The 433,700-nt window shown below is 51.1% G+C and overlaps 1 protein-coding gene across 1 annotated transcript; it reads right to left on the bottom strand.

Annotated features, from left to right (window-relative positions):
- Positions 1-10,146: 10,146 nt before the first annotated feature.
- LOC134958873 (dedicator of cytokinesis protein 3-like) lies at positions 10,147-336,346 on the bottom strand. The gene is made up of 6 exons (XM_063941575.1): positions 336,035-336,346; positions 199,903-199,986; positions 189,995-190,035; positions 178,402-178,457; positions 53,555-53,651; positions 10,147-10,299 (listed from the first exon to the last, which is right to left on the bottom strand). The coding sequence occupies exons 1-6, from the start codon at positions 336,069-336,071 to the stop codon at positions 10,147-10,149; spliced, it is 468 nt and encodes a 155-aa protein (XP_063797645.1). The 5' UTR covers positions 336,072-336,346.
- Positions 336,347-433,700: the final 97,354 nt, after the last annotated feature.

Below are 433,700 nucleotides of genomic sequence, written 5' to 3'. Positions count from 1 at the left end.
ACAGGTCAGTACTGGGAAGAGAGGAAGGAGGGTAGAATGTAATGAGGAACCTGTGATCACATACACACCCTGCTCTGATCACATAATACAGGTCAGTACTGGGAAGAGAGGAAGGAGGGTAGAATGTAATGAGGAACCTGTGATCACATACACACCCTGCTCTGATCACATAATACAGGTCAGTACTGAGAAGAGAGGAAGGAGGGTAGAATGTAATGAGGAACCTGTGATCACATACACACCCTGCTCTGATCACATAATACAGGTCAGTACTGGGAAGAGAGGAAGGCGGGTAGAATGTAATGAGGAAACTGTGATCACATACACACCCTGCTCCGATCACATAATACAGGTCAGTACTGGGAAGAGAGGAAGGAGAGTAGAATGTAATGAGGAACCTGTGATCACATATACACCCTGCTCTGATCACATAATACAGGTCAGTACTGGGAAGAGAGGAAGGAGGGTAGAATGTAATGAGGAACCTGTGATCACATATACACCCTGCTCTGATCACATAATACAGGTCAGTACTGGGAAGAGAGGAAGGAGGGTAGAATGTAATGAGGAACCTGTGATCACATACACACCCTGCTCTGATCACATAATACAGGTCAGTACTGGGAAGAGAGGAAGGAGAGTAGAATGTAATGAGGAACCTGTGATCACATACACACCCTGCTCTGATCACATAATACAGGTCAGTAGAGAGCATTAGCCGTGGATTCATCCCTCAAGGAACCCGTATCAGATTCCCTCACACTCATGTCTCATGTGTCCTTCACGCTATTAGTGCTACTTACAAATAACAGATTGGTCATGTCCTGCAGGAAATTCCTGGAATATTACCTACGGTTCTGATAATACACCCGAGGGACCTACAGTACAGTGTGAGATCACTGACAGCTGCGCTCTTACTGTATGTACATTAGCTCAGACCACAAGAAGTCAGCACCCATCCCCATGTATGAGATGCCTGTAGTTTGTAAGCTTGCGAGCAGGGCCCTCTTACCTCTCTGCCTGTTATTGCCCAGTCTCATGTTGTTACTGTTTTGTTCACAATAGTACGGTGCAGCGATTATGCTGGTGCTACATAAGCAAATTTTAATAACAAAAATCTGCTACTTTAATGCAGGTGTATACAAGAGCAAACCCTGGATCTGCCCCCTAGAGGGGAAGGTAAGTAATCTAACTACAGTCAATTGGTATTTAAAATAAGATTTTACTTACCGATAAATCTATTTCTCGTAGTCCGTAGTGGATGCTGGGACTCCGTAAGGACCATGGGGGATAGCGGCTCCGCAGGAGACAGGGCACAAAATAAAACCTTAAGGATCAGGTGGTGTGCACTGGCTCCTCCCCCTATGACCCTCCTCCAAGCCTCAGTTAGGATACTGTGCCCGGACGAGCGTACATAATAAGGAAGGATATTGAATCCCGGGTAAGACTCATACCAGCCACACCAATCACACCGTACAACTCGTGATCTGAACCCAGTTAACAGTATGATAAACGCAAAGGAGCCTCTGAAAAAATGGCTCACAACAATAATAACCCGAATTTTTGTAACAATAACTATATACAAGTATTGCAGACAATCCGCACTAGGGATGGGCGCCCAGCATCCACTACGGACTACGAGAAATAGATTTATCGGTAAGTAAAATCTTATTTTCTCTGACGTCCTAGTGGATGCTGGGACTCCGTAAGGACCATGGGGATTATACCAAAGCTCCCAAACGGGCGGGAGAGTGCGGATGACTCTGCAGCACCGAATGAGAGAACTCCAGGTCCTCCTCAGCCAGGGTATCAAATTTGTAGAATTTAGCAAACGTGTTTGCCCCTGACCAAGTAGCTGCTCGGCAAAGTTGTAAAGCCGAGACCCCTCGGGCAGCCGCCCAAGATGAGCCCACTTTCCTTGTGGAATGGGCTTTTACTGATTTTGGTTGTGGCAATCCTGCCACAGAATGTGCAAGCTGAATTGTACTACAAATCCAACGAGCAATCGTCTGCTTTGAAGCAGGAGCACCCAGCTTGTTGGGTGCATACAGGATAAACAGCGAGTCAGATTTGACTCCAGCCGTCCTGGAAACATATATTTTCAAGGCCCTGACAACGTCAAGCAACTTAGAGTCCTCTAAGTCCCTGGTAGCCGCAGGTACCACAATAGGTTGGTTCATGTGAAATGCAGAAACCACCTTAGGTAGAAATTGAGGACGAGTCCTCAATTCCGCCCTGTCAGAATGAAAAATTAAGTAAGGGCTTTTATATGATAAAGCCGCCAATTCTGACACACGCCTGGCTGAAGCCAAGGCTAACAGCATCGACACCTTCCATGTGAGATATTTTAAGTCCACAGTGGAAAGTGGTTCAAACCAATGTGATTTTAGAAAACTCAATACAACATTGAGATCCCAAGGTGCCACTGGAGGCACAAAAGGAGGCTGTATGTGCAGCACCCCTTTTACAAAAGTCTGAACTTCAGGTACTGAAGCCAGTTCTTTCTGGAAGAAAATCGACAGGGCCGAAATTTGAACCTTAATGGACCCCAATTTTAGGCCCATAGACAGTCCTGTTTGCAGGAAATGAAGGAAACGACCCAGTTGAAATTCCTCTGTAGGGGCCTTCTTGGCCTCACACCACGCAACATATTTACGCCAAATGCGGTGATAATGTTTTGCGGTTACGTCCTTCCTGGCTTTGACCAGAGTAGGGATGACTTCTTCTGGAATGCCTTTTTCCCTCAGGATCCGGCATTCAACCGCCATGCCGTCAAACGCAGCCGCGGTAAGTCTTGGAACAGACAAGGCCCCTGCAGTAGCAGGTCCTTTCTTAGAGGTAGAGGCCACGGTTCGTCCGTGAGCATCTCTTGAAGTTCCGGGTACCAAGTCCTTCTTGGCCAATCCGGAACCACGAGTATAGTTCTTACTCCTCTCCTTCTTATGATTCTCAGTACTTTTGGTATGAGAGGCAGAGGAGGGAACACATACACTGACTGGTACACCCACGGCGTTACCAGAGCGTCCACTGCTATTGCCTGAGGGTCCCTTGACCTGGCGCAATATCTGTCCAGTTTTTTGTTTAGACGTGACGCCATCATGTCCACCTTTGGTTTTTCCCAACGGTTTACAATCAGGTGGAAGACTTCTGGGTGAAGTCCCCACTCTCCCGGGTGAAGGTCGTGTCTGCTGAGGAAGTCTGCTTCCCAGTTGTCCACTCCCGGAATGAACACTGCTGACAGTGCTATCACATGATTTTCCGCCCAGCGAAGAATCCTTGCAGCTTCTGCCATTGCCCTCCTGCTTCTCGTGCCGCCCTGTCTGTTTACGTGGGCGACTGACGTGATGTTGTCCGATTGGATCAACACCGCCTGACCCTGAAGCAGAGGTTTTGCTTGACTTAGGGCATTGTAAATGGCCCTTAGTTCCAGAATGTTTATATGAAGAGATGTTTCCATGCTTGACCACAAGCCCTGGAAATTCCTTCCCTGTGTGACTGCTCCCCAGCCTCTCAGGCTGGCATCCGTGGTTACCAGGATCCAATCCTGAATGCCAAATCTGCGGCCCTCTAGTAGATGAGCACTCTGCAGCCACCACAGGAGAGACACCCTTGTCCTTGGCGACAGGGTTATCCGCTGATGCATCTGCAGATGCGATCCGGACCATTTGTCCAGTAGATCCCACTGAAACGTTCTTGCATGGAATCTTCCGAATGGAATCGCTTCGTAAGAAGCCACCATTTTTCCCAGGACCCTCGTGCACTGATGCACTGAGACCTGTCCTGGTTTTAGGAGGTTCCTGACTAGCTCGGATAACTCCCTGGCCTTCTCCTCCGGGAGAAACACCTTCTTCTGGACTGTGTCCAGAATCATTCCTAGGAACAGTAGACGTGTCGTTGGAATCAGCTGCGATTTTGGAATATTTAGAATCCACCCGTGCTGACGTAACACTACCTGAGATAGTGCTACTCCGACTTCTAACTGTTCCCTGGATCTTGCCCTTATCAGGAGATCGTCCAAGTAAGGGATAATTAAAATGCCTTTTCTTCGTAGAAGAATCATCATTTCGGCCATTACCTTGGTAAAGACCCGAGGTGCCGTGGACAATCCAAACGGCAGCGTCTGAAACTGATAATGACAGTTTTGTACTACAAACCTGAGGTACCCTTGGTGAGAAGGGTATATTGGGACGTGGAGATAAGCATCTTTGATGTCCAGAGACACCATATAGTCCCCTTCTTCCAGGTTCGCTATCACTGCTCTGAGTGACTCCATCTTGAATTTGAACCTTTTTATGTAAGTGTTCAAGGATTTCAGATTTAAAATTGGTCTCACCGAGCCGTCCGGCTTCGGTACCACAAACAGCGTGGAATAATACCCCTTTCCCTGTTGCAGGAGGGGTACCTTGATTATCACCTGCTGGGAATACAGCTTGTGAATGGCTTCCAAAACTGCCTCCCTGTCGGAGGGAGACTTTGGTAAAGCAGACTTCAGGAACCGATGAGGGGGAAACGCCTCGAATTCCAGTTTGTACCCCTGCGATACTACCTGTAGAATCCAGGGATCCACTTGCGAGTGAGCCCACTGCGCGTTGAAATTCTTGAGACGGGCCCCCACCATATCTGAGTCTGCTTGTAAAGCCCCAGCGTCATGCTGAAGACTTGGCAGAAGCAGGGGAGGGCTTCTGCTCCTGGGAAGCGGCTGCATGGTGCAGTCTTTTTCCTCTTCCTCTGCCCCGGGGCAGAAAGGAGTGGCCTTTTGCTCGCTTGTACTTATGGGAACGAAAGGACTGAGTTTGAAAAGACGGTGTCTTTTTCTGCTGATGTGGAGTGACCTGGGGTAAAAAGGTGGATTTTCCAGCCGTTGCCGTGGCCACCAGGTCCGATAGACCAGCCCCAAATAACTCCTCCCCTTTATACGGCAATACTTCCATGTGCCGTTTGGAATCCGCATCCCCTGACCACTGTCGCGTCCATAACGCTCTTCTGGCAGAGATGGACATAGCACTTACTCTTGATGCCAGGGTGCAAATATCCCTCTGTGCATCACGCATATATAGTAATGCATCCTTTAAATGTTCTATAGTTAACAAAATATTGTCCCTATCCAGGGTATCAATATTCTCGGTCAGGGAATCCGACCATGTGACTCCAGCACTGCACATCCAGGCTGAGGCGATTGCTGGTCGCAGTATAACACCAGTATGTGTGTATATACTTTTTAGGATATTTTCCAGCCTTCTATCAGCTGGTTCTTTGAGGGTAGCCGTATCAGGAGACGGTAACGCTACTTGTTTTGATAAACGTGTGAGCGCCTTATCTACCCTAGGGGGTGTTTCCCAACGCGCCCTAACCTCTGGCGGGAAAGGATATAATGCTAATAATTTTTTAGAAATTAGCTGTTTTTTATCGGGGGAAACCCACGCTTTTTCACACACCTCATTTATTTCCTCTGACTCAGGAAAAAATATTGGTAGTTTTTTCTCACCCCACATAATACCCTTCTTTGTGGTACTTGTAGTGTCAGAAAGGTTCAATGCCTCTTTCATTGCCGTGATCATGTAACGTGTGGCCCTACTGGACATTACGTTTGTCTCGTCACCGTCGACACTAGACTCAGTATCTGTGTCAGGGTCTGTGTCGACCCACTGAGGTAACGGGCGTTTTAGCGCCCCTGACGGTGTCTGAGACGCCTGGACAGGCACTAACTGATTTGCCGGCTGTCTCATGTCGTCAACAGTTTTTTGCAAATTGCTGACATTATCACTTAATTGTTTAAATACAATCATCCAGTCAGGTGTCGACTCCCTAGGGGGTGACATCACCAACGCAGGCAACTGCTCCGCCTCCACATAATTTTCCTCCTCATACATGTCGACACACGCGTACCGACACACAGCACACACACACCGGGAATGCTCTGATAGAGGACAGGACCCCACTTAGCCCTTTGGAGAGACAGAGGGAGAGTCTGCCAGCACACACCCAGCGCTATATATATATATACAGGGATAACCTTATATAAGTGTTATTCCCTTATAGCTGCTGTTAATTATTGTTATTTGCTGCCAACAATGCCCCCCCTTCTCTTTTTTACCCTGATTCTGAAGCAGGACTGCAGGGGAGAGTCAGGGAGCCGTCCTTCCAGCGGAGCTGTGAGGGAAAATGGCGCTTGTGTGCTGAGGAGATAGGCTCCGCCCCTTCACGACGTCCTTATCTCCCGCTTTTTTGTGTAAAATGGCAGGGGATAAAAATACATCCATATAGCCCAGGAGCTATATGTGATGTATTCTGTTTTGCCACCTAAGGTATTCTGTTATATTGCGTCTCAGGGCGCTCCCCCCCCAGCGCCCTGCACCCTCAGTGACCGGAGTGTGAAGTGTGCTGAGAGCAATGGCGCACAGCTGCGGTGCTGTGCGCTACCTTAGTCTGAAGACAGGATGTCTTCTGCCGCCGATTTCACCGGACCTCTTCGTCTCTTCTGGCTCTGTAAGGGGGACGGCGGCGCGGCTCCGGTGACCCATCCAGGCTGAACCTGTGATCGTCCCTCTGGAGCTAGTGTCCAGTAGCCTAAGAAACCCGATCCACTCTGCACTCAGGTGAGTCCGTTTCTTCTCCCCTTAGTCCCACGATGCAGTGAGCCTGTTGCCAGCAGAACTCACTGAAAATAAAAAAAACCTAACTAAACTTTTATTCTAAGCAGCTCAGGAGAGCCACCTAGATTGCACCCTTCTCGGCCGGGCACAAAAATCTAACTGAGGCTTGGAGGAGGGTCATAGGGGGAGGAGCCAGTGCACACCACCTGATCCTTAAGCTTTTATTTTGTGCCCTGTCTCCTGCGGAGCCGCTATCCCCCATGGTCCTTACGGAGTCCCAGCATCCACTAGGACGTCAGAGAAACTGGGATTGTATAATAGGCTGATAGTTACAGCTCTGGCCATTTCATCTCACTTCTGCCCCAGCCCCTGCTGCCCCAGATCCAGCCACTGCAGCACCCAGCCCCTGCTGCCCCAGATCCAGCCACTGCAGCACCCAGCCCCTGCTGCCCCAGATCCAGCCACTGCAGCACCCAGCCACTGCTGCTCCAAATCCAGCCACTCCAGCACCCAGCCCCAGCAGCACTCAGCTCCAATTGCTCCAGATCCAGCCTCTGCTTCCCCAGCCATTTCTGCCCCAGATCCAGCCACTGCAGCACCCAGCCCCAGCTGCTCCAGATCCAGCCACTGCAGCACCCAGCCCCTGCTGCTCCAGATCCAGCCACTGCAGCACCCAGCCCAATCCACTGCAGCACCCAGCCCCAGCTGCTCCAGATCCAGCCACTGCAGCACCCAGCCCCAGCTGCTCCAGATCCAGCCACTGCAGCACCCAGCCCCAGCTGCTCCAGATCCAGCAGCACTCAGCCCCAGCCTCCAGCCACTGCAGCACCCAGCCCCTGCTCCAGATCCAGCCACTGCAGCACCCAGCCCCTGCTGCCCCAGATCCAGCCACTGCAGCACCCAGCCCCTGCTCCAGATCCAGCCACTGCAGCACCCAGCCCCATCCACTGTTGCACCCAGCCCCAGCCACTGCTGCCCCAGCCCCAGCCACTGCTGCCCCAGATCCAGCCACTGTTGCACCCAGCCCCATCCACTGTTGCCCCAGTCACTGCTGCCCCAGGTCCAACCACTGTTGCACCCAACCCCAGCCATTTCTGCCCCATATCCAGCCACTGCTGCCCCAGATCCAGTCTCTGTTGCACCCAGCCCCAGCCACTTCTGCCCCATATCCAGCCCCTGCTGTACCCAGCCCCAGCCATTTCTGCCCCATATCCAGCCACTTCTGCCCCAGATCCAGCCCCTGCTGCACCCAGCCCCAGCCATTTCTGCCCCAGATCCAGGCACTGTTGCACTCAGCCCCAGCCATTTCTGCCCCAGATCCAGGCACTGTTGCACCCAGCCCCATCCATTTCTCCCCCAGATCCAGGCACTGTTGCACCCAGCCCCAGCCATTTCTCCCCATATCCAGCCACTGCTGCCCCAGATCCAGCCACTTCTGCCCCATATCCAGCCCCTGCTGCACCCAGCCCCAGCCATTTCTGCCCCAGATCCAGGCACTGTTGCACCCAGCCCCATCCATTTCTCCCCCAGATCCAGGCACTGTTGCACCCAGCCCCAGCCATTTCTCCCCATATCCAGCCACTGCTGCCCCAGATCCAGCCACTTCTGCCCCATATCCAGCCCCTGCTGTACCCAGCCCCAGCCATTTCTGCCCCATATCCAGCCACTGCTGCCCCAGATCCAGTCTCTGTTGCACCCAGCCCCAGCCACTTCTGCCCCATATCCAGCCCCTGCTGTACCCAGCCCCAGCCATTTCTGCCCCATATCCAGCCACTTCTGCCCCAGATCCAGCCCCTGCTGCACCCAGCCCCAGCCACTTCTGCCCCAGATCCAGGCACTGTTGCACTCAGCCCCAGCCATTTCTGCCCCAGATCCAGGCACTGTTGCACCCAGCCCCAGCCATTTCTGCCCCAGATCCAGGCACTGTTGCACTCAGCCCCAGCCATTTCTGCCCCAGATCCAGGCACTGTTGCACCCAGCCCCATCCATTTCTCCCCCAGATCCAGGCACTGTTGCACCCAGCCCCAGCCATTTCTCCCCATATCCAGCCACTGCTGCCCCAGATCCAGCCACTTCTGCCCCATATCCAGCCCCTGCTGCACCCAGCCCCAGCCATTTCTGCCCCAGATCCAGGCACTGTTGCACCCAGCCCCATCCATTTCTCCCCCAGATCCAGGCACTGTTGCACCCAGCCCCAGCCATTTCTCCCCATATCCAGCCACTGCTGCCCCAGATCCAGCCACTTCTGCCCCATATCCAGCCCCTGCTGCACCCAGCCCCAGCCATTTCTGCCCCAGATCCAGGCACTGTTGCACCCAGCCCCATCCATTTCTCCCCCAGATCCAGGCACTGTTGCACCCAGCCCCAGCCATTTCTCCCCATATCCAGCCACTGCTGCCCCAGATCCAGCCACTTCTGCCCCATATCCAGCCCCTGCTGTACCCAGCCCCAGCCATTTCTGCCCCATATCCAGCCATTTCTGCCCCATATCCAGCCACTGCTGTACCCAGCCCCAGCCACTTCTGCCCCATATCCAGCCCCTGCTGCACCCAGCCCCAGCCACTTCTGGCCAGACTGCCCGGAGAGGCAGCATGGGAGCTCAGTTAGCCTGTACACTAAGATGTCACGTTTGGCCAATGGAAATGTGACTTTAGCGTTCCCAGTTCTACCAAAACATAACCACTGACTAGAAGGAAGTCCCAGTAGTCATGCCAGCTTTACATTTACATATACAGGGCCTGATTCCAAGTTTCGTCTCATGCCATCGAGGCCACTTCTTGCGATCATCAGTCCCATGAAACATGCCCCCGCGCTCTGTTCCGGCATCAGCGGACATCACTATCGGCAGCATATGCCACAACCCCATTCTCTGTACAGAAGATGCGACTGAAATCTCTGCATATGTGCAGCTCAGAATAGGACGCAACTGTCTAAACGCCCACGAGATACTTCTACTGCCACCCTGTAGCACCATTCTGCCATACTAGAGATGCCGCTGCGATGCACCTGGCCAGGTGGGAATTACTGCAAGTTCCGCAAGCCGGCAGAGATGCACGTGTCGTTTGCTAAACATTGTCAGATCCTTCGCATTGGCAAATGTGACCAGCTCCGATTCAGGCCCACAGTGCGAACTGAGATTCCGGCAAAACCAATGCCAACCTGGAACACTGTATCGCCGGAACGTCACTCCTCTGTGAGCCGCTCTGTTCCGCCGTAACACATAATCAGCATAAAGTATAATTTAGGGGTCTATTCACCTTGGATGGAGATAAAGTACCAGCCAATCAGCTCCTGTCATTTTTCAAATCCAGCCTGTCACATGGCAGTTAGGAGCTGATTGGCTGGTACTTTATCTCCAGCCAAGGCTTGGTAAATGGACCCCGCAGCTTCTCACGGATCTAATTACGGCACTCCCCGTTAGCTTTTCATGGCGCTGGCTACCAGTGTTATCTTCGCACTATCGCTAAATGGTACGCAATCTGCACCAGTATGTCCCGTTTACAAATAATTGCCTCTTCTTATGCCCTGGTCACCACTGGGAGGGTCTCAATACTCACTCATTGCCCCAGTCCAGCCGCACGGTCAGATGTCTCTTGACCTCTCGCACTTGGTCTTGTGTAAGGTGACCTGACTGCAGCTGTCTGCGCAGGTCAATCACCTCGTTCATCACATGGCGCAGCTTGTAGAACAGGTCCACCTTGTGCTTCTGTGGTCAACGAAAGAAGTGACAGTTGGCAAGAGGAATACAGGGGATAGAGACAGAAAGGGGGAGGAGTAGTGAGAGGACAGGGAAAGTGAGGAAGAGAGACAGGGGGACAGAAAGAGGGTAGCGAGAGTACAAGACGGAGAAAGGGAGAGAGATGTAGCGAGAGGACAGGACAGAGAAAGTGAGGAAGAGAGAGGTATCGAGAGGACAGGACAGAGAAAGTGAGGAAAAGAGAGAGAGGGAGACAGAAAGAGGGACGAGTAATGAGAGGACAGGACAGAGAAAGTGAGGAAAAGAGAGAGAGGGGGAGGAGTAATAAGAGGACAAGACAGAGAAGGTGAGGGAGAGAGATGTAGTGAGAGGACAGGACAGGGAAAGTGAGGAAGAGAGAGAGAGGGAGGGACAGAAAGAGAGAGGAGTAATGAGAGGACAGGGCAGGGCAAGCAAGGAAGATAGAGAGGGGGGACAGAAAAGGGGAGGAGTAATGAGAGGACAAGACACAGAAAGTGAGGGAGAGAGATGTAGTGAGAGGACAGGACAGAGAAAGTGAGAAGAGAGAGAGAGGGAGGAGTAATAAGAGGACAAGACAGAGAAGGTGAGGGAGAGAGATGTAGTGAGAGGACAGGACAGAGAAAGTGAGGAAGAGAGAGAGAGGGAGGAGTAATAAGAGGACAAGACAGAGAAGGTGAGGGAGAGAGATGTAGTGAGAGGACAGGACAGGGAAAGTGAGGAAGAGAGAGAGAGAGGGAGGGACAGAAAGAGAGAGGAGTAATGAGAGGACAGGGCAGGGCAAGCAAGGAAGATAGAGAGGGGGGACAGAAAAGGGGAGGAGTAATGAGAGGACAAGACACAGAAAGTGAGGGAGAGAGATGTAGTGAGAGGACAGGACAGAGAAAGTGAGAAGAGAGAGAGGGGGGACAGAAAGAGGGAGGAGTAATGAGAGGACAAGACGGATAAAGTGAGGGAGAGAGATGTAGCGAGAGGTCAAGACAGAGAAAGTGAGGGAGAGAGATGTAGTGAGAGGACAGGACAGAGAAAGTGAGAAGAGAGAGGGGGGGGGACAGAAAGAGGGAGGAGTAATGAGAGGACAAGACGGATAAAGTGAGGGAGAGAGATGTAGCGAGAGGTCAAGACAGAGAAAGTGAGGGAGAGAGATGTAGTGAGAGGACAGGACAGAGAAAGTGAGGAAGAGAGAGAGGAGTAATGAGAGGACAAGACAGAGAAAGTGAAGGGGAGAGAGAGGGGGACAGAAAGAGGGAGGAGTAATGAGAGGACAAGACAGAGAAAGTGAGGGAGAGAGGGAGCGGTAGCGAGAGGACAATACAGAGAAAATGAGGGAGAGAAAGAGAGGGGGAAAGAGAGAGAGTGAGGGGGAAAGAGAGTGGGGGAGAGGGAGGAGTACCAAGAGGACAAGCCAGAGAAAATGAGGGAGAGGTAGCAAGAGGTCAATACAGAGAAAATGAGGGAGAGACCGAAGGAGCAAGAAAGAGAGGGAGCAGAAGCAAGAGGACAAAAGTGAGAGAGAGAAAGAGAGAGAGAAAGAGAGAGGGAGAGAGAGGAATACCAAGACAAGACAGAGAAAATGAGGGAGAGGGTGAGAGGAAGAGGTAGCACAAGAAAGGGCAAGATAGAGAAGGTGAGGTAGAGATAGAGAGAGAAAATGAGAAGGCTGATAAAGACACATAGATGAAGAAAAGGGCAGCACAAAAGAGAGCAATACAGAGAAAGTGAGTGAGAGAAAATTCCAGAGAGATAGAGGTGAAAAGGGAGATACATCAAACCTTCTAAAGAAGATAAGTATTTTCCTATAAAAAAACAATCAAATTCTACTTAATTTATAGAATGTTCTAGATACATGCTAGCTAGAGTAAGCAGATTGGTCGCTATGGGTAGCTTCTCCATTTGAAGAGAGGGAGGAAGAGAGAGAAGGGGATATAGAAAGAGGAACAGAGAGCTAGGGAGTGGGATGTAGGGAAAGAGAGGGGGTAATGGGGAAGAAGAGGAGGGAGAGATATAGAGGGGGAATAGAGAGAAAGTTATACCCCTTTTACACTCGCAGAAAAATCCCGGGATATTGCACGTGAACGCGCATCATCCCGGGATTTTTCTCAGTGTGAATGGGTACAGGGACAATTTCCCGGGACGAGCATCCCGGGATTTCATCCCAGGCCTCGACCAGGGTTGAACCCGGGACCGTCCCGGGAAGCTGGCAGTGTAAACGGGTATACCGGGTCAAGGCGACCCGGCACCCGTTCTCTTCATAGGAGGAGGCGGTGCTTGGAGAAGATTATCTCCAAGCACCGCCTCTGGGAGACTCAGCGGTGACGTCACTGACCCGGCAATATGCCGGGTCAGCCCGCTAATGTGAAAGGGTCATTCCCAGGAATGTGTCCCGGCAAATATACCGGGACACATTCCCAGGAATGAACTTTCCTGTGAGTGTAAAAGGGGTATTAGTGGGATGTAGGGAAAGAAAAAGAGAGGGGGGAATGTGCTGTGGTGTAACCAGTCTGCGTGACCATTAGCACCATTGCAGGTCAGGATGATGGTCACTACGTTAGGGTCACTCTATTGAATCACAGTTTTACATTCTGAATATGGCCTCAGGTATATCTGAGTAACTGTAAAGGGGCCTTGGGACAGCTTTTATGTTATGGGTTACTGTACCGCGCTTTCCTGTCGAGAATGCCACTGGCAGAAAAGGCTGATGCTGGTTCTGTTACTTCCAAGGATGAGTAAAAAGCTCTCTGGCAGACACATACCATCTGCTATAATGCAGGCCACGCATATCACAAAACTAAAGCACAAATGACATTTGGTATCTCCTATCTTTAGTACATACAATACACACTAAGAGCCTCGTTCAGAGTAGCAGAAACAGCAAAATTGTGCCTGTAAAAACCACGCACCTTCTGCAGCGCAATATAGTTCTATCACGGTCCATAATTACACCTTCCAGCTGCACTTACCCCTCACTCTAATGAAGCCATTTACAACTGCTTAGTTTTCATTAGATAAGGTCGAAAGCACTATATACCAATACCTCACATGTGTTTCACTAGTTTTCCCCATACATGTATCAGGGGTTCTACCAGAAGCCTCTGCTTGTCTAACACATGAACGCACTTACTGTAGGTGGCAGCCACAAGCTACACTGGTCCCCGAGATCAGACTGCGTAACATCACTGATATATATCACTGTACAGTAGCAGCACAGGCTACACTGGTACCTGAGATCAGACTGCGTAACATCACTGATATATATCACTGTACAGTAGCAGCACAAGCTACACTGGTCCCTGAGATCAGACTGCGTAACATCACTGATATATATCACTGTACAGTAGCAGCACAGGCTACACTGGTCCCTGAGATCAGACTGTGTAACATCACCGATATATATCACTGTACAGTAGCAGCACAGACTACACTGGTCCCTGAGATCAGACTGCGTAACATCACTGATATATATCACTGTACAGTAGCAGCACAGGCTACACTGGTCCCTGAGATCAGACTGCGTAACATCACTGATATATATCACTGTACAGTAGCAGCACAGACTACACTGGTCCCTGAGATCAGACTGCGTAACATCACTGATATATATCACTGTACAGTAGCAGCACAGGCTACACTGGTCCCTGAGATCAGACTGCGTAACATCACTGATATATATCACTGTACAGTAGCAGCACAGGCTACACTGGTCCCTGAGATCAGACTGTGTAACATCACTGATATATATCACTGTACTGTAGCAGCACAGGCTACACTGGTCCCTGAGATCGGACTGTGTAACATCACTGATATATATCACTGTACTGTAGCAGCACAGGCTACACTGGTCCCCGAGATCAGACTGCGTAACATCACGGATATATATCACTGTACAGTAGCAGCACAGGCAACACTGGTCCCTGAGATCAGACTGTGTAACATCACTGATATATCACTGTACAGTAGCAGCACAGGCTACACTGGTCCCTGAGATCAGACTGCGTAACATCACTGATATATATCACTGTACAGTAGCAGCACAGGCTACACTGGTCCCTGAGATCAGACTGTGTAACATCACTGATATATATCACTGTACAGTAGCAGCACAGACTACACTGGTCCCTGAGATCAGACTGCGTAACATCACTGATATATATCACTGTACAGTAGCAGCATAGGCTACACTGGTCCCTGAGATCAGACTGCGTAACATCACTGATATACATCACTGTACAGTAGCAGCACAGGCTACACTGGTCCCCGAGATCAGACTGCGTAACATCACTGCTATATATCACTGTACAGTAGCAGCACAGGCTACACTGGTCCCTGAGATCAGACTGTGTAACATCACTGCTATATATCACTGTACAGTAGCAGCACAGGCTACACTGGTCCCCGAGATCAGACTGCGTAACATCACTGATATATATCACTGTACAGTAGCAGCACAGGCTACACTGGTCCCCGAGATCAGATTGCGTAACATCACTGATATATATCACTGTACAGTAGCAGCACAGGCTACACTGGTCCCTGAGATCAGACTGTGTAACGTCACTGATACAGTACATATCACTGTACAGTAGCAGCACATGCTACACTGGTCCCTGAGATCAGACTGTGTAACATCACTGATATATATCACTGTACAGTAGCAGCACAGGCTACACTGGTCCCTGAGATCAGACTGCGTAACATCACTGATATATATCACTGTACAGTAGCAGCACAGGCTACACTGGTCCCTGAGATCAGACTGTGTAACATCACTGATAAATATCACTGTACAGTAGCAGCACAGGCTACACTGGTCCCTGAGATCAGACTGCGTAACATCACGGATATATATCACTGTACAGTAGCAGCACAGACTACACTGGTCCCTGAGATCAGACTGCGTAACATCACGGATATATATCACTGTACAGTAGCAGCACAGGCTACACTGGTCCCTGAGATCAGACTGCGTAACATCACTGATATATATCACTGTACAGTAGCAGCACAGGCTACACTGGTCCCTGAGATCAGACTGCGTAACATCACTGATATATATCACTGTACAGTAGCAGCACAGGCTACACTGGTCCCTGAGATCAGACTGCGTAACATCACTGATATATATCACTGTACAGTAGCAGCACAGGCTACACTGGTCCCTGAGATCAGACTGCGTAACATCACTGATATATATCCCTGTACAGTAGCAGCACAGGCTACACTGGTCCCTGAGATCAGACTGTGTAACATCACTGATATATATCACTGTACAGTAGCAGCACAGGCTACACTGGTCCCTGAGATCAGACTGTGTAACATCACTGATATATATCACTGTACAGTAGCAGCACAGGCTACACTGGTCCCTGAGATCAGACTGCGTAACATCACTGATATATATCACTGTACAGTAGCAGCACAGGCTACACTGGTCCCCGAGATCAGACTGCGTAACATCACTGATATATATCACTGTACAGTAGCAGCACAGGCTACACTGGTCCCTGAGATCAGACTGCGTAACATCACTGATATATATCACTGTACAGTAGCAGCACAGGCTACACTGGTCCCCGAGATCAGACTGCGTAACATCACTGATATATATCACTGTACAGTAGCAGCACAGGCTACACTGGTCCCCGAGATCAGACTGCGTAACATCACTGATATATATCACTGTACAGTAGCAGCACAGGCTACACTGGTCCCTGAGATCAGACTGTGTAACATCACTAATATATATCACTGTACAGTAGCAGCACAGGCTACACTGGTCCCTGAGATCAGACTGTGTAACATCACTATTATATATCACTGTACAGTAGCAGCACAGGCTACACTGGTCCCTGAGATCAGACTGCGTAACATCACTGATATATATCACTGTACAGTAGCAGCACAGGCTACACTGGTCCCTGAGATCAGACTGTGTAACATCACTGATATATATCACTGTACAGTAGCAGCACAGGCTACACTGGTCCCTGAGATCAGACTGTGTAACATCACTGATATATATCACTGTACAGTAGCAGCACAGGCTACACTGGTCCCTGAGATCAGACTGCGTAACATCACTGATATATATCACTGTACAGTAGCAGCACAGGCTACACTGGTACCTGAGATCAGACTGTGTAACATCACTGATATATATCACTGTACTGTAGCAGCACAGGCTACACTGGTCCCTGAGATCAGACTGTGTAACATCACTGATATATATCACTGTACAGTAGCAGCACAGGCTACACTGGTCCCTGAGATCAGACTGTGTAACATCACTGATATATATGACTGTACTGTAGCAGCACAGGCTACACTGGTCCCTGAGATCAGACTGCGTAACATCACTGATATATATCACTGTACAGTAGCAGCACAGGCAACACTGATCCCTGAGATCAGACTGTGTAACATCACTGATATATATCACTGTACAGTAGCAGCACAGGCTACACTGGTCCCTGAGATCAGACTGTGTAACATCACTGATATATATCACTGTACTGTAGCAGCACAGGCTACACTGGTCCCTGAGATCGGACTGTGTAACATCACTGATATATATCACTGTACTGTAGCAGCACAGGCTACACTGGTCCCTGAGATCAGACTGTGTAACATCACTGATATATATCACTGTACAGTAGCAGCACAGGCTACACTGGTCCCTGAGATCAGACTGCGTAACATCACTGCTATATATCACTGTACAGTAGCAGCACAGTGTACACTGGTCCCTGAGATCAGACTGCGTAACATCACTGATATATATCACTGTACTGTAGCAGCACAGGCTACACTGGTCCCTGAGATCGGACTGTGTAACATCACTGATATATATCACTGTACAGTAGCAGCACAGACTACACTGGTCCCTGAGATCGGACTGTGTAACATCACTGATATATATCACTGTACAGTAGCAGCACAGACTACACTGGTCCCTGAGATCAGACTGTGTAACGTCACTGATACAGTACATATTACTGTACAGTAGCAGCACAGGCTACACTGGTCCCTGAGATCAGACTGTGTAACGTCACTGATACAGTACATATCACTGTACAGTAGCAGCACAAGAAACTATATTTACAGGAGGGAGCTCATTGTTTACATTTTGAATTCTAATAATCGTTTCTCCACCACATGTAGAATTAATTGCAAATCCATTGGGAAAGTATAATATTTAATAAGAACAATCAATTCCTCAATAAAGACCAGCTGTGTTGTCAGTCGGTGGCACCAAGATATATTGGCACCGGCTGTGCTGCAGAGCTGACACAATATGTCTGTGAGTGATGTCATGTACACACCCGCCAATGACCTGGGAGCCAAGGGTCACACTCACAGTCTGAGCAGCAGAGGATGCCACCCCACCACCACCCGGTGACCAAGGCAAGAGCAGTGGGGGAATGGGGCAAGAAGAATGATGATTGCGGGAGGTGCTGCCATGAACACAATAATGGCCTTTAGAAACATCACGTTGGTAGGACTATGATGAAATGTGCCATATAAATTACGTCTGGATGCAAAATGCTGAAGTTCTACATACTGCAATGTGTATATCGAGACCTTCTATTAGGAGAAAAGGGCTTTACAGTCCCCGATCCCCAGGGATTAACACAGAAATGTGCTCCTGTGATCACCAGGGATTACCCCAGGAATGTGGTCCTGTAATCACCAGGGATTACCCTAGAAATGTGGTCCTGTAATCACCAGGGATTACCCTAGAAATGTGCTCCTGTGATCACCAGGGATTACCCCAGAAATGTGCTCCTGTGATTTCCCCAGAAATATGCTCCCTGTGATCAGCAGGGATTACCCCAGAAATGTGCTCCTGTGATCACCAGGGATTACCCAAGAAATGTGCTCCTGTGATGACCAGGGATTACCACAGAAATGTGCTACTGTGATGACCAGCGATTACCCCAGAAATGTGCTCCTGTGATGACCAGGGATTATCCCAGAAATGTGCTCCTGTGATCACCAGGGATTACCCCAGAAATGTGCTCCTTTGATCACCAGGGATTACCCCAGAAATGTGCTCCTGTGATCACCAGGGATTACCCCAGAAATATGCTCCTGTGATCACCAGGCATTACCCCAGAAATGTGCTCTTGTGATCACCAGGGATTACACCAGAAATGTGCTCCTGTGATCACCAGGGATTACCCCAGAAATGTGCTCCTGTGATGACCAGAGATTACCACAGAAATGTACTCCTGTGATGACCAGGGATTACCCAAGAGATGTGCTCCTGTGATCACCAGGGATTACCCCAGTAATGTGCTCCATTGATCACCAGGGATTACCCCAGAAATGTGCTCCTGCGATCACCAGGGATTACCTCAGAAATGTGCTCTCTGTGATCACCAGGGATTACCCCAGAAATGTGCTCCTGTGATCACCAGGGATTACCTCAGAAATGTACTCCTGTGATCACCAGGGATTACCCCAGAAATGTGCTCTTGTGATCACCAGGGATTGCCACAGAAATGTGCTCCTGTAATGACCAGGGATTACCCCAGAAATGTGCTCCTGTGATCACCCCAGATATGTGCTCCTGTGATCACCAGGGAATACCCCAGAAATGTGCTCCCTGTGATCACCCCAGAAATGTGCTCCTGTGATGACCAGGGATTACCACAGAAATGTGCTCCTGTGATCACCAGGGATTACCCCAGAAACGTGCTCACTGTGATCACCAGGGATTACCCCAGAAATGTGCTCCAGTGATCACGAGACATTACCACAGAAGTGTGCTCCTGTGATCATCAGGAATTACCCCAGAAATGTGCTCCCTGTGATTACCAGGGATTACCCCCAGAAATGTGCTCCCTGTGATCACCAGGGATTACCACAGAAATGTGCTCCCTGTGATCACCAGGGATTACCCCAGAAATGTGCTCCTGTGATGACCAGGGATTACCCCAGAAATGTACTCCTGTGATCACCAAGGATTACCCCAGAAATGTACTCCTGTGATCACCAGGGATTACCCCAGAAATGTACTCCTTTGATCACCAGGGATTACCCCAGAAATGTGCTCCCGTGATTACCTCAGAAATATGCTCCCTGCGATCACCAGACATTACCCCAGAAATGTGCTCCCTGTGATCACCAGGGATTACCACAGAAATGTGCTCCTGTGATCACCAGGGATTACCCCAGACATGTGCTCCTGTGATCACCAGGGATTACCCCCCAAATGTGCTCCTGTGATCACCAGGGATTACCCCAGAAATGTGCTCCCTGTGATCACCAGGGTTTACCCCCCAAATGTTCGCTCTTCAACCCCTAAATGTCATTTGGAAAACTTGATCCACAAAAACAAACACTATGTTTACAGTTGGTTCTGTAGGAGTTCGCAATCAGGGCCTCATTCAAAGGCAGACGTTGCCGTATCTGCATTTGCGTCCATCGGCAGAGTCCCGGAAGCGTTTCTCTCATGCACATGCCTGAGTGTAAATGTGCAAGCACTAAGACACTCACTTTCTGCTCTCCTGCACCCAGTAATATCACCAGCGGTTCCAGACACTCCACCATCGTGACTGTGGCAGGTGTAGAGTCTCCGTCTGAATGTGCAAGCACTGAGATGCCCACTTTCTGTGCCACGACACCCAGTAACACTGCCGACGGTTCTAGACAAATCACCATCATCACTTGCACCTGACAGTGGCAGGTGTAGAGTCTCCGTCTGAATGTGCAAGCACTAAGATGTCCACTTTCTGCGCTACTGCATCCAGTAACAGTGATGGTGGTTCTCGACAAACCACCATCATGACTTGCACCTGACAGTGGCAGGTGTAGTGTCTCCGTCTGAATGTGCAAGCACTGACATGTCCACTTTCTGTGCCCCTGCACCCAGTAACACTGCCGGCAGTTCTAGACATACCACCATCATCACTTGCACCTGACAGTGGCAGGTGTATTGTCTCTGTCTGAGCACGCCCAAATCAGCACCCTGGAAGGCCCATCACTTACCACACACTGAACTCAGCAGCACTGTTGTGCATACACTTAGGGTAGCACATTCACCATAGGGGGTTTTGCACATGCTCTCATCAGAAACTGTAACATATTGCACTGCCCACCTCCTATAAGCCGCGATCTTCTTCTAAAAACGAAGCACAAGTTTTCTGTTTCCAAATATTGGATACTGTACCTATATAAATATATAAATATAATAAGCCTTACAAGCAGCTGCCCACTTATAATAACTGATGGGAACAGTAGCCAAGGTATCAAAAGAAATAAAAAATCTCCTAATGAAGTCTGGCATGTGTTTCTGAGTTGTCCGACTTTACGAGAGACAGATGCAGCGGAGATGATGGTGAGAGCTGATTGGTAAGAAATGGGAATACTGTAAGATGTGGAATACATTCCTGTGCAGGCATCCCACCGGCAGCTCTATAATACAGCAGCAAAGGTGACCCATCCTTCAGAGCAATTTAACATAACGTTAACATTCTATTGCACCTGTGATTCAAAACAGTTTATTTGTCGGAACGCTCACGCGGCTGCAGAGATGCAGATGAGACGTCCGCGTCTGTCAAAATTAGACTAACTAAGCAAACTGCCAGGACGCATCATTTCAGGGTTATTGGCAAAAACAATTGAGAAAAAAAAAAAAATACACGGCAGCAAAAAGTAAATATAATTAAAGAGCCCCTGACGCATCGGTCTCCAAAGAGCGTAGGCTTTACAAAGTAGCTAGGAATTAATTTACAGAAGCAACCGATGGTAAATCAGATCGTTAAATATCTTCACTGCCAGTATGGTAATTGGTTGCTTTCTTCTTGCTACCATATTTCCTATGCATAGTGGGGTGTATGCCACTCATATACTGTAGATGTAGGGTACAAGGGGATTCCCTTAGGGCAGTGGTTCCGAAACTAGGTGCTGTGGCACCCTGGGGTGCCTCAGGGCATTTGCAGGGGTGCCCTGGTCTGGTGGTGAGGACCAATTCAAATTATTTATGGTCAATGCAATAGTTAAAACCAGCGCTTGTGGCTGTCAGTCATAAAATATGTGGACAAACAGAATCACAACCCTGTAAACCACCGTATACATGGACCTAAGGATGACATATAAGCACAACTTCGTTATAATATTTTCTGAATTTCTCCGTAACAAACTTTAGGCCTAGGGGTGCCGTGAAGAAAATTGTGATACTCTAGGGTGCCGTAATTAAAAAAGTTTGGCAACCACTGCCTTAGGGTATATGGAAGATAGGGAGGTTAACTCTTTGGATGCAGGTTTACTAGTAATGTTCAAATATTGGTTGGTAGGACGTTGTATTCATAGGGAAAAGGGCATTATTCCAGCAAAGTATTTCCAGTTAATGTTTTATTTATATAATATTTTTGAGCACATAACAAAAAAGGGGGTTTCCCATCGATATAACGCTTTTGTGGGTCACTGGCTGCTTCATCAGATTATGGAAACGTATTGTCTCCACCCCATGGCACCAACATAGCCTGTGTGGCCAGCTCATAGCTCGTGTTCCCAGTGGCCGCCTTAACCCTCCATATCCCAGGCAAGACGGAGCTGAGATGGAACGGGCAGAGACGGAGCAGAAAAGCCCTCTGGGGGCAGCAGCCCCGGGGGAGATATGAGAAAAGGGAGCCTCAGGATTACACGGCAGACCTTACCGGCTGCAGATCACAGCTAATGCGCGTCCACTGCAGATTACACTTGATACCTGTGGATTACTGATGATTACAAGTGCTCGCTATGGATTGGGATTACAGGATGCGGCTGTTGCTGTGGGATGTGTGTGGACTGCGGCAGCTCTCGGCATCGCACAATCTATGAAGTTACAAAGGTTAATTATCCAGTTGTTGGTCTCTATTTGCCATCACAGCCAAAACCTACTCTTCAGTCACAATGCTGACAATACAAACTCTCTATCGGCGACTGTTACATTGTACAGAAACTCCTCCTGACAATGTGACCGGCGATGGTGTCTGGGGCAGGAGAGAAAGCCATTTGTTTCTCTTTGGAAAAGCAGTCGCCGTGCTGGGACATTGTCCATCAAAGTTCCCGGAATAAAGAGCAGTAAGCAGCCCTTGGTTCTGTGTCTGTGCGCGGCATAGGAGAGTGGCTCATAGAACACTGCTATACAACATGTACAAACGTTGCAGCAGTGTGTTGGTGGGGAAGACAGTGCGATCGGATAGTCACCACCTATGGGGGGTCATTCCGAGTTGTTCGCTCGTTATTTTTTTTTCGCAACGGAGCGATTAGTCGCTAATGCGCATGCGCAATGTCCGCAGTGCGACTGCGCCAAGTAAATTTGCTATGCAGTTAGGTATTTTACTCACGGCATTACGAGGTTTTTTCTTCGTTCTGGTGATCGTAATGTGATTGACAGGAAGTGGGTGTTTCTGGGCGGAAACTGGCCGTTTTATGGGAGTGTGTGAAGAAACGCTACTGTTTCTGGGAAAAACGCGGGAGTGGCTGGAGAAACGGAGGAGTGTCTGGCCGAACGCTGGGTGTGTTTGTGACGTCAAACCAGGAACAACAAGCACTGAACTGATCGCACTGGAAGAGTAAGTCTCGAGCTACTCAGAAACTGCACAGAGAAGTCTTTTCGCAATATTGCGAATCTTTCGTTCGTAATTTTGATAAGCTAAGATTCACTCCCAGTAGGCGGCGGCTTAGCGTGTGCAAAGCTGCTAAAAGCAGCTTGCGAGCGAACAACTCGGAATGAGGGCCATGGGGGAGTGTATTTTAGCTTTGCAAGTGTGCGATCGCATGTGCAGCCGAGCGGAACAAAACCAGTTTGTGCAGTTTTTGAGTAGCTCTGGACTTACTCAGCCGCTGCGATCACTCCAATCTTTTTGGTCCCGGAATTGGCGTCAGACCCCCGCCCTGCAAACGCCTGGACACTCCTGCGTTTTCCCAAACACTCCCAGAAAACGGTCATTTGACACCCATGAACGCCTTCTTCCTGTCAATCTCCTTGCGATCGGCTGTGCGAATGGATTCTTCGTTAAATCCATCGCCTGGCACCGATCCTCTTTGTACCCGTACGACGCGCCTGCGCATAGTATTATATACTATAAAACATAAAAAAACCTTTGACAAATGGGTTCTCACCAGACAAGATGGTCTACCGGAATAAGTAGACAAAAGTGTTAAGTAGTTGTCATACACAGCCAAGTGAGAGCTCCACTTGTCCCCTGCTACCTCCACCAAATGGTTGGCTGTGGCCTAACTAGAACAGCGGCCGCCTGCAATGCTTGAAGACCCGGGTTCGATACAGAGTTCGGCACCCGTTAATTATGGTGGAGGTAGCAGGGGACAAGTGGAGTTCTCACTTGGCTGTGTATGACAACTCCTGGGGACGCCTGGCTGTTTTCTCATATAACAAACGCTTTTGTCTACTTATTCCGGTAGACCATCTTGTCTGGTGAGAACCCATCTGTCAAAGGGTTTTTTATGTTTTTATGTGGCAATAAATTTTAAATGGTATAACACTATTTGAGATCCATTTCATTTACATGTCATTACGGTTGATGAAATAAGGAAGAGAGATATATATATATAAGAACTCCAGCAAGCACGGATGGTGATCCGCTACTGACCACCATTTCTGGTACGAGTCTGGATCTCTCTTCCCATATTAAACAAATTAATTGTTACAACAGTACTATGCTATGTTAGTATCTCTTTGTGTCTTAAAAGGTTGAAATATATTTAAAGATTTAGAGATTTTTTAAAGCGCCTGAGAATCAGGGTGGTAACTATTCTTTACATTGTTCATTTTAAAGTGGAGGTGACACTTTCTCTACCACCTATTTTCCTGGGCTGCTTTGTTGTGGTGCACAGTTTGTGATCTATTTCTTTCACTTCAGACTTGCACAAAAAGAAACGTATGTCCCACTGTAAATGATCCCCCGTGGTGTCACACCTCTCCAGCTCTGTACAGGTATGGAAACCTTCATGTACTGTATGTATCTGTGAATACTAACAGTAGCACTTTCATAATAGGGACATTGGGGGTCATTCCAAGTTGATCGCTCGCTAGCAGTTTTTAGCAGCCGTGCAAACGCTAAGCCGCCTTCCACTGGGAGTGTATTTTAGCTTAGCAGAAGTGCGAACTAAAGGATCGCAGAGCGGATACAAAATAATTTTGTGTAGTTTTAGAGTAGCACCAGACCTACTCCTACCTTGCGATCACTTCAGACTGTTCAGTTCCTGTTTAGACGTCACAAACACGCCCTGCGTTCACCCAGCCACGCCTGCGTTTTTCCTGGCACGCCTGCGTTTTTCTGAACACTCCCTGAAAACGCTCAGTTACCACCCAGAAACGCCCACTTCATGGCAATCACTCTGCGGCCAGCAGTGCGCCTGAAAAGCTTCGTTAGACCCTGTGTGAAACTACATCGGCCGTTGTGAAAGTACGTCGCGCATGCGCATTGCGCCGCATACGCATGCGCAGAAGTGCCCTTTTTTGCATCATCGCTGCGCAGTGAACATTTTCAGCTAGCGATCAACTCGGAATGACCCCCTTTATGTGTGTTAGGGTAAGGGCTCCCTCAGTCATGATGACAAGTATAGATAACGCCTGCGCTTTCACCCAAGTGTCAGAACAAAAGTAACATCTATCAGGTAATGAAGGAGGACGCAGGTGGGAGGATTAGAGCAACTCACAGAAAGTTATTGCTTCGATATGAAACAGCCAATCAGACGTTGGCAATGGACCCCGATAACCACCTCGTCTAGCTGCATTTTGGTGGGTTATTGAGGGCATCTTCAGGTGGGCGTGGAAGGAGGGGGGGGAAATGAGTGGGTAGGGAGAAAGAAAGATGGGGGGGCGGCAGGGCAGGATGTGTGGGAAGCGCAGAGTTTGCTGGGTTCCCATGGAAACAGCAGAGAGCCCGGATCCCGTCACTTCCCTGCAGGAGAATGAGTTACAAACACTGAACTGCAGATCTGCGAGTTCCCGCACAGATAACACACTGGGGGGAGGGGGGGATGCTCTCCAAAAACACACAGAGAGTAGCCCCTACGCCAGGGAAGTATGGGGGGCAACACAGACCCGTTACTCTCACCCACAGTTCTGAATTCCAGTATATGGCGATGGGAATGGATCCAACTGCTTCCAATGCCCCAGTACTTCTGTAAGTGGCTGCGGCGGGGAGGGCTGTGTGCTCCACTTACTTGTGTTCCCTGGGGTGAATGCAGGGGGCTCAGTGAATGCTGACGCGAGCCGACGGAAGGGAGCTGCAGAAGTAAACAAAGGGTGAGGACTTTGGGCTGATTTGGACGAAGCAGCATTCAGTGACTGCGTCTTTTGCCGGTCGCACATCTGCGAATTTATGCAAAGGCAGCTACCAGCCCTTCACTGGTGCACAGCCGTGTGTCCCAATGTGCGAGGACTGAGCCCCCCCCCCCCCCCCCCGACAGCGCCTTCAGTCACCGAAAAACCACTCGTGTGACTTAAAATGCCACCATTGGTGGCACCGTGGAAACCTGCAGCTGCCCCATGCTCCTTGCACAGGGGGGCGTCAGACTACGGCCTCCGGTGTGAGCGATTAGGCGTCTGTGTACGCAAACACGTCAGCAGCATTCCCTGTCACCGGCCAGGACCATCCAATACAGTCTCCATACACTCCTCTGTGAGTGCGTCTGAAATCTGCGACTCTGTACACACACAACTGGAACACAGGAGCGCTGTGACGCATTTACACATGGACATAGCGTGGGGCTCATTCTCTCCCATCGTGTGGCAGAAGCTGGAGATCAGTGTAGGGTGAGATACTTCCTAAGCTGACCTTAGGGGACAGTCTGGGTATACACTGGGGCCCCAAACTATTCCTGGGCCCCAGCCAGGCAGCTGATGTCACAATCACGACTGATAAACTAGTGTGGAGCACGAGGGGCAACAGGGGCAATAGTTTTTCTGGCACCACAGAATGAGGCCACCCCAGGCAATCTCCTCTCCTGGGCTTCCCTCCAGCGGCCCAGCGCAGAGTGGACAGTCTATGGGTGGGTTACACTATGTAGACAGACGGTGAAGCACACTGGCCACGCTCCATACCCGCCAATGCCTGTCTCCTACACTGTGCTACCAGACACATCATATACAGAGACGGCAGCAGCGCTCTCAGGGGGCAAGGAGCGACGCCAATACACAGGTAGGGAGACGTTCTACATTTTCCTGCTGAACTCTATGGAAAGATGAGCAAAGTTCTAGGTCATGCTGTGCATATGCCTGAGTGTTCCAGCGACACTGCGTGCACACTGCGTAGTGGGCGGTAACCACACCCGCATTACATAACGCTCGCATCCCCGCGTCGCCCCCTCACCTGCCATCCCTTTCCCTATAGGCAGTAAAAGCTCTGTGAGCGCCAGTCTCGCTCCTATTGCCTCATTTTTGTATTAATATTAAAATCATGCAATTGCAATAGTGGCGTTTATGTAGCACTCACAGCGCTGCGGAACATACTGCTAAGTAAGACATCGCCACCCGGGACGGCAATTCCATGAGCCTATCCTTAGAACCAGGGCCAGTATTTACTAAAAATCCGAGTTTGGCCGATTTGTGTTTTTTTTTCTAAGTCCCAATCCGGGAATTCACTAAGCACCAATCTCGGCAGAGTTTGGACTATTCGTAATGGTTTGAATGACAACGTTCAGAAATACGAATGAATAGACCATCGGTCAAACGCGGCTGTTATTTCATAGAATACGGCCATTCACTGTTCATTCGTATTTGGGTGTTAGTCTCTGAGGGCTCAAGTGCGGGTCTATTTTTTTTCGATTCGTTAAAAAAAGCAGCAATAAAATAGACCTGCTTTTTCCAGTCGAGTTTGGATAACCATGCACGGATCAGTGAGATCTGTGCATGGTTATCTATGGGAAAGGGTCTGTTTAGTGTAAAATCTGGAAAAAAAATTGCGTGGGGTCCCCCCTCCTAAGCATAACCAGCCTCGGGCTCTTTGAGCCGGTCCTGGTTGAAAAAATATGGAGAAAAAAATGTCAGGGGTTCCCCCATATTTAATCAACCAGCACCTGGCTCTGCGCCTGGTCCTGGTTCCAAAAATACGGGGGACAAAAAGCGTAGGGGTCCCCCGTATTTATGAAACCAGCTCCGGGCTCCACTAGCCAGATACATAATGCCACAGCCGGGGGACACTTTGATATCGGTCCCTGCGGCCGTGCCATTAAATCCCCAACTAGTCACCACTGGCCGGGGTACCCTGGAGGAGTGGGGACCCCGTCAATCAAGGGGTCCCACCCTTCTAGCCACCCAAGGGCCAGAGGTGAAGCCCGAGGCTGTCCCCCCCATCCAAGGGCGGCGGATGGGGGGCTGATAGCCTTGTGAGAAATTGTGAATATTGTTTTTAGTAGCAGTACTACAAGTCCCAGCAAGCCTTCCCCGCAAGCTGGTACTTGGAGAACCACAAGTACCAGCATGCAGTGGAAAACCGGGCCCGCAGGTACCTGTAGTACTACTACTAAAAAAATACCCCAATAAAAACAGGACACACACACCGTGACAGTACAACTTTATTACATACATGCACACCAACATACACACATACTTACCTATGTTCCCACGAGGGTCGGTCCTCTTCTCCATGTAGAATCCATGGGGTACCTGTGCAAAAAATTATACTCACATAATCCAGTGTAGAATCCGACCTTTGAATAATCCACGTACTTGGCAAAAAAATAAAACGGAAACCCGACCACGCACTGAAAGGGGTCCCATGTTTACACATGGGACCCCATTCCCCGACTGCCAGGACTCCCCCTGACTCTTGTCAGAGAGGGTCCCTTCAGCCAATCAGGGAGCGCCACGTCGTGGCACTCTCCTGATTGGCTGTGTGCTCCTGTAGTGTCTGTCAGGTAGCACACAGCAGTGTTACAATGTAGCGCCTATGCGCTCCATTGTAACCAATGCTAGGAACTTTGCGGTCAGCGGTGAGGTCACTTTCGGTCTGGTGTTTGTGTTGCATGTGTGTTCTGAGTGGTGACTGCGGAGCGTCTGGTGTTTGTGCTGCACGTGTGTTCTGAGTGGTGACTGCGGAGGGTCTGGTGTTTGTGCTGCACGTGTGTTCTGAGTGGTGACTGCGGAGGGTCTGGTGTTTGTGCTGCACGTGTGTTCTGAGTGGTGACTGCGGAGGGTCTGGTGTTTGTGCTGCACGTGTGTTCTGAGTGGTGACTGCGGAGGGTCTGGTGTTTGTGCTGCACGTGTGTTCTGAGTGGTGACTGCGGAGGGTCTGGTGTCTGTGCTGCACGTGTGTTCTGAGTGGTGACGGCGGAGGGTCTGGTGTCTGTGCTGCACGTGTGTTCTGAGTGGTGACTGCAGAGGGTCTGGCGTCTGTGCTGCACGTGTGTTCTGAGTGGTGACGGCAGAGGGTCTGGTGTTTGTGCTGCACGTGTGTTCTGAGTGGTGACTGCGGAGGGTCTGATGTTTGTGCTGCACGTGTGTTCTGAGTGGTGACTGCGGAGGGTCTGTAGTTTGTGCTGCACGTGTGTTCTGAATGGTGACTGCGGAGGGTCTGGTGTTTGTGCTGCACGTGTGTTCTGAGTGGTGACTGCGGAGGGTCTGGTGTCTGTGCTGCACGTGTGTTCTGAGTGGTGACTGCGGAGGGTCTGGTGTTTGTGCTGCACGTGTGTTCTGAGTGGTGACTGCGGAGGGTCTGGTGTTTGTGCTGCACGAGGGTTCTGAGTGGTGACTGCGGAGGGTCTGGTGTCTGTGCTGCACGTGTGTTCTGAGTGGTGACTGAGGAGGGTCTGGCGCCTGTGCTGCACGTGTGTTCTGAGTGGTGACTGCGGAGGGTCTGGTGTTTGTGCTGCACGTGTGTTCTGAGTGGTGACTGCGGAGGGTCTGGTGTTTGTGCTGCACGTGTGTTCTGAGTGGTGACTGCGGAGGGTCTGGTGTTTGTGCTGCACGTGTGTTCTGAGTGGTGACTGCAGAGGGTCTGGTGCCTGTGCTGCACGTGTGTTCTGAGTGGTGACTGCAGAGGGTCTGGCGTCTGTGCTGCACGTGTGTTCTGAGTGGTGACGGCAGAGGGTCTGGTGTTTGTGCTGCACGTGTGTTCTGAGTGGTGACGGCAGAGGGTCTGGTGTTTGTGCTGCACGTGTGTTCTGAGTGGTGACTGCGGAGGGTCTGGTGTTTGTGTTGCACGTGTGTTCTGAGTGGTGACTGCGGAGGGTCTGGTGTTTGTGCTGCACGTGTGTTCTGAGTGGTGACTGCGGAGGGTCTGGTGTTTGTGCTGCACGTGTGTTCTGAGTGGTGACTGCGGAGGGTCTGGTGTTTGTGCTGCACGTGTGTTCTGAGTGGTGACTGCGGAGGGTCTGGTGTTTGTGCTGCACGTGTGTTCTGAGTGGTGACTGCGGAGGGTCTGGTGTTTGTGCTGCACGTGTGTTCTGAGTGGTGACTGCGGAGGGTCTGGTGTTTGTGCTGCACGTGTGTTCTGAGTGGTGAATGCGGAGAGTCTGGTGTTTGTGCTGCACGTGTGTGCTGAGTGGTGACTGCGGAGGGTCTGGTGTTTGTGCTGCACGTGTGTTCTGAGTGGTGACTGCGGAGGGTCTGGTGTTTGTGCTGCACGTGTGTTCTGAGTGGTGACTGCAGAGGGTCTGGTGTTTGTGCTGCACGTGTGTTCTGAGTGGTGACTGCGGAGGGTCTGGTGTTTGTGCTGCACGTGTGTTCTGAGTGGTGACTGCGGAGGGTCTGGTGTCTGTGCTGCACGTGGGTTCTGAGTGGTGACTGCGGAGGGTCTGGCGTCTGTGCTGCACGTGTGTTCTGAGTGGTGACTGCGGAGGGTCTGGTGTTTGTGCTGCACGTGTGTTCTGAGTGGTGACTGCGGAGGGTCTGGTGTCTGTGCTGCACGTGGGTTCTGAGTGGTGACTGCGGAGGGTCTGGCGTCTGTGCTGCACGTGTGTTCTGAGTGGTGACTGCGGAGGGTCTGGTGTTTGTGCTGCACGTGTGTTCTGAGTGGTGACTGCAGAGGGTCTGGTGTCTGTGCTGCACGTGTGTTCTGAGTGGTGACTGCAGAGGGTCTGGCGTCTGTGCTGCACGTGTGTTCTGAGTGGTGACTGCGGAGGGTCTGGCGTCTGTGCTGCACGTGTGTTCTGAGTGGTGACTGCGGAGGGTCTGGTGTTTGTGCTGCACGTTTGTTCTGAGTGGTGAATGCAGAGGGTCTGGCGTCTGTGCTGCACGTGTGTTCTGAGTGGTGACGGCAGAGGGTCTGGTGTTTGTGCTGCACGTGTGTTCTGAGTGGTGACTGCGGAGGGTCTGGTGTTTGTGCTGCACGTGTGTTCTGAGTGGTGACTGCGGAGGGTCTGGTGTTTGTGCTGCACGTGTGTTCTGAGTGGTGACTGCGGAGGGTCTGGTGTTTGTGCTGCACGTGTGTTCTGAGTGGTGACTGCGGAGGGTCTGGTGTTTGTGCTGCACGTGTGTTCTGAGTGGTGACTGCGGAGGGTCTGGCGTTTGTGCTGCACGTGTGTTCTGAGTGGTGACTGCGGAGGGTCTGGCGTTTGTGCTGCACGTGTGTACTGGGTGGTGACTGCGGAGGGTCTGGTGTTTGTGCTGCACGTGTGTTCTGAGTGGTGACTGCGGAGGGTCTGGTGTTTGTGCTGCACGTGTGTTCTGAGTGGTGACTGCGGAGGGTCTGGAGTTTGTGCTGCACGTGTGTTCTGAGTGGTGACTGCAGAGGGTCTGGTGTTTGTGCTGCACGTGTGTTCTGAGTGGTGACTGCGGAGGGTCTGGTGTTTGTGCTGCACGTGTGTTCTGAGTGGTGACTGCGGAGGGTCTGGTGTTTGTGCTGCACGTGTGTTCTGAGTGGTGACTGCGGAGGGTCTGGTGCCTGTGCTGCACGTGGGTTCTGAGTGGTGACTGCGGAGGGTCTGGAGTTTGTGCTGCACGTGTGTTCTGAGTGGTGACTGCGGAGGGTCTGGTGTTTGTGCTGCACGTGTGTTCTGAGTGGTGACTGCGGAGGGCCTGGCGTTTGTGCTGCACGTGTGTTCTGAGTGGTGACTGCGGAGGGTCTGGTGTTTGTGCTGCACGTGTGTTCTGAGTGGTGACTGCGGAGGGTCTGGTGTTTGTGCTGCACGTGTGTTCTGAGTGGTGACTGCGGAGGGTCTGGTGTTTGTGCTGCACATGTGTTCTGAGTGGTGACTGCGGAGGGTCTGGCGTTTGTGCTGCACGTGTGTTCTGAGTGGTGACTGCGGAGGGTCTGGTGTTTGTGCTGCACGTGTGTTCTGAGTGGTGACTGCGGAGGGTCTGGTGTTTGTGCTGCACGTGTGTTCTGAGTGGTGACTGCGGAGGGTCTGGTGTTTGTGCTGCATGTGTGTTCTGAGTGGTGACTGCGGAGGGTCTGGCGTTTGTGCTGCACGTGTGTTCTGAGTGGTGACTGCGGAGGGTCTGGCGTTTGTGCTGCACGTGTGTTCTGAGTGGTGACTGCGGAGGGTCTGGCGCCTGTGCTGCACGTGGGTTCTGAGTGGTGTTTGTGCCATGCGTTTTGCCACTGTAAGTATTATCAGATCTACAACATGACACGTCACATCCCTTACACAGCCAATTGTTGTAGTACTGGGGACGATGAGCCCATTTAGATGTTCCTAGAGCCCCCCAGATTCCTCCGTATAAAAGGGGGTGATACAGGATGCTTATCCATACAGTGTTATGTATTCCTTTCTGTAGCCATATAATACACCAGAAGGCATATATGCAGCATATGACACTGTACTGGCCGCGTGGATCACATATATGAAGCATGACAAGCGCCTGGCATGGAGGCAGGTTGCTCAGTGGTGTGTAATCCATCCTTCTCTCTGACTGTAATACCGTGCCGTGACCATGTTACCAAACTTGTACCACTAGCTCCTGGGAGACGCGCCAGGAGAATACACCCCACAGTCTCCGGCCGCTGCCAATGCAGTGATGTAAGCTTAGGTGGAGGGGGCAGTGGATTACAGGCGTGGGAGAATAAGTGCAGGCTGGCATCCCAGGGGAGAGAGGGAGACGGATAATGCTATGGGGGGATTGAGGCAGGGTGGGCACAGGGAACAGTGGGGGAGGGGACTTACAGGAAAATGTTATTGTGAAAGAGGACGCTGCTCGGGGGCACCCGTACCAAGCACACGGAAACTAGGTCACTGTATTAAGGTCAAATCGGCACACGAGCAGCGGATGATGTATACATACATTATAATAGATGTTTATCCAATTGTAAAGCGCAACGGAATTTGCTGCGCTATATAAGAAACTGTAAATAAATAAATAAAATAAATAAATATGGTAGGAAAGCAAATTTACAAGCAACCAAGCTATTAACCCAATAGCCATAGGAACATAGGCCCTCATTCCGAGTTGTTCGCTCGCAAGGCGATTTTAGCAGAGTTACACACGCTGGCCCTCATTCCGAGTCGTTCGCTCGGTAATTTTCTTCGCATCGCAGCGTTTTTCTGCTTAGTACGCATGCGCAATGTTCGCACTGCGACTGCGCCAAGTAATTTTGCTATGAAGATAGTTTTTTTACTCACGGCTTTTTCTTCGCTCCGGCGAACGTAATGTGATTGACAGGAAATGGGTGTTACTGGGCGGAAACACAGCGTTTTATGGGCGTGTGGATGAAAACGCTACCGTTTCCGGAAAAAACGCAGGAGTGGCTGGAGAAACGGAGGAGTGTCTGGGCGAACGCTGGGTGTGTTTGTGACGTCAAACCAGGAACGACAAGCACTGAACTGATCGCAGATGCCGAGTAAGTCTGAAGCTACTCTGAAACTGCTAAGAGAGGTGTAATCGCAATATTGCGAATACATCGTTCGCAATTTTAAGAAGCTAAGATTCACTCCCAGTAGGCGGCGGCTTAGCGTGTGTAACTCTGCTAAAATCGCCTTGCGAGCGAACAACTCGGAATGAGGGCCGCTAAGCCGCCGCCTACTGGGAGTGTATCTTAGCTTCTTAAAATTGCGAACGATGTATTCGCAATATTGCGATTACAAACTACTTAGCAGTTTCAGAGTAGTTTCAGACTTACTCGGCATCTGCGATCAGTTCACTGCTTGTCGTTCCTGGTTTGACGTCATAAACACACCCAGCGTTCGCCCAGACACTCCTCCGTTTCTCCAGCCACTCCCGCGTTTTTTCCGGAAACGGTAGCGTTTTTATCCACACGCCCATAAAACGCCGTGTTTCCGCCCAGTAACACCCATTTCCTGTCAATCACACTACGATCGCCGGAGCGAAGAAAAAGCCGTGAGTAAAAAAACTATCTTCATAGCAAAATTACTTGGCGCAGTCGCAGTGCGAACATTGCGCATGCGTACTAAGCAGAAAAACGCTGCGATGCGAAGAAAATTACCGAGCGAACAACTCGGAATGAGGGCCATAGAGCAATAAGGTTTTATCTGATATTACTATACAGGTTGAGTATCCCATATCCAAATATTCCGAAATGCGGAATATTCCGAAATACAGACTTTTTTGAGTGAGAGTGAGATAGTGAAACCTTTGTTTTTTGATGGCTCAATGTACACAAACTTTGTTTAATACACATAGTTATTAAAAATATTGGCTAAAATGACCTTCAGGCTGTGTGTATAAGGTGTATATGAAACATTAAACCATTCTGTGCTTAGACTTGGGTCCCATCGCCATGATATCTCATTATGCTATGCAATTATTCCAAAATACGGAAAAATCCGATATCCAAAATACTTCTGGTCCCAAGCATTTTGGATAAGGGATACTCAACCTCTACTATATTTCTATAGGTTATCAGCCGCATGGAATCAGATCCTCTGTGTAAATCTGCAGAGCATTGCGCTAATTACTAATACTGTGTTTATATTGCCTGCACATCGCTCTCCGTGCAGTGTCTCACAGTAATAATTACCTGCCTGTTTTATATAAGAACTACACGACATACAGTACTAGTGAGGTCGGGTACAGTACTAGTGATGTCGGGCACAGTACTAGTGAGGTCAGGTACAGTACTAGTGAGGTCGGGTACAGTACTAGGGAGGTCGGGTACAGTACTAGTGAGGTCGGGTACAGTACTAGGGATGTCGGGTACAGTACGAGGGATGTCGGGTACAGTACTAGTGAGGTCGGGTACAGTACCAGTGATGTCGGGTACAGTACTAGTGAGGTCGGGTACAGTACCAGTGATGTCGGGTACAGTACTAGTGAGGTCGGGTACAGTACCAGTGATGTCGGGTACAGTACTAGTGAGGTGGGGTACAGTACTAATGATGTCGGCTACTGTACTGGGGATGTCAGGTACAGTACTAGTGAGGTCAGGTACAGTACTAGTGATGTTGGGTACAGTACTAGTGATGTCAGGTACAGTACTAGTGAGGTCGGGTACAGTACTAGTGATGTCAGGTACAGTACTAGTGAGGTGGGGTACAGTACTAGTGATGTCGGGTACAGTACTAGTGATGTCGGGTACAGTACTGGGGTTGTCAGGTACAGTACTAGTGATGTCGGGTACAGTACTAGTGAGGTCAGGTACAGTACTAGTGATGTCGGGTACAGTACTGGGGATGTCGGGTACAGTACTAGTGAGGTCGGGTACAGTACTAGTGATGTCGGGTACAGTACTAGTGATGTCGGGTACAGTACTGGGGATATCGGGTACAGCACTAGGGATGTCGGGTACAGTACTAGTGAGGTCGGGTACAGTACTAGTGATGTCGGGTACAGTACTAGTGATGTCGGGTACAGTACTAGTGAGGTCAGGTACAGTACTAGTGATGTCGGGTACAGTACTGGGGATGTCGGGTACAGTACGAGTGATGTCGGGTACAGTACTAGTGAGGTCGGGTACAGTACTAGTGAGGTCGGGTACAGTACTAGTGAGGTGGGGTACAGTACTAGTGATGTTGGCTACTGTACTGGGGATGTCAGGTACAGTACTAGTGAGGTCAGGTACAGTACTAGTGATGCCAGTAGAGTACTGGGGATGTCGGGTACAGTACGAGGGATGTTGGGTACAGTACTAGTGAGGTCGGGTACAGTACTAGAGATGTCGGTACAGTACTAGTGAGGTCGGGTACAGTACTAGTGAGATCGGGTACAGTACTAGTGATGTTGGGTACAGTACTAGATATGCCGGTACAGTACTAGTGAGGTCGGGTACAGTACTAGTGAGGTGGGGTACAGTACTAATGATGTTGGCTACTGTACCGGGGAGGTCAGGTACAGTACTAGTGATGTCGGTAGAGTACTGGGGATGTCGGGTACAGTACGAGGGATGTCGGGTACAGTACTAGTGAGGTCGGGTACAGTACTAGTGATGTCGGTAGAGTACTGGGGATGTCGGGTACAGTACTAGTGATGTCGGGTACAGTACTAGTGAGGTCGGGAACAGTACTAGTGAGGTTGGGTACAGTACTAGTGAGGTCAGGCACAGTACTAGTGAGATCGGGTACAGTACTAGTGATGTCGGTACAGTACTAGTGATGTCGGGTACAGTACTAGAAATGTCGGGTACAGTACTAGTGATGTCGGGTACAGTACTAGAGATGTCGGTACAGTACTAGTGAGGTCGGGTACAGTACTAGTGAGATCGGGTACAGTACTAGTGATGTCGGGTACAGTACTAGATATGTCGGTACAGTACTAGTGAGGTGGGGTACAGTACTAATGATGTTGGCTACTGTACCGGGGAGGTCAGGTACAGTACTAGTGATGTCGGTAGAGCACTGGGGATGTCGGGTACAGTACGAGGGATGTCGGGTACAGTACTAGTGAGGTCGGGTACAGTACTAGTGATGTCGGTGAGTACTGGGGATGTCGGGTACAGTACTAGTGATGTCGGGTACAGTACTAGTGAGGTCGGGAACAGTACTAGTGAGGTTGGGTACAGTACTAGTGAGGTCGGGCACAGTACTAGTGAGATCGGGTACAGTACTAGTGATGTCGGGTACAGTACTAGAGATGTCGGTTACAGTACTAGTGATGTCGGGTACAGTACTAGGGATGTCGGGTACAGTACTAGTGATGTCGGGTACAGTACTAGTTAGGTCGGGTACAGTACTAGGGAGGTCGGGCACAGTACTAGGGAGGTCGGGCACAGTACTAGGGATGTCGGGCACAGTACTAGGGATGTCGGGCACAGTACTAGTGATGTCGGGTACAGTACTAGGGAGGTCGAGTACAGCACTAGGGAGGTCGGCTACAGCACTAGGGAGGTCGGGTACAGCACTAGGGAGGTTGGGTACAGCACTAGGGAGGTTGGGTACAGCACTAGGGAGGTCGGGTACAGTACTAGGGAGGTTGGGTACAGTACTAGGGATGTCGGGTACAGTACTAGGGAGGTCGGGTACAGTACTAGTGAGGTCGGGTCCAGCACTAGTGAGGTCGGGTACAGTACTGGGGATGTCGGGTACAGCACTAGTGAGGTCGGGTACAGTACTGGGGATGTCGGGTACAGCACTAGTGAGGTCGGGTACAGCACTAGGGAGGTCGGGTCCAGCACTTGTGAGGTCAGGTACAGTACTGGGGATGTCGGGTACAGCACTAGTGAGGTCGGGTACAGTACTAGTGAGGTCGGGTACAGTACTAGTGATGTCGGTAGAGTACTGGGGATGTCGGGTACAGTACTAGTGATGTCGGGTACAGTACTAGTGAGGTCGGGAACAGTACTAGTGAGGTTGGGTACAGTACTAGTGAGGTCGGGCACAGTACTAGTGAGATCGGGTACAGTACTAGTGATGTCGGGTACAGTACTAGAGATGTCGGTTACAGTACTAGTGATGTCGGGTACAGTACTAGGGATGTCGGGTACAGTACTAGTGATGTCGGGTACAGTACTAGTTAGGTCGGGTACAGTACTAGGGAGGTCGGGCACAGTACTAGGGAGGTCGGGCACAGTACTAGGGATGTCGGGCACAGTACTAGTGATGTCGGGTACAGTACTAGGGAGGTCGAGTACAGCACTAGGGAGGTCGGCTACAGCACTAGGGAGGTCGGGTACAGCACTAGGGAGGTCGGGTACAGCACTAGGGAGGTTGGGTACAGCACTAGGGAGGTCGGGTACAGTACTAGGGAGGTTGGGTACAGTACTAGGGATGTCGGGTACAGTACTAGGGAGGTCGGGTACAGTACTAGTGAGGTCGGGTCCAGCACTAGTGAGGTCGGGTACAGTACTGGGGATGTCGGGTACAGCACTAGTGAGGTCGGGTACAGTACTGGGGATGTCGGGTACAGCACTAGTGAGGTCGGGTACAGCACTAGGGAGGTCGGGTACAGTACTAGGGAGGTCGGGTACAGTACTAGGGAGGTCGGGTACAGTACTAGGGAGGTCGGGTACAATACTAGTGAGGTCGGGTACAGCACTAGGGAGGTCGGGTCCAGCACTTGTGAGGTCGGGTACAGCACTAGGGATGTCGGGTACAGTACTAGTGAGGTCGGGTACAGCACTAGGGAGGTCGGGTACAGTACTAGGGATGTCAGGTACAGTACTAGGGAGGTCGGGTACAGCACTTGTGAGGTCGGGTACAGTACTAGGGAGGTCTGGTACAGTACTAGTGAGGTCTGGTACAGTACTAGTGAGGTCGGGTACAGCACTAGGGAGGTCGGGTCCAGCACTTGTGAGGTCGGGTACAGTACTGGGGATGTCGGGTACAGTACTAGGGATGTCGGGCACTGAGGTTGGGCGAGTCCAGTGCCCATGTGCCTTACACCATTCTAGTCTACGTTTGGCATTGCACATGCAGATATGCGGCTTGTGTGCGGCTGCTCGGGCGTGAAAACTCAGTGTAAAGATCTTGAGGGAAAGCTATTGCGCAGCTGATGCTTCTGGAACGCTTTAGAGAGTGCTGCAACGGGGGACAGATGATATTTACGCACTAGGCGTTGTAGCACATTGTGCTCCAGCTCTGTCAGACCTACGTCTTCATGGCTGACCTGTGGCTGCTGGACTGTATGCCCTGTTAGCATTGGGTGAGAGAGGTGTCCACATACTCAGGGCAGTGTCACACAGGAAGACAGAGACTGGTTACACTTATTCATAGTGGGAGTGAGTTAGGACCACCTTGATAAAAGCAGGAGATTTAATGTTGGGAAGGGGCGTGTCACGGCGTAATTCTGTCCAGTACACACCCATCAGCCATAAAGTGTAATGTTGTTCAGGTTCCTCTCGCTCTCGGACCCGTCGCGGCAGTGACCCCACAAGACACACACATGCTCAAATGGACTGAGATCTGGGGAATCTGGAGGCCGAGTCAACACCTTGGAGGGGTGCACTAGGCGCCCGGTTCAGCATGGATCACAAAAGTGCTGAAATCGCTATTTGGCACGGCGAGGGGTGGAGACTCTACAGCTACACTGTAAGGAGCAGAGACTCTACAGCTACACTCCGAGGGGCAGAGACTCTACAGTTACACTGCGAGGGGCAGAGACTCTACAGCTACACTGTGAGGAGCAGAGACTCTACAGCTACACTACGAGGGGCAGAGACTCTACAGTTACACTGCGAGGGGCAGAGACTCTACAGCTACACTGTGAGGGGCAGAGACTCTACAGCTACATTGCGAGGGGCAGAGACTCTACAGCTACACTGCGAGGGGCAGAGACTCTACAGCTACACTGAGAGGGGTAGAGACTCTACAGCTACACTGTGAGGGGTAGAGACACTACAGCTACACTGCGAGGGGCAGAGACTCTACAGCTACACTGTGAGGTGCAGAGACTCTACAGCTGCACTGGTGAGGGCCAGAGACTCTACAGCGACACTGCGAGGGGCAGAGACTCTACAGCTACACTGCGAGGGGCAGAGACTCTACAGCTACACTGCGAGGGGCAGAGACTCTACAGCTACACTGTGAGGGGCAGAGACTCTACAGCTACACTGTGAGGGGCAGAGACTCTACAGCTACACTGCGAGGGGCAGAGACTCTACAGCTACACTGTGAGGGGCAGAGACTCTACAGCTACACTGCGAGGGGTAGAGACTCTACAGCTACACTGCGAGGGGCAGAGACTCTACAGCTACACTGCGAGGGGCAGAGACTCTACAGCTACACTGCGAGGGGCAGAGACTCTACAGCTACACTGCGCGGCGCAGAGACTCTACAGCTACACTGCGAGGGGCAGAGACTCTACAGCTACACTGCGAGGGGTATAGACTCTACAGCTACACTGTGAGGACAGAGACTCTACAGCTACACTGCGAGGGGCAGAGACTCTACAGCTAAACTGCGAGGGGCAGAGACTCTACAGCTACACTGTGAGGGGCAGAGACTCTACAGCTACACTGTGAGGGGCAGAGACTCTACAGCTACACTGGGAGGGGCAGAGACTCTACAGCTACACTGTGAGAGGCAGAGACTCTACAGCTACACTGCGAGGGGCAGAGACTCTACAGCTACACTGTGAGGGGCAGAGACTCTACAGCTACACTGTGAGGGGCAGATATTCTACAGCTACACTGGGAGGGGCAGACACTCTGCGAGGGGTAGAGACTCAACAGCTACACTGTGAGGGGCAGAGACTCTACAGCTACACTGTGAGGGGCAGAGACTCTACAGCTACACTGCGAGGGGCAGAGACTCTACAGCTACACTGCGAGGGGCAGAGACTCTACAGCTACACTGTGAGGGGCAGAGACACTACAGCTACACTGCGAGGGGCAGAGACTCTACAGCTACACTGTGAGGTGCAGAGACTCTACAGCTGTACTGGTGAGGGCCAGAGACTCTACAGCTACACTGCGAGGGGCAGAGACTCTACAGCTAAACTGCGAGGGGCAGAGACTCTACAGCTACACTGTGAGGGGCAGAGACTCTACAGCTACACTGTGAGGGGCAGAGACTCTACAGCTACACTGGGAGGGGCAGAGACTCTACAGCTACACTGTGAGAGGCAGAGACTCTACAGCTACACTGCGAGGGGCAGAGACTCTACAGCTACACTGCGAGGGGCAGAGACTCTACAGCTACACTGCGAGGGGCAGAGACTCTACAGCTACACTGCGAGGGGCAGAGACTCTACAGCTACACTGCGAGGGGCAGAGACTCTACAGCTACACTGCGAGGGGCAGAGACTCTACAGCTACACTGCGAGGGGTAGAGACTCTACAGCTACACTGTGAGGACAGAGACTCTACAGCTACACTGCGAGGGGCAGAGACTCTACAGCTAAACTGCGAGGGGCAGAGACTCTACAGCTACACTGTGAGGGGCAGAGACTCTACAGCTACACTGTGAGGGGCAGAGACTCTACAGCTACACTGGGAGGGGCAGAGACTCTACAGCTACACTGTGAGAGGCAGAGACTCTACAGCTACACTGCGAGGGGCAGAGACTCTACAGCTACACTGTGAGGGGCAGAGACTCTACAGCTACACTGTGAGGGGCAGATACTCTACAGCTACACTGGGAGGGGCAGAGACTCTGCGAGGGGTAGAGACTCTACAGCTACACTGTGAGGGGCAGAGACTCTACAGCTACACTGTGAGGGGCAGAGACTCTACAGCTACACTGCGAGGGGCAGAGACTCTACAGCTACACTGTGAGGGGCAGATACTCTACAGCTACACTGGGAAGGGCAGAGACTCTACAGCTACACTGTGAGAGGCAGAGACTCTACAGCTACACTGCGAGGGGCAGATACTCTACAGCTACACTGCGGGGGGCGGAGACTCTACAGCTACACTGCGGGGGGCGGAGACTCTACAGCTACACTGCGGGGGGCGGAGATTCTACAGCTACAATGCGGGGGGCGGAGACTCTACAGCTACACTGTGAGGGGCGGAGACTCTAGAGTTACACTGTGAGGGGCAGAGACTCTAGAGTTACACTGTGAGGGGCAGAGACTCTACAGCTACACTGTGAGGGGCAGAGACTCTACAGCTACACTGTGAGGGGCAGAGACACTACAGCTACACTGTGAGGGGCAGAGACTCTACAGCTACACTGTGAGGGGCAGAGGCTCTACAGCTGCACTGCGAGGGGCAGAGACTCTACAGCTACACTGCGAGGGGCAGAGACTCTACAGCTACATTGTGAGGGGCAGAGACTCTACAGCTACACTGTGAGGGGCAGAGTCTCTACAGCTACACTGCGAGGGGCAGAGACTCTGCAACTACACTGCGAGGGGCAGAGACTCTGCAGCTACACTGTGAGGGGCAGAGACTCTACAGCTACACTGTGAGGGGCAGAGGCTCTACAGCTACACTGTGAGGGGCAGTGGCTCTACAGCTACACTGTGAGGGGCAGAGACTCTACAGCTACACTGTGAGGGGCAGAGACTCTACAGCTACACTGCGAGGGGCAGAAACTCTGCGAGGGGCAGAGACTCTACAGCTACACTGCGAGGGGCAGAGACTCTACAGCTACACTGCGAGGGGCAGAGACTCTACAGCTACACTGTGAGGGGCAGAGACTCTACAGCTACACTGCGAGGGGCAGAGACTCTGCGAGGGGCAGAGACTCTACAGCTACACTGCGAGGGGCAGAGACTCTACAGCTACACTGCGAGGGGCAGAGACTCTACAGCTACACTGCGAGGGGCAGAGACTCTACAGCTACACTGCGAGGGGCAGAGACTCTACAGCTACACTGTGAGGGGCAGAGACTCTACAGCTACACTGCGAGGGGCGGAGACTCCACAGCTGCACTGGTGAGGGCCAGAGACTCTACAGCTACACTGCGAGGGGCAGAGACTCTACAGCTTCACTGCGAGGGGCAGAGACTCTACAGCTAAACTGCGAGGGGCAGAGACTCTACAGCTACACTGCGAGGGGCAGAGACTCTACAGCTACACTGTGAGGGGCACAGACTCTACAGCTACACTGGGAGGGGCAGAGACTCTACAGCTACACTGTGAGAGGCAGAGACTCTACAGCTACACTGCGAGGGGCAGAGACTCTACAGCTACACTGCGGGGGGCGGAGACTCTACAGCTACACTGCGGTGGGCGGAGACTCTACAGCTACACTGTGAGGGGCGGAGACTCTAGAGTTACACTGTGAGGGGCAGAGACTCTAGAGTTACACTGTGAGGGGCAGAGACTCTACAGCTACACTGTGAGGGGCAGAGACTCTACAGCTACACTGTGAGGGGCAGAGACACTACAGCTACACTGTGAGGGGCAGAGACTCTACAGCTACACTGTGAGGGGCAGAGGCTCTACAGCTGCACTGCGAGTGGCAGAGACTCTACAGCTACACTGCGAGGGGCAGAGACTCTACAGCTACACTGTGAGGGGCAGAGACTCTACAGCTACATTGTGAGGGGCAGAGACTCTACAGCTACACTGCGAGGGGCAGAGACTCTACAGCTACACTGCGAGGGGCAGAGACTCTACAGCTACACTGCGAGGGGCAGAGACTCTGCAGCTACACTGCGAGGGGCAGAGACTCTACAGCTACACTGCGAGGGGCAGAGACTCTACAGCTACACTGTGAGGGGCAGAGACTCTACAGCTACACTGCGAGGGGCAGAGACTCTACAGCTACGCTGTGAGGGGCAGAGACTCTACAGCTACACTGCGAGGGGCAGAGACTCTGCGAGGGGCAGAGACTCTACAGCTACACTGCGAGGGGCAGAGACTCTACAGCTACACTGTGAGGGGCAGAGACTCTACAGCTACACTGCGAGGGGCAGAGACTCTACAGCTACACTGTGAGGGGCAGAGACTCTACAGCTACACTGTGAGGGGCAGAGACTCTACAGCTACACTGCGAGGGGCAGAGACTCTACAGCTACACTGCGAGGGGCAGAGACTCTACAGCTACACTGCGAGGGGCAGAGACTCTACAGCTACACTGTGAGGGGCAGAGACTCTACAGCTACACTCTAAGGGGCAGAGACTCTACAGCTGCACTGCGAGGGGCAGAGACTCTGCGAGGGGCAGAGACTCTACAGCTACACTGCGAGGGGCAGAGACTCTGCGAGGGGCAGAGACTCTACAGCTACACTGCGAGGGGCAGAGACTCTGCGAGGGGCAGAGACTCTACAGCTACACTGCGAGGGGCAGAAACTCTACAGCTACACTGCGAGGGGCAGAGACTCTACAGCTACGCTGCGAGGGGCAGAGACTCTACAGCTACACTGCGAGGGGCAGAGACACTACAGCTACACTGCGAGGGGCAGAGACTCTACAGCTACACTGTGAGGTGCAGAGACTCTACAGCTACACTGCGAGGGGCGGAGACTCCACAGCTGCACTGGTGAGGGCAGAGACTCTACAGCTACACTGCGAGGGGCAGAGACTCTACAGCTACACTGCGAGGGGCAGAGACTCTACAGCTACACTGCGAGGGGCAGAGACTCTACAGCTACACTGCGAGGGGCAGAGACTCTACAGCTACACTGCGAGGGGCAGAGACTCTACAGCTACACTGCGAGGGGCAGAGACTCTACAGCTACACTGTGAGGGGCAGAGACTCTACAGCTACACTGTGAGGGGCAGAGACTCTACAGCTACACTGCGAGGGGCAGAGACTCTACAGCTACACTGCGAGGGGCAGAGACTCTACAGCTACACTGCGAGGGGCAGAGACTCTACAGCTACACTGTGAGGGGCAGAGACTCTACAGCTACACTGTGAGGGGCAGAGACTCTACAGCTACACTGCGAGGGGCAGAGACTCTGCGAGGGGCAGAGACTCTACAGCTACACTGCGAGGGGCAGAGACTCTACAGCTACACTGCGAGGGGCAGAGACTCTACAGCTACACTGCGAGGGGCAGAGACTCTACACTACTCTACTCTGGCTACACTGCGAGGGGCAGAGACTCTACAGCTACACTGTGAGGGGCAGAGACTCTACAGTCAGACCTATGCAGTATCAGATGATTACGTTATGTAATTATAACATATATAGTACAGTAACACGTCTCTCATCTGATGGGGAACATGCACCCTATACATTGCCCTGACCGCTGAGAAAAGGATCACATGGAATGTGAGAGGTGTGTGATGATTAATGCTTACTACTGGCTCAGTGGTCACGTGTTCCATACAGCAGGCCCATGGCGTCTGGTTTGTACAGAGACAGCACACCAGACACTTCCATAGAAGCTGACAGATGGGTCCCAGCTCCAGGTTCCCTTTACCTCCTGCTAACAGCAAGGTCATCCAGCCACCGCCCCCTGCCCTCATTCTGCAGAAAGCCAGCTACTGCCCCAATTCTGATGGGTTATATGCCGGGAATAATTACCTGTGCTCACTGCGGATGTGGGGTGGGTAGGGGGAGGGGAGGGGCAATTACAAAGATATATTTAATCCCTATGTAAAATGACATTTAGATGTACTGTGTTGTCAGTGGTTCTCTCACTGCTATACTGAGTTCCCTTCCAGAGTCGCTGGCGCTGATGGCGAAACGAGCGACTGACAGGTCAGAGACTCCGCACTGTGTCTGGAGGGAGAGCAGCCAATCACTGTCAGCCTCACACTGACCCAGACACTGACTGAAAGCAAAGCAATGATGTAATTTTTAAGTGACTTTCTCCTCTCACACACTTCAGATTAGCGGACTGGAAATCTCCATGTCCCTGGGAAGTCAGAAGCTGCTTTTACCCTGGGCTGCCTGGCTCCATGACTGTACTGTCACCTACAGCATTGGGTGCCTTGTGTTCTTCTATTACAACAGAATAAGCTGCACCCACTCACTATAATGCCACAACTGCTGGTGTCCCACAAGAGACTCGCCCAGGGGTAAGTATGAAACTAGGAAAGGGAAACATTGTAGAATATTTTCTATTATTTTACTTATTTAGCTGACTGCATTATCAGTGATGTCACTGGTATCTAATCAATACAGAAGCTGCACTATCACTGATGTCACTGTTATCTAATAAACAGAGAAGCTGCCCTATCAGTGATGTCACTGGCTGCTAGTAAATAAGCTGCCCTATCAGTGATGTCAGTAGTATTTAATAAATGGATAAGCTGCACTATCAGTGATGTCACTGGTATCTAATCAACACAGAAGCTGCACTATCACTGATGTCACTGGTATCTAATAAACAGAGAAGCTGCCCTATCAGTGATGTCAGTAGTATCTAATAAATGGATAAGCTGCCCTATCAGTGATGTCAGTAGTATCTAATAAACAGAGAAGCTGCCCTATCAGTGATGTCAGTAGTATCTAATAAATGGATAAGCTGCCCTATCAGTGATGTCACTAATTCCTAGTGAATAAGCTGCACCATCAGTGAATTTACTGGCTGCTAGGAAATAAGCTGCACTATCAATCACAGGTATCTAATAAATTGATAAGCTGCATTATCAGTGATGTCACTGGTATCTAATACATGGATAAGCTGCACTATCAGTGATGTCGCTGGTATCTAATACATGGATAAGCTGCCCTATCAGTGATGTCACTGGTATCGAATAAACAGAGAAGCTGCCCTATCAGTGATGTCACTGGCTGCTAGTAAATAAGCTGCCCTATCAGTGATGTCAGTAGTATTTAATAAATGGATAAGCTGCACTATCAGTGATGTCACTGGTATCTAATAAATGGAAAAGCTGCACTATCAGTGATGTCACTGGCTGCTAATAAATATGCTGCATTATTAGTGATGTCACTGGTTGCTAATAAATGGATAAGCTGCACTATCAGTGATGTCACCGGTATCTAATAAATGGAAAAGCTGCACTATCAGTGATGTCACAGGTATCTAATAAATGGATAAGCTGCACTATCAGTGATGTCACTGGTATCTAATACATGGTTATACTGCACTATCAGTGATGTCACTGGTATCTAATACATAGATAAGCTGCACTATCAGTGAGTTCACTGGTATATAATACTTGGTTAAGCGGCACTATCAGTGATGTCACTGGCATCTAATAAACGGATACGCTGCACTATCTGTGATGTCACTGGTATCTAATAAATGGATATGCTGCACTAATACATGGTTATACTGCACTAGTAAATAAGCTGCACTATCAGTGATGTCACTGGTATCTGATAAATGGATAAGCTGCACTATCAGTGATGTCACTGGTATCTAATAAACAGAGAAGCTGCCCTATATGTGATGTCACTGGCTGCTAGTAAATAAGCTGCCCTATCAGTGATGTCACTAGTATCTAATAAATGGATAAGCTGCAATATCAGTGATGTCACTGGTATCTAGTACATGGATAAGCTGCACTATCAGTGATGTCACTGGTATCTAATAAATGGACAAGCTGCATTATCAGTGATGTCACTGGTATCTAATACATGGATAAGCTGCACTATCAGTGATGTCACTGGTATCTAATACATATATAAGCTGCACTATCAGTGAGTTCACTGGTATATAATACATGGTTGAGCGGCACTATGAGTGATGTCGCTGGTATCTAATACATGGTTAAGCTGCACTATCAGTGATGTCACTGGTATCTAATACATGGTTATACTGCACTATCAGTGATGTCACTGGCTGCTAGTAAATAAGATGCACTATCAGTGATGTCACTGGCTGCTAGTAAATAAGATGCACTATCAGTGATGTCACTGGCTGCTAGTAAATAAGATGAACTATCAGTGATGTCACTGGTATCTAATAAATGGAGAAGCTGTACTATCAGTGATGTCACTGGTTGCTAATAAATGGATAAGCTGCACTCAGTGATGTCACTGTTATCTAATAAACGGATAAGCTGCCCTATCAGTGATGTCACTGGCTGCTAGTAAATAAGATGTACTATCAGTGATGTCACTGGTATCTAATAAATCAATAAGCTGCCCTATCAGTGATGTCATTGGTATCTAATAAACTAATAAGTTGCATTATCAGTGATGTCACTGGTATCTAATAAACAGAGAAGCTGCCCTATAAGTGATGTCACTGGCTGCTAGTAAATAAGCTGCCCTATCAGTGATGTCACTAATTCCTAGTGAATAAGCTGCACTATCAGTGATGTCACTGGTATCTATTAAACGGATACGCTGCACTATCAGTGATGTCACTGGTATCTAATAAACGGATACACTGCACTATCAGTGATGTCATTGGTATCTAATACATGGTTAAACTGCACTATCAGTGATGTCACTGGTATCTAATAAACGGATTCGCTGCCCTATCAGTGATATCGCTGGTATCTAATAAACGGATTCGCTGCCCTATCAGTGATATCACTGGTATCTAATAAATGGATACGCTGCACTATCAGTGATGTCATTGGTTCCTAGTGAATGAATAGGCTCCACCATCAGTGTCATTGGTTACTAGTGAATGGATAAGAAGCATTCTGAGTGATATTTTGCACTCTTATAATAAAGAGCGGAGAAATATCATACACTCTGGGCCTGATACAGAAATGTACGCAAATGTATTCACTTCAGCTCTGAATTTGTAAGCAGCGGCTTTGCGAAAATATGCTAATGTCACAAGTGCCTGGATTTGTATAGAAACACCCACCGGAGACCATTCATAGACTCTCACAGTGAAGACAGGAGACCATACATACACTACCACGAGGAAGACAGGAGACCACACATACACTACCACGAGGAAGACAGGACACCACACACATACACTACCACGAGGAAGACAGGACACCACACACATACACTCTCACAATGAAGACAGGAGACCATACACATACACTACCACGATGAAGACAGGAGACCATACATATACTACCACGACGAAGAGAAGAGACCATACACATACACTAACACGATGAAGACAGGAGACCATACATACACTACCACGACGAAGAGAGGAGACCATACACATACACTACCACCATGAAGATAGGAGAGCATACACATACACTACCACGATGAAGACAGGAGACCATACATACCTACCACGATGAAGACAGGAGACCATACATACACTACCACGATGAAGACAGGAGACCATACATAAACTACCACGATGAAGACAGGAGACCATACACATACACTACCACGATGAAGACAGGAGACCATACATACACTACCACGATGAAGACAGGAGACCATACACATACACTACCACGATGAAGACAGGAGACCATACATACACTACCACGATGAAGACAGGAGACCATACACATACACTACCACGATGAAGACAGGAGACCATACATACACTACCACGATGAAGACAGGAGACCATACATAAACTACCACGATGAAGACAGGAGACCATACATAAACTACCACGATGAAGACAGGAGACCATACATACACTACCACGATGAAGACAGGAGACCATACATACACTACCGTGATGAAGACGGTTCCGGTATGAATGGTCGACCATGTTATGGTCGACAGTCATTAGGTCGACCACTATTGGTCGACATTGACATGGTCGACATGGACACATGGTCGACACATGAAAATGGTCGACACAATAAAGGTCGACACATGAAAAGGTCGACGTGAGTTTTTTAACTTTTTTTGGTGTCGTTTTTTGCGTAAAGTGACTGGGAACCCCAATTAGTGCACCGCGTCCCCTCGCAAGGCTCGCTTTGCTCACCATGCTTCGGGCATGGTGCCTTCGCTCCGCTACCGCTTCGCTCGGCACAGATTACCGTTCCAATCGTAGTCCACGTGGATCGTTAAGTATGGAAAAGTTCCCCAAAAGAAAAAAAAGTTAAAAAACTCATGTCGACCTTTCCTTGTGGCGACCTTTCATGTGTCGACCATTTTCATGTGTCGACCATGTGTCCATGTCGACCATGTCAATGTCGACCAATAGTGGTCGACCTAATGACTGTCGACCATAACATGGTCGACCATGTGAACGGATACCGATGAAGACAGGAGACCATAAATACACTACCACGATGAAGACAGGAGACCATACATACACTACCACGATGAAGACAGGAGACCATACATACCTACCACGATGAAGACAGGAGACCATACATACACTACCACGATGAAGACAGGAGACCATACATACCTACTACGATGAAGACAGGAGACCATACATACACTATCACGATGAAGACAGGAGACCATACATACACTACCACGATGAAGACAGACCACCATACATACCTACCACGATGAAGACAGGAGACCATACATACACTACCGCGATGAAGACAGGAGACCATACATAAACTACCACGATGAAGACAGGAGAGCATACATACACTACCATGATGAAGACAGAAGACCATACATACACTACCACGATGAAGACAGGAGACAATACATACACTACCACGATGAACAGAGGAGACCATACATATACTACCACGATGAAGAGAGGAGACCATACACATACACTACCACGATGAAGACAGGAGACCAAACATACACTACCACGATGAAGACAGAAGACCATACATACACTACCACGATGAAGACAGGAGACCATACATACATTACCACGACGAAGAGAGGAGACCATACATATACTACCACGATGAAGACAGGAGACCATACACATACACTACCACGATGAAGACAGGAGACCATACACATACACTACCACAATGAAGACAGGAGACCATATACATACACTAACACGATGAAGACAGGAGACCATACATACACTACCACGATGAATACAGGAGAGCATACACATACACTACCACGATGAAGACAGGAGACCATACATATACTACCACGACGAAGAGAGGAGACCATACACATACACTACCACGATGAAGACAGGAGACCATACATATACTACCACGACGAAGAGAGGAGACCATACACATACACTACCACGATGAAGACAGGAGACCATACATACACTACCACGATGAAGACAGGAGACCATACATACCTACCACGATCAAGACAGGAGACCATACATACACTACCACGATGAAGACAGGAGACCATACATACCTACCACGATGAAGACAGGAGACCATACATACACTACCACGATGAAGACAGGAGACCATACATACCTACCACGATGAAGACAGGAGACCATACATACACTACCACGATGAAGACAGGAGACCATACATATACTACCACGATGAAGACAGGAGACCATACATATACTACCACGATGAAGACAGGAGACCATACATACCTACCACGATGAAGACAGGAGACCATACATACACTACCACGATGAAGACAGGAGACCATACATATACTACCACGATGAAGACAGGAGACCATACATAAACTACCACGATGAAGACAGGAGATCATTGCTACACAATAACGATGAAGAGATGTGCCTCTATGTCTACACACTGCTCTGTGCCTCTATGTCTACACACTGCTCTGTACCTCTGTCTCTACACACTGCTCTGTGCCTCTATGTCTACATACTGCTCTGTGCCTCTATGTGTACACACTGCTCTGTACCTCTGTCTCTACACACTGCTCTGTGCCTCTATGTCTAAACACTGCTCTATGCCTCTATGTCTACACACTGCTCTGTGCCTCTGTGTCTACACACTGCTCTGTGCCTCTGTGTCTACACACTGCTCTGTGCCTCTGTGTCTACACACTGCTCTGTGCCTCTGTGTCTACACACTGCTCTGTGCCTCTGTGTCTACACACTGCTCTGTGCCTCTATGTCTACACACTGCTCTGTACCTCTATGTCTACACACTGCTCTGAGCCTCTATGTCTACACACTGCTCTGTACCTCTATGTCTACACACTGCTCTGTGTCTCTATGTCTACACACTGCTCTGTGCCTCTGTGTCTACACACTGCTCTGTACCTCTATGTCTACACACTGCTCTGTGCCTCTATGTCTACACACTGCTCTGTGCCTCTATGTCTACACACTGCTCTGTGCCTCTATGTCTACACACTGCTCTGTGCCTCTATGTCTACACACTGCTCTGTGCCTCTGTGTCTACACACTGCTCTGTACATGTGTCTACACACTGCTCTGAACCTCTATGTCTACACACTGCTCTGTACCTCTATGTCTACACACTGCTCTGTGAATATGTCTACACACTGCTCTGTACCTCTATGTCTACACACTGCTCTGTGCCTCTATGTCTACACACTGATCTGTGCCTCTATGTCTACACACTGCTCTGTGCCTCTATGTCTACACACTGCTCTGTACCTCTGTGTCTACACACTGTTCTGTGCCTCTATGTCTACACACTGCTCTGTGCCTCTATGTCTACACACTGCTCTGTACCTCTATGTCTACACACTGCTCTTTGCCTCTATGTCTACACACTGCTCTGTACCTCTATGTCTACACACTGCTCTGTGCCTCTATGTCTACACACTGCTCTGTGCCTCTATGTCTACACACTGCTCTGTGCCTCTATGTCTACACACTGCTCTGAACCTCTATGTCTACACACTGCTCTGTACCTCTATGTCTACACACTGCTCTGTGAATATGTCTACACACTGCTCTGTACCTCTATGTCTACACACTGCTCTGTGCCTCTATGTCTACACACTGATCTGTGCCTCTATGTCTACACACTGCTCTGTGCCTCTATGTCTACACACTGCTCTGTACCTCTGTGTCTACACACTGTTCTGTGCCTCTATGTCTACACACTGCTCTGTGCCTCTATGTCTACACACTGCTCTGTACCTCTATGTCTACACACTGCTCTTTGCCTCTATGTCTACACACTGCTCTGTACCTCTATGTCTACACACTGCTCTGTGCCTCTATGTCTACACACTGCTCTTTGCCTCTATGTCTACACACTGCTCTGTACCTGTGTCTACACACTGCTCTGTGCCTCTATATCTACACACTGCTCTGTGCCTCTATATCTACACACTGCTCTGTACCTCTATGTCTACACACTGCTCTGTGCCTCTATGTCTACACACTGCTCTGTACCTCTATGTCTACTAGGGATCCATCTCTAGGTCGACAGTAAGTAGGTCGACAATGTCAAATGGTCAAAATGCCGACATGAGTTTTTCAAATTTTTTTTACTTTTCATACATAACGATCCACGTGGACTACGATTGGGAATAGTAACCTGCCCGAAGCATGGCGAGCGAAGCGAGGGGACACGGTGCACTAATTGGGGTTCTCCGTCAACATACGGAGATAGCGAGACCAAAAAAAATGACAAACTCATGTTGACCTTTTGACCTGTCGACCTACTTACCATCGACCTTACATACTACACCCGTCTACACATGGCACTATGGGCCTAATTCAGTCCTGATCGCTCGCTAGCAGTTTTTTGCAGTGCTGCGATCAGATAGTCGCCGCCTATAGGGGAGTGTATTTTTGCTTTGCAATTGTGCGATCGCATGTGCAGCCGAGCGGGCTGAAAAAGTTTTGTGCAGTTTCTGAGTTGCCCAGAACTTACTCAGCCGCTGCGATCACTTCAGCCTGTCCGGGACCAGAATTGACGTCAGACACCCGCCCTGCAAACGCCTGGACACGCCTGCGTTTTTCCAACCACTCCCAGAAAACGGTCAGTTACCACCCACAAACGCCCTCTTCCTGTCACTCTCCTTGCGATCGGCTGTGCGAATGGATTCTTTGTTAAACTCATCGCACAGCGACGATCTGCTTTGTACCCGTGCGACGCGCCTGTGCATTCCGGTGCATGCGCAGTTCTGACCTGATCATAGCGCAGCGAAAACACCTAGCGTGCGATCCGGTCTGAATGACCCCCTATAACTCTATGTCTACACACTGCTCTATGCCTCTATGACTATACAGTACCCTGTACCACTATGACTACGGACTGATATGTACCTCTATGACTATATCCTGTTGTGCACATCTATGACTATACTGAACTCTGTACGTCTATGACTAATCCCAGCTCTGCACCTCTATGAACATACACTGCTCTGCACCACTATTACTATATCCTGCTCTGCACCTCTATGACTATACACTGCTCTGTACCTCTATGGCTATAACCTGCTCTGCACCTCTAAGACCATACATTGCTCTGCACCTCTATGACTATACACTGCTCTGCACCTCTATGACTATATTCTGCTTTACACCTCTATTACTATCCCCAGCTCTGCACCTCTATGACTTCCCAGCTCTGCACCTCTATGACTATACACTGCTCTGTGCCTCTATGACTATAACCTGTTCTGCACCTCTATGACTATAACGTACTCTACACCTCTATGACTATAACCTGATCTGCACCTCTATGACTAGACACTGCTATGTGTGGGGTTCCTCGCTGAATAGAATATGGGTTACTACAGCAACAGCTGAACTGAGACATTAACGCATCAAACAGAACCCTTTACATGCCAGGGCCTTGCTGGAAGCAGACATAAAGGTTGATTGGTACACATATATATATATATATATATATATATATACCATTTACAGACACCTCCACAACGTCATGTAGCTGCCCAATCTCATGCAATAAAAGGGGCAGGGACTTACCACATACAGCTGCTTCCACAGCGAGGCCCATTCTTGCAGCGTGGATGTTACCTCTGTGACAACAGGGTCTTCCGCGGGAACGACGGTCTCATACTGCCTGCAGAGGAAGAGAAGAGTCACATGAGGCCGGGAGACCCTGTCACATATTAATGATCCCTATGTAGGCCTGCAGTCAGTGTGACATAGATGACAGACTGCTCTCTCTGAGTCACCCTGCAGCATAATAATGTGTCACCCTCACCCCCTGATATCACACTACGGTCTCCCTCCATGCCTGGCCTCCTGAGACAGCGGCCTCTGCAAGCCTCTCACTAAGCAGCCTCACATTGCTGGGGAACACAGACAGGTGCATAGCTGTATTACATGCCCATCACTAAGAAGCCTCACATTGCTGGGGAGCACAGACAGGTGCATAGCTGTATTACATGCCCATCACTAAGCAGCCTCACATTGCTGGGGAGCACAGACAGGTGCATAGCTGTATTACATGCCCATCACTAAGAAGCCTCACATAGCTGGGGAACACAGACAGGTGCATAGCTGTATTACATGCCCATCACTAAGCAGCCTCACATAGCTGGGGAGCACAGACAGGCGCATAGCTGTATTACATGCCCATCACTAAGAAGCCTCACATAGCTGGGGAGCACAGACAGGTGCATAGCTGTATTACATGTCCATCACTAAGCAGCCTCACATTGCTGGGGAACACAGACAGGTGCATAGCTGTATTACATGCCCATCACTAAGCAGCCTCACATTGCTGGGGAACACAGACAGGTGCATAGCTGTATTACATGCCCATCACTAAGCAGCCTCACATTGCTGGGGAACACAGACAGGTGCATAGCTGTATTACATGTCCATCACTAAGCAGCCTCACATTGCTGGGGAACACAGACAGGTGCATAGCTGTATTACATGCCCATCACTAAGCAGCCTCACATTGCTGGGGAACACAGACAGGTGCATAGCTGTATTACATGCCCATCACTAAGCAGCCTCACATAGCTGGGGAGCACAGACAGGTGCATAGCTGTATTACATGCCCATCACTAAGAAGCCTCACATAGCTGGGGAGCACAGACAGGTACATAGCTGTATTACATATCCATCACTAAGCAGCCTCACATTGCTGGGGAGCACAGACAGGTGCATAGCTGTATTACATGCCCATCACTAAGCAGCCTCACATAGCTGGGGAGCACAGACAGGTGCATAGCTGTATTACATATCCATCACTAAGCAGCCTCACATTGCTGGGGAGCACAGACAGGTGCATAGCTGTATTACATGCCCATCACTAAGAAGCCTCACATAGCTGGGGAGCACAGACAGGTACATAGCTGCATCACATGCCCATCACTAAGCAGCCTCACATTGCTGGGGAGCACAGACAGGTGCATAGCTGTATTACATGCCCATCACTAAGAAGCCTCACATTGCTGGGGAACACAGACAGGTGCATAGCTGTATTACATGCCCATCACTAAGAAGCCTCACATAGCTGGGGAGCACAGACAGGTGCATAGCTGTATAACATATCCATCACTAAGCAGCCTCACATTGCTGAGGAGCACAGACAGGTGCATAGCTGCATTACATGCCCATCACTAAGCAGCCTCACATAGCTGGGGAGCACAGACAGGTACATAGCTGTATTACATGCCCATCACTAAGCATCCTCACATAGCTGGGGAGCACAGACAGGTGCATAGCTGTATTACATGCCCATCACTAAGCAGCCTCACATTGCTGGGGAGCACAGACAGGTGCATAGCTGTATTACATGTCCATCACTAAGCAGCCTCACATAGCTGGGGAGCACAGACAGATGCATAGCTGTATTACATGCCCATCACTAAGCAGCCTCACATTGCTGGGGAACACAGACAGGTGCATAGCTATATTACATGCCCATCACTAAGCAGCCTCACATTGCTGGGGAACACAGACAGGTGCATAGCTGTATTACATGCCTCTCACTAAGCATCCTCACATTGCTGGGGAGCACAGACAGGTGCATAGCTGTATTACATATCCATCACTAAGCAGCCTCACATTGCTGGGGAACACAGACAGGTGCATAGCTATATTACATACCCATCCCTAAGCAGCCTCACACTGCTGGGGAACACAGACAGGTGCATAGCTGTATTACATGCCTCTCACTAAGCAGCCTCACACTGCTGGGGAACACAGACAGGTGCATAGCTGTATTACATATCCATCACTAAGCAGCCTCACATTGTTGGGGAACACAGACAGGTGCATAGCTGTATTACATATCCATCACTAAGCAGCCTCACATTGCTGGGGAACACAGACAGGTGCATAGCTATATTACATGCCCATCACTAAGCAGCCTCACATTGTTGGGGAACACAGACAGGTGCATAGCTGTATTACATACCCATCACTAAGCAGCCTCACATTGCTGGGGAACACAGACAGGTGCATAGCTGTATTACATATCCATCACTAAGCAGCCTCACATTGCTGGGGAACACAGACAGGTGCATAGCTGTATTACATATCCATCACTAAGCAGCCTCACATTGCTGGGGAACACAGACAGGTGCATAGCTGTATTACATATCCATCACTAAGCAGCCTCACATTGCTGGGGAACACAGACAGGTGCATAGCTGTATTACATATCCATCACTAAGCAGCCTCACATTGCTGGGGAACACAGACAGGTGCATAGCTGTATAACATATCCATCACTAAGCAGCCTCACATTGCTGGGGAACACAGACAGGTGCATAGCTGTATAACATATCCATCACTAAGCAGCCTCACATTGCTGGGGAACACAGACAGGTGCATAGCTGTATTACATATCCATCACTAAGCATCCTCACATTGCTGGGGAGCACAGACAGGTGCATAGCTGTATTACATGCCCATCACTAAGCAGCCTCACATTGCTGGGGAGCACAGACAGGTGCATAGCTGTATTACATGCCCATCACTAAGCAGCCTCACACTGCTGGGGAGCACAGACAGGTGCATAGCTGCATTACATGCCTCTCACTAAGCAGCCTCACATTGCTGAGGAGCACAGATAGGTGCATAGCTGTATTACATGCCTCTCACTAAGCAGCCTCACATTGCTGAGGAGCACAGACAGGTGCATAGCTGTATTACATGCCCATCACTAAGAAGCCTCACATTGCTGAGGAGCACAGACAGGTGCATAGCTGTATTACATGCCTCTCACTAAGCAGCCTCACATTGCTGAGGAGCACAGACAGGTGCATAGCTGTATTACATGCCCACCACTAAGCAGCCTCACATTGCTGGGGAGCACAGACAGGTGCATAGCTGTATTACATGCCCATCACTAAGCAGCATCACATTGCTGGGGAGCACAGACAGGTGCATAGCTGTATTACATGCCCATCACTAAGCAGCCTCACATTGCTGAGGAGCACAGACAGGTGCATAGCTGTATTACATGCCTCTCACTAAGCAGCCTCACATTGCTGAGGAGCACAGACAGGTGCATAGCTGTATTACATGCCCATCACTAAGAAGCCTCACATTGCTGGGGAGCACAGACAGGTGCATAGCTGTATTACATGTCCATCACTAAGCAGCCTCACATTACTGAGGAGCACAGACAGGTGCATAGCTGTATTACATGCCCATCACTAAGCAGCCTCACATTGCTGGGGAGCACAGACAGGTGCATAGGTGCATTACATGCCTCTCACTAAGCAGCCTCACACTGCTGGGGAGCACAGACAGGTGCATAGCTGTATTACATGCCCATCACTAAGCAGCCTCACATTGCTGAGGAGCACAGATAGGTGCATAGCTGTATTACATGCCTCTCACTAAGCAGCCTCACATAGCTGGGGAGCACAGACAGGTGCATAGCTGCATTACATGCCTCTCACTAAGCAGCATCACATTGCTGAGGAGCACAGACAGGTGCATAGCTGTATTACATGCCCATCACTAAGCAGCCTCACATTGCTGGGGAGCACAGACAGGTGCATAGCTGTATTACATGTCCATCACTAAGCAGCCTCACATTACTGAGGAGCACAGACAGGTGCATAGCTGTATTACATTCCCATCACTAAGCAGCCTCACATTGCTGGGGAGCACAGACAGGTGCATAGGTGCATTACATGCCTCTCACTAAGCAGCCTCACACTGCTGGGGAGCACAGACAGGTGCATAGCTGTATTACATGCCCATCACTAAGCAGCCTCACATTGCTGAGGAGCACAGATAGGTGCATAGCTGTATTACATGCCTCTCAGTAAGCAGCCTCACATAGCTGGGGAGCACAGACAGGTGCATAGCTGCATTACATGCCTCTCACTAAGCAGCATCACATTGCTGAGGAGCACAGACAGGTGCATAGCTGTATTACATGCCCAGCACATAGAGGAACTCACAAACCACACAGAAAACAGACATACGGCGCATTTTATTCTGCACAAATGTTTCTGTCAACCAAGCGACTGACGCAAACAGTCTGCTGGATTATTTACAGAATATGTAACACTGTCACTTCAGAGACCTCCAGAGCAGCACTCTACACCAAGTCATTTCATCATTTACATGTTCTCCTATGGCACAGCTCATTCTTGAAGGTGTGTATTTGCAGGACACTACAGACCCACAAGTGTGGCTAAAGATATGAAACTGTACTCAATATACATTAAAGGTTTCTCTATAAAGTGGGAATTGCTCATTTTATACACAAATAAATACAGCACATTTTCTTGCTTTGTAGAGCAGGGAGCAGAGTTACAGCGTACTCTCCACCATTCCCGACCTTCTGTTGTGATGCTGCAGAGGGCAGGCATGAAAAAGGAGAGGTGGGCGGAGCTTGATGAGGTCATATATGTGCCCGGTCACTTGCTTTCTCTTGCCAACAGCCGCACGTGTGGTATCAACCCAAACAGCTGTACAGCCCTAGGGGCCGGTGTCCCCTGTCTGCTTACTGACCCTGGCGCTGATTCACGAACTTCATTCATTAACGCTGCGTCTATGTTTTATTTAGTTGTAAGTGTTGGATGTGGGGGTGTATTAATCAGACAATATATGAAAATACAAGATGTATTAAGCCTGGAGAAGTGATAAAGCAGTGATAAGTGCAAGGTGATAACGCACCAGCCAATCAGCTCCAATATGTACATTTACAGTTAGGAGCTGATTGGCTGGTGCGTTATCACCTTGCACTTATCACTGCTGTATCACTTCTCCAGGCTTAATACATCTGCCCTTCAGGGCATAAAATGCCTCAACGCTAAGGGGCCAGTGCGGAGCTGAAACCAAGCCGGTATTGTGGGAGATCTTGCGTGTTAGAGTTGTGCATGTTCCGTAGACGAGTGCACGCATCTGAGGGTGATTCAGACTCATTTATCACTCATTCGCACTATCACTCACAGCTGCAGGCGTATTACTGGGTGGTAACAGGATGTGCGTCCGTAGGCCGGGTCTACTGAGGGCGTGCGGACGGTTCTAGGGTCTATCCCGGTTTGTACTGGCACAAAGATCTGTCTGATTGCTGGTGGACGTCTTGCACCAAGGACGGAGGTGGTACAACTGCATTCCGCTCTGGATCAGACACTATACGAGGCCCCATAGTGACTAAGGGGCTGGTCGGACGACCTCTCAGTTTTACCAGCAAGATGACGTCAGCCTCAATGGTTTCAGCCACGTCCCTGGAACTTACGTGATGACAGTGCTGCAATGCATCATGGTACATAGGCATTTCAAGGCGGAATCGCCACAAACTAAACCTGCACCTGGATTTTGAGTAGACGGAATATTCTAACAAGACGCATTGAGCAAAACATTAAATTCCACATCAAACTCCAAACCCAAAGCCCAGAATCACGCTTTTCATCAATAATGTATAACTTAGATTAAACTCTTCAGTTTCATCAAAAAATGCAGCTCGGTTTATGCTCAGTTATGGCTTAAAGCCGCCAGGAGGGGACGGTGGGGCGGTCTATATTACATGTGACACGTGTGGTTTTCAAGCTTTTATAAGTACATTGGGCAAAGTGCACCTAGAAATCTTCTCCGCAAAAGGAAAATGATAAAGGAGGCGGATCCTCCTCACCATCCGTTCATCGTCTGCAGATCCGCTCTGTCAGTCCCTCCATTGGTTACCTGTTTTCTACCGTATTCAATACAAAATACTGTCAATCAGGCAGAGGCGAACGCACCAGTGAGACTGGCGCACTGCGTATAGTAATTCAGACTGCGATCATATATATAATAAAACGGGTACTTGAAATAAGGACTCGTAGACAGACATCCAGTGAATATACAGTGTCTTTTTACTGGCATCAGACACTGGAGTACAGCATACTCAGGCTTAGGCCTGGTATCACATAGAAATCCACCCCTCCCCCCCCCAAAAAAAAACAAAAAAAAAAAAAACAGACAAACATAAAGTTCTTAGCACTCCTCGTGCTTATCAGTCAATCCTGCTCAAGTGGCCTGCATCCACAAACTGCCATGCTCTCCTGGTACGGCCAATGTCATCAGTCCCTGGCACTACGGAGACTCCGACCTACTAACTGGCCTCTACCAGGCATCAGTGCACCGTGCAGTGGGTTTATGGGAGTTTTAAACCCCTCTCCTGCTCCTGACTTCCTGCTGGCTCTGGGTGAGCTGGAAAACCCAGAATTCCAAATCACTACTGCAGGTGCAGAATGTGCAGGTCTTGTTTTCCTCTCTCTCTCGGAGGAAGCTGATCCCACAGAAATGTGGGCAACTGTGGTGAGACACAAGCCCTCTCACCACAATATATATATCATGGAGGAGATACGCTGGACATTCCTGGATATAATATCATACAGGAGATATGCTGGAAATTCATGTACATTTATCACAGAGGAGATACGCTGGACATTCCTATACATATATCACAGAGGAGATACAATGACATTCCAGCACATATATCACGGAGGAGATATACTGGACATTCCTATACATATATCACAGAGGAGGTATGCTGTACATTCCAGCACATATATCACGGAGGAGATACAATGACATTCCTGTACATATATCACGGAGGAGATACAATGACATTCCTGTACATATATCACGGAGGAGATACAATGACATTCCTGTACATATATCACGGAGGAGATACAATGACATTCCTGTACATATATCACGGAGGAGATACAATGACATTCCTGTACATATATTGTCAAAGTCAGAAAAAATGTCTCAATGCACGTTGCCATATTTGCACCGCACACTGGTCCGTGCTGCGCATGCGTACGCTCTCCCGTGGAAGCGCATACCCGCAATAGCGTGCACTCGCACGCGCAGTATGCGCATTTACGGTAGAGTTTATGTGATCGTAGCGTGCGACTCATTAGTTACAAATGTTCACAATTAATGTAGTTTATAGATCATGATCCCTTTGATAGTTTCTGTAAGTTTGGTTAAAGTATAATGTCCCAGAGCTGAGGAATCCCTCTTTGCATCGTACGAAGGGTTTAACAGGAATCATACTGCAGTGTTTGGTACCCATCGGAAGAGTATTTAATTAGCAATATTCCGGTGTTGGTTTGGAGCGTATTAATCGCTCGTGCGAATAGTTATGGACATAAGAAGTTTATGTCCATTTCTATGATTTGCACATACTCAGGTATGCGGCGGGAAACCCAGTTTCCCACCCACCTGAGCTGTTGGAAATCGTCACAGCCCACCTGTATGAATCACCCTATGACCTTTTGTTATGATGCAGGGCCGAATTCCTTCGGCCAATGGACAATGGGATTGTAGGACCAGGAGATTGCATTGTGTGTGGAGCATAAATAGGCAGGCCGACCACATCCAGCTCTCACTCTCTCATCAACGGTTATCTGCTGATAATCGGGAGCTGGATATCGAGGCGCTGGCGATCATACCCTTTGTGCGTAAGTTCTCTCCATAATCATTGTCTTTCTGCGAGCCAATCTCTCTCTCTCTCTCTCTCTCTATCTCTCTCTCTCCTCTTTTTCTCTTAAATACCTTATAGTATTATAGTATTGTATCGTATTGCATTTAGGTCAGTGTAGTATTGTCTTTTTGTATTTATTGTTTAGTTCTGTGGTTAGGAAGTCTCTGTTATATTGTAGTGTATCATATGTACTGTTATCCCCTTTTACAAGTATATTAGACATAATACAGTTAATAGGCCTTGGAAACCTAAACCAGTATCTGTGTATTTACTATAGTGTTAGGTGTTCACTTGAGCGTCGGTGACGCTCAAACAGCTTTGTAGATAGTCAGGTTACACAAGGTTGCATTTACACCCTGTACTCACATTAAGGTATTCTGTATGTTTCATCGGTATAAGGTTTAACATAAAGGTATAGTGTTGTGAGCGTCTGCACCGCTGGTGACCTCCTCGTGGTCTCTAGCGTATGCTACGTTACAGCGAATCTTTCCCCTAGACATATCCAATAACGTGTCCTGTGATCACTGGGCCGTGAGCGAACGTGACGCTTGAGCGTCTCGCCTACGGCTGAGCGATCGTTACGCAAATAGCGTATCATTACGGTATTTCTTAAGTAAACAGCGTACAGTGTTCTTAGCTTCATAAGGGTTGTTTATACGACAAAGGAATTTAGCATTGTCAATTGCGGGCTCGTCCGGTCCTTTTCACATCTGCACTAGGTAGATCAGCAGACATTATCCCCCAGCAAAAGGGTGGGAGGTTATCTCGCAGTTGCTGACGGGATAAGCGTCTGCTTCGCTTAGGTAAAGAGTGCTGAAGGAACCCGGTAACCGGAAGTAAGAACAAAACGCTTGTGTCTTTTAAAACTGTTTATTTTTCTTTTGTCTTGCGTACGCATACATTTATCTGCATTTCTTTTTCAAATTTCGTATATCACTATTCCTGTTTGCCAATTTTTTTATAGTTGATAGAAAGTGCTAAAAAGAGATTTGCTGTTATTTAAAAGTAGAGGTAATAGTTAAAGTATAGAACAAACACACGGTTTGTCTGAGATACAAGGCAGTCAGTGTGGATTGCGGTAGATGATCAGGGATCATCTACATTGATAAATAAATATATTGTGTTACGGTGGATCCTTTGCATTGCGTACACGTGTCGCTAACAAAGACTAGCGTACGCAATCCGAAAGGCAGACGCACGCAGCGTTCATTACGCAACGTAGCGTCTGGTTACGCCCACGTAGCCCAAGTCACGAAAAGCGATAATTAGCGCAAAGCGATAATTAGCGCAAAAGCGATAAGTAACGCACAGCGGTAGATAACGCGACGCGGTAAATAACGCAAATCTATTTTTTGGAAAATCTGAAATTTAGTTTAACAGATCCTGCTCCTAATTGGTAACACTTTTGGCCTGAAGACAATTTCTGCGCAGAAATAGATATAGAAACAAAAGTGTACATGTGTTGAGTGAGTGTGTTTTGTATACAAAAGTTTATACAATTTTAAAGGTGGAACCAAAAGGAAAGTCGAGTACTCGTTAAGGAACATACGTGTAAGTGACATATACGGTGGCCAGGGAGGCATCTCTGGTTAAATAATATTTGAGCATTAGAGTATAGCGGACCATAAGGTAACAAGACCAGGAGGTCATAAGGAACAAGACCAGGAGGTCGTAAGGTAAAAGGTCCGCTATAAAAGTCCAGTGGCACAACGCCTGGGGTGTTGGTGCAGAACCCATATAGGCCATACAAGCTCTGGTTGAAGGAATCGCGGCCGGAAACATCGATTCCATTGGTCTTTCAGTACATGACAAGTAGTGCTCGTGTACTGAACGATTGGACCACACGTAATTGTGTGCAGTAGTTAGTAATCTGACCTAAATACCATTAGAGTAAAGTGGTCACAAACGCTATTTGTACACTCTGACGTGATTTGTGTAATTTTTTATTTTTGGAAGGGAAGTTCGCTGGTCACTCAGGAACTATCTAACAACCCCAACTTTACTGGAAAGAGTAAGTGTCCTGCGGGTAACCCTCATATGTTCCAGTAAACTGAAGGTTCCATAGGGGCCCTGTATCGAGTACGCTGGCATCATAACGGTGTTTACAGGTCGTATTGGTCGAGGTGGGCGAGTGAGTGGGGTACTCGGTAAACCGCCACCGCCGGCCTACTGTGGAGTAATTTGGTTGTCTGTAAAGGCTTGCTGAAAACCTTGATACAGAAAATCCAAGGAGGACTAAGCAACACCTACAGACTATGGGGGCCAGTTGCTCAGGTAGGGGGCGATCAACCCTGGTTCAGGTTGATTCTGTGAACCGACCAGTTGGGTCGGCACGATATGTAATGTGTGAAAAATATGGAATTCACACCGAATCTTTATGTGATGAATGGGAGAGAATGACTGTACAAGACAGGGACAAGTTCCCAAGAATAGGTAGCTTCAGTCCAGAGGTGTTACAAAATTTAAGGAGGAGGATATGTCTCGTAAAATCAGCAAAGAGACGAATTCAGCATCATGATTATTTACAGTTATGGCACCAGGAAGGTGAGATACAGAGAGGTTTGGCTCTGGCGGCGGGATCTGGGGCAGTCAGGAAGTTGATTGCCACAGCTCCTCCTCCACCATACATTGCAGGAGAGAAGTTGATTGCGGAGAGAAACGCACTGGGTTGTAAAACACAAACTCTTAGTAACACTGTAAATGTTAATGATGTTAACCAAATAACTCATGCAAGTATTAACCCGTGCAAGATGTACCCTGTTTTGAACCTTCCTCAGGAGTGTGATCAAGAAGACGATTCAGCAACAATTTCAGCTCTCTCTCTTGCAGCCACCATAGCAGAGACCACAGTAGGCACAGCGACACCCACGAGATTAGTGAAAGCCCCTAGCGGAGGGATAGGTGAGGTCGTGTCAACGGGTAAGTACGGCACCATGCACTACACTGAAACAATTGTACCACAACAAGCTGTAGAATCTACACAGGAAGAGGCTGTTAGAATTGCTCCTGTAAGGGTAATAGCAGTTCCCAATGGAAAAACAGATGTGTCTGGAGCCACTCCCATAAGGAACATTGCCATGTACACTCCATTTTCCAGAATGGAATTAAGAACAATAGTGTCCGAATTTCCTGACCCCAGGAAGGATTTAGTTGCTAGCCAAAAATACATCAGGGATTTAGGTAACACGGTAGAACCCAACAACAAGGATTGGCAGATACTGCTAAGAGCTTGTTTACCTTCCAATGTTGATGCAACTCAGTTTTTAGCTGATTGTGCATTGGATAAAGATGTACCGCTTACAGACGTGTACAATAAGGATAATGTAAAAAGGATAAATTTGCAGCTAAAGGAGTATTTCCCAGCCGTTGTTAAATGGAATAAAATATTTTCCATTAAGCAAAAGGAGTCCGAAACGGCAATAGAATATTTTCACCGGGCACTATTAGAAATGGCAAAGTACACTGGTATAGAAGACATAAAGACCAACCCAAACCATCGAGAAGTAGCAGTATCTGTACTGATGGATGGTTTGAAAGAAACATTAAAAGCTAGGGTACAGACCACGCAGCCATGTTGGCGAGGTCTGTCAGTGTCCACCTTGAGAGAGGCTGCTATTGATCACGACAGAAATATCACTAGGCACAGGGAGTCGCAAAGTGATAAGTTGATGTCCGTAAGTATACAGGCGCTGACCACAAGGCAGCCTGCGTATGTACCACCGAATCCTGTGGGTAAGGCAAGTGTAATAACATGTTTTTCTTGTAACAAACCAGGACATTTTGCACGAGACTGTAGAGTAAGAAATGTACAAAGATCTTTTCAACCCCCTAGACAACAACACCACACACGACATTGGGAGCAGGGTCCACAGAGGCGGAGTTTTGAGCCACCTACAGGGGAAACAAAAAGATATCCCCCAAACAGAGATTGGCATGCCTCTGGTAGTTCCCAGCTAACTCCCTCGCAAGTAGTTGCTGCCAGCGGGATTCAGGGAGGTCAGCATACCCAATAGGGGTGTGGCCATACCTGTAATCTGCAACCAGTTAAATTGATTGCCAGTCTTGGAAGCGAACCAGAGATTGCAATCAATGTAGCCGGTAAAACTTTAAACTTTCTTGTAGACACAGGGGCGGCCAAGTCAGTGATCAATTCGACAGTGGGCATGAGAACCACTGGTAGGACAGTTCCAGCCATAGGAGTAACAGGAGTAGTCCAGCACTACCCTGTTAGCAAACCAGCCGAGATTACAATAGGGCCTTTGCATACCAAGCATTCCTTTTTGCTGGCTGCATCGGCACCGACCAATCTCCTGGGAAGAGACTTACTATGTAAAATGGGTTGCGTCATTTATTGTACTCCTGAAGGTGTATTCTTGGACATCCCTGAGAATCACGCTCAGGAAGTACGAGACATGTTAGACTCCCCATCAAAATTAATGTCACATTCCATTATGACAAATAGGAATCCATCCCAAATAGAAGAGATGACATCTCAGATACCAGAGTCGCTTTGGACAAAAGATGGACAGGACACTGGATTAATGGCAAATGTAGCCCCAGTAGTAGTACAAGTAAAAGATGGTAGGATAGCTCCAAAAATCCCACAGTATCCTCTGAAGCCAGAGGTGGAGTTAGGAGTTTTCCCGGTAATAGAGCGCTTGCTACAACAGGGCATTCTAGTAAGAACGTCCAGCACAGCAAATAGTCCCATCTTCCCTGTTAAAAAGAGTGGGGGGAGGGGTTACAGGCTAGTGCAGGATCTAAGGGGGATTAACAAAATAGTCGAGAGTCAGTTCCCCGTAGTGCCTAATCCAGCTGTCATCCTAATGCAAATTCCTCCCACTGCCAAATTTTTCACTGTTATTGACCTCTGCTCCGCTTTCTTTTCGGTACCTCTGCACCCTGACAGCCAATATTTGTTTGCATTCACATACAGAGGAGTCCAATACACGTGGACTCGGTTACCCCAAGGTTTCATAGATAGTCCAAGTATATTTTCTCAGGCTTTGCATGATTGTTTACAGTCTTTCCAACCGGAAAGTGGATCAGTGTTGATACAGTACGTGGATGATCTACTACTGTGTTCTGATTCATTGGAGGCATCCCTGAAGGATACGAAACAGCTCCTGTTTCATCTTTCAGACACAGGTCACAAGGTCTCCAAAGACAAGTTGCAATTATGCCAAGCTAAGGTAAAATACTTGGGACACTGTCTAACACAAGGACTGAGACACCTGACCGCTGATAGAATCCAAGCCATTAGAGACATGACACTGCCACAAACCCAGCAACAGATCAGGACGTTTTTAGGAATGTGTGGGTATTGCCGTAATTGGATCCCAGGGTTTTCCATATTGGCGCTACCTTTGCAGGAAATGGTCTCTTCAAACAAACCTGATCGGATTTCGCATACAGACGAATCTGAAACAGCATTTGAGAGACTCAAACAGTGCCTAACGCAGGCACCAGCACTAGGTATGCCAGACTATGGGAAACCCTTTGAACTATACGGAACAGAAAGTGCTGGGTGCGCAGCAGGTGTACTAACACAAAAACACGGTGATGCCAGCAGGCCAATTGCATACTACAGCGCTCAGCTAGACACGGTAGCGCGATCCCTCCCCACATGCTTGCGTAGCGTTGCGGCGATAGCATTGCTAGTGACGAAAAGCGAAGATGTCGTGCTAGGCCACAACCTCACAATCCATACACCACATGCGGTATCGGCCTTATTGAATTCTGCCCAAACCAGACATGTCTCATCAGCAAGGTTTACGAGATGGGAATTGGCACTAATGGCCCCCGTAAACATCACCATAAGGAGATGCAGTGCATTAAACCCTGCAACATTTCTCCCAGGTGTGCCTGGACAGGCACAAAGGGTGGGAGGTGAGAGTGATGGGGAAGGAGGATTTAATGCAAAGGAAGATACACATGATTGTATGGAATATTTGACCCAAAATTTTACCGCAAGGCCTGACATCAGTGACAATCCACTAGAAGATGCAGAACTCACGTTCTACACGGACGGTAGTTGTCACAGACAGTCAGACTCGGGAGACTTGTGTACTGGATACGCAGTCGTAGATGACCAAGACACCATAGAAGCGGAACCGCTAGGCCCACCTCACTCAGCCCAGGTTGCTGAACTGGTCGCCCTAACCAGAGCATGTGAATTGGCTAAGGGTAAGTCTGCCAATATCTACACCGATTCTAGATACGCGTTCGGGGTAGTCCATGATTTCGGAGCGCTATGGCGTCTCAGAAATTTCATGACGGCAGCTGGTACACCGATAGCGCATGCAGCTCACATAAAAAGGCTTCTAACAGCGATACAGGAACCCGACAGAGTGGCTGTTATCAAATGTAAAGCACATACATATAGTCAAGACCCAGTATCCCTTGGTAACAGCCGAGCAGACGAAGCTGCAAAGCTTGCAGCTGCTACCCCCATACGGACAGACACCACACAACTGATGGTATTTAATACCATCAACACACGAAAGTTGTGTGAAATGCAGAATTTGTGTTCCACTCAGGAGAGAGCAGTCTGGAAGGCAAAGGGATATGGCCAGGAGTCCTCAGGGCTCTGGACGGATGGACATGGTAAACCAGTGGCCCCCAGGGCATACCTTCCGTGTCTGGCTGAAGCAGCTCACGGGCTGACTCATCTAGGCAAGGAGGGGATGTGCAAGTTGGTAAGAGCATACTGGTGCGCCCCAGGATTCTCCTCTCATGCTAGTAAAAGAGCAATGTCATGCCTTACCTGTCTGAGAAAGAATATTGGAAAAGCAATACCAACAGAACCATCCCATATCCCACCTGCCGGCGGCCCTTTCCAAGTAATACAAATTGACTTCATTCAATTACCCCCATGTAGAAATTTGAAATATGTACTTGTTTGTATAGATGTTTTCTCGAATTGGGTTGAAGCTTTTCCAGCAGCTACAAATACCGCTATGTTTACAGCTAAGAAAATTGTGCAGGAATTTGTATGTAGATATGGTATCCCTAGAATCATTGAAAGTGATAGGGGTACCCATTTTACAGGTGATGTCTTTCAAGGAATGTGTAAGTTGATGGGAATTGATAGTAAGCTGCACACTCCGTACCGTCCACAGGCGAGCGCGAAGGTCGAAAGAGTGAACAGCACTATTAAAAATAAATTGAGTAAAGTAATGGCAGAGACAGGATTGACGTGGCCAGAAGCTTTACCCATTGTTTTGTATAGTATCAGAACCACTCCCAGGTCCCCTCTTAATCTGTCTCCTTTTGAAATTCTGTTTGGTCGACAACCGCATGTCATGATTAACCCTCAGGATGATTTGAAATGTAACAATGAAGTAACTGTAAAGTACTTAATTAATATGAGTAAGCAGTTGAAGAATCAAAATGATAATCTGAAGTTGGTGATTCCTGATTTACCAGATAGTAATTGTCATGACATTGAACCTGGGGATTATGTAATGATACGAAATTTTCTACGCTCAGGTTGTCTTATTGATAGATGGGAAGGACCATACCAGGTCTTATTGACTAGCACCACAGCATTGAAGGTTGCTGAGAGAGAGACTTGGGTCCATTCATCCCACTGCAAGAAGGTTGCTGATCCAGAGAAGTCCCGTGATAAGGAACAGACGGTAGAGGTTGTATCACTAGAGTGTCTGTTCCAGGAGGACTGAGGCGGCACCTGAGCCTTGAAGACCGAAAGCAGCTGTCGACTCCCCTCTCCCTTTTATTGTTTTCTCCACTTCCCATCCCCTCTCCCTTAAAATTTCTTTTTCCCCCTTCTCATTCTTCTCTATTTCCTCCTCAAAGATGGACTTGCCCCAAGAGACTGTAATCCGGATTTTGATGTTAACCATGATGTTGACCAGAGCAGTCTGTTCCGGCGAGAGTACCATAGAGGTCGAGAGAGGTTCTGGAATGGGTTCCGATTATGATGATGGAGGCGTAGTTTTCCAAGATCAACCAAGCCAACAAGCAAAGGCGAGTATCAGAAAACGATCCGATAGAAGAAATTGTGATGGATTGTTAGCTGAGGAAAATTGTATCTGTAGGCTCTGTGATAATCTGGTTGAAGATGGATGCATAAAGAAATGCCAATCTAGTTTTAATATCCATATAGACCGGCATCCATTGAGTGACTATCACTCCTTAGTGGGTAACGTGTTAAACCAAACAGATTGTTGGGTATGCTCTCAAGTACCTCAGGGTCACAGTAAATCAGGGCTAGTACCATTTCCTTTAACGTTAGGGGAGGTACTTGAGCTAAGTGGTGGGAGACCGGTGGACCGGAGGTTTAACATCTCCAGCCCTCCTAGTTTGAAGCTCCACCAATACCATGTGGATAGGTCCCTCATATGTTTTAACATCTCCAATCCCAGAAAACCGGGAAATTGGGAAGTGTCATGGAGCAACCTTACCATGACCTTTTCACACAGAGCAGATAGAATGCCTACAGATACAGAGCTCGTACGCCACATAGCCAGTAGAGGAAAATCATTCCGGTATCGATATACCTTAGGAAATAGGATTACTAAAGTTGGAGAGGTATCACCAGGATACTGTGCACATATCGTACAAACTGATACGTGCATTAGACAGATGGAAGAATTAGGGTCAGGAGATTTCACCTGGAAGGTTTGTAACATGGTCATGTCCTTCTCCGTCCCTTATGTTCTCCCCGATGATGCATATTTCATATGCGGGAGAAAGGCGTACAAGTGGCTTGCCCCAAACTCTGAAGGATTGTGTTATATTGGAAAAGTATTGCCTGAAGTAATGACTGTTACACATGACAAAATGAAGGACATACACCGTGGTGCCCAAACTCCTTATACTCACACTCACTACGAGCACCTTGTTAAAAGACAACTGTCAGAAAGGTTAGAGCATCCGGCCTCTGATCTTATCCATGAATCCACCGGGATTCAGGTTCTGGTAGCGTTAGATTTCACTCGCACCGCTCGAGGTGTGATGAATTATAGATACATTTCCGCACTCGCCAATTTATTATATAATATCACTGAAATGTATGATGACACGTTTAGATACACTGGAAGAGAACTTCAAGCTTATAAAACAGAACTAGTTCAGCATAGGATGGTTCTTAATTATCTTACAGCAGTAACAGGCGGATATTGTGTTACATTGGCAACACAGTACGGCATAAAGTGTTGCACGTATATCACAAATAGCACCGAGGATCCGGTAGAGGTCATAGACCAAAAGATGGACGATATTCTGCAATTAAAGTGGGAATTTCGTCGAAAACACAATCTCACCCTTGCTGCTGTAGGTAATGAGCTGACTGGTTGGGTGTCATGGTTGAACCCGCGAAATTGGTTCTCCGGTTTAGGAGACTGGGCTCAAGGAGTCATAATGGATGTTGGAAAGTTTCTCCTATGTATTTTGGGTGTCGTTATATCGTTTGGATTGATATTTAGATGCGGGCAGGCTTTGATGAGGTGCAAGCAAAGTACGAAAGTGATGAGCTTAAGGAGTGAGGAAACTGTAATTAACCTGGATTTGATTTATGACCCAATGCTAGAAACCATGACGTAATGATGTAATGAGTATACGGTCCGTCTTTCACCCATTTCTATGTTTTCCTCCGAGGTACAAAGACCCACGTAGACGAAGGATTTGATGAGCCAAGGGGCCGACAACGGAAAGATGGAAAGAAGAAGAGCAGTCGACCTGATATACAAGATTTTGATGGACAATGCCATGGGTACCCCAGTTTCCCTAGGAACTTTAAAATCACGATAGCCCAACATTTTTTGTAAATCCATGGACGTTGTTTGCTTTACTCACGATTTATGAGCAAAAGCACAAAGAAGAAGACTCCAATCAACCGACACCAATCAAGACCTCAATCGACGAATGTACATTTCCCTGACATAGAATACCATTGCATTTTTCATAAGTGTTCTCTATCTTCATCTCTACAACCCTCAGGTAATGACACACATAGACGATAGGGAATTCAGGCACAGATATCAGCAACCACATACCTCCCCCATTCATGTATCATCAACTAAAATGTGCATCCCCATTTTGTTACAACTACAGCCGAAATGAGCTCGGTAAAGTTTGACAGCCCATCCACAGACCTGTACCACAGGATAAGAAGGAATTCAAATGTATACTTCGCAATACCTCGAAGCTTGATCTACCACACGTACGGCACGATGATACATGACCCTCCAAACATGGACTCATACACACATGCTCCTGCTTTCTCACTAGGTCATACCCTCTTCACACCTTCTCCTCTCTCCTCCCCTACCCAACCATGGAAATCAATTAACCCCTGACTTACATTTTTCTCCTTAAATGTTTTGTGGCAGTTATTATTGACTGCCAAAGGGTGGACTGTCAAAGTCAGAAAAAATGTCTCAATGCACGTTGCCATATTTGCACCGCACACTGGTCCGTGCTGCGCATGCGTACGCTCTCCCGTGGAAGCGCATACCCGCAATAGCGTGCACTCGCACGCGCAGTATGCGCATTTACGGTAGAGTTTATGTGATCGTAGCGTTCGACTCATTAGTTACAAATGTTCACAATTAATGTAGTTTATAGATCATGATCCCTTTGATAGTTTCTGTAAGTTTGGTTAAAGTATAATGTCCCAGAGCTGAGGAATCCCTCTTTGCATCGTACGAAGGGTTTAACAGGAATCATACTGCAGTGTTTGGTACCCATCGGAAGAGTATTTAATTAGCAATATTCCGGTGTTGGTTTGGAGCGTATTAATCGCTCGTGCGAATAGTTATGGACATAAGAAGTTTATGTCCATTTCTATGATTTGCACATACTCAGGTATGCGGCGGGAAACCCAGTTTCCCACCCACCTGAGCTGTTGGAAATCGTCACAGCCCACCTGTATGAATCACCCTATGACCTTTTGTTATGATGCAGGGCCGAATTCCTTCGGCCAATGGACAATGGGATTGTAGGACCAGGAGATTGCATTGTGTGTGGAGCATAAATAGGCAGGCCGACCACATCCAGCTCTCACTCTCTCATCAACGGTTATCTGCTGATAATCGGGAGCTGGATATCGAGGCGCTGGCGATCATACCCTTTGTGCGTAAGTTCTCTCCATAATCATTGTCTTTCTGCGAGCCAATCTCTCTCTCTCTCTCTCTCTCTATCTCTCTCTCTCCTCTTTTTCTCTTAAATACCTTATAGTATTATAGTATTGTATCGTATTGCATTTAGGTCAGTGTAGTATTGTCTTTTTGTATTTATTGTTTAGTTCTGTGGTTAGGAAGTCTCTGTTATATTGTAGTGTATCATATGTACTGTTATCCCCTTTTACAAGTATATTAGACATAATACAGTTAATAGGCCTTGGAAACCTAAACCAGTATCTGTGTATTTACTATAGTGTTAGGTGTTCACTTGAGCGTCGGTGACGCTCAAACAGCTTTGTAGATAGTCAGGTTACACAAGGTTGCATTTACACCCTGTACTCACATTAAGGTATTCTGTATGTTTCATCGGTATAAGGTTTAACATAAAGGTATAGTGTTGTGAGCGTCTGCACCGCTGGTGACCTCCTCGTGGTCTCTAGCGTATGCTACGTTACAGCGAATCTTTCCCCTAGACATATCCAATAACGTGTCCTGTGATCACTGGGCCGTGAGCGAACGTGACGCTTGAGCGTCTCGCCTACGGCTGAGCGATCGTTACGCAAATAGCGTATCATTACGGTATTTCTTAAGTAAACAGCGTACAGTGTTCTTAGCTTCATAAGGGTTGTTTATACGACAAAGGAATTTAGCATTGTCAATATCACAGAGGAGATACAATGACATTCCTGAACATATATCACGGAGGAGATACAATGACATTCCTGTACATATATCACGGAAGAGATACAATGACATTCCTGTACATATATCACGGAGGAGATAAAATTACATTCCTGTACATATATCACAGAGGAGATACAATGACATTCCTGTACATATATCACAGAGGAGATACAATGACATTCCTGTACATATATCACGGAGGAGATACAATGACATTCCTGTACATATATCACGGAGGAGATACAATGACATTCCTGTACATATATCACAGAGGAGATACAATGACATTCCTGTACATATATCATGGAGGAGATACAATGACATTCCTGTACATATATCACAGAGGAGATACAATGACATTCCTGTACATATATCACAGAGGAGATACAATGACATTCCTGTACATATATCACGGAGGAGATACAATGACATTCCTGTACATATATCACGGAGGAGATACAATGACATTCCTGTACATATATCACAGAGGAGATACAATGACATTCCTGTACATATATCATGGAGGAGATACAATGACATTCCTGTACATATATCACGGAGGAGATACAATGACATTCCTGAACATATATCACGGAGGAGATACAATGACATTCCTGTACATATATCATGGAGGAGATACAATGACATTCCTGTACATATATCACGGAGGAGATACAATGACATTCCTGTACATATATCACGGAGGAGATACAATGACATTCCTGTACATATATCACAGAGGAGATACAATGACATTCCTGTACATATATCACAGAGGAGATACAATGACATTCCTGTACATATATCACAGAGGAGATACAATGACATTCCTGTACATATATCACAGAGGAGATACAATGACATTCCTGTACATATATCACAGAGGAGATACAATGACATTCCTGTATATATATCACGGAGGAGATACAATTACATTCCTGTACATATATCACAGAGGAGATACAATGACATTCCTGTACATATATCACGGAGGAGATACAATGACATTCCTGTGCATATATCACAGAGGAGATACAATGACATTCCTGTACATATATCACAGAGAAGATACAATGACATTCCTGTACATATATCACGGAGGAGAAACAATGACATTCCTGTACATATATCACAGAGGAGATACAATGACATTCCTGTACATATATCACAGAGGAGATACAATGACATTCCTGTACATATATCACGGAGGAGATACAATGACATTCCTGTACATATATCACAGAGGAGATACAATGACATTCCTGTACATATATCACGGAGGAGATACAATGACATTCCTGTACATATATCACAGAGGAGATACAATGACATTCCTGTACATATATCACGGAGGAGATACAATGACATTCCTGTACATTCCTGTACATATATCACAGAGGAGATAAGTTGGACACTCTGTTACACATATCCAAGTTGATCGCTCGTTGCCGATTTTCGCAACGGAGCGATTAAGGCAAAAATGCGCATGCGCTAAGTATTTTAGCACAAAACTTAGCAGATTTACTCACGTCCGAACGAAGAATTTCCATCGTTGAAGTGATCGGAGTGTGATTGACAGGAAGTGGGTGTTTCTGGGCGGAAACTGACCGTTTTCTGGGAGTGTGCGCAAAAACGCAGGCGTGCCAGAATAAAACGCAGGAGTGTCTGGAGAAACGGGGGAGTGGCTGGCCGAACGCTGGGTGTGTTTGTGATGTCAAACCAGGAACGAAACGGCCTGAGCTGATCGCAGTGTAGGAGTAAGTCTCGAGCTACTCAGAAACTGCTAAGAAGTGTCTATTCGCAATTCTGCTAATCTTTCGTTCGCTATTCTGCTAAGCTAAGATTCACTCCCAGAGGGCGGCGGCCTAGCGTGTGCAATGCTGCTAAAATCTGCTAGCGAACGAACAACTCGGAATGACCCCCACAGAAGAGATACGTTGGACATTCCTGTACATTTATCACAGAGGAGACACTCTGGACATTCCTGTACATATATCATGGAGGAGAGATGCTGGACATTCCTGTACATATATCATAGAGGAGATACGCTGGACATTCCGGTACATATATCATGGAGGAGAAATGCTGGACATTCCAGTACATATATCATGGAGGAGAAATGCTGGACATTCCTGTACATATATCATAGAGGAGATATGCTGGACATTCCGGTACATATATCATGGAGGAGATACTCTGGACATTCCTGTATATATATTGTAGGAGATACGCTGGACATTCTGGTACATGTATCAGAGGAGATATGCTGGACATTCCGGTACATATATCATGGAGGAGATATGATGACATTCCTGTACATATATCACAGAGGAGATATACGCTGGACATTCCTCTATATATATCATGGAGGAGATACGCTGGCCATTCCTGTACAATATATCACAGAGGAGATACGCTGGACATTCCTGTACATATATCATAGAGGAGATACGCTGGACACTCCTGTATATATATTGGAGGAGATAAGTTAGACATTCTGTTACACATATCATAGAGGAGATACTGGACATTCTGGTACATATACCACGCAGGAGAAATGCTGGACATTCCTGTACATTTATCACAAAGGAGATACTCTGGATATTCCTTTATATATTGTCACGATCCGGGTATCTGGACGCCATTTCTTACCCATCAGATGCCTCCTAAGGCTGGCTCAGCGCTCCAGGACCGGATCCCATCTGTTATTCTGATGTGTACATTCCTGTATCCTCTCCTGTCACTCTGGGACGCTGTCACAGTAAACGCCATATTACACCTGGCATGGCGTCTCCCGCGGCCTCCGCCGCCGTCCCTGAACTTCTGCGTGCAGAGTGTCTGAGTGGCGATTACGTCAGCCGCGGCCTCCGCTGTGTCCGCGTGGTTGGATGTGCATCTGTCAGCCTGGCGCCTCCTGTCTCCGGTGGCCGGCGCCGCCATTACTGTTTTCATTACCACATGGATTACAAACCAAACTTCCCTCCAAGTGTCTGCATGGGCGCAGCCATCTTGGATTCTGTCAGCTGATCATTTCCACCAATCTGTTCTCAGTATTGATAATCTGCATAATTGCCTAGCCAATCCCTTCCTTGCTGCAGGTATAAATACACTGTGCCTGAGCAAGGAAGGCGTCAGTGCTTTGGTTGTCAAACCTAGTTCCTGTTTGTCTCTCTCCTGTGATTGTCTTCCAGGTTCCAGCTCCTGTCTCAAGACTTCCACCATAGAGACCCGCACCAGCATTCCACCTGCGGTGTAGCCTGACTCTCCGATCCATTTTGGATTCATCTGTTTCCAGCTACAACATTACCTGCTTCCAGCCCAGCTTCCAGCAGAGTACAGCTTCTCTTAAAGGGCCGGTGTCCTTTCTACAGTTTACCACTCTCCACCGGTATTATAATTTCACCGCTCTCAAACTCCTAACTTCAGCTCATATTTCATCGCTCCCAAGTTCATTTATTATTTAACTGGTTCCAGCCAGTATCCACTCCGTGCCAACAACAGTCTGGTTCCAGCCAGTATCCACAGCAGCCGTTTTATCTACAGCAGCCCAGCTCTTCCTGGAACACCAGCTGGTACAATCCTGGGTTATCTCCATTGCTACAGTCGGGCCTGGTAAGGACTTTCCATCTAGAAGATTATAAGAACTATCTCACACTACCAGTGCCCTGTGGCTCCTGCCACCCTGTAGTCCCCAGGAACTGTATTTATTATTTGCTGACTTTTATGTTTCTTTTACTGCTACTGTGATGCATGGAGTTTGTCATAAATAAACATCATTGACTTTTATTCAAGTTGTCGTGGTCACGCCTTCGGGCGGTTCTTCTTCATGTTACTTACATGTCCAGGGGTCTGATACAACCTCCCAGGTTCCGGTACATCTCAGCCCCTACAACTGAGGCTGCCTCCCGTCAGCTCAGGCCCTCAGTTGTGACAGTAAGCACTGACCTAATGAATCCAGCCGGAGACCAGGATCAAGCGGCCAGGCCGATGCAAGAACTGGCAGCCCGACTAGAACATCAGGAGGCTGCACAGGGCCACATCATCCGCTGTCTCCAGGATCTCTCTACTCGGCTGGATGGGATTCAGACAACTCTCCGTGGATCAGGCGCTTCTGGTGCGTCAACCACAGTGACTCCAGTTATAACCCCACCCACCTTACCCATTTCTGCTCCACGTCTTCATCTTCCAACGCCAGCAAAATTTGACGGATCTCCAAGATTCTGCAGGGGATTTCTCAACCAGTGTGAGATTCAGTTTGAGCTACAACCTGGCAATTTTCCTAGTGACCGTACAAAAATTGCCTACATTATTTCTCTTCTCAGTGGCTCAGCCCTTGATTGGGCATCACCGTTATGGGAGAGGTCCGACACCCTGCTATCTTCTATCTTCTTATCTTCGTCTCAACATTCAGGCGCATCTTCGACGAGCCAGGCCGGGTAACCTCAGCTTCATCCGAGATTCTCCGTTTACGCCAGGGGTCATGTACTGTAGGACAATATCTGATACAGTTCCAGATCCTGGCATCCGAACTGGCATGGAACGACGAGGCCCTGTATGCTGCATTCTGGCATGGCTTATCTGAGCGTATTAAAGATGAGTTAGCTACCAGAGACTTACCCTCTAAGTTAGATGAGCTAATCTCACTCTGCACGAAAGTTGATTTACGTTTCAGAGAGAGAGCAACTGAGCGTGGAAGATCATCTGCTCCAAAATCTTCTGCTCCTCCTCCTCGCCAACTGTCACCAACTAAAGATGAGCCCATGCAAATTGGCCGTTCCCGTTTAACTCCTGCTGAGCGCCGAAGACGTCTCTCCGAGTCTCTCTGTCTTTATTGTGCAGCTCCGTCTCACACCATTAATGCCTGTCCCAAACGTCCGGGAAACTCCAAATCCTAGCTCGCCAAGGAGAGGGCCGGCTAGGAGTAATGATCTCCTCTCCATCTCCTCAAGATTGTAATCTCCCAGTCTCGCTTCAAGTTGCTCAACGTTATTGGAACGTCATTGCCCTCCTTGATTCCGGAGCAGCTGGGAACTTTATTACCGAAGCCTATGTTAAACGGTGGTCCCTACCCACCGAGAGACTTCCTTCGTCCATTTCTTTAACTGCCGTGGATGGCAGCAAAATTTTTGATGCAGTTATTTCTTTAAGGACTCTACCAGTTCGTCTGAGAGTGGGAGTTCTTCATTCCGAACTTATTTCTTTTTTAGTGATTCCAAGAGCCACACATCCTGTGGTCCTGGGCCTTCCATGGCTCCGTCTTCACAATCCTACAATTGATTGGACGACTACGCAAATCCTGGCATGGGGTTCCTCCTGTGCTGAGACATGTTTGTTTAAAGTATTGCCTGTCTGTTCTTCCTCCCCCAGGTCGTCTAATGTTCCACCTCATCCATATCAAGATTTCACGGATGTGTTCAGTAAAGCTTCTGCTGATATCCTTCCTCCTCATAGAGAATGGGACTGCCCGATTGATCTCGTTCCAGGGAAGGTTCCACCTCGAGGCCGAACTTATCCGTTGTCTCTGCCTGAGACGCATTCTATGGAGGAATACATTAAAGAGAACCTAGCAAAGGGGTTCATTCTATCTTCTTCTTCTCCAGCCGGCGCAGGCTTCTTTTTTGTAAAAAAGAAAGATGGTGGTCTGCGGCCTTGCATCGACTACAGAGGTTTGAACGACATTACCATCAAGAACCGTTATCCTTTACCCCTGATTACTGAGCTCTTTGACAGAGTTAGCGGAGCTACCATCTTTACAAAGCTGGACTTGAGAGGTGCATACAATCTCATCCGGATCCGTGAGGGTGACGAGTGGAAGACCGCCTTTAACACCCGTGACGGACATTATGAGTACCTCGTCATGCCCTTCGGATTGAGCAATGCTCCAGCTGTCTTCCAGCATTTTGTCAATGAGATCTTCAGAGACATTCTATACCGTCATGTCGTGGTCTATCTAGACGATATCCTCATTTTTGCCAACGATTTAGAGGAACATCGTTTTTGGGTTAAAGAGGTTCTGTCCCGTCTCCGTGTCAATCATCTCTATTGCAAATTAGAGAAATGCGTCTTTGAAGTCAAGTCCATTCCGTTTCTAGGGTACATTGTGTCCGGTTCCGGACTAGAGATGGATCCTGAGAAACTACAAGCAATCCAAAATTGGCCGGTACCCTTAACCCTCAAAGGGGTCCAGAGGTTCTTAGGGTTCGCCAACTATTACCGAAAGTTTATACGAGACTTTTCCACCATTGTGGCGCCTATTACTGCTTTCACTAAGAAGGGTGCTAACCCGTCCAAGTGGTCTGAAGAAGCCATGCAAGCATTTCATCTTTTAAAACAAAGGTTCATCTCTGCGCTTGTTCTGAAACAGCCTGACATCGACTCTCCTTTCATCTTAGAGGTGGATGCCTCCTCCGTTGGAGTAGGAGCGGTGTTATCTCAGAGGGCTAAAGATGGCCATTTACACCCTTGCAGTTTCTTCTCCCGGAAGTTCTCCCCAGCTGAGCGCAACTATGCCATTGGCGACCAGGAGTTGCTAGCCATCAAGCTCGCTCTAGAAGAGTGGAGGTATCTGTTGGAGGGAGCTTCTCATTCAATCACCATACTTACAGACCACAAGAACCTTTTATATCTGAAAGGCGCACAATGTCTCAACCCTCGTCAGGCCAGATGGGCACTTTTCTTTTCCAGGTTCGACTTTAAACTCCAGTTCTGTCCGGGCTCTCAGAATCGCAAGGCCGATGCCCTTTCCCGCTCATGGGAGCAAGAAAATGAGTCAAAGTCTTCAGACAAGCATCCTATTATAAATCCGTTGGCATTCTCCACGGTAGGGATGGACTCTACGCCCCCATCAGGGAAAAGTTTTGTGAAACCGATGCTAAGGAAGAAGCTCATGCATTGGGCCCATGCTTCCCGTTTTGCCGGACATACAGGTATCCAAAAAACCCTGGAGTTTATCTCTAGGTCCTATTGGTGGCCAACTCTGAAAAAGGACGTCTTGGAGTTTATTGCATCTTGCCCAAAGTGTGCTCAACATAAGGTATCCCGCCAGTCGCCTGCGGGGCAACTGGTTCCACTATCTGTTCCCCGTCGACCTTGGACCCATTTGTCGATGGATTTTATTACAGATTTACCCATGTGCAACAAGTTCAATACCATCTGGGTGGTAGTTGACCGGTTCACCAAGATGGCACACTTCATTCCTCTCACCGGTCTTCCGTCAGCTTCCAAGTTGGCTCAAGTATTCATACAAGAGATCTTCCGACTCCACGGTCTTCCTGAAGAAATTATCTCAGATCGAGGAGTTCAATTCACAGCCAAATTCTGGCGAAGTTTATGTCAAGTCCTCCAAGTCAAGCTAAAGTTTTCCACGGCTTACCATCCTCAGACCAATGGTCAAACCGAGAGGGTGAATCAGGACTTGGAGGCCTTCCTCCGCATCTATGTGTCCTCCTCTCAAGATGACTGGGTTCAATTACTTCCCTGGGCCGAGTTCTGTCATAACAACCAGTATCATTCTTCATCTGCTTCAACACCATTCTTCACTAACTTTGGATTCCACCCTAAAGTCCCTGAGTTCCAACCGCTTCCAGCAACTTCTGTTCCCGCAGTGGATATCACCTTGCATCAGTTTGCCAATATCTGGAAGAGCGTACGATCAGCTCTGCTCAAGGCATCGTTCAGGTACAAGAAGTTTGCGGATAAGAAGCGTCGAGCAGTTCCTGCTCTCAAGGTGGGTGATCGGGTATGGTTATCCACGAAGAATTTGAGGTTAAGAGTTCCCAGTATGAAGTTTGCACCTCGCTATATCGGTCCTTTCAAGATTGAACAAGTCATCAATCCTGTTGCTTACAGACTCCAGTTGCCTCCCTTCTTAAAAATACCCAGGACATTCCATGTTTCCCTGTTGAAACCGCTGATCTTGAATCGGTTTCATTCCTCACTTCCTCCAACTCCGAAAGTCCAAACTCAACGAGGCGTTGAGTATGAAGTGGCCAAGATCCTGGACTCACGTCACCGTTACGGTCAACTACAATATCTTATTGACTGGAAGGGTTATGGTCCTGAGGAACGTTCATGGACCAATGCTTCTGATGTCCATGCTCCTGCCTTGGTCCGGAGATTCCATTCCAAGTTTCCTCAAAAGCCAAAGAAGTGTCCTGCCACTCCTAAAGGGGGGGGTGCTGTCACGATCCGGGTATCTGGACGCCATTTCTTACCCATCAGATGCCTCCTAAGGCTGGCTCAGCGCTCCAGGACCGGATCCCATCTGTTATTCTGATGTGTACATTCCTGTATCCTCTCCTGTCACTCTGGGACGCTGTCACAGTAAACGCCATATTACACCTGGCATGGCGTCTCCCGCGGCCTCCGCCGCCGTCCCTGAACTTCTGCGTGCAGAGTGTCTGAGTGGCGATTAAGTCAGCCGCGGCCTCCGCTGTGTCCGCGTGGTTGGATGTGCATCTGTCAGCCTGGCGCCTCCTGTCTCCGGTGGCCGGCGCCGCCATTACGGTTTTCATTACCACATGGATTACAAACCAAACTTCCCTCCAAGTGTCTGCATGGGCGCAGCCATCTTGGATTCTGTCAGCTGATCATTTCCACCAATCTGTTCTCAGTATTGATAATCTGCATAATTGCCTAGCCAATCCCTTCCTTGCTGCAGGTATAAATACACTGTGCCTGAGCAAGGAAGGCGTCAGTGCTTTGGTTGTCAAACCTAGTTCCTGTTTGTCTCTCTCCTGTGATTGTCTTCCAGGTTCCAGCTCCTGTCTCAAGACTTCCACCATAGAGACCCGCACCAGCATTCCACCTGCGGTGTAGCCTGACTCTCCGATCCATTTTGGATTCATCTGTTTCCAGCTACAACATTACCTGCTTCCAGCCCAGCTTCCAGCAGAGTACAGCTTCTCTTAAAGGGCCGGTGTCCTTTCTACAGTTTACCACTCTCCACCGGTATTATAATTTCACCGCTCTCAAACTCCTAACTTCAGCTCATATTTCATCGCTCCCAAGTTCATTTATTATTTAACTGGTTCCAGCCAGTATCCACTCCGTGCCAACAACAGTCTGGTTCCAGCCAGTATCCACAGCAGCCGTTTTATCTACAGCAACCCAGCTCTTCCTGGAACACCAGCTGGTACAATCTTGGGTTATCTCCATTGCTACAGTCGGGCCTGGTAAGGACTTTCCATCTAGAAGATCATAAGAACTATCTCACACTACCAGTGCCCTGTGGCTCCTGCCATCCTGTAGTACCCAGGAACTGTATTTATTCTTTGCTGACTTTTACGTTTTCTTTTACTGCTGCTGTGTTGCGGAGTTGTCATAATAAACATCATTGACTTTTATTCAAGTTGTCGTGGTCACGCCTTCGGGCAGTTATTATTCATATTACTTACATGTCCAGGGGTCTGATACAACCTCCCAGGTTCCGGTACATCTCAGCCCCTACAACTGAGGCTGCCTCCCGTCAGCTCAGGCCCTCAGTTGTGACATATATATCATGGAGGAGATACTCTGGACACTCTTGTATATATATTGGAGGAGATAAGTTGGGCATTCTGTTACACATATCATAGAGGAGATACGCTGGACATTCTGGTACATATACCACGCAGGATAAATGCTGGACATTCCTGTACATTTATCACAGAGGAGACACTCTGGACATTCTGGTACATACATCATAGAATAGATATGCTGGACATTCCTATACATATATCATAGAGGAGATATGCTGACATTCCGGTACATATAGTACAGAGGACAAATGCTGGACATTACTGTATATATGACAGAGGAGATGCTGGACATTCCTGTACATATATCATGGAGGAAAGATGCCGGACATTCCTGTACATACCACAAAGGAAATGATCTGGGCCATCTGGTACATATACCACAGAGGAGGTGAACTGGACCGTCCTGTACATACAGTATATTAAGTAAAAGATACGCTGGACATTACTATACATATTCTGTTTATCGTAAACATGCAAACTTTAGATAACTGTATTTGTCTTACACCTACAGTATATATAGAACCATAGAACGTGACGGCAGATAAGAACCACTTGGCCCATCTAGTCTGACCCTTTTTTATCTTTTAGGTAATCTCAACCCTTAACCCTGAATTCATCTTTAAAAATATATTTTTTAAATGTTTAAATGTATAAATTGTATTCTAGTTGTAGTGCTGATATTAGTAGATATACAGAAAAATACAGATATTGGTGATAAAGGTATAGAAAATCTAAGTGGCCCTTCTAATAAGATATAACATGGTGATCTCAGGCCTGGCACTGCCCCCGGACCCTCATTTCATTATTAATATAAGCCTGGCACGGCACAGCGTCAGTTGGCACAATTTTAAAACATGGAGCAAAAAAGTCTGGTGCCCCCACTGCCCGGTCTCCGGAGTGACTGATGTAATGGGGGAGTCTGCGGCACAGGGACTGCGGGGTGTTACGGGGACTCCGCTTATTCTGTGTCACCTACTGACGGTAAAGCACTGGTGAAAGTGTGCCCAAACCTGGAAGGTCCCAGTGTGTTCCCTTTCCCTCATCTTTATTTCCCTTCTCCATATGTCTTTCACTCATCATGGTACAACTGGCCATGCTGTCCCCTCTCCTCTCCCTACACTGGGGTCAATCAGCGTAACGATTGCTGGAATTTCGTCCTGTACTACCTGTGTTGTTGTTTTCTATATTCACTGACTGCCTAATATATCTCTGGGGAAAAATACAATTATAGGACGCGGTTGGTTTCCAGCACCCCTGATAAGCCAGAGAATGTGCTCATCGCAAAAAATGAGGTGCATGTCTGCACTTCAAACACCCTCAATCCACCTAACTCCTCCCATTAGAGGGTGACAGCACCCCCATAGCTGCTGCATAGTCCATAACTGCGTGCACCCCGATGCAAAGTCTGGGGAAAAGTAGACGTGTGACCTCACAGAGGAGCTTTTGGGCTGCGGATTTGCTCTTTTGCAGATGAAACAAATGACTGGACAGTAAACAGTGACTGGTGACATCACAGATGGGTATATACCATCCACACGCGTGTCGCTGCACGTTCTCCCTCTTTCTGGGGCAAGGAGCTCACTCTTATGACCTCTGTATGCTGAAGGGTTGGATGACATTGAGGGCCTACTCAGCTTTTTTAATAAAACTTACGGGTCTGCATGTCATAGGATGGGGGGGACATAATATAACAGTTCTTCAATCTGCAACAACATCAAATGCAACTGTCCATCAGCAGGCGTCATGCTGCAGTGTGCACCAAGAACAGAGAGAGTTTCCGTCTATCCAGAAGGGAGAAGAGCCTGCGTGTACTATGTCTCTGCCCCCGCAATGACAGGAAAGAGTTAGGAGTATACATGTAATTTGCAGCGCTATGGGGTAACGCCAGTAGCAACCACGGATAGTATACAGATTGGAGAGTTGCAGGTTTGAGATTTCCGCAAGATGAGGAAGACGAGGTTACATAAACATTAATTGCACAATATTTCTTTTGTGAATCCAGCCGATAGTAATTGTCAGGTTACCCTGTCGCTCTGTTATTTCACCTTGTACTGTTCTGCAATTATTCCGATTACAGGTTAATGCTACAGTATCATTTATCAGATTAGTGTGTCTCATGCTTGGTGATTAGTCCCTGCGCTCAGTGCGTCATGTTACACCGTTACTGACACACACACACACATATATATATATATACACACATATACGTTATATATATATATTTATAGCTAGGTGACTGTCATTATCAGTCCTCCCCTAGTCACACCTGCGGACGATGCCAGTACATTATATGACACCACACATACCAGATATTTTACCAAATTCTTTCACGCGTGACACCCACATACACGATACTGATACCGGTCACAGCGCCAACACCCCATCACACCCAGCGTCACCCCATTTAACGTTCATGTACCCCAGCACCGCTCACACATCCTACTATAAATCCTGACTCCCCATTATATACTATGACATCACCCCAACACCCCATTACACATCAGAACAACCTTCTGTCATATCTCTCTCTCTCTCTCTCTCTCTCTCTCTCTCTATATATATATATACACATGGTGCACCATGTTACCTGTCACAGCAGACACATCACCATGCCATGAACATGTAACACGCCGCGTGTCACACATGCTACCATCAGACTGCGCATTGCAGTGACACGCTACGCCACACGTGACATCACAGCTCGGTTATCACGTCATCACGCCGAGGTTTATACACACATTATAGATTACATTGTGCTGCACCACATATGGGTTAATGGTGATGGAGACCCCCCTGATGTGAGCCAGCGTGGGGGTGTAATGCACACAGCCTGTCCTCTCTGCAGGGTCAGGGGTGTCTCCAGCCACAGCCAGGGGGGGTAACACAGAATGGAGGAAAGGCTTCTTACCTCTCTGCTATCTGCCTCCTCCACGTTCTGTGCAGTAATGAGACATCCAAACCCAACGCAAATATAAACCTCCCACGTACCCTGCATAGATCCCACAGCGCGCACACACAGCACACACACACTGCACAGATCACACAGCACACACACACTGCACAGATCCCACAGCACACACACAGCACACACACACTGCACAGATCCCACAGCACACACACACTGCACAGATCCCACAGCACACACACACTGCACAGATCACACACACACAGCACACACACACTGCACAGATCACACACACACTGCACAGATCACACAGCACACACACACAGCACACACACACTGCACAGATCACACAGCACACACACACACAGCACACACACACTGCACAGATCACACAGCACACACACACTGCACAGATCCCGCAGCGCACACACAGCACACACACACTGCACAGATCACACAGCACACACAAACTGCACAGATCCCACAGCACACACACACTGCACAGATCACACACACACAGCACACACACACTGCACAGATCACACAGCACACACACACTGCACAGATCACACAGCACACACACACTGCACAGATCACACAGCACACACACACAGCACACACACAGCACAGATCACACAGCACACACACACACAGCACACACACACTGCACAGATCACACAGCACACACACACAGCACACACACACTGCACAGATCACACAGCACACACACACTGCACAGATCACACAGCACACACACACAGCACACACACACTGCACAGATCACACAGCACACACACACAGCACACACACACTGCACAGATCACACAGCACACACACACTGCACACACACACACTGCACAGATCACACAGCACACACACACTGCACAGATCCCACAGCACACACACACAGCACACACACACACTGCACAGATCACACAGCACACACACACACACTGCACGGATCACACAGCACACACACACAGCACACACACACACTGCACAGATCACACAGCACACACACACACACTGCACAGATCACACAGCACACACACACACTGCACAGATCACACAGCACACACACACACAGCACAGATCACACAGCACACACACACAGCACACACACTGCACACACACACTGCACAGATCACACAGCACACACACACTGCACACACACACTGCACAGATCCCACAGCACACACACACAGCACACACACACACAGCACAGATCACACAGCACACACACAGCACACACACACTGCACAGATCACACAGCACACACACACACACACAGCACACACACACACTGCACAGATCACACAGCACACACACACAGCACACACACACTGCACAGATCACACAGCACACACACACAGCACACACACACTGCACAGATCACACAGCACACACACACAGCACACACACACTGCACAGATCCCACAGCACACACACACAGCACAGATCACACAGCACACACACACTGCACAGTTCCCACAGCACACACACACACACACACTGCACAGATCCCACAGTGCACACACACAGCACACACACACTGCAGATCCCACAGCACACACACACTGCACAGATCACACAGCACACACACACAGCACACACACATGTATAGCACACACACACACTGCACAGATGCCACAGCACACACACACTGCACAGATCCCACAGCACACACACACACAGCACGCACACATGTATAGCACACACACACTGCACAGATCACACAGCACAGACACACAGCACACACACACTGCACAGATCACACAGCACACACACACACACACACACACACACACACAGCACGCACACATGTATAGCACACACACACTGCACAGATCCCACAGCACACACACACTGCACAGATCCCACAGCACACACACACTGCACAGATCCCACAGCACACACACACTGCACAGATCCCACAGCACACACACACAGCACAGATCCCACAGCACACACACACAGCACAGATCCCACAGCACACAGACACTGCACAGATCCCACAGCACGCACACACTGCACAGATCCCACAGCACACACACACTGCACAGATCCCACAGCACACACACACTGCACAGATCCCACAGCACACACACACAGCACAGATCCCACAGCACACACACACACACACAAACACACAGGGCTGAGTGTATATGTAGTAGTGAGGCACACATACATGTATAGCACACACACAGGACTGAGTGTACAGTGCATCCGGAAAGTATTCACAACGCATCACTTTTTCCACATTTCGGTGTGTTACAGCCTTATTCCAAAATGGAATGAATTCATTTTTATCCTCAAAATTCTACACACAAGGGGCCTAATTCAGTCCTGAGCGCTCGCTAGCTACTTTTTACAGCGCTGCGAGCAGATAGTCGCCGCCTATAGGGGAGTGTATTTTTGCTTTCCAAGTGTGCGATCGCATGTGCAGCCGAGCGCTAAAAAAAGTTTTGTGCAGTTTCTGAGTTGCCCAGAACTTACTCAGCCGCTGCGATCACATCAGCCTGTCCGGGGCCGGAATTGACGTAAGACACCTTCCCTGCAAACGCTTGGACACGCCTGGTTTTACCAACCACTCCCAGAAAACAGTCAGTTGACACCCACAGACGCCTTCTTCCTGTCAATCTTCTTGCGATCGATGTGCGAATAGATTCTTCGTTAAATCCATCGCTCAGCAACGTCTGCCTTGTACCCGTGCGACGCGATTGTGTATTGCGGTGCATATGCAAGCCCAGTAGTGACCTGATCGCAGCGAAAAAACATAGCATGCGATCAGGTCTGAATGACCCCCAATACCCCATAATGACAACGTGAAAAAAGCATTTTTTCGATTTTTGATAATTTCTGAAAAATAAAAAACTAAGAAATCACATGTACATAAGTATTCACAGCCTTTGCTCAATACTTTTGTTGATGCACCTTTGGCAGCAATTACAGCCTGAAGTCTTTTTGAATATGATACCACAAGCTTGGCACACCTATCTTTGGCCAGTTTCGCCCATTCCTCTTTGCAGCACCTCTCAAGCTCCATCAGGTTGGATGGGAAGCGTCGGTGCACAGCCATTTTCAGATCTCTCCAGAGATGTACAATTGGATTCAAGTCTGGGCTCTGGCTGGGCCACTCAAGGACATTCACAGAGTTGTCCTGAAGCCACTCCTTTGATATCTTGGTTGTGTGCTTAGGGTTGTTGTCCTGCTGGAAGATGAACCGTCACCCCAGTCTGAGGTCAAGAGCGCTCTGGAGCAGGTTTTCATCCAGGATGTCTCTACATTACTGCATTCATCTTTCCCTCTATCCTGACTAGTCTCCCAGTTCCTGCCACTGAAAAACATCCCCACAGCATGATGCTGTCACCACCATGCTTCACTGTAGGGATGGTATTGGCCTGGTGATGACAGGTGCCTGGTTTCCTCCAAACATGACGCCTGGCAGTCACGCCAAAGAGTTCAATCTTTGTCTCATCAGACCAGAGAATTTTGTTTCTCATGGTCTGAGAGTCCTTCAGGTGCATTTTGGCAAACTCCAGGCGGGCTGCCATGTGCTTTTTACTAAGGAGTGGCTTCCATCTGGTCACTCTACCATACAGGCCTGATTGGTGGATTGCTGCAGAGATGGTTGTCCTTCTGGAAGGTTCTCCTCTCTCTACAGAGGAATGCTGTAGCTCTAACATAGTGACCATTGGGTTCTTGGTCACCTCCCTGACTAGGGCCCTTCTCCCCCGATCGCTCAGTTTAGACGGCCAGCCAGCTCTAGGAAGAGTCCTGGTGGTTTCGAACTTCTTCCATTTATGGATGATGGAGGCCACTGTGCTGATTGGGACCTTCAAAGCAATAGATAATTTTTTTTGTTACCTCCCCCAGATTTGTGCCTCGAGACAATCCTGTCTCGGAGGTCTACAGACAATTCTTTTTGTGCTCAGACATGCGCTGTCAACTGTGGGACCTTATATAGACAGGTGTGTGCCTTTCCAAATCATGTCCAATCAACTGAATTTACCACAGGAGGACTCTAATTAAGCTGTAGGAACATCTCAAGGATGATCAGTGGAAACAGGATGCACCTGAGCTCAATTTTGAGCTTCATGGCAAAGTCTGTGAATACTTATGTACATGTGATTTCTTAGTTTTTTATTTTTAATAAATTTGCAAAAATCTCAAAAAAAACTTTTTTCACATTGTCATTATGGGGTATGGTGTGTAGAATTTGGAGGGAAAAAATAGGATTTTAATACCTACCGGCAAATCCTTTTCTCTTAGTCCATAGAGGATGCTGGGGATGCTTCAAGAACCATGGGGTATAGACGGGATCCGCAGGAGACATGGGCACACTATAACACTTTGATTGGGTGTGAACTGGCTCCTCCCTCTATGCCCTTCCTCCAGACTCCAGTTATAGGAACTGTGCCCAGGGAGACGGACATGGACATCATTTGGAAAGGCACACACCTGTCTATATAAGGTCTTACAGTTGACAGCGCATGTCTATGCAACAGCATGACCAACAACAGTCACAGACTGACTGAACTCAACTCAACATGAGCGTAACTACAACCAAACTGCAGATACAGCCCGCACTGGGATGGGCGCCCAGCATCCTCTACGGACTAAGGGAAAAGGATTTACCGCTAGGTATTAAAATCCTATTTCCTCCTTACGTCTTAGAGGATGCTGGGGATGCTTCAAGAACCATGGGGTTTATACCAAAGCTCTAGAACGGGCGGGAGAGTGCGGATGACTCTGCAGCACCGATTGACCAAACAAGAGGTCCTCCTCAGCCAGGGTATCAAACTTGTAAACTTCGCAAAGGTGTTTGATCCCGACCAAGTAGCGGCTCGGCAAAGTTGTAACGCCGAGACCACTCGGGCTGCCGCCCAGGTTGATCCCACCTCTCTGGTAGAATAGGCTTTCACCGATTTCGGTAACGGCAATCCTGCCGTAGAATGAGCCTGCTGAACTGTATTACAGATCCAGCGCGCAATAGTCTGCTTGGAAACAGGAGCCCCAATCTTGTTGGGAGCCCACAGGACAAACAGAGCCTCTGATTTCCTAATCTGAGCCGTTCTGGCGACATAGATTTTCAAAGCTCTGACCACAACGAGAGACTTCGAATCCGCCAAGGTGTCAGTAGCCACTGGCACCACAATAGGCTGGTTTACGTGAAATGATGAAACCACTTTAGTTAGAAATTGCTGACGAGTTCTCAACTCCGCTCTATCAGCATGGAAAATTAAATAGGGGCTTTTGTGAGACAAAGCCGCCAACTCAGACACCCGCCTTGCGGACGCCAAGGCCAACAACATGACCACTTTCCAAGTAAGGAATTTTAACTCAACCTTATGCAAAGGTTCAAACCAATGAGATTGCAGGAAATGCAATACCACATTCAGATCCCACGGTGCCACCGGAGGCACAAACGGAGGTTGGATGTGCAGCACGCCCTTCAGGAAGGTCTGGACTTCTAGAAGGGAGGCCAATTCTTTCTGAAAGAAGATTGATAAGGCTGAAATTTGTGCTTTAATGGAGCCTAACTTAAGGCCCGCATCCACACCTGCTTGCAAAAAATGGAGCAAACGCCCCAATTGAAATTCTTCCGTAGGAGCCGTCTTGGATTCACACCAAGACACATATTTCCTCCAAATACGGTGGTAATGCTTTGCCGTTACTTCTTTTGTAGCCTGAAGAAGAGTGGGAATGACTTCACTGGGAATACCCTTCCGGGCTAGGATTTGGCGTTCAACCGCCATGCCGTCAAACGCAGCCGCAGTAAGTCTTGATACACGCACAGCCCCTGTTGTAACAGGTCCTCCCGAAGAGGAAGAGGCCAGGGATCTTCTATGAGCAACTCCTGAAGATCTGGATACCAGGCCCTTTTTGGCCAATCCGGAGCAATGAGTATCGCCTGAACCCTTGTTCTTCTTATAATCTTTATCACCTTTGGAATGCGTAGAAGTGGAGGGAACACATATATCAACGGAAACACCCACGGTGTCACTAGGGCGTCCACCGCTATCACTTGAGGGTCCCTTGACCTGGAACAATATCTCTGAAGTTTCTTGTTGAGGCGGGACGCCATCATGTCTACAAGAGGAATTCCCCAACGACTTGTCACTTCTGCAAAGACCTCTTAATGAAGACCCCACTCTCCTGGATGGAGATCGTGTCTGCTGAGGAAGTCTGCTTCCCAGTTGTCCACTCCTGGAATGAAGACTGCTGACAGAGCGCTGGCATGTCTTTCCGCCCAGCGAAGACTCTTCGTGGCCTGGGCCATCGCCGCTCTGCTCCTTGTTCCGCCATGGCGGTTTATGTACGCCACTGCTGTTACATGGCTGAATCAAGACGGGCAGACCTCGAAGAAGATGTTCTGCTTGCAGAATGCCGTTGTAAATGGCCCTTAATTCCAGAATGTTTATGTGCAGACAAGCTTCCTGGCTTGACCACTTTCCCTGAAAATTTCTCCCCTGTGTGACTGCTCCCCAGCCTCGGAGACTTGCATCTGTGGTCACCAGGATCCAATCCTGAATCCCGAACCTGCGTCCCTCCAGAAGATGAGAACTGTGCAGCCACCACAGAAGGCAGATCCTGGTCCTGGAAGATAGGATTATTTTCCGGTGCATGTCCAGGTGAGACCCGGACCACTTGTCCAACAGATCCCACTGAAACACCCTGGCATGGAACCTGCCATACGGAATGGCCTCGTAGGCCGCCACTATCTTCCCCAGCAACCGAGTGCATTGAAGAATCGACACTCTTGCCGGTTTCAGAATCTGTTTTACCATGTTCTGTATTTCCAGAGCCTTTTCCACTGGAAGAAAAAATAAGATTTTACTCACCGGTAAATCTATTTCTCGTAGTCCGTAGTGGATGCTGGGACTCCGTAAGGACCATGGGGATTAGCGGCTCCGCAGGAGACTGGGCACAACTAAAGAAAGCTTTAGGACTACCTGGTGTGCACTGGCTCCTCCCACTAAGACCCTCCTCCAGACCTCAGCTAGGATACTGTGCCCGGAAGAGCTGACACAATAAGGAAGGATTTTGAATCCCAGGTAAGACTCATACCAGCCACACCAATCACACCGTATAACTCGTGATACTATACCCAGTTAACAGTATGATAACAACTGAGCCTCTCAACAGATGGCTCAACAATAACCCTTTAGTTAGGCAATAACTATATACAAGTATTGCAGACAAGCCGCACTTGGGATGGGCGCCCAGCATCCACTACGGACTACGAGAAATAGATTTACCGGTGAGTAAAATCTTATTTTCTCTAACGTCCTAAGTGGATGCTGGGACTCCGTAAGGACCATGGGGATTATACCAAAGCTCCCAAACGGGCGGGAGAGTGCGGATGACTCTGCAGCACCGAATGAGCAAACTCTAGGTCCTCCTCAGCCAGGGTATCAAACTTGTAGACTCTTGCAAGAGTGTTTTAACCCGACCAAGTAACAGCTCTGCAAATTTGTACAGCCGAGACCCCTCGGGCAGCCGCCCAAGAAGAGCCCACTTTCCTCGTGGAATGGGCTTTTACAGATTTAGGGTGCGGCATTCCAGCCGCAGAATGTGCAAGTTGAATCGTGCTACAGATCCAGCGAGCAATAGTCTGCTTAGAAGCAGGAGCACCCAGCTCGTTGGGTGCATACAGGATAAATAGCGAGTCAGTTTTCCTGACTCCAGCCGTCCTGGAAACATATACTTTTCAGGGCCCTGACTACGTCCAGAAAACTTGGAATCCTTCAAGTCCCAAGTAGCCGCAGGCACCACAATAGGTTGGTTCACATGAAAAACTGATACCACCTTAGGAAGGAATTGGGAACGAGTCCTCAATTCCGCCTTATTCATATAGAATACAGATAAGGGCATTTGTATGACAAAGCAGCCAATTCTGATACACGCCTGGCCGACGCCACGGCCCACAGCATGACCACTTTCCACGTGAGTTATTGTAGCTCCACAGATTTAAGTGGATCAACTCAATGCGACTTCAGGAAATCCAACACTACGTTGAGATCCCACGGTGCCACTGGAGGCACAAACGGGGGTTGACTATGCAGCACTCCCTTAACAAAAGTCTGAACTTCAGGCAGTGAAGCCAGTTCTATTTTGGAAGAAAATCGATAGAGCCGAAATCTGGACCTTAATGGAACCCAATTTTAGGCCCATAGTCACCTTTGACTTGTAGGAAGTGCAGAAAATGACCTAGCTGAAATTCCTCCTTTGGGGCTTACTGGCCTCACAGCACGCAACATATTTCCGCCATATGCGGTGATAATGGATTGCGTTCACTTCTTTCCTAGCTTTAAATAGCGTAGGGATAACTTCCTCCGGAATGCCCTTTTCCTTCAGGATCCGGCGTTCAACCGCCATGCCGTCAAACGCAGCCGCGGTACGTCTTGGAACAGACAGGCCCCCTGCTGCAGCAGGTCCTGTCTGAGCGGCAGAGGCCATGGGTCCTCTGAGATCATTTCTTGGAGTTCTGGGTACCAAGCTCTTCTTGGCCACCCGGAACAATGAGTATAGTTCTTACTTCTCTCCTTCTTATTATTCTCATTACCCTGGGTATGAGAGGCAGAGAAGGGAACACATACACCGACTGGTACACCCACGGTGTTACCAGAGCGTCCACAGCTATCGCCTGAGGGTCCCTTGACCTGGCGCAATATCTTTGTAGCTTTTTGTTGAGGCGGGACGCCATCCTGTCCACCTGTGGCCTTTCCCCACGGTGTACAGTCATTTGGAAGACTTCTGGATGAAGTCCCCACTCTCTTGGGTGGAGGTCGTGTCTGCTGAGAAAGTCTGCTTCTCAGTTGTCCACTCCGGGAATGAACACTGCTGACAGTGTTAACACATGATTTTCCGCCCATCGGAGAATCCTTGTGGCTTCTGCCATCGCCATCCTGCTTCTTGTGCCGCCCTGTCGGTTTACATGAGCGACCGCCGTGATGTTGTCTGACTGGATCAGCACCGGCCGGTGTTGAAGCAGGGGTCTAGCCTGACTTAGGGCATTGTAAATGGCCCAAAGTTCCAGAACATTTATGTGTAGGGAAGTCTCCTGACTTTTCCATAGGCCTTGGAAGTTTCTTCCCTGTGTGACTGCCCCCCAGCCTTGAAGGCTGGCATCCGTGGTCACCAGGACCCAGTCCTGTATGCCGAATCTGCGGCCCCCTAGAAGATGTGCAGTCACCACCACAGCGACACCCTGGCCCTTGGAGACAGGGTTATCCGCCGATGCATCTGAGAATGCGACCCGGACCACTTGTCCAACAGATCCCACTGGAAGATCCTTGCATGGGACTTGACGAATGGAAATTCTTCGTAAGAAGCTACCATCTTTCCCAAGGCTCGCGTGCATAGATGCACTGATACCTGTATTTGTATTAGGAGGTCTCCGTCTAGAGACGCCAACTCCTTGGACTTCTCCTCCGGGAGAAACCCTTTTTATCCTGTTCTGTGTCCAGAACCATACCCAGGAACAGTAGACGCGTCGTAGGAACCAGCTGTGACTTTGGAATATTCAGAATCCAGCCGTGCTGTTGTAGCACTTCCCGAGATAGTGCTACTCCGACGAACAACTGCTCCCTGGACCTCGCCTTTATAAGGAGATCGTCCAAGTACGGGATAAGTACTTCGGCCATTACCTTGGTAAATACCCTTGGTGCCGGGGACAGACCAACGGCAACGTCTGGAATTGGTAATGACAATCCTGTACCACAATTTTGAGGTACACCTGGTGACGAGGGTAAATAGGGACATGCAGGTAAGTATCCTTGATGTCCAGTGATACCCTGAAATTTTCCAGGCTTGCAATAATCGCCCTGAGCGATTCCATTTTGAACTTGAACCTTCGTATATAAGTGTTCAAGGATTTCAATTTTAGAATGGGTCTCACCGAACCGTCTGGTTTCGGTACCACAACATTTTGGAATAGTAACCCCGGCCTTGTTGAAAGAGGGGTACCTTGATTTCACCTGCTGGAAGTACAGCTTGTGAATTGCCGCCAGTACTACCTTTCTCCGAGGGCAGCAGGCAAGGCTGATGTGAGGCAACGGCGAGGGGGAGTCGTCTCAAACTCCAGCCTGTATCCCTGTGATACTACTTGCAGAACCTAGGGATCCACCTGTGGGCAAGCCCACTGATCCCTGCAGTTCCTGAGACGCGCCCCCACCGCACCTGTCTCCACCTGTGGAGCCCCAGCGTCATGCAGTGGACTCAGAGGAAGCGAGGGAAGATATTTGATCCTGGAACTGGCTGACTGGTGCAGCTTTTTCCTTCTTCCCTTGTCTCTGTGCAGAAAGGAAGCGCCTTTGACCCGCTTGCTTTTCTGAAGCCGAAAGGACTGTACCTGAAAATACGGTGCTTTCTTTAGGCTTTTGTGAGGAAACCTGAGGTAAAAAATTTTCTTCCCAGCTGTTGCTGTGGATACGAGGTCCCAGAGACCATCCCCAAACAATTCCTCACCCTTATAAGGCAGAATCTCCATGTGCCTTTTAAATGCAGCATCACCTGTCCACTGCCGGGTTTCTACTACCCTCCTGGCAGCAGAGCCGGCCCTAACCAATATGATGCCCTAGGCAAGATTTTGGCTGGTGCCCCCTAGCACCGCCGCTAGTTCTGCAGGAGATGCCTGGCATGAGTCAGCTGGCAGCTCTGCTAACGTTGGGCGCCTTTTCTTTATGAAAATGCATCTTATTTGCATTACTACATGGCTAGGATACACAAGCAGCTTCTGCTGATTAAAATGATACGCAGCATGCCTATATTCTGTGTGCGACTGCGGCTGTATCTGCATACGAAATGCTACATTACAGTGATTTCCAGGAATACACTGCAACGTAGCATTTCGTATGCAGATACAGCCACAGTCACACACAGAATATAGGCATGCCGCATATCATTTTAATCAGCAGAAGCTGATGGTGCCCCTAAGCATACCAAATGCCCTAGGCATTTGCCTAGTTTGCCTATGCCTAAGGCCGGCTCTGCCTGGCAGAATGGACATTGCATTAAATCTGGATGCCAGCCGGCAAATATCCCTCTGTGCATCCTTTATATATAAGACAACGGGGTAAATTTACTAAGGTAGGAGATTTTTAGAACTGGTGATGTTGCCCATGGCAACCAATCAGATTCTACTTACCATTTATCTAGCTGCTTCTAGCAGATAATAAATATAATCTGATTGGTTGCCATGGGCAACATCACCAGTTCTAAAAATCTCCCACCTTAGTAAATTTACCCCAACGTCTTAAATATGCTCAATGTTAGCAAATATTATTATCCCTGTCTTAGCGTATTAATATTATCTGACAGGGTGTCAGACCACGCTGCAGCAGCACTATTTATGCTGAGGAAATTGCAGGTTTCAGTATATAACCTGAGTGTGTAAATACAGACTTCAGGATCGCCTCCTGCTTTTTATCAGCAGGTTCCTTCAAGGTGGCCGTATCCTAAGACGGCAGTGCCACCTTTTGACAAACGTGTGAGCGCCTTATCCACCCTAAGGGATATCTCCCAACGTGACCTATCCTCTGGCGGGAAAGGGTACGCCATCAGTAACTTTTTAGAAATAACCAGTTTCTTATCGGGGAAAACCACGCTTCTTTACACACTTCATTCATTCATCTGATGGGGGAACAAAACAGTGGCTGTTTTTTCTCCCCAAAAATAAAACCCCTTTTATGCGGTACTTGGGTTTATGTCAGAAAATGCGTAACACATTTTTCATTGCCGAGATCATGTAACGGATGTTCCTAGTGGATTGTGTATATGTCTCAACCTCGTCGACACTGGAGTCAGACTCCGTGTCGACATCTGTGTCTGCCATCTGATGTAACGGGCGTTGTTTTGAGCCCCTGATGGCCTTTGAGACGCCTGGGCAGACGTGGGCTGAGAAGCCGGCTGTCCCACAGCTGTTACGTCATCCAGCCTTTTATGTAAGGAGTTGACACTGTCGGTTAATACCTTCCACCTATCCATCCACTCTGGTGTCGGCCCCACAGGGGGCGACATCCCATTTATCGGCCTCTGCTCCGCCTCCACGTAACCTTCCTCATCCAACATGTCGACACAGCCGTACCAACACACCGCACACACACAGGGAATGCTCTGACTGAGGACAGGACCCCACAAAGTCCTTTGGGGAGACCGAGAGAGAGTATACCAGCACACACCAGAGCGCTATATAATGCAGGGATTAACACTATAACTGAGTGATTTTTCCCCAAATAGCTGCTTGTATACATATATTGCACCTAAATTTAGTGCCCCCCCTCTCTTTTTAACCCTTTGAGCCTGAAAACTACAGGGGAGAGCCTGGGGAGCTGTCTTCCAGCTGCACTGTGAAGAGAAAATGGCGCCAGTGTGCTGAGGGAGAAGCCCCGGCCCCTTTTCGGCGGACTTTCTCCCGCTTTTTCTGTGATACTGGCAGGGGTAATTTTACATCTATATAGCCTCTAGGACTATATATGATGTATATTTTGCCAGCCAAGGTGTTATTTATTGCCCTCAGGGCGCCCCCCCCCCCCCCCCCCAGCGCCCTGCACCCATCAGTGACCGAAGTGTGAGGTGTACATGAGGAGCAATGGTGCACAGCTGCAGTGCTGTGCGCTACCTTGGTGAAGACCGAAGTCTTCTGCCGCCGATTTTCCGGACCTTCTTCGTGCTTCTGGCTCTGTAAGGGGGACGGCGGCGCAGCTCCGGGAACGAACACCAAGGTCGGGTCCTGCGGTCGATCCCTCTGGAGCTAATGGTGTCCAGTAGCCTAAGAAGCCCAAACTACCACCTGTTAGGTAGGTTCGCTTCTTCTCCCCTTAGTCCCTCGCTGCAGTGAGCCTGTTGCCAGCAGATCTCACTGAAAATAAAAAACCTAAATATACTTTCTTTCTAGGTGCTCAGGAGAGCCCCTAGTGTGCATCCAGCTCAGCCGGGCATAGAAATCTAACTGAGGTCTGGAGGAGGGTCTTAGTGGGAGGAGCCAGTGCACACCAGGTAGTCCTAAAGCTTTCTTTAGTTGTGCCCAGTCTCCTGCGGAGCCGCTAATCCCCATGGTCCTTACGGAGTCCCAGCATCCACTTAGGACGTTAGAGAAACTCTCTGTAATTCTGTATCCAGAATCATACCCAGGAACGACAGCCGTGTCATCGGAACCAACTGCGATTTTGGCAAGTTTAGGAGCCGACCGTGTTGTTGCAGAATCGTCAGTGACAAGGCAACATTTTTCAGCAATTGCTCCTTGGACCTCGCCCTTATGAGGAGATCGTCCAAGTACGGGATAATTGTGATTCCCTGCTTGCGCAGGAGAACCATCATTTCTGCCATTACTTTGGTGAAAATCCTTGGAGCCGTGGACAGACCAAACGGCAACGTCTGAAATTGGTAATGACAATCCTGAACAGCAAACCTCAGGTAAGCCTGATGTGGAGGATATATGGGGACATGTAAGTAGGCATCCTTTATGTCGACCGACACCATAAAATCCTCCTCCTCCAGACTGGAGATCACTGCTCGGAGAAATTCCATCTTGAATTTGAATTTTTTTAGAAAGAAATTGAGGGATTTTAGGTTCAGAATCGGTCTGACTGAGTCATCCGGCTTCGGGACCACGAACAGGCTCGAATAAAAGCATTCCCCTTGTTGAGACGGGGGTACCGTGACAATGACTTGATTTTGACACAGCTTTAGTATCGCAACGCATACCACCTCCCTTTCTAGAAGAGAAGCTGGCAAGGCCGATTTGAAAAATCAGTGAGTGGGCACGTCTTGAAACTCCAATCTGTACCCTTGGGTTACTATTTCTAATATCCAAGGATCCAGGTCCGAGGGCACCCAGACCTGACTGAAAAGTTTGAGACGTGCCCCCCCGGTGCGGACTCCCGCAGAGGAGCCCCAGCGTCATGCGGTGGATTTGGTAGAAGCCGGAGAGGACTTCTGCTCTTGGGAACTTGCCACAGCCTGTGACCTTTTTCCCCTTCCTCTTCCTCTCACAGCAAGGAAGGAGGACCCTCGTCCTTTTTTGTATTTATTGGGCCGAAAGGACTGCATCTGATAGTGGGGCGTTTTCTTCTGTTGCGCAGGAACATATGGTAAAAATGACGACTTACCCGCGGTAGCCGTAGACACCAGGTCAGTGAGGCCGTCGGCAAACTGGACACTACCGTTAAACGGTAACGACTCCATCGCCTTCTTAGAGTCAGCATCAGCATTCCATTGATGAATCCACAATGCCCTCCTAGCCGAGACTGCCATGGCATTGGCCCTTGATCCCAAAAGGCCAATATCCCTTATAGGCCCTACACACTGGCCGATTTTTTGAAAGATATGAACGATCTCGTTCATAAATGAACGAGAACTCGTTCATATCTTTCAGTGTGGAGGCTCCAGCGATGAACGATGCGCGGTCCCGCGCTCGTTCATCGCTGGTCCCCCGTCGGCTGTGCATGCAGGCTAAAATGGACGATCTCGTCCATATTTGCCTGCAGTTCTATGGAGCAGCGTGACGGGGGGAGTGAAGAAACTTCACTCCCCCCGTCACTGCCCCCCCGCCGCCGGGTCGCTCGTCGGCCGTATCCGCCGTCGGGCAGCTCGGCGTCGGGTCGGCCAGTGTGTAGGGCCCCTTACAGCTTCTTTTAAATATGCAGCAGCGTCCCTGATGTGACCCAGAGTCAAAAGCACGTTATCCCTGTCTAGGGTATCTATCTCAGATGACAAGTTATCTGCTCACTATTTCAATAGCGCTACTCACCCATGCCGCAGCAACTGCAGGTCTGAGTAGCGAACCCGTAGTGACAAATGCATTTTAGTGTATTTTCCTGCTTACGATCTGCAGGATCCTTTAGGGCTGCCGTGTCAGGAGACGGAAGCGCCACCTTTTTGGACAGACGCGATAAAGCTTTGTCTACCGTGGGGGTTGGACAAATGAAAATGGATATGCCACTGGAATTCTTTTGGGCACCTGTATCTTCTTGTCAGGATTTTCCCAAGCCTTTTCAAAAAGCGCGTTCAGTTCATGAGAGGGAGGAAACGTTACCTCAGGTTTCTTTCCTTTATACATACAGACCCTAGTATCAGGAACAGCAGGGTCCTCAGTGATATGTAATACGTCTTTTATCGCCACAATCATGTACTGAATGCTCTTAGCCAGTTTTGGATTTAATCTGGAATCACTATAGTCGACACTGGAATCAGAGTCCGTGTCGGTATCTGTATCTGCTATCTGGGTAAATGCACGTTTCTGTGACCCCGAAGGGGTCTGAGTTTGTGACAATGCATCCTCCATGGATTTTCTCCATGTCTGGTTCTTAGACTCAGATTTATCAAATCTCTTAGTCAAACAAGTCACATTTGCAGTCAAAACACTCAACATATTTACCCAATCATCCGTCGGCTGTGCCGACACGGTCACTCCCACAGTATTTTCTGTCCCCACTCCAGCCTCCTCCTCGGAAGAGCACTCAGCCTCAGACATGTCGACACCCACGTACCGACACCCACAACCACACTGGGCTATAGGAGACAGACCCACACCAAAGCCTGTAAGAGAGACACAGAGGGAGTTCTGCCAGCTCTCAACCCAGCGCCTATCCCGGTACTGAAGCAAGTAAACGACTGCCCAGACCTGTTAGCACTTTTATATATAAGTAATTAGCACCAAATCTCTTGTGCCCCCCCATCCCCCCGTTTTGCACCGTTACTTGTACAGCAGTGTGAGAGGCCATGCTCAGCGTCTCTGCAGCTTCTGTGAAGAGAAAATGGCGCTGGTCAGAGCTATGAGGGCTAAGCTACGCCCCCCTAATGGCACGCTTCAGTCCCGCTTAAAAGACATATTTATACTGGCAGGGTCGGTAATTAGTGTCTAAGCACTGTTTACCCATCTGCCAGTGCTATTTGAGTGTCCTATGCTGCCCAGGGCGCCCCCCCCCCCTGCGCCCTGCAGTGCCGTGTTATGTGTGGGAGCATGGCGCGGGTAACCCAAAAGCCGTCTTCTGTCGTCACTGAAGTCTTCTGATCTTCCTATACTCACCCGGCTTTTTTTTTTTCTGACTCTGTGAAGGGGGGTGACGGCGCGGCTCCGGGAACAAGCAGCTAGGCGCACCAAGTGATCGAACCCTCTGGAGCTAATGGTGTCCAGTAGCCTAAGAAGCAGAGTCTTTGAACTCACAGAAGTAGGTCTGCTTCTCTCCCCTCACTCCCACGATGCAGGGAGCCTGTTGCCAGCAGTGCTCCCTGAAAATAATAAACCTAACTCTTTTTTCTGAGAAACTCAGTAGAGCTCCTCAGTGTGCATCCAGTCTCACTGGGCACAGAATCTAACTGGAGTCTGGAGGAGGGGCACCCAATCAAAGTCTTATAGTGTGCCCATATCTCCTGCGGATACCGTCTATACCCCATGGTTCTTGAAGCATCCCCAGTATCCTCTAGGACGTAAGGAGAAATTAATTTATTCCATTTTGGAATAAGGCTGTAACATAACAAAATGAGGAAAAAGTGAAGCGCTGTGAATACTTTCCAGATGCACTGTATCTGAGGCACACACGCACGCACACAGGACTGAGTGTACATGTAGTACTGAGGCACACACACATGTATAGTTCATCACATAATACTGATTACATACACATACACAAATACTTGTATTTGTACAGTACATGTGAAACCCCATACACAAAGCATAGCATGTACATGTAGCACCCTGAATCAGATGTGTCCTCATACATCCAACCTCAAAGGAAGCCTTGTGTGATTGAGTCACTAAGTCCCGTTCAACTTCACTATCCTATGGTTTTATTTTTGACAAAAATGCATTTTAGACACAACAGAATGCTACTAGAACGCATAAAGAGACCGCTCTGAGTAATGTAATACAAGACACCTGTATACTGTGTGTGACTGAGGCTGTATACAAAGCACAATGTGACTAGGACGCACAAGGAGACTGTGCTGAGTAATGTGATATATGACAGCTGTATACTGTGTGTGACTGAGGCTGTATACGGAGCACAATGTGACTAGGACGCACCAGGAGACTGCGCTGAGTAATGTGATATATGACACCTGTATACTGTGTGTGACTGAGGCTGTATACGGAGCACAATGTGACTAGGACGCACCAGGAGACTGCGCTGAGTAATGTGATATATGACACCTGTATACTGTGTGTGACTGAGGCTGTATACAGAGCACAATGTGACTAGGACGCACCAGGAGACTGCGCTGAGTAATGTGATATATGACACCTGTATACTGTGTGTGACTGAGGCTGTATACACGGAGCACAATGTGACTAGGACGCACCAGGAGACTGCGCTGAGTAATGTGATATATGACACCTGTATACTGTGTGTGACTGAGGCTGTATACGGAGTACAATGTGACTAAGACGCACCAGGAGACTGCGCTGAGTAATGTGATATATGACACCTGTATACTGTGTGTGACTGAGGCTGTCTACGGAGCACAATGTGACTAGGACGCACCAGGAGACTGCGCTGAGTAATGTGATATATGACCCCTGTATACTGTGTGTGACTGAGGCTGTATACGGAGCACAATGTGACTAGGACGCACCAGGAGACTGTGCTGAGTAATGTGATATGTGACACCTGTATACTGTGTGTGACTGAGGCTGTATACGGAGTACAATGTGACTAGGACGCACCAGGAGACTGCGCTGAGTAATGTGATATGACACCTGTATACTGTGTGTGACTGAGGCTGTATACGGAGCACAATGTGACTAGGAAGCACCAGGAGACTGCGCTGAGTAATGTGATATATGACACCTGTATACTGTGTGTGACTGAAGCTGTATACACGGAGCACAATGTGACTAGGACGCACCAGGAGACTGCGCTGAGTAATGTGATATATGACACCTGTATACTGTGTGTGACTGAGGCTGTATACGGAGCACAATGTGACTAGGACGCACCAGGAGACTGCACTGAGTAATGTGATATGTGACACCTGTATACTGTGTGTGACTGAGGCTGTATACAGAGCACAATGTGACTAGGACGCACCAGGAGACTGTGCTGAGTAATGTGATATGTGACACCTGTATACTGTGTGTGACTGAGGCTGTATACGGAGCACAATGTGAATAGGACGCACCAGGAGACTGCGCTGAGTAATGTGATATATGACACCTGTATACTGTGTGTTACTGAAGCTGTATACACGGAGCACAATGTGACTAGGACGCACCAGGAGACTGTGCTGAGTAATGTGATATATGACACCTGTATACTGTGTGTGACTGAGGCTGTATACGAAGCACAATGTGACTAGGACGCACCACGAGACTGTGCTGAGTAATGTGATATGTGACACCTGTATACTGTGTGTGACTGAGGCTGTATACGGAGCACAATGTGACTAGGACGCACCAGGAGACTGCGCTGAGTAATGTGATATATGACACCTGTATACTGTGTGTGACTGAGGCTGTATACGGAGCACAATGTGACTAGAATGCACCAGGAGACTGCGCTGAGTAATGTGATATGTGACACCTGTATACTGTGTGTGACTGAGGCTATATACGGAGCACAATGTGACTAGGACGCACCAGGAGACTGTGCTGAGTAATGTGATATATAACCCCTGTATACTGTGTGTGACTGAAGCTGTATACACGGAGCACAATGTGACTAGGACGCACCAGGAGACTGCGCTGAGTAATGTGATATGTGACACCTGTATACTGTGTGTGACTGAGGCTGTATACGAAGCACAATGTGACTAGGACGCACCAGGAGACTGTGCTGAGTAATGTGATATGTGACACCTGTATACTGTGTGTGACTGAGGCTGTATACGGAGCACAATGTGACTAGGACGCACCAGGAGACTGCGCTGAGTAATGTGATATATGACACCTGTATACTGTGTGTGACTGAAGCTGTATACACGGAGCACAATGTGACTAGGACGCACCAGGAGACTGTGCTGAGTAATGTGATATATGACACCTGTATACTGTGTGTGACTGAGGCTGTATACGAAGCACAATGTGACTAGGACGCACCACGAGACTGCGCTGAGTAATGTGATATGTGACACCTGTATACTGTGTGTGACTGAGGCTGTATACGGAGCACAATGTGACTAGGACGCACCAGGAGACTGCGCTGAGTAATGTGATATATGACACCTGTATACTGTGTGTGACTGAAGCTGTATACACGGAGCACAATGTGACTAGGACGCACCAGGAGACTGCGCTGAGTAATGTGATATATGACACCTGTATACTGTGTGTGACTGAGGCTGTAGACGGAGTACAATGTGACTAAGACGCACCAGGAGACTGCGCTGAGTAATGTGATATATGACACCTGTATACTGTGTGTGACTGAGGCTGTATACGGAACACAATGTGACTAGGACGCACCAGGAGACTGCGCTGAGTAATGTGATATATGACACCTGTATACTGTGTGTGACTGAGGCTGTATACGGAGCACAATGTGACTAGGACGCACCAGGAGACTGTGCTGAGTAATGTGATATGTGACACCTGTATACTGTGTGTGACTGAGGCTGTATACGGAGTACAATGTGACTAGGACGCACCAGGAGACTGCGCTGAGTAATGTGATATGACACCTGTATACTGTGTGTGACTGAGGCTGTATACGAAGCACAATGTGACTAGGACGCACCAGGAGACTGCGCTGAGTAATGTGATATATGACACCTGTATACTGTGTGTGACTGAAGCTGTATACACGGAGCACAATGTGACTAGGACGCACCAGGAGACTGTGCTGAGTAATGTGATATATGACACCTGTATACTGTGTGTGACTGAGGCTGTATACGGAGCACAATGTGACTAGGACGCACCAGGAGACTGCGCTGAGTAATGTGATATGTGACACCTGTATACCGTGTGTGACTGAGGCTGTATACGGAGCACAATGTGACTAGGACGCACCAGGAGACTGCGCTGAGTAATGTGATATGTGACACCTGTATACTGTGTGTGACTGAGGCTATATACGGAGCACAATGTGACTAGGACGCACCAGGAGACTGTGCTGAGTAATGTGATATATAACCCCTGTATACTGTGTGTGACTGAAGCTGTATACACGGAGCACAATGTGACTAGGACGCACCAGGAGACTGCGCTGAGTAATGTGATATGTGACACCTGTATACTGTGTGTGACTGAGGCTGTATACGAAGCACAATGTGACTAGGACGCACCAGGAGACTGTGCTGAGTAATGTGATATGTGACACCTGTATACTGTGTGTGACTGAGGCTGTATACGGAGCACAATGTGACTAGGACGCACCAGGAGACTGCGCTGAGTAATGTGATATATGACACCTGTATACTATGTGTGACTGAAGCTGTATACACGGAGCACAATGTGACTAGGACACACCAGGAGACTGTGCTGAGTAATGTGATATATGACACCTGTATACTGTGTGTGACTGAGGCTGTATACGAAGCACAATGTGACTAGGACGCACCACGAGACTGCGCTGAGTAATGTGATATGTGACACCTGTATACTGTGTGTGACTGAGGCTGTATACGGAGCACAATGTGACTAGGACGCACCAGGAGACTGCGCTGAGTAATGTGATATATGACACCTGTATACTGTGTGTGACTGAAGCTGTATACACGGAGCACAATGTGACTAGGACGCACCAGGAGACTGCGCTGAGTAATGTGATATATGACACCTGTATACTGTGTGTGACTGAGGCTGTAGACGGAGTACAATGTGACTAAGACGCACCAGGAGACTGCGCTGAGTAATGTGATATATGACACCTGTATACTGTGTGTGACTGAGGCTGTATACGGAACACAATGTGACTAGGACGCACCAGGAGACTGCGCTGAGTAATGTGATATATGACACCTGTATACTGTGTGTGACTGAGGCTGTATACGGAGCACAATGTGACTAGGACGCACCAGGAGACTGTGCTGAGTAATGTGATATGTGACACCTGTATACTGTGTGTGACTGAGGCTGTATACGGAGTACAATGTGATTAGGACGCACCAGGAGACTGCGCTGAGTAATGTGATATGACACCTGTATACTGTGTGTGACTGAGGCTGTATACGAAGCACAATGTGACTAGGACGCACCAGGAGACTGCGCTGAGTAATGTGATATATGACACCTGTATACTGTGTGTGACTGAAGCTGTATACACGGAGCACAATGTGACTAGGACGCACCAGGAGACTGTGCTGAGTAATGTGATATATGACACCTGTATACTGTGTGTGACTGAGGCTGTATACGGAGCACAATGTGACTAGGACGCACCAGGAGACTGCGCTGAGTAATGTGATATGTGACACCTGTATACCGTGTGTGACTGAGGCTGTATACGGAGCACAATGTGACTAGGACGCACCAGGAGACTGCGCTGAGTAATGTGATATATGACACCTGTATACTGTGTGTGACTGAAGCTGTATACACGGAGCACAATGTGACTAGGACGCACCAGGAGACTGCGCTGAGTAATGTGATATATGACAGCTGTATACTGTGTGTGACTGAGGCTGTATACGGAGCACAATGTGACTAGGACGCTCCAGGAGACTGCGCTGAGTAATGTGATATGTGACACCTGTATACTGTGTGTGACTGAGGCTGTATACAGTGCACAATGTGACTAGGACGCACCAGGAGACTGCGCTGAGTAATGTGATATATGACACCTGTATACTGTGTGTGACTGAGGCTGTATACAGAGCACAATGTGACTAGGACGCATCAGGAAACTGCACTGAGTAATGTGATATGTGACACCTGTATACTGTGTGTGTGACTGAGGTTGTATACGGAGCACAATGTGACTAGGACGCACCAGGAGACTGCGATGAGTAATGTGATATATGACACCTGTATACTGTGTGTGACTAAGGCTGTATACGGAGCACAATGTGACTAGGACGCACCAGGAGACTGCGCTGACTACTGTGATATATGACACCTGTATACTGTGTGTGACTGAGGCTGTATACGGAGCACAATGTGACTAGGACGCACCAGGAGACTGAACTGAGTAATGTGATATATGACACCTGTATACTGTGTGTGACTGAGGCTGTATACAGAGCACAATGTGACTAGGACGCACCAGGAGACTGCGCTGAGTAATGTGATATATGACACCTGTATACTGTGTGTAACTGAGGCTGTATACGGAGCACAATGTGACTAGGACGCACCAGGAGACTGCGCTGAGTAATGTGATATATGACACCTGTATACTGTGTGTGACTGAGACTGTATACGGAGCACAATGTGACTAGGACGCACCAGGAGACTGCGCTGAGTAATGTGATATATGACACCTGTATACTGTGTGTGACTGAGGCTGTATACGGAGCACAATGTGACTAGGACGTACCAGGAGACTGCGCTGAGTTATGTGATATATGACACCTGTATACTGTGTGTGACTGAGGCTGTATACGGAGCACAATGTGACTAGGACGTACCAGGAGACTGCGCTGAGTAATGTGATATATGACACCTGTATACTGTGTGTGACTGAGGCTGTATACGGAGCACAATGTGACCAGGACGTACCAGGAGACTGCGCTGAGTAATGTGATATATGACACCTGTATACTGTGTGTGACTGAGGCTGTATACGGAGCTACTGCACACTGTAGCACTTTGTATACATACTCAGAGACTCAATTGCACACAGTATACAAGTGTCACATATCACAGTACGCAGTGCGGTCTCCTACTGCGTCTTAGTTGCACTGCTTTGTGACTAAGACGCCTTATTGCAAAATAAAGACGCCCAACGCTAGCGGTCTCTCACTGGAACTGTGCGCTGAGAGTGATAATTGGCACAACTGCAGCAAAGATGTACGAGGACACATATGTATATACATGTGTAGTACATTTAACACAGCATAAACACATGTATTGGAGTGCATGCTATGTAACTTCCAGACATGTATAATACATGTAACACTACATGAACACATGAAGCTCTCTGAATACACACAAACACACCGGATGCTAGTACACAACATTAAGGTACAAACACATTCAGTACAGTAACACTGAACATATATATACACACACACACACACACACACCTATATCCATGTCATACAGCAGCGCAGGCTGAAGATACAATACATAATGGCCCTCATTCCGAGTTGATCGGTCGCAAGGCGAATTTAGCAGAGTTACACACGCTAAGCCGCCGCCTACTGGGAGTGAATCTTAGCTTCTTAAAATTGCGACCGATGTATTCGCAATATTGCGATTACTAACTACTTAGCAGTTTCAGAGTAGCTCCAGACTTACTCTGCCTGTGCGATCAGTTCAGTGCTTGTCGTTCCTGGTTGACGTCACAAACACACCCAGCGTTCGCCCAGGCACTCCCACCGTTTCCCCGGCCACTCCTGCGTTTTTTCCGGAAACGGTAGCGTTTTCAGCCACACGCCCCTGAAACGCCGTGTTTCCGCCCAGTAACACCCATTTCCTGTCAATCACATTACGATCGCCGGAGCGAAGAAAAAGCCGTGAGTAAAATTACTTTCCTCATAGTAAAGTTACTTGGCGCAGTCGCAGTGCGAACATTGCGCATGCGTACTAAGCGGATTTTCACTGCGATGCGATGAAAAATACCGAGCGAACAACTCGGAATGAGGGCCAATGGCCCTCATTCCGAGTTGTTCGCTCGCAAGGCGAATGTAGCAGAGTTACACACGCTAAGCCGCCGCCTACTGGGAGTGAATCTTAGCTTCTTAAAATTGCGACCGACGTACGCGCAATATTGCGATTACAAACGAGTTAGCAGTTTCTGAGTAGCTTCAGACTTACTCTGCCTGTGCGATCAGTTCAGTGCTTTTCGTTCCTGGCTGACGTCATAAACACACCCAGCGTTCGCCCAGGCACTCCCACCGTTTCTCCGGCCACTCCTGCGTTTTTTCCGGAAACGGTAGCGTTTCCAGCCACACGCCCCTAAAACGCCGTGCATCCGCCCAGTAACACCCATTTCCTGTCAATCACAATGCGAACGTCGGAGCGATGAAAATGCCGTGAGTAAACTTACTTTCATCATAGTAAAGTTACTTGGCGCAGTCGCAGTGCGAACATTGCGCATGCGCACTAAGAGAATTCTCACTGCGATGCGATGAAAATCTCCGAGCGAACAACTCGGAATGAGGGCCAATGTACAGTATATAGGTATAAGTAGACATAGTGCGTGCAAATATCTAGCACAGCATATTACATATTGGTGGGGCTGTGTACAAGGGCCCCCTCGTGTGTGACACTGTCCCTTGTCACACATGGGACAAGCTCAGGAACCCCCTCCTCCCCATTCAGCGGAACCCCCTCCTCCCCATACAGCGGAACCCCCTCCTCCCCGAACAGCAGAACCCCCTCCTCCTCATACAGCAGAACCCCCTCCTCCCCGTACAGCGGAACCCCCTCCTCCCCGTACAGCGGAACCCCCTCCTCCTCATACAGCAGAACCCCCTCCTCCCCGTACAGCGGAACCCCCTCCTCCCCGTACAGCAGAACCCCCTCCTCCCCATACAGCAGAACCCCCTCCTCCCCGTACAGCGGTACCCCCTCCTCCCCGTACAGCGGAACCCCCTCCTCCTCATACAGCAGAACCCCCTCCTCCTCATACAGCAGAACCCCCTCCTCCCCGTACAGCAGAACCCCCTCCTCCCCGTACAGCAGAACCCCCTCCTCCCCATACAGCAGAACCCCCTCCTCCCCATACAGCAGAACCCCCTCCTCCCCGTACAGCGGTACCCCCTCCTCCTCATACAGCAGAACCCCCTCCTCCTCATACAGCAGAACCCCCTCCTCCCCGTAGAGCGGAACCCCCTCCTCCTCATACAGCAGAACCCCCTCCTCCCTGTAGAGCGGAACCCCCTCCTCCCCGTACAGCGAAACCCCCTCCTCCCCGTACAGCAGAACCCCCTCCTCCTCATACAGCGGAACCCCCTCCTCCCCATAGAGCAGAACCCCCTCCTCCCCATACAGCGGAACCCCCTCCTCCCCGTACAGCGGAACCCCCTCCTCCCCGTACAGTGGAACCCCCTCCTCCCCGTACAGCAGAACCCCCTCCTCCCCATACAGCAGAACCCCCTCCTCCTCATACAGCAGAACCCCCTCCTCCCCATACAGCAGAACCCCCTCCTCCCCGTACAGCAGAACCCCCTCCTCCTCATACAGCAGAACCCCCTCCTCCCCGTACAGCAGAACCCCCTCCTCCTCATACAGCAGAACCCCCTCCTCCTCATACAGCAGAACCCCCTCCTCCCCGTACAGCAGAACCCCCTCCTCCTCATACAGCAGAACCCCCTCCTCCCCGTACAGCAGAACCCCCTCCTCCTCATACAGCAGAACCCCCTCCTCCCCGTACAGCAGAACCCCCTCCTCCCCATACAGCAGAACCCCCTCCTCCTCATACAGCAGAACCCCCTCCTCCCCATACAGCAGAACCCCCTCCTCCTCATACAGCAGAACCCCCTCCTCCTCATACAGCAGAACCCCCTCCTCCCCGTACAGCAGAACCCCCTCCTCCCCGTACAGCAGAACCCCCTCCTCCCCGTACAGCAGAACCCCCTCCTCCTCATACAGCAGAACCCCCTCCTCCCCGTACAGCAGAACCCCCTCCTCCTCATACAGCAGAACCCCCTCCTCCCCGTACAGCAGAACCCCCTCCTCCCCATACAGCAGAACCCCCTCCTCCTCATACAGCAGAACCCCCTCCTCCCCATACAGCAGAACCCCCTCCTCCTCATACAGCAGAACCCCCTCCTCCCCGTACAGCAGAACCCCCTCCTCCCCGTACAGCAGAACCCCCTCCTCCTCATACAGCAGAACCCCCTCCTCCTCGTACAGCGGAACCCCCTCCTCCCCGTACAGCGGAACCCCCTCCTCCCCATACAGCAGAACCCCCTCCTCCCCGAACAGCGGAACCCCCTCCTCCCCGAACAGCGGAACCCCCTCCTCCCCGTACAGCGGAACCCCCTCCTCCCCATACAGCGGAACCCCCTCCTCCCCGTACAGCAGAACCCCCTCCTCCGCATACAGCAGAACCCCCTCCTCCTCATACAGCAGAACCCCCTCCTCCTCATACAGCAGAAACCCCTCCTCCCCGTACAGCGGAACCCCCTCCTCCCCATACAGCAGAACCCCCTCCTCCCCGAACAGCAGAACCCCCTCCTCCCCGAACAGCAGAACCCCCTCCTCCCCGTACAGCGGAACCCCCTCCTCCCCGTACAGCGGAACCCCCTCCTCCCCATACAGCGGAACCCCATCCTCCCCGTACAGCACAGTCCAGAGCAGGATCCCCCCACTGCGGCAATCTGAGCTATACAACCCTTGATATATATGAACGTTTCTATGTGTATGGTATGCGGTACAGCAGACGTTGAGCGACAGCCGGTGTGCCACAGTACGCCATACAGGAATGTACATGGTGTGTAGAACGTTATTTCCGAAGTTACAGGACAGGATGGAATGGCGTACCTTCCCTGGTATCCGTAACCACTGGGTTCCAGGACAATTTCCACAGACCTGCACCATCAAACACAACTATCCTGTCTTGGGTGGAAATGCTACAGCACACAGGGTCCATGGCTAATCAGAATAAAGGGCATTTTTGCAGACCCAGCAGCACTACGAGTAATGTGTGAGGATGGAAAAAAGTTTCAGATACCTTTTTTTGTTTAATCATACACCCTTGTATGTACACAGCAGGATGTGGGTGACATCTAAGAGTTTACATGCCAACGTTGTACTGGTTCTCCTTGCTTTGTTTCCTGCACTATACAGAGGCCACCCCACCTGCTGCTGGCTAGTGTGTGTGGCACTGACTGGCTCCGTTGTACTGGCTTTCCTTCCTTTGTGTGCTGCGCCATACAGAGCCTACCCCACCTGTTGCTGGCTAGTGTGTATGGCACTGACTGGCTCCATTGTACTGGCTTTCCTTCCTTTGTGTGCTGCGCCATACAGAGCCTACCCTACCTGTTGCTGGCTAGTGTGTATGGCACTGACTGGCTCCGTTGTACTGGCTTTCCTTCCTTTGTGTGCTGCGCCTTACAAAGTCCACCCCACATGCTTCTGTGGGATATAACCAGATTGATAGGCTCTGTTGTAATAGCTTTTCTTCCTCTGTGTGATGTGCCATAGAGAGCCCACCCCACCTGCTCTTGGCTAGTGTGTATGGCACTGGCTGGTTTCGTTGTACTGGCTTTCTTTGCTTTGTGCGCCACACAGAGCCCACCACACCTGCTCCTGGCTAGTGTGTATGGCACTGATTAGCTCTGTTGAACTGGCTTTCCTTCCTCTGTGTGATGTGCTATACAGAGCCCACCACACCTGCTGCTGGCTAGTGTGTATAGCACTGACTGGCTCTGTTGTACTGGGCTCCTTCCTTTGTGCGCCATACAGAGCCCACCACACATGCTACTGGCTAGTGTTTATGGCACTGACTGGCTCTGTTGTACTAGCTTTCCTTCCATTGTGTGCTGCGCTATACAGAGCCCACACCACTTGCGTCTGGCTAGTGTGTATGGTACTGACCGTCTCCATTGTACTGGCTTTCCTTCCTTTTTCCACCATATAGAGCCCATGACACCTGCTGCTGGCTAGTGTGTATGGTACGGACTTGCTCCGTTGTACTGGCTGTCCTTCCTTTGTGTGCTGCGCCATACAGAGCCCACCCCACATGCTTGTGTGGGATATAACCAGATTGATAGGCTCTGTTGTAATAGCTTTTCTTCCTCTGTGTGATGTGCCATACAGAGCCCACCCCACGTGCTCCTGGCTAGTGTGTATGGCACTGACTGGTTTCGTTGTACTGGCTTTCTTTGCTTTGTGCGCCACACAGAGCCCACCACACCTGCTCCTGGCTAGTGTGTATGGCACTGATTAGCTCTGTTGAACTGGCTTTCCTTCCTCTGTGTGATGTGCTATACAGAGCCCACCACACCTGCTGCTGGCTAGTGTGTATAGCACTGACTGGCTCTGTTGTACTGGGCTCCTTCCTTTGTGCGCCATACAGAGCCCACCATACCTGCTACTGGCTAGTGTGTATGGCACTGACTGGCTCTGTTGTACTAGCTTTCCTTCCATTGTGTGCTGCGCCATACAGAGCCCACACCACTTGCGTCTGGCTAGTGTGTATGGTACTGACTGGCTCCATTGTACTGGCTTTCCTTCCTTTTTCCACCATAAAGAGCCCATGACACCTGCTGCTGGCTAGTGTGTATGGCACGGACTGGCTCCGTTGTACTGGCTGTCCTTCCTTTGTGTGCTGCGCCATACAGAGCCTACCCCACCTGTTGCTGGCTAGTGTGTATGGCACTGACTGGCTCCATTGTACTGGCTTTCCTTCCTTTGTGTGCTGCGCCATACAGAGCCTACCCCACCTGTTGCTGGCTAGTGTGTATGGCACTGACTGGCTCCGTTCTACTGGCTTTCCTTCCTTTGTGTGCTGCGCCATACAAAGCCCACCCCACATGCTTCTGTGGGATATAACCAGATTGATAGGCTCTGTTGTAATAGCTTTTCTTCCTCTGTGTGATGTGCCATACAGAGCCCACCCCACCTGCTCCTGGCTAGTGTGTATGGCACTGACTGGTTTCGTTGTACTGGCTTTCTTTGCTTTGTGCGCCACACAGAGCCCACCACACCTGCTCTTGGCTAGTGTGTATGGCACTGATTAGCTCTGTTGAACTGGCTTTCCTTCCTCTGTGTGATGTGCTATACAGAGCCCACCACACCTGCTGCTGGCTAGTGTGTATAGCATTGACTGGCTCTGTTGTACTGGGCTCCTTCCTTTGTGCGCCATACAGAGCCCACCATACCTGCTACTGGCTAGTGTGTATGGCACTGACTGGCTCTGTTGTACTAGCTAACATGGACTTTCAACTCTCTCCACAGATTTTATATTGGGTTGAGGTCTGGAGACTGGCTAGGCCACTCCAGGACCTTGAAATGCTTCTTACGGAGCCACTCCTTAGTTGCCCGGGCGGTGTGTTTGGGTTCATTGTCATGCTGGAAGACCCAGCCACGTTCCATCTTCAATGCTCTTACTGAGGGAAGGAGGTTTTTGCCCAAAATCTCACGATACATGGCGCCATTCATCCTCTCCTTAATACGGATCAGTCGTCCTGTCCCCTTTGCAGAAAAGCAGACCCAAAGCATGATGTTTCCACCCCCATGCTTCACAGTGGGTATGGTGTTCTTGGGATGCCATTCATCATTCTTCTCCCTCCAAACACGGCGAGTGGAGTTTATACCAAAATGTTCGATTTTGCTCTCATCCGACCACATTACATTCTCCCAATCCTCCTCTGGATTAGCCAGATGGTCACTGGCAAACTTTAGACGGGCCTGAACATGTGATGGCTTAAGCATGGGGGACCTTTTGGGCGCTGCAGGATTTCAATCCGTGACGACGTAGTGCGTTACTAATGGTAACCTTTGTGACTGTGGTCCCAGCTCTCTTGAGGTCATTAACCAGGTCCCCCCGTGTAGCTCTGGGCTGATTCCTCATCGTTCTCAAGATCATTGATACCCCATGAGGTGAGATCTTGCATGGAGCCCCAGGTCGAGGGAGATTGTCAGTGATCTTGTATTTCTTCCATTTTTTAATAATTCCGCCAACAGTTGATCTCTTCTCACCAAGCTGCTTGCCTATTGTCGAGTAGCTCATCCCAGCCTTGTGCAGCTCTACAATTTTGTCCCTGGTGTCCTTAGACAGCTCTCTGGTCTTGGCCATGGTGGAGAGGTAGCAGTCTGACCGTTTGAGGGTGTGGACAGGTGTCTTTTATACAGATAACCAGCTCAAACAGGTGACATTAATACAGGTAACGAGTGGAGGATAGAAGAGCTTCTTAAAGAAGAAGAAACAGGTCTGTGAGAGCCAGAAATCTTGCTGCTTGGTAGGTGTCCAAATATTTATTTTCCACAAGAATATACAAGTAAATTGTTTAAAAATCATACAATGTGATTTCCAGATTCTGTCTCTCACAGGTGAAGTCTATGATGGAAGTTACACACCTCTCTCATCTTTTTAAGTGGGTCAACTTGCACAATCGGTGGCTGTCCAAATACTTTTTTGCCCCACTTTATATTCCCATCCACATGTACACACAGACACATTCACACTAGGGTTAATTTTATAGGGATCCAATTAACCTACCAGTATATTTCTGGATTGTAGAAGGAAACCTGAGTACCCGTAGGAAACGCACGCAAGTACGGGGAGACTATACAAACTCCACACAGTTGGTGGGTATGGAACCCATGACCTCAGTGCTGTGAGGCAGTAATGCTAACCACCACACCATCCGTACTGCCCAACATGCAAGGCAAGAACACAGGTCTGAAAATGCAAACCATTGTTTCCCATATAGTATCGATTTGATATTATTATTACCAGTTATATAGCGCACACATAAGCCGCAGCGCTTTACAGAGAAGATGTGGCCATTCACATTAGTATCTGCCCCAGTGGAGCTTACAATCTATGGTGGTCATTCCGAGTTGTTCGCTCATTGCCATTTTTCGCAACGGAGCGTTTAGGTGGAAAATGCGCATGCGCACGGTACGCAGCGCGCATGCGTTCAGTAATTTAACACAAAACTTTGGAGATTTGCACAAGCTCAAGCGACGTTTTTTCATCGCTCGAGTGATCGTAGCGTGATTGACAGGAACTGGGTGTTTCTGGGAGGTAACTGGCCGTTTTCAGGAAGTGTGCTAAAACACGCAGGCGTGCCAGGAAAAAACGCGGGAGTGGCTGGAGAAATAGGGGAGTGGCTGGCTGAACGCAGGGCGTGTTAGTGACGTCAAAGCAGGAACTAAACGGGCTGAGCTGATCGCAATGTAGGAGTAAGTCTGGAGCTACTCAGAAACTGCTTGAAAATTTTTAGTAGCAATTCTGCTAATCTTTCGTTCGCTATTCTGCTATGCTAAGATACACTCCCAGAGGGCGGCGGCCTAGCGTGTGCAATGCTGCTAAAATCTGCTAGCGAGCGAACAACTCGGAATGACCCCCTATGTTCTCTACCACATGTACACACACAGACACACACTAGGGTTACTTTTTGTCAGGAGCCGATTAACCTTCTAGTATTTTTTGGAGTGTGTGAGGTAACTGTAGTACCTGAGGGGAAACCCACGTAAGCATGGAGAGAACATACAAGCTACAGATAGAGCCATGGTAGGAACTGAACTTTCTACACTGCAATTTAGATTTCAGTTTGAACACACCCCACCCAAATCTAACTCTCTCTGCACATGTTACATCTGCCCCACCTGCAGTACACGGGTGGTCTTCATGTGACCGGCGGTCACCTGACCGACAGTCACATGACCTCCTCCATCATCCCGAAGGCTCGCTATCCCGATGGTCGGCATGCCGACCAACAGGGACTATTTCCACTCGTGGGTGTCCACGACACCCATAGAGTGGGAATAGAACCCGTGGCGACCGCAGGTCGCCACCGAGCACGCAGCGTGGCGAGCGCAGTGAGCCCTCAAGGGGCTTGCTGCACTCGCCCCTCCCCGCCGGGATCCCGGCGTCGGTATGCTGCCGGGATCCCGGCGTCAGTAAGCTGACCGGTGGTCAGGAGACCGCCGGTCAGCCGTACTACACCCGCAGTGCACATGGTTTTGCCCAATTGCTACCTTTTTTGGATTGCTAACCAACCTGAATAACCCCCCTTAATGTATTTCTCAGCGAGGACACCTCTCTGACCCCCGGCCAGTCACTGTAAGATAGGTAAGGAGTAATGTAGGGACACGGCTGCTCCCAGCTCCCTGCAGGATGTCTGCTCTCTGCTATACGGAGGAATCTGGGTTTCCCGTTACCCGGAGGATACATTAAGTGAAGGTGTGGGTCTCTTACAGCGCGGTTGGTGGCTGCACAAGTCTGGTAATGCGGGAAGCTCATGAAAAATGCATGTTACAGGGCCACAATGTAATAAATGTGAAATGAAGGAATCAATTTTTTATAAACTTCCTGCGCCACGGGAGTGATGGCCGCACTTTATAGAGGAGAAAAAAAACATCAGCAGGACCCATCGGAAAAGGACAAGTTACACGTTACTTAGTCCTATACGGGCGCATCCCTGGCTACATACTGATAAATGAGACATTAATGACACCTCTCCCAGAAATTCCAGGTCTTCCCCTATCCCTGCTCTCTGCAGGCATAATGCTGTCACACGGATTACGGGCACGACCGCGCTCAGTGGCGACTCGTGCCAACCCTGCAGGGTTTCTAATTGCCGCTGTCTGTATCGACTTACATGAACGCTTTGAGAATCCCATTCTTCACATGACAACATGCCGGGATCGGGAGATTTGTCAATCAGTTTCCCTTCCATGACATCTGCTCGGCTAATCCTTCCCTAAGGGGACAACAATCAGACGTAACCCTGGCCCGGCCACTCGTTCTGAGAACTGAGCGTGGACTCCCGGGGACTGGTGCAGGGATCGGGGGGAATGCAGAGAGCGTTAGCTCTCCGGCCCACACATTTTGGGTTCTGGAGCTGACGTCGCTGGGTACCGTCTCATGTGCTGCTGCGTGTGGATAAAGTGGTGATTAGCGCTGGTGGAGAGACGTTCTCTCGTGTTCCTGCTGAAATCTGATCTGTTCTTTTGTGTCTCCACATTCACAGCCTGTTACTTATCTTATGTCTGCACAATACTGATGTCAGCGCAAAGTGTCCCCACTACTAGGCTGAACAATCCAGCGTAGCCGCTTCTCATCCACCGTCAGGGCTTCTCCTATGTCTATACCTCAGCTCTGTCGCCAGGGGCTTATTCCCATTACAGTAACTGCCCCCAATTGTCTACTTACTCCATTCCCTCAAAGAAGAAATAGTTTTTTATGAAATAGATATTAGTTACACACCCGTACAGTGCTGACCTCCATTATTCATGTCTTAGCCGGTATCCAGACTCTAGGTCGACACTGTCTAGGTCGGCACACATTAGGTTGACATTGAGTAGGTCGACACAGGACATACATCGACGTGGCAAACGGTTGACAAGGAAAAGGTCGACGTGAGTTTTTCATATTTTCTTTTTCATTTTTTAAACTTTTTCATACTTTACGATCCACGTGGACTACAATTGGGAACGGTAACCTGTGCCTGAAGTTCGCTCGCCATACGAGGGGACACGGTGCACTAATTGGGGTTCCCTGTCACTTTACATACAAAACGACACAAAAAAAACTGTCGACCTTTCTCCATGTCGACCTAATGGCCATGTCAACCAATTTCCCGTGTTGTTCCTGTCACTGTCGACCAATAGGTGTCGACCCTGCGTCCCATACCCGTCTTAGCCTGGGCCGTCACACCTCCTTAGAGAAGCTTCAGTTGCTGGTATGGACTCTGGATACAAAGTAACACACTATTGTGTGTCCGGCACTATTGTGTTACAGCGCTGCACTATCAGGAACACACTGAAACGTCTTTTCTCTATTTCTATCATAGATTTATCGCTCTCCTCCCGGGCTCTGGCGCCTGATGGTTCTCAGCCATTTCTCATTGTTTCCAAAGACTGCTGCCAATGAATATTTAGTTTGCAGAAACAGTAACCGTTTCGTCTCGGCAGACGTTCCTCGGGCAGGAGAGAACCTGACGTGTATTCAGCGGTATTGGTCCTCTATACACAGAGCATCTGGTTTATAAGGCACACAGGTTTCCCTGTATCACCGGTGCACCAAGATGGCCGCACAGCGCAGGTCAAGATGACTTCCCCGATGACCCCACCATACTTTAGTTTCACCCATTTCACTAAAGAAAATGTCTCCAGTCTTCCAGCGGCGGCATAATTTCACCGCCTGGCGGAATTCCGGTGTCGGCATTATGAACGCCGGGATCCAGACAGGTGGTCTCGTCATTGCTTCCTCTAACCAGCTGCGGAGGAAGCCGGGTAGAATTATCTGGTTTACATTCAATGTTCTGTCCATGTCACAATAACCTCTGTCACCTCCAATACACCCCAGATCCCCGCACACCACAGCCTGACCCCCGGAATCCTGCACCTCAGTAACAGCACCACGTCCATACCACGTTACTGTCACCTCCCATACACCCCAGATCTCCGCACACCACAGCCTGACCCCCGGAATCCTGCACCTCAGTAACAGCACCACGTCCATACCACATTACTGTCACCTCCCAGATCCCCGCACACCACAGCCTGACCCCCGGAATCCTGCGCCTCAGTAACAGCACCACGTCCATACCACATTACTGTCACCTCCCATACACCCCAGATCCCCGCACACCACAGCCTGACCCCCGGAATCCTGCACCTCAGTAACAGCACCACGTCCATACCACATTACTGTCACCTCCCATACACCCCAGATCCCCGCACACCACAGCCTGACCCCCGGAATCCTGCACCTCAGTAACAGCACCACGTCCATACCACATTACTGTCACCTCCCATACACCCCAGATCCCCGCACACCACAGCCTGACCCCCGGAATCCTGCACCTCAGTAACAGCACCACGTCCATACCACATTACTGTCACCTCCCATACACCCCAGATCCCCGCACACCACAGCCTGACCCCCGGAATCCTGCACCTCAGTAACAGCACCACATCCATACCACATTACTGTCACCTCCCATACACCCCAGATCCCCGCACACCACAGCCTGACCCCCGGAATCCTGCACCTCAGTAACAGCACCACGTCCATGCCACATTACTGTCACCTCCCATACACCCCAGATCCCCACACACCACAGCCTGACCCCCGGAATCCTGCACCTCAGTAACAGCACCACGTCCATACCACATTACTGTCACCTCCCATACACCCCAGATCCCCGCACACCACAGCCTGACCCCCGGAATCCTGCACCTCAGTAACAGCACCACGTCCATACCACATTACTGTCACCTCCCATACACCCCAGATCCCCGCACACCACAGCCTGACCCCCGGAATCCTGCGCCTCAGTAACAGCACCACGTCCATACCACATTACTGTCACCTCCTGTACACCCCAGATCCCCGCACACCACAGCCTGACCCCCGGAATCCTGCGCCTCAGTAACAGCACCACGTCCATACCACATTACTGTCACCTCCCATACACCCCAGATCCCCGCACACCACAGCCTGACCCCCGGAATCCTGCGCCTCAGTAACAGCACCACGTCCATACCACATTACTGTCACCTCCCATACACCCCAGATCCCCGCACACCACAGCCTGACCCCCGGAATCCTGCACCTCAGTAACAGCACCACGTCCATACCACATTACTGTCACCTCCCATACACCCCAGATCCCCGCACACCACAGCCTGACCCCCGGAATCCTGCGCCTCAGTAACAGCACCACGTCCATACCACATTACTGTCACCTCCCATACACCCCAGATCCCCACACACCACAGCCTGACCCCCGGAATCCTGCCCCTCAGTAACAGCACCACGTCCATACCACGTTACTGTCACCTCCCATACACCCCAGATCCCCGCACACCACAGCCTGACCCCCGGAATCCTGCACCTCACTAACAGCACCACGTCCATACCACATTACTGTCACCTCCCATACACCCCAGATCCCCGCACACCACAGCCTGACCCCCGGAATCCTGCGCCTCAGTAACAGCACCACGTCCATACCACATTACTGTCACCTCCCATACACCCCAGATCCCGCACACCACAGCCTGACCCCGGAATCCTGCGCCTCAGTAACAGCACCACGTCCATACCACATTACTGTCACCTCCCATACACCCCAGATCCCCGCACACCACAGCCTGACCCCCGGAATCCTGCACCTCACTAACAGCACCACGTCCATACCACATTACTGTCACCTCCCATACACCCCAGATCTCCACACACCACAGCCTGACCCCCGGAATCCTGCACCTCAGTAACAGCACCACATCCATACCACATTACTGTCACCTCCCATACACCCCAGATCCCCGCACACCACAGCCTGACCCCCGGAATCCTGCGCCTCAGTAACAGCACCACGCCCATACCACATTACTGTCACCTCCCATACACCCCAGATCCCCGCACACCACAGCCTGACCCCCGGAATCCTGCGCCTCAGTAACAGCACCACGCCCATACCACATTACTGTCACCTCCTGTACACCCCAGATCCCCGCACACCACAGCCTGACCCCCGGAATCCTGCACCTCAGTAACAGCACCACGTCCATACCACATTACTGTCACCTCCCATACACCCCAGATCCCCGCACACCACAGCCTGACCCCCGGAATCCTGCACCTCACTAACAGCACCACGTCCATACCACATTACTGTCACCTCCCATACACCCCAGATCTCCACACACCACAGCCTGACCCCCGGAATCCTGCACCTCAGTAACAGCACCACATCCATACCACATTACTGTCACCTCCCATACACCCCAGATCCCCGCACACCACAGCCTGACCCCCGGAATCCTGCGCCTCAGTAACAGCACCACGCCCATACCACATTACTGTCACCTCCCATACACCCCAGATCCCCGCACACCACAGCCTGACCCCCGGAATCCTGCGCCTCACTAACAGCACCACGTCCATACCACATTACTGTCACCTCCCATACACCCCAGATCCCCGCACACCACAGCCTGACCCCCGGAATCCTGCACCTCAGTAACAGCACCACGTCCATACCACATTACTGTCACCTCCCATACACCCCAGATCCCCGCACACCACAGCCTGACCCCCGGAATCCTGCACCTCAGTAACAGCACCACGTCCATACCACATTACTGTCACCTCCCATACACCCCAGATCCCCGCACACCACAGCCTGACCCCCGGAATCCTGCACCTCAGTAACAGCACCACGTCCATACCACATTACTGTCACCTCCCATATACCCCAGATCCCCGCACACCACAGCCTGACCCCCGGAATCCTGCACCTCACTAACAGCACCACGTCCATACCACATTACTGTCACCTCCCATACACCCCAGATCCCCGCACACCACAGCCTGACCCCCGGAATCCTGCACCTCAGTAACAGCACCACGTCCATACCACATTACTGTCACCTCCCATACACCCCAGATCCCCGCACACCACAGCCTGACCCCCGGAATCCTGCACCTCAGTAACAGCACCACGTCCATACCACATTACTGTCACCTCCCATACACCCCAGATCCCCGCACACCACAGCCTGACCCCCGGAATCCTGCACCTCACTAACAGCACCACGTCCATACCACATTACTGTCACCTCCCATACACCCCAGATCCCCGCACACCACAGCCTGACCCCCGGAATCCTGCACCTCAGTAACAGCACCACGTCCATACCACATTACTGTCACCTCCCATACACCCCAGATCCCCGCACACCACAGCCTGACCCCCGGAATCCTGCGCCTCAGTAACAGCACCACGTCCATACCACATTACTGTCACCTCCCATACACCCCAGATCCCCGCACACCACAGCCTGACACCCGGAATCCTGCGCCTCACTAACAGCACCACATCCATACCACATTACTGTCACCTCCCATACACCCCAGATCCCCGCACACCACAGCCTGACCCCCGGAATCCTGCACCTCAGTAACAGCACCACGTCCATACCACATTACTGTCACCTCCCATACACCCCAGATCCCCGCACACCACAGCCTGACCCCCGGAATCCTGCACCTCAGTAACAGCACCACGTCCATACCACATTACTGTCACCTCCTGTACACCCCAGATCCCCACACACCACAGCCTGACCCCCGGAATCCTGCACCTCAGTAACAGCACCACGTCCATACCACATTACTGTCACCTCCTGTACACCCCAGATCCCCGCACACCACAGCCTGACCCCCGGAATCCTGCACCTCAGTAACAGCACCACGTCCATACCACATTACTGTCACCTCCCATACACCCCAGATCCCCGCACACCACAGCCTGACCCCCGGAATCCTGCGCCTCAGTAACAGCACCACGTCCATACCACATTACTGTCACCTCCCATACACCCCAGATCCCCGCACACCACAGCCTGACCCCCGGAATCCTGCGCCTCAGTAACAGCACCACATCCATACCACATTACTGTCACCTCCCATATACCCCAGATCCCCGCACACCACAGCCTGACCCCCGGAATCCTGCACCTCAGTAACAGCACCACGTCCATACCACATTACTGTCACCTACCATACACCCCAGATCCCCGCACACCACAGCCTGACCCCCGGAATCCTGCACCTCAGTAACAGCACCACGTCCATACCACATTACTGTCACCTCCCATACACCCCAGATCCCCGCACACCACAGCCTGACCCCCGGAATCCTGCACCTCAGTAACAGCACCACGTCCATACCACATTACTGTCACCTCCCATACACCCCAGATCCCCGCACACCACAGCCTGACCCCCGGAATCCTGCACCTCAGTAACAGCACCACGTCCATACCACATTACTGTCACCTCCCATACACCCCAGATCCCGCACACCACAGCCTGACCCCCGGAATCCTGCACCTCAGTAACAGCACCACGTCCACACCACATTACTGTCACCTCCCATACACCCCAGATCCCAGCACACCACAGCCTGACCCCCGGAATCCTGCGCCTCAGTAACAGCACCACGTCCATACCACATTACTGTCACCTCCCATACACCCCAGATCCCCGCACACCACAGCCTGACCCCCGGAATCCTGCACCTCAGTAACAGCACCACGTCCATACCACATTACTGTCACCTCCCATACACCCCAGATCCCCGCACACCACAGCCTGACCCCCGGAATCCTGCACCTCAGTAACAGCACCACGTCCATACCACATTACTGTCACCTCCCATACACCCCAGATCTCCACACACCACAGCCTGACCCCCGGAATCCTGCACCTCAGTAACAGCACCACGTCCATACCACATTACTGTCACCTCCCATACACCCCAGATCCCCGCACACCACAGCCTGACCCCCGGAATCCTGCACCTCAGTAACAGCACCACGTCCATACCACATTACTGTCACCTCCCATACACCCCAGATCCCCGCACACCACAGCCTGACCCCCGGAATCCTGCACCTCAGTAACAGCACCACGTCCATACCACATAACTGTCACCTCCCATACACCCCAGATCCCCGCACACCACAGCCTGACCCCCGGAATCCTGCACCTCAGTAACAGCACCACGTCCATATCACATTACTGTCACCTCCCATACACCCCAGATCTCCACACACCACAGCCTGACCCCCGGAATCCTGCGCCTCAGTAACAGCACCACGTCCATACCACATTACTGTCACCTCCCATACACCCCAGATCCCTGCACACCACAGCCTGACCCCCGGAATCCTGCACCTCAGTAACAGCACCACGTCCATACCACATTACTGTCACCTCCCATACACCCCAGATCTCCACACACCACAGCCTGACCCCCGGAATCCTGCACCTCAGTAACAGCACCACGTCCATACCACATTACTGTCACCTCCCATACACCCCAGATCCCCGCACACCACAGCCTGACCCCCGGAATCCTGCACCTCAGTAACAGCACCACGTCCATACCACATTACTGTCACCTCCCATACACCCCAGATCCCCGCACACCACAGCCTGACCCCCGGAATCCTGCGCCTCAGTAACAGCACCACGTCCATACCACATTACTGTCACCTCCTATACACCCCAGATCCCCGCACACCACAACCTGACCCCCGGAATCCTGCACCTCAGTAACAGCACCACGTCCATACCACATTACTGTCACCTCCCATACACCCCAGATCCCCGCACACCACAGCCTGACCCCCGGAATCCTGCACCTCAGTAACAGCACCACGTCCATACCACATTACTGTCACCTCCCATACACCCCAGATCCCCGCACACCACAGCCTGACCCCCGGAATCCTGCACCTCAGTAACAGCACCACATCCATACCACATTACTGTCACCTCCCATACACCACAGATCCCCGCACACCACAGCCTGACCCCCGGAATCCTGCACCTCAGTAACAGCACCACGTCCATACCACATTACTGTCACCTCCCATACACCCCAGATCCCCGCACACCACAGCCTGACCCCCGGAATCCTGCACCTCAGTAACAGCACCACGTCCATACCACATTACTGTCACCTCCCATACACCCAAGATCCCCGCACACCACAGCCTGACCCCTGGAATCCTGCACCTCAGTAACAGCACAACGTCCATACCACATTACTGTCACCTCCCATACACCCCAGATCCCCGCACACCACAGCCTGACCCCCGGAATCCTGCACCTCAGTAACAGCACCACGTCCATACCACATTACTGTCACCTCCCATACACCCCAGATCCCCGCACACCACAGCCTGACCCCCGGAATCCTGCACCTCAGTAACAGCACCACGTCCATACCACATTACTGTCACCTCCCATACACCCCAGATCCCCGCACACCACAGCCTGACCCCCGGAATCCTGCACCTCAGTAACAGCACCACGTCCATACCACATTACTGTCACTTCCCATACACCCCAGATCCCGCACACCACAGCCTGACCCCCGGAATCCTGCACCTCAGTAACAGCACCACGTCCATACCACATTACTGTCACTTCCCATACACCCCAGATCCCGCACACCACAGCCTGACCCCCGGAATCCTGCACCTCAGTAACAGCACCACGTCCATACCACATTACTGTCACCTCCCATACACCCCAGATCCCCGCACACCACAGCCTGACCCCCGGAATCCTGCGCCTCAGTAACAGCACCACGTCCATACCACATTACTGTCACCTCCCATACACCCCAGATCCCCGCACACCACAGCCTGACCCCCGGAATCCTGCACCTCAGTAACAGCACAACGTCCATACCACATTACTGTCACCTCCTGTACACCCCAGATCCCCGCACACCACAGCCTGACCCCCGGAATCCTGCGCCTCACTAACAGCACCACGTCCATACCACATTACTGTCACCTCCCATACACCCCAGATCCCCACACACCACAGCCTGACCCCCGGAATCCTGCGCCTCAGTAACAGCACCACGTCCATACCACATTACTGTCACCTCCCATACACCCCAGATCCCCGCACACCACAGCCTGACCCCCGGAATCCTGCACCTCACTAACAGCACCACGTCCATACCACATTACTGTCACCTCCCATACACCCCAGATCCCCGCACACCACAGCCTGACCCCCGGAATCCTGCACCTCAGTAACAGCACCACGTCCATACCACATTACTGTCACCTCCCATACACCCCAGATCCCCGCACACCACAGCCTGACCCCCGGAATCCTGCACCTCAGTAACAGCACCACATCCATACCACATTACTGTCACCTCCCATACACCCCAGATCCCCGCACACCACAGCCTGAGCCCCGGAATCGTGCACCTCACTAACAGCACCACGTACATACCACATTACTGTCACCTCCCAAACACCCCAGATCCCCGCACACCACAGCCTGACCCCCGGAATCCTGCACCTCAGTAACAGCACCACGTCCATACCACATTACTGTCACCTCCCATACACCCCAGATCCCCACACACCACAGCCTGACCCCCGGAATCCTGCGCCTCACTAACAGCACCACGTCCATACCACATTACTGTCACCTCCCATACACCCCAGATCCCCGCACACCACAGCCTGACCCCCGGAATCCTGCGCCTCAGTAACAGCACCACGTCCATACCACATTACTGTCACCTCCCATACACCCCAGATCCCCGCACACCACAGCCTGACCCCCGGAATCCTGCACCTCAGTAACAGCACCACATCCATACCACATTACTGTCACCTCCCATACACCCCAGATCCCCGCACACCACAGCCTGACCCCCGGAATCCTGCACCTCAGTAACAGCACCACGTCCATACCACATTACTGTCACCTCCCATACACCCCAGATCCCCGCACACCACAGCCTGACCCCCGGAATCCTGCACCTCAGTAACAGCACCACGTCCATACCACGTTACTGTCACCTCCCATACACCCCAGATCCCCGCACACCACAGCCTGACCCCCGGAATCCTGCACCTCAGTAACAGCACCACGTCCATACCACATTACTGTCACCTCCCATACACCCCAGATCCCCGCACACCACAGCCTGACCCCCGGAATCCTGCACCTCACTAACAGCACCACGTCCATACCACATTACTGTCACCTCCCATACACCCCAGATCCCCGCACACCACAGCCTGACCCCCGGAATCCTGCACCTCAGTAACAGCACCACGTCCATACCACATTACTGTCACCTCCCATACACCCCAGATCCCCGCACACCACAGCCTGACCCCGGAATCCTGCGCCTCAGTAACAGCACCACGTCCATACCACATTACTGTCACCTCCCATACACCACAGATCCCCGCACACCACAGCCTGACCCCCGGAATCCTGCGCCTCAGTAACAGCACCACGTCCATACCACATTACTGTCACCTCCCATACACCCCAGATCCCCGCACACCACAGCCTGACCCCCGGAATCCTGCACCTCAGTAACAGCACCACGTCCATACCACATTACTGTCACCTCCCATACACCCCAGATCCCCGCACACCACAGCCTGACCCCGGAATCCTGCGCCTCAGTAACAGCACCACGTCCATACCTCATTACTGTCACCTCCCATACACCCCAGATCCCCGCACAGCACAGCCTGACCCCCGGAATCCTGCGCCTCAGTAACAGCACCACGTCCATACCACATTACTGTCACCTCCCATACACCCCAGATCCCCGCACACCACAGCCTGACCCCCGGAATCCTGCCCCTCAGTAACAGCACCACGTCCATACAACATTACTGTCACCTCCCATACACCCCAGATCCCCTCACACCACAGCCTGACCCCCGGAATCCTGCACCTCAGTAACAGCACCACGTCCATACCACATTACTGTCACCTCCCATACACCCCAGATCCCCGCACACCACAGCCTGACCCCCGGAATCCTGCACCTCAGTAACAGCACCACGTCCATACCACATTACTGTCACCTCCCATACACCCCAGATCCCCGCACACCACAGCCTGACCCCCGGAATCCTGCACCTCACTAACAGCACCACGTCCATACCACATTACTGTCACCTCCCATACACCCCAGATCCCCGCACACCACAGCCTGACCCCGGAATCCTGCGCCTCAGTAACAGCACCACGTCCATACCTCATTACTGTCACCTCCCATACACCCCAGATCCCCGCACAGCACAGCCTGACCCCCGGAATCCTGCGCCTCAGTAACAGCACCACGTCCATACCACATTACTGTCACCTCCCATACACCCCAGATCCCCGCACACCACAGCCTGACCCCCGGAATCCTGCCCCTCAGTAACAGCACCACGTCCATACCACATTACTGTCACCTCCCATACACCCCAGATCCCCGCACACCACAGCCTGACCCCCGGAATCCTGCACCTCAGTAACAGCACCACGTCCATACCACATTACTGTCACCTCCCATACACCCCAGATCCCCACACACCACAGCCTGACCCCCGGAATCCTGCGCCTCAGTAACAGCACCACGTCCATACCACATTACTGTCACCTCCCATATACCCCAGATCCCCGCACACCACAGCCTGACCCCCGGAATCCGGCACCTCAGTAACAGCACCACGTCCATACCACATTACTGTCACCTCCCATACACCCCAGATCCCCGCACACCACAGCCTGACCCCCGGAATCCTGCACCTCAGTAACAGCACCACGTCCATACCACATTACTGTCACCTCCCATACACCCCAGATCCCCGCACACCACAGCCTGACCCCCGGAATCCTGCACCTCAGTAACAGCACCACGTCCATACCACATTACTGTCACCTCCCATACACCCCAGATCCCCGCACACCACAGCCTGACCCCCGGAATCCTGCACCTCAGTAACAGCACCACGTCCATACCACATTACTGTCACCTCCCATACACCCCAGATCCCCGCACACCACAGCCTGACCCCCGGAATCCTGCACCTCAGTAACAGCACCACGTCCATACCACATTACTGTCACCTCCCATACACCCCAGATCCCCGCACACCACAGCCTGACCCCCGGAATCCTGCACCTCACTAACAGCACCACGTCCATACCACATTACTGTCACCTCCCATACACCCCAGATCCCCGCACACCACAGCCTGACCCCCGGAATCCTGCACCTCAGTAACAGCACCACATCCATACCACATTACTGTCACCTCCCATACACCCCAGATCTCCGCACACCACAGCCTGACCCCCGGAATCCTGCGCCTCAGTAACAGCACCACGTCCATACCACATTACTGTCACCTCCCATACACCCCAGATCCCCGCACACCACAGCCTGACCCCCGGAATCCTGCACCTCACTAACAGCACCACGTCCATACCACATTACTGTCACCTCCCATACACCCCAGATCCCCGCACACCACAGCCTGACCCCGGAATCCTGCGCCTCAGTAACAGCACCACGTCCATACCTCATTACTGTCACCTCCCATACACCCCAGATCCCCGCACAGCACAGCCTGACCCCCGGAATCCTGCGCCTCAGTAACAGCACCACGTCCATACCACATTACTGTCACCTCCCATACACCCCAGATCCCCGCACACCACAGCCTGACCCCCGGAATCCTGCCCCTCAGTAACAGCACCACGTCCATACCACATTACTGTCACCTCCCATACACCCCAGATCCCCGCACACCACAGCCTGACCCCCGGAATCCTGCACCTCAGTAACAGCACCACGTCCATACCACATTACTGTCACCTCCCATACACCCCAGATCCCCACACACCACAGCCTGACCCCCGGAATCCTGCGCCTCAGTAACAGCACCACGTCCATACCACATTACTGTCACCTCCCATATACCCCAGATCCCCGCACACCACAGCCTGACCCCCGGAATCCGGCACCTCAGTAACAGCACCACGTCCATACCACATTACTGTCACCTCCCATACACCCCAGATCCCCGCACACCACAGCCTGACCCCCGGAATCCTGCACCTCAGTAACAGCACCACGTCCATACCACATTACTGTCACCTCCCATACACCCCAGATCCCCGCACACCACAGCCTGACCCCCGGAATCCTGCACCTCAGTAACAGCACCACGTCCATACCACATTACTGTCACCTCCCATACACCCCAGATCCCCGCACACCACAGCCTGACCCCCGGAATCCTGCACCTCAGTAACAGCACCACGTCCATACCACATTACTGTCACCTCCCATACACCCCAGATCCCCGCACACCACAGCCTGACCCCCGGAATCCTGCACCTCAGTAACAGCACCACGTCCATACCACATTACTGTCACCTCCCATACACCCCAGATCCCCGCACACCACAGCCTGACCCCCGGAATCCTGCACCTCACTAACAGCACCACGTCCATACCACATTACTGTCACCTCCCATACACCCCAGATCCCCGCACACCACAGCCTGACCCCCGGAATCCTGCACCTCAGTAACAGCACCACATCCATACCACATTACTGTCACCTCCCATACACCCCAGATCTCCGCACACCACAGCCTGACCCCCGGAATCCTGCGCCTCAGTAACAGCACCACGTCCATACCACATTACTGTCACCTCCCATACACCCCAGATCCCCACACACCACAGCCTGACCCCCGGAATCCTGCACCTCAGTAATAGCACCACTTCCATACCACATTACTGTCACCTCCCATACACCCCAGATCCCCACACACCACAGCCTGACCCCCGGAATCCTGCACCTCAGTAACAGCACCACGTCCATACCACATTACTGTCACCTCCTGTACACCCCAGATCCCCGCACACCACAGCCTGACCCCCGGAATCCTGCGCCTCAGTAACAGCACCACGTCCATACCACATTACTGTCACCTCCCATACACCCCAGATCCCCGCACACCACAGCCTGACCCCCGGAATCCTGCACCTCAGTAACTGCACCACGTCCATACCACATTACTGTCACCTCCCATACACCCCAGATCCCCGCACACCACAGCCTGACCCCCGGAATCCTGCACCTCAGTAACTGCACCACGTCCATACCACATTACTGTCACCTCCCATACACCCCAGATCCCCGCACACCACAGCCTGACCCCCGGAATCCTGCACCTCAGTAACAGCACCACATCCATACCACATTACTGTCACCTCCCATACACCCCAGATCCCCGCACACCACAGCCTGACCCCCGGAATCCTGCACCTCAGTAACAGCACCACGTCCATACCACATTACTGTCACCTCCTGTACACCCCAGATCCCCACACACCACAGCCTGACCCCGGAATCCTGCACCTCAGTAACAGCACCACGCACATTACTGTCACCTCCCATACACCCCAGATCCCCGCACACCACAGCCTGACCCCCGGAATCCTGCGCCTCAGTAACAGCACCACGTCCATACCACATTACTGTCACCTCCCATATACCCCAGATCCCCGCACACCACAGCCTGACCCCCGGAATCCTGCACCTCACTAACAGCACCACGTCCATACCACATTACTGTCACCTCCCATACACCCCAGATCTCCGCACACCACAGCCTGACCCCCGGAATCCTGCACCTCAGTAACAGCACCACGTCCATACCACATTACTGTCACCTCCCATACACCCCAGATACCCGCACACCACAGCCTGACCCCCGGAATCCTGCACCTCAGTAACAGCACCACGTCCATACCACATTACTGTCACCTCCCATACACCCCAGATCCCCGCACACCACAGCCTGACCCCCGGAATCCTGCGCCTCAGTAACAGCACCACGTCCATACCACATTACTGTCACCTCCCATACACCCCAGATCCCCGCACACCACAGCCTGACCCCCGGAATCCTGCACCTCAGTAACAGCACCACGTCCATACCACATTACTGTCACCTCCCATACACCCCAGATCCCCGCACACCACAGCCTGACCCCCGGAATCCTGCACCTCACTAACAGCACCACATCCATACCACATTACTGTCACCTCCCATACACCCCAGATCCCCGCACACCACAGCCTGACCCCCGGAATCCTGCACCTCACTAACAGCACCACGTCCATACCACATTACTGTCACCTCCCATACACCCCAGATCCCCACACACCACAGCCTGACCCCCGGAATCCTGCACCTCACTAACAGCACCACGCCCATACCACATTACTGTCACCTCCTGTACACCCCAGATCCCCGCACACCACAGCCTGACCCCCGGAATCCTGCACCTCAGTAACATCACCACGTCCATACCACATTACTGTCACCTCCCATACACCCCAGATCCCCGCACACCACAGCCTGACCCCTGGAATCCTGCACCTCAGTAACAGCACAACGTCCATACCACATTACTGTCACCTCCCATACACCCCAGATCCCCGCACACCACAGCCTGACCCCCGGAATCCTGCGCCTCAGTAACAGCACCACGTCCATACCACATTACTGTCACCTCCCATACACCCCAGATCCCCGCACACCACAGCCTGACCCCCGGAATCCTGCACCTCAGTAACAGCACCACGTCCATACCACATTACTGTCACCTCCCATACACCCCAGATCCCCGCACACCACAGCCTGACCCCCGGAATCCTGCACCTCAGTAACAGCACCACGTCCATACCACATTACTGTCACCTCCCATATACCCCAGATCCCCGCACACCACAGCCTGACCCCCGGAATCCTGCACCTCAGTAACAGCACCACGTCCATACCACATTACTGTCACCTCCCATACACCCCAGATCCCCACACACCACAGCCTGACCCCCGGAATCCTGCACCTCAGTAACAGCACCACGTCCATACCACATTACTGTCACCTCCCATACACCCCAGATCCCCGCACACCACAGCCTGACCCCCGGAATCCTGCACCTCAGTAACAGCACCACGTCCATACCACATTACTGTCACCTCCCATACACCCCAGATCCCCTCACACCACAGCCTGACCCCCGGAATCCTGCACCTCAGTAACAGCACCACGTCCATACCACATTACTGTCACCTCCCATACACCCCAGATCCCCGCACACCACAGCCTGACCCCCGGAATCCTGCACCACAGTAACAGCACCACGTCCATACCACATTACTGTCACCTCCCATACACCCCAGATCTCCTCACACCACAGCCTGACCCCCGGAATCCTGCACCACAGTAACAGCACCACGTCCATACCACATTACTGTCACCTCCCATACACCCCAGATCCCCGCACACCACAGCCTGACCCCCGGAATCCTGCACCTCAGTAACAGCACCACATCCATACCACATTACTGTCACCTCACATACACCCCAGATCCCCACACACCACAGCCTGACCCCCGGAATCCTGCACCTCAGTAACAGCACCACGTCCATACCACATTACTGTCACCTCCCATACACCCCAGATCCCCGCACACCACAGCCTGACCCCCGGAATCCTGCACCTCAGTAACAGCACCACGCACATTACTGTCACCTCCCAAACACCCCAGATCCCCACACACCACAGCCTGACCCCCGGAATCCTGCACCTCAGTAACAGCACCACGTCCATACCACATTACTGTCACCTCCCAAACACCCCAGATCCCCGCACACCACAGCCTGACCCCCGGAATCCTGCACCTCAGTAACAGCACCACGTCCATACCACATTACTGTCACCTCCCATACACCCCAGATCCCCGCACACCACAGCCTGACCCCCGGAATCCTGCGCCTCAGTAACAGCACCACGTCCATACCACATTACTGTCACCTCCCATACACCCCAGATCCCCGCACACCACAGCCTGACCCCCGGAATCCTGCACCTCAGTAACAGCACCACGCACATTACTGTCACCTCCCAAACACCCCAGATCCCCACACACCACAGCCTGACCCCCGGAATCCTGCACCTCAGTAACAGCACCACGTCCATACCACATTACTGTCACCTCCCATACACCCCAGATCCCCGCACACCACAGCCTGACCCCCGGAATCCTGCGCCTCAGTAACAGCACCACGTCCATACCACATTACTGTCACCTCCCATACACCCCAGATCCCCGCACACCACAGCCTGACCCCCGGAATCCTGCACCTCACTAACAGCACCACGTCCATACCACATTACTGTCACCTCCCATACACCCCAGATCCCCGCACACCACAGCCTGACCCCCGGAATCCTGCACCTCAGTAACAGCACCACGTCCATACCACATTACTGTCACCTCCCATACACCCCAGATCCCCGCACACCACAGCCTGACCCCCGGAATCCTGCACCTCAGTAACAGCACCACGTCCATACCACATTACTGTCACCTCCCATACACCCCAGATCCCCGCACACCACAGCCTGACCCCGGAATCCTGCACCTCAGTAACAGCACCACGTCCATACCACGTTACTGTCACCTCCCATACACCCCAGATCCCTGCACACCACAGCCTGACCCCCGGAATCCTGCACCTCAGTAACAGCACCACGTCCATACCACATTACTGTCACCTCCCATACACCCCAGATCCCCGCACACCACAGCCTGACCCCCGGAATCCTGCACCTCAGTAACAGCACCACGTCCATACCACATTACTGTCACCTCCCATACACCCCAGATCCCCGCACACCACAGCCTGACCCCCGGAATCCTGCACCTCAGTAATAGCACCACGTCCATACCACATTACTGTCACCTCCTGTACACCCCAGATCCCCGCACACCACAGCCTGACCCCCGGAATCCTGCACCTCAGTAACAGCACCACGTCCATACCACATTACTGTCACCTCCCATACACCCCAGATCCCCGCACACCACAGCCTGACCCCCGGAATCCTGCGCCTCAGTAACAGCACCACGTCCATACCACATTACTGTCACCTCCTGTACACCCCAGATCCCCGCACACCACAGCCTGACCCCCGGAATCCTGCACCTCAGTAACAGCACCACGTCCATAGCACATTACTGTCACCTCCCATACACCCCAGATCCCCGCACACCACAGCCTGACCCCCGGAATCCTGCACCTCAGTAACAGCACCACGTCCATGCCACATTACTGTCACCTCCCATACACCCCAGATCCCCGCACACCACAGCCTGACCCCCGGAATCCTGCACCTCACTAACAGCACCACGTCCATACCACATTACTGTCACCTCCCATACACCCCAGATCCCCGCACACCACAGCCTGACCCCCGGAATCCTGCACCTCAGTAACAGCACCACGTCCATACCACATTACTGTCACCTCCCATACACCCCAGATCCCCGCACACCACAGCCTGACCCCCGGAATCCTGCACCTCAGTAACAGCACCACGTCCATACCACATTACTGTCACCTCCCATACACCCCAGATCCCCGCGCACCACAGCCTGACCCCCGGAATCCTGCGCCTCAGTAACAGCACCACGTCCATACCACATTACTGTCACCTCCCATACACCCCAGATCCCCGCACACCACAGCCTGACCCCCGGAATCCTGCACCTCAGTAACAGCACCACGTCCATACCACATTACTGTCACCTCCCATACACCCCAGATCCCCGCACACCACAGCCTGACCCCCGGAATCCTGCACCTCAGTAACAGCACCACGTCCATACCACATTACTGTCACCTCCCATACACCCCAGATCCCCGCACACCACAGCCTGACCCCCGGAATCCTGCGCCTCAGTAACAGCACCACGTCCATACCACATTACTGTCACCTCCCATACACCCCAGATCCCCGCACACCACAGCCTGACCCCCGGAATCCTGCACCTCAGTAACAGCACCACGTCCATACCACATTACTGTCACCTCCCATACACCCCAGATGCCCGCACACCACAGCCTGACCCCCGGAATCCTGCGCCTCACTAACAGCACCACGTCCATACCACATTACTGTCACCTCCCATACACCCCAGATACCCGCACACCACAGCCTGACCCCCGGAATCCTGCACCTCAGTAACAGCACCACGTCCATACCACATTACTGTCACCTCCCATACACCCCAGATCCCCGCACACCACAGCCTGACCCCCGGAATCCTGCACCTCAGTAACAGCACCACATCCATACCACATTACTGTCACCTCCTGTACACCCCAGATCCCCGCACACCACAGCCAGACCCCCGGAATCCTGCACCTCAGTAACAGCACCACGTCCATACCACATTACTGTCACCTCCCATACACCCCAGATCCCCTCACACCACAGCCTGACCCCCGGAATCCTGCACCTCAGTAACAGCACCACGTCCATACCACATTACTGTCACCTCCCATACACCCCAGATCCCCGCACACCACAGCCTGACCCCCGGAATCCTGCACCTCACTAACAGCACCACGTCCATACCACATTACTGTCACCTCCCATACACCCCAGATCCCCGCACACCACAGCCTGACCCCCGGAATCCTGCACCTCAGTAACAGCACCACATCCATACCACATTACTGTCACCTCCCATAAACCCCAGATCCCCGCACACCACAGCCTGACCCCCGGAATCCTGCACCTCAGTAACAGCACCACGTCCATACCACATTACTGTCACCTCCCATACACCCCAGATCCCCGCACACCACAGCCTGACCCCCGGAATCCTGCACCTCAGTAACAGCACCACGTCCATACCACATTACTGTCACCTCCCATACACCCCAGATCCCCGCACACCACAGCCTGACCCCCGGAATCCTGCGCCTCAGTAATAGCACCACGTCCATACCACATTACTGTCACCTCACATACACCCCAGATCCCCGCACACCACAGCCTGACCCCCGGAATCCTGCACCTCAGTAATAGCACCACGTCCATACCACATTACTGTCACCTCCTGTACACCCCAGATCCCCGCACACCACAGCCTGACCCCCGGAATCCTGCACCTCAGTAACAGCACCACGTCCATACCACATTACTGTCACCTCCCATACACCCCAGATCCCCGCACACCACAGCCTGACCCCCGGAATCCTGCACCTCAGTAACAGCACCACGTCCATACCACATTACTGTCACCTCCCATACACCCCAGATCCCCGCACACCACAGCCTGACCCCCGGAATCCTGCGCCTCAGTAACAGCACCACGTCCATACCACATTACTGTCACCTCCCATACACCCCAGATCCCCGCACACCACAGCCTGACCCCCGGAATCCTGCACCTCAGTAACAGCACCACGTCCATACCACATTACTGTCACCTCCCATACACCCCAGATCCCCGCACACCACAGCCTGACCCCCGGAATCCTGAACCTCAGTAACAGCTCCACGTCCATACCACATTACTGTCACCTCCCATACACCCCAGATCCCCGCACACCACAGCCTGACCCCCGGAATCCTGCACCTCACTAACAGCACCACGTCCATACCACATTACTGTCACCTCCCATACACCCCAGATCCCCGCACACCACAGCCTGACCCCCGGAATCCTGCGCCTCAGTAACAGCACCACGTCCATACCACATTACTGTCACCTCCCATACACCCCAGATCCCCGCACACCACAGCCTGACCCCCGGAATCCTGCACCTCAGTAACAGCACCACGTCCATACCACATTACTGTCACCTCCCATACACCCCAGATCCCCGCACACCACAGCCTGACCCCCGGAATCCTGCACCTCAGTAACAGCACCACGTCCATACCACATTACTGTCACCTCCCAAACACCCCAGATCCCCGCACACCACAGCCTGACCCCCGGAATCCTGCGCCTCAGTAACAGCACCACGTCCATACCACATTACTGTCACCTCCTGTACACCCCAGATCCCCGCACAGCACAGCCTGACCCCCGGAATCCTGCACCTCAGTAACAGCACCACGTCCATACCACATTACTGTCACCTCCCATACACCCCAGATCCCCGCACACCACAGCCTGACCCCCGGAATCCTGCGCCTCAGTAACAGCACCACGTCCATACCACATTACTGTCACCTCCCATACACCCCAGATCCCCGCACACCACAGCCTGACCCCCGGAATCCTGCACCTCAGTAACAGCACCACGTCCATACCACATTACTGTCACCTCCCATACACCCCAGATCCCCGCACACCACAGCCTGACCCCCGGAATCCTGCACCTCAGTAACAGCACCACGCCCATACCACATTACTGTCACCTCCTGTACACCCCAGATCCCCGCACACCACAGCCTGACCCCCGGAATCCTGCACCTCAGTAACAGCACCACGTCCATACCACATTACTGTCACCTCCCATACACCCCAGATCCCCGCACACCACAGCCTGACCCCCGGAATCCTGCGCCTCAGTAACAGCACCACGTCCATACCACATTACTGTCACCTCCCATACACCCCAGATCCCCGCACACCACAGCCTGACCCCCGGAATCCTGCACCTCAGTAACAGCACCACGTCCATACCACATTACTGTCACCTCCCATACACCCCAGATCCCCGCACACCACAGCCTGACCCCCGGAATCCTGCGCCTCAGTAACAGCACCACGTCCATACCACATTACTGTCACCTCCCATACACCCCAGATCCCCGCACACCACAGCCTGACCCCCGGAATCCTGCACCTCAGTAACAGCACCACGTCCATACCACATTACTGTCACCTCCCATACACCCCAGATCCCCGCACACCACAGCCTGACCCCCGGAATCCTGCACCTCACTAACAGCACCACGTCCATACCACATTACTGTCACCTCCCATACACCACAGATCCCCGCACACCACAGCCTGACCCCCGGAATCCTGCACCTCAGTAACAGCACCACGTCCATACCACATTACTGTCACCTCCCATACACCCCAGATCCCCACACACCACAGCCTGACCCCCGGAATCCTACACCTCAGTAACAGCACCACGTCCATACCACATTACTGTCACCTCCCATACACCCCAGATCTCCTCACACCACAGCCTGACCCCCGGAATCCTGCACCTCAGTAACAGCACCACGTCCATACCACATTACTGTCACCTCCCATACACCCCAGATCCCCGCACACCACAGCCTGACCCCCGGAATCCTGCACCTCAGTAACAGCACCACGTCCATACCACATTACTGTCACCTCCCATACACCCCAGATCTCCGCACACCACAGCCTGACCCCCGGAATCCTGCACCTCAGTAACAGCACCACGTCCATACCACATTACTGTCACCTCCCATACACCCCAGATCCCCGCACACCACAGCCTGACCCCCGGAATCCTGCGCCTCAGTAACAGCACCACGTCCATACCACATTACTGTCACCTCCCATACACCCCAGATCCCCGCACACCACAGCCTGACCCCCGGAATCCTGCACCTCAGTAACAGCACCACGTCCATACCACATTACTGTCACCTCCCATACACCCCAGATCCCCTCACACCACAGCCTGACCCCCGGAATCCTGCGCCTCACTAACAGCACCACGTCCATACCACATTACTGTCACCTCCCATACACCCCAGATCCCCGCACACCACAGCCTGACCCCCGGAATCCTGCGCCTCACTAACAGCACCACGCCCATACCACATTACTGTCACCTCCTGTACACCCCAGATCCCCGCACACCACAGCCTGACCCCCGGAATCCTGCGCCTCACTAACAGCACCACGCCCATACCACATTACTGTCACTTCCCATACACCCCAGATCCCCGCACACCACAGCCTGACCCCCGGAATCCTGCACCTCAGTAACAGCACCACGTCCATACCACATTACTGTCACCTCCCATACACCCCAGATCCCCGCACACCACAGCCTGACCCCAGGAATTCTGCACCTCAGTAACAGCACCACGTCCATACCACATTACTGTCACCTCCAGTACACCCCAGATCCCCACACACCACAGCCTGACCCCCGGAATCCTGCACCTCAGTAACAGCACCACGTCCATACCACATTACTGTCACCTCCCATACACCCCAGATCCCCGCACACCACAGCCTGACCCCCGGAATCCTGTGCCTCAGTAACAGCACCACGTCCATACCACATTACTGTCACCTCCCATACACCCCAGATCCCCGCACACCACAGCCTGACCCCCGGAATCCTGCACCTCAGTAACAGCACCACGCCCATACCACATTACTGTCACCTCCCATACACCCCAGATCCCCGCACACCACAGCCTGACCCCCGGAATCCTGCGCCTCAGTAACAGCACCACGTCCATACCACATTACTGTCACCTCCCATACACCCCAGATCCCCGCACACCACAGCCTGACCCCCGGAATCCTGCACCTCAGTAACAGCACCACGCCCATACCACATTACTGTCACCTCCCATACACCCCAGATCCCCGCACACCACAGCCTGACCCCCGGAATCCTGCGCCTCAGTAACAGCACCACGCCCATACCACATTACTGTCACCTCCCATACACCCCAGATCCCCGCACACCACAGCCTGACCCCCGGAATCCTGCACCTCAGTAACAGCACCACGTCCATACCACATTACTGTCACCTCCCATACACCCCAGATCCCCGCACACCACAGCCTGACCCCCGGAATCCTGCGCCTCAGTAACAGCACCACGTCCATACCACATTACTGTCACCTCCCATACACCCCAGATCCCCGCACAGCACAGCCTGACCCCCGGAATCCTGCACCTCAGTAACAGCACCACGTCCATACCACATTACTGTCACCTCCTGTACACCCCAGATCCCCGCACACCACAGCCTGACCCCCGGAATCCTGCACCTCAGTAACAGCACCACGTCCATACCACATTACTGTCACCTCCCATACACCCCAGATCCCCGCACACCACAGCCTGACCCCCGGAATCCTGCGCCTCAGTAACAGCACCACGTCCATACCACATTACTGTCACCTCCCATACACCCCAGATCCCCGCACACCACAGCCTGACCCCCGGAATCCTGCACCTCAGTAACAGCACCACGTCCATACCACATTACTGTCACCTCCCATACACCCCAGATCCCCGCACACCACAGCCTGACCCCCGGAATCCTGCGCCTCAGTAACAGCACCACGTCCATACCACATTACTGTCACCTCCCATACACCCCAGATCCCCGCACACCACAGCCTGACCCCCGGAATCCTGCACCTCAGTAACAGCACCACGTCCATACCACATTACTGTCACCTCCCATACACCCCAGATCCCCGCACACCACAGCCTGACCCCCGGAATCCTGCGCCTCAGTAACAGCACCACGTCCATACCACATTACTGTCACCTCCCATACACCCCAGATCCCCGCACACCACAGCCTGACCCCCGGAATCCTGCACCTCAGTAACAGCACCACGTCCATACCACATTACTGTCACCTCCCATACACCCCAGATCCCCGCACACCACAGCCTGACCCCCGGAATCCTGCACCTCAGTAACAGCACCACGTCCATACCACATTACTGTCACCTCCCATACACCCCAGATCCCCGCACACCACAGCCTGACCCCCGGAATCCTGCGCCTCAGTAACAGCACCACGTCCATACCACATTACTGTCACCTCCCATACACCCCAGATCCCCGCACACCACAGCCTGACCCCCGGAATCCTGCACCTCAGTAACAGCACCACGTCCATACCACATTACTGTCACCTCCCATACACCCCAGATCCCCGCACACCACAGCCTGACCCCCGGAATCCTGCGCCTCAGTAACAGCACCACGTCCATACCACATTACTGTCACCTCCCATACACCCCAGATCCCCACACACCACAGCCTGACCCCCGGAATCCTGCACCTCAGTAACAGCACCACGTCCATACCACATTACTGTCACCTCCCATACACCCCAGATCCCCGCACACCACAGCCTGACCCCCGGAATCCTGCACCTCAGTAACAGCACCACGTCCATACCACATTACTGTCACCTCCCATACACCCCAGATCCCCTCACACCACAGCCTGACCCCCGGAATCCTGCACCTCAGTAACAGCACCACGTCCATACCACATTACTGTCACCTCCCATACACCCCAGATCCCCGCACACCACAGCCTGACCCCCGGAATCCTGCACCACAGTAACAGCACCACGTCCATACCACATTACTGTCACCTCCCATACACCCCAGATCTCCTCACACCACAGCCTGACCCCCGGAATCCTGCACCACAGTAACAGCACCACGTCCATACCACATTACTGTCACCTCCCATACACCCCAGATCCCCGCACACCACAGCCTGACCCCCGGAATCCTGCACCTCAGTAACAGCACCACATCCATACCACATTACTGTCACCTCACATACACCCCAGATCCCCACACACCACAGCCTGACCCCCGGAATCCTGCACCTCAGTAACAGCACCACGTCCATACCACATTACTGTCACCTCCCATACACCCCAGATCCCCGCACACCACAGCCTGACCCCCGGAATCCTGCACCTCAGTAACAGCACCACGCACATTACTGTCACCTCCCAAACACCCCAGATCCCCACACACCACAGCCTGACCCCCGGAATCCTGCACCTCAGTAACAGCACCACGTCCATACCACATTACTGTCACCTCCCAAACACCCCAGATCCCCGCACACCACAGCCTGACCCCCGGAATCCTGCACCTCAGTAACAGCACCACGTCCATACCACATTACTGTCACCTCCCATACACCCCAGATCCCCGCACACCACAGCCTGACCCCCGGAATCCTGCGCCTCAGTAACAGCACCACGTCCATACCACATTACTGTCACCTCCCATACACCCCAGATCCCCGCACACCACAGCCTGACCCCCGGAATCCTGCACCTCAGTAACAGCACCACGCACATTACTGTCACCTCCCAAACACCCCAGATCCCCACACACCACAGCCTGACCCCCGGAATCCTGCACCTCAGTAACAGCACCACGTCCATACCACATTACTGTCACCTCCCATACACCCCAGATCCCCGCACACCACAGCCTGACCCCCGGAATCCTGCGCCTCAGTAACAGCACCACGTCCATACCACATTACTGTCACCTCCCATACACCCCAGATCCCCGCACACCACAGCCTGACCCCCGGAATCCTGCACCTCACTAACAGCACCACGTCCATACCACATTACTGTCACCTCCCATACACCCCAGATCCCCGCACACCACAGCCTGACCCCCGGAATCCTGCACCTCAGTAACAGCACCACGTCCATACCACATTACTGTCACCTCCCATACACCCCAGATCCCCGCACACCACAGCCTGACCCCCGGAATCCTGCACCTCAGTAACAGCACCACGTCCATACCACATTACTGTCACCTCCCATACACCCCAGATCCCCGCACACCACAGCCTGACCCCGGAATCCTGCACCTCAGTAACAGCACCACGTCCATACCACGTTACTGTCACCTCCCATACACCCCAGATCCCTGCACACCACAGCCTGACCCCCGGAATCCTGCACCTCAGTAACAGCACCACGTCCATACCACATTACTGTCACCTCCCATACACCCCAGATCCCCGCACACCACAGCCTGACCCCCGGAATCCTGCACCTCAGTAACAGCACCACGTCCATACCACATTACTGTCACCTCCCATACACCCCAGATCCCCGCACACCACAGCCTGACCCCCGGAATCCTGCACCTCAGTAATAGCACCACGTCCATACCACATTACTGTCACCTCCTGTACACCCCAGATCCCCGCACACCACAGCCTGACCCCCGGAATCCTGCACCTCAGTAACAGCACCACGTCCATACCACATTACTGTCACCTCCCATACACCCCAGATCCCCGCACACCACAGCCTGACCCCCGGAATCCTGCGCCTCAGTAACAGCACCACGTCCATACCACATTACTGTCACCTCCTGTACACCCCAGATCCCCGCACACCACAGCCTGACCCCCGGAATCCTGCACCTCAGTAACAGCACCACGTCCATAGCACATTACTGTCACCTCCCATACACCCCAGATCCCCGCACACCACAGCCTGACCCCCGGAATCCTGCACCTCAGTAACAGCACCACGTCCATGCCACATTACTGTCACCTCCCATACACCCCAGATCCCCGCACACCACAGCCTGACCCCCGGAATCCTGCACCTCACTAACAGCACCACGTCCATACCACATTACTGTCACCTCCCATACACCCCAGATCCCCGCACACCACAGCCTGACCCCCGGAATCCTGCACCTCAGTAACAGCACCACGTCCATACCACATTACTGTCACCTCCCATACACCCCAGATCCCCGCACACCACAGCCTGACCCCCGGAATCCTGCACCTCAGTAACAGCACCACGTCCATACCACATTACTGTCACCTCCCATACACCCCAGATCCCCGCGCACCACAGCCTGACCCCCGGAATCCTGCGCCTCAGTAACAGCACCACGTCCATACCACATTACTGTCACCTCCCATACACCCCAGATCCCCGCACACCACAGCCTGACCCCCGGAATCCTGCACCTCAGTAACAGCACCACGTCCATACCACATTACTGTCACCTCCCATACACCCCAGATCCCCGCACACCACAGCCTGACCCCCGGAATCCTGCACCTCAGTAACAGCACCACGTCCATACCACATTACTGTCACCTCCCATACACCCCAGATCCCCGCACACCACAGCCTGACCCCCGGAATCCTGCGCCTCAGTAACAGCACCACGTCCATACCACATTACTGTCACCTCCCATACACCCCAGATCCCCGCACACCACAGCCTGACCCCCGGAATCCTGCACCTCAGTAACAGCACCACGTCCATACCACATTACTGTCACCTCCCATACACCCCAGATGCCCGCACACCACAGCCTGACCCCCGGAATCCTGCGCCTCACTAACAGCACCACGTCCATACCACATTACTGTCACCTCCCATACACCCCAGATACCCGCACACCACAGCCTGACCCCCGGAATCCTGCACCTCAGTAACAGCACCACGTCCATACCACATTACTGTCACCTCCCATACACCCCAGATCCCCGCACACCACAGCCTGACCCCCGGAATCCTGCACCTCAGTAACAGCACCACATCCATACCACATTACTGTCACCTCCTGTACACCCCAGATCCCCGCACACCACAGCCAGACCCCCGGAATCCTGCACCTCAGTAACAGCACCACGTCCATACCACATTACTGTCACCTCCCATACACCCCAGATCCCCTCACACCACAGCCTGACCCCCGGAATCCTGCACCTCAGTAACAGCACCACGTCCATACCACATTACTGTCACCTCCCATACACCCCAGATCCCCGCACACCACAGCCTGACCCCCGGAATCCTGCACCTCACTAACAGCACCACGTCCATACCACATTACTGTCACCTCCCATACACCCCAGATCCCCGCACACCACAGCCTGACCCCCGGAATCCTGCACCTCAGTAACAGCACCACATCCATACCACATTACTGTCACCTCCCATAAACCCCAGATCCCCGCACACCACAGCCTGACCCCCGGAATCCTGCACCTCAGTAACAGCACCACGTCCATACCACATTACTGTCACCTCCCATACACCCCAGATCCCCGCACACCACAGCCTGACCCCCGGAATCCTGCACCTCAGTAACAGCACCACGTCCATACCACATTACTGTCACCTCCCATACACCCCAGATCCCCGCACACCACAGCCTGACCCCCGGAATCCTGCGCCTCAGTAATAGCACCACGTCCATACCACATTACTGTCACCTCACATACACCCCAGATCCCCGCACACCACAGCCTGACCCCCGGAATCCTGCACCTCAGTAATAGCACCACGTCCATACCACATTACTGTCACCTCCTGTACACCCCAGATCCCCGCACACCACAGCCTGACCCCCGGAATCCTGCACCTCAGTAACAGCACCACGTCCATACCACATTACTGTCACCTCCCATACACCCCAGATCCCCGCACACCACAGCCTGACCCCCGGAATCCTGCACCTCAGTAACAGCACCACGTCCATACCACATTACTGTCACCTCCCATACACCCCAGATCCCCGCACACCACAGCCTGACCCCCGGAATCCTGCGCCTCAGTAACAGCACCACGTCCATACCACATTACTGTCACCTCCCATACACCCCAGATCCCCGCACACCACAGCCTGACCCCCGGAATCCTGCACCTCAGTAACAGCACCACGTCCATACCACATTACTGTCACCTCCCATACACCCCAGATCCCCGCACACCACAGCCTGACCCCCGGAATCCTGAACCTCAGTAACAGCTCCACGTCCATACCACATTACTGTCACCTCCCATACACCCCAGATCCCCGCACACCACAGCCTGACCCCCGGAATCCTGCACCTCACTAACAGCACCACGTCCATACCACATTACTGTCACCTCCCATACACCCCAGATCCCCGCACACCACAGCCTGACCCCCGGAATCCTGCGCCTCAGTAACAGCACCACGTCCATACCACATTACTGTCACCTCCCATACACCCCAGATCCCCGCACACCACAGCCTGACCCCCGGAATCCTGCACCTCAGTAACAGCACCACGTCCATACCACATTACTGTCACCTCCCATACACCCCAGATCCCCGCACACCACAGCCTGACCCCCGGAATCCTGCACCTCAGTAACAGCACCACGTCCATACCACATTACTGTCACCTCCCAAACACCCCAGATCCCCGCACACCACAGCCTGACCCCCGGAATCCTGCGCCTCAGTAACAGCACCACGTCCATACCACATTACTGTCACCTCCTGTACACCCCAGATCCCCGCACAGCACAGCCTGACCCCCGGAATCCTGCACCTCAGTAACAGCACCACGTCCATACCACATTACTGTCACCTCCCATACACCCCAGATCCCCGCACACCACAGCCTGACCCCCGGAATCCTGCGCCTCAGTAACAGCACCACGTCCATACCACATTACTGTCACCTCCCATACACCCCAGATCCCCGCACACCACAGCCTGACCCCCGGAATCCTGCACCTCAGTAACAGCACCACGTCCATACCACATTACTGTCACCTCCCATACACCCCAGATCCCCGCACACCACAGCCTGACCCCCGGAATCCTGCACCTCAGTAACAGCACCACGCCCATACCACATTACTGTCACCTCCTGTACACCCCAGATCCCCGCACACCACAGCCTGACCCCCGGAATCCTGCACCTCAGTAACAGCACCACGTCCATACCACATTACTGTCACCTCCCATACACCCCAGATCCCCGCACACCACAGCCTGACCCCCGGAATCCTGCGCCTCAGTAACAGCACCACGTCCATACCACATTACTGTCACCTCCCATACACCCCAGATCCCCGCACACCACAGCCTGACCCCCGGAATCCTGCACCTCAGTAACAGCACCACGTCCATACCACATTACTGTCACCTCCCATACACCCCAGATCCCCGCACACCACAGCCTGACCCCCGGAATCCTGCGCCTCAGTAACAGCACCACGTCCATACCACATTACTGTCACCTCCCATACACCCCAGATCCCCGCACACCACAGCCTGACCCCCGGAATCCTGCACCTCAGTAACAGCACCACGTCCATACCACATTACTGTCACCTCCCATACACCCCAGATCCCCGCACACCACAGCCTGACCCCCGGAATCCTGCACCTCACTAACAGCACCACGTCCATACCACATTACTGTCACCTCCCATACACCACAGATCCCCGCACACCACAGCCTGACCCCCGGAATCCTGCACCTCAGTAACAGCACCACGTCCATACCACATTACTGTCACCTCCCATACACCCCAGATCCCCACACACCACAGCCTGACCCCCGGAATCCTACACCTCAGTAACAGCACCACGTCCATACCACATTACTGTCACCTCCCATACACCCCAGATCTCCTCACACCACAGCCTGACCCCCGGAATCCTGCACCTCAGTAACAGCACCACGTCCATACCACATTACTGTCACCTCCCATACACCCCAGATCCCCGCACACCACAGCCTGACCCCCGGAATCCTGCACCTCAGTAACAGCACCACGTCCATACCACATTACTGTCACCTCCCATACACCCCAGATCTCCGCACACCACAGCCTGACCCCCGGAATCCTGCACCTCAGTAACAGCACCACGTCCATACCACATTACTGTCACCTCCCATACACCCCAGATCCCCGCACACCACAGCCTGACCCCCGGAATCCTGCGCCTCAGTAACAGCACCACGTCCATACCACATTACTGTCACCTCCCATACACCCCAGATCCCCGCACACCACAGCCTGACCCCCGGAATCCTGCACCTCAGTAACAGCACCACGTCCATACCACATTACTGTCACCTCCCATACACCCCAGATCCCCTCACACCACAGCCTGACCCCCGGAATCCTGCGCCTCACTAACAGCACCACGTCCATACCACATTACTGTCACCTCCCATACACCCCAGATCCCCGCACACCACAGCCTGACCCCCGGAATCCTGCGCCTCACTAACAGCACCACGCCCATACCACATTACTGTCACCTCCTGTACACCCCAGATCCCCGCACACCACAGCCTGACCCCCGGAATCCTGCGCCTCACTAACAGCACCACGCCCATACCACATTACTGTCACTTCCCATACACCCCAGATCCCCGCACACCACAGCCTGACCCCCGGAATCCTGCACCTCAGTAACAGCACCACGTCCATACCACATTACTGTCACCTCCCATACACCCCAGATCCCCGCACACCACAGCCTGACCCCAGGAATTCTGCACCTCAGTAACAGCACCACGTCCATACCACATTACTGTCACCTCCAGTACACCCCAGATCCCCACACACCACAGCCTGACCCCCGGAATCCTGCACCTCAGTAACAGCACCACGTCCATACCACATTACTGTCACCTCCCATACACCCCAGATCCCCGCACACCACAGCCTGACCCCCGGAATCCTGTGCCTCAGTAACAGCACCACGTCCATACCACATTACTGTCACCTCCCATACACCCCAGATCCCCGCACACCACAGCCTGACCCCCGGAATCCTGCACCTCAGTAACAGCACCACGCCCATACCACATTACTGTCACCTCCCATACACCCCAGATCCCCGCACACCACAGCCTGACCCCCGGAATCCTGCGCCTCAGTAACAGCACCACGTCCATACCACATTACTGTCACCTCCCATACACCCCAGATCCCCGCACACCACAGCCTGACCCCCGGAATCCTGCACCTCAGTAACAGCACCACGCCCATACCACATTACTGTCACCTCCCATACACCCCAGATCCCCGCACACCACAGCCTGACCCCCGGAATCCTGCGCCTCAGTAACAGCACCACGCCCATACCACATTACTGTCACCTCCCATACACCCCAGATCCCCGCACACCACAGCCTGACCCCCGGAATCCTGCACCTCAGTAACAGCACCACGTCCATACCACATTACTGTCACCTCCCATACACCCCAGATCCCCGCACACCACAGCCTGACCCCCGGAATCCTGCGCCTCAGTAACAGCACCACGTCCATACCACATTACTGTCACCTCCCATACACCCCAGATCCCCGCACAGCACAGCCTGACCCCCGGAATCCTGCACCTCAGTAACAGCACCACGTCCATACCACATTACTGTCACCTCCTGTACACCCCAGATCCCCGCACACCACAGCCTGACCCCCGGAATCCTGCACCTCAGTAACAGCACCACGTCCATACCACATTACTGTCACCTCCCATACACCCCAGATCCCCGCACACCACAGCCTGACCCCCGGAATCCTGCGCCTCAGTAACAGCACCACGTCCATACCACATTACTGTCACCTCCCATACACCCCAGATCCCCGCACACCACAGCCTGACCCCCGGAATCCTGCACCTCAGTAACAGCACCACGTCCATACCACATTACTGTCACCTCCCATACACCCCAGATCCCCGCACACCACAGCCTGACCCCCGGAATCCTGCGCCTCAGTAACAGCACCACGTCCATACCACATTACTGTCACCTCCCATACACCCCAGATCCCCGCACACCACAGCCTGACCCCCGGAATCCTGCACCTCAGTAACAGCACCACGTCCATACCACATTACTGTCACCTCCCATACACCCCAGATCCCCGCACACCACAGCCTGACCCCCGGAATCCTGCGCCTCAGTAACAGCACCACGTCCATACCACATTACTGTCACCTCCCATACACCCCAGATCCCCGCACACCACAGCCTGACCCCCGGAATCCTGCACCTCAGTAACAGCACCACGTCCATACCACATTACTGTCACCTCCCATACACCCCAGATCCCCGCACACCACAGCCTGACCCCCGGAATCCTGCGCCTCAGTAACAGCACCACGTCCATACCACATTACTGTCACCTCCCATACACCCCAGATCCCCGCACACCACAGCCTGACCCCCGGAATCCTGCGCCTCAGTAACAGCACCACGTCCATACCACATTACTGTCACCTCCCATACACCCCAGATCCCCACACACCACAGCCTGACCCCCGGAATCCTGCGCCTCAGTAACAGCACCACGTCCATACCACATTACTGTCACCTCCCATACACCCCAGATCCCCGCACACCACAGCCTGACCCCCGGAATCCTGCACCTCAGTAACAGCACCATGTCCATACCACATTACTGTCACCTCCCATACACCCCAGATCCCCGCACACCACAGCCTGACCCCCGGAATCCTGCGCCTCAGTAACAGCACCACGTCCATACCACATTACTGTCACCTCCCATACACCCCAGATCCCCGCACACCACAGCCTGACCCCCGGAATCCTGCACCTCAGTAACAGCACCACGTCCATACCACATTACTGTCACCTCCCATATACCCCAGATCCCCGCACACCACAGCCTGACCCCCGGAATCCTGTACCTCACTAACAGCACCACATCCATACCACATTACTGTCACCTCCCATATACCCCAGATCCCCGCACACCACAGCCTGACCCCAGGAATCCTGCGCCTCAGTAACAGCACCACGTCCATACCACATTACTGTCACCTCCCATACACCCCAGATCCCCGCACACCACAGCCTGACCCCCGGAATCCTGCACCTCAGTAACAGCACCACGTCCATACCACATTACTGTCACCTCCTGTACACCCCAGATCGCCGCACACCACAGCCTGACCCCCGGAATCCTGCACCTCAGTAACAGCACCACGTCCATACCACATTACTGTCACCTCCCAAACACCCCAGATCCCCGCACACTACAGCCTGACCCCCGGAATCCTGCGCCTCAGTAACAGCACCACGTCCATACCACATTACTGTCACCTCCCATACACCCCAGATCCCCGCACACCACAGCCTGACCCCCGGAATCCTGCACCTCAGTAATAGCACCACGTCCATACCACATTACTGTCACCTCCCATACACCCCAGATCCCCGCACACCACAGCCTGACCCCCGGAATCCTGCACCTCAGTAACAGCACCACGTCCATACCACATTACTGTCACCTCCCATATACCCCAGATCCCCGCACACCACAGCCTGACCCCCGGAATCCTGCACCTCAGTAACAGCACCACGTCCATACCACATTACTGTCACCTCCCATACACCCCAGATCCCCGCACACCACAGCCAGACCCCCGGAATCCTGCACCTCACTAACAGCACCACGTCCATACCACATTACTGTCACCTCCCATACACCCCAGATCCCAGCACACCACAGCCTGACCCCCGGAATCCTGCACCTCAGTAACAGCACCACGTCCATACCACATTACTGTCACCTCCCATACACCCCAGATCCCCACACACCACAGCCTGACCCCCGGAATCCTGCACCTCAGTAACAGCACCACGTCCATACCACATTACTGTCACCTCCCATACACCCCAGATCCCCGCACACCACAGCCTGACCCCCGGAATCCTGCACCTCAGTAACAGCACCACGTCCATACCACATTACTGTCACCTCCCATACACCCCAGATCCCCGCACACCACAGCCTGACCCCCGGAATCCTGCACCTCAGTAACAGCACCACGTCCATACCTCATTACTGTCACCTCCCATACACCCCAGATCCCCGCACACCACAGCCTGACCCCCGGAATCCTGCACCTCAGTAACAGCACCACGTCCATACCACATTACTGTCACCTCCCATACACTCCAGATCCCCGCACACCACAGCCTGACCCCCGGAATCCTGCGCCTCAGTAACAGCACCACGTCCATACCACATTACTGTCACCTCCCATACACCCCAGATCCCCGCACACCACAGCCTGACCCCCGGAATCCTGCGCCTCAGTAACAGCACCACGTCCATACCACATTACTGTCACCTCCCATACACCCCAGATCCCCGCACACCACAGCCTGACCCCCGGAATCCTGCACCTCAGTAACAGCACCACGTCCATACCACATTACTGTCACCTCCCATACACCCCAGATCCCTGCACACCACAGCCTGACCCCCGGAATCCTGCACCTCAGTAACAGCACCACGCCCATACCACATTACTGTCACCTCCCATACACCCCAGATCCCCGCACACCACAGCCTGACCCCCGGAATCCTGCACCTCAGTAACAGCACCACGTCCATACCACATTACTGTCACCTCCCATACACCCCAGATCCCCGCACACCACAGCCTGACCCCCGGAATCCTGCACCTCAGTAACAGCACCACGTCCATACCACATTACTGTCACCTCCCATACACCCCAGATCCCCGCACACCACAGCCTGACCCCCGGAATCCTGCACCTCAGTAACAGCACCACGTCCATACCTCATTACTGTCACCACCCATATACCCCAGATCCCCGCACACCACAGCCTGACCCCCGGAATCCTGCACCTCAGTAACAGCACCACGCCCATACCACATTACTGTCACCTCCCATACACCCCAGATCTCCGCACACCACAGCCTGACCCCCGGAATCCTGCACCTCAGTAACAGCACCACGTCCATACCACATTACTGTCACCTCCCATACACCCCAGATCCCCGCACACCACAGCCTGACCCCCGGAATCCTGCACCTCAGTAACAGCACCACGTCCATACCACATTACTGTCACCTCCCATACACCCCAGATCCCCGCACACCACAGCCTGACCCCCGGAATCCTGCACCTCAGTAACAGCACCACGTCCATACCACATTACTGTCACCTCCCATACACCCCAGATCCCCGCACACCACAGCCTGACCCCCGGAATCCTGCGCCTCAGTAACAGCACCACATCCATACCACATTACTGTCACCTCCCATACACCCCAGATCTCCGCACACCACAGCCTGACCCCCGGAATCCTGCACCTCAGTAACAGCACCACGTCCATACCACATTACTGTCACCTCCCATACACCCCAGATCCCCACACACCACAGCCTGACCCCCGGAATCCTGCACCTCAGTAACAGCACCACGTCCATACCACATTACTGTCACCTCCCATACACCCCAGATCCCCGCACACCACAGCCTGACCCCCGGAATCCTGCACCTCAGTAACAGCACCACGTCCATACCACATTACTGTCACCTCCCATACACCCCAGATCCCCTCACACCACAGCCTGACCCCCGGAATCCTGCGCCTCACTAACAGCACCACGTCCATACCACATTACTGTCACCTCCTGTACACCCCAGATCCCCGCACACCACAGCCTGACCCCCGGAATCCTGCGCCTCACTAACAGCACCACGCCCATACCACATTACTGTCACTTCCCATACACCCCAGATCCCCGCACACCACAGCCTGACCCCCGGAATCCTGCACCTCAGTAACAGCACCACGTCCATACCACATTACTGTCACCTCCCATACACCCCAGATCCCCGCACACCACAGCCTGACCCCAGGAATTCTGCACCTCAGTAACAGCACCACGTCCATACCACATTACTGTCACCTCCTGTACACCCCAGATCCCCGCACACCACAGCCTGACCCCCGGAATCCTGCACCTCAGTAACAGCACCACGTCCATACCACATTACTGTCACCTCCCATATACCCCAGATCCCCGCACACCACAGCCTGACCCCCGGAATCCTGTACCTCACTAACAGCACCACATCCATACCACATTACTGTCACCTCCCATATACCCCAGATCCCCGCACACCACAGCCTGACCCCAGGAATCCTGCGCCTCAGTAACAGCACCACGTCCATACCACATTACTGTCACCTCCCATACACCCCAGATCCCCGCACACTACAGCCTGACCCCCGGAATCCTGCGCCTCAGTAACAGCACCACGTCCATACCACATTACTGTCACCTCCCATACACCCCAGATCCCCGCACACCACAGCCTGACCCCCGGAATCCTGCACCTCAGTAATAGCACCACGTCCATACCACATTACTGTCACCTCCCATACACCCCAGATCCCCGCACACCACAGCCTGACCCCCGGAATCCTGCACCTCAGTAACAGCACCACGTCCATACCACATTACTGTCACCTCCCATATACCCCAGATCCCCGCACACCACAGCCTGACCCCCGGAATCCTGCACCTCAGTAACAGCACCACGTCCATACCACATTACTGTCACCTCCCATACACCCCAGATCCCCGCACACCACAGCCTGACCCCCGGAATCCTGCACCTCACTAACAGCACCACGTCCATACCACATTACTGTCACCTCCCATACACCCCAGATCCCCACACACCACAGCCTGACCCCCGGAATCCTGCACCTCAGTAACAGCACCACGTCCATACCACATTACTGTCACCTCCCATACACCCCAGATCCCCGCACACCACAGCCTGACCCCCGGAATCCTGCACCTCAGTAACAGCACCACGTCCATACCACATTACTGTCACCTCCCATACACCCCAGATCCCCGCACACCACAGCCTGACCCCCGGAATCCTGCACCTCAGTAACAGCACCACGTCCATACCTCATTACTGTCACCTCCCATACACCCCAGATCCCCGCACACCACAGCCTGACCCCCGGAATCCTGCGCCTCAGTAACAGCACCACGTCCATACCACATTACTGTCACCTCCCATACACTCCAGATCCCCGCACACCACAGCCTGACCCCCGGAATCCTGCGCCTCAGTAACAGCACCACGTCCATACCACATTACTGTCACCTCCCATACACCCCAGATCCCCGCACACCACAGCCTGACCCCCGGAATCCTGCGCCTCAGTAACAGCACCACGTCCATACCACATTACTGTCACCTCCCATACACCCCAGATCCCCGCACACCACAGCCTGACCCCCGGAATCCTGCACCTCAGTAACAGCACCACGTCCATACCACATTACTGTCACCTCCCATACACCCCAGATCCCTGCACACCACAGCCTGACCCCCGGAATCCTGCACCTCAGTAACAGCACCACGCCCATACCACATTACTGTCACCTCCCATACACCCCAGATCCCCGCACACCACAGCCTGACCCCCGGAATCCTGCACCTCAGTAACAGCACCACGTCCATACCACATTACTGTCACCTCCCATACACCCCAGATCCCCGCACACCACAGCCTGACCCCCGGAATCCTGCACCTCAGTAACAGCACCACGTCCATACCACATTACTGTCACCTCCCATACACCCCAGATCCCCGCACACCACAGCCTGACCCCCGGAATCCTGCACCTCAGTAACAGCACCACGTCCATACCTCATTACTGTCACCACCCATATACCCCAGATCCCCGCACACCACAGCCTGACCCCCGGAATCCTGCACCTCAGTAACAGCACCACGCCCATACCACATTACTGTCACCTCCCATACACCCCAGATCTCCGCACACCACAGCCTGACCCCCGGAATCCTGCACCTCAGTAACAGCACCACGTCCATACCACATTACTGTCACCTCCCATACACCCCAGATCCCCGCACACCACAGCCTGACCCCCGGAATCCTGCACCTCAGTAACAGCACCACGTCCATACCACATTACTGTCACCTCCCATACACCCCAGATCCCCGCACACCACAGCCTGACCCCCGGAATCCTGCACCTCAGTAACAGCACCACGTCCATACCACATTACTGTCACCTCCCATACACCCCAGATCCCCGCACACCACAGCCTGACCCCCGGAATCCTGCGCCTCAGTAACAGCACCACATCCATACCACATTACTGTCACCTCCCATACACCCCAGATCTCCGCACACCACAGCCTGACCCCCGGAATCCTGCACCTCAGTAACAGCACCACGTCCATACCACATTACTGTCACCTCCCATACACCCCAGATCCCCACACACCACAGCCTGACCCCCGGAATCCTGCACCTCAGTAACAGCACCACGTCCATACCACATTACTGTCACCTCCCATACACCCCAGATCCCCGCACACCACAGCCTGACCCCCGGAATCCTGCACCTCAGTAACAGCACCACGTCCATACCACATTACTGTCACCTCCCATACACCCCAGATCCCCTCACACCACAGCCTGACCCCCGGAATCCTGCGCCTCACTAACAGCACCACGTCCATACCACATTACTGTCACCTCCTGTACACCCCAGATCCCCGCACACCACAGCCTGACCCCCGGAATCCTGCGCCTCACTAACAGCACCACGCCCATACCACATTACTGTCACTTCCCATACACCCCAGATCCCCGCACACCACAGCCTGACCCCCGGAATCCTGCACCTCAGTAACAGCACCACGTCCATACCACATTACTGTCACCTCCCATACACCCCAGATCCCCGCACACCACAGCCTGACCCCAGGAATTCTGCACCTCAGTAACAGCACCACGTCCATACCACATTACTGTCACCTCCTGTACACCCCAGATCCCCGCACACCACAGCCTGACCCCCGGAATCCAGCACCTCAGTAACAGCACCACGTCCATACCACATTACTGTCACCTCCCATACACCCCAGATCCCCGCACACCACAGCCTGACCCCCGGAATCCTGCACCTCAGTAACAGCACCACGCCCATACCACATTACTGTCACCTCCCATACACCCCAGATCCCCGCACACCACAGCCTGACCCCCGGAATCCTGCACCTCAGTAACAGCACCACGCCCATACCACATTACTGTCACCTCCCATACACCCCAGATCCCCGCACACCACAGCCTGACCCCCGGAATCCTGCGCCTCAGTAACAGCACCACGCCCATACCACATTACTGTCACCTCCCATACACCCCAGATCCCCGCACACCACAGCCTGACCCCCGGAATCCTGCACCTCAGTAACAGCACCACGCCCATACCACATTACTGTCACCTCCCATACACCCCAGATCCCCGCACACCACAGCCTGACCCCCGGAATCCTGCACCTCAGTAACAGCACCACGCCCATACCACATTACTGTCACCTCCCATACACCCCAGATCCCCGCACACCACAGCCTGACCCCCGGAATCCTGCGCCTCAGTAACAGCACCACGCCCATACCACATTACTGTCACCTCCTGTACACCCCAGATCCCCGCACACCACAGCCTGACCCCCGGAATCCTGCGCCTCAGTAACAGCACCACGTCCATACCACATTACTGTCACCTCCCATACACCCCAGATCCCCGCACACCACAGCCTGACCCCCGGAATCCTGCACCTCAGTAACAGCACCACGTCCATACCACATTACTGTCACCTCCCATACACCCCAGATCCCCGCACACCACAGCCTGACCCCCGGAATCCTGCGCCTCAGTAACAGCACCACGTCCATACCACATTACTGTCACCTCCCATACACCCCAGATCCCCGCACAGCACAGCCTGACCCCCGGAATCCTGCACCTCAGTAACAGCACCACGTCCATACCACATTACTGTCACCTCCTGTACACCCCAGATCCCCGCACACCACAGCCTGACCCCCGGAATCCTGCGCCTCAGTAACAGCACCACGTCCATACCACATTACTGTCACCTCCCATACACCCCAGATCCCCGCACACCACAGCCTGACCCCCGGAATCCTGCGCCTCAGTAACAGCACCACGTCCATACCACATTACTGTCACCTCCCATACACCCCAGATCCCCGCACACCACAGCCTGACCCCTGGAATCTTGCACCTCAGTAACAGCACCACGTCCATACCACATTACTGTCACCTCCTAAACACCCCAGATCCCCGCACACCACAGCCTGACCCCCGGAATACTGCGCCTCACTAACAGCACCACGTCCATACCACATTACTGTCACCTCCCATACACCCCAGATCCCCGCACACCACAGCCAGACCCCCGGAATCCTGCACCTCAGTAACAGCACCACGTCCATACCACATTACTGTCACCTCCCATACACCCCAGATCCCCGCACACCACAGCCTGACCCCCGGAATCCTGCGCCTCAGTAACAGCACCACGTCCATACCACATTACTGTCACCTCCCATACACCCCAGATCCCCGCACACCACAGCCTGACCCCCGGAATCCTGCGCCTCAGTAACAGCACCACGTCCATACCACATTACTGTCACCTCCCATACACCCCAGATCCCCGCACACCACAGCCTGACCCCCGGAATCCTGCACCTCAGTAACAGTACCACGTCCATGCCACATTACTGTCACCTCCCATACACCCCAGATCCCCGCACAGCACAGCCTGACCCCCGGAATCCTGCACCTCAGTAACAGCACCACGTCCATACCACATTACTGTCACCTCCTGTACACCCCAGATCCCCGCACACCACAGCCTGACCCCCGGAATCCTGCGCCTCAGTAACAGCACCACGTCCATACCACATTACTGTCACCTCCCATACACCCCAGATCCCCGCACACCACAGCCTGACCCCCGGAATCCTGCGCCTCAGTAACAGCACCACGTCCATACCACATTACTGTCACCTCCCATACACCCCAGATCCCCGCACACCACAGCCTGACCCCTGGAATCTTGCACCTCAGTAACAGCACCACGTCCATACCACATTACTGTCACCTCCTAAACACCCCAGATCCCCGCACACCACAGCCTGACCCCCGGAATACTGCGCCTCACTAACAGCACCACGTCCATACCACATTACTGTCACCTCCCATACACCCCAGATCCCCGCACACCACAGCCAGACCCCCGGAATCCTGCACCTCAGTAACAGCACCACGTCCATACCACATTACTGTCACCTCCCATACACCCCAGATCCCCGCACACCACAGCCTGACCCCCGGAATCCTGCGCCTCAGTAACAGCACCACGTCCATACCACATTACTGTCACCTCCCATACACCCCAGATCCCCGCACACCACAGCCTGACCCCCGGAATCCTGCGCCTCAGTAACAGCACCACGTCCATACCACATTACTGTCACCTCCCATACACCCCAGATCCCCGCACACCACAGCCTGACCCCCGGAATCCTGCACCTCAGTAACAGTACCACGTCCATGCCACATTACTGTCACCTCCCATACACCCCAGATCCCCGCACACCACAGCCTGACCCCCGGAATCCTGCACCTCAGTAACAGCACCACATCCATACCACATTACTGTCACCTCCCATACACCCCAGATCCCCGCACACCACAGCCTGACCCCCGGAATCCTGCGCCTCAGTAACAGCACCACGTCCATACCACATTACTGTCACCTCCCATACACCCCAGATCCCCGCACACCACAGCCTGACCCCCGGAATCCTGCACCTCAGTAACAGCACCACGTCCATACCACATTACTGTCACCTCCCATACACCCCAGATCCCCGCACACCACAGCCTGACCCCCGGAATCCTGCACCTCAGTAACAGCACCACGTCCATACCACATTACTGTCACCTCCCATACACCCCAGATCCCCGCACACCACAGCCTGACCCCCGGAATCCTGCACCTCACTAACAGCACCACGTCCATACCACGTTACTGTCACCTCCCATACACCCCAGATCCCCGCACACCACAGCCTGACCCCCGGAATCCTGCGCCTCAGTAACAGCACCACGTCCATACCACATTACTGTCACCTCCCATACACCCCAGATCCCCGCACACCACAGCCTGACCCCCGGAATCCTGCACCTCAGTAACAGCACCACGTCCATACCACATTACTGTCACCTCCCATACACCCCAGATCCCCGCACACCACAGCCTGACCCCCGGAATCCTGCGCCTCAGTAACAGCACCACGTCCATACCACATTACTGTCACCTCCCATACACCCCAGATCCCCGCACACCACAGCCTGACCCCCGGAATCCTGCGCCTCAGTAACAGCACCACGTCCATACCACATTACTGTCACCTCCCATACACCCCAGATCCCCGCACACCACAGCCTGACCCCCGGAATCCTGCGCCTCACTAACAGCACCACGTCCATACCACATTACTGTCACCTCCCAAACACCCCAGATCCCCGCACACCACAGCCTGACCCCCGGAATCCTGCGCCTCAGTAACAGCACCACGTCCATACCACATTACTGTCACCTCCCATACACCCCAGATCCCCGCACACCACAGCCTGACCCCCGGAATCCTGTACCTCAGTAACAGCACCACGTCCATACCACATTACTGTCACCTCCCATACACCCCAGATCCCCGCACACCACAGCCTGACCCCCGGAATCCTGCACCTCAGTAACAGCACCACGTCCATACCACATTACTGTCACCTCCCATACACCCCAGATCCCCGCACACCACAGCCTGACCCCCGGAATCCTGCACCTCAGTAACAGCACCACGTCCATACCACATTACTGTCACCTCCCATACACCCCAGATCCCCGCACACCACAGCCTGACCCCCGGAATCCTGCACCTCAGTAACAGCACCACGTCCATACCACATTACTGTCACCTCCTGTACACCCCAGATCCCCGCACACCACAGCCTGACCCCCGGAATCCTGCGCCTCAGTAACAGCACCACGTCCATACCACATTACTGTCACCTCCAATACACCCCAGATCCCCGCACACCACAGCCTGACCCCCGGAATCCTGCACCTCAGTAACAGCACCACGTCCATACCACATTACTGTCACCTCCCATACACCCCAGATCCCCGCACACCACAGCCTGACCCCCGGAATCCTGCACCTCAGTAACAGCACCACGTCCATACCACATTACTGTCACCTCCCATACACCCCAGATCCCCGCACACCACAGCCTGACCCCCGGAATCCTGCACCTCAGTAACAGCACCACGTCCATACCACATAACTGTCACCTCCCATACACCCCAGATCTCCGCACACCACAGCCTGACCCCCGGAATCCTGCACCTCAGTAACAGCACCACGTCCATACCATATTACTGTCACCTCCCATACACCCCAGATCCCCGCACACCACAGCCTGACCCCCGGAATCCTGCGCCTCACTAACAGCACCACGTCCATAGCACATTACTGTCACCTCCCATACACACCAGATCCCCGCACACCACAGCCTGACCCCCGGAATCCTGCACCTCAGTAACAGCACCACGTCCATACCACATTACTGTCACCTCCCATACACCCCAGATCCCCGCACACCACAGCCTGACCCCCGGAATCCTGCACCTCAGTAACAGCACCACGTCCATACCACATTACTGTCACCTCCCATACACCCCAGATCCCCGCACACCACAGCCTGACCCCCGGAATCCTGCGCCTCACTAACAGCACCACGTCCATACCACATTACTGTCACCTCCCATACACCCCAGATCCCCACACACCACAGCCTGACCCCCGGAATCCAGCACCTCAGTAACAGCACCACATCCATACCACATTACTGTCACCTCCTGTACACCCCAGATCCCCGCACACCACAGCCTGACCCCCGGAATCCTGCACCTCAGTAACAGCACCACGTCCATACCACATTACTGTCACCTCCCATACACCCCAGATCCCCGCACACCACAGCCTGACCCCCGGAATCCTGCGCCTCACTAACAGCACCACGTCCATACCACATTACTGTCACCTCCCATACACCCCAGATCCCCACACACCACAGCCTGACCCCCGGAATCCAGCACCTCAGTAACAGCACCACATCCATACCACATTACTGTCACCTCCCATACACCCCAGATCCCCGCACACCACAGCCTGACCCCCGGAATCCTGCACCTCAGTAACAGCTCCACGTCCATACCACATTACTGTCACCTCCCATACACCCCAGATCCCCACACACCACAGCCTGACCCCCGGAATCCAGCACCTCAGTAACAGCACCACATCCATACCACATTACTGTCACCTCCCATACACCCCAGATCCCCGCACACCACAGCCTGACCCCCGGAATCCTGCACCTCAGTAACAGCACCACGTCCATACCACATTACTGTCACCTCCCATACACCCCAGATCCCCGCACACCACAGCCTGACCCCCGGAATCCTGCACCTCAGTAACAGCACCACGTCCATACCACATTACTGTCACCTCCCATACACCCCAGATCCCCGCACACCACAGCCTGACCCCCGGAATCCTGCACCTCAGTAACAGCACCACGTCCATACCACATTACTGTCACCTCCCATATACCCCAGATCCCCGCACACCACAGCCTGACCCCCGGAATCCTGCGCCTCAGTAACAGCACCACATCCATACCACATTACTGTCACCTCCCATATACCCCAGATCCCCGCACACCACAGCCTGACCCCCGGAATCCTGCACCTCAGTAACAGCACCACATCCATACCACATTACTGTCACCTCCCATATACCCCAGATCCCCGCACACCACAGCCTGACCCCCGGAATACTGCGCCTCAGTAACAGCACCACGTCCATACCACATTACTGTCACCTCCCATACACCCCAGATCCCCGCACACCACAGCCTGACCCCCGGAATCCTGCACCTCAGTAACAGCACCACGTCCATACCACATTACTGTCACCTCCCATATACCCCAGATCCCCGCACACCACAGCCTGACCCCCGGAATCCTGCACCTCAGTAACAGCACCACGTCCATACCACATTACTGTCACCTCCCATACACCCCAGATCCCCGCACACCACAGCCTGACCCCCGGAATCCTGCACCTCACTAACAGCACCACGTCCATACCACATTACTGTCACCTCCCATACACCCCAGATCCCCGCACACCACAGCCTGACCCCCGGAATCCTGCACCTCAGTAACAGCACCACATCCATACCACATTACTGTCACCTCCCATACACCCCAGATCCCCGCACACCACAGCCTGACCCCCGGAATCCTGCACCTCAGTAACAGCACCACGTCCATACCACATTACTGTCACCTCCCATACACCCCAGATCCCCGCACACCACAGCCTGACCCCCGGAATCCTGCACCTCAGTAACAGCACCACATCCATACCACATTACTGTCACCTCCCATACACCCCAGATCCCCGCACACCACAGCCTGACCCCCGGAATCCTGCACCTCAGTAACAGCACCACGTCCATACCACATTACTGTCACCTCCCAAACACCCCAGATCCCCACACACCACAGCCTGACCCCCGGAATCCTGCGCCTCAGTAACAGCACCACGTCCATACCACATTACTGTCACCTCCCATACACCCCAGATCCCCGCACACCACAGCCTGACCCCCGGAATCCTGCACCTCAGTAACAGCACCACGTCCATACCACATTACTGTCACCTCCCAGATCCCCGCACACCACAGCCTGACCCCCGGAATCCTGCGCCTCAGTAACAGCACCACGTCCATACCACATTACTGTCACCTCCCATACACCCCAGATCCCCGCACACCACAGCCTGACCCCCGGAATCCTGCGCCTCAGTAACAGCACCACGTCCATACCACATTACTGTCACCTCCCATACACCCCAGATCCCCGCACACCACAGCCTGACCCCCGGAATCCTGCGCCTCAGTAACAGCACCACGTCCATACCACATTACTGTCACCTCCCATACACCCCAGATCCCCGCACACCACAGCCTGACCCCCGGAATCCTGCACCTCAGTAACAGCACCACGTCCATACCACATTACTGTCACCTCCCATACACCCCAGATCTCCGCACACCACAACCTGACCCCCGGAATCCTGCGCCTCAGTAACAGCACCACGTCCATACCACATTACTGTCACCTCCCATACACCCCAGATCCCCGCACACCACAACCTGACCCCCGGAATCCTGCGCCTCAGTAACAGCACCACGTCCATACCACATTACTGTCACCTCCCATACACCCCAGATCCCCGCACACCACAGCCTGACCCCCGGAATCCTGCGCCTCAGTAACAGCACCACGTCCATACCACATTACTGTCACCTCCCATACACCCCAGATCCCCGCACACCACAGCCTGACCCCCGGAATCCTGCGCCTCAGTAACAGCACCACGTCCATACCACATTACTGTCACCTCCCATACACCCCAGATCCCCACACACCACAGCCTGACCCCTGGAATCCTGCGCCTCAGTAACAGCACCACGTCCATACCACATTACTGTCACCTCCCATACACCCCAGATCCCCGCACACCACAGCCTGACCCCCGGAATCCTGCACCTCAGTAACAGCACCACGTCCATACCACATTACTGTCACCTCCCATACACCCCAGATCCCCGCACACCACAGCCTGACCCCCGGAATCCTGCGCCTGACTGGTGACAGTACTGGACAGCTGCCTCCGTATATCCAGCGTCTGACGTCTGTCCTGAGAGCAGACATTTACATACGTTACACAAAGACATGAGGATCTTCCCTCACGGTAAATATTCTAGTTGGCTCAAACATAGCATTGAAGACTGTCAGTGTGCCCCCTGTACAGGCACATGTCTGTGATACCCTCTAAGTGCCACGCGTGACCTCTGACACCCGGGATGTGGGAGGGGATCTCTGACACCCGGGATGTGGGAGGGGATCTCTGACACCCGGGATGTAGGAGCCGATCTCTGACACCCGGGATGCGGGAGCTGATCTCTGACACCCGGGATGCGGGAGCTGATCTCTGACACCCGGGATGTGGGAGCTGATCTCTGACACCCGGGATGTGGGAGCTGATCTCTGACACCCGGGATGTGGGAGCTGATCTCTGACATCCGGGATGTAGGAGCTGATCTCTGACACCCGGGATGTAGGAGCTGATCTCTGACACCCGGGATGTGGGAGCTGATCTATGACACCCGGGATGTGGGAGCCGATCTATGACACCCGGGATGTGGGAGCTGAATGTGGGAGCTGATCTCAGACACCCGGGATGTGGGAGGTGATCTTTGACACCCGGGATGTGGGAGCTGATCTCTGACACCCGGGATGTGGGAGCTGATCTTTGACACCCGGGATGTGGGAGCTGATCTCTGACACCTGGGATGTGGGAGCTGATCTCTGACACCCGGGATGTGGGAGCTGATCTTTGACACCCGGGATGTGGGAGCTGATCTTTGACACCCGGGATGTGGGAGCTGATCTCTGACACCTGGGATGTGGGAGCTGATCTCTGACACCCGGGATGTGGGAGCCGATCTCTGACACCCGGGATGTGGGAGCTGATCTCTGACACCCGGGATGTGGGAGGGATCTCTGACACCCGGGATGTGGGAGCCGATCTCTGACACCCGGGATGTGGGAGCTGATCTCTGACACCCGGGATGTGGGAGCTGATCTCGGACACCCGGGATGTGGGAGCTGATCTCGGACACCCGGGATGTGGGAGCTGATCTATGACACCCGGGATGTGGGAGCTGATCTATGACACCCGGGATGTGGGAGCTGATCTCTGACACCTGGGATGTGGGAGCTGATCTCTGACACCCGGGATGTGGGAGGGATCTCTGACACCCGGGATGTGGGAGCAGATCTCTGACACCCAGGATGTGGGAGCTGATCTCTGACACCCGGGATGTGGGAGGGATCTCTGACACCCGGGATGTGGGAGCTGATCTCTGACACCCGGGAGGTGGGAGCTGATCTCTGACACCCGGGATGTGGGAGCCGATCTCTGACACCTGGGATGTGGGAGCTGATCTCTGACACCCGGGATGTGGGAGCTGATCTCTGACACCCGGGATGTGGGAGGGATCTCTGACACCCGGGATGTGGGAGCTGATCTCTGACACCCGGGATGTGTGAGGGGATCTCTGACACCCGGGATGTGGGAGCTGATCTCTGACACCCGGGATGTGGGAGCTGATCTCTGACACCTGGGATGTGGGAGCTGATCTCTGACACCCGGGATGTGGGAGCTGATCTCTGACACCCGGGATGTGGGAGCTGATCTCTGACACCCGGGATGTGGGAGGGATCTCTGACACCCGGGATGTGGGAGCTGATCTCTGACACCCGGGAGGTGGGAGCTGATCTCTGACACCTGGGATGTGGGAGCTGATCTCTGACACCCGGGATGTGGGAGCCGATCTCTGACACCCGGGATGTGGAAGCCGATCTCTGACACCCGGGATGTGGGAGCTGATCTCTGACACCCGGGAGGTGGAAGCTGATCTCTGACACCCGGGATGTGGGAGCTGATCTCTGACACCTGGGATGTAGGAGCTGATCTCTGACACCTGGGATGTGGGAGCTAATCTCTGACACCCGGGATGTGGGAGCTGATCTCTGACACCCGGGATGTGGGAGCTGATCTCTGACACCCGGGATGTAGGAGCTGATCTCTGACACCCGGGATGTGGGAGCTGATCTCTGACACCCGGGATGTGGGAGCCGATCTCTGACAGCCGGGATGTGGGAGCTGATCTCTGACACCCAGGATGTGGGAGGGATCTCTGACACCCGGGATGTGGGAGCTGATTTCTGACACCCGGGATGTAGGAGCTGATCTCTGACACCCGGGATGTGGGAGCTGATCTCTGACACCCGGGATGTGGGAGCCGATCTCTGACAGCCGGGATGTGGGAGCTGATCTCTGACACCCAGGATGTGGGAGGGATCTCTGACACCCGGGATGTGGGAGCTGATCTCTGACACCCAGGATGTGGGAGCTGATCTCTGACAGCCGGGATGTGGGAGCCGATCTCTGACACCCGGGATGTGGGAGCTGATCTCTGACACCCGGGATGTGGGAGCTGATCTCTGACACCCGGGATGTGGGAGCTGATCTCTGACACCCGGGATGTGGGAGCCGATCTCTGACAGCCGGGATGTGGGAGCTGATCTCTGACACCCAGGATGTGGGAGCTGATCTCTGACACCCGGGATGTGGGAGGGATCTCTGACACCCGAAATGTGGGAGGGATCTCTGACACCCGGGATGTGGGAGCTGATCTCTGACACCCGGGATGTGGGAGGTGATCTGACACCCGGGATGTGGGAGCTGATCTCTGACACCCGGGATGTGGGAGGTGATCTGACACCCGGGATGTGGGAGCTGATCTCTGACACCCGGGATGTGGGAGGTGATCTGACACCCGGGATGTGGGAGCTGATCTCTGACACCCGGGATGTGGGAGCTGATCTCTGACACCCGGGATGTGGGAGCTGATCTCTGACACCCGGGATGTGGGAGCTGATCTCTGACACCCGGGATGTGGGAGCCGATCTCTGACACCCGGGATGTGGGAGCTGATCTCTGACACCCGGGATGTGGGAGCTGATCTCTGACACCCGGGATGTGGGAGCTGATCTCTGAAGCCCGGGATGTGGGAGCTGATCTCTGACACCCGGGATGTGGGAGCTGATCTCTGACACCCAGGATGTGGGAGCTGATCTCTGACACCCGGGATGTGGGAGGTGATCTGACACCCGGGATGTGGGAGGTGATCTGATACCCGGGATGTGGGAGCTGATCTCTGACACCCGGGATGTGGGAGCCGATCTCTGACACCCGGGATGTGGGAGCTGAACTCTGACACCCGGAATGTAGGAGCTTATCTCTGACACCCGGGATGTGGGAGCTGATCTCTGACACCTGGGATGTAGGAGCTGATCTCTGACACCCGGGATGTGGGAGTTGATCTCTGACACCCGGGATGTGGGAGCCGATCTCTGACACCCGGGATGTGGGAGCTGATCTCTGACACCCGGGATGTGGGAGCTGATCTCTGACACCCGGGATGTGGGAGCCGATCTCTGACACCCGGGATGTGGGAGCTGATCTCTGACACCCGGGATGTGGGAGCCGATCTCTGACACCCGGGATGTGGGAGCTGATCTCTGACACCCGGGATGTGGGAGCCGATCTCTGACACCCGGGATGTGGGAGCCGATCTCTGACACCCGGGATGTGGGAGCTGATCTCTGACACCCGGGATGTGGGAGCCGATCTCTGACACCCGGGATGTGGGAGCTGATCTCTGACACCCGGGATGTGGGAGCTGATCTCTGACACCCGGGATGTGGGAGCTGATCTCTGAGCTAATCTCTGACACCCGGGATGTGGGAGCCAATCTCTGACACCCGGGATGTGGGAGCTGATCTCTGACACCCGGGATGTGGGAGCCGATCTCTGACACCCGGGATGTGGGAGCTGATCTCTGACACCCGGGATGTGGGAGCCGATCTCTGACACCCGGGATGTGGGAGCCGATCTCTGACTCCCGGGATGTGGGAGCTGATCTCTGACACCCGGGATGTGGGAGCTGATCTCTGACACCCGGGATGTGGGAGCCAATCTCTGACACCCGGGATGTGGGAGCTGATCTCTGACACCCGGGATGTGGGAGCTGATCTCTGACACCCGGGATGTGGGAGCCGATCTCTGACACCCGGGATGTGGGAGCTGATCTCTGACACCCGGGATGTGGGAGGGATCTCTGACACCCGGGATGTGGGAGCCGATCTCTGACACCCGGGATGTGGGAGGGGATCTCTGACACCTGGGATGTAGGAGCTGATCTCTGACACCCAGGATGTGGGAGTTGATCTCTGACAGCCGGGATGTGGGAGCCGATCTCTGACACCCGGGATGTGGGAGCCGATCTCTGACACCCGGGATGTGGGAGGGATCTCTGACACCCGGGATGTGGGAGCTGATCTCTGACACCCGGGATGTGGGAGCTGATCTATGACACCCGGGATGTGGGAGCTGATCTCTGACACCCAGGATGTGGGAGCTGATCTCTGACACCCGGGATGTGGGAGGGATCTCTGACACCCGGGATGTGGGAGGGATCTCTGACACCCGGGATGTGGGAGGGATCTCTGACACCCGGGATGTGGGAGCTGATCTCTGACACCCGGGATGTGGGAGCTGATCTCTGACACCCGGGATGTGGGAGCCGATCTCTGACACCTGGGATGTGGGAGCTGATCTCCGGGATGTGGGAGCTGATCTCTGACTCCCGGGATGTGGGAGGTGATCTGACACCCGGGATGTGGGAGCTGATCTCTGACACCCGGGATGTGGGAGCTGATCTCTGACACCCGGGATGTGGGAGCTGATCTCTGTCACCCGGAATGTAGGAGCTGATCTCTGACACCCGGGATGTGGGAGCTGATCTCTGAAGCCCGGGATGTGGGAGCTGATCTCTGACACCCGGGATGTGGGAGCTGATCTCTGACACCCAGGATGTGGGAGCTGATCTCTGACACCCGGGATGTGGGAGCTGATCTCTGACACCCAGGATGTGGGAGCTGATCTCTGACACCCGGGATGTAGGAGCTGATCTCTGACACCCGGGATGTGGGAGCTGATCTCTGACACCCGGGATGTGGGAGCTGATCTCTGACACCCGGGATGTAGGAGCTGATCTCTGACACCCGGGATGTGGGAGCTGATCTCTGACACCCGGGATGTAGGAGCTGATCTCTGACACCTGGGATGTAGGAGCTGATCTCTGACACCCGGGATGTGGGAGCTGATCTCTGACACCCGGGATGTAGGAGCTGATCTCTGACACCCGGGATGTAGGAGCTGATCTCTGACACCCGGGATGTGGGAGCTGATCTCTGACACCCGGGATGTGGGAGCTGATCTCTGACACCTGGGATGTGGGAGCTGATCTCTGACACCCGGGATGTAGGAGCTGATCTCTGACACCCGGGATGTGGGAGCTGATCTCTGACACCTGGGATGTGGGAGCTGATCTCTGACACCCGGGATGTGGGAGCTGATCTCTGACACCCGGGATGTGGGAGCCGATCTCTGACACCCGGGATGTGGGAGCCGATCTCTGACACCCGGGATGTAGGAGCTGATCTCTGACACCTGGGATGTGGGAGCTGATCTCTGACACCCGGGATGTGGGAGCTGATCTCTGACACCTGGGATGTGGGAGCTGATCTCTGACACCTGGGATGTGGGAGCTGATCTCTGACACCCAGGATGTGGGAGCTGATCTCTGACACCCGGGATGTGGGAGCTGATCTCGGACACCCAGGATGTGGGAGCCGATCTCTGACACCAGGGATGTAGGAGCTGATCTCTGACACCTGGGATGTAGGAGCTGATCTCTGACACCCGGGATGTGGGAGCTGATCTCTGACACCTGGGATGTAGGAGCTGATCTCTGACACCTGGGATGTAGGAGCTGATCTCTGACACCCGGGATGTGGGAGCTGATCTCTGACACCCGGGATGTGGGAGCTGATCTCTGACACCCGGGATGTGGGAGCTGATCTCTGACACCCGGGATGTGGGAGCTGATCTCTGACACCCGGGATGTAGGAGCTGATCTCTGACACCCGGGATGTAGGAGCTGATCTCTGACACCCGGGATGTGGGAGCTGATCTCTGACACCCGGGATGTGGGAGCTGATCTCTGACACCTGGGATGTGGGAGCTGATCTCTGACACCCGGGATGTGGGACTGATCTCTGACACCCGGGATGTGGGAGCCGATCTCTGACACCCGGGATGTGGGAGCTGATCTCTGACACCCGGGATGTGGGAGCTGATCTCTGACACCTGGGATGTGGGAGCTGATCTCTGACACCCGGTATGTGGGAGCCGATCTCTGACACTCGGGATGTAGGAGCTGATCTCTGACACCTGGGATGTAGGAGCTGATCTCTGACACCCGGGATGTGGGAGATGATCTCTGACACCCGGGATGTAGGAGCTGATCTCTGACACCCGGGATGTAGGAGCTGATCTCTGACACCCGGGATGTGGGAGCTGATCTCTGACACCCGGGATGTGGGAGCTGATCTCTGACACCCGGGATGTGGGAGCCGATCTCTGACACCCGGGATGAGGGAGCTGATCTCTGACACCCGGGATGTGGGAGCTGATCTCTGACACCCGGGATGTGGGAGCTGATCTCTGACACCCGGGATGTGGGAGCTGATCTCTGACACCCGGGAGGTGGAAGCTGATCTCTGACACCTGGGATGTAGGAGCTGATCTCTGACACCCGGGATGTGGGAGCCGATCTCTGACACCCGGGATGTGGGAGCCAATCTCTGACACCCGGGATGTGGGAGCCAATCTCTGACACCCGGGATGTGGGAGCTGATCTCTGACACCCGGGAGGTGGAAGCTGATCTCTGAGCTAATCTCTGACACCCGGGAAGTGGGAGCTCATCTCTGACACCCGGGATGTGGGAGCTGATCTCTGACACCCTGGATGTGGGAGCTGATCTCTGACACCCGGGATGTGGGAGCCGATCTCTGACACCCGGGATGTGGGAGCCAATCTCTGACACCCGGGATGTGGGAGCTGATCTCTGAGCTAATCTCTGACACCCGGGAAGTGGGAGCTCATCTCTGACACCCGAGATGTGGGAGCTGATCTCTGAGCTAATCTCTGACACCCGGGAAGTGGGAGCTGATCTCTGACACCTGGGATGTGGGAGCTGATCTCTGACACCCGGGATGTGGGAGCTGATCTCTGACACCCGGGATGTGGGAGACGATCTCTGACACCCGGGATGTGGGAGCTGATCTCTGACACCCGGGATGTGGGAGCTGATCTCTGACACCCGGGATGTGGGAGCTGATCTCTGACACCCGGGATGTGGGAGACGATCTCTGACACCCGGGATGTGGGAGGGATCTCTGACACCCGGGATGTGGGAGCTGATCTCTGACACCCAGGATGTGGGAGCCGATCTCTGACACCCGGGATGTGGGAGGGATCTCTGACACCCGGGATGTGGGAGCTGATCTCTGACACCCGGGATGTGGGAGCCGATCTCTGACACCCAGGATGTGGGAGCTGATCTCTGACACCCGGGATGTGGGAGCTGATCTCTGACACCCGGGATGTGGGAGGGATCTCTGACACCCGGGATGTGGGAGCCGATCTCTGACACCCAGGATGTGGGAGCTGATCTCTGACACCCGGGATGTGGGTGGGATCTCTGACACCCGGGATGTGGGAGCTGATCTCTGACACCTGGGATGTGGGAGCTGATCTCTGACACCCGGGAGGTGGGAGCTGATCTCTGACACCCGGGATGTGGGAGCTGATCTCTGACACCCGGGATGTGGGAGGGATCTCTGACACCCAGGATGTGGGAGCTGATCTCTGACACCCGGGATGTGGGAGGGATCTCTGACACCCGGGATGTGGGAGCCGATCTCTGACACCCAGGATGTGGGAGCTGATCTCTGACACCCGGGATGTGGGTGGGATCTCTGACACCCGGGATGTGGGAGCTGATCTCTGACACCTGGGATGTGGGAGCTGATCTCTGACACCCGGGATGTGGGAGCTGATCAATGACACCCGGGATGTGGGAGACGATCTCTGACACCCAGGATGTGGGAGCTGATCTCTGACACCCGGGATGTGGGAGCCGATCTCTGACACCCGGGATGTGGGAGCTGATCTCTGACACCTGGGATCTGGGAGCCGATCTCTGACACCCTTGGATGTGGGAGCTGATCTCTGACACCCGGGATGTGGGAGCTGATCTCTGACACCTGGGATGTGGGAGCCGATCTCTGACACCCTTGGATGTGGGAGCTGATCTCTGACACCCGGGATGTGGGAGCTGATCTCTGACACCCAGGATGTGGGAGCTGATCTCTGACACCCGGGATGTGGGAGGGATCTCTGACACCCGGGATGTGGAAGCCGATCTCTGACACCTGGGATGTGGGTGGGATCTCTGACACCCGGGATGTGGGAGCTGATCTCTGACACCCGGGATGTGGGAGCTGATCTCTGACACCCGGGATGTGGGAGCTGATCTCTGACACCCGGGATGTGGGAGGGATCTCTGACACCCGGGATGTGGGAGCTGATCTCTGACACCCGGGATGTGGGAGCTGATCTCTGACACCCGGGATGTGGGAGCTGATCTCTGACACCCGGGATGTGGAAGCCGATCTCTGACACCCGGGATGTGGGAGCTGATCTCTGACACCTGGGATGTGGGAGCTGATCTCTGACACCGGGATATGGGAGCTGATCTCTGACACCCGGGATGTGGGAGCCGATCTCTGACACCCGGGATGTGGGAGCTGATCTCTGACACCCGGGATGTGGGAGCTGATCTCTTACACCCGGGATGTGGGAGCTGATCTCGGACACCCGGGATGTGGGAGCTGATCTCGGACACCCGGGATGTGGGAGCCGATCTCTGACACCCGGGATGTGGGAGCTGATCTCTGACACCCGGGATGTGGGAGGGATCTCTGACACCCGGGATGTGGGAGCTGATCTCTGACACCCGGGATGTGGGAGCTGATCTCTGACACCCGGGATGTGGGAGGGATCTCTGACACCCAGGATGTGGGAGCTGATCTCTGACACCCGGGATGTGGGAGGGATCTCTGACACCCAGGATGTGGGAGCTGATCTCTGACACCCGGGATGTGGGAGGGATCTCTGACACCCAGGATGTGGGAGCTGATCTCTGACACCCGGGATGTGGGAGCTGATCTCTGACACCCGGGATGTGGGAGGGATCTCTGACATCCAGGATGTGGGAGCTGATCTCTGACACCCGGGATGTGGGAGGGATCTCTGACACCCAGGATGTGGGAGCTGATCTCTGACACCCGGGATGTGGGAGCTGATCTCTGACACCCGGGATGTGGGAGCTGATCTCTGACACCAGGGATGTGGGAGCTGATCTCGGACACCCGGGATGTGGGGGCCGATCTCTGACACCCGGGATGTGGGAGCTGATCTCTGACACCCGGGATGTGGGAGCCGATCTCTGACACCCGGGATGTGGGAGCTGATCTCTGACACCCGGGATGTGGGAGCTGATCTCTGACACCCGGGATGTGGGAGCTGATCTCTGACACCTGGGATGTGGGAGCTGATCTTCGACACCCGGGATGTGGGAGCTGATCTCTGACACCCGGGAGGTGGAAGCTGATCTCTGACACCCGGGATGAGGGAGCCGATCTCTGACACCCGGGATGTGGGAGCTGATCTCTGTCACCCGGAATGTAGGAGCTGATCTCTGACACCAGGGATGTGGGAGCTGATCTCTGACACCCGGGATGTGGGAGCCGATCTCTGACACCCGGGATGTGGGAGCTGATCTCTGACACCCTGGATGTGGGAGCTGATCTCTGACACCCGGGATGTGGGAGCTGATCTCTGACACCTGGGATGTGGGAGCTGATCTCTGACACCCGGGATGTGGGAGCCGATCTCTGACACCCGGGATGTGGGAGCTGATCTCTGACACCCGGGATGTGGGAGCTGATCTCTGACACCCGGGATGTGGGAGCTGATCTCTGACACCCGGGATGTAGGAGGGATCTCTGACACCCGGGATGTGGGAGCTGATCTCTGACACCCGGGATGTGGGAGCTGATCTCTGACACCCGGGATGTGGAAGCTGATCTCTGACACCCGGGATGTAGACGGGGATCTCTGACACCCGGGATGTGGGAGCTGATCTCTGACACCCGGGATTTGGGAGCCGATCTCTGACACCCGGGATGTGGGAACCGATCTCTGACACCCGGGATGTGGGAGCTGATCTCTGACACCCTGGATGTGGGAGCTGATCTCTGACACCCTGGATGTGGGAGCTGATCTCTGACATCCGGGATGTGGGAGCTGATCTCTGACACCCGGGATGTGGGAGGAAGGGGATCTCTGACACCCAGGATGTGGGAGTCGATCTCTGACACCCGGGATGTGGGAGCCGATCTCTGACACCCTGGATGTGGGAGCTGATCTCTGACACCCGGGATGTGGGAGGGGATCTCTGACACCCGGGATGTGGGAGGAAGGGGATCTCTGACACCCGGGATATGGGAGCTAATCTCTGACACCTGGGATGTGGGAGCTGATCTCTGACACCCGGGATGTGGGAGCCGATCTCTGACACCCGGGATGTGGGAGCTGATCTCTGACACCCGGGATGTGGGAGCTGATCTCTGACACCCGGGATGTGGGAGGAAGGGGGATCTCTGACAACCGGGATGTGGGAGCTGATCTCTGACACCCGGGATGTGGGAGGAAGGGGATCTCTGACACCCGGGATGTGGGAGCCGATCTCTGACACCTGGGATGTGGGAGCTGATCTCTGACACCCGGGATGTGGGAGCCGATCTCTGACACCCGGGATGTGGGAGCCGATCTCTGACACCCGGGATGTGGGAGCTGATCTCTAACACCCGGGATGTGGGAGGAAGGGGATCTCTGACACCTGGGATGTGGGAGCTGATCCCTGACACCCTGGATGTGGGAGCTGATCTCTGACACCCGGGATGTGGGAGGAAGGGGATCTCTGACACCTGGGATGTGGGAGCTGATCTCTGACACCCGGGATGTGGGAGCTGATCTCTGACACCCGGGATGTAGGAGCTGATCTCTGACAGCCGGGATGTGGGAGCCGATCTCTGACACCCGGGATGTGGGAGGGGATCTCTGACACCCGGGATGTGGGAGGGGATCTCTGACAGCCGGGATGTGGGAGCTGATCTCTGACACCGGGATGTGGGAGGAAGGGGATCTCTGACACCTGGGATGTGGGAGCTGATCTCTGACACCCGGGATGTGGGAGCCGATCTCTGACACCCGGGATGTGGGAGCCGATCTCTGACACCCGGGATGTGGGAGGAAGGGGATCTCCGACACCCGGGATGTGGGAGCTGATCTATGACACCCGGGATGTGGGAGCTGATCTCTGACACCTGGGATGTAGGAGCTGATCTCTGACACCCGGGATGTGGGAGCCGATCTCTGACACCCGGGATGTGGGAGCCGATCTCTGACACCCGGGATGTGGGAGGGATCTCTGACACCTGGGATGTAGGAGCTGATCTCTGACACCCAGGATGTGGGAGCTGATCTCTGACACCCGGGATGTGGGAGCTGATCTCTGACACCTGGGATGTAGGAGCTGATCTCTGACACTCGGGAGGTGGGAGCTGATCTCTGACACCCGGGATGTGGGAGCTGATCTCTGACACCCGGGAGGTGGGAGCTGATCTCTGACACCCGGGATGTGGGAGCTGATCTCTGACACCCGGGATGTGGGAGCCGATCTCTGACACCCGGGATGTGGGAGCTGATCTCTGACACCCGGGATGTAGGAGCTGATCTCTGACACCCGGGATGTGGGAGCTGATCAATGACACCCGGGATGTGGGAGACGATCTCTGACACCCGGGATGTGGGAGCTGATCTCTGACACCCGGGATGTGGGAGCTGATCTCTGACACCCGGGATGTGGGAGCTGAATGTGGGAGCTGATCTCTGACACCCGGGATGTGGGAGCTGATCTCTGACACCCGGGATGTGGGAGGGGATCTCTGACACCCGGGATGTGGGAGGGGATCTCTGACACCCGGGATGTGGGAGGGGATCTCTGACAGCCGGGATGTGGGAGCTGATCTCTGACACCCGGGATGTGGGAGGGGATCTCTGACACCCGGGATGTGGGAAGGGATCTCTGACACCTGGGATGTAGGAGCTGAACTCTGACACCAGGGATGTGGGAGCTGAGTGTAATGTAATGGAGACAGTAGCCCACAGCCACATAGAACAGCGATGTATGCTTTGTGCCAAATGAGCCTGAGCTGTAATTAAATATTTGAGCATTGTGAGAGGGGAGAGAGAGAGAGAGTGTGTGTGTGTGTGTGTGTGTGTGTGTGTGTGTGTGTGTGTGTGTGTGTGTGTGTGTGTGTGTTTGTCATTTGTTGGGGGGGGGGGGGTTGGGAGGGGGTTTAGAGGTGTAGAGAAGGCGTCCTTTGTGCCAGCATGGCTCTGAATAGCATATAGCAGTGCTGTGGGTGAAAGAACATTGAGGGGTCTGTGGAATGTCAGTGGCCTGTGGGGTCCATTCTGAGAGCATGTGAGATGAAGGATAATGAGCGGTCATGTGAGGGTTAGGGGGCCGCACATACAGCAGCACATCAGGTTTGCCCATAACTGGCTCAGGAAATCCTGGGTAATGGTCACGTCATCTGGACAGACCCCAGATCTCCAGTTACACACATTCCAGGGTCACTGCACTCACCCTCTGTTGCTGACTGTGGCCTTTTTCAGGTGGACGATATTGGTCGGGAAGATTCCCTGCAGACAGAAGAGGGGAGACATCAGTGATATATTCAGTCACCGGCCGGACCCCCAACCCACCTTCCTCCCCAACCACTCACAGCTCAGCCAGAGGTACAATATGGGCCCTCATTATTACATGTGGCTACACTGAGCGGCATTTCCAGCTACATAACATGATTGGCGGATGCTCTCTGCTGACCCCGAGCCGCATGTTTCTGCCTCTCCGCACTCCCAGGAGAACTCTAGGGGGGGGATTCTATGAGATGTGATGCAGGCGAAACGTGAGAACGACAGCAGCGGCACGCTACATTGTGTATTCTAGGGATGCACAGGAAAGTGTACACCGGGCCTGATTCAGGTGGCTACATTTGCGTACGAGCTGTTAATATTCGCAAGTGAAGCTTCCGCCCATGAATGAAAAGACGCGCCACCGGAGACATTGCAACTCATTCCGTACACATTCTCAACCTATACGCAAAAGCGAGGAACATCGAGGTTAAGGGAAGCGCTGTGACTGCGCAGACTAGATGCGGCAGTAGCGATGTAGGCGCCAAGTTACTGTACGTCACGCCTGCATTTTTCCAACCACTTCCCTTTAACACTTACAAATGGTCCCTTCCTGTCAATCACTTCTCCATGAAATCGTCATGGCGAGTGACATCGCAGCGTAACATATGCGCAATGTGATCACAGCACACACGCAGTCTGCTGATAATCGTCATCAGCCATTGCATACAGACACAAAGTAGGCATCTGCCGCTCTGCTTCGTGTGCGTCACATTCTCAGCCTACGTTACAGCGTAACATCCTGACAGGCGCAGGAAGACGTGATTACACAAATCTGATGGGCACGTATGAGTGTGCCCACATTATGCTGCATGTGCTGCGGATGGCACCCTCTGCCTTGGCACACACAGACAGCGGTCTGACGGGTGAGGCAGGCAGCAGTCACACTCGCGGGTCTCTATACGGAGGTCACCTGTCTGCCGCAGAGGACCCGGCTGCCTTCCTATGTTTCTATGGAGATGGGAAAAGAGAGGAAGCAATGAGCTGCAGATAATGCGTCCATTGTACACACTCCCCCCCCTCCGTCACTACTACTTTCCCCGCTTCCTGTTATTCTCATCTCCTCCTCTATACAGAAACTTCTCTCTGCTATAGCCTCACTCAGCTACGTGGTGCAGCAGAGGAGAGCTAAGGGTAACGCTCTATTGCGGCACTACAAATCCCAGCACATCCTAGCAGAATCTATCACTAGCTACAGCACCAACTAGATTTCACTATAACCCAATGGTGGCTGAAGTGACGCAAAGTGACACTGCGGCGGGAGAGCCGCTTACCTGACCCCAGGAGGAGTCACCGCTATTCCCAGACCACTGGAACAATATGAAATCAGTCTGCGAGTCAGTGACTGAGATTAGCGGTGGTACAAATGGCCGCAGCGTTTCTCCATGGCGGATCAGCCGGCTCCTCCTACCAACATTCCAGGAGGAACGCACCAAGGGGAATTAATAGGGAAATATCCAATACATTTACTAAACCCCATGGTGTTTATAGAGCTTCTACGTATGATACACAGATCACAATTTATTCTGAAACTAACGTGGACCTGGATAAAACACTGTAGGAATATGCTCTATTTATAAAAGGAAAGAATTGCCCCACTTATACCTATTAACATAAAACATGTGGGTAAAGTTATCATCATCATCTTCTGGGTACTTTCCGGGCACCAAGCACCAGTTTTATCAATGTTCTGCCTGGTGCTGCCTACAGTAACGAAGTTTGTATATACTGTAATTTCCATTACCAGTAAGGGTTCAGGCTTTTATTATTATCCTTTATTTATATGGCGCCACAAGGGTTCCACAGCGCCCAACAAAGTGACTTATAATACAAGACAAGGCCATGGTTGATAAATAGGCTCACCATACTATCCCTTTAAACTGGGGCATTCATGAATTACACAGGTTCTGTGGCTGGCTTAATTCAAGCCTGCAGGTCACCTGGTATTAATCAGCCACAGAACCTGTGTAATCCATGAGTGTCCCGGTTTAAAGGGATGGTATGGTAAGCTTATTATACATTGCCGCATCAGTGGTCACAGCACCCACATAAGCTGCAGGGCGGCAGACATCGAGGGTTAGGTGCAGCTGCTGGGAGTATGGGGTAGATGACAGTATTAGTAGAGAAGCCAAAGCGCATGAGGGAAGAGGGCCCTGCGCGTGACAGCTTATTCTTAACACACAGATTTCCAAAGCAGCGACATGCGACAATACTTAGTGTAACTTATAACACCACAGAGGTGAGCAGCTGGAGGACACGGGATAATTAACATGTATACAAAGAAACCAACAGAGCAGCACTGCAGAGTGACTACAGGCCCAGCACCCACAGAGACACATGTTCAATAACAGAAGCATGGAAATATCCAGAGGAGCAGGGAGTGCGCAGGGGGAATCTCACCCAGGAGTCGCCCCACTCCGCTCTCATCACTCACTTACTGCAGTTATGGGCCCTCAGCTGTGTCGCTTACTGGGAAACGTAACAATATCTATTTATACAGAACTACATGAACTCTCGGAGCAATTCAAAGCTAACTCTCTCTGCACATGTTACATCTGCCCCACCTGCAGTGCAGCCCAACATCTAACTCTCTCTGCACATGTTACATCTGTCCCACCTGCAGTGCAGCCCAACATCTAACTCTCTCTGCACATGTTACATCTGTCCCACCTGCAGTGCAGCCCAACATCTAACTCTCTCTGCACATGTTACACCTGTCCCACCTGCAGTGCAGCCCAACATCTAACTCTCTCTGCACATGTTACATCTGCCCCACCTGCAGTGCAGCCCAACATCTAACTCTCTCTGCACATGTTACATCTGCCCCACCTGCAGTGCACATGGTTTTGCACAATTGCTAACTTTTTTGGTCTGCTAACCTACCTGAATAAGGCCCATTGGTCGGCGATGCGTTTATGTGACCGTCAGTCAGGAGACCGCCGTTCACAGTACAGACGGCGGGATCCCGGCATCTGAAAATCCAGCCGATCGGCATGCCGACCAACAGGGACTATTTCCACCTGTGGGTGTCCTCAAGCGCAGCGAGCCCACAAGGGGCTTCGTTGTGCTCGCCCCCCGCTGGCCATCCAACAGTCGGGATCCCGCCGTTGGTATTGTGACCGCCGGTCACACATACCCAACCCCATTGGTCAGTAGAACTGGCTGCCATTACTTTGTATGATCTCCGCCACCTCAGACACCATGTATAAGTCAGGATCCTGATCTTCACCACCTCAGACACCATGTATAAGTCAGGTTCCTGATCTCCGCCACCATGTATAAGTCAGGATCCTGATCTCCACCACCTCAGACACCATGTATAAGTCAGGATCCTGATCTCCGCCACCTCAGACACCATGTATAAGTCAGGATCCTGATCTCCGCCACCTCAGACACCATGTATAAGTCAGGATCCTGATCTCCGCCACCTCAGACACCATGTATAAGTCAGGATCCTGATCTCCACCACCTCAGACACCATGTATAAGTCAGGATCCTGATCTCCACCACCTCAGACACCATGTATAAGTCAGGATCCTGATCTCCGCCAACTCAGACACCATGTATAAGTCAGGATCCTGATCTCCACCACCTCAGACACCATGCATAAGTCAGGATCCTGATCTCCGCCACCATGTATAAGTCAGGATCCTGATCTCTGCCACCTCAGACATCATGTATAAGTCAGGATCCTGATCTCCGCCAACTCAGACACCATGTATAAGTCAGGATCCTGATCTCCACCACCTCAGACACCATGTATAAGTCAGGATCCTGATCTCCGCCAACTCAGACACCATGTATAAGTCAGGATCCTGATCTCCACCACCTCAGACACCATGCATAAGTCAGGATCCTGATCTCCGCCACCTCAGACACCATGTATAAGTCAGGATCCTGATCTCCACCACCTCAGACACCATGTATAAGTCAGGATCCTGATCTCCACCACCTCAGACACCATGTATAAGTCAGGATCCTGATCTCCGCCACCTCAGACATCATGTATAAGTCAGGATCCTGATATCCGCTACCTCAGACACCATGCATAAGTCAGGATCCTGATATCCGCCACCTAGACACCATGTATAAGTCAGGATCCTGATCTCCGCCACCTAGACACCATGTATAAGTCAGGATCCTGATCTCCGCCACCTCAGACACCATGTATAAGTCAGGATCCTGATCTCCACCACCTCAGACACCATGTATAAGTCAGGATCCTGATCTCCGCCACCTAGACACCATGTATAAGTCAGGATCCTGATCTCCGCCACCTCAGACACCATGTATAAGTCAGGATCCTGATCTCCACCACCTCAGACATCATGTATAAGTCAGGATCCTGATCTCCGCCAACTCAGACACCATGTATAAGTCAGGATCCTGATCTCCACCACCTCAGACACCATGTATAAGTCAGGATCCTGATCTCCGCCAACTCAGACACCATGTATAAGTCAGGATCCTGATCTCCACCACCTCAGACACCATGCATAAGTCAGGATCCTGATCTCCGCCACCTCAGACACCATGTATAAGTCAGGATCCTGATCTCCACCACCTCAGACACCATGTATAAGTCAGGATCCTGATCTCCACCACCTCAGACACCATGTATAAGTCAGGATCCTGATCTCCGCCACCTCAGACATCATGTATAAGTCAGGATCCTGATATCCGCTACCTCAGACACCATGCATAAGTCAGGATCCTGATATCCGCCACCTAGACACCATGTATAAGTCAGGATCCTGATCTCCGCCACCTAGACACCATGTATAAGTCAGGATCCTGATCTCCGCCACCTCAGACACCATGTATAAGTCAGGATCCTGATCTCCACCACCTCAGACACCATGCATAAGTCAGGATCCTGATCTCAGACACCATGTATAAGTCAGGATCCTGATCTCCACCACCTCAGACACCATGTATAAGTCAGGATACTGATCTCCACCACCTCAGACACCATGTGTAAGTCAGGATCCTGATCTCCACCACCTCAGACACCATGCATAAGTCAGGATCCTGATCTCCGCCACCTCAGACAACATTTATAAGTCAGGATCCTGATCTCCGCCACCTCAGACACCATGTATAAGTCAGGATCCTGATCTCCACCACCTCAGACACCATGCATAAGCCAGGATCCTGATCTCCACCACCTCAGACACCATGCATAAGCCAGGATCCTGATCTCCACCACCTCAGACACCATGTATAAGTCAGGATCCTGATCTCCGCCAACTCAGACACCATGTATAAGTCAGGATCCTGATCTCCACCACCTCAGACACCATGTATAAGTCAGGATCCTGATCTCCACCACCTCAGACACCATGCATAAGCCAGGATCCTGATCTCCACCACCTCAGACACCATGCATAAGCCAGGATCCTGATCTCCACCACCTCAGACACCATGTATAAGTCAGGATCCTGATCTCCACCACCTCAGACACCGTGTATAAGTCAGGATCCTGATCTCCGCCAACTCAGACACCATGTATAAGTCAGGATCCTGATCTCCACCACCTCAGACACCATGTATAAGTCAGGATCCTGATCTCCACCACCTCAGACACCATGTATAAGTCAGGATCCTGATCTCCACCACCTCAGACACCATGTATAAGTCAGGATCCTGATCTCCACCACCTCAGACACCGTGTATAAGTCAGGATCCTGATCTCCGCCAACTCAGACACCATGTATAAGTCAGGATCCTGATCTCCACCACCTCAGACACCATGTATAAGTCGGGATCCTGATCTCCACCACCTCAGACACCGTGTATAAGTCAGGATCCTGATCTCCACCACCTCAGACACCATGTATAAGTCAGGATCCTGATCTCCACCACCTCAGACACCATGTATAAGTCAGCTGTTTGTCTCTAATTCCTAGCCAGGTGAATAAAACATTTGGGGGAATAACTACACAGTGACCAGGATCGAAGGTAAAAACCGGCACTACAGGTCAACCAATGGTGCTCATCCTGTCACAGACAGATGCCAGGCAAAGTGCTGATTAGTTAGATATACATTAGCACCTGTGAGCAATGTTATTAATTACCCTTGCTGGCACTACTAAACTCAGTAAGCTCTGCAATAATAAATGCCCCTCTGCCCCTTCTTTTATTTTGCCACTGGAAGCAGAATCGGGGGCATCACTGTGTCTTTCCCGTATTAAACCTGAACGCTCCCCATCCTGCATTTAGCAGCATTTTGCGTTCTCCATCTTGGCCCATTATCAGCGACCATTAACCAGAACAAACAGGCCAGCGACATGACAAAACGCAATTTGCGCTGTGACTCCGCTGAATGTCTGTACACTGGTCATCACACCATACACTGGGGGCAGAGGTAGAGCTTGTCCCTGGCTGGCCTCTGCCAGCTTCTGTGGCGTCTGTCAGGCTGAGGTGCGCCCGGCTTTTCCCAGGTCAGTCAGTTCCTGAGACCAGACGTCTTACAGATCAATATTAGCAGAATTAGCAACCAGTTCCTAGAAGTGTCACATATCAGACTGCCAGGGCCAGGTCGCATTGGATTTTATGGATTAGGAAACAGCAAGTCACAGTTTCTGTTACAATAATATGGAAGCTTTGGCTTCAGTGGTTCAGCATTACAGTATCAGGGGTATATATGCTGTGCATGTGATAAGGTGGCAGCTGCCCCAACGCCTGACCTCAGAGAACAGGGCACCACACGGGTGGGTCCACATCATTAGAATGATCTTGGACCGATATGACAGTTCTGGCTAAATCTGAACGACATATCGGCCGGATCATTCAGTGTGTGTGCCCGATTTGTGTGCTCCTGCGGCTACAAGTGATAACTAACAGCTGAATATAGCATGGCATCTTACATTGCGCTGTCGGCCCCGACATCTTGCAGGTGTGTGTGCACTTGGCGATGTGGGGTCCCATCACTCATTGGATTGGCTTCCTACACATCGTTTTAGTGCGTAGCCAGCCTAAGAAAGCCCCAATATAAACACCAGCAGGCTGAGTCAGGCACAGAGTTCTAGTATATATAGACTGCAAAACATACATGCCCAGGTCAGGCGCTGAAGAGGGAATACAACGGGAACCCCCCTTCTGCCAGACAGAAAGGAGGAAGACTAAGAGACAGACAGAAGGAAAAGACAGAAACTGAAGCAAAAGAGAGACAGACATGAATAATGAGGAGAGTCAGACATAAGTAAAAATATATGGAAAGAAGGAAAAAGAGAAACTGAAAGAAGAGAGGAGACGAAGAGATGGAAAAAGTGAGATGGAGAGAAGGTAGAAAAATGACGGAGAGAAGGAAGATACGACATGGACAGAAGGAAAAAGAAAGATGGCTAGAAGGAAGAAGAGAGATGGCTAGAAGGAAGAAGAGAGATGGATAGAAGGAAGAAGAGAGTCGGAGAGATAGAGGAAGAGAATCGGAGAGATAGAGGAAGAGAATCAGAGAGATAGAGGAAGAGAGTCAGAGAGATAGAGGAAGAGAGTCAGAGAGATAGAGGAAGAGAGTCCCAGAGATGGAGGAAGAGAGTCCGAGAGATGGAGGAAGAGAGTCCGAGAGATGGAGGAAGAGAGTCCCAGAGATGGAGGAAGAGAGTCCGAGAGATAGAGGAAGAGAGTCAGAGAGATAGAGGAAGAGAGTCCCAGAGATAGAGGAAGAGAGTCAGGGAGATAGAGGAAGAGAGTCCGAGAGATGGAGGAAGAGAGTCCCAGAGATGGAGGAAGAGAGTCCCAGAGATAGAGGAAGAGAGTCAGGGAGATAGAGGAAGAGAGTCAGAGAGATAGAGGAAGAGAGTCAGAGAGATAGAGGAAGAGAGTCCCAGAGATGGAGGAAGAGAGTCCGAGAGATGGAGGAAGAGAGTCCCAGAGATGGAGGAAGAGAGTCCGAGAGATAGAGGAAGAGAGTCAGGGAGATAGAGGAAGAGAGTCAGAGAGATAGAGGAAGAGAGACCCAGAGATGGAGGAAGAGAGTCCCAGAGATGGAGGAAGAGAGTAAGACAATAGGAAGATAAGACACAGACACAAGGAAGAAGAGAGATGGAGAAAAGGAAGGAGACAAAGAGAAGGAAGAAGGGAGAGACAGGCAGAATAAAGAGACAGACAGATGAAAGGTGGTGACAGACAGATGACTAGGAGACAGAACAGATGCAGAATGATGAAAGAATTCAGAGACACAGAGAGTCTAATTCCAATGTGTAAGAAACTGCAAAGTCGCAAGGAAGCGGCTGTGCAATATCGTACAAATAAGAAGCAAACTCAGCAGGAGGCGTCTTTAAGAGAAAATCAAAGTGCTGCGTTTGAGAATACAGCATCAGATCACCATCGTGACCATCGGTCGTGACTCGCGATGGCAGCAGACGTCTGTCAGTCTGTGCAGGCTAAAGCTCACTCAGACTGGCTGTCAGATCCGGACAGCTGGGTCCAGGAAGTCTGCATCCGACCGGCAACCACGCAGACCCTGGGCCCGGCACGCCTACAGAACGTTTTGTAAAATGGACCTGGTGACCACCCCCCGCGCTGTCCCATCACACAATGCTGCAGGTAAGGGGGGGCTGTGAGCGATATATCACAAGTCCGTTCTGCACATGCGCAGACCACAACCCATCCGGTCCCAGAATAAAGAAACAGACAGATGAAAAGTGGAGACAGACAGAAGAGACAGACATATGAAAGATAAGAGACAGACACGCGAAGGGGAGACAGACAGATTAGAGAGACAGAGACGCCAGTGTGAGGAGATACAATGTATACAGCAGATGTAAAACATTAAGGCTGAACTCCGGCACAATCTGCTCCCCGGGGTTCTTCCTCGGCTCCTTTTTATAGAATTGCAGCTTTCACCAACACTAATGAACTGTTAACAAGCATGCAATTACTTATGCAAATGTACAGCTGGAAGTGGGCGTGGCCTGGTGACTAAGTGCTCAGTTATACTGAGGGGACAGGGTTTAGCAGATCCCTGGGATTCTAGATTATTACACAATAAGGGGGCACCCGAGACCGCCGAATGGCGGACACCACAGTGGGGGACTGGTGATGGGAAGGAATATGCGCTACGTGAGCTTAGTAGCAGCCTGTCGCTGCGGGGTGAGTATTGTGCAACAGCAGCGTATACAGAATGAGAACTGTTCATAGACAGCGGCCATTGCAGGAGGGTAGAAGTATTACCTGCTGGGCCACGAATACGGTCTCACAGACACACTGCTCCGTGTGTAAGTACCACAGTCACAGACCAGCGACCTACTAGTGCACATCAGCGCTGTAACAATTCCATTATCACGCGTGGCTGTTTCCCGTCGCGTTGCCACTTTGCGGTATGCACTTTGTACAGTTTGCTTTTGGGATTGTCAGTAAAATAAATGAAAACATATCTTTTAAGCGTTATTAACAATACAATCTAATGTACTGAGAAGCGTTACCACGCGACAAATAGAAAGTGCTGCGTGGTAACATTGCAGAACGCGCCATGACCTATTTCTCATACAGTAACGCAGCCTGCCAGGACTATAGACGGAATAGGTAAGAACAATGGGGGTCATTCCGAGTTGTTCGCTCGCTAGCAGTTTTTAGCATCCGTGCAAACACTATGCTGCCGCCCACTGGGAGTGTATTTTACCTTATCAGAAGTGCGAATGAAAGGATCGCAGAGCGGCTACAAAGTTTTTTTGTGCAGTTTTAGAGTAGCTCAAAACCTACTCCTACCTTGCGATCACTTCAGACTGTTCAGTTCCTGTTTTGACGTCACAAACACGCCCTGCGTTCGCCCAGCCACGCCTGCGTTTTTCTTTTCACGCCTGCGTTTTTCTGAACACTCCCTGAAAACGGTCAGTTGACACCCAGAAACGCCCACTTCCTGTCAATCACTCTGCGGCCAGCAGTGCGACTGAAAAGCTTCGCTAGACCTTGTGTGAAACTACATCGTTCGTTGTAATAGTACGTCGCGCGTGCGCATTGCGCCGCATGCGCAGAAGTGACGGGTTTTTTTTGCCTCATCGCTGCACAGCGAACGAATGCAGCTAGCGATCAACTCGGAATGACCACCAATGTACATAGTGCCTTATTTAGCAAGGCCCGCTAATGTGATACAATTGGATTGTGCCATTTATAGGCCGAGTGGGCATCTGAGCGTGCCGGCCAATGTGACTGATTGACAGGCAGATGCGTTCGCGGGACGGTAGAGTAGTGTTGCGGGGGCAGCGCCGCTGCGGGGGGGGGGGGGCGTAACGTTGGTAACCGATGTGACGAGGAAAATGGCAGCTGCCCGGCTTCCTTCACAGCCAGGCTGCGCAGGCAGGGGGTGGCTTCTCTTAATCAGCGATGCGATCGCAATTGAAATCGCACCGCTGGCCGCCATTAGCACGCTAGGCGGTCTTGCCCCGTGCTGGGCATACGATTGCAAGCAGTTGCAGTTTTGCTAAATTAGCAAAACTGCAACTGATGCTGAATGAGGACCACAATGAGCACTTGGAAAATGCGCATAAATCAGGGGTTACTTTTCACGTGTTTTTACCCGTTGTCCCAGCATACTCTACATTACAAAAAGGTGTGTGACATCACAACGTAGCAAAATCTGCTCTTTAACCACGCAGCTCTTGTGGTCATCCTCAGAAATAGCCCACGCTGACGTCAGTACTTTTGCATGGCCTGTAACCCATTAGATAGATCAGGACCAGAGACAGCTCCGTGCACTAAGAGCCGTATACTATTGTTGTAGCTGGGATTCTGTACTCGCATGAATAAATCATTCTACAACGGCTGCAGAACACCGGGCAGGAGGAACCCGCAGGGGAGGACACAAACACGGTAAACGGTGACTACTGACATATATACAATGGAGAAAAGCAAAGTAAGATAGAAGATGGTATTAAAGGGAATTTACACAGGGAACTCTGAGGGTCACTCCGGAAGCTGCTGCTTTCTATAGGAAGAATGGTTACATGGGAAAGCCTTCCAGCTGCTGTATTTGGGGTGGGGAGGAAGGGTGACCTTCCCCGCTACATGTCACAAAATGTCCCAGCAATACGTGAGTGCTGGGACCCTCCGAAAGACAGAACACAGTGGGGGTGCTGAGGGGGGAAGCTCACCCAAATGCCAATACTGGAATCATGTATTATTATATAGCGCACACATATTCCGCAGCGCTTTTCAGAGACTATCAGTCACTCACATCAGTCTCTGCCCCAGCCAAGCTTACACTCTATATTCCCTATCACATAGATACACATACGCTACAGTCATATACTGTCAGAAGACAATTTACCTACCATGATGGTTTTATCGTTTGAGAAAAAAGCAAAACACACAGAGGGAACCCAATAAAACACAAGGAGCACATAAAAACTCCACACAGATGTGGCCTTACATGGGAATTGAACCATTGACCTCAGTGCAGTAATGCTAGCCATTACACCGCCGTGCCGCTCAGCAATAACATTTATCTATTTGTTTTATATTTTATTCCCACTTTTACACGTTACCTTTGCATTGGGGTTCCGAATTGATGCTCCTCTGTACCAACCTGAAAGACAAGAAAACCTTTTATAACCTGATAAGAGAGAACACAGAAAAGATGAATGAAAGTTGGGGGCTCTCGGCCTATTGCTGAGCTACACTCAGGTGACGGGGGCACAAGCCTTAGGAAACGCATTTATAATAACAGCTCGGATGTCCGCAGTGGCCAAATCGCTCAGTAAAGCGGCCAAGACGCTCAGTAAAACGGAGGATCACTCATCGGAGGGACAGAGGAGCCCTGGGGAAGAAACATACAGGGTTTAGGGACAGTATGTTAACCAGGGAAAGGAGTCACAACTGGCTAAGGTCAGGGGTCACAACCATACAGCCAAGGGTCAGATGCACAGGTCGCAGAAGTCTAATGCAGACAATAACACACAAGACTAGGCTAGGAATGACTCAAGGATGGGGAGAGAAAGAACCGTCACTCCATTACTGGGAAACCATAGATCAGCAGCCTTTCCCCCAGGCCTGACGGCAGATACACGGATGCCTCCAGGACTTGGAATGGTACGAGGAATTTCGGAGACAGGCATACGGCTGCCAGCGACAGGACAGAGGGAAGGCAGCCCCACTAACAGCAACATGGGAGCACCAGGCTAACACAGAGCCAGAAAGCAGCGGGACACCGCAAAGACGATGCAGAAAGCAGACCCAGATACCGGGCAGGCCACAGAGTGCCACAGCATGAGGACAGGATTAGAGGACAAGGCGTAGACAACGCGGGACCAAACCCCTGCACGGACGTGTCAGGTCCTGAAAACAAGCATCACCGTGAAATACACGCCAAGGGTGACATTGAGATGTCACCAAGGTGTGTGCGGATAAACGGAGCGGGCAGGACACACGCAGACACAAGGTGACACCGCAGATAAACACAGCCAGATAACGTGTTTGTAATCAGAGGTGACAGCGGTATACAATGACCTTTGCATCTTCAGCAACGCAGAGCCCTCCAAAGTCATACGGAGCGGCCCAGAAATCACTGCCGCATCCTCAGGCTGACACAGGAGCTTTCCACCTTCAGGCGGCTTTAATTCAATGGGTTGTGCCCCCTCCGCCCTCCCACTGCCCCTCATACATTGCTTCCCTATTTTCTTCTGAATAACGTCTGCGCTTTTCCAATATGTCTGGCCTGTATATCATATGGCAGTGTTGTCCTGCGTAACAACACATACTGTCTGTGCGCTCTACAAGACAACTCTGCCTGATTATATAGACACGCAGCTGAAAAGCACAGGAGGAGGACAAGAAGATAATGCAACATATTCAGTATTCAAAGGGAAGGGAAGATCAAAATATCAGTTTTTATTTATTTTTTTAAAAATGGGCAAATAATGCAGTATTGTATATTCTATATATTATATGGCTGCAATAGAGTGCAGTAATGTATGTAGCCTGCAGAGGGCAGAAGCCACTTCCAAGCACAGATTTTGGCCAACGGCTAGACCTCCCCATTAGTGTAAAGGAGACGGTGGAACCTGCAGATCATTACGATGGTACAGCCCTGGTATCAGGCGTCACAGAGAGGTCTGCGGGTGGCTGATCAGGTGCCAGGGCTTTCCAATCACGGGAACTGCTGAGTGTGTCATTATCTTGTTTACCCTTTGGAACAATGTATACTGAAATATCCATCCCATTAGATAGACATCAGCTCCATTATCCACAGCAACAGGGGGCGAGGAGGGGGAATGTCAGTGAACAGGGCATACGGGAGCCGCAGTGTCACTGGGAGATTAGTCTTGTACTCTGGGAATGAAAGAGTTAATCGGCCAGTAACACAAGTAATAATCTTCTCGTTATTATCACCAACCTCCAGCTAGGGCACATGTAAGATGGTTTTGTGTCGCATTCATTCCTATATGTAATAGAATCCGCTTTACCCATATCCGACATGTAAATAGAACGGCGCAATGTCCGTGTCTGCACTGCAGAGAAGCCGGGGACCGCACTCACTCCCTGACTTAACCCTACATGCTAACGAGTGATAAGAGAGACGATATGTAATGTAATCCTATCTGCTCTGTCATCAGGACCAGCTCCAGCCTCACCATTAAACCATGTTTTCCGGGTCTCCCCACCAGAGGATCTCTCTAATTGTGCCCAAGAGATCAACGATACATACATATAATTCATGGTAAGCACACACAGAATATACTTGAATCAATCACGTGTAAGCGTGCATAAGCACTTCACAACACGTGACTATTCATACATGTTCGGATGAAGTAAGAGGGCAGACTCTCATCACAGGGAGACCGCACTACCTGCAGACCGCACATCACAGGGAGACCGCACTACCTGCCGGAAAGTGTGCACCACTTATACACTATGTAGACAAAAAGTGACCGGACGCTGACAGCTGATAGATCAGCGCAATGTTACTGACGTTAGTACTGTGTAGATCCACCACGTGCAGTGATTACTGCAGACGCCCTTCCTGGCAAACTGTCCACAAGTTCCTGGATAACAGCAGGCGGTATGTTTTGCCATTCCGCCTTAAGTACTGCAACACTGAAGGTCGGTCGGTCTAGAACGCACCCATAATTCCAATTCATCCCAGTGGTTCTCGATAGGGTTAAGATCTGGATTGTGAGCTGGCTGGTCCATCCAGGTTACCAAATTTTACTAGTCCAGCGTCGCCGTGGAGAAATGTCACCTCACAGCCTACGCTGATCCCTTTTCAAACCCAGTTACCTCCTTCTGGCCAACCATTTTGTTAGCAAATGATGGAATTTGTGCCTCTCTACCCGTGTTATACCTTCACAAACACGTGTCTGTTGCAGGACCACACCATTTCGTGCACGCATTGGTTGATGTCCAAATACTTTTGTCTACATAGTGTATATCCCAACACAACCGCACTGTGGGGGTCATTCTGAGTTGATCGTAGCTATGCTAAATTTAGCACAGCTACGATCAGGCACTCAGACATGGGGGGACGTATGTCAGTACTGCCCCCCACGCAGAAGGGCAAAAGCATCGCACAGCGGCGATGCTTTTGCATTTCAGGAGTACCGGAATTACCCCCTGTGTGTTAACACTTGGTTATTGCTCCCTGCCGTATGATTCTCTGCAGCAGGGGGCGCCAGAGCTCATATTATGTTAAGTGCAGTACTGGTCCTTACCAGAGGTGCTCCTCTCAGTTCCCAGCTGTCTGGCAATTAATGACTTATTACCTGCATGGACTACACCTGACAGCTCACTATTCAGTCAGTCTGTTCCCAGCATTCTGTGCAGGGTCAGTAATGTTACCTGTTCATGGTTTCTGGATCTGCCAGTAATGGTATCTGTCATGTGTTCTGCTACAGCTCTGGAGTGCGATTCATGTCTGTTCTGATCCATCATGCCTGTAAACTTGCCTCTAATGTTTGATTTATATGTGCAAGATTTCTGGATCCCTGTTCCTGTAAACTTCTATGTTCTGGACTGTTTGCTTTCATTTCCTGTGAGCTACTGTGTCTGCTACTCACCAGGTTACCATCCTCTGTTTATCCATTATTTCTGGTGCATCTTGGTAAGACAATGGGGGTAATTCCAAGTTGATCGCAGCAGGAATTTTGTTAGCAGTTGGGCAAAACCATGTGCACTGCAGTGGAGGCAGATATAACATGTGCAGAAAGAGTTAGATTTGGGTGGGTTAATTTGTTTCTGTGCAGGGTAAATACTGGCTGCTTTATTTTTACACTGCAAATTAGATTGCAGATTGAACAAACCCCACCCAAATCTAACTCTCTCTGCACATGTTAAATCTGCCTCCCCTGCAGTGCACATGGTTTTGCCCAACTGCTAACAAACTTGCTGCTGCGATCAACTTGGAATTACCCCCAATATCCAGCTTCCTCAGTTTATCTGCAACATATTCTATCTGTATTGTTGAAGAATAATAAGAATTTACTTACCGATAATTCTATTTCTCGGAGTCCGTAGTGGATGCTGGGGTTCCTGAAAGGACCATGGGGAATAGCGGCTCCGCAGGAGACAGGGCACAAAAGTAAAGCTTTTACAGGTCAGGTGGTGTGTACTGGCTCCTCCCCCTATGACCCTCCTCCAGACTCCAGTTAGGTACTGTGCCCGGACGAGCGTACACAATAAGGGAGGATTTTGAATCCCGGGTAAGACTCATACCAGCCACACCAATCACACCGTACAACTTGTGATCTAAACCCAGTTAACAGTATGATAACAGAGGAGCCTCTGAAAGATGGCTTCCTAAACAATAACCCGAATTAGTTAACAATAACTATGTACAAGTATTGCAGATAATCCGCACTTGGGATGGGCGCCCAGCATCCACTACGGACTCCGAGAAATAGAATTATCGGTAAGTAAATTCTTATTTTCTCTATCGTCCTAAGTGGATGCTGGGGTTCCTGAAAGGACCATGGGGATTATACCAAAGCTCCCAAACGGGCGGGAGAGTGCGGATGACTCTGCAGCACCGAATGAGAGAACTCCAGGTCCTCTTTTGCCAGGGTATCAAATTTGTAAAATTTTACAAACGTGTTCTCCCCTGACCACGTAGCTGCTCGGCAGAGTTGTAATGCCGAGACCCCTCGGGCAGCCGCCCAAGATGAGCCCACCTTCCTTGTGGAATGGGCCTTAACAGATTTAGGCTGTGGCAGGCCTGCCACAGAATGTGCAAGTTGAATTGTGTTACAAATCCAACGAGCAATCGACTGCTTAGAAGCAGGAGCACCCAACTTGTTGGGTGCATACAGTATAAACAGCGAGTCAGATTTTCTGACTCCAGCCGTCCTTGAAATATATATTTTTAAGGCTCTGACAACGTCTAACAACTTGGAGTCCTCCAAGTCGTCTGTAGCCGCAGGCACTACAATAGGCTGGTTCAGGTGAAACGCTGATACCACCTTAGGGAGAAAATGCGGACGCGTCCGCAGCTCTGCCCTATCCGAATGGAAAATTAAATAAGGGCTTTTATAAGATAAAGCCGCCAGTTCAGATACTCTCCTGGCCGAAGCCAGGGCCAGTAACATAGTCACTTTCCATGTGAGATATTTCAAATCCACATTCTTTAGTGGTTCAAACCAATGGGATTTGAGGAAATCTAAAACTACATTTAGATCCCACGGTGCCACCGGAGGCACCACAGGAGGCTGTATATGCAGTACTCCTTTGACAAAAGTCTGGACCTCAGGGACTGAGGCCAATTCTTTTTGGAAGAATATTGACAGGGCCGAAATTTGAACCTTTATAGATCCCAATTTGAGACCCATATACAATCCTGATTGCAGGAAATGTAGGAAACGACCCAGTTGAAATTCCTTCGTCGGAGCACTCCGATCCTCGCACCACGCAACATATTTTCGCCAAATACGGTGATAATGTTTCGCGGTGACTTCCTTCCTTGCCTTTATCAAGGTAGGAATGACTTCTTCTGGAATGCCTTTTCCTTTTAGGATCTGGCGTTCAACCGCCATGCCGTCAAACGCAGCCGCGGTAAGTCTTGAAAGAGACACGGACCCTGCTGGAGCAGGTCCCTTCTCAGAGGTAGAGGCCACGGCTCGTCCGTGACCATCTCTTGAAGTTCCGGGTACCAAGTCCTTCTTGGCCAATCCGGAGCCACTAGTATCGTTCTTACTCCTCTTCGCCGTATAATTCTCAATACCTTTGGTATGAGAGGCAGAGGAGGAAACACATACACCGACTGATACACCCAAGGTGTTACCAGCGCGTCCACAGCTATTGCCTGCGGATCTCTTGACCTGGCGCAATACCTGTCCAGTTTTTTGTTGAGGCGAGACGCCATCATGTCCACCATTGGTTTTTCCCAACGGTTTATTAGCATGTGAAAAACTTCTGGATGAAGTCCCCACTCTCCCGGGTGAAGATCGTGTCTGCTGAGGAAGTCTGCTTCCCAGTTGTCCACGCCCGGGATGAATACTGCTGACAAAACTATCACGTGATTCTCCGCCCAGCGAAGGATCCTGGCAGCTTCTGCCATTGCACTCCTGCTTCTTGTGCCGCCCTGTCTGTTTACATGGGCGACTGCCGTGATGTTGTCCGACTGGATCAACACCGGTCTTCCTTGAAGCAGAGGTTCCGCCTGGCTTAGAGCATTGTAGATCGCTCTTAGTTCCAGAATGTTTATGTGAAGAGACTTTTCCAGGCTCGTCCACACTCCCTGGAAGTTTCTTCCCTGTGTGACTGCTCCCCAGCCTCTCAGGCTGGCGTCCGTGGTCACCAGGATCCAATCCTGTATGCCGAATCTGCGGCCCTCCAATAGATGAGCCTCCTGCAACCACCACAGGAGAGATACCCTTGTCCTTGGCGACAGGGTTATCCGCAGGTGCATCTGAAGATGCGACCCTGACCATTTGTCCAACAGATCCCTTTGAAAAATTCTTGCATGGAATCTGCCGAACGGAATTGCTTCGTAAGAAGCTACCATTTTTCCCAGGACTCTTGTGCATTGATGTACAGACACCTTTCCTGGTTTTAGGAGGTTCCTGACCAGGTCGGATAACTCCTTGGCTTTTTCCTCGGGAAGAAAAACCTTTTTCTGAACTGTGTCCAGAATCATCCCCAGGAACAGCAGACGAGTTGTCGGCATTAATTGGGATTTTGGAATATTCAGAATCCATCCGTGCTGCTTTAGCACCTCTTGAGATAGTGCTAATCCCATCTCTAGCTGTTCTCTGGACCTTGCCCTTATTAGGAGATCGTCCAAGTATGGGATAATTAATACGCCTTTTCTTCGAAGAAGAATCATCATCTCGGCCATTACCTTTGTAAAGACCCGAGGTGCCGTGGACAACCCAAACGGCAGCGTCTGAAACTGATAGTGACAGTTTTGTACAACGAACCTGAGGTACCCCTGGTGTGAGGGGTAAATTGGAACGTGGAGATACGCATCCTTGATGTCCAAGGATACCATAAAATCCCCTTCTTCCAGGTTCGCTATCACTGCTCTGAGTGACTCCATCTTGAACTTGAACTTCTTTATGTACAGGTTCAAGGACTTCAGATTTAGAATAGGCCTTACCGAGCCATCCGGCTTCGGTACCACAAATAGAGTGGAATAATACCCCTTCCCTTGCTGTAGAAGAGGTACCTTGACTATCACCTGCTGAGAGTACAGCTTGTGAATGGCTTCCAAAACCGTCTCCCCTTCGGAGGGGAACGTTGGTAAAGCAGACTTCAGGAAACGGCGAGGTGGAGACGTCTCTAATTCCAACCTGTACCCCTGAGAAATTATCTGCAGGATCCAGGGATCTACCTGCGAGTGAGCCCACTGCGCGCTGTAATTCTTGAGACGACCGCCTACCGCCCCCGAGTCCGCTTGAGAAGCCCCAGCGTCATGCTGAGGCTTTTGTAGAAGCCGGGGAGGGCTTCTGTTCCTGGGAAGGAGCTGCCTGTTGCTGTCTCTTCCCTCGTCCTCTGCCTCGTGGCAGATATGAATAGCCCTTTGCTCTCTTGTTTTTAAAGGAACGAAAGGGCTGCGGTTGAAAGGTCGGTGCCTTTTTCTGTTGGGGAGTGACTTGAGGTAGAAAGGTGGATTTCCCGGCCGTAGCCGTGGCCACCAAATCCGATAGACCGACCCCAAATAACTCCTCCCCCTTATACGGCAAAACTTCCATATGCCGTTTTGAATCCGCATCGCCTGTCCACTGTCGTGTCCACAAAGCTCTTCTGGCCGAAATGGACATAGCACTTACCCGTGATGCCAGTGTGCAGATATCTCTCTGTGCATCACGCATATAAAGAAAAGCATCCTTTATTTGTTCTAACGACAGTAAAATATTGTCCCTGTCCAGGGTATCAATATTTTCGATCAGGGACTCTGACCAAACTACCCCAGCACTGCACATCCAGGCAGTCGCAATAGCTGGTCGTAGTATAACACCTGCATGTGTGTATATACTTTTTTGGATATTTTCCATCCTCCTATCTGATGGATCTTTAAGTGCGGCCGTCTCAGGAGAGGGTAACGCCACTTGTTTTGATAAGCGTGTTAGCGCTTTGTCCACCCTAGGAGGTGTTTCCCAGCGCTCCCTAACCTCTGGTGGGAAAGGGTATAAAGCCAATAACTTCTTTGAAATTAGCAGTTTTTTATCGGGGGCAACCCACGCTTCCTCACACACGTCATTTAATTCTTCTGATTCGGGAAAAACTACTGGTAGTTTTTTCACACCCCACATAATACCCTGTTTAGTGGTACCTGTAGTATCAGCTAAATGTAACGCCTCCTTCATTGCCAAAATCATATAACGTGTGGCCCTACTGGAAAATACGGTTGATTCGTCGCCCTCACCACTGGAATCAGTGCCTGTGTCTGGGTCTGTGTCGACCGACTGAGGCAAAGGGCGTTTTACAGCCCCTGACGGTGCTTGAGGCGCCTGGACAGGCACTAATTGATTGTCCGGCCGCCTCATGTCGGCAAACGACTGCTTAAGCGAGTTGACGCTATCCCGTAATTCCACAAATAAAGGCATCCATTCCGGTGTCGACTCCCTAGGGGGTGACATCCTCATATTTGGCAATTGCTCCGCCTCCACACCAATATCGTCCTCATACATGTCGACACACACGTACCGACACACAGCAGACACACAGGGAATGCTCTATACGAAGACAGGACCCACTAGCCCTTTGGGGAGACAGAGGGAGAGTCTGCCAGCACACACCAAAAAGCGCTATATATGACAGGGATAGCCTTATGATTAAGTGCTCCCTTATAGCTGCTTTTTATATAAATATATAGCCATTAATATGCCCCCCCTCTCTGTTTTACCCTGTTTCTGTAGTGCAGTGCAGGGGAGAGACCTGGGAGCCGTCCTGACCAGCGGAGCTGTGACAGAAAATGGCGCCGTGTGCTGAGGAGATAGGCCCCGCCCCTTTTTCGGCGGGCTCGTCTCCCGCTATTTAGTACATTTAGGCAGGGGTAAATATCTCCATATAGCCTCTGGGGGCTATATGTGAGGTATTTTTTGCCTTTTAAAAGGTTTTCATTTGCCTCCCAGGGCGCCCCCCCCCAGCGCCCTGCACCCTCAGTGACTGCCGTGTGAAGTGTGCTGAGAGGAAAATGGCGCCCAGCTGCAGTGCTGTGCGCTACCTTAGAAGACTGCTGGAGTCTTCAGCCGCCGATTCTGGACCTCTTCTTGCTTCAGCATCTGCGAGGGGGCCGGCGGCGCGGCTCCGGTGACCATCCAGGCTGTACCTGTGATCGTCCCTCTGGAGCTTCATGTCCAGTAGCCAAGAAGCCAATCCATCCTGCACGCAGGTGAGTTCACTTCTTCTCCCCTCTGTCCCTCGTTGCAGTGATCCTGTTGCCAGCAGGAATCACTGTAAAATAAAAAACCTAAGCTAAACTGTCTAAGCAGCTCTTTATGAGAGCCACCTAGAATTGCACCCTTCTCGGCCGGGCACAAAAATCTAACTGGAGTCTGGAGGAGGGTCATAGGGGGAGGAGCCAGTACACACCACCTGACCTGTAAAAGCTTTACTTTTGTGCCCTGTCTCCTGCGGAGCCGCTATTCCCCATGGTCCTTTCAGGAACCCCAGCATCCACTTAGGACGATAGAGAAATCTGCCTTATCAAGCTATCTGCACTCCCCTGCACACGGAATTCCCTACTACAGTCTGTGACTTGTGGTTCTACCGGACTCCAGGGATTCACAACAGAGCATGTATATACAGTATCTCAGCAAACAGAAGCGTGCGTATATGTGTGTATAACAGCAGCCTGTGTAAATGTGACCATGGCTGCAGTTAGGGGATGGGGGATAGGGGGAAGGGGGGTAGATTTGACCTTCTCAGCATGAGGTCTTACTGTCAGCATCATGCACCAGTATCCACCCCATACCTGTGTGCGACACCCCTCATACTGACATAGTTGTGTACTCACACTCACCTTCACATTTCTCCAGGATATGGACAGTTTCTCCTAATTCCAAAGTTAACCCTTGAGGGACTGACCCACGGAAATTGCATATCACTGTAAGAGAGAGACAACAGGCATTACACTGTGTGTAGTACAATAGACGGGTAACTGCTAAGAAGTGTCTATTCGCAATTCTGCTAATCTTTCGTTCGCAATTTAGATAAGCTAAGATTCACTCCCAGTATGCGGCGGCTTAGCGTGTGCAAAGCTGCTAAAAGAAGCTTGCGAGCGAACAACTCGGAATGACTCCCTGTGTGTAGTACAATAGACGGGTAACGTTCTGTATATGAGCACAGTCAGGCATTACACTGTGTGTAGTACAATAGACAGGTAACGTTCTGTATATGAGCGCCGTCAGGCATTACACTGTGTGTAGTACAATAGACGGGTAACGTTCTGTATATGAGCACAGTCAGGCATTACACTGTGTGTAGTACAATAGACGGGTAACGTTCTGTATATGAGCGCCGTCAGGCATTACACTGTGTGTAGTACAATAGACGGGTAACGTTCTGTATATGAGCGCCGTCAGGCATTACACTGTGTGTAGTACAATAGACGGATAACGTTCTGTATATGAGCTCCGTCAGGCATTACACTGTGTGTAGTACAATACACGGGTAACGTTCTGTATATGAGCGCCGTCAGGCATTACACTGTGTGTAGTACAATAGACGGGTAACGTTCTGCATATGAGCGCCGTCAGGCATTACACTGTGTGTAGTACAATAGACGGGTAACGTTCTGCATATGAGCGCCGTCAGGCATTACACTGTGTGTAGTACAATAGACGGGTAACGTTCTGTATATGACTGCTGAGAGTGAGGGTTTGTACTGTCTGAAGGATACGTCTGTGATTGGCTGTGACAGCCCTGTCTACAGCAGCAGCAGCATGGTGTGGCATTGGTGGTCATTCCGAGTTGTTCGCTTGCAAGCTGCTTTTAGCAGCATTGCACACGCTAAGCCGCCGCCTACTGGGAGTGAATCTTAGCTTATCAAAATTGCGAACGAAAGATTCGCAATATTGCGAAAATACTTCTCTGTGCAGTTTCTGAGTAACTCGAGACTTACTCTGCCAGTGCGATCAGTTCAGTGCTTGTCGTTCCTGGTTTGACATCACAAACACACCCAGCGTTCGCCCAGACACTCCTCCGTTTCTCCAGACACTCCCGCGTTTTTCCCAGAAACAGTAGCGTTTTTTCAAACACACCCATAAAACGGCCAGTTTCCGCCCAGAAACACCCACTTCCTGTCAATCACACTCCGATCTCCAGAACAAAGAAAAAACCTCGTAATGCCGTGAGTAAAATACCAATCTTCATAGCAAATTTACTTGGCGCAGTCGCAGTGCGAACATTGCGCATGCGCAAATAGCGGAAAATCGCTGCGATGCGAAGAAAATTACCGAGCGAACAACTCAGAATGACCACCATTGTGTGATAATGTCACCTGACATTGTGTTTCTTTGTCAGTGCAATGTTACATATTGTAATGCTTCAACTATGTCAAAACTTAGATGTGACATTGTATCGGTGTCACAACAATGTGACATAACAAATATGATGCAACATTGTTACACCTGTGATAGCAATGTGATGTTATGTTGTCACTGTGAGTCAGCAATGTGATGTGACACTGTAGTGTTGTGTGTCAGTGATGTGACATTGTAGTGTTGTCTACTGTTGTATGTCAGCAATGTGATGTGACATTGTAGTTTTGTGTGTCAGTGATGTGGCATTCCAGTGTTGTGTGACAGCAATGTGATGTGGCATTATATTGTGTGTTAGTAGCGTGATGTGATAGTATTAATGATACAATGTTATAATGACAACTGTGACAATAATTTGCTGAGTCTGCAGGTTTATGTCACAGCAACAGTTTGTGATGCCGTAAAATTATGACAACAATAAACTGTAAGGCTGTGACAATATGACAATGTGTTGGAAAGCTGTGACAATATGACAATGTGCTGTGAGGCTGTGACAATATAACAATGTGCTGTGAGGCTGTGACAATATAACAATGTGCTGTGAGGCTGTGACAATATAACAATGTGCGGTAAGGCTGTGACAATATAACAATGTGCGGTAAGGCTGTGACAATATAACAATGTGCTGTGAGGCTGTGACAATATAACAATGTGCAGTGAGGCTGTGACAATATAACAATGTGCTGTGAGGCTGTGACAATATAACAATGTGCTGTGAGGCTGTGACAATATAACAATGTGCGGTGAGGCTGTGACAATATAACAATGTGCTGTGAGGCTGTGACAATATAACAATGTGCTGTGAGGCTGTAACAATATGACAATGTGCAGTGAGGCTGTAACAATATGACAATGTGCAGTGAGGCTGTGACAATATGACAATGTGCGGTAAGGCTGTGACAATATAACAATGTGTGAGAAGGCTGTGACAATATGACAATGTGCAGCAAGGCTTTGACAATATAACAATGTGCTATAAGGCTGTGACAATATGACAATGTGCGGTGATGCTGTGACAATATGACAATGTGCGGTGATGCTGTGACAATATGACAATGTGCGGTGAGGCTGTGACAATATAACAATGTGCTATAAGGCTGTGACAATATGACAATGTGCGGTGATGCTGTGACAATATGACAATGTGCGGTAAGGCTGTGACAATATGACAATGTGCGTTAAGGCTGTGACAATATGACAATGTGCGGTAAGGCTGTGACAATATGACAATGTGCGTTAAGGCTGTGACAATATGACAATGTGCGGTGATGCTGTGACAATATGACAATGTGCGGTAAGGCTGTGACAATATGACAATGTGCGTTAAGGCTGTGACAATATAACAATGTGCGGTGAGGCTGTGACAATATGACAATGTGCAGTAAGGCTGTGACAATATAACAATGTGTGGTAAGGCTGTGACAATATAACAATGTGCGGTGAGGCTGTGACAATATGACAATGTGCAGTAAGGCTGTGACAATATAACAATGTGTGGTGAGGCTGTCACAATATAACAATGTGCTATAAGGCTGTGACAATATGACAATGTGCGGTGAGGCTGCGACAATCTAACAATGTGCGATAAGGCTGTGACAATATGACAATGTGCGTTAAGGCAGTGACAATATGACAATGTGCGGTGAGGTTGTGACAATATGACAATGTGCGGTAAGGCTGTGACAATATAACAATATGCGGTGAGGCTGCGAGAATCTAACAATGTGCGATAAGGCTGTGACAATATGACAATGTGCGTTAAGGCAGTGACAATATAACAATGTGCGGTGAGGTTGTGACAATATGACAATGTGCGGTGAGGCTGTGACAATATAACAATGTGCGGTGAGGCTGTGACAATATAACAATGTGCGGTAAGGCTGTGACAATATGACAATGTGCGTTAAGGCTGTGACAATATGACAATGTGCGGTGAGGTTGTGACAATATGACAATGTGCGGTAAGGCTGTGACAATATGACAATGTGTTGTAAGGCTGTGACAATATAACAATGTGCGGTGAGGCTGTGACAATATAACAATGTGCGGTGAGGCTGTGACAATATGACAATGTGCGGTGAGGCTGTGACAGTATGACAATGTGCTGTAAGGCTGTGACAATATAACAATGTGTTGTAAGGCTGTGACAATATAACAATGTGCGGTAAGGCTGTGACAATATAACAATGTGCGGTGAGGCTGTGACAATATGACAATGTGCGGTGAGCCTGTGACAATATGACAACAATGTGTTACGAGGCTGTGACAATATAGCAATGTGTGGTAAGGCTGTGACAATATAACAATGTGCGGTAAGGCTGTGACAATATAACAATGTGCGGTAAGGCTGTGACAATATAACAATGTGCGGTGAGGCTGTGACAATATAACAATGTGCGGTGAGGCTGTGACAATATGACAACAATGTGTTACGAGGCTGTGACAATATAGCAATGTGTGGTAAGGCTGTGACAATATAACAATGTGCGGTAAGGCTGTGACAATATAACAATGTGCGGTGAGGCTGTGACAATATAACAATGTGCGGTAAGGCTGTGACAATATAACAATGTGCGGTGAGGCTGTGACAATATAACAATGTGCGGTGAGGCTGTGACAATATAACAATGTGCGGTGAGGCTGTGACAATATGACAATGTGCTGTAAGGCTGTGACAATATAACAATGTGCGGTGAGGTTGTGACAATATAACAATGTGCGGTAAGGCTGTGACAATATAACAATGTGCGGTAAGGCTGTGACAATATAAATGTGCGGTGAGGCTGTGACAATATAACAATGTGCGATAAGGCTGTGACAATATGACAATGTGCGGTAAGGCTGTGACAATATGACAATGTGCTGTGAGGCTGTGACAATATGACAATGTGCTGTAAGGCTGTGACAATATAACAATGTGCGGTGAGGCTGTGACAATATGACAATGTGCTGTAAGGCTGTGACAATATAACAATGTGCGATAAGGCTGTGACAATATGACAATGTGCGATAAGGCTGTGACAATATGACAAAGTGCGGTAAGGCTGTGACAATATGACAATGTGCTGTGAGGCTGTGACAATATAACAATGTGCGGTGAGGCTGTGACAATATGACAATGTGCTGTAAGGCTGTGACAATATAACAATGTGCGGTGAGGCTGTGACAATATGACAATGTGCTGTAAGGCTGTGACAATATAACAATGTGCGGTGAGGCTGTGACAATATAACAATGTGCGGTAAGGCTGTGACAATATAAATGTGCGGTGAGGCTGTGAAAATATAACAATGTGTTGTAAGGCTGTGACAATATAACAATGCGATAAGGCTGTGACAATATAACAATGTGCGGTAAGGCTGTGACAATATAACAATGTGCGGTGAGGCTGTGACAATATAACAATGTGTTGTAAGGCTGTGACAATATAACAATGTGCGGTGAGGCTGTGACAATATAACAATGTGCGGTGAGGCTGTGACAATATAACAATGTGGGGTGAGGCTGTGACAATATAACAATGTGCGGTGAGGCTGTGACAATATAACAATGTGCGGTGAGGATGTGACAATATAACAATGTGCGGTGAGGCTGTGACAATATAACAATGTGCGACAAGGCTGTGTCAATATAACAATGTGCGGTGAGGCTGTGACAATATGACAATGTGCTGTAAGGCTGTGACAATATAACAATGTGCGGTGAGGCTGTGACAATATAACAATGTGCGGTAAGGCTGTGACAATATAACAATGTGCGGTGAGGCTGTGACAATATAACAATGTGCGGTAAGGCTGTGACAATATAACAATGTGCGGTGAGGCTGTGACAATATGACAACAATGTGCGGTAAGGCTGTGACAATATAACAATGTGCGGTAAGGCTGTGACAATATAACAATGTGCGGTGAGGCTGTGACAATATAACAATGTGCGGTAAGGCTGTGACAATATAACAATGTGCGGTGAGGCTGTGACAATATAACAATGTGCGGTGAGGCTGTGACAATATAACAATGTGTTGTAAGGCTGTGACAATATAACAATGTGGGGTGAGGCTGTGACAATATAACAATGTGTTGTAAGGCTGTGACAATATAACAATGTGCGGTGAGGCTGTGACAATATAACAATGTGCGGTAAGGCTGTGACAATATAACAATGTGCGGTGAGGCTGTGACAATATAACAATGTGTTGTAAGGCTGTGACAATATAACAATGTGCGGTGAGGCTGTGACAATATAACAATGTGCGGTGAGGCTGTGACAATATAACAATGTGCGGTGAGGCTGTGACAATATAACAATGTGGGGTGAGGCTGTGACAATATAACAATGTGCGGTGAGGCTGTGACAATATAACAATGTGCGGTGAGGATGTGACAATATAACAATGTGCGGTGAGGCTGTGACAATATAACAATGTGCGACAAGGCTGTGTCAATATAACAATGTGCGGTGAGGCTGTGACAATATGACAATGTGCTGTAAGGCTGTGACAATATAACAATGTGCGGTGAGGCTGTGACAATATAACAATGTGCGGTAAGGCTGTGACAATATAACAATGTGCGGTGAGGCTGTGACAATATAACAATGTGCGGTAAGGCTGTGACAATATAACAATGTGCGGTGAGGCTGTGACAATATGACAACAATGTGCGGTAAGGCTGTGACAATATAACAATGTGCGGTAAGGCTGTGACAATATAACAATGTGCGGTGAGGCTGTGACAATATAACAATGTGCGGTAAGGCTGTGACAATATAACAATGTGCGGTGAGGCTGTGACAATATAACAATGTGCGGTGAGGCTGTGACAATATAACAATGTGCGGTGAGGCTGTGACAATATAACAATGTGCGGTGAGGCTGTGACAATATAACAATGTGCGGTAAGGCTGTGACAATATAACAATGTGCGGTGAGGCTGTGACAATATGACAACAATGTGCGGTAAGGCTGTGACAATATAACAATGTGCGGTAAGGCTGTGACAATATAACAATGTGCGGTGAGGCTGTGACAATATAACAATGTGCGGTAAGGCTGTGACAATATAACAATGTGCGGTGAGGCTGTGACAATATAACAATGTGCGGTGAGGCTGTGACAATATAACAATGTGCAGTGAGGCTGTGACAATATAACAATGTGCGGTGAGGCTGTGACAATATAACAATGTGCGGTGAGGCTGTGACAATATGACAATGTGCTGTAAGGCTGTGACAATATAACAATGTGCGGTGAGGCTGTGACAATATAACAATGTGCGGTAAGGCTGTGACAATATAACAATGTGCGGTGAGGCTGTGACAATATAACAATGTGCGGTAAGGCTGTGACAATATAACAATGTGCGGTGAGGCTGTGACAATATGACAACAATGTGCGGTAAGGCTGTGACAATATAACAATGTGCGGTAAGGCTGTGACAATATAACAATGTGCGGTGAGGCTGTGACAATATAACAATGTGCGGTAAGGCTGTGACAATATAACAATGTGCGGTGAGGCTGTGACAATATAACAATGTGCGGTGAGGCTGTGACAATATAACAATGTGTGGTAAGGCTGTGACAATATAACAATGTGCGGTGAGGCTGTGACAATATAACAATGTGCGGTAAGGCTGTGACAATATAACAATGTGCGGTGAGGCTGTGACAATATAACAATGTGCGGTAAGGCTGTGACAATATAACAATGTGCGGTGAGGCTGTGACAATATGACAACAATGTGCGGTAAGGCTGTGACAATATAACAATGTGCGGTAAGGCTGTGACAATATAACAATGTGCGGTGAGGCTGTGACAATATAACAATGTGCGGTAAGGCTGTGACAATATAACAATGTGCGGTGAGGCTGTGACAATATAACAATGTGCGGTGAGGCTGTGACAATATAACAATGTGCGGTGAGGCTGTGACAATATAACAATGTGCGGTGAGGCTGTGACAATATAACAATGTGCGGTAAGGCTGTGACAATATAACAATGTGCGGTGAGGCTGTGACAATATGACAACAATGTGCGGTAAGGCTGTGACAATATAACAATGTGCGGTAAGGCTGTGACAATATAACAATGTGCGGTGAGGCTGTGACAATATAACAATGTGCGGTAAGGCTGTGACAATATAACAATGTGCGGTGAGGCTGTGACAATATAACAATGTGCGGTGAGGCTGTGACAATATAACAATGTGCAGTGAGGCTGTGACAATATAACAATGTGCGGTGAGGCTGTGACAATATAACAATGTGCGGTAAGGCTGTGACAATATAACAATGTGCGGTGAGGCTGTGACAATATAACAATGTGCGGTGAGGCTGTGACAATATAACAATGTGCGGTGAGGCTGTGACAATATAACAATGTGCGGTAAGGCTGTGACAATATAACAATGTGCGATAAGGCTGTGACAATATAACAATGTGCGGTGAGGCTGTGACAATATAACAATGTGCGGTGAGGCTGTGACAATATGACAACAATGTGTTACGAGGCTGTAAATCTGCGACACGCTGACAGGGACATAGCGTGACTGCTCAGCTCGGTATTGTGTGAGGCTGTGACCCCGGCACATAGCTCCATACTGAGAGGCTGTGACCCCGGCACGTAGCTCCATACTGAGAGGCTGTGACCCCGGCACGTAGCTCCATACTGAGAGGCTGTGACCCCGGCACGTAGCTCCATACTGAGAGGCTGTGACCCCGGCACATAGCTCCATACTGAGAGACTGTGACCCCGGCACATAGCTCCATACTGAGAGGCTGTGACCCCGGCACGTAGCTCCATACTGAGAGGCTGTGACCCCGGCACATAGCTCCATACTGAGAGGCTGTGACCCCGGCACGTAGCTCCATACTGAGAGGCTGTGACCCCGGCACATAGCTCCATACTGAGAGGCTGTGACCCCGGCACGTAGCTCCATACTGAGAGGCTGTGACCCCGGCACATAGCTCCATACTGAGAGACTGTGACCCTGTGCTGACAAGACTCTTGTACCATTAATAACCCCGCGTCCTGGCGTCTGCAAAAAGGCTGTAGAGCCATCTAAATAGACTGCATCAGCGCCATATCTCTTCCCCTGTGACACCCTGACCGCGGCGAGCGCTCTCTGCTGCAGTACTAACCCCCTCACTGCCAGAGCGTGCTGAGGCTGTACACACGTGCCCACTGTACACATACATACAGCACACATACATACTGCACACGTGCCCACTGTACACATACATACTGCACACGTGCCCACTGCGCACATACATACAGCACACGTGCCCACTGTACACATGCATACTGCACACGTGCCCACTGTACACATACATACAGCACACATACATACTGCACACGTGCCCACTGTACACATACATACAGCACACATACATACTGCACACGTGCCCACTGTACACATACATACAGCACACATACATACTGCACACGTGCCCACTGTACACATACATACAGCACACATACATACTGCACACGTGCCCACTGTACACATACATACAGCACACATACATACTGCACACGTGCCCACTGTACACATACATACTACACACATGCCCACTGCAACATTCTCACTGCACACGTACATACTACACACATGCCTACTGCACAGAAGCCCACTGCATACATGTCCACATACATACTTCATACATGACCACTGCACACGTACATATTTCACAAATAAGCACTGCACACGTACATACTACAAACATGCCCACTGTACAGAAGCACACTGCAGGCATGTCCACTGTACACATACATACTACACATATGTCTACTGCACACGTACATATAACCCACATGGGTCTGGGACTCAGGGTCGACAACAAAAAGGTCGACACACCTTAGGTCGACACCAATTGGTCGACACGCTTTAGGTCGACATGGACAAAAGGTCGACATGGACAAAAGGTCGACAGGAACAAGGACGACATGGAAAAAGATCGACGTGAGTTTTTTATGTTTTTTTGGTGTCGTTTTCTTCGTAGAGTGACCGGGAACCCCAAATAGTGCACCGCGTCCCCTCGCTTCGCTCGCCATGCTTCGGGCATGGTGCCTTCGCTTCGCTCGGCACAGATTACCGTTCCAATCGTAGTCCACGTGGATCGTTAAGTATGAAAAGGTTCCAAAAAAGAAAAAAAACATTAAAAACTCATGTCGACCTTTTTCCATGTCGACCTTGTTCCTGTCGACCTTTTGTCCATGTCGACCAAAGGTGTGTCGACCAACTGGTGTCGACCTAAGCTGTGTCAACCTTTTTGTTGTCGACCTGGAGTCCGGATACCAACCCACATGACCACTGCATACACTCCCACTGTACACATACATACTGCACACATGCCCACTGTACACATACTTACTGTGCGCATACTACACACATGCCCACTATACACAAAACCACTGCACAAGTTGCCACATACACATGCTCACCACACACAGACCCAATACAGTCAGAAAACACACAAGTAACACACTCACCTCCTACCTCCCTCCAGGCAGCCTAAATAATATCCCCAACACTCCCAGAGACAGATGGACGTGTAATATTTATAATAGATAGATGTTGCTGCAGCCATTAAGGTCTCCACCGCAGAGCTTTTCTATACCAGCCAGTAGCACGGGTAATACTTCCTACACTGGAGAAGAGCAGTAACACTGAGAGATATTCATACACCAGAAGAGGAGACCATGTTATGTCTTCTTCTCCAGATTGTGATATATTGCAGATGCCTTGCGTCCGACCTTTTATAGACCATGTTTCTCAATATCCCACAAGTGTTGCGCTGGATGTGAAGCTTGCTGTTTTATTACCCTCTATATAAAATGAATAGTTTATGAAGATGGGCTGCAGTAGAATCGTAGTGTGTAATGTGTATAGGTGAGTGTGATACAGCTTCTAGATCCGTGCTCTTAGCCATCGGATGGACCTTCTGGATGCATACAGTAAGGGGACATCACAGGATGACCTGGAGATAGCTTCTAAATCAGTGCTCTTAGCCATCGGATGGACCTTCTGGATGCATACAGTAAGGGGACATCACAGGATGACCTGGAGGTATCCACAGTGCTTAATGTACTATAATGAAGTCATTAGCAGCATCCAGTGACGGGTGTTATCACCACAAGTGCAGAGTAATCAGATACCTGTGATGATAAGCTCACTGGAGGTGATCTACTTCTGAATATCCATGTCAGATGTTCCCAGCTATGGAGGACATACAGATGAGGTCAAAACTGTGCTTCTTTAAGTTGTACTGAGGTGTAAGCATGAAGTCTCTATAAAATAATAGGACATGGACTTTGGTTTAAAGACCACCAGCCCACTCCTTCTCCAAAGCTTCTGAGCACTGAGGAAAGACCTCTAGGCCACTCCTTCTCCAGATCTTCTGGGCACTGAGAAAGACCATCAGGCCTCCCATTCTCCAAATCTTCTGGGCATTGAGGAAGGACCACCAGGCCACCCCTTCTCCAGATCTTCTGAACACTGAGGAAAGAGCCCCAGGCCACTCTTTCTCCAGAACTTCTGTGCCTTGAGAAAAGACCACCAAGACACTCATCCAGATTTTCTGGGCACTGAAGAAAGACCATCAGGCCGTGATATTCCGGGCACTGAGGAAAGACCACCAGGCCACTCCTTCAGATCTTCTGGGCATTGAGGAAGAACCACCAGGCCACCCCTTCTCCAGATATTATGGGCCTTGAAGAAAGACCACCCTTCACCAGATCTGAGTACTGAAAATAGACCACCAGGCCACCCCTTCTCCAGATCTTATGAACACTGAGGAAAGACCTCTAGGAAACTCCTCCGGATATACCGGGCACTGATGAAAGACCCCCAAGACCACTCCTTCCCCAGATATTTACGGCACTGAGGAAAAAACCCCAGGCCACTACTTCTTCAGATATTCCTGACACTGAGGAAAGACCACCAGGCCTCTCCTCCTGATCTTCTGGGCATTGAGGAAAGACCACTAGGACACCCTTTTCCAGATCCTCTGGGCATAGAGGAAAGACCAGTCCGCCAGAAGCTATATTACAGATACATAATTTGTTGCATTTTATTGGATTAACAAAGGGACTACAGATTCTAATTTAAAGAAAGCAAATATTGAAAGAAATGAGGCTTGGTGGAAATTCATACCAGAAGGCATTAAAGCAATCAAAGCAAACGGATGAACAGATGGTCTGGGTTACCTTGTATCTTCAAATATCTGTGCAGCAGAGACACTCAGATTCAGAGTCTCACGCGGCAGCGGCTACTGGCGGTCGCCCTTCTGTGACTTTATGGAAATGCCGCTACAGAGCTCGTCGCTGGCGTACATCCCAATGTGCAAAGTTTGAGATGCCCACGGTCAGCTTCCTTGTACGCCCTCAGAGACCTCCGCCGGTGGCACCATCAAAACCTGTCCAACCCTATGGCAAATGCAGCTCCTCCATACAAGTATGGACTGCTATGTGAGCGGCAAAGTCTGTGTACAAAACCGCCTTCACCGACACGCCCATAAGAAGGACCACCTCCGTGTGTGCGCTAGGACACCGCCCAGTCACCGTCCAGGAACGCCAGCTACATATTCATTACACTTCTCCCTGCATGCGCCTGAAATCGTTACTGTGACTATACTGACACCAGGCGCATGCCCGATTAGACTTAGACTACATGCACGAGCTGCAGCAAAAAACACATCGCTCCACTGCGCTCAGACATAGGCAGTGTGTCCAGCTCTGATTCAGGCCCGCTATGTGCCAAGACAAAGGGCCCGACTTACAGGTGGACACAAAGCCGATGTCTGCGTAGATGGACGGAGTTTTTGCTGCTGCGCATGCGACTATGGGCACGCCGCAATGCGCATGTGACAGTGATCATAGTGTGAGTAGGACACAGAGTGCTTGACAGGTTTGTGGGAGGTAACGGGGAGGTGGCGACTCAAACGCAGGCCAGTTGCGACCTTTTCAGGGGCGTGTCTCAGCCAGCGACTGTATCTTCTTACTTAGTGGCTCTGGCTCCATCATTATCACTTGCAACGGAAATTCTGAGGCTAAATGGTGCAACCGATGTGCATCACTGTGCGCAAGCGGCGGGCATCGTCTGTACAAGATACATGTGCATATCGTCTCAGATCCGAGGCGCATGATGAGGCACAGCGACCTGATCATCATCCATCTCTACATCAGGCGTATAGGAAGTGCAATGGACTTTTATGTATATATAGTATAAATGCGGAGGGTGCTCCATGTCCTATTACACTGCTTATATTGGTCAAAAGAAACAATCTCATTGGTTACCATCAAATCCATTTTCTCTGGCACAAAGTTAACACTTCGGTTACTATGGAGCTCATTTTCTTCAACAACCATTGCTCCATCCTTCTTCCAGTTCTCGCCCCGCTTTGCAGTTTGCGCTGGGTGTAGGGAGACCGGTGTACAATTAGAAGAGTGACAGGAACTATGACAACTGGGTCATTGGGGGCAGCACGGATGGTGTAGTGGTTAGCATTACTGCCTCATAGTACAGGCTCTGTGTGGAGTTTATATATTCTCCCCGTACTTGCGTGGGTTTCCTCCGGGTACTCCGATTTCCTCCCACAATGCAAAACTATACTGATAAGTTAATTGGATCCCAACAAAAATTAACCCTAGCATGAATGTGTCTGCGTGTACATGTGATAGGGAATATAGAGTGTAAGCTCCACTGGGGCAGGGACTGATGTGAATGGGCAAATATTCTCTGTACAGCGCTGCGGTATATGTGTGCGCTATATAAATAACTGGTAATAAAAAATAAATAAGTTAGGTCACCAGTGTCTACGTCCACGTGAGCTTTTTGATCATTTTAGCCAATCCTAAAAATTGCCATAAAAGCACATGTTGAAATTTTTGTGTCGCCATTTTCAACGTCGACCTTTTGAACTTGTGAATAGAAGAACCACCGCACAAATAGCGCACATACAATATACTGATACAGAATGAGTGTCAGGAAGGGATCGAGTAGTGCTGCACACTTTCCAATGTTCCTTAGTGCCTCAAATAGAACCAATAAAACATACAATAGTGTAATAGTACAGACTCCCTTCCATACAGGACATTTTATTATACAGGGGTGGGGAACATTTCTTCTACCAAGGGACATTTGGATATTTATAAAATCCTTCGGGGGCCATCAAAAATTATCAACTTAAAAATGAGCCTGCCCTCCAGTAATTATGCCCTCAGTAGATACGCCCCCAGTCAGAAAAATATGCCCCCAGTCAGTAAATATGCCCCCAGTAGATATGCCCCCAGTCAGTTGTTATGCCCCATTAGATATGCCCCCAGTCAGTTGTTATGCCCCATTAGATATGCCCCCAGTCAGTAAATATGCCCCCAGTAGATATGCCCCCAGTCAGTTGTTATGCCCCATTAGATATGCCCCCAGTCAGTTATGCCCCATTAGATATGCCCCCAGTCAGTTATGCCCCATTAGATATGCCCCCAGTCAGTTGTTATGCCTCATTAGATATGCCCCCTAGTAGCGCCGCTTACACACACAAACATTAAAAAAAAAAAAAAAAACACAATACTCACCAGCCCCGCTCCTGCTTCCGGACCGTTGCCCTCTGCCTGGCTGCCTAATCCTCGGAACTATGGGAGAGACGTCATGACATCTCTCCCATAGCGCCGCACATGTACACTGCCTGAGCCGGAAGCGGGAGCTCAGTAGTAAGCTCCTGCCTCCCGCTGGTGACAAAATCTCAGCGGGCGCCCGGCATCTCCATCGGGTTAGGTGAGCCTGGCCGGGCCAGATCAAGTGGCTTTGCCGGCCTTATACGGCCCGCGGGCCTGAGGTTCCCCACCCCTGGATTAAAGACTCGTACCCGTACTTCTGGTCTATCAAATAAATGATAGACTATATGAGTCCATGGGAGTGGAGACAAGTGTATCAGAGGATCAGGTAGCGACACCTTTAACCGGTCTCTTGGACTCACTCCAATTCACATGCAAGAGAAAGAAGACCTAACATAGTGTAAAACCACACAAAATTGTTTATTCCACATATACATTATAAAAATGGCCTCCCACCGAAATTTGTGGTCTACTAGGCACAAGTAGACAAATAGAACGACAATATATATACAATGCCCAGATGGTAATGGAGACTGTAAGACTCCTACCAGATGAAATGGTCTACTTTCAAAGGTAGACATGTGCGCTAGGATTATGGAGAGTCCACAGGCGTCCCTGGAAATGTTCCTCTAGTCCCGGGTGGTCGCCTAGAGTCTGCAGGGCTGCTCCTCACCAACGCATTTGGATACACTAGGTATCTTTTTCAAGGTACCATGGGCTGATATAAGACATTACCCTATACTCAAAAAATTGTTGAGTGTTATTGCCGGAATCTTAGTCAGGCGCAATTTTGATGTCCGACACAGATGAGCTTTTTTTCATTACTGCGCATGCATCTAAGTTGCACGGCCCACGCGGCCACGGCCTATGCACAGATGCCTCCTATGAAAAGCTGGGGACGTCTTGTGATTTTGCCAGCTAACCATGGCCCGTAAACTATGGGGCCCATTTATCAACAAGTGATGAAACTCGTTGTGAATGATAAAACTCAGTTCCCTACTGTCATTATTCAAACACACGACAGCCGGGAGCAGAACGCGCGACAGCCGGGAGCAGAAAGCGCGACAGCCGGGAGCAGAACGTGCGCTGAACACGCGACAGCCGGGAGCAGAACACGCAACAGCCGGGAGCAGAACACGCAACAGCCGGGAGCAGAACGTGTGCTGAACACGCGACAGCCGGGAGCAGAACACGCAACAGCCGGGAGCAGAACGCGCAACAGCCGGGAGCAGAACGTGTGCTGAACACGCGACAGCCGGGAGCAGAACACGCAACAGCCGGGAGCAGAACGCGCAACAGCCGGGAGCAGAACGCGCGACAGCCGGGAGCAGAACGTGTGCTGAACACGCGACAGCCGGGAGCAGAACACGCAACAGCCGGGAGCAGAACGCGCAACAGCCGGGAGCAGAACGTGTGCTGAACACGCGACAGCCGGGAGCAGAACACGCAACAGCCGGGAGCAGAACGCGCAACAGCCGGGAGCAGAACGTGTGCTGAACACGCGACAGCCGGGAGCAGAACACGCAACAGCCGGGAGCAGAACGCGCAACAGCCGGGAGCAGAACGCGCGACAGCCGGGAGCAGAACGTGCGCTGAACACGCGACAGCCGGGAGCAGAACACGCAACAGCCGGGAGCAGAACTCGCGACAGCCGGGAGCAGAACGTGCGCTGAACACGCGACAGCCGGTAGCAGAATAAGCAACAGCCGGGAGCAGAACGCGCGACAGCCGGGAGCAGAACGTGCGCTGAACACGCGACAGCCGGGAGCAGAACGCGCGACAGCCGGGAGCAGAACGCGCGACAGCCGGGAGCAGAACGCGCGACAGCCGGGAGCAGAACTCGCGACAGCCGGGAGCAGAACGTGCGCTGAACACGCGACAGCCGGTAGCAGAATAAGCAACAGCCGGGAGCAGAACGCGCGACAGCCGGGAGCAGAACGTGCGCTGAACACGCGACAGCCGGGAGCAGAACGCGCGACAGCCGGGAGCAGAACGTGCGCTGAACATGCGACAGCCGGGGGCTGAACACGAGAAAGCCAGGGGCTGAACGCCCGACAGCCGGGGGCTGAACGCCCGACAGCCGGGGGCTGAACGCCCGACAGGCGGGAGCAGAACACACGACAGCCGGGAGCAGAACACACGACAGCCGGGAGCAGAACAAACGCCGACACAGCACCCAAGCTTGCACCCCTCATCGGACTCTCGCATTTTTCCTTGTGAATAATAGTCAGCGGCACCGTAGTGCGGGATACAGCTGCACTTACTCGCACCTGTGTATTCACGGCGGGTAACTGGATTCCCCCCTATGAGTGATCATCATTCAGTACCACACACGTAAACGATAATCGCTCCAACCTTTTGAGTACGATTACCATGCAGTGTATGGCCAGCTTATGCCAAGTACGGGTCATAAATATGCATGGTAACCTCATGAAAGGGTTAACGCACATACACAGACACCCTCCTGTTTCCCAAGGCCCCGCGCTGAGAATCCAGCTTTTCTCATTGCATTTCATTGTCAGATGCGCATTAGTCATTATAACACAGACATTAGCACTTACTCTACAATACACTTCTTTTTAGCCTATATCTGTGAAAGGCTCTAAGAATGGTCTGATCCAGGGAATTAATGAGCTACAGAGACAGTGAGACTGCAGGAGAGGGGCCTCTGAATTGGGGACGTTTGAATGTAAATGTCCTTGAAGAGGAAATGTCACTACAGAGCGCTGGATAAGACATTGCATAGCCCTCTGCAGTCACCAGGAGACACCCACACACTCCGGTACACATCCACAGACACTGCGCCATGGGCTGCGGCTCCCCGCCAGCACATCAGATCGCTCACATATAGGAGATCATGTACAGGACTCACACATTACACACATTCACTATCTATAGATTCCCGACGGCCGGTGATCTAGTCACTATGGTGTCACACAGGCCTCTCGCAGGCTGCAGGATCAGGACACTGACAGGGGGATAAATGATAATGTAATAAAGCACCTGGCTGTATTATCTGACAATGGGGCAGATGTATTAACCTGGAGAAGGCATAAGGAAGTGATAAACCAGTGATATGTGCAAGGTGATAAAGGCACCAGCCAATCAGCTCCTAACTGTTCATTTACTTATTGAAACTGATTGGCTGGTGTGTTTATCACCTTGCACATATCACTGGTTTATCACTTCCTTATGCCTTCTCCAGGATAATACATCTGCCCCAATGTTCCCTTCCCCTGCTGCCTGCAGCCAAACGTCCCCCGAGCCCTGCCAGCAAATTCATTCCGCCAATTAGATTTGAATGGCAGTGGGTGGGGTTATGAGCGGGAGAACCAATCACAAGTGAGGCTGTACTAGAGCCCAGATTTATCAAGCCTTGGAGTGATAAATAGCTCTGTGATAAACTACCAGCCAATCAGCTCCTGTCATTTTTCAAACACAGCCTGTAACATGGCAGCTGGGAGCTGGCTGGATGGTACTTTATCTCTCTCCAAGGCTTGATAAATCTGGGATAACTCATCTACAAATGGTAGGTAATGTAGGCTATCTCCTGCAGATTATAGTGCATTAATAAGATTTGAAACCTACCAGTAAATCTTTTTCTCGTAGTCCGTAGAGGATGCTGGGGACTCAGTAAGGACCATGGGGATAGACGGGCTCCGCAGGAGACATGGGCACTTTAAGAAAGAACTTTAGGTATGGGTGTGCACTGGCTCCTCCCTCTATGCCCTTCCTCCAGACCTCAGTTAGACAAACTGTGCCCAGAGGAGACGGACAATACGAGGAAAGGATTTTTGTTAATCCAAGGGCAAGATTCATACCAGCCCACACCATTCACACCGTATAACTTGTGATAAACTAACCAGATAACAGTATGAAAACAACATAGCATCAGTACGAGACCGATGAAACTATAACATAACCCTTTAGTAAGCAAAACTATATACAAGCCTTGCAGAAGTAGTCCGCACTTGGGACGGGCGCCCAGCATCCACTAAGGACTACGAGAAAAAGATTTACCGGTAGGTTTAAAATCTTATTTTCTCTTACGTTCTAGAGGATGCTGGGGACTCCGTAAGGACCATGGGGATTATACCAAAGCTCCCAAACGGGCGGGAGAGTGCGGATGACTCTGCAGCACCGATTGAGCAAACAGGAGGTCCTCCTCAGCCAGGGTTCCAGCCGTAGAATGAGCCTGCTGAATCGTGTTACAGATCCAGCGAGCAATAGTCTGCTTTGAAGCAGGGCACCAACCTTGTTGGCTGCATACAGGACAAACAGTGCTTCTGTTTTTCTGACTCTAGCCGTTCTGGCCACGTAAATTTTCAAAGCCCTGACCACATCAAGGGACTCGGAATCCTCCAAGTCACACGTAGTCACAGGCACCACAATAGGTTGGTTCATATGAAAAGATGACACCACCTTAGGCAGAAATTGAGGACGGGTCCGCAATTCCGCTCTATCCATATGGAAATCCAGATAGGGGCTTTTATGAGACAAAGCCGCCAATTCCGACACTCTCCTAGCCGAAGCCAAGGCTAACAACATGACCACCTTCCAAGTGAGATATTTTAACTCCACCGTTTTAAGTGGTTCAAACCAGTGCGACTTAAGGAAACTCAACACCACATTAAGGTCCCAAGGCGCCACCGGAGGTACAAAAGGAGGCTTTATATGCAGCACTCCCTTCACAAAAGTCTGTACTTCTGGGAGAGAAGCCAGTTCTTTCTGAAAGAAAATGGATAAGGCCAAAATCTGAACCTTAATGGAGCCTAATTTTAGGCCATATTCACTCCAGTTTGTAGAAAGTGAAGGAAACGGCCCAGATGGAATTCTTCCGTAGGAGCATTCCTGGCCTCACACCAAGAAACATACTTTCACCATATACGGTGATAATGTTTAGCTGTCACGTCCTTCCTAGCCTTTATCAGCGTAGGAATGACCTCATCCGGAATGCCCTTTTCCGCTAGGATCCGGCGTTCAACCACCATGCCGTCAAACGCAGCCGTGGTAAGTCTTGGAACAGACAGGGCCCCTGTAGCAACAGGTCCTGCCTTAGAGGAAGAGGCCACGGATCGTCTGTGAGCATCTCCTGCAGATCCGGATACCAGGCCCTTCGCGGCCAATCTGGAACAATGAGAATTGTCTGTACTCCTCTTTTTCTTATTATTCTCAACACCTTTGGGATGAGAGGAAAAGGAGGAAACACATAAACCGACTGGAACACCCACGGTGTCACTAGGGCGTCCACAGCTATCGCCTGAGGGTCTCTTGACCTGGCGCAATACCTCTGCAGCTTTTTGTTGAGGCGGGACGCCATCATGTCCATCTGGGGCAGTCCCCACTGACTTGCAATCTGTGCGAAGACTTCCTGATGAAGTCCCCACTCTCCTGGATGCAGATCGTGCCTGCTGAGGAAGTCTGCTTCCCAGTTGTCCACTCCCGGAATGAACACTGCTGACAGTGAGCTTACATGATTTTCCGCCCAGCGAAGAATCCTGGTGGCTTCCGCCATTGCCACTCTGCTCCTTGTGCCGCCTTGGCGGTTTACATGAGCCACTGCAGTGATGTTGTCTGACTGAATCAGAACTGGTAGGTCGCGAAGTAAGGTCTCCGCTTGACGAAGGGCGTTGTATATGGCCCTCAGCTCCAGGACGTTGATGTGAAGACAAGCCTCCTGACTTGTCCAAAGTCCTTGGAAGTTTCTTCCCTGGGTGATTGCTCCCCAACCTCGGAGGCTCGCGTCCGTGGTCACCAGAACCCAGTCCTGAATGCCGAACCTGCGGCCCTCTAGAAGGTGAGCACTCTGTAGCCACCACAGGAGAGATACCCTGGCCCTGGGGGACAGGGTGATCATCCAATGAATCTGTAGATGTGACCCGGACCACTTGTCCAGTAGGTCCCATTGGAAGGTCCTCGCATGGAACCTGCCGAAGGGAATGGCCTCGTACGATGCCACCATCTTTCCCAGGACTCGAGTGCAGTGATGCACTGACACCTGTTTTGGCTTCAATAGGTTCCTGACCAGGGTCATGAGTTCCTGAGTCTTTTCTATCGGAAGATAAACCCTTTTCTGGTCCGTATCCAGAATCATGCCCAAGAAGGTCAGACGAGTCGTAGGAACCAACTGCAACTTCGGGATATTGAGAATCCAGCCGTGTTGCTGTAACACTTTCAGTGAAAGTGACACGCTGCTCAGCAACTGCTCTCTTGATCTCGCGTTTATGAGGAGATCGTCCAAGTACGGGATAATTGTGACACCCTGCTTGCGCAGGAGCACCATCATTTCCGCCATTACCTTGGTGAAAATCCTCGGGGCCGTGGACAGCCCAAACGGCAACGTCTGAAATTGGTAATGACATTCCTGTACCGCAAATCTCAGGTACGCCTGATGAGGTGGATATATGGGAACATCAAGGTATACATCCTTTATGTCCAGGGATACCATAAACTCCCCCCCTTCCAGGCTGGCGATGACCGCTCTGAGCGATTACATCTTGAATTTGAACCTTTTCAAGTATAGGTTCAGGGATTTTAAATTTAAAATGGGTCTGACCGAACAGTCCGGTTTCGGGACTTCAAACAGGGTTGAGTAATATCCCCTCCCTTGTTGAAGTAGGGGAACCTTGACCACCACCTGTTGAAGATACAATTTGTGAATTGCATTTAAAACTAACTCCCTTTCTGGGGTAGAAGCCGGCAAGGCCGATTTGAAAAACCGGCGAGGAGGCACCTCTTCGAATTCCAGCTTATAACCCTGAGAAACAATTTCTATTGCCCAGGGATCCACCCGTGAGTGTACCCAGATGTGGCTGAAAAGTGAAAGACGTGCCCCCACTGGGGCGAACTCCCTTAGCGGAGCCCCAGCGTCATGCGGTGGATTTTGTAGAGGCCGTTGAGGAATTCTGTTCCTGGGAACTAGCTGTGTTGTGCAGCTTTTTCCCCCTGCCCTTACCTCTGGCCAGAAAGGACGCACCTCGTACTTTCTTGTTTCTCTGTGACCGAAAGGACTGCATTTGATAATGTGGCACTTTCTTAGGCTGTGAGGGAATATAAGGCAAAAAATTGGATTTACCAGCTGTAGCTGTGGAGACCAGGTCCGAGAGACCTTCTCCAAACAATTCCTCACCCTTGTAAGGTAAAACCTCCATATGCCGTTTTGAGTCGGCATCACCTGTCCATTGTCGGGTCCATAGGACTCGTCTAGCAGAAATCGACATGGCGTTGACTCTAGAACTCAGTAAACAAATGTCTCTTTGAGCATCTCTCATATATAAGACAGCATCTTTTATATGTCCTAGGGTCAATAAGATAGTATCCTTATCCAGGGTCTCAATCTCCGCTGATAAGGTATCTGTCCACGCTGCTACAGAACTGAAAAAACCAAGCCGACGCAATAGCCGGTCTGAGTAAAGTACCAGAATGTGTGTAAATGGACTTCAAAGTAACCTCCTGCTTGCGATCAGCAGGATCCCTTAGGGCAGCCGTATCTTGGGATGGCAGCGCTACCTTTTTGGATAAGTGTGTCAACGCTTTGTCCACCCTAGGGGAGGATTCCCACCGTATCCTGTCCTTTGGCGGGAAAGGATACGCCATAAGAATCCTTTTGGGAATCTGCAGTTTTTTGTCTGGAGATTCCCACGCTTTTTCACACAACACGTTCAGCTCATGAGAAGGGGGAAAGGTTACCTCAGGTTTCTTCCCTTATACATATGTACCCTCGTGTCAGGGACCGGGGGTTCCTCTGTGATATGCAAAACATCTTTTATTGCAATAATCATATATCGAATACATTTAGCCACTTTTGGCTGTAACTTTGCATCATCGTAGTCGACACTGGAGTCAGAATCCGTGTCGGTATCAGTGTCTACTATTTGGGATAGTGGGCGCTTTGGAGACCCCGAAGGTCCCTGCGACATAGGGACAGACATGGGTTGACTCCCTGGCTGTTCCCTAGCCTCAGCTTTGTTTAATCTTTTGTGCAATAAATTCACATTAGCACTTAAAACATTCCACATATCCATCCAGTCAGGTGTCGGCGTTCTCGACGGAGACACCACATTCTTTTGCTCCACCTCCTCCCTAGGAGAGCCTTCTACCTCAGACATGTCGACACACGCGTACTGACACACCACACACACAGGGTATCCTCTTATCTGAAGACAGTTCCCCCACAAGGCCCCTTTGGAGAGACAAAGAGAGAATATGCCAGCACACACCCAGCGCCAATGACCCAGGAAAAAATACAATATGTTTACCCAGATAGCGCTGTAATCTGTATATTGCGCCAATTATGTGCCCCCCCCCCCCCCTTCTTTAAAACCCTCTTTCACCGTGGATAAGCAGGGGAGAGTCCGGGGAGCTTCCTCTCAGCGCTGTGCTGTGGAGAAAACGGCGCTGGTGAGTGCTGAGGAAGAAGCCTCGCCCCCTCGGCAGCGGGCTTCTGTCCCGCTCAAATATCGAAAAAACCTGGCTGGGGCTCTTTATATATACAGTGCCCAGCTGTATATATACACTTTTGCCAGAAAAAGAGGTTTTATTGCTGCCCAGGCCGCCCCCCCCCCCCCTACTCCCTGCACCCTTACAGTGACTGCCGTTTGTGTGTGCTGTGTGGGAGCAATGGCGCACAACTTTACTGTTGTGCGTTACCTCAGTGAAGATCTGAAGTCTTCTGCCGCCTCTGAAGTCTTCTTTCTTCTCATACTCACCCGGCTTCTATCTTCCGGCTCTGCGAGGAGGACGGCGGCGCGACTCTGGGACGGACGGCGAGGGTGAGACCTGCGTACCGATCCCTCTGGAGCTAATGGTGTCCAGTAGCCTAAGACGCAGAGCCTTGAAACTCACAGAAGTAGGTCTGCTTCTCTCCCCTCAGTCCCTCGATGCAGGGAGTCTGTTGCCAGAAGGCTGCCTAAAAATAAAAAACCTAACAAATATACTTTCTGTCAGGAAACTCAGGAGAGCTCCCTGTAATGCACCCAGTCTCCTCTGGGCACAGTAGTAAACTGAGGTCTGGAGGAGGGGCATAGAGGGAGGAGCCAGTGCACACCCATACCTAAAGTTCTTTCTTAAAGTGCCCATGTCTCCTGCGGAGCCGGTCTATCCCCATGGTCCTTACGGAGTCCCCAGCATCCTCTATGACGTAAGAGAAATATAATATACACTCTGACCCAGACTTACTGTATTGCTGGCACAGCACAAATATATCCTAATAATAAAATTAACTTTACAACATATTTGTAATAACAGTCAAAGGTCAGCGCGATGTGAGGAAGGGGGACAGTGGCCCCCCCATATGAATTGGGTCCCCTTAAAAGCGCTGATCCTGTGCCCTCATCTCCTTGATAGAGAAGCTTGAAAAATGTTCTCTCTCTCATGCCCTGTACCCCTGTAGCATTATCACCCCTGGTGCATATTCCTGTTGCCTTTTATACCCCCTGTAGAATAACCCCCACCCAAATCAGATCCCACCCACCACAGTACATACTTGACGTCACCCATTACTATGGAGAAGGAGTCACAGTCCTACACGTCACTGTGCCCATGCCCCCTGCTCTTCAACGCCGTGATTCTCTGTATTTTGCAGCGAGGTGAAGACGAGGATGACACCATTTACTGTGACTGGCATCATCCAACCTCTCGGCCGCCCAATTCAGTTGGTCAGAGGGTGGAAGCGGGAGACGGGCAGGGAGAGCTCCTCGTTATCCCCCAGATGTTCCAGGAGAGTTGGCACGTATGCTCCACTGACCACAGATCCCTCTATAGAATTAGCTTTGCCTCCCATATTGAATAATGACAGTCACTAGCCAGCCACAGACTGTCCAATCCCCGGGTATGGACTGCACAGAAGTAACACGTCTCCGCCTCACAGTCAGGGTCCACAGGTAGAGACAGAACTTCTTCTGTACTCACTTGCAGCTCTTTCTTCAGCCATGTATCAATAGAATGCATGTACCTGCAGAGCGGAGGCGGAGGGGGGGGGGGGGGGGGGGGCTGTGGTTGCGTCGCATGCGACATTGCCAGGCAATTGGTTAGAAGTAGATAACTGATCACTCCAACTGCGCATGCTGGATGGGCCCGACATGTTTCCCCCTACAGACAAACTGAGCTCCGGCATCCCAGATCTGCCCATCTATGCTTTGTATCCCGGGATTGTGCCACGAGTTACAGGCAAGGCCTTGGCACAACCTAGACTAGGCGTGCCAGCCGTGCAGAGTGACAGCAGACGCACGCAGCCGGATCCAGCCATCATCCACCCACCACCACCACCACCACCACCATGGGCATCCCTGGAGGCGGGTATTCAGCTCTCTCCATTGGATGGCCATGCCCTATATCATGGGTCTTCAACCTGCGGCCCTCCAGCTGCTATGAAACTACACATCCCAGCATGCCCTGCCACAGTTTTGCTACTCAGGTATGCTAAAATGGAGGCAGGGCATGCTGGGATGTGTAGTTCCACAGCAACTGGAGGGCCGCAGGTTAAAGACCCATGCCCTATATATTGGGTGACCCCACCCTCTCTACTGGGTGGCCATGCCCTATATATTGGGTGACCCCACCCTCTCTACTGGGTGGCCATGCCCTATATATTGGGTGACCCCACCCTCTCTACTGGGTGGCCATGCCCTATATATTGGGTGACCCCACCCTCTCTACCAGGTGGCCATGCCCTATATATTGGGTGACCCCACCCTCTCTACTGGATGGCCATGCCCTATATATTGGGTGACCCCACCCTCTCTACCGGGTGGCCATGCCCTATATATTGGGTGACCCCACCCTCTCTACCAGGTGGCCATGCCCTATATATTGGGTGACCCCACCCTCTCTACTGGATGGCCATGCCCTATATATTGGGTGACCCCACCCTATCTACTGGGTGGCCATGCCTATACATTGGATGACCCCACCCTCTCTACTGGGTGGCCATGCCCTATATATTGGATGACCCCACCCCCTCTACTGGGTGGCCACACCTCCTCTATTTTGTGTATTTGGAAAATCCCAATCTGGAAATCCTGCTTTCAGCCCTATGCAACTACTAACGGGGGAACAGACAATAAAAAAAACCTATGTGTGCATACTGATCCATAAAACCCTCTTATTAAGGGAATGGTTTACGCCAAGCGGGTCAGAATTAGCATATTTATACGCAACACTGTATTTAATATGTTGCAAATCTCCACCAACAATGTAACAAGAAAGTGCCATTCCCTTCCCCAGTAAAACAGATATCCTCAGAGATGTAATTCATCATTACAGCCAGGCCCTCTGCTGGGCTCTAGATTAAGCCCCCTTGTACCTGTCTGCAGTACTAGCACCTGACCATTAGAGGTCATCAGAGATGCTTTTGGTTTACGTGCTTGCTGGCCCCCCATGGTTATAAGGTGGGTGTGCGGCTCCTCCTAGACATTACTGGCCCCAGGTGTCACCGAGGCATACAACCTGCATAAAATAAGAATTTACTTACCGATAATTCTATTTCTCGTTAGTCCGTAGTGCATGCTGGGGACTCCGTAAGGACCATGGGGAATAGCGGCTCCGCAGGAGACAGGGCACAAAAGTAAAGCTTTAGAACTACCTGGTGTGCACTGGCTCCTCCCCCCATGACCCTCCTCCAAGCCTCAGTTAGGATACTGTGCCCGGACGAGCGTACACAATAAGGAAGGATTTTGAATCCCGGGTAAGACTCATACCAGCCACACCAATCACACCATATAACTTGTGATCTAAACCCAGTTAACAGCATGATAACAGAGGAGACTCTAGAAAAGATGGCTCACTACAGCAATAACCCGATTTTTTGGTAACAATAACTATGTACCAGTATTGCAGACAATCCGCACTTGGGATGGGCGCCCAGCATCCACTACGGACTAACGAGAAATAGAATTATCGGTAAGTAAATTCTTATTTTCTCTAACGTCCTAAGTGGATGCTGGGGACTCCGTAAGGACCATGGGGATTATACCAAAGCTCCCAAACGGGCGGGAGAGTGCGGATGACTCTGCAGCACCAAATGAGAGAACTCCAGGTCCTCCTCAGACAGGGTATCAAATTTGTAGAATTTTACAAACGTATTTGCTCCTGACCAAGTAGCTGCTCGGCAAAGTTGTAAAGCCGAGACCCCTCAGGCAGCCGCCCAAGATGAGCCCACCTTCCTTGTGGAATGGGCTTTTACAGATTTTGGCTGTGGCAGGCCTGCCACAGAATGTGCAAGCTGAATTGTACTACAAATCCAACGAGCAATAGTCTGCTTAGAAGCAGGAGCACCCAGCTTGTTGGGTGCATACAGAATAAACAACGAGTCAGATTTTCTGACTCCAGCCGTCCTGGAAACCTATATTTCCAGGGCTCTGACAACGTCTAGCAACTTGGAGTCCTCCAAGTCCCTAGTAGCCGCAGGCACCACAATAGGTTGATTCAGGTGAAACGCTGAAAACCACCTTAGGGAGAAACTGAGGACAAGTCCTCAATTCCGCCCTGTCCGAATGGAAAATCAGATGAGGGCTTTTACAGGATAAAGCCGCCAATTCTGACACGCACCTGGCCCAGGCCAGGGCCAACAGCATGACCACTTTCCATGTGAGATATTTTAACTCCACATATTTAAGTGGTTCAAACCAATGTGACTTTTGGAACCCAAAAACTACATTTAGATCCCAAGGTGCCACTGGAGGCACAAAAGGAGGCTGTATATACAGTACCCCTTTCACAAACGTCTGAACTTCAGGGACTGAAGCTAGTTCTTTTTGGAAGAAAATTGACAGGGCCGAAATTTGAACCTTAATGGACCCCCATTTCAGGCCCATAGACACTCCTGTTTGCAGGAAATGTAGGAATCGACCTAGTTGAAAATTCCTCCGTTGGGGCCTTACTGGCCTCGCACCACGCAACATATTTTCGCCAAATGCGGTGATAATGTTTTGCGGTTATATCTTTCCTGGCTTTGATCAGGATAGGAATGACTTCATCCGGAATGCCTTTCTCCTTCAGGATCCGGCGTTCAACCGCCATGCCGTCAAACGCAGCCGCGGTAAGTCTTGGAACAGACAGGGTCCTTGCTGGAGCAGGTCCCTTCTTAGAGGTAGAGGCCACGGATCCTCCGTGAGCATCTCTTGAAGTTCCGGTTACCAAGTCCTTCTTGGCCAATCCGGAGCCACGAATATAGTGCTTACTTCTCTCCATCTTAGAATTCTCAGTACCTTGGGTATGAGAGGCAGAGGAGGGAACACATACACTGACTGGTACACCCACTGTGTTACCAGAGCGTCCACAGCTATTGCCTGAGGGTCCCTTGACCTGGCGCAATACTTGTCGAGTTTTATAAACATGTGGAAGACTTCTGGGTGAAGTCCCCACTCTCCCGGGTGGAGGTCGTGTCTGCTGAGGAAGTCTGCTTCCCAGTTGTCCACTCCCGGAATGAATACTGCTGACAGTGCTATCACATGATTTTCCGCCCAGCGAAGAATCCTTGCAGCTTCTGCCATTGCCCTCCTGCTTCTTGTGTCACCCTGTCTGTTTACGTGGGTGACTGCCGTGATGTTGTCCGAATGGATCAACTCCGGGTGACCTTGAAGCAGAGGTCTTGCTGAGCTTAGAGCATTGTAAATGGCCCTTAGCTCCAAAATATTTATGTGAAGTGATGTCTCCAGGCTTGACCACAAGCCCTGGAAATTTCTTCCCTGTGTGACTGCTCCCCAGCCTCGCAGGCTGGCATCCGTAGTCACCAGGACCCAGTCCTGAATGCCGAATCTGCGGCCCTCTAGAAGATGAGCACTCTGAAACCACCACAGGAGAGACACCCTTGTCTTTGGTGACAGGGTTATCCGCTGATGCATCTGAAGATGCGATCCGGACCATTTGTCCAGCAGGTCCCACTGGAAAGTTCTTGCGTGGAATCTGCCGAATGGAATTGCTTCGTAGGAAGCCACCATTTTTCCTAGGACCCTTGTGCACTGATGCACTGACACTTGGCCTGGTTTTAGGAGGTTTCTGACTAGTTCGGATAACTCCCTGGCTTTCTCCTCCGGGAGAAAACACATTTTTCTGGACTGTGTCCAGGATCATCCCTAGGAATAGAAGGCGTGTCGTCGGGATCAGCTGCGATTTTGGAATATTGAGAATCCAACCGTGCTGCCGCAGCACTATCTGAGATAGTGCTACTCCGACTTCCAACTGTTCCCTGGATCTTGCCCTTATCAGGAGATCGTCCAAGTAAGGGATAACTAAAACTCCCTTCTTTCGAAGGAGTATCATCATTTCGGCCATTACCTTGGTAAAGACCCGGGGTGCCGTGGACAATCCAAACGGCAGCGTCTGAAACTGATAGTGACAGTTCTGTACCACAAACCTGAGGTACCCTTGGAGAAGGGTAAATTGGGACATGTAGGTAAGCATCTTTGATGTCCAGAGAGACCATATAGTCCCCTACTTCCAGGTTTGCAATCACTGCTCTGAGTGACTCCATCTTGAATTTGAACCTTTGTATGTAAGTGTTCAAGGATTTTAGATTTAAAATTGGTCTCACCGAGCCGTCCGGCTTCGGTACCACAAATAGTGTGGAATAGTACCCCTTTCCCTGTTGCAGGAGGGGTACCTTGATTATCACCTGCTGGGAATACAGCCTGTGAATGGCTTGCAATACTGTCTCCCTGTCTGAGGGAGACGTCGGTAAAGCAGACTTTATGAAACGGCGAGGGGGAGACGTCTCGAATTTCTTGAGACGGGCCCCCACCGTGCCTGAGACCGCTTGTAAAGCCCCAGCGTCATGCTGAGGACTTTGCGGAGGCGGGAGAGGGCTTTTGTTCCTGGGAATTGGCTGTTTGCTGCAGCCTTTTTCCTCTCCCTCTGCCACGGGGCAGAAATGAGGCGCCTTTTGCCCGCTTGCCCTTATAGGGCCGAAAGGACTGCGCCTGATAATACGGCGTCTTCTTAGGTTGAGAAGCTACCTGGGGTAAAAATGTGGATTTTCCAGCCGTTGCCGTGGCCACCAGGTCTGTTAGACCTACCCCAAATAACTCCTCCCTTTTATAAGGCGATACTTCCATATGCCTTTTGGAATCAGCATCACCTGACCACTGTCTTGTCCATAACCCTCTTCTGGCAGAAATGGACAGCGCACTTACTCTTGATGCCAGTCGGCAAATATCCCTCTGTGCATCACGCATATATAGAAATGCATCTTTTAAATGCTCTATAGTTAGTAATATACTGTCCCTATCTAGGGTATCAATATTGTCAGTCAGGGAATCCGACCAAGCCACCCCAGCACTGCACATCCAGGCTGAGGCGATTGCTGGTCGCAGTATCACACCCGTGTGAGTGTATATACATTTTAGGATATTTTACTGCTTTCTGTCAGCAGGTTCCTTAAGGGCGGCCGTATCCGGGGACGGTAGTGCCACCTGTTTAGACAAGCGTGTGAGCGCTTTATTCACCCTAAGGGGTGTTTCCCAACGCGCCCTATCCTCTGGCGGGAAGGGGTATGATGCTAATAACTTTTTAGGAATTAACAGTTTTTATCGGGGGAAACCCACGCATCATCACACACTTCATTTAATTCCTCAGATGCAGGAAAAACTACAGGCAGTTTTTTCTCACCCAACATAATACCCTTTTTAGTGGTACTGGTATTATCAGAAATGTGTAAAAACATTTTCCATAGCCTCAATCATGTAACGTGTGGCCCTACTGGAAGTCACATTCGTCTCTTAATCGTCGACACTGGAGTCAGTATCCGTGTCGGCGTCTGTATCTGCCATCTGCGGTAACGGGCGTTTTAGAGCCCCAGATGGCTTTTGAGACACCTGGACAGGCACAGGCTGAGTCGCCGGCTGTCTCATGTCATCAATCTTTTGTAAAGAGCTGACACTGTCACATAATTCCTTCCATAAGCTCATCCACTCAGGTGTCGACTCCCTAGGGGGTGACATCTCTGTTACAGGCAATTGCTCCGCCTCCACCTCATTTTCCTCCTCATACATGTCGACACAACGTACCGACCCACAGCACACACACAGGGAATGCTCTGATAGAGGACAGGACCCCACTAGCCCTTTGGGGAGACAGAGGGAGAGTATGCCAGCACACACCAGAGCGCTATATATATATACAGCAGGGCTGGCTAAACCGGTCCTCGAGATCTACCAACGGTTCACATTTTCCAGATCACCTAGCTGGTGCACAGGTGTAGTCATTACTAATTAAGATGTGCTGCATTCATTCCTAACTGACAATTCTACAGATCTCCAGGAGGCCTGGAAAACATGAACTGTTGGTAGATCTCGAGGACCGGTTTGGCCAGCCCTGATATACAGGGATAACCTTATATAAGTGTTTTTCCCCTTATAGCTGCTGTATTGTTAATACTGCGCGTAATTAGTGCCCCCCCTCTCTTTTTTAACCCCTTTCTGTAGTGTAGTAACTGCAGGGGAGAGCCAGGGAGCTTCCCTCCAACGGAGCTGTGAGAGAAAATGGCGCTAGTGTGCTGAGGAGATAGGCTCCGCCCCCTTCTTGGCGGCCTTTTCTCCCGTTTTTCTGTGGAATCTGGCAGGGGTTAAAATTCATCCATATAGCCCTGGGGGCTATATGTGATGTATTTTCGCCAGCCAAGGTGTTTTTATTGCTGCTCAGGGCGCCCCCCCCTAGCGCCCTGCACCCTCAGTGACCGAAGTGTGAAGTGTGCTGAGAGCAATGGCGCACAGCTGCAGTGCTGTGCGCTACCTTGGTGAAGACAGGATGTCTTCTGCCGACGATTTTTCCGGACCTCTTCTTGCTTCTGGCTCTGTAAGGGGGCCGGCGGCGCGGCTCTGGGACCAGGCTCCGAGGCTGGGCCTGTGTTCGGTCCCTCTGGAGCTAATGGTGTCCAGTAGCCTAAGAAGCCCAATCCACTCTGCACGCAGGTGAGTTCGCTTCTTCTCCCCTTAGTCCCTCGATGCAGTGAGCCTGTTGCCAGCAGGTCTCACTGAAAATAAAAAACCTAAAACTAAACTTTCACAAAGAAGCTCAGGAGAGCCCCTAGTGTGCACCCTTCTCGGCCGGGCACAAAAATCTAACTGGGGCTTGGAGGAGGGTCATAGGGGGAGGAGCCAGTGCACACCAGGTAGTCCTAAAGCTTTACTTTTGTGCCCAGTCTCCTGCGGAGCCGCTATTCCCCATGGTCCTTACGGAGTTCCCAGCATCCACTAGGACGTCAGAGAAATAACCTATTTTCTGCGCACATGCATTCAGGCGGTACGTTAATTGCAGCTTAACGTCTGCCATCTCCCAGGTGATGTACGGGGGGAATTCTAAATGTCATCACCCCTATTACATATCTAGGAAACCCTTGTATTTGTGTGCCAGGAGAACCTGCAGACTACTGTTGCAGCAACAGCGACAAAGAAACCTACTTTGAAGCAAAATATTACTGTGCGACATCACAGCAAATCTCCAGGGCTCTGCCTGGTGCGACATCACAGCAACATCTCCAGGGCTCTGCCTGGTGCGACATCACAACAACATCTCCAGGGCTCTGCCTGGTGCGACATCACAGCAACATCTCCAGGGCTCTGCCTGGTGCGACATCACAGCAAATCTCCAGGGCTCTGCCTGGTGCGACATCACAGCAACATCTCCAGGGCTCTGCCTGGTGCGACATCACAACAACATCTCCAGGGCTCTGCCTGGTGCGACATCACAGCAACATCTCCAGGGCTCTGCCTGGTGCGACATCACAGCAACATCTCCAGGGCTCTGCCTGGTGCGACATCACAGCAACATCTCCAGGGCTCTGCCTGGTGCGATATCACAGCAACATCTCCAGGGCTCTGCCTGGTGCGACATCACAGCAACATCTCCAGGGCTCTGCCTGGTGCGATATCACAGCAACATCTCCAGGGCTCTGCCTGGTGCGACATCACAGCAACATCTCCAGGGCTCTGCCTGGTGCGACATCACAACAACATCTCCAGGGCTCTGCCTGGTGCGACATCACAGCAACATCTCCAGGGCTCTGCCTGGAGCGACATCACAGCAACATCTCCAGGGCTCTGCCTGGTGCGACATCACAACAACATCTCCAGGGCTCTGCCTGGTGCGACATCACAGCAACATCTCCAGGGCTCTGCCTGGTGCGACATCACAGCAACATCTCCAGGGCTCTGCCTGGTGCGACATCACAGCAACATCTCCAGGGCTCTGCCTGGTGCGACATCACAACAACATCTCCAGGGCTCTGCCTGGTGCGACATCACAGCAACATCTCCAGGGCTCTGCCTGGTGCGACATCACAGCAACATCTCCAGGGCTCTGCCTGGTGCGATATCACAGCAACATCTCCAGGGCTCTGCCTGGTGCGACATCACAGCAACATCTCCAGGGCTCTGCCTGGTGCGATATCACAGCAACATCTCCAGGGCTCTGCCTGGTGCGATATCACAGCAAATCTCCAGGGCTCTGCCTGGTGCGACATCACAGCAAAATCTCCATGGCTCTGCCTGGTGCGACATCACAGCAAAATCTCCATGGCTCTGCCTGGTGCGACATCACAACAACATCTCCAGGGCTCTGCCTGGTGCGACATCACAGGAACATCTCCAGGGCTCTGCCTGGTGCGACATCACAGCAACATCTCCAGGGCTCTGCCTGGTGCGACATCACAGCAACATCTCCAGGGCTCTGCCTGGTGCGACATCACAGCAACATCTCCAGGGCTCTGCCTGGTGCGACATCACAGCAACATCTCCAGGGCTCTGCCTGGTGCGACATCACAGCAACATCTCCAGGGCTCTGCCTGGTGCGATATCACAGCAACATCTCCAGGGCTCTGCCTGGTGCGACATCACAGCAACATCTCCAGGGCTCTGCCTGGTGCGATATCACAGCAACATCTCCAGGGCTCTGCCTGGTGCGATATCACAGCAAATCTCCAGGGCTCTGCCTGGTGCGACATCACAGCAAAATCTCCATGGCTCTGCCTGGTGCGACATCACAGCAAAATCTCCATGGCTCTGCCTGGTGCGACATCACAACAACATCTCCAGGGCTCTGCCTGGTGCGACATCACAGGAACATCTCCAGGGCTCTGCCTGGTGCGACATCACAGCAACATCTCCAGGGCTCTGCCTGGTGCGACATCACAGCAACATCTCCAGGGCTCTGCCTGGTGCGACATCACAGCAACATCTCCAGGGCTCTGCCTGGTGCGACATCACAGCAACATCTCCAGGGCTCTGCCTGGTGCGACATCACAGCAACATCTCCAGGGCTCTGCCTGGTGCGATATCACAGCAACATCTCCAGGGCTCTGCCTGGTGCGACATCACAGCAACATCTCCAGGGCTCTGCCTGGTGCGATATCACAGCAACATCTCCAGGGCTCTGCCTGGTGCGATATCACAGCAAATCTCCAGGGCTCTGCCTGGTGCGACATCACAGCAAAATCTCCATGGCTCTGCCTGGTGCGACATCACAGCAAAATCTCCATGGCTCTGCCTGGTGCGACATCACAACAACATCTCCAGGGCTCTGCCTGGTGCGACATCACAGGAACATCTCCAGGGCTCTGCCTGGTGCGACATCACAGCAACATCTCCAGGGCTCTGCCTGGTGCGACATCACAGCAACATCTCCAGGGCTCTGCCTGGTGCGACATCACAGCAACATCTCCAGGGCTCTGCCTGGTGCGACATCACAGCAACATCTCCAGGGCTCTGCCTGGTGCGACATCACAGCAACATCTCCAGGGCTCTGCCTGGTGCGATATCACAGCAACATCTCCAGGGCTCTGCCTGGTGCGACATCACAGCAACATCTCCAGGGCTCTGCCTGGTGCGATATCACAGCAACATCTCCAGGGCTCTGCCTGGTGCGATATCACAGCAAATCTCCAGGGCTCTGCCTGGTGCGACATCACAGCAAAATCTCCATGGCTCTGCCTGGTGCGACATCACAGCAAAATCTCCATGGCTCTGCCTGGTGCGACATCACAACAACATCTCCAGGGCTCTGCCTGGTGCGACATCACAGGAACATCTCCAGGGCTCTGCCTGGTGCGACATCACAGCAACATCTCCAGGGCTCTGCCTGGTGCGACATCACAGCAACATCTCCAGGGCTCTGCCTGGTGCGACATCACAGCAACATCTCCAGGGCTCTGCCTGGTGCGACATCACAGCAACATCTCCAGGGCTCTGCCTGGTGCGACATCACAGCAACATCTTCAGGGCTCTGCCTGGTGCGACATCACAGGAACATCTCCAGGGCTCTGCCTGGTGCGACATCACAGCAACATCTCCAGGGCTCTGCCTGGTGCGACATCACAGGAACATCTCCAGGGCTCTGCCTGGTGCGATATCACAGGAACATCTCCAGGGCTCTGCCTGGTGCGACATCACAGCAACATCTCCAGGGCTCTGCCTGGTGCGACATCACAGCAACATCTCCAGGGCTCTGCCTGGTGCGACATCACAACAACATCTCCAGGGCTCTGCCTGGTGCGACATCACAGCAACATCTCCAGGGCTCTGCCTGGTGCGACATCACAGCAACATCTCCAGGGCTCTGCCTGGTGCGACATCACAGCAACATCTCCAGGGCTCTGCCTGGTGCGATATCACAGCAACATCTCCAGGGCTCTGCCTGGTGCGACATCACAGCAACATCTCCAGGGCTCTGCCTGGTGCGATATCACAGCAAATCTCCAGGGCTCTGCCTGGTGCGACATCACAGCAAAATCTCCATGGCTCTGCCTGGTGCGACATCACAACAACATCTCCAGGGCTCTGCCTGGTGCGACATCACAGGAACATCTCCAGGGCTCTGCCTGGTGCGACATCACAACAACATCTCCAGGGCTCTGCCTGGTGCGACATCACAGCAACATCTCCAGGGCTCTGCCTGGTGCGACATCACAGCAACATCTCCAGGGCTCTGCCTGGTGCGACATCACAGCAACATCTTCAGGGCTCTGCCTGGTGCGACATCACAGGAACATCTCCAGGGCTCTGCCTGGTGCGACATCACAGCAACATCTCCAGGGCTCTGCCTGGTGCGACATCACAGGAACATCTCCAGGGCTCTGCCTGGTGCGATATCACAGGAACATCTCCAGGGCTCTGCCTGGTGCGACATCACAGCAACATCTCCAGGGCTCTGCCTGGTGCGACATCACAGCAACATCTCCAGGGCTCTGCCTGGTGCGACATCACAACAACATCTCCAGGGCTCTGCCTGGTGCGACATCACAGCAACATCTCCAGGGCTCTGCCTGGTGCGACATCACAGCAACATCTCCAGGGCTCTGCCTGGTGCGACATCACAGCAACATCTCCAGGGCTCTGCCTGGTGCGACATCACAGCAACATCTCCAGGGCTCTGCCTGGTGCGACATCACAGCAACATCTTCAGGGCTCTGCCTGGTGCGACATCACAGCAACATCTCCAGGGCTCTGCCTGGTGCGACATCACAGCAACATCTTCAGGGCTCTGCCTGGTGCGACATCACAACAACATCTCCAGGGCTCTGCCTGGTGCGACATCACAGCAAAATCTCCAGGGCTCTGCCTGGTGCGACATCACAGCAAAATCTCCAGGGCTCTGCCTGGTGCGACATCACAGCAAAATCTCCAGGGCTCTGCCTGGTGCGACATCACAACAACATCTCCAGGGCTCTGCCTGGTGCGACATCACAGCAACATCTCCAGGGCTCTGCCTGGTGCGACATCACAGCAACATCTCCAGGGCTCTGCCTGGTGCGACATCACAGCCTCATCTCCAGGGCTCTGCCTGGTGTGACATCACAGCAACATCTCCAGGGCTCTGCCTGGTGCGACATCACAGCAACATCTCCAGGGCTCTGCCTGGTGCGACATCACAGCAACATCTCCAGGGCTCTGCCTGGTGCGACATCACAGGAACATCTCCAGGGCTCTGCCTGGTGCGACATCACAGCAACATCTCCAGGGCTCTGCCTGGTGCGACATCACAGCAACATCTCCAGGGCTCTGCCTGGTGCGACATCACAGCCTCATCTCCAGGGCTCTGCCTGGTGTGACATCACAGCAACATCTCCAGGGCTCTGCCTGGTGCGACATCACAGCAACATCTCCAGGGCTCTGCCTGGTGCGACATCACAGCCTCATCTCCAGGGCTCTGCCTGGTGTGACATCACAGCAACATCTCCAGGGCTCTGCCTGGTGCCTTCAGCTGGGTGCACACTTGACCATGTGCAATTGACACAATGGTCGCCCCGATTACCTAAGAACTCCATAACAAACGATATAGTGCGCATGCACTGTACAATCTTTCAAACGACCGAACAATGGGGCTAATTCAGGTCGGATCGCAAATCGCGTTCCGGGAGGAATTTTTGCAAGGGTGCCGCAGGCACATGCGCAGCGTGCCCTACTGCGCATGCATCCGCATTTTCTGCGGCCCCCCCGATCAAGCAGAGGCGGTCGCGGGGCGCCAACGCTCCGTTTTCAGGGAGGAAACGCAGCGTTGCGGGGGCGGGGCAACCCGAACGGTGGGCTGTGCGGCGTGAACGGAGGCGCGGTCACAGCGGCTGCGTGATGTCAGACGCAGCCGCCGCGACAGGTAAGATGGTGCTGGGACTCCTGCGGTCGCAGCTAAGCTACACCGGCAGGAGTCAACCTTAGTTTCTGCTGATAAGCAGAAATTGCGAGGCGATCGCAATTTCTGCATGTAGCAGGGGGGAGGCGGCGGTCAGCATGCGTGCAAAAGGATAGCAAATTCTGCTGATTCGCAGCATCTCCTATCCTTACTGAATTGGCCGCAATAAATCTTGCGTCGTTCGATCGTTAACGATATATGTATATATGTAAGTAGGGCGTACACACGTAACGATTTCCTCGAAATCATGAAAGATATCTTCAGATCTGAATGCACTGCAGGCAGATCTGGAGGTGCCACGAACGACGCACGGGAACGCGCAATAGTGTGCACACACTGCGGGTCATTCCGACCCCATCGCACGCTGCACTTCTTCGCAGCCGTGCGATCGCTCGGAACTGCACATGCGCGGCGGCTGCATTGCGCAGGTGCGTCATTGCCCGGCGACAGCCTTCGCCGGGCAGCAACGCCGCGTACGAAGAAAGCGGTCACGGCGGCGACCGCAAGAAGATTGACAGGAGGAAGGCGTTCCGGGGCATCAACTGACCGTTTTCCGGGAGTGGTTTGGCGAACGCAGGCGTGTCCAGGCGTTTGGAGGGCGGATGTCTGACGTCAATTCCGGGACCTGCATCGCTGAAATCATAGCACCAGGTAAGTAACTGCAGCCCTGGTCTTGTTTTACTTAAAACTTTTTTAGCATAGCAGGGATGCACCAGCGATCGCAGCCTGCTATGCAGAAATACACTCTCCCATAGGCGGCGTCTAATTGATCGCACGAGCAGCAAAAAGTTGCTACGTGCGATCAACCCGGAATGACCCCCACTGGACGATGTGGACGAGTTATCGTTACGATTCTGTTCAAAGTGACAAATCGTCCAAAATATCATCTGCTATGAACACAGCGTTAGATATATAAGCAGCTCCCAGAAGTTCCTGCGCCTCCTGCACTTGCGCCATATACACATATAAGTCATATAAACATACAAGTCATATATACATATAAGGTGTTTATGGCTTGTGCCAATGTCCCCAAGCACCGTAACTGCTGTCATCTCATAAGTCCAGCTTTCTATATACATCAGCGTGTCCCATATATACTTGTATTCCCCCCACACGCCCGGCTTCCTACAATATTATTCCACAGAAATGCTCTCCAGGATAGGAGCTTCCAGGTAATTTGCTTTATTCCGCCCAACGTCGGGGACGGGCGAGGACAGGAAAAGGTTCGTCTGGTACGCTGCCTCCGTGTCCTCGCTCACAGAAATGAGGGTTCAATGAATTAAGGTCAGACACAGCCCGGAGAGTGTAGTGGGAGGGGGGAGCCGAGGATCCACTCGGCCAGAGGATTATTTAATGCTGATTTGATTATAGCAATCATTTCGTCCGCTCCGGCGCGGCAGTAATCCCGGAGTGGAGTTGCGTGGAGCCGGATGACTACTTTCTCCCACGGAGCCTGCGTGGAATCACCCACTCACAGCATACAGTATAATTCCCCGACTGCTCGGTCAGCACCTACACAGCTGCTCCTCTAACCAGTTCTGCAGGAACCTACCCCCGGGGACAGCGACAGGTCAGGCCGGAGGAAGCCCTGATTCAGCACTAGGGGGGGGGATTAGTTGATCAGCCATTCAGGCTTCAGCACTTGTCATTTAAGAGCAGTAACCATAAAATCTACATTACAGAAAGCCAGCAAGTAGTACAGACAACCAAACTATGACCTGTCAATGTGCAATTCTCTCATGAGACCCGCTGCCATAGAACAGGGCCCTGAGACGGGTTATTACAGATTCTCTGCACCCTATGTGGCTATATGTATACGTATGACGTGATCCGGTGCTATGGAGGAGTGTGTATTTGTGTACGCTTCCCAGTCGGCCTGTCCCTCTGCGCTTTCTGACCCCAGGGCCAACATTCTGCAAGACTTTTATTATATCAGCCATTCACTTCCTCCTAATCCAGACTGTGATGTATTCGTTACAATGTGGAGTCCTGGGAAAACGCACAAGTTGTGGCCCAAGCCCCTTGATGCGACATTCTCCTAATGCAGAGGGCTTAATTCAGATCTGATCGCTGCTGTGCGTTTTCGCAAAGCGTGCGATCAGATTTGAACTGCGCATGCGTATGCACCGGCGTGTCGCACAACAGCAACAGGCACCGGCACCTGCGAAGGGCGTTCGCAAGGAGAATGACAGGAAGAGGCAACTGACTGTTTATAGGGAGTGTCGGGAAAAACGCAGGCGTGTCCAAGCATTTTCAGGGAGGGTGTCTGACATCACCTCCGTCCCCGCTCAGCAGGAATCAATCGCATGGGAAGAGTAAGTCCTGGGCTGCGCAGAGACTGCACACTTGCACAGCGATTTAACCCTCCCCCTGTAGGAGGCGACTATCTGATCGCAGGGCAGCATAAAACGCAGCCCAGCGATCAGATGTGAATTACCCCCAAAGTACAGAACCACATTTGGGGAGAAAACAGAAAATGAAATGAAAGAGGGAGGCAGGATGGGGGTCAGTAGTAATGCCACGCTTTTGTCTCTTTTTATAAATCTAATCACATTTGCATTCGGAAATGATGACACGGTCGGCATAGACCGACTGACTGGGCAGTTTCCGAATATGAACGTGGAGCTAACAGTGCGCTATGCAGACAAAAAGGCGCCTTTTGCACACCCAGCGGTACTTGTGGGCACAAGACTGCGGTGCCTGGGTTGGGAGGCTATTTTTATGTTATAAACTTGTGAAACTACAACTCGGGACTGCTGGGAATTGTAGTTCCACAGCATCTGGAGAGCTGCAGGTTGCCTGTACCTGATAAAAGGACACATATGTGCTCCAGGAGTAATAAGAGTGTTTCGGCACAGCAACGTGGATACATATTCGCCACTCACACCACCGGAGACGTGCGCACAGCGACACTACACAGAAGGCGTGAATGGCTATTTATTCGGGAAGACACAAGAGAGTGCGGCCGGATATCAGCGCACTGCAACAATGGCTCAGCTTTTAGTTTGCTTAAAGCTTTCAGCACAGATTAACCTAATTAGATTCTCTCCGCCACAAAGGAAGTCCCCCTCCCCCACCCTATTAGGGACCATTCCAAATAGTCATTGCTCTCTATGGAAGTAGGTAATGTACTGTAGAAAACTCAGAAACAAACCAGGGTGAGATTGGCCCTGTAACACTACAGCCTCTCTGTTAGGGGAATATGTGCCCCCAATAATAAGGATTCCTGATAATCCCACTATGTGGCAATAAATGTATTAGCTACAGAGTAGTTGGGACAGGGGCATGGATAGGAAGGAGCAAGTCCCTGCAATTGCTAGGAGGAAAGTGATCGCTCCCTCAGCCAGCTGCGCATGTGCCGACATCCCGCGATGCATGTGCCGACGTCCCACGATGTATGTGCCGACGTCCCGCAATGTACCTGCCGACATCCCGCGATGCACGTGCGCGCAGTCTCCCGATAAATTCTGCAAACGTAGCCCACAGGTTACAGCGAGCTGACGCCTGAGCTTGGTAAATCAGAGAGCCTAGCAGCCCCCTTAGGAACCTATGGAGGCTGCTATTGCTGTGGAAAATAGAGGGACCGCAGCATATATTGGAGACGGGATGTAGTTGTGATCCTGGCGCTGGAATCCCAACAACTGTCAGAATGCAGAGGCCAGAATTTCAACAGCTGGAATACTCAACGTATGTATGCCAGGAGGGTTAGGGTCAGGCTGTGGGGAGAGGGTTAGGGTTAGGCTGTGGGGGGAGGAGGTTAGGGTTAGGCTGTGGGGGGAGGAGGTTAGGGTTAGGCTGTGGGGGGAGGAGGTTAGGGTTAGGCTGTGGGGAGAGGAGGTTAGGGTCAGGCTGTGGGTAGGGAGGGTTAGGGATAGGCTGTGGGGAGAGGAGGTTAGGGTTAGGCTGTGGGGGGAGGAGGTTAGGGTTAGGCTGTGGGGGGAGGGTTAGGATTAGGCTGTGGGGGGAGGGTTAGGGTTAGGCTGTGGGTAGGGAGGGTTAGGGTTAGGCTGTGGGGGGAGGGTTAGGGTTAGGCTGTGGGGAGAGGAGGTTAGGGTTAGGCTGTGGGGGGAGGGTTAGGCTGTGGGGGGAGGAGGTTAGGGTTAGGCTGTGGGGAGAGGAGGTTAGGGTTAGGCTGTGGGGGGAGGGTTAGGCTGTGGGGGGAGGAGGTTAGGGTTAGGCTGTGGGGGGAGGAGGTTAGGGTTAGGCTGTGGGGGGAGGGTTAGGGTTAGGCTGTGGGGAGAGGAGGTTAGGGTTAGGCTGTGGGGGGAGGGTTAGGGTCAGGCTGTGGGGAGAGGGTTAGGGTTAGGCTGTGGGGGGAGGAGGTTAGGGTTAGGCTGTGGGGAGAGGAGGTTAGGGTTAGGCTGTGGGGGGAGGAGGTTAGGGTTAGGCTGTGGGGAGAGGAGGTTAGGGTTAGGCTGTGGGGGGAGGAGGTTAGGATTAGGCTGTGGGGGGAGGGTTAGGGTTAGGCTGTGGGGAGAGGAGGTTAGGGTTAGGCTGTGGGGAGAGGAGGTTAGGGTTAGGCTGTGGGGAGAGGAGGTTAGGGTTAGGCTGTGGGGGGAGGAGGAGATGAGGGAGGTTAAGGTTAGGCTGTGGGGGGAGGAGGTTAGGGTTAGGCTGTGGGGAGAGGAGGTTAGGGTTAGGCTGTGGGGGGAGGAGGAGGTTAAGGAGGTTAAGGTTAGGCTGTGGGGGGAGGAGGTTAGGGTTAGGCTGTGGGGAGAGGAGGTTAGGGTTAGGCTGTGGGGGGAGGAGGTTAGGGTTAGGCTGTGGGGGAGGAGGTTAGGGTTAGGCTGTGGGAGGAGGAGGTTAGGGTTAGGCTGTGGGGAGAGGAGGTCAGGGTCAGGCTGTGGGGGGAGGGTTAGGGTTATGCTGTGGGGATAGGAGGTTAGGGTCAGGCTGTGGGGGGAGGAGGTTAGGGTTAGGCTGTGGGGGGAGGAGGTTAGGGTTAGGCTGTGGGGGGAGGAGGTTAGGGTTAGGCTGTGGGGAGGGAGGGTTAGGGTTAGGCTGTGGGGGGAGGAGGTTAGGGTTAGGCTGTGGGGGGAGGAGGTTAGGGTTAGGCTGTGGGGGGAGGAGGTTAAGGTTAGGCTGTGGGGAGAGGGTTAGGGTTAGGCTGTGGGGAGAGGAGGTTAGGGTTAGGCTGCGGGGAGGGAGGGTTAGGGATAGGCTGTGGGGGGGGGAGGTTAGGGTAGGCTGTGGGGGAGGGTTAGGGTTAGGCTGTGGGGAGAGGGTTAGGGATAGGCTGTGGGGGGGGAGGTTAGGGTTAGGCTGTGGGGAAGGGTTAGGGTTAGGCTGTGGGGAGAGGGTTAGGGTTAGGCTGTGGGGGGAGGAGGTTAGGGTTAGGCTGCGGGGAGGGAGGGTTAGGGTTAGGCTGTGGGGGGAGGAGGTTAGGATTAGGCTGTGGGGAGAGGGTTAGGGTTAGGCTGTGGGGAGAGGAGGTTAGGGTTAGGCTGTGGGGAGGGAGGGTTAGGGTTAGGCTGCGGGGAGGGAGGGTTAGGGATAGGCTGTGGGGGGAGGAGGTTAGGGTTAGGCTGTGGGGGGAGGTTAGGGTTAGGCTGTGGGGGGAGGTTAGGGTTAGGCTGTGTGGAAGGAGGGTTAGGGTTAGGCTATGGGGGGAGGAGGTTAGGGTTAGGCTGTGGGGGGGAGGGTTAGGGTTAGGCTGTGGGGAGAGGAGGTTAGGGTTAGGCTGCAGAGAGGAGGTTAGGGTTAGGCTGTGGGGAGAGGAAGTTAGGGTTAGGCTGTGGGGAGGGCGGGTTAGGGATGGGCTGTGGGGGGAGGAGGTTAGGGTTAGGCTGCGGGGAGGGAGGGTTAGGGTTAGGCTGTGGGGAGAGGTGGTTAGGGTTAGGCTGTGGGGAGGGTTAGGGATAGGCTGTGGGGGGAGGAGGTTAGGGTTAGGCTGTGGGGGGAGGTTAGGGTTAGGCTGTGAGGAGGGAGGGTTAGGGTTAGGCAGTGGGGGGAGGAGGTTAGTGTTAGGCTGTGGGGGGAGGGTTAGGGTTAGGCTGTGGGGGGAGGAGGTTAGGGTTAGGCTGCAGAGAGGAGGTTAGGGTTAGGCTGTGGGGAGAGGAAGTTAGGGTTAGGCTGTGGGGAGGGCGGGTTAGGGATAGGCTGTGGGGGGAGGAGGTTAGGGTTAGGCTGTGGGGGGAGGGTTAGGCTGTGGGGGGAGGAGGTTAGGGTTAGGCTGTGGTGAGAGGAGGTTAGGGTTAGGCTGCGGGGAGGGAGGGTTAGGGTTAGGCGGTGGGGAGAGGAGGTTAGGGTTAGGCTGTGGGGAGGGAGGGTTAGGCTGTGGGGGGAGGAGGTTAGGGTTAGGCTGTGGGGGGAGGGTTAGGGTTAGGCTGTGGGTAGGGAGGGTTAGGGTTAGGCTGTGGGGGGAGGAGGTTAGGGTTAGGCTGTGGGGAGAGGAGGTTAGGGTTAGGCTGTGGGGGGAGGGTTAGGCTGTGGGGGGAGGAGGTTAGGGTTAGGCTGCGGTGAGAGGAGGTTAGGGTTAGGCTGCGGGGAGGGTTAGGGTTAGGCTGTGGGTAGGGAGGGTTAGGAGGAGGGTTAGGATTAGGGATACTTACCTCCACTGCTCAACTTGTAATTTCAAGCAGTCAGGATGCCGGGGTCTGTATTCTGATCGCCGGTATCCTGTACCCAAACCCACTGGAGACCACCATGCCAGTACTTCAGAACTCCAGCCCCCTCTGCCAGAAGCAAGAGAACTACAGGAGGGCCACATAGGCCAAATGCACCACAAGAGCAGTGCCGTGACTAGAGATTTTGATGCCCTGTGACAGAAAGAGCATTGGTGCCCTCCACCCCCGCCCCCCTATTTAATAGGGAGGACGCACGCCCGAAAAAAGGAAGTTGTTTTGTGGGGAAGGGGAGTAGCCACGCAATAGTACCCCCAATTCAAATGATGGCGCATAGTAGTGTCACTTATTCACATCACAGCAATGCCCCTTACACATTCCGCCCACACAGCAATGCCCCTTACACATCACGCCCACACAGCAATGCCCCTTACATATTCCCCCCACACAGCAATGCATCTTACACATCACACCCACACAGCAATGCCCCTTACATATTCCCCCCACACAGCAATGCCCCTTACACATTCCGCCAACACAGCAATGCCCCTTACACATCACACCCACACAGCAATGCCCCTTACATATTCCCCCACACAGCAATGCACCTTGCACATTCCGCCCACACAGCAATGCCCCTTGCACATTCTGCCCACACAGCAATGCCCCTTAAATATCACGCCCACACAGCAATGCTCCTTATACATTCCGCCCACAGCAATGCCCCTTACACATTACGCCCACACAGCAATGCCCCTTACACATCACGCCCACACAGCAATGCCCCTTACACATCACGCCCACACAGCAATGCCCCTTACACATCACGCCCACACAGCAATGCCCCTTGCACATTCCGCCCACACAGCAATGCCCCTTACACATTCCGCCCACACAATGTCCCTTTACACATCACACCCACACAGCAATGCCCCTTATACATTCCACCCACAGCAATGCCCCTTACACATTACACCCACACAGCAATGCCTCCTACACATTCCGCCCACAGCAATGCCCCTTATACATTACGCCCACACAGCAATGCCTCCTACATATTCCGCCCACTGCAATGCCCCTTACACATTACACCCACACAGCAATGCCTCCTACACATTACGCCCACAGCAATGCCCCTTACAAATTCCCCCCATACAGCAATGCCCCTTACACATTACGCCCATACAATGCCCCTTACAAATTCCCCCCATACAGCAATGCCCCTTACACATTCCACCCACACAGCCATGCCTCTTACACATTACACCCACACAGCAATGTCCCTTACACATTACACCCACACAGCAATGCCCCTTACACATTACGCCCACACAGCAATGCCTCCTACACATTATGCCCACACAGCACATATAGCACAATAGAATCAGTGTTCCTTCACTTAGCTGCTGGCCTGCCTGAGTACTGACTCTCCAGTCTTGCTGCCTGCCCAATCGCAGAGGCTGCTTGGCACAGGGCACTGTGGGAATGGGAGAGATGTCATGATGTCTCCCCCATTCCCAAGAGACACTGCGGAAGTCGGGGGAGGACATGGGCAGGCAGCTGCAGCGCAGACTGATTTAATGTATGTAGCGGTCCGCCCGGCATAGGAGCTGGATGCACCGCTACATAGACTACAGCGGCAGCACTGAAGCTGGTGGCAGCGGTGCATAGTACATGGGAGATCACAGGTGGATGTGTCCGGTTCTCCGCCCACAAGGCATACGGACTATGTGCCAAGCACCGCCTGCACCACCCTAGTTACGGCCCTGCCCCAGAGTGAGTGCATTCTTTTTAATTTTAAATGCATAATACTGTAATTACACATTGATATAAATATATACGTGGAGAGAGAGAGAGGGGGGGTCTTTAGTTATCAAAGCACTGCATCCTGGCTTTACACTACAGAATTGCTGTGGCACATTCTAAACAGTATAAAAACTTTAGTCCCGGTGCATCGTTTAACCTCTTCAAAGCCACAGCCGCCAGACCCCATCTAATACCACTGTGCAGTACTTTAAAGAAATACATCTCATTATACACATTTCACACTTACAAGTCCTGGGGTATAGTGCCGAGACGTAACCACGTCGGCACTGCAGCCTGCGACTTACTCTCCTGGCTAAGGTGCCTCTACACCATATAGTGCTGCAGAACAATATATTTGCCCTCCGAAAAACAAATGAAATGACATTGTCACACCCCTGCTGCCCCACACGGTCACTGACACAGCATGGGGGGGTGTAAGCCCACACAGTGCTGCAGCTGACAGCTCGGGCATGTGGAGCAGCTCAGTGCAGACCCGGCCATAGGAGTTTGGGATATGAGCCACAGAGTACACTGTCAGCAGAGCACATGCCTCTCTGTTTATTGCGCCAGTTTATGCTTTCGGCAAGAAGAGAGCCTTACATAACGTCACAGCATACAAGGTGCTAACAGGGAAACGTGCACGGATTTCAGAGCAAGGATTACATCGTCACTGCCACCGGTGCCTCAGGCTACTGATCCACTGCTTCAGATTAATATCAAGTGTTTGTAAGACACTGGCATAAGAAGTCTGAAGCAGTGGGCAGTGTACCCGTGAAATTTGGTGGAACCTGGTGCAGAAAATTGATTTTGCTTTTATACGTTTTTTTTTGTTTTTGTTTTTTAAAAGAGGCTCCTCTTGTTACCCTTTCAAGGCAGCAAAAAACAACTGACTGGATCTAGGGGGTCATTCCGAGTTGATTGCTCGCTAGCAACTTTTTGCAGCGCTGCGATCAGGTTAATTCTCGTCAAAACTGCGCATGTGTATGCACCGGACTACGCAGGCTGCGCAGGCGCAAAGAGGATCGGTGCTGGGCGATGGATTTAACTAAGAATCCACTCGCACAGCCGATCGCAAGGAGATTGACAGAAAGAAGGCGTTTGTGGGTGGCAACTGACCGTTTTCTGGGAGTGTTTGCAAAAATGCAGTCGTGTCCAAGCATTTGCAGGACAGGTGTCTGATGTCAATTCTGGGACCAAAAAGACTGAAGTGATCGCAGCGGCTGAGTAAGTCCTGAGCTACTCAGAAACTGCAGAAAACTTTTTTGTGCCGTCGGCTGCAAAAGCGTTAGCACACTTGCAAAGTGAAAATACTCTCCCCCATAGCCGGCGACTATCCGATCGCAGTGCAGCAAAAAGTTGCTAGCGAGCGATCAACTCGGTATGACCCTCCGAGTTACCTAAGTGGATTGGATAGGGGGGGATCCGCATTTCCCATACTAATCCACTGAGCCAGATTGGTTTTTAAGTGGGAGGAAATTTTCTCAGTATCAGCTAAAAGCCATATGCACTACTCAAAGTAGTAAAAGGAGTCATGATTGTGAGTTTGGAGCAAGGCCTCCACAACCATTGCCTCCAGAGAATTCGGCTACTAGTCCACTGACCCAGCTCATGCTGTAAGTAAGGAGACCATTATCCCTGTCACCAGCCAGCCTGGGGAAACAGCCAGGGGCCCAGAGATAACCAGGAAGGAGCCAGTAGAGCACCTGGCAATGAGTTTATGGGGAGACTGTTATCAACCAGCCTGATGGAGGTTGCACCGGCGCGGTCAGTGGTGCGCCAGTCCATGAAGGCCGCTTATTCTTTCAGCGTGCAGGGAGGCTTTTCTCAATGTCATCAACCAGCCTCATGGAACATCCAAAGCTCTAGGAGCATGCCCGCCTGGGGACTGGAAGCACATCCTTCCCTGGATCTGCTGCAACAGCAACTGGCTACTAGCCCACTAAGCCGGCTTATACTATAAGCTCAATGTCACCAGCCTGCCTGGTACTAGGGATGGGAACGGATTCCCAATCTGCCTGAAATATCACTTCTTTTTTTTTTTTGGAGGGGGGGAGACACGTTGTTTTAATAAAATTACAAGTTGTATTGATAGAATGGATCCAAAAATCCCAGCACTGCAGCAGCGATGACGCATCCAACTCCCACTCCACTGTGCGTGCGTTATCTTTACTTTTATTTGTAACAAAGCATGCACAGACTCACTGGCCCCCGCTAACCGGTAACTGGCCCCCGCTAACCATTAACTGGCCCCCGCTAACCATTAACTGACCCCCGCTAACCAGTAACTGGCCCCCGCTAACCATTAACTGGCCTCCGCTAACCATTAACCTACCCCCGCTAACCAGTCACTGACCTCCGCTAACCATTAACCTACCCCCGCTAACCAGTCACTGGCCATGCTAACCATTCACTGGCCTCCGCTAACCATTAACCTACCCCCGCTAACCAGTCACTGACCTCCGCTAACCATTAACCTACCCCCGCTAACCAGTCACTGACCTCCGCTAACCATTAACTGACCCCCGCTAACCATTCACTGGCCTCCGCTAACCATTAACCTACCCCCGCTAACCAGTCACTGACCTCCGCTAACCATTAACTGACCCCCGCTAACCATTCACTGGCCTCCGCTAACCATTCACTGGCCTCCGCTAACCATTGACTGACCCCCACTAACCATTAACTGACCCCCGCTAACCATTCACTGGCCTCCGCTAACCAGTCACTGGCCCCCGCTAACCATTCACTGACCTCCGCTAACCATTAACTGACCCCCGCTAACCAGTCACTGGCCCCGCTAACCAGTCACTGGCCCCGCTAACCATTAACTGACCCCCACTAACCAGTCACTGGCCCCGCTAACCAGTCACTGGCCCCGCTAACCATTCACTAGCCCCGCTAACCAATAACTGACCCCCGCTAACCAATAACTGGCCCCGCTAACCATTCACTAGCCCCGCTACCCAATAACTGACCCCCGCTAACCAATAACTGACCCCCGCTAACCAATAACTGGCCCCGCTAACTAGTCACTGGCCCCGCTAACCAGTCACTGGTCCCGCTAACCAGTCACTGGCCCGCTAACCAATAACTGGCCCCCGCTAACCATTCTCTGACCTCCGCTAACCATTCACTGACCCCCGCTAACCAGTCACTGACCCCCGCTAACCAGTCACTGGCCCCCGCTAACCATTCACTGGCCCCCGCTAACCAGTCACTGTCCCCCGCTAACCAGTCACTGGCCCCCGCTAACCAGTCACTGGCCCCCGCTAACCATTCACTGGCCCCCGCTAACCAGTCACTGGCCCCGCTAACCATTCCCTAGCCCCGCTAACCAGTCACAGGCCCCCGCTAATCATTCACTGGCCCCCGCTAACCAGTCACTGGCCTCCGCTAACCAGTCACAGGCCGTCGCTAACCATTCACAGGCCTCCGCTAACCATTCACAGGCCTCCGCTAACCAGTCACTGGCCTCCGCTAACCATTCACAAGTCTCTGCTAACCAGTCACTGGCCATGCTAACCAATAACCGCTTACCATTCCTGTGACAAAAAATAAGATTTTACTTACCGGTAAATCTATTTCTCGTAGTCCGTAGTGGATGCTGGGGACTCCGTAAGGACCATGGGGAATAGACGGTCTCCGCAGGAGACATGGGCACTTTAAGAAAGAATTTAGGTTCTGGTGTGCTCTGGCTCCTCCCTCTATGTCCCTCCTCCAGACCTCAGTTAGAGAAACTGTGCCCGGAAGAGCTGACAGTACAAGGAAAGGATTTTGGGAATCCAGGGTAAGACTCATACCAGCCACACCAATCACACCGTATAACTTGTGATAAACTTACCCAGTTAACAGTATGAACAACAACAGAGCATCAGATAAACTCTGATGCAACTATAACATAACCCTTATTTAAGAAATAACTATATACAAGCATTACAGAAGAAGTCCGCACTTGGGACGGGCGCCCAGCATCCACTACGGACTACGAGAAATAGAATTACCGGTAAGTAAAATCTTATTTTCTCTAACGTCCTAGTGGATGCTGGGGACTCCGTAAGGACCATGGGGATTATACCAAAGCTCCCAAACGGGCGGGAGAGTGCGGATGACTCTGCAGCACCGAATGAGCAAACACAAGGTCCTCCTCAGCCAGGGTATCAAACATGTAGAACTTTGCAAAAGTGTTTGAACCTGACCAAGTAGCCGCTCAGCAAAGCTGGAATGCCGAGACCCCTCGGGCAGCCGCCCAAGAAGAGCCCACCTTCCTTGTGGAATGGGCCTTAACTGATTTAGGCAGCGGCAATCCAGCCGCAGAATGAGCCTGCTGAATCGTGTTACAGATCCAGCGAGCAATAGTTTGCTTTGAAGCAGGCGCCCCAAGCTTGTTGGAAGCATACAAGATAAACAAAGATTCTGTTTTCCTGACCCTAGCCGTTCTGGCTACATAAACCTTCAAAGCCCCGACCACATCCAGTGACTCGGAATCCTCCAAGTCAGTAGTAGCCACAGGCACCACAATAGGTTGGTTCATATGAAAGGATGAAACCATTTTCGGCAGAAATTGTGGGCGGGTCCGCAATTCTGCTCTATCTGCATGGAAAACCAGATAAGGGCTTTTATGTGACAAAGCCGCCAATTCTGACACACGCCTAGCTGAAGCCAAGGCCAATAGCATGACCACCTTCCACGTGAGATATTTTACTTCCACCGTTTTGAGTGGTTCAAACCAGTGTGATTTCAGGAAACTCAACACCACATTAAGATCCCAAGGTGCTACTGGAGGCACAAAAGGGGGCTGAATATGCAGCACTCCCTTTACAAACGTCTGAACTTCAGGCAGAGAAGCCAGTTCTTTTTTTTTTTTAAATGGATAAGGCCAAAATCTGAACCTTAATGGAACCCAATTTAAGGCCCAAAGTCACTCCCGACTGTAGGAAGTAAAGGAAACGGCCCAGCTGGAATTCCTCCGTAGGGGCATTCCTGGCCTCACACCAAGCCACATATTTTCGCCATATACGGTGATAATGTTGAGCCGTCACATCCTTCCTAGCCGCTATCAGCGTAGGAATGACCTCATCCGGAATGCCTTTGTCTGCTAGGATCCGGCGTTCAACCGCCATGCCGTCAAACGCAGCCGCGGTAAGTCTTGGAACAGACAGGGCCCCTGTTGCACAAGTCCTGTCTTAGAGGCAGAGGCCACGGGTCCTCTGTGAGCATTTCTTGCAGATCTGGAAACCAAGCCCTTCTTGGCCAATCCGGAACAATGAGTATTGTTCTCACTCCTCTTTTTCTTATGATTCTCAGCACCTTGGGTATGAGAGGAAGAGGAGGAAATACATAGACCGACTGGTACACCCACGGTGTCACCAGTGCGTCCACAGCTATCGCCTGAGGGTCTCTTGACCTGGCGCAATATCTCTGCAGCTTTTTGTTGAGGCGGGATGCCATCATGTCCACCTGTGGCAGTTCCCACCGACTTGCAATCTGCGTGAAGACTTCTTGATGAAGTCCCTACTCTCCCGGGTGGAGGTCGTGCCTGCTGAGGAAGTCTGCTTCCCAGTTGTCCACTCCAAGAATGAACACTGCATACAGTGCGCTAACGTGATTCTCCGCCCAGCGAAGAATTCTGGTGGCTTCTACCATCGCCACCCTGCTCCTTGTGCCGCCTTGGCGGTTTACATGAGCCACTGCGGTGATGTTGTCTGACTGAATCAGAACCGGTTGGTCGCGAAGCAGGGACTCCGCTTGACGTAGGGCGTTTTATATGGCCCTTAGTTCCAGGATGTTGATGTGAAGGCAAGTCTCCTGACTTGACCACAGCCCTTGGAAATTTCTTCCCTGTGTGACTGCCCCCCACCCTCGGAGGCTTGCATCCGTGGCCACCAGGACCCAGTCCTGAATGCCAAATCTGCGACCTTCGAGAAGGTGAGCACTCTGCAGCCACCACAGGAGAGATACCCTGGCCCTGGGGAATAGGGTGATTAACCGATGAGTCTGAAGATGTGATCCGGACCACTTGTCCAGTACGTCCCATTGGAAGGTCCTCGCATGGAACCTGCCGAAGGGAATGGCCTCGTATGATGCCACCATCCTTCCCAGGACTCGAGTGCAGTGATGCACTGACACCTGTTTTGGTTTTAATAGATTCCTGACCAGTGTCACGAGCTCCTGAGCTCTCTCTATCGGGAGATAAACCCTTTTCTGGTCTGTGTCTAGGATCATGCCTAGGAGAGGCAGATGAGCTGTAGGAACCAACTGCGACTTTGGAATATATAGAATCCCGCCGTGTTGCCGTTACACTTCCAGAAAAAGTGATACGCTGTTCAGCAACTGCTCTCTTGATCTCGCTTTTATAATGAGATCGTCCAAGTACGGGATAATAGTGACACCTTGCTTCCGCAGGAGCACCATCATTTCCGCCATTACCTTGGTGGGGCCGTGGAGAGACCAAACGGCAACGTCTGAAATTGGTAATGACAATCCCGTACCGCAATTCTGAGGTACGCCTGATGAGGTGGATAAATGGGGACATGAAGGTATGCATCCTTTATGTCCAGAGTCACCATAAAATCTCCCCCTTTCAGGCTTGCAATGACCGCTATTAGCGATTCCATCTTGAACTTGAACCTTTTCAGGTATATGTTCAGGGATTTTAAATTCAATATGGGTCTGACCGAACCGTCCGGTTTCGGGACTACAACAAGGTAGAATAATAACCCCCTCCTTGTTGAAGGAGGGGAACCTTGACCACCACCTGTTGAAGATACAATTTGTGAATTGCAGTTAACACTGTTTCCCTCTCGTGGGGGGAAGCCGGCAGGGCCGTCGGTGAGGGGGCATCTCCTCAAAGTACAGCTTGTATCCCTGAGACACAATTTCTATTGCCCAGGGATCTAACAGGGAGTGAACCCACTTGTGGCTGAACTTACGAAGGCGTGCCCCCACCGGGCCTAGCTCCGCCTGTGGAGCCCCAGCGACATGCGGTGGATTTTGTAGAGGCCAGGGAGGACTTCTGTTCCTGGGAACTAGCTGTGTTGTGCAGCTTCTTTCCTCTGCCCCCGCCTCTGGCAAGAAAGGACGCACCTCGGACTTTCTTGTTTCTTTGTTCGAAAGGCTGCATTTGATAATGTCGTGCTTTCCTAGGCTGTGCAGGAATATAAGGCAAAATATCATAATTACCAGCTATAGCTGTGGAGACCAGGTCCGAGAACCCTTCTCCACACAATCCTCAGCCTTCCATATGCCTCTTAAGTCGGCATCATCTTGTCCATTGCATATTCTACAGGACACGTCAAGCAGAAATCGACATAGCTTTGACTCTAGGACCCAGTAGCCTCATGTCTCTTTGGGCATGTTTTCTATATATATATCTCTTAAGACAGCATCTTTAATATATATATCTCTATATATACATATATATATATATATATATATATATATATATACACATACTAGGGTCTCAATCTCTGCTGATAAGGTACCTGTCCACGCTGCCACAGCGCTATAAACCAATGCCGACACAATCGCCGGTCTGAGTAGTGTACCAGAATGTGCACGCTATCTGCAGGATCCCTGAGGATAGCTGTTACGCCAGGGCTACCTTTTGGGCAAACGTGACACCCTAGGGGAAGATTCCCATCGTATCCTGGCCCTAGTAGGGAAAGGATACCTGAGAATTCTTTGTGGGAAACTGCAGTCTCTTGTCTGGAGATTCCCGCTCTTTTTCTTCATGAGAGGAGGGAAATTTACCTCAGCTTTCTTCCCCTTAAACATGTGTACCCTTGTGTCAGGGACAGATGAGTCATCAGTGATATGCAAATCATCTATTATTACAATAATCATATATTGAATACTTCTCTGCCTTTTGGCTGTAACTTTGCTTTATCGTAGTCGACACTGGAGTCAGACTCCGTGTCGATATCAGTGTCTATTATTTTGGATAGTGAGCATTGAGAGACTCTGAAGGTCTCTGTGACATAGGGACAGACATGGGTAGATTCCCTGTCTGTTCTCTAATCTTTTGTGCAATAAATTCACCTTAGCACTTAATTACACATATCCAAACAGGTGTCGGCGTTGTCGACGGAGACACCCTCTCACACACATATTTGCTCTATCTCCTCCTTAGGGGAGCCTTTTACCTCAGACATGTCGACACACACGTACCGACACACCACACACCATCTGAAGACAATTCCCCCACAAGGCCCTTTGGAGAGACAGAGAGAGAGTATGCCAGCACACACCCCAGCGCTATTAACCCAGGAATAACACAGTAACTTAATGTTAACCCAGTAGCTGCTGTTTATATTGATTTTTGCGCCTAATTATGTGCCCCCCCCCTCTCTTTTTACCCTCTTCTACCGTGTAACTGCAGGGGAGAGACTGGGGAGCTTCCTCTCAGCGGTGCTGTGGAGAAAAAACATGGCGCTGGTGAGTGCTGAGGAAGAAGCCCCGCCCCCTCGACGGCGGGCTTCTGTCCTGCTTTCATGTACAATTTTTGGCGGGGGCTCATACATATATACAGTACCCAACTGTATATATGCAAACTTTTGCCAAAGAGGTCTCTAAATGCTGCCCAGGGCGCCCCCCCTGCGCCCTGCACCCTTACAGTGACCGGAGTATGTGGGTGTAGTGTGGGAGCAATGGCGCACAGCTGTAGTGCTGTGCGCTACCTCAGTGAAGACTGGAGTCTTCTGCCGCCGATTTCGAAGTCTTCTTGCTTCTTTCATCCGGCTTCTGCCTTCCGGCTCTGCGGGGGGGACGGCGGCGCGGCTCCGGGATCGGACGACGAGGGTGAGATCCTGTGTACGATCCCTCTGGAGCTAATGGTGTCCAGTAGCCTAAGAAGCAGGACCTATCTGCAGAGAGTAGGACTGCTTCTCTTCCCTCAGTCCCACGATGCAGGGAGTCTGTTGCCAGCAGAGCTCCCTGAAAATAAAAAAAACCTAACAAAATACTTTCTTATAGCAAGCTCAGGAGAGCTCACTAAACAGCACCCAGCTCGTCCGGGCACAGATTCAAACTGAGGTCTGGAGGAGGGACATAGAGGGAGGAGCCAGAGCACACCAGAATCTAAATTCTTTCTTAAAGTGCCCATGTCTCCTGCGGAGCCCGTCTATTCCCCATGGCCCTTACGGAGTCCCCAGCATCCACTAGGACGTTAGAGAAATTTACATTTCTGCTGATTAATGCCTGAATTAAATACACGAATGGTGATCCAGTATTGTTCCAAAATCACAATGTGGGGTTGCCGATTAGTCATTCACGCCTGGTAATATGGATTACAGGTTGAGTATCCCATATACAAATATTCCGAAATACGGAATATTCCGAAATACGGACTTTTTTGAGTGAGACTGAGATAGTGAAACCTTTGTTTTTTGATGGCTCAGTGTACACAAACTTTGTTTAATACTCAAAGTTATTAAAAATAATAAGAATTTACTTACCGATAATTCTATTTCTCGGAGTCCGTAGTGGATGCTGGGGTTCCTGAAAGGACCATGGGGAATAGCGGCTCCGCAGGAGACAGGGCACAAAAAAGTAAAGCTTTACTAGGTCAGGTGGTGTGCACTGGCTCCTCCCCCTATGACCCTCCTCCAGACTCCAGTTAGGTACTGTGCCCGGACGAGCATACACAATAAGGGAGGCATTTTGAATCCCGGGTAAGACTCATACCAGCCACACCAATCACACCGTACAACTTGTGATCTAAACCCAGTTAACAGTATGACAACAGAAAGGGCCTCTTAAAGATGGCTCCTTAACAATAACCCGAATTAGTTAACAATAACTATGTACAAGTATTGCAGATAATCCGCACTTGGGATGGGCGCCCAGCATCCACTACGGACTCCGAGAAATAGAATTATCGGTAAGTAAATTCTTATTTTCTCTATCGTCCTAAGTGGATGCTGGGGTTCCTGAAAGGACCATGGGGATTATACCAAAGCTCCCAAACGGGCGGGAGAGTGCGGATGACTCTGCAGCACCGAATGAGAGAACTCCAGGTCCTCCTTTGCCAGGGTATCAAATTTGTAAAATTTTACAAACGTGTTCTCCCCCGACCACGTAGCTGCTCGGCAGAGTTGTAATGCCGAGACCCCTCGGGCAGCCGCCCAAGATGAGCCCACCTTCCTTGTGGAGTGGGCTTTTACAGTTTTAGGCTGTGGCAGGCCTGCCACAGAATGTGCAAGTTGAATTGTGTTACAAATCCAACGAGCAATCGACTGCTTAGAAGCAGGTGCGCCCAACTTGTTGGGTGCATACAATATAAACAGCGAGTCAGATTTTCTGACTCCAGCCGTCCTTGCAATGTATATTTTTAAGGCTCTGACAACGTCCAACAACTTGGAGCCCTCCAAGTCGCTAGTGGCCGCAGGCACCACAATAGGTTGGTTCAGATGAAATGCTGATACCACTTTAGGGAGAAAATGCGGACGAGTCCGCAGTTCTGCCCTATCCGAATGGAAGATTAGATAAGGACTTTTATAAGATAAAGCCGCCAATTCAGATACTCTCCTGGCAGAGGCCAGGGCTAGTAACATAGTCACTTTCAATGTGAGATATTTCAAATCCACCTTTTTCAATGGTTCAAACCAATGGGATTTGAGGAAATCTAAAACTACATTTAGATCCCACGGTGCCACCGGAGGCACCACAGGAGGCTGTATATGCAGTACTCCCTTGACAAAAGTCTGGACCTCAGGGACAGAGGCCAATTCTTTTTGGAAGAATATTGACAGGGCCGAAATTTGAACCTTAATGGATCCCAATTTGAGACCCATAGATAATCCTGATTGCAGGAAATGTAGGAAACGACCCAGTTGGAATTCCTCCGTCGGAACCCTCCGATCCTCGCACCACGCTACATATTTTCGCCAATGCGGTGATAATGTTTCACGGTGACTTCCTTCCGTGCCTTAATCAAGGTAGGAATGACTTCTTCTGGAATGCCTTTCCCTTTTAGGATCTGGCGTTCAACCGCCATGCCGTCAAACGCAGCCGCGGTAAGTCTTGAAAAAGACAGGGACCCTGCTGTAGCAGGTCCCTTCTCAGAGGTAGAGGCCACGGTTCGTCCGTGAGCATCTCTTGAAGTTCCGGATACCAAGTCCTTCTCGGCCAATCCGGAACCACTAGTATTGTTCTTACTCTTCTTTGCCGTATGATCTTCAATACCTTTGGTATGAGCGGCAGAGGAGGAAACACATACACTGACTGGTACACCCAAGGAGTTACCAGTGCGTCCACAGCTATTGCCTGTGGATCTCTTGACCTGGCGCAATATTTGTCCAGTTTCTTGTTGAGGCGAGACGCCATCATGTCTACAATTGGTCTTTCCCAACGGTCTATTAACATGTTGAAGACTTCTGGATGTAGACCCCACTCTCCCGGATGAAGATCGTGTCTGCTGAGGAAGTCTGCTTCCCAGTTGTCCACGCCCGGGATGAACACTGCTGACAGTGCTATCACGTGATTCTCCGCCCAGCGAAGAATCTTGGCAGCTTCTGCCATTGCACTCCTGCTTCTTGTGCCGCCCTGCCTGTTTACATGGGCGACCGCCGTAATGTTGTCCGACTGAATCAACACCGGCTTTCCTTGCAGGAGAAGTTCCGCCTGGCTTAGAGCATTGCAGATTGCTCTTAGTTCCAGAATGTTTATGTGAAGAGACTTTTCCAGACTCGTCCATACTCCCTGGAAGTTTCTTCCTTGTGTGACTGCTCCCCAGCCTCTCAGGCTGGCGTCCGTGGTCACCAGGATCCAATCCTGAATGCCGAATCTGCGGCCTTCTAATAGGTGAGCCTTCTGCAACCACCACAGAAGTGACACCCTTGTCTTTGGTGACAGGGTTATTCGCAGGTGCATCTGCAGATGCGACCCTGACCATTTGTCCAACAGATCCCTTTGGAATATTCTTGCATGGAATCTGCCGAATGGAATTGCTTCGTAAGAAGCCACCATTTTTCCCAGGACTCTTGTGCATTGATGTACTGACACTTTTCCTGGTTTTAGGAGGTTCCTGACCAGATCGGATAACTCCTTGGCTTTTTCCTCTGGAAGGAAAACCTTTTTCTGAACCGTGTCCAGAATCATTCCTAGGAACAGCAGACGAGTTGTCGGGATTAAATGGGATTTTGGAATATTCAGAATCCACCCGTGTTGTCTTAGCACCTCTTGAGATAGTGCTAAAGCTGTCTCCAGCTGTTCTCTGGACCTTGCCCTTATTAGGAGATCGTCCAAGTATGGGATAACTAATACGCCTTTTCTTCGAAGAAGAATCATCATCTCGGCCATTACCTTGGTAAAGACCCGAGGCGCCGTGGACAATCCGAACGGCAGCGTCTGAAACTGATAGTGACAGTTTTGAACAATGAACCTGAGGTACCCCTGGTGTGCGGGGTAAATCGGAACGTGTAGATACGCATCCTTGATGTCCAAGGATACCATAAAGTCCCCTTCTTCCAGGTTCGCTATCACTGCTCTGAGTGACTCCATCTTGAACTTGAACTTTTTTATGTAGAGGTTCAAGGACTTCAGATTTAGAATAGGCCTTACCGAGCCATCCGGCTTCGGTACCACAAATAGAGTGGAATAATACCCCTTTCCTTGTTGTAATAGGGGTACTTTGACTATCACCTGCTGAGCGTACAGCTTGTGAATGGCTTCCAACACCCTCTCCCTTTCGGAAGAGACGGTTGGTAAGGCAGACTTCAGGAAACGATGAGGAGGATCCGTCTCTAATTCCAACCTGTACCCCTGAGATATTATCTGCAGGATCCAGGGGTCTACCTGCGAGTGAGCCCACTGCGCGCTGTAATTTTTGAGACGGCCCCCCACTGTCCCCGAGTCCGCTTGAGAGGCCCCAGCGTCATGCTGAGGTTTTTGCAGGAGCCGGGGAGGGCTTTTGTTCCTGGGAAGGAGCTGCCTGTTGGTGTCTCTTCCCTCTTCCTCTGCCTCGTGGCAGGTACGACAAGCCCTTTGCTCTCTTATTTTTGTAGGAGCGAAAAGGCTGCGGTTGAAAGGTCGGTGCCTTTCTCTGTTGGGGAGTGACTTGAGGTAAAAAAGTGGATTTCCCGGCAGTAGCCGTGGCCACCAAGTCTGATAGACCAACTCCAAATAACTCCTCCCCTTTATACGGCAAAACCTCCATGTGACGTTTTGAATCCGCATCGCCTGTCCACTGTCGTGTCCATAAGGCTCTTCTGGCTGAAATGGACATAGCACTCACCCGAGATGCCAGTGTGCAAATATCCCTCTGTGCATCACGCATATAGATAAATGCATCCTTTATTTGTTCTAACGACAGTAAAACATTGTCCCTATCTAGGGTATCAATATTTTCAATCAGGGATTCTGACCAAACTACTCCAGCACTGCACATCCAGGCAGTTTCTATAGCTGGTCGTAGTATAACACCTGCATGTGTGTATATATTCTTTTGAATAACTTCCATCTTTCTATCTGATGGATCCTTAAGTGCGGCCGTCTCAGGAGAGGGTAACGCCACTTGTTTTGATAAGCGTGTGAGCGCCTTGTCCACCTTAGGGGGTGTTTCCCAGCGCGCCCTAACCTCTGGCGGGAAAGGGTATAATGCCAATAACTTTTTTGAAATTATCAACTTTTTATCAGGAGCAACCCACGCTTCATCACACACGTCATTTAATTCTTCTGATTCAGGAAAAACTGTTTGTAGTTTTTTCACATCATACATAATACCCTGTTTTACGGTATCTGTAGTATCAGCTAAATGTAACGTCTCCTTCATTGCCAAAATCATATAACGTGTGGCCCTACTGGAAAATACGTTTGAATTTCTACCGTCGTCACTGGAATCAGTGCCCGTGTCTGGGTCTGTGTCGACCGACTGAGGCAAAGGGCGTTTTACAGCCCCTGACGGTGTTTGAGGCGCCTGGACAGGCATTAATTGATTGTCCGGCCGCCTCATGTCCTCAACTGACTGTTTAAGGGAAGATAAACCATCACGTAATTCCACAAATAAAGGCATCCATTCTGGTGTCGACCCCCTGGGGGGTGACATCTGCATATTTGGCAATTGCTCCGCCTCCACACCAATATCGTCCTCATACATGTCGACACCACGTACCGACACACACCGCAAACTCACAGGGAATGCTCTAATGAAGACAGGACCCACTAGCCCTTTTGGGGAGACAGAGGGAGAGTCTGCCAGCACACACCACAAAGCGCTATATATACAAGGGATATCCTTATATTAAGTGCTCCCTTATAGCTGCTTTAATATATATATATATAGCCATTAATGTGCCCCCCCTCTCTGTTGTACCCTGTTTCTGTAGTGCAGTGCAGGGGAGAGACCTGGGAGCCGTTCTGACCAGCGGAGCTGTGACAGAAAATGGCGCCGTGTGCTGAGGAGATAGGCCCCGCCCCTTTTTCGGCGGGTTCTTCTCCCGCTATTTTTCCAGTCAGGCAGGGGTTAAATATCTCCATATAGCCCCTATGGGCTATATGTGAGGTATTTTTAGCCTTGTATAAGGTTTATATTTGCCTCTCAGAGCGCCCCCCCCCAGCGCTCTGCACCCTCAGTGACTGCCCAGTGAAGTGTGCTGAGAGGAAAATGGCGCACAGCTGCAGTGCTGTGCGCTACCTTATGAAGACTGAGGAGTCTTCAGCCGCCGGTTTCCGGACCTCTTCACGCTTCAGCATCTGCAAGGGGGTCGGCGGCGCGGCTCCGGGACCGGACTCCACGGCTGGGCCTGTGTTCGATCCCTCTGGAGCTAATGGTGTCCAGTAGCCAAGCAGCAAATCCACTCTGCATGCAGGTGAGTTTACTACTTTCCCCCTAAGTCCCACGTTGCAGTGATCCTGTTGCCAGCAGGACTCACTGTAAAGAAAAAAAAAAAAACCTAAACTAAACTTTCTCTAAGCAGCTCTTTAGGAGAGCCACCTAGATTGCACCCTTCTCGTTCGGGCACAAAATCTAACTGGAGTCTGGAGGAGGGTCATAGGGGGAGGAGCCAGTGCACACCACCTGACCTAGTAAAGCTTTACTTTTTTGTGCCCTGTCTCCTGCGGAGCCGCTATTCCCCATGGTCCTTTCAGGAACCCCAGCATCCACTTAGGACGATAGAGAAATTGTATTAAATGACCTTCAGGCTGTGTGCATAAGGTGTATATGAAACATAAATGAATTGTGTGACTGTACACACACTTTGTTTAATGCAAAAAGTTATTAAAAATATTGGCTAAAATTACCTTCAGGCTGGGTGTATAAGGTGTATATGTAACATAAATGCATTCTGTGCTTAGATTTAGGTCCCATCACCATGATATCTCATTATGGTATGCAAGTATTCCAAAATACGGAAAAATAAGATTTTACTTACCGATAAATCTATTTCTCGTAGTCCGTAGTGGATGCTGGGACTCCGTAAGGACCATGGGGAATAGCGGCTCCGCAGGAGACAGGGCACAAAATAAAAGCTTAAGGATCAGGTGGTGTGCACTGGCTCCTCCCCCTATGACCCTCCTCCAAGCCTCAGTTAGGATACTGTGCCCGGACGAGCGTACATAATAAGGAAGGATCTTGAATCCCGGGTAAGACTCATACCAGCCACACCAATCACACCGTACAACTCGTGATCTGAACCCAGTTAACAGTATGATAAATGCAAAGGAGCCTCTGAAAAGATGGCTCAAACAATAATAACCCGAATTTTTGTAACAATAACTATATACAAGTATTGCAGACAATCCGCACTAGGGATGGGCGCCCAGCATCCACTACGGACTACGAGAAATAGATTTATCGGTAAGTAAAATCTTATTTTCTCTGACGTCCTAGTGGATGCTGGGACTCCGTAAGGACCATGGGGATTATACCAAAGCTCCCAAACGGGCGGGAGAGTGCGGATGACTCTGCAGCACCGAATGAGAGAACTCCAGGTCCTCCTCAGCCAGGGTATCAAATTTGTAGAATTTAGCAAACGTGTTTGCCCCTGACCAAGTAGCTGCTCGGCAAAGTTGTAAAGCCGAGACCCCTCGGGCAGCCGCCCAAGATGAGCCCACTTTCCTTGTGGAATGGGCTTTTACTGATTTTGGCTGTGGCAATCCTGCCACGGAATGTGCAAGCTGAATTGTACTACAAATCCAACGAGCAATCGTCTGCTTTGAAGCAGGAGCACCCAGCTTGTTGGGTGCACACAGGATAAACAGCGAGTCAGTTTTCCTGACTCCAGCCGTCCTGGAAACATATATTTTCAGGGCCCTGACAACGTCTAGCAACTTGGAGTCCTCCAAGTCCCTAGTAGCCGCAGGCACCACAATAGGTTGGTTCATGTGAAATGCAGAAACCACCTTAGGTAGAAATGAGGACGAGTCCTCAATTCCGCCCTGTCAGAATGAAAAATTAAGTAAGGGCTTTTATATGATAAAGCCGCCAATTCTGACACACGCCTGGCTGAAGCCAAGGCTAACAGCATCGACACCTTCCACGTGAGATATTTTAAGTCCACAGTGGAAAGTGGTTCAAACCAATGTGATTTTAGAAAACTCAATACAACATTGAGATCCCAAGGTGCCACTGGAGGCACAAAAGGAGGCTGTATGTGCAGCACCCCTTTCACAAATGTCTGAACTTCAGGTACTGAAGCCAGTTCTTTCTGGAAGAAAATCGACAAGGCCGAAATTTGAACCTTAATGGACCCTAATTTTAGGCCCATAGACAGTCCTGTTTGCAGGAAATGCAGGAAACGACCCAGTTGAAATTCCTCTGTAGGGGCCTTCTTGGCCTCACACCACGCAACATATTTACGCCAAATGCGGTGATAATGTTTTGCGGTTACTTCCTTCCTGGCTTTGACCAGAGTAGGGATGACTTCTTCTGGAATGCCCTTTTCCTTTAGGATCCGGCGTTCAACCGCCATGCCGTCAAACGCAGCCGCGGTAAGTCTTGGAACAGACAAGGCCCCTGCAGTAGCAGGTCCTTTCTTAGAGGTAGAGGCCACGGTTCGTCCGTGAGCATCTCTTGAAGTTCCGGGTACCAAGTCCTTCTTGGCCAATCCGGAACCACGAGTATAGTTCTTACTCCTCTCCTTCTTATGATTCTCAATACTTTTGGTATGAGAGGCAGAGGAGGGAACACATACACTGACTGGTACACCCACGGCGTTACCAGAGCGTCCACTGCTATTGCCTGAGGGTCCCTTGACCTGGCGCAATATCTGTCCAGTTTTTTGTTTAGACGTGACGCCATCATGTCCACCTTTGGTTTTTCCCAACGGTTTACAATCAGGTGGAAGACTTCCGGGTGAAGTCCCCACTCTCCCGGGTGAAGGTCGTGTCTGCTGAGGAAGTCTGCTTCCCAGTTGTCCACTCCCGGAATGAACACTGCTGACAGTGCTATCACATGATTTTCCGCCCAGCGAAGAATCCTTGCAGCTTCTGTCATTGCCCTCCTGCTTCTCGTGCCGCCCTGTCTGTTTACGTGGGCGACTGACGTGATGTTGTCCGATTGGATCAACACCGCCTGACCCTGAAGCAGAGGTTTTGCTTGACTTAAGGCATTGTAAATGGCCCTTAGTTCCAGAATGTTTATATGAAGAGATGTTTCCATGCTTGACCACAAGCCCTGGAAATTCCTTCCCTGTGTGACTGCTCCCCAGCCTCTCAGGCTGGCATCCGTGGTTACCAGGATCCAATCCTGAATGCCAAATCTGCGGCCCTCTAGAAGATGAGCACTCTGCAGCCACCACAGGAGAGACACCCTTGTCCTTGGCGACAGGGTTATCCGCTGATGCATCTGAAGATGCGATCCGGACCATTTGTCCAGTAGATCCCACTGAAACGTTCTTGCATGGAATCTTCCGAATGGAATCGCTTCGTAAGAAGCCACCATTTTTCCCAGGACCCTCGTGCACTGATGCACTGAGACCTGTCCTGGTTTTAGGAGGTTCCTGACTAGCTCGGATAACTCCCTGGCCTTCTCCTCCGGGAGAAACACCTTCTTCTGGACTGTGTCCAGAATCATTCCTAGGAACAGTAGACGTGTCGTTGGAATCAGCTGCGATTTTGGAATATTTAGAATCCACCCGTGCTGACGTAACACTACCTGAGATAGTGCCACTCCGACTTCTAACTGTTCCCTGGTTCTTGCCCTTATCAGGAGATCGTCCAAGTAAGGGATAATTAAGATGCCTTTTCTTCGTAGAAGAATCATCATTTCGGCCATTACCTTGGTAAAGACCCGAGGTGCCGTGGACAATCCAAACGGCAGCGTCTGAAACTGATAATGACAGTTTTGTACTACAAACCTGAGGTACCCTTGGTGAGAAGGGTATATTGGGACGTGGAGATAAGCATCTTTGATGTCCAGAGACACCATATAGTCCCCTTCTTCCAGGTTCGCTATCACTGCTCTGAGTGACTCCATCTTGAATTTGAACCTTTTTATGTAAGTGTTCAAAGATTTCAGATTTAAGATTGGTCTCACCGAGCCGTCCGGCTTCGGTACCACAAACAGCGTGGAATAATACCCCTTTCCCTGTTGTAAGAGGGGTACCTTGATTATCACCTGCTGGGAATACAGCTTGTGAATGGCTTCCAAAACTGCCTCCCTGTCGGAGGGAGACTTTGATAAAGCAGACTTCAGGAACCGATGAGGGGGAAACGCCTCGAATTCCAGTTTGTACCCCTGTGATACTACCTGTAGAATCCAGGGATCCACTTGCGAGTGAGCCCACTGCGCGTTGAAATTCTTGAGACGGGCCCCCACCATATCTGAGTCTGCTTGTAAAGCCCCAGCGTCATGCTGAAGACTTGGCAGAAGCAGAGGAGGGCTTCTGCTCCTGGGAAGCGGCTGCATGGTGCAGTCTTTTTCCCCTTCCTCTGCCCCGGGGCAGAAAAGAGTGGCCTTTTGCTCGCTTGTATTTATGGGAACGAAAGGACTGAGTTTGAAAAGACGGTGTCTTTTTCTGTTGATGTGAAGTGACCTGGGGTAAAAAGGTGGATTTTCCAGCCGTTGCCGTGGCCACCAGGTCCGATAGACCAGCCCCAAATAACTCCTCCCCTTTATACGGCAATACTTCCATGTGCCGTTTGGAATCTGCATCCCCTGACCACTGTCGCGTCCATAACGCTCTTCTGGCAGAGATGGACATAGCACTGACTCTTGATGCCAGGGTGCAAATATCCCTCTGTGCATCACGCATATATAGCAATGCATCCTTTAAATGCTCTATAGTTAACAAAATACTGTCCCTATCCAGGGTATCAATATTCTCAGTCAGGGAATCCGACCATGCGACTCCAGCACTACACATCCAGGCTGAGGCGATTGCTGGTCGCAGTATAACACCAGTATGTGTGTATATACTCTTTAGGATATTTTCCAGTCTTCTATCAGCCGGTTCTTTGAGGGTGGCCGTATCAGGGGACGGTAACGCTACTTGTTTAGATAAACGTGTGAGCGCCTTATCTACCCTAGGGGGTGTTTCCCAGCGCGTCCTAACCTCTGGCGGGAAAGGATATAGTGCTAATAATTTATTAGAAATTAGCTGTTTTTTATCGGGGAAAACCCACGCTTTATCACACACCTCATTTATTTCATCTGACTCAGGAAAAACTATTGGTAGTTTTTTCACCCCCCACATAATACCCTTCTTTGTGGTACTTGTAGTGTCAGAAAGGTTCAATGCCTCTTTCATTGCTGTGATCATGTAACGTGTGGCCCTGCTGGACATCACGTTTGTCTCGTCACCGTCGACACTAGACTCAGTATCTGTGTCTGGGTCTGTGTCGACCCACTGAGGTAACGGGCGTTTTAGGGCCCCTGACGGTGTCTGAGACGCCTGGACAGGCAATAATTGATTTGCCGGCTGTCTCATGTCGTCAACAGTTTTTTGCAAATTGCTGACATTATCACTTAATTGTTTAAATACAATCATCCAGTCAGGTGTCGACTCCCTAGGGGGTGACATCACTAACACAGGCAACTGCTCCGCTTCCACCTCATTTTCCTCCTCATACATGTCGACACACGCGTACCGACACACAGCACACACACCGGGAATGCTCTGATAGAGGACAGGACCCCACTTAGCCCTTTGGAGAGACAGAGGGAGAGTCTGCCAGCACACACCCAGCGCTATATATATATACAGGGATAACCTTATATAAGTGTTACTCCCTTATAGCTGCTGTTAATATATTTATTTGCTGCCAAACGTGCCCCCCCTTCTCTTTTTTACCCTGATTCTGAAGCAGGACTGCAGGGGAGAGTCAGGGAGCCGTCCTTCCAGCGGAGCTGTGAGGGAAAATGGCGCTTGTGTGCTGAGGAGATAGGCTCCGCCCCTTCACGACGTCCTTATCTCCCGCTTTTTCTGTGTAAAATGGCAGGGGTAAAATACATCCATATAGCCCAGGAGCTATATGTGATGTATTCTTTTTAGCCACCTAAGGTATATACTGTAATATTGCGTCTCAGGGCGCTCCCCCCCCAGCGCCCTGCACCCTCAGTGACCGGAGTGTGAAGTGTGCTGAGAGCAATGGCGCACAGCTGCGGTGCTGTGCGCTACCTTAGTCTGAAGACAGGATCGTCTTCTGCCGCCGATTTCACCGGACCTCTTCGTCTCTTCTGGCTCTGTAAGGGGGACGGCGGCGCGGCTCCGGTGACCCATCCAGGCTGAACCTGTGATCGTCCCTCTGGAGCTAATGTCCAGTAGCCTAAGAAACCCGATCCACTCTGCACTCAGGTGAGTCCGTTTCTTCTCCCCTTAGTCCCACGATGCAGTGAGCCTGTTGCCAGCAGGACTCACTGAAAATAAAAAATCCTAAACTAAACTTTTATTCTAAGCAGCTCAGGAGAGCCACCTAGATTGCACCCTTCTTGGCCGGGCACAAAAATCTAACTGAGGCTTGGAGGAGGGTCATAGGGGGAGAACCAGTGCACACCACCTGATCCTTAAGCTTTTATTTTGTGCCCTGTCTCCTGCGGAGCCGCTATTCCCCATGGTCCTTACGGAGTCCCAGCATCCACTAGGACGTCAGAGAAAATCCGATATCCAAAATTCCTCTGGTCCCAAGCATTTTGGATAAGGGATACTCAACCTGTATCAGAACAAGGGTCTCTGCCACTGCCAAAACAACAGTGCCTTCAAGTTGTCTGTGCCAGTTCATGCTTCAATATTGCGGCGGTCATCAACCGTACTGGAGCAATATCCAGAGTACTAAAGATGAAAACTCCCTGGGGATCCAAATTGGGGACTCTGCCACCAACATGGCCAGTAAAACACCTCAGACTCTGTGATTACTCTTAATGTTGTGCCAGGTTGGTTGAAGACATCAAAAACAAAATGGTCCTTGGGAGCAAAGCAAGAAAAGCAGGAAACGGACGCTGACAGTGACGAGTGCAGGGTTTGGAACCAGTCGCAGATTGGCATAGGCAAGCTTAGTAGACTAGCAGCCATGTCCTGCACTGGTAAAGATGGCGCATCTATGGCTGAATCCCCAGGTATGCTTGAACTGTAAATGTTGCGACAGGATGGACGACGGCACTGAAAAAATTCTAACCATTAACTCAAAGCAGAAGCGGATTTGGTGACCAGTAACCATGCAATGAGGTGGTAGTGATGGTGGCCGCCCTGGGTCTGAGTCCCTTGGCAGATGTCCCACCAGAACCTGAATCCCTTGGCAGGTGTCCCACCAGAACCTGAATCCCTTGGCAGATGTCCCACCAGAACCTGAATCCCTTGGCAGGTGTCCCACCAGAACCTGAATCCCTTGGCAGGTGTCCCACCAGAACCTGAATCCCTTGGCAGGTGTCCCACCAGAACCTTGGATGTAGTGCCCTGCCAGGTGGTGGCCCAGAGGATACTCTCCTGGCTCAGTGGACTAGTAGCCTTATGCAGTGATGATGGTGGACCATTCCATTGTAGCTCTATGTATTGTGCACCAGGCTAGCTGATGCGACAGGATGGACGACGGCACTGAAAAAATTCTAACCATTAACTCAAAGCAGAAGCGGATTTGGTGACCGGTAACCATGCAATGAGGTGGTAGTGATGGTGGCCGCCCTGGGCCTGAGTCCCTTGGCAGATGTCCCACCAGAACCTGAATCCCTTGGCAGGTGTCCCACCAGAACCTGAATCCCTTGGCAGGTGTCCCACCAGAACCTGAATCCCTTGGCAGGTGTCCCACCAGAACCTGAATCCCTTGGCAGGTGTCCCACCAGAACCTGAATCCCTTGGCAGGTGTCCCACCAGAACCTTGGATGTAGTGCCCTGCCAGGTGGTGGCCCAGAGGATACTCTCCTGGCTCAGTGGACTAGTAGCCTTATGCAGTGATGATGGTGGACCATTCCATTGTAGCTCTATGTATTGTGCACCAGGCTAGCTGATGACAAAGAGAAAAGACTGCCTACTTGCCTACCAGCATAAGCGGAGTCTATGGGCTAGTAGCCCGGTGCTGGAGTCATGGTGAGGACCAGGCTAAGAGTCCTAAGGAAGGCTGATATTACATCCTCTGCAGGTTAGCTCTGATCTTACCCAGACATGAACTCTCTGCATCTCTCTAGAAACCTCTCAGTAAGGAACGCCGACGCCTCCCTTCAGTTCAGCATGACACCTCCGTAACGATGGCTCTCTTTCTCTCTACTTTCATTATTACCCTTCTGCAGATCTTCTAGAAGGTTTCTTATGAGATCATGCGGAAGATTTTCATAAGTACGTTGTCTCATCACAAACACTTTTTTAATTTGTCTATAGAGGATGAATAGGCCCTGATTAATCTGCAGCTTCTCATCTTCCAGCAATAATTTAGCAAGTAACTCATTAACTGGCAGCCTAATTACTATGCATTTATGCTAATTACGGAGATACAAACGCACAAGAAAAATCCTGTCAACTTTGGTAACAAACTGGTTAAAGGGCCCTCCTATAATACCAGGGATAAAAATAGTCCAGGTTTCCAAGACAAACTAATTATTCACGTACGCAGCTTAGATCTGTTCTAACAACTGACCCGCAGCTGACGACGGAGAACGGAGAAGAGGGTGTACCTTCCAGTAAGGTACACATGTATGAGATCCAAAGGCGACCAACCAGGCGCTCCCTTCTGTTGTGTAACGTGCGCTAATTGCACAGATGACCTTGTTTGTCAGTATAAAAGAGCTACTTATCTTGTCTCCAGCTTCTGCACACAGCAAAACACAAACCGCATGGAGAGTCTCCTAGGAAGGGGAGTAACGGGAAAAGGGCTCAACCTTCTGCGCTAGTGAAACCAAATGTAATAACCCCCTATTTTCCAGCCGCTACCACCCAGCGATTTTGGTGATATAGACGCTGGGCTGAAACTTGCAACAAGGTTTTAAAGCAAAACCAACCTAGTTTTGCTTTAAAAATTAGCGGTGCTTTAAATGTAGCTTCTAACGCACCGGTATTGTGCCAGTGCCCGCAATTCGCTGCTACAATGGGACCCAGGTCTCTCTAGAAGCACCAGGTAAGTTTGCCACCTCACACTGGACAGAAGATCACCATAGATCCCATTGCGTGGGGTGCAGGGAACTGGGGCTCAGGTGCTTGGCCTCAAATCTCACTGGTCACCCAATACTAGAATATCTTCCACTACAGCGGCCATTGTAGGACATACTACCCCGGGCAGTGACCTGCATCTGTACATACACCCTGGCTGAGCACTATGCTCCTCTATTTCTCTGCTTTCTCCTATTTATCCTCTATATTTAGTGAATCACAGTGCCGTGGTAGGTGGAGCCTGATTATGCAAATTGTGTCATCAAGCATTCCGCGCCTGCCCCTGGGGAGGTCCAAACTGTAAGCAGGTATGCTACAGATGTGTCCTCTTACATCTTTGCTCCGTGCGCTACAAGTCGCGTGACACATAACGTCTGACTGCTGTATAACAAGCGTCTTTTTTTGCGTTTTTTTTCCTGCGTGTCTTAGACGCACAGTAATGTTATGGGATGCACAAGCAGCTTCTGCTGATTAAAATGATATGCAGCAAAACTATTTCTCTAACGTCCTAGTGGATGCTGGGGACTCCGTAAGGACCATGGGGAATAGACGGGCTCCGCAGGAGACTGGGCACTCTAAAGAAAGATTTAGTACTACCTGGTGTGCACTGGCTCCTCCCTCTATGCCCCTCCTCCAGACCCCAGTTAGAATCTGTGCCCGGCCAGAGCTGGGTGCACTTTAGTGAGCTCTCCTGAGCTTGCTAATAAGAAAGTATTTTTGTTAGGTTTTTTATTTTCAGAGAGCTTCTGCTGGCAACAGACTCCCTGCATCGTGGGACTGAGGGGAGAGAAGCAAACCTACTAACTGCGGCTAGGTTGCGCTTCTTAGGCTACTGGACACCATTAGCTCCAGAGGGATCGAACACAGGACCTAACCTTGTCGTCCGTTCCCGGAGCCGCGCCGCCTTCCCCCTCGCAGAGCCAGAAGTCAGAAGCCGTCAGAAGCAAGAAGACATCGAAATCGGCAGCAGAAGACTCCTGTCTTCACATGAGGTAGCGCACAGCACTGCAGCTGTGCGCCATTGCGCCCACACTCCCCACACACTCCGGACACTGTAGGGTGCAGGGCGCAGGGGGGGGCGCCATGGGCAGCAATTAGGATACCTCTTGGCAAAAAGACACATATTATACAGCTGGGCACTGTATATATGTACGAGCCCCCGCCATTTTATTACACAGACCCGGGACAGAAGCCCGCCGCTGAGGGGGCGGGGCCTTCTTCCTCAGCACTAACCAGCGCCATTTTCTCTTCACAGCTCCGCTGAGAGGAAGCTCCCCAGGCTCTCCCCTGCAGTATCAAGGTAGAAAAAGGGTAAAAAGAGAGGGGGGGCACATAAATTTAGGCGCAAATTATCATAAACAGCAGCTACTGGGTAAACACTAAGTTACTGTGTAATCCCTGGGTTACATAGCGCTGGGGTGTGTGCTGGCATACTCTCTCTCTGTCTCCCCAAAAGGCCTTGTGGGGTCCTGTCCTCAATTAAAGCATTCCCTGTGTGTGTGCGGTGTGTCGGTACGTTTGTGTCGACATGTTTGACGAGGACGGTTACGTGGAGGCAGAACAAGTGCAAGTGACTGTGGTGTCGCCGACGACGGCGCCGACACCTGATTGGATGGATATGTGGAAGGCGTTAAATGATAACATAAGCTCCTTGCATAAAAGGTTGGATAATCAGTCAGGGTCTCAACCCGTGTCTGATTCTGCAGCTCAGAGGCCGTCAGGGTCTCAAAAGCGCACACTATCCCAGTTGGTTGACACAGATGTCGACACGGATTCTGACTCCAGTGTCGATGACGATGAGGCAAAGTTGCAGCCTAAAATGACTAAAGCCATCCGATACATGATTATAGCAATGAAGGATGTATTGCACATATCGGAGGAAAACCCTGGCCCTGACAAAAGGGTGTATATGTATGGGGAGAAAAAGCAAGAGGTGACTTTTCCCCCTTCACATGAGTTAAATGAATTATGTGAAAAAGCATGGTTTTCCCCCGATAAGAAAGTGCTGATTTCCAAAAGGTTACTTATGGCGTACCCTTTCCCGCCAACGGACAGGATGCGCTGGGAATCCTCCCCTAGGGTAGATAAAGCTCTGACACGCTTATCTAAAAAGGTGGCCCTGCCGTCACAGGATACGGCCGCCCTAAAGGATCCTGCAGATAAAAGACGCTGTCCTATATATGAGGGATGCCCAGAGGGACATTTGCCTACTGGGCTCTAGAATAAATGCAATGTCAATTTCTGCCAGAAGGGTCCTGTGGACTCGGCAATGGACAGGTTATGCAGACTCCAAAAAGCACATGGAGGTGTTACCTTACAATGGTGAGGAATTGTTTGTGGACGGTCTCTTGGACCTAGTTTCCACAGCTACGGCGGGTAAGTCAAACTTTTTGCCATATATTCCCTCACAGCCTAAGAAAGCACCGTATTACCAAATGCAGTCCTTTCGATCACAGAGAAGCAAGAAGGTCAGAGGTGCGTCCTTTCTGGCCAGAGGCAGGGGTAGAGGAAAGAAGCTGCACCATTCAGCTAGTTTACCAGGAACAGAAGTCCTCCCTGGCTTCCACTAAATCCAACGCATGACGCTGGGGCACCACAGGAGCCAGGAGCGGTGGGGGCGTGTCTCCGAAATTTCAGCCACCAGTGGGTTCGCTCACAGGTGGATCCCTGGGCTATACAGATTGTGTCTCAGGGATACAAGTTGGAATTCGAAGTGATGCCCGCTCACCGTTACCTCAAATCGGCCCTGCCAGCTTCCCCCATAGAAAGGGAAGTAGTGTTAGCGGCAATTCACAAGTTATATCTCCAGCAGGTGGTGGTAAAGGATCCCCTCCTTCAACAAGGAAGAGGATACTATTCCACAATGTTTGTGGTACCGAAACCGGACGGTTCGGTCAGACCCATATTGAATTTAAAATCCCTGAACATTTATCTGAAAAGATTCAAGTTCAAAATGGAATCGCTCAGAGCGATCATTGCAAGCCTGGAAGAGGGGGATTTTATGGTGTCTCTGGACATCAAGGATGCGTACTTGCATGTCCCCATTTATCCACCTCATCAGGAGTACCTCAGGTTTGTGGTACAGTACTGTCATTACCAATTCCAGACGTTGCCGTTTGGCCTGTCCACGGCACCGAGAATATTTACCAAGGTGATGGCGGAAATGATGGTGCTCCTTCGGAAGCAAGGGGTTACGATTATCCCATACTTGGACGATCTCCTCATAAAGGCGAGGTCCAGGGAGCGGTTGCTGATCAGCGTAGCACTCTCTCAGGAAGTGTTGCAACAGCACGGCTGGATTCTGAATATTCCAAAGTCGCAGCTGATTCCTACGACGCGTCTGCCCTTCCTGGGCATGATTCTGGACACAAACCAGAAAAAGGTGTTTCTCTCGGAGGAGAAGGCTCAGGAGCTCGTGACTCTGGTCAGAGGCCTCCTAAAACCAAAACAGGTATCAGTGCATCACTGCACGCGAGTCCTGGGAAAGATGGTGGCGTCATACGAAGCCATTCCCTTCGGCAGGTTCCATGCGAGGATCTTTCAGTGGGATCTGTTGGACAAGTGGTCCGGATCGCATCTTCAGATGCATCGGCTGATCACCCTGTCCCCCAGGGCCAGGGTGTCTCTTCTGTGGTGGCTGCAAAGTGCTTGAGGGCCGCAGGTTCGGTATACAGGACTGGGTCCTGGTGACCACGGATGCAAGCCTCCGAGGATGGGGGGCAGTCACTCAAGGAAGAAACTTTCAGGGGCTGTGGTCAAGTCAGGAGACTTGTCTGCACATCAATATCCTGGAACTAAGGGCCATAAACAACGCCCTGAGTCAAGCGGAGCCTCTGCTTCGAAACCAACCAGTGCTGATTCAGTCAGATAACATAACGGCAGTGGCCCATGTGAACCGCCAGGGCGGCACAAGAAGCAGGCTGGCAATGGCAGAAGCCACCAGGATTCTTCGTTGGGCGGAGAATCACGTACTAGCACTGTCAGCAGTGTTCATTCCGGGAGTGGACAACTGGGAAGCAGACTTCCTCAGCAGGCACGACCTCCACCCGGGAGAGTGGGGACTTCATCAAGAAGTCTTCACGCAGATTGCAAATAGATGGGAACTGCCACAGGTGGACATGATGGCGTCCCGTCTCAACAAAAAGCTAAAAAGATATTGCGCCAGGTCAAGGGACCCTCAGGCGATAGCTGTTGGCGCACTAGTAACACCGTGGGTGTTCCAGTCGATCTATGTGTTTCCTCCTCTTCCTCTCATACCAAAGGTGCTGAGAATTGTAAGAAAAAGAGGAGTGAGAACAATACTCATTGTTCCGGATTGGCCAAGAAGGACTTGGTACCCGGAATTGCAAGAAATGCTCACAGAGGACCCGTGGCCTCTGCCTCTCAGACAGGACCTGTTACAACAAGGGCCCTGTCTGTTCCAAGACTTACCGCGGCTGCGTTTAACGGCATGGCAGTTGAACGCCGGATCCTAGCGGAAAAAGGCATTCCGGATTAAGTTATTCCTACGCTGATAAAGGCTAGGAAGGATGTGACAGCAAAGCATTATCACCGTATATGGGGAAAATATGTTGCTTGGTGTGAGGCCAGGAAGGCCCCTACAGAGGAATTCCAGCTGGGTCGATTCCTGCACTTCCTACAGTCAGGAGTGACTATGGGCCTGAAATTAGGGTCCATAAAGGTCCAGATTTCGGCCCTATCCATTTTCTTCCAAAAAGAACTGGCTTCACTGCCTGAGGTTCAGACGTTTGTTAAGGGAGTGCTGCATATTCAGCCCCCTTTTGTGCCACCAGTGGCACCTTGGGATCTTAACGTGGTGTTGAGTTTCCTGAAATCCCACTGGTGTGAGCCACTTAAGACCGTGGAGCTAAAGTATCTCACGTGGAAAGTGGTCATGCTGTTGGCCTTAGCATCGGCTAGGCGTGTGTCAGAATTGGCGGCTTTGTCATGTAAAAGCCCCTATCTGGTTTTCCATATGGACAGGGCAGAATTGCGGACTCGTCCGCAATTTCTGCCAAAGGTGGTGTTATCCTTTCATTTGAACCAACCTATTGTGGTGCCTGCGGCTACTCGGGACTTGGAGGATTCCAAGTTGCTTGACGTAGTCCGGGCTTTGAAGATTTATGTGACCAGAACTGCTGGAGTCAGGAAGACTGACTCGCTGTTTATCCTGTATGCATCCAACAAGCTGGGTGCTCCTGCTTCAAAGCAAACTATTGCCCGCTGGATCTGTGGCACGATTCAGCAGGCTCATTCTGCGGCTGGATTGCAGCATCCAAAATCAGTGAAAGCCCATTCCACAAGAAAGGTGGGCTCTTCTTGGGCGGCTGCCCGAGGGGTCTCGGCATTACTGCTTTGCCGAGCTGCTACTTGGTCGGGTTCAAACACATTTGCAAAGTTCTACAAGTTTGATACCCTGGCTGAGGAGGACCTTGTGTTTGCCCATTCGGTGCTGCAGAGTCATCTGCACTCTCCCGCCCGTTTGGGAGCTTTGGTATAATCCCCATGGTCCTTACGGAGTCCCCAGCATCCACTAGGGTGTTAGAGAAAATAAGATTTTACTCACCGGTAATTCTATTTCTCATAGTCCGTAGTGGATGCTGGGCGCCCATCCCAAGTGCGGATTGTCTGCAATACTTGTACATAGTTATTGCTTAAATAAGGGTTATGTTATAGTTGCATCAGGGTTGATCTGATGCTCTGTTGTTGTTCATACTGTTGACTGGGTATAGTTATCACAAGTTATACGGTGTGATTGATGTGGCTGGTATGAGTCTTACCCTGGATTCCAAAATCCTTTCCTAGTAATGTCAGCTCTTCCGGGCACAGTTTCCTTAACTGAGGTCTGGAGGAGGGGCATAGAGGGAGGAGCCAGTGCACACCAGATATAGTACCTAATCTTTCTTAGAGTGCCCTGTCTCCTGTGGAGCCCGTCTATTCCCCATGGTCCTTACGGAGTCCCCAGCATCCACTATGGACTACGAGAAATAGATTTACCGGTGAGTAAAATCTTATTATTGTGTGTCACTGCGACTGTATCTGCATACAAAATGCTACGTTACAGTGTTTTCATGTAAAATACACTATCATGGAAAACACTGTAACATTTCATTTCGGATGCAGGTGCTATTACACACAGAATATAGGCATGCTGCTTATCGTTTTAATCAGCAGAAGCCGCTTGTGTGTCCTATTACATTACTGTGCGTCAAAGACGCATTTTCGCGGGGAAAAAATAAGATTTTAAACCTACCGGTAAATCTTTTTCTCGCAGTCCGTAGAGGATGCTGGGGACTCCGTAAGGACCATGGGGATAGACGGGCTCCGCAGGAGACATGGGCACTTTAAGAAAGACTTTGACTCTGGGTGTGCACTGGCTCCTCCCTCTATGTCCCTCCTCCAGACCTCAGTTAGAGAAACTGTGCCCGGAAGAGCTGACAGTACAAGGAAAGGATTTTTGTTAATCCAAGGGCAAGATTCATACCAGCCCACACCATTCACACCGTATAACTTGTGATAAACTAACCAGATAACAGTATGAAAACAACATAGCATCAGTACGAGACCGATGAAACTATAACATAACCCTTATGTAAGCAAAACTATATACAAGTCTTGCAGAAGTAGTCCGCACTTGGGACGGGCGCCCAGCATCCACTAAGGACTACGAGAAATAGAATTACCGGTAGGTTTAAAATCTAATTTTCTCTAACGTCCTAGAGGATGCCGGGGACTCCGTAAGGACCATGGGGATTATACCAAAGCTCCCAAACGGGCGGGAGAGTGCGGATGACTCTGCAGCACCGATTGAGCAAACATGAGGTCCTCCTCAGCCAGGGTATCAAACTTGTAGAACTTTGCAAAGGTGTTTGATCCCGACCAAGTAGCTGCTCGGCACAATTGTAGTGCCGAGACCCCTTGGGCAGCCGCCCAAGAAGAGCCCGCCTTCCTAGTGGAATGGGCCTTAACCGATTTTGGCAACGGCAATCCTGACGTAGAATGCGCCTGCTGAATCGTGTTACAGATCCAGCGAGCAATAGCCTGCTTAGACGCAGGAGCACCAAGCTTGTTGGCAGCATAAAGGATAAACAGAGCCTCTGTTTTCCTAACACGAGCCGTTCTGGCCACGTAAATTTTCAAAGCCCTGACCACATCAAGGGACTCGGAATCCTCCAAGTCCCGTGTAGCCACAGGCACGACAATAGGTTGGTTCATATGAAACGATGAGACCACTTTTGGTAGGAATTGAGGACGAGTCCGCAATTCCGCCCTATCCATATGAAAAACCAGATAAGGGCTTTTATGTGACAAAGCCGCCAATTCCGAAACTCTCCTAGCCGAAGCTAAGCCCAACAACATGACCACCTTCCAAGTGAGATATTTTAACTCCACCGTTTTGAGTAGTTCAAACCAATGTGACTTAAGGAAACTTAACACCACGATAAGGTCCCAAGGCGCCACCGGAGGTACAAAAGGAGGCTGAATATGCAGTACTCCCTTCACAAACGTCTGTACTTCAGGAAGGGAAGCCAATTCTTTTTGAAAGAAAATGGATAAGGCCAAAATCTGAACCTTTATAGATCCTAATTTTAGGCCCAAATTCACTCCAGTTTGTAGGAAGTGAAGGAGACGGCCCAGATGGAATTCTTCCGTAGGAACATTCCTGCCCTCACACCAAGAAACATACTTTCGCCATATTCGGTGATAATGTTTAGATGTCACGTCCTTCCTAGCCTTTATTAGCGTAGGAATGACCTCATCCGGAATACCTTTTTCCGCTAGGATCCGGCGTTCAACCGCCATGCCGTCAAACGCAGCCGCGGTAAGCCTTGGAACAGACAGGGCCCCTGTTGCAGCAGGTCCTGTCTTAGAGGAAAAGGCAACGGATCTTCTGTGAGTAACTCCTGCAGATCCGGATACCAGGCCCTTCGTGGCCAATCTGGAACAATGAGGATTGTTCTCACTCCTCTTTGTCTTATTATTCTCAACACCTTGGGAATGAGAGGAAGAGAAGGAAATACATAGACCGACCGATACACCCACGGTGTCACCAGGGCGTCCACAGCTACCGCCTGAGGATCTCTTGACCTGGCGCAATACCTTTTTAGCTTGTTGTTGAGACGGGACGCCATCATGTCTATTTGGGGCAGTCCCCACTGACTTGCGATCTGCGCGAAAACTTCCTGATGAAGTCCCCACTCTCCCGAGTGCAGATCGTGTCTGCTGAGGAAGTCTGCTTCCCAGTTGTCCACTCTCGGAATGAACACTGCTGACAGTGCGCTGACATGATTTTCCGCCCAGCAAAGAATCCTGGTGGCTTCTGCCATTGCCACTCTGCTCCTTGTGCCGCCCTGGCGGTTTACATGAGCCACTGCGGTGATATTGTCTGACTGAATCAGAACTGGTTTGCCGCGAAGTAATGCCTCCGCTTGACGTAGGGCGTTGTATATGGCCCTCAACTCCAGGATGTTGATGTGGAGACAAGTCTCTAGACTTGACCAAAGACCTTGGAAATTTCTTCCCTGTGTGACTGCTCCCCAACCTCGGAGGCTTCCGTCCGTGGTCACCAGGATCCAGTCCTGAATGCCGAACCTACGGCCCTCTAGGAGGTGAGCACTCTGCAGCCACCACAGGAGAGATATCCTGGCTCTGGGAGACAGTGTGATCCGCCGATGCATAAGTAGATGTGACCCGGACCACTTGTCCAGCAGGTCCCATTGGAAAGTTCTCGCATGGAACCTGCCGAAGGGAATGGCTTCGTATGATGCCACCATCTTCCCCAGGACTCGAGTGCAGTGATGCACAGACACCTGTTTTTGGCTTCAACAGGTTCCTGACCAGAGTCATGAGTTCCTGAGCTTTTTCCGTCGGAAGAAAAATCCTTTTCTGGTCTGTGTCTAGAATCATGCCCAAGAAGGTCAGACGCGTCGTAGGAACCAGCTGCGACTTCGAGATATTGAGAATCCAGCCATGTTGCTGTAACACCTTCAATGACAGTGACACACTGTCCAGTAACTTCTCTCGAGATCTCGCCTTTATGAGGAGATCGTCCAAGTATGGGATAATTGTGACACCTCGCTTGCGCAGGAGCACCATCATTTCCGCCATTACCTTGGTGAAAATCCTCGGGGCCGTGGAAAGCCCAAACGGCAACGTCTGAAATTGGTAATGACAATCCTGTACAGCAAATCTCAGGAACGCCTGATGACGTGGAAATATTGGAACATGAAGGTACGCATCCTTTATGTTTAGGGAAACCATCAAATCCCCCCCTTCCAGGCTGGCGATGACCGCTCTGAGCGATTCCATCTTGAACTTGAACCTTTTCAAGTATAGGTTCAGGGATCTTAAATTTAAAATGGGACTGACCGAACCATCCGGTTTCGGGACCACAAACAGAGTTGAGTAATATCCCCTCCCTTGTTGCGGTAGGGGAACTTTGACCACCACTTGTTGAAGACACAATTTTTGAATTGCATTTAACACTAACTCTCTCTCCGAGGGAGAAGCCGGCAGAGCCGATTTGAAAAACCGGCGAGGGGGGACCTCTTCGAATTCCAGCTTGTATCCCTGAGAAACAATTTCTATTGCCCAGGGATCTACCTGTGAATGAACCCAGATGTGGCTGAAAAGTCGAAGACGTGCCTCCACTGGAGCGGACTCCCTCAGGTGAGCCCCAGCGTCATGCGGTGGACTTTGCAGAGGCCGGGGAGGACTTCTGTTCCTGGGATCCAGCTGTGTGTAGCTTTTTTCCTCTGCCCTTACCTCTGGCAAGAAAGGACGACCCACGCACTTTCTTGCTTGTTTTCGAACGAAAGGACTGCATTTGATAATGAGGCGCTTTCTTAGGCTGTGAGGGAATATAAGGCAAAAAATAAGAATTTACTTACCGATAATTCTATTTCTCGTAGTCCGTAGTGGATGCTGGGGACTCCGTCAGGACCATGGGGAATAGCGGCTCCGCAGGAGACAGGGCACAAAAGTAAAAGCTTTAGGATCAGGTGGTGTGCACTGGCTCCTCCCCCTATGACCCTCCTCCAAGCCTCAGTTAGGATACTGTGCCCGGACGAGCGTACACAATAAGGAAGGATTTTGAATCCCGGGTAAGACTCATACCAGCCACACCAATCACACTGTACAACCTGTGATCTGAACCCAGTTAACAGCATGATAACAGCGGAGCCTCTGAAAAGATGGCTCACAACAATAATAACCCGATTTTTGTAACAATAACTATGTACAAGTATTGCAGACAATCCGCACTTGGGATGGGCGCCCAGCATCCACTACGGACTACGAGAAATAGAATTATCGGTAAGTAAATTCTTATTTTCTCTGACGTCCTAAGTGGATGCTGGGGACTCCGTCAGGACCATGGGGATTATACCAAAGCTCCCAAACGGGCGGGAGAGTGCGGATGACTCTGCAGCACCGAGTGAGAGAACTCCAGGTCCTCCTCAGCCAGGGTGTGCCCCTGACCAAGTAGCAGCTCGGCAAAGTTGTAAAGCCGAGACCCCTCGGGCAGCCGCCCAAGATGAGCCCCCTTCCTTGTGGAATGGGCATTTACATATTTTGGCTGTGGCAGGCCTGCCACAGAATGTGCAAGCTGAATTGTACTACACATCCAACTAGCAATCGTCTGCTTAGAAGCAAGAGCACCCAGTTTGTTGGGTGCATACAGGATAACAGCAAGTCAGTTTTCCTGACTCCAGCCGTCCTGGAAACCTATATTTTCAGGGCCCTGACAACATCTAGCAACTTGGAGTCCTCCAAGTCCCTAGTAGCCGCAGGTACCACAATAAGCTGGTTCAGGTGAAACGCTGACACCACCTTAGGGAGAAACTGGGGACGAGTCCGCAGCTCTGCCCTGTCCGAATGGACAATCAGATATGGGCTTTTGTGAGACAAAGCCGCCAATTCTGACACTCGCCTGGCCGAGGCCAGGGCCAACATCATGGTCACTTTCCATGTGAGATATTTCAAATCCACAGATTTGAGCGGTTTAAACCAATGTGATTTTAAGGAATCCCAGAACTACGTTGAGATCCCACAGTGCCACTGGAGGCACAAAAGGGGGTTGTATATGCAGTACTCCCTTGACAAACTTCTGGACTTCAGGAACTGAAGCCAATTCTTTCTGGAAGAAAATCGACAGGGCCGAAATTTGAACCTTAATGGACCCCAATTTGAGGCCCATAGACACTCCTGTTTGCAGGAAATGCAGGAATCGACCGAGTTGAAATTTCTTCGTGGGGCCTTCCTGGCCTCACAGCACGCAACATATTTTCGCCATATGTGGTGATAATGTTGTGCGGTCACCTCCTTCCTGGCTTTGACCAGGGTAGGAATGACCTCTTCCGGAATGCCTTTTTCCCTTAGGATCCGGCGTTCAACCGCCATGCCGTCAAACGCAGCCGCGGTAAGTCTTGGAACAGACATGGTACTTGCTGAAGCAAGTCCCTTCTTAGCGGCAGAGGCCATGAGTCCTCTGTGAGCATCTCTTGAAGTTCCGGGTACCAAGTCCTTCTTGGCCAATCCGGAGCCACGAGTATAGTTCTTACTCCTCTACGTCTTATAATTCTCAGTACCTTAGGTATGAGAAGCAGAGGAGGGAACACATACACCGACTGGTACACCCACGGTGTTACCAGAACGTCCACAGCTATTGCCTGAGGGTCTCTTGACCTGGCGCAATACCTGTCCAGTTTTTTGTTCAGGCGGGACGCCATCATGTCCACCTTTGGTCTTTCCCAACGGTTCACAATCATGTGGAAGACTTCCCGATGAAGTCCCCACTCTCCCGGGTGGAGGTCGTGCTGAGGAAGTCTGCTTCCCAGTTGTCCACTCCCGGAATGAACACTGCTGACAGTGCTATCACATGATTTTCCGCCCAGCGAAGAATCCTTGCAGTTTCTGCCATTGCCCTCCTGCTTCTTGTGCCGCCCTGTCTGTTTACGTGGGCGACTGCCGTGATGTTGTCCCACTGGATCAATACCGGCTGACCTTGAAGCAGAGGTCTTGCTAAGCTTAGAGCATTGTAAATTGCTCTTAGCTCCAGTATATTTATGTGGAGAGAAGTCTCCAGACTTGATCACACTCCCTGGAAATTTTTTCCTTGTGTGACTGCTCCCCAGCCTTTCAGGCTGGCATCCGTGGTCACCAGGACCCAGTCCTGAATGCCGAATCTGTGGCCCTTTAGTAGATGAGCACTCTGCAGCCACCACAGAAGAGACACCCTTGTCCTTGGAGACAGGGTTATCCGCTGATGCATCTGAAGATGCGATCCGGACCATTTTTCCAGCAGATCCCACTGAAAAGTTCTTGCGTGAAATCTGCCGAATGGAATCGCTTCGTAAGTGTTATGATTCCAGTACTTCTGACCAGAGGAGATCTTATGACAGAGGCCAGAGTACTGGAAGGAAATGCTGGTTACGGGAGCGGGAAAGCCTAGTAACCCCTGGCGCCCTAACTCCGTTGTCTCGCCCGTGTAATCAGAAATCCCTTCGCGAGACTATGGTTGCTTGAGCCCATGGCAGCCGCGTTTGAAGGGCGGATTATGTCTGCCCAACTCCGATGCCCCCTCAGGTCTTAATGGGAGACAAAGGGAAATCCGAGACAGGGTGATAACAAGGGGCCCTCTGACTAAGCAACCAGGCCAGGGGCTACAAGCTAACTAACTTAAACCAGAAGTATGTGCGGACAAACCGCCAGGGAAAAGGACAACCAAAAATCCACTAATCCGTAACTCCTATCCAGCACCGCTGGATACCAGAGTGGATTTGTGGGAGCGGAATCCTCCGCAAAAGCTCCGAAACACAATATAACCAAATAATAAATAGTAAGCGGTCAAGCCGCAACACACGGCTACGCCGCGACTCACGAACACCACAGGATGTTAAAGGTGCTCGGTCTGGACTCCAGGAAAAGATGACAACTTCCGAGTACTGGACCACTGAGGACAGGAACGACCGGATAGAACAGGACTGGAAAACCCTCTGCAACTGACACAGCAAACAGGAAGCTATAACCGGCGTCTGTGAGAAGTCCTGAGAGTGCCTTTAAATGGGAGACCTCCAATCAGGAGCCAGACAGGGCTAATTACAACATGCCGTGCAGCTGCATGCTGCACGGCCAGGAACCAGTGAGGTGATTAACTTAGACCCAGCAACGGGGAACGCGGTCCGACAGTGGCGTCCCCGTTGCTAGGGTCTGTGCGGCTCCGTGCGCCCGGCGTCTAGCGTTGCTAGGGAGCCGGCGGCTGTCCGCATGCGGCGTCCCTAGTTGCTAGGCGCCGGGCCGCACTGACGAGCGGACCCTCGGCGCCTAACAGTACCCCCCCCTTGAGGAGGGGTCAAGGAACCCCTAAAGCCAGGTTTCTGAGGAAATTCTCGAAAAAATGCCCTCTTGAGCCTCGGGGCATGGAGATCCTTATCCAGGACCCAAGACCTTTCTTCTGGACCATAACCTCTCCAATGTACCAGAAAATAAAGCCGACCCCGGGACAACTTGGAATCGAGAACCTTCTCCACCAAGAACTCCTGCTGACCCTGTACATCTACTGGTGATTTCCCCTGAGAGACCTTTCGAGGAAATCTACTGGAAGAAACGTATGGTTTCAACAAGGAGCAATGGAACGTATTTCCGATCCGGAGAGTTCTTGGTAAACGTAACCGGAAAGCAACTGGATTGATCTTTTTTATAATATGAAATGGTCCAATAAATTTGGGGCCAAATCTGGCTGAGGTTTGTCGAAGTTTAATGTTGTGAGTCGACAACCATACCCAATCTCCTACTTTAAAAGTGCAAGGCCGCCGGAGCCTGTCAGAAAATTTTTTCTCCCGAAATGCCGCTTTTCTGAGAGCAAGGTGCACTTTTCTCCAAATGAGTCTGAGATGAGAGGTCAAGGTCAGCGAGGAGACAGAGGAATGTTGAAAAAAGGAATTAGCCCTGGGATGAAAACCGAAAACTGTAAAAAATGGAGACACATTGGTGGAGGAATGACAGGCATTGTTGTAAGCAAACTCCGCCAAAGGAAGAAACTCGGACCAATCATTTTGGAGTTTGGCCGAGTACAAACGCAAATACTGTTTTAATGATTGATTAATTCGCTCAGTCTGCCCGTTGGATTGGGGATGGTAGCCGGACGTTAAAGACAATTTCATCTTTAATGAGACACAAAAAGACTTCCAAAATTGTGCAATGAATTGTGGACCCCGATCAGAAACAATATCAGTGGGTAATCCATGGAGTCTGAAAACATGGCGGAGGAACAAAACTGCCAATCCCTGGGCAGATGGCAGTCGGGGAAGAGCAATGAAATGGGCCATCTTGCTAAAACGGTCCACTACTACCCATATGACTCGGCATCCGGCTGACAGAGGGAGGTCTACCACAAAATCCATGGAAATATGAGACCATGGCCTAAGAGGAACATTTAAGGGCATAAGTTGACCGATAGGCAAGGAACGGGGAACTTTATGCTGTGCACAGACTTGACAAGAAAAAACAAACTCCTTAATGTCTTTGGAAAGACCAGGCCACCATACTGAGCGGGAGACTAATTCCAAAGTCTTAGAGATCCCCGGATGCCCGGCAACTTTGCTATCATGAAACTCAGTCAAAACAGTTGCTCTCAAAAACTCAGGGACATAAAGACGACCAGCAGGAGTATTTCCAGGAGCTTGATGTTGAAGCTGCTTTAACTGGGTGAATAAATCTTGTGTAAGACCTGCCCGAATGACTGAAGACGGAAGTATGGGAGTAACAGGACTGTTATCATGAACTGGAAGAAAACTGCGTGACAGGGCATCCGCCTTGGTATTCTTGGAACCTGGCCTGAAGGTGATAAAAAACTTGAAACGAGTAAAAAATAAAGCCCAACGAGCCTGCCGGGCATTCAGCCGTTTAGCTGATTCGATGTACTGAAGATTTTTGTGATCAGTCAAAACTGAAATGGTATGTGTTGCTCCCTCAAGCCAATGCCTCCACTCCTCGAAAGCCCATTTAATAGCCAGTAATTCCCGGTTACCAACATCGTAGTTGGATTCAGCAGAAGAGAATTTCCTGGACATAAAGGCACAAGGATGTAATTCTAGAGAGTCCGGATCCTTCTGAGACAGGATAGCCCCTACTCCAACCTCCGAGGCATCAACCTCAACAATGAAAGGCAATTCTGGGTTGGGATGTCTGAGGACTGGGGCTGAGATGAAAGCTTGTTTCAAGGCCTGAAAAGATACTTCAGCTTCACGTGACCAGTTGGTTGGATCCGCTCCCTTCTTAGTCAGTGCCACAATGGGAGCAACCAGGTCGGAAAAAGAATGAATAAATCTTCTATAATAATTCGCAAACCCTAAAAAGCGCTGAATTGCTTTTAAGTTGGTGGGTTGCGCCCAACTAAGGATGGCTTGGAGCTTCTTTGGTTCCATACAGAATCCCCGAGGGGAAATAATGTACCCTAAAAAGGATACCTCCGTGACATGAAATTCACACTTCTCCAGCTTGGCATATAGGTGATTTTCACGTAATTTTTGAAGAACCTGACGCACCTGGGTAACATGTAGTTCAATAGAGTCAGAATAGATCAAGATATCGTCTAAGTAGACGACTACGAATCTTCCAAGAAAATCACGGAGCACATCGTTAATGAGATCCTGGAAAACTGCCGGAGCGTTAGACAGGCCGAATGGCATAACCAGATACTCGTAGTGACCCGATTGAGTACTGAATGCCGTTTTCCACTCATCTCCTGACTTGATTCGGATGAGGTTATACGCTCCTCTCAGGTCAATCTTAGAAAAAATCACAGCCGAACGTAGCTGATCAAAGAGGACAGAAATCAGCGGCAAAGGGTAAGTATTCTTTACTGAGATCTTATTCAAGGCTCTAAAGTCAATGCAGGGTCTGAGTGATCCATCTTTCTTCTCCACAAAGAAGAAGCCTGCACTTAAAGGGGATTTAGATGGCCTGATAAATCCTTTCCCTAAGCTCTCTTTAACATACTCATTCATGGCCACAGTTTCTGGTCCGGACAATGCATATAACCTTCCCTTTGGCAATGTGGCACCAGGAATTAGCTCAATAGCACAATCATAAGGCCGATGGGGAGGCAGAATGTCCGCATTGCCCTTGGAAAATACATCAACAAAATCCTGGTATTCCACAGGAATGGGTGCGGGAATGACAGCAGCAATTCTGAGGGGAAGCGTAATACATTCCTTATTACAGATGGTACCCCATTGTGAGATCTCCCCCGACTGCCAATCAATGATGGGATTATGAAAGGCCAGCCAAGGGTGACCTAGAACCACCGGAACTGCTGGGCAATGGGTAAGGAAAAATTCAATCTTTTCGGAGTGAAGAGCTCCTACCGAAAGTAGAACAGGGGGTGTACAGAGGGAAATAACCCCATTGGACAAGGGACTCCCATCTAAACCATGCATGGTGATACGCCTACCCAAGATTAACTGAGGAATACCTAAGGCCTTGGCCCACGTTAAGTCCATAAAGTTCCCTGCAGCTCCACTGTCAACAAACGCCGACACCGAAGAACAGAGGCTGCCAAAGGAAACTTTAGCTGGGACTAACAGGGAATTATTCGAGGAGATAAGCTGCAGACCAAAGTGAACCCCCTCACAATTCACTTGGTCGAGGCGTTTCCCGACTTGATCGGACAGTTACGGGCAAAATGTCCCTTACCCCCACAGTACAAACAAAGACCAGAATTTTGCCTTCTGGTTCTTTCTTCAGGAGACAGCTTGGAGAGACCCATCTGCATGGGTTCCTCTATGTCCACAGGAATGGAAAAAACACAAGGAGTAGATCCGACAGGTGCTCCTTTTTCAGCCCTCCGCTCTCTGAGGCGACGATCAATCTTAATAGAAAGCTCCATGAGTTTATCGAGAGTCTCAGGAGCGGGATACTGAAGGAGACTGTCTTTTATAGACTCAGATAAGCCGAGGCGAAACTGACTGCGCAGGGCTGGGTCATTCCAGCCACAGTCGTTCGACCAACGGCGAAACTCCGTACAATAAATCTCTGCAGGATTCCTACCCTGTCTGAGAGCACGTAACTGACTCTCGGCGGATGCCTCTCTATCAGGGTCATCATACAAAAGCCCTAACGACCACAGAAAGGCGTCTACCGACAACAATGCCGGATCCTCTGTTCTTAAACCAAAAGCCCAGGTCTGGGGATCCCCCTGAAGTAAAGAAATAATAATTCCGACCCGCTGAGCTTCAGTACCTGAGGAGATTGGTCTTAAACGAAAATAAAGTTTACAAGACTCTTTAAAATTAAAAAACTGCTTCCTATCACCAGAAAAACGATCAGGCAAATGCATTTTCGGTTCAGGGACGACCCTTGGGGAAGTCCGTAAAAGATCTTCCTGCGACTTCACCCGAAGGGAAAGATCCTGAACCATCTGAGTAAGTTCTTGAATCTGGCTAACTAGAAGCTGACCAGGATTTGGCCCTAAACCAGTGGGATTCATGAGTCCGACAAATCTTCTAAACTGAATAAGGGAAAAAATCAAACCCTGTTTAATTTTAAGTTTTGGTCTGGCCGGTTATAATGTTATCATTCCAGTACTTCTGACCAGAGGAGATCTTATGACAGAGGCCAGAGTACTGGAAGGAAATGCTGGTTACGGGAGCGGGAAAGCCTAGTAACCCCTGGCGCCCTAACTCCGTTGTCTCGCCCGTGTAATCAGAAATCCCTTCGCGAGACTATGGTTGCTTGAGCCCATGGCAGCCGCGTTTGAAGGGCGGATTATGTCTGCCCAACTCCGATGCCCCCTCAGGTCTTAATGGGAGACAAAGGGAAATCCGAGACAGGGTGATAACAAGGGGCCCTCTGACTAAGCAACCAGGCCAGGGGCTACAAGCTAACTAACTTAAACCAGAAGTATGTGCGGACAAACCGCCAGGGAAAAGGACAACCAAAAATCCACTAATCCGTAACTCCTATCCAGCACCGCTGGATACCAGAGTGGATTTGTGGGAGCGGAATCCTCCGCAAAAGCTCCGAAACACAATATAACCAAATAATAAATAGTAAGCGGAAAGCCGCAACACACGGCTACGCCGCGACTCACGAACACCACAGGATGTTAAAGGTGCTCGGTCTGGACTCCAGGAAAAGATGACAACTTCCGAGTACTGGACCACTGAGGACAGGAACGACCGGATAGAACAGGACTGGAAAACTCTCTGCAACTGACACAGCAAACAGGAAGCTATAACCGGCGTCTGTGAGAAGTCCTGAGAGTGCCTTTAAATGGGAGACCTCCAATCAGGAGCCAGACAGGGCTAATTACAACATGCCGTGCAGCTGCATGCTGCACGGCCAGGAACCAGTGAGGTGATTAACTTAGACCCAGCAACGGGGAACGCGGTCCGACAGTGGCGTCCCCGTTGCTAGGGTCTGTGCGGCTCCGTGCGCCCGGCGTCTAGCGTTGCTAGGGAGCCGGCGGCTGTCCGCATGCGGCGTCCCTAGTTGCTAGGCGCCGGGCCGCACTGACGAGCGGACCCTCGGCGCCTAACAGTAAGAAGCCACCATTTTTCCCAGGACCCTTGTGCAATGATGCACTGACACTTTTCCTGGTTTTAGGAGGTTCCTGACTAGCTCGGATAACTCCCTGGCTTTCTCCTCCGGGAGAAACACCTTTTTCTGGACTGTGTCTAGAATCATCCCTAGGAACAGCAGACGTGTCGTCGGAGACAGCTGCGATTTTGGAATATTTAGAATCCACCCGTGCTGTCGTAGAACTACTTGAGATAGTGCTACTCCGACCTCCAACTGTTCTCTGGACCTTGCCCTTATCAGGAGATCGTCCAAGTAAGGGATAATTAAGACGCCTTTTCTTTGAAGAAGAATCATCATTTCCGCCATTACCTTGGTAAAGACCCGGGGTGCCGTGGACAATCCAAACGGCAGCGTCTGAAACTGATAGTGACAGTTTTGTACCACGAACCTGAGGTACCCTTCGTGAGAAGGGCAAATTGGGACATGGAGGTAAGCATCCTTGATGTCCAGGGACACCATATAGTCCCCTTCTTCCTGGTTCGCTATCACTGCTCTGAGTGACTCCATCTTGATTTGAACCTTTGTATGTAAGTGTTCAAATATTTCAGATTTAGAATAGGTCTCACCGAGCCGTCTGGCTTCAGTACCACAATATAGTGTGGAATAATACCCCTTTCCTTGTTGTAGGAGGGGTACTTTGATTATCACCTGCTGGGAATACAGCTTGTGAATTGTTTCCAATACTGCCTCCCTGTCGGAGGGAGACGTTGGTAAAGCAGACTTCAGGAACCTGCGAGGGGGAGACGTCTCGAATTTCCAATCTGTACCCCTGGGATACTACTTGTAGGATCCAGGGGTCCACTTGCGAGTGAGCCCACTGCGCGCTGAAACTCTTGAGACGACCCCCCACCGCACCTGAGTCCGCTTGTACGGCCCCAGCGTCATGCTGAGGACTTGGCAAAAGCGGTGGAGGGCTTCTGTTCCTGGGAATGGGCTGCCTGCTGCAGTCTTCTTCCCTTTCCTCTATCCCTGGGCAGATATGACTGGCCTTTTGCCTTGTGACTTGGGGTAAAAAAAGTGGATTTTCCAGCTGTTGCCGTGGCCACCAGGTCCGATGGACCGACCCCAAATAACTCCTCCCCTTTATACGGCAATACTTCCATGTGCCGTTTGGAATCTGCATCACCTGACCACTGTCGTGTCCATAAACATCTTCTGGCAGATATGGACATCGCACTTACTCTTGATGCCAGAGTGCAAATATCCCTCTGTGCATCTCGCATATTACAGAAATGCATCCTTTAAATGCTCTATAGTCAATAAAATACTGTCCCTGTCAAGGGTATCAATATTTTCAGTCAGGGAATCCGACCAAGCCACCCCAGCGCTGCACATCCAGGCTGAGGCGATCGTTGGTCGCAGTATAACACCAGTATGTGTGTATATACTTTTTAGGATATTTTCCAGCCTCCTATCAGCTGGCTCCTTGAGGGCGGCCGTATCTGGAGACGGTAACGCCACTTGTTTTGATAAGCGTGTGAGCGCCTTATCCACCCTAAGGGGTGTTTCCCAACGCGCCCTAACTTCTGGCGGGAAAGGGTATAACGCCAATAATTTTCTATCGGGGGAAACCCACGCATCATCACACACTTCATTTAATTTATCTGATTCAGGAAAAACTACAGGTAGTTTTTTCACACCCCACATAATACCCTCTTTTGTGGTACTTGTAGTATCAGAAATATGTAACACCTCCTTCATTGCCCTTAACATGTAACGTGTGGCCCAAATGGAAAATACGTTTGTTTCTTCACCGTCGACACTGGAGTCAGTGTCCGTGTCTGTGTCGACCGACTGAGGTAAATGGGCGTTTTAAAGCCCCTGACGGTGTTTGAGACGCCTGGACAGGTACTAATTGGTTTGCCGGCCGTCTCATGTCGTCAACCGACCTTGCAGCGTGTTGACATTATCACGTAATTCCCTAAATAAGCCATCCATTCCGGTGTCGACTCCCTAGAGAGTGACATCACCATTACAGGCAATTGCTCCGCCTCCTCACCAACATCGTCCTCATACATGTCGACACACACGTACCGACACACAGCACACACACAGGGAATGCTCTGATAGAGGACAGGACCCCACTAGCCCTTTGGGGAGACAGAGGGAGAGTTTGCCAGCACACACCAAAACGCTATATTATACAGGGACAACCTTATATAAGTGTTTTCCCTTATAGCATCTTAATATATAATAATATCGCCAAATAAGTGCCCCCCCTCTCTGTTTTAACCCTGTTTCTGTAGTGCAGTGCAGGGGAGAGCCTGGGAGCCTTCCTAGCAGCGGAGCTGTGTAGGAAAATGGCGCTGTGTGCTGAGGAGAATAGGCCCCGCCCCCTTTTCGGCGGGCTTCTTCTCCCGTTTTTCTGACAACCTGGCAGGGGTTAAATACATCCATATAGCCCCAGGGGCTATATGTGATGTATTTTTAGCCAGCATAGGTACTTTCATTGCTGCCCAGGGCGCCCCCCCAAGCGCCCTGCACCCTCAGTGACCGTTGGTGTGAAGTGTGCTGAGAGCAATGGCGCACAGCTGCAGTGCTGTGCGCTACCTCATGAAGACTGAGAAGTCTTCAGCCGCCGATTTCTGGACCTCTTCTCTCTTCAGCATCTGCAAGGGGGTCGGCGGCGCGGCTCCGGTGACCCATCCAGGCTGTACCTGTGATCGTCCCTCTGGAGCTAGTGTCCAGTAGCCTAAGAAGCCAATCCATCCTGCACGCAGGTGAGTTCACTTCTTCTCCCCTAAGTCCCTCGATGCAGTGAGCCTGTTGCCAGCAGGACTCACTGAAAATAAAAAACCTAACAAAACTTTTACTCTAAGCAGCTCTTTATGAGAGCCACCTAGATTGCACCCTTCTCGGCCGGGCACAAAAACCTAACTGAGGCTTGGAGGAGGGTCATAGGGGGAGGAGCCAGTGCACACCACCTGATCCTAAAGCTTTTACTTTTGTGCCCTGTCTCCTGCGGAGCCGCTATTCCCCATGGTCCTGACGGAGTCCCCAGCATCCACTTAGGACGTCAGAGAAAATTCGATTTACCTGCCGTAGCTGTGGAGACAAGGTCCGAGAGGCCTTTCTCCAATAACTCCTCACCCTTGTAAGGCTAAAACTCCATATGCCTCTTAAGAGTCGGCATCACCCGTCCACTGTCGGGTCCATAAGACTCGCCTAGCAGAAACAGACATAGCGTTTATTCTAGAACTTAGTAAACAAATGTCTCTTTGAGCATCCCTCATATACAACACAGTATCTTTTATATGCCCTAGGGTCATTAAGATGGTATCCTTATCTAAGGTCTCAATCCCCGCTGATAAGGAATCTGTCCATGCTGCTTGCGATCAGCAGAATCTTTGAGAGTAGCCGTATCTTGGGATGGTAACGCTATCTTTTTTGATAAGCGTGTCAACGCCTTGTCCACCTTAGGAGAGGATTCCCATCGTATTCTATCCTTTTGCGGGAAAGGATACGCCATAAGAATCCTTCTGGGAACCTGCAGTCTCTTGTCTGGGGTTTCCCAAGCCTTTTCGCATAATTCGTTCAGCTCATGTGAGGATGGAAAGGTGACCTCAGGCTTTTTACCTTTATACATGTATACCCTCGTGTCAGGGACAGGGGGTTCCTCTGTGATATGCAAAACCTCTTATATTGCAATAATCATATATCGAATACCCTTAGCCACTCTTGGCTGTAATTTTGCATCATCGTAGTCGACACTGGAGTCTGAATCCGTGTCGGAATCTGTGCCGAAGGTCCCGGCGACATTGGGACAGACATGGTTTGACTTCCTGACTGTTCCATAGCCTCAGCTTTGTCTAATCTTTTGTGCAATAAATTCACATTTGCACTTAAGACATTCCACATATCCATCCAGTCAGGTGTCGGCGCTGCCGACGAAGACCTTACATTCATACACTCCCCCTTCTCCTTAGGTGAGCCTTCAACCTCATACATGTCGACACACGCGTACCGACACACCCCACACTCACAGGGAATCTCTTCTCTGAAGACAGGTTCCCCACCAGGCCCTTTGGAGAGACAGAGAGAGAGTATGCCAGCACACACCCCAGCGCTATGTGACCAAGGAAAAAACACACAATATGTTTACCCAGTAACGCTGTTATAACTTTACATACGCCAATTATGTGCCCCCCCCCTTCTTCAAAACCCTCTTTTACCGTGGATAAGCAGGGGAGAGTCTGGGGAGCTTCCTCTCAGCGCTGTGCTGTGGAGAAAATGGCGCTGGTGAGTGCTGAGGAAGAAGCCCCGCCCCCTCGGCAGCGGGCTTCTGTCCCGCTCAAAATACTTCAAAACATGGCGGGGGCTCTTAATATACATGTACAGTGCCAAGCTGTACATGTATATAGGTACTTTTGCCACAGGAGAGGTTTATATTGCTGCCCAGGGCCCCCCCCCCTGCGCCCTGCACCCTTACAGTGACAGTCGTGTGTGAGGTGAATGGGAGCACTGACGCACAGCTTCACCGCTGTGCGTTACCTCTATGAAGATCAGATGTCTTCTGCCGCCTCTGAAGTCTTCTTTTCTTCTCATACTCACCCGGCTTCTGTCTTCCGGCTCTGCGAGGGGGACGGCGGCGCGGCTCTGGGACGGACGGCGAGGGTGAGACCTGCGTACCAATCCCTCTGGAGCTAATGGTGTCCAGTAGCCTAAGAAACAGGACCTTGAAACTCAGAGAAGTAGGTCTGTTTCTCTCTCCTCAGTCCCTCGATGCAGGTTGTCTGTTGCCAGCAGAGCTCCCTGAAAATAAAAAACCTGACAAATATACTTTCTTCACAGGAAACTCAGGAGAGCTCCCTGAAAGCACCCAGTCTCCACTGGGCACAGTATCAAACTGAGGTCTGGAGGAGGGGCATAGAGGGAGGAGCCAGTGCACACCCAGAGTCAAAGTCTTTCCTAAAGTGCCCATGTCTCCTGCGGAGCCCGTCTATCCCCATGGTCCTTACGGAGTCCCCAGCATCCTCTAGGACGTTAGAGAAATGCAAAAAAAGACACACGGTGCTACAGAGTCCCGCCACTGCTTAGCGGGACTACAGCAAGAATGTAAGAGGACATATCTGTATATTCACCCATTTACATGTCTACAACCACTCCATCTGCTGGGCCGATATGAACGTCTATGAGCAGTAATGAAAGACAGACCCACCCATGTACTGGTAGGAGCACACTCACTACAGTCCAGAGAACCTCAGTCCCGCACCGTACTCTCGGCTCCCGGTATCTGCCTCTCCGCTGTCTCTCCCGACTTTCCCAAAGGTGCACAGGGGCTCTGCCTGGATCAGGTCTCCCTGCATTCTGCTGCCCAGTCTGTCTCCATGCCGGAATTCCCTCCAGAATCGGCATATGGGCACCGCTATGTTGGATGCAATCAGCTGTTTTCACTCAGCCAGTCAGAATGCTGCTCTTGCTCAGATGACTACGGCAACCAATTGGGAAGCAGCAACTCCTATAAATGGACTTTCTAAAGTACTAGCTAGTGGCCAGAGCAACGTTGATTCATCAGATGCCAATTGTGTCCCCACTAGTCAGCAGCCTACTCAATTGCTCCTGGGTAGAAACAGTGCAGTCAGCAATCCGGTTCAACATTCCAGTTACAATCCAGCTCAGCAATCTAGTTCCCATCCGGTCCATATATCCAGTTCCAGTCCAATCCAGTAATCCAACTCCAGTCTGGTTCAGCATTACCAGTACCAGCCCGGTCCACTTTACCGGTCCCAGCACAGTCCGCATTAGCAGTCTTAGCCTGGTTACTCCTCTACTGCATACACTAGTTGTCCTAGTTCCTAGCTAACCTTTGTTCCATTAGCATTCTCCAGCTCTCCTGTGTACTCAGCTATTCAACCCTTATCAGCTCCTTCTCCTCCATGAGAAAGAACCTTATCAGGCTGGCCAGCTTTCTGCATGTAGCCCCCAGTCCAGCTATTGGCACCTAACCCTGCCCCGGGTACAGATAGAGCCCCAGGGGTGACAAACTCCCTGTGACCACATCACACTGGAAGAAGTTCCCCATCTTCTGGGCCAATATGAATATTCATGAATATTAATGAGACTGACCCACCCATGTACTGGCAGGAGCAGCTGCCACGCTATAAAGACAGGCAACCAATCGGATTTACTACTAGACTGCCTGTCATTCATAAGACACTGGTGAGTAAGTTCCCCAATATCTGCCTCTGTCTGTCCTGCCATGTGTGCCACTGCCTGCCTTCCCAAGTGTGCCTCTGCCTGCCTTCCCATGTGTGCCACTGCCTGCCTTCCCAAGTGTGCCTCTGCCTGCCTTCCCATGTGTGCCACTGCCTGCCTTCCCAAGTGTGCCACTGCCTGCCTTCCCAAGAGTGCCACTGCCTGCCTTCCCAAGTGTACCTCTGCCCGCCTTCCCAAGTGTGCCTCTGCCCGATTTCCCATGTGTGCCTCTGCCTGCCTTCCCAAGTGTGCCACTGCCTGCCTTCCCAAGTATGCCACTGCCTGCCTTCCCAAGTGTGCCTCTGCCCGCTTTCCCATGTGTGCCTCTGCCCGCCTTCCCAAGTGTGCCTCTGCCCGCTTTCCCATGTGTGCCACTGCCTGCCTTCCCAAGTGTGCCTCTGCCCGCTTTCCCATGTGTGCCTCTGCCTGCCTTCCCAAGTGTGCCTCTGCCCGCTTTCCCATGTGTGCCACTGCCTGCCTTCCCAAGTGTGCCTCTGCCCGCTTTCCCATGTGTGCCACTGCCTGCCTTCCCAAGTGTGCCTCTGCCCGCTTTCCCATGTGTGCCTCTGCCCGCCTTCCCAAGTGTGCCTCTGCCCGCTTTCCCATGTGTGCCTCTGCCCGCCTTCCCAAGTGTGCCTCTGCCCGCTTTCCCATGTGTGCCTCTGCCCGCCTTCCCAAGTGTGCCTCTGCCCGCTTTCCCATGTGTGCCACTGCCTGCCTTCCCAAGTGTGCCTCTGCCCGCTTTCCCATGTGTGCCTCTGCCTGCCTTCCCAAGTGTGCCTCTGCCCGCTTTCCCATGTGTGCCTCTGTCTGCCTTCCCAAGTGTGCCTCTGCCCGCTTTCCCATGTGTGCCACTGCCTGCCTTCCCAAGTGTGCCTCTGCCCGCTTTCCCATGTGTGCCACTGCCTGCCTTCCCAAGTGTGCCTCTGCCCGCTTTCCCATGTGTGCCTCTGCCCGCCTTCCCAAGTGTGCCTCTGCCTGCTTTCCCATGTGTGCCTCTGCCTGCCTTCCCAAGTGTGCCTCTGCCCGCTTTCCCATGTGTGCCTGCCTTCCCAAGTGTGCCTCTGCCCGCTTTCCCATGTGTGCCTCTGCCTGCCTTCCCAAGTGTGCCTCTGCCCGCTTTCCCATGTGTGCCTCTGCCTGCCTTCCCAAGTGTGCCTCTGCCCGCTTTCCCATGTGTGCCTCTGCCTGCCTTCCCAAGTGTGCCTCTGCCCGCTTTCCCGTGTGTGCCACTGCCCGCCTTCCCAAGTGTGCCTCTGCCAGCTTTCCCATGTGTGTCACTGCCTCCCCTTCCCAAGTGTGCCTCTGCCCGCTTTCCCATGTGTGCCACTGCCTGCCTTCCCAAGTGTGCCTCTGCCCGCTTTCCCATGTGTGCCACTGCCTGCCTTCCCAAGTGTGCCTCTGCCCGCTTTCCCATGTGTGCCACTAACTGCCTTCCCAAGTGTGCCTCTGCCCGCTTTCCCATGTGTGCCTCTGCCCGCCTTCCCAAGTGTGCCTCTGCCTGCTTTCCCATGTGTGCCTCTGCCCGCCTTCCCAAGTGTGCCTCTGCCCGCTTTCCCATGTGTGCCTGCCTTCCCAAGTGTGCCTCTGCCCGCTTTCCCATGTGTGCCTCTGCCTGCCTTCCCAAGTGTGCCTCTGCCCGCTTTCCCATGTGTGCCTCTGCCTGCCTTCCCAAGTGTGCCTCTGCCCGCTTTCCCATGTGTGCCTCTGCCTGCCTTCCCAAGTGTGCCTCTGCCCGCTTTCCCATGTGTGCCACTGCCCGCCTTCCCAAGTGTGCCTCTGCCAGCTTTCCCATGTGTGTCACTGCCTGCCTTCCCAAGTGTGCCTCTGCCCGCTTTCCCATGTGTGCCACTGCCTGCCTTCCCAAGTGTGCCTCTGCCCGCTTTCCCATGTGTGCCTCTGCCCGCCTTCCCAAGTGTGCCTCTGCCCGCTTTCGCATGTGTGCCTCTGCCCGCCTTCCCAAGTGTGCCTCTGCCCGCTTTCCCATGTGTGCCACTGCCCGCCTTCCCAAGTGGGCCTCTGCCCGCTTTCCCATGTGTGCCTCTGCCTGCCTTCCCAAGTGTGCCTCTGCCCGCTTTCCCATGTGTGCCACTGCCTGCCTTCCCAAGTGTGCCTCTGCCTGCTTTCCCATGTGTGCCACTGCCTGCCTTCCCAAGTGTGCCTCTGCCCGCTTTCCCATGTGTGCCTCTGCCCGCCTTCCCAAGTGTGCCTCTGCCCGCTTTCCCATGTGTGCCTCTGCCCGCCTTCCCAAGTGTGCCTCTGCCCGCTTTCCCATGTGTGCCTCTGCCCGCCTTCCCAAGTGTGCCTCTGCCCGCTTTCCCATGTGTGCCTCTGCCCGCCTTCCCAAGTGTGCCTCTGCCCGCTTTCCCATGTGTGCCACTGCCCGCCTTCCCAAGTGTGCCTCTGCCCGCTTTCCCATGTGTGCCTCTGCCTGCCTTCCCAAGTGTGCCTCTGCCCGCTTTCCCATGTGTGCCTCTGCCTGCCTTCCCAAGTGTGCCTCTGCCCGCTTTCCCATGTGTGCCACTGCCTGCCTTCCCAAGTGTGCCTCTGCCCGCTTTCCCATGTGTGCCTCTGCCCGCCTTCCCAAGTGTGCCTCTGCCCGCTTTCCCATGTGTGCCTCTGCCCGCCTTCCCAAGTGTGCCTCTGCCCGCTTTCCCATGTGTGCCTGCCTTCCCAAGTGTGCCTCTGCCCGCTTTCCCATGTGTGCCTCTGCCTGCCTTCCCAAGTGTGCCTCTGCCCGCTTTCCCATGTGTGCCTCTGCCTGCCTTCCCAAGTGTGCCTCTGCCCGCTTTCCCATGTGTGCCACTGCCTGCCTTCCCAAGTGTGCCTCTGCCCGCTTTCCCATGTGTGCCACTGCCTGCCTTCCCAAGTGTGCCTCTGCCCGCTTTCCCATGTGTGCCTCTGCCCGCCTTCCCAAGTGTGCCTCTGCCCGCTTTCCCATGTGTGCCACTGCCTGCCTTCCCAAGTGTGCCTCTGCCCGCTTTCCCATGTGTGCCTCTGCCCGCCTTCCCAAGTGTGCCTCTGCCCGCTTTCCCATGTGTGCCACTGCCTGCCTTCCCAAGTGTGCCTCTGCCCGCTTTCCCATGTGTGCCTCTGCCTGCCTTCCCAAGTGTGCCTCTGCCCGCTTTCCCATGTGTGCCTCTGCCTGCCTTCCCAAGTGTGCCTCTGCCCGCTTTCCCATGTGTGCCTCTGCCTGCCTTCCCAAGTGTGCCTCTGCCCGCTTTCCCATGTGTGCCACTGCCTGCCTTCCCAAGTGTGCCTCTGCCCGCTTTCCCATGTGTGCCTCTGCCCGCCTTCCCAAGTGTGCCTCTGCCCGCCTTCCCAAGTGTGCCTCTGCCCGCTTTCCCATGTGTGCCTCTGCCCGCCTTCCCAAGTGTGCCTCTGCCCGCTTTCCCATGTGTGCCACTGCCCGCCTTCCCAAGTGTGCCTCTGCCCGCTTTCCCGTGTGCCTCTGCCTGCCTTCCCAAATGTGCCTCTGCCCGCTTTCCCATGTGTGCCTCTGCCTGCCTTCCCAAGTGTGCCTCTGCCCGCTTTCCCATGCGTGCCACTGCCTGCCTTCCCAAGTGTGCCTCTGCCCGCTTTCCCATGTGTGCCACTGCCTGCCTTCCCAAGTGTGCCTCTGCCCGCTTTCCCATGTGTGCCTCTGCCCGCCTTCCCAAGTGTGCCTCTGCCCGCTTTCCCATGTGTGCCACTGCCCGCCTTCCCAAGTGTGCCTCTGCCCGCTTTCCCATGTGTGCCTCTGCCCGCCTTCCCAAGTGTGCCTCTGCCTGCTTTCCCATGTGTGCCACTGCCTGCCTTCCCAAGTGTGCCTCTGCCCGCTTTCCCATGTGTGCCTCTGCCCGCCTTCCCAAGTGTGCCTCTGCCCGCTTTCCCATGTGTGCCACTGCATGCCTTCCCAAGTGTGCCTCTGCCCGCTTTCCCATGTGTGCCTCTGCCCGCCTTCCCAAGTGTGCCTCTGCCCGCTTTCCCATGTGTGCCACTGCCCGCCTTCCCAAGTGTGCCTCTGCCCGCTTTCCCATGTGTGCCTCTGCCCGCCTTCCCAAGTGTGCCTCTGCCCGCTTTCCCATGTGTGCCTCTGCCCGCCTTCCCAAGTGTGCCTCTGCCCGCTTTCCCATGTGTGCCACTGCCTGCCTTCCCAAGTGTGCCTCTGCCCGCTTTCCCATGTGTGCCTCTGCCCGCCTTCCCAAGTGTTCCTCTGCCCGCTTTCCCATGTGTGCCACTGCCTGCCTTCCCAAGTGTGCCTCTGCCCGCTTTCCCATGTGTGCCTCTGCCCTCCTTCCCAAGTGTGCCTCTGCCCGCTTTATCATGTGTGCCACTGCCTGCCTTCCCAAGTGTGCCTCTGTCCGCTTTCCCATGTGTGCCTCTGCCCGCCTTCCCAAGTGTGCCTCTGCCTGCTTTCCCATGTGTGCCACTGCCTGCCTTCCCAAGTGTGCCTCTGCCCGCCTTCCCAAGTGTGCCTCTGCCCGCCTTCCCAAGTGTGCCTCTGCCCGCCTTCCCAAGTGTGCCTCTGCCCGCCTTCCCATGTGTGCCTCTGCCCGCCTTCCCATGTGTGCCTCTACCCGCCTTCCCAAGTGTGCCTCTGCCCGCCTTCCCAAGTGTGCCTCTGCCCGCCTTCCCAAGTTGCCCGCCTCCCCATTTGTGCCTCTGCCCACCTTCCCAAGTGTGCCTCTGCCTGCCTTCCCAAGTTGCCCGCCTCCCCATGTGTGCCTCTGCCCACCTTCCCAAGTGTGCCTCTGCCTGCCTTCCCAAGTTGCCCGCCTCCCCATGTGTGCCTCTGCCCACCTTCCCAAGTGTGCCTCTGCCTGCCTTCCCAAGTTGCCCGCCTCCCCATGTGTGCCTCTGCCCACCTTCCCAAGTGTGCATCTGCCCGCCTTCCCATGTGTGCCTCTGCCCGACTTCCCAAGTGTGCCTCTACCCGCCTTCCCAAGTGTGCCTCTGCCCGCTTTCCCATGTGTGCCACTGCCTGCCTTCCCAAGTGTGCCTCTGCCCGCTTTCCCATGTGTGCCTCTGCCCGCCTTCCCAAGTGTGCCTCTGCCCGCTTTCCCATGTGTGCCACTGCCTGCCTTCCCAAGTGTGCCTCTGCCCGCTTTCCCATGTGTGCCTCTGCCCGCCTTCCCAAGTGTGCCTCTGCCCGCTTTCCCATGTGTGCCACTGCCTGCCTTCCCAAGTGTGCCTCTGCCTGCTTTCCCATGTGTGCCACTGCCTGCCTTCCCAAGTGTGCCTCTGCCCGCTTTCCCATGTGTGCCTCTGCCCGCCTTCCCAAGTGTGCCTCTGCCCGCTTTCCCATGTGTGCCACTGCCTGCCTTCCCAAGTGTGCCTCTGCCCGCTTTCCCATGTGTGCCTCTGCCCGCCTTCCCAAGTGTGCCTCTGCCCGCTTTCCCATGTGTGCCACTGCCTGCCTTCCCAAGTGTGCCTCTGCCCGCTTTCCCATGTGTGCCTCTGCCCGCCTTCCCAAGTGTGCTCCTGCCCGCTTTCCCATGTGTGCCTCTGCCCGCCTTCCCAAGTGTGCCTCTGCCCGCTTTCCCATGTGTGCCACTGCCTGCCTTCCCAAGTGTGCCTCTGCCCGCTTTCCCATGTGTGCCTCTGCCCGCCTTCCCAAGTGTTCCTCTGCCCGCTTTCCCATGTGTGCCACTGCCTGCCTTCCCAAGTGTGCCTCTGCCCGCTTTCCCATGTGTGCCTCTGCCCTCCTTCCCAAGTGTGCCTCTGCCCGCTTTATCATGTGTGCCACTGCCTGCCTTCCCAAGTGTGCCTCTGTCCGCTTTCCCATGTGTGCCTCTGCCCGCCTTCCCAAGTGTGCCTCTGCCTGCTTTCCCATGTGTGCCACTGCCTGCCTTCCCAAGTGTGCCTCTGCCCGCCTTCCCAAGTGTGCCTCTGCCCGCCTTCCCAAGTGTGCCTCTGCCCGCCTTCCCAAGTGTGCCTCTGCCCGCCTTCCCATGTGTGCCTCTGCCCGCCTTCCCATGTGTGCCTCTACCCGCCTTCCCAAGTGTGCCTCTGCCCGCCTTCCCAAGTGTGCCTCTGCCCGCCTTCCCAAGTTGCCCGCCTCCCCATGTGTGCTTCTGCCCGCCTTCCCATGTGTGCCTCTGCCCACCTTCCCAAGTGTGCCTCTGCCTGCCTTCCCAAGTTGCCCGCCTCCCCATGTGTGCCTCTGCCCACCTTCCCAAGTGTGCCTCTGCCTGCCTTCCCAAGTTGCCCGCCTCCCCATGTGTGCCTCTGCCCACCTTCCCAAGTGTGCATCTGCCCGCCTTCCCAAGTGTGCCTCTGCCCGACTTCCCAAGTGTGCCTCTACCCGCCTTCCCAAGTGTGCCTCTGCCCGCTTTCCCATGTGTGCCACTGCCTGCCTTCCCAAGTGTGCCTCTGCCCGCTTTCCCATGTGTGCCTCTGCCCGCCTTCCCAAGTGTGCCTCTGCCCGCTTTCCCATGTGTGCCACTGCCCGCCTTCCCAAGTGTGCCTCTGCCCGCTTTCCCATGTGTGCCTCTGCCCGCCTTCCCAAGTGTGCCTCTGCCCGCTTTCCCATGTGTGCCACTGCCTGCCTTCCCAAGTGTGCCTCTGCCCGCTTTCCCATGTGTGCCTCTGCCCGCCTTCCCAAGTGTGCCTCTGCCCGCTTTCCCATGTGTGCCTCTGCCCGCCTTCCCAAGTGTGCCTCTGCCCGCTTTCCCATGTGTGCCACTGCCTGCCTTCCCAAGTGTGCCTCTGCCCGCTTTCCCATGTGTGCCTCTGTCCGCCTTCCCAAGTGTGCCTCTGCCCGCTTTCCCAAGTGTGCCTCTGCCCGCTTTCCCATGTGTGCCACTGCCTGCCTTCCCAAGTGTGCCTCTGCCCGCTTTCCCATGTGTGCCTCTGCCTTCCTTCCCAAGTGTGCCTCTGCCCGCTTTATCATGTGTGCCACTGCCTGCCTTCCCAAGTGTGCCTCTGTCCGCTTTCCCATGTGTGCCTCTGCCCGCCTTCCCAAGTGTGCCTCTGCCTGCTTTCCCATGTGTGCCACTGCCTGCCTTCCCAAGTGTGCCTCTGCCCGCTTTCCCATGTGTGCCTCTGCCCGCCTTCCCAAGTGTGCCTCTGCCTGCCTTCCCAAGTGTGCCTCTGCCCGCCTTCCCAAGTGTGCCTCTGCCCGCCTTCCCATGTGTGCCTCTGCCCGCCTTCCCATGTGTGCCTCTACCCGCCTTCCCAAGTGTGCCTCTGCCCGCCTTCCCAAGTGTGCCTCTACCCGCCTTCCCAAGTGTGCCTCTGCCCGCCTTCCCAAGTTGCCCGCCTCCCCATGTGTGCTTCTGCCCGCCTTCCCATGTGTGCCTCTGCCCACCTTCCCAAGTGTGCCTCTGTTTGCCTTCCCAAGTTGCCCGCCTCCCCATGTGTGCCTCTGCCCACCTTCCCAAGTGTGCCTCTGTTTGCCTTCCCAAGTTGCCCGCCTCCCCATGTGTGCCTCTGCCCACCTTCCCAAGTGTGCATCTGCCCGCCTTCCCAAGTGTGCCTCTGCCCGACTTCCCAAGTGGGCCTCTACCCGCCTTCCCATGTGTGCCTCTTTCCAAGGCCTCATGTGTGCCTCTGCCTGGGGAGCCCTGCATGTTGAATTTGTACTGGGCCCCCCAGATTCTGATGGCAGCCCTGCATGTCTGTGTATAGTGCACAGCAGCAGCATCAGTAATGGCCTTTTATCAGTCTAATGCAGATTACACAATGAAAACAACCGTCTGATTGGTTGGTACGGTGTTAACGTTGATTTGCAAATGACTAAATAACCCTCAGTGAGTGTCAGCTGTTGGGAACACTTCATTATTAGGATTGTGGGGAAATCCCCTGCACATTTGCCAACACTCCATGTCCGAGGTCAGCTCCATGTTGTGTCCCTGTCAGTTTAACATGGTTCCATACAGTCCAGTACAATACTATATAATAAATGGCGAACGCTGCCCCTCGCCTCTATGGGGGTAATTCAAGTGTTTTGCTCACCAGCAGCCACTAGATGGCGCCCGATGCAGCAATTCAAGTGTTGCTCCGTTGGGGTGCACAGAGCCGGCCGGCGCTGACGTTACTGTTGTGTTGTTCCGTCATGCTGACGGGCTGGTAACTAGTAATAATATAATGAAGGCAGAGCTGGTCTCATGGCTGCACAATAGCAGCATCTGTATAAAATGCTGCCACATGGGCCGAAGTATGAACGAGAAAGAAGCATCTCCACTGGGGTATTATATCTTTTGGCCATAATACCATAGAAATCAATGGTACATCTAATGGAGGGTGAATCATTACCCCAATCACAGTGAATGTTACCCCAATCGCAGTAACCCTCTTATGTGTATGTTACCCCATTCGCAGTAACCCTCTTATGTATATGTTACCCCATTCGCAGTAACCCTCTTATGTGTATGTTACCCCAATCGCAGTAACCCTCTTATGTGTATGTTACCCCAATCGCAGTAACCCTCTTATGTGTATGTTACCCCAATCGCAGTAACCCTCTTATGTGTATGTTACCCCAATCGCAGTAACCCTCTTATGTATATGTTACCCCAATCGCAGGTTCCCTCTTATGTATATGTTACCCCAATCGCAGTAACCCTCTTATGTGTATGTTACCCCAATCGCAGTAACCCTCTTATGTATATGTTACCCCAATCGCAGTAACCCTCTTATGTGTATGTTACCCCAATCGCAGTAACCCTCTTATGTATATGTTACCCCAATCGCAGTAACCCTCTTATGTGTATGTTACCCCAATCGCAGTAACCCTCTTATGTGTATGTTACCCCAATCGCAGTAACCCTCTTATGTGTATGTTACCCCAATCGCAGTAACCCTCTTATGTGTATGTTACCCCAATCGCAGTAACCCTCTTATGTGTATGTTACCCCAATCGCAGTAACCCTCTTATGTGTTTGTTACCCCAATCGCAGTAACCCTCTTATGTATGTTACCCCAATCGCAGTAACCCTCTTATGTGTATGTTACCCCAATCGCAGTAACCCTCTTATGTGTATGTTACCCCAATCGCAGTAACCCTCTTATGTATGTTACCCCAATCGCAGTAACCTTCTTATGTGTATGTTACCCCAATCGCAGTAACCCTCTTATGTGTATGTTACCCCAATCGCAGTAACCCTCTTATGTATGTTACCCCAATCGCAGTAACCCTCTTATGTGTATGTTACCCCAATCGCAGTAACCCTCTTATGTGTATGTTACCCCAATCGCAGTAACCCTCTTATGTGTATGTTACCCCAATCGCAGTAACCCTCTTATGTGTATGTTACCCCAATCGCAGTAACCCTCTTATGTATGTTACCCCAATCGCACCCTCTTATGTGTATGTTACCCCAATCGCAGTAACCCTCTTATGTGTATGTTACCCCAATCGCAGTAACCCTCTTATGTGTATGTTACCCCAATCGCAGTAACCCTCTTATGTATATGTTACCCCAATCACACCCTCTTATGTGTATGTTACCCCAATCGCAGTAACCCTCTTATGTGTATGTTACCCCAATCGCAGTAACCCTCTTATGTGTATGTTACCCCAATCGCAGTAACCCTCTTATGTGTATGTTACCCCAATCGCAGTAACCCTCTTATGTATGTTACCCCAATTGCAGTAACCCTCTTATGTATATGTTACCCCATTCGCAGTAACCCTCTTATGTGTATGTTACCCCAATCGCAGTAACCCTCTTATGTATATGTTACCCCAATTACACCCTCTTATGTGTATGTTACCCCAATCGCAGTAACCCTCTTATGTGTATGTTACCCCAATCGCAGTAACCCTCTTATGTGTATGTTACCCCAATCGCAGTAACCCTCTTATGTATGTTACCCCAATTGCAGTAACCCTCTTTTGTATATGTTACCCCATTCGCAGTAACCCTCTTATGTATATGTTACGCCAATCAGAGTAACCCTCTTATGTATATGTTACGCCAATCACAGTAACCCTCTTATGTATATGTTACGCTAATCAGAGTAATCGTATTTGTCACTTATAACACATACTGTGTCTGTAAAAGGGATGGACAGCTGCACAGTACATGAAATCACATTGTACACGTATGTATTCTGCGCAAGGTGGCGTGTCTGCAGGTGTGCTGCACAGTACATGAAATCACATTGTACACGTATGTATTCTGCGTAAGGTGGTGTGTCTGCAGGTGTGCTGCACAGTACATGAAATCACATGTATTCTGCGTAAGGTGGCGTGTCTGCAGGTGTGCTGCACAGTACATGAAATCACATTGTACACGTATGTATTCTGCGTAAGGTGGCGTGTCTGCAGGTGTGCGGCACAGTACATGAAATCACATTGTACACGTATGTATTCTGCGTAAGGTGGCGTGTCTGCAGGTGTGCTGCACAGTACATGAAATCACATTGTACACGTATGTATTCTGCGTAAGGTGGAGTGTCTGCAGGTGTGCTGCACAGTACATGAAATCACATTGTACACGTATGTATTCTGCGTAAGGTGGCGTGTCTGCAGGTGTGCTGCACAGTACATGAAATTACATTGTACACGTATGTATTCTGCGTAAGGTGGCGTGTCTGCAGGTGTGCTGCACAGTACATGAAATCACATTGTACACGTATGTATTCTGCGTAAGGTGGCGTGTCTGCAGGTGTGCTGCACAGTACATGAAATCACATTGTACACGTATGTATTCTGCGTAAGGTGGCGTGTCTGCAGGTGTGCTGCACAGTACATGAAATCACATTGTACACGTATGTATTCTGCGTAAGGTGGCGTGTCTGCAGGTGTGCTGCACAGTACATGAAATCACATTGTACACGTATGTATTCTGCGTAAGGTGGTGTGTCTGCAGGTGTGCTGCACAGTACATGAAATCACATTGTACACGTATGTATTCTGCGTAAGGAGGCGTGTCTGCAGGTGTGCTGCACAGTACATGAAATCACATTGTACACGTATGTATTCTGCGTAAGGAGGCGTGTCTGCAGGTGTGCTGCACAGTACATGAAATCACATTGTACACGTATGTATTCTGCGTAAGGTGGCGTGTCTGCAGGTGTGCTGCACAGTACATGAAATGACATTGTACACGTATGTATTCTGCGTAAGGTGGCGTGTCTGCAGGTGTGCTGCACAGTACATGAAATCACATTGTACACGTATGTATTCTGCGTAAGGTGGCGTGTCTGCAGGTGTGCTGCACAGTACATGAAATCACATTGTACACGTATGTATTCTGCGTAAGGTGGCGTGTCTGCAGGTGTGCTGCACAGTACATGAAATGACATTGTACACGTATGTATTCTGCGTAAGGTGGCGTGTCTGCAGGTGTGCTGCACAGTACATGAAATCACATTGTACACGTATGTATTCTGCGTAAGGTGGCGTGTCTGCAGGTGTGCTGCACAGTACATGAAATCACATTGTACACGTATGTATTCTGCGTAAGGTGGCGTGTCTGCAGGTGTGCTGCACAGTACATGAAATCACATTGTACACGTATGTATTCTGCGTAAGGAGGCGTGTCTGCAGGTGTGCTGCACAGTACATGAAATCACATTGTACACGTATGTATTCTGCGTAAGGTGGCGTGTCTGCATGCATGCTGCATAGCACCAGTCTATACGCCTCTGATCCTGGGAGACAAAGGCCAATGACAAGGGTGTACGGTGTGTAGGTTACGCTCTGTGTCCTATGTCAGGACGCCAGGTACCGTATCCACCAAGAGCACTGTACAACCAGAGTGCAATGTCAGGATCCGGAGCCTCTCCTGGGAAGATGAGTGTGCTGCTCGGGGGCCTGGGGACCACTGAATGTGACCGGATACTTCCTGTCACACTGTGTAAGTGGAGCAGCCTCTAATATTAGCTCCCTCTCAGCATGCGGAAAGGGACATCCATCACACGCCGGTCACCCTCAGCCGCGGTACAGCCTCACCCCTAGTGCCTGGCGCTGTGATCTCACCAGAAAAGCAACACACCTTCTCATTTCTCCCATATGAATAATCTCACTGATTACAGAATGATCTAGTGGTGGACATGTATTCTGCGCTGCGTCTCACGTCAGCAAGAGCCACGAGGTACAAATAAGCGGCTTCTGCTTCATCCAAACCAGCTCACCTGCCAAGCATGAACGGCCAGTGTGTGCCAACATCAGCACCATCATGCAGGTGTGTGTACGGATGTAGTCCAATTCCTCGTCGTCTCCGAGTCCTGGCTGCGCAGCTCACAGTATGGACACAGATTACAGGGAGAAGCCAGCGTTATACTGGCCCGGCTATAGGTCTCTGTGATATAGGTGCGCCCTTACACCATGGTGGTGGGGCCCAGAACCAGGTCACATTGGGGCACATCACCTGCGGGGCACCAATCGCTAGTAGTGACCTGCGCTAGGGGTATTCACATATCGCAGAGAAATAGATTTGTGTAACTGTAGCTGCATTATGCAGCGAGACAGCATTGTAGCACTTCCCAGTGCTGGCCATTGTACAATATAACGGACAGTGGGGCTGAATAATACAGCGGACACTGGCTTTGTACATTAAGCTGGTCAGCTGGTTTGTATGTCATAGTATATTATGTCAACATGAGAATATCTATATGGTCATATTGTCTTTTTGACACTGTCAGCAGTTAACAGACGCACAATGTTCTCTCCATATCGTCCAGAATCAAGTTACCCGCCCACAAAAGGCCTCAACGAGTACAACAACGCCCTGTCAAAATTCTAAAACCTGACCTGAACATGCCGTCACGGCCTCTCTCTGTCCTGCGCCACGCTTTCCATCACTGCCCGTGAGATGCTACACAGCACTTATAACGCAATGGCTGTATAAAAACACAGTGACATGTGCTGTATAATATAGCAGTCACCAAGCTGTATAACAGCCTGATTATTGGAACTGTATTGTATGCTGGTCATTACATGCTGTATAACATCCTGGTTATTGGAACTGTATTGTATGCTGGTCATTACATGCTGTATAATGTCCTGGTTATTGGAACTGTACTGTATGCTGGTCATTAAATGCTGTATAACATCCTGGTTATTGGAACTGTATTGTATGCTGGTCATTACATGCTGTATAACATCCTGGTTATTGGAACTGTACTGTATGCTGGTCATTACATGCTGTATAACGTCCTGGTTATTGGAACTGTATTGCATGCTGGTCATTTCATGCTGTATAACGTCCTGGTTATTGGAACTGTATTGTATGCTGGTCATTTCATGCTGTATAACGTCCTGGTTATTTGAACTGTACTGTATGCTGGTCATTTCATGCTGTATAACATCCTGGTTATTGGAACTGTATTGTATGCTGGTCATTACATGCTGTATAACATCCTGGTTATTGGAACTGTATTGTATGCTTGTCATTACATGCTGTATAACATCCTGGTTATTGGAACTGTATTGTATGCTGGTCATTACATGCTGTATAACATCCTGGTTATTGGAACTGTACTGTATGCTGATCATTTCATGCTGTATAACATCCTGGTTATTGGAACTGTACTGTATGCTGGTCATTACATGCTGTATAACGTCCTGGTTATTGGAACTGTACTGTATGCTGGTCATTACATGCTGTATAACATCCTGGTTATTGGAACTGTACTGTATGCTGGTCATTACATGCTGTATAACATCCTGGTTATTGGAACTGTACTGTATGCTGGTCATTACATGCTGTATAACAGCCTGATTATTGGAACTGTATTGTATGCTGGTCATTACATGCTGTATAACATCCTGGTTATTGGAACTGTATTGTATGCTGATCATTTCATGCTGTATAACATCCTGGTTATTGGAACTGTATTGTATGCTGGTCATTACATGCTGTATAACATCCTGGTTATTGGAACTGTACTGTATGCTGGTCATTACATGCTGTATAACATCCTGGTTATTGGAACTGTACTGTATGCTGGTCATTACATGCTGTATAACATCCTGGTTATTGGAACTGTACTGTATGCTGGTCATTACATGCTGTATAACGTCCTGGTTATTGGAACTGTACTGTATGCTGGTCATTTCATGCTGTATAACGTCCTGGTTATTGGAACTGTACTGTATGCTGGTCATTACATGCTGTATAACATCCTGGTTATTGGAACTGTACTGTATGCTGGTCATTACATGCTGTATAACAGCCTGATTATTGGAACTGTATTGTATGCTGGTCATTACATGCTGTATAACATCATGGTTATTGGAACTGTACTGTATGCTGGTCATTACATGCTGTATAACATCCTGGTTATTGGAACTGTATTGTATGCTGGTCATTACATGCTGTATAACATCCTGGTTATTGGAACTGTACTGTATGCTGGTCATTTCATGCTGTATAACGTCCTGGTTATTGGAACTGTATTGTATGCTGGTCATTACATGCTGTATAACGTCCTGGTTATTGGAACTGTACTGTATGCTGGTCATTACATGCTGTATAACATCCTGGTTATTGGAACTGTACTGTATGCTGGTCATTACATGCTGTATAACGTCCTGGTTATTGGAACTGTACTGTATGCTGGTCATTACATGCTGTATAACGTCCTGGTTATTGGAACTGTACTGTATGCTGGTCATTACATGCTGTATAACATCCTGGTTATTGGAACTGTACTGTATGCTGGTCATTTCATGCTGTATAACGTCCTGGTTATTGGAACGGTACTGTATGCTGGTCATTACATGCTGTATAACATCCTGGTTATTGGAACTGTACTGTATGCTGGTCATTTCATGCTGTATAACGTCCTGGTTATTGGAACTGTATTGTATGCTGGTCATTACATGCTGTATAATGTCCTGGTTATTGGAACTGTACTGTATGCTGGTCATTACATGCTGTATAACATCCTAGTTATTGGAACTGTACTGTATGCTGGTCATTACATGCTGTATAACATCCTGGTTATTGGAACTGTACTGTATGCTGATCATTTCATGCTGTATAACATCCTGGTTATTGGAACTGTACTGTATGCTGGTCATTACATGCTGTATAACATCCTAGTTATTGGAACTGTATTGTATGCTGGTCATTACATGCTGTATAACGTCCTGGTTATTGGAACTGTACTGTATGCTGGTCATTACATGCTGTATAACATCCTGGTTATTGGAACTGTACTGTATGCTGGTCATTTCATGCTGTATAACGTCCTGGTTATTGGAACGGTACTGTATGCTGGTCATTACATGCTGTATAACATCCTGGTTATTGGAACTGTACTGTATGCTGGTCATTTCATGCTGTATAACGTCCTGGTTATTGGAACTGTATTGTATGCTGGTCATTACATGCTGTATAATGTCCTGGTTATTGGAACTGTACTCTATGCTGGTCATTACATGCTGTATAACATCCTAGTTATTGGAACGGTATTGTATGCTGGTCATTACATGCTGTATAACATCCTGGTTATTGGAACTGTACTGTATGCTGGTCATTACATGCTGTATAACATCCTGGTTATTGGAACTGTATTGTATGCTGGTCATTACATGCTGTATAACATCCTGGTTATTGGAACTGTACTGTATGCTGGTCATTACATGCTGTATAACATCCTAGTTATTGGAACTGTATTGTATGCTGGTCATTACATGCTGTATAACATCCTGGTTATTGGAACTGTACTGTATGCTGGTCATTACATGCTGTATAACATCCTGGTTATTGGAACTGTACTGTATGCTGATCATTACATGCTGTATAACGTCCTGGTTATTGGAACTGTACTGTATGCTGGTCATTTCAAGCTGTATAATGTCCTGGTTATTGGAACTGTACTGTATGCTGATCATTTCATGCTGTATAATGTCCTGGTTATTGGAACTGTACTGTATGCTGGTCATTACATGCTGTATAACGTCCTGGTTATTGGAACTGTATTGTATGCTGGTCATTACATGCTGTATAATGTCCTGGTTATTGGAACTGTATTGTATGCTGGTCATTACATGCTGTATAATGTCCTGGTTATTGGAACTGTATTGTATGCTGGTCATTACATGCTGTATAATGTCCTGGTTATTGGAACTGTATTGTATGCTGGTCATTACATGCTGTATAATGTCCTGGTTATTGGAACTGTATTGTATGCTGGTCATTACATGCTGTATAATGTCCTGGTTATTGGAACTGTACTGTATGCTGGTCATTTCAAGCTGTATAAAATGTTCTATTTTTGACTACAGGGAGGATAAAAACATTTCCAGTAATGTCAGCTTGTATTGTGTGCAGAACATTAAGTCATCTGACAGGTCCAGCATGAAAGACAGAAGGGAGGGGGGTACACTGTCTCTAGGGGTAACATTTCCAGAGATGAATAACTTTGCGGCTCCCCACACAAGTGCACAAGCAGAGGCCAATATGGATCAAGCTCTTGAGACCCCAGATCTGAGTTATAATCTCCCTCATTTCCACAGTGTCATCAGGAGATGGGTGGAAGCAGATAACTGTAGGCTTAGGAGGTCACTGAATTACGGGGAGCGGTCAGCTTTCCAGGAGCCAGGCTGGTGACCGCAGAGGATAATATCCCGGGACTCGAGACTCTCACAGGCCGTATCAGCAGCTTCTCTGCTGCATCCCTGTTTGCTTAACGCCGGATTATCAAGGCTGCTATTTGTATGCTCATTTATAATTCATACAGCCCATCTGTAGCACTTTTATAGTCCTCTGTAAAGTGCTGCAGGATGTGATCGCTCTTCAACATAAAGAGTACTTAAAAAATTAACAATCTGTTAAATACAAAACTGAATTAAGAACCTTTTTTAATATGGAGAGAAGCACTCTTCTGCCTTATGGGCCCCACACATTGACCGATCCCCCGCCGAGCTGCCCGAAGGCGGATACGGCCGTCGGGCGACCCGGCGGCGGGGGGGGGGTTGTGACGGGGGGAGTGAAGTTTCTTCACTCCCCCCATCACCCGGCTCCATAGAAGTGCAGGCAAATATGGATGAGATCGTCCATATTGGCCTGCATGCACACCCGACGGGGCACCAGCGATGAACGAGCGCGGGGCCGCGCATTGTTCATAGCTGGTGCCTCCACACTCAAAGATATGAACGGGATCTCTTATCTTTGAGTGATATCGCCCAGTGTGTAGGGCCTATTAGTAATGTGGTCATGTGTCCTGAACCATGTGACCACACCTTCCATACATTACTCCTCCCCATAGCCATTAATTGGGGAGGGGGGGGGGGGGGGGAGTCAGAGTATATAGTCAAAATCTTAAGGAAAGTTAGTGCATATCTCATGGTGCTAGGCAGCTTGCGATACAGATTCGATCCTGATACGCGCTCTTGTGGGGTCGGTATCGTAAGGCTAGATAGACTGTGCAGGTAAGTAAATCTGGACTATCTAGTACAAAGAATAATCAAAATTGTCACTCAGTCAGAATCGTACATAGACAAAATCTCCAGCACAGATATCTGGGCTCTGGGGGAGTTCAAGGGAAATGGCTTCACCTGACTTCTTGTACTGAGCTGTGTTGTTCTAATCAATGGTTTTCTGAAATGCCCATCAATTCAATTGTTTTGCAGATCAGGCGTAAGTGCCATAGGCGCCCATTATATCTGCTCACACCCCATCCTGAGGTAGAGAGCCAAAGTATACAAAGGGTGCGCGCCCATTACCTTACATGGTGCATATGGGTACAACACGCGCAATAAGTGACTCGCGCCCATCAGCAAAATAATTGAATAGATCCGTCGGGATATTAAACTCCTCCCTCATGTTTTCTTTCTTATAATGCACATTTCTTTTTAATGTAATAGGAAAGAACATAATATCACCCAGTGCGTCACAACATTACACTGTCCTGCACCAATATTATACACTACACCTACATTACACCGTCCTGCACCAATATTATACACTACACCTACATTACACCGTCCTGCACCAATACTATACACTACACCTACATTACACTGTCCTGCATCCAATATTATACACTACACCTACATTACACTGTCCTGCACCAATATTATAACTACACCTACATTACACTGTCCTGCACCAATATTATACACTACACCTACATTACACTGTCCTGCACCAATATTATACACTACACCTACATTACACTGTCCTGCACCAATATTATACACTACACCTACATTACACTGTCCTGCACCAATACTATACACTACACCTACATTACACTGTCCTGCACCAATATTATACTCTACACCTACATTACACCGTCCTGCACCAATATTATACACTACACCTACATTACACCGTCCTGCACCAATATTATACACTACACCTACATTACACCGTCCTGCACCAATATTATACACTACACCTACATTACACTGTCCTGCACCAATATTATACACTACTCCTACATTACACCGTCCTGCACCAATATTATACACTACACCTACATTACACCGTCCTGCACCAATATTATACACTACACCTACATTACACCGTCCTGCACCAATATTATACACTACACCTACATTACACTGTCCTGCACCAATATTATACACTACACCTACATTACACTGTCCTGCACCAATACTATACACTACACCTACATTACACTGTCCTGCACCAATATTATACTCTACACCTACATTACACCGTCCTGCACCAATATTATACACTACACCTACATTACACCGTCCTGCACCAATATTATACACTACACCTACATTACACCGTCCTGCACCAATATTATACACTACACCAACATTACACCGTCCTGCACCAATATTATACACTACACCTACATTACACCGTCCTGCACCAATATTATACACTACACCTACATTACACCGTCCTGCCCCAATATTATACACTACACCTACATTACACTGTCCTGCACCAATATTATACACTACACCTACATTACACCGTCCTGCACCAATATTATACACTACACCTACATTACACCGTCCTGCACCAATATTATACACTACACCTACATTACACCGTCCTGCACCAATATTATACACTACACCTACATTACACCGTCCTGCACCAATATTATACACTACACCTACATTACACCGTCCTGCATCAATATTATACACTACACATACATTACACCGTCCTGCATCCAATATTATACACTACACCTACATTAGACTGTCCTGCACCAATATTATACACTACACCTACATTACACCGTCCTGCACCAATATTATACACTACACCTACATTACACCGTCCTGCACCAATATTATACACTACACCTACAGTACACTGTCCTGCACCAATATTATACACTACACCTACATTACACCGTCCTGCATCCAATATTATACACTACACCTACATTACACCGTCCTGCACCAATACTATACACTACACCTACATTACACCGTCCTGCACCAATATTATACACTACACCTAAATTACACTGTCCTGCATCCAATACTATACACTACACCTACATTACACTGTCCTGCACCAATATTATACACTACACCTACATTACACTGTCCTGCACCAATACTATACACTGCACCTACATTACACCGTCCTGCACCAATACTATACACTACACCTACAATACACTGTCCTGCACCAATATTATACACTACACCTACATTACACCGTCCTGCACCAATATTACACACTACACTGTCCTGCACCAATATTATACACTACACCTACATTACACTGTCCTGCACCAATATTATACACTACACCTACATTACACCGTCCTGCACCAATATTATACACTACACCTACATTACACCGCCCTGCACCAATATTATACACTACACCTACATTACACTGTCCTGCACCAATACTATACACTACACCTACATTACACCGTCCTGCCCCAATATTATACACTACACCTACATTACACTGTCCTGCACCAATATTATACACTACACCTACATTACACTGTCCAGCACCAATATTATACACTACACCTATATTACACCGTCCTACACCAATATTATACACTACACCTACATTACACTGTCCTGCACCAATATTATACACTACACCTACATTACACTGTCCAGCACCTGTATTACAGTTCAGGGCCCGTTACGTTGCAGGTAGTAGTGTCTCCAGAACATATTTAATATTACAATAATTGTACAGTAGCAACTGCCCTGAATAATTCCCTACAAAACAAAAAAGTTCCCTTGTTTGTTTTACGTCACCTTCCCCCCAAAATGCCCAAAATCAGAGAAATTAAGAAATCTAACACTTAATTCATCCCTATTTCTGTGATCTATACTATAATATTAAAGTGAGATATATATGACAGGTGTATGCAGGATGAATGCTATTTCTCTGTGTATACACGGAAACATTGTGTCACATATGAGGGCAGTATATGTATCCGGTATATGTGCCTGTACTGTACGTATACAGAGGACGGTCACAAATCACCTCGTTCTTTTCTGCAGTAACCCCGTCTGCTCCGTCCAGTAATCTCGTCCTGCACAGAGCACTGCGCCCGCATATGCAGAAAAGGAACCTTCAGGCCAGTTTGTTGGAACAAAATTGCAATGTAAGAGATTTATGTGAAGACCACCAAAATCTCTAGTGACAGATTGGAGGGGAGCCCCCACCGCCGCCCAAATCCCTGTCTGACATCTGGAGCCTTAATGCCCCGAATCCCCGTCTGTGCAATCAGAAGGAATGAGCCAAGGAGCGGCGTACACAGTCACTGCGCACTGCGCCCTGGAGACACTACTCACATATAAACAGCAGAATAAATACATAAGAGAAACATATTGTGAGGTCGGGGTCAGCCACGTGGACTGCCGTCTCATACCAGGCACCCAGCCTGGACCAACCTACTGGATACCTCATGACGGGATGGCCTTAATAGGCACGAACGGGTAGATTTACTAACATTTATCAAAAGGAAACGTGGAGTCGTTGCCAATAGCAACCAGATACAGTAACTTTAGCATATCCACAGAGTCTAGAACGTGGTAACCGGAATCTCTGTGGCTGATGTAGGCAACATGTCCACTTATCTTTAAAGAAGCTTTAGTAAATCTGCCCCAGCGGGAGAGATCCCACATCCTCACATTCCGGGTCTCAGATTCCCAGTGTCCACAACATAATACGTCTGTAAGATGAAGCCGGGGCCGGATCTCACCCTGCGCGCTCCCTATTCCCTCAGGTACAACCAATGGGGGGGATGTCCAAAGTGATTCGGCTACTTGGGTCACTTGGTCATTGGGGGGCTTAGGTATCTATTTACTAAGCCTTGGATGGAGATAAAGGGGGTCATTCCGAGTTGTACGCTCGCTAGCTGCTTTTAGCAGCATTGCACACGCTAGGCCGCCGCCCTCTGGGAGTGTATCTTAGCTTAGCAGAAGTGCGACCGAAAGATTAGCAGAATTGCTACTAAATCATTATTTGCAGTTTCTGAGTAGCTCCAGACTTACTCACAGATTGCGATCAGCTCAGTCCGTTTAGTTCCTGGTTTGACGTCACAAACACGCCCTGCGTTCGGCCAGCCACTCCCCCGTTTCTCCAGACACTCCCGCGTTTTTTCCCTGACACGCCTGCGTTTTTTAGCACACTCCCGGAAAACGCTCAGTTACCACCCAGAAACACCCACTTCCTGTCAATCACTCACCGATCAGCAGTGCGACTGAAAAGCGCCGCAAGTTTTTAGTTAAATAACTAAGCGCATGCGCCCTGCGTGCCTTGGGCATGCGCAATTAGCAACAAATCGCAGCATAGCGAAAATCGGCAACGAGCGAACAACTCTGAATGACCCCCAAAGTACCAGCCAACCAGCTCCTAGCTGCCACGTTACAGGCTGTGTTTGAAAAATTACAGTTAGGAGCTGATTGGTTTATACTTTATCTCTGTCCACTTCATCTCTAACCAAAACTTAGAAAATTGACCCCTATGTGTTTGCATACGCAAAGGCTGGCAGGGTACCATCTGGCCAATATTTCCGCTGTAGCAACATAAGGGGAATGCCAAGATTATAAGAGAAGGTTCTACCCACTTCTCTTCTTCCAGGTAAGACTGGGGGCAGTAAGTCATCCTGGCATTTTTTAGAGAGCATGGGGGAAAATGGGCGTGGCCACGTATCATGGGAGCATGTTGTGAGTCAAAGGGGTGTGACCTTGCAGAGCTGTGCCATGTCGGCCTTGGAAAACGTCAGCAGGCAGAGTTGTTCGGCCAAACCTAAAGGCGATCGGATTGGTCCATCAGCCCTTGTGGCATTTGCCAATAGTGCCCGATGGCCAGTGTGCCCAAGCCCTGTGAATGATATATATTACATTCCCAACTGTAATCAATATGGATATTAGAGGTCACCAAGGTTTTCTAAGACCATTTAAAAGCAATCTGAGCAAATAAATGACAGCGGTAGCGTATTACTCCTGATAATATACTAGTTCTCTGAATGAGCAAGTGATGATATTAGTATTTACGGGTTATCAGAATGGACTGATTAAACCGATTTGATTATAGATATATATACATAACGCATTGCATGCTCTATAACGTGGCGGAACACTACATGTTCTGCACTGCAGTTTCCAATGTGTCTCTCTAGAGCAGCGACGCTAGGTGATAAGATCTTGCTGCAGAATAAAACCAAGCGCCGGCGATGACAAGTGGGAGATTTGGAAAGACCGAGGAGCTGTGACAGATTCCAGGAGATTTTCTTGTGCCAACCATGTGCTTCAAACATAAATAGCTTCTCACTGATCCGCCAAATACAACATCCTGCGCTACAACTAGGACTTTCCCGTAACAGGCTGCGATACAGACCCTGCTAGGAAGAGAGGTGCCGAGATTTCCACTCATTACCTAGAACCGAGCCAATAGCTGGGGCCAATCGGTGACTGTGGTCCTGGCAACTCTGATGTCTAAATAGTTATCAGGTTAAGAAAACCACCTGGAAGACCACGGAACGTTTGGACACCAAAAAAGTCTACGTGGTGAGCCAGTCCAATGTGCAATTCCCCAAATGTTCAACTTCTGCTTTGGGGTTGTCTGATCTTCTGTTCCAGCCGTACAAAATGATGGTTCATCAGGAACGTAATGGACACGACTGGGAGACCTGAACGGCGCGTTGTGAGTATATTCTTCAAAATGTTCCTGCAAACGCAGTTCTGCTTGTAAGTGACGAGGCTCGCGGTCATTCACGCTACGTTAACAAGCAGCATTTACATTACTGGGCAGAAAACAATCCTCATCAGCTTCATGAAAGGCCTCTATATGGCCAACGTGTCACTATTTGGTGCGCTGATGGAGAGTTTGGTGTTTAGGGCCCTCACTTTTTGGAGGCCAAATGGATGTGTGGTGTCAACAGGACGGGGCCACCACTCACACACCGAGAAGATCAATGGAAGTTTTGCAAGGCCTGTTTCCGGGGCACTTGACCTCGTTACGTGGTGACGTTTGGTGGACTGCACGTTCACCCGATCTCAACACTTGTGACATATTTTTGGGGCCATCTGAAAGCTAAGTTCTACAGACATTGACCAAGAACCACTAATGAACTGAAGGCTGACATACACCAAGAAATTGCAGGGATAACGCCGGAAATTACCCACCGAGTGATGTGAAACCAGAAATCGACTACCGATGTGAACTGCAAAGGACGACCACCATCTGGACAGTATCAAAATCAAACATAAGGTTCTATACCCCCAACACGTCCTGATGAGAACACAATTCTGCTTTACAGAACACACAATACTGTAATGCTAAGGCCCTATACCCCCAACACGTCCTGATGATGACACAATTCTGCTGTACAGAACACACAATACTGTAATGCTAAGGCCCTATACCCCCAACACGTCCTGATGATGACACAATTCTGCTGTACAGAACACACAATACTGTAATGCTAAGGCCCTATACCCCAAACACGTCCTGATGATAACACAATTCTGCTGTACAGAACACACAATACTGTAATGCTAAGGCCCTATACCCCCAACTCGTCCTGATGATGACACAATTCTGCTGTACAGAACACACAATACTGTAATGCTAAGGCCCTATACCCCCAACACGTCCTGATGATGACACAATTCTGCTGTACAGAACACACAATACTGTAATGCTAAGGCCCTATACCCCAAACACGTCCTGATGATAACACAATTCTGCTGTACAGAACACACAATACTGTAATGCTAAGGCCCTATACCCCCAACACGTCCTGATGATGACACAATTCTGCTGTACAGAACACACAATACTGTAATGCTAAGGCCCTATACCCCCAACACGTCCTGATGATGACACAATTCTGCTTTACAGAACACACAATACTGTAATGCTAAGGCCCTATACCCCCAACACGTCCTGATGATGACACAATTCTGCTGTACAGAACACACAATACTGTAATGCTAAGGCCCTATACCCCAACACGTCCTGATGATGACACAATTCTGCTTTACAGAACACACAATACTGTAATGCTAAGGCCCTATACCCCAACACGTCCTGATGATGACACAATTCTGCTGTACAGAACACACAATACTGTAATGCTAAGGCCCTATACCCCAAACACGTCCTGATGATGACACAATTCTGCTGTACAGAACACACAATACTGTAATGCTAAGGCCCTATACCCCAAACACGTCCTGATGATAACACAATTCTGCTGTACAGAACACACAATACTGTAATGCTAAGGCCCTATACCCCAAACACGTCCTGATGATGACACAATTCTGCTGTACAGAACACACAATACTGTAATGCTAAGGCCCTATACCCCCAACACGTCCTGATGATGACACAATTCTGCTTTATAGAACACACAATACTGTAATGCTAAGGCCCTATACCCCCAACACGTCCTGATGATAACACAATTCTGCTGTACAGAACACACAATACTGTAATGCTAAGGCCCTATACCCCCAACACGTCCTGATGATGACACAATTCTGCTGTACAGAACACACAATACTGTAATGCTAAGGCCCTATACCCCCAACACGTCCTGATGAGAACACAATTCTGCTGTACAGAACACACAATACTGTAATGCTAAGGCCCTATACCCCAACACGTCCTGATGATGACACAATTCTGCTGTACAGAACACACAATACTGTAATGCTAAGGCCCTATACCCCCAACACGTCCTGATGATGACACAATTCTGCTGTACAGAACACACAATACTGTAATGCTAAGGCCCTATACCCCCAACTCGTCCTGATGATGACACAATTCTGCTGTACAGAACACACAATACTGTAATGCTAAGGCCCTATACCCCAAACACGTCCTGATGAGAACACAATTCTGCTGTACAGAACACACAATACTGTAATGCTAAGGCCCTATACCCCAACACGTCCTGATGATGACACAATTCTGCTGTACAGAACACACAATACTGTAATGCTAAGGCCCTATACCCCCAACACGTCCTGATGATAACACAATTCTGCTGTACAGAACACACAATACTGTAATGCTAAGGCCCTATACCCCCAACACGTCCTGATGATGACACAATTCTGCTGTACAGAACACACAATACTGTAATGCTAAGGCCCTATACCCCCAACACGTCCTGATGATGACACAATTCTGCTGTACAGAACACACAATACTGTAATGCTAAGGCCCTATACCCCCAACACTTCCTGATGATGACACAATTCTGCTGTACAGAACACACAATACTGTAATGCTAAGGCCCTATACCCCCAACACGTCCTGATGATGACACAATTCTGCTGTACAGAACACACAATACTGTAATGCTAAGGCCCTATACCCCCAACACGTCCTGATGATGACACAATTCTGCTGTACAGAACACACAATACTGTAATGCTAAGGCCCTATACCCCCAACACGTCCTGATGATGACACAATTCTGCTGTACAGAACACACAATACTGTAATGCTAAGGCCCTATACCCCAAACACGTCCTGATGATGACACAATTCTGCTGTACAGAACACACAATACTGTAATGCTAAGGCCCTATACCCCCAACACGTCCTGATGATGACACAATTCTGCTTTACAGAACACACAATACTGTAATGCTAAGGCCCTATACCCCAAACACGTCCTGATGATAACACAATTCTGCTGTACAGAACACACAATACTGTAATGCTAAGGCCCTATACCCCAACACGTCCTGATGATGACACAATTCTGCTGTACAGAACACACAATACTGTAATGCTAAGGCCCTATACCCCCAACACGTCCTGATGATGACACAATTCTGCTTTACAGAACACACAATACTGTAATGCTAAGGCCCTATACCCCAAACACGTCCTGATGATGACACAATTCTGCTGTACAGAACACACAATACTGTAATGCTAAGGCCCTATACCCCCAACACGTCCTGATGATAACACAATTCTGCTGTACAGAACACACAATACTGTAATGCTAAGGCCCTATACCCCCAACACGTCCTGATGATAACACAATTCTGCTGTACAGAACACACAATACTGTAATGCTAAGGCCCTATACCCCCAACACGTCCTGATGATAACACAATTCTGCTGTACAGAACACACAATACTGTAATGCTAAGGCCCTATACCCCAAACACGTCCTGATGATAACACAATTCTGCTGTACAGAACACACAATACTGTAATGCTAAGGCCCTATACCCCCAACACGTCCTGATGATGACACAATTCTGCTGTACAGAACACACAATACTGTAATGCTAAGGCCCTATACCCCCAACACGTCCTGATGATGACACAATTCTGCTTTACAGAACACACAATACTGTAATGCTGTACTCAACTGACTCATGGCTAAAAAACATAACTTCTAACATTCGAGACAGACGTTCTGGAAATTACATCCAGCAAATGAAAGAGATATTATGGCAAGCCTATATACAGTATATATGCAACTCACTTCAGCTTTTATATTGGCTGTGCGGGGCCCTAATGTGGGCCCCATAGATAGATTTTGAAATTAAATGTTCCCAGGGTCACTCTCCCTGGAGGAGGCATTCAGCTGCTGCGCAACTACACATCCCAGCATGCCCTACCACAGATTTAACGTTAGGACGCCCCCTGTAGATATCCCATGCTACTGAGAGAGCTACCGCATTAGCTCACCTGTGAGGCAGGGATGCCTGCAGGCCAATGCAATATACATACAGCGGAGTCTATTTACTAAGCCCTGGAGAGAGATAAGCAGCCAATCAACTCCTTACTGTCATGTTACAGGCTGCGGGCAAAACGCGATCCAACCGCAAAAATTGCTAAAAGGATGCGGGCGCAGAAAATGTGATTGCCTCTGCCTGGTAACACTAGACCTATATGGGCCTAGTGTTTTTCATTTATTATATAAAGGCTGCCACCCGTCCCGTACAATACAGGATCGTCCCTGATTTCAAGGTAAAACTCAATAACGGGACGCAGTTTGTCCCGGTATCAGATCTCCCATGTGCGGCAGAACTGAGAAATGGAATGTTACTGATGGTGCGTTGAGGCTCAGCCTCTGCGCTCTGTTGTGTACACACTGCGTCAGCGCTCAATTGTGTACACACTGCGTCAGCGCTCTGTTGTGTACACACTGCGTCAGCGCTCTGTTGTGTACACACTGCGTCAGTGCTGTTGTGTACACACTGCGTCAGCGCTCTGTTGCGTACACACTGCGTCAGTGCTCTGATGTGTACACACTGCGTCAGCGCTCCGTTGTGTAGACACTGCGTCAGTGCTATGTTGTGTACACACTGCGTCAGCGCTCTGTTGTGTACACACTGCGTCAGCGCTATGTTGTGCACACACTGCGTCAGCGCTCTGTTGTGCACACACTGCGTCAGCGCTCTGTTGTGTACACACTGCGTCAGCGCTCTGTTGTGTACACACTGCGTCAGCGCTCTGTTGTGTACACACTGCGTCAGCGCTCTGTTGTGTACACACTGCGTCAGCGTCCTCATCATACATGTGCACAACACACAAACTCCGCTGGCCAGAATCGAACCTGTGAACCCAGAGCTGTGAGGCGACAATACTAGCCACTGTTCTACCCTACGCCTTGTACAACACATTTTACAGAGAAATAACCTGCTCATCTATATTATGTCGGATGCCTGCGTGTGACAGACAGGGGCAAAAATTCCCAGGAAGGACGGAAATGTAAGAACCTGCCAGCTCTTCGGATGCTATGAACTACAGCTCCCAGCATTCTAGGATGCACCTTTGGTGCAGGAAGCTGCGTGTGCACTCTGAACGCACTCTGTCCTTGAGTGATATTTAAGCAATTGATCTAATAAAACAGTTGCGGATCACGGCCGCTGTGGGATGCACTTGGACTGCGGGGCACCAGATGTACTTTCCGAAGCTCCATCATTTCCATTACACAAGTAGTGAGAAATTGGTTTCTGTACAGTAAAGGAACAATTCCCATTCTGCTGCTATTTTATAAGCCGTGCCTCGTGCTGGGAGATGTACACACTCTATGATTAGGGCCCATCCAGTAACTTCTGCAGAGAAAACTGCGCATTTATCAGCACACACAGCGAAACTGTGAGAGGAGCGCAACACTTAGGATGCAAGCTGTCCTATAGAAAACAGACGGCTACAGTATTCATTTCCACCTGCTCCACCAGTGACTGGGACATAACCTCCCACCCGTCCGGCCTGATCGGGATAGGGACGGAGGGACCGTTGTCCTGTCATTTAGGTGGTCATTCCGAGTTGTTCGCTAGCAGTTTTCGGTCGCTGTGCAGCAATCAGGCAAAAAAACGGCAATTCTGCGCATGCGTATGCGGCGCGACGTACTTTCACAACAGCCGTAGTAGTTTCACACAAGGTCTAGCGACGCTTTTCAGTCGCACTGCTGGCCGCAGAGAGATTGACATGAAGTGGGCGTTTCTGGAAGGTAACTGACCGTTTTCAGGGAGTGTGTGGAAAAACGCAGGCGTGTCGGATACAAACGCAGGCGTGCCGGGGGAAACGCAGGCGTGGCTGGCCGAACGCAGGGCGTGTTCGTGACGTCAAAACAGGAACTAAATAGTCTGAAGTGATCGCAAGGTAGGAGTAAGTCTGGAGCTGCTCAGAAACTGCTTGATAAAATTTAGACGCCGTTCTGCGATCCTTTCGTTCGCACTTCTGCTAAGCTAAGATACACTCCCAGAGGGCGGCGGCATAGCGTTTGCACGGCTGCTAAAAGCAGCTAGCGAGTGATCAGCTCGGAATGAGGGCCTTAATGTGTTATAGTGCAAGTTGTGCTCTCTCATGTTTTTGATAACAGAGAACAATAGCTGCACAATATAAAGCATCTGAAGAGGTGCCCGGGTGCAGAAGATTAGACATATATATTTATGATAAATGGTTTGATCTCTGTAATAAGGAAAGTTCTGTTTACGTCTCAGTCGCCCTTTGATATCATCCCTTTCGTAGCCGGAGAACAAGCGTTACTTTGACAGACGCAGATAAAAGAAGTCTAATCCCTGCTTGTATGAAAGTCAATACCTGCTGCATACAGCAAGAGGACTGCAGGTCAATTACTGTCACATTTACAGCAACGGGGGACATTATTCTATACAGCAGGACAAGGACACAAAGGGATTTGTTGAATGACCGCACAGACACCGTGCTCACTGTACAGATCTGCCGACACGCGACCTCCTAATCAGTAACGTAGGTAACCCCCAACTACCCCGCGCATTGCGCTGGATGGACGGATGGCATTACGATCTATAATGTGCCTATTACTATGCGCAGTGGCAGCTGCCATGTTGTGGGAGGGGCTAATAAACGTAGAACGCAGCCAAATGACTTAATCACGGGTGTCCTAATGTAAGTAGCATCACTGGCCCCTCGGACGGTCCACTGCGGCCCACTCATGTCTTGTCCCACCATAGCCCAGGTGCAGCAGGTGACTGGGGTCACTCAGGGACAGGGTCGCACAGGGTTTCAGCCTCTGATTATTGAGGCACGGCGGGTACAGGTGTCGCCCGTCTGACATTTCTGCCAGCTGCTTCTTCGCCATATTACGCTGACCAGCCACACCCTCTTTCTCCTAGGCAGTAATTCCTATGTGTCAGGCCTTCAGCTTCTGGATACCCGGATACTGGACTCATCTCACACCTGTACAACAGCCAGTCTCATATCTCACCATTATTAGACGTCACCCGTTTCCATCCAGGTCGCCCCTACAGAGTATATACTGTATAACTTTCCCCAAGTGCATCCAGCCAGAACCACAGTCACTTCTACACACCAACATCCTGAGGCAGCGTGGTGCCACCTGTACCCGTGTCACCCACGTACAGCTCTACGTTCAGTGACTCCACATACACACTGCCAGCCATAGCCTCACTAACCCTTCCTACCCTCACAGGCCGCACATTACTACATACCTATACATCTACCTGTACATAAATCTCACCTGTACATACTGTACATTATACCTCTCCCAGGCCGCACATTACTACATACATATACATCTACCTGCACATACATCTCACCTGTACATACTGTACATTATACCTCTCCCAGGCCGCACATTACTACATACATATACATCTACCTGTACATACTGTACATTATACCTCTCACAGGCCGCACATTACTACATACCTATACATCTACCTGTACATACATCTCACCTGTACATACATTATACCTCTCACAGGCCGCACATTACTACATACCTATACATCTACCTGCACATACATCTCACCTGTACATACTGTACATTATACCTCTCCCAGGCCGCACATTACTACATACATATACATCTACCTGCACATACATCTCACCTGTACATACTGTACATTATACCTCTCCCAGGCCGCACATTACTACATACATATACATCTACCTGTACATACTGTACATTATACCTCTCACAGGCCGCACATTACTACATACCTATACATCTACCTGTACATACATCTCACCTGTACATACATTATACCTCTCACAGGCCGCACATTACTACATACCTATACATCTACCTGCACACACATCTCACCTGTACATACTGTACATTATACCTCTCCCAGGCCGCACATTACTACATACATATACATCTACCTGTACATACGTCTCACCTATACATCTACCTGTGCATACATCTCACCTGTACATACTGTACATTATACCTCTCCCAGGCCGCACATTACTACATACCTATACATCTACCTGTACATACGTCTCACCTATACATCTACCTGTACATACATCTCACCTGTACATACTGTACATTATACCTCTCACAGGCTGCACATTACTACATACCTATACATCTACCTGTACATACATCTCACCTGTACATACTGTACATTATACCTCTCCCAGGCAGCACATTACTACATACCTATACATCTACCTGTACATTATACCTCTCACAGGCCGCACATTACTACATACCTATACATCTACCTGTACATACATCTCACCTGTACATACTGTACATTATACCTCTCAAAGGCAGCACATTACTACATACCTATACATCTACCTGCACATACATCTCACCTGTACATACTGTACATTATACCTCTCCCATGCAGCACATTACTACATACCTATACATCTACCTGCACATACATCTCACCTGTACATACTGTACATTATACCTCTCAAAGGCAGCACATTACTACATACCTATACATCTACCTGCACATACATCTCACCTGTACATACTGTACATTATACCTCTCACAGGCCGCACATTACTACATACCTATACATCTACCTGCACATACATCTCACCTGTACATACTGTACATTATACCTCTCCCAGTCAGCACATTATTACATACCTATACATCTACCTGTACATTATACCTCTCTCAGGCCGCACATTACTACATACCTATACATCTACCTGTACATACATCTCACCTGTACATACTGTACATTATACCTCTCCCAGGCAGCACATTACTACATACCTATACATCTACCTGTACATTATACCTCTCACAGGCCGCACATTACTACATACCTATACATCTACCTGTATATACATCTCACCTGTACATACTGTACATTATACCTCTCCCAGGCAGCACATTACTACATACCTATACATCTACCTGCTCATACATCTCACCTGTACATACTGTACATTATACCTCTCCCAGGCAGCACATTACTACATACCTATACATCTACCTGTACATTATACCTCTCACAGGCCGCACATTACTATATACCTATACATCTACCTGTACATACATCTCACCTGTACATACTGTACATTATACCTCTCAAAGGCAGCACATTACTACATACCTATACATCTACCTGCACATACATCTCACCTGTACATACTGTACATTATACCTCTCCCAGGCAGCACATTACTGCATACCTATACATCTACCTGTACATACATCTCACCTGTACATACTGTACATTATACCTCTCACAGGCCGCACATTACTACATACCTATACATCTCCCTTTACATACATCTTACCTCTACATACTGTACATTATATTTCTCACAGGCAGCACATTACTACATACCTATACATCTACCAGCACATACATCTCACCTGTACATACTGTACATTATACCTCTCACAAGCAGCACATTACTACATACCTATACATCTACCTGTACATACAGCTCACCTGTACATACTGTACATTATACCACTCACAGGCCACACATTACTACATACCTATACATCTACCTGTACATACATCTCACCTGTACATACTGTACATTATACCTCTCACAGGCAGCACATTACTACATACCTATACATCTACCTGCACATACATCTCACCTGTACATACTGTACATTATACCTCTCCCAGGCAGCACATTACTACATACCTATACATCTACCTGTACATACATCTCACCTGTACATACTGTACATTATACCTCTCACAGGCCGCACATTACTACATACCTATACATCTCCCTTTACATACATCTTACCTCTACATACTGTACATTATATTTCTCACAGGCAGCACATTACTACATACCTATACATCTACCAGCACATACATCTCACCTGTACATACTGTACATTATACCTCTCACAGGCAGCACATTACTACATACCTATACATCTACCTGTACATACAGCTCACCTGTACATACTGTACATTATACCACTCACAGGCCACACATTACTACATACCTATACATCTACCTGTACATACAGCTCACCTGTACATACTGTACATTATACCACTCACAGGCCACACATTACTACATACCTATACATCTACCTGTACATACATCTCACCTGTACATACTGTACATTATACCTCTCACAGGCAGCACATTACTACATACCTATACATCTACCTGTACATTATACCTCTCACCTGTACACACTGTACATTATACCTCTCACAGGTGACTGATACAGCTCACCTGTACATACTGTACATTATACCTCTCACAGGCAGCACATTACTACATACCTATACATCTACCTGCACATACATCTCACCTGTACATACTGTACATTATACCTCTCCCAGGCAGCACATTACTACATACCTATACATCTACCTGTACATTATACCTCTCACAGGCAGCACATTACTACATACCTATACATCTACCTGTACATACAGCTCACCTGTACATATTGTACATTATACCACTCACAGGCCACACATTACTACATACCTATACATCTACCTGTACATACATCTCACCTGTACATACTGTACATTATACCTCTCACAGGCAGCACATTACTACATACCTATACATCTACCTGCACATACATCTCACCTGTACATACTGTACATTATACCTCTCCCAGGCAGCACATTACTACATACCTATACATCTACCTGTACATTATACCTCTCACAGGCAGCACATTACTACATACCTATACATCTACCTGTACATACAGCTCACCTGTACATACTGTACATTATACCACTCACAGGCCACACATTACTACATACCTATACATCTACCTGTACATACTGTACATTATACCTCTCACAGGCAGCACATTACTACATACCTATACATCTACCTGTACATTATACCTCTCACCTGTACACACTGTACATTATACCTCTCACAGGTGACTCATACAGCTCACCTGTACATACTGTACATTATACCTCTCACAGGCAGCACATTACTACATACCTATACATCTACCTGCACATACATCTCACCTGTACATACTGTACATTATACCTCTCCCAGGCCGCACATTACTACATACATATACATCTACCTGTACATACTGTACATTATACCTCTCACAGGCAGCACATTACTACATACCTATACATCTACCTGTACATACAGCTCACCTGTACATACTGTACATTATACCACTCACAGGCCACACATTACTACATACCTATACATCTACCTGTACATACTGTACATTATACCTCTCACAGGCAGCACATTACTACATACCTATACATCTACCTGTACATTATACCTCTCACCTGTACACACTGTACATTATACCTCTCACAGGTGACTCATACAGCTCACCTGTACATACTGTACATTATACCTCTCACAGGCAGCACATTACTACATACCTATACATCTACCTGCACATACATCTCACCTGTACATACTGTACATTATACCTCTCCCAGGCAGCACATTACTACATACCTATACATCTACCTGTACATTATACCTCTCACAGGCAGCACATTACTACATACCTATACATCTACCTGTACATACAGCTCACCTGTACATACTGTACATTATACCACTCACAGGCCACACATTACTACATACCTATACATCTACCTGTACATACATCTCACCTGTACATACTGTACATTATACCTCTCACAGGCAGCACATTACTACATACCTATACATCTATACCTGTACATTATACCTCTCACCTGTACACACTGTACATTATACCTCTCACAGGTGACTCATACAGCTCACCTGTACATACTGTACATTATACCTCTCACAGGCAGCACATTACTACATACCTATACATCTACCTGCACATACATCTCACCTGTACATACTGTACATTATACCTCTCACAGGCAGCACATTACTACATACCTATACATCTACCTGTACATTATACCTCTCACCTGTACATACTGTACATTATACCTCTCACAGGCCGCACATTACTACATACTTATACATCTACCTGTACATTATACCTCTCACAGGCAGCACATTACTACATACCTATAAATCTACCTGTACATACATCTCACCTGTACATACTGTACATTATACCTCTCACAGGCCGCACATTACTACATACCTATACATCTACCTGTACATACATCTCACCTGTGCATACTGTACATTATACCTCTCACAGGCCGCACATTACTACATACCTATACATCTACCTGTACATTATACCTCTCACAGGCCGCACATTACTACATACCTATACATCTACCTGTACATACATCTCACCTGTACATACTGTACATTATACCTCTCACAGGCCGCACATTACTACATACCTATACATACATCTCACCTGTACATACTGTACATTATATCTCTCACAGGCCGCACATTACTACATACCTATACATCTACCTGTACAAACATCTCACCTGTACATACTGTACATTATACCTCTCACAGGCCGCACATTACTACATACCTATACATCTACCTGTACATTATACCTCTCACCTGTACATACTGTACATTATACCTCTCACAGGCCGCACATTACTACATACCTATACATCTACCTGTACATTCTGTACATTATACCTCTCACAGGCTGCACATTACTACATACCTATACATCTACGTGTGCATACATCTCACCTGTACATACTGTACATTATACCTCTCACAGGCAGCACATTACTACATACCTATACATTTACCTGTACATACATCTCACCTGTACATACTGTACATTATACCTCTCACAGGCAGCACATTACTACATACCTATACATCTACCTGTACATACATCTCACCTGTACATACTGTACATTATACCTCTCACAGGCAGCACATTACTACATACCTTTACATCTACCTGTGCATACATCTCACCTGTACATACTGTACATTATACCTCTCACAGGCAGCACATTACTACATACCTATACATCTACCTGTACATACTGTACATTATACCTCTCACAGGCAGCACATTACTACATACCTATACATCTACCTGTACATACATCTCACCTGTACATACTGTACATTATACCTCTCACAGGCAGCACATTACTACATACCTATACATCTACCTGTGCATACATCTCACCTGTACATACTGTACATTATACCTCTCACAGGCAGCACATTACTACATACCTATACATCTACCTGTACATACTGTACATTATACCTCTCACAGGCAGCACATTACTACATACCTATACATCTACCTGTACATACATCTCACCTGTACATACTGTACATTATATCTCTCACAGGCTGCACATTACTACATACCTATACATCTACCTGCACATACATCTCACCTGTACATACTGTACATTATACCTCTCACAGGCAGCACATTACTACATACCTATACATCTACCTGCACATACATCTCACCTGTACATACTGTACATTATACCTCTCACAGGCTGCACATTACTACATACCTATACATTTACCTGTACATACATCTCACCTGTACATACTGTACATTATACCTCTCACAGGCCGCACATTACTACATACCTATACATCTACCTGTACATACATCTCATCTGTACATACTGTACATTATACCTCTCACAGGCCGCACATTACTACATACCTATACATCTACCTGTACATACATCTCACCTGTACATACTGTACATTATACCTCTCACAGGCCGCACATTACTACATACCTATACATCTACCTGTACATACATCTCACATGTACATACTGTACATTATACCTCTCACAGGCAGCACATTACTACATACCTATACATCTACCTGTACATTATACCTCTCACAGGCCGCACATTACTACATACCTATGCATCTACCTGTACATTATACCTCTCACAGGCCGCACATTACTACATACCTATACATCTACCTGTACATACATCTCACCTGTACATACTGTACATTATACCTCTCACAGGTGACTCATACAGCTCACCTGTACATACATTATACCTCTCACAGATACAGCCTACATCTCACCTGTACATACATTATACCTCTCACATATACATCCTACATCTCACCTGTACATTATACCTCTCACATATATAGCCTACATCTCACCTGTACATACATTATACCTCTCACAGAGGAATCATACAGCTCACCTGTACATACATTATACCTCTCACAGATACATCCTACATCTCACCTGTACATACATTATACCTCTCACAGATACATCCTACATCTCACCTGTACATACTGTACATTATACCTCTCACAGGTTAATCATACATCTCACCTGTACATTATACCTCTCAAAGGTCACTCATACAGCTCACCTGTGTATATATATATATATATATATATTATACCTCTCACATATACATCCTACATCTCACCTGTACATACATTATACCTCTCACATATACATCCTACATCTCACCTGTACATACATTATACCTCTCACATATACATCCTACATCTCACCTGTACATATATTATACCTCTCACATATACATCCTACATAACACCTGTACATACATTATACATTCTACATCTCACCTGTACATACATTATACCGCTCACATATACATCCTACATATCACCTGTACATACATTATACCTCTCACATAAACATCCTACATCTCACCTGTACATACATTATACCTCTCACAGATACAGCCTACAGCTCACCTTTACATACATTATACCTCTCACATATACATCCTACATCTCACCTGTACATGACGGGATGCTGGTTTCGGCATAGTGACCGCCGACATCACTTCTGCCGACAAACATATGTATTCCCTGTGTATAGCAGGAGTGTGAGTATACATGTGACACATGTAGTGTGTACAGAGTGTGTGACACGTGTGTATTACAGGTGTATATCCATAATCTCTGTCACATAGTGTGTATAGGATGTGTGACACCTGTGTAATGTCTATTAGTGTGTGTATACACTAGGTGTGTGTGTGTGATTCCTGTCACATAGTGAGTAGTGTATAGCAGTGATGTGCGGTATATATGTGTATACAGTACACTATAGGTGTGCGTGTGATTCCTGTCACATAGTGTGTAGTGTATAGGATGTGTGACACCTGTGTAATGTATATATGTGTATACAGTACACTATAGGTGTGTGTATGATTCCTGTCAAATAGTGTGTAGTGTATAGGATGTGTGACACCTGTGTAATGTATATATGTGTATACAGTACATTATAGGTGTGTGTATGATTCCTGTCACGCAGTGTGTAGTGTATAGGATGTGTGACACCTTTGTAATGTATATATGTGTATACAGTACATTATAGGTGTGTGTATGATTCCTGTCACGCAGTGTGTAGTGTATAGGATGTGTGACACCTGTGTAATGTATATATGTGTATACAGTACACTATAGGTGTGTGTATGATTCCTGTCACATAGTGTGTAGTGTATAGGATGTGTGACACCTGTGTAATGTATATATGTGTATACAGTACACTATAGGTGTGTGTATGATTCCTGTCACATAGTGTGTAGTGTATAGGATGTGTGACACCTGTGTAATGTATATATGTGTATACAGTACACTATAGGTGTGTGTATGATTCCTGTCACGCAGTGTGTAGTGTATAGGATGTGTGACACCTGTGTAATGTATATATGTGTATACAGTACACTATAGGTGTGCGTGATTCCTGTCACATAGTGTGTAGTGTATAGGATGTGTGACACCTGTGTAATGTATATATGTGTATACAGTACACTATAGGTGTGTGTATGATTCCTGTCACATAGTGTGTAGTGTATAGGATGTGTGACACCTGTGTAATGTATATATGTGTATACAGTACACTATAGGTGTGTGTATGATTCCTGTCACATAGTGTGTAGTGTATAGGATGTGTGACACCTGTGTAATGTATATATGTGTATACAGTACACTATTGGTGTGTGTATGATTCCTGTCACATAGTGTGTAGTGTATAGGATGTGTGACACCTGTGTAATGTATATATGTGTATACAGTACACTATAGGTGTGTGTATGATTCCTGTCACATAGTGTGTAGTGTATAGGGTGTGTGACACCTGTGTAATGTATATATGTGTAAACAGTACACTATAGGTGTGTGTATGATTCCTGTCGCATAGTGTGTAGTGTATAGGATGTGTGACACCTGTGTAATGTATATATGTGTATACAGTACACTATAGGTGTGTGTATGATTCCTGTCGCATAGTGTGTAGTGTATAGGATGTGTGACACCTGTGTAATGTATATATGTGTATACAGTACACTATAGGTGTGTGTATGATTCCTGTCACATAGTGTGTAGTGTATAGGATGTGTGACACCTGTGTAATGTATATATGTGTATACAGTACACTATAGGTGTGTGTATGATTCCTGTCACATAGTGTGTAGTGTATAGGATGTGTGACACCTGTGTAATGTATATATGTGTATACAGTACACTATAGGTGTGTGTATGATTCCTGTCACGCAGTGTAGTGCATAGGATGTGTGACACCTGTGTAATGTATATATGTGCATACAGTACACTATAGGTGTGTGTATGATTCCTGTCACATAGTGTGTAGTGTATAGGATGTGTGACACCTGTGTAATGTATATATGTGTATACAGTACACTATAGGTGTGTGTATGATTCCTGTCACAGTGTGTAGTGTATAGGATGTGTGACACCTGTGTAATGTATATATGTGTATACAGTACACTATAGGTGTGTGTATGATTCCTGTCACATAGTGTGTAGTGTATAGGATGTGTGACACCTGTGTAATGTATATATGTGTATACAGTACACTATAGGTGTGTGTATGATTCCTGTCACATAGTGTGTAGTGTATAGGATGTGTGACACCTGTGTAATGTATATATGTGTATACAGTACACTATAGGTGTGTGTATGATTCCTGTCACATAGTGTGTAGTGTATAGGATGTGTGACACCTGTGTAATGTATATATGTGTATACAGTACACTATAGGTGTGTGTATGATTCCTGTCACATAGTGTGTAGTGTATAGGATGTGTGACACCTGTGTAATGTATATATGTGTATACAGTACACTATAGGTGTGCGTGATTCCTGTCACATAGTGTGTAGTGTATAAAATGTGACACCTGTGTAATGTATATATGTGTATACAGTACACTATAGGTGTGTGTATGATTCCTGTCACATAGTGTGTAGTGTATAGGATGTGTGACACCTGTGTAATGTATATATGTGTATACAGTACACTATAGGTGTGTGTATGATTCCTGTCACAGTGTGTAGTGTATAGGATGTGTGACACCTGTGTAATGTATATATGTGTATACAGTACATTATAGGTGTGTGTATGATTCCTGTCACGCAGTGTGTAGTGTATAGGATGTGTGACACCTGTGTAATGTATATATGTGTATACAGTACACTATGTACACTATAGGTGTGTGTGTATGATTCCTGTCACATAGTGTGTAGTGTATAGGATGTGTGACACGTGTGTAATGTATATATGTGTATACAGTACACTATAGGTGTGTGTATGATTCCTGTCACATAGTGTGTAGTGTATAGGATGTGTGACACCTGTGTAATGTATATATGTGTATACAGTACACTATAGGTGTGTGTATGATTCCTGTCACATAGTGTGTAGTGTATAGGATGTGTGACACCTGTGTAATGTATATATGTGTATACAGTACACTATAGGTGTGTGTGATTCCTGTCACATAGTGTGTAGTGTATAGGATGTGTGACACCTGTGTAATGTATATATGTGTATACAGTACACTATAGGTGTGTGTATGATTCCTGTCACAGGGGGTATTGTATAGGATGTGTGACACCTGTGTAATGTATATATGTGTATACAGTACACTATAGGTGTGTGTGATTCCTGTCACATAGTGTGTAGTGTATAGGATGTGTGACACCTGTGTAATGTATATATGTGTATACAGTACACTATAGGTGTGTGTATGATTCCTGTCACGCAGTGTGTAGTGTATAGGATGTGTGACACCTGTGTAATGTATATATGTGTATACAGTACACTATAGGTGTGTGTATGATTCCTGTCACATAGTGTGTAATGTATAGGATGTGTGACACCTGTGTAATGTATATATGTGTATACAGTACACTATAGGTGAGTGTGTGTGTGTGTGTGTGTGTGTGTGTGTGTGTGTGTGTGTGTGTGTGTGTGTGTGTGTGTGTGTGTGTGTGTGTGATTCCTGTCACATAGTGTGTAGTGTATAGGATGTGTGACACCTGTGTAATGTATATATGTGTATACAGTACACTATAGGTGTGTGTATGATTACTGTCACATAGTGTGTAGTGTATAGGATGTGTGACACCTGTGTAATGTATATATGTGTATACAGTACACTGTAGGTGTGTGTATGATTCCTGTCACATAGTGTGTAGTGTATAGGATGTGTGACACCTGTGTAATGTATATATGTGTATACAGTACACTGTAGGTGTGTGTATGATTCCTGTCACATAGTGTGTAGTGTATAGGATGTGTGACACCTGTGTAATGTATATATGTGTATACAGTACACTATAGGTGTGTGTGTGATTCCTGTCACATAGTGTGTAGTGTATAGGATGTGTGACACCTGTGTAATGTATATATGTGTATACAGTACACTATAGGTGTGTGTGTGTGATTCCTGTCACATAGTGTGTAGTGTATAGGATGTGTGACACCTGTGTAATGTATATATGTGTATACAGTACACTATAGGTGTGTGTGTGATTCCTGTCACATAGTGTGTAGTGTATAGGATGTGTGACACCTGTGTAATGTATACATGTGTATACAGTACACTATAGGTGTGTGTATGATTCCTGTCACATAGTGTGTAGTGTATAGGATGTGTGACACCTGTGTAATGTATATATGTGTATACAGTACACTATAGGTGTGTGTGTGATTCCTGTCACATAGTGTGTAGTGTATAGGATGTGTGACACCTGTGTAATGTATATATGTGTATACAGTACACTATAGGTGTGTGTGTGATTCCTGTCACATAGTGTGTAGTGTATAGGATGTGTGACACCTGTGTAATGTATATATGTGTATACAGTACACTATAGATGTGTGTATGATTCCTGTCACATAGTGTGTAGTGTATAGGATGTGTGACACCTGTGTAATGTATATATGTGTATACAGTACACTATAGGTGTGTGTGTGATTCCTGTCACGCAGTGTAGTGTGGTCCGGTGTAGTGTGGTGTTGTATAGGGTGTCCAGGTGTAGTGTGATGTTGTGGTACGGTGTGTGGCGTAGTGTAGTATAGTGTGATGCGGTCCCGGTGTAGTGTTGTTGTGTAATGTTGTGGTGCGGTCCCGGTGTAGTGTTGTTGTGTAACGTTGTGGTGCGGTGTGGCGTAGTGTAGTGTGGTGTGGTGTGGTGCGGTCCCGGTGTAGTGTTGTGTAGTATATGTTGTGGTACGGTGTGGTGCGGTCCCGGTGTAGTGTTGTGTAATATATGTTGTGGTACGGTGTGGTGCGGTCCCGGTGTAGTGTTGTGTAGTATATGTTGTGGTACGGTGTGGTGCGGTCCCGGTGTAGTGTTGTGTAATATATGTTGTGGTACGGTGTGGTGCGGTCCCGGTGTAGTGTTGTTGTGTAATGTTGTGGTGCGGAGGATGCTCTGTCCCCGGGCCGGGGCTCCGGGCTCCTGTCACTCACCCACGCCGTATTTCTCCTCCTCGGTCGGGGTCCACATCCTCCTGACAGGCGATCACACAGGGGGGGACACCCCGGGGCGCGCTGTGCCGGTGATGTGACGGGGGCCCCGGGAGAGCGGCAGCAGCATCGCGGCGGTGACTGTACGGATGTCTCTCCGATCTCTTCCCTGATACAGGCGGAGGGAGGAGCGGGGGGAGGAGGCGGAGGGAGCAGAGGAGAGGAGGCAGCCGCCCGGGGGGGCTCCGTCCCCTGACTGACCGGCTCCGGGGGGGGCACTACCTGACTGACCGGCTCCGGGGGCCACTACCTGACTGACCTACACAGGGTACCACTACCTGACTGACCTACACAGGGGGACCCACTACCTGACTGACCTACACAGGGGGACCCACTACCTGACTGACCTACACAGGGGGCCACTACCTGACTGACCTACACAGGGGCCCCACTACCTGACTGACCTACACAGGGGGCCACTACCTGACTGACCTACACAGGGGGACCCACTACCTGACTGACCTACACAGGGGACCCACTACCTGACTGACCTACACAGGGGGACCCACTACCTGACTGACCTACACAGGGGGACCCACTACCTGACTGACCTACACAGGGGACCCACTACCTGACTGACCTACACAGGAGGACCCACTACCTGACTGACCTACACAGGGGACCACTACCTGACTGACCTACACAGGGGACCACTACCTGACTGACCTACACAGGGGGCCACTACCTGACTGACCTACACAGGGGGACCCACTACCTGACTGACCTACACAGGGGGACCCACTACCTGACTGACCTACACAGGGGACCACTACCTGACTGACCTACACAGGGGACCCACTACCTGACTGACCTACACAGGGGGACCCACTACCTGACTGACCTACACAGGAGGACCCACTACCTGACTGACCTACACAGGGGACCACTACCTGACTGACCTACACAGGGGACCACTACCTGACTGACCTACACAGGGGACCACTACCTGACTGACCTACACAGGGGGCCACTACCTGACTGACCTACACAGGGGGACCCACTACCTGACTGACCTACACAGGGGGACCCACTACCTGACTGACCTACACAGGGGGACCCACTACCTGACTGACCTACACAGGGGACCCACTACCTGACTGACCTACACAGGAGGACCCACTACCTGACTGACCTACACAGGGTACCACTACCTGACTGACCTACACAGGGGGCCACTACCTGACTGACCTACACAGGGGAACCCACTACCTGACTGACCTACACAGGGGGACCCACTACCTGACTGACCTACACAGGGGGCCCCACTACCTGACTGACCTACACAGGGGCCCCACTACCTGACTGACCTACACAGGGTACCACTACCTGACTGACCTACACAGGGGGCCACTACCTGACTGACCTACACAGGGGCCCCACTACCTGACTGACCTACACAGGGTACCACTACCTGACTGACCTACACAGGGGGCCACTACCTGACTGACCTACACAGGGGGCCACTACCTGACTGACCTACACAGGGGGACCCACTACCTGACTGACCTACACAGGGGGACCCACTACCTGACTGACCTACACAGGGGACCACTACCTGTCTGACCTACACAGGAGGACCCACTACCTGACTGACCTACACAGGGGGCCACTACCTGGCTGACCTACACAGGGGACCACTACCTGTCTGACCTACACAGGGGGCCACTACCTGACTGACCTACACAGGGGGACCCACTACCTGACTGACCGGCTCCGGGGGCCACTACCTGACTGACCTACACAGGAGGACCCACTACCTGACTGACCTACACAGGAGGACCCACTACCTGACTGACCTACACAGGGGGACCCACTACCTGACTGACCGGCTCCGGGGGCCACTACCTGACTGACCTACACAGGAGGACCCACTACCTGACTGACCTACACAGGAGGACCCACTACCTGACTGACCTACACAGGGGGACCCACTACCTGACTGACCTACACAGGGGGACCCACTACCTGACTGACCGGCTTCGGGGGCCACTACCTGACTGACCTACACAGGGGGACCCACTACCTGACTGACCTACACAGGAGCACCCACTACCTGACTGACCTACACAGGGGGACCACTACCTGACTGACCTACACAGGGGGCCACTACCTGACTGACCTACACAGGAGGACCCACTACCTGACTGACCTACACAGGAGGACCCACTACCTGACTGACCTACACAGGGGGCCACTACCTGACTGACCTACACAGGGGGCCACTACCTGACTGACCTACACAGGGGGCCACTACCTGACTGACCTACACAGGAGGACCCACTACCTGACTGACCTACACAGGAGGACCCACTACCTGACTGACCTACACAGGAGGACCCACTACCTGACTGACCTACACAGGAGGACCCACTATCTGACTGACCTACACAGGGGGCCACTACCTGACTGACCTACACAGGGGCCCACTACCTGACTGACCTACACAGGGGGCCACTACCTGACTGACCTACACAGGGGGCCACTACCTGACTGACCTACACAGGGGGACCCACTACCTGACTGACCTACACAGGGGGCCACTACCTGACTGACCTACACAGGAGGACCCACTACCTGACTGACCTACACAGGGGGCCACTACCTGACTGACCTACACAGGGGGCCCCACTACCTGACTGACCTACACAGGGGGGCACACTACCTGACCGACCTACACAGGGGGCCACTACCTGACTGACCTACACAGGGGGCCACTACCTGACTGACCTACACAGGGGGGCCCACTACCTGACCGACCTACACAGGGGGCCACTACCTGACTGACCTACACAGGGGGACCCACTACCTGACTGACCTACACAGGGGGACCCACTACCTGACTGACCTACACAGAAGGACCCACTACCTGACCGACCTACACAGGGGACCCACTACCTGACTGACCTACACAGGGGGCCACTACCTGACTGACCTACACAGGGGGATCCACTACCTGACTGACCTACACAGGGGGCCACTACCTGACTGACCTACACAGGGGGCCACTACCTGACTGACCTACACAGGGGGCCACTACCTGACTGACCTACACAGGGGGGCACACTACCTGACCGACCTACACAGGGGGGCACACTACCTGACCGACCTACACAGGGGGGCACACTACCTGACTGACCTACACAGGGGGCCCCACTACCTGACTGACCTACACAGGGGGCCCCACTACCTGACTGACCTACACAGGGGGGCACACTACCTGACCGACCTACACAGGGGGCCACTACCTGACTGACCTACACAGGGGGACCCACTACCTGACTGACCTACACAGGGGGCCACTACCTGACTGACCTACACAGGGGGGCCACTACCTGACTGACCTACACAGGGGGGCACACTACCTGACTGACCTACACAGGGGGCCACTACCTGACTGACCTACACAGGGGGCCACTACCTGACCGACCTACACAGGGGACCCCACTACCTGACTGTCCTACACAGGGGACCCCACTACCTGACTGTCCTACACAGGGGACCCCACTACCTGACTGACCTACACAGGGGGGCACACTACCTGACCGACCTACACAGGGGGCCACTACCTGACTGACCTACACAGGGGGACCCACTACCTGACTGACCTACACAGGGGGGCCCACTACCTGACCGACCTACACAGGGGGCCACTACCTGACTGACCTACACAGGGGGACCCACTACCTGACTGACCTACACAGGGGGCCACTACCTGACTGACCTACACAGGGGGACCACTACCTGACTGACCTACACAGGGGGACCACTACCTGACTGACCTACACAGGGGGACCCACTACCTGACTGACCTACACAGGGGGACCCACTACCTGACTGACCTACACAGGGGGACCACTACCTGACTGACCTACACAGGGGACCACTACCTGACTGACCTACACAGGGGGCCCCACTACCTGACTGACCTACACAGGGGGCCCACATCCTGACTGACCTACACAGGGGGCCACTACCTGACTGACCTACACAGGGGGACCCACTACCTGACTGACCTACACAGGGGGCCACTACCTGACTGACCTACACAGGGGGACCCACTACCTGACTGACCTACACAGGGGGACCCACTACCTGACTGACCTACACAGGGGGCCCACATCCTGACTGACCTACACAGGGGGCCACTACCTGACTGACCTACACAGGGGGCCACTACCTGACTGACCTACACAGGGGGACCCACTACCTGACTGACCTACACAGGGGGCCCACATCCTGACTGACCTAAACAGGGGGCCACTACCTGACTGACCTACACAGGGGGACCCACTACCTGACTGACCTACACAGGGGGCCCACATCCTGACTGACCTACACAGGAGGACCCACTACCTGACTGACCTACACAGGGGGCCACTTCCTGGCTGACCTACACAGGGGGCCCACTACCTGACTGACCTACACAGGGGACCCACTACCTGACTGACCTGCACAGGGGGCCACTACCTGACTGACCTACACAGGGGGCCCACTACCTAACTGACCTACACAGGGGGCCCCACTACCTGACTGACCTACACAGGGGGGCCCACTACCTGACTGACCTACACATGGGCCCCACTACCTGACTGACCTACACAGAGGGCCCACTACCTGACTGACCGGCTCCGGGGAGGGGCACTACCTGACTGACCTACACAGGGGGCCCCACTACCTGACTGACCTGCACAGGGGGCCCCACTACCTGACTGACCTGCACAGGGGGCCCCACTACCTGACTGACCTGCACAGGGGGCCCCACTACCTGACTGACCTGCACAGGGGCCCCACTACCTGACTGACCTACACAGGGGGCCCCACTACCTGACTGACCTACACAGGGGGGCCCCACTACCTGACTGACCTACACAGGGGGCCCCACTACCTGACTGACCTGCACAGGGGGCCCCACTACCTGACTGACCTGCACAGGGGGCCCCACTACCTGACTGACCTGCACAGGGGCCCCACTACCTGACTGACCTACACAGGGGTGCCCACTACCTGACTGACCGGCTCCGGGGGGGACCACTACCTGACTGACCTACACAGGGGGCCACTACCTGACTGACCTACACAGGGGGCCCACTACCTGACTGACTTACACAGGGGGACCCACTACCTGACTGACCTACACAGGGGGCCACTACCTGACTGACCTACACAGGGGGCCACTACCTGACTGACCTACACAGGGGGGCACACTACCTGACCGACCTACACAGGGGGGCACACTACCTGACCGACCTACACAGGGGGGCACACTACCTGACCGACCTACACAGGGGGGCACACTACCTGACCGACCTACACAGGGGGGCACACTACCTGACTGACCTACACAGGGGGCCCCACTACCTGACTGACCTACACAGGGGGGCACACTACCTGACCGACCTACACAGGGGGCCACTACCTGACCGACCTACACAGGGGACCCCTCTACCTGACTGTCCTACACAGGGGACCCCACTACCTGACTGTCCTACACAGGGGGCCACTACCTGACTGACCTACACAGGGGGACCCACTACCTGACTGACCTACACAGGGGGCCACTACCTGACTGACCTACACAGGGGTCCACTACCTGACTGACCTACACAGGGGGACCACTACCTGACTGACCTACACAGGGGGACCCACTACCTGACTGACCTACACAGGGGGACCCACTACCTGACTGACCTACACAGGGGGACCACTACCTGACTGACCTACACAGGGGACCACTACCTGACTGACCTACACAGGGGGCCCCACTACCTGACTGACCTACACAGGGGGCCCACATCCTGACTGACCTACACAGGGGGCCACTACCTGACTGACCTACACAGGGGGCCACTACCTGACTGACCTACACAGGGGGACCCACTACCTGACTGACCTACACAGGGGGACCCACTACCTGACTGACCTACACAGGGGGCCCACATCCTGACTGACCTACACAGGGGGCCACTACCTGACTGACCTACACAGGGGGACCCACTACCTGACTGACCTACACAGGGGGCCCACATCCTGACTGACCTACACAGGAGGACCCACTACCTGACTGACCTACACAAGGGGCCACTTCCTGGCTGACCTACACAGGGGGCCACTACCTGACTGACCTACACAGGGGGACCCACTACCTGACTGACCTACACAGGGGGCCACTACCTGACTGACCTACACAGGGGGCCCCACTACCTGACTGACCTACACAGGGGGCCCCACTACCTGACTGACCTACACAGGGGCCCCACTACCTGACTGACCTACACAGGGGGCCACTACCTGACTGACCTACATAGGGGGCCCCACTACCAGACTGACCTACACAGGGGGCCCACTACCTGACTGACCTACACAGGGGCTACTACCTGACTGACCTACACAGGGGGCCACTACCTGACTGACCTACACAGGGGGCCCCACTACCTGACTGACCAGCACAGGGGGCCCCACTACCTGACTGACCTACACAGGGGGGCCCACTACCTGACTGACCAGCACAGGGGGCCACTACCTGACTGACCAGCACAGGGGGCCACTACCTGACTGACCTACACAGGGGGACCCACTACCTGACTGACCTACACAGGGGGCCCACATCCTGACTGACCTACACAGGGGGCCACTACCTGACTGACCTACACAGGGGGACCCACTACCTGACTGACCTACACAGGGGGCCCACATCCTGACTGACCTACACAGGAGGACCCACTACCTGACTGACCTACACAAGGGGCCACTTCCTGGCTGACCTACACAGGGGGCCACTACCTGACTGACCTACACAGGGGGACCCACTACCTGACTGACCTACACAGGGGGCCACTACCTGACTGACCTACACAGGGGGCCCCACTACCTGACTGACCTACACAGGGGGCCCCACTACCTGACTGACCTACACAGGGGCCCCACTACCTGACTGACCTACACAGGGGGCCACTACCTGACTGACCTACATAGGGGGCCCCACTACCAGACTGACCTACACAGGGGGCCACTACCTGACTGACCTACACAGGGGGCCCCACTACCTGACTGACCAGCACAGGGGGCCCCACTACCTGACTGACCTACACAGGGGGGCCCACTACCTGACTGACCAGCACAGGGGGCCACTACCTGACTGACCAGCACAGGGGGCCACTACCTGACTGACCTACACAGGGGGCCCCACAACCTGACTGACCTGCACAGGGGGCCCCACTACCTGACTGACCTACACAGGGGGCACCACTACCTGACTGACCTACACAGGGGGGCCCACTACCTGACTGACCTACACAGGGGACCCACTACCTGACTGACCTGCACAGGGGGCCACTACCTGACTGACCTACACAGGGGGCCCACTACCTAACTGACCTACACAGGGGGCCCCACTACCTGACTGACCTACACAGGGGGGCCCACTACCTGACTGACCTACACATGGGCCCCACTACCTGACTGACCTACACAGAGGGCCCACTACCTGACTGACCGGCTCCGGGGAGGGGCACTACCTGACTGACCTACACAGGGGGCCCCACTACCTGACTGACCTGCACAGGGGGCCCCACTACCTAACTGACCTGCACAGGGGGCCCCACTACCTGACTAACCTACACAGGGGGCCCCACTACCTGACTGACCTACACAGGGGGGCCCCACTACCTGACTGACCTACACAGGGGGGCCCCACTACCTGACTGACCTACACAGGGGGGCCCCACTACCTGACTGACCTGCACAGGGGGCCCCACTACCTGACTGACCTGCACAGGGGGCCCCACTACCTGACTGACCTGCACAGGGGCCCCACTACCTGACTGACCTACACAGGGGTGCCCACTACCTGACTGACCGGCTGCGGGGGGGACCACTACCTGACTGACCTACACAGGGGGCCCCACTACCTGACTGACCTACACAGGGGGCCCCACTACCTGACTGACCTACACAGGGGGACCCACTACCTGACTGACCTACACAGGGGGCCCACTACCTGACTGACCTACACAGGGGGCCACTACCTGACTGACCTAGACAGGGGGGCCCACTACCTGACTGACCTACACAGGGGGCCACTACCTGACTGACCTACACAGGGGGCCCTACTACCTGACTGACCTACACAGGGGGCCCCATTACCTGACTGACCTACACAGGGGGGGGCCACTACCTGACTGACCTACACAGGGGGGGCCACTACCTGACTGACCTACACAGGGGAGCCACTACCTGACTGACCTACACAGGGGGCCACTACCTGACTGACCTACACAGGGGGGCCCACTACCTGACTGACCTGCACAGGGGGCCCCACTACCTGACTAACCTGCACAGGGGGCCCCACTACCTGACTGACCTACACAGGGGGCCCCACTACCTGACTGACCTACACAGGGGGGCCCAATACCTGACTGATCTACACAGGGGGCCCCACTACCTGACTGACCGGCTCCGGGGGGGCCCTCTACCTGACTGACCTACACAGGGGGGCCCACTACCTGACTAACCTACACAGGGGGACCACTAACTGACTGACCTACACAGGGGGGCCCACTACCTGACTGACCTACACAGGGGGCCCACTACCTGACTGACCTACACAGGGGGGCCCACTACCTGACTGACCTACACAGGGGGGCCCACTACCTGACTGACCTACACAGGGGGCCCCACTACCTGACTAACCTGCACAGGGGACCACTACCTGACTGACCTACACAGGGGGCCCCACTACCTGACTGACCTACACAGGGGGCCCCACTACCTGACTGACCTACACAGGGGGCCCCACTACCTGACTGACCTACACAGGGGGCCCCACTACCTGACTGACCTACACAGGGGGGCCCAATACCTGACTGATCTACACAGGGGCCCCACTACCTGACTGACCGGCTCCGGGGGGGCCCACTACCTGACTGACCTACACAGGGGGGCCCACTACCTGACTGACCTACACAGGGGGGCCCCACTACCTGACTGACCGGCTCCGGGGGGGCCCACTACCTGACTGACCTACACAGGGGGGCCCACTACCTGACTGACCTACACAGGGGGGCCCCACTACCTGACTGACCTACACAGGGGGACCACTACCTGACTGACCTACACAGGGGGCCCCACTACCTGACTGACCTACACAGGGGGCCCACTACCTGACTGACCTACACAGGGGGCCCCACTACCTGACTGACCTACACAGGGGGCCCCACTACCTGACTGACCTACACAGGGGCCCCACTACCTGACTGGCCTACACAGGGGGCCCCACTACCTGACTGACCTACACAGGGGGGCCCACTACCTGACTGACCTACACATGGGCCCCACTACCTGACTGACCTACACAGGGGGCCCACTACCTGACTGACCTGCACAGGGGGCCCCACTACCTGACTGACCTGCACAGGGGGCCCCACTACCTGACTGACCTGCACAGGGGGCCCCACTACCTGACTGACCTGCACAGGGAGCCCCACTACCTGACTGTGTCACTGCGGCACTATATATGAACTGCTGTATTGTAGCTACAAGAGGGGACCAGCCTATGGAGCAGGCGTTCTGTGCAGTGATCCTCCTATGGAGCAGGCGTTCTGTGCAGTGATCCTCCTATGGAGCAGGCGTTCTGTGCAGTGATCCTCCTATGGAGCAGGCGTTCTGTGCAGTGATCCTCCTATGGAGCAGCCGTTCTGTGCAGTGATCCTCCTATGGAGCAGGCGTACTGTGCAGTGATCCTCCTATGGAGCAGGCGTTCTGTGCAGTGATCCTCCTATGGAGCAGGCGTACTGTGCAGTGATCCTCCTATGGAGCAGGCGTTCTGTGCAGTGATCCTCCTATGGAGCAGGTGTTCTGTGCAGTGATCTTCCTATGGAGCAGGCGTTCTGTGCAGTGATCCTCCTATGGAGCAGGCGTTCTGTGCAGTGATCTTCCTATGGAGCAGGCGTACTGTGCAGTGATCCTCCTATGGAGCAGGTGTACTGTGCAGTGATCCTCCTATGGAGCAGGCGTTCTGTGCAGTGATCCTCCTATGGAGCAGGAGTTCTGTGCAGTGATCCTCCTATGGAGCAGGCGTTCTGTGCAGTGATCCTCCTATGGAGCAGGCGTTCTGTGCAGTGATCTTCCTATGGAGCAGGCGTACTGTGCAGTGATCCTCCTATGGAGCAGGTGTTCTGTGCAGTGATCTTCCTATGGAGCAGGCGTTCTGTGCAGTGATCCTCCTATGGAGCAGGCGTTCTGTGCAGTGATCCTCCTATGGAGCAGGCGTTCTGTGCAGTGATCCTCCTATGGAGCAGGCGTACTGTGCAGTGATCCTCCTATGGAGCAGGCGTTCTGTGCAGTGATCCTCCTATGGAGCAGGCGTTCTGTGCAGTGATCCTCCTATGGAGCAGTTGTTCTGTGCAGTGATCCTCCTATGGAGCAGTTGTTCTGTGCAGTGATCCTCCTATGGAGCAAGCGTACTGTGCAGTGATCCTATGGAGCAGGCGTACTGTGCAGTGATCCTCCTATGGAGCAGGCGTTCTGTGCAGTGATCCTCCTATGGAGCAGTTGTTCTGTGCAGTGATCCTCCTATGGAGCAGGCGTACTGTGCAGTGATCCTATGGAGCAGGCGTACTGTGCAGTGATCCTCCTATGGAGCAGGTGTTCTGTGCAGTGATCTTCTTATGGAGCATGTGTTCTGTGCAGTGATCCTCCTATGGAGCAGTTGTTCTGTGCAGTGATCCTCCTATGGAGCAGGCGTACTGTGCAGTGATCCTATGGAGCAGGCGTTCTGTGCAGTGATCCTCCTATGGAGCAGGCGTTCTGTGCAGTGATCCTCCTGTGGAGCAGTTGTTCTGTGAGGTGATCCTCCTATGGAGCAGGCGTTCTGTGCAGTGATCCTCCTATGGAGCAGGCGTTCTGTCCGGCGGTCCTCCTATGGAGCAGGCGTTCTGTGCAGTGATCCTCCTATGGAGCAGGCGTTCTGTGCAGTGATCCTATGGAGCAGGCGTTCTGTGCAGTGATCCTCCTATGGAGCAGGCGTTCTGTCCGGCGGTCCTCCTATGGAGCAGGCGTTCTGTGCAGTGATCCTCCTATGGAGCAGGCGTTCTGTGCAGTGATCCTATGGAGCAGGCGTTCTGTGCAGTGATCCTCCTATGGGGCAGGCGTTCTGTGCAGTGATCCTCCTATGGAGCAGGCGTTCTGTGCAGTGATCCTCCTATGGAGCAGGCGTTCTGTGCAGTGATCCTCCTATGGAGCAGGCGTTCTGTGCAGTGATCCTCCTATGGAGCAGGCGTTCTGTGCAGTGATCCTATGGAGCAGGCGTTCTGTGCAGTGATCCTCCTATGCGGCAGGCGTTCTGTGCAGTGATCCTATGGAGCAGGCGTTCTGTGCGGCGGTCCTCCTATGGAGCAGGCGTTCTGTGCAGCGGTCCTCCTATGGAGCAGGTGTTCTGTGCAGTGGTCCTCCTATGGAGCAGTTGTTCTGTGCAGTGACCGTCCTATGGGGCAGGCGTTCTGTGCAGTGATCCTCCTATGGAGCAGGCGTTCTGTGCAGTGATCCTATGGAGCAGGCGTTCTGTGCAGTGATCCTATGGAGCAGGCGTTCTGTGCGGCGGTCCTCCTATGGAGCAGTTGTTCTGTGCAGTGGTCCTCCTATGGAGCAGGTGTTCTGTGCAGTGGTCCTCCTATGGAGCAGTTGTTCTGTGCAGTGACCGTCCTATGGGGCAGGCGTTCTGTGCAGTGATCCTCCTATGGAGCAGGCGTTCTGTGCAGTGATCCTATGGAGCAGGCGTTCTGTGCAGTGATCCTATGGAGCAGACGTTCTGTGCGGCGGTCCTCCTATGGAGCAGGCGTTCTGTGCGGCGGTCCTCCTATGGAGCAGGCGTTCTGTGCAGTGGTCCTCCTATGGAGCAGTTGTACTGTGCAGTGGTCCTCCTATGGAGCAGTTGTTCTGTGCGGCGATCCTCCTATGGAGCAGGCGTTCTGTGCGGCGGTCCTCCTATGGAGCAGGTGTTCTGTGCAGTGGTCCTCCTATGGAGCAGTTGTTCTGTGCAGTGACCGTCCTATGGGGCAGGCGTTCTGTGCAGTGATCCTCCTGTGGAGCAGGCGTTCTGTGCAGTGATCCTATGGAGCAGGCGTTCTGTGCAGTGATCCTATGGAGCAGACGTTCTGTGCGGCGGTCCTCCTATGGAGCAGGCGTTCTGTGCGGCGGTCCTCCTATGGAGCAGACGTTCTGTGCGGCGGTCCTCCTATGGAGCAGGCGTTCTGTGCGGCGGTCCTCCTATGGAGCAGGCGTTCTGTGCGGCGGTCCTCCTATGGAGCAGGCGTTCTGTGCAGTGGTCCTCCTATGGAGCAGTTGTTCTGTGCGGCGATCCTCCTATGGAGCGGCCGTGCTGTGCAGTGACCCGCCTTGGTGTCGGTCACACATTTATATTGTGTACACACAAGAGAGTGACATTGTGTAGTCTCCCTGAGTCAGCCAGCCAGAGATTTACACTTGGTTGGCTCTGCTATAATAATACCCTGCCGTCAGGCTGTCAGTCATACAAGATGTGACATTACATGCCAGCTCTCACAGATGGCAGTCTCACCCGTCATATGCCAGTTCCTTACTAGAAGTATCAACCTGGTGCATCAGCCAGAAACTCTATTAAATCATGAGCCTTTGATATTCTTCATAGAGATCTTATAGATATTCACTGTGCACACGTTGTATAATTAGTTGTCCACCTCATGCAATGGTCATCTACTGCCTGGGTTACTGAGCCCTCTCTCCCGGCATTCCCTCAGCCACCCAGCAACTGCTTCAGTCCACTGTCTTCCTCTCGCTGCTCTACATTCCCTGCATCACACTGCAAATCCCTACACTAGCTCCCACTGCAAATCCCTACACTAGCTCCCGGCGTCCTCCCGAATCCAGACTACTCGCGTACAAAGCCCCCAATTACATACATCTAAACTCTCAGCTCACATACTCTCCCTGCCGCCGCCTTAGCGCTACCTGCAACATGCGCCGAGCCTCTCACTCCCGCCTGGGATCCAGACTATGGGTTAACAGGCATTAGGTCAGCCCCATATGGTCGTCAGACAAAAGGTCAACACTGATGTTTTTGAACTTTTTCCATCCCTGACTGTCCATGTCACAGATCATAACCTACCGTGTCCGAAACGTGGTGAGCGAAGTGAGCCCACGAGGAGACGCGTTTCAACAAATGGTGGTCCCATATGAAAAACTACCCACAATAACCCCAAAAATGCAAAACAAAAAGTGAGTCATTACTTACACTGGTATACACTCACACCTCCCCTACTCCCACCTGTACTACTCACACCCCCCCCCCTACTCCCACCTGTACTACCAACACTGGTACACCCTCACACCTCCCCTACTTCCACCTGTACTACTCACACTGGTACACCCTCACACCTCCCCTACTTCCACCTGTACTACTCACACCTCCCCTACTCCCTCCTGTACTACTCACACTGGTACACCGTCACACCTCCCCTACTCCCACCTGTACTACTCACACTGGTACACCCTCACACCTCCCCTACTCCCACCTGTACTACTCACACTGGTACACCCTCACACCTCCCCTACTTCCACCTGTACTACTCACACCTCCCCTACTCCCTCCTGTACTACTCACACTGGTACACCCTCACACCTCCCATACTTCCACCTGTACTACTCACACTGGTACACCCTCACACCTCCCCTATTCCCACCTGTACTACTCACACTGGTACACCCTCACACCTCCCCTACTTCCACCTGTACTACTCACACCTCCCCTACTCCCTCCTGTACTACTCACACTGGTACACCCTCACACCTCCCCTACTCCCACCTGTACTACTCACACTGGTACACCCTCCCACATCCCCTACTCCCACCTGTACCACACACCCTCACACCTCCCCTACTCCCACCTGTACCACTCACACTGGTACACCCTCACACCTCCCCTACTCCCACCTGTACCACTCACACTGGTACACCCTCACACCTCCCCTACTCCCACCTGTACCACTCACACTGGTACACCCTCACACCTGCCTTACTCCCACCTGTACACCCTCACACCTGTACCACTCACACTGCTACACCCTCACACCTCCCCTACTACCACCTGTACTACTTACACTGGTACACCCTCCCACCTCCCCTACTCCCACCTGTACTACTCACACTGGTACACCCTCACACCTCTCCTACTCCCACCTGTACCACTCACTGCTACACCCTCACATCTGCCCTACTCCCACCTGTACTAATCACACTGGTACACCCTCACACCTCCCCTACTCCCACCTGTATTACTCACACTGGTACACCCTCACACCTCCCCTACTCCCACCTGTACTACTCACACTGGTACACCCTAACACCTCCCCTACTCCCACCTGTACCACTCACACTGGCACACCCTCACACCTCCCCTACTCCCACCTGTACCACTCACACTGGTACACCCTCACACCTGTACCACTCGCACTGGTACACCCTCCCACCTCCCCTACTCCCACCTGTACCACTCACACTGGTACACCCTCACACCTGCCCTACTCCCACCTGTACCACTCACACTGGTACACCCTCCCACCTCCCCTACTCCCACCTGTACACCCTCACACCTGTACCACTCACACTGCTACACCCTCACACCTCCCCTACTACCACCTGTACTACTCACACTGGTACACCCTCCCACCTCCCCTACTCCCACCTGTACTACTCACACTGGTACACCCTCACACCTCTCCTACTCCCACCTGTACCACTCACTGCTACACCCTCACACCTGCCCTACTCCCACCTGTACTAATCACACTGGTAAACCCTCACACCTCCCCTACTCCCACCTGTACTACTCACACTGGTACACCCTCACACCTCCCCTACTCCCACCTGTACTACTCACACTGGTACACCCTCACACCTCCCCTACTTCCACCTGTACTACTCACACCTCCCCTACTCCCTCCTGTACTACTCACACTGGTACACCCTCACACCTCCCCTACTCACACCTGTACTACTCACACTGGTACACCCTCCCACCTCCCCTACTCCCACCTGTACCACTCACACTGGCACACCCTCACACCTCCCCTACTCCCACCTGTACCACTCACACTGGTACACCCTCACACCTCCCCTACTCCCACCTGTACCACTCACACTGGTACACCCTCCCACCTCCCCTACAACCACCTGTACCACTCACACTGGTACACCCTCACACCTGCCCTACTCCCACCTGTACCACTCACACTGGTACACCCTCCCACCTCCCCTACTCCCACCTGTACACCCTCACACCTGTACCACTCACACAGCTATACCCTCACACCTCCCCTACTACCACCTGTACTACTCACACTGGTACACCCTCCCACCTCCCCTACTCCCACCTGTTCTACTCACACTGGTACACCCTCACACCTCTCCTACTCCCACCTGTACCACTCACTGCTACACTTTCACACCTGCCCTACTCCCACCTGTACTAATCACACTGGTACACCCTCACACCTCCCCTACTTCCACCTGTACTGCTCACACTGGTACACCCTCACACCTCCCCTACTTCAACCTGTACTACTCACACTGGTACACCCTCACACCTCTCCTACTCCCACCTCTACTACTCACACTGGTACACCCTCACACCTACCCATCTCCCACCTGTACTACTCACACTGGTACACCCTCACACCTCCCCTACTCCAACCTGTACTACTCACACTGGTACACCCTCACACCTCTCCTACTCCCACCTCTACTACTCACACTGGTACACCCTCACACCTCCCCTACTCCCACCTGTACTACTCACACTGGTACACCCTCACACCTCCCCTTCTCCCACCTGTACTACTCTCACTGGTACACCCTCACACCTCCCTTACTCCCATCTGTACTACTCACACTGGTACACCCTCAGACCTCCCCTACTCCCACCTGTACTACTCACACTGGTACACCCTCACACCTCCCCTACTCCCATCTGTACTACTCACACTGGTACACCCTCACACCTCCCCTACTCCCACCTGTACTACTCACACTGGTACACCCTCACACCTCCCTTAATCCCATCTGTACTACTCACACTGGTACACCCTCACACCTCCCCTACTCCAACCTGTACTACTCACACTGGTACACCCTCACACCTCTCCTACTCCCACCTCTACTACTCACACTGGTACACCCTCACACCTACCCATCTCCCACCTGTACTACTCACACTGGTACACCCTCACACCTCCCCTACTCCAACCTGTACTACTCACACTGGTACACCCTCACACCTCTCCTACTCCCACCTCTACTACTCACACTGGTACACCCTCACACCTACCCATCTCCCACCTGTACTACTCACATTGGTACACCCTCACACCTCCCCTACTCCAACCTGTACTACTCACACTGGTACACCCTCACACCTCCACTACTCCCACCTGTACTACTCACACTGGTACACCCTCACACCTCCCCTACTCCAACCTGTACTACTCACACTGGTACACCCTCACACCTCCCCTACTCCCACCTGTACTACTCACACTGGTACACCCTCAGACTCCTCCTACTCCCACATGTACTACTCACACTGGTACACCCTCACACCTCCCCTACTCCCACCTGTACCACTCACACTGGTACACCCTCACACCTCCCTTACTCCCATCTGTACTACTCACACTGGTACACCCTCACACCTCCCCTACTCCCACCTGTACTACTCACACCTCCCCTACTCCCACCTATACTACTCACACTGGTACACCCTCACACCTCCCCTACTCCCACCTGTACTACTCACACTGGTACACCCTCACACCTCCCCTACTCCCACCTGTACTACTCACACTGGTACACCCTCACACCTCCCCTACTCCCACCTGTACTACTCACACTGGTACACCCTCACACCTCCCCTACGCCCACCTGTACTACTCTCACTGCTACACCCTCACACCTCCCCTACTCCAACCTGTACTACTCACACTACTACACCCTCACACCTCCCCTACTCCCACCTGTACTTCTCACATTGGTATACACTCACACCTACCCTACTCCCACCTGTACTACTCACACTGGTACACCCTCACACCTCCCCTACTCCCACCTGTACAACTCACACCTCTCCTATTCCCACCTGTACCACTCACACTGGTACACCCTCACACTTCCCCTACTCCCACTTGTACCACTCACACTAGTACACCCTCACACCTCCCCTACTCCCACCTGTACTACTCACACTGGTACACACTAACTCCTCCCCTACTCCTACCTGTACTACTCACACTGGTACACCCTCACACCTACCTTACTCCCACCTGTATCACTCACACTGGTACACCCTCACACTTCCGCTACTCCCACTTGTACCACTCACACTAGTACACCCTCACACCTGCCCTACTCCCACCTGTACCACTCACGCTGGTACACCCTCACACCTCCCCTACTCCCACATGTACCACTCACACTGGTACACCCTCACACTTCCCCTACTCCCACTTGTACCACTCACACTAGTACACCCTCACACCTCCCCTACTCCCACCTGTACCACTCACCCTGGTACACCCTCACACCTCCCCTACTCCCACATGTACCACTCACACTGGTACACCCTCACACTTCCCCTACTCCCACTTGTACCACTCACACTAGTACACCCTCACACCTGCCCTACTCCCACCTGTACCACTCACCCTGTTACACCCTCACACCTCCCCTACTCCCACATGTACCACTCACACTGGTACACCCTCACACTTCCCCTACTCCCACCTGTACCACTCACGCTGGTACACCCTCACACCTCTCCTACTCCCACCTGTACTACTCACACTGGTACACCCTCACACCTCCCCTACTCCCACCTGTACTACTCACACTGGTACACCCTCACACCTCCACTACTCCCACCTGTACTACTCACACTGGTACACCCTCACACCTCCCCTACTCCCACCTGTACTACTCACACTGGTACACCCTCAGACCCCTCCTACTCCCACATGTACTACTCACACTGGTACACCCTCACACCTCCACTACTCACACTGGTACACCCTCACACCTCCCCTACTCCCACCTGTACTACTCACACTGGTACACCCTCAGACCCCTCCTACTCCCACATGTACTACTCACACTGGTACACCCTCACACCTCCCATACTCCCACCTGTACCACTCACACTGGTACACCCTCACACCTCCCTTACTCCCATCTGTACTACTCACACTGGTACACCCTCACACCTCCCCTACTCCCACCTGTACTACTCACACTGGTACACCCTCACACCTCCCCTACTCCCACCTATACTACTCACACTGGTACACCCTCTCACCTCCCCTACTCCCACCTGTACTACTCACACTGGTACACCCTCACACCTCCCCTACTCCCACCTGTACTACTCACACTGGTACACCCTCACACCTCCCCTACGCCCACCTGTACTACTCTCACTGCTACACCCTCACACCTCCCCTACTCCAACCTGTACTACTCACACTACTACACCCTCACACCTCCCCTACTCCCACCTGTACTTCTCACATTGGTATACACTCACACCTACCCTACTCCCACCTGTACTACTCACACTGGTACACCCTCACACCTCCCCTACTCCCACCTGTACAACTCACACCTCTCCTACTCCCACCTGTACCACTCACACTGGTACACCCTCACACTTCCCCTACTCCCACTTGTACCACTCACACTAGTACACCCTCACACCTCCCCTACTCCCACCTGTACTACTCACACTGGTACACACTAACTCCTCCCTTACTCCTACCTGTACTACTCACACTGGTACACCCTCACACCTACCTTACTCCCACCTGTACCACTCACACTGGTACACCCTCACACTTCCGCTACTCCCACTTGTACCACTCACACTAGTACACCCTCACACCTGCCCTACTCCCACCTGTACCACTCACGCTGGTACACCCTCACACCTCCCCTACTCCCACATGTACCACTCACACTGGTACACCCTCACACTTCCCCTACTCCCACTTGTACCACTCACACTAGTACACCCTCACACCTCCCCTACTCCCACCTGTACCACTCACCCTGGTACACCCTCACACCTCCCCTACTCCCACATGTACCACTCACACTGGTACACCCTCACACTTCCCCTACTCCCACTTGTACCACTCACACTAGTACACCCTCACACCTGCCCTACTCCCACCTGTACCACTCACCCTGTTACACCCTCACACCTCCCCTACTCCCACATGTACCACTCACACTGGTACACCCTCACACTTCCCCTACTCCCACCTGTACCACTCACGCTGGTACACCCTCACACCTCTCCTACTCCCACCTGTACTACTCAAACTGGTACACCCTCACACCTCCCCTACTCCCACCTGTACTACTCACACTGGTACACCCTCACACCTCCACTACTCCCACCTGTACTACTCACACTGGTACACCCTCACACCTACCCTACTCCCACCTGTACTACTCACACTGGTACACCCTCACACCTCCCCTACTCCCACCTGTACCACTCACACTGGTACACCCTCACAGCTCCCCTACTCTCACCTGTACTACTCACACTGGTACACCCTCACACCTCCCGTACTCCCACCTGTACTACTGATAAAGCTAAATATTTATCTTATTTAAAACCCTTTAAGAGGCCTAAGAACACTGTACGCTATTGACGTATGGAGTACCGTAAGGGTACGCACGTTGCGTAACAATCGCTTAGCCGTGGTCGAGACGCTCAAGCGTCACGTTCGCTCACGGCCAAGAGATCACAGGCAGGCACGCTATTGGCTGCCGACTAACGTAATGGTTCGCTATAGCGTAGCGGACGCTCGGGACCACGAGGAGATCACCAGCGGCGCAGACGCTCACAATGTTAAACCTTTATATCTAAACCATAAACAATGTAATATGCAGTAAAACCTTAGTGCAGAGATAGGGTGTAGATGCAACACAGTGTAACCTTATTAACTTAAAAGCTGTTTAAGCGTCACCGACACTCTGTGAATACTTAACACTATAATAAATACACAACTACCGGGCTTAGGGTCTAACGCCTTATATGATTGTTATACTTGAGAAAAAGAATAATACAATACAAGTCATACACTACAATATAACATAGACTAACTAACCAGATAACTACACAGTAAATATAATACTATTACGTTTAAGGGAAAATGAGAGAAAGAGGAGAAGAGAGAGAGAGAAAGATATGGCCCATAATAACAAGAAAGACAATATGATTGCGGAGAAAACTTACGCACAAAGGGGAACGATCGCATGCGCCTCTGGACATCCAGCTCCCGATTATCAGCAATGAGAGCCGTTGAAGAGTGAGCTGGATGTGATCGGCTTGTCTATTTATGCCCCACACACAATACAATTCAATGGTCCCTACAATCTCATTGTTCATTGGACACAGGAATTCCTCCTCGCATTATAACAAAAGGTCATAGGTTGATTCATACAGGTGGGCTGTGACAATTTCCAACTGCTCAGGTGGGTGGGAAACTGGGTTTCCCGCCGCATGGATAAGTAAGTGCAAATAATAGTAAATGGACATAAACTTCTTATGTCCATAACTATTCGCACGAGCGATTAATCTGTTTCAAACCAACACCGGAATATTGCTAATTAAATACTCTTCCGATGGATACTAAACACCACTGTATTACTCCTGTCTGACCCTTCGTATCAAACAAAGAGGGATTTCTCTGTCCACGAACATGCTACATTAACTAAACTTTCAGAATCTATCAAAGGGACCATAATCTACAAAATACATTATATGGTGAAAATATGTAACGAAAGAGTCCCCCGCTAGACGCATACAATCTCTACCGTAAATGCGCATACCGTGCGCCTGCGGGTGCCCGCAACAGCGAGTATGCGCACGCACGGGAGAGCGCACGCATGCGCAGCAGGGACACATATGAGGTGCAAATATGGCAGTGTGCATCGTGATATTTTTCTGACTTTGACACTACTCACACTGGTACAGCCTCACACCTCTCCTACTCCCACCTGTACTACTCACACTGGTACACCATCACACCTCCCCTACTCCCACCTGTACTACTCACACTGGTACACCCTCACACCTCTCCTACTCCCACCTGTACTACTCACACTGGTACACCCTCACACCTACCCATCTCCCACCTGTACTACTCACATTGGTACACCCTCACACCTCCCCTACTCCAACCTGTACTACTCACACTGGTACACCCTCACACCTCCACTACTCCCACCTGTACTACTCACACCTCCCCTACTCCCACCTGTACTACTCACACTGGTACACCCTCACACCTCTCCTACTCCCACCTGTACTACTCACACTGGTACACCCTCACACCTCCCCTTCTCCCACCTGTACTACTCACACTGGTACACCCTCACACCTCCCTTACTCCCATCTGTACTACTCACACTGGTACGCCCTCACACCTCCCCTACTCCCACCTGTACTACTCACACTGGTACACCCTCACACCTCCCCTACTCCCACCTGTACTACTCACACTGGTACACCCTCACACCTCCCTTACTCCCATCTGTACTACTCCCACTGGTACACCCTCACACCTCCCCCTACTCCCACCTGTACTACTCACACTGGTACACCCTCACACCTCCCCTCCTCCCACCTGTACTACTCACACTGGTACACCCTCACACCCCTCCTACTCCCACCTGTACTACTCACACTGGTACACCCTCACACCTCCCCTACTCCCACCTGTACCACTCACACTGGTACACCCTCACACCTCCCTTACTCCCATCTGTACTACTCACACTGGTACACACTCACACCTCCCCTACTCCCACCTGTACTACTCACACTGGTACACCCTCACACCTCCCCCTACTCCCACCTGTACTACTCACACTGGTACACCCTCACACCTCCCCTACTCCCACCTGTACTACTCACACTGGTACACCCTCACACCTCCCCTACTCCCACCTATACTACTCACACTGGTACACCCTCACACCTCCCCTACTCCCACCTGTACTACTCACACTGGTACACCCTCACACCTCCCCTACTCCCACCTGTACTACTCTCACTGCTACACCCTCACACCTCCCCTACTCCAACCTGTACTACTCACACTGCTACACCCTCACACCTCCCCTACTCCCACCTGTACTTCTCACATTGGTATACACTCACACCTCCCCTACTCCCACCTGTACTACTCACACCTCCCCTACTCCCACCTGTACCACTCACACTGGTACACCCTCACACCTCCCCTACTCCCACCTGTACTACTCACACTGGTACACCCTCACACTTCCCCTACTCACACTGGTACACCCTCACACCTCCCCTACTCCCACCTGTACTACTCACACTGCTACACACTAACTCCTCCCCTACTCCTACCTGTACTACTCACACTGGTACACCCTCACACCTACCTTACTCCCACCTATACCACTCACACTGGTACACCCTCACACTTCCGCTACTCCCACTTGTACCACTCACACTAGTACACCCTCACACCTGCCCTACTCCCACCTGTACCACTCACGCTGGTACACCTTCACACCTCCCCTACTCCCACATGTACCACTCACACTGGTACACCCTCACACTTCCCCTACTCCCACTTGTACCACTCACACTAGTACACCCTCACACCTGCCCTACTCCCACCTGTACCACTCACCCTGGTACACCCTCACACCTCCCCTACTCCCACATGTACCACTCACACTGGTACACCCTCACACTTCCCCTACTCCCACTTGTACCACTCACACTAGTACACCCTCACACCTGCCCTACTCCCACCTGTACCACTCACGCTGGTACACCCTCACACCTTCCCTACTCCCACCTGTACCACTCACACTAGTACACCCTCACACCTCCCCTACTCCCACCTGTACCACTCACACTGGTACACCCTCACAGCTCCCCTACTCCCACCTGTACCACTCACACTGGTACAGCCTCACACCTCTCCTACTCCCACCTGTACTACTCACACTGGTACACCCTCACACCTCCACTACTCCCACCTGTACTACTCACACTGGTACACCCTCACACCTACCCTACTCCCACCTGTACTACTCACACTGGTACACCTTCACACCTCTCCTACTCCCACCTGTACTACTCACACTGGTACTCCCTCACACCTCCCCTTCTCCCACCTGTACTACTCACACTGGTACACCCTCACACCTCCCCTACTCCCACCTGTACCACTCACACTGGTACACCCTCACACCTCCCCTACTCCCACCTGTACTACTCACACTGGTACACCCTCACACCCCCCCCCTACTCCCACCTGTACCACTCACACTGGTACACCCTCACACCTCCCCTACTCCCACCTCTACTACTCACACTGGTACACCCTCACACCTCCCCTACTCCCACCTGTACCACTCACACTGGTTCACCCTCACACCTATCTTACTCCCACCTGTACTACTCACACTGATACACCCTCACACCTACCCTACTCCCACCTGTACTATTCACACTGGTACACCCTCACACCTCCCCTACTCCAACCTGTACTACTCACACTGGTACACCCTCACACCTCTCCTACTCCCACCTGTACTACTCACACTGGTACACCCTCACACCTCTCCTACTCCCACCTGTACTACTCACACTGGTACACCCTCACACCTCCCCTACTCCCACCTGTACTGCTCACACTGGTACACCCCCACACCTCCCCTACTCCCACCTGTACTGCTCACACTGGTACACCCCCACTCCTCCCCTACTCCCACCTGTACTGCTCACACTGGTACACCCTCACACCTGCCCTACTCCCACCTGTACTACTCACACTGGTACACCCTCACGCCTCCCCTACTCCAACCTGTACTACTCACACTGGTACACCCTCACACCTCCACTACTCCAACCTGTACTACTCACACTGGTACACCCTCACACCTCTCCTACTCCCACCTGTACCACTCACACTGGTACACCCTCACACCTCCCCTACTCCCACCTGTACTACTCACACCTCCCCTACTCCCACCTGTACTACTCACACTGGTACACCCTCACACCTCTCCTACTCCCACCTGTACCACTCACACTGGTACACCCTCACACCTCCCCTACTCCCACCTGTACTACTCACACCTCCCCTACTCCCACCTGTACCACTCACACTGGTACACCCTCACACCTCCCCTACTCCCACCTGTACCACTCACACTGGTACACCCTCACACCTCCCCTACTCCCACCTGTACTACTCACACTGGTACACCCTCACACCTCCCCTACTCCAACCTGTACTACTCACACTGCTACACCCTCACACCTGCCCTACTCCCACCTATACTAATCACACTGGAACACCCTCACATCTACTACTAGCGTGGATAGAAATCAGGCCAGTGGCACACAGCTTGGTGCAGGGCAGTTACCCCAGAAGCATGACACCCTCATGCCACATGTAATTTTCTGTGTACCTTGCATGACAAAGGGATAGATAATGAGAGATGTGTGTAAGATATCTGGACTTTGTGAGAGTGTGAATGTAATGAATGGCAGTTTAGTTAAGAATTTCCCCAAATCAGAATAACGGGGGAAATAGAGAGGTTCGGACGGTATCCACAGTAATTGTGATGTCAGAGCTAGAGGGGGAAAAATAAGTTCACTTTTCTCTAACGTCCTAGTGGATGCTGGGCACTCCGAAAGGACCATGGGGAATAGCGGCTCCGCAGGAGACTGGGCACAACTAAAAGAAAGCTTTTAGACTACCTGGTGTGCACTGGCTCCTCCCACTATGACCCTCCTCCAAGCCTCAGTTAGATTTCTGTGCCCGGCCGAGCTGGATGCACACTAGGGGCTCTCCTGAGCTCCTAGAAAGAAAGTTTATTTTAGTTTTTTTTATTTTACAGTGAGACCTGCTGGCAACAGGCTCACTGCATCGAGGGACTAAGGGGAGAAGAAGCGAACCTACCTGCTTGCAGCTAGCTTGGGCTTCTTAGGCTACTGGACACCATTAGCTCCAGAGGGATCGACCGCATGGAACTGGCCTTGGTGTTCGTTCCCGGAGCCGCGCCGCCGTCCCCCTTACAGAGCCAGAAGCAAGAAGAGGTCCGGAAAATCGGCGGCAGAAGACATCAGTCTTCACCAAGGTAGCGCACAGCACTGCAGCTGTGCGCCATTGCTCCTCATGCACACTTCACACTCCGGTCACTGAGGGTGCAGGGCGCTGGGGGGGGGCGCCCTGAGCAGCAATAAAAACACCTTGGCTGGCAAATATATCACAATATATAGCCCCAGAGGCTATATATGTGATAAATACCCCTGCCAGAATCCATAAAAAAGCGGGAGAAAAGTGCGCGAAAAAGGGGCGGAGCTATCTCCCTCAGCACACTGGCGCCATTTTCTCTTCACAGTGCAGCTGGATGACAGCTCCCCAGGCTCTCCCCTGTAGTTTGCAGGCTCAAAGGGTTAAAAAGAGAGGGGGGGGGGGGGCACTAAATTTAGGCGCAATATTGTATATACAAGCAGCTATTGGGAAAAATTCACTCAATATAGTGTTAATCCCTAAATTATATAGCGCTCTGGTGTGTGCTGGCATACTCTCTCTCTGTCTCCCCAAAGGGCTGTGTGGGGTCCTGTCCTCAGTCAGAGCATTCCCTGTGTGTGTGCGGTGTGTCGGTACGGCTGTGTCGACACGTTTGATGAGGAGGCTTATGTGATCGCAGAGCAGATGCCGATAAATGTGATGTCGCCCCCTGTGGGGCCGACACCAGAGTGGATGGATAGGTGGAAGGTATAAACCGACAGTGTCAACTCCTTACATAAAAGGCTGGATGACGTAACAGCTATGGGACAGCCTGCTTCTCAGCCCGCGCCTGCCCAGGCGTCTCAAAGGCCATCAGGGGCTCAACAACGCCCGCTCCCTCAGATGGCAGACACAGATGTCGACACGGAGTCTGACTCCAGTGTCGACGAGGTTGAGACATATACACAATCCACTAGGAACATCCGTTACATGATCCCGGCAATAAAAAATGTGTTACACATTTCTGACATTAACCCAAGTACCACTAAAAAAGGGTTTTATGTTTGGGGAGAAAAAGCAGGCAGTGTTTTGTTCCCCCATCAAATGAGTGAATGAAGTGTGAAAAAGCGTGGGTTCCCCCGATAAGAAACTGGTAATTTCTAAAAAGTTACTGATGGCGTACCCTTTCCCGCCAGAGGATAAGTTACGCTGGGAGATATCCCCTAGGGTGGATAAGGCGCTCACACGTTTGTCAAAAAAGGTGGCACTGCCGTCTTAGGATACGGCCACTTTGAAGGTACCTGCTGATAAAAAGCAGAAGGCTATCCTGAAGTCTGTATTTACACACTCAGGTACTAGACTGAGACCTGCAGATAGTGCTGCTGCAGCGTGGTCTGTAACCCTGTCAAACAGGGATACTATTTTGCGAACATAAGACGTCGTCTTATATATAAGGGATGCACAGAGGGATATTTGCCGGTTGGCATCCAGAATTAATGCAATGTCCATTCTGTCAGGAGGGTATTAGAGACCCGACACTGGACTGGTGATGCTGACTTTAAAAGGCACATAGAGCCTTATAAGGGTGAGGAATTGTTTGAGGATGGTCTCTGGGACCTCGTATCCACAGCAACAGCTGGGAAGGAAAAAATTTTACCTCAGTTTTCCTCACAGCCTAAGAAAGCACTGTATTATCAGGTACAGTCCTTTCGGCTTCAGAAAAGCAAGCGGGTAAAAGGCGCTTCCTTTCTGCACAGAGACGAGGGAAGAGGGAAAAAGCTGCACCAGTCAGCCAGTTCCCAGAATCAAAATTCTTCCCCCGCTTCCTCTGAGTCCACCGCATGACGCAGGGGCTCCACAGGCGTAGCCAGGTACGGTGGGGGGCCGCCTCAAAAATTTCAGCGATCAGTGGGCTCGCTCACAGGTGGATCCCTGGATCCTTCAAGTAGTATCTCAGGGGTACAAGCTGGAATTCGAGGCGTCTCCCCCCCGCCGTTTCCTCAAATCTGCCTTGCCGACAACTCCCTCAGGCAGGGAGGCTGTGCTAGAGGCAATTCACAAGCTGTATTCCCAGCAGGTGATAGTCAAGGTGCCCCTACTTCAACAAGGACGGGGTTACTATTCCACACTGTTTGTGGTACCGAAACCGGACGGTTCGGTGAGACCCATTTTAAATTTGAAATCCTTGAACACATACATAAAAAAATTCAAGTTCAAGATGGAATCGCTCAGGGCGGTTATTGCAAGCCTGGAGGAGGGGGATTACATGGTATCCCTGGACATCAAGGAGGCTTACCTACATGTCCCCATTTACCATCCTCACCAGGAGTACCTCAGATTTGTGGTACAGGATTGCCATTACCAATTCCAAACACTGCCGTTTGGACTGTCCACGGCACCGAGGGTCTTTACCAAGGTAATGGCAGAAATGATGATACTCCTTCGAAAAAGGGAGTTTTAATTATCCCGTACTTGGACGATCTCCTTATAAAGGCGAGGTCCAAGGAGCAGTTGTTGGTCGGAGTAGCACTATCTCGGGAAGTGCTACAACAGCACGGATGGATTCTATACATTCCAAAGTCACAGCTGGTTCCTACCACACGCCTACTGTTCCTGGGGATGGTTCTGGACACAGAACAGAAAAAAGTGTTTCTCCCGCAGGAGAAAGCCAAGGAGCTGTCATCTCTAGTCAGAGACCTCCTGAAACCAAAACAGGTATCGGTGCATCACTGCACACGAGTCCTGGGAAAAATGGTAGCTTATTACGAAGCAAAATTCCATTCGGCAGGTTCCATGCAAGAACCTTTCAGTGGGACCTCTTGGACAAGTGGTCGGGATCGCATCTTCAGATGCATCGGCTGATAACCCTGTCTCCAAGGACCAGGGTATCTCTACAGTGGTGGCTGCAGAGTGCTCATCTTCAAGAGGGCCGCAGATTCGGCATACAGGACTGGGTCCTGGTAACCACGGATGCCAGCCTTTAAGGCTGGGGGGCAGTCACACAGGGAAGAAATTTCCAAGGACTTTGGTCAAGTCAGGAGTCGTCCCTACACATAAATATTCTGGAACTGAGGGCCATTTACAATGCCCTAAGTCTGGCAAGGCCTCTGCTTCAAAACCAGCCGGTACTGATCCAATCAGACAACATCATGGCAGTCGCCCATGTAAACCGACAGGGCGGCACAAGAAGCAGGATGGCGATGGCAGAAGCCACAAGGATTCTCCGATGGGCGGAAAATCACGTCTTAGCACTGTCAGCAGTGTTCATTCCGGGAGTGGACAACTGGGAAGCAGACTTCCTCAGCAGACACGACCTACACCGGGGAGAGTGGGGACTTCATCCAGAAGTCTGCCAACTGTTGGTAAACCGTTGGGAAAGGCCACAGGTGGACATGATGGCGTCCCTCCTAAACAAAATACTAGATATTGCGCCAGGTCAAGGGACCCTCAGGCAATAGCTGTGGACGCTCTAGTGACACCATGGGTGTACCAGTCGGTTTATGTATTCCCTCCTCTGCCTCTCATACCAAAGGTACTGAGAATAATAAGAAAACGAGGAGTAAGAACGATACTCAGGGTTCCGGATGGGCCAAGAAGAGCTTGGTACCCAGAACTTCAAGAAATGATATTAGAGGACCCATGGCCTCTACCGCTCAGACAAAATCTGCTACAGCAGGGGCCCTGTCTGTTCCAAGACTTACCGCGGCTGCGTTTGACGGCATGGCGGTTGAATTCCGGATCCTAAAGGAAAAGGGCATTCCGGAGGAAGTCATTCCTACGCTGATAAAAGCCAGAAAAGAAGTAACCGCAAACCATTATCACCGTATTTGGCAAAAATATGTTGCGTGGTGTGAGGCCAGGAAGGCCCCAACAGAGGAATTTCAGCTGGGTCGTTTTCTGCACTTCCTACAGTCAGGAGTGACTATGGGCCAAAACTTGGGTTCCATTAAGGTCCAGATTTCGGCTCTGTTGATTTTCTTCCAGAAAGAACTGGCTTCACTGCCTGGAGTTCAGACATTTGTAACGGGAGTGCTACATATTCAGCCCCCTTTTGTGCCTCCTGTGGCACCTTGGGATCTCAACGTGGTGTTGAGTTTCCTAAAATCACATTGGTTTGAGCCACGTAAAGCTGTGGATTTGAAATATCTCACGTGGAAAGTGGTCATGTTATTGGCCTTGGCTTCGGCCAGGCGTTTGTCAGAATGGGCGGCTTTGTCATGTAAAAGCCCTTATCTGATTTTCCATATGGATAGGGCAGAATTGAGGACTCGTCCCCAGTTTCTCCCTAAGGTGGTATCAGCTTTTCACTTGAACCAACCTATTGTAGTGCCTGCGGCTACTAGGGACTTGGAAGATTCCAAGTTACTGGACGTAGTCAGGGCCTTAAAAAATTATATTTCCAGGACGGCTGGAGTCAGGAAAACTGACTCGCTTTTTATCCTGTAGGCACCCAACAAAATAGGTGCTCCTGCTTCTAAGCAGACTATTGCTCGCTGAATTTGTAGCACAATTCAGCTGGAGCATTCTGCGGCTGGATTGCCGCATCCTAAATCAGTAAAAGCCCATTCCACGAGGAAAGTGGGCTCATCTTGGGCGGCTGCCCGAGGGGTCTCGGCTTTACAACTTTGCCGAGCTGCAACTTGGTCAGGGGCAAACACGTTTGCTAAATTCTACAAATTTGATACCCTGGCTGAGGAGGACCTTGAGTTCTCTCATTCGGTGCTGCAGAGTCATCCGCACTCTCCCGCCCGTTTGGGAGCTTTGGTATAATCCCCATGGTCCTTTCGGAGTTCCCAGCATCCACTAGGACGTTAGAGAAAATAAGATTTTACTCACCGGTAAATCTATTTCTCGTAGTCCGTAGTGGATGCTGGGCGCCCATCCCAAGTGCGGATTGTCTGCAATACTTGTATATAGTTATTGTTAACTAAAGGGTTATTGTTATGAGCCATCTGTTGAAAGGCTCAGTTATGTGTCATACTGTTAACTGGGTATCATATCACGAGTTATACGGTGTGATTGGTGTGGCTGGTATGAGTCTTACCCGGGATTCAAAATCCTTCCTTATTGTGTCAGCTCTTCCGGGCACAGTATCCTAACTGAGGCTTGGAGGAGGGTCATAGTGGGAGGAGCCAGTGCACACCAGGTAGTCTAAAAGCTTTCTTTTAGTTGTGCCCAGTCTCCTGCGGAGCCGCTATTCCCCATGGTCCTTTCGGAGTTCCCAGCATCCACTACGGACTACGAGAAATAGATTTACCGGTGAGTAAAATCTTATTTTTTCCTTGTTCACTTTTCAGCAGTGAGAGGACATGTAAGAGGAGACAGCAGCAAGGACATCAGGAATATGATCCAGCAGAGATGAGAGATCAATAGCTCTTGTGTAATCGGAATATACTGAAAACCTGAATAGGCAAATAAACTGACCAAGACAAATGGAGAAGAGGAGGAATCCTGAAATGAAGCCTTGGGGTGCAGTGTCATGGGACAGAGAGGGGAGTCAGTGCTGGAGTAGGAGGTATGGAGGGTCTGGCCAGGACCACATGTACAGATGGAGAAGAGGAGGAATCCTGAATTGACACCTTGGGGTGCAAGCAATATCATGGGACAGAGAGAGGAGTCAGTGCTGGAGTAGGAGGTATGGAGGGTCTGGCCAGGACAATACGTACAAATGGAGAACAGGAGGAATCCGCAGATGAAGCCTTGGGGTGCAGTGTCATGGGACAGAGAGAGGAGTCAGTGCTGGAGTAAGAGGCATGGAGGGTCTGGCCAGTACCACACGTACAGATGGAGAAGAGGTGGAATCCTGAAACGAAGCCTTGGGGTGCAATGTCACGGGACAGAGAGAAGAGTCAGTGCTGGAGTAGGAGGTATGGAGGGTCTGGGCAGGACCATACGTACAGATGGAGAAGAGGTGGAATCCTGAAATGAAGCCTTGGGGTGTAATGTCTCGGGACAGAGAGAAGAGTCAGTGCTGGAGTAGGAGGTATGGAGGGTCTGGCCAGGACCACACGTACACATGGAGAAGAGGTGGAATCCTCAAATGAAGCCTTGGGGTGAGTTTCATGAGACAGAGAGAGGAGTCAGTGCTGGAGTAGGAGTTATGGAGGGTCTGGCCAGGAGCACACGTACAGATGGAGAAGAGGAGGAGTTCTGAAATGAAGCCTTGGGATGAGTTTCATGGGGCAGAGAGAGGAGTCAGTGCTGCAGTAGGAGGTATGGAGGGTCTGGACAGGAGCACACGTACAGATGGCGAAGAGGAGGAGTTCTGAAATGAAGCCTTGGGATGAGTTTCATGGGACAGAGAGAGGAGTCAGTGCTGGAGTAGGAGGTATGGAGGGTCTGGCCAGGAGCACACGTACAAATGGAGAAGAGGAGGAGTTCTGAAAAGAAGCCTTGGGATGCAATGTCATGGGACAGAGAGAGGAGAAAGTGCTCTAATAGGAGATATGGAGGGTCTGCCCAGGACCTCACATACAAATGGAGAAGAGGAGGAATCCTGAATTGACACCTTGGGGTGCAGTGTCATGGGACAGAGAGGGGAGTCAGTGCTGGAGTAGGAAGTATGGAGCATCTGGCCAGGAACATGGAATGATATCTCAAGATGAAAGAGGCTGGATTGGCAGGTAGTGAAGGGCTGTGTGACATTCAGAAGGTCGACACTAGAATGACATTGTCATTAGATCGTAACTCAATATGTAGACATTCAGTTAGGTTGACATGGTTAAAATGTTGACACTTTTTTTTTACTCAGTAGATTTTTATTGATTTTCCAAGACGAACAAACAAAAAACTATATATGCAATAGTGGTACAAAGTATATAATACATGTTATGTATGCATAAACAAACAATAAAGAAAAATTTCGAACAAAAAGGAAGTATACATTTGATTGGTGTGATCTCTCATGACTAACCAACAAATTATATCACACACACAAAAAGGGAAAAAATCTGGAAAATCTTAAATCGCAATATCGTACCAGGTCCTGATGTAAAAGCAAATACAGACAAAGCATATCCATGAAACAGGGGTATTCTGGAGCTCTAAATATTATTTGGGCCAATGGACAACTGTGGATTCAGAAAATTGACCAGTTATTAGTACTGTGCAGATACACGGGTACATTAAATGGGGAAGATAGCCATCTGTCTCATACTTTATAACATTTGTCCGAGGCCTTTCTAGATCTATAAATTAATTTTTCATGGGATACAACCGAATTCACAAGTGGGATCCATTGATTAACATTAGGGCCCGTAGTTGCCATCCAGGAGCGTGCTATCAATACCTTGGCCAAAGCACATAGATTAAAGACATACCGTCTAGAATTTACATCCAGTACCTCCTCATCTAACACTGCAAGGATACACACAGTGGGCGTAAAGATATCAGAGGGGACACCCGTAGAAATTATTATCCTTATCACTGCTTGCCAGAAGGCTTGTACCACCTGACAAGACCACAATAAGTGCCAGAAGGTACCATCCAAGGAGGCACACTTCGGGAACCCAGAGTCACCCCGCCCTCCTATATTAGCTAGACGGATGGGGGTAATATAGACTCGATGGAGTACAAAGAAGTGTATTTGTTGGAAGCGAGCCGAGGTGGTAGCTGTACGAGGAGCCCCCAAAGCTTCCTCCCAGGTGTCTAAAGAAACAGGTCACAAATCAACTTCCCATTTGGATCTAAGACTAGGGAAACTTCCAGAATTATGGGCACCGAGCAGAGCAGAGTAAAGAGCAGAGACAGCCCCGGTTTTTACAATATTTGTCGAAAGCAAGTGAACAGGAGATGTCTGGAGGAGAGGAGGTGCAGCACCGAACTGAGACCTGCAAGCGTGACGAAGCTGGAGATATCGATGATAATGAGACGTGGGTAGGGTAAACTCCTCTCGAAGTTGCTCAAAGGATTTAAATGTACCCGAGGAGTATAGCTGACAAAGGAAACAAATATCCCAGCGCCCCCACACTGACCCCATTTGTAAAGAAGCAAAGTGAGGAAGGGCACGAGTGTAAGTCAGTGGGGTGTCAGGGTCCCATCCCTCTCCCTGCATCAAGCAATGAACTTGCTTCCGTTCCATAATAGCCTGTTTGACAATTGGCAGAGCGAGGACAGTAGTATTGTCACTCAGTAAAAGATGTAGCGGCGATAGAGTCGTCCGAGTAGTCAATAATAGGCTGGAGATCAACGTATCCTCAGAGGGGTTGGCAACCCAGGGTATTAGATGGGACAACTGAGCTGCCAGGTAGTATAACCTAAATTTGGGAAGAGCAAGACCACCTGAGTCACGGGGTCTAGTTAGAGTATCCAATTTAATCCTGGCCCTACGGTTAGACCAAACTAGTGAGGACAAAAGACCATCAATAGCAAATAGCTTCTGGGGGAGGTAGACAGGGGGTGTTGAAGGACATAAAGCATTTTAGGCAGTACAACAATTTTAATGAGATTAATTCTACCTATGACAGTGAGCAGCAATTTTCCCCACACTCTGATACGAGATCGCAAATAGTCCAATTGTGGACGTATGTTCAAGTCAGCAACTTGTGAAGACTGATTAGTAATCCATACACCCAAGTATTTAAAAGAATCCACCCAGCGAAGCGGGTGAGCAAGATAGGTGCCCATAATTGGGAGGATGCTGGACTTGTCCCAATTAATGGACAAACCAGAGAATCCCCCAAAAATATTAATTATTTCCAAAACATGAGGCATAGTAGTGGGATAGTCAGATATAAATAAGAGAATAACATCTGCATAAAGAGCAATTTTATCCATCCTGCCCCCAGCCGGAAGCCCACCACCCGCGAGGAAGACCTAACAACGAAGGCCAATGGCTCTATGGAAAGAGCAAAAAGGATCGGAGACAGAGGACACCCCTGTCTCGTCCCTCTCTGTAGGGGAAATGCGGAGGAGATGTGGCCATTAACAGAAACCCGAGCTGTGGGAGCAGAGTAAAGTAACTGGACCCACCTTTGAAAACTGGGTCCAACGCCAAACTGATCCAATGCCCCCAACAAGAACCCCCACTCCACCGAATCAAATGCCTTAGCAGCATCCAAAGAAACAATAACCGAGGAGCAGGAGTCCTCACGGGAGGCCTGGAAATGAGTGTAGAGTTTACGTAAATTAGGTACGGTGGACCGAACCGGCGTGAACCCCGATTGATCCTCATGGAAAAATGTTGACACTTTTAGAATGTCATTATTTAACATGTCAACATAATTTTTTGGTGTCTTTTAACCTAACCCTAAAAATCAACAAAAAAACATATCTCAACATTTTTGCGTAAAGATGTAAAAAGTCATCATACTGAATATCACTGGCGTAACTACTGCCCCCGCAGTCCTCGCGGTGGCTTGGGGGCGAGGGGCTGCGGGGGTGCCGCCACTGATTTAGAGCAGATTGACATGCGGACGAGCGTCCGCATGTCAATCTGTTGTCACTAACCCTCCCTGCTGTGTTGGAGGGACACGGAGGGCACAGCGCGCGCCTCTCCCGTGTCCCTCCTGCGTCTCCGGCGGGTCTAATAAAGGAAGTGCCGTTCGTGGGCTCTGATTGGCTCACGAACCAGCACTTCCTTTATTAGACCCGCCGGACACGCAGGAGGCACACGGGAGAGGCGCGCGCTGTGCCCTCCGTGTCCCTCCAACACAGCAGCAGGGGGGGGGGGGGTACTGAGGGAGCATATGTGGCACTGAGGGGGGTGTATGTGTACATGGCACATATGGGGGGGAGGGGGGCTATATTTGGCACTGTGGGGGAATATCTGGCATTGGGGGCATATGTGGCACTGAGGGGGGGGTATATTTGGCACTGTGGGGGAATATCTGGCCCTGGGGGCATATGTGGCACTGGGGGGTATATGTGTACCTGACACATGGGGGGGCTATATTTGGCACTGGGGGCATGTGAGTACCTGGCACCGTGGGGGAATATCTGGCACTGGGGACATATGTGGCACTGGGAGCACAGCCTTAGCAACAAGCACTACCCCCTAGCAACGAGCATGACACCCAGTGCATGAAACCCCTGGCAACGAGCATGACACCCAGTGCATGAAACACCTGGCAACGAGCATGACACCCTGAGCATGAAAACCCCTGGCACCGTGCATGGAACCAAGAGCATGAAACCCCTGGCAACGAGCAGGTAATTTAAAAGTAATTAGAAGCCTTACTGTAGGACTTAATGTGTAACGGACATTGCGGTGTGTGGCATAATATATCACGGACATTGCGGTGTGTGTCATAATGTGTCACAAGCATTATGGTGTGTGGTATACTATATCACGGGCATTGTGGTATGTGGTATAATGTCTCAGGGGCATTGCAGTGTGGCATAGGGTATACCGGGCATTGCGGTATGTGTCACAGGCATTACGGTGTGTGGTATACTATATCACGGGCATTGTGATATGTGGTATAATGTCTCAGGGTCATTGCAGTGTGTGGCATAATGTATCACGGACATTGCAGTGTGTGTCATAATGTATCTGGCATTACGGTGTGTTGTATACTATATCACGGGCATTGTGGTATGTGGTATAATGTCTCAGGGGCATTGCAGTGTGGCATAATGTATAATGGGCATTGCGGTGTGTGTCATAGGGTATAACGGGCATTGTGGTATGTGTCAGGCATTACGGTGTGTTGTATACTATATCGCGAGCATTGTGGTATGTGGTATAATGTCTCAGGATTATTGCGGTGTGTGTCATAATGTATAACGGGCATTGCGATTCCTGTCATAATGTGTCACAGGCATTACGGTGTGTGGCATAATGTGTCGGGGGCATTATGGTGTGTGGCATATTGTGTCATGGGTATTATTGTGTGTGGCATAATGTCTAAGGGCCATTGCAGTATGTGGAATAATGTATACTGGGCATTACTATAAGGAGGAAAAATGACAAATAATGTAAGGGGCATGAATCAGGATTATTTTTCTTTCCTGTGGTGGCCAACGTCTGGGCGTGCAGGGTGCAAAACTGGGGTATAAGGTAGTCTTTTCCTGCAATGCCACGCCCCTTTATGCGAAGCCACGCCCATTCCAATGAAGCCACACACCCTTTTTGCGGCGCGCGCATTTTTATCCCTTTGATAGTGCCAATTATGGGGGATGGGGAAGAATTTTTTGGCTTGGGGGAGAAAAATTTCTAGTTACGCCACTGCTGAACATGTCGGCATTTTAACAATGTCTACCTAAATGCATGTCAACATACTGAGTGTTGACCTTTTGACTCAACAGTCAGAATTTGGTGACATTCTGGTGTCGACAAGTTCCTGATAGCATGGGATAAGTATGGGGCAGCGACCTTTAGATTGTACAGCGAGGAGGTAATTTACTGCTGTAGTCCGCTGAGGATAGATGTTGATGGGGTGGATTCAGACCTGATCGGGTGATCAGCGATAAACTGCACATGCGTATGCGCCACAATGCGCACGTGTGTCGGCAAACAACAACATGCATCGCCAGACAGCGACAGACTGGTGCAAAAATTTCAATCGCACGGGTGTCCGCAAGGTGATTGACAGGAAGAGGCCGTCTGTGGGTGGTAACTGACCGTTTTCTGGGAGTGTCAGGGAAAACGCCGGCGTGCCCAAGCGTTGTCAGGGCGGGTGTGTGACGTCAGCTCCGCTTCCTGTCAATCACCTTGCGAACGCCTTGTGATCTAAATTTTCGCACCATCCTGTCGCTGTTTGGCGATGCGTATTGCGGTGCATGCGCAGTCATTCAATAATCATCCGCTGCGCAAATTCGTACGACAGTGATCAGGTCTGAATCGGGCCCCCGGTTTGTTACCTTGCGGAAGGGAACGGCTGAACTGAAGGAGTGGAGCGTGGGGCAGGAGATTTACTAACGGCGGAAGTGAGAGGCGTTTCTCTGAGTTCTATATAAACAGGTCATGGATAGGGGTCAGTTTGTTACTAGCACAGGGCGCAGGTTATAGGAACAGGGTATTGGGAGAAAGGGATGTTGATAATGGGGGTCATTCCGAATTGATCGCAGCAGTAAATTTAGCACAGCTACGATCATTCACACTGACATGCGGGAGGACGCTCAGCACAGGGCTAGTCTGCTTCGCATGTCAGTGCCGCCCCCCCCCCCCCCCCCCCCCGCAGAAGTGCAAAGGCATCGCACAGCGGCGATGCCATTGCACTTCAAGAGTAGCGCCCAACCAGCGCAGCTTTAGCGTGCTGGCCAGGAGCTACTTATCGCTCCCCAGGCCGAGGCGACCCGCACCCTGTTTGGTCCGGCCACGCCTGCGTTGGCCAGACCGCTCCCACGAAACGGCGGCCAAACGCCGCCGTTCTGTCCCTCCCGCCCTGTGACCGACTCTGCCTGTCAATCAGGCAGAGGCGATCACAGCCCTGCTACGGCCTTCGGCCCCCTGGTATGCACAGTAGGGACCCATTTGCTCGGCTGCGACAAAAAGCGAACGAATGGGTCAGAATGACCCCCAAAGTTCTTTAATTCGTAGTGTTAGACGTGGCTGGGATTAGACTGAGCGCTATGGGGTAGGACAGGGATTCGGGTGCTGGGAGAGGGACGAGGGTCACGGGAGATACCTCCGGCAGCTGGGAGAAGGGGGAGAGACTGTCAGTGGGGTGAGGTGTGGAGGTGCAGGCGGGGGAGTGAGTGTTTTGTGTAGGAGAGCAGCTAATGAGCACATAGCGAGGGAGAGGGGACAGAGTGCCGTGTGAGCAGCATCACAAGCAGTTGCTGAATAGAAGGTGTTGGAGCATTTCTGGGAACCGTGTACAGAGAAACAAGCTGAAATGTGGGGTGATCAGTGGGAGAAGCACTGAGAGATAACAGGCGGTGACAGAGGAGAAGCTGGAATAGCATTGGCCCTCATTCCGAGTTGACCGCTCGCTAGCAACTTTTTGCAGCACTGCTGTCAGGTTAAAACTGGGCAAAACTGCGCATGCGTATGCATCGCAAGGCGCAGGCGCGTCGTACGGGTACAAAGAGGATCGGTGCTGGGCGATGGATTTGACGAAGAATACATTCGCACAGCCGATCGCAAGGAGAGTGACAGAAAGAGGACGTTTACGGGTGTCAACTGGCCGTTTTCTGGGAGTGGTAGGAAAAACGCAGGCGTGTCCAAACGTTTGCAGGGCGGGTGTCTGACGTCAGTTCCGGGACCAAAAAGACTGAAGTGATCGCAGCGGCTGAGTAAGTCCAGAGCTACTGAGAAACTGCAGAAAACTTTTTTGTGCCGCTCGGCTGCAAAAGCAATCGCACACTTGCAAAGCGAAAATACACTCCCCTATAGCCGGCGACTATCTGATTGCAGCGCTGCAAAAAGTTGCTAGCGAGCGATCAACTTGGAATGAGGGCCATTGTGGCTGGCCTCTTCCTTTATTGTGGGGCACTTTAATCCAAACTGACCTCTGTCCTGCACTGACCAAATACTCCCAAGATACAGGGGTTAGTTGTCTAGTTTTGCATAAAGTGTTATATTTTCATGCGTATTAACAATACATACACATATGTCCATCTACTGATCCGGCTCCCTCTTACACATGACACCATTATATGGTGTTCCCACATCTGTGCACTGACACTGCAAGGCTGCACCATTTTCATGCATTACCCCCCTGCCCTGCATTAGTTCTTGCCACAAATGCGCCCACCTCTACATCTGTTCCACACAACACATTGACCAACTACTGGAAATCCACAGCTCATTCTAAGTAGAAAGCATCCCATTATTAATAGGAAACAGCTGTCTCCGTCTGGGACTTGCAGTTGTCCGACAAACCTTAGACTGCAATAAATCTGGATATTGGGGGTCATTCCGAGTTGATCGCTCACTGACGTTTTTCGCAGCATAGCGATCAGGCTACAAATCGGCTGTTCTGCGCATGCGTATGGGCCGCAGGGCGCATGCGCCAAGTAATTTCACACAAAACTAAGCAATCTTACACAGGGGCGAGCGACGCTTTTCAGTCACTCTGCTGATCGGTGAGTGATTGACAGGAAGTGGGTGTTTCTGGGAGGTAACTGACCGTTTTCCGGGAGTGTGCTAAAAAACGCAGGCGTGCCAGGCTAAAGGAGTGGCTGGAGAAACGGGGGAGTGGCGGGCCGAACGCAGGGCGTGTTTGTGACGTCAAAACAGGAACCAAATAGTCTGCAGTGATCGCAATCTAGGAGTAGGTCCGGAGCTACTCAGAAAATGCAGGAAATGATTTTTGGCCAATTCTGCTAATCTTTCGTTCGCAATTCTGCTAAGCTAAGATACACTCCCAGAGGGCGGCGGCTTAGCGTGAGCAATGCTGCTAAAAGCAGCTAGCGAGCGAACAACTCGGAATGAGGACCATTATCTCAAGCATTAGAGACAATAATATTTTGTAAAAAAAAATGTCAGTGCTATTCAGCAAGAAGCTTCAAGGGAACGGTGGTTGTGGTAACACGCTGTTCCTGCAGAATTCCAGGAGGCTTTGTTTTCGGAAATCCGAAATTCAGAGCGTTCTGTGTTTGGTTCTGCACAGGCTCTGTCATGCTTTTGCTTAACGATGCGAATAGTCTCCTATTCACATCGACTCAGACCTGATCGCTGCAACGGCAGAGATCGCAGCCTGGCAGCCCATTGTCTGGTGCGCACGTGCAGCGGCCGCACTACGTGTGCGCACACAGTGAGATGCAAAAGCACCTCACTGGTGCGATCGCCTCTGCCTGATTGACAGGCGGTTGTGGAGCGGGCCGCGGTGGCTGTGTGACATCACACGCAGCCACTGCAACTAAAAACATGGTGGATAGCCGCCTGACTCCGCAGCCAGTGTGCGTAGGCAGGGAGCTACTCGCCACATGTGAAAGTGTCGCTGCCGTGCGATGCTTTTGCACCTCTGCGGGGGGTGGGGGTGGGGGGTAGGGCAAGACATGCGGGGCGGACTAGCCCTGTGCTGGGCGTCCCCCCCCGCATGTCAGAGATTGTGATTGTAGTTTAGCTATTTTTAGCACATCTACGATCAGCTCTGAATCCCCCCCTAAGTGTGCAGTGTGATGAAAAGTGTACATTGATTAAAATGTGTACATAGGCTTAGTTAGACTTTACACATTTATATTTATGTGGTTTCTATATGAAATGTATATATTAAACCACGTAAATATAAATGTATACAGACTAACTAAACCTATGTACACATTTTAATCAATGTATACACTTCTGAGAGGCTGCAGCTGGACATACAATTGCCGCTCGTTTCAGGATCCTGCAGGGACGTACAGGAAATGTCCCTCTGTCCCTGCTGATATATTGTGATTTTTAAAGACTTTCTTTATATAACGCCATTCTGAAATGGCATTATATAAAGTAACTTTTATCGGCAAGTTTAACATTTCTGCTGCGGGGTACACTGGGCTCCACAGGGAATGACAATGGGGGTGTAGAGTAGCATCTTGATCCGAGGCATCCCAGAATGCCTAGCGCCGCCTCCTCTATAACCCCGCCTCCGTGCACAGGAGCTCAGTTTTGTAGTTGGTGCCATGCAGTAAGCAGGCATACAACAGGGGGGCTGCTCCAGCAGCCCTGATAAGAAGCTTTTAATGAAAAATGAAGACTTCAAGGGCTGCAGCAGAGACACTGTGTTAGATGTCAGTCAGACATCTCCTGCTGCAGCTCCATCACCTCCCCCCCAGCGGCGCTGTATACTCCTGCGCCCTGGTTGCCGGGTACTTACAGCGGAGGCTCCGGTTTTCTTTCTGTTAGTCACACACATGACCGCTGTTCTCCTGAATCGCGTGGCCACACTCAGGAAGGCGGTAAGTGGGTCCCCCCGGCGGGACCCGCTGTAAACCGGTGGGAGGCGGGCCGCACGCGCTGGCGTGGACACTGTGGCAGTACAGGGACCCCACTAGACCACCAGGGCAAGGGCACAGGTCGGTTTTCTCTCATAAACCGTTTATATAAGCCCACAGTACCCGGTGGTGAAGTCCAGCAGGGCGATAAGGCTTTGACCTGTAGCCCCTCCCCCAGCCCCAGGGTGCCATTTAGAGTAAATGTTCCCGCCCTGGAGCTGCATATCTCTCTCTCCCTCACTCCCTGTCAGCATTTGGGCGCCATTAGGACAAGCTGAGCTGATCCTGGGACTGTTTGGGCAAATCCTCCTCTGTAAAGCCGCCTGCATGTCAGCGCTGTGCATTTTACAGGACACTTAAGTATTCTACATGTCTGCTGACAGTTTAGTTAAGAAAGAGTGCGTTTAGTCAGGGTTATTTAGTACAAGTACCCTGTGATATACATCCAGTCTTTACTGTGCATTGATATATCTACTAATTATATAGCTATACTGAGTATTACTTTGTATTGCTAGTCCAGTGCAGTTTTATTGCATGTCATAATTTCTGCATTTTACAATGTGACTGTGTGTGTGCATATAGCTGCTGTGTGACCTCCATTTCGTGTATCTCATTCAGATTGCTATCCCTATATTCTATAACCAGAGGGGGCTAAGTGCGTCAGGTTTATCTTTAATATAGGTATTTCACAATATATACTCCAGTGTGTATTTTTCTCTGTGATTTTTAGTCGCCATATACCTCTTGAATTCCCTGTTTGTGCTGATACACTGCACAGGGGGATCTTGTCAGGTATTGTGCTGCAGATATTGTACTGGGTTGCCCTGCATTGAGCTTTCGGGTATGATAGTTACAAAGGGCAATGGTGCTGGGGCTGATCCCACATTGCGTGGTGGTGACGCTGCAGACACATTTGAGGAAAACATAGCAGCTGAGGGTTCAGGTTCTGGTGGATCTTTACTCCCCAGTGGGACTGTAGCAATGAGGGTTCAAAATGACCCACCTTGGGCTACCTTCTCCATGCTATTGAATACACTGGTAACTAGACCACGCCCCCTATGGGACCTCCTGTGCCGGTACAACCGCTTATGGTCCCCGCGGTTAACCCGCCATGGTCAGATTAACTGTCCGCTCAGTTACAGCAATTGAACCAATCACTGACTACTCAGAAGTCTAACCCTCGCCCGCCTAAGACCAAGGGGTCCTCTAAGTGAGCCATTACTTCCTCACAATCCACCAACGTCCCAGACACCTCGTCTGATTAGGATGGCGTTTGTACTGACCCCACAGATTCTGATCCCGACGCTTCTGATGGGGAATCTGTTTCACAGGTGGATGTTCCTGACTTGTTGGAGGTAATCAGGATCATAGAAACATAGAAACATAGAATGTGACGGCAGATAAGAACCACTTGGCCCATCTAGTCTGCCCTTTTGAACCTTAATTCTTTGTAAGGATATTCATATGTCTATCCCAAGCATGTTTAAATTGCTCTACAGTCTTAGCCTCTACCACCTCTGATGGGAGGCTATTCCACTTATCCACTACCCTTTCTGTGAAGTAATTTTTCCTTAAATTTCCCCTGAACCTCCCCCCCTCCAGTTTCAGTGCATGTCCTCGAGTTCTAATACTTCTCTTCCTTTGAAGAATGTTTCCCTCCTGAACTTTGTTAAGACCCTTGGTATATGTGACAGTCTCTATCATGTCCCCCCTTTCCCTTCTCTCCTCCATACTATACATATTGAGATTTCTTAGTCTTTCTGGGTATGTTGTGTGATGTAGGCCATGCACCATTTTAGTTGCCCTTCTTTGTACACTCTCTAATGTATTTATAGCCTTCTGGAGATAGGGTCTCCAGAACTGGACACAGTATTCCAGATGGGGCCTTACCAATGACCTATACAGTGGCATTATTACTTCTTCCTTTCTGCTACTGATTCCTCTCCCTATGCAACCAAGCATCTGACTAGCCTTCCTCATTGCCTTGTTACATTGCTTACCTGCCTTTATGTCACCTGAAATAGTGACTCCAAGATCCCTTTCCTCCTCAGTAGTTTCCATTATAGTACCCTTGATACTATATTTAGTCTTTGGGTTTGTGAGACCCAAGTGCATGATTTTGCATTTTTTAGCATTAAACTGTAGTTGCCACGTTCTTGACCATTTTTCAAGCCTAGCTAGGTCATCAATCATTTGTTTTACCCCTCCCGGTGTGTCTACCCTGTTGCATATCTTTGTATCATCTGCAAAAAGGCATACTTTCCCTTCAATACCATTTGCAATGTCACCAACAAAGATATTAAAGAGAACTGGACCAAGTACAGATCCCTGGGGTACTCCACTGGTAACATTTCCCTCCATAGATTGCACTCCATTTACTACAACTGTCTGTTTCCTATCCTGCAACCAGGTTCTTATCCATTTAACTGTTTTATAATCCACCCCCACGCTTTCAAGTTTATTTAGCAGTCTGCGATGTGGGACAGTGTCAAATGCCTTACTAAAGTCTCGATATGCTACATCTACAGCTCCCCCTTGATCTATTATTTTCGTCAGAGTTAAAAAACTCAAATCGATTTGTTTGTCCACCCTCCAATCCAATCTACTACTTTTCCCATAATCCTTCACTGCACAAGAACACCGTACTATCGCTGTCCAACCGCATTTGTTACTCCATATGCGCAGCCGGCGCCATGGAAGTGACCCGGCGATCAGCTTGCTCTGCACGGGACATTTAACCCCGACACTGCCGGATAACATCAAGCTAAAACTGACGGATTCTTCACATCATTATCCCCCCCCCCTTCTCCAGTTACACCTTGCGGTGCCTTCTGGTAAATCATCATTATTTTCTCTGTGTGTTATTTATTCTATGCATTTATTATATATGTACTCTACTTATACACATTTGATTTTCCAAATGTTTTGCTACTAGGATAAATTTGCTGTTATTATCTACTGTTTATCATTATCACCATTTTCCATTATTCTTTACAGACATCACTTTTTATTAGGAAATGCTTTTGTGGCCCTTTCTTTTTATTGCTTTATCCACTTCACTCACTACATTCACAGTGAGCACTTTACAACATACACAATTATTAATTATATATATGTTTTTCAATATGCACTTTGTTTGCTATAGCGGTGGACAGTGCGTTATGTGTTACCCTGGTAGCGCGCACTGCGTTGTCCGCTGCTATGGTAACCTACACGCCCACTCGTCACCATAGCTACGGCCGGATAGCGGACCAATCCCCGCCGCTTCCACCTATCTGATGTAAGCAAAACCCGACGGTCGCGTCAATTGGGCGCGACTCTTATACTATACGTGAGTCCCAGTGACGCGCACAGTGGGGACGCCCACGTGTCCTCGCCACCCGGACTCCCGGCCGCAGACTAATGACGTGGAACTCAATCCACAGGTGTCAGTCTCTTAGTAAGTGCTAAAACTCACCTGTTTTTATTTATGCTGGCTGATCTTATATAATACATGGATAGGACCCTGAGCCATTTTCATATAGGACTAATGGGAGATCCTTTGCACTCTATTCCGGGCTTTATTTTATCCCTTTTTCCCTTTTGAATTATAGAAGTCACGTGATTTGATCCTTACTATTGATTAAACCATAATTGTATAAAAAACAAAGTGCACTATATCTACTATTTATCATGTGTTGTTTATTTAATAATCTAAATTGTTTGTCTGTCATTTTGGTCACATAATGAGAGTACTCGGTCACTGTCAATCACATATGCAAATGAGCAACCATTTTGTAAAGGGTATAAAAACCCTGGATAGCAGCACCTCTATTACCTTGAAAAAGTTGCGTGATCGCAACGAAACGCGTTGGCGATTGGTGCTGTGTGTGCCTAACATCAACTATCCATTCCTGAAGACTCTCCACCTGGACCAGGTCCCCACTACTGGCTCATTTTGCGGACCCGTTTGAAGATCATCCATCATCCACAGCTCAACAAGGGACAAGCCGTTGCGGATGCCTATCCGCTTAAACACCTTGGACAACCGCTGGTGGTAACTATATTACTTGATGGAACATTGACGGGATACCTTGAGCATATCAATTAAGGGACTGCTTCATTGGAACAGGTGTGAACTGTCTATGCATTTATATCAGGACTGAGAGTGACACAACGATTGGACACTTCATTGTGTCCCCTATTATATCTATTTCCTACAGTGTTACAATTTTTTAACCATTTTTAAAGTTCATTTTTATCCAAATAAATGTGCATTTTCATGTGACCTTTGCTCTCATATTTGACCATTTTAGCGCTTTAATCCTTTCTCACCCCCTTCTGGTAAATCACATCCGGTTTCCAAATGTCACCATCAAATTAATGCTTGGGAAACCATTTAATCTCCCTCATTATAAAACACATTTCTGGGGCTCCCTACCACCCGCAACTAATTACTCTCTCTTACACAGTACTACTTCATACCTGCTTTAATACTTTAATACCTGCAAAGATTATTTTACCCCGGCGAAACGCGATGTAATGTGGGAGTACCACCCCACCCTCTACTTCATGTTTATAAAGCTACAATATAACCTGATTATACATTATTTTAGTAAAATATATTACAAGTGATTTCTGATCCTATTAGTATTTAAAAATGTTGTATTTAAGTAGATAAAAAGCCCCCTGCTCCCTGCTAGCAAAGCTGCCCAATCACACGCTGGGGATTCAGGAACCATGAACCTGCGTAGTCCCATGATGCTCCAGGGATCTCAGGCTGTAAAACTGCTGCAGAAGACGCACGGAGAAGCCGTATCTGAATACTCTGTTTGTTGTACAACTTTCTTTAGACAGGAGAGGAACACGAACCATACATCAGTTTTTCGGCCTCAGTTCATATGCACCGGATTATTTTAAACACACTTTATATAACCAATAGCAGTTCTACCCGTTCTTCACACGGGGGTTTCTGATTTTCACAGTTGTAAATATAAATGAGTGTAAAAAATTTGGTAAATCTACAGAGATGTAAATTTGAGACATCTTAATGTAAGTAAATATTAATCCATGATTCTTGGTGTTACCCGAGGAGCACCCGTAGCAGATACGGTAAAAAAAAGTGACAGGATCATTTTTGTAATTTATTTTGATCCCATCTAAAGAAACTGGGAGCTACTAAATAGTTTTGCACGACCACCCCAAGGCTTCACTTATCATGGATTTCTCATCGCACCCTCCTGAAGTAGGGTTACGGGGATAGCCGCTAGTGTTATGTGCACTGTAAATGCAGCAACCACGGCACTTGGCACAGGATACTGCTTAAAGCGGCTAAACCCATGTATTAGGGTGCGAAAAAGGGGCTGTAGTGGGAATTTCCTCCCATGCCTTCCCCAAACATTTGAGATGCACCAATGTACTGGGTCATAGGGTGCAGTGTGGCCACCATCTAGGGTTACCATGGGCAGTGTCAAGACAAAGGGGTAGATGTATTAACCTGGAGAAGGCATAAGGAAGTGATAAATGCAAGGATGATAAACGCACCAGCCAATCAGCTCCAATATGTAAATGAACAGTTAGGAGCTGGTGCGCTTATAACCCTGCATTTATCACTGGTTTATCACTTCCTTATGCCTTCCCCAGGACAATACATCCGCCCCAAAGTCCGGGTTGCTTTAACTCCTCCCTCCGTACAGCCCTTCTCTACCCACCTCCAGGACCCTCCTCACCTATGCACCTAACTCCAGCCCCTACAATGTGTGGCTAGTTACTGTGGGCTGGCCCCTACTCTGAGACTAGCCCTGTGCCCTTCTCACCTGCCATTTCATATGTTCCTCCCCTCTTCCCCCTCAGCTCCCACTTTGTCCTTGCTCTCCAACTGCCCTTGGAATCAAACGACCCTCCCCATTTCCCACCAGCTGTACCATGAAAGAGGGATGAGCTCATTACACTCCATGCACAGCCTCAACCAGGGTGTGAGCTATTGGAAACAGTCTCTTCATCTTTTACAAGAAGGAATGTCACTCACATGTTACAGGGACATATTTATTATACACAATTGTGAGACATCCCCCGAAAATGTCACGATCCCCTGAAAGTATTACAGTGGTTCCGCAGCAGATTTCAAAGATATTTCCTGAGCTTTCCCTGTTTCCGATAATAGTGATGGCGTCAGGGCCGGTTCAAGGGCGCTCTGCGCCCCGGGCAGAAAATGGGGCGTGGCCTAATACAGGGGGCGTGGTCAATCACGCCCCCTGTACATTAAAAGCGCCGCTTGAATGCTGAGCGGTGCGCGATGACGTCATCGCGCACCGCACAGCAAAAGGTCCTCTCTACGAAGGGAAACTAGACGCTATGCGTCTAGTTCCCTTCGTAGAGAGGACCTTTGCTGTGCGGTGCGCGATGACGTCATCGCGCACCGCTCAGCAAAGTTACTCTCCAGAAGGGAAACTAGACGCATAGCGTCTAGTTCCCTTCAGGAGGCGCACGGGGACGGGAATGGAGACGGGGACGGCGGCGGGCAGCAGAGGCGACGGGGACACAGCGGGCAGCAGTGGCGGATCTTGCCACGGTGCGGCGCCCTCCGGATGGCGCCAGCGCCCTCCGGAAGGCGGCGCCCCGGGCAAAAGTCCTGCTTGCCCGTGGCAAGATCCGCCACTGGATGGCGTTATCCATTGTAGCCTATGGGCTACATACCACATAATTTACCGGAACAGCCACTGACACATGCACTATCTAATGACGGCACATGCACAGTAGGTCCACAGCATAAAGTAAAGCAATCACTTTACTATAAACATCGCAGGGATGGGCTGCTGTCGGAGCACCTGTCCCTGGATGTGATTTTTAATACATACGGGCGGAAATGAATTTCATATTGCTCGAATAGCCCCTACTAAGAAATTCTATTTATCATGTCTAAAACTCAATAAATAAAAAATGGGCCCGTTATTGTTCTATTTTTATACTAACACACTATTATCTGCATTCCCCATTGTGTCCTCTATGCTGTTTTTAACTTTAGATAGATAAATATATACCTACCGCTGTTATGAGGTAGATGGTGTGTCTGGTAATTCCAGCTGCCCTTCAGGGGAGACGTTTCAGCGATTTAGGGGCACCAAAATGAAATTATATCTTGGTCCTCCCAACCTAAAAACGTTATGGTGCCCCTGTCTGAAGTATTTATCTAGCACAACCTATAAGTAACACACTGAATATACCATGGTAACTCTGGAACTTGCACTTACATTGAGCAGCTTTTTGTTTTGTTTCCCACTAAGTACTAGACTGTCATGCCTGATTTTTATTACACACACAAAAAACTGTTATATTCCCCAGCACTTCCCATTCTTCAAATTACTGATGACCCGGAGCCTGACGCTGCCCCTAAGAAACGGGACAGGTTTAAACTAGAGATGAGCGGGTTCGGTTTCTCTGAATCCGAACCCGCACGAACTTCATGTTTTTTTTCACGGGTCCGAGCGACTCGGATCTTCCCGCCTTGCTCGGTTAACCCGAGCGCGCCCGAACGTCATCATGACGCTGTCGGATTCTCGCGAGGCTCGGATTCTATCGCGAGACTCGGATTCTATATAAGGAGCCGCGCGTCGCCGCCATTTTCACACGTGCATTGAGATTGATAGGGAGAGGACATGGCTGGCGTCCTCTCCGTTTAGAATAGATTAGAGAGACACTTGATTTACTAATTTTGGGGAGCATTAGGAGTACTCAGTACAGTGCAGAGTTTTGCTGATAGTGACCACCAGTTTTATTTATAATCCGTTCTCTGCCTGAAAAAAGCGATACACAGCACACAGTGACTCAGTCACATACCATATCTGTGTGCACTGCTCAGGCTCAGGCCAGTGTGCTGCATCATCTATTATCTATATATAATATTATATATATCTGATTATCTGTCTGACTGCTCAGCTCACACAGCTTATAATTGTGGGGGAGACTGGGGAGCACTACTGCAGTGCCAGTTATAGGTTATAGCAGGAGCCAGGAGTACATAATATATTATATAGTGAGTGACCACCAGACACACAGTGCAGTTTATTTAATATATCCGTTCTCTGCCTGAAAAAAGCGATACACACAGTGACTCAGTCAGTCACATACCATATCTGTGTGCACTGCTCAGGCTCAGGCCAGTGTGCTGCATCATCTATATATATTATATATCTGTCTGACTGCTCAGCTCACACAGCTTATAATTGTGGGGGAGACTGGGGAGCACTACTGCAGTGCCAGTTATAGGTTATAGCAGGAGCCAGGAGTACATAATATTATATTAAAACAGTGCACACTTTTGCTGCAGGAGTGCCACTGCCAGTGTGACTAGTGACCAGTGACCTGACCACCAGTATATATAATATTAGTAGTATACTATCTCTTTATCAACCAGTCTATATTAGCAGCAGACACAGTACAGTGCGGTAGTTCACGGCTGTGGCTACCTCTGTGTCGGCACTCGGCAGCCCGTCCATAATTGTATATACCACCTAACCGTGTTTTTTTTTTCTTTCTTTATACATACATACTAGTTACGAGTATACTATCTCTTTATCAACCAGTCTATATTAGCAGCAGACACAGTACAGTGCGGTAGTTCACGGCTGTGGCTACCTCTGTGTCGGCACTCGGCAGCCCGTCCATAATTGTATATACCACCTAACCGTGGTTTTTTTTTCTTTCTTTATACATACATACTAGTTACGAGTATACTATCTCTTTATCAACCAGTCTATATATTAGCAGCAGACACAGTACAGTGCGGTAGTTCACGGCTGTGGCTACCTCTGTGTCGGCACTCGGCAGCCCGTCCATAATTGTATATACCACCTAACCGTGGTTTTTTTTTCTTTCTTTATACATACATACTAGTTACGAGTATACTATCTCTTTATCAACCAGTCTATATATTAGCAGCAGACACAGTACAGTGCGGTAGTTCACGGCTGTGGCTACCTCTGTGTCGGCACTCGGCAGCCCGTCCATAATTGTATATACCACCTAACCGTGGTTTTTTTTTCTTTCTTTATATATACATACTAGTTACGAGTATACTATCTCTTTATCAACCAGTCTATATATTAGCAGCAGACACAGTACAGTGCGGTAGTTCACGGCTGTGGCTACCTCTGTGTCGGCACTCGGCAGCCCGTCCATAATTGTATATACCACCTAACCGTGGTTTTTTTTTCTTTCTTTATACATACATACTAGTTACGAGTATACTATCTCTTTATCAACCAGTCTATATATTAGCAGCAGACACAGTACAGTGCGGTAGTTCACGGCTGTGGCTACCTCTGTGTCGGCACTCGGCAGCCCGTCCATAATTGTATATACCACCTAACCGTGGTTTTTTTTTCTTTCTTTATACATACATACTAGTTACGAGTATACTATCTCTTTATCAACCAGTCTATATATTAGCAGCAGACACAGTACAGTGCGGTAGTTCACGGCTGTGGCTACCTCTGTGTCGGCACTCGGCAGCCCGTCCATAATTGTATATACCACCTAACCGTGGTTTTTTTTTCTTTCTTTATACATACATACTAGTTACGAGTATACTATCTCTTTATCAACCAGTCTATATATTAACAGCAGACACAGTACAGTGCGGTAGTTCATGGCTGTGGCTACCTCTGTGTCGGCACTCGGCAGCCCGTCCATAATTGTATATACCACCTAACCGTGGTTTTTTTTTCTTTCTTTATACATACATACTAGTTACGAGTATACTATCTCTTTATCAACCAGTCTATATATTAGCAGCAGACACAGTACAGTGCGGTAGTTCACGGCTGTGGCTACCTCTGTGTCGGCACTCGGCAGCCCGTCCATAATTGTATATACCACCTAACCGTGGTTTTTTTTTTCTTTCTTTATACATACATACTAGTTACGAGTATACTATCTCTTTATCAACCAGTCTATATATTAGCAGCAGACACAGTACAGTGCGGTAGTTCACGGCTGTGGCTACCTCTGTGTCGGCACTCGGCAGCCCGTCCATAATTGTATATACCACCTAACCGTGGTTTTTTTTTCTTTCTTTATACATACATACTAGTTACGAGTATACTATCTCTTTATCAACCAGTCTATATATTAGCAGCAGACACAGTACAGTGCGGTAGTTCACGGCTGTGGCTACCTCTGTGTCGGCACTCGGCAGCCCGTCCATAATTGTATACTAGTATCCAATCCATCCATCTCCATTGTTTACCTGAGGTGCCTTTTAGTTGTGCCTATTAAAATATGGAGAACAAAAATGTTGAGGTTCCAAAATTAGGGAAAGATCAAGATCCACTTCCACCTCGTGCTGAAGCTGCTGCCACTAGTCATGGCCGAGACGATGAAATGCCAGCAACGTCGTCTGCCAAGGCCGATGCCCAATGGCATAGTACAGAGCATGTCAAAACCAAAACACCAAATATCAGTAAAAAAAGGACTCCAAAACCTAAAATAAAATTGTCGGAGGAGAAGCGTAAACTTGCCAATATGCCATTTACCACACGGAGTGGCAAGGAACGGCTGAGGCCCTGGCCTATGTTCATGGCTAGTGGTTCAGCTTCACATGAGGATGGAAGCACTCAGCCTCTCGCTAGAAAACTGAAAAGACTCAAGCTGGCAAAAGCACCGCAAAGAACTGTGCGTTCTTTGAAATCCCAAATCCACAAGGAGAGTCCAATTGTGTCGGTTGCGATGCCTGACCTTCCCAACACTGGACGTGAAGAGCATGCGCCTTCCACCATTTGCACGCCCCCTGCAAGTGCTGGAAGGAGCACCCGCAGTCCAGTTCCTGATAGTCAGATTGAAGATGTCAGTGTTGAAGTACACCAGGATGAGGAGGATATGGGTGTTGCTGGCGCTGGGGAGGAAATTGACCAGGAGGATTCTGATGGTGAGGTGGTTTGTTTAAGTCAGGCACCCGGGGAGACACCTGTTGTCCGTGGGAGGAATATGGCCGTTGACATGCCAGGTGAAAATACCAAAAAAATCAGCTCTTCGGTGTGGAGGTATTTCACCAGAAATGCGGACAACAGGTGTCAAGCCGTGTGTTCCCTTTGTCAAGCTGTAATAAGTAGGGGTAAGGACGTTAACCACCTCGGAACATCCTCCCTTATACGTCACCTGCAGCGCATTCATAATAAGTCAGTGACAAGTTCAAAAACTTTGGGTGACAGCGGAAGCAGTCCACTGACCAGTAAATCCCTTCCTCTTGTAACCAAGCTCACGCAAACCACCCCACCAACTCCCTCAGTGTCAATTTCCTCCTTCCCCAGGAATGCCAATAGTCCTGCAGGCCATGTCACTGGCAATTCTGACGAGTCCTCTCCTGCCTGGGATTCCTCCGATGCATCCTTGCGTGTAACGCCTACTGCTGCTGGCGCTGCTGTTGTTGCCGCTGGGAGTCGATGGTCATCCCAGAGGGGAAGTCGTAAGCCCACTTGTACTACTTCCAGTAAGCAATTGACTGTTCAACAGTCCTTTGCGAGGAAGATGAAATATCACAGCAGTCATCCTACTGCAAAGCGGATAACTGAGTCCTTGACAACTATGTTGGTGTTAGACGTGCGTCCGGTATCCGCCGTTAGTTCACAGGGAACTAGACAATTTATTGAGGCAGTGTGCCCCCGTTACCAAATACCATCTAGGTTCCACTTCTGTAGGCAGGCGATACCGAGAATGTACACGGACGTCAGAAAAAGACTCACCAGTGTCCTAAAAAATGCAGTTGTACCCAATGTCCACTTAACCACGGACATGTGGACAAGTGGAGCAGGGCAGGGTCAGGACTATATGACTGTGACAGCCCACTGGGTAGATGTATGGACTCCCGCCGCAAGAACAGCAGCGGCGGCACCAGTAGCAGCATCTCGCAAACGCCAACTCTTTCCTAGGCAGGCTACGCTTTGTATCACCGCTTTCCAGAATACGCACACAGCTGAAAACCTCTTACGGCAACTGAGGAAGATCATCGCGGAATGGCTTACCCCAATTGGACTCTCCTGTGGATTTGTGGCATCGGACAACGCCAGCAATATTGTGTGTGCATTAAATATGGGCAAATTCCAGCACGTCCCATGTTTTGCACATACCTTGAATTTGGTGGTGCAGAATTTTTTAAAAAACGACAGGGGCGTGCAAGAGATGCTGTCGGTGGCCAGAAAAATTGCGGGACACTTTCGGCGTACAGGCACCACGTACAGAAGACTGGAGCACCACCAAAAACTACTGAACCTGCCCTGCCATCATCTGAAGCAAGAAGTGGTAACGAGGTGGAATTCAACCCTCTATATGCTTCAGAGGTTGGAGGAGCAGCAAAAGGCCATTCAAGCCTATACAATTGAGCACGATATAGTAGGTGGAATGCACCTGTCTCAAGTGCAGTGGAGAATGATTTCAACGTTGTGCAAGGTTCTGATGCCCTTTGAACTTGCCACACGTGAAGTCAGTTCAGACACTGCCAGCCTGAGTCAGGTCATTCCCCTCATCAGGCTTTTGCAGAAGAAGCTGGAGGCATTGAAGAAGGAGCTAAAAGGGAGCGATTCCGCTAGGCATGTGGGACTTGTGGATGCAGCCCTTAATTCGCTTAACAAGGATTCACGGGTGGTCAATCTGTTGAAATCAGAGCACTACATTTTGGCCACCGTGCTCGATCCTAGATTTAAAGCCTACCTTGGATCTCTCTTTCCGGCAGACACAGGTCTGCTGGGGTTGAAAGACCTGCTGGTGACAAAATTGTCAAGTCAAGCGGAACGCGACCTGTCAACATCTCCTCCTTCACATTCTCCCGCAACTGGGGGTGCGAGGAAAAGGCTCAGAATTCCGAGCCCACCCGCTGGCGGTGATGCAGGGCAGTCTGGAGCGACTGCTGATGCTGACATCTGGTCCGGACTGAAGGACCTGACAACGATTACGGACATGTCGTCTACTGTCACTGCATATGATTCTCTCAACATTGATAGAATGGTGGAGGATTATATGAGTGACCGCATCCAAGTAGGCACGTCACACAGTCCGTACTTATACTGGCAGGAAAAAGAGGCAATTTGGAGGCCCTTGCACAAACTGGCTTTATTCTACCTAAGTTGCCCTCCCACAAGTGTGTACTCCGAAAGAGTGTTTAGTGCTGCCGCTCACCTTGTCAGCAATCGGCGTACGAGGTTACATCCAGAAAATGTGGAGAAGATGATGTTCATTAAAATGAATTATAATCAATTCCTCCGCGGAGACATTGACCAGCAGCAATTGCCTCCACAAAGTACACAGGGAGCTGAGATGGTGGATTCCAGTGGGGACGAATTGATAATCTGTGAGGAGGGGGATGTACACGGTGATATATCGGAGGGTGAAGATGAGGTGGACATCTTGCCTCTGTAGAGCCAGTTTGTGCAAGGAGAGATTAATTGCTTCTTTTTTGGGGGGGGTCCAAACCAACCCGTCATATCAGTCACAGTCGTGTGGCAGACCCTGTCACTGAAATGATGGGTTGGTTAAAGTGTGCATGTCCTGTTTTGTTTATACAACATAAGGGTGGGTGGGAGGGCCCAAGGACAATTCCATCTTGCACCTCTTTTTTCTTTTCTTTTTCTTTGCATCATGTGCTGATTGGGGAGGGTTTTTTGGAAGGGACATCCTGCGTGACACTGCAGTGCCACTCCTAGATGGGCCCGGTGTTTGTGTCGGCCACTAGGGTCGCTAATCTTACTCACACAGTCAGCTACCTCATTGCGCCTCTTTTTTTCTTTGCGTCATGTGCTGTTTGGGGAGGGTTTTTTGGAAGGGACATCCTGCGTGACACTGCAGTGCCACTCCTAGATGGGCCCGGTGTTTGTGTCGGCCACTAGGGTCGCTAATCTTACTCACACAGCTACCTCATTGCGCCTCTTTTTTTCTTTGCGTCATGTGCTGTTTGGGGAGGGTTTTTTGGAAGGGACATCCTGCGTGACACTGCAGTGCCACTCCTAGATGGGCCCGGTGTTTGTGTCGGCCACTAGGGTCGCTAATCTTACTCACACAGCTACCTCATTGCGCCTCTTTTTTTCTTTGCGTCATGTGCTGTTTGGGGAGGGTTTTTTGGAAGGGACATCCTGCGTGACACTGCAGTGCCACTCCTAGATGGGCCCGGTGTTTGTGTCGGCCACTAGGGTCGCTAATCTTACTCACACAGCTACCTCATTGCGCCTCTTTTTTTCTTTGCGTCATGTGCTGTTTGGGGAGGGTTTTTTGGAAGGGACATCCTGCGTGACACTGCAGTGCCACTCCTAGATGGGCCCGGTGTTTGTGTCGGCCACTAGGGTCGCTAATCTTACTCACACAGCTACCTCATTGCGCCTCTTTTTTTCTTTGCGTCATGTGCTGTTTGGGGAGGGTTTTTTGGAAGGGACATCCTGCGTGACACTGCAGTGCCACTCCTAGATGGGCCCGGTGTTTGTGTCGGCCACTAGGGTCGCTAATCTTACTCACACAGCTACCTCATTGCGCCTCTTTTTTTCTTTGCGTCATGTGCTGTTTGGGGAGGGTTTTTTGGAAGGGACATCCTGCGTGACACTGCAGTGCCACTCCTAGATGGGCCCGGTGTTTGTGTCGGCCACTAGGGTCGCTTATCTTACTCACACAGCGACCTCGGTGCAAATTTTAGGACTAAAAATAATATTGTGAGGTGTGAGGTATTCAGAATAGACTGAAAATGAGTGTAAATTATGGTTTTTGAGGTTAATAATACTTTGGGATCAAAATGACCCCCAAATTCTATGATTTAAGCTGTTTTTTAGTGTTTTTTGAAAAAAACACCCGAATCCAAAACACACCCGAATCCGACAAAAAAAATTCGGTGAGGTTTTGCCAAAACGCGTTCGAACCCAAAACACGGCCGCGGAACCGAACCCAAAACCAAAACACAAAACCCGAAAAATTTCAGGCGCTCATCTCTAGTTTAAACGTCAGAAAGTGGTGAAACAAGTTTTACCTCATTCTGACCATTTAGTTGACATACGTCAGGAGTCCTGGGAAAATCCAGGAAAGAAATTCCCGCCTCACAAGAAGATGCTGGCTCACTACCCCCTCGCAGCGGAGCTAAGTAAAAATTGGGAAACACCCCCGCCAGTGGATTTGCAAGTGGTGCGGCTGGTGGTTTCCTCAGCTCTGCCCGTATCTACCGTCACGTCTCTGAAAGAACCGACGGATAAGCGTGCGGAGGGTTGTTTAAAGGCAATTTACACCCTAACTGATGCTGCGCATAGGCCCACCATTGCAGCGACATGGGCTGCAGAAGCTGTGGAAGGGTGGGCTCAGGAGCTGGAGGCGGGGTTGCCTTCCAACGCTTCTGATCATGCTAGACTATGTCTGTCATATATTGTCACAGCTTCTCATTACATTAAGGAGGTGGCTTCTGATGCCGGTATTCTGGTGGCCAAGGCTTCTACTACGTCCATTTTGGCTCGCCGGATTCTCTGGTTAGGGTCCTGGTCTATGGATCTGGACTCTAAGAAAACCCTGGAAGTGCTCCCTTTTAAGGGAGACATTGTTTTCGGAGAAGACCTCAACAAGATAGTGTCTGACCTAGCTTCTGCTAAAACAGCATGTCATCCTAGTACTGCTCCTTCGGTGCCGAAGGCTAAGAGTACTTCCTTTCGCTCCTTTCGTCCTTCGGGGAAAGCAAAAGGTCAGGCGTACCCGAAACAGGTTCGCACTTCCAAACCCAATAAGCCCAAACCCAAATGGGCCTGGGCTGCCCGTCAGCCTGCTTCCAAAACTGACAAGCCTGCCGCATGACGGGGCGGGCCTCCCTCTGGGGGATCCCAGGGTTGGGGGCCGACTTCTAAGGTTTACCCAGGAATGGTTGAAGACCACTTCCAATGCCTGGGTACGGGAAGTCATCACTCGAGGTTATACCGTATCCTTCAAGAATCGTCCCCCTCATCGATTTTGCCTGACAGACGTCCCTTCGGATCAGGTGAAGGCAAAAACTCTTCTTTCGGTGGTACAGTCCCTCCTGGACAGGTGCCTCTGGTTCAGAGAGGCAAGGGGTACTATTCACCGCTGTTCCTAGTCCCGAAACCGAATGCGTCTTCCCGGCCCATTCTCAACCTCAAGTCCTTGAACAAATTTATGAGTGTCTTCAAGTTTCGTATGGAAACTCTTCACTCTATTGTTCTGGCCTTGGAACCTGGGGACCATATGGTCTCCTTGGACATACAGGATGCTTACCTGCATATTCCCATTGCAGTGTCGCATCAGCAGTACCTGAGGTTTGCAGTTGACAACCTCCATTACCAATTTCGGGCATTACCTTTTGGTTTGACCACGGCTCCGCAAGTTTTCACCAAGGTCATGGCGGTAATGGCGGCTGTACTCCGCCGTCAAGGGGTCAGGATCCTACCGTACCTGGACGACTTGTTGATCCTGGCAAATTCCCCAGAGATTCTCCTACGCCATCTGGATCTGACTATCCAGTTTCTGCAAGCCCACGGGTGGCTCATCAACTGGAAGAAATCCACCCTGGTCCCTGCTCAGAGCATGGTGCACCTGGTGGCGTTATTGGACACTCACAGCCAGCAGTTGTTCTTGTTTCAGGAAAAAGTTCTGAAGCTTCAGGACAGGATTTGATGCTTCCTATTTCGTCCGCAAGTGTCAATACATTCGGCAATGCAAGTGCTAGGTCTCATGGTGTCGGCTTTCGACATGGTGGAGTACGCTCAATTCCACTCCCGCCCTCTGCAGAAGCTGATTCTTGCCAAGTGGGACGGCCTGCCTCACCAGATCAGGTCTCAAATGATCTCCTGGTCTCTGGAGGTCCGTCTGTCACTGAGCTGGTGGCTTCAGGACCAACGATTGAGCAAGGGTCGTCCCTTCTGGATCTCCAGCTGGGTCCTTCTGATGACGGATGCCAGTCTGAGAGGTTGGGGCGCGGTGTTGGAGCAACACTCCCTTCAGGGTCGGTGGACCAAGGAGGAGTCTCTCCTCCCGATAAACATTCTGGAATTGCGGGCGGTGTTCAACTCATTGAACTTGGCCCAGCATTTAATACAGAACAGACCTGTTCAAGTACAGTCAGACAACGCCACCACAGTGGCATACATAAATCATCAAGGTGGCACTCGAAGCCGCATGGCAATGAGGGAAGTATCACGGATTCTTCAGTAGGCGGAACGCCATCTGCCAGCCATATCGGCAGTGTTCATTCCGGGGGTCCTAAACTGGGAAGCGGACTTTCTCAGTCATCAGGACGTACACGCCAGAGAGTGGAGCCTCTATCCAGAAGTGTTTCAACTCCTTGTGGACAAGTGGGTCCTTCCAGATGTGGACCTGATGGCATCTCGACACAATCACAAGGTTACGGTCTTCGGAGCAAGGACAAGGGATCCTCAGGCAGCGTTCATGGACGCACTGGCAATTCCATGGAACTTTCGGCTGCCATACGTGTTCCCTCCGGTGTCACTCCTGCCCAGAGTAATAAGGAAGTACAAGCAAGAAGGAGGAATCCTACTTTTGATCGCTCCAACGTGGCCCAGACGGCATTGGTTCTCAGACCTTCAGGGTCTCTCGATAGAGCGCCCCCTTCTACTTCCGCAGCGCACAGATCTCCTCATTCAGGGCCCCTGTGTATATCAGGATTTAGCCCGGTTGGCTTTGATGGCGTGGCTCTGGAAGCTTCCGTCTTAAGGGCCAAAGGATTTTCTGAGGCGGTCATTCAAACCATGTTGAAGGCCCGGAAACCGACTTCTGCTCGGCTTTATCATAGGGTCTGGAATTCTTACTTTGCTTGGTGCGTCACTAATAATCATGACGCTTACAAGTTTAGTACGGCCAAACTTTTGGCCTTTCTACAACAGGGCCTGGACTTGGGCCTTCGTCTGGCCTCCATCAAGGTTCATATTTCTGCCTTGTCGGTTTGGTTCCAGAGGAAAATTGCAACTTTACCTGATGTTCATACATTCACTCAGGGTGTGTTGCGGATTCAACCTCCTTACGTCCCGCCTGTGGTTCCTTGGGACTTGTGGGTGGTTCTGGAGGCGTTGCAAGGGTCTCCGTTTGAGCCTCTTGAATCGGCAGACCTTAAGTGGCTTTTTCTTAAGGTGTTGTTTCTGCTGGCTATTGCCTCTGCTAGATGGGTGTCGGATTTGGGTGCCTTGTCCTGTAGGTCACCATATCTGATTTTTCACTGTGACTGGGCGGTTCTTAGAACACGTCCCGGGTACCTACCTAAGGTGGTGTCTTCTTTCCACCTTAATCAGGAGATTGTGGTTCCGGCCTTTACCTCTCCTGAATTGTCTTCCAAAGAGCGGCCTTTGAATATGGTACGGGCTCTCCGTATCTATGTGAAGAGAACTGCTCCTATCAGGAAGTCTGATTCTCTCTTTGTGTTGTTTGGTTTTCACAAACGTGGCTGGCCTGCTCACAGGCAGACCTTGGCCAGGTGGATTAGAATGGTGAAATACCATTTGAATCCATGGGTGCTCAAAAAAAACAAATAAAATAAACACTCATAGTGTATTACGTATAAACATATGAAACCAAATGTAGTGACAATCTTTTGGTGAGTCTTGTACCTAATGTGCTGGTCTACTGTTTTTAAGAGTAGACAATCACGCTTTCTGTGGGAGCTGGATTTCCACCAGTATTAGATTCTAGCACCTTGAGCTCCTCCTCCAGAAACGATACCCAAAAAGAGAGAAATATAGCCTCCGATGGTGTAACACTTTTTAATCACTGCACAAAACATATAACAAAAGCGGGGAATCGATGGTCTCTCACCCTTTGAAGTGGTCTACAAATAACAGTAGACAAAACAGCAAGTTAAAAGATGGTACAATTGGGCGTCCCCGAAACCAGCTGTACAACTCCGCGGGTGATGTCACAAACGTCTTCCCCACAACAAGTAAGTCCTCCTGCCGACGCGTTTCGACACACACAGTGTCTTCATCAAGGCATAAGGAGGATATACAATTCTAATCTATTTATATCCTTCCCACTTAAACAATGAAACCAGCCTATTTCCAGACATGGAGCAACTACCATCTAAAATTCCCATTCTGACATTATGGAACAATCCCATTTAAAATCCAGTCCTTATTTTCACATCTGTCACGATTTCCCACCTTAACAGAGAGCCTATCGTCTCTGTGAGCCATTTGCCGTTGGCCGGAAGTTGTCATCACGGCCGCGACCGGAAGTGCATCATCGACGACGTCTCGGCCGGAAATGCGTCGTCCGTATCGCCGATCTCCAACTGCACCCGGATGAGGCGAGTACAAAGCTTCACATGTGCTCCCAGAAGTATAACGTTCATCCGTTCCACTTCCTCCTCCAGTGAATTTGTTGTTCTTATTCACCGGCGGCCATTTTAAAGTTTTTTGTCCATTGTCAATTCAGTAAAAAGTCATTTATCAGAAGTGGATCGCCTCAGGAGAAGGGGAAAAAATGGAACCACATTAAGTTTAATAGAGACATGCAAAAACATGTTAAAAACATCCCACAACTAATTACAATATTAAAAAATAAATAAAATAGCCAGTCATATCTTAAAATATGGAAATTCATAAAAACCACTTCAATTCGAAGTCTTTATTGAGACCCTTAGGGGCAAAAGTGCCACAATTAAAAATCATGCTCATTTCTGTTTCAGCTAATATGGACCCCAAATCCTTTCCCCTAATATTGCCCCTAATGTGTTTCAAACCATAAAAATTCCTAATCTGGGTTATATCACAGTCATGAACATTTTTAAAATGTAAAGAAAGGGCACGAGTCTCCATGCCCTTTGCAATGTTCCTCAAATGCTCCCCTAGTCTCACTTTTAGGGGTCTGCTCGTCCGACCAATATAAAATTTACCACAAGTGCACTCGATACAGTAGACCACAATTGAGGTGTGACACGTAATCAATTCCTTTATCTTAATTTTCTTATTATTGATCTTAACCTCTGTCATTTTCATACCGAAAGTGTTTTTCACTTTCTTGCAACTTGTACACATTCCACATCTAAAAAAACCAGTAGATGTGATTTTTGGGCCTTTAGGAGATGCAGGGCACAAGCTCCGTACTAATTTTGATTTGAGGTTGGGGGCCCTCCTAAATATGCACATTGGGTTTGTTGGTAGCTCTTCCCCTATTACTGGATCTTTCCTTAACACTGGCCAATGTTTTCTAAAGATCCGTTGAACCTTAGTATGTTGGGAGGAGAAGTTGGTAATAAAAGCCCACTTGAACCTTGTGTGACATCACCCGCGGAGTTGTACAGCTGGTTTCGGGGACGCCCAATTGTACCATCTTTTAACTTGCTGTTTTGTCTACTGTTATTTGTAGACCACTTCAAAGGGTGAGAGACCATCTATTCCCCGCTTTTGTTATATGTTTTGTGCAGTGATTAAAAAGTGTTACACCATCGGAGGCTATATTTCTCTCTTTTTGGGTATCGTTTCTGGAGGAGGAGCTCAAGGTGCTAGAATCTAATACTGGTGGAAATCCAGCTCCCACAGAAAGCGTGATTGTCTACTCTTAAAAACAGTAGACCAGCACATTAGGTACAAGACTCACCAAAAGATTGTCACCACATTTGGTTTCATATGTTTATACGTAATACACTGTGAGTGTTTATTTTATTTGTTTTTTTTGAGCGCCCATGGATTCAAATGGTATTTCTTCACTATTCCGGTAACTGAAGTGTTGGGTGACACTTTTTCCATCCATTTTTTAACCCACAGGCAGCCAGCTTTGGCGCACGGTATTTTATCAGATTATGGGCCATATTCAATTAGCAGTGATAACGGACTTTTCACGTGAAAAGTCCGGTTTTCGGGTGAAAAACCGGACTTTTCACGTGAAATGCAATTACAGCCTATTCAATTATCCTGGAAAATTTATCGGGGATCATGTTTTCACTAATTTCACTTCACCTTCTCTGAAGCAGGTGAAAAGTTGGGAAAAGTCACTATTTTAAGGTAAAAATGTTTGGATATGGTACAGAACTCCTGGGACACCCCCCTTTATGACTAATTAGGCACGTTGAAGTTTTTATTATTTTTAATTGGCCAATAATGACATGTCATTTTTGGGGTGAAAAAGTAAAAAGTGATGGAAATTGGGGTTCAAGGTATGGGACAGGTATATTGGGGTGCTTTATGAGTGGGACAGGTGTTTTTTAGGCTTGCAGATGGGAGTAATCGGTCTGTTTCCACTTTTTTTTTAAAGTACCCTAAAATGACCCAAATATATACTTATACCCATTTTCATGTACCCCAAATTTAGTGAGAGCATTTATTTTGCTCAAAAAAAACTTGCTTTCTATCATTTTTTTGCATTTAAAAAAAAATGCATATAACCGCCATTTCACACAATTTAAGTCCCCAAAAACTCTCTAATGTGATCTCTAACACACTTCTCTTCTGTTTTCCTATGTTAGTTTAGCATTTTTTGGGGTACAGGCTGATTTCCCCATTTTCACCTGCACTTTTCACTGCAAGAATTTTCACGTGAAACCCGGTCGGAATTGAATAGGTCGAAAAATGGAGCGTTTTCGCGGCAATTTTCGGCCGATTGCCGCGAAAAATTTTCGGGCGAAAAATTGCCGCGAATTTGCGAAAAATTGAAAAACGGAGCGTTTTCGCGGCAATTTTCGGCCGATTGCCGCGAAAAATTTTCGGGCGAAAAATTGCCGCGAATTTGCGGATAATTGAATACCCTAGTATATCTTGTTTCGGATTAGAATGGTGATTGCACATGCTTATGTGAAGGCTGGCCTTCCAGCTCCTGCTACTATTAAGGCCCATTCTACTCGGTCTGTTGGACCTTCTTGTACGCCCCTCCGGGGTGCGACCCTTGAACAATTGTGCAAGGCGGCTACGTGGTCCTCAGTGAACACGTTCATAAGGTTCTATGCCTTCGATACTGCCGCTTCCCAGGATGCTTCCTTTGGACACCGGGTTCTTGTGCCCGCTACAGTGCGTCCCCTCCCAAAAGGAACTGCTTTAGGACATCCCCAATGTCATTCCCTGTGGAGCCCAGTGAACCCCGCAGCAGAAAACGAGATTTATGGTAAGAACTTACCGTTGTTAAAACTCGTTATACGAGGTACACTGGGCTCCACAGGGTGCCCACCCTGACGCACTTAGCTTCTTTGGGTTGGTATGGCATTAGCCGCTGACACTTCTCCTGTCGTGAGAGTGTGGTGTATGTGGCTACTAACAGTTGTCGTCTCTTTTCCTGCTACTGCATTGGGCTGGTTAACAAAAACTGAGCTCCTGTGCAGGGAGGCGGGGTGATATAGGAGGCGGCGCTATGCATTGTGGGAAGAAGGTCAAAGCTTTGAGCCTGTTGGTGCCTCGGATCAAGATCCTACTCTACACCCCCAATGTCATTCCCTGTGGAGCCCAGTGTACCTCGCAGAAAGAGATTTAACAACTGTAAGTTCTTACCATAAATCTCGTTTTTTATGCTTGTTGAATAGCATGAAACGTGAAACCACAATAGAGATGAATGAATTGCTCCATACTGTGCGATTTTCAGCCAGATGGGTATTAGCAGAGAAGATAATTGCGCTATCTTCTCCGTTAACCATTTGCTGAATAGCGGGGTTATGATAAAAATGCGGAAAAGACTAATTTCCGCCTTTGTATTGTGAAAGTAAATATCCTGAATAGAGCCCAAAGTGTAGACGTTTCCCATAGCAACCAAATAACTCATTTTATAGACTGTGCTAGAAGCTGATGAATGCTACGGGTAATTTATAGCTTGCGTTGTATCTTACACTCTGAAATTACACACATGACCTGCTATGGCCGACAGTCTATTCCCCACATAGACTCAGACCGTCTCGCACGCTAGGTTTTTTCGCTGTGCTGTGATCAGGTCAGAACTGCGCATGCGTATGCACTGCAATGCGCAGGTGCGTCGTACGGGTACAAAGCAGATCATTGCTGAGCGATGGATTTAACAAAGAATCCATTCACACAGCTGATCGCAAGGAGATTGACAGGACGAGGGCGTTTGTGGGTGGCAACTGACCGTTTTCTAGGAGTGGTTGGAAAAACGCAGGCGTGTTCAAGCGTTTGCAGGGCGGGTGTCTGACATAAATTACGGTCCCGGACAGACTGAAGTGATCGCAGCGGCTGAGTAAGTTCTGGGCAACTCAGAAACTGCACAAATCTTTTTTGTACCGCTCGGCTGCACATGCGATCGCACACTTTACTCGCTGTCCGTGGTCCTGGAATGTATTGTCTTCCTATATGGCCTGCATATATAACCTAGGTGGTAATTCAGACCTGATCGTAGGACATCTATGATCAGTTTCTCAGACATGCGGGGGGACGCCCAGCACAGGTCTAGTCCGCCCCGCATGTCTGACCCTACCCCCCTGCAAGGATACAAAAGCATCGCACAGAGGCGATGCTTTTGCACCCGCTGAGTAGCTCCCTGCCAGTCAGCTACTGCGCTCTGGCAGGCTGCTACTTGCGGCGTCCCGGTTCACAGCGGCTGCGTGTGATGTCACGTGGCCCAGCCCGCACCTCGAAAACGGAGTTCTAATGCCGTTGGCACACCCCCTTCCACCCCACAACCGCCTCTGCATGTCAGTCAGGCAGAGGTGATTGCAGCCCTGAGATGCTGATAGCATCCCACTGGGCTTCGGGGGTGTACACGCGCAGTGCGGCCACTGGGGGTTATTCCGACCCATTCGCACGCAGCGGTTCTTCGCTGTGGTGCAAACGGGTCGGAACTGCGGCTGTGCAGCGTCTGTCGCCGGACAACGATACCAGGACCGATGAAAGCGATTGCAGGCGCGATCGCAAGAAGATTGACAGCGGGAAGGAGGATCGGGGCCTCTACTCACCGTTTCCCGGGCGTGGTAAGGCGAACGCAGGCGTGTCCAGGCATTTGGAGGGCGGATGTCTGACGTCACAACCGGGACCTTCATCGCTGGATCCGTCGCACAGGGTAAGTATGTCCAGGGCTGGTCTTCTTTTGCTTGAAACTTTTTTAGCATAGCGGGGCTGCACAAGCGATCGCACCCTGCTATGCTAATACACTCCCCCATAGGCGGCGTCTAGTTGATTGCACGAGCAGCAAAAAGTTGCTACGTGCGATCAACTCGGAATGACCCCCATTGCGCTTGGGCACTCCAGCGAGGGCTTCTGGCCAGTCTGAATTAGGCGCCTAGTGCCTTCTGTACAAATCTCTCATCATGTGACACACTATATGTGTACAACCAAAAGTGCGACCTACCCCATCGCTCTATGGGGGTCATTCCGAGTTGTTCGCTCGTTATTTTTTTCTCGCAACGGAGCGATTAGTCGCTAATGCGCATGCGCAATGTCCGCACTGCGACTGCGCCAAGTAAATTTGCTATGCAGTTAGGTATTTTACTCACGGTTTTTTCTTCGTTCTGGTGATCGTAGTGTGATTGACAGGAAGTGGGTGTTTCTGGGCGGAAACTGGCCGTTTTATGGGTGTGTGCGAAAAAACGCTACCGTTTCTGGGAAAAACGCGGGAGTGGCTGAAGAAACGGAGGAGTGTCTGGGCGAACGCTGGGTGTGTTTGTGACGTCAAACCAGGAACGACAAGCACTGAACTGATCGCAGATGCCGAGTAAGTCTGGAGCTACTCAGAAACTGCTAAGAGGTGTGTGGTCGCAATTTTGAGAATCTTTCGTTCGCAATTTTAAGAAGCTAAGATTCACTCCCAGTAGGCGGCGGCTTAGCGTGTGCAATGCTGCTAAAAGCAGCTAGCGAGCGAACAACTCGGAATGAGGGCCAATAACCGATACTGCCTTTACTGCAGAGAACTCTTTCCATGACTGAACATATTCACTAACACTGTCAGGTGGTCTATCCAATTAAGATGTCCTGTGATTTTCTACTTTAATGTCCACAATCTAATGAGCGTCTCAGAGATTACACTCTCCTCATATACCCAAATTATCTCCATAATCCGTTATTGGAAGGAGTTCCAAGAGAACATCATCTGTTTCCTTCAGTCACCTGTTAGCAAATAAATAATTGTATCAGTCATTGGAACTCTTCAGTGAGTGCAGAGCTTTAGGTTTTATTTGTTTGGATGTGACGGGGAACACTGACAGAGTAGTGTCGCTCTCTAGTGGCAGGTATGCAGATTGCATTTTAATGAACACATTTTGCATTATTGCCCAAGATTTTTGTTTCCCTGGAAATTTAGAAGGCATGCAAGCCATTTACTGAAACACGTTGTTAAGCTGTGTTCTGCATAGATAGTGATTAAGCTGCAACTTAATTTTGAGCAGTGGTTACAATATCCCTATTGTGATATTGACAATACATATAACAGTAAAGCCTATATACCATAGAGTATCTTCTATATAATAGCCCTGTGACTCTGTGCCTGGCCCTCTAACACTGGGCGGAGTCACAGAGCCCACCACATGCATTGTACCACAAAGAATTCCTAGTGTACGTGAGTACACCTGGCCAATAAAGCTGATTCTGATTCTGATTCTGATGTGCAGCAAGTCTCTGCTCCTGCTGCCTGTCCATCTCACCCCTCCGCCATCAGCAACTCCGACTCCCCTGCCGCGGCGCCGGGCGAACAACAACAACAAGAGACAGGTGGCGCAGGAGCAGGCTTTAATAGCCCTCCCTGCGCCGCGTACAGAGAGCCGCCGCCTCCTCCACACACACCATCGCCAGAGGCCCGGACTCCACACAACAGGGCCTGGACAGCCCTGAGACGGGGGATGACAAGGACATAGAGTGCGTGATACTGTGGACGATGACACCTGGATGCTGCACCAATGTCACAGGTGAGAGAGAGTGCACCGCTGTGAGTTTCAGGTGCGAGCTGGGGGCCAGGAGAGAGCTCTGCCACCCCGGTGATGTGTGTGGGGTCACGCTGTCCCCACTTGTCACATCCACCAGGCCCGCCATACTTTCCCTGTATCCCCAGGATCAGGAGCAGGCTCAGCTCACTGCCCTATCTAACCAATGCGGTATCACTTCCTCTTCTCTGTTCCCTAGGTCTCCGCTTCTGGTGTCCACCCCTCCACTACTTTCCCTGCTCTCTCCATCACCTTCCTCACAGGGGACTCCCCTCCCCACCGCCCTGCGTCTCTGTATCCCCACCCTACCGCCCTGCGTCTCTCTATCCCCTCCCTACCACCCTGCGCCTCTGTATCCCCTCCCTACCGCCCTGCGTCTCTGTGTCCCCTCCCTACCACCCTGCGTCTCTGTATCCCCTTCCTACCGCCCTGCATCTCTGTATCCCCTCCCTACCGCCCTGCATCTCTGTATCCCCTCCCTAAAGCCCCGCGTCTCTGTATCCCCTCCCTACCGCCCTGCGTCTCTGTATCCCCTCCCTACCGCCCTGCGTCTCTGTATCCCCTCCCTACCGCCCTGTGTCTCTGTATCCCCTCCCTAAAGCCCCGCGTCTCTGTATCCCCTCCCTACCGCCCCGCATCTCTGTATCCCCTCCCTACCGCCCTGCGTCTCTGTATCCCCTCCCTACCGCCCCGCGTCTCTGTATCCCCTCCCTACCACCCCGCGTCTCTGTATCTCCACCCTACCGCCCTGCGTCTCTGTATCCCCACCCTACCGCCCTGCGTCTCTGTATCCCCTCCCTACCGCCCCGCGTCTCTGTATCCCCTCCCTACCGCCCCGCGTCTCTGTATCCCCACCCTACCGCCTCGCGTCTCTGTATCCCCTCCCTACCGCCCCGCGTCTCTGTATCCCCTCCCTACCGCTTTGCGTCTCTGTATCCCCACCCTACCGCCCTGCGTCTCTGTATCCCCACCCTACCGCCCTGCGTCTCTCTATCCCCTCCCTACCACCCTGCGCCTCTGTATCCCCTCCCTACCACCCTGCGTCTCTGTGTCCCCTCCCTACCACCCTGCATCTCTGTATCCCCTCCCTACCGCCCTGCGTCTCTGTATCCCCTCCCTACCGCCCCGCATCTCTGTATCCCCTCCCTACCGCCCCGCGTCTCTGTATCCCCTCCCTACCGCCCCGCGTCTCTGTGTCCCCTCCCTACCGCCCGCGTCTCCCTGTCCCCTCCCTACCGCCCCGCATCTCTGTATCCCCTCCCTACCGCCCTGCGTCTCTGTATCCCCTCCCTACCGCCCCGCGTCTCTGTGTCCCCTCCCTACCGCCCCGCGTCTCCCTGTCCCCTCCCTACCGCCCCGCATCTCTGTATCCCCTCCCTACCACCCCGCGTCTCTGTATCCCCCCCTACCGCCCCGCGTCTCTGTATCCCACCCCTACCGCCCCGCGTCTCTGTATCCCCCCCTACCGCCCCGCGTCTCTGTATCCCCTCCCTACCGCCCTGCGTCTCTGTGTCCCCTCCCTACTGTCCCGCGTCTCTGTATCCCCTCCCTACCGCCCCGCGTCTCTGTGTCCCCTCCCTACCGCCCTGCGTCTCTCTGTCCCCTCCCTACCGCCCCGCATCTCTGTATCCCCTCCCTACCGCCCTGCGTCTCTGTGTCCCCTCCCTACCGCCCGGCGTCTCTGTGTCCCCTCCCTACCGCCCCGCGTCTCCCTGTCCCCTCCCTACCGCCCCGCATCTCTGTATCCCCTCCCTACCGCCCCGCGTCTCTGTATCCCCCCTACCGCCCTGCGTCTCTGTATCCCCCCCCCTACCGCCCTGCGTCTCTGTATCCCCCCCCCTACCGCCCTGCGTCTCTGTATCCCATCCCTACCGCCCTGCATCTCTGTATCCCCTCCCTACCGCTCCGCGTCTCTGTGTCCCCTCCCTACCGCCCCGCGTCTCTGTGTCCCCTCCCTACCGCCCCGCGTCTCTGTATCCCCTCCCTACCGCCCCACGTCTCTCTATCCCCTCCCTACCGCCCGCGTCTCTGAATCCCCTCCCTACCGCCCCGCGTCTCTGTATCCCCCCCTACCGCCCCACGTCTCTCTATCCCCTCCCTACCGCCCGCGTCTCTGTATCCCCTCCCTACCGCCCCGCGTCTCTGTATCCCCTCCCTACCGCCCCGCGTCTCCCTGTCCCCTCCCTACCGCCCGCATCTCTGTATCCCCTCCCTACCGCCCTGCGTCTCTGTATCCCCTCCCTACCGCCCCGCGTCTGTGTCCCCTCCCTACCGCCCCGCGTCTCCCTGTCCCCTCCCTACCGCCCCGCTTCTCTGTATCCCCCCCTACCGCCCCGCGTCTCTGTATCCCCTCCCTACCGCCCGCCTCTCTCTATCCCCTCCCTACCGCCCCGCGTCTCTCTATCCCCTCCCTACCGCCCCCCGTCTCTGTGTCCCCTCCCTACCGCCCGCGTCTCTGTGTCCCCTCCCTACCGCCCCGCGTCTCCGTGTCCACTCCCTACCGCCCGCCTCTCTCTATCCCCTCCCTACCGCCCGCTTCTCTCTATCCCCTCCCTACCGCCCTGCGTTTCTCTATCCCCTTCCTACCGTCCTGCGTTTCTCTATTCCCTCCCTACCGCCCTGCGTCTCTCTATCCCCTCCCTACCGCCCTGCGTCTCTGTATCCCCTCCCTACCACCCTGCGCCCGTGTGTCCCCTCCCTACCGCCCCGCGTCTCTGTATCCCCTCCCTACCGCCCGCCTCTCTCTATCCCCTCCCTACCGCCCCGCGTCTCTCTGTCCCCTCCCTACTGCCCTGCGTTTCTCTATCCCCTCCCTACCGCCCTGCATCTCTCTGTCCCCTCCCTACCGCCCCGCGTCTCTGTGTCCCCTCCCTACCGCCCCGCGTCTCTGTGTCCCCTCCCTACCGCCCACCTCTCTCTATCCCCTCCCTACCGCCCTGCGTTTCTCTATCCCCTCCCTACCGCCCCGCGTCTCTCTGTCCCCTCCCTACTGCCCCGCGTCTCTGTATCCCCTCTCTACCGCCCCACATCTCTCTATCCCCTCCCTACCGCCCGCGTCTCTGTATCCCCTCCCTACCGCCCCGCGTCTCTGTATCCCCCCCTACCGCCCCACGTCTCTCTATCCCCTCCCTACCGCCCGCGTCTCTGTATCCCCTCCCTACCGCCCCGCGTCTCTGTATCCCCCCTACCGCCCTGCGTCTCTGTATCCCCCCCCTACCGCCCTGCGTCTCTGTATCCCCCCCCCTACCGCCCTGCGTCTCTGTATCCCATCCCTACCGCCCTGCATCTCTGTATCCCCTCCCTACCGCTCCGCGTCTCTGTGTCCCCTCCCTACCGCCCCACGTCTCTCTATCCCCTCCCTACCGCCCGCGTCTCTGTATCCCCTCCCTACCACCCTGCGTCTCTGTATCCCCTCCCTACCGCCCTGCGTTTCTCTATTCCCTCCCTACCGCCCGCCTCTCTCTATTCCCTCCCTACCGCCCCGCGTCTCTCTATCCCCTCCCTACCGCCCCCCGTCTCTGTGTCCCCTCCCTACCGCCCGCGTCTCTGTGTCCCCTCCCTACCGCCCGCCTCTCTCTATCCCCTCCCTACCGCCCGCTTCTCTCTATCCCCTCCCTACCGCCCTGCGTTTCTCTATCCCCTTCCTACCGTCCTGCGTTTCTCTATTCCCTCCCTACCGCCCTGCGTCTCTCTATCCCCTCCCTACCACCCTGCGCCTGTGTGTCCCCTCCTTACCGCCCCGCGTCTCTGTATCCCCTCCCTATCGCCCGCCTCTCTCTATCCCCTCCCTACCGCCCCGCGTCTCTCTGTCCCCTCCCTACTGCCCTGCATTTCTCTATCCCCTCCCTACCGCCCTGCATCTCTCTGTCCCCTCCCTACCGCCCCGCGTCTCTGTGTCCCCTCCCTACCGCCCACCTCTCTCTATCCCCTCCCTACCGCCCTGCGTTTCTCTATCCCATCCCTACCGCCCTGCGTCTCTGTATCCCCTCCCTACTGTCCTGCGTCTCTGTATCCCCTCCCTACCACCCTGCGCCGGTGAGTCCCTTCCCTACCGCCCCGCGTCTCTGTATCCCCTCCCACAAATATTGAACCCCAGAAAGGCGTGCAGGGGTTAAGGGGGCGCAGCCTCTTCCGATGGTATGAAGAGCGCCCGTAGGGTGAGATGATGCTCCCAGTATATAATAACAAACCTAATATTTTGCAATATCACCCAAGTATAAAAAATAGATGTATTCATTGCAAGGTCACCTCTGGGAAACCAAGGGGGTAGTTCGCAGGGGCTATATATATATATATATATATATATATAACAGTGGCGTAAGTTCGTCCCAGTTGCCCGGAGGCAAGATAAGCATTGGTGCCCCCATATTTCCTATATTAAGATAAATATATATGTGTGTATGTGTGTGTGTGTGTGTGTGTGTGTGTGTGTGTGTGTGTGTGTGTGTGTGTGTGTGTGTGTGTGTGTGTGTGTGTGTGTGTGGAGTGTTCTGAAAAAAATGTATATACTGTATTTATAAATTTAATTGTCTTTTATTTTAAATCACACATTTCTTAGCAGTCATACCCAGGATTAGGACCCATTACCTGTTACACTAACAGCAGACACTTTACTGATGGAGCTATTTGCTCCTGTAGAGGAAGCATGAGAATTCTAACTATGGGGGTCATTCCGAGTTGTTCGCTCGCAAGTGAATTTTAGCAGATTTGCTCATGCTAAGCCGCCGCCTACTGGGAGTGAATCTTAGCATCTTAAAATTGTGAACGATGTATTCGCAATATTGCGATTACACACCTCGTAGCAGTTTCTGAGTAGCTTCAGACTTACTCGGCATCTGCGATCATTTCACTGCTTGTCGTTCCTGGTTTGACGTCACAAACACACCCAGCGTTCGCCCAGACACTCCCCCGTTTCTCCAGCCACTTCTGCGTTTTTTCCCGGAAACGGTAGCGTTTTTTCCCACACGCCCATAAAACGGCCTGTTTCCGCCCAGTAACACCCATTTCCTGTCAATCACATTACGATCGCCAGAACGATGAAAATGCCGTGAGTAAAATTCCTAAGTGCATAGCAAATTTACTTGGCGCAGTCGCAGTGCGAACATTGCGCATGCGCATTAAGCGGAAAATCGCTGCGATGCGAAGATTTTTACTGAGCGAACAACTCGGAGTGACCCCCTATATGAAGTTACGTGTAATTGTCAGAGAAGTATCTTCATATAGTTACAATTCTCATGCTTCCTATACAGGAGCAAACAGCTTCATCAGTAAGGTGTCTGCTTCCAGTGTAATAGGTTGTGGTTTCTAATCCTGGGTATGACACTTGTAAAATGTGTATGTTCAGTATCATAAAGAGGGTGTGACTTGTAAGGTGCAGGGACCAGTAAGGAAGTCGGCCACTGAAAAGACAGCAACAGATATCAATTAACTTAATTTAATGGTGTCACAGAATTGGAGGAGAGGTGCCCCCTTCAGAGCAGGAGCTCGGCGGCAGAAGACTCTGTTGCCTCCCAGAGTTCTGCCTCTGATATATATATATAATTTCTTCTGTAAACACTATATCAATGTATCACGTACATAACAAGCTGGAAATGACTAGTACTGGATTAATAGCACCCTCTTGTGGTGTATGTAGAAAATGCAGAATCTCTGGGAGTGCATGGTCTGGCCTCCTTGCATCAGAACTTTCCTTTAGATTATGGGGCCTAGGTATCAAACGCACAACACTCACATTTACGTTTCATACTTTGGGGGAGATTTATCAAAGCTTAAAGAGAGATAAAGTACCAACCAATCAGCTCCCAACTGTCATGCTACATTCTGTGTTTGCCTGTAGAGTGGCGTAAAGCCGCAGAAACGACCACAGCAAAAGACCCCTACAATGGTCACCGCTGCATTTCTGAATCAGCCTCACAGTGCCCGAGCCGCTGGGGATTAGTATTTTATGTAAGTCACAGATAAGCACAATGATACCTAGCACGCCTCTCTCATAGCCGTCCTCATTCTTTTGCCTTTATATCCAGAATAGCTCTCGAGTCGCATGCAGCAGCTAAATGCACCGCTAGTTCCAGCATCCAGGGAACTCCTACATTGCATTTTGGCACCAGGGGTGTATCTTCCTATTGTCCAGGATGGCTCTTGACAGGGGCGCCGGCCAAGGAGGGGGTGCCGCCAGGCAGTGCCACCCGTGCCGGGGGGTAGAATGACAGTCGTTCTCACTGAGTACATCCCTTAGCAGTGCTCATCCACTGCTGGACTCTCAGAAGTGTATTGCACTCTGACACTCTCTATGACTACAGTCACAATGATGGTGAATATAGCCGGGGAGCGGGGCACTTCCAGGTATGGGGAGGAGCGAGGCACCTCCTCTTCCTTATCCGCTCCCCTTCTCATTGGTCCCACACGGTCTGTCACCAGACACCAGCCACTACAATCAGCACCAGTCAGCAGTGCAGCGTGAGCATACCTGTACATTTTCTGCGGTACCGTAGCTCCACTGCATGGTCTATCCTGGCAGTCTGGATCACAGGTTACAAAGAGCTCTGTATGGAGAGGTATCTAGACCAGTGACTGCCTGTCCAGCTGTGTTGAGACTAAGTCCCAGCACACCTTGTCAACTGGATTTGCTGGGACATGTAGTGCCAGCACACCTAGAGAGGGGTTTTTAACTGTATGTATGTGTGCATATATCCCCTCGGTGTCCCTGCCCGCACCCTCCCCGTAATTCCCTCTCAGTGTCACTGCCCATACACTCCTGTAATTCCCCCTCAGTGTCCCTGCCCATACACTCCTGTAATTCCCCCTCAGTGTCCCTGCCCGCACCCTCCTGTAATTCCCTCTCAGTGTCACTGCCCGCACCATCCCTGTAACTGCCCCCTCAGTGTCCCTGCCCATACACTCCTGTAATTCCCTCTCAGTGTCACTGCCCGCACCATCCCTGTAACTGCCCCCTCAGTGTCCCTGCCCATACACTCCTGTAATTCCCTCTCAGTGTCACTGCCCGCACCATCCCTGTAACTGCCCCCTCAGTGTCCCTGCCCATACACTCCTGTAATTCCCCCTCAGTGTCCCTGCCCATACACTCCTGTAATTCCCTCTCAGTGTCCCTGCCCGCACCATCCCTGTAACTGCCCCCTCAGTGACCCTGCCCATACACTCCTGTAATTCCCCCTCAGTGTCCCTGCCCATACACTCCTGTAATTCCCTCTCAGTGTCCCTGCCCGCACCATCCCTGTAACTGCCCCCTCAGTGACCCTGCCCATACACTCCTGTAATTCCCTCTCAGTGTCCCTGCCCATACACTCCTGTAATTCCCTCTCAGTGACCCTGCCCATACACTCCTGTAATTCCCTCTCAGTGACCCTGCCCATACACTCCTGTAATTCCCTCTCAGTGACCCTGCCCGCACCCTCCCTGTAACTGCCCCCTCAGTGACCCTGCCCATACACTCCTGTAATTCCCTCTCAGTGTCCCTGCCCATACACTCCTGTAATTCCCTCTCAGTGTCCCTGCCCGCACCATCCCTGTAACTGCCCCCTCAGTGACCCTGCCCATACACTCCTGTAATTCCCTCTCAGTGACCCTGCCCATACACTCCTGTAATTCCCTCTCAGTGACCCTGCCCATACACTCCTGTAATTCCCCCTCAGTGACCCTGCCCATACACTCCTGTAATTCCCTCTCAGTGTCCCTGCCCGCACCATCCCTGTAACTGCCCCCTCAGTGACCCTGCCATACACTCCTGTAATTCCCTCTCAGTGACCCTGCCCATACACTCCTGTAATTCCCTCTCAGTGACCCTGCCCATACACTCCTGTAATTCCCTCTCAGTGACCCTGCCCGCACCCTCCCTGTAACTGTCGCCTCAGTGACCCTGCCCATACACTCCTGTAATTCCCTCTCAGTGACCCTGCTGCCCATACACTCCTGTAATTCCCTCTCAGTGACCCTGCTGCCCATACACTCCTGTAATTCCCTCTCAGTGACCCTGCTGCCCATACACTCCTGTAATTCCCTCTCAGTGACCCTGCTGCCCATACACTCCTGTAATTCCCTCTCAGTGACCCTGCTGCCCATACACTCCTGTAATTCCCTCTCAGTGACCCTGCCCGCACCCTCCCTGTAACTGCCCCCTCAGTGACCCTGTCTGTAGTATCCCTGCCTGCACCCTCCCCGTTATAAATTTCCATCTCAGTGTCCCTGCCTGCACCCTCCCTGTAATTCCCCCTCAGTCTCCCTGCCTTCACACTCCTCGAAATCCCCCCTCTGTCTCCCTGCCTGTACCTTCCCCGTAATTCCATTTCAGTGTCCCTGCCCGCACACTCCTGTAATTTCCTCAGTCTCCCTGTCTGCACCCTCCCTGTAATTCTCCCTCAGTGTCCCTGCCCGCACACTCCTGTAATTCCCCCTCAGTGTCCCTGCCCGCACACTCCTGTAATTCCCCCTCAGTGTCCCTGCCCGCACCATCCCTGTAACTGCCCCCTCAGTGACCCTGCCCATACACTCCTGTAATTCCCCCTCAGTGTCCCTGCCCATACACTCCTGTAATTCCCTCTCAGTGTCCCTGCCCGCACCATCCCTGTAACTGCCCCCTCAGTGACCCTGCCCATACACTCCTGTAATTCCCTCTCAGTGACCCTGCCCATACACTCCTGTAATTCCCTCTCAGTGACCCTGCCCATACACTCCTGTAATTCCCTCTCAGTGACTCTGCCCGCACCCTCCCTGTAACTGCCCCCTCAGTGACCCTGCCCATACACTCCTGTAATTCCCTCTCAGTGTCCCTGCCCATACACTCCTGTAATTCCCTCTCAGTGTCCCTGCCCGCACCATCCCTGTAACTGCCCCCTCAGTGACCCTGCCCATACACTCCTGTAATTCCCTCTCAGTGACCCTGCCCATACACTCCTGTAATTCCCTCTCAGTGACCCTGCCCATACACTCCTGTAATTCCCTCTCAGTGACCCTGCCCATACACTCCTGTAATTCCCTCTCAGTGACCCTGCTGCCCATACACTCCTGTAATTCCCTCTCAGTGACCCTGCTGCCCATACACTCCTGTAATTCCCTCTCAGTGACCCTGCTGCCCATACACTCCTGTAATTCCCTCTCAGTGACCCTGCTGCCCATACACTCCTGTAATTCCCTCTCAGTGACCCTGCTGCCCATACACTCCTGTAATTCCCTCTCAGTGACCCTGCCCGCACCCTCCCTGTAACTGCCCCCTCAGTGACCCTGTCTGTAGTATCCCTGCCTGCACCCTCCCCGTTATTAATTTCCATCTCAGTGTCCCTGCCTGCACCCTCCCTGTAATTCCCCCTCAGTCTCCCTGCCTTCACACTCCTCGAAATCCCCCCTCTGTCTCCCTGCCTGTACCTTCCCCGTAATTCCATTTCAGTGTCCCTGCCCGCACACTCCTGTAATTTCCTCAGTCTCCCTGTCTGCACCCTCCCTGTAATTCTCCCTCAGTGTCCCTGCCCGCACACTCCTGTAATTCCCCCTCAGTGTCCCTGCCCGCACACTCCTGTAATTCCCCCTCAGTGTCCCTGCCCGCACACTCCTGTAATTCCCCCTCAGTGTCCCTGCCCACACACTCCTGTAATTCCCCCTCAGTGTCCCTGCCCGCACCCTCCTGTAATTCTCCCTCAGTGTCCCTGCCCGCACCCTCCTGTAATTCTCCCAGTGTCCCTGCCCGCACACTCCTGTAATTCCCCCTCAGTGTCCCTGCCCGCACCCTCCTGTAGTTCTCCCTCAGTGTCCCTGCCCGCACCCTCCTGTAATTCTCCCTCAGTGTCCCTGCCCGCACCCTCCTGTAATTCACCCTCAGTGTCCCTGCCCGCACACTCCTGTAATTCTCCCTCAGTGTCCCTGCCCACACACTTCTGTAATTCCCCCTCAGTCTCCCTGCCCGCACACTCCTGTAATTCCCCCTCAGTGTCCCTGCCCGCACCCTCCCTGTAATTCTCCTTCAGTGTCCCTGCCCGAACCCTCCTGTAATTCTCCCTCAGTGTCCCTGCCCGCACACTCCTGTAATTGCACCTCAGTGTCCCTGCCCGAACCCTCCTGTAATTCTCCCTCAGTGTCCCTGCCCGAACCCTCCTGTAATTGCACCTCAGTGTCCCTGCCCACACCCTCCTGTAATTGCACCTCAGTGTCCCTGCCCGAACCCTCCTGTAATTCTCCCTCAGTGTCCCTGCCCGAACCCTCCTGTAATTGCACCTCAGTGTCCCTGCCCACACCCTCCTGTAATTGCCCCTCAGTGTTCCTGACCTCAGCCTCCTTTAATTCCCCCTCAGTGTCCCCGCCCGCACCCTCCTGTAATTCCCCCTCAGTGTCCCTGCCCGCACACTCCTGTAATTCCCCCTCAGTGTCCCTGCCCACACACTCCTGTAATTCCCCCTCAGTGTCCCTGCCCGCACCCTCCTGTAATTCTCCCTCAGTGTCCCTGCCCGCACCCTCCTGTAATTCTCCCAGTGTCCCTGCCCGCACACTCCTGTAATTCCCCCTCAGTGTCCCTGCCCGCACCCTCCTGTAATTCTCCCTCAGTGTCCCTGCCCGCACCCTCCTGTAATTCTCCCTCAGTGTCCCTGCCCGCACCCTCCTGTAATTCACCCTCAGTGTCCCTGCCCGCACACTCCTGTAATTCTCCCTCAGTGTCCCTGCCCACACACTTCTGTAATTCCCCCTCAGTCTCCCTGCCCGCACACTCCTGTAATTCCCCCTCAGTGTCCCTGCCCGCACCCTCCCTGTAATTCTCCTTCAGTGTCCCTGCCCGAACCCTCCTGTAATTCTCCCTCAGTGTCCCTGCCCGCACACTCCTGTAATTGCACCTCAGTGTCCCTGCCCGAACCCTCCTGTAATTCTCCCTCAGTGTCCCTGCCCGAACCCTCCTGTAATTGCACCTCAGTGTCCCTGCCCACACCCTCCTGTAATTGCACCTCAGTGTCCCTGCCCGAACCCTCCTGTAATTCTCCCTCAGTGTCCCTGCCCGAACCCTCCTGTAATTGCACCTCAGTGTCCCTGCCCACACCCTCCTGTAATTGCCCCTCAGTGTTCCTGACCTCAGCCTCCTTTAATTCCCCCTCAGTGTCCCCGCCCGCACCCTCCTGTAATTGCCCCTCAGTGTCCCTGCCCGCACACTCCTGTAATTGCCCCTGCCCGCACACTCCTGTAATTCACCATCAGTGTCCCTGCCCGCACCCTCCCTGTAATTCTCCCTCAGTGTCCCTGCCCGCACCCTCCTGTAATTCCCCCTCAATGTCCCTGCCCGCTGTCACAACTGAGGGCCTGAGCTGACGGGAGGCAGCCTCAGTTGTAGGGGCTGAGATGTAACGGAACCTGGGAGGTTGTATCAGACCCCTAGACATGTAAGTAACATGTAGAATAACTGCCCGAAGGCGTGACCACGACAACCAGGATAAAAGTCAATGATGTTTATTATGACAAACTCCGTAACACAGCAGCAGTAAAAGGAAACATAAAAGTCAACAGAGGATAAATACAATTCCTGGGTACTACAGGGTGGCAAGGGCCACAGGCACTGGTAGTGTGAGACTGTTCTTATAATCTTCTAGTTGGAAAGTCCTTACCAGGCCTGACTGTAGCAATGGAGAGAACCCAGGATCGTACCAGCTGATGTTCCAGGAAAGGCTGGGCTGCTGAAGGTAAAACGGCTGCTGTGGATACTGGCTGGAACCAGACTGTTGTTGGTACGGAGTGGATACTGGCTGGAACCAGTTAAATAATAAACGAACTTGAGAGCGATGAAATAATAATGAAGTTTGGAGTTTGAGAGCGGTGAAATAATAATACCGGTGGAGAGTGGTAAACTGCAGAAAAGGACACCGGCCCTTTAAGAGAAGCTATACACTGCTGGAAGCTGGGCTGGAAGCAGGTGATTGTTTGAGAGCGGTGAAATAATAATGAAGTTTGGAGTTTGAGAGCGGTGAAATAATAATACCGGTGGAGAGTGGTAAACTGCAGAAAGGACACCGGCCCTTTAAGAGAAGCTGTACACTGCTGGAAGCTGGGCTGGAAGCAGGTGATTGTTGTAGCTGGAAACAGGTGAGTCCAGAATGGATCGGAGAGTCAGGCTACACCGCAGATGGAATGCTGGTGCGGGTCTCTATAGCAGAAGTCTGGAGACAGGAGCTGGAACCTGGAAGACAACCACAGGAGAGAGACAAACTGGAACTAGGTTAGACAACCACAGCACTGACGCCTTCCTTGCTCAGGCACAGCTTACTTATACCTGCAGCAAGGAAGGGGCTGGCTAGGCAATTATGCAAATCAACAATACAGACAGCAGATTGGTGGAAATGCTCAGATGACAAAATCCAAGATGGCTGCGCCCATGCAGACACTTGGAGGGAAGTTTGGTTTGTAATCCATGTGAGAATTGAAACAGTAATGGCAACGCCGGCCACAGGAGACGCCAGACTGACAAGCGCACATTTAACCACGTGGGCACAGCGGAGGCCGCGGCTGATGAATCACCACTCTGACATTCTGCATGTGGAAACTCAGGAACAGCGGGATCCGGTCCTGGAACGCTGAGCCAGCCTTAGGAGGCATCTGAAGGGTAAGTAATGGCGTCCAGATACCCGGATCGTGACAGCACCCCCCCCTTTAGGAGTGGCCCCAGGACACTTCTTAGGCTTTAAAGGAAACTTTGCGTGGAAATTTCGGACCAAGGCAGGAGCATGGACGTCTGAGGCATTGGTCCAAGAGCGTTCTTCAGGACCATAGCCCTTCCAGTCAATGAGGTATTGGAAACGTGAGTCCAAAATCTTGGCCACCTCGTACTCGACTCCCCGTTGAGTCTGAACTTTGGGAGCTGGAGGAAGTGCGGAATGAAACCGATTCAGGATCAGCGGTTTCAACAAAGAAACATGAAATGTCCTGGGTATTTTCAAGAAGGATGGTAACTGTAACCTGTAGGCAACAGGATTGATGACTTGTTCAATCTTGAAGGATCCGATGTAGCGAGGTGCAAATTTCATGCTGGGAACTCTCAACCTCAAATTCTTCGTGGACAGCCACACACGATCACCCACCTTGAGAGCAGGAACCGCTCTACGCTTTCTATCGGCAAACTTCTTATACCTGAATGAGGCTTTAAGCAGGGCTGCGCGGACGTTCCTCCAGTTATTTGAAAACTGACGCAAGGTGACATCCACTGCTGGAACAGAAGTTGCGGGAAGCGGTTGGAATTCTGGGACTTTAGGGTGGAATCCATAATTAATGAAGAATGGTGTAGAAGAAGATGAGGAATGATATTGATTGTTGTGGCTGAACTCGGCCCAAGGAAGGAGTTGAACCCAGTCATCTTGAGAGGAAGACACATATATACGGAGGAAGGCCTCCAAGTCCTGATTCACCCTCTCGGTTTGACCATTGGTCTGAGGATGGTAAGCCGTGGAAAACTTTAACTTGACTTGGAGGGCTTGACACAAACTTCGCCAAAATTTGGCTACAAATTGTACTCCACGATCCGAGATGATCTCTTCAGGAAGACCGTGAAGTCGGAAGATCTCTTGTATAAACACTTGAGCCAACTTGGAAGCTGACGGAAGACCGGTGAGAGGGATGAAATGTGCCATCTTGGTGAACCGGTCAACTACCACCCAGATGGTATTAAACTTGTTGCAGATAGGTAGATCGGAAACAAAGTCCATCGACAAATGGGTCCAAGGTCGACGGGGAACAGATAATGGAACCAGTTGCCCCGCAGGCGACTGGCGGGAGACTTTGTGTTGGGCACACTTTGGGCAGGAGGCAATAAATTCCATAACGTCCTTCTTCAGAGTTGGCCACCAGTAGGACCTAGAAATAAATTCAAGGGTTTTCTGAATGCCTGTATGTCCAGCAAAACGGGAAGCATGGGCCCAATGCATGAGCTTCTTCCTTAGAACTGGCTTAACAAAACTTTTCCCTGGTGGAGGCGTAGAGTCCATCCCTACCGTGGAGAATGCCAACGGATTAATAATAGGATGCTTGTCTGCAGACTCGGACTAATTTTCTTGCTCCCATGAGCGGGAAAGGGCATCGGCCTTACGATTCTGAGAACCCGGACAGAACTGGAGTTTAAAGTCAAACCTAGAGAAGAAAAGTGCCCATCTGGCCTGACGAGGATTCAGACATTGTGCGCCTTTGAGATATAAAAGATTTTTGTGGTCGGTAAGTATGGTGATTGAGTGGGAAGCTCCCTCCAACAGGTATCTCCACTCCTCCAGAGCTAGCTTGATGGCTAGCAACTCCTGATCGCCAATGGCATAGTTGCGCTCAGCTGGGGAGAACTTCCGGGAGAAGAAACTGCAAGGATGTAGATGTCCATCTTTGGCCCTCTGGGATAACACTGCTCCTACTCCAACGGAGGAGGCATCTACCTCTAAGATAAAAGGAGAGTCGGTGTCGGGCTGTTTCAGAACTGGTGCAGAGATGAACCGTTGCTTCAGAAGGTGAAAGGCCTGTGTAGCTTCCTCGGACCACTTGGACGGATTAGCACCTTTCTTGGTTAATGCAGTGATAGGGGCCACGATGGTGGAAAAGTCTCGTATAAATTTTCTATAATAATTGGCGAACCCTAAGAACCTCTGGACCCCTTTGAGGCTTAAGGGTATAGGCCAATTCTGGATTGCTTGGAGTTTCTCAGGATCCATCTCTAGTCCGGAACCGGACACAATGTAACCTAGAAACGGAATGGTTTTAACTTCAAACACACACTTCTCCAATTTACAATAGAGGTGATTGACACGGAGACGGGAAAGAACCTCTTTTACCCAGAAACGATGATCTTCGAGATTATTAGCAAAGATGAGGATGTCGTCTAGATAAACCACGACTTGGCGGTACAAGATGTCCCTGAAAATCTCATTCACGAAGTGCTGGAAGACTGCTGGAGCGTTGCTCAATCCGAAGGGCATGACGAGGTACTCATAATGTCCGTCACGGGTGTTAAAGGCGGTCTTCCACTCGTCACCCTCACGGATTCGGATGAGATTGTAGGCACCCCTCAAGTCCAGCTTTGTGAAAATAGTTGCACCACTAACTATCAAAGAGCTCGGTAATCAGGGGTAAAGGGTATCGGTTCTTGACGGTAATGTCGTTCAGACCTCTGTAGTCGATGCACGGACGCAGACCACCGTCTTTCTTTTTAACGAAGAAGAAGCCTGCGCCGGCTGGAGAAGAAGATGGTCGGATGAAACCCTTCGCCAGGTTCTCTTTGATGTACTCTTCCATGGAGTGTGTCTCAGGCAGAGACAACGGATAAGTTCGGCCTCGCGGTGGAACCTTCCCTGGAATGAGGTCGATTGGGCAGTCCCATTCTCTATGAGGAGGAAGGATATCAGCAGAGGCTTTACTGAACACGTCCGTGAAGTCTTGATATGGAGGAGGCGGAACATCAGATGACCTGGGGAAGGAAGAACAAACAGGAAGAACTTTGGCTAAACAAGTCTCAGCACAGGAGGGACCCCATGCCAGTATTTGCGTAGTCGTCCAGTCAATTGATGGGTTGTGGAGACGGAGCCATGGAAGGCCTAAAACCACTGGATGTGTGGCTCTTGGAATCACTAAAAAAGAAATATACTCAGAATGAAGAACTCCCACTCTCAGACGAACTGGAAGAGTCCTTGAGGAAATGACTGCGTCAAAAATCTTGCTGCCATCCACGGCAGTCAAAGAGATGGACGAGGACAGTCTCTCGGTGGGTAGGGACCACCGTTTAACATAAGCTTCGGTTATGAAATTCCCAGCTGCTCCGGAATCAAGGAGGGCAATGACGTTCCTGTAACGTTGAGCAATTTGGAGCGACACTGGGAGGTTACAGTCATGAGGAGATGGAGAGGAGATCATTACTCCTAGCCGGCCCTCTCCTTGGCGAGCTAGGATCTGGAGTTTCCCGGACGTTTGGGACAGGCATTGATAGTGTGCGACGGAGCTGCACAGTAGAGACAGAGAGACTCAGAGAGACGTCTTCGGCGCTCAGCGGGAGATAGACGGGAACGACTAATTTGCATAGGCTCATCCTTGGATGGAGATGGTTGACGAGGAGGAGGAGCAGAAGATTTAGGAGTAGATGATCTTCCTCGCTCGGTTGCTCTCTCTCTGCAACGTAGATCAACCTTCGTGCAAAGAGAAATTAGCTCATCCAACTTAGAGGGCAAGTCTCTGGTAGCTAACTCATCCTTGATGCGTTCTGATAAGCCATGCCAAATGCAGCATACAGGGCCTCGTCGTTCCATGCCAGTTCGGATGCCAGGATTTTAAACTGTATAAGATACTGTCCCACAGTACGTGTTCCCTGGCGTAAACGGAGAATCTCAGATGAAGCAGATGTTATCCGGCCTGGCTCGTCGAAGATGCGCCTGAATGTAGCTACAAAGTCAGTATAGGAGGATAGCAGGGGATCAGACTTCTCCCATAAAGGTGATGCCCAGTCAAGGGCTGAGCCACTGAGAAGGGAGATGATATAGGCAATTTTGGTACGGTCACTGAAGAAATTGCCAGGTAGAAGCTCAAAGTGGATTTCACATTGATTGAGAAATCCCCTGCAGAACCTTGGAGATCCATCAAATTTTGCTGGCGTTGGAAGATGAAGATGTGGACTGGAAATGGGTAAGGTGGGTGGGGTTACAGCTGGTGTTACTGTAGTGGACGCACCGGACGTGCCAGGTCCACGGAGGGTCGTTTGAATCCCATCCAGCCGTGTAGAGAGATCCTGGAGACAGCGGATGATGTGGCCCTGTGCAGCCTCCTGATGTTCAAGTCGGGCTGCCAGTTCTTGCATCGGCCTGGCCGCTTGATCCTGGTCTCCGGCTGGATTCATTAGGTCAGTGCTTACTGTCACAACTGAGGGCCTGAGCTGACGGGAGGCAGCCTCAGTTGTAGGGGCTGAGATGTAACGGAACCTGGGAGGTTGTATCAGAGCCCTAGACATGTAAGTAACATGTAGAATAACTGCCCGAAGGCGTGACCACGACAACCAGGATAAAAGTCAATGATGTTTATTATGACAAACTCCGTAACACAGCAGCAGTAAAAGGAAACATAAAAGTCAACAGAGGATAAATACAATTCCTGGGTACTACAGGGTGGCAAGGGCCACAGGCACTGGTAGTGTGAGACAGTTCTTATAATCTTCTAGTTGGAAAGTCCTTACCAGGCCTGACTGTAGCAATGGAGAGAACCCAGGATCGTACCAGCTGATGTTCCAGGAAAGGCTGGGCTGCTGAAGGTAAAACGGCTGCTGTGGATACTGGCTGGAACCAGACTGTTGTTGGTACGGAGTGGATACTGGCTGGAACCAGTTAAATAATAAACGAACTTGAGAGCGATGAAATAATAATGAAGTTTGGAGTTTGAGAGCGGTGAAATAATAATACCGGTGGAGAGTGGTAAACTGCAGAAAAGGACACCGGCCCTTTAAGAGAAGCTATACACTGCTGGAAGCTGGGCTGGAAGCAGGTGATTGTTTGAGAGCGGTGAAATAATAATGAAGTTTGGAGTTTGAGAGCGGTGAAATAATAATACCGGTGGAGAGTGGTAAACTGCAGAAAGGACACCGGCCCTTTAAGAGAAGCTGTACACTGCTGGAAGCTGGGCTGGAAGCAGGTGATTGTTGTAGCTGGAAACAGGTGAGTCCAGAATGGATCGGAGAGTCAGGCTACACCGCAGATGGAATGCTGGTGCGGGTCTCTATAGCAGAAGTCTGGAGACAGGAGCTGGAACCTGGAAGACAACCACAGGAGAGAGACAAACTGGAACTAGGTTAGACAACCAAAGCACTGACGCCTTCCTTGCTCAGGCACAGCTTACTTATACCTGCAGCAAGGAAGGGGCTGGCTAGGCAATTATGCAAATCAACAATACAGACAGCAGATTGGTGGAAATGCTCAGATGACAAAATCCAAGATGGCTGCGCCCATGCAGACACTTGGAGGGAAGTTTGGTTTGTAATCCATGTGAGAATTGAAACAGTAATGGCAACGCCGGCCACAGGAGACAGGAGACGCCAGACTGACAAGCGCACATTTAACCACGCGGGCACAGCGGAGGCCGCGGCTGATGAAATCACCACTCTGACATTCTGCATGTGGAAACTCAGGAACAGCGGGATCCGGTCCTGGAACGCTGAGCCAGCCTTAGGAGGCATCTGAAGGGTAAGTAATGGCGTCCAGATACCCGGATCGTGACACCCGCACCCTCCTGTAATTCACCCTCAGTGTCCCTGCCCGCACCCTCCTGTAATTGCCCCTCAGTGTCCCTGCCCGCACACTCCTGTAATTCCCCCTCAGTGTCCCTGCCCACACACTCCTGTAATTACCACTCAGTGTCCCTGCCCGCACCCTCCTGTAATTGCCCCTCAGTGTCCCTGCCCGCACACTCCTGTAATTCACCCTCAGTGTCCCTGCCCGCACCCTTCTGTAATTCCCCCAGTGTCCCTGCCCGCACACTCCTGTAATTCCCCCTCAGTGTCCCTGCCCGCACCCTCCTGTAATTCTCCCTCAGTGTCCCTGCCCGCACACTCCTGTAATTCCCCCTCAGTGTCCCTGCCCGCACCCTCCTGTAATTCCCCCTCAGTGTCCCTGCCCGCACACTCCTGTAATTGCACCTCAGTGTCCCTGCCCGCACCCTCTTGTAATTGCACCTCAGTGTCCCTGCCCGCACACTCCTGTAATTCCCCCTCAGTGTCCCTGCCCGCACACTCCTGTAATTCCCCCTCAGTGTCCCTGCCCGCACCCTCCTGTAATTCTCCCTCAGTGTCCCTGCCCGCACACTCCTGTAATTGCACCTCAGTGTCCCTGCCCGCACACTCCTGTAATTGCACCTCAGTGTCCCTGCCCGCACCCTCCTGTAATTCCCCCTCAGTGTCTCTGCCCGCACCCTCCTGTAATTCTCCCTCAGTGTCCCTGCCCGCACATTCCTGTAATTCTCCCTCAGTGTCCCTGCCCGCACCCACCTGTAATTCACCCTCAGTGTCCCTGCCCACACACTCCTGTAATTGCCCCTGTGTCCCTGCCCGCACACTCCTGTAATTCACCCTCAGTGTCCCTGCCCGCACCCTCCTATAATTCCCCCTCAGTGTCCCTGCCCGCACACTCCTGTAATTCTCCCTCAGTGTCCCTGCCTGCACACTCCTATAATTCTCCCTCAGTGTCCCTGCCCGCACACTCCTTGTAATTCCCGCTCAGTGTCCCTGCCCGCACACTCCTATAATTCCCCCTCAGTGTCGCTGCCCGCACACTCCTTGTAATTCCCCCTCAGTGTCCCTGCCCGCACACTCCTATAATTCCCCCTCAGTGTCCCTGCCCGCACCCTCCTGTAATTGCCCCTCAGTGTCCCTGCCCGCACCCTCCTGTAATTGCCCCTCAGTGACCCTGCCCGCACACTCCTATAATTCCCCCTCAGTGTCCCTGCCCGCACCCTCCTGTAATTGCCCCTCAGTGTCCCTGCCCGCACCCTCCTGTAATTGCCCCTCAGTGTCCCTGCCCACACCCTCCTGTAATTGCCCCTCAGTGTCCCTGCCCGCACCCTCCTGTAATTGCCCCTGTGTCCCTGCCCGCACCCTCCTGTAATTGCCCCTCAGTGTCCCTGCCCGCACCCTCCTGTAATTGCCCCTCAGTGACCCTGCCCGCACACTCCTATAATTCCCCCTCAGTGTCCCTGCCCGCACCCTCCTGTAATTGCCCCTCAGTGTCCCTGCCCGCACCCTCATGTAACTGCCCCTCAGTGTCCCTGCCCGCACACTCCTATAATTCCCCCTCAGTGTCCCTGCCCGCACCCTCCTGTAATTGCCCCTCAGTGTCCCTGCCCGCACCCTCCTGTAATTCCCCCTCAGTGTCCCTGCCCGCACCCTCCTGTAATTCTCCCTCAGTGTCCCTGCCCGCACACTCCTGTAATTGCACCTCAGTGTCCCTGCCCGCACCCTCCTGTAATTGCACCTCAGTGTCCCTGCCCGCACACTCCTGTAATTCCCCCTCAGTGTCCCTGCCCGCACACTCCTGTAATTCCCCCTCAGTGTCCCTGCCCGCACCCTCCTGTAATTCTCCCTCAGTGTCCCTGCCCGCACACTCCTGTAATTGCACCTCAGTGTCCCTGCCCGCACACTCCTGTAATTGCACCTCAGTGTCCCTGCCCGCACCCTCCTGTAATTCCCCCTCAGTGTCTCTGCCCGCACCCTCCTGTAATTCTCCCTCAGTGTCCCTGCCCGCACACCCCTGTAATTCTCCCTCAGTGTCCCTGCCCGCACCCACCTGTAATTCACCCTCAGTGTCCCTGCCCACACACTCCTGTAATTGCCCCTCAGTGTCCCTGCCCGCACACTCCTGTAATTCACCCTCAGTGTCCCTGCCCGCACCCTCCTATAATTCCCCCTCAGTGTCCCTGCCCGCACACTCCTGTTATTGCCCCTCAGTGTACCTGCCCACACCCTCCTGTAATTGCCCCTCAGTGTCCCTGCCCGCACCCTCATGTAATTCCCCCTCAGTGTCTCTGCCCGCACCCTCCTGTAATTCTCCCTCAGTGTCCCTGCCCGCACCCTCCTGTAATTCTCCCTCAGTGTCCCTGCCCGCACACTCCTGTAATTCTCCCTCAGTGTCCCTGCCCGCACCCACCTGTAATTCACCCTCAGTGTCCCTGCCCGCACACTCCTGTAATTGCCCCTCAGTGTCCCTGCCCGCACACTCCTATAATTCCCCCTCAGTGTCCCTGCCCGCACACTCCTGTAATTCTCCCTCAGTGTCCCTGCCCGCACCCTCCTGTAATTCCCCTCAGTGTCCCTGCCCGCACACTCCTATAATTCCCCCTCAGTGTCGCTGCCCGCACCCTCCTGTAATTCCCCCTCAGTGTCCCTGCCTGCACACTCCTATAATTCTCCCTCAGTGTCCCTGCCCGCACACTCCTTGTAATTCCCCCTCAGTGTCCCTGCCCGCACACTCCTATAATTCCCCCTCAGTGTCGCTGCCCGCACACTCCTTGTAATTCCCCCTCAGTGTCCCTGCCCGCACACTCCTATAATTCCCCCTCAGTGTCCCTGCCCGCACCCTCCTGTAATTCCCCCTCAGTGTCCCTGCCCGCACCCTCCTGTAATTCCCCCTCAGTGTCCCTGCCCGCACCCTCCTGTAATTGCCCCTCAGTGACCCTGCCCGCACACTCCTATAATTCCCCCTCAGTGTCCCTGCCCGCACCCTCCTGTAATTGCCCCTCAGTGTCCCTGCCCGCACCCTCCTGTAATTGCCCCTCAGTGTCCCTGCCCGCACCCTCCTGTAATTGCCCCTCAGTGTCCCTGCCCGCACCCTCCTGTAATTGCCCCTCAGTGTCCCTGCCCGCACCCTCCTGTAATTGCCCCCGTGTCCCTGCCCGCACCCTCCTGTAATTGCCCCTCAGTGTCCCTGCCCGCACCCTCCTGTAATTGCCCCTCAGTGACCCTGCCCGCACACTACTGTAATTCCCCCTCAGTGTCCCTGCCCGCACCCTCCTGTAATTGCCCCTCAGTGTCCCTGCCCGCACCCTCATGTAACTGCCCCTCAGTGTCCCTGCCCGCACACTCCTATAATTCCCCCTCAGTGTCCCTGCCCGCACCCTCCTGTAATTGCCCCTCAGTGTCCCTGCCCGCACCCTCCTGTAATTCCCCCTCAGTGTCCCTGCCCGCACCCTCCTGTAATTGCCCCTCAGTGTCCCTGCCCGCACCCTCCTGTAATTGCCCCTCAGTGTCCCTGCCCGCACCCTCCTATAATTCCCCCTCAGTGTCCCTGCCCGCACCCTCCTGTAATTGCCCCTCAGTGTCCCTGGCCGCACCCTCCTGTAATTCCCCCTCAGTGTCCCTGCCCGCACCCTCCTGTAATTGCCCCTCAGTGTCCCTGCCCGCACCCTTCTGTAATTTCCCCTCAGTGTCCCTGCTTGCACCCTCCTGTAATTGCTCCTCAGTGTCCCTGGCTGCACCCTCCTGTAATTCCCCCTCAGTGTCCCTGCCCGCACCCTCCTGTAATTGCCCCTCAGTGTCCCTGCCCGCACCCTCCTGTAATTGCCCCTCAGTGTCCCTGCCCGCACCCTCCTGTAATTGCTCCTCAGTGTCCCTGACCTCAGCCTCCCTGTAATTCTCCCTCAGTGTCCCTGACCTCAGCCTCCCTGTAATTCTCCCTCAGTGTCCCTGACCTCAGCCTATCTGTAACTCCCCCCTCTGTGTCCCTGGGTAGGGGAGGTGGGGGACGCCAGTTCCTTACTTTGCCAGGGGCGCTCAGACCCCTAGATACACCCCTGCATTTTGCTGCAGTAATGAATACGATGCACACGCAGTACAAAGCTGCGGCAGGAGACAGAGCCCAGCTTAACTGCACAGTCCGTGGGGCACCAAGCGGGGCTTTTGGACACAATTTTTGGATAAGTGTATGGGCGGGATGTACTAAATAAAAAATGGTAATCTCCTCCTCCCCCTAGCAACGCAGCCGGATGTCCTCCCGGCTGCAGGGGGGAGGAGGAGGCGCCGGGTACAGCCTGCTGCTACTTCCCGGCGTCTAGCCAGTGTGGGGACCCCTGGGAGGTTACGGAGACCCCCCGCAGACCACCTAACAGGTATAGCGGGGGGCCTCCGTCACCGCATTGCGATGTTGATCGCATATGTTAGTACATATGCGATCAACATCGCTGCGGTAACCGGCGAGGGGCAGCGATGTATCTTAATACATCCCGCTCTATGTGAGCACATCTGTGTTGCACTAGAGTGTTTCCTCGAGCTTCCCCCTCTGGCTAATCATTGGACTTATTATTCTTATTATCCGTTATATAAATGGCGCCATAAGGGTTCCGCAGCGCCTTACAAAGTACGCAGTGCATACAAGACTCACAGTACAAAACAATGCAGAACGTGGGATACGAGCTATGTAACCACTGTTCCATATGCAGTTACAGGACCCACAGAGGCAGCGACGCCTGTAGAGCCAAAAGGTTTGGTGCCACTGTGGGCAGGGGAGCTTACAGTCTAGTTCCTTTCACACTAAGTTAAGGCCACTGCGCTAAGGAAAAGCCTGAGAAAATAAACATAATATCCTTTCATAATCCGTGGACTGTTCTCTCTGTACCACGCACACTTACCTTCTCCCCCTGACCTACTGTCCCGCGTTACATCGCTAGTTTTATATCGGTCATTCATCTCACACTGCCGATGGTCTAGCAGGGACCGGCCACATCAGGAGAAACCAGACGTAAGGACCCCAGCTTCCTGACTCTCCTTGCAGCCTACAAACTGAATCTAAGGGGTCTATTTACTAAGCCTTGGATGGAGATAAAGTACCAGCCAATCAGCTCCCAACTGTCATTTTTCAATCACAGCCTGTGACATGTCAGTGAGGAGCTGATTGGCTGCTGCTTTATCTCTCTTTATCTCCATCCAGGGCTTAGTAAATAGACCCCTAAGTATTGGAAACGCTTTGCAGCTGGGAAGTACTTTGCAGCATATACGGAGCGGGGGAGGGATTATCTTTTTCTATGGATGGTTTTATTGGAACAGGTCATCTATTGTGTGTGATTACTGTTTGACCTTTTCAAAGGGTTAAATTAGTATTTTCGTAAATATTCTATTAATATATATAGGCCCGAAGCATGGCGTGCGCAGTGAGTCCGCGATGGTACTCGCTGCCGGGATTCCCGCAGATGGGATGCCACTGTCGGTACACTGGCAGCTGGCATCCCGTCTGCCGGTAAAACATACCGATCCCATGACCGTGGATTATTTCCCAACGACCGCACACTGTAGACCTGATCTATTTCCAACTGTAATTTGAACCTCATCGCTCAGCCACAGCTGTATCCCTCCACCAGTGTACACACTACCAGCTCTCACACATCACTGCCCACAGGGGAGCAGCACATCACTGCCGCACTCTGACTGGCCTGATCTACTTCCTGCTGTGACCAAAACCTCATCACACAGCCACAGCTGTCTCCCTCCACCAGTGTACACAGTACCAGCTCTCACACATCACTGCCCACAGGGGAGCAGCACATCACTGCCACACTCTGACAGGCCTGATCTACTTCCTGCTGTGACCAAAACCTCATCACACAGCCACAGCTGTCTCCCTCCACCAGTGTACACAGTACCAGCTCTCACACATCATTGCCCACAGGGGAGCAGCACATCACTGCCGCACTCTGACTGGCCTGATCTACTTCCTGCTGTGACCAAAACCTCATCACACAGCCACAGCTGTCTCCCTCCACCAGTGTACACACTACCAGCTCTCACACAGACACAGGGGAGCAGCACACACTGCCGCACTATGACTGGCCTGATCTACTTCATGCTGAGACCAAAACCTCATCACACAGCTACAGCCGTATCCCTCCACCAGTGTACACACTACCAGCTCTCACACATCCCTGCCCACAGGGGCACAGCACATCACTGCCTCACTCTGACTGGCCTGATCTATTTCCTGCTGTGACCAAAACCTCATCACACAGCCACAGCCGTATACCTCCACCAGTGTACACAGTACCAGCTCTCACACATCACTGCCCACAGGGAAGCAACACATCACTGTCTCACTCTGACTGGCCTGATCTACTTCCTGCTGTGACCAAAACCTCATCACACAGCCACAGCCGTATCACTCCACCAGTGTACACAGTACCAGCTCTCACACATCACTGCCCACAGGGGAGCAGCACACACTGCCGCACTCTGACTGGCCTGATCTACTTCATGCTGAGACCAAAACCTCATCACACAGCCACAGCCGTATCCCTCCACCAGTGTACACTTTACCAGCTCTCACACATCACTGCCCACAGGGAAGCAGCACATCACTACCGCACTCTGACTGGCCTGATCTACTTCATGCTGTGACCAAAACCTCATCACACAGCCACAGCTGTATCCCTCCACCAGTGTACACAGTACCAGCTCTCACACAGACACAGGGGAGCAGCACATCACTGCCGCACTCTGACTGGCCTGATCTACTTCATGCTGAGACCAAAATCTCATCACACAGCCACAGCTGTATCCCTCCACCAGTGTACACAGTACCAGCTCTCACACATCACTGCCCACAGGGAAGCAGCACATCACTGTCTCACTCTGACTGGCCTGATCTACTTCATGCTGTGACCAAAACCTCATCACACAGCCACAGCTGTATCCCTCCACCAGTGTACACAGTACCAGCTCTCACACAGACACAGGGGAGCAGCACATCACTGCCGCACTCTGACTGGCCTGATCTACTTCATGCTGAGACCAAAATCTCATCACACAGCCACAGCTGTATCCCTCCACCAGTGTACACAGTACCAGCTCTCACACATCACTGCCCACAGGGAAGCAGCACATCACTGTCTCACTCTGACTGGCCTGATCTACTTCATGCTGTGACCAAAACCTCATCACACAGCCACAGTCGTATCCCTCCACCAGTGTACACAGTACCAGCTCTCACACATCACAGCCCACAGGGGAACAGCACATCACTGCCGCACTCTGACTGGCCTGATCTACTTCATGCTGAGACCAAAACCTCATCACACAGCCACACCCATATCCCTCCACCAGTGTACACTTTACCAGCTCTCACACATCACAGCCCACAGGGGAACAGCACATCACTACCGCACTCTGACTGGCCTGATCTACTTCCTGCTGTGACGAAAACCTCATCATACAGCCACAGCCGTATCCCTCCACCAGTGTACAGAGTTCCAGCTCTCACACATCACTGCCCACAGGGGAGCAGCACACACTGCCGCATTCTGACAGGCCTGATCTACTTCCTGCTGAGACCAAAACCTCATCAACAGCCACAGCCGTATCCCTCCACCAGTGTACACAGTACCAGCTCTCACACATCACTGCCCACATGGAAGCAGCACATCACTGTCTCACTCTGACTGGCCTGATCTACTTCATGCTGAGACCAAAACCTCATCACACAGCCACAGCCGTATCCCTCCACCAGTGTACAATTTACCAGCTCTCACACATCACTGCCCACAGGGGAGCAGCACATCACTACCGCACTCTGACTGGCCTGATCTACTTCATGCTGTGACCAAAACCTCATCACACAGCCACAGCTGTATCCCTCCACCAGTGTACACAGTACCAGCTCTTACACAGACACAGGGGAGCAGCACACACTGCCGCACTATGACTGGCCTGATCTACTTCATGCTGAGACCAAAATCTCATCACACAGCCACAGCCGTATCCCTCCACCAGTGTACACAGTACCAGCTCTCACATATCACTGCCCACAGGGGAGCAGCACACACTGCCGCACTCTGACTGGCCTGATCTACTTCATGCTGAGACCAAAATCTCATCACACAGCCACAGCCGTATCCCTCCACCAGTGTACACTTTACCAGCTCTCACACATCACTGCCCACAGGGGAGCAGCACATCACTACCGCACTTTGACTGGCCTGATCTACTTCATGCTGAGACCAAAACCTCATCACACAGCCACACCCGTATCCCTCCACCAGTGTACACTTTACCAGCTCTCACACAGACAGAGGGGAGCAGCACACACTGCCGCACTCTGACTGGCCTGATCTACTTCATGCTGAGACCAAAATCTCATCACACAGCCACAGCCGTATCCCTCCACCAGTGTACACTTTACCAGCTCTCACACATCACTGCCCACAGGGGAGCAGCACATCACTACCGCACTTTGACTGGCCTGATCTACTTCATGCTGAGACCAAAACCTCATCACACAGCCACACCCGTATCCCTCCACCAGTGTACACTTTACCAGCTCTCACACAGACAGAGGGGAGCAGCACACACTGCCGCACTCTGACTGGCCTGATCTACTTCATGCTGAGACCAAAACCTCATCACACAGCCACAGCCGTATACCTCCACCAGTGTACACAGTACCAGCTCTCACACATCACTGCCCACAGGGGAGCAGCACATCACTACCGCACTCTGACTGGCCTGATCTACTTCATGCTGTGGCCAAAACCTCATCACACAGCCACAGCTGTATCCCTCCACCAGTGTACACAGTACCAGCTCTCACACATCACTGCCCACAGGGGAGCAGCACATCACTGCCGCACTCTGACAGGCCCGATCTACTTCATGCTGTGACCGAAACCTCATCACACAACCACAGCCGTATCACTCCACCAGTGTACACAGTACCAGCTCTCACACATCACTGCCCACAGGGGAGCAGCACATCACTACCGCACTCTGAATGGCCTGATCTACTTCATGCTGAGACCAAAACCTCGTCACGCAGCCACAGCTGTATCCCTCCACCAGTGTACACAGTACCAGCTCTCACACATCACTGCCCACAGGGGAGCAGCACATCACTGCCGCACTCTGACAGGCCTGATCTACTTCATGCTGTGACCGAAACCTCATCACACAGCCACAGCCGTATCACTCCACCAGTGTACACAGTACCAGCTCTCACACAGACACAGGGGAGCAGCACACACTGCCGCACTATGACTGGCCTGATCTACTTCATGCTGAGACCAAAACCTCATCACACAGCCACAGCCGTATCCCTCCACCAGTGTACACAGTACCAGCTCTCACACATCACTGCCCACAGGGGAGCAGCACATCACTACCGCACTCTGACTGGCCTGATCTACTTCATGCTGTAACCAAAACCTCATCACACAGCCACAGCCGTATCACTCCAACAGTGTACACTTTACCAGCTCTCACACATCACTGCCCACAGGGGAGCAGCACATCACTACCGCACTCTGACTGGCCTGATCTACTTCATGCTGTGGCCAAAACCTCATCACACAGCCACAGCCGTATCCCTCCACCAGTGTACAGAGTTCCAGCTCTCACACATCACTGCCCACAGGGGAGCAGCAAACACTGCCGCACTCTGACATGCCTGATCTACTTCCTGCTGCGACCAAAACCTCATCACACAGCCACAGCCGTATCCCTCCACCAGTGTACACAGTACCAGCTCTCACACAGACACAGGGGAGCAGCACACACTGCCGCACTATGACTGGCCTGATCTACTTCATGCTGAGACCAAAACCTTATCACACAGCCACAGCCGTATCCCTCCACCAGTGTACACAGTACCAGCTCTCACACATCACTGCCCACAGGGGAGCAGCACATCACTACCGCACTCTGACTGGCCTGATCTACTTCATGCTGAGACCAAAACCTCATCACACAGCCACACCCGTATCCCTCCACCAGTGTACACTTTACCAGCTCTCACACAGACAGAGGGGAGCAGCACACACTGCCGCACTCTGACTGGCCTGATCTACTTCATGCTGAGACCAAAATCTCATCACACAGCCACAGCCGTATCCCTCCACCAGTGTACACTTTACCAGCTCTCACACATCACTGCCCACAGGGGAGCAGCAGATCACTACCGCACTCTGACTGGCCTGATCTACTTCATGCTGAGACCAAAACCTCATCACACAGCCACAGCCATATCCCTCCACCAGTGTACACAGTACCAGCTCTCACACAGACACAGGGGAGCAGCACACACTGCCGCACTATGACTGGCCTGATCTACTTCATGCTGAGACCAAAACCTCATCACACAGCCACAGCCGTATCCCTCCACCAGTGTACACAGTACCAGCTCTCACACATCACTGCCCACAGGGGAGCAGCACATCACTACCGCACTCTGACTGGCCTGATCTACTTCATGCTGTGACTGAAACCTCATCACACAGCCACAGCCGTATTTCTCCACCAGTGTACACAGTACCAGCTCTCACACATCACTGCCCACAGGGGAGCAGCACATCACTACCGCACTCTGACTGGCCTGATCTACTTCCTGCTGAGACCAAAACCTCATCACACAGCCACAGCTGTATCCCTCCACCAGTGTACACAGTACCAGCTCTCACACATCACTGCCCACAGGGGAGCAGCACATCACTACCGCACTCTGACTGGCCTGATCTACTTCATGCTGTGACTGAAACCTCATCACACAGCCACAGCCGTATTTCTCCACCAGTGTACACAGTACCAGCTCTCACACATCACTGCCCACAGGGGAGCAGCACATCACTACCGCACTCTGACTGGCCTGATCTACTTCATGCTGAGACCAAAACCTCATCACACAGCCACAGCTGTATCCCTCCACCAGTGTACACAGTACCAGCTCTCACACAGACACAGGGGAGCAGTACATCACTACCGCACTCTGACTGGTCTGATCTACTTCATGCTGTGACCAAAACCTCATCACACAGCCACAGCCGTATCCCTCCACCAGTGTACACAGTACCAGCTCTCACACATCACTGCCCACAGGGGAGCAGCACATCACTGCCGCACTCTGACTGGCCTGATCTACTTCCTGCTGTGACCAAAACCTCATCACACAGCCACAGCTGTATCCCTCCACCAGTGTACACTTTACCAGCTCTCACACATCACTGCCCACAGGGGAGCAGCACATCACTGCCGCACTCTGACTGGCCTGACAGGCTACTTCCAACCAGTGGTGGGTCATACCTATGGGCTCCAGGACTACTGCCGCCCCTCCCCCCCTTCCCCAGGCGGTAAAATCTGCCACCCCTCTCAGTGTCAGTAAGCCATATGCAGTCTGCCTAGCTGCGAAAGCAGGCCCACAGCCGCCATGTTTTGCATTGCAGCGGCCGCGTGTGATGCCCTGGGTGCGCCTCTGTCTGTCAGTCAGGTAGAGGCGTTTGCATCAATGCAATGCGATCGCATTGGTCGGCCTGCGAACGCGCAGAACGGCCCCTGTGCATGAGCACTGGCACGAAAATCATTTAGATGCGATCGCAACGCACTAGTGATGCATGCTGAGCAGGGGCCTGTATGTGGTGCAGTTATATAGAAAAGGCTGAGATGTCTATATTTATGTAATAGGAATAGGTATTTGGTTGTTGCTATGTATTTTCATATTACTGCTGTTACCTAGTGTATAATCTGTGCTCTGGTACTATGGTGATAATTGATGCTGTACGGTACCTGTGGATTTCCGTTGTTACTATGGAACCCTGCTAGCCATTTATTGGGGATCATTCCGACCTGACCGTTCGCTGCAGTTTATCGCAGCGCAGGACGCTGAACGGCTGATGGCAGAGGTGGTCGCTGGGCAGGAGGGGGCTAGACGGCGTAGTTAAGCCGCCATTTAGGGGGCGCGGTCCGGCCAACGCAGGCGTGGCCAGACCGTCGGGGGGGGGGCCGCGGCGGCTGCGTGGCGTCACACACAGCCACTGCGACCCGGGCAGCGAAGAGGTTCTCCCGGCCAGCCGCAGGAAATGCGCTGGCCGGGAGTTACTCCTCAAGTGCAAAAGCATCGCCGCTGTGTAATGCTTTTGCATTTCCGTGGGGGGGAGCTTGCACTGTCATGCGGGGTGGACTAGCTCTGTGCTGGGCGTCCCCCCGCATGTCTGAGTGCCTGATCGTAGCTGTGCTGAATTTAGCACAGCTACGATCAACTCGGAATGACCCCCATTGTTCTGTGTTTCATCCCGCAGCTTTATCTTCCTGTTTATCGGTTGTCTTGGTGATGGGTTACATGTACTTGGTGGATGTGCATCGTGTCTATGCGCGATGATGTCATCACGGCATGCCCACCTGGACTGCACTTCAAAAATGGCACGATCACACACACTGGTCGGGGTATAAGGTAAGGCACAGTTTTTTAAATCTTGTATTATCCTGACTAAAATCTATTAGGATTGAAACGTTGAAACCTACCTGGTGGCGATTATTTACTCATTATATGCCGGGAGTGCCACACCCCTGCGATGTGTATATATACAATTGTGCAACATGTTCCCACTGCCAGGGAGAAGGGACAGACCTCGCCCAGCTGGAGAGCCCGGGGTAAGTATGGGAGTTAAGGGCGGGAGGGGGGGGGGGGGGGTTTGAGTTTTACAAACA

This window comes from Pseudophryne corroboree, chromosome 9, assembly GCF_028390025.1.
Source record: "Pseudophryne corroboree isolate aPseCor3 chromosome 9, aPseCor3.hap2, whole genome shotgun sequence".
In the NCBI taxonomy this organism is placed as follows: Eukaryota; Metazoa; Chordata; class Amphibia; order Anura; family Myobatrachidae; genus Pseudophryne; species Pseudophryne corroboree.
This window is presented reverse-complemented; position numbering and strand designations above follow the sequence as displayed.

Excerpts from the sequence above, each read along its gene's own strand:
- LOC134958873 (XM_063941575.1), bottom strand. The coding sequence starts at position 336,071 with ATGTGGACCCCGACCGAGGAGGAGAAATACGGCGTGG. Across the intron at positions 53,652-178,401 it reads GCCACAGTCAGCAACAGAGG|GCAGTATGAGACCGTCGTTC; the intron begins GTGAGTGCAGTG and ends CTTCCTCTGCAG. Across the intron at positions 10,300-53,554 it reads TGTGGAAGCAGCTGTATGTG|AAGCACAAGGTGGACCTGTT; the intron begins GTAAGTCCCTGC and ends CGTTGACCACAG.